This window comes from Saccopteryx bilineata, chromosome 1 (assembly GCF_036850765.1).
Source record: "Saccopteryx bilineata isolate mSacBil1 chromosome 1, mSacBil1_pri_phased_curated, whole genome shotgun sequence".
Lineage (NCBI taxonomy): Eukaryota > Metazoa > Chordata > Mammalia > Chiroptera > Emballonuridae > Saccopteryx > Saccopteryx bilineata.
Genome location: NC_089490.1, coordinates 315833932 through 316410647, shown reverse-complemented (window position 1 = coordinate 316410647; position 576716 = coordinate 315833932). Strand labels below are relative to the sequence as shown.

The window sequence follows — 576716 nt, the reverse complement described above, 5'->3', positions numbered from 1 at the left end:
TATTTACAAATAATAGCTTTGATAAGGGGTTAATATCCAAAATATATAAAGAACTCACAAAGCTCAACAACAAACTGCAAACAATCCAATTAAAAAATGGGGAGAGGACCTGGATAGACACTTCTATCAGGAAGATATGCAAACAGCAAACAGATATATGAAAAGATGCTCATCTTTTCCAGCTATTAGAAATATGCAAATAAAAATTACAATGAGATACCACCTCACACCTGTTATATTGGCTATTATAAACAAAACAAATAATAACAAGTGTTGGAGAGGCTGTGGAGAAAAAGGAACCCTCATTCACTGCTGGTGGGAATGTAAACTGGTACAGTTCCTATGGAAGACAATATAATTGTTCCTTAAAAAATTTAGAGCTACCACGTTACCTAGAAATCTCTCTACTGGGTACCTACCTAAGAAAATTGAAAACATTTGTATGCAGAAATATGCACCTCAATGTTCATTGCAGCATTATTCACGGTGGCCAAAACATGGAATCAACCAAAGTGTCCCTCGATAGAAGATTGGATAAAGAAGATGTGATACATATATACAATGGAGTACTTACCCAGCCATAAGATATGATGATATATTGCCATTTATAACAACATGGATAGACCTTGAGAATATTATGCTAAGTAATAGGTAAATCAGAAATAGCTAAGAACTATATGATTTCACACATAGGTGGGTTGTGAAACTGAGACTCATGGACATAGACAAAAATGAAATGGTTCCCAGAGGGACTGGGGGTTGGGAGAAGGGAGTATAAAGGACCAACTATATGGTTACAGGAAATGATCTGACTTTGGGTGATGGGCACATAAGGCAATAAACAGTTCAAGTGCTCTAGAGATGTTGACTGAAAACCTATGTGTCCTTATGCATCAATGTCACTCTATAAAACTTAATTTATAAATAAAAATATATAATTAAAGAAATCAAGTTATAAATGTATAGGTTTATTTTTGGATTCTCAATTCTAATCTAATGGTATATTTGTCTATTTTTATATCTTTACTACACAGTTTTGAATCTGGTAGTTTTGTAGTAAGTTTTAAAGTCAGAAAGTGTTCGTTCTCTAACTTTATTATTTCTTGATTTTTTGACTATTTAGAGTCTCTTGCAATTCCATGAGATTTGAAGATCAGATTTTTCAGTTCTGCCAAAAAGGTATTGGAATTTTGTATTGATATCTTAATATTTAATCATCATATTCATGACCACATATGAGATTTCTTTCCATTTACTTATGTCATTTTTAAATCCTTTAAGCAATGTTCTGTAATTTTCAGTGTATAAGTATTTCACATTCTTGGTTAAATTTATTCCTAGGTATTTTTATTCTTTTAGATTCTTTAGTGAATAGAATTTCTTTCTTAGATTCCTTTACAGAATGTTCATTGACAGTGTATAGAAACAACTGACTACTGAGTGTCAATCTTGTATCTGGTACTTTGTTGAATTCATTTATTAAATTTAACTATAATACCTTTCTTGTATATTTGTTTGTATTTTCTAGGATTTATCATCTGTGAGTAGAATATGGTTTTATTTCTTTCTTCATAATGTGGATGATTTTTATTTTTTCTCCTTTAATTTGTACCAAACATTTAAATAAAATGATTTCCAATTTTCCCCAAACTCTTCTAAAAAATAGAGAAGGTACTTCCTTACTCATTCTATAAATCCAGCATTACTTTTGGTACAATGTTGAGTAACAGTGGTGATAGCATGCATCTTAGTCTTATTTCTGATATTAGTGGGAAAGTATTCAATTGGTCATTCATTATTTGGCATCATATTAGTTGTAGGTTTTTCAAAAATGTTTTTTATCATGTTGAGGAAGCTCCCTTCTATTCCTAATTTTCTGAGTTTTCTTTTTTATCATGGAAATGTGTTGACTTTTACTAATTTTTTTTTAATGCATCAGTTGAGATGATCTTGTATTTTTCCCTTGGTTCTACTATACAGTTGAGTTTCTTGTATTGAACGACATTTGTATTTCCTGCAATAAATTTTACTTGGTCCTGTGACTATGGATTTAATATGTTGTTGGGTTCAGTTTGCTAGTATTTTGTTGAGGATTTTTTCACATATATTTATAAGAGATAATTGTCTTAGGTTTCTTTTCTTGTTATGTCTTTTTCTGGCTTTGGTATCAAAATAATGTTGGCTTTATAGAATGAGTAAGAACGTATTCTCTCCATTGCTTCTCAACTTTTGGCTAAGATCAAGTGTAGAAAGTATTCTATTTTTTGGAAGAGTGTGGAAAAATTAGTAATTACTTTTATTTAAATTTTGGTAAAATTCACCGTGAAGCCATCTGATCCTAAATGTTTTTTTGTTGAGAGGGAGGTTTTGGATTATTGATTTGAAATTTAAATTCTATTGTGGGCATTTATGTGGCCTGGAGCTGGGTCCTTGCACCTTAGTCTTTATTTCACAATTCTGGCTACCAGTAGTACTTAACCTCGGTTATACATTACAGTCACGAAGGAATTTTTAAAATTCTAATTGCTGGGTTTTTAAAATTAATACCAGACCAATAAAATTAGAATATACAGGAGTAGGCAGAGACATTAGTATATTTGAAAATTCACCAGGTGATTTCAATGTACAGCCAAGGTTGGAATTATTGCAAGGAAGAAAGAAAAAGCCATTGAAACAAAGTCTGTTTTTATATGACTGCAGTCATAATTTTTTTGTACTATGTAGAACATCCAGAGGTGGTAGAAAAACTAGATAGCTGGATTAATACAATTCCCTTTGCTTTGCCATCATTTCACAAACAACAGGGTTAGAACATAAAGTGAGCTTTTTTAGGCCATGAAAATGTTAGCAGGTTTTATATTTTTAAAAAATAAAACAGCCCAACTCTTTGGAGCCAAGCAACTTGCTCATTTGTAATTTGACTCCTCAGGAGAATATTTTTTAGATGGAATTATGCCAGAGGTCAAAAGAAAGAGAAAAGTAAAAAATTATCCCTTTCCTTATTTTGGAAAGTTAAATGATTATAAAAAGAATCCATGGGGACTATCTCATTCCTCTTTTTATGTCTACCCTCTATTAGGAGAGGACACAAGGAATTAAGAGGCTCTCCACAGAATCATTAACAGAGGACAACTCTTTGTCTGATTATGATTTGAGGAGATCAAAATGTTCCCTATGAAAATCAGAATTGTAAAGCAGCCCCCCCCCATTTCAAAGAGCTCTTGTTTTTATTGGGTCCATTTCAGTTGGAGCAAAGTAATGGATTTAGATATTAAAAAAACAAATGAAGAAACAAGACATTATAGAAACTACCAAGGTATAAGCTAGTAATGGACATATTTTAGAGAGAAAATTTCAAAATTAGTGCAGTAAAGATATGATGAGGATTGGTAGTAGATTAAAAAAAAAAAGATACTGATTTCCAAAGGAAAGAGACTTGGGGCCATTCTAATTTTTAAGGTTTATGATGTTTTGCTTTAAATGAATAAATTTAATTCCTGCAAAGTAATCTTCATAAGGAAATCTCATTTTATTCTTTTAGTACATATTGGGAACAAGAAGAGAAAGGAATCCCAGGAGAGAACTTTTTGTTCCAACCCAGTAAAGTCAACTGGCCAGTGAATACTCCTCAGTTCTTTCTTACCACAGGGAGACCCAGGCATGACCGTAGTGGAAAGTGCATCATGAACCAAAGTGCTGATGAAGGGAGAGGCTGGGCAGATTCTGCCAGCTGTAATTTCTACTTTTATGTGGAAACTATCCATGGAAGTTAGTACATTTCTCCACTATCCTCCCATTTCACGCTTTTACAATTCACATGGTAAAAATTGAAATAAAATTGGCATTCTTTCTAGTACTTTGTAGATGTCCTATTACTTAAGCTGTTTTGCACAATAATCACTGAAGCATGTACTCAGAAACCTGTAATGACTACATTGAACAAACATTCTTCATATCTACAGGCATACCTAGACCATTAGGTTTTGGCTGCAAGAAGTGAGAATATCTTTAACCAAGATCAAAATGGCAAATAATATCACAAAGGAAGGAAGGGAGAAACTAAGAGGAAGGGGCAGAGAAGAAAAGAGAAGTGATGATTGAGAATTTTTATATTGATGTATGGTGCATGTGCTTATGTATTTATTATCAAATAAGTACATGGAGGTTCAGATGAGTTAAGGAGACTTGCCTAAACCTGCTCTGCAAGACAGTGAGGGAGCTGCAATTAAACCCTGCTCCCTTGGTCCCCAGATTTCTTGGCTTTTGCACAATGCCACTCTGCCATCGCACAGGAAAAAAAAATCCTACAAAATAAATAAGACAAATATGCAAACCAAAACAACAACAACAAAGTACAAGAAGATTATAAACCCTTCACTTTACTCATTGTCTGGATTGGCTATGATTTCTGGACACTCACCACACATGGTCAAAACAGTGATAGATGTGTCTATCCACCTTTTCTGCCACCAGAGTCTGCAATGCTGACACGGGTCCTCTGCACACAGAGCCCTCCACTGCTGTTCATGCACTTTGGCTCCCTCATCTCCCTGAGCTGGAACTCTTCCTCTGCAATATTGCCGAACTCTTCACAATTTCTTCAGTGTTCAGAGCTTGGAAGGGCTCATGCACAGCTAGGTTCAGAATTTTAGGGTGCTGAATCTCAGAATTCATAAAAGCAAGGCATTCAAGGAGGAAGATTTAGCCTTAAGCATTACAGCTGTTCAAATAAAACAGCTTTGATCTATTTAAATATAAAAAATTTTAGAGTGGTCTTTGGATTTAGAGTTGCTATGAAAACTATTTTATAATTAATATAAGGTTATATATGACAGTTTATTAAAGACATCTAAAGCTTTCATATGTACATAACTCATTATCTTCATAATAACTCAATGGTGATGTCTCAGCTCCAGTTTTAGATGAAGAAATGAATTCTCAGAGATGTTATACAACTTGCCCAAATTCATAGTTAGTAAGTTGTAGAATGGAAATTCTACTCCATTTCGGTGTGTTTCCAAGATTATTGTTATACAATTGCACCTCTAAAGGTGGGTAAACTTGTGTGTGGGCTAAGCTGGTAAACTAATAATTACTTAATTAAAATTTTTATATTTATATTTTATCCAATACAAATGAGATTATGGTGCTGTGTAGTTTTTTTTAAACATATCTTGAAGATCTTCCCATAGTAGCACATACCATTTGACCTTATGTTTTAATGACTGTATAGTTTTTCACTATATGAATATATTTAATGGATCTCATATTGATTGGTGTCTAATTGGTTTTCAGTTTTTTGTTATTACAAACAATGTTGCAGAGAACCTTCTTGCACATAATTTTGGCAAGCTATCTTTTATGAAGAAATGGCTATTTAAACCCTTTGCCCATTTCATTGTTGGGTTATTTGTCTTTTAATTGTCAACTTGTAAGAGTTCATTTTTTACATATTGTAGATAATGTACCATTATCAAATATATGATTTAAAAATATTTTGTTCCATTCTGAAGGCTCTATTTTTACTTTCTTTTTTTTTTAAAGGAACACCTACAAATTATTGTGAAATTTCTTGCTACATAATTCCAAATCAACTACTATGGCTGCATAACAAATAACTCTAAAATTATGTTGTAGAAAAACAACCAATATTTATTATCTTACAGATTTAGAGGCTCAAGAATTTGGATAGGGCAGAGAAGAGAAGTTTATCTGTTCTACTCCACTCAGCATCAGGTAAGATGGTTCAAAATCTGGAAGCCTGAATCATCTCAAGACTTGTTAAATCATATGGTTAAACGGAACTATAAAATTGGGATATCTGAAGCCTGGTGCAGCTGAAGTCTTTTTTAGCATTGTTTTATCTTTATGTGGTCTCTACACATGGCTTCCCCAGGAAGATGACTTCAGAATAGCTAGTGATCTTTTATTTTTTTTATTTTCTTTGTTTTTTTTCTATTTTCTTTTTTTAATTAGTTTTAAAGGGGTGACATTGATAAATCAGGGTACATATGTTCAGAGAAAACATCTCCAGATTATTTTGACATTTGATTATGTTGTATACCGCTCAACCAAAGTCAAATTGTCTTCCGTCACCTTCTATCTGGTTTTCTTTGTGCCCCTCCCCTCCCCCACCCCCTCCCTCTCCTTCCTTCCCCCCTTCTCCACCCTTCCCCCCCATAACCATTACACTCTTGTCCACGTTTCTGAGTCTCGTTTTTATGTCTTATCTATGTATGGAATCATATAGTTCTTAGTTTTTTCTGATTTACTTCTTTCTCAGTATAATGTTATCAAGGTCCATCCATGTTATTGTAAATGATCCAATGTCATCATTTCTTATGGCTGAGTAGTATTCCATAGTATATATTTACCAAAGCTTTTTAATCCACTCATCTACTGATAACACTTGGGCTGCTTCCAGATCTTGGCTATTGTGAACAATGCTGCCTAAACATGGGGGTGCACTTCTCCTTTTCAAACTGTGCTATGGTATTCTTGGGGTATATTCCTAAAAGTGGAATGACTGGGTCAAAAGGCAGTTCAATTTTAAATTAATTGAGGAATCTCCATACTGATTTCCACGGTGGCTGCACCAGTCTGCATTCCTACCAGCAGTGCAGGAGGGTTCCCTTTTCTCCACATCCTTGCCAGTACTTACTCTGTGTTGTTTTGTTGATGAAAATCATTCTGATTGGTGTGACGTGATATCTCATTGTGGTTTTAATTTGCATTTCTCTAATGATTAGTGATGTCCAGCATTTTTTCATATGCCTATTGGCCATCCGTATGTCCTCTTTGGAGAACTGTCTATTCATTTCTTTTGCCCATTTTTTTATTGGATTGTTTGTCTTCCTGGTGTTGAGTTTTACAAGTTCTTATATATTTTGGTTATTAACCCCTTATCAGACGTATTGTCGAATATGTTCTCCTATTGTGTAGTTTGTATTTTTATTCTGTTCTTATTGTCTTTAGCTGGGCAAAAGCTTTTTAGTTTGATATAGTCCCATTTGTTTATTCCGTCTTTTATTTCACTTGCCTGTGGAGATAAATAGGCAAATATATTGCTGCAAGAGACATCGGAGAGCTTACTGCCTATGTTTTCTTCTAAGATGCTTATGGTTTCAAGGCTTACATTTAAGTCTTTAATCCATTTTGAGTTTATTTTTGTGAATGGTGTAAGTTGGTTTAGTTTCATTGTTTTTGCTGGTAGATGTCCAATTTTTCTAACACTACTTATTAAAGATGCTGTCTTTACTCTATTGTATGCTCTTACCTCCTTTGTCAAATATCAGTTGTCCATAAAGGTGTGGATTTATTTCTGGGTTCTCTGTTCTGTTCCATTGATCTATATGCCTGTTCTTATGCCAGTACCAGGCTGTTTTGAGTACAATGGCTTTGTAGTATAACTTGATATCGGGAAGTGTGATACCTCCCGCTTTATTCTTCCTTTTTAACATTGCTGAGGCTATTCGTGTTTTTTTCTGGTTTAATATAAATTTTTGGAATATGTGTTCTATCTCTTTGAAGTATGTCATTGGTATTTTAATTGGTATTGCATTGAATTTATAAATTGCTTTGGGTAATATAGACATTTCAATTATGTTTATTCTTCCTAACCATGAGCACCATATATGTTTCCACTGTTTGTATCTTCCTTGATTTTTTTAAAAATGTTTTATAATTTTCTGAATACAAGTCTTTAATCTCCTTGGTTAAATTTACTCCTAGGTACTTAATTTTTTTGTTGCAGTAGTGAAGGGGATTGTTTCCTTAATTTCTCTTTCTGACAGTTCATTGTTGATGTATAAAAATACTTCTGATTTCTGAGTATTAATTTTATATCCTGCCACCTTGCTGAATTCATTTATCAGGTCCAGTACTTTTTTGACTGAGACTTTAGGGTTTTCTATATACAATGTCATATCATCTGCAAATAATGATAGTTTTACTCCTTTTTTTCCAATTTGGATGCCTTTTATTTTTTCTTCTTGTCTAATTGCTTTGGCTAAGACTTCTAGGACTATGTTGAATAAGAATGGTGAAAGGGGGCACCCCTGTCTTGTTCCTGATCTTAAGGGTATTTTTTAAAATTTTTGCCCATTAAGTATGATGTTGGCTGTGGGTTTGTCATAGATGGCTTTTATCATGTTGAGGTATGTTCCCTGTATTTCCACTTTGCTGAGAGTTTTGATGGATGCTGGATTTTATCAAATGCTTTTTCTGCATTTATTGAAATTATCATGTGGTTTTTATCTTTCTTTTTTTTTTATATGATGAATCACATTGATTGATTTGCAAATATTGTACCAGCCTTACCTCCCCAGAATAAATCCCACTTGATCATGGTGTATGATTTTTTTTCATATATTGCTGGATCCGGATTGCTAATATTTTGTTGAGAATTTTAGCATATATATTCATCAGAGATATTGGCTTATAATTTTGTTTCTTTGTGTTGTCTTTCACTGATTTTGGTATCAGAATTATGCTTGACTCATAAAAGCAGCTTAGAAGTCTTTCTTCCTCTTGAATTTTTAAAAATAGCTTGAGAAGGATAGGAGTTAGTTCTTCTTTGAATATTTGGTAGAATTCACTTGTGAAGCCATCAGACCCAGGACTTTTCTTTTTTTCTTTTTTTTGTATTTTTCTGAAGTTGGAAACGGGGAGGCAGTCAGACAGACTCCCGCATGCACCTGACCGGGATCCACCTGGCATGCCCACCAGGGTGCGATGCTCTGCCCATCTGGGGCATTGCTCTGTTGCAACCAGAGCCATTCTAGCACCTGAGGCAGAGGCCATGGAGCCATTCTCAGTGCCCGGGCCAACTTTTTGCTCCAATGGAGTCTTGGCTGTGGGAGGAGAAGAGAGAGACAGAGAGGAAGGAGCAGGGGAGGGGTGGAGAAGAAGATGGACGCTTCTCCTGTGTTCCCTGGGAATCGAACCTGGGACTCCTGCATGCCAGGCCGACACTTTACCACTGAGCAAACCGGCCAGGGCCCAAGAGTTTTCTTTGTTGAGAGTATTTTGATAACTGTTTCGATCTCATTTGTTGTACTTGGTCTGTTTAGGTTTTCTAATTCTTCCAGATTGATTTTTGGAAGACTGTATGTTTCAAGGAATTTGTCCATTTCATCTAGGTTGTCTAATTTTTTGGCATACAGTTCTTCATAGTATTTTCTTACAATATTTTGTATTTCTGTTATGTCAGTTGTTATTTTTCCTCTCTCATTTCTAATTTTATTTATTTGAGTCCACTTTCTTTTTTTCTTGGTGAGTTTAGTTAAAAGTTCATTGATCTTGTTTACCTTTTCAAAGTACCAGCTCCTGGTTTCATTGATCCTCTGTATTGTTTCTTTAGCCTCTATGTCGTTTATTTTCACTCTGATCTTTATTATTTCCTTCCTTCTACTACATTTGGGCTTTACTTGCTGTTCTTTTTCTAGTTCTTTTAGATGTAGGGTTAAGTTGTTTACTTGAGCTTTTTTTAGCTTCTTAAAGTATGCCTGTAGTGCTATGAACTTCCCTCTTAGTACTGCTTCTGCTGTGTCCCATAAATTTTGAGTTGTTGTATGCGCATTATCATTTGTTTCTAGGATTTTTTAAAATTTCTTCTTTGATCTCATTCTTAATCCATTTGTTATTTAACAACCTGCTATTTAGTTTCCATGTGTTTGAAAATTTTTGAGTTTTTCTGTTGTGGTTGATTTCTAGTTTCATGCCATTGTGATCAGAGAAAATGCTTGATATAATTTTAATCTTCTTAAACTTGTTGAGACCACTTCTGTGCCTTTACATGTTTTCTATTCTAGAGAATGTACCATGATCACTTGAAAAGAATGTATATTCTGCTGCTTTAGGGGGAAAGGTTCCAAAGATATCTATTAAATCCAGTTGATCTATGTGTCCTTTAAGTCTGCTGTTTCTTTGTTAATTTTCTTTCTTGTGGATGTATCTAAGACTTAGAGTATTGCTGTTGATCTCATTTTTTATATCCATCAAAGTCTGATTTATATATTTGGGTGCTTCTATATTAGGTGCGTAGATATTTATAATGGTTATATCTTCCTGTTGGATTGCTGCCTTTATCATTATGTAGTGGCTTTCTTTATCTCTTACTATAGCCTTTGTTTAAAGTCCATTTTGTCTGATATAAGTATTGCTACTCCAGCATTTTTTTCATTTCCATTTGCATGAAATATTTCTTCCATCTTTTTACCTTCAGTCTATGTGCATCTTTTGTTTTAAGGTGTGTCTCTTGTAGACAGCATATATATGGGTTCTGTTTTCTTATCCATTCAGCTATCCTATGTCTTTTGGTTGGATCATTTAATCCATTTACATTTAAGGTTATTATTGATATGTAGTTGTTTATTGCCATTTTATTCTTTAAAGCTATATTCCTCTTTTGCTATATTCTTTTCCCACTTTGATCTGTTTACAATAGGCCCCTTAACATTTCTTTCAGCATTGGTTTGGTTGTAATATTATAAATTCCTTGAGGTTTTTTTTGTCTGGGAAATTTTTTATTTCTCCTTTAATTTTAAATTTTTTTACTTTATCCAGCCTTGCTGGATAAAATAGTCTTGGTTGTAGGTTCTTATTCTGCATTACTTTGAATATTTCTTGCCATTTCCTTCTGGCCACAAGTATTTCTGTTGAGAAGTTGGATGTCATTCTTATGAGGGCTCCTTTGTAGGTGATAGCCTTTTTTTCTCTAACAGGTTTTAATATTTTCTCTTTATCACTTAGCTTTGGTATTTTAATTATGATGTATCTTGGTGTAGATTTCTTTGGGTTTCTCTTTAATGGAGTTCTCTGTGCTTCTTGAACTTGTGAGATGTTTTTCTGCCTTAATTTAGGGAAGTTTTCAGCTATGATATGATTGAACAAAGTCTCTATCCCTTGTTCTTTCTCTTCTTCTTCAGGAACCCCTATGATGCAGATGTTATTTCTCTTTATGTTGTCACAGAGCTCTCTAAGAGTTTCCTCAGATTTTTTGAGTCTCTTTTCTGTTTTTTGCTCTTCTTCCATGCCTTTGTTTAACTTGTCCTCCAACTCGCTGATTCGATTCTCATCTTCATCCATCCCATTTTTAATTCCTTCCATTGTGGTCTTCATTTCTGATATTGTATAAAATATTTGTCATCTTTGACTGATTCTTTTTTAATATTTGAATGTCCTTTTTTGTACTTTCTATTTCTTTATTGAGGTGTTCGAAATGACCATCCATTGCTGTTCTAAGATCCCTAAGTATCCTAACAATCATTATTTTAAACTCTATATTAGGAAGTTTGTTTATTTCCATATCACTCAGTTTATTTTCTGGAGATTTCTCTTGTTGTTTCATTTGGATTGCACTTGTTTGTCTTCTCATTATGTCTGTGTTTGGGTGTTTTGTTTGTTAGCTGGTTGAGTCTAGGCTAAGTGTTGTCTGCCTCCAGTTTTCAGTTGTGTTATTTCTAGGTCTTCTTGGGTTGGCATCAGCTGTTATTTGTAATTCACTTTAGGATTTGGCTTTTTAGGTTGAGCTGCTTTGAAGTCTTGATTTTTTTTATTTCTTCTCAGTTTTCTTAACACGTGGTAGTCTTGTTTGTCTCTATTTTTACTGTCTTGAGAGTATCCTTTGAAGCACAATAGTTTTTAATTTTGATGAAGTTCAACATATCTATTTTATTGTTTTTTTTTTTTTTTTTTTTTTTTTTTTTTTTTTTTTTTATAATTTTATTTTTTTAATGGGGTGACATCAATAAATCAGGATACATATATTCAAAGATAACAAGTCCAGGTTATCTTGTCGTTCAATTATGTTGCATACCCACCACCCAAAGTCAGATTGTCCTCTGTCACCTTCTATCTTGTTTCCTTTGTGCCCCTCCCACCCCCTATCCCTCTCCCATTCCCCCCTCCCCCCCGTAACCACCACACTCTTATCAATGTCTCTTAGTTTCACTATTATGTCCCACCTACGTATGGAATAATACAGTTCCTGTTTTTTTCTGATTTACTTATTTCGCTTCGTATCATGTTATCAAGATCCCACCATTTTGCTGTAAATGTTCCGATGTCATCATTTCTTATGGCTGAGTAGTATTCCATAGTGTATATGTGCCACATCTTCTTTATCCAGTCATCTATTGATGGGCTTTTTGGTTGTTTCCATGTCCTGGCCACTGTGAACAATGCTGCAATAAACATGGGGCTGCATGTGTCTTTACGTATCAATGTTTCTGAGTTTTGGGGATATATACCCAGTAGAGGGATTGCTGGGTCATAAGGTAGTTTAATTTTCAGTTTTTTGAGGAACCACCATACTTTCTTCCATAATGGTTGTACTACTTTACATTCCCACCAACAGTGTATGAGGGTTCCTTTTTCTCCACAGCCTCTCCAACATTTGCTATTACCTGACTTGCTAATAACAGCTAATCGAACAGGTGTGAGGTGGTATCTCATTGCCGTTTTGATTTGCATTTCTCTAATAGCTAAAGAAGATGAGCATCTTTTCATATATCTGTTGGCCATTTGTATTTCTTCCTGGGAGAAGTGTCTATTCATATCCTCTTCCCATTTTTTTATTGGATTGTTTGTTTGTTTGTTGTTGAGTTTTATGAGTTCTTTGTATATTTTGGATATTAGGCCCTTATCTGAGCTGTTGTTTGAAAATATCATTTCCCATTTAGTTGGCTTTCTGTTTATTTTGTTATCAGTTTCCCTTGCTGAGCAAAAACTTCTTAGTCTGATGTAGTCCCATTCATTAATTTTTGCCTTCACTTCTCTTGCCATTGGAGTCAAATTCATAAAATGCTCTTTAAAACCCAGGTCCATGAGTTGAGTACCTATGTCTTCTTCTATGTACTTAATTGTTTCAGGTCTTATGTTTAGATCTTTGATCCATTTTGAGTTAATTTTTGTACAGGGAGAGAGACTGTAGTCCAGTTTCATTCTTTTGCATGTGGCTTTCCAGTTTTCCCAGCACCATTTATTGAAGAGGCTTTCTTTTCTCCTTGTGTGTTGTTGGCCCCTTTATCAAAAATTATTTGACTATATATATGTGGTTTTATTTCTGGACTTTCTATTCTGTTCCATTGGTCTGAGTGTCTATTTTTCTGCCAATACCATGCTGTTTTGATTGTCATGGCCCTATAATAGAGTTTGAAGTCAGGTATTGTTATGCCCCCAGCTTCATTCTTTTTCTTTAGGATTGCTTTGGCTATTCGGGGTTTTTTATAGTTCCATATAAATCTGATGATTTTTTGCTCTATTTCTTTAAAAAATGTCATTGGAATTTTGATGGGAATTGCATTAAATTTGTATATTGCTTTGGGTAATATAGCCATCTTGATTATATTTATTCTTCCTAGCCAAGAACAAGGTATATTCTTCCATCTCATTATATCTTTTTCGATTTCCCTTAACAATGGTTTATAGTTTTCATTATATAAGTCCTTTACATTCTTTGTTATGTTTATTCCTAAGTATTTTATTTTTTTTGTTGCAATCGTGAAGGGGATTATTCTTTTGAGTTCCTTCTCAGTTGTTTCATTGTTGGCATATAGAAAGGCTATTGTCTTCTGTATGTTAATTTTGTATCCTGCGAACTTACTGTATTGGCTTATTGTTTCTAGTAGTCTTTTTGTGGATTCTTTGGGGTTTTCGATGTATAGGATCATATCATCTGCAAAAAGTGATACCTTTACTTCTTCTTTTCTGATATGGATGCCTTTTATTTCTTTGTCTTGTCTGATTGCTCTGGCTAGAACCTCTAGTACCACATTAAATAAGAGTGGAGAGAGTGGACAACCCTGTCTTGTTCCTGATTTAAGGGGGAAAGCCTTCAGTTTAGTGCCATTTAATATGATGTTAGCTGATGGTTTATCATATATGGCCTTTATCATGTTGAGATATTTTCCTTCTATACCCATTTTGTTGAGAGTCTTAAACATAAAATTGTGTTGTATTTTATCGAAAGCCTTTTCTGCGTCTATTGATAAGATCATGTGGTTTTTGTTCTTTGTTTTGTTGATATGGTGTATTACATTAACCGTTTTACGTATGTTGAACCATCCTTGAGATTCTGGGATGAATCCCACTTGATCATGATGTATTATTTTTTTAATATGTTGTTGTATTCGATTTGCTAGTATTTTGTTTAGTATTTTAGCATCTGTATTCATTAGAGATATTGGTCTGTAGTTTTCTTTTTTTGTGCCATCCTTGCCTGGTTTTGGTATGAGGGTTATGTTGGCCTCATAAAATGTGTTTGGAAGTATTGCTTCTTCTTCAATTTTTTGGAAGACTTTGAGTAGAATAGGAACCAAGTCTTCTTTGAATGTTTGATAAAATTCGCTGGTATAGCCGTCAGGGCCTGGACTTTTATTTTTGGGGAGGTTTTTAATGGTTTTTTCTATTTCTTCTCTACTGATAGGTCTGTTTAGGCTTTCTGCTTCTTCTTGACTCAGTCTAGGAAGGTTGTATTTTTCTAGGAATTTATCCATTTCTTCTAGGTTGTTGAATTTAGTGGCATAAAGTTTTTCATAGTATTCTACAATAATTCTTTGTATATCTATGGTGTCCGTGGTGATTTCTCCTCTTTCATTTTGGATTTTGTTTATATGAATTCTTTCTCTTTTTTCCTTGGTAAGTCTTGCCAAGGGTTTGTCAATTTTGTTGATCTTTTCAAAGAACCAGCTCCTTGTTCTATTAATTTTTTCTATAGTTTTTCTGTTCTCTAATTCATTTATTTCTGCTCTGATTTTTATTATCTCCTTTCTTCGGCTGGTTTTGGGTTGTCTTTGTTCTTCTTTTTCTAGTTCCTTAAGGTGGGAAGTTAAGTGGTTCACTTGGGCTCTCTCTTGTTTGTTCATATATGCCTGAAGTGATATGAACTTCCCTCTTATCACTGCTTTTGCTGCATCCCATAGATTCTGATATGTCGTATTGTCATTTTCATTAGTCTGTATATATCTTTTGATCTCTGCACTTATTTCTTCTTTGACCCATTCATTTTTTAAAAGTATGTTGTTTAGTTTCCACATTTTTGTGGGATTTTTTTCCTCTTTTTTGCAGTTGACTTCTAGTTTCAAGGCTTTATGATCAGAAAATATGCTTGGTACAACTTCAATTTTTCTGAATTTGCTGATATTGTTTTTGTGGCCCAACATATGGTCAATTCTTGAGAATGATCCATGTACACTGGAGAAAAATGTATACTCAGTCACTTTGGGATGAAATGTCCTGTAGATGTCTATCATATCCAGGTGCTCTAGTGTTTTGTTTAAGGCCACTATGTCTTTGTTGATTCTCTGTTTGGATGACCGATCTAGAGCCGTCAGCGGTGTATTGAGGTCTCCAAGTATGATTGTATTTTTGTCAGTTTTTGTTTTAAGATCAATAAGTAGCTGTCTTATATATTTTGGTGCTCCTTGGTTTGGTGCATATATATTAAGAATTGTTATGTCTTCTTGATTCAGTGTCCCCTTAGCCATTATGAAATGGCCATTTTTGTCTCTAAGTACTTTTTCTGTCTTGTAGTCAGCATTATCCGATATGAGTATTGCTACACCTGCTTTTTTTTGGATGTTATTTGCTTGGAGTATTGTTTTCCAGCCTTTCACTTTGAATTTGTTTTTATCCTTGTTACTTAGATGAGTTTCCTGTAGGCAGCATACAGTTGGATTTTCTTTTTTAATCCATTCTGCTACTCTGTGCCTTTTTATTGGTGAGTTTAATCCATTTACATTTAGTGTAATTATTGATACTTGTGAGTTCCCTATTGCCATTTTATATCTTGCTTTCTGTTAGTTTTGTGTCTTGTTTGATCCTTCTCTTTCGTTTTTCTATCTTTTGTTTTTATTTGGTTGTATTCCATACATCTTTCCTCTGTTGCTATCTTTTTTATCTCATGTGCTTCTGTGGTGGTTTTTTCAATGGTGGTTACCTTTGAGTAATGAAAAGGGTCCCTACCCTGTTCATTGTAGCGAACTATTTTGTGAGTACTTTTGCACTCCATCGTCCTTTGCTACTGTTAATCTCTGTCTTCTCCCCCTCTTTCTTTTTGTTGTTGTCACAGTTTAAATTTGGTTTTATTGTGTTCTTCTTGGAGCTTTTACTTGTGGCTCTGTTTTTTTTTGTTCTTTGTATCTGATTGGAGAACCCCCTTTAGTAATTCCTGGAGTGGGGGTTTTCTGATGATAAATTCCCTCATCTTTTCTGTATCTGTGAATGTTTTTATTTCTCCTTCGTATTTGAAGGATAGCTTTGATGGGTATAGTATTCGTGGCTGAAAGTTCCTCTCTTTCAGGACTTTAAATATTGGGGTCCACTCTCTTCTAGCTTGTAGAGTTTCTGCTGAGAAATCTGATGATAATCTAATGGGCCTTCCTTTATATGTTGTATTCTTCTTTTCCCTGGCTGCCTTGAGAATTTTTTCTTTGCTGTTGGTTTGTGTCAATTTCATTATGATATGCCTTGGAGTAGGTTTGTTGGGGTTAAGAAAACTTGGAGTTCTGTTTGCTTCTTGAACTTGAGGCTTTAGTTCTTTCCACAGGCTTGGGAAGTTCTCATCAATTATTTGTTTAAGTATGTTCTCCATTCCATTTTCTCTCTCTTCTCCCTCTGATATACCTATTATTCTTATGTTATTCTTTTTGATGGAGTCAGATAATTCTTGTAGGGCTATCTCATTTTTTTTAATTTTTGAGTCTCTTTCTTCTTCTCTCTGTTGTGCCTCAAGTTGCTTGTCTTCTATTTCACTAATCCTCTCTTCTATCTGACCTGTTCTATTAGCTAAGCTTGTTACTTCGTTTTTCAGCTCGTGAATTGAGTTTTTCATCTCTGTTTGATTTGTTTTTATAGTTTCAATTTCCTTGGACATATATTCTTTGTGTTCATGGAGTTGTTTTCTGATCTCCCTATATTGCCTTTCTGTGTTTTCTTGTATATCTCGGAGGATTTTTAGGATTTCTATCTTGAATTCTCTGTCATTTAGCTCCAAGGTTTCCAATATATTAAATTTTTTCTCCATAGATTTTTTCTCATCTAGCTGTGTTACCTCTCTTTCTTTTGTATCCATGATATTCGATTTTCTTTTCCTTAATGGCATCTGAGGGTGGTTTTGTTGATAGTATTAATGAGATTTAATAAAGAATAAAAAGTTAAAAAAAATAAAAAAATAACAAATCGAAAAGAGTTTTTTTTTAAAAAAATTAATAATGAAATAAAGAAAAATAAAATAAAATAAAAATTTTTTAAAAAAGGAAATTATTCCCCCCCTCTGTTTTTCCTCTCCTCTCCTCTCCCCTCTTTCTTGAGAAAATCTTGTGGTGGACTGTGAGTTATAACAAACAATGCCTGTGATGGAGGGCCTGAATTGGGGAAAAGTAATAAAGGGGCAAAAAAGAGAGAAAGAAAAAAAAAAAAAAAAAAAAAAAAGGAAAAAAAAAAAAAGAAAAAAGAAAAAAAAAGAGCGTATGGACCCACAAAAAGCAAATAAGGAAAAAATTTGGGTCAAGAATAAAATGATTTGCTTTTAGGTGTTGGTTTTCTAAGAGTTATGATGAGAGGAATAAGAGGAAAATGGAAAAATGGGGGGACAAATTAAAAACTTACTATTGTATTTAGTGGAACAAGAACTAGATAATATGGAGAGCCAGGGATGGGAGCACTGCTAGTGAGTTAAAAAGGTGAAGTAAAAACCCCCCAAAATGCCACAAACATAGGTTTGAGTCCCAGATAAGATAATTTGTTTGTTATTGAGGTTTGAATGAGAGGAGATGTAAAGGAGAAAGGAAGAAACTAATATAGAGGGAGAAAAGAAAGAGAGAGAGAGAAAAAAAGAGGGAACCACTAAAAGAAGAAAAAAGAAAGGAGAGAGAGAGAGAGAGTTAAGGGTTTTGGAGTGCAACCCTCATAGAGAGAAAGGAAGAGAAGAGAAATGATAATGGGAGATGTAACACTTATGGGTAGTGTAGTTCAGGGAGAGGAGAGAGTAAGACCGGTAGAGAGTTAATCGGCCAAATTGGAGGAGGAAAAAAAAGTCTCAAGAATGAAGATAATAGAAACAAATGAACAAATATAATAAAATGGGATAGGTTATAAAGTCTGCAGATTATTCTTGATTTTGAGAGGTTATCTTCTTGCTTTTTCTTTTCTCTCCCTCTTCCTGGTCGGTGACTCTGTACCCCGGGTTCTGCCCCTTTGGCACGCTCAGGTAGAGGTTTGCAGTTGATAAGTCTCTATGGCAATGTCATGTATTGTGCTTTATTCTCGTTGGGAGTCGAGGCTCATTAGCATTTATAGGCTCCGACAGTGAGAGAGTCCGTGTTCCTGGAGCCTTTCTCCTAGTCTTTCCTTCCTCAATTAGTAGCCTGATAGTCCAGGTATGGGGTTGCTGCTGCCTCTGCCTGGATAGTAAGAGGCTCAAATTGCTGGCAACTCCCCACTCTATTTCCACTCAGCACAGGGCTCTGGGTAAGGCTCAGTCAGTCAGAGCTGCTAGCATAATCAGGCGGGCTTTCCGCCCACTCGAACACCTCTGGCTCTGCCACTCTATCCGGTAACACAAGCGGGCGCTTGGAGGAAACTTTCACTCACTGTCTGCAACCAGGATATCCGGCCAGCAGTCTGACGCTCTGAGTGAAACCCCCAACCGCAGGGAAAAGTTGCAGCGTTGGAATTGAGTCTCGCTCCGTCCCCGTGTGCGGCTTTTGCAAGGCGCTGGGGCGGCCCGAGATTCCGCTTTGGCCCACGCAAAGGCCCCTGACTCTGCCCCTCTGTGCGATAACACGGGCGCGCACTGCCGAGGCACTCGGAGGAATCACTCACTCCTTATCTGCGCGCGCAAACCAGGATATGAGGCCGGCCGCGTTTCGCTCTGAGTGAATCAGCCTCCAGCACGGAAAATCTCCACCATTGGGATTAGTTCTCACTCCCTCCCCTGCGTGCCTTTCCCAGGGCGCTGGGGCTGTCCAGAGACTCTGCCCTCAGCCCACAGAAAGGCCTCTGACCCTGCCTCTCCGTGGGGCAACACGGGTACCCACTTCCGCGGCTTAGGAAGAAATCTCTCTTCCACTAACTGCGCACCGACCAGGAGACCGGGTAAATTGGCCGCTCCGCTTGTCTTTCTTTGTTTGGGTTTGGCGCGAGTGTTAGCTTGTATTGCCCGGGTTGCCACAGGATCAGATTTTCCTCGGCTTGGATCTCTGAGCCACAGCCTGGTTCGGCCGTTTTTGCTGCGGCGGCCTGGATCTATTCACCCCCTTTGCCCGCCTCAGTTTCTATATTCACAGTTACCAGATAAAGCCGCCCTGTTTAGGTTAGTGAGGAAGGCGGAGCATTTCTTACTCCCTATTTCCTTCGGCGTTTGGTTATATATTTAGCCAATTTTTCACTCAATCATACCTTTGGGTGTATTGCGAAGAATCTGGAAGCTCCAAGTATAGGTTTTTCTGTTTCTGGTTGAAGATCTTGTTGAGTTTTGGGGGAGATTTATCGGTATCGCTTCCTACTCCGCCATTACTCTGACGTCATCCCTATTTTATTGTTTTGTTTTGTTTTTTTGGTGGCTTATTCTCTAGGTATCATAGCTTAGAAACCATTGCCTAATTTAGTACCACAAAGATATATACCTAAATTCTAAGAGTTTTATAGTTTTTGCTCTTACATTTAGATATTTGATTCATTTTGAGTTAATTTTTAAAAGTATGTGTGAGAGGTACAACTTTATTCTTTTGCCTGTAAATATCCTTTTATCTTAGCACCACTTATTGAAAAGATTATTCGTGACCTGTTGAACCATGTTGGCAGTATTGTTGAAAATCAATTGTCTACATTTATGAGTTCATTTCTGCACTCAATTTCATTCCATTGATCTAGATGTCTATGCTCATGCTGTGTTACACTGTTTTGATTATTGTAGCTTTGAGATAATTTTGAGATTGAGAAGTCCGTCATCTAATTTTGTTCTTTCTTAAGATGTTTTGGCTAGTTAGGTTTTGTACTATGACATAAATTTTAGAATCAAACTTCTTGTCAATTTCTGCAAAGAAGTCTGCTAGGATTTTGATAAGTATTCTTTTGAATCTATATATTAACTTAGAAAATATTACCATCTTAACTATATTGTCTTTCAATTCATGAACTTTTCTCTAGTTATTTAAGTCTTTATTGTATACTTTAATTATTTGTAGTTGTTATATACCACTCTTGGACTTCTTTTATTATATTTATTTTTAACCCTTTGAGTAGTATGAATGTTCATGTATGTCCTTGTGCCTCCTGACCATCCAGAGTATGATCATACATCTACTTCTTTAAACTTTGAGCTGGAAAATATAAAAAATGGCAAACGCATGTCAAGACATACTACAATCATGGTAGCTCAAAGATGATGTGACAAAAGAGAAGTCAACATGCTAACTACAATTCATGAGGACTTGATGATTGAAACTGGCAAAAGTGATTACACTACTGGGCAAAACGTTACCAAGCCACTGAGTGTGGTTAGGTATAATGAGAATATGGGTTTGATTGACAAGGCTGATATGCAAATAAGTTTCACAGGAAATGTAAGAAAAATAATGAAATGGTATATTAAACATTTTTTCATTAAATTGACATTGCTGTTTTGAACTCATACATTGTGTATCAGATGAAGATTGGAATAAGACTACAGCTATATGACTTCAAACTGACGCTCATTGATCAGCTTTTGGAGAAGTTTGTGAAAGAGAAGAAATCACCCAGAGGTGGCTTACCATATCAGTAGGACACAGCTTTCATTTTCAGGGCATCACGTCCCAAAGCCACTTCCTGCAACAGCCTCAAAGGATAAACCACAATGAAAATGCTTCATATGTCAGCATACTAAGAGAAAGGAGCATAAACAGAGGGACACAAGGGTGATGTGCATTGAATGAAACAAACCATTTTGCCTGTATCCATGTTTTGAGGAATAGCACAGTTTGAAAAAATTTTAAACATAAGGAATAAATAAAAATACCTATAAAGTGTCCTAAGAATATCATCATATGCAAGTACATATTTGAGATTCTGCTAATAACAATACTTCTTTATTTACATATGGGAGGTGAGAATTGCATGAGTTAACAACAAATTTTCTTTTAAAAATGTGTAAGGCAACATTAAAAAAAGATAAATGCATGTTCTTCTTGTTTCCATAAATTGGCTATCAAATGAACATGATTTTAAGTTAACAAAACTGTAATTGGAACTAATTTTATTTTTTGAAAAATAACTCATGCCTGGGGATCAGTGAGCATGAAAAAAACTCACTACTCAAAGGGTTAAATATTTTGTTCTTTTTGATGCTATTGTAAATAGAATTATTTTCTTGATTTTATTTTCAGGTTGTTTATTGTTAACTATAAAATATACCTGATTTTTTTATATTGATCTTGTAACCTACAGCTTTGCTGAACTTGATTATCAACTCTAACACACACACACACACAAGCACACACATATATTTTTTTTTTGTGTGTGTGTGTGTGTGAATTAGGATATTTTGCAAACAAGATGATATTAAATAAAGCTAGTTTTACATTCTTCTTTCCATTCTGGATGACTTTTTTATTGTAATAAGGGACATATAGTCTTAACAGAAATATGATACACACTAGTGTTGTTCACTATAAACACAATGTTGTACAGTAGATCTCTTTCTCTTTATATTTTGCACTTCTGAAACTTTATACTTACTGAACAGAAACTCTCCATTTCTCCCTCCCCTCAGCCACTGGCAACCATGATTCTACTTTCTGCTCCTATGAGTTTGACTATTTTATATAGCACATATAAGTGGTATCATACAGTGTTTGCCTTTCTGTGACTAGCTTATTTTACTTAGCATAATGTCTTCAAGATTCATCCATGTTGTTACATATGGCAACATTTTCTTTTTTTCTAAAATGGAATTATATTCTATTTTATATATATATCACATTTTCTTTATCCACTCACTAACTGATGGATATTTAGGTTTTAATCTCCTGGCTATTGTGAACAATGCTATAGTGAACAATAAATATTTGAGTAAAAAAGAGGTGGTACATGTATATAATATTACTTGGCCATAAAATAGAATGAAATCTTAGCATTTGTGACAGCACAAATGGGCCTAGAGGGCATTTTGCTAAGTTAAATCTAAAGAACAAAACATATAAAAATAGTAGAACTAGACCCATAGATAATGATTGCCATGGGGACTGGGGGGGGGGGTTGGAAAATTGGGTAAAAAGGGTGAAAGGATTAAAAAATTCAAATTGGTAGCCACAACCTCATATTGGGGATGTAAGGTATAGCATATGTAATATAGTCAGTAATATTGTAATAAATATGTATGGTGCCAGTTGGGTACTTAAAATATCAGGGAAACCATTTTGTAAAGTATATATACTTTACACTAGGTAAAGTATATATTCTAACCACTATGCTGTATACCTTAAACTAATACAAAATAATATTGAATGTAAACTGTAATAGAAAGATAAAATAAATAAAATGAAAAAATAAAAAACAACTACATAAACTAGAAATTATAACACTGTTGATAGGTATATGATGTATAAAGATGTAAATTGCTTTAGGTGGAGAACACACAATACAATATAGAGATGATGTATTATATAATTGTACACCTAAAAACTATATAATTTTTTCAACTAATGTCACCCCAATAAATTCAATAAATATTTTTTAAATGATGTAAATTATATGACAATAAAAGCACAAGAGAGGGAGAAGGAAAGAGAGCTATACAGGAAAAAATTTTTTGAGTACTATTAAAATTAAGTTTTTTGTTTTTTTTTTGTATTTTTCTGAAGCTGGAAATGGGGAGGCAGTCAGACAGATTCCCGCATGCGGAAATGCATGGGAGAAGATTTACAAAGTAAATACAAATAATAACTAAAAGAGAATTCTACTAATAGCAGATAAAGCAAGACTAATATCAAACAAAACAGACTGCTTGGTAATGATTTATTGGATATGACACCAAAACTACAAGCAACAACAACAAATAAGTGGAACTACATCAAACTAAAAAGCTTCTGTAGCCATGGCTGGTTGGCTCAGCGGTAGAGCGTCGGCCTGGCGTGAGAGGGACCCGGGTTCGATTCCTGGCCAGGGCACATAGGAGAAGCGCCCATTTGCTTCTCCACCCCCCCCTTCCTCTCTGTCTCTCTCTTCCCCTCCCGCAGCCAAGGCTCCATTGGAGCAAAGATGGCCTGGGCGCTGGGGATGGCTCCTTGGCCTCTGCCCCAGGTGCTAGAGTGGCTCTGGTCACGGCAGAGCAACGCCGCGGAGGGGCAGAATATCGCCCCCTGGTGGGCAGAGCATCGCCCCTGGTGGGCGTGCCGGGTGGATCCTGGTCGGGCGCATGCGGGAGTCTGTCTGACTGTCTCTCCCCGTTTCCAACTTCAGAAAAATACAAATAAATAAATAAATTAATTAATTTTAAAAAAAAGCTTCTGTATAGCAAAGGAAACAATCAACAAAGGGAACCTATGGAATGGGAAAAACTGTGGGAGAAAATAGTGCAAACTGTGTATTTGATAAGGACTTAATAAGCAAAATATATAAAAAAAACTTCAGTAACTCAATAGCAGAAAAAAACTCAATTAAAATTGGCAAAATACTTGAATAAACATTTCTCTAAAGACAGAATACAAATGGCAAACAGGTACATGAAAAGATGATATCAGCAATTATCAGGGAAACTAGATGTCATTTCACACTTGTTAATATAAACATTATCCCAAGCTACTCTTTTCCCTACCCACAAAAAAGTAGAACACTTAAAATGAGTATTTGGTAGAATGTGAATAAATTAGAAACCATATGTATTGCTGGTTGTGCAATTGTTTATTGGGGAGGATCTAAAAGAGTTTCTCTTTCACTGCTCATAGTTATACAGAGCTGGGCTAGCTTTACTCATAATCACAGAAATGCTCTTTATACTATGTAATTGAGGAGCATTAATAGGTTCTGCTACCTCCAAACCTCTTTCTTACCAGCTTGCCACCATTAGACCTCATAGCATTACAGCCCATTACTAACAATAAGAGCACAAACATCTGGGCACTGACTAGAGGCTCTAGTTGAAAGTTCACAATATTAAAAAGTTTTCATTAAAACACTTATTTGCTATTAGATAAACTGCTTGACTGATACCTTGGTCCTTGAGATGATAAGACAGCAAATAAATATCAAGATGCGGAAGGGAGTCACACATAGCAGGTCTAAGCTTGCATACCCCAGGGTATTAAGGCAAAAGTAGCAAAGTTAGGTGAAAAAACAGTAGATGACGCTTGTAATTTAAAACCCAACCTCAAATTTATTCCAAATGACTTTGTGATACTAATTAAATTGCATACGTTTTTTAGTCTCACAGACTTTATTGGTAAAATGCATCAAATAATCATGTAGGGCTGTTGTGAGGATGAAATATATATGATGTTTATTATATTAACTGGCAAAGAGGAAGTGACAGTAGTTAATTTTAGTTGGATCTGAAGGTCCAGATCTAATAAGTAAATACACCATAGCAGGTAGAGTGAGAACAGGGAAGTCTCTGTGATTGAGGGAAGGCTGCGTCATCACTTTTTATTTGGAATGTATGCTCCCAAATGGCCAGAACCGCACCATCTAATTTATTGCTGAGTCACGGTGCTAATGCAGGAAGGAACTGATACACAAATAGATGTCCTATAAAATATTTGGATCCTATAAAATATTTTTTGTTCCATATACTTCCAAGACAGAGATTGCACCATCTCCTTCAGTAATCATTTAGGTATTCAACTACTCTGTTAGGGATGACTTCTCAACAGCCTTCCTAAATGCTTCTGCTTGCAGCTAGGAACCATTTCATCTTAGCCAATTCTCAGTGCAGCGCTTCTGTGGAGATTTTACTAGAAAGGTGTGCTTCTGGCTTAGCTGTTGTTAATGTTGAGCTCCTTTAATAATTAATATCAGATCTCATTCCAACCAAGCTGACAGTCTCTTCTCTCTTCTTGCTTTTTAATTGGCACCTAGTGAGCTGCAAACTGCACAGTGCAAATGAGTTAAATACCAGGTTTTGGCTGACATTTTCTTGTTGATAATATTCAACAACTCAGCCTTAGGAATGTTCTGGGAAGAAATGCAGACAGTGTTGATTGAAGGGACAAAAATATTCTCATAATCCCCTACTCTCCCACCAACATCTTTGTAGTTATACATTCAAAGGGTAGGAGACAATGATCCCCAAGTGAAAGATAGAGGTTTATTATTGACATTGTAAACAGTCAAGATTGCACATTTATAAGGCAGGCCTGGCATACTGGTGCTTCTCCAACAATGATAAAAATTGGCTATACAAGGGTCAGCCAAATGCTAATTTAATATTAATCTGAGTACCAGGGCTAGCCATGCCACCTCCTCGAAGCAGAGTTAGATGAAGACTGAATGAATTGGGGAGAACTGTGACAATCCTGTCAACAACTAAATGTCATAGACATAGCCAAGAAGAATGTAGTGTTTGAAACAGAGAAAAAAAAGTTTCAGAAGCAGGAATTTCTCTTGTGTGCCTGTGTGTGTGCCCAGTATACCTAAATTGTATCCCCTGTGTGCTGAGAGAACTAAGTGGCTGTTGAGAAAAAGATGACAACATTTCAGAGTCAAGAAGATACTTAAAGATTTTTAAAAAAATCAGTTTAAATGTAATCTCGTCTTTCATTTTTAAACTTTGTATTTTAGGTGATTGTCCCAGTAAACATGAATTTTCAAAGTAGAAAGTTGTAGGTTTTCATGTGGTTCACTAGCCACAGAGGCTTATGATTCGTGTTTAACACAGGGACTACCACACAGAAAGTATCTATGGAAAAAATACCTTTGAGTAATTAATTTGTATGTCACACAAAATAGAAATTATTTCTGTGAAGACTGCCTAGCATAGGTTAAAAGAAATATGCTCCCACTGATTCCCTTGGAATAAAGGAATTGAATAAAATTTTTACCTGAATGAAAAGTGAAAGGGAAAATCAGCTGTCATGTAGATGAAGAGGTACAAGTAGAAAAACATACAGTTTTTGTGAGTTAGAAAAAACCAACTTTCATATTCATGTACTCATAGCATATATACATTTTTTTCTCAGAAGTTATTCTTAACACCTGCATCAGTAAATTTTGCTCTGAGACTATATGACTCTAAAACCTCAGTGGCTTTCAATCCTACACATTCTTTTCTTGCACGTTACATTTTGGTGCCCGTGGGTCCCTGTGTCTTCTTGTTCTGGGGATCGTGGTAGAATGAGTAGCCTCTAGTGCAATGAAGGGAAATAGCTGGAAAGTTGGGGAGAACTTCTGGTGTCTCTCAAATCTTCTGCTCAGAAATGGTGTATGTCACATTCACTCCCATTTTTTGGTCAGAGTATGTCATGTGGCTAAGCCTAAAGTCAATGAAGAGGCAATACATAATGTTCCCATTCAGGTACGGGAGTCCCAGCTCCAGAGCCAAGGATTAGGATCACCAGATAAAATGCCAGACTTTCAGTTAAGTTTGAGTTTTAGTAGAAAAGAAGTTTTTGGTATAAGTATGTCCCAAAGATTGCACAGAGCATTTTTATATTGTAATGTTATTTGCTGAAATATAGGTAGTTGACATACCAAGCAGGGAAGAGTAATCCTACAGAGAAAGGGATACTGAATCATTGGGAACAATAATACAGTCTACCATCGAACCTCTGTATTGTGATACATTTTAATTAGTTGATAATTAATTAAATTATCAGTTCAGGGTGTCAGGTTGCTATGCTCTGCTCCATGAACTTTCCTCTGTACTAATCTAATTTAATGCCACCTGGTTTCCTATTAATGACAAAATTACAATGATCTTCAGGCCTCTATCCAAGAATTTAGCTCCCTAGAACTGTTTATACTCTTTCTCTCCGAGGTCCGCAAACAAATTTGTCACATGTAAACCGAGGCAGCACCCACCATATTCTTTCCTCCCTTCATTAACTCCCACTTACTGACCCCCTGCTACTTGAATGAGTCTCAGCACCACTTCTCTTCCAGTGCCTACCCTGAGGATACAGTGTATGAAGAGGGCTGGCTCTCAGTTTCCCCCAAAGCCATTGTACCTCGGAGCAGCAGGCTGGAGTTGGGCTTCAGAGAACAATGGGAGAACTATCCTCTCCTGGCTCTGTGCCCCAGGAAGCTGGCCCAGGGCAGCTCGAAATATGCTCTGGGTTCCTTAGAGTCTTTCATGAGAACTTATTTACCAGTGTCTGCCTCTGCTCTTCTAACTGTAGTGTTTCCAACTCAGTCCCGAGAACTTTGGGCTTACCTGTCTGCACTGGAGCCTGTGGATATTTTGCATGGGCCACACTCGTGGTGTCCTTGCTCTGCCCATGTTTCCTGTACCCTAGGAAACACACTCTCTGCTTCCTCTTTTTTTTACACCTTCTGCCTGTGTTTGTCTTTCCCATGCTTTTCCTGGCTTCCAGGAGGTCAAAGATATTGATTCCTTTGCCTGGCAGGTTTTATTCCACCCCCCACATTGTAGTGAACTTCATGGTTGATTTCCCAGTATCGATTTTACTTGCTCCTCAGTGAAGAGCAGTAATGTGATGGGAAATTGAACTAAGGGTAATCCAATCTATGTTGCCTGTGGTGGGTTCTATGACCACATTCTGGGCAATGTGATACAGGAGACTTTTGCTAGAAGCTGCTGGAAAAGGTCTTTCTTGGTCTTAAGGGAAAATGATGGGAAGTTCTCTCTCCAGTTTGAACAAGGAGGCACATAGTGGTAAATGGTATCATCATACAGTCAAGGGGGGAGTCAGAGAGAGAAAGAAGTCAACACTGTGGATAATGGAGCAGGGGGAAAACAAACCTGTGTCTTCCATGACATCACTTAATCTGTGGCTCATTCAACTTTGAGGTCCACCCTACCTCCAGATGCCTGATCGTCATCTAACAAATGTACTTGCAGTTCAAATAATTTTTGTTTTTTCATTCCTTACAACTGAAGGCCCCCTGACTAGTACATTTTTACCTCTGCCTTATCTCTTGTCAACTCCTGCATAAATGTCATGGTTGAGTTTAAGTATAAAGTTTTAAGATTGCTTGAATCTAGTCAGAACCCTGTATCTCTGCTCTCATGACTTTAAGATCTGTGCCTTGCTTATAATGGTCTGTGTCACCTGCTAGAATGTAATCATAAAAGGGCAGGAAATATAATATTTCTGTCTTGTCTGCTAGTGTATCCCTGCAGACTGCCAGTCACAGAGTAGACACTAATTAAAGGTTTGCTGCAAGAAGGGGCCCGAGGGCTCACTCTTTGCTGTGCTCGTCTTATCACATTTAGCTATTTAGGCTCAGTGTGCCTTCCCTGTGAGATTTCTGGTTTTGGTTGGTGATGACTGTGTTGCTTGCTCTTTATTGAGTCCAATATGGTTTCTGGCTCTTATTGTAAGGAATATCCCCCCTTCTCCACCCAATGCATCCAGTTAATTCTCCAAGGTTGCCTGGCTATTGACTTTCCTTATATTCCAATCATCCCTGTGACATCTGGTGACATCTGGTCAACCTAGTACCATTTTCCTGTTTCAGCCTTCAACTGTTCTCTTTCCTCAGCCTCTGTTAAAAGCCAAGGTGTTTGTCAAGTTTATTACTTCTGAGGTAATTTCAAAATATGAAATAAATAATGTATTTTATAAGGGTTTATCTCTTCTTTTAAGTCTAGAGAAGGGGCAGTGAACTAGTGAGGTCACCAAAGTCCAGCCTCAGGGGCTGGAAGTTGTTGGAGCATTTCATCAAGCAGTAGTGCATTCTTTTCACACTGTCCAGATGCAAAATTGAAGTCATAGTTGAAAACAAAAATACAGAAAGCAAAAACCAGAAGTTAGCTTGACTCTTTTTCTCACACATGGAAATTAAAAGGAGCTTCACTGTGACAGACTGTCAGATAATCTTTAGTGAGATGAATAGTGTGACAAACTGGTGTGCATTTTTTCTGAGCTCACTCTATGATCACTGTAATAGAATTGTTGGAATGGTATTGTGAGAACACATATCCATTAGATTCCTTTCTGAGGAAAATTATATGAAAAAGAAATATATGAAAATATTTGTAATTCCTATCAAGCATGGAAATTTAAGTAATAAGATATACTCAGGGCTTTTATTTTAAGTAATAAGATATACCCAGGCAGAAAAATAAAAGTTGTTTTGATCATATATTCATTTAGGTCAATAATAACTTTTAGCTTCTGTCCATGCCTTCTATGTATCAGAGCTTAACTTACATTATCTATAAGGTTTCTGTTAACTTTCATTAGTTACTAAACAAAAGTAGAGAGAATCTTACATTGAACTGCTCCATATCCAGCACTTAGCTTCAACCATTAGTTTCAACCATTGGCCTGTCTTGCTTAATGGATATTCCTCTCCAACTTTCTTTCTTCTCTTATTTAATTATGTCAGCGAGAAAGGCACTATTGTTAGCCTCACTTAGAATGGGAAATGAGGTTCTGAGAGGTCTAAGGACATCCCGGATACACAGGGAAGACCCTGGCAAAGCCAGAATTAAGTCAAGGTTTGGGTTACGTCAGAGCCACAGCCTACACTGCTTCTCAGCAAAGGTACCAGATATGGATGGCAATCATGTGCCAATTTACCAATGTCTTAAATGAATCAATAAATCAATTAACTAGTGTTTGTTGAGCTCTGATTTTATACCCACATTGTGCTCGTGACAATAGGGGGAAAATTTAAAAAGCAGATTCATTAGAAAGTAGGTTCCACAATGGCAGTAATTTTTAAACAGCTTTATTGAGATATAATTTAAATGCTATAAAATTCCCCATTTCAAGTGTCTCATTTAATGAGTTTAAGTGTACTTGCAGAGGCACTACCATTGATGATTACGGAGTTGCATTGTCATTTTTGAATATTTAAATCTGCTTTATTCCTAATGCCTGGAATTTTATATGTTTCATAAATATTTGTTGAATAAGTGAATAAAATGTAAGATTTAAGAAACTTACTGTGTAGTTGGATAGATAATATACATACATATTAACAGAAAAAAAGATAGTCTATAATAACATACTAAATTTATTCATTTATTCATTCAGAATATACTTATTGAATGTCTAACCTGCTCCAGGTGAAATTGCTGTTGAAAGTTTTATTCTCATCCTGGAAATAACCTAACAGATGAAAAAATAATGATTTGTATACTTTATTATCATTAAATATACTCAGTCTTTTAATATCTATGTAAAGAATGTCAGTATTGTTTGACTTTACAAAAATTTCTTGCTTTTGGTAAGAAACAAAGAAAACAGGATACACATTTGTAGTACATGGTCTGGAGTCCCTATTCTAAAATAAGAGACACTAATAGGACACTATCTACATCAGAAAGGTTTTTCTAGATATTGGATTAATATGGGAAAATACTTCTAAAATCAGAAATCATAATTTGAAATTTAAGGTCATGAGGTAGATATGAATTCTCAGTCATACCAAGAGCCACAGTTTTCAAAATTTAATTTCAGCTTATAAATAAAATAAAATATGACCACTTTTTGTAGTAAATAAAATTTGGAAGCATCTGTTGCATTTCCTAGAGTGAAGAGAAAGTAGTTAAAAACTGTGTGTGATAATGTTTCTGAGGAATATAAGCATATGCTAAAGGTAATTCTTTTAAAAAAATATGTTGGTGATTGATATCAGACTAAAGCTTATTGATCTTTGACATTTGAACAGAAGTCTGATCATTAACAATCTGGAGGTATTTTAATTTTATTGTGTAGTGAATGGTTGTGAAACAATAGATGAAAAGAAGCAAGAAGAACAAAAAAGAAGAAACCAAACTTCTCATTTTATAAAATTCAAAGTTCATTTAGATTAGACTTTGAGTAATGGTTTGGCTTCACATTCATTAGAGAAGATCCAAGATAGGCTTTTATGTTTATGCACCTACACACTAGACCTTTAAGAAAGTTCTGATCCTCAAACGTACATTTCTGTGGGCTTCTAAACAATCATTTACTACGGAAACTATTCCAACTAACATTGTTAGATACTTCTTTGTGTCTGAGGAAGTAGCAAATGTGTCTGTACTTTGTCTGTTTTTTATCTGACTCCATTAGTTTAAAAATGTTCAGACAATATCTAAACCTTAGGAATTTCAGCAATAAATAGAGCCGTGTCTATGGCATAGAGCAGAGAGATATGATTTCATTCTGTTGAAGAACTCTCACTCAATTTGTATGGTTAAACATGGCAGCAGAGGCTCTGATGTGCCATGGTGATGGCAACACAAGAAAGCTGTGTTGTGGGTGATTGATTATCTGGGTTCCTGGAATATTGGTCCTGGGACCAACACCACAGCCAGGAAAGGTCAGGTCCCTATGATAGTTTGAGATGACACTTTTTGAAATTGCTAGACTATGCACACCCTTTTTTCCCAAGTAATTCTCTACTAAGTGTGTGCACTTGAGTTAATCTATCTTTGGGAACTAGCCATCTTTTGACCATCAGTTGCTAAAGCCTTCCTGTGCAATCAAGGGAGACCATGTTATCTTAAATTATACTATGTCATCGTTTCTTATGGCTGAGTAGTATTCCACTGTATATATGTATCACATCTTCTTTATCCAATCCTCTATTTAAGGGCATTTTGCCTGTTTCCATGTCTTGGCCATTGCGAATAATGCTGCGATGAACATGGAGCTGCATGTGTCTTTACGTACCAGTGTTTTTGAGTTTTGGAGTTATATACCCAGTAGAGGGAATGCTGGGTCATATGGTAGTTCTATTCTTAATTTTTTAAGGAACCAGCATGCTTTCTCCCATAGTGGTTGTACTAATTTACATTCCCACCAACAGTGAATGAGAGTTACCTTTTCTCTACAGCCTCTCCAACACTTGTTATTACCTGTCTTGTTGATAATAGCTCATCTAACAGGTGTGAGGTGGTATCTCATTGAAGTTTTGATTTGCATTTCTCTAATAGCTAATGAAGATGAGCATCTTTTCATATATCTGTTGGCCATTTGTATTTCTTCCTGGGAGAAGTATCTGTTCATGTCCTCTTCCCATTTTTTTTATTGGATTGTTTGCATGTTTGTTGCTGAGTTTTGTGAGTTCTTTATATTTTTTGGATATTAAACTCTTATCTGAACTGTTGTTTGCAAATATCATCTCCCATTTGGTTGGCTTTTTGTTTTGTTGTCAGTTTCTTTTGCTGTGCAAAAGCTTCTTAGTTTGATATAGTCCCATTCATTTATCTTTGCCTTTACTTCCCTTGCCTTTGGGGTCAAATCCATAAAATGTTCTCTGTGGCTAAGGTTCATGAGTTTAGTACCTATGTTTTCTTCTATGTAAATTTATGTTTCAGGTCTTATATTTAGGTCTTCGATCTATTTTGAATTAAGTTTTGTGCAAGGGGACAAACTGTAATCATTTAATTCTTTTGCATGTGGCTTTCCAATTTTCCCAGAACCATTTATAATATTAAAGAGGCTTTCTTTTTTCCATTGTGTGTTTTTGGCTACTTTATCAAAGATGATTTGCACATATATATGTAGTTTTATTTCTGGGCTCTTGATTCTGTTCCATTGAACTGTGTATCTATTGTTCTGCCAATATCATGCTGTTTTAATTATCTTGAGTCTGTAGTATAATTTAAAATCAGGTATTATAATACCTCCAGCTTTGTTTTTTTCTTTGCTCAAGATTACTTTGGTTATTTGGGGTTTTTTATGGTTCCATACAAATCTGATGATTTTTTATTCAATTTCTTTAAAAAATGACATTGGAATTTTGATGGAAATTGCATTAAATTTATATATTGCTTTGGGTAATATGGCAATTTTAACTATATTCATCCTATCCAAGATCATGGAATATTTTTCCATTTCATCGTGTCTTTTTTCGATTTCCTTTAATAATGCTTTGTAGTTTTCAGTATATAGGTCTTTTACATTCTTTGTTATGTTTATTCCTAGGTATATTATTATTTTATTTTTGCAACTGTAAAAGGGATTGTTGTTTTTTTTAGTTCATTTTCTGAAGTTTCATTATTGGTGTATATGAAAGCAATAGATTTCTATATATTAATTTTATATCCTGCAATCTTACTGTATTGGTTTATTGTTTCTAATAGTCTTTCTGTGGAGTCTTTGGGTTTTCTATGTACAGGATCATGTCATCTGCAAAAAGTGAAACCTTTACTTCTTTTTTCTCAATATGAATGCCTTTTATTTCTTTCTCTTGTCTGATTACGCTGGCTAGAACTTCCAACACTATGTTGAATAGGAATAGAGAAAGTGGGCAGCTTTCTTGTTCCTGATTTTACAGGAAAAGTTTGCAGTGTTTTACCATTTAGTATGTTGTTAGCTGATGGTTTGTCATTTATGGCCTTTATTATGTTTAGGTATTTTCCTTCCATACTCATTTTATTGAGTATTCTAAACATAAAATTATGTCCTATTTTATTGAATGCCTTTTCTGCATCTATTTGATAGGATCATATAGTTTTTGTTCTTTGTTTTGTTGATATGGTGTATTACATTTATTGTTTTATGTATGTTGTTCCATCCTTGTGCTTCTGGGATGAACCGCACTTGATCATGATGTATTATTTTTTAATGTGTTGTTATATTTGATTTACTAGTATTTTGTTTAGAATTTTTGCATCTGTATTCATTAGAGATATTGGTCTGTAGTTTTCTTTTTTTGTATTGTCTTTGCCAGGTTTTGATACAAGGGTTATGTTGGCCTCATAAAATGTGTTGAAAGTATTGCTTCTTTTTCAATTTTTTGGAAGACTTTCAGAAGGATAGGAACCAAATTCTCTTTGAGTGTTTGGTAGAATTCACTAGTGTAGCCATCTGGCCCCAAATTTTTATTTTTGGGGTGGTTTTGATGGTTGTTTCCATTTCCTCCTTGCTTATGGGACTATTTAGGCTTTCCACTTCTTCATGATTCAGTCTAGGAAGATTGTATAGTTCTAGGAATTTAACCATTTCTTCTAGATTGCTAAATTTGGTGGCAAATAGTTTTTCATAATATTCTACACTGATCCTTTTTATATCTATGATATCTGTGGTAATTTCTCTTTTTTCATTTTGGATTTTGTTTTTATGAGTCCTTTCTCTTTTTTCCTTAGTGAGTCTTGCCAGGGGTTTGTCAATTTTATAGATCTTTTCAAAGAATCAGCTCTTAGTTATATTAATTTTTTGTATAGTTTTTCTGTTCTCTATTTCATTTATTTCTGCTCTAGTTTTTGTTATTTCCTTTCTTTTGCTGGTTTTGGGCTGTCTTTGTTCTTCTTTTTCTAGTTTATTAAGATATGATGTTAAGTTGTTTGCTTTGGCTCTCTCTTGTTTTTTGATATAAGCCTATAATGATATGAACTTCTCTCTCATTACTGCTTTTGTTGCACCTCAGAGATTCTGATATGTCATGTTGCTATTTTTGTTTTTCTGTATATGTCTTTTAATCTCTGCTTTTGTTTATTCTTTGACCCAGTTTTTAGAAGTATGTTGTTTAATTTGCACATTTTTTTTTATTTTTATTTTTTACGTCTTTTTTGCTGTTGAATTCTAGTTTCAAAGCCTTATGGTCAGAGAGTATGTTTGGTATAATTTCAGTCTTTCTGAATTTGTTGATGTTAGTTTTGTGACCCATCATATGGTCTATTCTTGAGAATATTCCATGAACACTGGAGAAAATATATACGCTGATGTTTTGGGGTGAAGGATCTTTTTGGGGTCACCTAGAAGAGCAGTAATCTCATTCATAAGGGCTATAATCTGGTGACTTAATTACCTCCCAGAGTCTCCACCCCCTAATACCATTCCTTTCATAATCAGGTCTCAACATGTGAATTTTAGAGAGACACAAACATCTAGACCATAACATTCAATTTATTTCCTTTACTAAATATAACAACCCAGTCATTTCACCTGCTAGAAACTAAAAAATAAATACATTTAATTCTCCTCTGGTTAGGAACGAGGACTGCACATCATCATCTGGATACTACCACTGCTGTTAACTGTACTCTTTCTCCTTGAGGCTACCTCAAGGGCATCATCTATTGATTGGCATATGGTACCCACATATGGTAAATTGCTAATTGGAAGCAGCAGAGCACATAATGTTATTTTTATCCCCAAACCATATTAAAGTAAAAAAATAAAAACTTTGCTTATTCAGGATGTCAGGACAAAGTTTACCTCTCTTTAGAAACTGCAGCCTTGGAGCTCATCTGCAGAAGAGCTGAGCAATGTTCAAATACCTTGGATGATAATAAGAATTGTTGTGCCAGTGGTGGACTGGCCAAAATATCTGTTTATTATATATATATATATATATATATATATATAATGTCTTGAGGGGCTTTTTCAAGGCACACTATGGGGCATGACTTAACCATATATATATATATATATATATATAATGTCTTGAGGGGCTTTTTCAAGGCACACTATGGGGCATGACTTAACCATATATATATATATATATATATATATATATATAATCTTTACTAAAACCTATCTTACTTTTTGATGATTATACCAAAGGAAATGTATATAAAACTACATCTGCCTATACATTTAAAAATGTATATATAGCCAAAATCACATACACACACACACACATATATATACACACACATATATATACACACACAACATATATATATATATATATATATATATATATATATATGCGCAACAGGATAAAAATAGCCAAAGGGGAAGGAGGGGTGGAGGTAAGGGGAGTGGGAATAAGGTGGGAAAATGGGGGTAGAAGGAGACTTTGCAAGGGGCATGGAGGGCATGATTTGGTGTGAAGAGAGTGACATACTGTGTGGGACACTTGAAACCATGTCAATGCAATAAATTAAAAAAAAACATACATTATTAGTTCTATTCAACTTCAGAATTCCAACAGCATTGGTAACTAAAGTTCCGTCATTGCATCTGTTGAATTATTTTTGAAATATGCATGAGGCATAGGAAAAAAGATGATAAATGGACTTCATTTAAATTAAAAGCTTTGTCCCTCAAATGATATTATCAGGGAAGCAAACAATTCCACCTAGAAAATGAGAGAAAATTTTAGTAAATCATGTATTTAATAAAGTTTTACTATCTAGAACACATATATGTATGTGAGGTTCATATATATTCTTATAGCTAAGAAACAAAAGGACAACTCAACTAAATATGTTCAAAGAACTTGAATACTTAAAAGTTAAATATAGCATTACTATATGACTCCTGAATTCCACTTTTAGGTATGTATACAAAATAACTGAAAATGTAGCACACATGTGGGAGAAATTTAAAGGAAAGTATATAGTTTTATGTAGTATTACAGTGTACTTTATGTAGTTTCCATAAGAAGTGATCTAGTGGTGGAGGTAAAACAGAACTATACAAATACATCTTAAGTACTCATTATGGTTCAAAAATTAGTTTTACTATTACAGTAAAAAAATATTATTCCTCCAACTAAAGGTTCTCCATATTATCAAAATATATTGTTACATATGATTATCACAGTAACCCTTTAAGATAAATATTATTAGCCTTTCTCTGAAGGTAGGTTCAGAAATATTGAGGAACTCACCTAAGATCATAAAGCTCCAGAGTAAGTGATAAAACCTGAATAAGAATCACAGATCACCAGCCTCCTAAGTCCTATATAACCACCCTTCCTGCTGCTTTGATCAAGGTTACAGTGCCCCAGCCAGAACCAGAACTGGCCCTCGGGTCTGCTCACTCCTTTCCCAGGGCTCTTCTCTCAGCTTTGATCTATTTTCACATAGGTAAACTAAAACTAGAGATCTGTATTAATTTAGATTCCAAACACCTAAGCAAATATTTCTAAGCTTCCTTTCACAAGTCACAGACTGGGTGGGACTCCTAAAAATTCTGTTCATGTGTCCTTTGGCAGCTCGGAGTACTTCTCTTCCCAGAACTGCTGACATCACTGGACTTCCAGGATAAATAACATGACAAGGTCAAGCTCGAGTGACCCCAACAGGCTAATGACAAAGCTTCTGGGGCAGCTGGACGTAGTTCAGTGAGTGAAGTCAAGTAAGGGAAACCAGGACTAGCAGTAAAACAAACACCTCTGAAGGAGAGACCTGGCAGGAGAACCAATGAAGCTGGTTAAGTGCTCTCAGTGTGCTGGCCTCATTAAAGTTGTAATGGCTGAACAAAGATAGAGTGTGCAATGCTCATCCTGAAGGAGCAAAAATCAAATCCTCCCCCACAAATAGGCCAGACCAAGTTTGGCCATACAGTGGTCATCCAAAGGAAGGGAGGGACATGTCTGTAAAGACACATAAGTGGCCTTATGGCCTAAATACCAGCTCAGGAATTAGGGACTTTTTCTTAAACCTAACGTGTTTATATATCTGTGACAAATTTTATATAAGTCATATGCATTTTTTGTTTTTAAATAAATGTATCTTTATTAGACATTTTTCTGTTTATGCCTGTTTCTTCATTTATGTAAAAATATGTATTGTAAATAAATACACACACATATATGCTCATCATACCCTCATGGGGTGGGAAAAAATTCTTAGAAATCAGCCCATTTCTCTGTTGTAGTCATGAACAAACTGGATCTCTCAAAGTATAGTTACATGGTCACACAGGTAGGTATAGATATGACTACAAGTATGGAGTGGAATTTTTTTTTTTTTTTGCATTTTTCTGAAGCTGGAAACGGGGAGGCAGTCAGACAGACTCCCGCATGCACCCGACCGTGATCCACCCGGCACGCCCACCAGGTGGTGATGCTCTGCCCATCCGGGGGGTCGCTCTGCTGCGACCAGAGCCACTCTAGCGCCTGGGGCAGAGGCCACGGAGCCATCCCCAGTGCCCGGGCCATCTTTTGCTCCAATGGAGCCTCAGCTGCGGGAGGGGAAGAGAGAGACAGAGAGGAAGGAGAGGGGGAGGGGTGGAGAAGCAGATGGGCGCCTCTCCCATGTGCCCTGGTCTGGAATCAAACCCAGGACTTCCTCACGCCAGGCCGATGCTCTACCACTGAGCCAACCGGCCAGGGCCTAGAGTGGAATTTCTTATGTGTTCCTGAGCTCACACTATGAAATCAGGCAAAAAAGCCTAGGATAGAACACTAGCTCTATCAGTTATCAGCTATCTAATCTGGGCTACAGTTTTGTCACTTGTAAAATAAGAACAATAATCTGTACCTTAAGTGAAGTGACACAAAGGTAAAATGAGGTCATTCATGACAGGCATGCACCCCCATACCTGGGACACAGAGCTCATTAGAGACTCTTCTTCTCTCATCTTTCTTGTCCACACTATGCAGTATGCTTTTTCAACTGAATTTACTAATGGGAAAATTCATTTTCTTTAATATTTATTCCCACCTTATTTTCAACATGATTTTCAGCAATGGCTTTGTTGGCTAGATAGACGTGGATTTTGAGTCATTCAGAGATGGATGACAGTAATAACCTACAGTGAACCCATGATTTGGGGGTATTGTATCACCTTATTCTTTCATCCTCCATGGTGCTGCACTCAGTGAAAGGCTCTTCTGTTATGTACTGTACACATAAACACTGCTTTTCCTCGTTCAATGTAATGTGAAAAACCCTCAAACAATGCGATTCTCATTTGTTTTTAAATTTTCAGAATTTTATGTCACTTAACTCAAAACTCTCAATCTGTCCTGATTATTCACATCCACATTTCATGTGAAAATGAATTATAAATAAATGTTTCACCTATTGTACAAGCACACAAGATTGATAAAGGGAGAAGCATGGATCTTTTTAAATCTAATTTTGCTGGTACTCATTTAAAAAATTTAAAATGAGATAAATTTTCATGAAGACGGCTATGTGTTTTTTCTTGTTGCTTGTTTCAATCTGATTTCCTAATTGGAGTGGTTGTAAATGTGTGGACACTGATTGACCCTAGGCAGAAATAACTAATCTCCCAGGATAAAATTAAAAATTGAGGGGATGATATAAAAAAATGAGTGGATAGAAATTCTAGTTGGCCATTGGTTTGAATTATTTTTTGTAATCTACTTCTGAGTAGTTGAAGTCTGTTCTACCCCATGCCTTTCATTTTGTCCCATCTTTCTGCCTTTTAGGAAACATTGTTCTTTTTTTTTCTTGTTTTTTTTTTTTCTTTTTATTTTGGCCCTGATTATGTCAGGCATTGTGTTATTCATTATAGTTATAGAAATAAATGTTCCGTCCATCAAAATATCTATAGGCCAGTGGGGGTGGGGGGTGGGGAGACACAAACATAAACCAGACTGGTGAATACACTCTTGTTTCATAAAATAAATTGCTGAAGCAAATTTAGTCTTTCAGATAGCATTTTTGGTGGGAAAGAGGCAAGGATCAGTTGACAAGAATGTTTTGGTTTCCTTGGTAATTTTATTTATCTATAAATGAATAAATTAATATGTTAGTTTCTAAGTAAGTCTTTTGGAGTTTGGTGAATAATTTCCCAAGATCAAATTGCCACAGGGTAAAATGACCAAACCACAGGACTGAGTATGTCCTGCTGAGAACAAGCTCTGAATCCTCAGTGATTCTAAAAAAGATGTAGGTACCTACCTTAGAATTCAGCCTGATGTGTTCTCTTCCTATAATACAAGAGAATTGGACTAAGTAGTGTTGGGGGCTGTCAAGAATACTTCGAATTAAGTCTCTAATCAGAGTACCATTTAGGAATAGAGAGAAGGGAAGAACCATTTTTTTTTTTTTTTTACAGAGACAGAGAGAGAGTCAGAACGAGGAATAGATAGGGACAGACAGGAATGGAGAGAGATGAGAAGCATCAATCATTAGTTTTTCATTGCGACACCTTAGCTGTTCATTGATTGCTTTCTCATATGTGCCTTGACCGTAGGTCTACAGCAGACCAAGTAACCTCTTGCTCGAGCCAGCGACCTTGGGTCCAAGCTGGTGAGCTTTGCTCAAACCAGATGACCCTGCGCTCAAGCTGGCAATCTTCGGGTCTCAAACTTGGGTCCTCTGCATCCCAGTCTGATGCTCCATCCACTGCGCCACCGCCTGGTCAGGCAGAGCCATTTGTTGAGTTTGTTACATGTGCTCAGCTGAGAGCAGCTGTTAATCGCCCCAAATCACACATTTTGTAAGAAACAGGTCTGAAGTTTGTATCTAGATGCATATTCTGCTTTTATTTTTTAAAGATCATTTTTCATTGATATATTAAAATCTATAAAATTCTCTGAGCTCTTTAGCATAGTGTTTCTATACCTAAGTGTTCCTAGGAAATAATCAGAAATGTACACAGAAGATATCAAGAATGCTTATAGGTGTGTTGCTCATATATAATTTTTATTTTTTTAGTGATAAAATTTAAAAAATAATTATATTAATTGAGACTCTCCATGAAGCAATTTCAAGTTTTTAAAGAGCTTTCATTTGTGTTATTGTGCACCTCACAAAGTAGTATAGGGAGTTATCATTGTTCATCTTTACAGATGATAAAACTGAAGCTCAAAGATATTAAAAAGAATTTGGATGGTCTCACATAATAAGATTTGGGACTTGAACTCTGGTGATCTTTCCTTCCATGTTCTTTACTGACCATCATGCTAACAGTTTTTTAAAGATCCTATACAATTAGATGGTTAATTTAAAATCTCCTATAATCTCTCCTACGTAGCCTTCCCTCAGCCTGCCTCCTCCCCTTTTTGTTTCTAAAATAATGTTTGAAGAATGATGACTACTGGGCTCCCCATGCCTACAGACACCCCTTTGTTTTCTCTATTAAAATATTGCCTTCCAAGTTGTATGCCATTTATAACAAACAGTAAACGGCACTCTCTGCTTGCAGTTTCCCAACCCTAATCCACTGTGACTCTCAGAGCAAAGTCTCTGCAATCCTGAAGCGTGATCTTTAAGAATGGAAGGCCTACAAGCGTACTCTGCAAATGTTTTCTAATCTAAGAACTCTAGAGAGTGTTACTGATAGTTTGAGCTGCTTTCTCTCTTTAATGCTTACCTTATTTTATCATTCCAAAATTAATCTATATTTGAAAGTATTTAATATGGTTTAAGAGCCAAGGCCACTAGATAATTTACAAACCAGTTGAATGATATCTTGTCACTGTTCAATTGTTCAAAGGAGCTAAGTGATTAGTGGTCCTCCGGAAGAGGAATAATTATGAGGGCTCATAACTTACTTGTTTTTCTGACTAGAAGATAAGGAAGCATGGTCCCAAACTTATTCCTGATTATGGAAAATTAAGCTATCCCACCTGATTAATCAATGCTAGGTCACAGTTTGAATTTATAATCTAAGTTTGCCCTGTAAAGAATCAATTAAACAATTATGTTCTTCTGGCTTCAAACTCTGCCCTAAAGCAAAAAGAAAAAGAGATGACTTTTTGGTAAAATATGATGCCATGTCTTTAATTTTTTTCTTTTAATTTTCTCTGGAGATCAACATTTATTTGATGAAATGCATTAGTACATATAGACTCTGTGTGCTTAGCCCTGTTGTTTTCGTAAAAAGCTTGATAAAAATGTGAAATATGAAATCCAAACTAAAAATAGCCAATATATTCCTGGTAACATGGGCCTTCAAGCAAAAGGATGTGAATTTTGGAAAGGAGTTGTGTGTTAGTCAACTGAGGATACTATAACAAAATACCATATACTAGGTGGGGCTGGGAGTCCAAAATCAAGGTTCTGGCAGGTTTTGGTTCTTGGTGAGAACTCTATTTCTGGCTTGCAATGGCTGCCTCCTCACTCTATTGGCACATGGCTTTCCCCCTGTGCATGCACAGGGAGGGGAGAGAAAGAGATCTCTTCTCATAAAGTCTTTAATCCCAGGGGATTCCAAGATGGCAAAAAAGTAGGCTGACGTCCCAACTACTACCTCCCAGAACCAAATTGATTACAACTTAATTTAAGAACAATCATCTTACAAAATCAACTTTGGACTAAAGGAAGAGGAGTCTGTAACCAAGGATCACAGAAGAAGCCACACTGAGACTGGTAGGAAGGGTGTAGATGCAGAAAAAGCTGCCCAGGAGCGAGCAAGGCAGAGGATCCAGAGGGACTCTCACTGTACAGAGGGTCACCCTGAGAGGTGTGGGTCCTATGTCCCAAGTGCAGTGTTCCAGCCTACAGCCCCAGAGCCTACATGAAGTGCTAGCATTTGGAGGTGAAAAGAGCCAAGTTTCTGTCTGTGAGAAAGAGATGGAGCTCTTGGAGATATAGACTCCATCTTAAAGGGCCTACGCAGAATATCTTGTTCATTGTCACTTACCTGGAGCTCTGGTAGGAGAGCTGAGAGTACTAGAGTTGCATGAGGAGAGTGTAAAGTTGGAGGCCCAAGGAGAGACACTGTGGGGGATGGCTACTGTAACCCCTGTGCTGAGTCATTCTCCAGTACTGCAGTCACCAACTTTCTTGAGTGGAGCAGTCCCCTCTGAGCAGCATCAGCCTGGGGAGAAGCATCTGCTCTGCCCATGGGAGTCTCTCCTACTCCAGTCATGGAGACTGGGACATTCTGAGAGGCCAGGAAGCAGGGGTCATGTTAGTGATGCAGTTTTCTAGTGTTGAGGCCAAAGCTCCCCCCCACATGCTCCTGTGTCTAAGACAGGTAATTTGGCCTCATGGGAAACTCAGTAGAAACTGTCCAGAGTGCTGGCAGACCATACCTCTGGGTCTCAGAGGGCACATCCACTGGACTCTTGGGGCCACACCCTACAATTGTCTGTGAAAAAAGTCTGGACAGACTGACACCAGGGCTGTGGGACAGGAACCACACCCACCACCCTTCCTAATCTCTGAATTGCCCCAGGCTCTAGATCAGGGGTCCCCAAACTTCTTACACAGGGGGCCAGTTCACTGTCTCTCAGACCGTTGGAGGGCCGGACTATAAAAAAAACTATGAACAAATCCCTATGCACACTGCACATATCTTATTTTAAAGTAAAAAAACAAAACAGGAACAAATACAATATTTAAAATAAAGAACAAGTAAATTTAAATCAACAAACTGACCAGTATTTTAATGGAAACTATGGGTCTGCTTTTGGCTAATGAGATGGTCAATGTGCTCCTCTCACTGACCATCAATGAAAGAGGTGCCCCTTCTGGAAGTGCGGCGGAGGCCAGATAAATGGCCTCAGGGGGCCGCATGTGGCCCGCGGGCCCGTAGTTTGGGGACCCCTGCTCTAGATTCTGCCAGAGGTTTGTTTCATTGGCTGAGCCCAACAAGCAGCAGCAGACAGAGGCTGCAGGAGGCAGGACCCAGGAAACCTTGGTCTTTATGTGGACCTTTTCCAGGTTCAGTGTGGATAAAGACCAGTTTAGTTATGCAGCTTGGTATTCCATGTGCACCTGGGCCCAGCAGAGGCAGCCACAAACTGGATTAATTGTAGCTCCAAGAAGCTTGCTGAGCGCCAGTCATGGGCAGTGTCTCCCACTGGTATACACTAGGTTCCTGCCAGGGAGGCCCAGAGCCAGTACATCCAGTGGCCAGCTATAGAAAGCATTTGTTCAGGACCTAACAACCCTTGCTAGTGGGGTATTCTAAGGAAGGGCTCCTTACACCTGGCCCAGCTCAGGTGAGTTCTGCTATCTGTTATCAGCATCTGCACCACGGCTCATATGCATTGGACTGGGTGAAGCTTCCCAGTTAGCTGGCTTGGGTGCTGAATATCCTGCCATGCTGGGCTAGATTACATAGGGGGAAGGGAGAAAGGCTTGGAGCATGGGCATTTAAAATGTGAGTCCCTGCGAGCCTATTGTTTGGTCTGGTTGAGGAACTTAGCCACTTTCTTGGGGGGGGGGGATACAGTCAGCCCCAGGAGAGGATTCTCTCAGTCTTCCTCCCTGAAACTAGTATCTCACCAGCTGGAAGAACTTCTGCAGAGGGGACTGTTGCCTCCACTCGATGTGAGCCTGCTGCTCAACTTGTTGGGAAGAAATAAAAATTGAGTATCCAGCAGTGGCTGAGGGATCAGGCTCTAGAGTAGGGGCCACTTTCCTAGTACTTAGCTCCTGACCGAGAGACCCTGAGGTAGAGGGTCCCACTAACATTTTATTCCCAACATTAGCTGCCCTAACCCACCAAGCTTGCCACGTGTAGAGGGGTTGGTTGGATGAGGCCAGTCTGAGCTCACAGCACAGTCTTTCTATAGAAGACTCTGTGGGAAAACCAGGCAGCTGCAAGAGGAAGTGGAGAAGCTGAAAAGTGGAGGCAAGTCTTACGGAACTTGGGGCTTTTATAGAGCTGCTGTCATCTCTAAGCAGGAGGAAACTGACCCTTAACCCAGGTTGGCCCCTGACATACCTCCCAGGCACAGGAAACAAACACAAACAGTAAACAGAGAAGTAAATCCAGACAGGTAGCCCATGGCAGGTTACAGACAATGGCTGACACCAACCCAAGACGACCTAGAACCAACAAACCAGTAGTGGATGGCAGAGAGCGCCAACACTAGACTTAGCTAACTACACAAACAGCACATGTAAAGGAGTCCAGCAGATACCAGACCCTGTAGAATAAATATGCCTAACAGAATGGACACTGCACAGTGTCTAATACACATGATCTAGGTTGACCCTTAGAGCCAGCCAGCCTGAAGGGATAACCAACCCACAAAAGGACCAATTGCATTCAATATTCACATACAACAGGAGGAAAACACCACTCTCAAGATGCATTCCTAGAGCAAGAAAAACAGGTGGCCTGGAGGTCCATACCACTGATCTCATCTTCCTCATAAAGACACCACAAAAATTTCAAAGTCAGACAGTGCTACCTAATATACAGACAAAATAGGCAAAGAAATATGACCCAAATGAATCAACAAGAGAAATCCCCAGAAAAAAAAAAACTAAGTGAAATGAAAATAACCAAACTACCAGATGCAGAGTTTAAAATAATGATTTTTAGGATGCTCAAGGACCTTAGAACAACAATGAATGGACATAATGAGAACCTAAAAAAAGAGATATCAAGCAACAAAGAGGACATTGAAATTATAAAAAAGAACTAGTTAGAAATGACAAATACAATATCAGAAATGAAGACTGCACTAGAAGGAATCAGCAACAGGCTGGATTAAGCAGAAGGTGGAATCAGCAATATAGAGGACAAGATAAATGAAAGCACAGAAGCAGAACAGCAAAATGAGAAGAGGCTCAAAAAGACTGAGGAGACTCTAAAGGACTTCTGTGACAACATGAAGAGAAACAACATCCACATCATAGGGGTTTGTGAAGGAGAAGAGACTGAACAAGGGATAGAGAACCTGTTTGAAGACATCATAGCTGAAAATTTCCCTAAGCTGATGATGGAAAAAGTCACACAAGTTCAAGAATCACAGAGTCCCATTAAAGAGGAACTCAAGGAAGCCTACACCCAGATACATTATAATTAAAATGCCAAAGTTAAGAAACAAAGAAAGAATACTAAAAGCTGCAAGAGAAAAGCAGTTAATTACCTACAGAGGAGCCTCCATAAGGATGACATCTGACTTTTCAACAGGAACATTGGATGCCAGTAGGGATTGGCAATAAATATTCAAAGTGATTCAAAACAAGAATCTACAACCAAGACTACTTTATCCAGCAAGCTATTGTTTAAAATTGAAGGAGAAATATAAATCTTCTCAGATAAAAAAAAAAAAATTAATTAATTAATTAAGGAATTCATTACAACCAAACCAGTACAGCAAGAAATGTTAAGGTGCCTGTGGTAAAAAAAGCAAAGAAAAAAAAAATCTAGAAAAAGAGGACTGTAGATTTAAAGAATAAAATGGCAATAAATAAGTACATGTCAATAATAACCTTCAATGTAAATGGATTTAATGCTCCAATCAAAAGAAATATGGTAGCTGCACGGATAAGAAAACAGGACCCATCCATATGCTGTCTACAAGAGACCCACCTCAGAACAAAAGATGCACATAGACTGAAAGTGAAGGGATGGAAAAAAGTATTTCATGCAAATGGAAATGGGAAAAAGAGGCTTAAGTAGCAATACTTATCTTTGACAAAATAGCCTTTAAAACACAGGCTATAGTAAGGGTTAAAGAAGGTCACTACATCATTATAAAGGGAGAAATCCAACAGGAGCATATAACCATTGTAAATATCTATGCACCTAATATAAAAGCACCTAAATATATAAAGCAGATTTTGATGGACATAAAGGGCAAGATCGACAGCAATACTATAGTAGGAGGGGATTTTAATACCCACTAACATTAATGGATAGGTCCTTAAGACAGAAAATTAACAACAGCAAAAAAAAAAAAAAAACCCAAAAAACTGCCTTAAATGACATACTAGATCAACTGGATTTAAATATTGAAGGAGAAATATAAAGCTTCTCAGACCAAAAAAAAAAAAATTAAAAAATTAAAAAATAAATAAATTAATTAAGGAATTCATTACAATCAAAACAGTACAGCAATAAATGTTAAGGTGCCTGTGGTAAAAAAAAAAGCAAAGAAAAAAGAAATGGAGAAAAAGAAGACTGTAGATTGAAAGAATAAAATAATAAATAAGTACATGTCAATAATAACCTTCAATGTAAATGGATATCTTCATAACCTTTCACTCCAAAGCAGCAGAATATATATTATTTTCAAGTGCTCATGGTATATTTTCTAGGATAGACAACATGTTAGGACACAAATCAAATCTTAATAAATTTAGAAAGACTATAATCATATTAACCATCTTCTCTGACCACTATGGCATGAAACTAGAAATCAACTACAATAGAGAAACTAAAAATCATTCAAACACTTGGAGACTAAATAGCATGTTATTAAATAACAAATGGGTTAACAATGAGATCAAGGAAGAAATAAAAAATTTCCTTGGAGCAAATGAAAACAAACATACAACAACTCAAAATCTATGAGACACAGCAAAAGCAGTCCTGAGAGGGAAGTTCATAACATTGCAGGTACAGTATACCATAAGAAGCAAGAAAAAGCTCAAGTAACCAACTTAACCCTGCACCTAAAAGAACTAGAAAACAAACAGGAAATGAAACCCAGAGGAAGTAGAAGGGAGGAAATAATAAAGATTAGAGTAGAAATAAAAGACATAGAGGTTAAAAAACAATACAAAAGATCAAGAAAACCAAGAGCTGATTCTTTGAAAAGATAAACAAGATTGATAAACTTTTAACCAGATTCATCAAGAAAAAAAGAGAGAACTCAAATAAATAAAATTAGAAATGAAAGTGGAGAAGTAACAACTGACACCACAGAAATACAAAGGATTGTAAGAAAATACTATGAAGATCTATATGCCAAGAAATTGAACAACCTAGGTGAAATGGATAAATTTCTAGAAACATGCAGTCTTTCAAAACTCAATCTGGAAGAATCAGAAAACCTAAACAGACCAATTACAACAAATGAAATTAAAAGTTATTTAAAAACTCCCAGCAAACAAAGTCTTGGATTGGGAAGCTTCACAGGCAAATTTTACCAAACATTCAAAGAACTAACACCTATCCTTCTCAAGCTATTTCAAAAAATTCAAGAGGAGAAAAAACTTCTAAGATCCTTTTATGAAGTAAGCATTATTCTCATTTCAAAACCAGGTAAAGACAATAGAAAGAAAAAAAGGTATAGGCCAATATCCCTAATGAATATAGATGCTAAAATTCTCAACAGAATATTAGCAAACCAGATCTAGTAATATTTCAAAAAGATTATATATCATGATCAAGTGGGATTTATTCTGGGGAGGCAAGACTGGTACAATATTCACAAATCAATAAATGTGATTCATAACATAAACAAAAGGAAGGATAAAAACACTTGATTATATCAATAGATGCAGAAAAAGCACTTGATAAAATCCAGCACCTATATATGATTAAAACTCACAGCAAAGTGGGAATACATGAAATATACCTCAACATAATAAAGGCCATCTATGATAAACCAACAGCCAACATCATACTCAATGGGTAAAAAATTAAAGCACTTCCCTTAAGAACAGGAACAAGGCAGGGGTACCCCCTTTCACCACTCTTATTCAACATAGTTCTGGAAGTCCTATCCAGAGCAATTGGACAAGAAGAAAAAATAAAAGGCATGCAAATTGGAAAATAAGAAGTAAAACTTTCATTATTTGTCGATGATATGAAACTGTACCTAGAAAACCTTAAAGTCTCAGTCAAAAAACTACTAGACCTAATAAATGAATTCAGCAAGGTATCAGGATATAAAATTAACATTCATAAATCAGTGGCATTTTTATACACCAACAATAAACTGTCTGAAAGAGAAATTAAGGAAACAATCCCCTTCACTATTGCAACAAGAAAAAAATAAACTATCTAGGATTAAATTTAACCAAGGAGGTAAAATACTTGTACTCAGAAAATTATAAGACACTGAAAAAAGATAAGAAAAATACAAACAAGTGGAAGTATATATTGTGTTCATGAATAGGAAGAATAAACATCATTAAAATGTCTATACTACCTAAAACAACTTATAAATTCAATGTAATTCCTATTAAAATACCAATGGCATACTTCAAAGATATAGAACAAATATTTCAAAAATTTATATAGAACCAAAAAGGATCTAAATAGTCTCAGCAATTTTGAATATGAAGAATAAAGTGGGAGGTAGCACACTTCCCGATATCAAATTATACTGCAAGGCCACTGTAATCAAAACAGCTTGGTATTGGCATAAGGACAGGCATACAGATCAATGGAACAGAATAGAGACCCAGAAGTAAATCCACACCTTTATGGTCAATTGATATTTGACAAAGGAGGTAAGAGCATATAATGGAGTAAAGACAGTCTCTTTTTTAAAAAAATATTTTTCCAAAGTTAGAAGCGGGAAGGTAATTAGACAGACTCCTGCATGTGCCTGACCAGGATCCACCCGGCATGCCTAGCAGGGGGTGATGCTCTGCCCTAACTATGGGGTGTTGCTCCATTGCATCCATTCTAGTGCTGGAGGCAGAGGCCATGGAGCCGTCCTCAGTGCCCAGGCCAACTTTGCTCCAATGGAGCATTGGCTGCAGAAGGGGAATAGAGAGACAAAGAGGAAGGAGAGGGGGAAGGGTAGAGAAACAGGCGCTTATTCTGTGTGCCCTGCTTAAGAATCAAAGCCAGGGCTTCTATAAGCCAGGCTGACACTCTACTGCTGAGCCAACTGGCCAGGGCAAGACAGTCTTTTTAATAAATGGTGTTGGAAAAATTGGACAGGTACATACAAAAAATGAAACTAGATTACCAACTTACACCATTCACAAAAATAAACTCAAAATGGATAAAACACTAAAATGTAAGTTGCAAAACCATAAACATCTTGGAAGAAAACATAGACAGTAAACTCTCCAATATCTCTTGTAGCAGTATTTTTGCTGCTTTATCTCCATGAACAAATGAAATAAAGGACAAAATAAACAAATTGGACTATATCAAACTAAAAAGCTTTTGCACAGCAAAAGGCACCATTAACAAAATAAAAAGACAACCCACACAATAGGAGAATATATTCATCAATGCATCTGATAAGGGGTTATTAACCAAAATTTATAAAGAACTTCTAAAACTCAATACCAGAAGGGTAAACAATTCAATTAAAAAATGAGCAAAGGAACTAATAGACACTTTTCCAAAGAAAACATATAGATGGTCAATAGGCATATGAAAATATGTTCAATGTCACTAATCATTAAAGAAATGCAAATTAAAACCATAGCGAGATACCACCTCACATCTTTGAGAATGGTGCTCATTATCAAAACAACACAATAAGTGCTGGCGAGGGTGTGGAGAAAAGGGAACCCCTCACTGCTGGTAAGAATGTAGACTTGTGCAGCCACTGTGGAAAACAGTATGGCATATCCTGAAAATATTAAAAATGGAATGGCCTTTTGACCCAGCTATCCCATTTTTAGGAATATAATCTAAGAATACCAAATCACTGACTCAAAGGAAAATATGCACCCCCATGTTTATGGCAGCATTGTTTATAATAGCCAAGATCTGGAAACAGCTCAAGTGTCTGTCAGTGGATGAGTGGATTAAAAAGCTGTGGAACATATACACAATGGAATACTACACGGCCATGAAAAAGAAGGAAATCTTACCTTTTGTGATGGCATGGATGAACCTGGAGATTATTATGCTAAGTGAAATAATCCAGGCAGAGAAATATAAATATCATATGATCTCACTTATATGTGGAATCTAATGAACAAAGTGAACTGAAGAACGGAATAGAGGCAGAGGCAGCGTCACAGGGGACAGAAGGACAGCTGTCAGAGGGAAGGGGGATGAAGGGATGGCATCAGAGAAGGTGAAGCAAATAGTGAAATTATATATACATAAGACATAGATACAGATAACAGAACAGCAAATCCCAGAGAGAAGGGGGAGGAAGGAGTTAGGGGGATGGGAATGAAGGGGGTGTAATGGAGGACATGTGGGTGGGGGGGTGAGGTTGTTATATTGAGTGGAACACTTGAATCCATCCATGTTAACATAATTAATTAAAATTAATAACAAAATAAATATAACTAAAATTCATCTAAAAAACTCTTTAATCTCATCATGAGGGTGCCGCCTTCACACTTACTCTACACCTAATTACTTCCCAAAGGACTTGTCTCCAAATACCATTTGGTATTTGGGATTAGGGCTTCAATATAAGGATGGGGAGAACAAACATTCAGTCAATAATAATTAGCATAAATTATCAAGCGCTAATTAGATTTCCAAGAGTTGGTAAATTCTAGGAAAAATTGAAAGAAAGAAAAAAAAATGTTTTTTCCCTTGAAAGAGATGAGGGCAGCATCTGCTCCTGCTTTCCTGTTGGTTGGAAGGAAATAGTGCTTGTTCTGTAAAGAAAGACTTGTGTTCGCTGACCCCTGCTTTCTGGCTCAGAGATTTGCTACCCAGAGCCCGCTGAGCCCTACGGTGATTAGTGCCTGTCAAAAGATGGTGCCTAGATCCTGACAAAGGGGCTGAAAAGTGAGAGAAAGAAGAACAACCACAAAGTGAATTGTCAAGAATAAATTAAGATCTGTTGTCAGTCCCAGAACAAATTCCTAGAACCCTTTATCCTTGAATAAATCATAAGTGATATTCATTTGTATTCCATGTAGTGACAGACACAGATCTATGATCATAGAAATTTGGAACAGCTCCCTAATTTTAGCTTTAAAAAAGCTTTAGTCTTCTTTTTCTGAAAGCATCTTAATAAAATTGTAGTTGGTTAAAACAGTTTGCACATTCTCCTACATGAAAGAGGCAAACAATAGCATTTATACTATCAAAAGACATTTGAGCTATTTTTTTTTTCAGCACACACATCTTATTTATGAAGAAAGGCACTGAGTTTTATCTTTGGTTAGATGATTCATGCTTTGATCAGCCTAAATTCAAGGATATTATGCCTCCAAGGCAAATGAATCTGTTTTGCTCCATTTTCCTCTAGAACTCAGTTCTCAAGTGCGCTATCCTCAGATTTTCAATACGAAACGAAGTCAAAGCTGGAGAGCAAGTGTTAATATTCGTGTTCCAAGCACACCTCTGTATATACTCTGCTTGTATTTATAAGTTAAAGCCACAATTTATTTCAAATAAACAAAGCATACGGGTATTGAGTATTTGCAGGGTAAAAATATTTTCTCAGCAGTGTTGGAAATCAGGTTAGTGTGAAACATTACAGAGCAAACTGCATGCCTTATGAGAAAAATGTTTGTGTTATCCCAAAGTTTGTATGTTGAAACCTAATCCTGAATGTAATGGTTTTTGGAAATGGGTCTTTGGGAGGTTATGAGGGTAGAACCTGCACGAATGTGATTATTGCTCTAATAGAACAGATTCCAAAGAGCCCCATCTCTCCTTCCACTATATGAGGACATGGGGACAAAACAGCCATCCATGAACCATGAAGCAGAACATCAAATCTGCCAGATCCTGATCTAATTGAGACTTCCAAGCCTCCAGAAGTGTGAGAAACAAATTTTTGTTGTTTATAAGCCTCCCAGTCCATGGTACTCTGTTAGAGCAGCCCAGACACACTAACATAGAGGGGAAGATTTTATAAACAATATTAGTATTAGCCATAAAAATTCAATCTGCTACAGGGATTCTCTACATTCATTGCATGTTAGCATAACCTGGAAAAAATCTTAATGCCCATGATGCACCTGGTCAATCAAGTCTGAATCTCTGAGGGTGGGACCCAAGCATTTGATGTGATGATTCCTATGCTCAAACAAACTGCATAGGAATGCGAACTACTTCACAATAGAGTTCCTCACTTCAAGCTGCTTTTGCAGCAATGTGTCCTTTGGCACTTCTGTAACTATAAGCAGTGGTGGATGCACAGCTGGCTGTAATTTAATCCTTCCAGCGTGTGGTCCTGTCTTCAGATTAACCTTAAACACAAAAGGTGAAAATGTGTTGGCAATTATTAAGGTAAAGTCTACTCAAATCCTGAGATAAAGCAATTAGCTATTTAGGCATAGATTGTAATTTCTGAAAAACTGCCTAAAGTTAGAGCATGAAAATAAAACGTAACTTGAACTTCAGTTCTATTAATATTGTTATCAAATTTTAATATTGATATTGTCTAGGAAGGTATTAGATGGATTTTTCTGAAAATTCTTTGGAATAGTACATTTTTCAGGGAATTATTATGGGACTCATTTATTCAGTAGATAGTTTATTGAGCTATTATTAGGTACAGGCTCTTAAAGTACTAGGGATACCTTGGTGAAGAAACCAAGACCAAGTTTCTACTTTTACCAAGTTTTTAGATAGTCAAGTAGGGAGCGATAGCAAATGATGAGCACCTCTGGGCTGCTGCCTAGGATAGCATCCAGCCTCTTGCACAATGATTCTCAAAATTTAACATGTATAAGAGTCACCTGGGGCGCTTGTTAAAATGTGGCTGTCTGGAATCTACTCTTAGACTTGCAGAATCAGAGCTCCAGGGTGGGCATTTTAAAAGGCAGCGCTGGTAGTTACCATGTAGGTGATCCATTTATCACCCTGAGGAATAATAATCTGACACACTTGTCGGTTCCACTGATTTACAAGGAACTTAATGGGTGGCAGGAGGATTATTCAGGGTTTATCTAACCGTATACTCAGGTAGAAAGATGTAATCTTGAAAGGATAAGGCTTGTCCATTATAGGTGAATGGCAGCTGCCAGGAATTAGGTCTTTGCTTTTAGAACAGAAGTACAGCTCCTGTGAGTAAGCAGTCTTAGGATCAAGTTAGAACTACAATAGATTAGTTATGTATTTATGTTTACCTCAAGAAAGTTATTCGACTTACCTAGGTCACCACAAAATGTGATTATTTTGAGTGAAAAAAAAAGGTCCAATAAAATAAATAGTAGTATGAGATTTAGATCTAGCCCCAAATCACACACTATGGGTGGGGGTTCAAGGATAGAGTACAGGCCTGGGAGACATAAGCCCAGGGTTGTACTTAAAACCCTCTTACAATTTTGATGAGAATTTGGCCAATTCACTTCATCTTGCTAAGCTTGACTCAATCAAAGTTTGATCAGATCGTTTCTTAGGCCCCATTTAACTAAGAATGCCTTGAGAAGGGCCAACCCAAATGTGCAGATCATGTCTATTTCATTAGTAGTGTTATAACAGATGCCTACATGTGTGTGTTTCTCACCCACACGTATGGCAGTGGGAGGAAGACTAGGGTGCTTACAGACATTACGTAGATACATCATAGATACTTCATAGGCTGTGATCAACAGAACTTACAAAATTAGTCATTTAGTCAGTTGAACAATTCATCCACTATCAGGGTGTCCAACTCTCCTGGTTTGTGTGAAACCGAAGGGGAAACTGATGGGACTTCCAATGCTAAATCCAGGAAGAATTGTTCACCCTCCTCATTATTCACCAGGCATTTCTGGTTATCTACTCAGGTCAGGAGACAAAAGTAGTACATACAAAAAAATAATTGAAAAATTGTCAGAATGGGTGACACTGTCTCCAAGTACAATAGGAGTTCCGAGAAAGAAGGTCAGTGTGGACTGCAGTTACTGTACGGAGTTTTATAAATTAGGTGGGACTGGGTCCAAGTTTTGTGACATGCCATCCCGCTTCCTCCTTTACAGGAAATATTGTCATATTTTAGTGCTTAGAAACATGAAAATGACTTAGAATATACACTTTAAACTTAACAAAGGGCCAAAGAATAAGAAATTAGTTTAAAAGTTGATTTACGGAAAGGACAACTCCCGCAGCGAAAGAGGCGCGACCTCCGACTAGATATGTCCACTAACAATATGTCGGACCCACGGAGGCCAAACAAAGTGGTGAGGTACAAGCCTCCACCAAGCGAGTATAATCCAGCCTTGGATGACCCAACGCCGGACAACATGAACCTGCTCGGCATGATCTTCAGCATGTGCGGTCTGATGCTCAAGCTGAAGTGGTGTGCTTGGGTCGCTGTCTACTGCTCCTTCATCAGCTTCGCTGATGACACTAAGCAAATGGACACTTTTGCTTAGTGTTTCTGAGGACACTAAGCAAACGGCTGTCCATCTCTGCCGTGGTGATGTCGTATCTGCAGAACCCTCAGCCCATGACACCCCCTTGATGATGTCAGCCTCAAGGGGTCGTATACTGGATCCCTCTACCACCCTCCAGGGCTGACCCTTGGCTGCTGAGCCTTTTGTCTTCAGCTGCTGGCTGTCCTGGACTTCCCTGAGTGATGTAGTCAGAGGGCCCACAGCTGGAGGGAATGAACCTGGACTTTTCCCTGGGGTCCCATTTCTACTGGGGCAGAGAGGGGAATATCCTTGGCCTATTCCTCCTGCCTTTCTTCCCCACCCCACCTGATGCTGGGGGAGATGCTGTCCATGTTTCTAGGTGTACCCACTCATTTTTTTGTTGAAATCAGTTAATAAAGTTTTGTTTTCTGGCAAAAAAAAAATTGATTTAAAACTTTTCATTCGGCTATTTAAGCAGTTAACATCTATTTATTTATTTTTTTACAACAGATAGTGAAGATACAAAAATGAATAAACTGTATTAACTGCCCTTGAAGTGTTTACTCTTTAGTGAGGTGTATGATCATTAATATGTAAAAGTGTATAGTACAACTCTATGGAGGAGACCTGTTATAAAATATTCAGAGTTATATTTCTCAAAGAGAGAAATATGTAAGCAAAAAATTAAGGTTCAATAATTAACCCTATCTTTTCTATATTTAATATGAAAGTCTGTTGCTGGACATCCCTAGTTTTAGGGCAGCCAAATGCAGTGGATTGATTTCTGACACTTTGTAGAAAAACACCTCTTTAATGAGAAAAAAATCCCACTGCATAATTTAAAGTCTAATAATTTATTTTTTAATTTATTATATGTGCCCACTGTGCTTACCTCAGGACAAACTTAAAGAAAGGCAGACAAACTTATTGAAGGACAAGGTACAGACGACTACAAATGCACAGGATATACGTTTGGTAGTCTCAGTGCCCCAGGAACCCAAGCTTTGGGATTCTTGATTTAGGGGCTTGCAGTATTTAGGTAGATGTTAGATAACCAATAAACTGGCTTTTAAAAAATTTCACTAGTTGGTCAAACCATAGAAAAAATTAAAAATGAAGAATGCTAGAGCTTCATGAATTATAGGTCCTATTGCTAATAATGAGAGGGACAAGAGAGAGAGGGAGAGAGAGAGAGAGAGAGAGAGAGAGAGAGAAGGAGAGAGAGAGAGAAAGAGAGTGCACGAAAGGGAAGGTTAGTATGTATCCAGCACAGTGCTAGGTGCTAGAGCTTTATTAAAAATCAATAAGATCTAAGATTTGGTTGGGTTCAACAAAGAGATTCATGGCCTAGTGTAACTGCCAGATATGCAAAATAAATACTGTATTATTGGACATAAAGGTAGGTAAGGGAATAAGAAGGATGAAATATGCATTGAGTATGAAATTAACTAGCTTCATAATTCAAAATGTAGGATGGGCAATTGAGTTTGGGGACCGGAGCACATGGTGAATAGAAAAGCCATAAACATTAAACCCCATCTCATTGGCATGACCAATATTTTTGAAAATATATTGTTACCATAACATTATCTGTAGATAGATAGAAAATAAAAAAACAAAATCAGACCAGTTTAGGGAGCATAAATACATCACCTGAGCATTTAATAAACAATATAAGACTGTGCACTGTGAAGGGTGGAGGAAGTTCAACCCTTTCACCTTAGAGCAGGGGTCCCCAAACTACGGCCCGTGGGCTGCATGCGGCCCCCTGAGGCCATTTATCCGGCCCCTGCTGCACTTCTGGAAGGGGCACCTCTTTCATTGGTGGTCAGTGACAGGAGCATAGTTCCCATTGAAATACTGGTCAGCTTGTTGATTTAAATTTACTTGTTCTTTATTTTAAATATTGTATTTGTTCCCATTTTGTTTTCTTACTTTAAAATAAGATATGTGCAGTGTGCATAAGGATTTGTGCATAGTTTTTTTATAGTCTGGCCCTCCAATGGTCTGAGGGACAGTGAACTGGCCCCCTGTGTAAAAAGTTTGGGGACCCCTGCCTTAGAGTTTTATTTCCCCAAGCTTCCTGGGGGTCCAAGATTATGGCCAGATTCTATCTTACATGTGGACTGCACACTTGACATCCAAGGATTTGTCTTCTTTCCTTTGAGAGTCTGGACTATTAACAATCTGGAGAAGAGGAAGAAGAGAGGGAACACTGATCACCTTCCAGTTGTTCCAAAAGCCTGTGTGTGAAATAAGAATCTTCCTACCTCTCTTTGGAGACAGTCGTCCTTGTGTGGGTCATGAGTTTTCTACCCAAAGGTAGCCAACTCTGGAAAAATAGCACGACCAAGGTCAAGCATCTAAGTTTAATTTCTTGGAAACTGGCATTGGGATTTCTATCTGCACTGCAGCAGTGTATGCATCGTGCTCTGTGACTTTTTGAGAGTCATTCTACAGGCTATTCTTCTTCTTTCTGTCCAGATGAGCATACCTGGGAATAACATTCTCTGCACTGTACTCTGAAGGGTCTGCTGTCTGACAGCTTGAGGTCAAATCCTGTCTGGCACTTATCAGCTCTGTCGCTTTGGACAAATTATTTAAACTTTCTAACTTTGTTTTCTCTTGAAGATGTTAACAAGAATACATATCACAGATGATTGAAGAAGATTAGGTATGCAATGCGCTTAGCACAGTGCCTGACCTGGTTTGTACTAAATAAATGCTATTTTTACAGGCTGCTCTGACTTAAAAATCTCTGATTTACTGCACCCCATACATGTGAAGAGGATAAAGCTTTGAAGGCACTTTCTGAGCCTGCTGCCAAGGCCAGAAACCCCACTGTCCCAGCTAAGCCCTCGATTGCTTTTGTACCAATTACTCAGCAGAAGCATAGTTCACAGTTACACTTCAGATACACGGTTCTCAAGTCCTCTGTCTACCAACTTTAATTTTATGCAACTACGGAACCAGAACAATCTGGATTAAGGCCTGTACGTTTTTGGCAATTTGCTTTAGAATGAGGCTCCTGGTGTGAACCCCAGAAGCCAAATATGAACTTTAGATTGGGTGATCACAGACCAACTTGGAGTGTAATGGGCCAGAGAAAATTAATGTGTGGTCCCAGCCTATTAACAGTAATGATTCAATTAGGTCCCCAAAAGTATTTCCCAAACCCAAAGGGCATTGTATCAGGCAAAGGGCCTTGCTTTAAATTTGGAGGCAAGCTATCAAAGCTGTTTTATCAGTATTTCCTCTGTCTTTTATATTTATTTGGGGGGGAAAAACACTGAAATCTCCTCCTTGGTTTGTTCCTTCCCTAGTTTTCTTTGTTTGCATAAACATGCCAATCAGTTCAAAATCCTCTTTTTTATACCTTTCATTTGGTCAGAACGATAAAGGATATAAAGAAAGTCCCCCTCCACTCACAGCTCTGACAATGGGGAATCTTCGCAGTTCTAGCCGATTGCACTTTGTAGATCTAAAACTATTTAACGTATGACAACATTCCCTAGGGTTTCTGTACAAATAATTCATATCTGCAACCAAAAAGACTTCAATTCTTCAAGAGGCACTAAATTTAACACCAGTCCTTCAGGAGCTGAAAGCCATTGCTCAGTCCTTTGCAGAGGCTGATTTAATTAAGATGTTTTATGTTCACTTTTGCACATTTAAATACAGGAACTTAAACATCTTCTATAGTATTAAATAATTCTGTCTTTAGAAACATATTTTTCTAAAAAAATAAACAACCCCCCCAAAACAAAAACAAACAAACAAAAAAAACCCAGACTGGCAGTTTTTCATTTACTCAAAATGCTCCAGCATCAAGAGCAGAGCCATCAGCTGCCAGACTTGACTTTGTCTCAGTAAATTAGCGGAATGTAAATGAGCCAAGGTCTATGAAAAACCTCACTGATTGCATCTCCTGGTTTTGCCTCAAACCCTTCGGGGCTCAGATATTTCACACTATGCTTATGCATATTTGCATGAAAATGACAGCACTTCTTTTTCTTTTTATCATTCTAGAAATTTTGACAAGTGATAGGCCAGTCTTTTTCTAAAGAGAAATTTGCTCGGAAGTGGTGAAATATAATCAGACAGGAAAATGAAGTCTGTGCCTGGGAGCCATTGGCAGGCCTTGGCAGAAATTGTTAGTGCTGTAAGAAGCCATTCTGGAGGGGTGGTTTACAAATGTAAGTGGACACATCCTGGCCTAATATGGCCCTGGTCCCACCTCCTGAAACCAGGTTTCTAGGTAGACTCTACAAGGCACAACAGAGGAAGTCTGTTATGGAGCTAAGAAAAATAATAACAATAGATTAAAGAATTGGGAAGTAGTTTTAATCCTAATTCTGCATGCCCTTGGACAGGCCACCATTCCTGCAGCTGCTTCTTTTGGCCTGTGGCACTGAAGTCTGCTGCAACAGTGTCCGCACCCACAAGCTACGGCTCTCTTTCTTACACTCTGCTGAAGAACGTAGAAATGCAGGTATAAACTGGTTTCTTACAGAGAACTTTGAAGCCAAGCAAATTCATTCTATATAAATGAATGACTTACAAGCATTAGTGCTTTATTATTGGTATCATGTTATGACACTCGCACCGCGGATGGCAGTCAATCAGCGTACCACATCCTTGTGGTTGAGAACCACTGGATCAAGCTCCCCTCCCTGTTGCTGGCTGCCTCCCCTTGGGGAAGACTTTCCTAAGTGATACTTTAATGAGGAAGTTTAACTAAAGCAGTAAAAACTCAACTATTATCTATAAAAAGGAATCAATAATAATGACTACTTCCTTAAGGGTTTGTTGTAAGGAGCAAGAGAATGCTAGTGGATACAAAGTGCTTTCTATGACCTAGAAGAAGGATCCAGGTTCCAGGACTGGTCTGTGCTGGCTGGAGACTTCACAGAGACAGCATGAAGGCATGTGTACATGAGATAGGCTGAGAAAGACTGGTGCAGGGACCCAGGTCTACAGCTGCTGACAACCCAGCAGAGAGCTTGGCATGGAGTCAGTGATTCATAAGTATTTGCTGAAGGAATGAATGAGTAATACTTGAATGAGGGAATGAATGAGTGGTGGAACAGTGTTGGGCAATAGAAGTCTGGATGTTGAGATCCAAAACAATGGGCTGCACGAAAATACCTATCCCAGACCAAAGCTGTGGGGCATGTGCCAGTCTGGCTGGGGACAGTGCTGATGGCTGAAAGGCTGGTGACCACTCTCAGTTATAGGAAGCATAGTGTAGAGATTAGGAGCAGAGGCTCCTAGGTCAGATTTTTTTTGGTCCAAATCCCAGAGCTAATGAGCTATCTGAGATGTTTGTCAATTTGTCTAATGCTTTTGTACCTTAGTTTCTTCATCTGTGATATATAAGGTTTAAATGAGTCCCTTCATATAAATTGCTTAAGTAGTGCTTAGATCATAGTAAGTTCAATAAACATTGGTTTATTACATTAAGACAATAGAGAATCATTGAAAATATATATATAAATTATATCAATATATAAATATATTGTAAATATTTTACAATATTATATATAAATATATTGTAAATATTTACTATATATATATATATATATATATATATATTATAAATATTTTGCTGAGCAATGGAGTGGGAGGTCAAACCACCAGAAAAAAAAAAAGCTTACTATTTGAAGTCAGAGAAACAGGGCTTAGAAATGTGCCTCTCACTGACTGAGGACACTTGGAAAAGTCAGTTATACTTTTCTGAGACTCAATTTCTAATTTTTAAAATGAGGAGTGGCTTAGTCAATTTGGGCTGCTAGAACAAAAATAAAAAAGACTAGGTGGCTTAAACAAGAGAAATTTCTTTCTCATAGTTCTGGAAGCTGAGAAGTCCAAGGCCAAGGTGTTGGTGAGGGCCTTTTCCTGGTTTGCAGATGAAAGTCTTCTTGTTGTGTTCTCATGTGGCACAGACAGAGTCAGAGACAGACAGAGAGGGATCATCTCTATCCTGTCTAGTCTTATAAAAGCACTAATCCCATTCCTGAAAATTCCACCCTCATGACCCAACCAAAGCCCCATCTCCAAATACCATCATGTTGAAGTTTAGGGCTTTATCATATGAATTGGGAGAAGCGGGGGGACATAAATGCTTAGTCCATAACAGGAAAATAATGATACCTCATAAAATTATTATTAAGTTTATATTAAGGAATGTATAGGAAAGGGATTTTTAAACTATTATGTAAAGACTATCCAAAAATTTTTGTAGATTATTTTAAAATTTGATTTACATTTACATAATGTTGAAAATTTTGAAGTTATATACAGGGGGTGGACAAAAGTAGGATTCAGGTTGTAATATCAATAAACAGTACAAGTAAATAATACTCACAGTGGTAATTCAAATAAAGAATATAGTTGTGAATATGAAACACAGATCATTGCTATATTATTGATTATTGTATTATTTATTTGTATTATAACTGTAAACCTACTTTTGCTCATTCCTGTCTATTGTTTTCGAAAAGTAACATAGTTTTCACTATCAGTTACTATTTTGTTGTTCTCATATTTTTATTAGTAACTTAACATACATAGTATTATTCTGTACATGGACTAGACCCAGCTAAGTGGTTTTTGTTGGGGGCTTCTCAAATGGGTACAGTTGGACCTTGGTGGTGTCTTGAAGCATCTGAATATTTCACTTGGCAAGATGATAGACATGACTATTTAATCATCTCTCTGGCACCTGGGATGAGTTGGCTGGTGTAGCTGGAGGTGGCCAGGCCTCTTTCTCCATGCCACCTCTCTATTAACTAGTGTGGGTTATCTCTCAGCAGGACAGTCTCAAAGTAGTTGGGCTTCTTACACGAGTGCTGACTACTACCAGAATGAGTGTTCCAAGACACCAAGACAGAAACTGTAAGTCTTCTTCTGGCCTCACCTTAGCATTGCCTTTTACCTCCTTCTATTGGTTATATAGGGCCGGCCCAGGCTCATGGGGAAAGGACCTCACAAGAGGATGAGCAACTGGATGCACGGCTCCTTGGGAAGCCTTTGTTGGAGACTAGGTATGAGAGGTGTACAAATGACAATCATTTGGCATATGATTCTCAAGTTCAGGAGCTCATTCAATACCAGAATCATTTTTTTCTTGGGGTTTAATTTGTTGACAAGACTGGAGAGCCTGATCAGACCTAGAAATCTTCAAAATAAAAGGAAACATTGTAGAAATACTAAGTCTCTTAGTTCCTCCATCTGCCCTTCATCAGACCCATGATATGCATGAAGGTTCTAGGAAGGAACAGATGTTCAAGGAAGTTTATTACACATAATTCTACAAAGAGAAACCATTCTAGTGATTGCCGCTGAATTTATCTCAATTATGAACACCACTCAATTATTCATTTATTCATCCCTTCTTGTATTCCAATCAATATCTTTCATATCTCAGCCATTGGCCTGTGTTGTATGTGGTTGTGCATGTGTAAATGTAAATATTAAAGTAAATCTCTCAATAACGGTTCCAAGAAAATCAGCTTATTAGAACGATTGTTAAACCCTTGATATTATGTTGTGCAAATTTTACTATTATTCACATAATACTTTCTGCTCTCCAGCCTTTATGTCATTGTGAATGGGTTGCTTCAAAGTCAAGTTCAAGCTCCACTTCTCTAACGGAGGCTTTCCTTGACTACTGCAACCTTCAGTCTTCTTGCCCCTCCCTTACCCCAGAGTACACTTTTTCTGTTCTACTTCCTGACATGTGTTACCTAATGTCATACCTTGATTTCTCACACTTATTAAAATCTAACTATTAATACCTAAAAGTAACCTCCATCAGTCTTTAATTTTTTATCATGCTTTCTTTTTGTTTACTGGATCTATTGTTATTTAGCATTTATTGTCTATTTCAGGGGTTGGGAACATTTTTGGCTGAGAGAGCCATGAACACCACATATTTTAAAATGTAATTCCGTGAGAGCCATATAACGACCAGTGTATGTTATGCATTATCCAATAAAAATTTGGTGTTGTCCCGGAGGACAGCTGTGATTGGCTCCAGCCACCCGCAACCATGAACATGAGCAGTAGGAAATGAATGGTTTGTAATACATGAGGATGTTTTATATTTTTAACGTTATTATTTTATTAAAGATTTGTCTGTGAGCCAGATGCAGCCATCAAAAGAGCCACATCTGGCTCGCGAGCCATAAGTTCCCGTCCCCTGGTCTATTTATTAGCTTATTTGGGTTTTACATATTTAATCCAATGAGATAAATACCTTAAAGGCAGAAATTTTGTCTGTTTTAGTCATGGCACCTAAAGAAAGTGTCTAACACAGTAGATAATAAATCTCTGTTGAATGGTTGTCTTTATGGTGACTAGGCTTTCAGGCCTGTGCCTGCTCTCGGCCTCCTACCCAGGGGCTTGCTGGTAGGCACATTACTCATGTCTCAGCTTTTCTCTGTGCCGGGTAGACAGCATGCCACTTCCTTTCTGTCTTGCAAAGATGTTGCAGGGATGACTGAGTAGTGTCCAGATTCACTGATTAATAATAGTTCAAGTGTTCTCAGAGTGCAAAGTTGCAGTTTGTAAATTGTTTTGTGGTTATTTGGATTTAAACACAAAGCATGTAATCAGAAGCTACATTTTAAATGTAACAGTGTGAAATATGTCAGCTTAATTATCTGCTGTGACAATCAGAACAAATTAACCTTTCTTTTTTTTCATCCCCCACTCCTATTCCTTCTCACTTGTATATCACACCATTTAATCTTTTTAAAAAACTGTGAGCCTGGACAACAGGGGGTGCCTCTAATAAAACCAGGACCACAGGTGTTGATTTCCTTGTCCCTCTGTCCCTGCCGTACACGGTTCGGGCTCCTCAGCTCTGCACCTCACAGGGCAGACACAGTGAGGCACCGCGCAGGGGTACAGCGTAGGTTGGGGCACTGTTTGTAGCCTCTGTGGGATTCTAAACCCTCCCAGCCCCGGCTTTCCGCGGACACAGCAGGCTAACTGCACTGAAATGATTCCGCCCAGGCACTTTAATATAAACTCCAACCAGCAGGCTCCCTATCTTGGACGGAACATGGGGCTGTTCCCATTCAGCTCTATGGAGAGTGGAGGAAGGAACGTAAGAAAATTTGGCAGGCAGAAGACATTTGGGAAGATACCCCACTTCCGTTGCCCCAAGTCCCCTTAATCTTTGGGCTCTCTTCTAGTACTGCTCCACTCCTTCCCATATTCATCTGTTCATCTTTTAATCACTCACCCATTCATCCACTTATTCATTTCTTTATTCAGCATACATTATGGGATGCCCACCACTCGTGAAGCTCCAAGATAGATAATATCACACATGAGTGGATAAATTGGATACAGCGTCTGCCCTCGAGGTCAGGGTAAAAATCTGAGGAGCTCTGTCTGCTCCATTTTCCAAAAGCCTGTTTCCAACCAGAACTAAGTCATTCAGTTTGCTTCATGGTCTGATCTGAGCACTAGCTCAGTGGATGGCAGGGCTGTGGTGACAGTCTGGGTGTGTGTGTGTGCAGGAACAGAACAACATGTTTTGTTTCTCAAGAAGCTCACAGTGTAGGAGAGAAGAAAGTGGCTGTAAACAACAACCAAAACAATAACAAAACCGTTATAAGGAAAGTACAGTTCAGTTCAGAGATTGAAATAAAAACAAGATGCTATCGAGAAGCAGAGGAAGGGGGTTTCCTTTCAGCGACTGGAAATGAAGAAGGAAGCACCAGCAGGGATTCTTGAAGGAAGGGCTAACTCATTTGGAGGCGCAAAAGGCCTGGAATTTCTTCTGGCTGGAAAGGTAACTTCCAGACCTCCAGCAAAAACAGGCTGAAGAGAAAACAGAGTCTGTTTAGCTGACTCACAGAGAGGTGTCCCTGGAGGCCTTTGAATGGATTGATGACAGATTGCTGAAATCTGCTCCTAAATAGGAGTTTTCAGTCCTGAGTGGGATGGGCTGGGAGCAGATGAGCCTGAGGTCCAGTGAGTGGATTATTCTGGAATACAGAAAGGCTAGGGAGGCAGTGGCTATGGGACCAGTATGAAGAGACAGTACTCAAGTTATGATTATGGAATTAGCTTTTTTAACTCAATGAACAGGGGAGGAGAAGAGGCAAGGAGTAAGAGACTGAGCTGCATACAGGTTTTTTGGTAACAGCTAAAGGGCTTAAATGACTTTTGTATTGTAAGAATCTTTCTTTCGTCAAAATGAAGCTGTTATTGAAGCTATCAATTGTGGCTAAATTTGCATTCTAACTTTGGGCATTTTTAAACAGTTCTCATATCAAAACACTTGAAAAAAGTTATTTAATGGCTCGGATATTTTCATTGCGTGAACTCTATCTGCCAAAGCTTTCTTGAGTAGTTAATTTTTTCATTTTAGACCTTGCACTCTACTTCTTGCACATTTGCAATTATCTTGTCTGTCCATGGCCGTTCAGACTAATTATGCAGTGCTGCCACTCACTGACCCTGGGTTTTGCTTCCCTCAGCCGTGTGTGGGAGAGCAATCATGTGTATTCACACTCTGCTCCAGATCCTGCTTCAGGGGATCAGGTGTCAGGTGACTTTCCAACAGCAAGTCTCTCTGCTTCTGCTCATACCTTGTCATACCTGCTAGGCCTGCCAGAGAGAAAGGACCAGGTAGCCCCATGTAAAATTCTTCTGGGTGGACCACCACATGATTGGCAGGCGAAGTAAGCAACCCCTTCATGATGTTTTCTGAAGAGCCAGGATAGATCTTTATGTTCAAGAATACCTCCCTCAATTACCTGTTTATTTGAGGAAAACTCCATAATTCATTTATTAATTTATTAATCCATTCATATATTCAAGAAATTTGTATCTTCTTTCAGGCTGATACTGTCTCAGTCCACACAACGCCATCCCACCAGTTGTTAGAACATACAAATACTTCTTTATCTTTCTTTCTATTTTTATTTTTTAAAATAAATATTCTCTTTAAAAAAATTATTTTTATTGATTTTAGTGAGATAGGAAGGGAGATAAGAGAGAAAGAGAGAGGGGAGCATCAAACTGTTCCTGTATGTGCTGTGACCAGGGGTCAGACTGAATACCTCTGTGCTTCAGGATGATGCTCTAACCAACACAGCCATCTGGCCAGGGCTACAAATACTTCTTTACTTGCTTGTAAGCAGTCATTGCCTTAATCCTTCTGAGTGCCCCCCTTCCTCAGACACCCCAGTAGCCCCAGATTCTCCTTGGGGACCTTCTACTCCAACACACACATAATTCTCCAAGATCTCAAAACTAAATGCTTAACCCCTGGCACAGACCTGTAGCCAGCTTTCATTCTGATTGGTTGGTGCTCATGCTGTACCCATTAAATGCTTAGTAATACTTCTGATTTCACTTCCTATTAGGTACAACGTGAGATGCTAAAACTCTTGGAAAAACTAGGCTATCATTTTGCTTTCAGATAACTCCTAGTCCCTTTTTAGGGTCTCTGAGCTAGGTGTACATAGGGATGTACATAGGGAAGGTACAGTAGAGTCAATAATGACCCCTAAAGATATGTCTATAACATAATTCCTAAAATTTGTGGACATTATTCTAAATGGAAAGGACTGAGATGTGAGTAGATGAAGAATTCTGAAATGAAGAGATTATCCTGAATTATCCAGGTGGGCCTTAAATATAATCACATACCTTTAAAGGTTTGAAGCAGAGGAAGAAAAATAGAAGAGAGGAAGCAGTGAGACTGGAGGCAGAAATCGGGGTGATATAGCTATAGGCCCCAAAATGCTGGTAGCCACCAGCAGCTGGAAGAGGCAAGGAAGGCATCATCCTTAGAACTTGTAGTAAATGTGGCTCTGCTGCTGACCCCTTGCTGTCAACCTAGTGTTACCGATTTTGTATTTCTGGCCTAAAAAACTGAGAAAGAATGAATTCTCAATTAAACATCATTTCAAGCCATCCAGTCTGTGGCATTTTCTTACAGCAGCCACAGAAAACTAATACAGAAGGGTTAAGTGTCCTCAGGTAAACACAGAAGATTCTCTGGATGGGAGAGAAGAGAAAACTCAGTTCTACAGGGAGTGTTGGAAAAGGTTTAAGAGAGATGCTGACAAAGAGGTTGGTCCTTGAAAAATAAGCAAGGATTGGACATGCAGAGATTTGTGACAGAGGAACAGTGTGGAGGAAAAGATGTCCATTGGCCTGGGAGGCAGTTTGCAAGGGTGTGAAAAAAGAAAAGCAGAACAGTGTAAGATAACAGGGAGTGGTGGGGACATGCAAAGCCAGTAGCCATGGCCACCATCACAGCCGCTTGGCTCTTACAGGTTTGCATTTGATCTGGACAGATGGTAAAGAACCTGAGGAGCCAAAACCTGGTGGTCCATTTTCCTTTAATCCTAGCTCGTACCCGGCAAGCGTATTAATATACACAGTGGGAAACACTTCCCTTTCCAAGCAGGGCTCCCAAAGCCACTGACTCATCCTAGTTTTCCTAGAATCAAAGGCTTCCACCTCACCAGTCTTACTCACCTCTGTTCCCCATCTCCTTCTCCTGTGCAAACTGGCTTCTCCTTCACCATTCTGTCATTTTGGCTGCCTCCTCCACATGGTCTCCCTGCCCTGCTACCCCATGGTATCTTCCTCTCTACAAGATTGTGGTCACTCTCTCCCAAAATGGCCTCCTAGCTCCTCCTTTAAAAACTTTCTCTGGGGCAATCTCTTCCTCCAGCATACATTAGCATAACCAAGTCCCTTCCCAAGCAAGAAGGCAATCAACTGCCCCACGTGGGCAGTGGCCATCTTTAATGAGGGGAGCATAAATTAACTAATCTTCCCAACTGGCTATATTGAGAAGAAGGGTACATACCACATGTAGAGATGTTGAAAGAATCAGCTTTACAAGATTATGCTGACCAGACACATATCTCTGGGTTAGGTTCAATCTCTTTTCAACCTGTGGGTGAATAAAGGGGATAGTCAAGGACTAAATTTACACAGGAAATTAGCAGGAAGAATATAGACATCCTCATATGATAGGCTGAGCAGTTTGATTTGGTTGCAGACAGTGGTGAAATTAATTAGCCAGAGTGAAATGTCTAGGTGCTATTTTAGAAGGTCACTTTAAAAATGTGCATATCGTCGTAAAAGAAAGGAAAAGACTAAGTGGGAAAGAAAAGTTCTATAAAAATACAAATTTACTTAATGATTACTGAAGAGTCCTCTTGAAAGTCCCAAAGGCTGGCCCTGAGAGTGGGGAGGCAGGATCTTAGTAGCAACAGCTCTGTGAGATGAGGTCATGTGAACATTCAGGGGCAAAGGTGACAATAAGTCATTGGTGCTCAACCTCACCAACCACAGCTATGGTTGGGGAGGACTGCAGACCACTCAGAGTCACGGTTTTGCTTCATAAGCCCCTGATCCAAGCTCCAGAGATCCCATCCTTGCAATTTTCCCCACACTTGCCCAAGGTTAGGAAAAGTTTCCAAAAAAATTATGAAGTTGTGTTGATGACTTTATTTTCAAAGACAGTGAGAGGGGAATTGGGGCTGACCTCATATACATTGGTCATTTTAAAAATTGATTTTAGAGTCCTATCTTAAAAACTGCATCTCACACAAATGATGAATCTCAGCAGAAATGCTTATCATGCTTTCTCACCCACTTTAGATCGCAGTTGTTATTCTTAGTTGGATCTGGATGCTCTTATAACTCATAATTGACTTTTAATTAAGTGCCAAACTGTTTCCAACTGTTGCCTGTACCCTAAGGATTTCTGCACCACTTCTGATTTTCTTCAGATGCCTCCCCAGTTTATGAAGGGACACAGAAATGCACATCACTACTAAGCTGCCGGGGGTGGGGTGGGGGTGGGATTACAATGTGCTTTTAATGAAATTGTTAAAGAAAACCAAGATGTTCTTTTTAAAAAAAATGGCTAAGATCTGTCTTGACCTGATATTTGTTATTTTCACAGCTACCAGGCAATTGGTTTGGAATCAGAGCTAAAGGTTTGGTTCAAGTCAGCTCATAAAAGAAAAATTGACACCAGTTACCCTTGTTCCTTGATATTGTCCTGAACAATGATGGCCACAAGTACATAATGCATATTAAACTATATAGCATATGATCGTGTGTCAATATGCAAAATAGAGTTCTCTCCTATATCTAGAGTTCAAAGAAGAAAGATTCATAACTAGCTGATCAAGATTCTCAAACCATGAAAGGCATAAGGTGACTAAGGGAGCACAGATTACCACCTTCATTTCTTCAAAGACACCAAACACCCTCCCACCTCAGAGCCCTGGATGGGAAGACCCTTCCTGGAATCTTTCGTATTTAGGATCAAGTGTCATTGTACTAATGACACCTTCTCAGGCTCCCTGTACAGGATCAGCTGTTTCATCTTTCTTCCTATAATTGAAATGATTAATAACTGGAGAATGAATAAATTATCTTTCCTAAGGGCATTCAATTAAAATGAGCATGTATCAGCAGAACTAATACTAAGCTCCAAGTATCTTGAATCAAATTTAGTACACTTTGATTTATGCATTTATTCCTCCATTCATTCACTAGTATTGACTGAACAATTACTCTGTCCCAGGCATTGTTCTAGGCATAGGGGATACAATGTAAACAAAAACAGAAAGGAGGCTCCCTGCTCTCTTGTAACTAACATTCAATGGGGGAGGAAAACCAAGTAGGTGAATAAATGATATAATGTCAAATAGTGCTGTTATTTAAAAAGAAAAAAAAGAAAGGAAGATGGAAATAGAGAAAAGCTGCTTGTTTGTTGGGTGTGAGCACCAATCTGGGTCTAGACAGCAGCAGGCTGACTGGGGTAGTTGGGAGCACAGATATGAATAAAGTTAAGGATCCAGTTATGGAGATATCTGCAGGAAGAGTGTTTCATGTAGAAGAAGCAGAAAACACAAAATATAGTTTTATGACTAGAAAAGCATAATTTGGGTGGTTATACCATGATTTAGGAGTTGATGGCCAACAAGACCAGAGTCCTCACCTGGTCATGGCCCACAAACCCCACACACCATCTAGCCCTCTTCAACCTCAGCTGATAATGAAATCATGCTTCTAGAGTCATATCTATACCTCGACATATATCTATAAGTCATATATGATATGGAATAGTAATTCTTCAGACATCTGGCAGCCTTAAAATGACTTTCTTAACAGACTAAAGTAATCAGCAGCTACTATCTGTGGGGTGTTTACTAGTCACCAAACACTATGCTGAATCCTTTATCTATATAATCTTATTCAAAAACCTCATGATTGTGTGTGACAAATATATTCACATGCCCTGAGGATGCCTCATGATAAAAGTGCGTTATTGATGCAACAAAATTAAATTCTCTTCCAGAATGAGCCTACAAGCAAAAAAGTTTGAAGGTTGCCAAATGTCAGAGTGTTCATGCAAAATTGTGAAACTGTTTACCTAACAGAGTTGTTATTTAGAGATGAAGTTGTTAAGAAAGGATGAAAAACTCAGTTTTATGTATTTTTCATGTACTCTCCTGGTGATTGATATTTGGCACTCTTGGTAAGGGAAGGCCCAGTAGGGATGACAATATTCGTGCAGTTTTAGAGCATAGCAATATAAAAGTTAAAAAAGTGAGCTGTATTTCCGCTATTGCATAGAACAGGGGTCAGGAACCTTTTTGGCTGAGAGAGCCATGAACACCACATATTTTAAAATGTAATTCCATGAGAGGCATACAATATGTTTAACACTAAATACAAGTAAATGTGTGCATTTTATGCAAGACCAACACTTTTAAAGTACAATAAGTCTCTGAATTCTTTTTAATAACGTTGTTATGCTGTTGCTAACCAGTGATGAATAAAGTACTTCTTACCATTAATGCGACTTCTGGTGCTGCATGGTTTTGCTGATGGCTTTGTAGTCTGGTTGATACATGGTGAGGTTAAGCTTCAAGCAGGCGTTGAGACTTCCATCCATTAAACATGATCGTAGGTTGGTCTTAATATTCTTTAGATGAAGAAAGACTGCTCACATGCATACGTAGAGCCAAACATTGTCAGTAAAGCAATACTCACACGCTGCAATGTGTGGTATGTGACGGGAAGCGCATTCCAAGTTTTGACAATCAGCTGGACTTTCATTTCTCCCATGTATGTTTGTTCACCAACTCTGCTTGCTGTCGTGCAAGTCTTACCAAATCTTCATTCAGTGCCTTGAACTTATTCACTCACATGTCTGAGGCCTTCAGGTCAGCAGCTTGTAGCTCAAAATCTCTGACAGAGACACTCGGGATGTAACTCAGGTCGGTGCTGTCCACTGCACCCTCGTGTGGATGGGTGAATTTAAAAAGACGAGTGCACTCACAAAATTCTCCAAAGCGCACTTTGAATGACTGCAGGAGATTAGATGTGAAGCCTGCTAGCTGCTGGAGATCAAGATGTTGAACAGGGTTACTTGCTGTGCATGCATCTTTAAACTCTTCCAGTTTTTCAAAGTGTAGTAGACGACCTGTTTCAATGTTGGCTATGAAGAGTTCCAGCTGGTTTTCAAATGCAAGTATTGCTTGTTGAAGGGATAAGACTGTATTTCCAACATCTTGCATTTTCACATTGAGCTGGTTCAGATGTTCAGTCATGTCCACGAGATAGTAGAACTTCAGGAGCCACTCAATGTTTGTTAGCTAACTCAGGATGCTCGACGTTTTCATTTCAAGAAAAGTCCAGATTTCGCTCAGACAAGCTGTGAAATGGCTGAGCACCTTCCCTCTTGACACCAACGCACATTGCTGTGCAGAAGCAGACCAGGATAACTATTCCCAACTTCATCCAGCAGTGTTTTAAACTAGTGATCATTTAAAGCTCAGGCAACAATAAAGTTGACCACCTGAATGACCAGCAACATCACCTCACCAAGCTGCTCACCACACATCTGAGTACAAAGTGCCTCCTGATGTAGGATGCAGTGAAAACTTAGGATGGGTCTCTCTTCATATTCACAAAGAAGTGCTACGAATCCTCTATTTTCCCCCACCATGCACGGAGTACCATCAGTACACACAGAAATAACTTTATCCATCGGTAGATTTTTTTCTTTAGTGAACTCAGTGTAAGACTTGAATAAATCTTCCCCTCTTGTTGTCTCTTTCATAAGCAAAACAGCAAGAATTTCCTCACGTAGTGTGTCACCAACAGCATATCTTGCAATCACACTGAACTGGGATAAATGGCTTACGTCTGTTGACTCATCCAAAGCAAGAGAAAAGAATGGTGCTGCATTTATGTCCGTCACTTGTATTGCCTCAATTTGATTTGCCATAATGATGGTATGATGGTGAACAGTTTCTGCCGACAGAGGCATGTTTTTTATTCGTTTGATTATCTTGTCTTTATCTAAAAAGTCGTCAAAAAGTTCATTGGCAACATCAAGCATGAATGTTTTGGCATACTCCCCATCTATGAATGGCTTTCCGTTTCCCACAATTGCTAAAGCACCAGCAAAGCTAGCCTAATTTCAGTCATCTTGTTGGGTCCGAACACAGAGTTGCTGCTGACTAGCTTGCACTCTGCATAGTAGCTCTTGACATGCTTTCTTCCTGCTGTCCCCCGCTGGATATTTCAATGCAAATGTAGTATGGCATGTGTCGAAGTGCTGCTTTATATTTGACCATTTCATTGATGCAATTTTATCATTGCATATTAGATACACTGCAAAACCTGCTCTCTCCACAAAGGCAAATTCCTCTGTCCATTCCTGCTAAAAAGTACGATACTCCTCATCTTTTTTTTTTTTTAAGCCATCTTCTTTGTCAAAAGGGTTTCTGCAATTAGCTAGCTGACTACTTAATTAAAAGAAGGGAAGTTTTACTTCCTGACCTCACAACGACCTGTGTATGTTATGCATTATCCAATAAAAATTTGGTGTTGTCCTGGAGACAGCTGTGATTGGCTCCAGCCACTCACCACCATGAACATGAGTGGTAGGAAATGAATGGATTGTAATACATGAGAATGTTTTATATTTTTAACATTTTTTAAATTAAAGATTTGTCTGCAAGCCAGATGCAGCCATCAATGGAGCCACATCTGGCTTGTGAGCCATAGGTTCCCGACCCCTGGTATAGAACAATAGCTTGGCCAGTTGGGGTTTTAAGTTTGCTTTTACTATACAGTGTCTATTTAAGCTTCAACTTGTACTTCTGAGTCTAAAGTGCTTAAGTTTACCAATACTCCTTTTATAAGTATTATTTTAAATCACTCCATTTTTTCCAAGATTGACTTTTTTAAAGTTTACATATGAAGAACTGAGCATCAGAGAGATTAAAATATTCTCACCCAAAGTTCCATAAGTAGTAAGTCAGAACTGAGATCAGTGTTTCCAGATTCCAAGCCCAGTTCTGTTTCATCTGGGCCATAGCTGTCAAGGCACCAAGCAAATGGATAATGACTGATATATTTATCTATTATCTGTTTCTGGTTGACATTGAAAAGTTTCCCTGTATATTTATGCTAACCTATTATTTTAAAGGCAATTACAGAAACTTGTTAACAAAAATCCAGTTACAGATGATAGACAGTGAAAAAGGCAACCCTTCCTTCCTGATGCCCAGTACACCCGGTTCCTCTTCTTGGGAGAGACTACTTTGTTACTAGAGTTTACGTATGTTCCATAAACATTTTATGCATTCATGAATATATGGAAATATATTTTGGTTTTTATCTCAAAGACATTTGCCATACAAATATTAAGGATGCACATTTTAAAGACTCTTGATATGCTTGCCATATTTTGTCAATGGAAGTCCTTCTTAAGTTTCATAAATAGCCCTTGTTAGATTGGCAGACACTTGAGTTTCCCGATGGGACAGAACCACAGGAAACACCCTGAGCGAAACACCACAGCTGACCTGCAGCCTTCCTTGTTCACTCCGGTAAGATACTTTCTTACTGGAATATACGCAGGATATTTTGGTTTAAATTTTAGGTTTTTATTTTTATTTGTTATACATGCACATAAAATGTCAGCCAGTTCCACAAGATGTTTTTAAACAAAGAAGATGGTATAACCTTCCCTCCCCCACTGACTTTCCGGGGGCACCCACTTTCTTCGTCAGTGTTTATGCCTCTTAAAAACAGTTTGCATTGCCACTTCATCTCCCCAACAGCTTATATTTTCCTTTGAGTTAATAATTTTTTGCCTTTTTGGTTTGTTCTTTTATATACTGGTTGATCATCAAACATCAAACTCTTTGACAAGTGTCTAAATCTTTTTTTTTTTTTATAATTTTATTTTTTTAATGGGGTGACATCAATAAATCAGGATACATATATTCAAAGATAACAAGTCCAGGTTATCTTGTCGTTCAATTATGTTGCATACCCACCACCCAAAGTCAGATTGTCCTCTGTCACCTTCTATCTTGTTTTCTTTGTGCCCCTCCCCACCCCCTATCCCTCTCCCATTCCCCCTCCCCCCGTAACCACCACACTCTTGTCAATGTCTCTTAGTTTCAGTATTATGTCCCACCTACGTATGGAATAATACAGTTCCTGTTTTTTTCTGATTTACTTATTTCGCTTCGTATCATGTTATCAAGATCCCACCATTTTGCTGTAAATGTTCCGATGTCATCATTTCTTATGGCTGAGTAGTATTCCATAGTGTATATGTGCCACATCTTCTTTATCCAGTCATCTATTGATGGGCTTTTTGGTTGTTTCCATGTCCTGGCCACTGTGAACAATGCTGCAATAAACATGGGGCTGCATGTGTCTTTACGTATCAATGTTTCTGAGTTTTGGGGATATATACCCAGTAGAGGGATTGCTGGGTCATAAGGTAGTTCTATTTTCAGTTTTTTGAGGAACCACCATACTTTCTTCCATAATGGTTGTACTACTTTACATTCCCACCAATAGTGTATGAGGGTTCCTTTTTCTCCACAGCCTCTCCAACATTTGCTATTACCTGTCTTGTTAATAATAGCTAATCTAACAGGTGTGAGGTGGTATCTCATTGTCGTTTTGATTTGCATTTCTCTAATAGCTAAAGAAGATGAGCATCTTTTCATATATCTGTTGGCCATTTGTATTTCTTCCTGGGAGAAGTGTCTGTTCATATCCTCTTCCCATTTTTTTATTGGATTGTTTGTTTGTTGTTGAGTTTTATGAGTTCTTTGTATATTTTGGATATTAGGCCCTTATCTGAGCTGTTGTTTGAAAATATCATTTCCCATTTAGTTGGCTTTCTGTTTATTTTGTTATCAGTTTCCCTTGCTGAGCAAAAACTTCTTAGTCTGATGTAGTCCCATTCATTAATTTTTGCCTTCACTTCTCTTGCCTGTGGAGTCAAATTCATAAAATGCTCTTTAAAACCCAGGTCCATGAGTTGAGTACCTATGTCTTCTTCTATGTACTTAATTGTTTCAGGTCTTATGTTTAGATCTTTGATCCATTTTGAGTTAATTTTTGTACAGGGGGAGAGACTGTAGTCCAGTTTCATTCTTTTGCATGTGGCTTTCCAGTTTTCCCAGCACCATTTATTGAAGAGGCTTTCTTTTCTCCATTGTGTGTTGTTGGCCCCTTTATCAAAAATTATTTGACTATATATATGTGGTTTTATTTCTGGACTTTCTATTCTGTTCCATTGGTCTGAGTGTCTATTTTTCTGCCAATACCATGCTGTTTTGATTGTCGTGGCCCTATAATAGTGTTTGAAGTCAGGTATTGTTATGCCCCCAGCTTCATTCTTTTTCTTTAGGATTGCTTTGGCTATTCGGGGTTTTTTACAGTTCCATATAAATCTGATGATTTTTTGCTCTATTTCTTTAAAAAACGTCATTGGAAGTTTGATGGGAATTGCATTAAATTTGTATATTGCTTTGGGTAATATAGCCATCTTGATTATATTTATTCTTCCTAGCCAAGAACAAGGTATATTCTTCCATCTCATTATATCTTTTTCGATTTCCCTTAACAATAGTTTATAGTTTTCATTATATAAGTCCTTTACATTCTTTGTTATGTTTATTCCTAAGTATTTTATTTTTTTTGTTGCAATCGTGAAGGGGATTATTCTTTTGAGTTCCTTCTCAGTTGTTTCATTGTTGGCATATAGAAAGGCTATTGACTTCTGTATGTTAATTTTGTATCCTGCGACCTTACTGTATTGGCTTATTGTTTCTAGTAGTCTTTTTGTGGATATTTTGGGATTTTCGATGTATAGGATCATATCATCTGCAAAAAGTGACACCTTTACTTCTTCTTTTCCGATATGGATGCCTTTTATTTCTTTGTCTTGTCTGATTGCTCTGGCTAGAACCTCTAGTACCACATTAAATAAGAGTGGAGAGAGTGGACAACCCTGTCTTGTTCCTGATTTAAGGGGGAAAGCCTTCAGTTTAGTGCCATTTAATATGATGTTAGCTGATGGTTTATCATATATGGCCTTTATCATGTTGAGATATTTTCCTTCTATACCCATTTTGTTGAGAGTCTTAAACATAAAATTGTGTTGTATTTTATCGAAAGCCTTTTCTGCGTCTATTGATAAGATCATGTGGTTTTTTTTCTTTGTTTTGTTGATATGGTGTATTACATTAACCGTTTTACGTATGTTGAACCATCCTTGAGATTCTGGGATGAATCCCACTTGATCATGATGTATTATTTTTTTAATATGTTGTTGTATTCGATTTGCTAGTATTTTGTTTAGTATTTTAGCATCTGTATTCATTAGAGATATTGGTCTGTAGTTTTCTTTTTTTGTGCCATCCTTGCCTGGTTTTGGTATGAGGGTTATGTTGGCCTCATAAAATGTGTTTGGAAGTATTGCTTCTTCTTCAATTTTTTGGAAGACTTTGAGTAGAATAGGAACCAAGTCTTCTTTGAATGTTTGATAAAATTCGCTGGTATAGCCGTCAGGGCCTGGACTTTTATTTTTGGGGAGGTTTTTAATGGTTTTTTCTATTTCTTCTCTACTGATAGGTCTGTTTAGGCTTTCTGCTTCTTCTTGAGTCAGTCTAGGAAGGTTGTATTTTTCTAGGAATTTATCCATTTCTTCTAGGTTGTTGAATTTAGTGGCATAAAGTTTTTCATAGTATTCTACAATAATTCTTTGTATATCTATGGTGTCCGTGGTGATTTCTCCTCTTTCATTTTGGATTTTGTTTATATGAGTTCTTTCTCTTTTTTCCTTGGTAAGTCTTGCCAAGGGTTTGTCAATTTTGTTGATCTTTTCAAAGAACCAGCTCCTTGTTCTATTAATTTTTTCTATAGTTTTTCTGTTCTCTAATTCATTTATTTCTGCTCTGATTTTTATTATCTCCTTTCTTTGGCTGGTTTTGGGTTGTCTTTGTTCTTCTTTTTCTAGTTCCTTAAGGTGGGAAGTTAAGTGGTTCACTTGGGCTCTCTCTTGTTTGTTCATATATGCCTGAAGAGATATGAACTTCTGTCTTATCACTGCTTTTGCTCCATCCCATAGATTCTGATATGTCGTATTGTCATTTTCATTAGTCTGTATATATCTTTTGATCTCTGCACTTATTTCTTCTTTGACCCATTCATTTTTTAAAAGTATGTTGCTTAGTTTCCACATTTTTGTGGGATTTTTTTCCTCTTTTTTGCAGTTGAATTCTAGTTTCAAGGCTTTATGATCAGAAAATATGCTTGGTACAACTTCAATTTTTCTGAATTTGCTGATGTTGTTTTTGTGGCCCAATATATGGTCAATTCTTGAGAATGATCCATGTACACTGGAGAAAAATGTATACTCAGTCACTTTGGGATGAAATGTCCTGTAGATGTCTATCATATCCAGGTGCTCTAGTGTTTTGTTTAAGGCCACTATGTCTTTGTTGATTCTCTGTTTGGATGACCGATCTAGAGCCGTCAGCGGTGTATTGAGGTCTCCAAGTATGATTGTATTTTTGTCAGTTTTTGTTTTAAGATCAATAAGTAGCTGTCTTATATATTTTGGTGCTCCTTGGTTTGGTGCATATACATTAAGAATTGTTATGTCTTCTTGATTCAGTGTCCCCTTAGCCATTATGAAATGGCCATTTTTGTCTCTGAGTACTTTTCCTGTCTTGTAGTCAGCATTATCCGATATGAGTATTGCTACACCTGCTTTTTTTTGGATGTTATTTGCTTGGAGTATTGTTTTCCAGCCTTTCACTTGGAATTTGTTTTTATCCTTGTTACTTAGATGAGTTTCCTGTAGGCAGCATACAGTTGGATTTTCTTTTTTAATCCATTCTGCTACTCTGTGCCTTATTATTGGTGAGTTTAATCCATTTACATTTAGTGTAATTATTGATACTTGTGAGTTCCCTATTGCCATTTTATATCTTGCTTTCTGTTAGTTTTGTGTCTTGTTTGATCCTTCTCTTTCGTTTTTCTATCTTTTGTTTTTATTTGGTTGTATTCCATACATCTTTCCTCTGTTGCTATCTTTTTTATCTCATGTGCTTCTGTGGTGGTTTTTTCAATGGTGGTTACCTTTGAGTAATGAAAAGGGTCCCTACCCTGTTCATTGTAGCGAACTATTTTGTGAGTACTTTTGCACTCCATCGTCCTTTGATATTGTTAATCTCTATCTTCTCCCCCTCTTTCTTTTTGTTGTTGTCACAGTTTAAATTTGGTTTTATTGTGTTCTTCTTGGAGCTTTTACTTGTGGCTCTGTTTTTTTTTGTTCTTTGTATCTGATTGGAGAACCCCCTTTAGTAATTCCTGGAGTGGGGGTTTTCTGATGATAAATTCCCTCATCTTTTCTGTATCTGTGAATGTTTTTATTTCTCCTTCGTATTTGAAGGATAGCTTTGATGGGTATAGTATTCGTGGCTGAAAGTTCCTCTCTTTCAGGACTTTAAATATTGGGGTCCACTCTCTTCTAGCTTGTAGAGTTTCTGCTGAGAAATCTGATGATAATCTAATGGGCCTTCCTTTATATGTTGTATTCTTCTTTTCCCTGGCTGCCTTGAGAATTTTTTCTTTGCTGTTGGTTTGTGTCAATTTCATTATGATATGCCTTGGAGTAGGTTTGTTGGGGTTAAGAAAACTTGGAGTTCTGTTTGCTTCTTGAACTTGAGGCTTTAGTTCTTTCCACAGGCTTGGGAAGTTCTCATCTATTATTTGTTTGAGTATGTTCTCCATTCCATTTTCTCTCTCTTCTCCCTCTGATATACCTATTATTTTTATGTTATTCTTTTTGATGGAGTCAGATAATTCTTGTAGGGCTATCTCATTTTTTTTTAATTTTTGAGTCTCTTTCTTCTTCTCTCTGTTGTGCCTCAAGTTGCTTGTCTTCTATTTCACTAATCCTCTCTTCTATCTGACCTGTTCTATTAGCTAAGCTTGTTACTTCGTTTTTCAGCTAGTGAATTGAGTTTTTCATCTCTGTTTGATTTGTTTTTATAGTTTCAATTTCCTTGGACATATATTCTTTGTGTTCATTGAGTTGTTTTCTGAGCTCCCTATATTGCCTTTCTGTGTTTTCTTGTATATCTCGGAGGATTTTTAGGATTTCTATCTTGAATTCTCTGTCATTTAGCTCCAAGGTTTCCAATATATTAAATTTTTTCTCCATAGATTTTTCCTCATCTAGCTGTGTTACCTCTCTTTCTTTTGTATCCATGATATTCGATTTTCTCTTCCTCAATGGCATCTGAGGGTGGTTTTGTTGATAGTATTAATGAGATTTAATAAAGAATAAAAAGTTAAAAAAAATAAAAAAAATAAAAAATCGAAAAGAGTTGTTTTTTTAAAAAAAAAATTAATAATGAAATAAAGAAAAATAAAATAAAATAAAAATTTTAAAAAAAAGGAAATTATTCCCCCCCTCCTTTTTTCCTCTCCTCTCCTCTCCCCTCTTTCTTGAGAAAATCTTGTGGTGGACTGTGAGTTATAACAAACAATGCCTGTGATGGAGGGCCTGAATTGGGGAAAAGTAATAAAGGGGCAAAAAAGAAAAAAAGAAAAAAAAAAAAGGAAAAAAAAAAAAAAGAAAAAAGAAAAAAAAAAGAGCGTATGGACCCACAAAAAACAAGGAAAAAATTTGGGTCAAGAATAAAATGATTTGCTTTTAGGTGTTGGTTGTCTAAGAGTTATGATGAGAGGAATAAGAGGAAAACGGAAAAATGGGGGGACAAATTAAAAACTTACTATTGTATTTAGTGGAACAAGAACTAGATAATATGGAGAGCCAGGGATGGGAGCACAGCTAGTGAGTTAAAAAGGTGAAGTAAAAACCCCCCAAAATGCCACAAACATAGGTTTGAGTCCCAGATAAGATAATTTGTTTGTTATTGAGGTTTGAATGAGAGGAGATGTAAAGGAGAAAGGAAGAAACTAATATAGAGGGAGAAAAGAAAGAGAGAGAGAGAAAAAAAGAGAGAACCACTAAAAGAAGAAAAAAGAAAGGAGAGAGAGAGACTTAAGGGTTTTGGAGTGCAACCCTCATAGAGAGAAAGGAAGAGAAGAGAAAAGATAATGGGAGATGTAACACTTATGGGTAGTGTAGTTCAAGGAGAGGAGAGAGTAAGACCAGTAGAGAGTTAATCGGCCAAATTGGAGGAGGAAAAAAAAGTATCAAGAATGAAGATAAGAGAAACAAACGAACAAATATAATAAAATGGGATAGGTTATAAAGTCTGCAGATTATTCTTGATTTTGAGAGGTTATCTTCTTGCTTTTTCTTTTCTCTCCCTCTTCCTGGTCGGTGCCTCTGTACCCCGGGTTCTGCCCCTTTGGCACGCTCAGGTAGAGGTTTGCAGTTGATAAGTCTCTATGGCAATGTCATGTATTGTGCTTTAGTCTCGTGGGAGTCGAGGCTCATTAGCATTTATAGGCTCTGACAGTGAGAGAGTCCGTGTTCCTGGAGCCTTTCTCCTAGTCTTTCCTTCCTCAATTAGTAGCCTGATAATCCAGCTATGGGGTTGCTGCTGCCTCTGCCTGGATAGTAAGAGGCTCAAAGAGCTGGCAACTCCCCACTCTATTTCCACTCAGCACAGGGCTCTGGGTAAGGCTCAGTCAGTCAGAGCTGCTAGCATAATCAGGCGGGCTTTCCGCCCACTCAAAGACCACTGGCTCTGCCACTCTGTCCGGTAACACAAGCGGGTGCCCACTTCTGGGGGGCGCTTGGAGGAAACTCTCACTCACTGTCTGTGACCAGGATATCCAGCCAGCAGTCTCACGCTCTGAGTGAAACCCCCAACCGCAGGGAAAAGTTGCAGCGTTGGAATTGAGTCTCGCTCCATCCCCGTGCGCGGCTTTTGCAAGGCGCTGGGGTGGCTCGAGATTCCGCTTTGGCCCACACAAAGGCCCCTGACTCTGCCCCTCTCTGTGATAACACGGGCGCGCACTGCCGAGGCACTCGGAGGAATCACTCACTCCTTATCTGCGCGCGCAAACCAGGATATGAGGCCGGCCGCGGTTCCCTCTGAGTGAAACCCTCCAGCACGGAAAATCTCCACCGTTGGAATTAGTTCTCACTCCCTCCCGTGCGTGGCTTTCCCAGGGCACTGGGGCTGCCCAGAGACTCTGTCCTCGGCCCACAGAAAGGCCTCTGACCCTGCCTCTCCATGGGGCAACACGGGCACCCACTCTCGGGGCCTAGGAAGAAATTCTCGCCCACTAACTGCGCACCGACCAGGAGACCGGGTAAAATGGCCGCTCCGCTTGTCTTTCTTTGTTTGGGTTTGGCGCAAGTGTTAGCTTGTATTGCCCGGGTTGCCACAGGATCAGATTTTCCTCGGCTTGGATCTTCGTGCCACAGCCTGGTTCAGCCGTTTGTGCCGCGGCGGCCTGGATCTATTCACCCCCTTTGCCCGCCTCAGTTTCTATATTCACAGTTACCAGAGAAAGCCGCCCTGTTTAGGTTAGTGAGGAAGGCGGAGCATTTCTTACTCCCTATTTCCTTCGGGGTTTGGTTATATATTTAGCCAATTTTTCACTCAATCATACCTTTGGGTGTATTGCGAAGCATCTGGAAGCTCCAAGTATAGGTTTTTCTGTTTCTGGTTGAAGATCTTGTTGAGTTTTGGGGGAGATTTATCGGTATCGCTTCCTGCCCCGCCATTACTCTCGACATTCTGTCAAGTGTCTAAATCTTTTCTCAAGATGTTCAGAGATGTCAGGGTTTCTATTATACTCACCTTTCCAAGAGTCTCTCCTGACTTGCTTTATCCCAGCTTGGTTTCTGTGGGTTTGGGGTTCACCTACCATTCTGGGGTTTTTCTTTATGATAATACAGAAAATTTCTCCATGTTGAATTTTCTATAGTTTATGTCTCTATTTTTATTGTTCTTTTTATTTTTGAGTGTGGTGAAAATTCTCCACTTACTTTTTCGAAGCAGAAAGGTATTTTTCTTTTTTGAGATGTTGCCTTCCTTAATGTCTGTACTCTACTCTCCAACTTGATTGGCTGACTATATAATTCCAGGCATGAAATTATTTTTCTTCAAAATTTAAGGCATTTTTCTATTGCCTTTTAGTACCTGGGACTGCTATTTACAGTCTGAAGTCATTTTGATTCCTGACATTTTGTAGGGGATCTACTTTTATGCTCTTTAGTAGCTTGAGAATCCTGTTCCCAGCGCCTCCCACCCCATGTTTGGGAAATGCATGATGATGTGACTCAGAATGGGTTGTGTTTATTCATTAAGCAGGGAAAACAATGGGTTAATTCAATCTGGAAACTCTTATTCTTTAGTTTGGGGAAAATTTCCCTTTATTTCATATAGTAAAAATGTCATGATTTTTTCTCCTCTGATAGCACTTTTCCCTTTATAGTCATATTGCTGAGGCTTTAGAAATAAAAGGAACTGTATTTAATTTGCCTTTTTAATCCAGAGGTTGCAACTCTGCTTTATAGAATTTTCTCCCCTTAGTAATAACATTTTTTATGAATAAATAATTGAAATGTAATCTGGCAAATGTCATGTCTACTTACAGACTGCTTTATGTTTGAACTTCTTATAAAAATAAAATCTTAGGTGAAATTTTAAAATGATATGAAAAGGTGGTATTTTGAGGTGGTATAAACAGTGATCGTTGGTAGGAAAACAAGACTATCCAAATCTTGTCCCTCCTCCACAGAGGTTCCTGAGGGGGATACAGTGAATGCGGGAAGGGAACATATTTTAGTTGGAAATTTTATCCCAGATGTAAAAGTTGAACTTTCATAAGAGGCTAGAATATTGGGAACACTCCGTCTTCCCTATCTAACTAGGCTGACAAGTCATTGCCAAAGCAGGCTGTGTTTTCCACCTCTAACATCACACTCAAATCTGAGATTTCATCATTTACTGATAAAAAGACAAATCTGAAACATACATACCCACAGCAGCAGAGGATAGAAAGAAAACAGATGAGACTTGACAGTTTTCCCAAGACCTTGCTTATGAGGGTAGTCTTAGAAGAGAAGTTTTGTGGAAAAACAATTAAGAATGAAATAGAGCCTTACTAGGCAGTGGAGAGAGCATCAGAATGGGAAATGGAGGACCCAGGTTCAAAACCCCGAGGTTGCCCATTTGAGCATGGGCTCACCAGCTTTGAGCGTGAGGTCACTGGCTTGAGCAAGGAGTTACTTGTTCTGCTGGAGAACTCCAGTCAAAGCACATACGAGAATCAATGAACAACTAAGGTGATGCAACAAAGAATTGATGCATTTCATCTCTCTCCTTCCTGTCTGTCTGTCCTTATTTGTCCCTCTCACACACACACACACACACACAAAAATGAAATGGAAAACTGACAATTCTTTCTGGTGTTGCTGGCTGGCTGCCACTTGTAGGACTTTGCTTTAAGTGGAAGGAAGAGACTGAAGAAAATTTTTTCATATCTTGTTTGATCCAAGTAAGAGAGACTTCCTCAGAGAGGCAGATGCCACCCCCAGCACTCTCACCTAATCATGTCCGACAAGTAGCTAAACTCTTACTCCTAATGGTGACTTTCAGGAGTTGAAAAGGTGGCAAGGAGTACAGGCCTTTGTCTTTGCCCTAGATGCCAATGGTCTAAGCATGCTTATGATTCAATAAATTACGTTTTGAGTTTTTTTGGTCCTCTACCCCCTTTCAACTTAGTTCTCTCTCTTCCTCCAAACCTAATGTGGTCCCACCTCTCTCTGCTTAGGGGCAAATAACAAGTGTGAATGAGCTTACCATGTATTGCTATCATGGCAGTATTTGTATTTTAAAAGATAATGGGAAGAGGGAAAGGAGGAAGAAGAAAGTATTGGAAGCCAGCCAACATTTATTGAGCACTTACTACACTTAATTTTGATGGCAAACTGAAGTGCATTTTTATTATTTGCTGTAGCTCCTGCATAAAATGTTATGCTTCCTCTTTCTAATTTATTTCCCTTAAGAGTTCTTGAAATATATCTTGACATTCATATTATTAATCCAACAAAGAAATATTAGTAGTTAGATCTGCATACTTTCTCCCTTTATAAAAAAAAATCACATGGACTTGTTGCTGAACAAAGCACTTGAATACATTCTCAAAGTGAACATGAACCAGGTCAAATTTTCATTTGGTTAGAGTTCCTGGTTCGCTGTGCTTGTGGGAATGTGAGAGGTGAGTTGAACTGAGCTGTCCTTGATTTTTCCTTTTTTCCCCTTTATTAAATTAATTGGGGTGACATTAGTTAATAAAATTATATAGGTTCAAGTGTACAATTCTATAATACAACATCTGTATAGTGTATTGTGTGTTTACTACCTCAAGTCAAGTCTCCTCCAATTGTCATTTATCGTCACTTTACCCTCTTTCACCTCCCTTTAACCCCCTTTCCCTCTGGTAATCACCACCATACTGCTGTGTTTCTGTGTTTTGTTTTTGTTTTTTGCTTAGTCCCTTTACCTTCTCACCCAGCCCCACAACGCATCCCCTCTGACAGCTGTCAGTCTGTTCTTCTAACTATGTGTCTGTCTTTAGTTTGTTAGTTCATTTTGTTCATTAGATTCCACATATGAGTGAAATCATATAGTACTTGTCTTTCTCTGACTGGCTCACAGCTCTGTTGATTGGACTGCAGGCTGCAATTATCCTTCAATTGCCTTCCTTTATCCTTTTTAAAATTATTCAATCTCCCCCTTTATAAAAGCCGACCTGATTCATCTTGAAACAAAATAGCACAGCATTCCTAGAGACTTAGAAACCCTGGAAGAAATATACATGCTGTGCTTTAATCTTTTCTTCCTGAATTCAGCAGAGCAATTGGTACATAGTAGGTCCTCAGTTAGTGTTAATTTACATCACTCTTTCAAACTGCAAGTTTACTACAAAGGTGAAGCAGCTGTTTACATTATCCGTCACAGCTATAAAACCAGACTTGGAAATCCAGTAATTATTAGAGTGACTTCTGAACTCCTATTTTAGAGAAACTCCAAAATCCAGTGGCTTCAAGCCAATAGAAATACATTTCTTAATGCTGTCCTAGTTCTGAAACAAGCAGTCCAAGTTGCTGGGGAGGTTTTCTTCCTTACAGTCATCCTGGACCCCGGTTCCCTTCAACATCATGGTGAGCTGATCCCTAGAGCATTTTTGTATTGCTCTTCTGACCCCTAAGGCATGGTTGAAACTGGTTGGAGCCAAAGCACCAATGTCTTACTTCCTTTGACTCACAATCCTGGTGAGAAATTAGTCAAAATTGACAGCCAGCTGCATGGGAGGATTAAGAAATGTCTCAAAACAAAGTACTCACCAGCCCTTCCCCCTGGGAGCACATCACACCACACCTTTCCTTTCCCCTTCCCCTTTTCTTCCTGCACAGGCGTGGTTCCCGCAAGAGACTTGCAACCAGGGGAGCAGCAGGCAGTGACTGCTCTTCGTGAGCTAACCCCCTGATCCTGTTGCCAAGGCCCCTGTTCTCTGACTTCTCAGTGTAGGTGCAATTCTTTCCCACAGGGTTTCAGACAGCCCCGCCGGCCCCGCCCAGGCTCTCCCATTGCGTCTCCTATTCTAGGCTCACCCTTGCTTTACTGTCCTCAGTTAAAAAAAAACCCATAATCACCTGAACTCGTGTTATAAAATTTTTCCTGCACAAAGTCAAAAACTCACGCACTCCTGCTGGCTGTAGGCAGACCCATAGGGCCAGGTCCCCTTTCTGGTAACACAGAGAGGGACGTTCCTGGACTCCCTAACTCCGAGGCAGGTAGGGTTTGACTGGGCAGGATGCACTGGGGCAGGTGGGTGCTGACCAGAACTGGATCCCACAATGGGGGGAAGAAACAATGTAGGGACAGGAAGGAGACCTGTGGGGATCACGAATAACCCTGATAGGACAGCATGGCTCAGGTAGAAAACCTTTCTGGGAAACTGGAGGTTACAGCGGTGTCCGGGTGTACGTGACTCACCTGCCTCTGATCCAGCACTTCATACCAGGAACGGTTGGTAATCAAGATTCTGCTGCTGCAGAAATTAATTTGCAGTTAGGCAAGAAAAACTGTTGTAGTAGAGATGAAGACTATTGCAATAGGGTTGAAAGACTGAACTCAAATCCATTGGGACAAAAAGCAAGGAAGTTTCTTTTTAATCACAGGGGTTAGCAGGTAGAAAATTACTGGCATAAACTAAAGCAGATGTTGGTAAGTGTGATTAGGCCATCTGTGTTTGCAAATTAGTACTTACCCTTTTTGAGAAGCCCTGAGGAGCCACTGCGCCACCTCACCCGCAGGTGTTGTAAAGTACCAAAAGCTACAGAATCAATATTAATATTTTAAGAGGCTTAAAAAAAACATTTCATTAATTTGGGTTAAGGTGTGCAGAGAAATTTTGTGAATGATCTCTGTACTGTGTGATTGGCCTAAAACCAGGATGGCCCTTGGCATTGTATTGTAAATGCAAAGGGGAGGAAAACATGGATTCCCTGACATTCCACCACACCTGTGGGGAAAGGGGTGAATGGCTAGCCAGGTGCAGGAAGAAAAAAAGCCAAAATAAACCTTTTCTTATAGTAATGAGCCATTAGCGGGCATTTGTCCCCACTGAAACTACCTCTCCCATATGAATGCATATAGTTAATGTGTGTGACTCTGGACAAAGAGATGGCAGATGAACATTAGAAAATATAGGAATATGTAAAGAGACATTTTTCTATCATTGTGTTGACTTGTAAATTTTGTTTTCTCCAAAATAATGTATGGCTGGCAAATTGAACATGGTCCTATTATGTTAAAGGGCATATGACTATAACCAATAGTGGTAAAGGGCACCTAATTGCAATTTTTGATTCTATACTTCCCCGCTTGCAAAACTATAAAAACTAAGTAGAACAAAGGGCCAGCCCGCTCTCCCTCATATTTCTGTCGGAGTTGCTGCCGCTTGGCCAAGCTAGGCAATAAAGCTTTGGTGTGTAATCGACGGATTTTGTTTGTGGCTTCAATGTTTCAAGTCCCTTCAAATTAGGCTTAACATTTTTAAATTTACTTTTTAATTGAATTAATTGGGGTACAGGTTCAGGTGTGAAACTCTATCATTACTAAGTTTGGATATGAAGACTGGTCTTAGCTTCTTTGGTGATTACTTGTATTTCCTCATGTATAAGACACTCCCATGTATAAGACGCACCTTAATTTGGGGGCCTGAAATTTGAAAAAAATATGTATTACATAAAGTTATTGAATTCAAGTTTTATTCATCATAAAATTCACACAACTCCTCATCACTGTCAAAACTCCCATCCATTAGCTTGTCCTCATCTGTGTCTGGTGACAATTCACTGCTTTTCTATATTGCCTTTTCCTCAGTTCCATCTATGGCATTTGAAATGACACACTTCTAAACCAGTGTGTAAGATGTACCCAGTTTTTAGACCCCAAAATTTTCGAGAAAAGGTGTGTCTTATACATGGGGAAGAATGGCACATTTTAAAGAGATGGCTTCCAGGTCTTTGAGAAAGACATTTCTGGGTTGTAGCTGGTAGGAGGCTGGAGTGGATTTACATCAAAGGGGCAGAGAAATAATTTACAAAGGCAAGTTTCCTAATATAAATGCTCTAAGAAAAGGCAGGTTAAGGGCCGATAATCAAGAAGAAACCTGTGTAAAATTTAGTCAAGCTCAGGGGGATATTAAGTCTGTCTTGATCACTGTCAGGGAGCTCTCTGCCTCCTCCCTAAGGGCCTATCCGGTGGCATCTTGCGCTTGGCCCCATCAGTTAAGACTCTATCAGCTGCTGCCCACCTTCCAGCAATTGGTGAAAATCTCTTGCTGGGACCATCCCTAACTTATTATTCCCCTAAGGACTGTAGGATTTTTACATCTGTGCTTTTATTTTAACAAGTCCTTGAAAGAGAAATTATAAATGCAACTGCTTAGCAAACTGAACCAGGTGTTTTCAGATATTAGCATTTAACAGTTGAAAACCATTGCTAGTTTTTTCACTTATGTCTTCCGTTCACTAATAGCTAAATGGTAAGGCACACACACAGTATATATGCATGCACATGGGTGTGCACATGTGTTTTTAATCCTCTTATAGGAATTAATATATGTATATCTGATTTAATTTCTATTTTAATTAAGAACGTGATTAATTTTTTTTCTTAAAACGGCCATTGTGCATAAAATGCTGTTCTTTGCTAGAGTCCATTTCATTATTGGATAGATCCAGTAGTTTGAAATTAAAATATTTATCTTTATAACTTCTACCCACTGGGTTTATCTTTGCCTTCAGAAATAATTTTACTCCTTCTCTGAACTAATCCTGTTGCCTAGACTAGCTCACGGACATGAGGTAAAAATACCGACAGGGCAGGAACAGGTCTAGAGCAAGTCTTTGCTACCCAAAGGGCAGGTGCTCAATATGAACAGGACAAAATGGTAAAGTTTATTGGAAAGCCTGCATCGTTAGTTAACAGTATCCACCATGATTTTTTAATAGAACTTGCTGGCTCACTGGCAGGTCTGGAAAAGGGGAATGAACGTTGAAGGACTGTGGAAGGCAATACAGGGTCTGCATGCTGAGGTGCGATTCCAGGAGAAGAGGCTCCAAGGCACCTCAGGGAGAATGAAATTTGATACTATTGCCATTAAAGGGGCTATAAGAAAAGCATCACCATGGGGGAAACCAGCTTTCTGCAGAGAAATGGGAGTGTGTATTGGGGAAGAAGTGTGCTAAAAGAAGATTAGCAGTATGGAGTTACTTTGAAAAATTAAAAAAAAAAGTGGATAGGGAGATACCAAGAAGAAAGGGCTGAGATGGGAATCGGCAGGCACAAGACTGACAGGGAATGACTTGGGAGAGGGTCAGTCTGCACTCAGTGACAACTCTGGAGCACTGAGCTCAGGGAGGAGAATGTTACAGCCACAGACACGGTTCTTCTGTACCAGGGGGACTACCACCTCCCTAATTAAACACAGAGGTTACAGACCATCCGTTATCAGTCCCCCAGAAGTGACACGCTTTCCCAGATTCTCCACCTGACTTGTTCCAAGGTGTGGAAGAGATAAAACAATTCTCCATTTCAAAGCCAATCCTGACCTAGACTTCGAAGGGTTTTAAAAACTTTCGGGGAAAGGAATAATAAAGCTGAATTACTCCTTCACATGCTGTGCTTTACATTGCAAAGATTAAGGGAGGCTAGAAAATCTTCATTAAAAGCTAAGGAACCCAGATCATGTAAGATTTCTAGGGCAGTGAAAACACTCTGTACAATATTATGATGGCTATATGTCATATGTGTGTCCAAACTCATAGGGAATACAAACCCAACACTAAATTCTAAGGCAAGCTATGGACTTTGGGTTATGAAGGGCCAATGTAGGTGTATCCTTTGCAATAAACATACCATTCTGAATGAATGATGTTGATGATGGGGGAGGCTATGCATCCATGGGGTCATGAGGTTCAGAGGGAAATCGCTATACCTACCTGTCTGTTTTGTTATAAACCTAGAACTGTTCCAAACAAAAAAGTAAGAAAAATAAAAAGGCTGAGGACTTTTTGCTTGTCAACATCTCCCCCCCCCCAGGCCTTTTAAGAAGCCCTTGCCATGTTTGACTGTTCAGTCCAGTCCGGATTATTTTTCCCATGGGGTGATTAGCATAAGTGGGATTTCTGTCCCGACTCAGCAGTAGCAATAATATATATATATGGTCTACCGGAAAGTTCTGTCTGTTTCTATCACAACAAGTTTCGACATGTAAGCACATGTTTATTTGGTGCATGTGTGCCTCTCTATTTTTATCACTTAATGTATACATACTGATGTAGCAAATTAACTAAAACAAAATTGATTCACATTAGTCTTATGTGTGAAGCAATAGTGTACCCATGGCTACTGATAAAGTTCATTTACGCCACTGTAATTTTTACAAATTTCAATAAGGAAGAAATGCTACAGAAGCATGTCTGTCGCATCTACCATATTCCCCGGACTTAGCACCCTACGACTAACACTTGTTTTGTCCTTGTGTGTACAAAATTTTTTGAAGGGCAAAAAATTCAAAAATGAAGAAGATATCAAACAAGCACTGGTTCAATTTTTCACATCAAAAGATAAAACATTTTTCAAAAATGGGATATACAAATTGCCCTCACGCTGGCAAGAAATCATTAATAATCATGGCAATTATATTATTTAATAAAGTTTATTGACGGTAAGAAAAATTTGTATTTTGTTTTTTTCCAAAAATGGACAGAACTTTCCTTTCCGGTAGAATATATATATATATATATATATATATATATATATATATATATATATATATATATGATGTAAATCTAATGGTTTATGGTTAATGGTTAATAGTCATAACAGTATAGTAACTAAAGACATGAGTTTGAAGACAGAAGCTTAGCTTGCATTTGAGGTCTATGACTTCTAGCCATGCTACATTGATTAAATGAAGCTCTTTGAACCTCATTTTTCTCAGTGGTAATACTTAGGTGTGATCAGGCCTGTATTTTTGTTGTTGTGTGGATTAAGTGACATGATGTGTTTAAATGCTTAGCAAAGTACACTGATTCTAGAAGTGGTAGCATATTGTGGCTTTACCATTATCTTATATGGCTATTATTTTATTATCTAAATCAGCTTCACAATAATTGTGAGGTTGGCATGACAGCTCTAGTTTGGGGACCACTCACAGCAAAGACAGGAGTTAGATCTGTCTTTATAGAAGAAAACATATGAATAGCTAGATGTACTTTTGAAATTGTAAATTGTATTTCTGACCTTATTTCAGTCTGAGAGACACAGAATTAAGTTAGAAACTCAGGAAAGTTTTCTCAACAACCACCTACCTCCCCCAATTTTGTAAGCCTATTTTCTAACAGATTTCCTCCATACCCTAAATCAAGACTCACAAGTACTCTTCATTTGCTTGAAAATGGAGTCTCCTGCCTAGTTCTTGCAGGGTCACTTTTGAAAATGGACCATCCTGTTCCAGCAGATCAGAGTCCTTTCTGTGGCTTTTGAGGGGTCAGGGCTATGAGTGTTTCACCTCTTGGTTTGATAAGCAAACTTAGAACTAGCTGTTAAATTTGCAGGGTCCAGTGAAAATAAAAATGAGGGCCTCTAGTACAAAAATTAAGAATTTTAAGGCAGACTACAGAGCATTAAACCGCAGGCAGGGCCTGTGGGATTTACAGTGCTCATCCATGACTTTAGTTTTGCTACCTTGTAAAGGGCTTCCTTTGATTTGAAATAACTCTATTTATTAATTCACTTATTTATTTATTTTTTTGGTGGTGGACAATCTCAGAAAAATGGAACATCCAGGGGTCCAGAAAGTACATCATGAGAGGGACCAATAGATTTCTTCCACTAGGAGTCATGGGCTTGAAAGGCAAAGGAGGAGGGAGAGCTGAGAAGCAGGAAGGTGATGACTTTGGGGACACTACATTCAGTGCCCCAGTAAAACCATGGCCTAGCCTTGGGACTGCCTCCTGAGTCCCAGAAAGATGAATGGAATCAGAACCTCAGTGGACACCACTGCGTCTCCCAGATACTAAGCCACTGAAGAAAAAGGTTGATGAAAGATAATTAGACCACGGCCCCTGTGCCCTGGAAAAAGGCTTTGTAAAAAATGTCTCAGACCAGGCAACAAACTAGATATGCTGAATCCTTCCAGAGAGGGGGTTTGGAGGCTTTGGGGCAGAAGGTGGCTATAAGGTCAACCTGGTGAAGGAAACAGGAGGACAACGGGCTACATACATAAATAGCTTCCCCCTGATGTCTGATCTTTCTATTTAGACTAGGAAAGAAAGTAGTCCATAATCCCGTCTGTGAAGGATGGTGAGGCTAGCACTTTATTTATTTATTTATCTATTTATATTTTAAATGAGAGTAGGGGAGATACAGAGACAGGCTCCCGCATGCACCCAGATCAGGATCCACCTGTCAAACAAACCCCATCTGGGGCTGCTGGCAACCGAGCTATTTTTAAAACACCTGAAGGGGAGGCTTCACAGAGTCACCCTCAGCTCTGGGGCTGATGCACTTGTATCAATTGAGCCATGGCTGTGGGAAAAGAAGAGAGAGAGAGAGGAAGAGGTAAGGAGGAGAAGCAGATGATTACCTCTCTCCTGTGTGTCCTGACTAGGGACATCCACACACAGGGCTGACACTTTACTGCTGAGCCTACCTGCCAGGGCTATGAGGCTAGTTTTCAGAAAAGATTATGGTAAAGTTAGAAGTGACTTGAGCCAACCCAAAAAGGCCCTTTTAACAGCTCCTGATGTAAGGGACATTATATCCACAAAGTAGAAGTATCCTTCCTGAAGAAAGCAGGTCAGTGGTCTCATCCCAGGCCCTCAGTTAGGGTCCTCTCTGAGAGCTTCCTCAGCTCCATGTTTTCTTACAAACCACAAGCCAAGTAAAGGAAGTGGGGAGAGGAGAAATGAGCTTCTAGTATTTCATTAGCCCCAAGTCTTTCCTTTCAATTCAGTACGATGTTTGACTTTTTAAAAGTGTAAGGAAAGAAGGTTGGGTTTATTGCCCAAGTTTTGACTTCCTGGTCAAATTTTCTGATTATGAGTCAGAGGAAAGCAAAGGGACTCTATCTGTATAGATACCTTATTCACGTTGCCCGCCAAGCAACAGGGAATTCCTTGTCTCTTAAAGGAGGCAGAAAAAGAAAAGCAGGGAGAAACAAACACAGAGGAAAGGGAAGAATAATATGATACTTCCCGCTCTCCATATTCAGGCTATCCCTTACCAGCCAGCAGCGTAAAGACTCAACAGGCTCCGAATTGTAGAGGTGAGGAAATTGGTCAGAGTTGAAGCCCTGGCTGGAGCCAATGAACTTCCTGGATCTATTAAAACTGAGGAAAAGTGGCAGCTGTGGCAGGTGCTGATTTTTTGTTTAAGAATCCCTGAGTGTGTCCACCTTTAAATACAGTAGGGTAGTTTACCCTCTAACAATTATTGGTATTCACAAGGAAAAAAAGTTGCAAGTGTCAGAAATGGGCTAGAATCTTAAATTTGCATAAGTAGTAATGAAAATAAGTGCAGTAAAGAGTACTATTACCCAATTCCACATAAAAACAACAAACATTTATTTCCTTCAATAGTAGAGGAAGAGTCAAGTCCTATCACTTTTTGTGTGAGCAGGAACCACAGCCAAGTCTCTCCTTATTCAGTTATTTTCTTATGAGCTCTGGCCATCTAGAAACATAGTGGCCATTCAATCACTTCATGGTACCAAATATTCCTCTAAATGGCTGTGTTTATATCAAAATTCTGTTTTCATGTCTTAGAATTTTTCTCATTAGTACATCGTCATCCTCAGCCTTGTGCTTAGGAAAATCAGTGCCAGTTCTAATGAGGACAGCTGGACTGAACTCACTATTTTTACTTTGATAAAACCATCATAGCACAGGTCTGCTTATGTTGCCAGGGGAATATTAATATGTTTATGAATCCTCTCTCCAGCAGCTGTTACCAGCAGTATCACCTGCTACATGCTAGAAATGCAATTATTGTATTGAGGTATCACTGACATATAATATTATATTAGTTTCTGGTGTACAACATAACATAACGATTCCCTATTTGTAATATATTGTGAAATGATCACTGAGATAAGTCTAAATACCATCTGTCACCGTACATAAAGACTTTTTTCTTGTAATGTAGATTTTTAAGGCTTATTCTTCCAGCAACTCTCAAATATGCAGTACAGTATTATCAGCTATAGTCACCATGCTGTATGTTACATTCACAGGACTTATTTATTTGATAACTGAAGTTTGCACCTTTTGACCTCCTTAACTATTTCACTGCCCAACCCCACTCCCTGTCTCGGGCAACCACCAATCTTTTCTCTGTATCTCTGAGCTTGGCTTTGTTTGCCTTTTTTGTTTCTAGATTCCACATATAGGTGAAAATATATGGTATTTGTCTTTCTCTGACTTATTTCACTTAGCATAACATCCTCAAGGCCTATCCATGTTGTTGTCAATGGCCATTTTATTGACATTTTATTCTTTTATGGTCATTTTATTCTTTTTTAGTGGTTGAATAATATATCACATTTTCTTTATCCATTCATCCTTAGATGGACACTTAGGTTGGTTCCACATCTTGGCTATTGTAAATAATCTGTGATGAACATGGGGGTATATATATCTTTCCAAATTAGTATATTTGTTTTCCTCGTAGAAATACACAGATGTAGAATTGCTGAATCATGGTATTTCTATTTTTAATTTTTTGAGTATGCATACTGTTTCCCATAATGGCTGCACTGATTTACATTCCCATCAACAGCACACAAGAGTTCCCTTTACTCCATATTCTCACCAACACCTGTTATTTTTTGTCTTCCTGACTGTAGCCATTCTAACAGTTGTGTCTAATTGTAGTTTAGATTTGTATTTTCCTGATGATTAGTGATGTTGAACACATTTTCATGTATCTGTTGGCCATCTTCATATCTTCTTTTAAAAAATGTCTATCAAAGAAACCCCGAATAGCCAAAGCAATCCTAAAGAAAAAGTATGAAGCTGGGGGCATTACAATACCTGACTTCAAACTATATTATAGGGCCACGACAATCAAAACAGCATGGTATTGGCAGAAAAATAGACACTCAGACCAATGGAACAGAATAGAAAGTCCAGAAATAAAACCACATATATATAGTCAAGTAATTTTTGATAAAGGGGCCAACAACACACAATGGAGAAAAGAAAGCCTCTTCAATAAATGGTGCTGGGAAAACTGGAAAGCCACATGCAAAAGAATGAAGCTGGACTACAGTTTGTCCCCTGTACAAAAATTAACTCAAAATGGATCAAAGATCTAAACATAAAACCTCAAACAATTAAGTACATAGAAGAAGACATAGGTACTCAACTCATGGACCTGGGTTTTAAAGAACATTTTATGAATTTGACTCCACAGGCAAGAGAAGTGAAGGCAAAAATTAATGAATGGGACTACATCAGACTAAGAAGTTTTTGCTCAGCAAGAGAAACTGATAGCAAAATAAACAGAAAGCCAACTAAATGGGAAATGATATTTTCAAACAACAGCTCAGATAAGGGCCTAATATCCAAAATATACAAAGAACTCATAAAACTCAACAACAAACAAACAAACAATCCAATAAAAAAATGGGAAGAGGATATGAACAGACACTTCTCCCAGGAAGAAATACAAATGGCCAACAGATATATGAAAAGATGCTCATCTTCTTTAGCTATTAGAGAAATGCAAATCAAAACGACAATGAGATACCACCTCACACCTGTTCGATTAGCTGTTATTAGCAAGTCAGGTAATAGCAAATGTTGGAGAGGCTGTGGAGAAAAAGGAACCCTCATACACTGTTGGTGGGAATGTAAAGTAGTACAACCATTATGGAAGAAAGTATGGTGGTTCCTCAAAAAACTGAAAATAGAACTACCTTATGACCCAGCAATCCCTCTACTGGGTATATACCCCAAAAACTCAGAAACATTGATATGTAAAGACACATGCAGCCCCATGTTTATTGCAGCATTGTTCACAGTGGCCAGGACATGGAAACAACCAAAAAGCCCGTCAATAGATGACTAGATAAAGAAGATGTGGCACATATACACTATGGAATACTACTCAGCCATAAGAAATGATGTCATCGGAACATTTACAGCAAAATGGTGGGATCTTGATAACATGATACGAAGAGAAATAAGTAAATCAGAAAAAAACCAGGAACTGCATTATTCCATACGTAGGTGGGACATAAAAGTGAAACTAAGAGACATTGATAAGAGTGTGGTGGTTACGGGGGGGGAAGGGGGGAATGGGAGAGGGGGAGGGGCACAAAGAAAACAAGATAGAAGGTGACAGAGGACAATCTGACTTTGGGTGATGGGTATGCAACATAATTGAACGACAAGATAACCTGGACTTGTTATCTTTGAATATATGTATCCTGATTTATTGATGTCACCCCATTAAAAAAATAAAATTAAAAAAAAAAAGTCTATCAGTTCCTCTGCTATTCTTAATTGGATTTTTTTGACCTATTGAGTTGTATGAGTTCTTTATATTTATCCCTTATCAGATATGATTTTGAAATATTTTCTTCCATTCAGACTTTATTTTTGTTGATGGTTTCCTTTGCTGTGCAGATTTTTTTTGGTTTTTTTTGTTTGTTTTTTTTTAGTTTGATGTAGTCCCATATGTTATTTTTGCTTTTGTTTCCCTTATCCCTGGAGTCAGGTTCACAAAGATATTACTAAGTCTGATGTCAAGGAGCTTACTGCCTATGTCTTCTTCTAGAAATTTCATGGCTTCAGGTATTACAGTCAAATCTTTAGTCCATTTTGAGTTATTATTTTTTTATAGTCTGGTTTTATTTATTTATTTATATTTGCATGTGGCTGTCCAGGTTTTCAAACACTATTTAAAAAAAGACGGTTTTTTTCCCCATTGTATATTCTTTCTTTCTTTGTCTAAATTATTAACCATATATGTGTGGATTTATTTCTGGGCTCACAATGCTGTTACATTGATCTATGTGTCTGTTTTTATTCCAATACTATACTGATTTGATTACTATAGCTTTGTAATATGGGCAAGTTTGAAATTATGGCAAGTCATACCTTCAGCTTTCTCAAGATGGTTTTTGCAATTTGGGGTCTTTTGTGGTTCTATAGATATTTTAGGACTGTTTGTTCTGTTTTTATAAAAAATATTTTTGAAATTTTAATAAGGATTGCATTGAATGTTTAGGTTGCTTTGGGTAGTATGGACATTTTAGCAATATTATTTCTTCCAATCCATGAGCATGGAATTTTTTTTTCATTTATTTTTGTCTTCTTCAGTTTTTTTATTGATGTCTTCTAGTTTTTAGTGTATAGGTTTTTCACCTCCTTGGTTAATTTATTCCTAAGTATTTTATATTTTTTGATGCAATTATAAATGGGATTTTAAAAATTTTCATTTCTCATAGTTTGTTAATACTGTATAGAAATGCAGATTTTTTCATATTAATTTTGTTCCTGTAACTTTTGTTTTACTAGTTCTAACAGCTTTTGATTTTTTGTAAAGTCTTTATAATTTTCAATATGTAATATCATGTCATCTGTAACTAAGACAGATATATTTCTTTCTTTTCAATTTAGATGATTTTTTCCCTAATTTCTCTGGTTATGACTTTTAATACTATTGTGATTAAAAGTAGCAAGCAAAAGAATAAAACAAACAAATGGGACTAAAAACTAAGAAACTTTTGCACAGCAAAAGAAACCATCAACAAAATGAAAAGGGAACCCACTGAATGGGAGAATATATTTGCCAATGATACATCAGATAAGGGTTTAGTTTCCAAAATACATAAAGAACTTACATAACTGACCACCAAGAAAACAAACAACCCAATTAAAAAATGGGTGAAGGACCTGACTAGACATTTCTCCAAAGAGGATGTACAGGTGGTCCACAGACATATGAAAAAATGCTCAATGTCACTAATTGCCAGAGAGATGCAAATTGATACTATAAGGGGATATCACTTCATGCCTGTCAGAATGGCTATCACCAATAAATCAACAAACAACAAGTGTTGGTAAGGATGTGCGGAAAACAGAACCCTTGTGTTCTATTGGTGGGAATGCAGACTGATACAACCCCTTGGAAAACAGTATGTATTTTTTTGAGGAATGTTAAATTTTGTGAAATGCTTTTTATGCATCTGTTGAGATAATTGTATGATTTTTATCCTTCATTTTTTTTAATGTGGTGTATCACCATGACTGATTTGCCGCTGTTGAACTATGCTTTCATTCCTGGAATAAGCCCAACCTGTTTTTGTTGTATGATCCTTTTAATGTATTGTTGAAATTTGTTTGATATTTTGAGGATTTTTGCATCTATGTTTATCTAACATTATTGGCCTGAGTATAAAATGTTAGATGAAAATACATGCAATGGAGTAAATTAAAGCAGGGTAAAAGGTACAGGGAATACTGTGATGGAGATTGTTTTCGTTATTATTGTAATTATTATTTTAACATATCTTGGAAGGTATTGACTGCTTAACCTCCGATCTTTTCTTTGGCATAAAGTTAGTCTTATATTTTTATCTCTGGCAAAGATCCATCATGTTTAAGGCTTCTTGGAAAAGTATGTAATGTAAAGCCAAACTGAAGATATATATTTAGCTATGAAAAAAAAATACAAAAATGTTAGACTTGTTCTCAAGAAGCCTTGTTTTAACTACTTGAGCAATTAGTAGTAGTTTTACTCCTTTATAATGTGGGAAGCTGGAGGATCTCATGGAGTCATACTTTTAATGTATATTTTTCTGAACAGCTACTATACGTCAGATGCTGTTCTTAGGTCTGAAGATATAACAAACAAGGTCTCTTCCTGATAATTAATATCCTAGTTCGGTGGTCAAAAAACTATAGCTGACAGGCCAAATCTGGTTTGCCACCTGTTTTTGTACTGCATACAAACTAAGAATATATTTTTCTATTTCTAAATGCTTGAAAAAAATCAAAAGATAAAATTATATATATATAATCTATCTCACTATCTCCCTTCTTTCACTTAAGTGAAAGATAGTGAGATAGACTTCAGCATGTGCCCATATTGGGCTCCACTTGGCAACCCCTGTCTGGGACTGATGCTCTTGAATCAACCAAGCTATTTTTAGTGCCTGAGATTGATGCTTCGAACAACCCAGTTATCCTAAACACCCAGGGCCAATGCTTGAGCCAGTCGAGCCAGTTGCTGTAGGAGGAGAAAAGGGAGAGAAGGAGGAGAGGGAGGGGGAGAGAAGCACATGGTTGCTTTTATTTTGTGCCCTGACCAGGAATTGAACCTGGGACATCTACACACCGGGCCAATGATCTATCCAATGAGTCAACTGGCCACGGGCTGAATAATTTTTTGTGATGTGAACATTACATGAAATTTATGTTTCAGTGTCCTTAAATAGAGATTTTTGGGACACAGGTATTCATATTTCTTTCCATTTTGTCTTTGACTGTTTTTACAAAGCAATGGCAGAGTTTAGCAGGTCTAACAAACTGTATTGCCTGCAATGCCTAAAATATTTGTCATCCAGTATTTTACAAAAAAGTTTGCCAATTGCTTTTCTAGTGGTAGAGCAGATATTAAACAGGTAATAATTGAACAAGATAATTACAGATTGTGATGAGGGCTTGGTTTGAAAGCCACTGGGTGATAAAATTTCCCACCTCTTTTTTATTATTATTATTACTATTATTAAAAAATACCCAGGAAGGTATTTACAGCTTCAACAAAGACTGGAAAGAAGAAAGACAAAGAGAATTTAGTAAATTAACTGCACACATCTGGGGGAAGTGTTCCAGACTAGGGGAGCAGCACGAGAAAGGGCCCTGAGCCAAGTGCGTGCTGAAATATTTGAAAATTAGCAATGGGGGGACAGGTATAAACAATGAGATGAAGATGGTAGAAGCAGCTCAATTTTGTAGAGCTTGAGGGTCACAGGAAGACTGCGCATTACTCAGAGTGAGATGGGATGCCACTGAAGGATTTGAGTTGCCAGGAGCAATCAGAGCTGAACTACATCAACAAAGGGATTGTGCTGAAAGAATCTAGGGCAGCAAGGGCAGGAAGTGAGGGACCAGACAGACAGACTTGGAGAGAAACACAACAGGAAAATTCAGCAAGAGCTCTATTTTGAACAGATTGATTTTAAAACGTCTAGTTTATGCCTGAATATAAAGCAGCTCTAGAATAGAACTCAACTTCAAATGAAAGATGATAGCTTCCTTTTCCCAGCTAGAACATCCACTTCTCTCAAAACATGTTTCTGGCCAATTTGTCTACGTAGACTATTTAATTTACTATAGTTAACCACGCATATGGAAAATCACATGTCAAATAAGATAATTTACATATCAAGTACAACTTTAAAATAAAATACATGAAATTTATCAAGCCTTTTACTAGGCTTATGTCTGCTTTTTAATTTTACAGAATCAAAAATTTTAAATGTTAATGTGTAATAGCAATATTATTCAACATTAGAGATTTTGACTTGAGAACTATTTTCCAATATCTGCAAAGACCTGAATTTAAAGTGATTTTTTTTCTTCTAAACTATGACTTTGGGTAATAATTAATTAAATAACTAAATAAGTAAGTCATCTCATTGGTTAGGCCCATACAATAATCACCTAGGACACTGGATAAGCAAAAATACTGGGGAAGTTCAGGAAGACAGCCAGGTAGCAGTCAGTACAAGTGTGCAGCCATGAACTCTAAGCCCAGTTCTAGAATATTCTGTAGCAGCATTCACTGCCCAGGAGCCTAGGTGACAGTGGCTTACCTGGGGTAAGAGTTTTGCCAATATGGCCGAGAGGGAGAATGAGTTAATGTTTTGAGGGTATTTGCAAGGGAGTGATTATTGATGATGAAAGACCAAATGGTTGACAGCAGAAAGGGAAAATCCAAAATGACTCAACTTCTTTGTCCTCACTTTCCCAGGTCAGAGTTACAGGAAAACCTGTATATAGGAGAGCTGGTAAATCAGCCTGTCCATTAGCAAAACAGAGCACTGGAACTCCATCAACAAAGACTCGAGTGATAGCACCTGAGTAGATCTAATCTCAGCTCAGCACTCAGTTCTCATGATCAGGTACGGTGTCCTCGTCTGGCCTCTGAGATCAGCTGTAGAAAAAGCCATGGGAGGGCCTTAAGCCTCTGGGCTGAGCCTCTCCTCCCCCACAGTTCCATTCATTTCTTTTTGCTGCCTCTTCACATCACCTGTGTTTTCAAAGAGGCAATCTGTCTAAGTCATGGGCAATATTTTACCACTGTAGCACACGCATGTGTTTGTCTCCCTGACTGCACCCAGAATCCTTAGCAAGCAGGGTTAGTGTAATGCCAGTGGCCAAGGCCAGGCAGGTCCACATTTGATTTGGGCAGACAGTAGAGAAATTGCGGAGCCCGAACTGTTGGGCCGTTCCATTTAATAAAGTCTCACAATGGGCGGATGAACACACAGCTGGGGGAAAATCTCTTCTTTGGCACACAAACAGCAAGAATGGCCCCTCACAGTGGCGAGCAGGCAATCCTCAATTTCCAATCCCCAATCTCTCATCTCTCATCCCTCAAGTGCAAGCATCCATAGCCTTACATAGGCCATACACATGTGGCGCAGCTATGCACTCATGCACCAATCAGGCAAAGTGCTTTGCAGCTGGTAACCCCATGGGCAAGCCTAACACAGCTGCCTCATAGGGGGCCTGTACTGTTCAAGGCCATATCCACTGAAACCAAAAAGTGTCCTTGGTGCAGCTCTGCAACTGGATGGAACAGCTTCTCAGTGCAGGAAGGCTTCCACAGGTTCCATGCCCCCCCATCAGGGTCTCTCATAGTACCGTCCAGGAGCAATGTGTCCATCCATCAAGGGAGCTGGTGCTCCCCTCTGGTCACAGTCCAAGAGTTAGTTCATGATAGCTCAGCTGTCTGTGTAAATCACCAAGGTAAAGGTCCATTACAGGCAAATAGCCATACAGCTCTTTATTAACGGACCTCAGCACCTTTCCATAGTGTGCTGTCCATTGCCACAAGCCCCATCCAAACCCCTCAACAAGCTCACAGGGCCTGGTGTGGTCAAACACATTCAAGTCCTGTGTTCCCTTAACAGTTCTCTTAGCTGCTGCTGCTGTAAAGAAAAGCACCTATTACCTTCTAACGCCAACACCTGCTGCACATTAGAAGGGGACCAGTGGATTGCCAATTTACATGGGGCCTCTGGCCTCTGCCCATCCCTGTTATATGGGTACCTTGCCCTTCCCCCTATTCAAATTGGGACAATGGATCTTGGGGATCTCATAATCTGAATGCCAACCATTTTCCTGGCAGATGCCAGGGCCACCTGCATCCCCCGCTTTTTCAGCGGCTAGCACCTCTGTTCTGACTCAAGTTGCCACCAAAGCTCCAACAAGACTTTATTAGGCTTGCCATCTTCTAATTTCTCTCTACATGCCCTGGCTGCAATCAAATCTACCCACATCTGTGTGCGGGTAACTTTCACAGGACTATTTCTCTTGTTAGTTGGCCGGCGAAGGGGGTGGGTGAGCATAGGCAGCAGACCTCACAGCCTTACAGTTCATCTCTATTCTGGAGACCATGATGCCATCCACTCCTATGTCCCACAGCTGTACCAAGCAGGCTGCCAGCGGCTCAGTGGGCTTCTGCCTAAATTCCACCCCCAACACCATCAAGCTCTGCCCAGGTGTAGGGATGGGCCACAGAGTGCTCCACTACCTGGGGAGGTGGCTGTGGCTGCCCCTGAGGGACTCTTGGCTGCTGGGTCTTTACCCTCTTGGCGACCACCAGCTGGTTCCAAGTTTGCAGATAGATGGCAGTTGCAGACTGAGCCTTCCCCTCAGAAGAGTCAAAAATGCCTGCTCCTGCTGACTCAGAGCCACTCCACTGGCAGGAATGCAACTCCATCTTCCATGCCTGCTTTGGCTCCTGCAGCTGCTGGCTCTCAGCCTGAAGCTGAGACTCAACCTCTTGAATCCACAGTTGTTTCTCCAACAGCCATCACTGCCAACGTTCAGCTTCCAGAGCAAACTGCAACTTGCGAACCCATAACTCTTTGTCCTGAGACTGCTCCAGTTCCAGGTGCCATTGGGACTCAGCCTGCACCTCACACTGCAACTCTCAGATCTGGTCGGCCACCCTCTCCAGTGATCACTCCAGTTCACACCGTCATTGTTGCTCAATGTGCAGCTCATCCTGGAACTTTCAACGTCACTCAGCTTCTTGCACAGAGCTCCTGTATTTTTCTCAAAAAAACACCCAGCCCATGGTCCCCACCAGGAGAGCCACTGGGAACAGCCACTCCTCTATTTCATCCCTCAAGGGTGTTGGCAGCTTCATATCAACCTGCTCCAAAATCCTACCAACTACGACAGATGTCGGTGGCCAAGGCCTGGCAGGTTCACATTGATTTGGCCAATGGTAGAGAAACTTCGGAGCCAGAAAGGGTTGGGCCATTCCATTTAATAAAGTCTCACAAAGGTGGACAAGCACACAGGAAGGGGAAACTGCCTCTCAGGCAAACAAACAGCAAGAATGGCCCTTCACAGTGGCAGGCAGGCAGTCTGCCATCCACAATTCCCCTGAGCGCAAGCACCCATAGCTCATATAGGCCATACATATGTGGCTCAGCCACACGTTCACATACCAATCAGGCAAAGTGCTTGCAACTGGTAACCCCATGAGCAAGCGTAACACAGCTGACCCACATCCACCAAACCCAATTTTGAAGGCTGCTTTTTCTCTTTTAACTTATTTTTCAAGGACATTATTTTAAAGGCTGCACAGTTTTTCTTTTTATAATTTGTTTTCTAGTCCCTCTAATGTTCAATGTTCTTCTATCCCTTTTATGTGCTCTTCTGTCTAAATGGGATAGAAAAGCTGTGGCTAATGCTTCCAAGGTCCTCAATTGAGTGGGTTCCATAAATTTCCTTCATAGAGTTGCTGTGGCAATTGAGGAAAATATGCGTGCTGTGACTTCCTAGTGCCTGGCTCATAGTTGGTGTCCCATAACTGGCGTCTGGAATCACAGGATGTAGTGTGCCAGAGGAGGGTGGCTATGGTGAGGTTCAGTCCCAACACTACTGTCTGCCTTGGTCAAGTTTGTAAACACCTCCTCTTTTTGTGAAAATCACACGGTACCTATGTAAGATAGTTTTTTTTTATTATTACTGTTATCCTAGAAAATGATGACTATGCTGATAATTATTTTAAATTAAAAACTTCAAACATGGTTTCTCTTCCTGAGTGGGGGAGATTGGTGACTAGAAATAGTCATGGAGAGAGATGAGGAAACAACTAGTTCTACTTAGCCGTTTTTACCTGAGAAGGTTTCAGTCATTTGTCAGAGAAGACCAATAGCTGAGGAAAGTTGAGTTAGGTGAGAGGGTGCAGGAGAGGGATGGAACAGGCCAGGAAACTGGGATCACAGGTACAGAGGGTTTGAAGAGGGAGACTAAGTATGTTGCTCTCGCTTTCTGTTTACACCACAGTGTGTGGTTGACTTCTTAATGAATCATTTGCCTTATTAATTTGCAGGTTCCATTGGTGGAGACAGCAGCTAGCAATATTGGTTTATTTTATATTTACAGACATCATCAATCCTCTAGGGCTTTTAATCTTTGCTGAGTAATGCAATTTTCCCTGCTATTTCTCATGGAAGGCTGCAAAAAGTTAATGAAATTATGACAGCCTATGTAGGAAAGACAACATTTTATAAACAGCAATCATTTAACCACACAACTATTTGGTAATAATTCTTTTTAGGAGCAGATATTTATATTTGTCTAGTCAGGGAGATCATATTACACTTCATTGACTGATGTGTTAAAATTACCTATAACTTCTATTTTTTCAACTTAAAAATCTAAGTACTGTATTAAGCCAGGTTTGGTGACAATCTTGCCAAATGAGCTGTTTTTCAAAAAGCAAAAACAAACAGGCAAAATATAGGCTTCAGCATTAGATAGACTAGTCTTTAATTCTTTCTATATTATTTACTAGTTTTGAAACCTTGGGTCATTTGAGACTCAGTTTTTCATCTCTAAAATGAAGTAATATTTATAGTCTCCCTAAGGGTTGTTGTGAAAATTAAGTAAAATTATTATATATAAAACACTTAGCATAGTACCTGGAGTACTACAGTTGCTCAATAACTGTTAACATCTTATTTCCTCTCTTTCTCTGCCTTTATTCCTTCCAATAATCTCTGTGTTAAAGGCCATTTGGCTATCATCAGTACTTAGAAGCAACAACCTCAAGCAGACACATCTTTGCCACATATTATCAGAATGGACTTGGGCCCGTTAGACACTTCGCTGATTTTCCAGTTCGTAGACAATGGAGGTGATACCCATAGTGTCTAGCAATCTAATTGCTGAGACATCAGTGGATTAAAGAAGCATCAATTGAGAAAATACCTTTTAAATGGTAAAACCCTAATTCCAGTAATTTTTGAGTAATCATCCAGGGACTAGAAATGTAACTGATCTTTGCTGTTATCACCTGATATAGAGTAAATGTTTATGTACCCTTAAAATCATCTGTTGAATCCTATCCCCCAATGAGATTGTATTTGGAGGTAAGGCTTTTGGTAGATAAGTAGGGTTATATTAAGTCTTGAGGGTGAGGCCTTCCCAATGGGATTAGTGCCCTTATATGATGAGAAGAGGAAGAGACATATCCTCCCTACACACACACACACACACACACACACACACACACACACACACACTGAAGAAAGTTCATGTGCAAACATACCCAGAAGTCTACAAGCCAGACAGAAAGCCTCACCAGGAACCAAACTGGCAGCACCTTGATCTTGGACTTCCTAGCTTCCAGTACTGTGTGAATTGATGTCTGTTGGTGAAGCCACTCAGTTGGTGGTATTTTGTTATAGCAGCCCAGGCTAACTAATATATCAACCTCTTAAATTGCCAGTCATTATCAGTGAAAATTCTTACAAGGAAAGCCTCTAATGTTTAAAAGTCTTTGATAAAGGGGTAATATCCAAAATATGTAAAGAACTCACAAAGCTCAGCAACAAAAAAGCAAAGAATCCAATTAAAGAATGGGAAGAGGACCTGAACTGACACTTCTGTCATGAACACATGCAACCAACAAACAGATATATGAAAAAAATGCTCATATTGACTAGCTCTTGGAGAAATGCAAATCAAAACTACACCTCATACCTGTTAGACTGGCTATTATCAACAAGACAGGTAATAACAAGTGTTGGAGGGGCTGTGGAGAAAAAGAAATGCTCATTCACTGCTGGTGGGAATGTAAACTGGTACAGCTATTATGGAAGAGTGTATGATGATTCCTCAAAAAATTAAGAATAGAACTGCCTTATGACCAAGCAATCCCTTGGGTATCTACCTAAAAAAATTGAAAACATTTGTATGCAGACATATGCACCTCTATATTCATTAAAACATTATTTATGGTGGCCAAGACATGGAATCAACTGAAGTGTCCCTTGACAGAGGGTTTGATATAGAAGAGGTGGTATATACACACACACACACACACACACACACACACACACACACACACAATGAAATACTACTGAGCCATAAGAAATGATATACTGCCATTTATGACAACATAGATGGACCTTGAGAACATTATACTGAGTGAAATAAATAAATCAGAAAAATCTAAGAAATATATCATTTCACACATAGTTGGGATATAGAAATGAGACTCATGGGCACAGATAAAAGTAAAATGGTTACCAGGGGTTAGGGGATTTTGGGGGAAGGGAGTAAAGAGGGACAAATACATAGTAACAGAAAATGATTTGACTTTGGGTGATGGGTACACAACATACTCAATGGCTCAAATGCTATATAAATGTTTACCTGAAACCTATTCAATCTTATTGATCAATGTCACCCCCTTAAATTTAATTTTCTACATAAAATTAAACAAAAAAGTCTCTAAAGTGGTGGTTTTCAACTTTGGCTATGCATTGAAACTACAGGAGCATTTCAATATAAAACAGAACAGACAGTGCCTATGCCTCAGTCCTAGTGACTCGGACCCCATTGGTCTGGGGTGTACCCTGAGCATGGAGCCATGCAAAATCTTCCAGGTGACCCTAATGTGCAGCCAAAACTGAGGAGCATTGTGTTAGTACAATCTAAACCAGGGGTGTCCAACTCGCGGCCCGCCCACCAATTTTGTACGGCCCGCAGACTAATCAAACTTCGTGGATTAATCTGCGGGCCAGTTTGCGGGCCGCACAAAATTGGTGGGCGGGCCGCATGCGGCCCGCAGGTCCGAGTTTGAGACCCCTGATCTAAACGGTTCCTTAGATCAGTGCTTCTCAGCCATTTAGTGTATGTAGGAATCACCCAGGCATCTTGTTGGAATTTTGACCCTTATACAGAGTGACCACACTGGCATCTGAGATTGAGAATTTTTAGTAAATTCCCAGGTGATGTCAGTGTTGCTTATCTGTAGACCATACTTTGAGCAGCAAGAGTTTAGCAGATATTAGCAAACTAGGGTCTATGGGCCAAAGCCAGCCCACTGCCTACTTCTGAGTGGCTCATGCACTGAGAGTGGTGTTCATTCCGGATTCCTGAAAGACTTTAATAAATCACAAAAATAACAATATTGCTTGCCACATGCAAATTATATGCAGTTCAAACTTTAATGTCTATAATAAGGTTTTATTGAAACATAGCCACCCTCACTTATTTTTTTGTGTATAGTTGCTTTTGTGCTATAATGGTAAAGTTGAAGTTATGACAGAGACTAAATGATCTGGAAAGACTAAAATATTTTCTTTCTGGCCCTGTACAGAATAAGTTTACCAAACCCTGGATTAAAGAGTCACTTAAACTTAGAAGGGAGTAAATATTACTCTCTAGAGGGTCATTTTTATTTTTCTGTCAGGTTCTCACAATACCAGCCTTCTGCCTGTTGACAGCAGACTCACAAACACTGAACTTTTTCTCTTTCTTCAAGGCACTGTGCTGGGCACATCAAGTCTATCATTCTGTGTATGTCAGTTTCTGCAAAGGCTCCTTCTATTATTGACCAGACCAGCCATTCCCTCTTGCTGTTATTCAGCCTCACACCATACCATGGTCTGAATGTGTGTGTCATTCCCAAATTCATATGCTGAACCCCTGTCCCCAAAAGTGATGATATTAGGCACTGGAGCCCTTGGGAGGTGATTAGATCATGAAGGCTCTAAAAAGACCCCAGAGCTCTAGCTTGTCCCTTCTACCATATGAGGACATAACAAAAAGTCAGCAATCTGTGACCTGGAAGTGGTTTTTCACCAGCATCTGCACATGCTGGCACTCTCATAGTGGGCTTCAGCCTTCAGAAATGTGAGACATACATTTCTGTTGTTTATAGGTAGCCCAGTCCATAGTATTTTGTGTAATCAGCTCTAACAGACCGAGGGATACTCATACCATCAAGGTTTTCTCACACATAGGACTCATCTAATGTGCAGAGAAAAACTTTGATTTTAAGCTTTAAAAACACCCTGGCTGGTTTGCTCAGTCATAAAGCATCGGCCTGGTGTGTGGAAGTCCTAGGTTTGATTCCTGCTCAGGGCACACAGAAAAAGTGACCACCTGCTTCTCCACTCTTCCCCCTCCTTTTTCCTTCTCTCTCTCTATCTCTCTCTTTTCCTCCCACAACTATGGCTCAATTAGTTTGAGCACATCAGCCCCAGGCACTCAGGATGGCTCTGTGGAGCCTCTGCTTTAGGTGCTAAAAATAGCTTGGTTGCAAGCATGACCCCAGATGGGCAGAACATCAGCCCCAGATGGGGGTTACCAGGTGGATCCTACTACATGCTGTAGTTTGTCTTTCTGTCTTTCCTTCTTTAACTTGAAAAAGAAGAAAAAGAAATAAAATAAATTAATCTTTGAAAGCAAAATCAAAAACTTCTATTTATTAACAAATAATCCAGTAAGAATGGACACTAAAATCTTTCTTCTTAAAAACAGATTAATCTAACTTGCTTTAAAATAAAATGATGAATTGTCTATGGAGATTTTTAATCAGGAGCTCAAGATATTTAGATAGAACCCTTAAAACCAATTCATTTTTCATCATAGAGTCTTAATTTTGCCCCACAGGGGGAAACGATGTAAGGTTTATAACTATCTCTTGCACCAATATTTTAATATTGAGTATGTTTAGAGAATGTTGCAACCTGAAGAACTCAAGAACAAACTTTAGTTAATAAGTAAATGTATAAACATCTGTGATGTAGAAGCAAGAAAATTTACTGCAAACCGAGCTCTGAAAGTGTGCCGTTGAGATTACAGAAACTGGCTGCAGGGACACAATGGTTTATGTCTTCTATAAACAAAGGGATGGCAAAAGCTATTTCTTATAGTGTTCATCTTGAAAAGAGCTTAAAAATTAACTTATAAAAAATCTTGAATCACATCCAAGCAAATAAACCTGTTTTAGTTATTCTTCCTAAAGGCTCAGGTCAAGACAAGTCAACATAATCATCTCTAATTTGGGGATGATCAGGAAACCATGGCTTCTGACTTAAATGGTGAGTTCTCTATTATTTTTGGCTGTCAACAACCACAACCAGTCCATCCATGTTGACCTAAGTTAGCCGTAATTAGGGTAGCTTCCTTTCAACTCAGTCACTGTAAAATTTAATGTGTCAAGAAAGATTTAGTAGTCCACATTTTTCTCTGAGACCTCGTTTTCACAGGCACACACTGCTCTTTCTTTGTTTCAGGTACTTGCACGGTTAATAAAAATAAACATTTAAAAAGTAGATAAAGGGAAAACAAATAAATAAAAAATTAAAAATAATTTATTTGGTAATTCATGTCCTCTTTGTTATAATAATACTATGAAAGTGTGATTAACAGTTCAGTGACTTGCCCAGTCATACAACTATTTTATGGAGGAGACAGAATTCAAACCCCAAGCTTGATGACTCCAAAAACAAAACTCTTAATTTAAATCAATGTTTACTCTTCACAGATTATTTCTCATATCCTACCTTTGAAGTCTGTTGTCACAGAGACCTGAGAATTCTACATGCTGTGTCTCCTTCTTGAAGATTTATAATGTACACTGGCCTAGTAAAGCTCCAGGCTTATTAGTGGCTTCTTTACATAAATCTATTTATATTTGTTTCACCTTGCATTTCTTAAATGTATTTTTTCCACGGACCCCTACCCCTCCTGCTTTTTTTTCACATAACAACTATTAACAATGTGCGAAGCACATTTAGGAAAATGTTGCACTGAATAATTTGTGTTCTGGTGTTGATACTGTCAGAATTTAAGATCAATTGAGAAAATACTCCAGGACAAAAAAGAAAGAAAGAAAGGAGAGAGAGAGAGAGAGAGAGAGAGAGAGAGAGAGAGAGAGATTGGGGAGATGAAAAGAAAAAGAGGAGGAGGGAGAGAAGAAGAAAGAAATAAAAAGGAAAGAGAAAGACAGAAAATGGTTTATCCTGAGTGAACTGAACTCAGGAAGAGAAGCATTCCTTTGTCAGATCATTCATGGATTTGAGAACATCTTAGGATACATTGACTTTTTCATATGCCAATGTTTTGAAGTAATTTTAGCCAAATTGAGTTTCTGATGGAGGGACACCAAGATTCAGAAGACACTGTCTCTCTCCTCCTGGGATCATAAAATATTAGGGAATAAAAGACAAAGATACAGATAGTATTAATGGAATGGAGTGCACGACAAGTGTCCTGGATAGGGACAAGGCGCTAGCCACAGCAGTTTAGAGGAGACTTAATTTGGACACATGACTGCAGAGGATTCTGGTTCTTACAAACTACTGCTTAGAGCTAGACTTCCAGGGGCTCCATCACAAGGCTGTGTGTTCTTAGGCAACTAACTTAACCTATTTTTGCCTCAGTTTCCTTTTTTATAAAATAGTGTTAATAAGAGAACCTACCTTTTAGAGTTGTTGTCAATAGTAAAGTGCTTAGAACATTCTTGGCACACAGTATGCTTTCTAAGTGTCAGATATTATTATGTTGTTAATTACTATTTTGAAATGAGTTGGGGGAAAAATAGAGATCTGAGAAACAGAGAAAAGCTCTGGGAATGCCGTCGAAGACCAAGATGCATAAAGGTAGAAGTCCCAGTTTGTTTGATCTATGTCAGAAGAGAATGACGGATGGGGGAATTTAAGATTTGAATGGCTGGAGAGAGAGAGGTATGCCATTTTAAAGTGGGCATTTGGCAACTCATAGATGGTAACTCACATGGCCAGGTATCCATCCCAAGGACTATAGCTAGAGTTGTGAGCAGGTGAAATTGAGGGCAATGGGAACATTATGCTTGTAAGAGCCCAAGCTAGCTATTGTCATCTTCTACCCTGAACTGATAGTGCAGCAGCCTTATGCCGATCCCAGCTAAGTGCCCTTGTGCAGAGAGAGGGGAGGAGGAATGTGGAAGAAAAAGGCCACCGTCAGAAGGTATATACTTGATAGAGGATCCATCCTGTAAGGATTGAAGGATTGGTGTTGATTTCATCTCAAAACCAAGAAATATGTTCAGTCTAACTGAAATTCAGTTTGTATCTTTTGTTGGCAGGGTGGTGGTTTATTATTATTTGTTCCACAGAGTTGTTTGGAAATAGAAATACACAAAAAGTTAACACAATTCACTATTCATTTTTCTCCAAATGTATACTCAATATGTGGTAAATGAGCTTGCTTTCAAAAGTTCAGTGAAGTATACAGATTCCAGTTACTGGTAATGACCTAAATAAAAGGCAATAAAAATGCTACAGCTGAGTGTGGTTTTTACCCTTTGCTCTTAGTTCTTGATGTGGCTCACCGAAAACTGTAATTGAAATGACTAGTTGAGTTATGACTGCCTAAATCTGTCTTCCTTAACGTGGAAATAATAGAAGGTGCGGAGGTCGGGGTGGTGGAAGAGTCTGCACAGGGGAGGATAGGCTGCTCTGGAGGAGGGAGAAGGCTCGCGTCTCCTGGATTCCTCATCATAATTAGTGGTGGGTAAGTCCCTGGGGTTTTTTTTTTGACAATCTGTTTCATAAAGGCTGAGATTAGAGTCTCTCATATATCAGCTAGTTCACACTGTAATTGCATTCTATTTTAAAATATCTCCACTTGAGCAATGTTACTAAACCTAGAGATATAAAATTTACAATAATCGCAAGAGGAATTTGACTCCTTCTCTATCCACATGAATCCATATATCTGAAGAACAAATTAAAGAGAAATGTATCCCATGGGGTCTTGAATTAAATTACTAGAGAAAACTGGAACAGAATGCTAAAAGTAACACAATATAAATCTCCAAAAAATGATCCTTAAAGAAAATTACTCTAAAAAGTTTGTAACCAGAGCACAGAAAGCAATGGCTCTGAGTGCTAATTCCTTTAAGTCACTGGTTCTCAGCTGGTTGTCTCAATTGAGGAGAACAGTGTTACTGTCCTCTGGTGGGGAGAGGTCAGAGATGCTGCTAAGCATCCTGCAATGCGCAGGCCAGCCTCCTGCAACCAATTATCCAATATTTTACCCCAAAATATCAAGCATGCCAAGATGGAGAATTACAGCTTTATATTATGCAGGACTTCTCTAAATTCAATGGTTTTCTAGCTGGAGAAAATTATTTGATTGTTGCTTTATTTCCCAAGTCCTTCATAGATATTTTCCCTCTTTTAACAGCATTGGGTAACAATATTATATAGAAATATGCCTGACCTGTGATGGCTCAGTGAACAAAGCATCAACCTGGAACACTGAAGTCACTAGTTCCAAACTCTGGGCTTTCTGGTCAAGGCACATATGGGAGTTGATGCTTCCAGCTCCTTCCCCCTTTCTCTCTCTAAAATAAATGAATAAAAGCTTAAAAATATGTATAAATTAAATAAATTATGAATGTACAGATTAATAAACTACTAGTGAACTCTTACATAATCACTACCCAGATCAAGATACAAACTGCTGAGGACAACCTGGACCCTCACCCTCCGTCCCTAGTGCTCCTTGTCAGGTGGAACCTCTTCTCTCCCTTCATACTTCTGACATGGTTCCTAGGCTTCCTTTGTAAACTACTACCCAAATAGTTACTCTTTGAAATTTTTGTTTTACCTATTTTGAACTTTATATACATGAACATATAGTATGTATTCTTTTGTGTCTGTTTTTCTTCACTCAGAATTTTGGTGAGTTCTACTTTTACTATTGAACGTAGTAGTAATACACTTACTTGAATTTCTGTGTTATATGCTGTTGTGTGATCACAGTTCATTCATTCCATTGGAATTTAGGTTGTTTTTATTTTGGGGCCATTACAAATGATGTTGATGTGAACATTCCTGTATACACCTTCTGATGCATACGTGCATACTGTTCTTTTGAGTTTATACTTAAGAGTAGAATTCTTAGGTCATAGGATATAAGAATCTTCAACATTAGTAGATAATGTCAAATTCTTTTCATAAGTGGTTGTAAAAAGGCTCCCACATGCTGTACTTGAGAGTACTAGTTATTGTACATTTTCTCCAACACGTGGTGTTGTCAATATTTTTAATCTCAGACATTCTGATGATATGTCGTAGTATCATATTGTGGCTTTAATTTGCATTTTTTCCCTGATTATTAGGAAAGTTTAGTACATTTTAATATGTTTATTGGCCATGTACATATATTTTTATATATAAATGCTTATTTGTAAAGTGTTTCTTCCTGTCCCTTGCCTACTTTTCCAGAGGGATATCTCTTACTCTGTAGTTCTCTATATAATCTTGACTTAAATCCTTTGTGGCTCATTAAGCTGCATATATTTTCTCCTCATTGGTGGCTTGTTTTTTCACTCTCACAATTCTGTCTCTCATGAACAGAAGTTCTCAACTGTAATGTGGTCAAATATATATATATTATATATATATATATATAATATATATATATATATACATCTTTTTCTATTTCCTGTTGAACAACTTTTTCTCCTGCCTTGCAATTATGAAGACAATCATTTATGCTATGTTACACAGATTTTGGTTTTTTTTGCCTTTCATTTTAAGACTGTGCTTCATTTTAGACTGAGCTAATTTTGATTTATGGTATGAGATAGAAGTTTGTTTTATCCATCTGTTTATTTATTTTAGTGTATAGTCTCAGCAGTAGTCATTGAAATGGCTGTCCTTTCCTTGCATGGTTGTCACAGACAGATGTCCATAAATATGTAGGTCAGGTCTTTTGATCTCCAATTTAATTCAGTGGCATGTTGATTTGTAAGCTAATCTCACATTATATTAATAATGACAGCTTTATAGTAATTCTGGTATCTGTAGAGCAAGCCTGACATCTTCTTCTTCAAGAATGTTTCAGTTCTGCATAGCTTTTTTTATTTCCATCTGAATCTTAAATCAACTTTTCAGTTTTTACACACTACACACACACATTAGAAATAATAATTCCATTGCATTGAATCTGTAACGTTTCAATATTGAGTATTCCAATCCATAATACAATACATCTCTCCATTTAGGAATTTCTTTTTGTTAAATTTATCTCATTCATGATTTATAGTTTAAAATTTTCAACTCAGATACACATGTAATAACAAACATTACTAATAATTGAATAGCACACATCACTAATAATTTAAAGGATAGAGTATCAAGATTATAAGACTCGGGTAAAGTGACTTTACTTTGAAAAAGCCCCAAACCACCAATACAGATCCTTAAAGGTGTTTTTTCTACTGTGGTAGAATGTGTCCTGGTTCAGATTTAATATGTGACGTACTGCATGTGGACTACTGCTTGCACAAAAGGGACCAATTTGGTTAGAGATACCGTCATTTTGACTCAGCACATTTCAGTTTATGTGACATTTTTCAGTCTGTCATGCCCTCAAAAAGCAATAGGTTCCATGTTTTCTTTACGAGAGGTAAATAATACTAAAAGCATTTTAGAAAAGAACTTTCATTTATCTTTCTGTTACTAAATACCACTAGTATGCTTATAACAAGGTGAGATTGCCAGCATGTCTACCAGGGGATTGATGATGGCCATTCCTTTTTCTTGGATTTTCTAGAAAAGAAAGGAGATATTTTTACAGGCCTGCTACTACCATTTTCTCCCCAAATATCTTTGCTAGATATACTTCTAACTAATTTATGGAATTGGTGCTATTTTAAATAATAGATTTCTTTTAAATATCACTTTTAACTGTTCATTGTTGGTATGCAAACATTCAATTATTTTTTATATTGACTGTGCTTTCAATAATCTTAAAAAGTCAGTAATTTTAATAATTTATCTGTAGACTATGATGCATTTTTTCTACCTGGTCATATAATTTGTTGTGAGGAGAGATTCTTTCTTTCTTTTTTAAATTCTTATTTATTTTTTATTTTACTTTATTATTATTATTATTATTATTATTATTATTATTATTTTTATTCAGTAAAAGGAGGGGAAGCAGAGACAGACTCCTAAATGCGCTCCAATGGCGATTCACCCAGAAAGCCCACTAAGGGGCAATGCCCTGCTCATCTGGGGCATTGCTCTGTTGCTCAGCAACTGAACTCTTCTTAGTACCTGAGGCAGAACCCATGGAGCCATCCTCAGCGCCTGGGGCCAACTCACTCAAATTGAGCCATGGCTGCAGGAGAGAGAGAGAGAGAGAGAAAGAGAGAGAGAGAGAGAGAGAGAGAGAAGTGAGAGGGAGAAGGGTGAAGAAGCAGATGGGTGCTTCTTCTGTGTGCCTTGACTGGAAATTGATCATGGGATATCCACACACCAGGCCAATGCTCTACAACTAAGCCAAGCAGCCAGGGTATTTACTTATTTTCATTTCATGTCACTGGTTAGGGTTTTCAGTACAATGCTAAATAAAAGTGGTGATAAGCAGAAGTAGTATTTCCTTCCTGACTGCAAAGAAAAATATATCACCCTGGCTGAGTAGCTCAGTAGGTTGGAGCATCTTTCTGATGCACCAAGGTTGTGGGTTCAATCCCCAGACAGGGCACATGCAAGAGTCAACAAGTGAATGCATAAATAACAACATATTGGTATTTCTATCTCTCTTTCCCTTACTTTCTGTCTCCAAAATCAATAAGTTTAAAAAAAGCATTAAAAAAAGAAAAATATGTCAAAGTTTCACCATTAAGTCTGATGTTTGCTGTAGTTTTTTGTTTTTTGTTTTTTTGTAGACAACATTTATCAGATTAAGGAAAATAACTTCTATTCCTAATTTGTTAAGAGATTTTATAATGAAGAGATATTGAATTTTATCCAATGCTATTTTTTTATATCCATTGAGATGATTATATATTTTCTTTATTTTATTTATGTGGCATTATACTGATAGATATTTTTAATATAAAGACAACTTTGCATTTCTGGAATAAATTTAACTGATTATGATATTAGATACCAACAATCTATGAAATCAAATTTGCTAATATTTTGAAAGCATAAAAAACTGTATTCATGGGTGTAATTGGCCAGTTGTGTTTTCCCTTCCTTTCCCTTCCCTTCCCTTCCCTTCCCTTCCCTTCCCTTCCCTTCCCTTCCCTTCCCTTCCCTTCCCTTCCCTTCCCTTTCCTTTCTTTTTTATTTAATCCCTTATAAGATTATAGCAGCCTTATAAAGTGAATTGGGCAGTATTCTTTCTTTTTTATTTTATGGAAGGATTTGTGTATATTGTTATTATTTCTTCCTTATGTGTTTGTGAAATTGGTTATTAAAAACACCTAGATTTCACAGACTCTGTAATCCAAGCTTCCTAATATACAATGACTTCAGGGCTAACCCAGTGATGTCAAATATAAAGTAATAGAAAACAGGGTTACAAATTAAAAATAATGGTGATCACCAAGGTTAATTGGAAAGTACCTGAATACATTTAATAATAAATAAGTTTATAAATAGGCACCTAAATATAGAGATGGCTGAAAAAGCCAGTGACCTTTGCTAGTAATCACCATTTTCTGAGGCCCTACTTTTAGGTTTCACCATACAGTGAATACTATAAAATATTGGGCCTTCAACAACTTAATAGTATCTATATCCTTAACCAAAAATTATTTGTTTTACCTCACTCTACATAGCACATTCCAACCTATTCTTAAATCTAGATCTTTCAGGAAGAATTTCATTCTAAGTGATCCCTGTGAGACTGAGACTAATGTGTATAGAATCTTCTAAGACTTCATTACTTTTTATGTCCTTCTAAGAGGATAGAATCAAATCCAAACAAATAAGAACTATTGGCCTTCATTTAAATTCATAAAGCCTTTTTAGATATGAGATCTGTGATCTCTTTTATCCACACCATCTATACTGACCATAGTAATGCCCACACAAGTGAAATAGTCCTTACACTTCTGTGACTGTCTACACCAAAAAGCAAGTAAATGATGGTGTAACCATGTAGAAATTTCATTTCTTTGATATAAACTGTTTTCCTTTCTTTCCTTTTGATTCATCCAGCACCCTGACTCACCTGGGTTTCTCTCCCTTGTATATACACTCCTTTAATTATTAAGCCCTCAGGAAAGTGACATTCTGGTCCATATCAGATCATTTTAGGAATAAAACCTGGGGTCTGTTGACCATGGAGACAGAGTTTCCTAAGTAGAGATAACATCTAGGTCTACCTTGTGTTTTAGCCACAGGCTCAAAAAAAGCAGCAAAACCATAGAAATGAATGCCATGGCTGACAACAGGACCGGATAGACTGGTCAGATACTCAGGACCCTAATGACAACCAATCCACAGAGGCCATGACCCTGACCATGACCCAACCCTGACCATGACCTTAACACCCTTACCCATCATGATTATTGATTTTTCCCGTTTATAACACATTCTTTGGAAGACAGCAGGGAGCCAGGTCTTTGAGCACTCTGGGCCAGTTCCTAAAATTAAACCCTTACTGTTTTGCTGCAACTTCCTTTGTGTCTTATTGGGCTTTGATGCACATAGGCAAACAAACCCCTTTAGTCCAATAACAGTGAATATGGTTAAATCCAAATTGTTTGACCCAGCCCAACAGTCTTTTCATTGGAATCCTCCTGCTTCACTGTTGTTACTGACATTATACATCCAGGGGCCATCAACTTGACCTAATAGAAAATTAGCCCTAAAACAAAATTCAAGGGAAGGATACACAGTGAGGAATGAGAGAGGGAATTCTTGTGTTTGTGCATGAGGATTACGTTTTATGTCTTCCATAGTACAAAGAAAGAATCTGAGTGTAAAGAGACTTTTCTTCTTCCAGACCTGAGGAATGTACTTTCCTATTTGCCCAAGGGAGAAAAGGGTTCATCATTTCCTCACTGGCAGCAAAATTAAAGAACCCGAATGAAAGCAATTACTTCTCGGAATTAACAATAATCCTTTTCATTTTGATAAGTACCTGGTCTTGAGCTGTAAAATTCTGTCATTAGCCTCCCTCCTATTAGGTAATTTTTAAAATAAAATTGCATTATATTAATATTTGAGATTATTTGACTCATGTTAAGCATGCTTCTGCTTCTTTCTCTTTTAACAATCATGTCAATAACTGGGAAAGAAAATAGGGTACAGAGGTAGCTTATACGTGTATGAGGCACCTTCGATCAATAATGGAATAATCAAGATATAATCAGCAGACATCTATAATGAGGGTTTTTTAAAGAGCTTATTCATGAATTGGAATCTTTCTGCACCAGACTCTCTTACCAAATTCGGCAGCTGGCCGTGAGGAGACTATATTTATGGCTCATTAATAAAGATGGCTTTCTAAAGAGCATGTCTTTTACATAATCATGAAGATGAGGAAAATTTTAAAGGAGTGATATCATTAAAAAGTGACTGATGTGTCTGATCAGCAATGATTCTACACTTTAACTCAGCAGAGATTTTATTTTTGAATAATTCCTGAAAATATGTCTTCTGTACAAATATGTTTTTGATTGGTAGTAAATGTTACTAGTTATTTCATTTCCAGCCTACAAACTGATCTGATCTGATCCTCTGTCTTTTATATGTGGCCTTGATTGGCATTCCAAAAATTCATATTGGGAGACTGCAAAAGAAATTGTCTGACATACCACCTGAGGGAATAATATGAAGAACCTGCAGACCGTGGGTGAAACAGTCACTCTGGCAATTACGGGACATGAGAAAAATGTGCTTCTCTGTGTTTGAGAGCAGTGAGAGAAATCTCTTTTATTTTCTACATGATTTATAAAAAACTGATCTGTGAATCTATCAGAAACTTCTTTTTGTTTATCTGTTTGTGAAATGGTACCATTAAAAAACCTTTTATTTGTATTTCCATAGCTGTGTGTTTCTGAAGAATATTATTCAACTCAAAAATATATATATAATCCTTGATCTTGACCTTTGACTGTCAGGCTGCCTGACTATTAATGGTTGTCTGTAAGATCTTTGCAGTCCCCATTATTATTATTACTGTTGCAACCAGCTACAGGATCATTACTAGTTGCTATTATTGAGGACTCACCATGTACAGCCTAACAATATGTTTTGTATGCATTATCTTATTTAATCCTCATAGTACATGGATAAATATTCTAGGGACCTTTTATATGCAAGAAATCAGGTTTAACTAAATAAAGTAGCCTGAATAGGGAAACCCAGGTAAAAGTTGGCCGTGCCTGGGATTGAACCACGGCATTCTGATTTCAAACCCAAGGTTTTTAACCACTGAAGTATTCTGCTTCTAATGTGCTATGAAATTGAAAACCAAGTGGTCAAACTCTTTAGAACTGTGTTTAAGGGTAAAATATATAAGTACTGCATTTGGTTTAAGAAATTCTCCTGAAAGCAACATTCCTGAGCTTCATAGTTGTAGTCAATGCTGAGGAAGGCAGAATAACTAGATCTATAACAACATGTATAGTAGCTATTATACACATTACTGCTTTTCAGATGTGTATATTTAAAGGTAATAACTGATTTAAATGTACTAATAAATTTACAATCTGTTTTACTTATTAGTGGAAGGAAGCATAGTATAGCAGTTTGGTTAAGCACACAGACTCTGAAGCAAGATATCCTGGGTTCCAATCCCAGCACTGCCACTTTCCAGCTGGGTGACCTCGGTTAAATTACCTAATCTCTCTAAGTCTCAGTTTCTTCCTGTGTAAAATTAGTTTAACATAGTAAGTACTGTACCTTTCTCATAAGACTTTTGTGAGGATAGAATGAATTGAATTTGTTTAGCACTTAGAACACTTAGTTCCCATAGTAAGCCCTATGGGTTTGGTTGGGTGCCAAATGCTAAAGACATAACAAATCATCTTTAAGAGGTCTGCAACTATTTTTGGGGATTAATCTGAAAACATTGAGAACGACTGCTGTAGAACAGATCTAGTAAGACATCTTATTTTGTTGTTTCAGAGTCCTCTTATTGCATTTTATAGATATTTTTATGTTCTGGGTAGTTCAGAATACAGGAAAAACATCTTATAATGGGATGCTACTCTGAAGTATGTTAGAAATTTACATACATATAATTTGTACTTAGGTGTTTAATCAAAGTGATTAAAAAAAAAACACCCCAAAATGACAGCGTCTCTGAAGATTAACATTTAGTGTAAAGGCAACATGACAGATGTCACCTGAATACAATGGACAAAGAAAAATTTAAGAACTATATTTTTTCTTTTATTACTGTTTTATTTTTATGTTTGGCAAAGTAGACAGTTATCACTTTTTGGGGTATTTATTTATTTATTTTCATTTCACTGAGAAGCAGAGAGGCTGAGACATACTACCTCATACACCCAACTGGGATCCACCCTACAAGACCAGTAAGGGGTGTCACTTTGCCTCTCTGGGGCCATTACTTCATTGCTCAGCAATAGAGCCATTTTTTTAGCACAACTCATTTAAACCAATTGAGCCATGGCTGTAGGAGGGGATAAAAAAGAGAGGGAGAGAGAGAGAGAGAGAGAGAGAGAAGGGGAAGCGGGAAGGGTGGAGAAGCAGATGGGCATTTCTTCCATGTGCCCTGACCAGGAATCGAATCCAGGGCATCCACACTCTGGGCTAATGCTCTACCACTGAGCCAACCAGCCAGGGCCTTTTGTTTGTTTGTTTTATTAACCCAGTTTGTATAATGTATTTCTCTCCCTGCCCATATACATACATACAAATAAATAATTCTTTCATTAAGAGAATTTTGAACTCAGACTCAACATTACTTGTCTTCATGAGCAAAAACTAATTTATGCTCTGAATGCTTTCGATAAGCCTCTGTATTTATTTGTATCCAAAGACTCTGCTGCAGTCTCCTTACAGTCATTTCTTGGCAATCTTGGGTAATTGCAGAAGAGAAAACTGCAAGTCTAATTTTTCTCCTACCGGAGAGTGAGGCAGGAGCTTGCCAAAGCTAGGTAGAAGGATTCCAACAAGGAAATAATGAAAGGCAGGAAAAACAATTTGGCTTTATCACATCACACACACACACACACACACACACACCACCACCACCACCACCACCACCACCACCACCATCACCACCACCATCACCATCACCACAAATTTGGAGCTGAAAGGAAGTTAAGGCAGCAGGTAGGTCAGACATTAGCATCCCACAGCCTGAGAACTTAGACAACATTCTGTACAATCCTCATTTGAGCATACTGTGTGCCCTAAGGTTTTGGACTACCAAGCCTGAACAATGAGCAGGAACTCTGAGGTGACACAAGGAAGATGCAAAATATTTCCTACTGACATATTCTCTCACAGGCATAGACAATACACTCATTTCTGATGCAGGAACAGAAACAAAAGATGAGTCTGACGTACACTCTGAAACAATGTCCAGTCAGCCTCTGTGTGTGGCACCAAAGGGGACTGTATCAACATCTCCGTTGTCTCTCTGGTTGTCCTTCACAATGCATTCTATGCTTATCTAGATAACATCCTCAACATCCAAAGGACAGTGAAGTCCACATATAGTAGTTCCCTTTTATCCATGGTTTCACTTTCCAAAGTTTTAGTTACCTGCAGTCAACCTCAGTTCAAAAATATTAAGTGGAAAATTCCCGAAATAGACAATGCATTAGTTATAAATTGTGTGCCATTGTGAATCACATGATAAAATCTCCTGCTATCCTGTCTGGTACATGACTCATCCCTCTGTCCTGCCTCTGCAGTCTGTATACGCTTCTTGTCTGTTAGTCACTTAGTAGCCATCTCAGTTATAAGATTGGGTGAGAGAGTGAGAGAGAAAGAGAGAGAAATTTTATTACAGTATACTATTATAATTGCTCTACTTTTATTATTAGTTATTGTTATTAATCTCTTACTGAGCCTAATTTATAAATTAAACTATATCATAGGTATGTATGTATAGGAAAAAACAGTATTCATAGGGTTTGGTACTATCCTCTGGGGGTCTTGGAACGTATGCCCTCTGAGTAAAGGAAGATTACTGTGCCACAAAAACAAAAGAGAGGGTTGACTATTTCCAAACAATTTCTATGATACATTACCAAAAGCTCTTTCTCTCTCATTTTAAGAGCAATGATTCTCAAAACTGAATGTGTGTTAATCACCTTAAGTTCTTGTTAAAATAAAGCTGCTGAGCCTCATCCTCAGGTTCTAATTCAGGAGGTCTCAGGTTTGGCCTGAGAATTTGCATTTCTTACAAGTTCCCAGGTGATGCTGATCTGCTGGTTGTGGTATTGCATCTTGAGAAACACTGTAGTAGAGAGTTATGCTAAGGGCACAGATGTTTCCAACATGTATGTACCCTGAAATCATCTAGAGATCTTTTAAACTACTGGTGCTTGAAGGTACCACCCCTGGAAGTTCTGATTTCATTGGGTGTGAATTGGCCATTGGAATTTTACAAAGTTCCCATGTGATTTCAATGTGTAGCAAATACGGAAACTATTAGGCTATAGTTCTCTGTACTTGTCCTTGTAATGAACATCTAAGAAAATCCCGATCAAAATCTTTAATGCACTTATTCCCTCATTCTTTTGTTTCACTCACATTTAGCTGGCAAAAATCCTAAGCTTGGATCAGTCCATTAGCTGCATTTTTTCATTTCTTTATCCATATTGCTATGTAATTCTGGAGGGAAAAATGCAATCACATGTCCTGCCACACTGGAGCACTACCAATTAGATGAGAAACACTATAGATGAGAAATACTAGTATCTCCACACCACCTCTCCCAACCCTCAACAGACAATCATCACTTGAGCTTCACAAAGAAAAGGGAGCCCATAGCCCTCTCAACCTTCACACTCACACATCTAGGCATTCTCTTATCGGCTTGGTTTAATTTTGTAAACAGGTGTGTATTCTACAGCTAACAATTGCACACACAGTTACTCCTCCTTCAATTCTTAATCTCTCCAATTATTTCTGGAAACTAAAAAATGTTAAAATGAGTATACATTTATGCATTCATTTATTATTTTATTCACTTGGAAAATATTACTATATGTCAGGTATTGTGCAAAGTGGGTAGGAATATCATGCTGAGTAAACCAGAAATAGTCTTTTTTGTAATTGATCTTAATGTCTAGTAAAGGACACACACATTAATTAAATAATTCTCCAAACAAATATTAATTATAAAATGTGATCAGTGCTAAGACAACCTCTTAGGGGTGAATTTGACCTAATAGGAAGGGTCAGAGGAAGCTTCTCTGAGGCAGTGTGGCCTCTGGCTATGTTGGTAAGCTGGGCAGCAGGGGTGGGGATGGCAGGAGGACACAATCCAGGCAGAGGGAACAGCATTCATGGAAGTCCTGGGGCCTGACGTCTGAAGCACGTCTCCTTGGAGGAGGTAAAGGAAGGTCAGTGCTGCTGTTGATGATGAAAGGGAAAGAATTCAGGGAAGAGCCTGAAGAGCAAGCCAGGGCCAGTTCTTCAATTCTCTCACTTATTCAACAAATAACTATCAAGTACTTCCTGTGAGGCAGGCAGGCCTTGCTGTAGACATAGATGTAGCGGTCGAGAATAATATTGTGGGTGATACAGATAGTAAACAAAAGAAATAAGAAAATTATGTTGTATGTTAGATAGTGATCACTGCTGGAGAGTTAAATAAGTTAAAGAAGGAAACCAGGGAGCCTGACCTGTGGCGGTGCAGTGGATAAAGTGTCGACCCAGAACAGTGAGGTTGCTGGTTTGAAACTCTGAGCTTGCCTGGTCAAGGCACATATGGAAATTGGGCTTCCTGCTCCTCCCCCCTTCTTCTCTCTCTCTCTTCTCCCTCCCTCTCTCTAAAATGCATAAATAAAGTCTTGGGGGGGGGAGAAGGAAACCAGAGAATATGGTGGGAGTAGTAAGTTTCTGCTTTTACACAGGGTGGTGAGATTAGGGTAAAACTAAGGAGAATGGAGGAGCAGGCTTGGAAAGGGGGACACTTGCCTCTTCAGTGTGAGGAAAAGCAGCAAGACCTGTGTGTCTGAGGCAGAGAGAGTGAAAGGGAGAGCAGAAAGGGGAAAGGATAGAGAGTAAGAGAGAACAGAGATTGGAGGAAGGAATTAAAACAGAACCCCACAATATGCTGTCAGAAAAGTCCCTTCAAATATAATGTTACAGGCAGGTTGCTAGTAAAAGGATGGAAAAAGATATATCCTGCAAACATTAATCAAAGAAAAGCAGGACTGGTTACATTAATATAAAATAGACTTTGGAGCAAACAAAACTACTAGAGACAAAGAAGGACATTAAATAATAATAAAAGGTGACTGTACCAGGAAGACATAGGATTCCTAAATATGTATACACCAAACAACATAACTGTGGAATAGATGAAGCACAAAGCTGTTGAACTAAAAGGAGAATGTATATGTCCACAATTGTAGATGGAGACTTCATGCCCTTTCTCAACAATAGAACGACTCTACAGAAAATCAGCAAGTATATAAAAGAACCCAGAATCATCAACCAAGATCTTATTGAGAGTTATAGTACACTCCTTGTAAGGACAACAGAGTACACATTCAAGTACTCACAAAATATAGACCCAGATCAACTAGATCTTGTCATAAAAATCACGTCAAATCATTTAGAATAATTAAAATCATACAGAGTATGTTTCTTGTTTACAATGGAATTAAACTAAAAATCAATAAAAAAAGATAAAAGAAAAATTTCTAAACACTTGGAATCTAAATAATACACTGCTCAATAATCTATAGGTCAAAGAAAAAGTCTCAAGGGAGGTTTAAAACACGCATGGAATTGAATGAATGTGAAAATATAAAACATCACCGTTTGTAGGACAACTAGAACACTGCTAAAGGGGCATTTATGGCATTATATATACATACATTAGAAAATAGAAAAATCTCAAATTAAAAGTATAAAGTCCCATGTCCCTGGAAAAAGTGCAAAATAGGCCCAAAATCAGCAGAAGGAAAGAACAAAGGTGAGAGCAGAAATCAATGAAGGTAAAAAAACATAACAATAGTGACAATCAATGAAATAGAGTTGGTTCTTTGAAAAGATCAGTAAAATCAACAAAATTCCAGCAAGATGAGCAAAGAAAAAAAGAGAAGACAAAATTTAGTTATGTCAGGAATAAAGCTGGGAACATCACTACAGACCTTGCAGACATCAAAAACATAATGAGGGAAATGCTACAAACAATCCTACATGCATAAATTTGACAATTTAGATGCAATGTACTAATTCCTCCAAAACACAAACTAGTACAATGTTCCCAATATAAAATATATGTTTGAGTATCCCTCCTTAAGAAAATTGAATTCATAACTTTGACACTCCCATAAGACATTTTTAGACACAGGTAATTGCATTATAGAATTATCCCAAACCTTAATAATATAAATAAATAAATAAAAGAACTAACACTAATTCTATACCATCACTTTCAGAAAACAGAAGAGGAAGGAGTACTTCCCAATTCATTTTATGAAGTTATTATTTCTCTGATACAAAACCTAGATAAAGACATACCCCTCTCCACACCCACAAAATAAGAAAACAATGAAAGAAAAAGCACAGATCAATCTCCCACGTGTATGTGGATGTTAAAATTCTTATGAAATATTGAGAAACAGAATCTAATAATATATAAAAAGAATTATATACCATGATAAAGTGGAATTTATTCCAAAGATGCAAGCATGGTTGAATATTTGAAAGTCAACCAATGTAACCCATCACATTAACAGGCTAAAAAAGAAAAATCACACCACCCTGTCAATCAATATAGAAAAAGCATTTGACAAAATTCAACACCCATTCATGATAAAAACTCTCAGGAAACTAGGAATAGAGGGTAACTTCCTCAACTTGATAAAGCATAAGTACAAAAATTGTACAGGTGACATTATATAAATATATACTTAATGTTGCAAAATTGAATGCTTTAATGCTTTTTCTCCTAAGATCAGGAACAAAGTGGGATGTAGCTCTCCTCACTCTTATTCACTATAATACTGGAAGTTCTCATCAGTGCAATTGCGCTATATAAGGAAATTTCTTACAACTGCATGTGAATCGACAATTATTTCAACATTAAAAAGTTTAATTAAAAAAAGTACTTTCGATGACGTCAGAGTAATGGCGGAGTAGGAAGCGATACCGATAAATCTCCCCCAAAACTCAACAAGATCTTCAACCAGAAACAGAAAAACCTATACTTGGAGCCTCCAGATGCTTCGCAATACACCCGAAGGTATGGTCGAGTGAAAAATTGGCTAAATATATAACCAAATCCTGAAGGAAATAGGGAGTAAGAAATGCTCCGCCTTCCTCACAGGAAGGCTTTCCCTAAACAGGGCGGCTTTCTCTGGTAACTGTGAATATAGAAACTGAGGCAGGCAAAGGGGGTGAATACATCCAGGCTGCGGCACAAACGGCCGAACCAGGCTGTGGCACGCAGATCCTAGCCGAGGAAAAACTGATCCTGTGGCAAGCCGGGCAATACAAGCTAACACTCGCGCCAAACCCAAACAAAGAAAGACAAGCAGAACGGCCATTTTACCCGATCCCTGGTCGGTGCGCAGTTAGTGGGCGAGAGATTTCTTCCTAAGCCCCGGAAGTGGGTGTCCGTGTTACCCCACAGAGAGGCAGGGTCAGAGGCCTTTCTGTGGGCCAAAAGCAGAATCTCTGGGCAGCCCCAGCGCCCTGGGAAAGCCGCGCATGGGAGGGAGCGAGAACTAATTCCAATGGTGGAAATTTTCCGTGCTAGTGAGGGTTTCACTCAGAGGGAAACACGGCCGGCCTCATATCCTGGTGTGCACGCGCTGATAGGTAGTGAGCGATTCCTCCGAGTGTCTTGGCAGTACGCACCTGTGTTATCGCACAGAGGGGCAGAGTCAGGGGCCTTTGTGTGGGCAAAAGCGGAATCTCGGGCTGCCCCAGCGCCTTGCAAAAGCCGCGCACTGGGACGGAGCGAGAGCAAATTCCAACGCTGCAACTTTTCCATGCGGTTGGGGGTTTCACTCAGAGCGTGAGACTGCTGGCCGGATATCCTGGTCTGCGCGTGCAGACAGTGAGTGAGAGTTTCCTCCAAGCGCCCCAGAAGTGGGCGCCCGCCTGTGTTACCAGACAGAGTGGCAGAGCCAGAGGTCTTTGAGTGGGCAGAAAGCCCGCCTGATTATGCTAGCAGCTCTGACTGACTGAGCCTTACTCAGAGCCCTGTGCTGAGTGGGAATAGAGTGGGGAGTTGCCAGCTCTTTGAACCTCTTACTATCCAGGCAGAGGCAGCAGCAACCCCATAGCTGGATTATCAGGCTACTAATTGAGGAAGGAAAGACTAGGAGAAAGGCTCCAGGAACACGAACTCTCTGTCGGAGCCTATAAATGCTAATGAGCCTCGACTGCCAATGAGACTAAAGCACAATACATGACATTGCCATAGAGACTTATCAACTGCAAACCTCTACCTGAGCGTGCCAAAGGGGCAGAACCTGGGGTACAGAGTCACCGACCAGGAAGAGAAAGAGAAAAGAAAAAGCAAGAAAATAACCTCTCAAAATCAAGAATAATCTGTAGACTTTATAACCTATCCCATTTTATTATATTTGTTCGTTTGTTTCTCTTATCTTCATTCTTGATACTTTTTTTCCTCCTCCAATTTGGCCGATTAACTCTCTGCTGGTCTTACTCTCTCCTCTCCTTGAACTACACTACCCATAAGTGTTACATCTCTCATTATCTTTTTTCTCCTCTTCCTTTCTCTCTATGAGGGTTGCACGCCAAAACCCTTAACTCTCTCTCTCTCTCCTTTCTTTTTTCTTCTTTACTGGTTCCCTCTTTTTTTCTCTCTCTCTCTTTCTTTTCTCCCTCTATATTAGTTTCTTCCTTTCTCCTTTACATCTCCTCTCATTCAAACCTCAATAACAAACAAATTATCTTATCTGGGACTCAAACTTATGTTTGTGGCATTTTGGGGGGTTTTTACTTCACCTTTTTAACTCACTAGCAGTGCTCCCATCCCTGGCTCTCCATTTTAGCTAGTTCTTGTTCCACTAAATACAATAGTATTTTTTTAATTTGTCCCCCCATTTTTCCATTTTCCTCTTATTCCTCTCATCAAAACTCTTAGACAACCAACACCTAAAAGCAAATCATTATATTCTTGACCCAAATTTTTTCCTTATTTGCTTTTTGTGGGTCCATACCCCCCCTTTTTTTTCTTCTTTTTCTTTTTTTTTTTTTTTGCCCCTTCATTACTTTTCCCCAATTCAGGACCTCCATCACAGGCATTGTTTGTTATAATTCACAGTTCACCACAAGATTTTCTCAAGAAAAAGGGGAGTGGAGAGGAAAAAAGGAGGGGGGAATAATTTCCTTTTTTTAAAAATTATTATTTTATTTTTCTTTATTTCATTATTAATTTTTTTTTAAAAAAACAACTTTTTGATTTTTTTATTTTTTTTAACTTTTTATTCTTTATTAAATCTCATTAATACTATCAACAAAACCACCCTCAGATGCCATTAAGGAAGAGAAAATCGAATATCATGGATACAAAAGAAAGAGAGGTAACACAGCTAGATGAGGAAAAATCTATGGAGAAAAAATTTAATATATTGGAAACCTTGGAGCTAAATGACAGAGAATTCAAGATAGAAATCCTAAAAATCCTCTGAGATATACAAGAAAACACAGAAAGGCAATTTAGGGAGCTCAGAAAACAACTCAATGAACATAAAGAATATATGTCCAAAGAAATTGAAACTATAAAAACAAATCAAACAGAGATGAAAAACTCAATTCATGAGCTGAAAAACGAAGTAACAAGCTTAGCTATAGAACAGGTCAGATAGAAGAGAGGATTAGTGAAATAGAAGACAAGCAACTTGAGGCACAACAGAGAGAAGAAGAAAGAGACTCAAAAATTAAAAAAAATGAGATAGCTCTACAAGAATTATCTGACTCCATCAAAAAGAATAACATAAGAATAATAGGTATATCAGAGGGAGAAGAGAGAGAAAATGGAATGGAGAACATACTCAAACAAATAATAGATGAGAACTTCCCAAGCCTGTGGAAAGAACTAAAGCCTCAAATTCAAGAAGCAAACAGAACACCGAGTTTTCTTAACCCCAACAAACCTACTCCAAGGCATATCATAATGAAATTGACGCAAACCAACAGCAAAGAAAAAATTCTCAAGGCAGCCAGGGAAAAGAAGAATACAACATATAAAGGAAGGCCCATTAGATTATCATCAGATTTCTCAGCAGAAACTCTACAAGCTAGAAGAGAGTGGACCCCAATATTTAAAGTCCTGAAAGAGAGGAACTTTCAGCCATGAATACTATACCCATCAAAGCTATCCTTCAAATATGAAGGAGAAATAAAAACATTCACAGATACAGAAAAGATGAGGGAATTTTTCATCAGAAAACCCCCACTCCAGGAATTACTAAAGGGGGTTCTCCAATCAGATACAAAGAACAAAAAAAAAAACAGAGCCACAAATAAAAGCTCCAAGAAGAACAAAATAAAACGAAATTTAAACTGTGACAACAACAAAAAGAAAGAGGGGGAGAAGATGGAGATTAACAGTAGCAAAGGACGATGGAGTGCAAAAGTACTCACAAAATAGTTCGCTACAATGAACAGGGTAGGGACCCTTTTCATTACTCAAAGGTAACCACCATTGAAAAAACCACCACAGAAGCACATGAGATAAAAAAGATAGCAACAGAGGAAAGATGTATGGAATACAACCAAATAAAAACAAAAGATAGAAAAACGAAAGAGAAGGATCAAACAAGACACAAAACTAACAGAAAGCAAGATATAAAATGGCAATAGGGAACTCACAAGTATCAATAATTACACTAAATGTAAATGGATTAAACTCACCAATAAAAAGACACAGAGTAGCAGAATGGATTAAAAAAGAAAATCCAACTGTATGCTGCCTACAGGAAACTCATCTAAGTAACAAGGATAAAAACAAATTCAAAGTGAAAGGCTGGAAAACAATACTCCAAGCAAATAACGTCCAAAAAAAAAGCAGGTGTAGCAATACTCATATCGGATAATGCTGACTACAAGACAGCAAAAGTACTCAGAGATAAAAATGGTCATTTCATAATGGCTAAGGGGACACTGAATCAAGAAGACATAACAATTCTTAATATATATGCACCAAACCAAGGAGCACCAAAATATATAAGACGGCTACTTATTGACCTTAAAACAAAAACTGACAAAAATACAATCATACTTGGAGACCTCAATACACCGCTGACGGCTCTAGATCGGTCATCCAAACAGAGAATCAACAAAGACATAGTGGCCTTAAACAAAACACTAGAGCACCTGGATATGATAGACATCTACAGGACATTTCATCCCAAAGTGACTGAGTATACATTTTTCTCCAGTGTACATGGATCATTCTCAAGAATTGACCATATGTTGGGCCACAAAAACAACATCAGCAAATTCAGAAAAATTGAAGTTATACCAAGCATATTTTCTGATCATAAAGCCTTGAAACTAGAATTCAACTGCAAAAAAGAGGAAAAAAATCCCACAAAAATGTGGAAACTAAACAACATACTTTTAAAAAATGAATGGGTCAAAGAAGAAATAAGTGCAGAGATCAAAAGATATATACAGACTAATGAAAATGACAATACGACATATCAGAATCTATGGGATGCAGCAAAAGCAGTGATAAGAGGGAAGTTCATATCACTTCAGGCATATATGAACAAACAAGAGAGAGCCCAAGTGAACCACTTAACTTCCCACCTTAAGGAACTAGAAAAAGAAGAACAAAGACAACCCAAAACCAGCCGAAGAAAGGAGATAATAAAAATCAGAGCAGAAATAAATGAATTAGAGAACAGAAAATCTATAGAAAAAATTAATAGAACAAGGAGCTGGTTCTTTGAAAAGATCAACAAAATTGACAAACCCTTGGCAAGACTTACCAAGGAAAAAAGAGAAAGAACTCATATAAACAAAATCCAAAATGAAAGAGGAGAAATCACCACGGACACCGTAGATATACAAAGAATTATTGCAGAATACTATGAAAAACTTTATGCCACTAAATTCAACAACCTAGAAGAAATGGATAAATTCCTAGAAAAATACAACCTTCCTAGACTGAGTCAAGAAGAAGCAGAAAGTCTAAACAGACCTATCAGTAGAGAAGAAATAGAAAAAACCATTAAAAACCTCCCCAAAAATAAAAGTCCAGGCCCTGACGGCTATACCAGCGAATTTTATCAAACATTCAAAGACTTGGTTCCTATTCTACTCAAAGTCTTCCAAAAAATTGAAGAAGAAGCAATACTTCCAAACACATTTTATGAGGCCAACATAACCCTCATACCAAAACCAGGCAAGGATGGCACAAAAAAAGAAAACTACAGACCAATATCTCTAATGAATACAGATGCTAAAATACTAAACAAAATATTAGCAAATCGAATACAACAACATATTAAAAAAATAATACATCAAGATCAAGTGGGATTTATCCCAGAATCTCAAGGATGGTACAACATACGTAAAACGGTTAACATAATACACCATATCAAAAAAACAAAGAACAAAAACCACATGATCTTATCAATAGACGCAGAAAAGGCTTTTGATAAAATACAACACAATTTTATGTTTAAGACTCTCAACAAAATGGGTATAGAAGGAAAATATCTCAACATGATAAAGGCCATATATGATAAACCATCAGCTAACATCATATTAAATGGCACTAAACTGAAGGCTTTCCCCCTTAAATCAGGAACAAGACAGGGTTGTCCACTCTCTCCACTCTTATTTAATGTGGTACTAGAGGTTTTCGCCACAGCAATCAGACAAGACAAAGAAATAAAAGGCATCCATATCAGAAAAGAAGAAGTAAAGGTATCACTTTTTGCAGATGATATGATCCTATACATCGAAAACCCCAAAGAATCCACAAAAAGACTACTAGAAACAATAAGCCAATACAGTAAGGTCGCAGGATACAAAATTAACATACAGAAGTCAATAGCCTTTGTATATGCCAACAATGAAACAATTCAGAACGAACTCAAAAGAATAATCCCCTTCACGATTGCAACAACAACAAAAAAATAAAATACTTAGGAATAAACTTAACAAAGAATGTAAAGGACTTATATAATGAAAACTATAAACCATTTTTAAGGGAAATTGAAAAAGATATAATGAGATGGAAGAATATACCTTGTTCTTGGCTAGGAAGAATAAATATAATCAAGATGGCTATATTACCCAAAGCAATATACAAATTTAATGCAATTCCCCTCAAACTTCCAATGATGTTTTTTAAAGAAATAGAGCAAAAAATCATCAGATTTATATGGAACTATAAAAAACCCCGAATAGCCAAAGCAATCCTAAAGAAAAAGAATGAAGCTGGGGGCATTACAATACCTGACTTCAAACTATATTATAGGGCCATGGCAATCAAAACAGCATGGTATTGGCAGAAAAATAGACATTCAGACCAATGGAACAGAATAGAAAGTCCAGAAATAAAACTAATTTTTATTAGTTTTATTTTATATATAAAGTCAAATAATTTTTGATAAAGGGGCCAACAACACACAATGGAAAAAAGAAAGCCTCTTCAATAAATGGTGCTGGGAAAACTGGAAAGCCACATGCAAAAGAATGAAACTGGACTACAGTCTCTCCCCCTGTACAAAAATTAACTCAAAATGGATCAAAGATCTAAACATAAGACCTGAAACAATTAAGTACATAGAAGAAGACATAGGTACTCAACTCATGAACCTGGGTTTTAAAGAGCATTTTATGAATTTGACTCCACAGGCAAGAGAAGTGAAGGCAAAAATTAATGAATGGGACTACATCAGACTAAGAAGTTTTTGCTCAGCAAGAGAAACTGATAACAAAATAAACAGAAAGCCAACTAAATGGGAAATGATATTTTCAAACGACAGCTCAGATAAGGGCCTAATATCCAAAATATACAAAGAACTCATAAAACTCAACAACAAACAAACAAACAAACAATCCAATAAAAAAATGGGAAGAGGATATGAACAGACACTTCTCCCAGGAAGAAATACAAATGGCCAACAGATATATGAAAAGATGCTCATCTTCTTTAGCTATTAGAGAAATGCAAATCAAAACTACAATGAGATACCACCTCACACCTGTTCGATTAGCTATTATTAGCAAGACAGGTAATAGCAAATGTTGGAGAGGCTGTGGAGAAAAAGGAACCCTCATACACTGTTGGTGGGAATGTAAAGTAGTACAACCATTATGGAAGAAAGTATGGTGGTTCCTCAAAAAACTGCAAATAGAACTACCTTATGACCCAGCAATCCCTCTACTGGGTATATACCCCAAAAACTCAGAAACATTGATATGTAAAGACACATGCAGCCCCATGTTTATTGCAGAATTGTTCACAGTGGCCAGGACATGGAAACAACCAAAAAGTCCTTCAATAGATGACTGGATAAAGAAGATGTGACACATATACACTATGGAATTCTACTCAGCCATAAGAAATGATGACATCAGATCATTTACAGCAAAATGGTGGGATCTTGATAACATTATACGAAGTGAAATAAGTAAATCAGAAAAAACCAGGAACTGCATTATTCCATATGTAGGTGGGACATAAAAGTGAAACTAAGAGACATTGATAAGAGTGTGGTGGTTACGGGGGGAAGGGGGGAATGGGAGAGGGAAAGGGGGAGGGGGAGGGGCACAAAGAAAACAAGATAGAAGGTGACAGAGGACAATCTGACTTTGGGTGATGGGTATGCAACATAATTGAACGACAAGATACCCTGGACTAGTTATCTTTGAATATATGTATCCTGATTTATTGATGTCACCCCATTAAAAAAATAAAATTATTTAAAAAAAAAAAAAGTACTTTCCTCATATTAACATACAGGAATATTGCCACAGTTTTTATATAGCACAATGATTAGGTGGGTAGTGTCTCGCTACCCTACACCCCCACCTTTCTTTCTCATTTTTTCTCCAGCAAAAATAGAGCTTTACTTTGAGATGTTTCTCCACTTGATTCCTCCTCAACTACTCATTGCCTTAAACTTAAAAGGCCAGGTCAGCCGTTGGGAGATGACATTTTCCAATGCAGTGTTATTAAAATTGACCTTAACTTTACTAAAAACTGAGTAAAAAATTGTAGCAACTACTCATTTTATTTAGAAAATATTAATCTTGTTTTTCTTGACTTTTTATTTTCAATATCATACTGTGAGAAATAGGTATTCTGAAAGAAGGATAAATAATGATACTATGATGTTTCAACAATACATTTTGGAGGTAGAATGCAGTCTGTGTTTTTAAAGAAAATGAATACAGCCTGACCAGACGGTAGTGCAGTGGATAGAGCATCAGACTGGAATACAGAGGACCTAGGTTAGAAACCCCAAGGTCACCAGCTTGAGTGCGGGCTCACCAGCTTGCAGGCAGGGTTGCTGGTTGAACATGGGATCATAGACATGACCCCATGGTCACCGTCTTGAGTCCAAGGTCACTGGCTTGAGCAAGGTGTCACTTGCTCTACTGTAGCCTACTCCTTCCCCCACTCCCTGTCAAGGCACATATGAGAAAGCAATCAGTGAACAACTAAGGATACTAAGGAACCACAATAAAGAATTGATGCTTCTCATCTCTCTCCCTTCCTGCCTGTCTATCTCTATCTCTCCCTCTCTCTATCTCTGTCACACACACACACACACACACACACACACACACACACACACACACACAATGAATACAGTAGTTGTTCTGCTAATAGTAGTAGTTTTGGAGAAAGACTGTGGGTTGTCCAGAGGATGGTGCTAGAACAGTGTTCTTTAGTGATGTGATAATAGGAAACTCATTCTGGGTCATTCAAAGTCAAAGATTTCTATTAAACACATTTTAAAATGGTGTTTCCAGGCTAGTCATCATTGCCATCATTTTCATCATCAAATACTTATGGAAAAGTTTACAGTCTATGTGGCTTTCACAGCTGTGCCAGAAATCCTTAAAAGACCAAGCAACCCTATTCACATCAGGAATTGTTAAACAAGTTTCATTTATTCAGGAAGTACCTGTTTAACCTAGTAAAGGAACCTAAGCAAAAATTAAAAATCATGTTGAAAGTGCCAGCTGATGATCCCTACTACTATGTAAATATTCTTAAAGGAGCTTATGAGAATGGTTTATAGTCAATATATATATATATATATTTATAAATAAACTTTTATTTTAATGGGGTGACATCAATAAATCAGGGTACATATATTCAAAGAAAACATTTCCAGGTTATCTTGTCATTTAATTCTGTTGCATACCCATCACCCAAAGAGAGACCGTCCTCCGTCACCCTCCATCCAGCTTTCTCCATACCCCTCCCCCTCCCCCTCTCCCTCCTTCCCTCCTCCCACCCTCCCTTAACCACCACACTCTTGTCCAAGTCTCCAAGTCTCGCTTTTATGTCCCACCAATGCATGGAATCCTGCAGTTCTTGTTTTTTTCTGATTCACTTATTTCACTCCGCATAATGTCATCAAGATTCCACCATTCTGCTGTAAGTGATCCGATGTCATCCTTTCTTCTAGTTGAATAGTATACCATGGTGTACATGTGTCCCATCTTCTTTATCCAGTCCTCTATTTTTTTTACAGTGATTAAAAGCCTTTAAGCAAACTCTTGATATAGTAAAAAAAAGTACTTTTAAGCTTATAATTATTAACACGGTAAGTAAACTAAAATGAATAAAAAGTAATTTCTAGGGTTAATAAAAGAAACATCTTTAAAGAGTAAAAGGAAATATGTGATACACATATTTTATATAACCATAGTGCAAAACAACACAGTCAAAAATCCAAATAATACCAAACATAGCTCTGATTCTGCTCTGCTTTATGAAAAGAAAGTTGACCTGGATTCTTCTGGAATTGGAAAAAATAGAAAACATCTTAAAGAATAGAAAACTAATAGAAATAAAAGTATTTTTCTTGAGTTTCTTTAGTTTGCAAAATGTAGTTTATCATTTTTCACCTGGGTATAAAGTCTTGCGTCAAGGTGAAGTGCTATTAGAGAGAAGAAAGCGAAGAAACAGCTTCTCAAAGAGCAAGTTTATTGCGCACATCTGAACACTTATCTTGTAGGTGCCAGATTATAACTACAGCATATAAAAGTAACCTGTCACGAAGCACGGACTCTTCTCAACTCTCAGCACTGAAAAAAATTGATGTGTTTTTACATTGAATACTGAAAAATAAATTCCAGTTTCCTCCTTTCTTTTTCTCTCTCATTCCAATGCACACACACCATTGCAGATCATTTAATCTCTAATTTTTAGTCACCATTGCCTCCTATTGGCTACTGCTCCCTAGTTGCTTATGATTCAAAACAGAGCTCTAATGATCACTGTACATTTTACATTGACAAAGCATTTCCAATATTTTAAAGGCTGCATAAACATATTTTATTTATTGCTTACAGCACATCTCTTACATAGGGCTGAAAATGCTGGTCTGGTTCAAGGATGTCAGCAAAAGAGGAGTGAAGTGAATTATGCCTCCCACAAAATGTATGGTCTTCTACAGCAGTGGTCCCCAACCTTTTTTGGGCCACAGACTGGTTTAATGTCAGAAAATATTTTCACGAACCGGCCTTTAGGGTGGGATGGATAAATGTATTACGTGACCGAGACAAGCGTCAAGAGTGAGTCTTAGACGAATGTAACAGAAGGAATCTGGTCATTTTTTAAAAATAAAACATTGTTCAGACTTAAATATAAATAAAACGGAAATAATGTAAGTTATTTATTCTTTCTTTGAGGACCAGTACCAAATGGCCCATGGACCGAGGGTTGGGGACCACTGCTCTACAGGATTATATAAGTGAAAGAAAAAAATCATAGTTTTAGACATAGTTTCTATGGAGATGACCCAAAGCTTCTACCCCAAACTGCCCCCTGGAGCTCCAGAAGAGGCCTAGCTTCAGAAAAGTGTGCTGGGGCAGCTGCATCTGCATATTTCATTTGCATTTGACCTATATACCTAAACCTTCATCAGTATCTCTTCATCTCTGGTTTCCCATATTGTGTTAATTTATAGCATCTCTCTAAAGCCCCAATGGCCACCTTAAACCCTTTTTGGACTCTGTGTGTGCATTTTCACATTTATCCAGTTGATGTTTATTCCTGAAGATTGTGTTCTTCTCTACAGAATACCTTCACTTGCTTTCTTCATTGTCATCCCCACTGCTACCTCCTCTCTTCCAGGCTTTTGTTGCTTCTCATGTACATGGTGGTAATCAGTCTTCTCTACTTCTTTTCTTCTGTTTCAGGACACCCACATGCTGTTGATCACTCTGCTTGTCAATACCTTCACATCTCTCCATCAACTACTGAGTAAAGTACAATCCTTATCCTCATGGTCAATGTCCTGGCTGATCTTGTCTTTAGACTGACCTATATGCACCCTAGCCTTCTGTAATCTTGACTTTTCTGAAAATAGACTCAAGTATCTTGCTGACTCCTGCTTTATTTGTGGATCAATGTACCAAATGCCACGGCCCAACATCTTCTGGTGAAACCCATCCCAGCCTTACAGACTAGTTTCTAATGCAACACCCTCCATGAAACCTCTTCCTCCCTCTTCTGACCCCCTCCTATGCTCTGTCAGTTTTTCTCTAATTGTGCTTCCCCTCATCTTACAGTCATTGTGAAGACTGTAAGCTTCTTGAAGACAGAAACTTTAATTTATCATCATATTTTCCAAACACTCAGGTCTAAGGGTTCAATGTTGTAGAGAGTATCTGTTTATTTAATTGAAGCAAATTGAATTAAAATGGAGATAGATTTAAAGATTTAAAATTTTTCACTAATGAAGTCACCTTCCTCTTATTCAGCTTTCATAAATAGCTTCAAAAAGTACCACCTAACTGGTACAAAAACACATTGTTTAGTTTCCTGGGAAGATTACTATGTTTGAATGTGTGTATATAAAGTTGGTTAAAGCTGGTATATTTGTAATGTCAAGAAAGGGCAGGAAAACATTGCAAGGGCAAGTGCTAGTTTGTATCATCAACAAATACTCATTTGTTAACAAGTGTTAATCCAAACAGACTGTCTAATATAAACCAATAATTGGTGTGGGACTACAATTACAAATAGAAATAAAATTAAAGCAATTGTCGTTTTTCTTCTGTTCTTATGCTACAATTTTAGTTTCTATCTATGATAATAATTTCTCCTGTTAATTCTAAACTAAAACTTCACCATTGTTTATCTCTCATTCATGTATTGATTCTTCCTCTTCCTTACCAAATATTTATTGGGCAACTGGGCATAGGGGATCAAAAATTATCTCTAATTTTGCTCTCACATCTGATATAGTTTGAAAGTTAGATTTGAAGCTCACTATAGCCCCCAAACTTTTTACACAGGGGGCCAGTTCACTGTCCCTCAGACTGTTGGAGGGCCGGACTATAAAAAAAAAACTATGAACAAATCCCTATGCATACTGCACATATCTTATTTTAAAGTAAAAAAAAAATGGGAACAAATACAATATTTAAAATAAAGAACAAGTAAATTTAAATCAACAAACTGACCAGTATTTCAATGGGAACTATGGGCCTGCTTTTGGCGAATGAGATGATCAATGTGCTCCTCTCACTGACCACCAATGAAAGAGGTGCCCCTTCCGGAAGTGTGGCGGGGGCCAGATAAATGGCCTCAGGGAGCTGCATGCGGCCCACGGGCAGTATTTTGGGGACCCCTGGTATAGAGCATTGTGTATTCACCACCCCAAGTCAAGCCTCCATCACCATCTGTCCCCATCTAGCCTCCTTTTTTCTCCCCCTTGTCTTCCCTCCTACAACCCCCACACTGTTGTATGTGTCGATAAGTATTTTTTCTTTGCTTAATCACCTCACCTTTTCCCCAAGCCCCCCAAATCCCATTCCCTCTGTCAGCTGTGAGTTTGTTTTCCATATTTATGAGTCTGTTTCTATTTTTTTTGTTAGTTTATTTTGTTCATTAGATTCCACATATAAGTGAAATGATATGGTACTTGTCTTTCTCTGCCTGGCTTATTTCACTTAGCATAATATTTTCCAGGTCCATCCATGCTGTTGTAAGAGGTAAGTAAGATTTTTTCCATTTTTTTTTTTTTTTTTTTGCCAAGTAGTATTCTATTGCGTAAATACACTACAGCTTTTTTATCTACTCATCTACTGATGGAAACTTCGGTTGCTTTCAAATTTTGGCTATTGTAAATAATGCTGCAATGAACAGAGTGGTGCATATATTCTTTGGAATTAGTGGTTTGGGATTCTTTGAATAAGTTCCCAGAAGTGGAATCACTGGATAAGGCAGTTCTATTTTTAATTTTTTGAGGTAACTCCATACTATTTTCTGAGTGGAGAATTGAAGGATTTTTAGTTTTCTATCCAAACAAGGGAATTAACATGATTTTAGGGAAAAGAAATGCATGTGACATGGCAAAGAGTGGTGAGGCGCCGCATCAAACATGGATATTGGGGATATTGGCTCTGCACGGCTAGGACCCAAGGAAGACTGGCAGGAGCTGAGTGTCTGAAGACTGACTAAGTCAGCTCAGAGAAGACCTGGTACATCCTGCTAAAGTTTATAAATTTTATGCATGCGTCTAGGTAGGGCAAGATTCCAAGCAAAGAGATGCTTCAGATTTTATTATAGAGACAGCACTCTATGATATTTGGGCAACAGAGCAGAAAGGGGTGAATGAATGTGCCCACGTCTTAGTAGTGGATCAATGTAAGTTCATTCTCACTTAATGGTGGGTCAGTAGCAACAATAGATAAATCTTTACTCAGAATATAAGAAGAATTTCCTTTCAGACAAAAGCTTTAAGACAGAAGAGAATAAGTTCTATCTAGTGACATTCAATCATTTCTTTAAAGTATGAAAAGATTCAAGGACTGATCTCAGTTGGGCTATGTAGACTTCATTCCTTATGGGTAATGCCTGTCTGTGTCCCAGACAAGGTCAGAGGAGGAAATGCCACCCGGGCTTGCAAGATTACACAGACCTTGGTCTGGAAGGCCCTTTGGTCTAACCTAAATTTATTACCCTGTAGTTTAAACTTATTTACTCTTTTCTATCCTTGGGGAAGGTAAAGTACAGATGGTCATAAGCCACCAGATAATGACCTTTTATAGACTGCAGAGACATATTAAATCATCTCTCAGCCATCACCTTCCTGAACTGAACAATTGAAATTCCCTATCAGTTTTATTCTTAGATTTGTTGTCCTACATCTGTATCTTTGTTTTTGTATAGTGACTGTCCAACTCTTTCCCATCTTGCTTAGATGTTTATCTACAAATAGGACAAGAGTCTTTGACAACTATATAATTATTTCCATGTGCACTGGAAGTGTTTTCTCTGGAATCTCTGATCTTGTGATAGTCAAGTATCACATTAGTTTAAAAACAAAAACAAAAAACAGCAGCAGCATGCTACTGAATAACATCTGGAGACCAGTAAGATTTCTATATCCTTTTGGTAAACTTGTATTGAGTCCATCTTCCCATTTTATGTTTGTAAACTCTAATTTCTTTTTTAATTGCAGCAGTAATTTGCTTTACTTGTTTGAACCTCTCTGTCCCTTGCCATTGAACTTATTATTATTTTTTTCATTTCTGGCATTTTTCTCCTTCTTTGGCATTACTTGATAATCATCATTTATTTTACTTTTAGTTAATCAGAAATAGTTCAGATATTCCACATCTCTGCACTCCTGAGGATCTTAGAGCTCCTTGCCCTTTTGAAAGTAGGGTGGTCTTCCCCTTTGTACCAGGCTTTACCAGAGCAGGCAGAGGCCTCTCAGTGTGCTATTCCCCCACCCTACCCCTCACATCACTTCCAAGCTCCCTGAAAGAAATAATGAAGCTTGAGTCATGACACTTGGTGAATACTCATTTTAAGCCAGACATGGGGATGGGCCGAGGGATCACAGTGAGAGTGAGTGATCTGATTTCCAGGAGCTCACAGACTGGGCTGGAGGGCCTTGTCTAGCACATTCTGCACCAGGATTGGATACAGCAGAATATCTTAGCAGCTTAAACTCCAGATGATGACTTAGAAAACAGTACTGTTATCTGAGGAGTGAGAAAATGTTAGAGTTCTGCCTACTCCCCTCCAAAGGTATAAATGCATGCATGTTATAAATTATAATTTAAAAATGAGTTAAACTGTTTAAGTACTCTCTTATCATAACACCAGTGTCTTTTTTTTTCATTGATTTAAGAGATAGATGATAGATAGATGATAGATAGATAGATAGATAGATAGATAGATAGATAGATAGATAATAGATAAAAAGAAACAATGATTTGTTGTTTCATTCATTTATGCATTCATAAGTTGATTCTTGTATGTGCCCTGACTGGGGATTAAACCCGAACCCTTGCAGTATTGGGATTGTGCTTTAACCAACTGAGCTATACTGTCAAGGCTTATAAGATCAGTGTTTAGCCTGACCAGGCAGTGACACAGTGGATAGAGCATCAGCCTGGAACGCTGAGGACCCGAGTTTGAAACCCCAACATCACTGAACTTGAGTGCAGGGTTGCTGCCTTGAAGCCCAACATCACTGGCTTGAGCCCTAGGCCACTGGCTTCAGCAAGGGGTCACTGGCTCAGCTGGAGCACTCAGGTCAAGGCACATATGAGAAAGCAATCAATGAACAGCAAAGGTGCCAAAACAAAAAATTGATGCTTCTCATCTCTCTCCTTTCCTGTCTGTCTGTCCCTATATGTCTTTATGTTTCTTTCTTTCTCTCTCTCTCTCTCTCACTAAAAAAAAAAAAAAAAAAGATCAGTGTTTAACAAAATGTATTAAATGGGAAGACAGTACTGGAGTGAATTGTTTACATATGCTAAGCATAAATTATAGAAGCCCCACATAACTCTTAATCCAAACTTTTGTTTTGTCCCCTTAATTCTCACAATCTCTGTGGATCCTTGTAGGTCCAGATATCTGAAAAGAGATTCAGAAGAGAGCCTTTCCCTAGCCTTCCATTCACATGATCATTATTTCCAAGTAGACCATGAGATCCACAACTTCTTCCTGAGAGCTTGCTTTGACATAGTAAGATGCTTTAATATAAGCTTGCATCTGTAGCTAAGATTCACGCCCAATGGAAGCCTAATTACAAGAGCACCTGATGAATTTCTTAGTCAAGAATTCATCCTATGAAAATATGGGGTCAGATACTAAGAGTTTTGATCTGGTAATCAGGCGTCAAATCTGAAAGGGTACAGTAATTTGAAATACAGATGATGTTTTTTTTTTACCTTAGCTGTTTCTAGTTTTAACTGATGGAGCTATGTCTGTATTCTAGGAAAAGAGAGAACTAAATAAAACTATAAATAAGTATATCAGTAAAAAAGATCTTAAGAATTTAAATATAAAGAGCCGTGAGTATCCCCCTGACAAAGTATAACATGAAGGTCTAAAAATAGGCAGTAAAACTGTTGTAGTCATATTTGGACCAGAAGTCAGTGAGCGCAGTAGAAAGTGGGTAACACACAATCATGGCATTGAGGTGTACCACAGAATCCATGGCAAGTAGCATGAATCCCGTCTTACAGACAGGGTTTGGTAAATGATTGGTATGCTGCAACACTCCAGAGACCTTTCATTGTATCTGCAAAATGGTGCCATAGCGCACAACTGGGGGCTCTAGACTTGGAACTTAGATCTGGCAGATTCCAAGTTTATCCTGTTAAGTAGCCAGAGCTTATCTGGCTTCAAGCCACCTCATTCTTCTGGAGCTAGTAGACTCAGAAATTTGTCCAGAACTTCACAATCAATGAGTCTTACAGGTATTTGTCAAGTCATTGCTACTAAGGAAGTTCTCCATTTCCTCTGGTCTCAATGAGGAGATTTTTATCCTCATCAAGAAGTGGGCTTTTGTTTTAGGAGATCTCAGCCTTGAGTTTTGTTTGCTAGTTTACTTCCTCCCCTGAATTCTTGTTTAGGTTCCCAGCCGCATTTTCCCCCTTGCTTATTTGTTCAAGACCAACTGCCTGTGTCATTTCCTTCATCCTTGGCATATTCTTTGGGTTTTTTTCTTATGTCCTGGGGCACTGTCAGGGTCTGTGATGTGGGGATGTGCAGACCTGTGATCAGAGGGCTTGGGACACAGGAATGCAGCAGGCTGACTACAGGGGAGCACCAGCTCAGCTCAGAAGGCGGCAGACAGATGCTCAGTTCCTGAACGAAAACAGGCCCAAGTTTCTGCTCCCACTGGCCAAGATTCCGGCCATCCCAGTGAAAGGAAACAGACATTCACACATTCCAAAAGCCTGTGTTTGTGTTCCGTGTCCTCACTAACTCAAGTGCACTTTCCCACTGGGTTACTTTCCACCCACATTGTTGTTTTCACTGTTTTTTTTTTCTTTTTTAACAAAGGTCACAGTTTATTAAGACAAGAATAACTTTAGGTTTTTGAATCTCTTGGCTCATTTATTGTTCCAATACTTTTTGAGTTCAGCTTACCATCTAAATATAAATTTTAAAATAATTTTCTAATTACAAAAATTATAACACATTTATTATAGAAATTTTGAAAAAAACAGAAAAAATAAAGAAAAAAATTATTTCCAATACCACCCTCTGAACATAATAGCTACCATTTATATTTATACTCACATACTTCCATTTTTTTTTCTAAGGTATAGGCACAAATATTTGCAAAAAATGGAATGATGTTCCCATTTTTTTTTCAGTTGTTTACTTGTTTTAACTCTTAAGATATTAGGTATTAAAAAAACATTTTATAGTAAAACTGATAGAAAGCTTCAATCTATTTTTAACTGAAATATTATTTCCATGCAATAAAATGTACTGATGCCCAGTATCCACATTTATATGCTTGTATAAGCTAAGGACATAGGGAAGGAGATGGGGAAAATTTCTGTTTATGGATGTTCATGAAATTACACACGGCCCCTGACTACTCTTTAAAAGAAAGTTCAGCTGATGCAACTTCCTCAAGTCACAAATTCTGATGTGCAAAAATATTGCTTTTTGCGTTTTCCTAAAATTGGACTTAATTTATACGTTGAGACCTAATTCTGTAGGCTTCTCTAGGGTGAGTCAAATCACTCAGTGATTTCTTCATCATTTAAAATTCAAACTCAGCCAAATGCAGAAACTGCACCTTGCTGTATATACTATACAAACTAAAACATTGTGGCATTGGTAAGAAGAGGAAATAACCAACTTTACAAATGTTTTATTCCAAAAACTTTATATCTTTCACTTCTATCAAAGCTTTCAAGTTTAAGATTAGGAATATAAAAATTTGGACCATGTCAGCCTCATGTCTCCTAGTTAAGGGGGAGTTGTATGATTAGGGCAATGCAAGAGAAATTCCACATTTTTGGTGGCATTTAGGTCATGTATCAGCTCATCATATAAGCCTGAGTAAGGCTTATGAAGGTGATATGACGATGAGTAAGCAGGGCTAATAGAGGTGGCCATGGACATGGCCTTTGTTGCAGCTCCCCCCAGATTTCTCTTTTTCTTATGTCTTGTGGGAGAGACGAAGGCTTTTACTGTCTCTCCCAGAGGTTTCTATGGATGGGAGAATCTATGTTCCTTTGTCACTGACTTCCTCCAGAATCTGAAGCCTGCTTTGTCTGGCAGAAGCCAGAAGACAAGTTCAGTTCCCTCCCAAGTTTTCTCCTTCATAATTCCTCCCCTCCCACATATTCACTGCCTGGCTCCTGTCCGCATTACCTCTGACCTCCTTGGGTCCAGCTCTTTGCTTTACCTCCTTCTACATTTAGATTCCTATATATAAGTTCTGTACTTTCTAATATTATTATTTAATAGATTTTTATTTTATAATCCTCCTTAGCTAACTTTTGGACATATGGCCAGGGTTTTCACATTATTTCTTCTGCTTATGACACCAGAAGATTATGCTATTGGGATGCATTCCATAATTAGCTGTTGATGTATCTTTCTCTTCCACTAGATGATGAATTCCTTAAAAGTAGGCAGTATCACTGAAATTTATCACCTCATGCAGAGCCCAACACACAGTAGGTTCTCGATGCCTGTTTAATGAATGATTAGTGAATATATCCTTCCTGCTAACTAAGAATATAATATATCCTTTTAAAAGACTCATCTGCTTATAGCACATGTACTCAAGGTGAAATCCAAAGGCAATCTGCAGTTATTTAAATAATTTATCTTTAATTACTGGTTTACTGTAAAAAGATATTGTTTAATTTTCTTCCTAGCTATGATAGAAAGCCTGCAGATGGGGAGAATTTAGACTCCCACAATAAGATAAGGGTCAACTTCAGTTTGTCAGAAGCTACTGACTTATTAATATGACAATGAGGCCATAACAACAATGCTGTTTCCTAAACTATAATTCAGTTTGTTCACCTCTTACTCGAGTTTGAACTACAAAACAGTTGTTATGAAGTAAGTTTATTGTTTGCTGTGCTGCATGTATTATCATACTCCATAGAAATAAAAGGGAGAAAGCAGCAGAATGTCACAGTCTTATATCCAATATTTGCATTGTGACTTAATTAAAGCACTTTGTAGGTTTATAGATCATTTTCAATGTTTCTGAGTTATACATTAACTTCAATTTAAAGTTGTATAAACTAGCACTTGTTTTATGAGGAATTTGTTCAGTGTTACATATGGTAAGTAGTAGAAGAAAAGCCAACATTTGACTCTAAAAATCTAAACATTTATCTGATTATGTTGTCTCTTGAAAGGTTCTTACACCAATGATAAAGACTTTAATAGTACTTACCAGAAGGAATTAAAAATCAGTGAAACCAAGTTTTCAAATACAGTTAATTTGAAAAGATACAAGAACAACTAGACCCTTGACAGCTCCAAAATTGTGAAAACTATGAAAGTTATTGCAAATACTTAGAAATCATGTTTTTTATTGTTTTTATTTTTACATTCAAATATTCACTGAACACTACTGATTTTCTCATTCTAACTCCTTGAAATAATAATAAAAAAAGATGTGACTCAATGCCAAACCAAAACTAAAGTCAATTTAGCCCATGCAGTCCTATTTAAAAGGCTTAGTGAAATATTATCCATATTCAAAATGTTAATAAATACCAACCGGCCTTTACTAGGGTAAAGTTAGAGATAATGATGTTATATATTAATGATTTTCTTCCACTAATGAATAGATGCTAGTTCTCACCAACTGAAGTAACATTATTTGAAGCAGGAACTTTAGTTGCAATGTTTAATAATTTCTCAGACTATGTTAACAAAATAGTTGGAATCAATTGATATTTGTGACTTTCAACAGTTTTGGACTTTCCCCAATAGTCAACCCTGCATAATGCATGGCATTATTTACTCTGTCTGACTTGTCTGTTAGGACCTATTTAATTTGACTATGACAGCTTATTAGAATATTCAGTCTCCTCTGTCAGAACACCATGAACCACATGAATGTAATAGAGCTCAGTAGTTTGAAGCTTGGGCTTTAATTCCAGCTCATCATTTTACTGGCTATGTGATCCTGAGCAAGTAGCTTTGTCTTGCTGAGCCCTACTTTACTAGCCTATAAAATAGGGTTAAGAATCTTTGTTCTTCTGTTGGGATTAAATAAAATAATATAAATGAAGTGTTTAATATAGAGATGATTAGCAATTCATAAATGATATTTAGTAAGCAATTTTTATTGAGGATAAATTTTCAGGTTGTGCCTCTCATTATACATCATTAGAGACAAATGTGACAATGCTTGGTGTCAGCATGAGAAACCAAGAGTAAAGCAAATATTTCAATTAATGATTTGAGAATAGTCATGTCAGATAGACAAGGTCAATATCAAAAGTTACATAACAGGCATGGAAAATCATTAAGGAGAAAATGTTTTTAAAATATCCAAGAAGATTTTAATCTAAAATCTTAATGAGAGGACAGTCTCATTGTACCAGAATAACAAATAATTATTGGCAACACCTATGTGAGGGGCCAGATACTGTAAGAGACATACAGAAATTTCTTTAGTAAATATTTACTATATGGCAGGCACTGCTCTGTGTGATGGAGTAAGAAGAGTGAATAGCAGCATCAAACTTTCTCCTCTCCTGGAGTTTGCATTCTAGTATTAGAAATATAGATGCTTTTCCTTTCATGAAGACATCTACTCTTTATTTAAGGAGACATAAGCCTTTACATTAAGAAAAATGTGTAACAATAATTACAACAAAGGTCACTAAGAAACTGTGAAAAGAACTCAGGTGAAAGAACCTGAGTTCATATCCAGATTCTGATAACACCTTTGCACAATAGGCCTTTTATTAGAGTCTCATATTCTCATCTGTTAAAAGAGGCATAATAATAGTTACTTTACAAGATTGTTCTGATAACTAACTGAAATTATATAAGTCCCTTCATAGAGTGACATAGATACATACGTGTCCTCTTGAGGAGGAGACTTGTTCAGTGCCTCAGAGGATGCGTAGGATTCAGCTACACAGAGAAGGAGAGAAAGTACATTCTAGGCTAGTGATAGGGTTTGATGAAACACACAAATTTGGGAAAGTGCAAGGAGTATTTGGAAGAAAGTGGGTTGAACATTTTGGCTACTGCAGAGTTCATGGAGATAAACAGATAGATATATCTTAGATGACTCATAAAGGAATTTCTGAGTTAGAATAGTTCTCAAACATATGTAGATATTGAAATACAGAATGTTTAAGAATTACACAAGGTTGTATCATTAACAGTAAAAATAGAATCCTAATACCCATCTATCACTCCATCTCCTTGATGACCCAGCCTGATGTTAATATAATACAATATCTTATTGTTAGCATAGGTAGCTAGATAGCAATAAAGTAAGGGAGCAAAGGAAATAAAATATTATTAAGCATAATAAACTTGGGAGCTAAATTGAATAATAAGCTTGTTTCTTTAGAAAGTTGCAACATTCATAGATGCACTGTCAAGGGGATCAACAACCCTCCTCACCCCATGTAAGGGAGGAAGGGCCAGCTTTTCAATCTTCTCAGGGTACAGCTGGTCTACCCACATGGACTCTGGAAGGGAGGAATAAAGGAGAAGTTCCTCTGCTGGGCACATGTGCAGAAGTCAAGATGGCTCAGGAAGAGATGCTTCCACTGTGAGGCATGTACAGTGGAAGCCAAGATGGTGACCATAAAAGCCTGTCTATCCAGCCTGAGGAAAGGATCAGATTGGGCAAGGGATGCAGAATCCTGGAAGATCTAGGAAATAAATTGATTAGGTGTTGGACCCAACTTCAGACTGAGAAAGATTGGGAAAGTGATTGGTTTGTTTGAAGAAGTGACTGGTCTGTTCCAAGTCTGAGGTGATATAATCTAAGCTAACAAAGCTCTCGCTTCTCTCTCCTCTCTCTCAGTAACATGCACATGCCCATGACCTCCCCCATTCCTGCTCCATAGCAGCCATTTGGCCCTACCAACCATGCAGACTCTGGTTGAGGACCTGGGCACAATGCCAGCCCAAGTGCAGCCGGGAACAGACTAAGCTAGCCAGATGAGGACTGGGACAGACATGGACTGAAGGAATGGCCAAAATGTTTGGACAATGGCCCTATTTCCAGGCCTGATGAAGACAAGGTTGAACTTTCCCATAGAAGGACGGACGGAGATGAGACACTGGGAAACGGGCAGTCCTTTCATTTTGCTTCTACAATAAATCTTGCCACAGAGCCTCAACTTCCCATACACTGGTCTCCTAAAATGCTTTTCTCCTAGCTCTGGGAAAGGACTCCATTTCCATAGGCAACATTATGACCCTCCTCATCATTTCATATCTGAACACTCACAGCCTGTTAGACAGTTTTTATAATATACAGCAGATATCCTGCCCGACCCTCTAGTTTAAGTGTTGCATTTATGGCAAGAAAAAGCAATTCTAAAACGACCAAGGGGAATGAAAAACAAGGGGCCATTTTTCAAAAATGAGATGGTGCTTTGCAAAAATGAACTCACTTTATGATGCCATCTGGAAAATGCATTGTATTCCCGATACAGCACACTGAGCATAACTTAAAGTTGACTAACCGGTTCTGAAATGCTCTCTTTTTGTTTCCTCACATAGGATGTAGCCTGTAGAAATAAACATTATTTGTCCTTGGACAGGCCATCTGGTGGGACTCCTCAGCAATAAGCTGTGCAATTCTTGGGTGAATTTCAACAGCGCATATCAGCATAACTTTGGAAACTTTTCAGGATTGAGCCAGTTGTTGGTGCTGGACCATGTTCAGAAACCAGGGCTTCCAAACCATACTCCAATCAAGGAGATTTTAGATGATTTCCCCTCCTTTCTCCCTCCTTACCATCTTTTCTTCCTTACCATTCCTTCCTTTCTTCCAATGTTTAAAAGTGTCTGTGATATATAATGCACTGTGGTATAATCAGGCAAAATCTCAAATCGATGCGAACCATAAGATGTTATATCACAGTCAGACCCCACACCTCTCAGGGTTGGCAGATGTTCCTCAAAGTTACTTGTGAAGTAACAACAGTTCTTTCACATAATTGATTGTGATTGGATAGTGGAATTATAGGCAGAGAAATTCCTCTCCTTTCTCAAATTTAGTAATAGAACCTAATTTTAATACCAGCAGAAAAGATTTAGAAGCTCATAAATGAAAGAAACTTTCATTAATTTGAACAGGAATTAAGCTGAAGTTAACTTTGCTTTATAAAAAAAGTTGCTAATACAATAGTCTAACACTTGCATAAAGGCACAATTAATTTGCTGAAGAGAACAAACTGCTCTCAAATAATTAAAAACACCAATTTATGAATAAACAACCAGTGTGTTAAATACAAATCATTCTTATCTAATTATTGAAGTAGCTTCTCAACAACTTTGCTTGACAATACTTAATTAGCCTAACTTGAATCATTTATTCAATTGAAATTAATAGATGTTTCCTATAAAAATTATTGTTTTTATTGAGATTGGCTCCCCCATTTGATCTATGTAGTAACAATGAATAAATCTGCCTTTAAAAACAATTATATAAAAGACTAACATGTGCCCTGACATAGTGCCCTTTTTCTCTGTATTTTACAATAACGGTCAACACATATATTTTTATAAGGACCAATTATTTGATTCTAACTTACTAACGTTTATTGGGGGATGAACATACTTAGTTGCTCCACAGATAAGACAGAAAGTAAATCTAGTGAGTTTAGCTAACATTCAGCACATTTATTGGGTGCTTAGTATGTACCAGGCACTGTTCTGGGGGATTTACACATATAAATCCATTGAATCCAACCATCAAGCCTATGAGGTAGACATTTTTATAGATCCATATTACAATAAGGAAACTAAGTTATTAAAAGGCTATTAGACTTGCTATTACGGAGCTGGCCAGTGGAGCAGCTTGGGTTCTAACAAATGGATGCCAGACTTTACTTTCTAACTAGATCTGGAAGTTAAAGTGAATGTTAAAGTGGTTAACCTTATATAAAAGACTAACATGTGCCCTGACATAGTAAAAGCTTATTAAGTGTGTTTTCTTTACATTTACGACCATCTCTCAGGCTTCTTTTCCTTTCCTAGGCTTCAAGATGTTAGAATGGTTCAGGAGTCCCTTCTGCGCCTTCTCTTCTCTATCCACACAACTCATGTGACCTTCTCCACTTTCAAGCTCATAAACACCATCTCTGTGCCGATGGCTCCTGTGCAAAAAAGAAAATTGCACTCCTCTTGAGTTTTTCCTCTACTCACGCACAATACTTCTGACACCAGATGTGTAGGTTTTTCATTCATTAAAAAAATTTTCTAACACAAGTTTGATGTCCCGTAATTTAACTCAGTCCTGATACTGTCTACCTGGAGACAGCATCAGAACCCATAGGTGAAAAGCTTCCGTTTTTCACAAAATAGCCTCTACCTGCCACTTCAGATACCAATTGCAAGTCCTAGATTGTCACCTATACTTCTGACCGACAGGCTATAAATTGGTGTTTTCATGACCTCTTGCTTATTTGCTAGAGCAGCTCATAGAAGTCAGGGAGACACTCTCATACATTTACCATACTGTTATATAATAAAGGGCATGATAAAAGATACAGATGAAGAGATAAAGAAATATACTAGGTGAAATCTGGAAGGGTCCTGAGCACATGTGCTTCTGTCCTGGAGTGAAGGATATGCCACTTTCCAACTCAGAAGCTCTCTGTACCCTGTAGTTTGGGGATTTTTATGAAGGCTTTATCACATAGGCATGAATGTTCATTAACTCAATCTCCAGCCGTCCTCCCTTTCTAGGAGGATGAGTAATAGGGCTAAAAATTCCATGAGTCTAATCATGGCTTGTTCTCTCAGATGACCAGCTCCCATCTGGAAGCTATCCAGGGGAGCCCACCAGGAGTCACTTCATTAGAACAAAAGACACTCCTATGACCTAGGAAATTGCGAGGGATTTAGGAGCTCTGTGTTGGAAATCAGGATCAAAGACCAATGTGTGTGTGTGTGTGTGTGTGTGTATGTATGTGTGTGTGTGTGTGTGTATATATATATATATTTATTTATTTATTTATTTATTTATTTATTTATTTATTTATTTTATTGAACAGGTCTCAATTCTCTATCTCCCAGCCCTTCAGATTTATATACTTCGCTGCCTACTTATTTATATTATGTCTAACAGGCAACTCAAATGTCCCCAGCTAATAATAGCACACTTGATTTTTCTCCTTTAAACTTACTTTTCCCTTTAGTTTTCCCCATCCTCAGAAAATGGCACCACCATCAGCCCTTTTGTTCAAGATAAAAATGTAAGTTTCATGACCCTACATTACTTCCCTTTCTAGAAATAGGTTCTCTTTTACCATCCGATGACTAGCTCCTCTATGTCACTTCAAATGTCACCTCCATAGAGAGGCTTTCTAAACCACTCAGTATGAAATAGCTCTATGAATTCACCTCTAAATTATCTACAATGAGCCAGATATTGGTTTTTCTTGTCTGTCCCCTCTTTGCAACAACAACAACAACAACAACAATAATACACACACGTGTGCAGGTATCCCTAAAAATATAAACTCCATGAAAGTTGGAATCTTGTGGATGGAATTAAATAAAAGATATTCATTGAATTAATGGATATGTTAAGTTGTAGTTGCTGTTATTAATGGTCCTTCTTAAGGTCAAGGACAACTTGCATCTCTCACACTTCTTACCACATTCCATAACAGGACTGGGTTTGTTGCAGTGACTACACCAGGTAGACTAAAATATACAAAAGGGAAAAACAACCTATTTGGAGAAGATAAGCTGCCCTCTAGACCACTGCACTGAATTCAGCATTTGGTAACAGTAGCTGAAAACCACTAGTGATATTTGGTAAATAATTGGCATTCATATTCTAACCTGAAGTAATGGTAGTTCCCAACCAGTGGCAAGAGCTTAGTGATTGAGAATTAGCATGAGGTGACATTGGGAAGTGCATGTAGGCATGTATGCATGACAGTCTTTGAACAGGAGCCCAACCACCTGATTAGGGTTCAGAGGTCACTTTTTAAGCTCAGGCAGGAAATAGGGATGATAAACACGAGGGCAAAACCTCAATTCTAGAAGGAATAAGCATTCAATATTCTGACAAATTTGAGAAATCTAAGTTCAAAGAACAGAGTAGGGTTCCACATATTAGCATAAAGCACAAAGGAGGGATGTGGCTCAAAAGGCAAGCAGAAGCCCACCCTCCAGGTTGGACAGGTTATAAGTTACTTGATGGTGAGTTTCAGGCTCCAAGTGGACTTGAGGGTAAAAAAGGTCACAATGTGAGGCTGTGGTCCAAGCAGTGGGCAGTCCAGTCAGATAGAAGGACCCTATTGATTGTCTTTTACTGCACCATAATGCTGTCAGACATGAGACCTGAAACCCCAACTTTCTGCCTGCTGCTCTTGATCAATATGATAGATCTTCCCTTCAAGGGCCTGTCTGAATCCTATTGTTCTGCCTACACACATGTGGAGCTAAATTAATGGTGATGACTCTTGGGCTTCAGAGCATCTATAAACTGTTATTATCACCATCTACCCCAACATTTTATTAAGCTCTTTTATTAGACACTGACTCTGGTTTATTATCATCCTTTTTTTTTTTTTTTTTTTTTTTTTTTTTTTTTTTAAGAAGCCAATAGGTTAATCTTCTTTTTCCTCTTACCAATAGTCAGGGTAAATGTAGACCCAATCAGAAGTGTCTTGTCTCTGCCAAAGCCCTAGACTAGTGACAATGATGATTAGAGTTGTGTGGATTTAGGTATATCTAGTAAAACCTAAACCCCCTTGATATTCCTTCTTGGAGGCTCAGAGCAAAACAAATTTAGTTAAAAATAACTTTATCACATTAGTTATGTAAACTGAATTTACCAAATGGTTAAATAATACGTTACAACTTATGAATACATAAGAACAAATTTAGGTCTGACCACTGATCACACTTGATGCAAAATTGGATAACATCTCTGTCAAGGTTGATTAGGAAAATATAATATTTCAGTCCTGGTATTCTGAACTGCTATAGCCTTTAGTTTTGATGTTTTCTTATAGGATTAACAAGGGCTTGCTGACTCCCCCTAGTGATTCAGTAACTAGTTGTTATAATTTCAGACTTGTATGTTCTGTTTTTTTTTTTTACAGTGGGTCTCAATTAATATCTGACACACAGTAAATATCAAGAAATAATAATGAAAGAGTGAATGAATGTTCTTCACTTGTGAGTGTTAACTCTCTACTACACAGACATGGGGCTTCCATAATCACAGCCCTGGCCGGGGGTATGGTGAGCATTGTGGAAATGGAGAAGTTCTGAGACTTCTGGTCAAGATGCCAGCATAGGTAAACATGGTACTCGGAACCTCCCACAACCATATCAAAGTTACAATTAAGCTGCAGAACAAACATTGTTCAGAAACACCTGAAATCTAGATAAACAGAAGTCCTATAACTATCTATATGAAGAAGCCAGATGGAGACTGATAGGAGTGGGGGAGTCATAAAAGAAGCTGGCCCCACACCCATGTGTGGTGGGTAAAAATCAGAAAGAATATCTACACTGTGGAGGTCACTCTTTGAGGAGTGAGGGGTTCTATTCCTACATCAGGCCTCCCAGCCCATGGTTCCAGTGCCAGAATGAGGAGTTCCATAACTTATGGCTATAAAAATCAGTGGTGATTGCAGCTGAGTGAGCCAGAGGTCTGCTGGAGTCCTAGGAGATCTTCTTAAAGGGTCCATGTAGACCAACTTGAACTCACTCACTCTGAGCTCCAGCAATGGAGTAGAAGCTTGAAAGGCAAGAGTGACATATAGGGAGAAACTGAATCCTCTAGCTTTAAAACAAAGGCTGGAGGGGTAGCTTTCCCCCAGACAGAAGTGCTGGCAGAGTGCTGAGTCCTCTTCCCACAGGGTGGGCAGGTACACACCATATCTGAGTCTCCATCAACCTGGCTCACACTGTTTGCCAAACTCCGAGGATTCCCTGAGACCCCCACTACACCCATCTTGTGGGCCCAGTGGAGCTGTTTCCAGTAGCTTTTCATATAAAAGGCCTGGTTTGGCTCATGATATTGTTTTTCATAAAAATCTCTCAAAGGTTCACAAACTCCAAAGAAGCAATATGTGGCCTTGGTGCACTATGCCTCTTGCTAAGTGGCCCCAGGCCTGGTACTAGTGGCAGTTTGGCCTTCTTCTGTGCACTTCCAAGTACAACACAGGTAACAGCCATCTGCAGAACACTCTGAGGCTCATGCCAGGTGGCCCAAAGCAGGGCACAGGCAGTGACTGATCTTGGCCTGCACCTCCCAAGAGGCCTCAAAGCCAGCACACCGATTGGTTAGCAGACCTTGCTGAAGCACCATCCAACCACCTCCATGATTGACACACTCAAAGGACAAACTCAGTGGCCGCCATATCCCTGCTAGAGTGAGTCCTGCTCTGTGGGGTGGGCCTCTGCATAGCTGATCCTTCACTGTGGTACCTACTAGTCAGTATAACCAATCTGCCTGGGGGTAAATCTCTCCCATTGATGTGCCAACAGCAATCGAGACTCAACTGCAGTAATAGTGTATACAGAACCCTCTGAGGGTACACCTGGAGCACCAAGCTTGGGTGACTTAGGAAGTTGTGCCACTGCGCTCCATAGGGCACCTACCATATAAGGTTATTCTACCAAGGTCAGGAGACATAGCAGCCCTATATAATAATTAGACTTAAACACAAGGAGGCAGCCAAAATAAGGAGACAAAACAAACTGTCCCAAAGGAAAATATATAGAACAAAACTTCAGAAAAAAAAACTAAATAAAATAGAAACAAGCAATCTACCAGATACAGATTCAAAATACTGGTTATAAGGATGTTCAATGAACTTATGGGAAGAATAAAGGAACTTAGTGAAAACTAAATCAAAGAGAAAACAATATAAAAAATGGAGATGAAACTATAAAAAAGAACCAGTCAGAAATGAAGAATTCAATAATTGAATGAAGTATATATTACAGGGGATTAATAGTGGAGAAGATGAAGCAGAGAATAAAATCAGAGATTTGGAGGATAAGGAAGTAGGAAACACCTAATTAGAACAGCAAATATAAAAAAGAATCTAAAAAAATGAGGATAGTCTGGAACAATGTTTAGCGTACCAACATTATATCGTGGGGGTGCCACAGGAGAAGAATGAAAGAAAGGAATTGAAAACCTATTTGAAAAAATAATGACAAAAAATTCTTTAATCCTATAAGGAAAATAGACACACAATTTCTGGAAGAGTTCCAAACAGATGACCCCACAGAGGCCCACACTGAGACATCATATTTAAAATGTTAAAAGTTAAAAACCAAGAGAGAATCTTCAATGTAGCAAGAGAAAAGCAGTTAGTTACCTACAGGGGAGCTCCCATAAGACTGTCAGCTGTTTTCTCAACAGAAACTTTGCAGGTCAGAAGAGATTGGTACAAAATATTCATAGTGGTGAAAAGCAAGAACCAACAGCCAAGAATATTCTATACAGTAAAGCTATCATTAAGAATTGAAGGGCAAAAAACTTCCCAGACAAGAAAAAGCTAAAGGAGTTCATCACCACCAAACCAATATTACAAGAAATAATAAAGAATCTTCTCTCAAAAGAAGAAAAAAAAGATAATAACCATGAATACTAAAATGGCAGTAATACATATATTCAGTATTACTTAAAATAGATTAAATGGTCCAATCAAAGACCTATGGAGGCTCACTGAATAACAGAACAAGACTCTTACATATGCTGTTTACTAGAGACTCACTTCAGATTGAAAGACTGAAAGTAAAAGAATAGAAAATGAGAATTCATGAAAATGGAAACAAACAAACAGAAAAACCTGGGGTAGAAATACATATACCATACAAAATAGACCTTAAAAAAAGACTATAACAAGAGACATAAAAAATCCAGCAATTCCACTTCAGGGTATTTGTCCAAAGAAACCCAAAACACTAAATCTAAAAGATATATGCATCTTTATGTTCATTGCAACATTACTAGAATAGCCAAGATATGGAAGTAACTTAAGTGTTCATCAATAGATGAATGAATAAAGAAGAAATGATACATATATACAATGAAATAAGACTCAGACATAAAATAGAATACATTCTTGTTATCCACAGCAATGTGGATGGACCTCGAGGATATTGTGCTGAAGTAAGTCAGACAGAGAAAGAAAGACAAGTGCCATATGAGTTTACTTATATGTGAATATGAAAAAAACAAAATAAAAATAAGCAGAACAGAAACAGACTCATAGATACAGAGAACATTATCACAGTTGCTAGGTAGGAGGAGATTTGGGGGAATTTGTAAAAAAGTGAAGGGAGTTAGAAGTACAAATTGGTAGTTACAGACTAGACATGGGGATATAAAGTATAGCACAGGGAATATAGTCAATAACTTTGTAGTAACTATAGATGGTGTCAGGTGGGTACTAGATTTATCAGGGTGATCACTTCATAAGTTATATAAATGTCTCATCACAGGGCTGTACACCAGAAACTAATGTATAATATAATATAATTAATATAATTTATAATATTGCACATAACTATAAATGAAAACCAAAAACTTATTTAAAACTTTTTTTTGTATTTTTCTGAAGTGAGAAGCAGAGAGGCAGAGAGACAGACTCTCGCATGTGCCCAACCGGGATCCACCAGGCATGCCCACTAGGGGGCGATGCTCTGCCCATCTGAGGTGTTGCTCTTTTGCAACTGGAGCCATTCTAGCACCTGAGGCAGAGGCCATGGAGCCATTTTCAATGCCTAGGCCAACTTTGCTCCAATGGATCCTTGATGTGGTAGGGGAAGAAAGAAATAGAGAGAAAGGAGAGGGGGAAGGGGGAAGAACTTCTGTGTGTCCTGAACAGGAATCGCCCCTGGGACATCTACACACCAAGGCGATGTTCTACTACTCAATCAACTGGCCAGAGCCTTAAAACATTTTTAAGAAAGAAATGGAGAAGGCCTCGTGGCTACCTAACAAAAACAATTCTTTAATAGCCATTAACAAGAGCATGAGTACCTTGTTTCTGTGAGTCACATATGAAGATACATGCATATGTAAACTCACAGTTAGACATATAGTTGTGGGTATTAATGATTGTATGCATGCATGCCCAGCATATGTACTATATGGTTTATCTAAATGGAGGGGTAGAACTGTGTGATGTTCATTCTTGTTGTTATATTATGTTTCTGACATGGTAGAGCCATTGGTTGTAATCTAATTCACAGGCAATGCTCTGAGGAAAGCAAAACAATTGTAAACATTCTTTTCATCAAATCTTGCTTCACTTTTTCAAACCCCAAGTTTTTCTCAAAATTAAATATTTGGTCACATTTTTTGGAAGTAACCAACTATATAGAAAAATTTACTATATTTTTTGCTCCATAAGACATACTTCCCTCCCCACCCACTAAAGTGTAGGGGAAAATGCCCGTGCAGCTTGTGGAGCAAAAAATATGGTATTTCATTAAATATTTTAACACACCATTTGGTTCAGAATTTTTTTTTCTTATTTTCCTCCTTAAAACGCTAGGTGTGTCTTATGGTCTGGTTTGTTTTATGGAGCGAAAAATACGGTAAGTGTATTTGGTTTTTTATTCTTCCCTCAAAGATCTCTGTGGTGGGTTTTGATAGTCCTATTTTCTGCTGCTTTGCTTAATATATCGTGTTTCCTTTATCCCTCCTACCTCAATGCCCCACTCATGACAGCTCCTAATAGACTGAACTGTGGTTGGGTTGCATTTTTCAGGGATTTGGCATGGTGATGGGGCCAACTTGGACTTGGTGAACATGTTAAGGACACTACTCTTTTATGGATTCTTGCTGTATTGGCCAAGAGTTTGCTTAAAGGCTTTTAATCACTGTAAAAAAACAACAACAGAGGACTGGATGAAGAAGATGGGGCACATATACACCATGGTATACTATTCAGCTAGGAGAAATGATGACATCAGATCACTTTCAGCGGAATGGTGGAGTCTTGGTAGCATTGTGCGGGGTGAAATAAGCGAATCAGAAAAAAACAGGAACTGCAGGATTCCATACATTGGTGGGACATAAAAGCGAGACTAAGAGGCATGGACAGGAGTGTGGTGGTTACGGGGGGTGGGGGGAGGGAAGGAGGGAGAGGGGGAGGAGGAGGGGTACAGAGAGAACTGGATGGAGGGTGGCGGAGGACGATCTCTCTTTGGGTGATGGGTATGCAACAGAACTAAATGACAAGATAACCTGGAAATGTTTTCTTTGAATGTATGTACCCTGATTTATTGATGTCACCCCATTAAAATAAAAATTTATTTATAAAAAAAAATCTAGAGGGCTTCCCCATTATGGTGAATAGAAGGATTTGAAATGGATGAGATGTCTTTTTTAGGGGGAGGGTTAGCAGTGATGAATGCCCTCAGCAAATAAAGAGATCCAAGCACAAGAAGATGAAAAAGTGGTTTTCAGCCTAAACCAGATGTGTAGTCCCCATGTAGCCAATGATCTACCTTATTAGAACTTCACCTCTTATTTAAGATGTCATTTAAACTTTCTTTACTTTTTAAGAATGTTCCAATGTATATGCTAAATATAAAGATTATAACGTTACCAAACATCTAATTTTCTCTGGAGACTTTATGTTAAATTTGAGTGGTGAATGATAAGCAGGGAACCTCAGATATTACATTCCATTTAAGCAGCTGTTCAACCAAAATATAATTACATATTATAATCTGCTTAAATCACATTTGGTTCCCTGTTAATCAAAAGCCAAAATTTCTGCCTTCCTCAATAGCTTTTTCAGTGTTGTTTTTATAGTTCGAACCTAAGAAAGCATATTTAAATGATTATTGACTGATAAGCCCTTTTGAAAGTTTCTGCTGTAGAACATCTGCATTATGGATTTTTATGATTAAAAGGTGTTAATCATTACAAAAATAATCTGAAGAGCTAAGGAAAGCAAGAAACTAAGAAACGATTTATAATCATTTTTCTTTAACTTGTTTAATATACAGTGTGCCCGTAAAGTCATGGTGCACTTTTGACCGGTCACAGGAAAGCAACAAAAGACGATAGAAATGTGAAATCTGCACCAAATAAAAGGAAAACTCTCCCAGTTTCATACATATTCAGTGCAGTTCGATGTGGGCTCATGCACAGATTTTTTAGGGCTCCTTAGGTAGCTGTCCCGTATAGCCTCTACAGGCTCGTCACTGACTGATGGCCTACCAGAACGGGGTTTCTCCACCAAACTGCCAATTTCCTTCAACTGCTTATCCCACCAAGTAATGTTATTCTTATGTGGTGGTGCTTCGTTAAAATGTGTGATATTCACATTGCACTTTGGTCACAGATTTGAATTTAGTGAGCCACAAAACACACTGAACTTTCCTCTGTACTATCCACATCTTGACTGGCATGGCCGTGGGCTGCTCCACTGTATACACGGTGTTACATCATCATCTGCACATGTGCACATGCTGCCACATCATCCTACAGAAACTGGGAGGGTTTTCCTTTTATTTGGTGCAGATTTCACATTTCTATCGTCTTTTGTTGCTTTCCTGTGATCTGTCAAAAGTGTACCATGACTTTACGGACACACTGTATTAAAAATAAAGTTAACGTCATAAGAACTACTGAATAAAATTAAACAAAATACATTAATATGTGTTCTCTTCTCTTTCTGATTTTTAAAACTGAATTTACTGGGGTGAAATTTATTAAAAATTTTTTTTAATTAAGTGGGAGTTAGGAAGACAGAAAGACAGACTCCCACATGCACCCTGACTGGGATCCACCTGGCAAGCCTTCTATGGGGTGATGCTCTGACCATCTGGGGCATTGCACCATTGCTTGGCAACTGAGCTATTTTAGCACCTGAAGCAAAGCCATGGAGCCATCCTCAGCACCCAGGGCCAAATTGCTTGAATCAAACCATGGCTGCAGGAGGAGAAGAGAGAGAGAGAGAGAGAGAGAGAGAGAGAGAGAGAGAAGGGGGAAGAGAAGGCATAGAGAATTATATGGTCGCTTCTCCTGTGTGACCTGACAGGGATTCAAATTCAGGACTTCCACACACCGCTGATGTTGTACTACTGAGCCAATCACCCAGAGCCCACTAACAAAATTATACAGGTTTCAATTACACAATTCTACAACACATCTTCTATATGTCATATGGTATGTTGATCACCCCAAGTCAAGTATCTATCTATTACTATTTATCTCCCCATATGCTCCTTCACCTCACCCTATTGCTTCCTCTAAGCAATCACCACACTGTTGTCTGTGTCTATGAGGGTTTTTTTTTCTTTTTTTGCTCAATCCATACATCCCCCTTACTCAGCAATACCCCTGACAGCTGTTACTCTACTGTCTGTCTATTAGTCTATTCTATTGTGCTTGTTAGTTCATTAGGTTTCACACAAGAGTGAAATCATACAGTCCTCATCTTTCTCTGAAAGGCTTATTTCACTTAGCATAATGTTCTGGAGGTTCATCCATGCTGTTACAAAAAGTAAAATTTCCTTCTTTTTTTTTTTTTGTCTAAGACTAGTATTCCATGTGTAAATGTGCCACAGCTTTTTTTTATCCACTCTTCTACTGATAATCATTTGGGCCACTTCTAAAACTTGGCTACTGTAAATAACACTGCAATGAACATAGAGGTACACATATTCTCTTGAATTAATGTTTTGTTTTTTTATTTTTTTCAGAAAAACTCCCAGAAGTGGAATCATTGAGTCATAAGACAGTTTCATTTTTAATTTTTGAGGTAATAATATACTGCTTTCCACAGTGACTGTACCAATCTGTATTCCCACCAACAGTATATGAGGGCCAATCCCATGTACAATGGGCTAATAGCAATCAGGACTCAATTACAAGAGGATAGCCCACATAATTCTCACAAGGGACATTCCTGGAGCACCTAGTTCAAGTGATTAAGAAGACTGCAACAGTGGATCCCACAGAATGCCTACTACATAATGCAACTCCATGAAGAGTCCATAGTAGATCTATCTAATATTTAGAAATAATACAAAGAGGCAGCCAAAATGAGAGACAAAGAAACAGGCTGCAAATGACAGAACAGAAAAAATCTCTAGAAAAAGAGATAAATGAAATGGAGGTAAAAATTTATTAGATAGAGAGTTTAAAGTAATGATTATAAAATGTTCAAATGCATGAAAAAAGGACATAGAAACTATAGAAAAGGAATAGTTATAAATGAAGACCACAAATCTGACATCAGGAATACACTGGAAAAAATAAACAGTAGATTGGATGAAGCAGAGGATAAAATCAGTGACTTGAATAACAAGGTAGAATAAAGCACCCAATAAGAGAAGAAAATAAATTAAAAAGAATGAGGATAGTTTAAGGGACCTTTGGAACAAAAGAAAGTGTAAAAACATCCAAATTATAGGGGTATTAAAAGGATAAAGCAGAGAGCAAGGGAATGAGAACCTATGTGGAAAAATAATGACTGAAAATGTTCCTAATCTGGTGAAGGAAAAAACACACACACACAAATTCAGGAAGCACAGAGATTACCAAACAAGATGAATCCAAAGAGGCCCATACCAAGAGACATCACAATTAAAATGGCAATGGTTAAAGAGAAAAAGATAATCTTAAAAACAGCAGGAGAAAAGAAGTTAGTTACCTACAAGGAAGCTCCAACAAGAATGTCAGCTGATTTCTTTTTTTTTTCTTTTTAATAATTATATTTTTTTTAACGGGGCAACATCAATAAATCAGGATACATATACTCAAAGATAACAAGTCCAGGTTATCTTGTCGGTCAATTATGTTGCATACCCATCACCCAAAGTCAGATTGTCCTCTGTCACCTTCTAACTAGTTTTCTTTGTGTCCTTCCCTCTCCCCCTTTCCCTCTCCCTCTCCCCCCTCCCCCCGTAACCACCACACTCTTATCAATGTCTCTTAGTTTCACTTTTATGTCCCACTGACCTATGGAATAATGCAGTTCCTGGTTTTCTCTGATTTACTTATTTCACTTCGTATATAGTTATCAAGATCCCACCATTTTGCTGTAAATGATCCGATGACATCATTTCTTATGGCTGAGTAGTATTCCATAGAATATATGTGCCACATCTTCTTTATCCAGTCTTCTATTGAAGGGCTTTTTGGTTGTTTCCATGTCCTGGCCACTGTGAACAATGCTGCAATGAACATGGGGCTGCATGTGTCTTTACGAATCAATGTTTCTGAGTTTTTTGGGTATATACCCAGTAGAGGGATTACTGGGTCATAAGGTAGTTCTATTTTCAGTTTTTTGAGGAACCACCATACTTTCTTTCATAATGGTTGTACTACTTTACATTCACACCAACAGTGTATGAGGGTTCCTTTTTCTCCACAACCTCTCCAACATTTGCTATTACCTGTCTTGTTAATAATAGCTAATCTAATAGGTGTGAGGTGGTATCTCATTGCCATTTTGATTTGCATTTCTCTAATAACTAAAGAAGATGAGCATCTTTTCATATATCTGTTGGCCATTTGTATTTCTTCCTGGGAGAAATGTCTGTTCATGTCCTCTTCCCATTTTTTTATTGGATTGTTTGTTTGTTTGTTGTTGAGTTTTATGAGTTCTTTGTATATTTTGGATATTAGGCCCTTATCTGAGCTGTTGTTTGAAAATATCATTTCTCATTTAGTTGGCTGTCTGTTTATTTTGTTATCAGTTTCTCTTGCTGAGCAAAAATTCTTAGTATGATGTAGTCCCATTCATTAATTTTTGCTTTCACTTCTCTTGCTTTTGGAGTCAAATTCATAAAATGCTCTTTAAAACGCAGGTCCATGAGTTTAGTACCTGTGTCTTCTTCTATGTATTGATACTTAATTGTTTCAGGTCTTATGTTTAGATCTTTGATCCATTTTGAGTTAATTTTAGTACAGGGGGACAAACTGTAGTCCAGTTTCATTCTTTTGCATGTGGCTTTTCAGTTTTCCGAGCACCATTTATTGAAGAGGCTTTCTTTTCTCCATTGTGTGCTGTTGGCCCCTTTATCAAAAATTATTTGACTATATATATATGTGGTTTTATTTCTGGACTTTCTATTCTGTTCCATTGGTCTGAGTGTCTATTTTTCTGCCAATACCATGCTGTTTTGATTGTTGTGGCCCTATAATAGAGTTTGAAGTCAGGTATTGTAATGCCCCCAGCTTCATTCATTTTCTTTAGGATTGCTTAGGCTATTCGGGTTTTTTTATAGTTCCACATAAATCTGATGATTTTTTGCTTTATTTCTTTAAAAAATATCATTGGAATTTTGATGGGAATTGCATTAAATTTGTATATTGCTTTGGGTAATATGGCCATCTTGCTTATATTTATTCGTCCTAACCAAGAACAAGGTATATTCTTCCATCTCATTATATCTTTTTCAATTTCTCTTAACAATGGTTTATAGTTTTCATTATATAAGTCCTTTACATTCTTTGTTATGTTTATTCCTAAGTATTTTATTTTTGTTGTTGCAATCGTGAAGGGGATTATTCTTTTGAATTGGTTCTCAAACGTTTCATTGTTGGCATATAGAAAGGCTATTGACTTCTGTATGTTAATTTTGTATCCTGCAACCTTACTGTATTGGCTTATTGTTTCTAGTAGTCTTTTTGTGGATTCTTTGGGGTTTTCAATGTATAGAATCATATCATCTGCAAAAAGTGATACCTTTACTTCTTCTTTTCCGATATGGATGCCTTTTATTTCTTTGTCTTGTCTGACTGCTCTGGCTAGAACCTCTAGTACCACATTAAATAAGAGTGGAGAGAGTGGACAACCCTGTCTTGTTCCTGATTTAAGGGGGAAAGCCTTCAGTTTTGTGCCATTTAATATGATGTTAGCTGATGGTTTATTATATATGGCCTTTATCATGTTGAGATATTTTCCTTCTATACCCATTTTGTTGAGAGTCTTAAACATAAAATTGTGTTGTATTTTATCCAAAGCCTTTGCTGCGTCTATTGATAAGATCATGTGGTTTTTTTTCTTTGTTCTGTTGATATGGTGTATTATGTTAACCGTTTTACATATGTTGAACCATCCTTGAGATTTTGGGATGAATCCCACTTGATCATGATGTATTATTTTTTAATATGTTGTTGTATTCGATTTGCTAGTATTTTGTTTAGCATTTTAGCATCTGTATTCATTAGAGATATTGGTCTGTAGTTTTCTTTTTTTGTGCCATCCTTGCCTGGTTTTGGGATGAGGGTTATGTTGGCCTCATAAAATGTGTTTGGAAGTATTGCTTCTTCTTCAATTTTTTGGAAGACTTTGAGTAGAATAGGAACCAAGTCTTTGAATGTTTGATAAAATTCGCTGGTATAGCCGTCAGGGCCTGGAGTTTTATTTTTGGGGAGGTTTTAGTGGTTTTCTCTATTTATTCTCTACTAATAGGTCTGTTTAGGCTTTCTGCTTCTTCTTGACTCAGTCTAGGAAGGTTGTATTGTTCTAGGAATTTATCCATTTCTTCTAGGTTGTTGAAATTAGTGGCATAAAGTTTTTCATAGTATTCTACAATAATTCTTTGTATATCTATGGTGTCCGTGGTGATTTCTCCTCTTTCATTTTGGATTTTGTTTATATGAGTTCTTTCTCTTTTTTCCTTGGTAAGTCTTGCCAAGGGTTTGTCAATTTTGTTGATCTTTTCAAAGAACCAGCTCCTTGTTCTATTAATTTTTTCTATAGTTTTTCTGTTCTCTATTTCATTTATTTCTGCTCTGATTTTTATTATCTCCTTTTTTCGGCTGGTTTTGGGTTGTCTTTGTTCTTCTTTTTCTAGTTCCTTAAGGTGGGAAGTTAAATGATTCACTTGGACTCTCTCTTGTTTGTTCATATAAGCCTGAAGTGATATGAACTTCCCTCCTATCACTGCTTTTGCTGCATCCCATCGATTCGGATATGTTGTATTGTCATTTTTATTAGTCTGTATATATCTTTTGATCTCTGCACTTATTTCTTCTTTGACCCATTCATTTTCTAAAAATATGTTGTTTAGTTTCCACACTTTTGTGGGATTTTTCCCTCTTTTTTGCAGTTGAATTCTAGTTTCAAGGCTTTATGATCAGAAAATATGCTTGGTACAACTTCGATTTTTGTAAATTTGCTGATGTTGGTTCTGTGCCCCAACATATGGTCAGTTTTTGAGAATGATCCATGTACACTGGAGAAAAATGTATACTCAGTCACTTTGGGATGAAATGTCCTGTAGATGTCTATCATATCCAGGTGCTCTAGTGTTTTGTTTAAGGCCACTATATCTTTGTTGATTCTCTGTTTGAATGACCAATCTAGAGCCATTAGCGGTGTATTGAGGTCTCCAAGTATGATTGTATTTTTGTCAGTTTTTGTTTTAAGGTCAATAAGTAGCTGTCTTATATATTTTGGTGCTCCTTGGTTTGGTGCTTATATATTAAGAATTGTTATGTCTTCTTGATTCAGTGTCCCTTTTGCCATTATGAAATGGCCATTTTTGTCTCTGAGTACTTTTGCTGTCTTGTAGTCAGCATTATCAGATATGAGTATTGCTACACCTGCTTTTTTTTGGATGTTATTTGCTTGGAGTATTGTTTTCCAGCCATTCACTTTGGATTTGTTTTTATCCTTATTACTTAGATGAGTTTCCTGTAAGCAGCATACAGTTAGATTTGTGGGTTTTTTTTTTTTTTTTTTTTTTTTTTTTTATAATTTTATTTTTTTTAATGGGGTGACATCAATAAATCAGGATACATATATTCAAAGATAACAAGTCCAGGTTATCTTGTCGTTCAATTATGTTGCATACCCACCACCCAAAGTCAGATTGTCCTCTGTCACCTTCTATCTTGTTTTCTTTGTGCCCCTCCCACCCCCTATCCCTCTCCCATTCCCCCCTCCCCCCCGTAACCACCACACTCTTATCAATGTCTCTTAGTTTCACTATTATGTCCCACCTACGTATGGAATAATACAGTTCCTGTTTTTTTCTGATTTACTTATTTCGCTTCGTATCATGTTATCAAGATCCCACCATTTTGCTGTAAATGTTCCGATGTCATCATTTCTTATGGCTGAGTAGTATTCCATAGTGTATATGTGCCACATCTTCTTTATCCAGTCATCTATTGATGGGCTTTTTGGTTGTTTCTATGTCCTGGCCACTGTGAACAATGCTGCAATAAACATGGGGCTGCATGTGTCTTTACGTATCAATGTTTCTGAGTTTTGGGGATATATACCCAGTAGAGGGATTGCTGGGTCATAAGGTAGTTCTATTTGCAGTTTTTTGAGGAACCACCATACTTTCTTCCATAATGGTTGTACTACTTTACATTCCCACCAACAGTGTATGAGGGTTCCTTTTTCTCCACAGCCTCTCCAACATTTGCTATTACCTGACTTGCTAATAACAGCTAATCGAACAGGTGTGAGGTGGTATCTCATTGCCGTTTTGATTTGCATTTCTCTAATAGCTAAAGAAGATGAGCATCTTTTCATATATCTGTTGGCCATTTGTATTTCTTCCTGGGAGAAGTGTCTGTTCATATCCTCTTCCCATTTTTTTATTGGATTGTTTGTTTGTTTGTTGTTGAGTTTTATGAGTTCTTTGTATATTTTGGATATTAGGCCCTTATCTGAGCTGTTGTTTGAAAATATCATTTCCCATTTAGTTGGCTTTCTGTTTATTTTGTTATCAGTTTCCCTTGCTGAGCAAAAACTTCTTAGTCTGATGTAGTCCCATTCATTAATTTTTGCCTTCACTTCTCTTGCCATTGGAGTCAAATTCATAAAATGCTCTTTAAAACCCAGGTCCATGAGTTGAGTACCTATGTCTTCTTCTATGTACTTAATTGTTTCAGGTCTTATGTTTAGATCTTTGATCCATTTTGAGTTAATTTTTGTACAGGGGGAGAGACTGTAGTCCAGTTTCATTCTTTTGCATGTGGCTTTCCAGTTTTCCCAGCACCATTTATTGAAGAGGCTTTCTTTTCTCCATTGTGTGTTGTTGGCCCCTTTATCAAAAATTATTTGACTATATATATGTGGTTTTATTTCTGGACTTTCTATTCTGTTCCATTGGTCTGAGTGTCTATTTTTCTGCCAATACCATGCTGTTTTGATTGTCGTGGCCCTATAATAGAGTTTGAAGTCAGGTATTGTTATGCCCCCAGCTTCATTCTTTGGCTATTCGGGGTTTTTTATAGTTCCATATAAATCTGATGATTTTTTGCTCTATTTCTTTAAAAAATGTCATTGGAATTTTGATGGGAATTGCATTAAATTTGTATATTGCTTTGGGTAATATAGCCATCTTGATTATATTTATTCTTCCTAGCCAAGAACAAGGTATATTCTTCCATCTCATTATATCTTTTTCGATTTCCCTTAACAATGGTTTATAGTTTTCATTATATAAGTCCTTTACATTCTTTGTTATGTTTATTCCTAAGTATTTTATTTTTGTTGTTGCAATCGTGAAGGGGATTATTCTTTTGAGTTCCTTCTCAGTTGTTTCATTGTTGGCATATAAAAAGGCTATTGGCTTCTGTATGTTAATTTTGTATCCTGCGACCTTACTGTATTGGCTTATTGTTTCTAGTAGTCTTTTTGTGGATTCTTTGGGGTTTTCGATGTATAGGATCATATCATCTGCAAAAAGTGATACCTTTACTTCTTCTTTTCCGATATGGATGCCTTTTATTTCTTTGTCTTGTCTGATTGCTCTGGCTAGAACCTCTAGTACCACATTAAATAAGAGTGGAGAGAGTGGACAACCCTGTCTTGTTCCTGATTTAAGGGGGAAAGCCTTCAGTTTAGTGCCATTTAATATGATGTTAGCTGATGGTTTATCATATATGGCCTTTATCATGTTGAGATATTTTCCTTCTATACCCATTTTGTTGAGAGTCTTAAACATAAAATTGTGTTGTATTTTATCGAAAGCCTTTTCTGCGTCTATTGATAAGATCATATGGTTTTTGTTCTTTGTTTTGTTGATATGGTGTATTACATTAACCGTTTTACGTATGTTGAACCATCCTTGAGATTCTGGGATGAATCCCACTTGATCATGATGTATTATTTTTTTAATATGTTGTTGTATTCGATTTGCTAGTATTTTGTTTAGTATTTTAGCATCTGTATTCATTAGAGATATTGGTCTGTAGTTTTCTTTTTTTGTGCCATCCTTGCCTGGTTTTGGGATGAGGGTTATGTTGGCCTCATAAAATGTGTTTGGAAGTATTGCTTCTTCTTCAATTTTTTGGAAGACTTTGAGTAGAATAGGAACCAAGTCTTCTTTGAATGTTTGATAAAATTCGCTGGTATAGCCTTCAGGGCCTGGACTTTTATTTTTGGGGAGGTTTTTAATGGTTTTTTCTATTTCTTCTCTACTGATAGGTCTGTTTAGGCTTTCTGCTTCTTCTTGACTCAGTCTAGGAAGGTTGTATTGTTCTAGGAATTTATCCATTTCTTCTAGGTTGTTGAATTTAGTGGCATAAAGTTTTTCATAGTATTCTACAATAATTCTTTGTATATCTACGGTGTCCGTGGTGATTTCTCCTCTTTCATTTTGGATTTTGTTTATATGAGTTCTTTCTCTTTTTTCCTTGGTAAGTCTTGCCAAGGGTTTGTCAATTTTGTTGATCTTTTCAAAGAACCAGCTCCTTGTTCTATTAATTTTTTCTATAGTTTTTCTGTTCTCTAATTCATTTATTTCTGCTCTGATTTTTATTATCTCCTTTTTTCGGCTGGTTTTGGGTTGTCTTTGTTCTTCTTTTTCTAGTTCCTTAAGGTGGGAAGTTAAGTGGTTCACTTGGGCTCTCTCTTGTTTGTTCATATATGCCTGAAGCGATATGAACTTCCCTCTTATCACTGCTTTTGCTGCATCCCATAGATTCTGATATGTCGTATTGTCATTTTCATTAGTCTGTATATATCTTTTGATCTCTGCACTTATTTCTTCTTTGACCCATTCATTTTTTAAAAGTATGTTGTTTAGTTTCCACATTTTTGTGGGATTTTTTTCCTCTTTTTTGCAGTTGAATTCTAGTTTCAAGGCTTTATGATCAGAAAATATGCTTGGTACAACTTCAATTTTTCTGAATTTGCTGATATTGTTTTTGTGGCCCAACATATGGTCAATTCTTGAGAATGATCCATGTACACTGGAGAAAAATGTATACTCAGTCACTTTGGGATGAAATGTCCTGTAGATGTCTATCATATCCAGGTGCTCTAGTGTTTTGTTTAAGGCCACTATGTCTTTGTTGATTCTCTGTTTGGATGACCGATCTAGAGCCGTCAGCGGTGTATTGAGGTCTCCAAGTATGATTGTATTTTTGTCAGTTTTTGTTTTAAGATCAATAAGTAGCTGTCTTATATATTTTGGTGCTCCTTGGTTTGGTGCATATATATTAAGAATTGTTATGTCTTCTTGATTCAGTGTCCCCTTAGCCATTATGAAATGGCCATTTTTGTCTCTGAGTACTTTTCCTGTCTTGTAGTCAGCATTATCCGATATGAGTATTGCTACACCTGCTTTTTTTTGGATGTTATTTGCTTGGAGTATTGTTTTCCAGCCTTTCACTTTGAATTTGTTTTTATCCTTGTTACTTAGATGAGTTTCCTGTAGGCAGCATACAGTTGGATTTTCTTTTTTAATCCATTCTGCTACTCTGTGTCTTTTTATTGGTGAGTTTAATCCATTTACATTTAGTGTAATTATTGATACTTGTGAGTTCCCTATTGCCATTTTATATCTTGCTTTCTGTTAGTTTTGTGTCTTGTTTGATCCTTCTCTTTCGTTTTTCTATCTTTTGTTTTTATTTGGTTGTATTCCATACATCTTTCCTCTGTTGCTATCTTTTTTATCTCATGTGCTTCTGTGGTGGTTTTTTCAATGGTGGTTACCTTTGAGTAATGAAAAGGGTCCCTACCCTGTTCATTGTAGCGAACTATTTTGTGCGTACTTTTGCACTCCATCGTCCTTTGCTACTGTTAATCTCCGTCTTCTCCCCCTCTTTCTTTTTGTTGTTGTCACAGTTTAAATTTGGTTTTATTGTGTTCTTCTTGGAGCTTTTACTTGTGGCTCTGTTTTTTTTTGTTCTTTGTATCTGATTGGAGAACCCCCTTTAGTAATTCCTGGAGTGGGGGTTTTCTGATGATAAATTCCCTCATCTTTTCTGTATCTGTGAATGTTTTTATTTCTCCTTCGTATTTGAAGGATAGCTTTGATGGGTATAGTATTCGTGGCTGAAAGTTCCTCTCTTTCAGGACTTTAAATATTGGGGTCCACTCTCTTCTAGCTTGTAGAGTTTCTGCTGAGAAATCTGATGATAATCTAATGGGCCTTCCTTTATATGTTGTATTCTTCTTTTCCCTGGCTGCCTTGAGAATTTTTTCTTTGCTGTTGGTTTGTGTCAATTTCATTATGATATGCCTTGGAGTAGGTTTGTTGGGGTTAAGAAAACTTGGAGTTCTGTTTGCTTCTTGAACTTGAGGCTTTAGTTCTTTCCACAGGCTTGGGAAGTTCTCATCAATTATTTGTTTAAGTATGTTCTCCATTCCATTTTCTCTCTCTTCTCCCTCTGATATACCTATTATTCTTATGTTATTCTTTTTGATGGAGTCAGATAATTCTTGTAGGGCTATCTCATTTTTTTTAATTTTTGAGTCTCTTTCTTCTTCTCTCTGTTGTGCCTCAAGTTGCTTGTCTTCTATTTCACTAATCCTCTCTTCTATCTGACCTGTTCTATTAGCTAAGCTTGTTACTTCGTTTTTCAGCTCGTGAATTGAGTTTTTCATCTCTGTTTGATTTGTTTTTATAGTTTCAATTTCCTTGGACATATATTCTTTGTGTTCATGGAGTTGTTTTCTAATTTCCCTATATTGCCTTTCTGTGTTTTCTTGTATATCTCGGAGGATTTTTAGGATTTCTATCTTGAATTCTCTGTCATTTAGCTCCAAGGTTTCCAATATATTAAATTTTTTCTCCATAGATTTTTCCTCATCTAGCTGTGTTACCTCTCTTTCTTTTGTATCCATGATATTCGATTTTCTCTTCCTTAATGGCATCTGAGGGTGGTTTTGTTGATAGTATTAATGAGATTTAATAAAGAATAAAAAGTTAAAAAAAATAAAAAAATAACAAATCGAAAATAGTTGTTTTTTTAAAAAACAATTAATAATGAAATAAAGAAAAATAAAATAAAATAAAAATTTTTAAAAAAGGAAATTATTCCCCCTCTCTTTTTTTCCTCTCCTCTCCTCTCCCCTCTTTCTTGAGAAAATCTTGTGGTGGACTGTGAGTTATAACAAACAATGCCTGTGATGGAGGGCCTGAATTGGGGAAAAGTAATAAAGGGGCAAAAAAGAGAGAAAGAAAAAAGAAAAAAAAAGGAAAAAAAATAAAAGAAAAAAGAAAAAAAAAGAGCGTATGGACCCACAAAAAGCAAATAAGGAAAAAATTTGGGTCAAGAATAAAATGATTTGCTTTTAAGTGTTGGTTTTCTAAGAGTTATGATGAGAGGAATAAGAGGAAAATGGAAAAATGGGGGGACAAATTAAAAACTTACTATTGTATTTAGTGGAACAAGAACTAGATAATATGGAGAGCCAGGGATGGGAGCACTGCTAGTGAGTTAAAAAGGTGAAGTAAAAACCCCCCAAAATGCCACAAACATAGGTTTGAGTCCCAGATAAGATAATTTGTTTGTTATTGAGGTTTGAATGAGAGGAGATGTAAAGGAGAAAGGAAGAAACTAATATAGAGGGAGAAAAGAAAGAGAGAGAGAGAAAAAAAGAGGGAACCACTAAAAGAAGAAAAAAGAAAGGAGAGAGAGAGAGAGAGAGTTAAGGGTTTTGGAGTGCAACCCTCATAGAGAGAAAGGAAGAGAAGAGAAATGATAATGGGAGATGTAACACTTATGGGTAGTGTAGTTCAAGGAGAGGAGAGAGTAAGACCGGTAGAGAATTAATCGGCCAAATTGGAGGAGGAAAAAAAAGTCTCAAGAATGAAGATAAGAGAAACAAACGAACAAATATAATAAAATGGGATAGGTTATAAGGTCTGCAGATTATTCTTGATTTTGAGAGGTTATCTTCTTGCTTTTTCTTTTCTCTCCCTCTTCCTGGTCGGTGACTCTGTACCCCGGGTTCTGCCCCTTTGGCACGCTCAGGTAGAGGTTTGCAGTTGATAAGTCTCTATGGCAATGTCATGTATTGTGCTTTATTCTCGTTGGGAGTTGAGGCTCATTAGCATTTATAGGCTCCGACAGTGAGAGAGTCAGTGTTCCTGGAGCCTTTCTCCTAGTCTTTCCTTCCTCAATTAGTAGCCTGATAGTCCAGGTATGGGGTTGCTGCTGCCTCTGCCTGGATAGTAAGAGGCTCAAATTGCTGGCAACTCCCCACTCTATTTCCACTCAGCACAGAGCTCTGGGTAAGGCTCAGTCAGTCAGAGCTGCTAGCATAATCAGGCGGGCTTTCCGCCCACTCGAAGACCTCTGGCTCTGCCACTCTATCCGGTAACACAAGCGGGCGCCCACTTCCGGGGCGCTTGGAGGAAACTCTCACTCACTGTCTGCAACCAGGATATCCGGCCAGCAGTCTCACGCTCTGAGTGAAACCCCCAACCGCAGGGAAAAGTTGCAGCGTTGGAATTGAGTCTCGCTCCGTCCCCGTGTGCGGCTTTTGCAAGGCGCTGGGGCGGCCCGAGATTCCGCTTTGGCCCACACAACGGCCCCTGACTCTGCCCCTCTCTGCGATAACACGGGCACGCACTGCCGAGGCACTCGGAGGAATCGCTCACTTTTTATCTGCGCGCGCAAACCAGGATATGAGGCCGGCCGTGGTTCCCTCTGAGTGAAACAGCCTCCAGCATGGAAAATCTCCACCGTTGGGATTAGTTCTCACTCCCTCCCATGTGTGGCTTTCCCAGGGCGCTGGGGCTGCCCAGAGACTCTGCCCTCAGCCCACAGAAAGGCCTCTGACCCTGCCTCTTCGTGGGGCAACACGGGCACCCACTTCCGCGGCTTAGGAAGAAATCTCTCTTCCATTAACTGCGCACCGACCAGGAGCCCGGGTAAAATGGCCGCTCCGCTTGTCTTTCTTTGTTTGGGTTTGGCGCGAGTGTTAGCTTGTATTGCCCGGGTTGCCACAGGATCAGATTTTCCTCGGCTTGGATCTCTGAGCCACAGCCTGGTTCGGCCGTTTTTGCTGCGGGGGCCTGGATCTATTCACCCCCTTTGCCCGCCTCAGTTTCTATATTCACAGTTACCAGAGAAAGCCGCCCTGTTTAGGTTAGTGAGGAAGGCGGAGCATTTCTTACTCCCTATTTCCTTCGGGGTTTGGTTATATATTTAGCCAATTTTTCACTCAATCATACCTTTGGGTGTATTGCGAAGAATCTGGAAGCTCCAAGTATAGGTTTTTCTGTTTCTGGTTGAAGATCTTGTTGAGTTTTGGGGGAGATTTATCGGTATCGCTTCCTACTCCGCCATTACTCTGACCGATTTTGTTTTTTTTTAATCCATTCTGCTACTCTGTGCCTTTTTATTGGTGAGTTTAATCCATTTACATTTAGTGTAATTATTGTCACTTGTGAGTTCCCTATTGCCGTTTTATATCTTGCTTTCTGTTAGTTTTGTGTCTTGTTTGATCCTTCTCTTTCGTTTTTCTATCTTTTGTTTTTATTTGGTTGTATTCCATACATCTTTCCTCTGTTGCTACCTTTTTAAAGTTATGTGCTTTTGTGGTGGTTTTTTCAATGGTGGTTACCTTTAAGTAATGAAAAGGGTTCCTACCCTGTTCATTGTAGCCCACTATTTTGTGAGTACTTTTGCACTTCATCGTCCTTTGCTACTATTAATCTCCATCCTCTTCCCCCCTTTCTTTTTGTTGTTGTCACAGTTTAAATTTGGTTTTATTGTGTTCTTCTTGGAGCTTTTACTTGTGCCTTTGTTTTTTTTTTCTTATTCTTTGTATCTGATTGAAGAACCCCCTTTAGGAATTCCTGGAGTGGGGGTTTTCTGATGATAAATTCCCTCATCTTTTCTGTATCTGTGAATGTTTTTATTTCTCCTTCATATTTGAAGGATAGCTTTGATGGGTATAGTATTTGTGGCTAAAAGTTCCTCTCAGGACTTTAAATATTGGGGTCTACTCTCTTCTAGCTTGTAGAGTTTCTGCTGAGAAATCTGATTATAATCTATCATCAGATATCATCAGATTCCTTTATATGTTGTATTCTTCTTTTCCCTGGCTGCCTTGAGAATTTTTTCTTTGCTGTTGGTTTGTGCCAATTTCATTATGATGTGCCTTGGAGTAGGTTTGTTGGGGTTAAGAAAACTCGGAGTTCTGTTTGCTTCTTGAATTTGAGGCTTTAGTTCTTTCCACAGGCTTGGGAAGTTCTCATCTATTATTTGTTGGAGTATGTTCTCTATTCCATTTTATCTCTCTTCTCCCTCTGTTATACCTATTATTCTTATGTTATTCTTTTTGATGGAGTCAGATATTTCTTGTAGGGCTATCGCATTTTTTTAAATTTTTGAGTTTCTTTCTTCTTCTCTCTGTTGTGCCTCAAGTTGCTTGTCTTCTATTTCACTAATCCTCTCTTCTATCTGCTTTGTTCTATTAGCTAAGCTTGTTACTTCGTTTTTCAGCTCGTGAATTGAGTTTTTCATCTCTGTTTGATTTGTTTTTATTGTTTCAATTTCCTTGGAAATATATTCTTTGTGTTCGCTGAGTTGTTTTCTGAGCTCCCTAAATTGCCTTTCTGTGTTTTCTTGTATATCTCAGAGGATTTTTAGGATTTCTATCTTGAATTCTTTGTCATTTAGCTCCAAGGTTTCCAATATATTAAATTTTTTCTCCATAGATTTTTCCTCATCTAGCTGTTACCTCTCTTTCTTTTGTATCCATGATATTTGATTTTCTCTTACTTAATGGCATCTGAGGGTGGTTTTGTTGATAGTATTAATGAGATTTAATAAAGAATAAAAAGTTAAAAAAATAAAAATTTGAAAAGAGTTTGTTTTTTTAAAAAATTAATAATGAAATAAAGAAAAATAAAATAAAATAAAAATAAAAAAGGAAATTATTCCCCCCCCCTCATTTTTTCCTCTCCTCTCCTGTCCCTTCTTTCTTGAGAAAATCTTGTGGTGGATTGTGAATTATATTGTACTAAATAGAACAAACAATGCCTGTAATGGAGGGCCTGAATTGGGGAAAGGTAATAAAGGGGCAAAAAAAGAAAACAAAAGAAAAAAAAGGGGGTATGGACCCACAAAAATCAAATAAGGAAAAAATTTGTGTCAAGAATAAAATGATCTGCTTTAGGTATTGGTTGACTAAGAGTTATGATGAGAAGAATAAGAGAGAAACAGGAGAAAAAAGATGGCAGCAGAGAAGCCGGATGCACAGATGCCCAGCTCTCACCACCAAACTGGAATACAAATTAATTTACGAAAAATCAGCATGAAAAACCAACTCTGAACTGCAATAACAGCTCTCAAAAACTAAGGAGTAAAGAAGAAGCCACAACAATCCTGGTAGAGAGCACCTGAATCTCCTCTGCTTACCGGAATAGGGGTGGGTGAGGCTGAGAGCACAGAGAGGATCTCACACAGGGAAAAGAGCAGAAACTACTGCTCACAGCCACTTACCTGGCGACCAGGGAGCGAGGTGTATTGAAAGGACCAGCTTATCTCCCAAGTGGAAAGGACAGGGAGAGGGACAGACTGTAAGGGTCTAAGGAATGCAGGAAACGAACTAAAAAAGCTGACTCATCCATGCTGGAGGTGGCCATAGCTTGGGGAGGGACTGAAACTTTCACAAACAGAGCTGAAATGCTTCCGGATCAGATATCTCTGGACATCTATCCAGCTCCAATCAGCGCAAAAAGACACAGCTGAAAATAAGAAGTGGGGAAGAGGGGCTGTAACTCAGGTCTAGATCCATGGAGATCTAAGATACACCTCCCCTTACTAAAGCTGAGAAAACATCCTGCCCCCAGTGAGATTAGCTGGCTAAAAAGGCCTTCAGAGTCTCAGGTTACACCCATCGCATTCCTGGATACAGTTTCAAGGAAGCCCCCTGCTGAGATCAGTAAACAAGACTATCACCTGTTAAGAAAACAAACACATCAAGAATTCAAAGCTGCCCAAATCCAAAAGGGGATTACAGATAACAGCTGATACCAACCCAAGAAGACCTAGAAATAGCACAACTGAAAACTAGAGGCAGAAAACAACAAGCCTAAACTCAACCAACTCTATAAATAAAACACCCAAAAACAAATGATGAGAAGGCAAAGAAGTGCAATCCAAATGAAACCACAAGAGACACCTTCAAGAGATGAACTAAGTGATATGGAAATAATCAAACTTCCAGATGCGGAGTTCAAAATAATGATTGTAAGGATGCTTAGGGATCTTAGAACAACAATGGATGGTCATTATGAACACCTAAATAAAGAAATAGCAAGTATAAAAAAGAATCAGTTGGAGATGACAAATACAATATCAGAAATAAAGACCACAATGGAAGGAATTAAAAACAGGATAGATAGAGCAGAGGATCGAATCAGTGAGTTAGAGGACAACTGGAATGAAGGCATGAAAGCAGAGAAGAAAAGAGAAAAGAGACTCAAAAAGTCAGAAGAAACTCTTAGAGATCTCTGTGACATGAAGAGAAATAACATCCTCACCATAGGGGTTCCTGAAGAAGAAGAAAAAGAAAAGGGATAAAGACTTTGTTCAATCATATCATAGCTGAAAACTTCCCTAAATTAATGAAAGAGAAACTCTCACAAGTCCAAGAAGCACAGAGGACTCCATTAAAGAGAATCCCAAAGAAACCTACACCAAGACACATCATAATTAAAATACCAAAGCTAAGCGATAAAGAGAAAATATTAAAAGCTGCGAGAGAAAAAAAAGTTATCACCTACAAAGAAGCCCCCATTAGGATGACATCTGACTTCTCAACAGAAACACTTGAGGCCAGAAGGGAATGGCAAGAAATATTCAAAGTAATGCAGAACAAGAACCTATAACCAAGACTACTTTATCCAGCAAGGCTATTGTTTAAAATCGAAGGAGAAATAAAAAGCTTCCCAGACAGAAAACAATTCAAGGAATTCATTACAACCAAACCAATGCTGCAGGAAATGTTAAGGGGCCGGTTGTAAACAGATCAAAGTGGGAAAAGAATATAGCAAAAAAGGAATACACCTTTAAAGAAGAAAATGGCAATAAACTACTACATATCAATAATCACCTTAAATGTAAATGGATTAAATGATCCAATCAAAAGACATAGGGTAGCTGCATGGATAAGAAAACAAGACCCATACATATGTTGTCTACAAGAGACACACCTTAGAACAAAAGACACACATAGATTGAAGATAAAAGGATGAAAAAAATATTTCATGCAAACGGAAAAAAAAAAAAAAAGCTGGGGTAGCAATACTTATATCAGACAAATTGGACTTTAAAACAAAGGATATAGTAAGAGATAAAGAAGGCCACTACAGCCCTGGCCAGTTGGCTCAGTGGTAGAGCGTTGGCCTGGCGTGTGGGGGACCCGGGTTCGATTCCTGGCCAGGGCACATAGGAGAAGCACCCATTTGCTTCTCCACCCATGCCCCCTCCTTCCTCTCTGTCTCTGTCTTCCCCTCCCGCAGCCAAGGCTCCATTGGAGCAAAGATGGCCCGGGCGCTGGGGATGGCTCCTTGGCCTCTGCCCCAGGCGCTAAAGTGGTTCTGGTTGCAGCAGAGTGACGCCCCAGAGGGGCAGAGCATCGCCCCATGGTGGGCAGTGCGTCGCCCCTGGTGGGCGTGCCGGGTGGATCCCGGTCGGGCACATGCGGGAGTCTGTCTGACTGTCTCTCCTCATTTCCAGCTTCAGAAAAATACAAAAAAAAAAAAAAAAAAGAAGGCCACTACATAATGATACAGGGAGTAATCCAACAGGAAGATATAACTATTATAAATACCTATGCACCTAATATAGGAGCACCCAAATATATAAAGCAGACTTTGATGATTTAAAGGGCGAGATCAACAGCAATACTATAATAGTAGGTGGGATTTCAATAATCCCCACTAGCATGCACTAGATAGAGCCTCAAGAAAGAAAATTAACAAAGAGTAACAGGCAGACTTATTGGAAACACTAGATCAACTCGATTTAATAGAAAGCTTCAGAACCTTTCACCCTAAAACAGCAGAATATACATTCCTTTCAAGTGCTCATGGTACAACCTCTAGGATAGACCACATGTAAGGGCACAAAAGTGCTCTCAACAAATTTAAGAAGACTGAAATCATATCAAGCACTTGCTCCGATCACAATGGCATGAAACTAGAAATGAATTACAACAGAAAAGCTCAAAAATTTTCAAACACATGGAAACTAAATAGCAGGTTGTTAAATAACGAATGGATTAAGAATGAGATCAAAGAAGAAATAAAAAAATTCCTAGAAACGAATGACAACGAGCATATAACAACTCAATATTTATGGGACACAGCAAAAGCAGTGCTGAGAGGGAAGTTTATAGCACTACAGGCACACATTCAGAAGCTAGAAAAAGCTCAAATAAACAACTTAACTCTTCATCTAAAAGAATTAAAAAAAGAACAGAAGTAAAGCCCAAATGTAGTAGAAGGAAGGAAATAATAAAGATCAGAGCAGAAATAAATGACATAGAGGCTAAAGAAACAATACAGAGGATCAATGAAACTAGGAGCTGGTTCTTTGAAAAGGTAAACAAGATTGATGAACCTTTAACTAGACTCACTAAGAAAAAGAGAGAGAGGACTCAAATAAATAAAATAGAAATGAGAGAGGAGAAATAACAACTGACACAACAGAAATACCAAATATTGTAAGAAAATACTATGAAGAACTGTGTGCCAAAAACTAGACATCCTAGATGAAATAGACAAATTCCTTGAAACATACAATCTTCCAAAAATCAATCTGGAAGAATCAGAAAACCTAAACAGACCGATTACAACAAATGAAATCAAAACAGTTATCAAAAAACTCCCAACAAAGGAAAGTCCAGGGCCCGATGGCTTCACAACAGAATTCTACCAAATATTCAAAGAACTAACTCCTATCCTTCTCAAACTATTTCAAAAAATTCAAGAGGAAGGAAGAATTCCTTTTATGAGGCGAGCAAAATTCTGATTCCAAAACCAGGCAAAGACAACACAAAGAAAGAAAATTATAGGCCAATATCTCTGATGAATATAGATGCTAAAATCCTCAACAAAATATTAGCAAACCGGATCCAACAATATATGGAAAAAATCATACACCATGATCAAGTGGGATTTATTCTGGGGAGGCAAGGCTGGTATAATATTCATAAATCAATCAATGCGATTCATCACATAAACAAAAGAAGGAGAAAAACCATATGATAATTTCAATAGATGCAGAAAAAGCATTTGATAAAATCCAGCATCCATTCATGATCAAAACTCTCAGCAAAGTGGAATACAGGGAACATACCTCAACATGATAAAAGCCATCTATGAGAAACCCACAGCCAACATCATACTCAGTGGGCAAAAATTAAAAGCAATACCCTTAAGATCATGAACAAGGCAGGGTACCCCCCTTTCACCACTATTATTTAACATGGTCCTGGAAGTCCTAGCCACAGCAATCAGACAAGAAGAAGAAATAAAAGACATTTAAGTTGAAAAAGAAGAAGTAAAACTTTCATTATTTGCAGATGATATGATATTGTATATAGAAAACCCTAAAGTCTCAGTGAAAAAGCTTCTGGACCTGATAAATAAATTCAGCAAAGTGGCAGGATATAAAATCAATACTCAGAAATCAGAGGCATTTTTATACACCAACAATGAACAGTCAGAAAGAGAAATTAAGTAAACAATCCCCTTCACAATTACAACCAAAAAAAAAATAAAGTACCTAGGAATAAACTTAACCAAGGAGACTAAAGACTTGTACTCGGAAAATTACAAAGCATTGATAAAAGAAATCAAGGAAGATACAAACAAGTGGAAGTATATACCCTGCTCATGGTTAGGAAGAATAAACATCATTAAAATGTCTATATTACCCAAAGCAATCTATAAATTCAATGCAATACCAATTAAAATACCAATGACATACTTCAAAGATATAGACCACATATTCCAAAAATTTACATGGAACCAATAGAGAACACGAATAGCCTCAGCAATCTTAAAAAAGAAGAATAAAGTGGGAGGTATCACACTTCCTGATATCAAGTTATACTACAAGGCCATTGTACTCAAAACAGCCTGGTACTGGCATAAGAACAGGCATATAGATCAATGGAACAGAACAGAGAACCCAGAAATAAACCCACAGTTCTATGGACAACTGATATTTGACAAAGGAGGTAAGAGAATACAATGGAGTAAAGACAGCCTCTTTAACAAATGGGTGTTGGGAAAAATTGGACAGCTACCTGCCAAAAAAAATAAACTAGATCACCAGCTTACACCACTTCACAAAAATAAACTCAAAATGGATAAAAGACTTAATGTAGTCAGTGAAACCATAAGCATCTTAGAAGAAAACATAGGCAGTAAGCTCTCAGACATTCTCTCGAGCAATATATTTGCTGATTTATCTCCACGGGCAAGTGAAATAAAAGACAGGATAAACAAATGGGACTATATCAAACTAAAAAGCTTTTGCACAGCTAAAGACAAGAAGAACAGAATAAAAAGGCAAACTACACAATGGGAGAACATATTTGACAATATGTCTGATAAGGAGTTAATAACCAAAATTTAGAAAAAACTTGTAAGTCTCAACACTAGGAAGACAAACAATCCAATCCAAAAATGGGCAAAAAAGATGAATAGACACTTCTCCATAGAGGACGTACAGATGGCCAATAGGCATATGAAAAAATGCTCAACATCACTAATCATTGAAGAAATGCAAATTAAAACCACAATGAAGTATCACCTCACACCAGTCAGAATGGCGCTCATCAACAAAACAACACAGAATAAGTGCTGGCGAGGATGTGGAGAAAAGGGAACCCTCCTGCACTGCTGGTGGGAATGCATACTGGTGCAGCCACTGTGGAAAACAGTATGGAGATTCCTCAAAAAATTGAAAATCGAACTGCCTTTTGACCCAGCTATCCCACTTTTAGGAATATACCCCAAGGACACCATAGAACAGCTCCAAAAGGAGAAATGCACCAGAATGTTTTTGGCAGCATTGTTCACAATAGCAAAGATCTGGAAAAAGCCCAAGTGTCTGTCAGAGGATGAGTGGATTAAAAAGCTTTGGTACATATATACTATGGAATACTACTCAGCCATAAGAAATGATGACATCAGATCATTTACAATAACATGGATGGACCTTGATAACATTATACGGAGTGAAATAAGTAAATCAGAAAAAAGAACTAAGGAACTATATGAATCCATACATAGAAGGGACATAAAAATGAGACTCAGAGACATGAACAAGAATGTGATGGAAACAGGGGTAGGGGGTGGGGGGAAGGGGAGGGGGTGAAGGAGGAGAGAGGGGTTGGGGGAGGCGAGGGGTACAAAGAAAACCATATAGAAGGTGACAGAAGACAATTTAGCTTTAGGGGAGGGGTATACAGCAAATCAAATGTCAAAATAATCTAGAGAGGTTTTTCTCTCAACATATGTACCCTGATTTATCAATGTCACTGCATTAAATTTAATAAATAAAAAATGTAAAAAAAAAGAGAGAAACAGGACAATGGGAGGACAGATTAAAAAATTACTATTGTATTTAGTGGAACAAGAACTAAATAAAATGGAGACCCAGAGATGGGAGCACTGCTAGTGAGTTAAAAAGGTGAAGTAAAAACCCCCCAAAATGCCACAAACATAAGTTTGAGTCCCAGATAAGATAATTTGTTCATTATTGAGGTTTGAATGAGAGGAGACGTAAAGGAGAAAGGAAGAAACTAATATAGAGGGAGAAAAGAAAGAGAGAGAGAGAGAGAGAGAGAGAGAGAAAGAGGGAACCACTAAAAGAGGAAAAAAAAGAGAGGAGAGAGAGAGAGAGAGTTAAGGATTTTGGAGTGCAACCCTCATAGAGAGAAAGGAAGAGGAAAGAAAAGATAATGAGAGATGTAACACCTATGGGTAGTGTAGTTCAAGGAGAGGAGAGAGTAAGACCGGCAGAGAGTTAAACGACCAAACTGGAGGAGGAAAAAATAATATCAAGAATGAAGATAAGAGAAACAAACGAACAAATATAATAAAATGGGATAGGTTATAAAGTCTGCAGATTATTCTTGATTTTGAGAGGTTATCTTCTTGCTTTTTCTTTTCTCTCCCTCTTCCTTGTCAGTGACTCTGTACCCCGGGTTCTGCCCCTTTGGCATGCTCAGGTAGAGGTTTGCAGTTGATAAGTCTCTATGGCGATGTCATGTATTGTGCTTCAGTCTCGTTGGCAGTAGAGGCTCATTAGTATTTAAAGGCTCCATCAGTAAGAGAGTCCGTGTTCCTGGAGCCTTTCTCCTAGTCTTTCCTTCCTCAATTAGTAGCCTGATAGTCCAGGTATGGGGTTGCTGCTGCCTCTGCCTGGATAGTAAGAGGCTCAAATTGCTGGCAACTCCCCACTCTATTCCCACTCAGCACCGGGCTCTGGGTAAGGCTCAGTCAGTCAGAGCTGCTAGCATAATCAGGCGGGGCTTCCGCCCACTCAAAGACCTCTGGCTCTGCCGCTCTGTCCGGTAACATGGGCGGGCACCCACTCCTGGGGCTCTTGGAGGAAACTCTCGCTCACTATCTGCACACGCAGACCAAGATATCAGGCCAGCAGTCTCACACTCTGAGTGAAACCCCCACCTGCACGGAAAAGTTCCAGCATTGGAATTAGCTCTCACTCCGTCCCTGTGCGTGGCTTTTTCAAGGCGCTGGGGCGGCCCAAGATTCTGCCTTTGGCCCACACAAAGGCCTGTGACTCTGCTCCTCTTTGGGATAACACGGGCGCACACTGCCGAGGCACTCGGAGGAATCTCTCGCTCACTATCTGCGCGTGCAGACCAGGATATCAGGCCGGCCGCTTCACCCTCTGAGTGAAACCCCCAGCCGCAAGGAAAAGTTTCAGCATTGGAATTGGCTCTCGCTCCCTCCCCGTGCATGGCTTTTTCAGGGCACTGGGGCGGCCCGGAGATTCCGCTTTCGGCCCACACAAAGGCCTCTGACTCTGCCTCTCTGTGGGATAACACGGGCACCCACTCCTGGGACTTTGGAAGGAATCTCTCACCCACTATCTGCACACGCCGACCAGGAGATAGGGGAAAATGGCTGCCCCTCTTGTCTTTCTTTGTCTGGGTTTGGCGCGAGTGTTAGCTGTATTACCCGCGTTGCCACAGGAACAGTTTTTCCTCAGCTTGGCTCTTTGTGCCACAGTCTGGTTTGGCCGTTTGTGCCACGGCCTGGATCTATTTACCCCCTTTGCCCGCCTTAGTTTCTATATTCTCAGTTCCCAGTGAAAGCCGCACTGTTTAGGTTAGTGAGGAAGGCAGAGCATTTCTTACTCCCTATTTCCTTCGAGGTTTGATTATATATTTAGCCAATTTTTCACTCGACCATACCTTCGGGTGTATTGTGAAACATCTGGAGGCTCCAAGGATAGGTTTTTCTGTTTCTGATTGAAGATCTTGTTGAGTTTTGGGGGAGATTTATCGGTATTGCTTCCTACCGCGCCATTACTCTGACATCATCTTGTCAGCTGATTTCTAAACAGAAATATTTCAGGTCATAAGGGTTTGTATGAAATATTCAAAATGATGAAAAGTAAGAACCTACTATCAAGATTGCGTTACCCAGCAAGGTTATAATTTAAAATTGATTTTTCTTATAACTATCAAAATATTTTTCTTGAATTTATATATTTTTAAAGGTTTTTTTTTATACTATATTGTTTTGAAGAAAGTAAATCAACAGATTCCTAATCTGTAGAATTTGCTGCTCTTGCTTACTAGTCGATAATGACATCAATAGGGTCTCATAAATAAACTCAAATGAAAGTCTTCTATATCAAGAAACATCAGCTCATCAATGTCATGATCTAGCAAATGAATTATTTTTTCTGTCACGTGAGCTTGCTTCTTTGGTCATTTATACAGAAATAATTAGAACTTTTCTTGTTACTCTCTAAACAGATTTTTCTAGTTTCTTCTTGCAAACAATGGGAATATCTTTATGTTGTTATTTTCTGAGCACTTGCAGGAAGTGTGGTGGCAAAATGGAAATGACAGGAGCCTGTTAAGTGAGAGACGCAAGTATGCCAATCGTTCAACCTGATGGGGAAAGGAATCAACGCTAAAGAGCGACAAAATAAAGAAGCCCAATGAAATCTGACAACTGATAATCAAACCTACACATAAACATTTTGTTAAACTTACAATAAAAAACTTGTTGGTATTTATGTTTGAATCCTATCTTTTTAGAGTCAAAGTAACCATGAATTTTATTTTTATTAAAGATGACTGAGGATTTGGGGCAAATAATCTTTTGAATGAATCATTTTTGCCTTTCCCTGCCTGTGAAAAAGGATAATACTCACAGGTCATAAAGGTCTCAATGCTCATTGGGCTCTGTAGTTTCCTCAATTAAAGATGAAATCACCCAGCATTTGCTTTTACTAAGGATCACTTTATTTTCTCATTTTTAAGGAATCATTTTCTCATAGGTGGAAAATAAATTGCATAAAACATCAGTAAATATTTCTCCTTTGCCAAGTTCCTTCTTGCTTAAGGAACTGTATAGTTTCTCAAGCATGATGTGTATTACTGATTAATTCTCACTAACACCAAGAGGAAGAAATAAGGAACATGTAGGTGTGTACACAGGAACACACCACACACACACACACACACACACACACACACACACCCTTGAGTATAAATAGAAATAAAGCAAGGATATCAAGCAGACAACTTTACTATTTCTCACATTTTTTTGCTTTAAACTCCCTCTTTTTTTTCTGTAGAGAAATCTTAGTTCCTATAGTACTTTCAGACATATTAGGATACTAACTACTTGTGTTAAAAATACAGATCATTCTAATATCTCTCTATAAATTCTTATCAATTTAAAGCTCTTTCCCACACCCAGCTTGTATATGACTCAGTAAAAGTGGAAGGTGTGGTCACCTCTCTTTTCACAGACTTTCTCTTTTGCCACTCTGTGTCCTCTCACCCCCTGCCTATAACTCTACAGCATTGGACAGAGAGGATCATGTCTGACTGGTACAGCTGCATATCTGAGTCTGGAGCCCTCTGCTATGATGGAAGTCAAATACTAGCTCTTTCTGTCAAAGATAATTTTGGAGGATTTTTAAAATCACAGCCATTGAGGATTTGTGCCTAAAATTCACTGAGGATGATACCTCAATGCCTCTTCAGTTGGTTTCTACTTCCCTCTGAGCCTTGCTCCAGCCAGTCTATCCCACATAGACTCTTAAACCCTCTTGGGTAATATCTCCTTTAGGACAAACCAAATCCAGTTTTTCTTTAGCCAATGGGAATATAACCCCCAACCTCTAAATCCTCCTCTCTCTTCTGCTAACTCTAGAGGGCCTCCTCTTACCTTTAACATTTCTGAGCAGAAACTCCAAATCCTTGTGTTCTCAATCTCCAGGGAACACTTGCATGCACATATGTGATTCTTTGAAGTCCCACTCTCTCTACTTGAGAGGACAGGAAAGCACCCTTTTTCCTGAAGGAGAGGAGGAGAAATATGACAATGTTCCACAACACACTCGCTCTCTGCCAATCTCCCACAACAACTACACTAATGCCTAACTTTCTTCTCTGTATTTTGGAGGTGACCACCTAATTTGGAAGACCTGTATGTGGTAGGAAGAGACAAAAACAGGCCTCTAGTTCCACTTTTCCCTCTACTATGGGATTAGGGAGATGCCTTTAGGAAAGAAAGGAGGTTAACTAGTGACAGACTTCCTGAAAAACACTATTTGCTTGCAGGAGAGTCTTTACCAATGGAAGACTTTTTGCAGGATATATGATATCTCTAAGATTACTTATGGAAAACAAACCTGGAGTCTATGTATTTAAAGACATAGTTCCTTGGAAAAGTCATTTTAAAACAATTTTATTTACAAAATTAAATTTAATGGGGTGACATTGATCAATAAGAGTACATAGGTTTCGGGTGACTATTTCTATAGCATTTGAACTGTTGATTGTGTTGTGTGCCCATCACTCAAACTCAAATTATTTCCTGTCACCATATATTTGTTCCCCTTTACTCCCCTTTCCCACAATGCCCTCTCCCTGTAAAAGTTATTTAAGCTAAATATCTATCTAAATATAAAACAGAGATATTTCATGTGACTAAAACAACACCATCTATATAAGCAATATCTCTGCATACAGAATTTATAAACCTCACACAGTAATCTGGGCCAAAGTGTGCCTTCACTCAGTAAAAAGGGCCTGAAGACCTGCATTGGCGGTCTGGACCTCTCTCTGCTTTGGCTCTGCCTTGTGATTACTTGCATTTTTGAAATTATTATGAAAGCTGAATCTGTAATATTTCTAATTCCTAAGAGTCTGAACTGACAATTCAATCCTCTGTATTATTTCAGTAGTCTCACCTCTTGGTTTAAAAGATATGGTTAGTTTAAATCTATTTTTTCAGGTTTTCTGCCTAAGAACAAGATTCCTGTACCAGATATGTGTAACTTGTATGTAATAAAAGAGTAAAGAAACTTCTCAATATTTTTATTGTTTTGTTTTGTTTGGGGACTTAAATCTGACAGGTACTTCCTGTACATAAGTCACTTCCTGATTCTGATGTGGAGTATAGCACATCTTGAAGGTGATCACTCTTAATTGCTCTCCATTAGATAATGAATTCCGTGGGTTTAAGAACCAGGTATCATTCATCTTAGAAAAATCAGTGCCTAGCACAAAGTAGATGTTCAAATAAATGAGTAGCAATGGATTAGGTTGGGGTCCAAGGCTTGTCATTTGTTGGAATTGATGACTGAGAGATAGGCCTGAGATGATATTTAATCTTGTGTTTGGGGCTTGATTTTTGGCTGCAGAAGAAGGTTGGGGCACAAGTGTAGGGGAAGAGAAGACACCAGAGAATAGCTACTATATATTCTTTGTTCAAATTCCATGCATGAATTTTAGCCTTATACAGAAAAGGAAGCTGTTTTTAGGAGGTTATGGTGAGACATACAGCTTAAGTAATTTTGCTTTGGTTACAAATCATGTCTCAGATATAGGGAGGAAGGCATTCTTCCATTTATTCTTGAAGCAGTCTTGTTTAGACAGTATGACGACTAAAGGGATTACTCAGCACGGCACAGTCATTTTGGGTATTTGGTTACTTTGGAAGCACATGGAAACCCAGCCTTGACAAAATTAGAGTGCTCATCTAGATAGCAGTGGTCGTAGGGAAGGTACTATTCTCAGTTGGCATGGGAGAGAGAAGATGTCAATAGAAAGAACATATTGGAAGAACACAGGAGGATTGTTTATGAACAGGTGGAAGAAATGCCTGAGGATTCAAAATAAAAGATGCAGGTTTTTGATTTGGTAACAAGTCTGATTTTAAGAACTAGAGCACTAGTCATGTCTGCTATACTCAAATAAGCTTCAGGATGAGTGGAGGAGAAAGACGAGCCAGCCAGCCTGCATAGCTATTAGGTAAAGATTTTTGGAGGACTTCTAGGCTATAGAGCTATATGTTGATTGACCCATTTTTTATTTTGTGATTTTTAATGTAGTATAAAATCTTTTAAAAAACACTTAAATGTATGTGACTTTTAAAAAATATACATATATGTTTGTTTATTGCATTAAATTCTTCACAGTACCTCTCTCCTATATTTCAATAATCCAGAAGAAAAAGAATTAAAAATAGTGTTTCATTGTGCTTAGTTTAAAAAACTATAGAAATAAATGTTGGGATCAGAGGGATTTGTTAATATACTTAACAGAAAAGTGCATACAGATGAGAGGAAGCTTCCTTGGAGTAGAAGTGGGTGTCAGGTCCTGCACCAAGCATCTTGGAGAATGAACCTTTCATATCCAGGTGCTGTGAAACAGAGCTATTGGGCTCTGAGAAATATTGATTATAAATATTGACCAAATTAAAGGAAAGATCCAATTGTTTATTTTTCTAAATCCAGCATAAGAAAATGTTGCAGACCAGCCATTAAGGCATATCTTAAGCAAGAAAAAGTAACAAATGGGTGTGGGGTGGTGAAAGGAGATGAAGTCATAAACTTCAGTGGGTATATTACAGGAGAGGTAGGCTGTAGATAACAGTTTTTGCAAAAGTAGATTTATTATGATGTATCAAATGACTTACAGAATTTCTGGAATGGTGTAGAAGCAAGCTGTAGCTTGAGTTTCTGGGGATCCCTACCAGCCATGGGAAAACATCTACCCAAGCTGTGTGTAGCAAGCTATCAAATTAGGAAGCTACTAATCAGTTTTACAAGGCCTCTTGTAATTTATATCAAGAAAATGGAAGCCTCTTGACCCCCACTAAACTCAGTTTTTTTTTTAATTCATTGAAAGGAGGGGAGGCAGAGAGATAGATTCCTGAATGTGCCCCCACTGGGGTCCACCCAGAAAGCTCACCAGGGGGCAATGCTCTGCCCATCTGGGGCATTGCTCCATTGCTCAGCAACTGAGCTCTTCTTAGCACCTGAGGCAGAGGCCATGGAGGCATCCTCAGTGCCTGGGGCTAACTTGCTCCAGTCAAGGCACGGCTGCAGGAGAGGAAGAGAGAGAGACAGAGAAAGAGAGAGAGAGCGAGAGAAAGTGAGAGAGAAGCAAGAGGGAGAGGAGTGGAGAAACAGATGGGTGCTTCTCTCATGTGCCCTGACTGGGAATCAAACCTAAGACATCCACATGCTGAGTCAATGCTCTACCACTGAGCCAACTGGCTATGCCCTAACTCAGTTTCAAATCCAAATCTCATTTAGTGCACCAGGTTGGAGAACCTAAATCACATGTGTAACTCCTGCTGCAAGGAAGTTGAGAAATGGAGCTTTTAACTTCTCAGCTTCTAAGTTTCATGAAAATATAAAAGTTAAGGCAGGAACAAATGCCAAACAAGCCAGTGCACAAACCACACTATCAATGGGGTTTAGAAAACCCACTTCATCCCTGACTTTATATTATTTATTTATTCATTTTATAATATTTATGAAATACCTGCTGTGTTTCAGACACCATTCCTTGGTTCAAAAATTAGCAAGATAAAAATAGAAAAAAAATTGGTTCTTTTTCTTTTTCTTCTTCTCTTTTTTTCTTTAATTCTCTTTTGGAACTGTGTGCATTCTCAGCATAAAGGGTGGAGGATGGCAGGGATCATGAGGCTCTTGTTTTTTCCAGCTCTGTGTACCAGGGTAAAGAGCAGACAAAGATTTGGACACAATCCTGCTCAGGCTAGAACTTATTTGGTACAATGTCCCTTTCATTGTATCTCAGAAGCGAAGCTTGACCACAATATCTATTAAGGAGAAGAAACTGTAACACTCATTAAGAACAAAATGCAATGTGAAACCTTAGATAGCAAGGTGTGTAGCTGAGGGAGGTGCATAGCAATGGAGCAGAAAGCCGGGCTAGGCTGTTTAGAATGGCCGGGAAAGGCAGTGAGGAAAACCATGGGGTGCTGATATCTCATCAGTACATTCAAATATGCACAGCCGCTCCAAATGTAACAGAAAGCCAACTATTTCACAAGAAGATTCTTCCCAAAAAACATTTTCTTATTCCAGTATCTGGCTTTGACTGGAAATATTATGATGAAATTAGGATACTATATTTCTAATTTATGGGGAAAATCAACAAAAGATTGTAAAAGTTTGGTAGTATTTTAAGATTTGGGTAAAATGAATTAGTAAAATGAATTTTATAAAGATCAGCTTATCCATTAACATCCAACTTAATTTTTTTTTATTTTTTGCAGGATTCTTAAAGAACTTTGTTAGATAAAATTGTCCAAAATGTCAGCAAAAGTGCTCCACCTATTGATACATTCACATCCATTTTGCAACATAAATGAAGGAGATAAGAAAAAGTTGTTTCCATTAAATATACTGGGAAACTGTGGAGTAACAGGGATTCAGTGGTGAGTACAGTGTCACATAATGATAATTATAATCGCCAGCTTGTACAGAAGAGCCCTCATAGAGTAGGTGTGAAAAGTCCTTTACTTTCATTTTAGTTAATCCTCAAAACATTTCCATGGTAGATGTGTTTGTCCCCGTTTACAAATTTGGAAGACTGAGACCAAAGGGAGCTAAAGCGATTACCACCAGTTGCAAAGCCAACAAATACTAGAGCTAGTATTGAAATCTAGGCCCCCATGCTTTTAAAGGCCATGGTTTTTTCAGTATACCACCTAGGTATCAAGAAGACATTGCACAATCATCACCAGAACACCACTCTGCTATCACCAGAACTGCAGATAGAATCAGCCTTGATATTCAGATCCAGTCGAGGCATGGGGAAAATTTACTGACTTGACCACAATAAATACACGCATAAACATCTCTTCTAGCACTCTTATACATCACCTATATTGTACATCCTTCTCTCCTTGGACTGTCTTCCCTTTCTGTGTTCTTTGTCCTCGTCTCCTCAATTACTAAGTCAGCCGCAAGACTATTATTCCTTGCCTTAAGAAAGCATAGTGGCCTGACCTGTGGTGGCACAATGGATAAAGCATCGACCTGAATGCTGAGATCGCCGGTTCAAAACCCTGGGCTTGCCTGGTCAAGGCACATATGGGAGTTGATGCTTCCTGCTCCTCTCCCCCTTCTCTCTCTCCCTCACTCTCTCTCCTCTCTAAAAAATTAATAAAAGAAAAATTGAAAAAAAAAAGATAAAAAAAAAAGAAAGAAAGCATAGTGTAGCCATTTGGATTTTGGTAGTGACTGTTCTCTCAGAATACTGAACTGTCCTACTGCCCACTGATATTATACAGAATCTTGATGCATATAGCTTCTTGTGACCAAGAGCTGGCATGGGCCATGAACTCCACCATCCTACTTACTGCTAGAGGTGGCCTCTCTGGTCTGACAATTTAGACCAACAAATTTAAACTTGTATAGTTAAATCGTATAATTAGAACTCAGGAACCATTACTTTTCTTTGCAAAAAAAAAATAGTGCTATTCAAGTGCTATCATTGGTCAAGTGTAGGTTTGAGAAAGAATAGTTCTTGGCAGTACAGAACCTTACCCTATGGCAGCACCCAGTGTTCCCTTGGTGGGTCTTCCCAGATAATCTCCTTTTGAGGAACAAGGCTGTGAGAGCAACAACTCAATCTATCCACTAAATTTTTCATTGGCCGTTCAGCAAATGACAGTTTTGTGGACAACAAAGGTCTTTTCTGTGAGTTTAATATACCAAAGAGAAAGGAAAGACTGAAATACACTCTGGGCATAAACCTCACCCCTGGCATTGAGTTATACAATCAAGAGGGAACTCCCAACAAAAGGTTTGGACCACACATTGATACCCCAACTTTCAGGCTGCCACCTTTGGATGAACTCTACATCAATTAGTTCTGTGAGCCAAAGGGAATTGCATTCACAAGTTGTATAGGACTATGTAGTAAACAAAGAAGCAGTTGTTAAACAGGTGTGCAAATACTCCCCAAGACTCTCCTACCCAGGCTAAGTACAGAGGGAACAGACAAAAATACTCATCTCCATTTGGCTCACTCCAATAGTAAAACCACACCTTTAGACTCTCAATGGAAAAAGTTTGTCCACATATCTAGCATCCCAGCTATTACAGCTGCCACCCAAGGGACTGGATCCCAAATCACCTAGTTCTGGGAGCTGATGGGGCTTGACATTCATAACTTCCCCAGGACCACACAAAACACAAGCAATTTGGAAACACAATTCTATTTGAAAACACCAGTAATTCCTTCTGGCTCAGAACAGGGTGAGCAAAAGTAAGCAGCTCTCAGTTTCTCCTTGATAGGGCTTAGGCTGCATAGCTAACTTCCTGGCTTTCCCAACTTCTGACAGGAAGTTGAGCTTCAAACTGCCTTCATTTGAGAGCAGAAGAGTCAGGCAGTCTTAGTTCTGCAGGAGCCTGAATAGATATATTAGCATTTCTCATGCCTTTGGGACACTGAAGGGCTTTGGCATACCTTTATTTACTGGGAACCACTAAAAACAAAGAATTTGAGAGGTAAGCAGGAGCTCAGGTGAAGCTGATTGAAGAGGTTCATTTCCTACATAAGGCCAATCTATTAAGACTAAGAGAGGTGGCTATTTTATCTAAGGCACACAAACCAACACAGGGTCAAAACAAGAAAAGAAAGATCTTTAAATAAAGAACTTCACTTTATACCTCAAAGAACTAGAAAAAAAAGAAACTCAGCCCAAAGTTAGTAGAAGAACAGAAATAACAAAGATCAAAGTGGAAATAAACAAAAATGCAGGCTAGGAAGACATTAGAAAACATCAATTAAAGTACTAGTTAATTTTTTGAAAAAAAAAATTGACAAAACTTTAGCTGAAGAAACTAAGAGCAAAGAAGACTCAAACAAAATTAGAAATGAAAGGGAAGAATGAAAAAGTAGACAATAGGACTCAACCCAGAAATAGTGAGGATTGTAAGAAACTACTCTGAACAATTATATGCCAACAAATTAGATAACCTGGAAGAAACTGATACATTCTAAGAAACATAATCCTACAAGATTGAATCATGGAGAAAAAGAAAATCTGAACATATCAATTATTGTGAGGAGTTTGAATCAGCAATCAAAACCCTCTCAACAAAGAAAAGCCCAAGTTCAGATGGTTTCACTGGTGAATTCTAATAAATATTTATTAGTATTTAGTATCTAATTTGTATCTAATTAGTAATTAAATTAACTACTACCTTACTCAAAATTTTCTAAAAAAATAGAAGAGATGGAAACACTTCCAATTTTATTTCATCACGCTAGCATTATTTTGATACCAAAGCCAGACAAGGACACTACAAGAAAAGAAATTTACAGAACTGACAGTTAAAATGATCAGGTCTCTGAACTCTATAAGCAGATTCAAAGCTCAAAAGAAGAATACTAAACCATCTACTGTTCAGTCACAAATACACATGTGGTTAAACATATTTTTAAAAAGAGAGGGATTAATATAGACAAAGAATGATTATTACTCAGGAAGAGGGAGTAGGAATTCTGGGCACAAGAGATACTAAGGTAACTGTTAAAGTTCTTTTCTTTTGGAGGCTGGTGAGCACATAGTGTTTGTTTTAAGGTTATTCTCTGTCCATGCATTTATATATACTCTTTTTAAAATAGAATATATTTCAAAATAAATGAAGAAAAGTATTCTCATAGCAATGATTACAAAGATTAAATGTGGCCAATTTTCACAAAAATGAGCAAATCTGCAGAACAAAGAACTACATTGTGAATTAGAGAAATTTCTGTCTATGTTTCTATTGACTCATTTACTTTATACCATTAAGATATATTGAATTGGTGGCGGCAAGATGGCGATGGAGTAGGTGGATGTACCAACTTCCACCTCCAAGAACCAAAATGGATTACAACTTAATTTTAAGAAACATCATCTACAAAACCCAACTATGGACTAAACTAAGAGGACTCTTTAACCAAGAAACACCAAAGAAGCCACACTGAGACTGGTAGGAAAAGCAGAAACGTGGAGAGGGCTGCCCAGTTCCCAGGAGCGAACGGCAGCCTGGAGAGACTTGTGTGGTGGGCAATGAGTTTAGTGGAGAGGGGAGGGTCCTGAGCCCCAGGAATAAAGCCCCAGCCTGCAGCCCCAGAGCCTAGAAGATGCATACAGACAGTATTTAGCTGCAAAACAAGTCAGGATACTGTTTGTGAGAAAGAGACAGATTTCTCAGACACAGGATTCTTCTTAAAGGGACTGCACAGAAAATCTCTCTCTCTCACAACCATCCACCTGAGGCTCTGAGGGATGGGAGGAAGGAGAGGACCAGAGCAGTGGGAAGAGAGTGTAATCTAGGAGGCACAGGGAGAAACACTTTGAGAAACAGCCACCCTAACCCCTGGACTGAGTCACCATTCCCCAAATCTGAAGCAAATATTTCCCCTGGAAACAGCAATACTAGGAAAGGGAAGCAGGACACCAGCCAAACAAGCTCTCCCGTGGCACTCAGAGCAGAGTCGCTTAGAAGGAGGGAGCTTTTGGGACTACAGTATGGAATATTAGGGTCTGAGCTACAGTGCCCCCACCCACATAGCTAAGGGCTCGCCAGAGGGCAGGCAGTGGCTTCTGTTGGCAAGGGGAGAAGCTGGCCAGCCACAACTGAGGCCCAGATGTGAGCTCAGTCTTACCCGGCGGGGGTGGAGGGGGTGAGTGAAAGTGGTCACCTAGCTGCAGGCCAGCCTGCAATCTTGCCTGCGGGGGAAGGGCAGGAGCCTCAGAAGGGGTGGAGACCCACCACTGAGCAAGGGCCCACAGGCAGCCTTGCCCCGCCTGCGGAACTGAGGCATGCTGCCGGACGCACATGAGCCAGCTTCTCCTATGTGGGCAGGGCAAAAGCCTGGAATCAGGCAGAGACCCACAGCTAAGCAAATGTGCCCACCTCTGCCTGCGGTGCCAAGGCTTGCGGCCAGGGTGTGGTGAAGGTGAAGACCACTGGGGCTTGTGATCCGGGCATGTAATCATAGCACCTCTTGTGGAGGAGAGGTGGAAACTGCAGCAACAGCTGCAGTGTGCCAGCGCCGGGCACCCATACCTGAATGCCCTAGGCAGCAGTGGCTGAGTGGGTGGGTGGTAGGCCTGCAGACAGACCACACCTAGGGAACACAGAGGCCACACTCATTGGACTCCAGTGGCCAAAACCTTCTTATACACAGACAAAATGGGAAGGCAGAGAAATGCAACAGAAATGAATAAAGAGAAATTCCCAAAAAAGGACCTGGATGAGTCAGATATAACCAAATTACCAGATGCAGAGTTTAAAATAATGATTGTTAGGATACTCAAAGATCTTAGAACAACAATAGATGGTCGTTGCAAACACCTAAATAAAGACATAGCTAATATAAAAAAGGACATTGAAATAATAAAAAAGAATCAGTCAGAGTCAGAGATGACAAATACAATATCAGAAATGAAGACCACAATGGAAAGAATTAAAAGCAGGATGGATGAAGCTGAGGATCAAATCAGCGAGTTAGAGGACAAGATAAATGAAGGCATAGAAGCAGAGCAGATAAAAAGAAAAGAGACTCAAAAAGTCCGAGGAAACTCTAATAGAGCTCTATGACAACATAAAGAGAAATAACATTCACATCATAGGGGTTCCTGAAGAAGAAGAGAAAGAACAAGGGATAGAGACTTTGTTCAATCATATCATAGCTGAAAATTAATATAGGAAATTAATAATTTCCTAAATTAATACAGGAAAATGTCTCACAAGACCAAGAAGCACAGAGAACTCCATTAAAGAGACATGCAAAGAAATCTACACCAAGACACATCATAATAAAAATACCAAAGCTGCCTGACCTGTGGTGGCACAGTGGATAAAGTGTCGACCTGGAACACTGAGGTCACCAGTTCGAAACCCTGCACTTGTCTGGTCAAGGCACATATGGGAATTGATGCTTCCTGCTCCTCCCCCTTCTCTTTCTGTCTCTCTCTCTCTCTTTCCTCTCTAAAATGAATAAATTTAAAAAATACCTAAGCTAAGTGATAAAGAGAAGATATTAGAAGCTGCTAGAGAAGAAAAAAGGCTATCACCTACAAAGGAGCCCCCATAAGGATTATTTCTGATTTCTCAACAGAAACATGTGAGGCCAGAAGGGAATGGTAAAAAATATTTAAAGTAATGCAGAACAAGAGCCTACAACCAGATTACTTTATCCAGCAAGACTATCATTTAAAAATGAAGGAGAAATAAAAAGCTTCCCAGATTAAAAAAACAAAACTCAAGGAATTCACTACAACAAAACCAATGCTGCAAGAAATGATAAGGGGCCTGTTTTAAACAGGTCAAAGGGAAAAAAGAATATAGCAAAAGAGGAATACAGCTTTAAAGAATAAAATGGCAATAAACAACTACATATCAATAGTAACCTTAAATGTAAATGGATTAAATGATTCAATCAAAAGACATAGGGTAGCTGCATGGATAAGAAAACAGGACCCATATTTATGCTGTCTACAACAGACACATTTTAAAACAAAAAATGCACATAGACTGAAGGTAAAAAGATAGAAAAAAATATTTCCTGCAAATGAAAATGAAAAAAATGCTGGGGTAGCAATACTTATATCAGACAAAATGTACTTTAAAACAAAGGATATAGTAAGAGATAAAGAAGGTCACTACATAATAATAAAGGGAGCAATCCAACAAGAAGATATAACCCTTATAAAATATCTATGCACCTAATATAAGAGCACCTAAATATATAGAGCAGACTTTGATGGATATAAAGGTTAGATCAATAGCCATATTATAATAGTAGGGGATTTCAATAACCCACTAACATCACAAGATAGATCCTCAAGAAAGCAAATTAACAAAGAAACAGCAGACTTAAAGGACACAGATCAACTCGATTTAATAGATATCTTCAGAGCCTATCACCCTAAAGCAGAATATACATTCTTTGCAAGTGCTCATGGTACATTCTCTAGGATAGACCACATGTTAGGGCACAAAAGAGGCCTCAACAAATTTAAGAAGATTGAAATCATATTGAGCACTTTCTCTGATCACAATGGCATTAAACTAGAAATGAACCACAACAGAAAAACAGACAAATACTCAAACACTTGGAAACTAAATAGCATGTTATTAAGTGATGAATGGGTTAACAATAATGAAAAATTCCTAGAAACAAATTATAATGAGCATACAACAATTCAAAATTTATGAGACACAGTAAAAGAAGTACTGAGTGGGATGTTCATAGCATTAAGACATACCTTAAGAAGCTAGAAAAAGCTCAAATAACTTAATCCTGCATCTAAAATAACTAGAAAAAGAACAGCAAGTAAAGCCCAGAGGTAGTAGAAGGAAGGAAATAATAAATATCAGAGTGAAAATAAATGACATAGAAGCTAAAGAAACAATACAGAGGATCAATGAAACCAGGAGCTGGTTATTTGAAAAGGTAAACAAGATCGATGAACCTTTAACCAGACTCATCAAAATAAAAAGAGAGAGGATTCAAATAAATAAATATAGATATGAGAGTAAAGAAATAACAACTGACACACAGAAATACAAAAAATTGTAAGAAAATACTATGAAGAACTGTATGCCAAAAAATTAGACAACCTAGATGAAAAGGACAAATTCTTTGAAATATATAATCTTTTAAAAATCAATCTGGAAGAATAAGAAAATCTAAACAGATGATTAAAACAAATGAGATTAAAACTGTTATCAAAAAACTCCCAACAAATAAAAGCCCTGGGCCAGACGGCTTCACAAGTGAATTCTACCAAATATTCAAAGAAGAATTAACTCCTATCCTTCTCAACGTATTTCAAAAAATTCAAGAGAAAGAAAGACTTCCAAGCTGCTTTTATGAGGCGAGCATAATTCTGATTCCAAAACCTGGCAAAGACAACACAAAGAAAGAAAATTATAGGTCAATATTTCTGATGAATTTAGATGCTAAAATCCTCAACAAAATATTAGCAAACCAGATCCAGTAATATATGAAAAAAAAATCATACACCATGATCAAGTGGGATTTATTCTGGGGAGGCAAGGTGGGTACAATATTTGCAAATCAATTAATGTGATTCATCACATAAACAAAAGGAAGGAGAAAAACCAAATGATAATTTCAATAGATGCAGAAAAAGCATTTGATAAAATTCAGCACCCATTCATGATCAAAACTCTTAGCAAAGTGGGCATACAGAGAACATACCTCAACATGATAAAGGCCATCTATGACAAACCCACAGCCAACATCATACTCAATGGGCAAAATTTAAAAGCAATCCCCTTAAGATCAGGAACAAGGCAGGGGTGCCCCCTTTCACCACTCTTATTTAACATAGTTCTGGAAGTCCTAGCCACAGCAATCAGACAAGAAATTAAAGGCATTCAAGTTGGAAAAGAAGATGTAAAGCTATCATTATTTGCAGATGATAAGATATTGTATATAGAAAACCCTAAAGTCTCAGTCAAAAAAGTACTGGACCTGATAAATGAATTCAGCAAGGTGGCAGGATATAAAATTAATACTCGGAAATCAGAGGCATTTTTATACACCAACAATGAACTGTCAGAAAAATAAATTAAGGAAACAATCCCCTTCAGTATTGCAACCAAAAAAAAAAAATAAAGTACCTAGGAGTAAATTTAACCAAGGATATTAAAGACTTGTACTCAGAAAATTATAAAACATTGATAAAAGAAATCAAGGAAGATACAAACAAGTGGAAGCTTATACTGTGCTCATGGCTAGGAAAAATAAACATCATTAAAATGCCTATATTACCCAAAGCAATTTATAAATTCAATGCAATACCAATTAAAATACAAATGTCATACTTCAAAGATGTAGAACACATATTCCAAAAATTTATATGGAACCAAAAAAGAACACGAATAGCCTCGGCAATCTTGAAAAGGAAGAATGAAGTGGGAGGTATCATACTTTCTGATATCAAGTTATACTACAAGAACATTGTACTCAAAACAGCCTGGTACTGGCATAAGAACAGGTATATAAATCAATGGAACAGAACAGAGAACCCAGAAATAAACCCATAGCTCTATGGACAACTGATATTTGACAAAGGAGGTAAGAGCATACAATGGAGTAAACACAGTCTCTTTAACAAATGGTATTGGGAAAATTGGACATCTATCTGCAAAAAAATGAAACTAGACCACCAACTTACACCATTCACAAAAATAAACTCAAAATGGGAAAAAGACTCAAATGTAAGCCGTGAAACCATAAGCATCTTAGAAGAAAACATAGGCAGTAAGCTCTCCGACATCTCTTGCAGCAATATATTTGCTGGTTTATCTCCACAGGCAAGTGAAATAAAAGACAGGATAAACAAATGGGACTATATCAAACTAAAAAGCTTATACACAGCTAAAGACAATAAGAACAGAATAAAAAGACAAACTACACAATGAAAGAACATAGTCAACAATACATCTATAAGGGGTTAATAACCAAAATTTATAAAGAACTTGTAAAACTGAACACTAGGAAGACAAATAATCCAACTGAAAAATGGGCAAAAGAAATGAATAGACACTTCTCCAAAGAGGACATACAGATGGCCAATAGGCATATGAAAAATTGCTCAATATCACTAATCATTAGAGAAATGCAAATTAAAACCACAATCAGATATCACCTCACACCATTCAGAATGGTGCTAATCAACAAACAACACAGAATAAGTGCTGGCGAGGATGTGGAGAAAAGGGAACCCTCCTGCACTGCTGGTGGGAATGCAGACTGGTGCAGCCACTGTGGAAAACAGTATGGAGATTCCTCAAAAAATTGAAAATCGAACTGCCTTTTGACCCAGCTAACCCACTTTTAGGAATATACTTCAATATCACCCTAGCACTGTTTCAAAAGGAGAAATGCACCCCCATGTTTATGGCAGCATTGTTTATAATAGCAAAGATCTGGAAACAGCCCAAGCCTCCATCATTGGACGAGTGGATTAAAAAGCTTTTGTACATATACACTATGGAATACTTCTCAGCCATAAGAAATGATGGCATCAGATCATTTACAACAACATGGATGGAACTTGATAACATTATACTGAGAGAAATTAATAAATCAGAAAAAACTAAAAACTATATGATTTATACATAGGTGGGACATAAAAATGAGTCTCAGAGACATAAACAAGAGAGTGGTGGTTACTGAGGGGAGGAGAAAAGGGGGAGGGGAGGGGCACAAAGAAAACCAGATAGAAGGTGACGGAAGACAATTTGACTTTAGGTGATGGGTATGTAACATAATCAAATGTCAAAATAACCTGGAGATGTTTTCTTTGAACATATGTACCCTGATTTATCAATGTCACCCCATAAAAATTAATAAAGAAAAAATACATTGAATTATTATTATTATTATATTTGACAGAGACAGAGAAAAAGACAGAGAAAGAGACAGATAGGGACAGACAGACAAAAAGGAAGAGAGATGAGAAGCAGCTTCTTCTTCGTTGCGGCTCCTTAGTTGTTCATTGATTGCTTTTTCATATGTGTCTTTACAAGGAGTCTAGAGCAGAATGAATGACACTTTGCTCAAGCCAGCAACTTTGGGCTCAAGCTCGTGACCACGGGTCATGTCTATGATTCCACGCTTAAGCCAGCAACCCCTGCTCAAGCCGGCAAACTTGGGGTTTCAAACCTGGGTCCTCTGCATTCCAGTCTGATGTTCTAACCACTGCGCCACTGCCTGGTCAGGCAAGATATCCTGAACTATTTTTTTAGGTTTTGTTTTTAATTTCTCTTCCTTAAATTCACCAATCCTTTCATGTTCTGACACAATTATGGCCTCAGATGGATTTAATTTAAAAATTACTATTTGTATATGTGCAGTTTGTCTTCAAAATTACTGTTAGAATATTTTCAATAATCTTTTCTCTAATTTTGAAGCTAGCATTATTTATGCACCTTAAGCCTAAGGCATTATTTGGCTAAGTCTGTCATAACTAAAGAAAGCTTCATCCACAAGAATCACAAGTGTCCCCAGGTGCAAAGATATAACTAATATATTTGTTGAATGTCATTACCTGGTTTCCCAAGTAACAGTGAACTCCCTAATGAGATAATGGGTGGCCCCTAAGCACAATATCCAAACTCCTTCCTACATGACAAGATTTACTCCTTTGGCAGTGAAGATATATAGTAAAATATTCAAGTCTCAAGGATACATTTCTTTTTTTATTTTAATATTATTGAGTAGAACACATGCACACATCTAGCTGATGCAGTGGCTTCCCCTCATTGCTGCATATGTCAGGAAACAAGTTTTTAAAAATGCTGTTCACAACAAGATCTCATTATGATGTTTGTAAAATCATCAAGGGAAGGAAGCTATTACACGATGTTTTGCCTGAAGAGTGGTCACTGGGAGGCTATGCAGCTCATCAAGAATACCTGCTTCAGGGACAGTGATTCAATATACTCACTGGCTCTCTAATTGGAAACAGATGCTAAAATTTCAGGAGCCAAGCAGCAGATATGTTCACTACTAATCTTAAGTTTTCTGAAAGTTAAAATTTCTCAGACACTTGTCCTTCTTTGAATGACTGTCTTGTTCTCCCTAATAGTTACTGAGCAAAATCATTAGGGGCCAATAATATCCTAAGATCAGTTGTTCAGGGGCACACATGGCAATATGCCAGGGATACTAAAAGCCAGAGATTAAACAGAGTGCACCATCCAGGAGTTTTAATTTTACACAAATACTTTGAGGTAAAAATTTAGGTAATTTAATCTGTTATAAACTTTATGTCATTTTTACAATAAAACCAATAAAGGCATATCAATAGTTCTTTGAGGTACTTAGGTTGTTCATTGACTGCTTTCTCTACATGCTTTTTTTAAAGATAAAACTTCAAAAGTGTCTAGTCAGGTCTTTCCCCCATTTTTTAATTAGACTGTTTGCTTTCTTGGTGTTGAGTTGCAAAAATTATTTATAAATTTTGGAAATTAACCCTTTATCAGATGTATCATTGGTGAATATGTTCTTCCATTCAGTGGGTTGATGATTTCCTCTGATGTGCAAATATTTTTTGGTTTGGTGTAGTCCAATTTGTTTATTGTTTCTTTTGTTCCCCTTGACTAAGGAGATATATCAGAAAAAAAATATTGCTATAAGAGATGTCTGAAATTTTATTATTTAAGTTTCCTTCTAGGATTTTTAATGGTTTATGACCTACATTTAAGTGTTTAATCCATTTTGAGCTTATTCTTGTGTATGATGTGAGAAGGTAGTCTAGTCTCAGTTTTTTGCACATAGCTGTCCAATTTTCCCAACACCATTAATTGAATAAACTGTCTTGACTCCATTGTATGTTCTTGCCTCCTTTGTCAAATATTAATTGACCATAATTATTTCTGGGATTTTTCATTTTTTACCCATTGATCTGCATGCCTATTTTTATGCTAGTACCATGCTATTTGGATTGCTATGGCCTTGTAGTATAGTTTGATATCAAATAGAGTGATAACTTTTAAGTGTGAATTAAAACCACAATGAGATATCACCTCACATCTATCAGAATGGCTAACATCAGTAAATCAACAAGCAACAAGTATTGGTGAGGATGTAAAGAAAGGGAACCATTTGTGCACTATTGGTGGGAATACATATTGGTGTAACCATTATAGAAAACAGAGTTTCTCAAAAAGTAAAAAAATAGAACTGCCTTATGACTGAGCAATTTCACTTCTGAGAATATATCCAAAGAAACTTGAAACTAATTTGAAAGGATGTATGCACTCCTATGTCCATGGTAGCATTATTTACAATAGCCAAGATTTGGAAGCAGCTCAAGTGTCCATTAGTAAATGAGTGGATAAAGAAGCTGTGGCATATTTACACAATGTAATACTTCTTGGCTGTAAAAAAGAAGGAAAGCTTACCTTTTGTGACAGCATGGAAAGATCTGGAAAGCATTATGATAAATGAAATAAACCTGTGAGAGAAAGACAAATACCATATGATTTCACTTATACATGGAATCTAATGACAAAATAAACTAACAAACAAAATAGAAACAGACTCATAGATACAGAGAACAGATGGACAGCTGTCAGAGGAGAGGTAGATTGTGGAACTAGGTGAAAAAGGTAAAGGGATTAAACACAAACAAACAAAAAAACAGACACAAACAACAGTATGGTGACTGCCAGAGGGAAAGGGGGTGGGGGTGGCAGAAGAGGGTAAAGGTGGGGTAAATGGTGATGGAAAGAGTCCTGACTGTGGGTGGTAAGTACATGTGTAGTATGTATCTGGTATGTTATAGATTTGTACACTTGAAACCTGTATAGTTTTATTGACCACTGTAACCCCAATAAATTCAATTAATACAAAAGATCTTCATATACCTGATTATGTATTAACTAGTTATATTGATTTCAGGTCTATTTCAGATAAATAGATGACTATGATAAGTGTAATATTCATACATGATGACTACTTAATTAATGAAAACTAATATTTGGTGTATTTATAAAAACACACTGGTCATGTGTAGATGACAGTAGAGAGGATGGCAGTAGAGAGAATAGGGCTTGCTTCTCATGCAGGGTAATAGCAGAAGATGGAAAACATACTCACAAGACTGTGACACCAAGAGATGGGAGCTAATAGTCAATAATTCAATAATTATAAAACAAGAGATTCCTTTCTATGTATCAATCACCATGCAGTGTACCACTAGACATTTATGCATTACACATCCATTCAATGATCTGTATGCATTCCAGGCAGTGTTAACACACAGGAAAAAATAAAGATAAAACTTTGGGTGTTCAATTTCACATTTTACCCAATCCTTTTTGGGTGGTACTTCCAGGTCCCTTAAACAGTGTCTTCTGGTTATGTGTATACTTTTTGCTGCTTTGATGAAAAATGTTTGAAACATACTTCCCTAATTTATTCCCAGATTAAAAGACACCCGATCTTCAATGATTAATTTGTGTTAGGATCTAAAGGGACAAGTAGGACACTCCAGAGTATCGAACCTAATTGGAGACTGACTTGTTACTAAAAAATAACTCTTTTTTTTTTTCCTACACTAGGAACCATTTCACTTTTCAAGTTCTGTGTGCCTGGGCTGGAGAATAATTAGTAGAAAGTGAGAGAAGCTTTTTTTACCTGAACAGTGGGCATGGAGAGAAGGAAGACTTTTCAAAATTTTTTATTCATTGATATCAAGATATAACCACTCTTTTTAGCAAGTGAATTATTCTCTAAATAGAAAGTGGGCCTTTGATGAAGAATGAGATATCCCATGAAATATTCTGTATGGAAGGATAGATGGATGTCTGCCTTTGTATGGGAGAGGCAAGAAGAATTTATTTGGATAAACCCAGGGTTATCACATGTCAGGGAATGACAAGAAATGTCCAAGCACTAGTCAGAGTCAGAAAATAGATGATAAAGATGAGCTGAATACTAGTTGTAGATCAACTGATGCAAAAGACTGACTTACTTAAAGAGAGGAACCAGCAAGAACAATTGCCTATTTATTTAAAGAAATTATGCAAGACAAATGAAATGATTTGAGGGAAAATTTAAAGTAGTGGTGCCTGTGTCTCAATTTCCTCACTTGTAAAATGAGGTAATGCTTCCTTTCAGGACCATGTAGGGTTAAAGAGAGAATTTGAGTTATTTTGAACACTATCTAGTATAAAGCAGGCACTCCATAAATGGAAGCCACTGATACTATGATTGATATTTACTTGTATGAAACCTATAGTGACTTACAAGTGGCAAAATAAACCCAAGGGTTTAATGATCCACGTAGAAAAGGTGTGAACACTGTCACTATGACACCAGCTATGAGCCACCAGGAGGGTTCTATGAAATTGGTGCAACAGGGACCAGTCGGCATGCCAAGTGTTGCACAGGCCCTTGTGTAGCTACGAATAAAACAGATGGTGTTTTCTTCTCCTTTCTTTTTCTCACCTGCTCAGTGCTCAAGTGGCTTCTAGCAATCACCTCCACTAAACAGATGTTCCTTAAAATTTTCAGAAATCTAAGAATAGTTTTATCTACCACAAAGTCTCCCTTTTACTAAGAATATCTACCCATCAAGTTATACAACCCTGTAAACTCCTTGCAGAGAAGGGCTGTTAAATTTTAATGGCTCACATCTGCTTTGCATTTGCTCCCATTCGCAGGTCATACTCCTTTGTTTTGATATTTACTTCCAGTCACAAGGATGCTTTGAAAGCCTAGGTTTGTGGGAACAGTTTGTTCTTATCCCAGTACTCCTCAAACTCTAACGTGTGTAAGACTCACCAGGGGATCCAGTTTTAATGCCCGTTGTGACTCAAAATGTTGAGAGTGGATCTCGTGAGCCTACAATTATAAAAAGCCCCCAGAAACTGCTGCTGCTGGTCTGCAGAGCACACTGCAAAGAATAGGGCCCTAGACCAGAAGACAGGTGAGCCCTGTTTTAGCCCATCAGCTACTTCCTCACTTCCTGAGTTTTATGTTGTATATAAGCAGCTCAACAAAGCTCCTACATTGGCCCCCAAGAGAGACCTACCTAGGAAAAATGTTTCATGAGTATTTAAAAACCAAAAGATTCAGCCTTGGCCAGACAGTTTGGTTGGTTAGAGCATCATCCTGAAGTGCAGAGTTTGCCCTGTCCGATCCCTGGTCAGGGCACATACAGGAACAGATGTTGGTTCCTGCCTCTCTCTCTCTCTCTCTCTCTCTCTCTCTCTCTCTCTCTCCCCCCTTCCTCTCTCGCTAAAATCAATACATGAAAAAAAGAAAAAAGACCAAAAGGCTCAGCTCACTCACTCTGTAGGGAGCTTCAGATGCACACACTGGGTCAGTAAAGCCAGCGAGTATGTGGACTTTGCTAATTGGTGAGGTCTGGCCCTATACCTGTTTAAAGGGAAAAACACGTGTATTTTACAGTAGCACCTTGAATTATGTATCTGTCATTACAAAAGATTAAGAACAAAGTCAACTCTAAAGAAGATTGTCTGTTAGCTACTAAGAATCTAGCTGAGTCAATTCTTTGTTCTTCGTCTTGTTTGTCTTTTGGAGAAACGTGCCCAGCCAGCCACAAAATGGCTTTGGGAGAGTCCTCTCCCAGCAGGGAAGTGAGACAAGTGTTCTCCTCTTTACAAAACTACCCTTTTTTCCAAAGGTATTTATTTCAAATCTCTTTTCACTATTTTCACATCAACCCTGAAGTTATTTCCAGTAGAGTGTACACACATTTTAATCAGCATTATCTCAAGAGGAACTGCTGTACTCTAATTAATGGCTCAAGAAATTGAGCTAAGTAGAAAAACTGCCTGACAGTCAGAGTTTGAGGCTGACTGTATGATTGCTGTTTGTGCTTTGTTTATTTACAAGTCGTGTTATTGTCATCTGTAGATCATCAGCATTTACTTGCAGCATTCAGAGCATCAGCCAGACAGAGCCACGCAGGCCAGTGACTTTGTTTAACACGCCGCATTGCAGCATGTCAGTCTCTAGTGCATGGTGCACGGAGGTGCTTACCTGGTATCACTCTGTGTGATGGAGATTAAGATGATGACAAGTTACATTTTGTGATGCTTTAGGGAAATGCAATAAATTCAAGGGAAATCCTGGGGTGCCCAATATATTCTACAAGACACAATACTTGCCTTGTCTCTATTCTTATTCTTTCTATATTTCAGCCTCACATGAGAGAAACCACCTCTGGCTCATACTGAATAGACATAAAAAAAGAAATTGAAGTGTATCATTTACCATGCTGTGTCAAGCCACACTGAAGCCAAAGGCAAAATGAGAGGTTATTAACATCGACACTGTCTTTATTTAAAATTTTGATATTTTGTTTACTATGAATTATTTTGGCATTAATTGTGATATTTTAAATATTACATTAATATATTATTTACCCTGATTACTAGTTTTTTTTTTAATGCTTTCTTGCTCTGCTAAATTTGTGCCCAGGACTAGTATCACTTTAGTTTGGCCCTATTGTTAGACAGGAGATAATCTACTTAACAGCCAAGAAAAGGAGAACACAACAAGGAAAGACTGAGTTAAGTTACTACATACTGAACAGAGAGAAAAGAAATAGCTGGTTGGGTTTTCATGAACTGGAAATCAAAGCGAATAGGGGGTGGAGGTTTTGTTGGTTCCTGAAGCTGCAGTGAGCAGCGAGACTCTTGGAGCTCTTTCCCAAAAGGCTCTTCTGGGCTTTCACTTAAAATCGTCTTATAAAACAGAAGAGTTTGCTTAATCTAACTTTATAAGATTATTTATTTGGATTTTGTTCATCTTAATAGGTATTCTGCATAATAATTGTAAACTTTTTATCAAAGTTGAACTTTTAATGCACGTGATTTAAATGCCCAGAAGCAAGTGTGGCCATTGCAGGGAGGTGACACTGTGCTCCAACGTCAGCCAGGAGTGCTGCTGTACACTGACTTGTTCATCCTGGCTGTCATGGCCTTCTTTTTGATTTCCATCCTGAGACGTTCCTTGGCACAAGCTTACTGAGGCAGTTGGATTTGGTGGGGAAAGCACAGGTAGAAACTCACGGTTCACATGATTCTTGGCAAGTTAGTCTATAAATTCACTGAGTCTTTTCTCTTGTGCTATGTCACAGAAGTTAATATGTGACCGACTCGCATACCTTATTGGGTTGTTTCCAAAATAATTCACATGATGTTACTTTATAGAACATGCCCTGCCAGGTTTATCATCACAGGTTGACCATGAATTTACTAAGGTATACATAGAAAACTTTTATCCAGAGTTATCCATATGCAGGAAACTGTAATTAAGGAATACATATAATTGTAATAAATGTATAGTAATTTTATCTACCATCTCTCACCATCGCCTGCCTCTATTTAGTCAGTAGAAATATAGATGGATTCAGTCAAGTATAATCAGTCAATCAGTTTAGTGACCAAGCCTCCCCCACACCCCTCTGACTGGCCTATTGCAATGGCCTCTGCCCTGGCCCACCTGGCTCCACCCTTAGTATACACACCCCTGTCCTCGCCCTCAACCTTAGCCCCAGCCCACAGCCCCCAGCTCTGCTTCTCATTTCTTCTCAACCTAGCAGCCGGAAGAATACTTTTTAAATTCAAATCACGTCACATCACTCTTCTGCTCAGAACCCTTTAGTGGTTTACCACCTCGGTCCAACATAATATCCAGCTTTCTTACAATGGCCTATAAAACCTTCCAGAATGTTCTCTCTCATTGCTTCGCATTCATCTTCTGTCATCTCCCACTTGTTTCCTATGTTTCTGTGACACTGGGCCCTTCAATTTCCCTTGTCCCTGTTCCCTCTTTTGGCAAATTACTCAAGTTCTCAGTGCCTCAGTTTCCTCATCTATAAAATAGTAAGCCCTTCAGAGGGTTTTCATTAAAATTAAATTAGTTAAAATGCCTAAAAAAGTGCTTACATGTAGAGTTAAATGTTTAGTATTATATTATTATCATAATTTTTATTGCCTTCATCTGACTTTTTTTCAAAGTCTAATGATTAGGCTCCTGAACTGACAATACTCTCCAAGAGGATCACCCTGCAGATTCATATGTAGCATCTTTAAGACATTCCTGCCTCCCATTGTAGAGCAATAAAACTCAGACATTTCAAATACTATAAAGTTTCCCTGGTCTTGCTGCTATGTCGCACATGCTTACAGTATTCTCTGAATTCTCCTTTCTTGACTCTTTAGGAAAAAATTATTTTATTTTTCTATTCTTTCTTTTGTTCTTTCCATTTCAATTTAATGCCATTTTCCACTTTGCCTTCATATTCATAACCCAATTTTGCCCACACTTGGCACTCAGCTATAATGCTGCTGGCAGAAACCAGGCAGGTTCACAGTGGATTCGGGCAGACAGTACAAAAACTGTGAAGCAGGGAAGGGTTGGGCCATTCCGTTTAATAAAGTCTCACAACAGCGGACAAGCACACAGGCAGGGAAAACCGCCTCTCAGGCAAATAAACAGCAAAATGACCCCTCACAGTGGTGGGCAGGCAATCTATGCATCTGCAATCCCCCTGAGCACGAACACCCATAGCCTTAAATAAGCCATACATGCGTGTTGACATGTGTTCACACACTAATCAGCCAAAGTGCTTGTAGCTCGTACACCAGCGAGCAAGCCTAATACAGCTGCCCCACACCGGCCTTCCGCTCTCTGTCTACAATTCTTTCCATGTTTTCACAGTGCCTCTGTCACTCTCCCATGTAGCAGCAAGGACCAATTCTTCAGTATTTTTGGAAATCCTATGATTTGGTGGAAAAAGACTGGCTTCCTGGAAGTGGTAAAATAGAGTAATTCCTTCAAAGAATGCATGATGGGGCCAGACAGTAATGCCATAAAATGGAACTTAGAGACAAGTCAAAGATGTCATCACAAGGAAAACAAAGACTCACTCACCTGATCCAAGGTGCTGGGTCAGAATGAGTCCAGCAGCAAGGCGGACTTGATGAAAACACAGGCCTGTCAGTCTTTATGTTTCTTACCCAGGGAGGGAGACAGGAGTTTAAGTGGGAACTAAGCCTGCATTTAGCAATAAAGCTTCCCAAGTGTGGACGGCCAGGACTGAAGAGGGTAGTGATCAACAGCTGTGACAAGGTGGGAACAATGAGCCGGTACATGCACTCATTTTACCTTTGATTTTCTAAATAGGAAGATGGGTATCTTTGTCAGTTTACATATTGTGAAAGAGTTTAAGCTTGATAATTTTCACACTCAAGTAAGAATTCAATATTTCAAAAGCAAATGAAAAAAAGAAAGAAGCCTCATAGGTGGCTTGTTCCTATAAGAAGTCAAATGATTTGGATCAAAATACTTGTGTCATGGCACCAGCAACAGCCTGTATCAACAAAATTATAAGGACAAGAAAAGTGTTTCAGAGAAAAGAGCATCGCTTAGGGAAAGTGTGGGGAAAACAGCTGTGTTAGGATTGCTCGCAGGTTTAACGGCTGCAAGCGCTTTGCCTGATTGGTGCGTGGGTGCGTGGCAGCACCACCTCTGTGTGGTCTATGTAAGGCTGTGGGTGCTTCTCCTGGTGGCTATTCTCCCAGATCACTCTCCTGCCAGCATGAGGTGTGGTTTTCTCTGCTCCTTTGCCCTTTGCTGCAAGAAGCAGATTATCTTTTATTAGCTCTCTTCCTTTTGTTGTTCATTTGCTTGCCTTTCTTTGCAAGCCTCCAATAAATGGGTGTGGAAGGATGCTTTCCAGTTCCCCACTTTCTCTACTGTCTGCCAGAATTCAGTGAGAACCTGCCTGGCCTCAGCCACCAGCATTTTGGATAGGTTTTATGAATTCAAATGCAGGAATACCTGGGAGATATTGCAAGTTAGATTCCAGAACACTTAACAAAGCTAGTATCTCAATACAGCGAGTCATAATCTTTTTGGTGGTAGAGGGTCTTGCCTTCCACTTGTAACAAATGCAACACCTGTGAAATCCAATAAAGCAAAGCTCAGTAATGCCAAGCACAGTAAAATGGGGTATGTCCTTAAAGTGAGAGTGACATTTGAGTATTGCATGAACCAGTTTTTGCTACTTCAGTTCACTGAGCCAGGTGTCATGTTTCTTGTTCTAACAATGGACACAGTGATTATCTCAAGGGTTGCTGTAGGAATTGAACTGTCTTCACTTTATAAGAACTGTCTTCACTATAATGTCTAGCACATACATAAATGCCTATATTAGTTTTCTATTGATCTGTAACAAATTATCATCAATTTAGTAGCTTAAAATAACAGATATTTATTATTTCACAGTTCTGTTTGCCTCAAGGCCAGGGACTACATGGCTAATTTCTGTGCTCAGAGTCTCTGGAGGCTGAAATCACATTGTTGGCCAACTGCATCCTCTCTAGACACTTGACCAAAGAGGAATTCCTTTCCAAGCTCATTCAAGTTCATAGAGTTCAGTTCATTACTCACTGCAGCTGGGTATTTCTCTCAGCAACAAGAGGCCATGCTCACATCCTCACCCCATGGCCCCTTTCATATTCAAAGCCCACAGAGAATCCTCCTTATTTTAAACCTTTCTCGTACTTTAAATCTCTGTCACTTCAGAAAAGGCTCACCTGATTAGTTCTGTTTGGTTCCAGCCCACTGTAATAGAGTAAGTAGCTAAAAAAAATGAGTCATAATCTTTTTGGTGGTGGAAAGTCTTGCCTTCCATTTGTAAAATATGCAACCCCAGTGAAGCCCAGTAAAGCAAAGCTCAATAAAGCAAAGTGCAGTACAACAAGGTATAGCTTTAAAGTGAAAGTATTTAAGAACCTTCACTGCTTCAGTTTATTGAGTTGTAATCTCCATTTTGGTTATCTCAAAGTCAACTGATTAGTGACCCAATCATGGGAGTGGTGTGCCAGCATGTTCATGGGTCCACCCTGACATAGGCAACAGGGCAGATGGGAAGCTTGGCAGCCATCTTAGAATTCTGCCTACAATGGTGCCCATTAAATAATTGTTATTGTTTTTTGTTACTGAGGCATAAATTGTGTAAAGTCCCTAGGTGGGGACCTTAGTTCTAGAGCTTTATATTGTATGGTATATTGTGAGGTATAGAAGTAAAACATGTATAATATATATAACAGATTCTCATATGTAAGGACACCTGGAAAAGTGAAGGAATTAGGACGTCTTAATTTAGAGGTCTGAGAGGTGACTTAATGATGACCCAAATACCATATGTGAAACCAGGTTTGGCTTCAAATCCACTGTAGATAGAAAAGGAGAAAACATTTAAACTAGAATATACAGTTATGGCATTCTCTGAGGGAAAGGGTAAACATAGGTCTAAAGATTGTAAAATTAAATTTAGTTGCTAACGGGGTTGTTCAGTCTCTGTGTCTGGAACTTTTCTAAACTGGGGCAAATTACCTGCATTGGAGATGGCTTGGGTCTGGTCCTGCCTAAAGCCAGGTGGGAGACTCAGTGTTGTATTCTTTCCTTCCAGATCTGTGACTGTGCCTAAGGGGGCAACTGGCCTATTGAACCAGCGCTCTCCCCAGGATCTATCACAACATTGAACTGTGTCTGGGAGCAAGACTAAGTTTAAGTCAGGATTCCTTGATTAAGACCAGTAAATGTAAACACTGAAAAGCCTATCTGTGGACTGCCAGCATAGCTTTTGGCAGCAATAACAGAAAGAGAAAAGAGTTGTAATAGAATAACAACAAAAATAACTGCTAGTCCTCCCTTCATCCACCCCCAAATCCCATTTGGTGGTATGAGGATCAGATTACGCAGTGCTTGGATGTTTTGCTCTCACATGACATTCTTGTCTTGGACCTTTCCAGGCATGTACAGAGCTCACTGCTCAGGAGATTAACTTCCCAAAACCAAAATGCTTGACCAACTTGAAATCTATTTGTAGAATTTATTATTTTCATCACTGAACCATGAAATATAAATTCTACAAATAGAGTCCTAATACCCTCACCCATCATGAAATATTGCTCACTTCTTAAAATGTGTGAGAGTGAGAGAGAGCTGAGAGATCTATCATTATCTTTGTCTAGTTACATATATCCTTTTTTCTTTTTTCTATTTTGAATTTTTTTTTATTTCTGGGTGTTTTTGACTTGAGAAAAGAGAAACTGTTGCTATGATTACTGTCAGTTTCTCTAGATAATGTGATTCTCTCATCGGAAGTCATGAATACTTTTTAAAGTTATAGCAAAGAGAAAATGTGATCGTTTCCTTTGACATCACTTACACACACACACACACACACTAAACTAGTAGAACAGAAGAATCTGTATACAAGGAACAAAACAACTATGTTATTGTTTTGCAGGGGAGGGGTAGATAAGGACAAAGAACAATGTGTTCTTCCTGAGAACATATTTGAAATAAATGGTAAACTTCGGATAAATTTTAAGAATCATCTTGAAAGTAAACTTCTTGTACTAGTCATTTCATAAATAAGGTAAACGCAAAATAGAGAGAGTGTGTGTATTTCAATAAACGTATAGTTTTAGGTATACAACATAATATTTGTATAGACTGCCAAATGATTGGCAGTCTATACAAATAGACTAGTTGTAAAAACTAGTTGTAAAAACACAATAAGTCTAGTTAACATCTGTCACTATATGTAGTTATGAAAACATTTTATTTTTAAAATTTTAATTTTTTTAATTAAAGGTTACATTCAAAAAAACTATTTTCTTATGATGAGAACTTTTAAAATCTAGCAGCTTTCAAATGTGCGATACATTACTATTAGTGATAATCATCATGTGTGCATTATCACCAGAACTTATTTTATAGCTGGAAGTTTGTACCTTTTGACCCCTTAAGCCATTTTTCCCACCCCCATCCCCTTCCTCTGATAACCACCAATCTGTTCCTTGTTCTGTGAGGCTGGGTATTGTTGTTTGTTTAATAGTCTACATATAGGCAAGATAATATGGTATTCGTCTTTATATTTGAATTCTAATGAAGTACATGATTTTCTCCTAGCATAGAAAATTTAAATGTTCTTGATCTTCAACAAGCATTTATGAATTGTTGGTCTACTTATGGAGCTAAAAGAATATTTTAATAAAATTATCTGCCTTTAAGTAGCTCATTAAAGAGTTAAAGAAAATGGAACATTAACACAAACATGACAGTTAGTAAAAAGTTGTGAGCATTGAAGAAAAGTCTCTGGGTAAATGATCCAACAACAAAAGGAGGGTTATGAAAGTACTTCCGATGCATGATTGACTGGGTATTCTGGGAATACATATTTTGAACAGGGAGTCCCAAAGGAAAAAATAGCTAATAGATTCATACAAAATAGCTAATAACAAACAATAGGTTTGTGAATCAGGTCTCAGGAAAAGCAGGATGAATCTGGCATAGGCAAAGTGGCCCTAGGCACCACTGTGGGAGTTTTATCCTTTTAAACTGCATCTGCTTCTCTCTGTGTGTTGGCTGCTTGTCTTTGTCTTGGCTGCTTAGACCATTTTCTTCACAATACACCTAGCACCAGTCGGTGTCACCCAGAAGGAAGGGACTCCTGCTGCTTGGTTCAAACTAGAGATTTTATACGGAATAAATCAGATGCCCAGTTTTTGTCAGACACAACTGTTTGATCCCTGTGGCAGATCCTATTTGTGTGATGAGGCAAGAACAATCTTTAGAAAGTTGGTAAAACATCTACAGCTTATAAATCTCCTTTTATTTAGATCATTTTCATTATTGGAGGAATGGTAGAGGAAGGACTACTTATTGAGAGCCAGTGATGTACTAACACATTGTGGCATTTTCAGATGCCATCTCAGGTACCATTAATTTCTTACAAGGATCTTGTGAGGGGAGATGTTACCTCAGTTTTGTAGGTAGCCTTCCAGATCCTCAAGTCTTTAAGTGATTTGTTGTTCTGATTACTATTGCTGCATAAAAAGGCACCCTCAAATTAAGATGTATAAAACAACTCTCGTTCCTCTCCCTCAAGATTTGTAGGTCAGGAATTTGGAAAGTTGCTGACTGGGAAGTCCCCACTTAGTCTCTCAGGTGGTAGCAACGAGATGTCAGTGGGGCTTCAGTCCTTTGAAGATGACGCTGGGCTGGACTTTCCAGATGGCCCAGTAATATGACAAGCAGAAGTTGCTGGCCATCAGCTGGAATCCCAGAGGGGTCTGTTAACCAGAAAATCTATATGTAGCCTCTCTAGCATGATGATCTCAGGATAATTGGTTTCTTACATGATGGTTGACACCCCTAAAATGAGTGCCTTACAGGACGAGGAAGAAGCTACATGACCCTTTCTGACTAGCTTCAGGAATCATTAGCCTCATCATCCAACATACTCTATTGACTAAAGCAATCAGAAGCCCATGTAGACTCCATAAACCTATCTCTTGTTGAAAGAAATGTCAAAATATGTGATAGCCATTTTTAAAATTATCACACTTGCTCAAAAACATTTTGCTCAAAAGAATCCACTAAAACTTATAAATAACAAAACCTCCAATTGCAACTTAGGGTATATAGTGAAAGAGTTATTAACTTTTCAAATGATAGAAACTAAGCTAAAGAGCTTAAACTAAAAGCAGCAATAGGTTTGTGAATCAGGTCTCAGGAAAAGCAGGATGAATCTGGCATAGGCAAAGTGGCCCTAGGCACCACTGTGGGAGCTTTATCCTTTTAAACTGCATCTGCTTCTCTCTGTGTGTTGGCTGCTTGTCTTTGTCTTGGCTGCTTAGACTATTTTCTTCACAATACACCTAGCACCAGTCAGTGTCACCTAGAAGGAAGGGACTCCTGCTGCTTGGTTCAAACTAGAGATTTTGTACGGAATGATTCAGATGCCCAGTTTTTGTCAGACACAACTGTTTGATCCCTGTGGCAGATCCTATTTGTGTGATGAGGCAAGAACAGTCTTGAGACTTGTTTGGAGGTTCTAGCAGGGGAGCGCAGCTACTCGTATACCCTTGACCGAAGAAAGGTCCTCTCCTCTAGCGGGGAAGGTCGTCCTCTTCGACCGAGCGCGCAGCTTCGGGAGGGATGCACATGGAGCAGTGAGGGAGGAAGGGGACACCCGCCTAGCCAGCCAGATCAGCGAAATCAACCCTGGCGATCAATGGGGTGACAGATGTCGCAGCCAGATCGCCCTCACATCCAAGAACAGTCTTTAAAAAGGTTGAGAGTTAGATAGAATGGGAGAATTATAATGGAAAAAATGTTCATTTTACAGAAATCAAGAGAATGTATAGTAATTAATGAGTGATCAACTTCTTGGCTGAGAACTGCTTTGGGAAACTCCTATAAACCTTGCACAGAAAGAATTTGGTATTTAGCTCTCCCCAAACCTTTGTTGTCCAGACAATCTATAGAAAATTGATTAAGAGGCTATTTGATTTAGCTGATAGGATAATGAGCCAGAAGTCAGAGCTCTCTCTCTCTCTCTCTCTCTCTTTCTCTCTCTCTCTTTCACACACACCCCTACATATTGCTTATCAAGTTTTCACTTGATTATTACATTTATCCATACAACAGCTAAGTGTTTTATCTTTGGTTTGCAGACAAGGAATCTGAGACCCAGGAATTTTAAGTGACTAAATTCCAGTTACTCAGGGAATAAATATTAGAGCTAGAGCTTAAACTCAAATTTTTCTCCGGGCAAGTATACTTTTCATTTTGCTGCAGATTTTCAAGATAAAAAACTTTAGGTTCCTTGATGGCATGATGGATGGGAAAGGTCTCTCCTACCGGAGGATCCCACAACTTAACTAAATCTTGGAGTAGCTGCCCATTGGAGCACTTTGGCTTCTATGGAGTAAATTAAACCTGCCATTTTATGAATGTGGTTTATAAAAGTAAATTTCTCTTACCAAGATTATCCTTTTCAAACATTGATCCCCCTTTCTAGACACAGTCAATAGCTTCCGATTGCACATAGACTAAAGTCCAATCTTTTTAGAAAGGTTTACAAAGCACTTCATCACCTGATCATGACCCATTGTCAAGGCTGTTCTCTTATCCTATTTCATCCTCTCTCATAGGCCAAACACATACTCTAAAGACTCAGTGGAAACACAGGCTTTCTCTGTGCACCCTGTGAACCTCATTAGCTCTACCACCTAGGAAAAAAGTCCTCTATATAAGTCAATAATTAAATAGACTTCCAGGAAAATTATTGGACACTATGCTTTGGAAGACTTCTTCTATAGGAAGAGTGAGAATTTTATTTTCACAACTGCGGTCTATGTCTTCTTGACTCTTATGGATTGTCTTACCATTTCATCTACTTTCTGTTCAGCTTTGAGTGAGGTGGTAAGATATACCCAGGATGTCCTCTGCTTAGAATGGATACCTGGAAGGCCTACCAGGACCAGAATAGAGTCTAGGACAGAAGGCATGAAGTCTAGGAACAGATCTTAGGCCAGCTCCTTCTAGGTCTCACAGAAAACAAAAATATATGTCTTTCCTTTCTTAATTCCTTTGCACTTTCTCTTGTCACTGGAGGAGTGAAGTAAGATCTCTGGCAAGGAGGGGTCCCCAAACTTTTTACACAGGGATCCAGTTCACTGTCCCTCAGATCGTTGGAGGGCCGCCACATACAGTGCTCCTCTCACTGACCACCAATGAAAGAGGTGCTCCTTCCGGAAGTGCTGCAGGGGGCCGGATAAATGGTCTCAGGCGGCTACATGTGGCCAGCGGGCCGTAGATTGGGGATGCCTGGTAGAGATTCAAATTCAGGGTGGAAGTCTAAAGAAAAAAGCCCAAGTAGTGGTCCTTTAGTCACTTTCTGTTACAGACTATACTGAAGGGATCAAAGGAGTCCCATAGATATTTGCAAACAGAAGAGCTCACCAGGTTTGGGAAATATACATTAAGGCATTAAGTGCCAATACACAGCTGGAAATAAAACAAGTTCTTTCACTTTTGAACATCCATATAGATAAATGTTTTGCTGGAAAATGTGGATGTGTCAGATGTTTGAAAAGAAAATTCAGCATAGAAGCATGCAGCAGTTTTAATCTACGCAGTGTTTATGATTCTAGACACTCAGTGCTTCAGGGGGAGGCCAAAGATACATGCCAAAATGGAATGAGGGCACCTTTATACAGGTGTGGATCTTAATAGCTGTATGAACATAAGAATCAAGTATCAGATAAATAAAATGCATTAGCTTCAACTTCTTTTCGCCTAGTTCCCAACAGGACCAAATTCGGTCAGTTGAGTGCATGGTAAAGTGAGGAACTGGACTTAGTTTAGGCAGGCTATGTATTGTTTCTGTTTGAAAGTTTTCTTAAAAATCAAATGATCAAAAAGTAACTGATGGAAACTTTACTATAACATAACATGAAGGACTTCTTAAACTAAAGTGATTTAAAAAAAAATTATCCCATGAGTCCAGGAGAGTTTTGAGTAGGTTAACTTAAGCCAGGCTGATCATCTGCCAAACTATGAAGTACAAAGTTTTCTTTTAGTGTTCCAAATCTCCCTTTCGACATCACTTTTCTTCTTATTCCCTTCTCCTATTATAGCAATCCCATCTTCCACTAGAAAGAAATTGTCCCAATTAAACTCATACACAGAAATGATAGTGATGGTGACAATGGTTATGATAATGATGATAGTACCGACTATTCATTGAGTGCTTTTTATTGACACATTATTTATTCAGTGATTATTATGAGCCAGGTCAGGCTTTATATGCATTATTTCATTTAATTTTACCTACCCTATGAGATCAATATTGTATTTTCTTATTTAACAGATGATAAAACTGACACTCCAGACAGAAATAATTTGGAAAAGGTCATACAGCTGGTGAAGGATAGAGCTGAGTTTCAGTCTTCTAATTATGTGACTCATAATATTGAGTTGCTAAATCAATCTATTATCTGTTCTTGCAATCAGTAAGACCTCAGTTAATGTTGCAAATAGGTTCTTGAGAACTGAGACTTTAAGCAAAACGATGTATAATAAAACCAATTTACCATAGGCTAATTGATATAAACAAGAGTTATGTCTCTACGATATATTTTTGGTCATAAAAACATCATTTAATTTCTAAATAAAGACCCCAAACACTTCTAATGTTAAACACTGAAACAATGTGATGAATAAAAGCAAGTAAGATGATTCTTTTACAACCCACTTGTTCTAGTTCGGTGGATGGGTGGCTGGCGCATGTCCCAGTCGGTCAGGGTGCAAGACAGAAAGCCACCCTGGAAGGATGCCCTTCCATTGCAGGGCCACTCATTCCCGCACCCACGCTCACTCAGACTGAGACAACGTAGACACACCAGTTAACCTCACACACACATCTTTGGAATGTGGGAGGAAACCAGATGATCTAGAGGAAACTTGTGAAGATATGGGGAGAATGTGCAAACTCCCCAGATGTTGGTCCAGGCTGGGAATTGATTTGTTTTTTCATTAATGTTATAATGGAATATATTGAATGAAACAATGTGATTGGAGGACCTGTTTTACTTCCATTTTAAAAGAAAACCAGCAGAAGAAAGTGGTACTTAATAGGAAGTTAAGAAGTGATATGGTTCCTTATATGAGCCATAGGCTAGTGGTGCAGAAAATATATATTTTGATATTGCTGAGAAAAGGCATCTCAGAATCTCCCAACTCACATATCGCATCACGCAGAGGAATCTCCATACATTCTGTGAATGAAATCAGGATCAGGACACCAAAGTGATAGCACCAGTTCTGCCATGTCCTAGCTGTGGGTTTCACATTTCTCATCTGTAGAATGAGGAAGGGAGACTCGATCATTGACATGTATTTTTCCAGCCCTGACACCCCATTTTGGAAGGTTTGATTATGTACTGAATAAGCATGGTGAACTGATGTGAGGGCTATTTGGTAATCCTAAAATCCTAGTTTCCTCTCCCTTCAGAACTCCAATTTATTGGGTCTTCTAGTAAGTCTTTTCTAAGGTGAAAGGTGTCCTGTAAAACACAGCGAAGACAATTTTTCAGTGAATGTCATTACAACATTACAGCCCTGGAACAAATTCATCTCTCATCCCTCTTTCCCAGGAATTGGTAACACAGACTTAATGCTGTTTTCAGCCCCTTTCATCTTCAAAGTTATTACTAAAACATCTCATCTTCAAAATGTCACTAAGGTAGGCACAATCCAAGTGCTGTCCCTGCTCTTGCATTCCCTTCACGTTTTCTCGTCAACCATATTCTCAGAGTGATCGCGTTAGAGGATGCCTGAAAAATCATTTAGTGAAAACCATATCTGACGCTTGATTCAAATATTCTTACCAAGTGTTGTTCATCCAACATAGTAGATGATTTGGGGCTGTCTTCTTAGAGAAAGTACCAAGAATTTCCCCTTCTGTCTGTGAATTATTATCCAACCCAAGTAGGACCCCAAGCGGCTGGGTGAGTATAACACGACTACTCACCAAACTAATGCTGATTGGACTTGGGCAGCCACCGAGCCAATCAGAGTACCTCCCTCCACAACAAAGGATGGGAATGAAGCTATTGCAGTCCCAGTCTGGACAGCTTTCTTGAATAAAGTGGATAATCTTGGAAGTGGTGGTGCACCCTCCTCTGTGAGCCAATCTGCAAAAGTAGAACTATGACGCGGACGTTCAGCGGGGAACAGAGATGTAATACATATTTCCAATCACTTTTATTCCTGGTTCCAATCCTCAGTTGAACTTCCACATTTGTATCAAATTAGCATTTTAAAATATGTTTAAACAACTCTAGTAACAGATAACTCACTAGGTTTTTTTTTTTTTTTTCTACGATCTCTGACATCTCCCTATTTTTTCTTATCCTTCTGAATCTCTTTGGGTCCAAAGAAATGATTAGGATTCAAGAATTGCTCCCTTCCTCCAACTGGGGTGAGGTGGAAGATAGATAAAGAGGAAAGGAACTGAATATGTTTTTATATTTCTGCTGGCTCCTTGTGAATTTATTTTTCACTGATAACACATTGTTTCTCACTTCCTTTCCAGGATGATTGTCACGGAATTATATCCATTCTCTGCAGTATTGTAATAGAAAATTAACAACATAAGCCCATAGCCTATTTGTTTTGCAGGTATGCATATAAATAGAAAGAATGAGGATTTTAAAAACAGCAATAAATGCTAATATTTTCTCACATTTTCCAATTTATCCTTTGAGCTTTCTACTTAATTGAACCAATCATTCAAGTTTTTAGGTTGTGCCAAAGCATGTCTTAAAATCATGAACTCTTATACTCAATCAGAAGGAGAACATCATCATTTCAAGTTGATACAACTGCAAATAACTCCTTTCTGCATCTCCTGCCAATTGCAACTTGGAAGTCACTACCAATAAAGCCTTGAAACATGGGTTTATAATTGGCAGCAATAACACTTTAGGAGAGCCTGAAAATTTAGTATAGCAAATCCTCAAATAGTATTATTTTATTTAACTTTATTTTATAATAATCTTGATGAAAAATGGATTCTTTTGGGGGGTCACTATCTGTGTGGAGTTTGGATGTTCTCCTAGGTGGGAATGTGTTTTATTCAGGTACTTTGGCTTCTTCCCTAAGATGTGCCAACTAGGTAAATTGGCATGTCTAACGTAGCAATCTGAATGAGTGTGGGTGAGGGTGTGAATGGCACTGCAATGGAAGGGTGTCCAGTGTCCTGTCCAGCGTTTGTCCTGTCTTGTGCCCCAAGCTGTAGGGATAGGCTATAGCCACCTGCAACTGTGAACTGGAATATGGAGGTTGGAAAATAATTCTCTTATTTTTACTCATCTTTCTTAAGTGTATATGAAGCTCACATTTTAATGTTTAATATTAGAAGTGTTTTGGGGTCTTTATTTTGAAGTTTGATGACCCTGGCAGGTTGGCGCAGTGGATAGAGTGTCAGCCCAGTAGGCGTATGTCCAGGGTTCGATCCCCGGTCTGAGCACACATGAGAAGCAACTGTCTGCTTCTCTTCCCCTCCTTCTCCCCCTTCTCTCTCTTCCCCTCCCACAGCTAGTGGCTCGATTGGTTCCAGTGTGGCTCTGGGCGCTGAGGATAGCTCAGCTGATTCGAGCACTGGCCCCAAATGGGGTTTCCAGGTGGATCTTGGTTGGGGCACATGCAAGAATCTCTCTCTATCTCCCCTTCTTTCACTTAAAACAAGCTTGGTGATGTTTTTATGACCAGAAATATATAGTAGGAACTTAACTCTTATCTATCTATCTATCTATCTATCTATCTATCTATCTATCTATCTATCATCTGTCATCTATCTGGATATCTATCTATCTATCTATCTATCTATCTATCTATCTATCTAGATATATCTATCTATCATCTATCTATCTATCTATCTATCTATCTATCTATCTATCTATCTATCTATCTATCTATCTATCTATCATCTATCTGGATATCTATCTATCTATCTAGATATATCTATCTATCATCTATCTATCTATCTATCTATCTATCTATCTATCTATCTAGATATATCTATCTATCATCTATCTATCTATCTATCTATCTATCTATCTATCTATCTATCTATCTCAATTAGACTGTGTAAAAATTGGTTTTGTTACATGTTGTGTCACTTGAAGTCACAATTTCCAAGAAACTATTGAAGACATTAAGTGAAAAAACTCATGGTTAGGTTTTTGAAGTATCTTTTTCCTGACCTGACTTTGAATTGTTTTCCTCATTCCTGCTCTACCACCTCCACTCCACCACCCCTCTGAAGGTGACCTAGGAGGCCAGGTCTGAGGGATACCATTGTAGGAAGGGCCTGAGTAGCATGCGAGTAAAGGATATCAGGAAAGGTAGGGGAAGGGTAGAGGAAGTTCTTTTTTTTTTTTTTTTTTTTTTTTTTTAAATTTTTTTTTTAAAGATTTTATTTATTCAATTTTCAGAGAGGAGAGAGAGAGAGAAAGGGGAGGAGCAGGAAGCATCAACTCCCATATGTGCCTTGACCAGGCAAGCCCAGGGTATCGAACAGGCAACCTCAGCATTCCAGGTCGACGCTTTATCCACTGCGCCACCACAGGTCAGGCCCGTTTTTTTTTTTTTTTAAATTTTTTTTTTTCTTTTTTTTTTTTTTTTTTTTATGAGGAAGTTCTAAGAAAAAGAGGTCTGTAGAGCCAAATTAAAATTCAACTCCTGTCATTGTGCACTGTCCTAGGGCATGGTGATGAGCATCGGAGCCCCATGATCATTCATGTTAGTCTAAATGTGTCATGTTGTACTGGACAATAGAGAACAGTCCATCCAGGGTGAATAATAAAGTGCTCCTTAGAAAGACAAAGGGTAAGAAATTCATCTTCAGTATCCTCCTCAGCTGACCTTGGCATTATGACATTTTTTTTACTCACTCAGGTCACCAAATCTACTTTCTTAGAATGAGCTCCTGCTACGGACATTATTAGCTATTATTTATATAGCTGTCTCTATAGAGGTTCTTAAAGTGCGGCTCCTATACCAGTGCTGGAGAACTATGATGGAACTGATAGCCATAAGAACCATGGAGTTGAGTGGTTTGTGATATCCATCTGACTTCATCACAGGCCTAACTGGTTTGTCAATTGGGAATGTGATAGGTATGACCACCACTAATATTTTCTAACATTTGATAGTGACATTAATTTCTGAAGTTTTCTAGGGATGAGGTAATGCTTCTAGTTTACTAATTTGATGGGGAGGGGTTATGCCAGGGGCTTTGGTTTTGTTATTCTTAATGACTCTCACCTTAGACCAGAGAGCCAAGCTAGGGATAAACTGAACCCACTGTAAGTCAGATTTAAACTAAGTCTTTATATATATTTGATCATTATAAAAGTTCTTACTTTGGCTTTTGGGTCAGAATGACATTTGATTCCTTAGGAATTAGCATAAATTAAAAATTATTGTCTAGTAATTCCTCAAAGGCCAGGAGCTCATTCTTCAGTGCATTCTCACGTTAATAAATGCCTACAAGATTCTTTTAGAGTAGGTATTTGTAACAGTGGCTCAGAGTCCTTCCTCAAATTAATTTGGCCTCTCTTTCAGTTAAAGAGTTCTGGGACTATAAATTGACTAAGGTCTCAAAATGCACGGAGAGGCCATGATTCTTCCCTGTGGTAACTCAGGTCAAGTTTTTGGTGCCAGATGCAGGTTTTTCTATTGTATCAGTCAACAAATACTTTAGTAGTTTAACAGTCTATTTAATTACTGGGGAAACCATGATCAGTTAGCCCATTGACTAATATCCTTGTGAGTCAGAGTATTTTGATTTGGTATATCTATGTTACCCTTTGAGGTAAATATTTCCACCTTGGTTTTGTAGCTAAGTGCTGTCCTTGGTCTAACACCCTTAGAATTCACTTCTGCATATCTTCTCCAGGGTTTCTGTCCACATGTAATAGCAAAGTTTTGCAATTATTGTGGTATGCAAGCTCTTTTATTCTGGGTTATAGTGTGTTCTGGCTTCATAGTACGTAGTGAAATTTGACCATGCGTCTAATGACAAGAGAGTATGACTGTGGTGTGTCTTGAGGGGAATGAGAATTTATTTTAAAGGCTTTTGCCCCAGCTGTGGTTATCACAGGATTTTCAAGCAAAGGTAGGCTATTATTATCAGACACTGGGGGGAAAGCTAATACTCTCGGGAAGGGAGGCCCAGAATGACATGGAGAGTGAAGACTATCAGCTTTTTATGTGCCCAACCAGTTCTCCCACTCTAAGTGTCATGATTTTATTCTTTCCTAATAATATCCAACATTTCACTTGAGAAACTTGATAAGACTGTGCATTTCACTATTGTTGTAACTCAGCACCCCACATACTCAAATGTTGCATTTTATTTTAAGCAATATTATCTCTGTGGCTATAAGAGAAGAAGCATCCATTCAAGGATGTCATGAAAGCTCTTAGACAGCAACTTAAGCTAAAAGTTAAAGGAACTAAGATGTCACTTTCTTTTTGCAAATACTCAAGCACATTGAAAAAATCTATTCCCAAATCTCAGTCCTTGTAGTCATCATTACTGCCTTAAAAATCAAGTGCAGCAAGCACTCAGGATCATAAGGCACTTGTTTCAGCTGGTGCTTCATCAAAATCAAACACAGGTTGTAGTTTCAATTAATTATAATGACACTATGTGCCATGGATTACCGGTGTTCTATTCCCCATTGTTGAGAAGCTCAGCACTGCATTCTAGCATAAGGACATGATAAAACTAGTCATCAAATTCCATCTTTGTGGGAGTGCTCCCTCTAAAAATTCTTTATCAGTTAAATTCCGGTTTGAAGACAGAAACCATACAGGGAAAGTTGAAAATAAAGCTTTATTTAGTACTAGAGGGGGGTAACTATACATATGTAAAGAGAACTTTAAAGAAACCTCTAGGAGTGATAAAGAATACCTAAAGGAGAAACAAACTTAGAAGAGCGGCCCCTCCTAATGCCGGATGTAGACCTTGTTGGAGGTTAAGATGTCATTTCCATTTTCTAGATGAAGAAGATGTTCTCTCTGTTGCTCCAGGACTGTGCAGTCAGAAGACACCCTCTGGGATGTGATTGAATGATACCTTGGATGGGCAAACAGATAGGAGTCCAAAATGGGAGCCCATTCACCATCAGGGGACCGTAAGCTGGGGATGCATATTGTCCACATTGGGAGGATCAGGGAGATGATCACCTGGGAAGGCTCAGGGCTGGAGCTGCAGACTTGCCAGGGGACTAAGTGCTCCTGGAAAGTGGTTGGGGGAGAGTGTCACTGGATTTTTCTCAAACGTATCGCTGACAGCTTTGTGATAGGAGCAGGAAGCAAAAGAGTAGCTTCGAGAAGCAGAAAGAGAAGCCCTTCCTCCAGCAATACCTTTCCATCCCCACTGCCCTCTGCCAGCAATGTCTAATTCATGCTCTCTTCAAAGGGGAGTGCTCAAAAAGGATCAAGTTCCATTATCAGAGAAGCAGGGGATAAATGGACAGATTGAGAGCTGGGAGGCAATAAATCGATAACGGGTCCGTCCTTGTTTTGAATCCTCTTTCTTGCTCTTAACTTGACCTTTCACACCTTCCATTTTTTCCTGTTCTCCTTTCTCATGCCACTGTGATGTTGATCCAGCCACACAAACAGCTATATATAATACAATCACTGCTCTCATTTTCTGAGTCCAATAACTCAGCCACCTGAAAGGGCAGGTTAGGAAAATAGAGGAAGGGAGGCCTAGAATATTAGTTTATTATTTTTATTTTTAAACATAAAATTTCATTACATGATATTGAGACTAAGTCAATGGTAAACATTTAGTTGTAGTCTTAATTATCTCCCCTGTTCCTGTACTGTACCATAGATAATAGAGTTCTAAAAAACTGAAGATGTCTTTTCCATTCCTTCTGATTTGCTCCAGCAATGATTGGAATTTAGCCCAGAAATATTGTTACAATTACCTGGTTCCCAGAGGGCCTATGGAGCTGTTATCAATTTAACGTGAGGGATTCTTTTAATATTCTAAACCTGTTTATGTAGGTCCCAAGGGAATGGTGGGAGTGTTTGCCTACACCAAATCTGCAATTGAGCTTGCCCTAATAGAAATCACTCATTAAACCTGATAGGAATGGTTTGTGGGAGGTCATCATAGAGAAGAGCTACAGAAGATTTCTGCAACAAGTTCTTTCTGTTAAACTGTGTTTATTTCACTGCAAATAAATATTTTCCAATTTCTGAGTCAATAAGCAATATGTATGTCTAGCAATGAAAACCATTCTCTTAGACTCCTCAACTGAACCCCTGCTATTTCTATGTGAGCAAACCATACAAGAAATGCAACTATGGTTATAGCAGTAGATGGTGTCTGACAGAGTGGCTGTAGGAAGTAGAAAATAATACTACTGAACTCTAGGTTCTGTGTTGTGGTTCTTCTGGCTTTGGTACTGGTGAGGGTGAAATGTGTTGCCTTTTTTTTTTCTCTACTCTTTCATTTCAAGTGATTCACACAATTTTGTATCAGTTGAAGTTCTTGATTGCAATTTATAGAATATGTCTGAAAATCTTCACCCAAAAAGAGAATATGTCCAGAAGGGTAACAGGTACTCACAGCACTAAGAGAAGCCTGGAAGCCCAGCATGGGGACATGAGTGGACACCACAGTGCTCTGGAGGTTGGCAGGAGACCCAGACTGGCTGCTGCTGAGAAAAGTACCTCCAGCTTCCTGTGAGACCCCCATGACATTCACTTCAGACTCACAGTAACAGGAGGATGAGTCTGATTGAACTTAAGACATGAGCCTGCCACTGACTTCTGGGATGTAGAGAGAGGAAAGGGACGCTCTGGTTTCCTTTGGAGGAAAAGGTAGTTGTTCACTCCAAGCCTCCAGGGTGTGGAATTCCTAAATATTTCAGGGCCTAATAGAAAGACAGGATTGCCTGCTAGACAGTAAAGGAATGACAAAGTCCCTTCAAAGAGTTCCTGTTTGTTATAGCCACTTTCAGGTTACTGGGAGTTAGATGTTCCAGTAATTATTCATGAAGTCAAGGTGTGGTATATATGCAAAAGGTCAGTTGAGGTAGAACAATTTCTAATTGTTTATTCATTCAGTCAGTCATCTCTTTAACAAATATGCAGTCACCATGGATAAAGTGCCAAATCCTGTCCTCAAATCAATGAAACCTCACTGGCACCCATTGGCAAGCATGCCTGTCCTTCTCCCCCCGTCCCTCTCATTTTTCTCTTAGGTTTTTAACAGTTTATATAAGGAAGCCAGAAATTCCTCAATCATTCAGTCTCTTGTGGATATCATTAAATTTCCTCTCTCCTCAGACCTGTTTCCAGCCCTCGTCACTTGGGAGTTGGTTTGAACCTCTGTTCCAGGAAGGTCAGGAAGAAAAATGAAGTAAATTCAGACACATCTCCAGGACTTCTTTGAACAGTCCAGCAGAATATTTTAACACAGGACATTGCACAAAGTATGTTACACTTTTAGCATTTCAGTGACCTGTGTTCTCCCTGGCCCAGTACTCAGAGCTGATTGAAAACAGGCATTGCTGCAGGGCCAGGAGCACCCCCAGTGGACGCCATGGGGCCGGGGTGTACAGGCTAGGTCAGCTTCTGGTTGTTCTCTGATGCAGTGCGAGAGCTGTTTTATGGTTTTTCTAAACATGGTAAAGTATAATGTGCATGTACAAACATTCACATGCACACATGCACCCATGCTTATAGAGGTACAAAAGCAGTGCAGGGAAGCAATTTAGCACACGGGCTTTGGATTCAGATGAACCTGGGGTAAAATCTGGCTCCTCCACTTACTAGCTGTGCAACTTTTGGCAAGTTTCATGCCTTCTTTATCCATTAATTATACTGCAGATATAAAATTGGAATGATTATGTTATCTATTTTGTTGGGTTATTGCAAGAATTAAAGGATATCATGCATGCAGAGCTCTTAGTCATTGCTTAGCATATAGCAAGCACTCAATAATAAACAGTAGCTATTATTATATAGGTATATCACCTTGAATTACTAGCTTTGTAAACTTGAACAATCTCCTTACCTCTCTGAGATGCCTTTACAATTTAATATTAATAACTACCTTCCAGGTTTTTTGTCAGGATTATAGAAAAGGGTAGCCAACATTTATTGAGCCCTTATTACTGAATGTGAAAGGGCTTCATACAATATCACATACTAGGAGGTAGAAGATATTACTGCACAGAGCAGCTGGTTAGAGGATTCTCAACAGAAGGATAAAATTCACATTCATTTCACAATTGCTTCTGATTAAAATGCCACTTGGGAAGGACAGACCTTTCATTCTGAAATGATCCACCTTCCAAACAAAAAGTTAAAAAGCAAGTCACCCCTCTGGCTTTGCAATCAAAGGTAAGATCAGTCTGTCACCCTGTATTTATGAGGAAGAGAGGGAGAAATGACAGTACTCTGAAATGAAGTTCACTTTATTTCAGAGACATTTTTCTGTGGAATACTGAAAACCAACAGCATGAAGTCATGGTGCAGCTGACCCCTCCCTCCAGGGGAGTAGAGGCACAAGGTCACTCAGGGACAATGCGGGGGTCTGAGTGGGGTCTGGGAGAAAGTTCCTGAAAGGAACATAGTCTTTCAGTCTGTATTTCAACAGTAGTGAAGTTCTACTAGATACAGGTCCTTAAGCTGGGCTCTGGAGTTGTGGGGGTCCATATGAGGGAACATCAGATACAGGGACTATTCACAGGAACTTATGGATTAGAAGGGCAGTTATGAGGACTAAACAGTAATTGTGCAGGACTAGTAAGTAGGCCACCAATGCTGCGAGAAACCCTGAGGGATCGCTTGGGTTTGCAGAGAAAGTAACCTTCCTCTTTAACCTAGAGGTGTTTGGGAGTGGTGCTGGGAGAAGACATCTGTATTTTCCTTCCTCTTTGTCCTGGGCAAAAAGTTAGTGGCATTGAGCAGAAGGTCCCTGCTCTTCAGTCCAGGGACAATGCAGATGATATGAATAATGGAGCCCTTTCTTTCCTGGACGTTGTCCATCATCTTAACTCTAAAGTGGTGGTACAATAGTCAGGTATATTAGTCAGAGTCCTTCAGAGATAATTTAATGGGATATTGATCTATCTATTTATCATCTATGTATGTATCTATCTATCATCTATCTATTAGCTATCTATCTATCTATCTATCTATCATCTATCTATCTCTTTATCTATCTGTCTAGAGAAAGAGAGAGATTTATTGTAAGGAACTGGCTAATGAGATTGTGTGAACTTGGCATGTGTGAAGTCCAGAGGGCAGGCCAGCATGTTGAAAGTTCTGGTAAGGATGATGTTACAGTCTTGAGTCTGAAATCTTCAAAGTGGGCCTAAAGGCTGGAAGCTAAGGCAGGGTTTCTGTGTTGCAGTCTTGAGGCAGAATTCCTACTTCTTTGAGAAACCCCCATCTTTGTTCTTAAGGCCTTCCTTAAGATTAGCTGAGGGTAATATGCTTTACTTAGACTTCATCACACTGACCGAAACCTTCACAGAAACATCTTAGCTAGTTTGACCAAACAACTGGGCACCATAGCTTAGCCAAGAGGACACATAAAATGAACTATTATAGCAGGAAATAAAACAGACTAATTTTGCTTGGGGTGGTTAAGAAAACTCATAGAGAGGGTGATAATATGAGATTTAGTCTTTAAGAAGTAGTAGGAGAAGTTTTTTCTGTAAGAAAACGAGGAAAGGAAAAAAAATCCTGTCAGGAGTCACAAAACCACAGAGGCACAGCGAAAAGAGTGTCCAGGAGGAGGTGGGTTCCCAGGGTGGAACATCTCATCAGTTAGAATTTTTTCTACACCCAACTGAAAGCCATTTAACGTTTTTAGGCATGTAAATGCCACATTACCACCTGCGTTCTGTAATAATGGCTCTCAAACCTAGTGCATACAGGAATCACGTAACAGTTGATGAGAATGTCAATTCTCAAGATGTTCACCTGGGTTTAGGCTGTAGGCCCTGTTTGAGGTCTAGCCTTTAAATAGATTTTTGTCAAGCAACTAATTAGTCCTCTGCAGGTCTTTTGGAAACCACACTTTAAGGATCACTCTTCTATAAAGATAACTCTAGCAGCAGAATGCAAAATGAACATAGGGGAGCTAGACAGCAGGCCACACTCAGCCAATGGGCTTGACCCTGGGCACAAACTTTGCTCATATACCTCAGTGCCCTGGGGTTCAAGGAAGGGCGACAAACTGAACACAGAAGGCACACTGGCTCACAGACTGTCTCTCTTCTCACTTGGATATAGTTTGATTACATATTAATGGTATAAAGTGAGGTTTCATTGCTTCAGTGTCCTACAGAATGATCAGTAAAACTACCCTCTCAGACACAAATTCTCAGAGGGAAGGCAAATCCAAGTGACAAAAAATATAATGAAAACAGAATCCTTATCCCTTATCCAACTCTGTTAAGGGTTTTGATAGAATGAGTTTGTTTGCTCCTAGATTCCTGGGCTCCTGATTCAAAGAAATTCCCGATGGTCCTTTCCACTAGTTTATCTAAAATGACCAGATGTTTCTGAATTCCAGTGAGGAACAAAGCTTCAGTTTTGGTGGCTTCTCCAGCCCACATAAATACCATAAATATCCTCCTGTCTTTTTCCTACATATTTTACTATTTTTTTTTTAGTTAATCTCATTTAAGAATGAATGTTAACGCTCAGACCCACCACCAAAGTTAATCTTACTGCCAGTGTCCCTAGGATGGAGCCTCTGTACAGCTTTACTGACCCAAGTCTTAGCCTTATCTCTCATCCCTACTATGGTCAATCAATTGTGGTTTAAGCCTTGGTTTGCTTACTGGCTCTCCAATCTCTTTCCTGAGACTAGAGCTCTGCCCTGAACAACATCCACTTACTCAGATCCCTGACTCACAGCCCACACTCTCCAGCTCCCTCCACCACAAGCTGGACTATGCTCTAAGCCAAGGGGTTTGTCAGAGTCTCCCTGCTGTGATTTGCAGGTGTTTGCATGCCTCACCGGCCTGGGACCAGATCAGATCAGAGCCCTTGAATGGTGACATTGGCTTAGGTGAAGCCATTTGTTTATTTGTTCTTTAGGATGTTATAATTTACATTTCAGGTCAACCCACCTCATAGTCACCTTAGTCCCCAGAATGAGCTCTGTTTTTTTCCAGTTTCATCTTTTACAAGATTTTGGAAAAGGAGTTGATGGGTTTACATTCTAAGTGTAAACAGGATGTGGCATTATATGATTGATCAAAATGCTGTGCTAGTTCAAAGATGTTAAGATTTAAGATTTATTTTAAGTATACTCACTATTCTAACCCATATCAAATTTAATGTAATACATTTTTTAAAAAATCTAGACTTATAGTTTGTATTTCTGAGAAGACCCTGTCAGAACTACCTCTATTCCTGTTTGAAACTGGGCAGGTACATCAGAATAGAATTTCTCTGCAAATTATCTTCAATTCAGGGGAAGAGGCCTAGGAATCTTCAGACTTCCTGTCTGAATCATGTGCTCCAAGCCTAGAAGTTGTTTATAAAATGGTAGTTTATTTATTTATTTTTTCTGTTTGACAGTTGTTCTCTGTGCATCCAGCTCTTTGGGTCAGGACCTCAGAGAGAGAGAGTTATGGTCAGTTGTAGAATTTGGGTACCAAAACCCCACTGTGAATGCTAAGATTATGTAGGTGAGTATAATCTGTGAACTATGGAGCATTTTTTAAACTGAGATGTCACCGTAGGTTTAGGCTCAACATAAATACATCAAGAAGGGTGACTCTGTCCTTCACATTGCCTCTCTGCAAGGTTTTAGCTGTGCTTCTTAGCTCAGTCTTTGGAAGAGAGAACATCTTTATTTTCTGTGGAGTCTGAAATCGGATATGGAACAATGAAACATTGTTAATAAATTCTATGAACTCTTTGGCAGGAGGCTATCCTATAAATACCTAATGAAATTATCACAAAGGGAACACCTTTGCACTATCACCTTAGGGGCAGGAAATAGGCAACCATTTTATTAGCCCCTGTGATGCTCTGCCACAGACTCTCTTCAGAAAGGCTACTGGATTTGATAGACCATCAATCTCAGATCTTGGGCAATTGGGTTCCATCTATGCTGATGTGGAAAATCAATTGCGATTCACAGAAGGCAGAGCAATTGTTACCAAAGGTCACAAAGCAATTGGAGTTGCTTTTCTATAACAGCACCTGTAAAAGGACTTCTACCAGCCTTGGAAAAATGTATTTCTCTGTTCTGCCTTTAGCTCCTGTCCTAGTCAATTTAGGAAAAGGAATGATTGAGTCTAAATCACTGATGGTGGGAAAGTCAAACAAGAGGGGTGCCATTTCTTAAAAAACTATAACAGAGGTTAAACTGAAGTTAGAAATGTGAAACATTAAGCTCTTTTGAGTTTCTCACATATCTGCCATGGATTCAGCCTAAACCCAAACTCAATACCTTTCAGGTTTCTTAAAAACTAGATTTCTGATGAGAGACAATATCATTCCATCATGACACTTGTAATCAACTGGGGCTTCATCTCCATAAGTCCTTTTCTCAATCCAATAGATTGCCAGTTTCTGTTACCTTTTTTCCCCTTCAGTACATCTCTTCTATCTCTCCATATTTTTCCCTTATGGTAAAATAACAATCTAGAATTATACCTAGATTACATAAATAACTTGTATAAAGAATCTCTACTTCAAGACTGTCCCCTCCAGTCTATTCATTTAACTCATTTAACTCACCATCACAGGCCTGCTTTGTGCCAGGCATTTCCCCCATACCACAAGAAGTACATATTATAGAACCATATAACTTGGAAAAATATGAAAACATAGAGAAGTTAATGTGTAGAACACTCAAAGTCATACCCCAAATACTTTAAAGGTCAGCATTTGAACCAGGATTTGAGAATGCCAAGGTCTGTTGTTTTCCATTCAACCACAACTATGTCCCTTCCAACTGACCTCCCTATGGACCAGGGGCCGGGAACCTTTTTGGCTGAGAGAGCCATGAACGCCACATATTTTTAAACTGTAATTCTGTGAGAGCCATACAATATGTTTAATACTAAATACAAGTAAATGTGTGCATTTTATGTAAGACTTAAAGTACAATAAGTCTCTGAATTCTTTTTAATAACGTTGTTATGCTGTTGCTAACCAATGATGAATAAAGTACTTCTTACCATTAATGCGACTTCTGGTGCTGCATGGTTTTGCTGATGGCTTTGTAGTCTGGTTGATACGTGGTGAGGTTAAGCTTCATGCAGGCGTTGAGACTTCCATCCGTTAAACGTGATCGTAGGTTGGTCTTAACTTTCTTTAGATGTGAGAAAGACTGCTAACTAGCATACATAGAGCCAAACATTGTCAGTACAGCAATACTCACACGCTGCAGTGTGTGGTATATGATGGGAAGCATGTTCCAAGTTTTGACAATCAGCTGGTCTGCAGGTTAAAGTTTTTTCATTTCTCCCCACTTGTGTTTTCTTGCCAACTCTTCTTCCTGTCATGCAAGTCTTTCCAAATCTTCACTCAGTGACTTGAACTTATTCACCCACATGTCTGAGGCCTTCAGGTCAGCAGCTTGTAGCTCAAAATCTCTGACGGAGACACTAGGGATGTAACTCTGGTCGGCGCTGTCCACTGCACACTCATGTGGATGAGTGATGAGCTTAAAAAGAAGAGTGCACTTATGGATTTCTCCAAAGTGCACTTTGAATGACTGCAGGAGATTAGATGTGAAGCCTGCTAGCTGCTGGAGATTAAGATATTGAGCAGGATCACTTGCTGTGCATGCATCTTTAAACTCTCCCAGTTTTTCAAAGTGTAGTAAACGGCCTGTTTCAATGTCGGCAATGAAGAATTGCAGATTGTTTTCAAATGCAAACATTGCTTGCTGAAGGGATAAGACTATATTTCCAATGCCTTGCATTTTCACATTGAACTGGTTCGGATGTTCAGTCATGTCCATGAGATAGTAGAGCTTCAGGAGCCACTCAGTGTTAGCTAACTCAAGATGCTCTACATTTTTCATTTCAAGAAAAGTCCGGATTTTGCTCATACAAGCCACAAAACAGCTGAGCACCTTCCCTCTTGACAACCAATGCATATTGCTGTGCAGAAGCAGATGAGGATAATTATTTCCAACTTCACCCAGCAGTGTTTTAAACTGGCGATCATTTAAAGCTCAGGCAACAATAAAGTTGACCACCCGAATGATCAGCGACATCACCTCACCAAGCTGCTCGCCACAGATCTGAGCACAAAGCGCCTCCTGATGTAGGGTGCAGTGAAAACTTAGGATGGGTCTCTTTTCATGTTCATGAAGTAGCACTATGAATCCTCTGTTTTTCTCCACCATGCACGGAGCACTATCAGTATACACTGAAATAAGTTTATCTGTCCGTAGATTTTTTTTTCTTTAGCGAAGTCAGTGAAAGACTTGAATAAATCCTCCCCTCTTGTTGTCTCTTTCATAGGCAAAACAGCAAGACTTTCCTCACATAGTGTGTCACCAACAGCATACCTTGCAATCACGCTGAACTGGAATAAATGGCTTACGTTTGTTGACTCATCCAAAGCGAGAGAAAAGAATGGTGCTGCGTTTATGTCCTTCACTTGTGTTGCCTCAATTTGATTTGTCATCATGATGGTATGATGGTGAACAGTTCTTGTTGACAGAGGCATGTCTTTTATTCGTTTGATTATCTTGTCTTTATCTGAAAAGTCATCAAATGTTCATTGAAAACATCAAGCATGAATGCTTTGGCATACTCCCCATCTGTGATTGGCTTTCTGTTTCTCACAATTGCTAAAGCACCAGCAAAGCTAGCTGAATTCCAGTCACCTTGTTGGGTCCAAACATGGAGTTGCTGCTGACTAGCTTGCACTCTGCACAGTAGCTCTTGACATGCTTTCTTCCTGCTGTCCCCCACTGGATATTTCGATGCAAATGTAGTATGGCATGTGTCAAAGTGCCGCTTTATATTTGACCATTTCATCGATGCAATTTTATCATTGCATATTAGACACACTGCAGAACCTGCTCCCTCCACAGAGGCGAATTCCTCTGTCCATTCGTGATGAAAAGTACAATACTCCTCATTTTTTTTCTTTAAGCCATCTTTTTTGTCAAAAGGTTTCTGCAATTAGCTAGCTGACTACTTGATTAAAAGGAGGGAAGTTTACTTCCTGCCCTCACAATGACCTGTGTGCGTTACTCATTATCTAATAAAAATTTGGTGTTGTCCCGGAAGACAGCTGTGATGGGCTCCAGCCACCCGCAACCATGAAAATGAGCAGTAGAAAAATGAATGGAATGTAATACATGAGAATGTTTTATATTTTTAAAGTTATTATTTTTTTATTAAAGATTTGTCTGCGAGCCAGATGCAGCCATCAAAAGAGCCACATCTGGCTAACAAGCCATAGGTTCCTGACCCCTGCTCTGGACCTTCTCCAACAAAGTGCTTGTTCTTTCACCATTCTCTCAAAAATCTCTAGTGCCTTAACCATTGCCAGATTTCTGTCTGCCATTAATATAACCTGGTGCCAAAGTATCCCAGAAATTTTGTATTCTTTTCTTTTGCTTAGAAACTTCTCAGTTGAAAAGGTGATCTACAAATTGCCACAATGAACAGTTCATATATTTTGCCACTTCTGAACTGTTGTTTTTAAAATTTCTCCTTAATTTGAAATATTTTTTCAACCCCCTTCCAGCTATTCAATTCATATTCATCCTTGAAGGTCTAGCTTCATCCCATATCTTCCCAGAAATCTTATGATTTTACTGATTTCTTACCATTTTTTCTTTCTTTGAACTCTGAAAATTCTATTTGTACAGATGGTTGGATTTCATTACAGCCTTGGTCTTACTAAAAGTTTCTCTTGGGTTGCACCTTGCCAACGAATTCTCACAGCCCATAAGGCATCTCCGTTTGAATAGCTTGATGTTAGTTAACATGAGGCAGACTAATTATTTCCTAAACTCTACTTTCTGCATGTCTACAATTTGCTTCTTTTCTTATGATATGTCTTTCACTGATTTCCATGAGACTCGCTCACATGAAATCTCTTAGAACTCTTGGTATACTCTTTCTCTTTTGTTCCCACTTCCAACTCATCCTTAAGTCATGATTTTTTTTCTTTATGTTTTAGTCTACTTGCTCTTTTTGTCTTTTTCCAAAGGCTTCATCTTAATTTAACTCCATTTTACTTCACCTAGATACAGCATCTGGCAGTTAATCTCTCCCTATTTTAATTTAATTTATTCAATATATTCCCCCCACACACACACACACCAGCCAAAGGAGTTTTCCCTCCATGGTGTTGTTTTGAGGTTCTTTTCTGTATTTGATTTTCTAAAATGGAATTTATTGGCATGGCATTGGGTAATAAAGTTACATAGATTTCAGGTGTATTATTCCACAATACAGCAACTGTACACTGCACTGCATGTTCACCACTCCAAGTCAAATCTTCTTCTATCACCATTTATATCCCTATACCCTCTTCTAGCTCCCTCCACACCTTTTCCCTCATTATTACCACAATCTTGTCTGTTTCTATGAGATTTTTTTCTTTGCTTAATCCTTTCACATTTTTCACCTAGACCCCCTCCAACCCCTTCCCTTCTGACAGCTGTCAGTCTGTTCTCTGTATCTATGAGTCTGTTTCTATTTTGTTTGTTAGTTTATTTTGTCCATTAGATTCCACATGAGTGAAGTCATATGGTACTTGTCTTTCTCTGATTGGCATGTTTTACTTAGCATAATAATCTCCAAGTCCATCCATACTGTTGCAAATGGTAATATTTCTCTCTTCTTTATGACTGAGCAGCATTTCATTGTGTAAATATACCACAACTTTTTTCCCACTCATCTACTGATGGGCACTTGGGATTTAATGCTGAAATTAAAAGACATAGGAAAGCTGAATGGATGAGAAAGCAAGACCCATATAAATGCTTTCTATAAGAGACCATCTCAGAATGAAGTAAAAAGGTGGTAAAAGATATTTCATGCACATGAAAATAAAAAATAACAACTGGGTAGCAATACTTATATCTGATCAAATAGACTTTAAAACAAAAGCTACATTAAGAGACAAAGAAGGGTACTACTTAATGATAAAGGGAGCAATCCAACAAGAGGATATACCCTTGTAAACATTTATGCCCCCAATTTAGGAGCACCTAAATATGTAAAGCAAATCTTTATGGACATAAAAGGAGACACTGACAGCAATACAGTCATAGTAGAGAATTTTAGGACCCCATTGACATCAATGAATAAATATTCCAGACAGAAAATTAATAGGGAAATGGAGGACTTAAATGACATATCAGCTAGATTTAATTGATATCTTCAAAATATTTTACCCCAAGACAACAGAATATTTTCAAGTGCACATGGAATATTTTCTAGGATAGACAACATGTTAGGACATAAAACAAGTCTTAATAAATTTAAAAAGATTGAAATCATATCAAGCATCTTCTTTGACTATAATGGAATAAAACTAGAAATCAAACACAAGAAAAAACTGGAAAACACACAAAGACATGGAGGCTAAATAACGTGTTACTTAACAGTAAGCAGGTCAACAATGAGATCAAGAAACACATCAAAAGATATGCTGAAACAAATGGAAATGAGACCACACAACCCAAAATTTATAAGACATAGTGAAAGCAGTCCTAAGACGAAAATTTCTAGCATTACAAGCATACCCCAAGAAACATGAAAAATCTCAAATAAAATACCTGATTTTATTTAAAGGAACTTGAAAAAGAACAACAAGGCAAGCTCAAAGTGAGAAGAAGGAAGAAAATAATAAAGATCAGAGCAGAAATAAATGAAATAGAGTAAAAAAATACAAATAGAGTAAAAAAACACTACAAAGGAAAAAAATTATAAGCCAATTATCATTGATAAGAATAGATGTTAAAATCTCCAACAAAATATGAGCAAACCAGATCCAGCAATACTTTAAAAAGGTCACACAACAGGATCAAATGGGATTATTCTGGGGATACAAGGTTGGTACAATATTCACGAATCAATAAACATGATACATTACATAAATAAATGAATGATAAAAATCACATCATCCTATCAATAGATGCAGAAAAGCATTTAATAAAATTTAGCACATAGTTCTGTTAAAACTCTTAGCAAAGTGTGAATAGAGGGAATATACATCAATGTTATAAAGGTCACATATGACAAACCCACAGCCAACATCATACATCAGTCTTTAATGCAATGTTCAGCTCTCACTTTCAAGTCATCTGGTTCACCAGTTTGAACATGTGTGCAAGTCTCATCTGGTAAGAATGGATTCTATATTACATATAACATTTTGCTACTTTTGCATCAAATGGTTCATACTTCATTGAAACTTGTTGCTTGGGTGAACACCATTGTCATCATTTCACTCCTCTTCTTAAAGTCTTATAGTATACCCATTGCCCATTTTAGTATATTTCTACTTGCTCAGGCTCACTGTTAAAATCTGAAATCAGTTTTGTCTTGATGTTTCTCACTCGTGCTTTGGCAGACTCCTTCCACATTTGGTCCTACCATAACCTCACTGCTTCAATTAAGAGCATCTGTATACTCTAACTCATCCTAGCCCTATATCTTACCTAAGAGATCCTGCATTTTCTTCTCACTTATATAATTGATTGTAATGGATTGCAGATGAAGCCCCAAAATTCTTATGTTGAAACCTAACTCCCAATGTGATGGTATTAGGAGGTGGGGCTTTCGTAGGTGATTTGGTCATGAGCTTCATGAATGGGATTAGTGCCCTTATAGAAAAGACCCCAGTGAGATCCCTTGTCCTTTTTTACCATGCAAAGATACCTCAAGATAATGACCATTTACAAAGAAGTGGTCCTCACTGGACACCAAAAGCTGATACTCCATGATCTAGGATTTGCCAGACTCCAGAAATGAGAGAAATACATTTTTGTTGTTTGTAAGCCCCTCAATTTATGGTAATTTTGCCACAGCAGTCCAAGCGGATTAAGACACTGATGTTCCAGGTGCATGTTCCATAGCAGTTGTGTGCTTGTTATAAGCAATGCAAAGACAAAAATGACGACAAAGCTTAGTGAGACAGACCATGCAACATGAGCACACAAGAACAATATATGACAGAATATTTTTATTTTATGAATGTTTCCTGATGACACAATTAGGAAATGTTCGAATTGATACTTTGCTTATGAATGCAATCCTTGAACCAAGCAGAATAGAGTTACATTTTACACAGGGGTTAAGTTTTATAGACAGCACGCAGGGTGGAAACTATGCAGAACATTCCTTCGAAAACTTTGAACTGACACACAATCCCTCAATAAGTTGGATGTGGACATTTCTTCTGTTGTTCCTTTTTTTTTAAATGTGAAACTGGATGAAGTGTTTGGCTTGAGTTTAGGTCACACAGTGTAGGAAAACAATTGTAACTTTAAATAAATCATATCATTCAGCTCAGCAAGATGCTCACATTATGAAAGGCACACAAGAAATGGCACTAGCCTTAGGAAAAGCAGATTTACATTACTTCTAGAGCATAAATTCACTGTCAGAAATGGAAAGCTCTGCCCACTTGCCACATGGCACAGAAACTTGGCTACTCCTTTTCCCAAAACACCATGTAGATGACATAGCAGGTACTCAGTAAATGTTTATGATTAAATTCATTAGTGCAGTCGAGAAATCAGCTTGGTCCCCCATCTCTCCTTCTCTCCTCCATTTCCCCACCTTTGTCGCATCGACACCTGACTGCAGCAAACCCAATGTTGCCATGGCCGGCACAGGACAGCAGAACACTCAGAACCAAGCCAGGAGGAGGATTTTCAGTGTGGCCTGAGATGATGAAGGACATTTGCACTAATTTTCTTCCTTTAAAGCCAGAAACAAAAACTAAAGTCTTACCCAATTAGAAAAGAGCTTGCTGAGGAGAAAGTAGTTTATGGAAGTGTTGCCTGTGATAAAGCGCTTTAATAATATCAGAATTTTATAGGTCTTAGGAAAAGCGCATTACCCTCGTGTGAGTGATAAAAGCCCATGGAATCTTTAAATTTCCTAACTATGAGCAGTATTCATAGTTAGTAGTGATCACATCCTTAAATTTTCATTAAGCTAGAAAGAAATGTATACTCTTGTCATATTATATGAACGTGTCCTAAATTTATGAACAAAAGAGTCCCAAAATTTTACTTGTAATTCATTTCTTTGGAATTTGGAACTACTTATCCATAAGAACAATGCAACCCATGATAGTTCAGGTGCTGGGCCAGCCCCCAATGACCTTTTAAACACATGATGTAGGTAAACAAGGTTGTAATATATAAAATTTAGTGGCATATAGTAGTCTTTTAATACATAACACTTAATGTCATTACTACAATGATGCTTTACCTACTAAATTGTATAAGAATTTAAAAACTCAGGCAATTTCAGTCAGGCAGTGTCACTATTGTAGTATTTCTTTAAGTTTAACATTATTAGGCACAAACCAAAGTTCAGTCAATTCTGTAGAGAAAAGAACAGAAAGAACCACTTGGAATGCAAAGTATGCATATCGCATCACCCTCCTTGAGGACAACTGCTGATCTTGCTAGTGACAAGCAGCTTCTTTAAATGATAGGAATTCTGGTCAGAAAATAGGCTCTGACTTGTTCCTCCATTAGGAGCCTGAGTTGACCAGAACCCAGTGTCTTCATGAAGTGTCTTACCATTGAAGTCATTTATGAGATGAAGGTACTAAACACTAAAACCTTGTCTCATTCATTCTCAAAATGACCTTACCTCCTCCAGTGACCTGTTAGAGAAGTGGCCCATGCCCACCTTTATGAGAAATCTTGCCTCATGGAATTTCCAGTTCAGCCTCTTTGACTTATAGGTTTACCTAAACTCTCACATAAATAAACCCCCTGGTGTCTGATTGTCCTATGTCAGGGAGTCCTAGAAGGTACAACTGTTGCCTATCCTGCACTGTCTCCTGCTCAGAATTCTAAGCCCAGCATTCTTAATTCTCCATTAATCTGGCCATTTCTCCAAACCTCAGAGACCAAGCCATTGCTTACAATGGTAAGGGACTCAGGAATTGACTAATCAGCATAGCTGAAGTAGATGCAGGTGAACCTGCCTCTTTTACTGTTTTAAACTTTTACAATTGATAACCGAGAACTTCATGTGGCACATAGATGATATCTCTAAGTCACGATGAGGCAGAGTAGCAGGCAGCTGACAGCCCACGGGAAAAGTGGGCTCTAACTCTACCACTACTTAAGGTGTGTCACTGAGCAAGTACTTAACCTCACTGGCTTCAAGTTCACTATCTCAAATAGAAATAATAATAATGCCTAATTCACTATCCCTGTATTGTTTCCTGGATCAAATTCAATCATAGAGAATAACATATTTTGGAAAACATATGGCATGTTAGGCAAACACAATACATTATAATGTTGATCATCACCATCATTATAAGTGCACTCCACAGCCTTTTAGTTGCTCTGAAGATAAATGCCATGCTGACCTCCACATGTGCCAATTCCTTTCCCCAAAGGATACACTGACCTTTCAGAAACAGTTCTCTATTTCTCGGTTGACTGCATTCCTTGTTTATTGGCCTGTGTCAGCAGCAAACCAAACCAGCTTTCAGTTTGGTTTCTAAACATCTAACTCCACTTATTTTTTTTTTACTATATATTGGCATCAATTTGTAAATGTTTATTGAGCATCTACTATATGTGTTAGACACTTGACTAGTTCTTGGGAATGCAAAGATGACTAAGGCACTGTCCTTGAACTTAAGAAATTTCCAGTTGCTTTCAGGTTGCTACAGTGAGAGAGAAAAATCGAAAGTTCATGGGGATAATCTCAAGGGCCATGTCTGGGAATAGGTTTCATTGTTTTCCATTTACACTCTGTCAGCTAGGAGCCAGCATGTGACCCCAGTATGGCAATAAATAAGTCTGGGAAATATATTCTTCCTGTCTGTCAAGGAAAAGAAAAATGAGCTAGAATGTGCTGACCATGTAGCATTGTCTCTGTCATAAGGTCCTCTAATAAATATGGTATTGGTTGTAGTATATACCTATGGCTATGGGAACAGAGAGGATGCAGTCATTCAAATCTGCTGAGGGCTTGGGGAAATTGACATTAAAGTAGAGCCTCGAGAGATGAGTATCTTTTGGTAGATGAGCAAAGTAGAGGAGGAAAGGCACTTTCCACGGGGAAATAGCGTGGGGCCATTGTTGAGGCATGCACATGTGTATGCTTTTTGGGAAAATAGAGGATTTATTAAGTGGAGTTGTGTAGCTTCATACAATATAGAAATATAGAACTGGAAAGATAGGTTGAAAGTAGATGTCTAAGGCCCTTGAATTCCAGGTTAGAATTTAAATTTCCTTTACCGTGCTATGGGGTGCTATTATAGATTTTTAATTAGAAACTTTGACATAGAAGGAAAAAGAAAGTCCTCTCATGGCTGAGTACAGGGAAAAATTGTAGCTTGGGAGACTAATTAAGAGATGAACAATACTGATGATTTTCAACCCCAGCTGTACACTAATTCCAGAGGAACTTTAAAAATATAGACATATGTACCCTTCAGTGGACCATTCAATTACAATTTCTGGGACAAGTACTATATTTTTTAAAGCAATTTAGGTAATATTCATGTAGAGCCAGAGTTGAGAGTCACTGATCTATACTAAGTGCTTTGAGAACAGTCCTGTTTATTAGATGTTTTAAATTTGGCAAATAGTAAGTGATCACAATACTGGACCTGGTTGACTGATGCATATACTTCTGGTCATGAGGAGAGTTTTCCTAGTGCATGCTGGTGTAAAACCTTAGTTTGGGCTTTATTCCCTGGACTGACTGACTCTGGAGAGTAGTTTATACTGGATGGTGGAGCACTTATTATGTCCAGACATTGTGTTTGGTGTATTGACATATTATTGATGTCATTCTCAAAATGCTTTTTGTGTGTGCATTGTTAGATATTACCACGTGTAGGCCTCAGTAATGCTCAGATACCTAATCTTGTCTGTCCTGAAATATCACCTTTAATAACATAAAAAAGAAACTTCATTAGCTTACTTCCAAATCATTCTGACACTTTAAAACTTAATCCCACCTTCTCCTCCAGGAATTCATGGGGCTGTTCAGTTCCCATGCTTTACAGCTCTCCAGGTTCTTGGATCCCCCACCCTCCCGGTTGCCCCCTTCATTTTCATGATGGCACAACTGCTCCCTCAGAGTGATCACAATGAAGAAGACCTAAAATGCATGTTCCCCTTAAGACTGGTGTCCTCCAAGTCTGGGGTCCCGCCTGTAGACTTCTTAGGCAGATGAGGTCTAGGTGTTCCTGAATTGGGCCTTTTCTCCTTGGATATCCCTTAATGTCTTTCATTTGTCTCTTTAAATGGCACTTGCCACCCTGCCCTGCTGGCTTTTCCATAACAAGCTCCTAGCTCACTTATAGTTCTATGTAGTTCCCCACGTCCACATTTGCCATCTGGTCCTAGAAGGGAAACTCTCAGCAGTGGTGGGATACAAATAATTTTTTTTTTTTATAATTTTATTTTTTTAATGGGGTGACATCAATAAATCAGGATACATATATTCAAAGATAACAAGTCCAGGTTATCTTGTCGTTCAATTATGTTGCATACCCACCACCCAAAGTCAGATTGTCCTCCGTCACCCTCTATCTTGTTCTCTCTGTGCCCCTCCCCCTCCCCCTTTCCCTCTCCCATTCCCCCTCCCCCCTGTAACCACCACACTCTTATCAATGTCTCTTAGTTTCACTATTATGTCCCACCTACGTATGGAATAATACAGTTCCTGTTTTTTTCTGATTTACTTATTTCGCTTCGTATCATGTTATCAAGATCCCACCATTTTGCTGTAAATGTTCCGATGTCATCATTTCTTATGGCTGAGTAGTATTCCATAGTGTATATGTGCCACATCTTCTTTATCCAGTCATCTATTGATGGGTTTTTTGGTTGTTTCCATGTCCTGGCCACTGTGAACAATGCTGCAATAAACATGGGGCTGCATGTGTCTTTACGGGGATACAAATAATTTAACAACCAGTTCTCTGCCCAAATGACTGTTTTAAGTATAGAAAAACAATATACCAAAAAAGTAGCTTATTATTTTATGCATTTAATACTTAAATAAGAACAATAAAAGGACACAAAACTAGATTATGTTATAAGAAAAAATTTTAAAATATTAGTGAAAAAAATTAAATCATACCTGGCAAAAAAACAATAAAACTGTTATTGAAGATATTTCTATATTGTTTCTTGATTGGCATCCTCACTTGCAATTTTTTTCATCTGTGGATGGAATGAACATTATAACGGGCACTTAGAATACGCTGTTGTGCAGATGAACGTTAAAAAAGAGTAAGGAATATAAATTTGTGATTTCCACATTGAGTAGCTTCCCAAGCACCCATCTTAGAGAGAACCCTGATTACCCTGTGCCATTTTAACAATGGGTTCACTGAACTCAACAAAAACTTAGGGATTGGTCTGCTGAACCAGTATGAACTAGCTGAATCCCACCACTGGTCCTCAACAATAAGGCTGGACCCATTTGCAATAATGAAATTTTCCCAAGCCTTTGTAACATCACTAAGGGATCCAGCTTGTGTTGTACCACATGGTCTCACTCTCTGGGCTGTCCCATCATGGCTAGGAGGCTGCACCTCTGTGTGGTAGCAGAAAGCCCTTCAGCTGTTTAGCACCTGCAGTCTAATACAGTATGCCACATTTCTCTTCACAAAAATGTGACAGGTCAAAAGAAACATGCATATATTGGCTGTCTGGAACACCAATAGGCATCTCAAAGTTCCCCACAGGAACAGGCCAATTAACTTTCAACAACACCCCTGGTAACAGCTGTATGTCTTTATTAACATGCCAACCTTTTTTGTGGGGTTGTTATGTATTTTAAACTTCATACTCCAGTGACTAAGTGTGGGGACTTAAGAAACATGCTTTAAATAAAACACGGTCATGAAATTTCTTACCTAGATTTCTGTCCATGATCCCTGGGGGGAACTGTGTTTGCTTTATAAAAACAACTACCTCCTTATGAAGATGGTGCCAGATGCTACTTAGGCTGCAGAATTTGCAGCTGTATGTTAGTGCTCAATAGCTTACGACTAGTTTGTTGCTTCTCTTTTGGCTTTTCCTCCTCCTGGGGGTGTGAGATGTGGGAAAGAACTGCAGCTGTCATATCTCCAGAGCTCTGCAGAGGTAACTCAATGACTGCTGCTTATTCAGAGGTGGCTCATTGGCTGCTGTGCTGAGCAGCTGGAGAGGAAGCTGCTTGACAATTTTGACTATGGTTATTCAACATGTTATGGTTCTTCAAGTCCCCCAGTCTTTTGAGAAAACATGAGTGGAATACAAACTGTTGACATCACACTTATATCTCTTACAATCTTTCAACACTGCTTTCAAAGCAAAAATTTTCACTTCACAGGAATCTGAAGCTGCCAAGTGGAAAGCCTGGTGTTCTCATTTACATATCAGTCCCAGAATGCTTTTCCAGCCTCAGCTCTTTCAAGTTTGCTGTCTTAGGCAGAATAAAGAATAGATTGAAGTGCCTTTGTGCTTTCTCAGTTTTGTGTAAATTGCACCTCTGATCTGCAAGCAAGAGAAGTAGGACACTTTCCCTCTGCCCTCCGTTTAGTGAGACTTTCAAAGAAAAAGTGAGAATTTTGATAAGTAGAAATGGCATTATGTTCTCTCATCACTGTTTTGAAACAAACTTGGAGTACTTGGATTCCAGTTACTTCTAAATAGTTTTTTTTATTTCCTCTTCCTTCAGCTGCATATACCATAGTTTCAGAGAGATTGAGAACTTCACAGATCTTCTGATCTAGGGCACCCCCAGTTACATGGACTGTCATCATCTGTGAGGTCACTCAGCTGGTGACTGCTGCCAACTCTGTTCTCCACTAAGTGCCCTTGTTGACATTTGCCTCCAATGACCACTGGCGAGAATGTGGTCATTCGGGGCCATGTCTCACTGACAGTGACTGGCGCAGTGACCAGTAAGTACTTTTGACCATTCTACCACCAACTTCCCTGTGAATGTACAGCTTCAGAGACATGAAATCTCATATCTGTCCACCCACAGAAGTAAAACATGTACTTTTCTTGATCTTGATTGTTATCATAAGGGAAGAAAAACTGAGGCCAGAATGGGTAAGGCTTCCACAAGGTTCTATGGAAAGTTGGCAGCAGAGTTAATATATAAACCCACGTTTCTGATTCTGGAAAGTGACCAGGAGCACCTACTTCATGCCAGCCACTGCCCAGGCCTGGAATCCAGCAGGAACTGAGGAGAGGAACAGAAAGCTCTGACTCCAGAGGGTTTGCCGTTCAGAGGCGAATACAGACACATGAGATAAGTAATTATAATCAATGCAAAGAGTGTCATCAGAGCTAAAATAAATCATTTTTTTTAATTCTCTAACTTCTGAGACAGGAAGAAGAAAATTCCCCTGTATGTATATATTTATTTATTTTTGGACATCTAGATAAAGTGTCTAGTTAGTGGAATATAACCCCACTGTCTCAAGTGCCAAGAAAGGCAATGCTTTTTCAGGACTTTTGATGTTTTATTAATTCAGTTTATTGGGCACTTTTTATTTGTCACCAACTGTGTTAGGCACTAGGAATTCAAAAGCAATGAGATAAGCTCTCTGGAGGTATCAGAGCACATGGAGACTTACATGAGGGGACGGATGCCAAGGATGAAATGCCGTCAGTGCTGTAGGAAGTGAAGTCTGTAGAGAACACTGGAAAAGCACAAGAGAAAGAGCAAGGGAACAAAGAAGACATTGTGACCCTATAAGGCAGTGCATTCAGGTGGACACTGAAAGGTGTGAAATGGCTCACCAAACAGAGCAGGGTGGCGTGCACGAGCTGGACTTCCAACAGGAAGAAACAGCGTGAGCAAACTGCTGATGCACGGGGTTTGTCTATGGTCTTCATTGTTGGTCTGCAGTCTCTTGTCCTAAATCTAGCTGCAATATTTTCTGCTGAGGGGTGAGAGAGCCCAGGGTAACTGCCTCCCCTCAGAGGCCTGTATGGTAGCACAGTGGGAAAGAGCACAGACCCCTGAAACTCGATCTCCTGGATTTAGTTTTGGCTTTGAACTTTTTTAAGCTTTGTGACCTACAATTTTCCCTCTTAGTTTTCTCATCTTTAAAATGTGCATAGTAAAAGAATAAGGTATTTGTTAGAGTTGAGTAAATGAGTTATGACGAGTACTTAGAATAGTTCCTAGGCGAGCCCTTTCTGGTGCATGCCTATGTCTCTTCTCAGGCATGAATGTTTTTACTTTCTTTCTTCCAAACTCTGGGTCCCCACAAAGCTTGTAACCAGGGGGCAGCTGGCCATGGCAGCACATCCTGGGCTTACCCCTGACCCTGTCTCCAATGCCCTCTTTTTCTCTGACTTTGAGCTCTTTTCCAATGAGCTAAAATCAGCCCTGCCATGGCTCTCTTTTTCCTATAATGTTTTTATGGAGCCAAAAGCAGAGCCCCACCCAGTTCTCTCTTGTTGCTCCTTCTACCCTAAGACTTCCCTTGCTTCACTGTCCTCAACTTTAATAAGTGTACTCTCAAAATCACCTGGACTCATGGTGTGAAATCTTTCGTGCCCAAAGTCAAAGGAAAACGAAAAAGGAAAAGAGAGAGCCTTTCCTGGCATATACTCAATGCATTTAAGTGATTATTGTTTGAACCATGGTGAGAATTACTAATATTAAATGCTTCTGGCTCTTGCTCACTGAGGGTATATACGTAGTCTCTTCTCCCAGTGCCTTGAGGGCAAAGGCACTGTTGTAGAGATCGTGGGTCAGTGAATAGACTCGTGGGGGAAATGAGAAAAATGTTCCTTATTGCTGAAACTGTGTCCGGCCACCAGCTGGAGCTGGGGCCGGGGCTGGAGGAGGTTGGAATGTGCTGTTCCCTTCCCCATTTCTATTTTAGCTCCCTGTTTTCACCAACGGCTATTTACATTGTGAAAATACCTGACTAAGATTTGTGGGCAGCTCGGAGGAGCCACCAGATAGGAATGTGGTAAATGACAGGTCTGCTGCGGTCACGGCCAGTTCTGCTCAGCTTACGGCGGTGCCCAGCTCTCATCCCCCTCGACGTATCCAAAATAAGTTTTTGTTTGGTTTGGGCTGCGGTATTCTTATCCCCACCTCTCACTGTCTTTGTCCATAACAAGTAAGATGCTTTCTGTCTGTCAGAGTGCCAGAGTGCCAAGCGCCTCTGTGACTGCAGAACAAAGTTGGCATCTTAGCGGGCCTCAAAGCCGAACTGGGGTCAGTCTTCCCGGGCCCTCCAGCTGGGAGCTCCGTAAGCAGCTCACCACGCCCCTTTCCTCTGCTCGGGGCTCCTTCCCCCCTCTCCCTGCCACACTCTCCTCACCCTCGCTGTCCAGTGTGCCCACCCAGGCTTTCACCTGACCAAAAAACACGTTCTACAAAAACTCCATTGACAACGATTTTTCTTTCTCTCTCAAAACTTACATTAGGTGAAGCTACTTTTCTTAATGTTAAAGTTATTTTGTAAATCTAGCCACAACAAAAGGAGTGCAAATATATATTTTTTAAAAATTCACCTTTCAACAACAATCATTTTCTTCTCTAGACAAGACATTTAAAAACCGATAATTAAACTTTCCTTAAAAACTCACCAACTCCCCCACACATTTGGTCCCTAGCCACTGGCTCTTCTCAGATAAAATTTTTTTTTTTTTTTTTTTTTTTTTTTTTTTTTATTTCTCTGAAGCTGGAAACAGGGAGAGACAGTCAGACAGACTCCCGCATGCGCCCGACCGGGATCCACCCGGCACGCCCACCATGGGGCGACGCTCTTGCCCACCAGGGGGCGATGCTCTGCCCATCCTGGGCGTCGCCATGTTGCGACCAGAGCCACTCTAGCGCCTGAGGCAGAGGCCACAGAGCCCTCCCCAGCGCCCGGGCCATCTTTGCTCCAATGGAGCCTTGGCTGCGGGAGGGGAAGAGAGAGACAGAGAGGAAGGCGCGGCGGAGGGGTGGAGAAGCAAATGGGCACTTCTCCTTTGTGCCCTGGCCGGGAATCGAACCCGGGTCCTCCGCACGCTAGGCCGACGCTCTACCGCTGAGCCAACCGGCCAGGGCTCAGATAAATTTTTAACACAACCATTAGCCCCTGTGCAGATTAAATTCTTGGTCTTGGCCATTCTAGGGATGATTCTAAATCAATATATAATTTTGTGAAGATTGAATAATTATCCTTGCAGAGGATTTTAAGTCATGCTTATATAAGGAAGATTGGTCGCCTATGAAAAGACTGACAGTTTAACACAACTGTATTCATCAGCAATACAGAAACACAACATAACCCTACAAATACAGCCTATCTAGGGAGATAACCTTGCTTTGTGCTTTACAGAAAGCTTGCCAACAATATTTTCCATAAAATGGAAAATACTATCTCATAGGAAAAATATGCAACTCTTTATACAAGATACATTTTGAAGAAGTAGCATCTTTGAAACCATGATGGATCACAGAACTGGTAAGAAAATGATTAAATGACTCAAAAATAATTTTCAAAACTCCTTAAGCCTTGTTGTTCTCAAGAGAGGTTTGAAACCACATTCTTGTCAAATAAACAACTTCAGTACTCAGGATTGTTCCTTCATGTCCTAAAGTTGGCTCTTAACACTTAGCTTAGTAGCTTTCCAAGATTCATGATGAATTTCACTGTGGACTGTGAGGTCAGCATACCACACACACTCAAAAAAAAAAAAAAAAAAAAAAAAAAAAAAACACACACACTCAAAAAAATCTCGCATGTAAGCCACTGGATTCCCAAAGCCTAATTTTTCCAATTTATGCTTTTCTTATAACTTGCACATCCTATATCGGTGATTTCCAAAGTTTGGTCCAATGACCAGCAGCATTAGCTTCATCTGGGGTCTTGTTAAAAATGCAAATGACCTGGTTGTACCCCAGACCTTTTGAATCAGAACTCTAGGGGTAGAATTGTGGTTTAACCTCCAGATGACTATGATGCATCCCAAATTTGGAAACCACTGCTACTGATTGATTTATAGGGTTTGCTACATGATTTGATGTTAGAAGAAGTGAGAGGTGTCAGATGCCTCACAGATACCTGAGCTGGTGGTTCCACGGTTAGTAAACTGAATGACTGATGACTCAGAGCCTCCACAGTATTGCCCTCAGCATTCCTTAGCATCTTTATGGAACCTGGGCTAATTCTCAGAGTATATACCTCCTTCCATTCTGCCTCAAATGCACCCTAATTGGCTTTTGTCCCCAACATCCTATAATGGACTCAATGGTCATTTTAAAATTTTCATCTGTTTGTTCGTTCAGCAGCTTTTGACACAATTGGTCATGTTTACCTTTTAAAAATACGTGTTCATTTATCTTCAAGACTCCTACATCAGTGACAGAGGCTCAGTCAAATTAGGATAATTCAAGGAATGGGTACTTTACGAAGAGATTAATGTCCAGGATATGAGTAGGGAATAAGGGAAGGATAGGGCAGAAACTTGGGCTTTGAGGAAGGGAGCTGACACCACCTTAGAAAAGATGAGGACAGGAAGAAAGTACTGGCACTCCAGAGGAAACGGAATCATGTAGTGCAGGCCAGTTCGGGATGAATGGTCACAGCAGGCTGAAGCAAGCTCACAGGGAGGAAATCAGGGGAATACATAGCCTCGACCAGTGGTTCTCAACCTGAGGTTCCCAGACCAGCAGCATTAGCAACTCCTGGGAACTTAAAAATTGCAAATACTTGTCTTACTCAAGAATCAGAAGCTTCAAGCTTGAGGTCCAGCTCTTAGTTTAACAATCCTTGCATGTGATTCTGATGCATTCTTAAAGTTGAGAATCAATGAAGCAATCTTACTCCCTTCTTTCTAATCTCCTGTTAGAGCTCCTTCCCATAAGCCAAAACCAACACAGAAGCCAGAGGGAAGGAAGAGGAGTCGGCTCACCAAGGTCAGTCTCCCAGGATGGAGATCCAGGTGGGGAATGTTGAAGAAAGCACCTAGAGGTGCAAATGCAAAACGTCCAGCACAACCCCACACTAGCCCGTTTTCTGTTATACTTCACAGTCATTCCTACTAGTTATTTGCTATCCCTTGACCTATTAACCAAAGGTGCCCCAGGGTTCACTTCTTGAACCTCTTTTCTATTTACTCTCACTCCCCTGTGATTTCATCCAGTCTCCTGGTTTTAAATGTAATCTCAATCTGGATCCACAAACAGCCAAATCAATCTATAGCCCTTAGCCTTCCCTTCCCTTGAACTCTAAACTGGCACATCCAACTACCATATTTTTTGCTCAATAAGACGTACCTTTTCCCCAAAAAAAGTGGAGGGGAAAATGTCCACATGTCTTATGGAGTGAAAAATACAGTATTTCCTTGACTTGTATATGGTCATTTAATAGGCATCTTTAAATTAACTTGTTAAAAATTAACCTCCAGATTGCCTCTCCATAGCCAAGCCCCTTCCCCTACCCCACCCACATTCTCCATCTCAGTTAATGGTAACTCCATCTGACCTTTCATGAGCCCCAAACCTTGGTGTCACCCTTGATTCCATCCTTTGCCTGAAATCCTGTTTCTGATCCATAAACACATTTCTTGGCAACTTTATTTTCTAAATGTATCCAGGTTCTGAGCACATTAGATATTTTCCACTCCTTTCAAGGTGTTATAGGCAGGCTACCATCATCTCTTTCTTATATTTTTTTGTTGCATTAATGACCCCTAAATTGCCTCCTAGCCTCTGTCCCTCCTGCTTCAGTCTATTCTCAACATAGCCAGAGTTATTTATTTATGAGTCAAGTTATTCCACTCCTCACCTCTAAATTCTATGGAGACTTCTAATATCAGCCAAGTGAGGTTACTGGAATATCAGTAACAGAAACAAGAACATCAGCTAATACCACATAACTTCATTTCTTTTTCAGGCTGTGCATTTAGTGTAGGTCATTAGGAGTTCTGTTTAACACAGTCATTCAGGGAAGCAGGTTGATAGAAACTCTGCTTTGACATTCACTTTCATCCTTACTGCAGCAGTAGGAAAGGATTGGGAGAATACATAGTGGCTTTAAAGGATTCCACTCCCTTTTAGAAGTGACACACTCCATTTCCAATCTCATTTCATTGGCTAAAGCAAGGTTCCTTGCTGTGCAACCAACTGCTACAAAATCTGAGTGCAATGGAAAATAAGCATTTATTTGTCTTACATCTGCATGCAGGTTGGGAGTCATCTGATCTAGATAAGGCTAGCTTGGGTGGTCGGCTCTAAGCTTCAAGTCATTTTGGATCACACCATTTAACAGGTTTCTCAGCTGCCTCCAAGAGTCAGTGGACTTTCCAGGTGGCCAGGATATTTTTTCTTCTACTGTGATAGCAGAAACCTAAAAGCACAATCTCCTTTTGGCAAGGTCATCTCCATTCCTTGCTTGCATTATGTGTACTTATATTCTGTTGTCCGAAGTAAGTCAAGTGACCAACACTATAGCCAAAGATTAGAGAAGTATACTCTGTCTATGAAGCCAGGTCATGGTATGGGTGCAAAGAAGAGACAAAAAATAAGTGCAAAAAATCCAATCTATCACTCATAGCCATCCTTAACTTTAAGGGAGCAGAAAAATATAATTCTTTTGTGTTCCTGAAAGGACAAATGGAAATATATACTGAACACCACTAATGATCTTTAGTGGTATAATAAACCAAAGTTTTTATAATGACCCAAAAGAGTAAATAAAATCTGGCTTCTCCTAGCTTCCTAACTTCACCTCCTGACACTCAACCTAGCTCACACTATTATAGCCCTATATTAAGCAAGTTTCTACTTCAGAGCCTTTGCACATGCTATTTATTGTGCCAGGATTTTTTTTTTTTTGGTGGGCCATTAGCTTTAATCCTAGCTTGCACCCAGTGGGCAAGAAATACACACAGTGGGAAAACACTTCCTTTTCCATTCAGGGCTCCCAAAGCCACTAACTTATCCGAGTTTCCTAGAATCAAAGGTTTCTAGCTCACCAGCCTTATTCACCTCTGTTCCCCATCTCTTTCTCTCTGCACAAAGTCTGCACAAACTGGCTTCTCCCTGAATACTCCGCCATCTTGGCTGCTTCTCCTCTCCTCCACATGGCCTTTCTCTGCTCTCCTCTGACAGGAATGTTTTGGTTTTTTTATTTTTATTAGCTATTTGTATGGTTTTCTTCCTTACATTATTTGGACCTTTACTTAAGATGAACAGCTAAGCTAAAACTGAATTCCTCTACTGTTGAACCCTTTCCTTGTTTTTATTTATCTGTAACCAAAACTCTTCTTTCCTTCTCACATAGTATATGCATTTTATTTCTCTACCTGTCTTATTTATTTATTTACTTATTTATTTATTTATCATTTTCTTATGTGAGAAGAGGGGAGACAGAGAGATAGACTTCCATATACATCCTGACCAGTATCCACCTGGCAACCTCCGTCTGGGGCCAATGCTTGAATCAACCAAACTATCCTTAGTGCTCACGGCCGACACTCGAACCGTTGGAGCCACTGGCTGTGGGAGGAGAAGAGAGAGAGAAGATGGAGAGGGAGGGGAAGAGAAGCAGTGGTTGCTTCTCATGTGTGCCTTGACTGGGGATCATACCTAGGACTTCTGCATGCTGGGCCAATACTCTATCCAATGAGCCAACTGGCTAGAACCCTTCCCTCACAATAGGCTTCAGAGGGAAAAGGATACTGGTCTATTTTGTTCACTATCCCAAACACCTGTCTATAATTGTGCCTGCCTTATTAGTGGAGAAGGTATCTAATAACTTTTTTGTTGAATAAATGAATAAATATCTTGGAAGCTCTTATTTTTAGTCATCAGAAACAGTTATTGCTTTCTATTTCAGAAGTGGACTAAGGGATTCTGTTGCCATCAGTTCAGCCTAGTTGACTGACTGGTCCATCCACATGAACCTAATGCTCCATCTCCTCTGCAGGCGAAGTCATTTGACAAAGGCAACTTGGCAGAATAAAAGGGACACACCAGAGAAATCCATGATTTTGTTGCTAATATCATCCTCTAACGTTCCCACATAAAGATGAATTTCTTCCCCTGCGGGCATTTGGCAATATCTGAAGATATTTTTTGATTATTACTATTGGGGTCAGGGTGCTAATAGCATCTAGGGAGTAGAGGCTAATGACATTGCTAAATAACTTGCGTTATACAGGACAACCCACCACAACACAACATGATCAATGCCCAGTGTCAGTAGATCTGAGCTTGCCACATTGTCTATGGAGAAGAGAGAGTCCCTAATCTCTATGGTTCTGAAAGTTGCTTCAGATAATTAGTGGTGAACTACCCACTGGTGTTAGATGGCAAGTACAGCAGGTGCAAGAATTAAGATGGAATTATTGGCTCACTCCTAGCACCTTGCACAGTGCCTGAAACAGAGCAGTTTCTCAAAACAATAATTGTCAAACAAATTAATGAAAAAGATGTCATAAAACCCTAGATATATTCTGGTCCCAATACTATGATAATGATTAAGCACTGCCTTGCTTTCTTTGTTCTATTTTAAGATCAAATTTAGACCTACGCTATTCACAGCTCTGTGGCTTTTGGTCTATTTTTAATTTCTGTGAGAAGAAAAAGGAAAGTCATATTAGTCCCAGTCTTGCACAGAAGCTCATATATTTCATGAAAATGTCTGCTGTAGTAATATGTTTCCTCTTATGGATAAAACAGGAAATGATTTCAGTTCCTGTGAAGCCTAATGGGGTGAGGTATTGGAATGCAGAGAGCTATCTTTAGTTTGTTTTTGAAACCACTTTTGGGTAAATAATTGACCAAAATACTTCCTTTTTCTTTCTTTGTTTTTTCCAATTAATACGCTTCTAATTTGGTCTCAGCTTTTTCTCCATTGCAGCCATCAGATGAGTGCAGGCTGTGTTTCTCAGCAAAGTGAATTTATTAATCTGTTTACCATTTTCTGCCAGAGCTCTATATTACACCCAGTGTCTTCATTTAGGTCTGTGTGTATAGGGGAGCAAAGAATTCAGCTTTTATTTAAGTAATAACAATGATTGTAATCAGTGTTTAGATAATGCTTAACTGGGAAAAATTTTTTTTAATACAATGAAGGTTTTGATAAATAAGTATGGTAACTTATTCCTCCATATTGAGGACAAACTTTTCCAGGGACACAGAAATCAATATAAAACAAACAAAAAACAAACAACAACAAAATCCCAGGAACTTGATATTGTAACAGGCTGTGGAAGTTTGAAGAAATTACTGAATCTCCTATTCCCCACCCTCCTTCAATCACTGTCTTCCCCATAAAGCTAAAAGACTCTAACATTAACCTGAGAGTCTGGGCTTGGGTCCTCGGAGACATTCTTGATTCCTCTCTTTCCCTTCCAGTCTAAATTCAAAGCTTTGCTTTTCAGGTACATCCTGAAACTGCCTGCTTCTCACTTCCTCTACTTTGGCTTTTTTTGATGAAGCTTCTTCTCTCTCCTGCTTCTGCTTCCATAAGCTTTTTCTACTCTGGCTTTCCTATAGTAAAATATCCATACAGTGAGAAATTTTTTTAACAATTTGTCATATTATTCCACTTCCCTGCTCAAAACTAAGGACTTCCACACACACTCAGAACCTAAACTCCTTACAATACCTTATATTGACTCTACATACTTCTTTCGCCTCTGTTTTCTCACCATTGAGCCCTTGCTCAACTCATCCTACCCTATTGCTTGCTGTTCTTTGTACCATCCCATTTGTTTTTGCCTCAGGAACTTTGCACTTGCTATTCCTTTTGTATAGAATGCTCTTCCCAGATATATTTCCACCCATTATTTCCGCTCTTCCTTTAGACTGAGCAAATGTCACCTCCTTAGAAGAGAGAACTTTTGTAGCTTCTCTAATTTGCCTTTTGTTCCTATAACACTTCTCATTAAATATATGAAATTGTGTGCATGTATTTCTTTGTTTCTACCTTGGTGTAAATTCCAGAAAGCTAGAACATGTGTTGCTCATTATCTTGTTTATTGTCTCTGTTGCCCAGAATCTCTTGTCTTAAATGCTTATTTACTATTAATTAAAGGAATAAAGCTTGACCAGAATGTTCAATGACCTCAGGGTCCGTGCTTAAGGATGTAGGTGAGAAAACTTCATAAAGAAATTCTTGTGTTCTGCCTGCTGTTCAGTGACGTGGACAGATGGTGTTAAAATGTGATTAAGGATGTGGGCTCTAGAGGAACTGCTTGGAGTTTACTACTTTTGACTTTGGGTAATTTACTTGAATTCTCTGTGCTTCACTTTTTTATCTTTATGAAACATAATAAACACAATGCATTGCTTTATAATGAAAACTTTATACTTCTATTAAGTATAAATTTTAAGTAAATTTAAATTTTAAATAAATATTTTTTCATAAATCATTTAAAATATTAATTTTTTAATTTCACAAAACCCATTTAACATTGAGTTGTTATGAGAATTAAGTAAATACATGGAAGCTTTAGAAAAATTCCTAGTGCATTGTAAAACTCAATACAAAGGAACTATTATTATAGTCAACATCCGTCATTTGTGGCTTCTATATTTGCAAACCTGCCTACTCCTTAAAATTTATATGTAACTCCAAAATAAATACAGGGAGTGTTTGTGTGTGTGTGTGTGTGTGTGTGTGTGGTCACTTATGAACATGTACAGATTGGTGTAAAGTTTGAGTTATCCAACACACGTTTCCAGCTAAGGTCATTCCAGGTGAACTCTACCCCTTGTTTCAGCTCTCATAAACAAGTGTCCTTATGTCTTACTTTGTGCCATGTTTTTCACATTTTTATGCCTTTTGTTGGTGATTTTACCATTTAAAATGGCCTTCAAGCCCTGGCCGGTTGGCTCAGTGGTAGAGCGTCAGCCTGGCGTGCAGAAGTCCCATGTTCGATTCCCGGCGAGGGCACACAGGAGAAGCGCCCATCTGCTTCTCCACCCCTCCCCCTCTCCTTCCTCTCTGTCTCTCTCTTCCCCTCCCGCAGCCAAGGCTCCATTGGAGCAAAGATGGCCCGGGTGCTGGTGATGGCTCCTTGGCCTCTGCCCCAGGCGCTAGAGTGGCTCTGGTCACGGCAGAGCGATGCCCCGGAGAGGCAGAGCATCGCCCCCTGGTGGGCAGAGCGTTGCCCCTGGTGGGCGTGCCGGGTGGATCCTGGTCAGGCGCATGCGGGAGTCTGTCTGACTGTCTCTCCCCGTTTCCAGCTTCAGAAAAATACAAAAAATAAATAAATAAATAAATAAATAAATAAATAAATAAATAAATAAAATGGCCTTCAAGTGTACTGTTGAAGTGCTGGATGAGGTTCGTAAGCACAAGAAGGCTGTGGAGTGACTTATGGTGAAAATGTGTGTCTTAGATAAAGTTTATTTAGGCATAAGATACAGTGCTGCTGCCTGTGAGTTCACTGTTACTGAATTAAAAGTATATATTAAGTAAAATGTCTTTTAAAAGAAACACACATAGCATAACCTTTTATATTGATTGCTTGAGATACATGTTGTAACCAGAGGCTCCCAGTAAGCTAATCTGTGTTTTTCATAGGAGCTATGATTCAGTATTCTCTAATTCAGTGTTTGTAGTAACATTATAGAACATACAGTCATGACAGTGAATAAGGAGAATTGACTGTATCTCTGAGCTGTGATTCAGTATTCGCTAATTCAGTGTTTGTAGTAATATTATAGAACATACAGAATGACTGTGAATAAGGAGAATTGACTGTATCTCTCTCTTTCCACTCACTAATAAGCTTCTCCAGAAAGTAGTTTTAACTCAAAACTGCCATTTCATAACACCTCTTTCCATATTACTTTATCACCTGACTCATACCTTTACCATTTGGCATTCTCAGACATCAGGACCCATGGGAACAAGGGACTCCCTCCGAACTCTCAGCTACTTTCTGCATGTCAGTGTGCTTCTTCCCTCTCTCCCTCTGCAGTTTGATTTTCTCTGGACGTTTTGGTCTATATGGAAGGAGAATGGCTGTCAGTAGACATTGATTTTTACATCCTACCAGTTAACTAACCATAGAGACTGTCTGAATCTCTTCTTGGTTCCATATATACTATGGAAGACTTAGGTCCAATGTTGCCTCTGATACTGCTACCCTGGAGACTCAGTTGAGGTTAGTATAGCTACAACTCCATGGGCGATGTCTAGAATTTATAGCTGCATTGGCTAATGCTATTCACAATGTGGTTACTCATATTTACATATAAATTAATTAAAACAAGTAAAATTCGCCTGACCAGGTGGTGACACAGTGGATAGAGCATCGGACTGGGATGCAGAGGACCCAGATTCGAGACCCCGAGGTCACCAGCTTGAGCGCGGGCTCATCTGGCTTGAGCAAAAAGCTCACCAGCTTGGATTCAAGGTCGCTGGCTTGAGCAAGGGGTTACTTGGTCTGCTGAAGGCCCACGGTCAAGGCACATATGAGAAAGCAATCATTGAACAACTAAGGTCTCACAGTGAAAAACTGATGATTGATGCTTCTCATCTCTCTCTGTTCCTGTCTGTCTGTCCCTGTCTATCCCTCTCTCTCTCTCTCTCTGTCCCTGTAAAAAAAAAAAACAAGTAAAATTCAAGTCTTTAGCTATATCTGTCACATTTTAAGTGCTCAGTAGTCACATGTAGTTACTGGCAACATACAGTATTGGTACAGTACAGGTATAGTGCACTCTCATCATCACAGATTTCTATTACATAGTGCCACTATAGATAAAATGGCTTTTCCCAGGAAAGGGGTGGAAATAAGAAAAAATTTTGGGGCAGTTAAATAAGTAGGTGTCTCCTGCATCTTCTCTTCAATACTTGATGAAACTGGCCCAGTCGCCTTGGAGCGATTCCTTCCTCTGGTACTCGGGAAATTTTTATACTCTTGCAATAGCCTTCTGATCCTTTCCCCTCAATCTTCTCCCTCCCCTAAGTGTTTCAACCCATCCTGTGGCTTTTAATAGCTATATGTTAATGACTCCCAAATTTACATCTCATTCCCAGACCCTTCCTCTAAGCTTCAGGACCACAAATTTGTCCGTTTAATATCTCTAAGTGGATACGTCAAAGACCATATGGCATTAATATCTCACATTGAATTCTTGATCTACCTCGAATCTCCACCACTTCCCATGTCCCCCATTTCAGTAAATGGCATCTCTACTCCCAGTTTGTTATGCCAAAAGCCTTGGAAAAATCCTTGACATCTTCCTTTACCTCTTTCTCAACATTCCTCTGGTCTATTAAACATTCAAAGTATTTCTCTAATCCAACACATTAAAAAAAATCCAGTGTCACCATCTTAATGTCACAAACTCCTTTTACTTTCCACATGGCTAATATTTATTCAGCTTTCTGTTTCTGCTCCAGTGTCATCTTCTGGAGGAATCTCTGCCCCTTCTCTAAATTCTACCTTTTGATGCCATCCACGTTATACTTTTGCTTTTCACAAATACAATGGGTTATTTATTTAATTATGTGTTTACTACCTAACCTTCCTTCTTGTACTTGATAAGAGCAGGGAACATGGATGTTTTATTGTTCTCTGAGTCTGTAATGTCTGGCAAAGTGCTGGGCTAGGCAGGCTCACTAGCCCTTGCTAAGTATTTACCAAACTTTGGGAGACATATTTGTGAGTTAATTTTAATTCCTTTATCCTTTTCTCTGTGGTTATGGATGTCCTTTGGGTTCTGTTTTTTATCTTCTCATGGTTTCATCTTCATCACTCTAAAGTGGCCAGTCCATTTTACAAGCCTTGGTGAGATGTGATCTCTTCTCTCAAAAATTAGCCTCTCTTTCTTGCCTCCTTAGTTTTCTGAGGAGAATATATATAGGTTCTCTCAAAATTCCAAACCACATTACTCCTTCCCCCAGGTCAGTTTCCAAGCATGCACTGACTTCTAAGCCAGTTATTAAGACCTTCAGATCCTCTTGTTCACTTTTTTTGCAGTCTTGGTCCACGCAAACAGCATCTCCTGAAGATTTGCAATGCGGTCTGCCCAGCCTCAGGGGCCTACACCCTTCCTGTCTCTGAGGTCTCACTTCTGTGCTTGTCTCATTCTCTAGGAGCTCTAAAGAGCTTCTTAATTCATATCCTTACCTTCATCCTTCCTGCAGACTACGATTTTCTAAAATTGCAGAATTATTCTATTGAAAAGGACTGACAGAGCATCTTATCCATCTGATTTTGTAAATTAAGAATAGGTACAGAGATTGGCAGATTTGTCACTATATCCAAGGTCTTTTTTTTTTTTTTGCATTTTTCTGAAGCTGGAAATGGGGAGGCAGTCAGACAGACTCCCGCATGTGCCCGACCGGGATCCACCCGGCACACCCACCAGGGGGTGATACTCTGCCCATCCGGGGCGTCGCAACCAGAGCCACTCTAGTGCCTGGGGCAGAGGCCAAGGAGCCATCCCCAGCACCCGGGCCATCTTTTGCTCCAATGGAGCCTCCGCTGCGGGGGGTGGGGGGGTGGGAAGAGAGAGACAGAGAGGAAGGAGAGGGGGAGGGGTGGAGAAGCAGATGGGCGCTTCTCCTATGTGCCCTGGCCGGAATCCAACCCGGGAATCCTGCATGCCAGGCTGATGCTCTACCACTGAGCCAACCCAAGGTCTTCTTTCTTATACTTGCAGTTCCCACTGTACTCAGAAAGCCTCATGATCTCCCCTCCTACATGTAAAAGACAAAACTCTTTGCCATCCATCCACACAAGACTTTGTGTAATCAGGAGCTCATGTACCTCTCTATTCTTTAAATTTGCATTTATTTTATATATATATTTGCTAGGGTATCTTTATTCTTTTGGTTTATCCCACCTATAACATCTTTCTTTGGTGTTACCCTCTGTTCTGGACCTTGTATTTTGAACCCCAAAGCATGTTTGATAGTGTACTTTAATCCATTTTGTTGTTTAAAGACTAAAACATTTAAATTAATCACATCCTCCCACATTGAATGTGGCTAAATTTTCTTTAATAGAAGTCAATAAATGTCCACCATCATATTCTGAAATTTGTACCAAAATAAAAAATATTGTGAAACATTCACTAGAGGTGTTCAACTCTCAAAAAGCAATGATTTCTTAACAGTTGGCAATTTCACCCCTATTCCTTGTTTACTTGGGAAACTGCATTTGACCTCCTGATCTCCTCACATGACCTCTTGTGCCTTCCCAAAATGGCCATAAGTACTGATCCTCTTGTACTTGATGTGTAGTGGGTAGAGATTGGGGAAAAAGAGGAGAAATGTGGAAGTAACAGGGAAAAGAAGAAAGGCTGGAAAACCCCAGGAAAGAATGAATTTGTAAGATGGCCTCAACCAAAGACATAGGTTAGAGAATATGGTTCGTTCTCAAAAGAGAATTTGTATTACAAGCATTATTTAAAATACAAATTGAATCCAAGAATGATTTTAACATCTGGTTCCCAGCCACTCAAGCTGGCAAACAATATCCAACCATTTAAAATAATTAGAAAGTCAATTGATTTCATTAGAAAATGAAGAATTCCTAGCCCATAAGTTGCTTACTGAGTTCATTAACCTTTATTATGGATGCAGCTCCATTCCCTTTTAATGTGAGCTGATAAAAAGTTTTTTAGAGACTTTTATAGAAATAAAATTTATTTTTATATAGATACAAATGAATGTGTAAAATTAGAAATATAACATAAACAGGAAACAGAAAATCTTAAATTAAGCAATTAGTTGCTTATCCATTGTTGATGCCTAAATATTATATTTGGAAGATATCCCAAGATGTTAAGTTTTGAAGGCCTGTGTAGTCTTTAACTTGATCTTTAAAAACAACAAAATTTAAGTGAATGTCAATAAAACCAGTGAATTATAAATATCCTCTTTTTCAGCATATTTGACCAGAACTGTCATCAAACAAAGTTGTATTTCCTAGGTTTCAGGCATGAATACTAATTTATGCATTTTAATGTAATGTTCTACCAGAGGACCTTAAGAGAATATGAAGAATTTTGATATCAGTTGAGTTATTCTTACAGTAAAACTGGACACATGCACATTTCAAGAAATAAAATAGAATTCTTAATGTAAATACATTAAAATATTATTTATATATAAGGCTAAGATAAATTATTTACATAAAAATCCAAGTTATCTGAATTAACTACTATGCATTGCATTATTGGAACCCTTTCTTGCCCCTCCCTCACACATTCACTGGTATTTCTATGGTAACATTGACTCTTGCCACATAATACATATGTTTCTTCTCCCTTTCCCCAAACAACTAAAACCACTAAACTAAATAAAGTGGCAGAATTCCCCCCAACACTGTGCAGCTGGTGTCCTGTCTCCAGTAGCACAATGGTAGAGACCAAGCTACAAGGCAAAGCATAATTTTTGCAGTGAGAAGAGCTCTCTTTACACTTCCCCAATCTAACTTATACACCAAGTTTTATAGGAGTGGAACCCCTAAACTGATCTCCCAGAGCTGACACCACTGACCCACCTACTGGGGTGGCCATCTAAATGGGAAAAGGTATGAGGGCAGACAGAAGGGACGTGCACCTATGATGTTACTATGTTACTGGTTTCAAGTCCTGGAGGAAGAGATGGGCTATGAACTCTCTTAACCAAGCAATGTCAGAGGGGGATATATCTCATTAAAATGCCTGAGGCGAAATAAAGTCAAAGACGCAACAACAGCAGCAAGACAACAACAAAACCCAGTCCCACCTCTTGCCTGGCTTCAGGGCAGGGACAGAGTAGAATCTTATTGTAAGGGAACAAGGTTTGTGCTCTCCCAACATTCTAAAACCAAGCCTTCAAAAATCGGGTACCCCATGTCACTTCAAACAGGTGCATGCATTTGTAAAGGCAAGTTTGTAACGTTGTATATACTTTTTAAAAGCACAGTGGAGTACTAAATAATAAAGTACTTTTGTTCCAAAGCAACATTTATTTTTCATGAAAATAAGAGGCATATTACATTTGCTATGAGGGGGAAAGCTGCGAGTTACTAATGTTACAAAAACAGAAATTCTACTTCTCAAAGTGTTTTTGCCCTATCAGAACATATTGAATGAAAGGCGTTATTTCAGGCAGATTTATTAGGATTTCTTTTGAAATGTAATTTGTACACGTTTTTTATTCCTTTGATGGTAATAAAACAGATTTATTGGCTACATGTTGGAAGTGTAATAGATAACAGATAACCAAGGGAGTTTTAATAAAACACTGAAGAAATAAAAAAAAAAGTGAGTGAATATGCCTGCTTACATTTCAGCTAATAAATAAAAAGGACAGATAGGGCTTTAACTGAAAACCACCCCGGTTATTGCAGCTTGGAAGGTTTACTGAAAATTGGGTAAAACACTCTAATTCTTCATACTTACAGATGCGATGTAAGCTGAACAAGCTAGCATGATGGAACACATTTTGATTTGGCTGCTGGAATCCTATATTTTCAAAGGGAAGTTGTAAATGGTCATAAAGGGGAAGCGTCGTCCTTGATTATTACACTGTTGGTCTCAGCTGTTTCTGATTGCATGCTGGGATTCATGACAACCGAACAATCTCTATTTAATTTTACCATTCACCCGAGATAAAAACAGTGGACACCTGGAGGGAAATTTTGAAGGTGTATCTTCAATAAGCATTGGCCTTTCATCTCAAAGAGCTGAGAAGCTATGAGCTGAGGATAGTTGAGAATTTGGTCCTGAGAGCAAGCACCATGCTTAAAAATCCAAGTATATTGTGGCTACTCATCTGACATGAGGACTTAACAAGCTCCTGTCACATACCCCTCACTCAGATTGGTTTTAGTCAGTAGGGTCCTGGACGGACAGAGGAAATCAGCTCTCTTTTTCTCTTTCAAGGCAGGAAGAAAAATGCAGTTCTCTCTGAGCAGCCCCTGAGCTATCTTGAGTTCAGTGTTGCTCTCCTAAGAATCTTGCTTTGGAGAATGATGAATCACTTCCTAATCTTGGAGTCAGTCTCCTTTAAAATAGACAGTAAGGAGCTGGAGAGGAAAAATTACTCTGAATACCAATGATAACCACCAATGCAAAAACAGTTTTCTAGTGGTAGAGCAGGGCCGAACTCCTGTTCCCAAATTTGTGGTGTGGCTTCTTAGAACCAGAGCCATACATCTGGGAAACAATGAGAGACCCCAGATCTGATTTCACTTAGTTCAGAAACAGGGATTCAGAGATGGTGAATGAAGACATGCTTAAGGATTTATGTCAATAAGTTGAGGTTGTTTTAATACACAAAAGCTTTTAAGCTATAAATAATGTATGATGGCCTGTCAAATATAGAATGCCATTGTAAATCCATATCTGTATATCGAAGAGACAGGGACGCAAAAGCAAAATATGTAACATTAATTAGCACAGTTTGGAGAGTTTAAATTCATGATTCAATATGGGCCCTATAAAATATTTCATCCAATTTCCAGTTAGGTTAATACCTTAATGCTTAATTTGTTTTACTTTCAACTGCCCAAACCTTTCAGGGTACAGTATTCTGAAAGACTCGTGCAGAGTCCCCAGGCCATTCTGCAAAGAAGTTATTTCTGTGGATGGGTTTTTGGAAGGAAACAATGAAAACTTCTGCTACAGCTTATAAATTGTCTCCTGTAGGATTATAATTAAAAAAACTTCTGAGAAATAATTTTTTAATATTGGTGTTAAGTGAATTTGCATGTCTCAGCAAGATGCATAAAAAGAAGACTAAATGACTTCACTTCTAAAGCATCTATAGTACCATGGCATGCATTTGGAGACAGGCCGTTATTGTCTACATGGATAAGTATGTAGTGTAGCTCATGGGAAAAAGTGGTTTGTTTGGTTGGTGCCTTTTCCCCAGACACCATCATTTACTTTTAATTTTTTTAATAATTAAAGATGTATACATAAGAAAAGCTCATCTACTGATTTTTAATATATAAGGTGCTTTCTTTAAAAAAGCAAGATCCAAAATTGTTTTGTGATTAAAAATTTAAAAATAAATTAATCTTCCAAATATTCCAATGACACATTTCATGTATTTAATATGTGCCTTATTTTGTCAAAATGTTTTAAGGATCTAAATGACTCAACCTTATGTAAGCTTTGGTGTACCTGGTTATATATATGAATAAACCATTTGATTTATTTACCTGTAGACATGGATCTATCCTCAGACACTATTTTTAAATGCAAACCTATATTCTTGGATATGGAGGTTGATGATATACTGTTCTATTTGCCATGATGCTAACAAAGCTAGGCTGAAACTCAGCAACCACTTGTATCCATGGTTTTGCAGGCTAGTAGTAAGTTCGGTTGCTGGTGGGAAAAGGGTCTCTTAGCATACCCTCCTTAAACCAAAGGATCTTTTATGCTTAATGTATATGAACAGTCTTTTATCGAGGTGGTCTGGAGCTGCAGATACAATCACAGCGCTCATGGTGATCCAACTGGATGTCAACGAGAGCCATGTACTTTGATTTGTCCCTCTTCCTGAAATGGCCAGGCTCAAACTTCAATACCTAGGACGATAAGCATATTTCCTGTTAGAAAGCCCTTAGAATACAACTCAATAAATACCAGTTATTTTCTTTGTGACAGCTGGTACTTAACCCTCTGAGAATTTACACATGTCAATATTTTTACAATCATCAACTCTTTGAAATGGAGGGGTCAGCTGATCACAGAATAATGCCTCCTGACTTACCTACCTGCAGTACCAAGACAACCTCAGGTGTCCTAGCAGGTACTTATCGATAGCTCTCTAAGACCTGCTTTGTCCCAGGTGGTGTCCCAAATAATATCATAATTATTCTTCTGCTGTAGCATATGTTATGGATAAGTAACAATACTGAACATATTATTATTGCTGTAGGCAGCACAATGAATAAAGTCATGAACATAATATGCCAAATATGGCTAAAGTTTTGATTGATGAAAAACATTTTGTTCTAATGAAAGTCATTAGCAGCTAGCCATAAATAAATGAAAATGTGTTTATGTTCTTACATATATGTTAATATAGAATACCTTTTACAATTCAAAACAGATCAGGTACCACTTAAATCTTTGCACATTAGTATTTGTGTATCAGTACAGCATTTCTTAAAAAATGCATCCTTTAATTTTATAAGTCAGTAAGCTTAAATGTAATTTTTTAAAAATTAGTAGTTTTAAAGAGAAGCTAACTCTTCTTCCCAGCTGTGGCCTTCCTCATAGTCAAACATTAGTCATTGGCCATCGCATGTACACAGACCTGGAAAATCACATACTTGTTCTTACATATATATACTATATGGTCAGTGTACTTTCTTCTCCTTTTTATGTTCTTAGGTTTCTGTTAGTCTTCATATTTTGTTCTATTTTTCCTTTAGAGTCTAAACTCGGTCATAGCAATACCACACAAGTATGTGGCATTTTACAGTTTTTAAATAATTTGCACAGATGCACTATTTCTTTTGCCCTCAGACAAAACTCATCATGTACTAGAATAGAATCTTTATTTTCATTTTATAGATTAGAAAACTGGGACATTAGAGAAGGCTTAGGGTCTTCTGGGGACTTGGACTGGGGAGTGGGTGTTTCTTTACTCTGCGCTTTTAGAACATCTGCCCCCATGTCTCTACAATGTGCCTACGATTTCCTTTTGTGACTCAGAGGTGGGTATGACCCTAAATATAAACTGGAAGGGAGACCTGATACACTTTGCCTGATGTACTTTGGCCTTAGATGAAGCTTAGATGCAGTGAAAGCTTGCTGTAATGTCTACACAACTTTTCATGACATCCCCACAATTCTTTACAATGGATTCTAGTCCCAGCAATGTTCTCATCTTCACATTACCTGTTTCAAGTCATAAACAAACCGGAACCAACAACTAGGAAAAAATCGGCCCAGAGTCCTCAAAACTCATGCATCAGTCAGTATACCATTTACTTTAGGATTTAGCCCTGGATGGAGTTTCAATGAGGAGAATATATCACTGCCTTTCTTTAATGTTCAAGCCAGCCAGAGAGCCTGGACTCTGCTAACAGAGAGTGTAACATAGAGGCTTATTTGTGGCAAAGCTTCAAAAGAATATTAATGAGCACAAAACTTTGGGAAATAGGAACTCTAAGAGAGTTCACCATGGAAGCACAAAGACTCAGAAGTATTTGATATTGGTAATGCTAGTCCAAATGCAAGTTTTGATAACTAATTACATTGTTATCTTGTTCCTCTGCATTTACAATATGTATCACACAATTTCATATGATTTATTATGCATTCTCTCTATTAACTGGATTTTAAGAGCTTTGAGGGCAAGAATAGCAAAAATAATCTCTAATGTTATTGCCATCCACCGTTATAAGCAACTTTGCAAGTATTAAATTATTTGGACTTTGTTGCAACACTATTAGTTACTACTAAGTACTTTTCTCATTTTGTTCATAGATAAGAAGAGAGAGGTTAAGTGGCTTCCCCAGTCATAGAGCTAGTAATTGGTAGAGAATCGGAATTTGACTCCATGTAGATTAACTAGTTCATGCCCTGACCTATAAAATTCCCACTTTGTGTAGCTTGGCAGCCTGTGGGCAACATAGTAGCTGCTAAAGACATCTCCTGGGTGACGGTGGTGGGAGGTGCCCTCAGTGCAGAAGGGAGCCTGTGTGCAAGATTCTTCCTTTTTACCTCCTCCCTGCATCTCCTCTATTCTACTTCCTACAAACAAAGCAGGCCGAACAAACAAGCCGGAAAATAAAGCAGAAGCCGAAAAGGTGGCCCATGTTGTGGACCATTTTTAATCCTTTCACATTGTTAAAGTAAAATTCACAGTACTGCGAGCAGAGTTACATCGACTTTTGCCTTTCACTGCTCCTGTGTTCTCTCCTGTTGGGTAACCAAAGAAAATAAAAGATGTTGCTTCTCTATGAAAAGATAAGAAAAAGAGGCAATGGTTGAAGACTGTATTAATTGCCTTGAAGGTTATTCAATAGCCCTTGACAGATAGGAAAGCCTTCCTGTGCCGTATTTGGTTCGAGAGCCTAAGAAGGGGTTAGAGGTGGAGGCCTACAGCTTTGCCAAGAATTTCTCCAATATGAAGTAGCTGCTATTGTACAAGACTGTCTGCGTGTAAACCAGATTCGGGGGCTGACAGTTGCTGGGGAGAAAGACAATCTCTAAGCAGATGAGCACATGATATATATGCTCTGTTTAAAGAAGGCCATTATGAAAGCTTCATAAGTTGCAGCGAGTGGCACCTATGAGAGCAGCGCTCTGTCAATTTGCTTTCTGGTTTGATGGCCAACAGGAGTGAGCTTTGGGACGGGCTCAGCAAGGGCAGTTTTTCTAACTCATCTGATTGTTCAGGGGTTTTCCCTGTGTTTTTTATTAAGCGGTGTGAGCACAGCATATGTGTGTTTTGCTGATAAGAAGAGAAAAATGAATTGGCAGACACTTTCCCAGACAGAACAGGAAAGCAGTGTTTGAACAAAGTGGAAATTGGACTGCTTTCCTGGCTGATCACAGCACTGATGTTCAAAGCTTTCAGACCATATAACAACCCTAAGTTCAGGTACACAGCCTTGAAGGGAGGAGGAGAGCAAAGCTGACCTGAGAGATGGTAGAAAATTAAAAGAAAAATGAAAAGCCTTTCTCTGAGAAAGCAAACTGCCTAGTTATGGGTTATCTGGTCACCTTTAAAGGATAGGAACCATTGAATTAATTACAGCTGCTGTTGGACACTTACAAATAGGAACCATCACAAAATGATTTCCTATTTTCTGAGCTACGATTCACAGCTGCAATCACATACGGAAGTAGAAATTCACCAAAGAGAAACCATCCATTTCTTATCACCTATGGGTGAAAATAGAAATCTCAACTCCTCTTCACCACCTGGAAAAACCAGGAGAAGCCGGGGAAAGTGACTTTTACTAAATGGAGAATGACGGAGCCAGTTGGTGGCTTTCATACCACACCGCACAAAGCCAAAAATGCTCAGTCTGCAAATCACCAGATCTCAAAAGATATTTAACTACAGTGCCAACAAATCACTGAATGAATCATTGCCACAAAGCTATTACACTGAGAGAATGATACCAGGCAGAAAAGAGAAAGGCTACCTGCTGAGTTAGGTTCTTGCTTACTGGGAATATATAAAAAGGTTGTTAAGACCTTGTAACAGTTCCCACACTAATGGCTGGCATAGAAACACACATACATATTTCAGGACAAATGCATTGTATACACCTGAATCATTAAGAGTGTATTTAAGATTCTATCCAACTTCCAAAGCAGCAGGCACTGGTCAGTACACATATAGTTTCTTATCTTAAGAAAATTTTAAAAAGCACTTCATATTTCTGCTTCCATTTTGACTTTTTATAGACTATATGAAAAATATGCACAGAGTTAAGATTTTAAGGTCTGTCTGGTCATCAATTTTTTCTGAAGTCTAAGTGAGTGACTACAACTGAAAATACTTTGAGAAGACCTGACTTTATTTTCCACCTGGGCAACTGCTCAACCTGCAGGAGACAGTGGCCGCGAGGGCTGGGCCTTGTAGTGCAAGAACTGATACAGCATTCAATAAGAAAAGACACAAATGACCAAATTTCAGAAACGTTTTGGTTGAGAGACTAAGTTTGAAAGTGACAAAGGCTGAGGTTACAGTGAGAGTTTATAAAACTCTTATGAATTTTGGAAATGCAATATTGATATCTGTGGACATTTACTTTTAATAGAAGTTTTCTGTGAGCAGCCTGGTGCTGCTACAGGGTATATTTAGGAGTAGTCTCTAACTTTCCAAAACCAAATAGTCAAGTGATTTTGAGAGTGCCTTAGAATCAGTGACTACATGTTCAGCCTACCCATTGCAGAAAACATAATGGACACCAACTTTCAGAGCATGGCGTTAGCAGTGAGACTCAGACAGGACACAGATGGGATTTGTCTACCTGAGGAGTACCATGCCCCAAAGTAGGGCTGCTCGTCTTTGTCAGGAAGGCCTGATCTGAGCATAGATCTAGCAGGGAAGGAGCGTGCACATATTGTGGTACTACATGGAGTCCATGAACTTGGTAGGTGAGTTATTCAGGCTGTCAGGAAGTCAGAACTAAGAAACCCTGAACATGCTCTCAGGAAATTATCTCCTCTCACATCTATCTGTATTGTGCTTTACAGTCTTCAGATGCTTTTATTGACCCAGAATCCCCAGGAGGTAAGTAGCACAAGTTTTGTTATTAATGATTGAATGAACTTTTCTATAAACATTAACTGTTCCAGATGATACCTTTATTCTTTTGCATTTACCTTGCACTTCAACCATTAATTTGTTTATATTTCCTGCACAATTTCAGGAAGAAGGGATCTAGGGGTTAGGAGAAAGTGTAACAGTTAATGGATATCATGTAACTTCAGGTCAGTCTGGGAACACAGAATGGTGGGTTATAGTGAGGACACATGGGGTCCTGGGTGCTTTCTGCTGGCCGGCCCAGGGCTGCCTCCCATGCTGCAGAGCCGGAACCAGAACCCTGTCTTCTCTCGTCTAGTTACACAGCTTTTGCTCCATTGCCTTGTCTCTCAGAGGAAAACACAGGAACAGCCTGAAAAAGAGCTGTCTCCTGACTTCCCCCAAAGAGCGAAAAAGGGAAAGAGGGGAAGAATCAGGGGACTCTGTGTAAGCTTTAGAAATGATAGTTCCAGAAAAGGAATAGAAAAGACATTTTCCTGACTCCTGTGATTGCTTATATCATAACCCAAAGTCTAATTGCCTTTACCATAAAAAAAAAATGTGTTTCTGTCTTCTTGGTCTCAATTTATAGTTTTTAGCTAATTTTTTTTGATAAGAAATACTTAAAGCATGTAAAAACTAAAAAGTACTATTATCTTATTTCAAGTCTGAAGCTCCACATTTTAGCACAACTCTAATTAATCTTTTGCTTCATATATAAATATAAAATTCTACATTAAAATCAAAGGCATCTTCTGAAGTCATTTTTTAATTTTGTGCAGAGATAAAAATGATGCTAGATGTTGTGAATGTGTTGCAAACAGGCTGTGTGGCCTGACCTATGAAGGTGCAGTGGATACATCGTCAACCTGAATGCTGAGGTCGTCGGTTTGAAACCCTGGGCTTGCCTGATCAAGGCCCATATGGGAGTTGATGCTTCCCACTCCTCCCCACCCCTTTATCTCTCTCTTTCCTCTCTCTAAAATCAATAAATAATATCTTAGGACAATTTTTTAAAAAATGAAACAGGTTGTGTGTTTAATATGGTTGTTATTAGCCATGTGTAGTTACATTAAACTTAGTTAAATTAAAAGGTAAGTAAAGTGGAAAATTCAGTTTCTTTATGAGCATTACACACATTTCAAACACGCCCTAACCACATGCTGCTAGTGATTAGTATTAGGGACAGTGCAGATAGGAAACAGTCTCATTGCCGCCAGAAGTTCTGCTAGTATATAAGGGGTTACATCAGCTTTGTGACAAAATTGTCAGGAAAGGAGAAAGAAAATTAATTTCTTATTTTTGTCTCTCTCTGTTGCTTTCTAAGTTTTTAAGTTGTTGACTGAATGTATATAGGAGACCAAATGATGAAAAACAGTAAATATTAATAGGAAGAGTTGCCAGATTTCTAGGGCCTCTCCTGTATTATGCATCATCAAGGGAATATAAGAACTGATATGGAGCATTCTTTCACTGTCTACACAATGTTTTCCAGAACCTTCCCTATTTACACATTACTATCTAAGGTATCTTTTATATTCTATATCAAGAGGTGCAGAATGGTTGTTACAAAAAAAACAAACTTTAACAAGATGCCTCCAAACTTTTGAAGACAGAAAGTAATAAAGATGTTAACATGGTATTGCACAGTGGAGAATTCTAAAAGCCTTGCAGGAGAAATAGCACAACCTGTAAAAAAAAGAGCAATGCTATTAGCTTCATTAGGAGTTTTATAATTATTCAATTTTCTTCCCGAAATGCTGAGCATTGATGTGTTTGTGGAGAGTCACACAGGCCTGCTAATGTGATGAGTCCTAGTCACCCTTAAGGGTGCTCATCTCTCATAGAAACTCATTTCACATCTCATCAGTTATAACCAGCAGCTGAGGAACCTGGTTTTTCATTTCTTTGAGTTAAGAATACAGACAGAGAACTACAGGTAATAGAATGAAGGATGGGATTTTTCCCTAATGAGCCTAGCTTGAGCAACCCCATTTCTGGAAATGGAACAAGCCTCTGCTCTTTTTCCTCAGGGCTCTCGGCAGAGTGATCACTGTGACATACTCCAAGGTGTTGTTTTAGGAGTTTAGGGAAAATACGGCAGGCACGTTTGTTCCAGGTATGCAGTCACTGACTGCATGACTGATGCTGTCTTGTCCCTTTGTCCAGTGCTTGGCGGAGTGATTTTGTATTGAGCTCTGCAGACTCCTAGAAGTAAAAATATTATGGCACGTGTTTCAAAGAGATGCTTTAGACAGCAGTTTCAAAAGATACCGACATTTTAGAACGAACTGATTGTGTGACTAAAGAGATCAAGGCTTTTTCCTTTTCTAGATATTAATTGTTGACAGGAATTTGCAAGTAACAGCTATTGTGTACAGAGACAAGAAAAAAAACTAAGAAAAGGACCCTGTCTGGGAGACGAGAGTCTTTTTGAGTGTATGTTCAATGCTGCTCTTTCCACAATAAAGAATTAAAAAATCAGGCTGTCACTTGTATCTGAGCAAAGGGTTGAGATGAAAATAAAGCATCCTCCAAATGCATCAAAGACTGAACTTGAATGTTTTTCCTCAGTTATGATTAGGTAGAGATCTTGTCGCTTCCTAGATTATTTTAACTCTAACTTAAGTATTGCATTCTGCATTCATCTTCAGGTTATAACGAAGCATTACAAAAGTCAGGTTCTTGAACACAAGGACAATATCCAATCTAGAGTTCATCAGGTCATACAAAAATAAAACACAATGAACACAGATGATAGCATTCTCTCAGTATGAAAACTTTTTTTTCCTTTGAAAACTGTGAGGGTGGAGTAAAATAATTCTTGTGGCTAACAGAATACGTTCTATGTAGGTCTAAAATAATGTGTTTCCCCTGTCTAAGGTAAGTCGGTCAGTGGCCCATGGCTTCCTGCTTTTCTCAAGTGAAAAATACCAGTTATGACATTATCTGCTTTAATTTTACTCAGGAATAACCTCCTAACTTATTATTATTGTTTTATTGTTTTCAGGATAACAAAACAGTTTTACAAAGCTGGAGATTTTATTTAGGGAGCACTATCTTTGTTTTTTGTTTTTGTCTTGGTGGATACTGATAAAAAGCAATTCAAATGATAATTCTTAACAATCATGTTTACTTCACATTTTAGTTGATATTTTTAAACATATTTCTGTTTGATGTTTCACATCTTGAAAAACACATTTCACATGCAATATATTATTTGATCTCCAGAAACACTCTGGAAGGGGTCATCTGATATACTTGCTTGGTCTCATTTCACGTATGTGAAAACTGAATCTCTAAACTTTAGTGACTTGCATATGCTCCCAGAGTCAGGAAGTAGGGATGCTGCTGTCAGTGTCAGGAGCATCTCTATCTCCCCTAAGCCCACTCTTGAATGCTCAATAAAATGCTGTATACTTAAAAAAAAAAAAAAGAGCACAGTGTTATTTGTATTAAGAACATAGACTCTAGAACCAGCTGATCAGAGTGGGGGTCTTGGTTCTGATTTATCAACCATGTCACACTGGTCAACTTACTGATCCTCTTAGGCCTCTGTTTACTCACCTATAAAAAGAAAACAAAAATAGCATCTCTTTCCTTTATAACCATGTTGGTAAACTGTGAAGTGAGTTAATAATTACTTATAAAAATATCTGGGACATACTAAATGCTCATGATTGTTATAATAATTATGATTAAGGTTATTGCTCTCTCCTTAAATTTTTGTTCTTATCTCTTCTTTCTGTTTATTTTTGTGTAATTTCAGAGTTGCGTCCCCAGGTAGCATTCAGTAGTAATCACAATAACAATGTCTCCACCAATGCGTATTTTCTGACAAATCTTTTGCTATCTTTATCTTTACACTGTCTACTTTAATGTGTTGATTGAATTAAAGTTTGGCTCACAGCATTTTCTTAAAGAAACCTCGATTTTACAGTCACATCCTGTAAATAAATCCCATCATATTTCTGTAAGAGAGTCACGCAAGCTCTGAAATGACTTCGTCATACATTTGATTATATACATATCCTAACAAGGCTGTTGTCAACCCACATGCCATATTATGAAGACTAGAAAAGGGAGTCCCTTCTTCAGGATGAACTTAGATCCTCCCCAGAGCATTTAATTTGACAAATTTAGCACAAGTATACTTTCAGCTCCCAATCACCCCTTTGGCTTTGGCTGGGTGCCTGTGTGCAGTGAACAACCTGAGCAACTAACTGGATGCAATGGCCTGTCCTCTAGCACCTGTAGATCACATGGCTTTTGCAGCTGAAACCGCTAAATGTGGCACTGCAACGTAGACATTGGAGACATACCTCGTGGTACTTCTTCACAGTTTTCCCTGAACTGCACTTGCAGGACTTCCAGTTGACGGTTCCGCAGCCACAGTTCCCTCCGCAGCGCTGCACAAGGAGGCAACGTGGAAAGAAGACCACATTGGTCAGCTTCAGCTCCTCTCTTAAGTTAACTGAGTAATTCCTGGGGGTGCAACTGTAACGCTTGACATCATCATTGAGCCTGTCCAGGTCAACTGCAAGACACATACACACACACACACACTGTAAGCAAGTCACAGCTCTAAGCAGAACGCTCAGCGTGTGTTTTGGGGAATGGGGTGGGGGAGAGCCTGTAAGGGCGATCTTATCGCCAGGATTGAATATGTCCTTGGGATCTCAATTACTATACTAAACACCAGAGGTGGAAAATCTAATTTTTCTTCTGTCCTTAAAAAAAAAAAAAAAAGCAGCAACAAAGAAAAATAACCCCCCCCCCCCAAAAAAAAAACCTCTCAAAAAGTTGGCTACATCAATATATTGGCTCAAATTTTGTTGTACCTTTTATAATGCAAAAATAAGTGTTCTGAGGAAACAAAAATAAAATGACCAGCAATTTGAAAATAATTGCCTTTATCTTTATAAAGGTGCTTCTTGATTCTAAATAAATCTTGACTCTAAGCTATTACTTAAACATAATTTGAATTATATCAGGGACAATCACGCTAATATATTTAACTGGCAATAAAATTTTATGAGTAAATGTGAGAAAGAAAAAGGTTTTATGTCATTTTAACTCAAAGGTTAACCAAAACGTCAAAGGAAATGGCATTTTGGGGTTATGAATATGATGCGTATTTGTGCAGTGGGTCCTAGATGGCAGTATGCTTAGTGGTTAAATTCTCGGGCTCTGCAGTAAAGCCTTCATATCACAGCTGGTCCTCCTTTAGTTAGCAAGTTAATGAACAGCTCTGAACCTCTACTTCCTCATCTGTGAAATGTAAATAGTAAACTACCTATTTCACAGCAATATTTGAAGGACTGAATCTAGTGTGCATTGCACTCAATTAATGCTATTTATTATTTTTTTATTCCTTTTGTTTTTGTTTTTGGTTTTTTTTCCTGCATATTTCCCATTAAAGTCAAGTGGTCAAAAATTGAAAGAAAAAAATTCAGGCCTTCTCTATATCTTTTTTTTTTCCTTTCTTTCTTTTTTTTTTTTTTTTTTTTTTTTTTAGAGAGAGACAGAGAGAGAGGGATAGACAGGGACAAGGACAGACAGACAGGAATGAAGAGAAATGAGAAGCATCAGCTCATAATTGTCACACCTTAGTTGTTCATTGATTGTTTTCTCATATGTGCCTTGACCAGGGGGCTCCAAATGACCTAGTGTCTCCTTGCTCTAGCTAGAGAGACCTTGGGCTCAAACCAGCAACCTATGGGCTCAAGCCAGTGACCATGGGGTCATGTCTATAATCCCATGCTCAAGCCGGTAACCCTGAACTCAAGTTGGTGATTCTGCACTCAAGCTGGCAACCTCGGGGTCTCAAACCTGGGTCCTCAGCATCCCAGGCTGATGCTCTACCCACTGCACCACCACTTGGCCAGGGTCTACTTCTTTCTTTTGGACACTAATCTACATGAATGATTGTCCAGGGGGTATTGTTACTGGAACATCTATGAACAAAGAGCATTACCATAAATTATCAATTTTACTCATAAATATGTACAGGAATTATATTTGTAAGATTATGTTATTTAAATGACATTTTAATGAGTGGTCTAAAAATCTATCTAATCATCCATCCTCTTGACATCTAAGCTCTCCAACTGGTGAGCACATACACGACTATCTTCTCAGAAGAATGCAGTTAGGAAAAAGTCCCTAGTCTGCACGGGTTCTGCACTATTTCCTAGTCCACTCCCCTTGTCAATGAATAGGCCGCTGCAGGCAGAACCCCACCACTGTTAGGCAGATAGCATCAGGCTGATGCTGGACTCCAGCCCCAACGTCTGTCTTAGTCATAAACAAACACTGTTTGAGGAGCAGTAAAAAAGTGCTTTCTTGGTTAGAGGTCTAAGGCTAAGGATGCTGTTAGTAGACTACATTTGAGGGAAAGCGGAAGGAAAGAAGGCACTAGTGGGTAAAGAGTCCACTTAACCCCATGAAGTCAGCTGAAAGGCTGGTCAAATGGCTGCATGACCCCTTGAATAAAAAATAAAATGGCAATTGGCTTGGTGCCCTTCCCTGGGTACCTTTTCAGATATGCAACTATGCATTGATTCTCAAGGTCAAAGGTTTTTTCCCAACTGTTATATGCTGTGCCCAGGACACTGTGGGGCTGAATAAATGCTAAATAATTACTGTGTATAATTTATTGCTCTTTTTTCTTTCTTCCTTTGTAAAGACATCATAAGTTTAGCTTAAATCAATCCAGATTTAAATTGAATGAACTCTGTCTTGGGAAAGGAACAATTTTATTGCTGCTCAAGCCCTGAACATAACTGCAAGCAAAGCAGGAAGAATTACATAAATGGATTAAGAAGTGCAGTAATCATCCATTACAAGTGTCACCTTGAGATAAACAGTGATGCTGGCCCGTGCATTACCGGGCCCGTGGGCAGGGCTGATGCAGAGGGCCAAATCTGCCGCTTCTTATAATGGGAACATTTTGTCTAGCATCACAGAGTAAAGAGATACAATTAGCAAGAAGAGGTTGTGATGTGTGGGAAGGAAGTAGAGTTTCCTTTAGTCCAGCCCTCTGCTAGGGACCTTATGTATACAACTACATTTCCTTGTTCCCCCACACTTTCAAAGTGGGTATTAGTTGTCCAAAGTGAACAGTTAGTAGGAAAACTGGAAATGAAACCCTTTTTCCTTTTGCTCTATAGTCTTTGTCACAGCAAGCAGAATGGGGGAATGACAGGTATGCAGCAGCTGAAGGAAGGATACCTCCCACCCTGTGATGTATCAAGCTTTTCTGTAGGCTGTTGTACTAAGATTGGGGTGGTAAATGGCTACATCCTTATCTCCAGAATATATATATGTATCTCCAAGCCAAATTACATTATGCTTTCCTTAAGAAAGTATAGCTAAACCCCAAAAGCCCTCAACAAACCAGAATAATGTCTGTATGTCTTACCTGCCTTAAGACACAACCTTGCACATTGTACAACAGTCTACTGACCAGCACTGGCTACTTCCGTTTCCTACCTGCCACTAACAGATTTACCAGGCTGCCAGGTTTATGCATCAGTTTCCTAACGTGACTAAGAACTGTGGCCCAGTGTGACCACCGTAGCATCCAACTGCTCAGCTTACCAGGGTATTGAAACCATCAAGGCACTCAATTTAGAACTAGAACTAAAAGCTTCTTCTGACTGGATGCAAATAACTTCAATGCCAGACTGCAGACTTCAAGTGGGGGATATTGAGTTCCAGTCAGGGAGGAAGACTGATTAGCTGTGCAGCAGAGCAGGGAGCCAGGCCAGGGGCTGAGCAGCAATTAAGACTTCTGTGGTGCTTTGGTGACGAAGGGGGCTCCAGTGTGAGTCTGCTGAGAGGGAAGAAGGCTAAGAGGTACAAATCCAGGGAGAAGGGCTGCCCTTTCCTTTCCTGCTTCAGTCTCCATGGTGGAACATTATAGGGCAGCAAGGACCTTCCAAATTTAATTCAAAGGCCCATTAATTTCATGTAGTTTCCCTAGATCGCCCAGGTGTACATAATGTTATGATTTCTCTTTTTCTGTCCTTTTGGATTTGAGCCTTCTTGCCTTTTCCTGCCTCTTTGATATCAGTTAAGTTTTTTGGGCTGTGCACTGGCAGTCTGTAAGAAAGGCTGAGAAAGCCTTACCATTCTCAAGGGCTTCTTCTGGACACACTCATCCCATAGGGCCCTGGCTGCAGAGTCCAGCCCAGTTAAAGAAGTTCCTTGGGCTGTGATACGAGTTCCAGGGTCTGTGCATTGGGGTGGGAACATGTAAAGCAATAGTATATAGGAGAAGGCACACCCTTGTTCAGTTTCTATTAAGGCTTAGGTGTGGGAGAAAGGTGAGTCAACCTGGTATTTTTATCTTGGCCATCTATATACCTACGTACCAGGTAACATGAAAAGCTCTGCACATACATAATTGCAAGAAATCTTCATAAACACTATGATTTACATACCATTATTGCCTTATTTTTATAGTAAAGAAAATTGAGCTTTTGGAAAGTTAAAAACAAAAGTCCAAAGCCACATGCTCAGTCAGTGGTCGAGCCAGAGTTTGAATCCAGGTTCTGTAATGCCTTTTGCACTTATGAGCCCCAGTCTGAAGAGTGGAAAGCAGGTGCAATGAGCAGCTTCCACCAGCCATGTTGCCTTCCCCCAGGAAACACTGTCCAAATAACTTGGCTTCCTTAGTGTGCTGATAGGCACGGACCTGTCATTTTCAAAATGTCACTTACACACACCCAAGCATGTGCTCCTATGTACACATATCTATTTATTGGAGTCTTCTGGAAAGGTATACCATATTCTGGCTAATAAACCTGGCAAATGTAAGAGAGACTATTTTTTTCCTTGGTATTTAACAATATAACACCTTTCATCTTTTCCTCTGAACTAAGGAGACTTTTATCTATGTATGATCTTCATTTTGTTTTATCATTTTATTTATTTATATGCTTTTCTCCCACTAAACTGTAAGGTTCTAGGAAGCAAAGAGTCAATCATCTTTTTATCCCCCTCTCCTAGTGCTCTGCCCCTAGTGGAAGGACCAAATATAGATCATTTAAATATACCTCTTCTAAAACCATTTGGTTTCAACAATTAGAAGCAGAGTACTGCTGAAATAAACACAGTATCTGTGTAGTCTAAACGCAGCCATTTTAGAATATTTGAAATATCAATTATAATCCAACAAAAAATAACTAAAGTCACTATGCACTTCTGGACAAGTGTTTCTGATTTTCTTTAAAATATCTATCTTATGATTCTGAATAAACAGTCAGAAACTTAAAAGGAAGATTAGAGAAAGTTTTGGCCATTGACAGCCCTACTAAGCAATTCAAGTTTTCTTTGCAAGAAATAGGTACTCAATAACCACTATTGGAATAAATAAAACATAAACCAAACTACTGATGGTGTTAGGTTAGAATCAAGAAACTGTGGTTCAAGAACTATAATGCATGAAGCTGTTACACCAAAACCCATGGAACCTAGAAGCAGGTGCTGCACAGAGTAGTAGATGGCATTAAGAAGGTCCCTATCACATACCTCAAGCTGCTCAGGAATATGTCCTTTGCCAAATGGAAAACAATGTTACAAGCTGTCATATTAAATGTGAAATTTTTGACTTTGATGTTACAACACTAGATTTATGGTGCTTTGCGTTGGGGTAGGAGGTAAGAAGAATATATAAATAATTGCAGCATTTTTATATTAAGCAACTATGGGATCTCAGCTTTTTTCAAGGTTCATAAATTTCCCAGAAGAGGTCTTCACCTCTATGGACATTACAACCTCACTGTAATTTTCTGGTTTCCTTTTCTATAAATCAGCAAATGATTGTGAAAACTGTTTTCACATTCTGATCCCAATTTAGAAGCACAAGTAGATCTGGAAAGAAGAATTACTTTATAACATTGAATGAGGGAATATCAAGATATTTTAAACTTGAAATCTAGAATTCATGACTACATTTGCTGGTTTAATTTTTAAAGAATGCAAACATTTACCACTTGTGTTTACAGAAATCAACCTAATTCACATTAGAAAAGTTCCAAATCAAACAATTCCTAATTTTCAGGATTTAGAAACATTATTAAGCAATGAGCGAATGAAAATTTTTTGACTACTTACTATGTGCCTGGTATTGTGTGAGCTGCTTTCACAAATTCCAATATCAATGAATTCCATAACACACCTTAGAAAATATTATTCCTATTTGATAGTGGAAACTGAGATGGAGGAATTAAGTGACTTGTCTAAAATCACTGGACATAGAGTTGGCACTTGACGGATATGTGCTTGAAAATGAATAGATGAATGCATGATTTATATGCAAGGTGCTGAATTAGGCATTAAAGCAGCTCACACCATCATATGGTAATTCTCTGAATTCTAGGAACTCATAACCTGGGGAGATGTATAAAATACATCTATGATATAAAAAATGACAAAACAAATTAGAAGATGGAAAGAATCAAGGAGATCTTAAATGCCTCTCTTTTTCTCATTTTCTAGACTAAAAGTCTCTGAACTTTAAACCCCGTTGTGTTTCCCAAATGTGGGCTTTGCAAGCAACAAACCCAGATTACTGCCATGATTCTCTATACTTTGTAGCTGTCACAGAATGTTTCTGAATTTGTTTCTTTACCACCTGATTTTTTGTCTAAAAGGAATTATTGCCACAATATATTTTATTTATTCTTTAGATATTAGCCTTGTATGTTAAAGTGCTTTACATGATGATGCTAAAAGCTATTTGTCCCTTTACTGGGTTTGTGAGTTTGTTAAAAGATAAGGAATGAAGAATGCAAATGGTTTATTGCTCAGCTGGTCACTCTGATACCATCCTGTACTGATAGTACCTTTCCAGTATGATACTGTTACGTATCATACACTGCAGTGAAAATAACCAACTTTTACCTAAATAAAAAATTGATTTTAAAAATAGAAATAAGAATACTTTCTTGCCAAAAAATTTATTGAGATTAAATGCATGTCCTGGCCAGTTAGCTTAGTTGGTTAGAGAGTCATTCTGAAACACCAAGGTTGTGGGTTTGATCCCAGGTCAGTTCAAATAAGGAAGCAACCAATGAATACACAACTAAGTGGAACAACAAATAAATGCTTCTCTCTTTCTCTCTCTTTTGTCCTTTTTTTCTCTCTCCCCTATCCTCCCTCTGTCTTTTTAATTAAAAATTAAATAAAAAGAAAATTGAATGAGCTAAGAGCGCTTGAAGCAAATAAAGGTTCAGATCCTAGTTCTCAGTAGGTATGCCCCACACTATTACTGAAATCAGTAAAACAGATCAATGAAGTAAGGATAAGAATAGAATCAGCCAAACAGCTGAGATTCTGCAATTGGTGATCCCTAAGAAAAGCAAGGTCATGGCCACCTTGGTTTAAATGTTAAAAGGCAACAATGTGTGTATTCAGTTTAATTTCATGGAATTTAGCACTGTCCTTTGCAAATAAAGACACTTATTGAGCCAGATCTCCCAGCATCAGCAATTTTAGCATGAACATGTGATCTATAAAGGTTGTGCCTTCTTCTTAAGTCCATTTGGGTCCTGAGAAAAAGGATGCTGGAGGGATTCCCAATGTTTCAGAGAAAACACGGGCACAGGGTCCACAATGCAAACCCAATCATCTTTAACAAGAGTGACTGTGGTGGAAAAGGCACATTTGCCCACCAGGATACTAAAAGTTACCTATGGTTTGCCACTGCCAAATGGCTTTTTCTAATCAATTTGCATTTGAATTGTATGCCTAGATGGAAGGAATAACTTTAATGATAAAAATGAGGTTAAGATACCTTCAATGCTCCACTAGATGTAAAGGTGAGGCTATACTGGTCATGGGAGTGGATCCTTATCCTTGCGCTGAGATTTTCTTCAAATGTTTCATGTGTGTGCCCTTGTAGACACATGCAACATGATAAACAAAAGGACGGTTTTTAGCAATGCTTTCTGGAAAACTGAGTGAGTGGGGAATCTAGATACTTACAAATCATATGGATCATAAACAATGGCTACAGTCTATACAGAAAAGATTTGTAAAGGAGGCCCTGGCTGGTTGGCTCAGTGGTAGAGCGTCGGCCTGGCGTGCAGGAGTCCCAGGTTCAATTCCCGGCCAGGGCATACAGGAGAGGCGCCCATCTGCTTCTCCACCCCTCCCCCTCTCCTTCCTCTCTGTCTCTCTCTTCCCCTCCAGCAGCCAAGGCTCCATTGGAGCAGTTTGCCCAGGCGCTGAGGATGGCTCTGTGGCCTCTGCCTCAGGCGCTAGAATGGCTCTCTGATTGCGGCAGAGCGTCGCACCCTGGTGGGCATGCCAGGTGGATCCCAGTTGGGTGCATGCGGGAGTCTGTCTGACTGCCTCCTCATTTCCAACTTCAGAAAAAAAAAAAAAAAAAAAAGATTTGTAAAGGAAACATACAGCAAGCAAAATGGTGCCAGAAGTTTTCTGGGTAAATAGTATCACAGAAAAGTTTAGTACTTGGCAATCATTTTGTAAACTTTGAATGAGTGTACTGATTATATAGCTGCTTAAATCTGACAATATTTGTATACACTGTAGGAGCTTCTCTGGATTACTGATGATTATCTTAGAGCCTTCCAGAGAAGAGAGCAGAGGAGTTCACAGAAATACCTTACTTCTGTGCATAATTTGTATTCAAGTAAAAATAGTAGCTATCATTTTTTGAGGGTCCACTAAGTTTTATATACTCGACTGTTATTAATCCTAACACAACTTTGCAAAATAGTTATAATTAGAGACACTTAAATTGCAGAACATAGGCTCAGGACATATAAGTGACTTCTTCAAGCCTACTAGTCTTAGGATTTGATTTAGAACTTTATTCCAAGTTTATATAACCACAGAGTCCATGTTCTTCCATTACAGCACTCTTTCTTTTACTCTGTTTCTATAAAATTTGTGGTAAACAATTTTAACATTGATAAAAGCTTTTACTTGGTATATACCACATGGTTTTGGAAACTCAATAAAGTTAATCCTCATTCAACATGAGAAATTAGAAAAATAAATCCGTTTTGACTTAATGTGCCAAGAACTTCTGTTCATTTAATTTAAAGAGAGATACGTAGTTACAGAAGAATGACATCTCCAGACTGATGTATCTGATCCATCACTGGTCTCAGCCAAAGGGTATTTTAAAAATTCTTTCACGGATCTCAAATAGGCAGATAAAGTTACACACATTCAACTTGTGGCAACTTCAACTTCTTTCTAAAATATGTTCATCTCTTATTATACTCTGTAGTTACTTACCACAGTCTAAATCACTATTGAAAGAGCAAACTTGTATTTTCTTGGTTTGCATGCAGGGGCATAACAAAGAAACAGCTATATATGACTAATTTAAAAATAAAAGGTGCTCTGACCTAAGAGAATATTTTGGTACACAAGATGTTTATTTCACTTAATCCTGTTTCTTATGCCAGTTATTTACCTGTAAATAGTTTTCAAATTAAAGAGTCAAGTGTTTTAGATCTTAGAGAGGAATCTAATAATTGGTATTAGATCCTTGGAAACAGGCTGATAATTATCTCAGAGTCATAATATCCAACCATTTAGAATCTTAAAAATTATATATTTTAAACTGCATCATTTAGAATCAATTTAATATCAATATATTTGCTCCATGCAATATTAAAATACTAATTTTCTAAAAGAAGAATGCATATCAATTTGGGTATGTGCATCAAAAAATTGGTAACTCTTTTTAAAGCATAATTATAGTTCAAAATTATTAACATGGACTACCTCAACAATTATTTCTGTATTTTTATCACAACATTTAAATTGTGAAAACAGTCTTCCCTCTTGCTAAACACATTCTGGAAAATCAAGTTTTTCTGGAATGAGTAAAAGAACAGATCTCACATTGTTAATCTCTATAAATTGCTTCTTAAGTAATGGCCAGTCTAGTAACTTAAACCAATCATTTAATTGAGATATGTCAAATTTCACGTTATTAACTTGAATGTATAAACACTGTCAAGTTTAAAGGTGTGTGTTTTAGTGCAATCATAGAAGAGCTGAAGTTAAACTTCGGTGGTTATACAATTCAGAGGGTATAATTACGTAGCTTGTAGAACAACCATATGATTTTTTAACCTACTTATGTGCAAATCTGTGGTAGAATTATCATTATCAGAGTAAGTAAATGACACTTGAACTTCAGACAGTTTTTATTTATTTAATTCTTTTCTTAATGATTTTTTTTTTTTTTTTGTATTTTTCAGAAGTTAGAAGCGGGGAGGCAGACAGACTACTCCTGCATGCACTGGACTGGTATCCATCCAGCATGCCCACCAGGGGGCGATGCTCAGCCCCTCTGAAGTGTTGCTCCCCTGTAACTGGAGCCATTGTAGCCCTGAGGCGAGGCCATGGAGCCATCCTCAGCACCTGGGCCAACTTTGCTCCAATGGAGTCTTGGCTGTGGGAGGGGAAGAGAGAGAGAGAGAGGAAGGAGAGAGGGAAGGGTGGAGAAGCAGATGGACACTTCTCCTGTGTGCCCTGGCCAGGAATCGAACCCAGGACTTCCACACACGAGGCCAATGCTTTACCACTGAGCCAACCAGCCAAGGCAGTTTTTATTTTTTCTAATTGAGCAGCTTTGCGGTTGAAAGCAGGAGGCTGGAATTTTGGCAAAACTGGGTTTGGAAACTACAGTTATCTACAGATTTCAATTATCCATACTGTCTTTTTCTCCATTATCTCCTAGAAAACTGAAAGTTGAATTTGTTAACTTGTTATATTATCTTCAATCCAGAAGTTCTTATAGACAAATTGGAGCTTACCTATTATTTTTGAATTTTTAAAAAAACAGACATTAAGTGCTGGATTTCTGGTTTCGATACTTGACAATATATCTGTCTGTTTTCTCTCCCTCTTTTCCCTAAATTTTTACTATACCCTTCCTTCCCATTTTTAACTCTATTATTTATTTATTTATTTATTTATTTATTTATTTATTTTTGGTGAGGTAGATAGAAAGCGAGGGGGAGACAGAGAGAAATAGGAAGGGAGAGAGATGAGAAGCATCAACTTGTAGTTGCATCACTTTAGTAGTTCATTGATTGTTTCTCATATGTACCTTGTATGAGAGGCTCCAGTAGAGCCAGTGACCCCTTGCTCAAGCCAGCAACCTTCAGCTCAAGCCAGTGACTTTGGGCTTCATACCAGCAACTATGGGATCATGTCTATGATCCCACAGGCAAGCCATTGACTCTAGTCTCAGGTTGGTGAGTTTGCACTGAAGCTGGTGAGCCCATGTTCAAGCTGGTGAACTTAGAGTTTTGAACCTGGGTCTACAGCATCCCAGGTTGATGCTCTATCCACTGCACTACCACCTAGTCAGGTTCAACTTTTCTCTTAAAGAGAACTAAAAACTGACTGTTACCTATTTATCTAATCTCTTTTCAATTAAACAGCAGAAACAAAGCCTAAAATTTAATTTAATTTTTATTTATTTAATTTTTTATTATTTTTTTCCTTTCCTTACAGTGACAGAGAGAGAGAGGGGGGAACAGACAGGGACAGATAGACAGGAACAGAGAGAGATAAGAAGTATCAATCATTAGTTTTTTGTTACGATACCTCAGCTGTTCATTTTTAAATTTATTTTTAAACTTAATTTATTGTGTTTACATAGATTGTAGTGTTGCCCTGATTGCATCATTTTAAATAATAACTGTTTCTACCTCATTCATAAGTTCTTCATCCAGCGTTTGTATTTTTTTTTTGAGTTTACAAAATTTTGTTTGTGATCCTTTGACAATTAAGGGTCATCTTAGAATCTTGCTCTTTGTTATCAAAAAAATCACCACTTTTGGTCAGTCTGGGCAAATCAGAAGAACAGATATTCAAGAGATAATTACAAATGATGTTTGCTTCTGCACAACATCATTAAAATACTATTGTTCTGATAATAAGAAACCATTTAATGGATCCTGTAAGGTTTACATTTTATTTGACACCTAATGGTGTCACCTAATAGGTAATAAGCTTCCATTATCTAAAACTATTTTTCTGTTTTTACTCTTTATTCACTGCTCCCTTTCTTATACATCAGGACACAAACCATGGATTTGTATTTTTAAGTTCTCAAAGCAGAAAATAACAGCTGAAATATTTTTTTTTTTAAGATTTTATTTATTTATTATAGAGAGGGGGGAGAGAGAGAGAAGGGGGGAGGAGCAGGAAGCATCAACTCCCCATATGTGCCTTGACCAGGCAAGCCCAGGGTTTTGAACCGGCAACCTCAGTGTTTCCAGGTTGACGCCCCATCCACTGCGCCACCACAGGTCAGGCAACAGCTGAAATATTAAACCTGACTTCCTTTGCTTTTGTGGTACATGCAGGTGGTTTGGCATCAGCGGAACAATAAACAATTAAATCAGCACATTTGTACAAGTGCAGAGGCTGTGGTGACTTGTCAATGTTAAGCGAAATGGTGCAGATCTGCCTCAGGACCATTTTAAACAAGAGATTAAGAAATAGAATGTAAGCCAACAGGAGAGAGTAATGCTTAGTCTGTCAGAAAAACCTAGAATGTCACCTTGAATGCTCTTACAAGGTTATTTCAGCAACCAAAGGCATTCTTAACAAAGCTATACTTCTTAATTAATGGGGTGGGTTTCTGTAAACTTTCAAAGTATATTAATATAGTCAAGTCCACAAACTTTAATTGAGCATCTAAAATGTATCAGAGACTGTGCCAAGTGCTATATATATTGGATGAACAATCTCTAAAACAGGGGTTGTGAGAAGTGGGGTGGGGAGAAGTAAAGAGGGATAAATATAGGGTGATGGAAAATGATTTAACTATGGGTGATGGATACACAACACAATTAACACTTCAAATGCTACATAAATATTTACTTGAAACCTATGTACTCTTATTGATCAATGTCATCCCATTAAATTTAATTTTCTAAATAAAATAAAATAAAACAGTGGCTCTCAAACCTGGCTGTCTTAAGGATGAATCTCAATCTCTTAGGGGCCATAAAATAACATCACTGCATTTGGTCCCACCCTCAGAAATTCAGAGTCAGTGTGTCTAAGATGGGACTAGGCATTTGTCAGTTTTTGAAGCTCTGCAGATGATTTTATAGTAAGCTAGAGTTGATACCTTTAAGACATAGGATTTCATTCTCTTTAAGGGACAATAATAATGCACTAGTAGAACATATAAATGCGGTGATTTCCCAAGTTCTCTGAACTTTGTTTGGGGTGGTGGGATTCACAGGGAGAGGGCTGGGAACAAGAAAGGCTTAACCAAGGAAGCAATACAAACATATTTCAGAACTCTATCTAAGCAGCTGCAGCTAGCTAACATTTCTTACACAAGGACTATTGGGCAAATGAGTTTGTAAAATTTGTGTTTTTTGAGTTTGCTCACTTCTATTGTTAAAAATGGCATTGGTCTGTGAAATTGCTAATTACCTTCCTGCTTGGGAAGGGCCATTGTTATGCTAATGTTTTGAAAAGGAGAGAAGAAGAAGAAGGAAGCCATTTTGGCAGAGTAGGAAGCCAAGATGGCAGGGTGCTGGAGGAGAAGCCAGTTTGTGCAGAGAGGAGAAGGGAGAAGGTGTGCAGATGGGGAAACAGAAGTGACTGAGACTGGTGGGGGCCTTTGATTTTAGGAAAAACCGGATGTGTCAGTAGTTTTATGAGCTCTGCGTGAAAGGGAAGTGTTTTTCCTCTCTGTGTGTTTACTCACTTGCCAGTTGCGAGGCTAGAATAAAGGAATGGCCCACCATCTTTTGGCTCCACTGTTTCTTTACTGTCTGCCCAAATCTAATGGGAACCTGTGTGTGCATAGCTGTGATGGCCACGATGGTAGTGGCCCCTGGCATTACAGCTATGTGCCAGGCTCTCTTAATGGCACTGCTAACAACAGTTCCTAGAAGTAGGTGTTATCATGAACACATTGCCAATGAAAAAACTGAGGCTCAGGAAGATTCAGTGACTTGCTAAAAAATCACAAAACTTACTTGTGGTAAGGTTAGGATTTAAACCAAGATACTCTGCCTCAAACCTAACACATTTTCTGAAGGAAAGGTCATATATTTAGGTGACTTTTAAGTATTTCCAAAAAATAGGTGTCAAGAAGGGCTGTCCCTGGAATAGCTGCAATGATTAAGATATTTGATGATAGAGTCGTATTTTATCATTTCTTTGTCCAATACCATTTTAAATGTTTTTCTTCGGTTTCTAAAATATTGTGAATATTTTACTTTTCTTTAAGTGAACAGAATAGATCCCAAAACAGCAATGCCTTACAGAAAAGCAATTTCTCCTTTGAGTTGAAGCTGATCTGAGGCCTGAGGAGATTCTGTTTGAGAGACACAGAGATGTGCATATGGAATATTTCCATAACATTAGGGCCACCTGTGACTCTCTTGTATGTTCAAAAGCGTACATTTTAAGTAAGCAGGATTATCACCTAAACTATAAGCAGGAGTTAAGTAGCCATTTTGATCCAAATGTTCTAATAGATTGTGCTTACCAACAGAAACATTATTTTCTAAAGCAACCCAGGCTCACAGTTCTTTAAAGTACCCCTGATATTACAAAGTACAGGAAACAAGCTATATTTTAGCTAAATAGTTTCACATCTATGATGTAAACTAGGCTTATAAGACTTATAGAGAAAATTTTAATTAAAAAATCCTATCAAATAAAAGAAGGTTATAATAGACTATAAATTATAGTTTTATTCAAAAGAGGAGTTTACAAGTTATTTCTCTATTATTATTATTATTATTATTATTCTCATCCTAAGATCATCTCACTCCGATATAGAAATAGGGTATTTATTTTTTAAGAGTTTAAGTATTATTGTTCTAACTCATATTTTCTCTGCCTGAATGTTTCTCTCTTCTTTCATTATACTTCCCTGAATCTTCTAATGGAACATGTGCCCTCACATACCTCCAGGCATCTTTGTTCTTCCTTGGGATATTTAGAGTCCATGAGCCACCCAGAACACCAAACATGTAGTAGGTCCTCATAAAAATTTTGTGTTTAATGAACATTGAATGAGTAGTATTGGAATCTACAAAGAGTTTTAGCCATTGCTTTACCTGGAGCACCTCCAATAACACTGAGTCCTGGGCTAAATTAATATGCATCAGAGAGGCACAGGAGATTATTACATAGGCTCTGTTATTGGATGAAGAGACCATAGCCCTAATGGCCCCTCCATTGCTAACTAGCCACCTAGGCTTTGGCAAATTATTTACTTCCTCTGACTTTGGTTACCTCCACTCTCTGTAGTTAATTAGTAATGTCTTACCTGCCTAGAATACAGAGCTCATCTGAATAATTTTATAAGGCTTTTTCTAGCTCCAAACTATGACAGGTCTTTGAATCAACCTTTTCTTAGTCCCATACAAACAACACAGTTTAGAGAAAACACAGACCTTCATATCAAGATGCTATGAAAAAGATATGTGATAATAGATTGACAATAATTAACTGATTTAAGTGAATTAAATATGTTGCATTGTTAATCCTTAATTATTATTATTGATACTACTCCTATCTGCTTATGAAGCACCTCTTATGCTCTGTTTCTTACCTTTTGACTTCCTGTCATGGTATGACCTGCCTCGATAATGAGGGGTGTCCAAATACAGATTATCAAGTTCTTCTTGCCATGACTCGGGACTGAAGTGCTTGAGCAGATCTTCCACAGTATCAAACTGGGCAATCGTTTCATCCAGAGCATCCGCAGTGAGAGTGGAGTCCGTTACTGATGGAGAGTGATAGGATACTCCCTAAGAGTGACATACAGCTCAGTGTACTCAGAAAATTGTTATGAAATGCAATAGTCATACAACTTTATGGAAAAAACATCAATAAGATTGTGATTATAAGACATCCTGTGCATTAATATCATGTGACAGCGCCCTTTCTAAACAAAACAATTAATTGGTAAATGATAGTCCTTCACTTTTTTGCAAATCCAAACCAGGTAGATCATAAAACTTTCACTTCATCTGAATTGTAATCATGAAAAAATACATAGGCTACATGGAAATATTAAAATTAAGGCATTCAATTTTCTGGTTCAATGTCCCAAATCAACCATATCCATATCCACATCCACATCCATACCAGGAACTAATGGTGAGCAATTAAATCTGAACTCCTTCCATGCAATTTTTGCATAACCTGTTCCATTCTCCCATGTTTGACCTCCATGCCCCTCTTTACAGGTTACCTAGGGCTGCAGGGCTTGAATTTGCTCTGGAGATATCTTGATAAAATTTGGCACTTTAACCAGCTTATTTACTGTCAACAGGATAATGAGCCATGAAACTGGCTCTCTTGACTTAAGAGTGGAAGATCCAAATGGGAAGCATAATGTATTTTTTTAAGTGCTGTAGATTGCTAGTGATCCTAGTTGTCATTAAGATGTTGTCAGGAGTACTTTTTAAATGGAGAACTCAACATCACTGAAAGTCGGGACAGGATTATGTATTTTGCCATGGCAGATATCCCCACATAAGTTTCTAAGCACTTACTTCACTAACCCTTGCACAATCTAGAGGTAAATGAGCCATGATTCAAGCATCTCTGTAAAAATTCATGACCCATTAACAGGGAAATAGAGAGCACATGGTCTCAATTGATTTCTAAATGTCTTTTAAAAAACTACCAAACAAGTAAGATGCCCCCAAGGGCAAATATCTCCTATCACTACTGGAAACTTGAAGTTAATGAAAACTTGTGTTTCTGGAACTTAACTGCAGTTTCCTATTGAGAAATAATATGCACCATAGCATCACAGACAGCAAAGCCCACATTTATATTCTCACTCTCAACTAATGTTTTCTCTTTTTAACTAATTGAAGTAAAAAAGTTTGTAGGCGATTTAATGACCACTTGCTTCAACAGGAATAGTCCCTCTTTAGCAAAACTAAGTGTGTAAAAGCATTAACCTACCATGGGTGTAATTCAGGAGTAGTTTTCAAATATGCCCTTTAGGGCAAAGTGAGTGGGGGAAAATGGGGCTTGGGCAATAGGGTGGGAAACATGAGATAGATGTGTGAAGGTGTCAGGTCAGCTCATTACACTAGGGAGTGGTGTGTGTGTGTGTGTGTGTGTGTGTGTGTGTGAAGCTGAACCCTGATTGAAGTATCTCACTTCTGTCTTTCACATTCTTCTTGGCATCAAATGTCAAAGGTAGAAATACATAAATTCAGCCTGACCAGGTGGTGGCGCAGTGGATTGAGCATCAGACTGAGATGAAGAGGATCCAGGTTTGAAACCCTGAGGTTGCTGGCTTGAGCAAGGGGTCACTGAATCTGCTGTTGCCCTCAGTCAAGGCACATATGAGAAAGCAAAGCAATCAGTGAACAACTAAGGTGCCGCAACGAAGAATTGATGCTTCTCATCTCTTTCCCTTCCTGTTTATGTGTTTCTCTCTCTCTCTCTCTCTCTCTCTCTCTCTCTCTCTGTCACAATCAACAACAGCAAAAGAAAACAAATTCAGCACAAAACTTCTAAATTCCTATTCAAATTGTATTGTCTGGGAGAATCTAATATCTACATGGCTTATATTCACCAGGTGATTTACAATTAGCTTTGTATCACAATATGGGTCTAAAAAAATCAAAATAAGCTGGCTGAAGTTAGGTGCTTGGCAGCATGTAAAGGTTTTGATATTAAAATGCTTCCCTTGGTATTTTTTTATGTGTGTGACAGAGACAGAGAGAGACAGAAAGAGGGACAGATAGGGTCAGACAGGCAGGAAGAAAGAGAGATGAGAAGCAACAATTCTTCATTGCACACCTTAGTTGTTCATTGATTGCTTTCTCATATGTGCCTTGACCAGGGAGCTACAGCAGACCGAATGACCCTTTGCTCAAGCCAGTGACCTTGGGCTCAAGCTGGTGAGCTTTGTTCGAACCAGATGAGCCCACACTCACGCTAGTGACCTCAGGTTTTCAAACCTGGGTCCTCTACATCCCAGGCTTACACTCTATCCACTGCATCACCACCTGGTCAGACACTTCCCTTGGTGTGTAAAATAAAAGCAGGAATATCAATCAAAACCACTTCCACACAAGCAAAAGCTTCTTACAGAGGCTTTGGGGAAGTCCTGGCCAGGCATTTCCTGGGATTTCTGCTTACTGTGCCTAGAATGTTGTGTGTGCCCAGAAAGCTCTTCAAGAGAAAGCTGTGGAGGGGGTCTTAGTCCCTGAGGGGGAGAAGAAAATTTAATCACTTTTAACATTAGTCTGAAGAACAAGCCCAAACTTGGATAAAATGCAAAATTGTCCTTATGTATGAGCTTTAACGCTGTTTTCAAGTTTGAACAGTTGATAGAAACACTGATGATGATAAAGAAAAAATTTATTAGTGACTAGATGACCTAATAAACCCATGAGAACATTTTTGTTTCTGAAGTGATTATTTAAAAACTATTTTGAGAGAAAGAACTATTTTGATGTGCCTCTTTCAACTGCACTATAAATTTTATTTTATTCAGCTTCTCTTATATGTTTTATAAAAACAAATTCTAAAGCTAACTGAATTACCTTAAAATGATAATTTGTAAAGAAGAAAAAAAAAGTGCTCTGAAGACTAAATCACTTTCAGCAAAAACAAAGTTTGATTTGTACAGGAGTTAATGGTACGTCCAAAAGCCCTTGCTCCAGTTCCAGAAGATTCTTGAAAAACAAAATTCTAACGAAAGAAGCCACGTCTCTCTGGTCTTCCTAGAGAACTAATCAGAACCTAGATTTGGAACTCAACTGGGAAGAGTTTCCAGTGGATATGGGCCCAAGGCAAAGCTTCCACAGATACTCCAAAAGGATGGGATAATCCCTGCCTTTTAGAGGACCTGGATTATCTGAATTAACTAAGGAGTCCATTAAGCTTGTGATTTCTGCACTTAGGGCAGGAATGGGTAGACAACCCTGAGCTACCACATCTAAGAAGCTTGAGAAGCTGGTAGAACTCTTGACAGAATAGCACACTAGGTCCCGGTTGCAAAAGCTGCATCTAGCATCTACCTTCAATTGTCAGTCTCAGGAGGCTAACTGCCCAAGCCTCCTGCCCAGCTTTCCAGCTCCAGAGCCTTGCTTGCCTTATTTTAATCTTCACTTTTCTGACAATGATTGCTTATGCTCAGATGGGTTCAGAGTGTGCATTCTGGATTGCCAAAACTAAACAAATATCAATAAAATAATCAATATCACTATCAGAGACCTCACTGATATCTGGCTGAGATCATGTCGTTCTGATCTAGCAGCTGTAGCAGGTGAAGTAAATCATCACAGAATCCATAGCTAAGGAAATCCTGTCATCTGAGGAACTTCCAAAAATTCCCCCCAAAAGCATAAGATAGCGTTTCACTTTTGGGGAAAAAAAAGTCAACTCCAGTGGCTCAGCCACACCAACCCGCTTTAGAATCATGGGTAAACTTTCATTGTGCTCTTGACCTTTTAATGAACTATTGCATTTACTAGCTTGTATTTTAGTGCTACATAATAGCTACCCATAGAATTGGTGAAACAAGGTCTATCTTTTCTTTACAAAGTAGATAAATATACAGAATGCTGAGAAATGACTAAATTTGGAGAAGAAATAGGGGCATAAACCATTTTACAGTTTCAGCATAATTTTGTGTTTTATTTTCAAGTCAAATAGAACACATGCCTGGTTTGGACTTGAGTTATCTTACTGTAAACACTGGAATTTTTTACGTCTGAAAAGATCCTAGAAAATGCAAAGGTTAACAGCTTCCCCTGGAATATTCAAAAAACTATTTAAAAATCCCCCACTTGAGCTTGGGCCATGGACCAGTTTGATACATTTGATGTGTCTGCACAGTCCTTTAGTTGGAATGTTCTGCTTTGAAACTGATAAATACTTAAGCCACTGTCTATTCCGTGTTCCCATTATGAGTGCTGGCATTTCTAAGAAAACTTTCTGAAAGAGGGAAAAAGGGCATCTGACGGAGCCCACTGTAACCTAAATGAAAGAGAAGAATATATCGCGCTTGAGATCTGGCTTTTGGTCAAGCCACAGGTCTTTAATACAGTTGATGTTCTTCTGAGTTGGCCTTAGCTATTCCATCAGTTTTTTTCACTGTCAATGGAAAAATAAATTACTTACTGAGATAGAGCTTGTGACTGACTCCCAATTGGTCTCTGAGGCTTCTACGGGTTGGAAATCTTCCTGGAAGACAAAGAAACATCCATGTGAGTCAATCATACCTCCATTCAACTCATTAAATGAACAGTTTCAACATCTCAGTCATCTGAATCTTCTTTCAACAAAGTGACATCAGATAAAGGGGCTGCATTTTTGCTGAACAGGTCACCATTTGTCTTAAGTACCTCCTCTCAAGAACTTTTCTTATTCAAGACATGGATCACTGCATTCACATTTCCTATAGCACTGGTGAAATGGAAACCATACAGACAGTTCAGATTTTAACTCAGCCATGCACCGGCTATGTGATCTCTGGTAATGTACCTAACCTCTCTGATTGTTTTCTTCCTCATCTGTAAAGTTTTGGTCTGGAGTGCTTAAATATCAAGGTTGTTTTGAGAGTTGATTCCATTAATTATGTAATTATAACTAGCACTTAACAAAGTATTTAAAAAGTAATACCAATTATTATCAGTATTTATTTGGTTTGAACTAGGTTGTGCATCATGTACAATACTGCCTGCTAAGCTAGCCTACAATATGAGAGATCTTATCAAAGATAAATTAACTGACAAGTGGCTATTTCTGACTCTATCAAAGAATGTCAGGAAGAATGGAGGGGCAAGAAAATAACTGGAACCCTGGCCGGTTGGCTCAGTGGTAGAGCATTGAGCTGGCGCGCGGGAGTCCCGGGTTCGATTCCCGGCCAGGGCACATAGGAGAGGTGCCCATCTACTTCTCCACCCTCCCCTCCTTCCTCTCTGTCTCTCTCTTCCCCTCCTGCAGCCGAGGCTCCATTGGAGCAAAAAGATGGTCCAGGCGCTGGGGATGGCTCCTCGGCCTCTGCCCCAGGCGCTAGAGTGGCTCTGGTCGTGACAGAGCAACACCCTGGATGGGCAGAGTATCGCCCCCTGGTGGGCGTGCCGGGTGGATCCCGGTAGGGCGCATGCGGGAGTCTGTCTGACTGCCTCCCCGTTTCCAGCTTCAGAAAAAAAAGAAAAGAAAAGAAAAGAAAATAACTAGGAGTAAAAAAGTACTACCCACTTGGAGAAAGAAGGTAAAGGATGGACTTGAGAGAAGCCAAAAAAGGATATGTGAGAACAATGGGCCTTAGAGAGAGAAGCTTCCCTTAACAGGCAAACTTCTGTCCACTTTATATGTGACTTTCATATTAATTACTCTAGCACCAGTAATTTAAAAATTAAATTTAAAAATTTTAAAAACTTAATGGGAAGAAAAGTTCATTCTACCATTTGTATGTGTACATATGCTTTCTTGATCCTGCTAACATAAATTACCTTGCTTAATTTCTTCCAGCCTGACCAGGGAATAGGAGTTATTTTAAGATACTTCTGAAAAAAATTCAGCCACTCAAATACATCAAATTATTTACCTAAGTATACTTACTGAATGAGAGTGAAGTGTCAGGACTAAATTTCATCAACATTTTGAGGAGCTGAAGTACATTTGTTAATTGCTCATGATTAAGACTGGTTTACATAGAAATGTCTGTGATGAAGAAAATTTTAGTTGTTTACCAAGAGAAAACTGATTCAAACGTGGGGTTGAAGGAATGACCATCTACTGAAAAATGACTAGACATCCTTGTTCTAATCTCATGGGAGATGGTAAAGAAGGAGAAAATGTGGTCTCTGCACACTGATAGATCACACATGAAAAGGACACAGAATTCCCACAGCAGAAGGATGTGTACAAATAAATGAAGTCCAGAATTTATGAGTCTTCTTAAGCTGTTGAACGGGTGGACCTGGGTAAGAGAGCCAATGACTTCTTTGTGTCTTGAAGACACTTTTGGTGGGAAGACATGTCCTGGGTAAGACGTGAGCAATCCTCAGATCATAGAATTTTCATTTTCACTCATTGATTCAATATTTCTTAATCACCTACTATGTGATACATTCATAGAATCACAAGGAAATAAGAAATTAACCTTCCCCTCAGGGTGTTAAAATGTAAACATGTAAATAAACAGATATGATAAACTCATGAGGGTGCTCTGATATTAGACTAACCAGAATTCCATGGAAGTGGTAGAAAATTCTACCTGGGAGAGGAAGTGGTTTTAGAAAAAAAATGATATTGGAAGGGAACATGAGCTGATTCTTATAGACTCAGATAAGTAGATAAGTAAATAGATGGCTACTTGCAAGAGGGTGTGGTACAAGACTTGGTCAAAAAGAGAGCGATATCTAGACAACATGAGGAAAAAATATATATATAAAGCAAATTACTGGGGAAAGTTAAGCCATGATAGACATAGTGTGATGAGGTGCCTATACAATATCCAGGTAGAGATGTTTAGTGGGCCATTTGCTACGTGAGAATGGACCTCATGTTAGATTTGAACTTGAGATGTAGGTTTAGGAATCATCATCATAAAAGTGGCTTAAAAGTAATAGACTATGATGACCATGTGTAAAAATCAGAGAGGAAGAATCTTAAAATCTTAGCACTGGAGAGAATTTTGGAATTCTCTAGTCCAGTCTCTTCATTTTAATACTTAGAAAACCAATTCTGCCTGACCTGTGGTGGCGCAGTGGATAAAGCGTCGACCTGGAAATGCTGAGGTCGCCGGTTCGAAACCCTGGGCTTGCCTGGTCAAGGCACATATGGGAGTTGATGCTTCCTGCTCCTCCCCCTTGTCTCTCTCTCTCTCTCCCCCTCTCTCTCTCCTCTCTAAAAATGAATAAATAAAAAAAAATTTTAAAAAAAGAAGAAAACCAATTCTCCGAGAGATCAGCAACGTGCTCTGTACCATGTAGCCATCTCTGGTAAAGCCAAGACCAGCAGAGTTCATTTCTGAGTATAACTCTGTGGCCATGTTTGACACAATTACAGCTGCCTTGGATGAAATAGTGTCTAAAAGAGGAGTTACAGAAAAGCAGGAAAGATATGAAGCAGAGTACTGGCAGAAGGTGCTATGATAATATACTTCAAAAAAGTTTTAGTTACTTGGAGTTATGTGTATACTTAATTCTGTGACTTCAGTTTACTTCATTTTCTTGCATGGGCACATGATAAAAAACATTCTGTTAAGCATTTTAATATAAAGTCCCTTTCATTCACATGCACCTAGATGAATGTTAACAAAGAACTTTTAGCTTCTTTACTGTCTTGTTATAGGATTCCAGTCAGGAACTTTAACTGCAATAAATTAACAAGAATTTAGTTAAGATCCAGATAAAATGTAAATTTATCTTCTCTTAACAATAAGAATATTAGACACTTAAAAAAAGCTTTTAATGTTATTTCAAAATTTGTCATTATTTATAAAGACATTTAAAATGAACTTATTATCAAAGAGAATAATATTCTCTTAAAAATAAAACACACAACTTCCAAATTTTAGCCCTGAAAGGAGAAACTTGTCATAGGAAGGAACATAGCAATTTTTCCTTCTAAATCCATCATTAATATGATAATTTCTCATCTCTTCCACAACTTCCCACATCCAAGATACCAGCAATTCTCTCAATTACCTATTAACTTTCTCCATGCTTCTACCCTTTCCCTAGAGTCCACATTTTACATGACAGCCAGAATTGGTTGTCTGTCCCCCCTTGCTGCTTTGCTGACATATAATTGGCATATAACATTGTGTAAATTTAAGGTGTCTACTATGATAATTTGATACATATATATTGTTAAATAATTACTACAATAAGTTAATACACCCATCACTTCATATAACTACAATTGTGTGTGTGCATGTTAACATTTAAAATCTACTTTCTTGGCAACTTTCAAGTATATAAAACAACATTGTTAACTATAGCCATCATGCTATACATTAGATACCAAGAACATATCATTCATATACTCGGAAGTTTGTACCCTTTAACCAATATCTTTCAATTTCCTCCATTCCCCACCAGTTTTGGCACAAATTTAGTTCTTTGTGTCTGATTTATTTCACTTAGTATAATGCCTCAAGGTCCATCCATTCAGTGACAAAAGGCAGGCTTTCCTTTCATATGGTGGAATGATATTTCATTGTGTATATTATGTGTAATATTTATCACATTTTCTTTACACATTCATGTAAACACGTGGGTATAAATATCTCTAGAAATAGTGATTTTCTTTCTTTCTTTTGGATATATATACTGAAGTGGAATTGTTGATCATATGGTAGTTTTATTTTTAATATTTTTAGGAACCTCTACATCCCAATTTCTCTGGTTTTGCATGCACATTCAGGGATGAAGTTCAGTTGCTACCCATCAGTATAGGCAAAGCAGTGGTTTATAACTAGAGTCTATTTGGATAGGTCCGTGCCTATGCCACACTGTTTATTACATATTTTTAATATAATTCTGGATAGACTGGTTTTCCAAGCTCCATGCTAATTGGAAGACACACTCTGTGTGTGTGTGTGTGTGTGTGTGTGCGCGCACAAGGGAATGCCCTTATCAGAACAGAGCCCTTAGCATTACTTAAATAGGACAAACAGTGAAAATCATGTAAAATGTATTAAAACAATCCAGTTTAAAAAATACAGTTCTGTTCTTTGTTACAGCACATCCAGATAAGTGCTTTAAAAGTCATGTCTCATTCTTCTGTGGAGAGAGAACTATTTCCAAGAGATAACTAGTTCCAAGAAGTTGGCACAAATTTAGTCCTTGTTTCCTTACTTTCTGTTCCTGAAATGTAACTGTAGTATGTTTCATCATAAAAGAAAGAAGCTGATATACCGGTGACTTTGTTCCCTCAGTCCATGCAGGGAAGGCTGTCTAGGGTTAATGTTTTCCCTTGAGAGATGAGCAAACTGAAGCTGAAAGAGCCGCATGAAATGCTCAGGAACCCAAAACTAATTATCACTGGAGTCAGGATTAGAACCCAACAAACTATTGTGCATCCCTTAGTCGCATTCCCTCTCCGACTCACCAAACAATGATATATATCATTCTATGATTAAGGGCACCTTAAACTGCATTGCACTAATCTAATAAGAATTAATATGTATCTTTAAAAATAATAATTTATGTTCAGCATATATCCTCACATTAAAATATTTTGTCATTATATTTTGGTAGTGAAATTCATTACTAGGCATTTTGAAATGAAACTTCCTTCTTCATTCTCTGCATTTTACTATTTGGAGTACAGTAGTTTTAAAAGCATAGATATAATTCTCAGAACTTCACTTTTTAAAAATAGCTGCATATGCATAGTTTGATTTTTATGAGAAAAGTGTTATAATCTAGGAAGTTGAGGAGGTATGTAAAAATAAATTGTTAAAATACATGAAAATAATGATAAATATTTATGTACTCAAAGTGTGGAAGAGATATGTCTAAGCATGAATACAAAAGTCAAAACCATAAAAATTGATATGCCTCACATAAAAACAAAATGTTGCACAAATCCAAAAAATCCCAAAAACAAAATTGAAAGCATAATGACAAACTAGCAAACACACTTGTAACATATATAACAGTTAGCATTATTAAAATAAAATGAAAATCAAAAGTTTATAAAGAGTATGTTCCACAGCATACAATTTTGCTAGAAAAGTGTAGATATCTGAATGAAACAAGATATCTAAACACATATTCATACAACATATTGACTTGTTGACAATGAATGATGGATGCTTTTTATTTTCTTTTTTTCTATTATGAAAATGAATAAAGGAGACTGCAACCAAGAAGGGCGTGTAGCGAGAGCTCTTGTGCTGGACCACTCATCTCCGCTTGCCCCAAACAGGAAGAGAGGGTGTTCTGCGACTCCAACAAGAAGATGTTTTCTACTCACAGTACTTCCCCCGGAGAAGAAATAAAGATTTCTTCCTCCCATAGCAACAGCTCAGCTCATAAGACTGTGACAGTTCACCTAATGAAAAGCCATTACAATTCAAACTTCCTGTTACTTCCAAAGTACTCCTTGCTTATAACAGCTCTTTCCAACTTCCCCTTCTGCTATAAAAGAACATTCCTCTCATTTGTTCTCTGGACTTTCCTATGGCTTTTGCATAGCTTGCATATCCCAAATTGCATTTCTCTGCTATTCCTGAATAAACCCATTTGTTCTGGTAAAATAACTAAGTTTTATTTTTAAGGTCAGCACTATATATGTTGTCTAAATTTTTCATAAGTATCTAAGTTTAATAAAAAATGGTAAACTTCTAAAACAACGAAGAAAAAATAGATTGAAATGTGTATGATGAACATTTCAATAAAATGAAATGAAATGAAAGTCTTTTTATAGTAAATGGTGTTATCCATATATTGTCTGGTGGAAAATAAATGTAGTCTTGTGGAAATGAAATGAAAATAAAATAAAAGTAGTCTTGTGGAAATGTTTTTCACCAATAACTAAACAGAAAATTATCTAGCCCTGACCAGTTGGCTCAGTGGTAGAGCATCAACCTGGCATGTGGAAGTCCCGGGTTTAATTCCCAGTCAGGGCACACAGGAGAAATGACCGTCTGTTTCTCCACCCCTCCCGCTGTTGCTTCCCTTTCTCTTTCTTTCCCTCCTACAACTATGGCTCAGTTGGGCCCTGGACACTGAGGATAGCTAACTGGAGCCTCTCCTTTAGGTGCTAAAAATAACTCAGTTGGGAGCATGACCCAAGATGGGCAGAGCATCAGGCCCAGATGGGGGATAGCTGGGTAGATCCTGGTCAAGGTGCATGCAGGAGTCTGTCTCTCTATCGCCCCTTCTCTAACTTGGAAAAGAAGGGGGAAAAATAAAAACTATTGAACAATGTAATATAAAAATTTCTAGAATGATCACATTTGGTTCCACCTGAAACATGCATAATGTAACACAACTTTTGATGTCTTTAAAAACAACTGTGAAAGTATATGGCCAGCCATCAGCTCAGGGTCACAGAGGCATTTGTCTGACTGTTTGAGAATAGGTTACTCACAGGCTGAAAACAAACATAGTGAGGGATGAAATAACATTATAGATAATGAATATTTTGAATAATGATTTTCCTTATTAAACATTAAGATATGAATGGAATTTTCATTTTCAGAAAGAATATTACCAGATAACCCTTCTTGCCATGAGTCCCCTTGAGCCCATCCCAGAGCGCAGGTGGTATATTATAAGACAAGTGAATAATCCGCTCCTTCCTCCACTGAAGGTAGCTTGCATACATTTAATCACTGAATCCTGCAATGGAGTTTAAACAAATGCCTCTCCTCTCCTTTGATAGTGGAGTTGGAGACACTTGTCATTGAGTCTTTGGAGACAGCGTTGCCAGGCCAATATTACAAACATTAGGGATGATTAGTTGTACCACCTGTTCCTGAATCTCACGGAGAATGGCTGTTCATTTTTCTCTGAAGTGATTATGCTGTATGTGAGTAGATGAGCCATCAACTGTTCATTGCTCACAGGGATGTATTCCACCATCTCTTCAAACATATGTAGCTACTTGGAGTTTTTAAAAAGCTTTCAACCAAAACAATGTGACTTACTAAGGATGACTTATTTGGAGAAAGTTTTAAAAGACATTTTTCAGAGTATTTTTCTTAATCTTGAAAAAATTTTTCTTCTATTTGCTGTTCTATATTTATTTCTCAGAGGAAAAAAAATAAATTCTCTCCTTAATTGTATCTATGCTTCTTGACTGAGTTAATTAATGTCTTAGAGGTGTTCCTTTTGAAATGCATCAGAAACATAAAAAGATTTGTCAAAATTCATAAAACAATAACAAACAAATACACTATCAACATTTAGTCCTTTAATAAATGTGTTCATGACACTGTTGTGTTCATGACTCACTGAGGCAAATGCAAATCATGCTAAACTCAGAGGCCTGTGCCCTGGGATCACTCTATAGAAGAAATAGGTCCTTTAGAGCAAAGACTTTTGATACTTCAGTACATGAATTTCTGGAATGCAGCCCAAGAAATGTGTATAAAATAATAATATACTGATGTCTTAATGTCTATAGAAACAGAAAAATACAATATTGAAAACCCTTAGGATCAAACTCTGTGATCCAACAAAATCTTTATATTTCATTACATGCTCATCATCAAATAAGCACTTTTTCAAGTAAAATGAAAAATCCTTGGCTAGAAACCAGCTTTTTATTGGCAACAACATTTAATACAAGTTTATCTAGAATTCAAAAATCAATAATTAACAAGAATCACAGAGCATTTTTCAAGAGAATTTGCTTGTGAAATTTAATAATATATATTCTTAGAGCTATAAGAAGCCCTGAACATGAGTTATCTACTATTAGAAATATAATTTTAATAAAATATAAAATATATCTTTATAACAAATAGCCTTGTGGATAAGACATACCTGCATATTTCCACTGAGTCAAGAGTTAATTTTATAACTTTTCCTTTTATTATAATGGACAATAAAGTATAATTTTTAATTGTTTTAATTTTTATTGAAGTTATTGGGATGACATTGGTTAACAAAATTATATAGGTTTTAGGTGCACAATTATATAATAAATCATCTTTATAGTGCATTGTGTGTTCATCACCCCCAAGTCAAGTCTCCTTCCATCACCATCTGTCTCCCCTCTACCCTCCTCCACCTCCCCCATCCACTTTTCTTTCTGAAGTTCCCACACTGTTGTCTTTGTTTATAAGTTTTTTTCCTTTGCTTAATCCTTTTATCTATTTCACCCTGATCCCCACCTCCCATTCCCTCTGACAGCTGTCAGAGTCAAAGATGTGGAGGGCAAAGTCCAATTTTTTAAAACATTGATTTTAGAGAGAAAGAGAGGAAAAGAAGGAGGGAGGGAGAGAGAGAAGCACTAATATATTGTTTCACTTATTTATGTATTCATTGGTTGCTTCTTGTATGTGCCCTAACCGGAGATCAAACCTATAACCTCGGAGTATTGCAATAACACTCTAACCAACTGAGCTACCTGGCCAGGGCATAAAGCACAACTTTTTAAATAAAAATTTATAGATTTCATCAATTAATAATTTATAAATTTCAAAGCTAATGTCAAAATATTTTTCAAAAGTTCATTTTATTTCTTATCAGGCAAGAAACATTATATTTGTTAATATGAGATTTCTTCAGGCAGATAGAACTTAGTTTGGGAAGTTGTTCCCAACAAGATAAGCAAAGAATAGCTCAAATACCAGTCCAATGGATAAAGAAGAAAGTTCTTCCAGTGAGCAAAGAAGAGGTTATCAATTAAGAGAATCAGGGAAGTATCAGATGTGTTTACAGATAGAGAGAGGGGTTGATTCAAGTTGTAAAAGGATGAGCAACCTGTAATTCTTGCTTGTGTACTAAGACTTCAGAAAAACAATGGTCCTGGAGAGATGGATGGTCAAAAAGATTGATTAAATCCTGTGTTTACCAAATAAGGATGCCTTGGCAAGGAACTGCACAGAAAACTCAAAACCGCAAAATACAACTTTCCCAATAGCTTTCACTGGGTTTGATACAAACCAAATGGTAAGAGAATATTTAATTTACATTTCCAAAAATACTGCCAAAGGTCTCTATACAGTATGTGGTTGATAAGCTAAGTGTAGACTTAAATTCTGTCAATAGCTCGTGTAAACACAAGTTGAGTATTAAGAAAATGCCATGATTATTCTGTAGTGATAGCTGCCTTTTATGGACCAAAGATAATGTGCCAGGTACTATGAGAAACCCTTCCCATACATTATCTCTTTCATCAATTCTGCAGCTTTTAGAGAGAAAGCAGGGAGACAGGATGTTTAAGTAACTTGCCCATGGAAGCCTGGTTAGTAAGAGGCTCCACATACATCGGAACTTGAGACTGACTCTTTGTGCTCTGTCATCCCTGCTGAACTATTCCCCCTTTATTTATAAAAAATCCTTTCATAAGATAAACAGATACTCTTGATATCTGCTAAGTACAGGTTTTCATACATTCCTTAAATGCATTTCCAAAGAACATTTGGTTCAGTTCATCAGTAGCTAGCAAGTTATCAAAGATTATACTTTTGCTAAACTAATCTTAAAAAATGTTTACACTCCCAAGCTAAAATGGATAGCTGAGGAACTTATTTTGCTACCTTAAAAAATTGAAAGTTTAAAATAAAAAGAAGAAATATTGAATTATTTGTATTCTAATTGTCTTGCATTAGGCACAATGCTTGGTAACTGGTGAGCACTCTTTCTGTTTTTTGTTTTGTTGTTGTTATTGTTGAGGGAGGAAACACTGTTTCATACTCAAAATTCAACAAATGATTTCATTTACACTGGATGACTCCGCATCAAAATTCACCGTCTTAAGAACTTCTCAATTTGTCCGTACTTGAATGGCGTTACGCAAATGGTTATCCTCCTCTTGGCCAATAGCTAGTCATATTATTAAATCATACATCAGAGAAAATGAAACTTAAAAACACTATGAAGATTAAGGCCATCTCACCAAAATCCCTTAGCTAAAATAGTTTCCTCTATGAACTCAAATGATTCCACTGCTAATTAAAACTCGTAAGATCTGACATTAGGGAGAAAATGCCATTTGAAGTCCAATAGACAAAGCCATATTCAACACAGCTTGTCATACTACCAGGAGGAAAAAACACCTGTGAGACATGTTCAGCAAGTGATAGGTCTATAAATGAAGGGGAACATCTTCTAAGAGAATCAGGGGCAAGTCAGTTATAAAGCGTTCAAAAAACTGTTCATTCTTTTTAAAATTGTGACTACTGCCTAGGGACATGACTCTGTGTTGGTGACATAGCTTCCTTGTACACACACACCCATCCTTACCCTTAGCCTCGACCAGTACGCATTCATCAGAGCTGCCACCCGTCACAATGACCATTTGGCACTGTAGGCTACACTGAACATAATATACTGAATTGGCCATGTGAATATCGTAGAACTATGTAGATGAAGTAACATTTAATTCAAAGGACAACCTTATTCTTGACCTGATTGTAAGGGGATTTCCAGACTTATTTATGTGGTTAAAGCAAGTTGGTTAATGTAAAGTTTAAAACAAAAGTGTAGTCCTCATACCCTTGCAAGTCACGCCTGACAGAAGATGAAATTAGCACATTCTTGACCTTGCAGTTCCTCTTTCCGCTTCCCACTCAGCTCGCAACTAATCAAAGTAGTTTGATGGTTTCAAATCTCACACCCAGGCTTGCTGTCTGGGCCCCTTAGCTGAGCTTGTTGGAGCTAAATGCACACAGGTTGTGGGGCTCATTCTGATAAGAGCTGGTAAAGCTTTGCAGGAAAAAAAACTCAATACTTTGGGTAGACTGTATTTAAAGTCAGTGAAAGAGACCTCTTGGGAAGAGGTGCAACTCAGTCTATATAATTTAGCATCATTCCTGAGTAAACAACTCAGTCTTCTCCTACTGGCTGGCAAAATCATTTCTAAATGGGATAACTGGTGTTTAAATAAGAGACCCTGCAATTTGAATCCTATTGTCCCTGTCTGTGAGCTTTTACAATTCCTTTTTCACTTTTGGTTATCATGGTTAACAGCAGCATTTTTTTTTTTTTACTTTTGCTTGTTATTGCATTAGCAATATTCATCAGCAGTTTCAGTACGTGGAAGCACCAGGCTTTGCATAGCAAATTTTAAATACTAAATTGGCTCTCTTTTGCTTCCTGCTATACTTTTTTTTTTTGTATTATCACATGCTGTGTACTTAGTGGATGAAAATTCATCTAAGCCAAATATAATTGCTAAGGTAACGTGTGCTGTCAATAAATAAATAAATGAATAGGTCAATGCATTCCAAAGCCAAAGGGAAGGCATTCTAGAGATTGGGTATTACTTTTCTACTGAACGGGACCAAGTCAGAGCTATGTTGACTATGTTATTGCTCAGGCCCAAGGATTAGCTGAGATAATCCCTGCATCATACAGATTTTTAAAGACATTCTTTATATCTTATACTTACACCTTATACCTCTTTCTTTATTCTCGGCAGCACAATTTTGGCAATGAACTGGGAATTATAAATCACTAAGTTCAGAGTTCTAGTCACTATTTGACTAAGATTTTTAAATGACCAAAATATGTAACTCAGTGTGTTTGTTAGGCACTGGGTAATGCAAAGATGCCTAAGAGGTACAACCGCCTTTGAGAAATTTATCACCTAGATTCATTCTAATTCCCTATTCTTTTCATTCCCTTTCATTGCAGCGAAACTTATTGTCTTAATGGGTTGCCATTATGTAAAATTATCTTGTTTGTGGAAGTTTGTACTTGTTTGAGACTCTGTGCCTCTTCGTTAGAATGTCAGCCCCTGAGGTGGTATGTTTTGTAACATTTTCACTGCTCAACCCTGGGCACCTATAATAGGATCTGTTAACTAACATGCATTCAATATTACTGGTTAACTAAAAATAGTAACTGGATTGCTGTGAGGAGCAAATGAGATGGTTCATGGAAAGCTCTAGTTTTGGCTAGTACATAGTTGTGTGTTGATAAATATGTATTGTGGCCTTGGCTGGTTGGCTCAGTGGATAGAGTGTTGGCCTGGTGTGTGGATGTCTCAAGTTTGATTGCCAGTCAGGGCACACAGGAGAAGTGACCATCTGTTTCTCTTTCCCTCCTTCTTGCCCTTTTCTCCTGTTTCCCTTCCTGCAGCCAGTGGCCCAGTTGGTCCAAGCACAGCCCAGGTGCTGAGGATAGCCTGGTTGATTTGAGCATCGGCCCCAGATGGAGGTTGCCGGGTGGATCCTAGTTGGGGTACCTGCGGGAGTCTGTCTCTCCATCTCTCTTCTTCTCACTTAATATAAGTAAGTAAGTAAATAAATAAATAAATGAACAAATCTCTGTGGAATGCATAAGTTAATAATATAAGACCTATAGAAATAAATACATGCTCTATTAAGGCTACAAGCAAAGTCTTGTTTGTTTGCAGAGGAAAGAATGATTTAAGTTCATCTAGGAGGTCTGGGGAAAGGTCTCAGAAGAAGTGGCATTGAAATGGACCCTTGAATGATAATTTGGCTTTTGATAGTTGGGGGAGTAAACTGGTGGAGAGAAGAGCAGGCACAAGGGCAGAGAGTAGCGTGATCTTGCACCTATAAATATGCCATGTGCCCAAGTACTCAGCAGAAAATGAGGCTGAAGTGGAAGAAGCAGGACAAACCAGAGGGTCTTCAATGCCAAACTTAGCATTTTTTTTTAAATAGGGCATTTAATTATCATTGAACAGATACTTATAGACTTCCATTATTGCTAACTATGTGGTTCAAGGTGCTGAAGATACAGAAATAAAAAAACAAAAACAAATGCTTAAGTCACTGCTGCCAGTGAGCTTACATCCTGAACATTCTTTGTCTACGTATAAGAAAACCATGCCCCCAAAGGGCCAAGTGTCAGTATCACTGGCAGATTTGATGCCTAGTGCCTAAGTCTCTATACACTGTATGACATTGCTCTAACTTGTAGAGAGCTGGTTTTTATTACAGCCGCATGTCACTCACCCCTGTCCACATGCCTCATTTTTGATGTGTATGAAAAAAAGAAAAAAGAAGAACATTTTGTCATCTTGACTTTAGTGATCTTAAGCAACACAGTGGAGTTCCTAGAGAACAAATAGTAAACAACAAATAGCAATTCTGAGAAAAGAGAATATTGAAGAAAATTGATGACAAATTCAGTGCTGTTGCTTTGGGAAAACTTTTTGGAATGTTCGTAATCTACTGAGGCAATGTTAGAATTAAAAGTGATTTCTTATTTTAGTAATCAAGTCCCTAAAATGATAATAGCATTCTTCACTCAAATACAATTTAGTTTTATTTTATCCCTCAGCAGGGTACAGAATTACCTTTCTTCTTCAAAGAAGAGTTGAATGTTTGCCTGATGAGAGAATTCAATAGAGGAGAATCCCTTAAGTACTTTATGATGACCCCTAAAGTTGGTCAGCAGGGATTGATTTCGTGAGATTACTAAAAGCTATCTCTAAACTCAGCAGGGATCATAAAAGATGCTAAAATACAAATGGGTCTGGCTAGTTTTCATCAGAGGATCTCTAAGTACAAACAAATAAAAACAAACTCCATGTCTTTAAATGAAAAGCAGAGGAGTTATCACAATCCTTTCCTATTCACCTTGCTGAATTAAGGACTGCAGACATTTTGGCTGGTAGGAGATTTGACAGTGTGTTAAAACATTTTGGTGACAGAGCACTCAGTATCTAATTCCACATTGAACATGGACTGACATTGGACAAGGTATACTTTGTTTGGTGGGAATTCTTGATTTGTAAAATGGAAAATGATGCCCACCCCACCCTTTGGGTTAGTTGAAGATTAAATTAGATAACTCACATGAAACTAGCTGGCTCAGGTGGACTTCACTGTATTCTTTCCAAAGCTAGTATATTCTTTCCAATATAGTATGTACAGTATCTACTGGAAAGATGGCTATATTAACACCTCTGCAAAGGTGTGAAACATCTGTTGCAAGTTCTGGAGTCAGACTTTCTGGATCCAATCCCACTCCACCACTGACCAGCTAGAGTCCTTGTACCTATTTCTTAATTTCCCTGTGCCTCAATATTCTTATCTGAAAATGGAGATTATAATAGTTCTTATCTCAAAGAAATTCTTTGAGAATTAAAAAGATCATTATATATAAAGCTAGTAGAAAAGTGATTACATATAAAATGCTTTAGATTTAACATTTTCACATTTCTTTCCTGGAAAAAAATGTTGATTGGCTGATCCAACCTACAATGGCCTAACATACTATCACCTAAAATGCACATTGAGGTTTTGAAATTTTCGAAAGCTTTAATATCTCTTATCTCATTTCAGTCTTTTTACCACCATGTGAGCTGGTCACAGGCAAGGACACATCAGATAAAATAATTGTTTGGGTCTTCTCAAAGAGGAGATTTTCTAATTTCCTGACTGGTCATTTCTGCAACCATTAGGCAAAGCGATGTATAATCTCTTCTTGGGCATTTTCCCTGGGGATGGAATGCACTCCTTCAGCTAAATAACTATCTCCAGTAGCCTCCCTACAAAAGTAGTTCTGTCCTATCCTAGAGCAAATGATTGCATGCTTACTAGTTGCTAGGCACTATTCTGGATATTGGGAATATACAGGAAATAAACTGCACATTGTCAGTGTGGACATGTGAGGGATAGATGAGACAGAAACAGACACACATAAAAGTACTTTGACAAACAGATATACACAAAAGCACGTTCCCATCTGAAAATTACAATACACATATAAAGGCTGTTAGCTATGCATTCTGGAAAGATCAAACAAAAAATTTTAAAGGGTAAGAACTAACTTTAGAAGTAGCTGAGGAAATTTAAAGATAAAAACTATATGTTCATATGCAAACTACTAATCCATGTGGGAATTCAGCCCATTCTTAGACTGGGGCATCTTGTAACTAGTCTCCTATATCTTGGCCAAATATGTTTACATACAAACTAACTATTGCTCTGCTTAATTCATAAATTAAAATTTATAATATAAGAGGTAGGAGAATTTGCAAATCATTGACAAGTGCTTTCAATTTATAGGTACTATGCCAGCTCTCTCTCTGCCGTCTCTCTTTTCAGGGCTTCTCCCTGGAGCCCAGATCATGGGAGGAGTGTAGTTCCTGCTCCTTTGATGTCAGGCTTGATCATGTGTCTTCCTTTGGTCAATAGAATGTGAGGAGAAGCTTTAAAACACTTTGCAGATGACATGATACTGTATATAGAGAACTCCCTAACGATTCCACCAAAAAATTACTAGAGCTGATAAATGAGTTTAGTAAAGTAGAAGAAAATAAAATAAATATCCAGAAATCAGTTGCATTTATATACATCAATAATGAAAAGGAAACATATAAAAACCTATTAACAATTGCATAAAAAAACCCTAAGAATAAATTTAATCAAAGATATAAAATACTTATACTTGGAAAATTATAAAACACTGAAGAAAGAAATTGAAGAAGATACAGATAAGTATAAGCATATACCATGTATATGGATAGGAACAAGTAATATTACTAAAATGTCCATATTATTCAAAGCAATCTATAGATTCAACATAATTCCTATCAAGACACCAATGACAATTCATAGAACTAAAATAAATATTGCAAAAATTTATAGGAAACCTTAAAAGACCCAGAATAGCCACAGAAATCTTTAGAAAGAAGATGAAAGTTAGAGAAATCATGCTACTTGATATCAAACTATACTAAAAAGCCATAGCAATCAAAAGAGCATTGGACTGGCATAAAAAAAAATGACATAAAATCAATGGAACAGAGTAGACAACCCAGAAATAAATCCACACCTTTATGATCAATTAATATTTGACAAAGAAAGCAAGAACATACAAGAGAGTAAAGATAGCTTATTTTAAAAATGATGCTGGGAAAATTGGACAAATACATGAAAATAAATGAAACCAGATACTTTTTTCCACCATACACAAGAATAAGCCTTGGCACATGGACACTGAACTGCATCCACTCTACTCTCCCTGTCTTTGACATGTTAAAAGCCAGGGGAAACTGTATCATTTAGGATACTCTTTAACAGCCATCATTTTTTAAAAAATTGAATTTATTACATAACACTAGTTAAAAAAATTATACAGGTTTCAGGTAAAGTAATAATTTAAAGATACAGAAAACACATACTATATAACTGTATAGTCTTCCTTTTTACCTAGAAGATTAAGTTAAGGAGGGCAGTAGTGGTCATCTAGTTCATAGTCCTACAAAATTCAACAATTGTTTATTATTATCCAAAGTGGTCAGCCAGCGGTCTTTACTTCCAGCTATGGAAGCTCTATTTTAATATAAATCTAAAAGTTGTAAAATTCCCTAAAGGTTTGTGCAATATTACATATACTTTTATATTTATAGGACAATTATGGGTAGAAATGATACAATTAAAAGTCAAAGCTCTTGTCTACATGCAGAAGAGAACCTGGTGCCTATGGTGCCAACAGAGGGGTTGGAGGTGGAGTAGAGATACTGATCCAGCTCACACCATTTATTGTTTTCAAATGCTGACCATAGTCTCAAGCTTAATGTGAAAATTCATTGCCTTTAAGAGGTCTTGATGAACTCCTGTCATTCTGACTGACAGACTTTGAGGAAGCTTTCTCAGTAATAGGAACACAGACTGAGCAAAATGGAAAACCTTGACACTTCAGCAGTTTCTTGATGTCCAGGTTGGGGGAAGAAAAGCCTCCCCGACAGCGCCCCTGGCAGATTGGACAGGAACCGGCAGCACAGTCCTGGCTGGTCCCAGCTTCCTCTCGCTGAACCTGAGGCAGCAAGCTGGCGGTACTGAGTGCTCTGCCTTTAGCACTTAGCTATTTGCATTCAGAACAAGGGAAAGGAGGGGCTTTTCTCTTACTTCCTCTTGACGTGGAGAGAGACTGTGTGAAAACATTTCATATATAAAAGCCAAAAACTATTTGGATCAGGTTAAAACCATCTAATTATAATTGTTTTATTCTCAGCTATGTCTGGGAAGCTTCCTATTGAGTCATGAAACATAGAATGGGGGCGGGGGAGAAGAAAGATTGCTCAAAGCAAAATAACATTATATTTAAGGAGTGTCAATGCTTAGCTAAGAAAGCTAGATACTCGCTTTACTGCTCTCTCAGGCTCCCTTTATTTTAGCTCCTCCTCTGTGGCGCCTGCCAACCTTTAGAGCTACCTTTCAGTCAATGCATATATTAGATTTCATCAGAATGAATAAAAGAAAAACATCCCAACTCTTTTGTTTAAGTGGGAGATACTATCCTTTAAGAGCCTGAACAACAACAACAATAACAACAATAAAGCCATAAGCTTTTAGAGAAGATAAGAATATAAGTTAACAAGAATCTGCTCTCAAGGGAACACTGTGCTATCTTCTGCCAACTTCCCAGCTTAGTGGTGGGATGAAAGCTGATGATTTATTGTGCACAGTTAAGAATATTGCTTTGGGGAGCTGTTTTAGCCTGGACTCCATATTCTCTCCAAAAATAAAGGAAAACTTTAAATTGAATTTCTGAAACTGGTAGAGTGTTTTCAGTCTAAAAACTATTGAGTAGGTTAATTTTAAAATGAGACACCATAAGCACAATATCACTTCTGAGAGGCTACTGTTTTGTGATGCTTTAGACCTATGCACCATTGTGGACAGACACCCTGGAAGCCTTTACTAACCACTCTCTCCTAGTCTCCTCTGCAGACAGTTCTTCCCCTCAGGCATACTAATGAGAGCTGCCACGCTGAAAACCTGCTCAGCCGACATGTGGGTGGGGGTGTCTCTCCTCTGGCTCCATTCTGGCACTGCCCAACCACTGATATTTTTAACATAATACGTTTGTATTGTCCAAAGTCTAAAAGTTACAAAAGGGATGCCACACAGTGGTAATGAACATGATCAGTTTCTTACATATTCTTTTAAAGTTACTGTAGACATATACAAATAAATACAGGTTGGGCAAAAGTAGATTTACAGTCATGAATGCACAAAAGTTTATTATTGTATTATTATTAATTATTGCTTTATTTTCTATATGAATAAGTGTAAACCTAGTTTTGCCCCACCCTGTATAATTAGTGACCTACTACTCTACAACTCGGGCCACTGAGCTATTATTCCCTGCTTTCATGCTTGTCTATCTTTGTTTCTACTGAAATCTTGTCTCTTGCCTACATTCACTAAGGACCAGGGCATCTGTGTTCTTGTATTTGTCTCCAGCTCTTGTTACCATCATCCTGGATGATGTTAGTGTGCATGCAGCCAGTACAGAAAATATCTTTTTTATAGCCCTTTGACTCTCAACTCTAATGACCCTTCTTATGCACCCCACTTCCCTCTTAATCTGAAACCTTAAATGTACAGCGCACTTTGTGACCATGTCCTCCATATCACTGCACGTCCTTGAATTCCTTACTGCTGTCCTTCTTTCTTCAATTTTTCTGAGTTCTCCACACTTAACACATCCATGTTTTCCCGAGTTATCAGATTTCTGTTGATTTTAAAGATCTCATAATTCATTACTTCGAGCCTTCTCTTATTAATGCCCTCTGACCACAGGACAGTGGCACCACCCTGCAGCAGCCTAACTCTGGAGCAATGCAGTCATTCTCAGAAATCTGGATTTTCCTATTTGTGTTACTGCTAGAGAAAAAATAAGAAAACCAGCACACTGTGTTGCCTTCATTTCTCCTGTATCTTGACCTTTCCCTTCTACTTTTCTGTCTTGTACAACCTGTGAAAAAAAGTTTGATTCTTTTATTCATCTAAAAATGACTTCCTTGTTTCTAACCTCCCACATGTGTATCATTTGTTTAAATCTATGTCCTTTTCTTTCAAGCTTCTTGAAATAGTAGTTCACACTTGTTAGTTACTACAGTTTTGATTCATGCTTGGTCCCATGTAGTCTAGTTCTTGCTCCACCACTCTGATAAAAATGATCTTACTGGTATTTTTAGTAACTTCTGAATTACCAAAGCCAGCGCACCCTTTCTAGTCTTTATGTAACCTCTCTCTTGCAGTTAACAATGACTCCTTCCATAAGTCTCTCTTCCTTTGGCTTTTGCAACATTATGCTTTAGTATTCTCATTTTCCCTCATTATCTATTTCTTCTCTGGATTCCCTTCTTATAACGACTTCTTCAATGTCAGTGTTTGCCAAGACTCTGATACTTGGTACTTGGCACCTGAATAAACTGGTCAAATTTCTTGGGTTCAGCAATAATTTACACATGAATGATGCCTAATTCTGTATCCCAGGCTAAGAAATATTTGCCAAAAATCCAGTTCTCCAGTTCACTTTGTCAAATTCCCTCCCTCCACTTCCCATTGGATGTTCCATAACCTCCTTAAACTTAACTTGTTCAAAATGGTACTCATCAATTTCCCCACCTAACCTGCTTATCTTTCTGTGTTTTCTTTTTTAGAAAAACACCATCACTTTCACTCACTTGTTTATGTCATACACCTAGGAGCCATGTTGAAATATTACTCAGTTAATCACTAGATCCTTTAGATCATAGTTTTGTAATACTTCAAAACCATGTCTTCTAACCTACGCTTTAATTCAGGAGTTTATGGCATTTCTTCTGGATTACTATGACAGCCTTTCTCAATTCTTACTCAATTGCAATCTGTCCTCCACTGGCTTGTCATATTCGTCTTCAAAAGTAAAATCAAAGTAAAAAGTGCTATATCGCCCATGTAACTTCCAAGCCTCATATCCCTCAGAGTTTCTGAATAGACTAGTCCTTTGATGAGTAAATCAAACCCTTCATAATCTGGCTCCTATCTTCCTCACCAACATCATTTCCAGCCAGTCACTCATATTTGCCCAGGCTTTCAGAATTATTACATGGCTTATCAGCCCTCTTAAGTTTTCAGAAGTTGATCCCTTTGCTTGGAATTTTCTCCCAACACTTCCCATTTAGCTAACTCCACCTTGTCATTTAGAACACAAATGAGATTACTTCCTTTGAGAAGAATCATTAGTTCTAATGTAGATACTACAGTCCCTGTGCTTCCAGAATACACAAAAACTTTTTTACAGGATATGTTTTCATTAACTTTCATGCTTCCACAGCAGTCAATACAGTGCCTGGACATGTCAGACTCTCAATAAAGACGTGAAGAATGACCGGGCTCCTAGAGCATGATGTTTGTCTTCCTCAGATTCTTTTTTTTTTTTTTTTGTATTTTTCTGAAGTTGGAAACGGGGAGGCAGTCAGACAGACTCTTGCATGCACCTGTCTGGGATCCACCTGGCATGCCCACCAGGGGGTGATGCTCTGCCCATCTGGGGCGTTGCTCTGTTGCAACCAGAGCCATTCTAGTGCCTGAGGCAGAGGCCACAGAGCCATCCTCAGTGCCCGGGCCAACTTTGCTCCATTGGAGCCTTGGCTTTGGGAAGGGAAGAGAGAGACAGAGAGGAAGGGGGGGGCGGAGAAGCAGATATGCGCTTCTCCTGTGTGCCCTGGCCAGGAATGGAACCGGGGAATCCTGCATGCCAGGCCAATGCTCTACCACTGAGCCAACCAGCCGGGGCCTTGTCTTCCTCAGATTCTTTTTTTTTTTTAAATAATTTTATTTACTTATTTATTTTTTAAAAGATTTTATTTATTCATTTTAGAGAGGAGAGAGAGAGAGACAGAGACAGAGAGCGAGAGAAGGGGGAAGAGCAGGAAGCATGAACTCCCATATGTGCCTTGACCAGGCAAGCCCAGGATTTTGAACTAGCAACCTCAGCGTTCCAGGTCGACACTTTATCCACTGCACCACCACAGGTCAGGCTTCCTCAGATTCTTAATGATGATTTATTACCTATCAGCTAAGAACTGAATTAGTAAGTTTAGAGATCCCATTTTCAGGTGCCCAACTAATTTTTAAGCTATCTTTATTCAAAAATGTCATTTAAGGTTAAAGATTGCCTTATGGGTTAATGATTATTTCTATATTTAAACAGTTCTAAATGTGTAACAACTAAAGTTTTGAAAACCACTTTTGTGGCAGCGAGATATCACATGACATTCAGTTTTATCTCCAAAAGTATTTTTCTTCTTGGTAAACTATTGAGTTATCAACCTTAATATGAATGCTATAAGGGTGGGGTAGCAAGGGACTATTTCAATTCTTTTAAGGCCATGTAAAAAGAGTACTTTCTATTTCTGTCCTTAGATAGATAGCTACTCCTTCAGTGGCTTTATGTATTGAAATTCAAGATATTGTAATAATTCTCACAGATTCAACTCTGATCACAGGATTAAAGTCTTTTAAAATGCATTCAGGAACCATATTTGGCTTATTTTAAGATGGAAAATATAGACTTTGGTAGCAATTAAATATTCAGACAAAACAAAAACAGTGGTTTTCATAATATTGTTCATTCTGGAGCTGGAAGGACTCTAGAATTTGAATGTTGCAAAAAGGAGTCATCATCTTATAAAACAGGAAATATTTATATTAAAAATTATTCTTATAAATTTAAAAGAGATTTTCCCTGGCATATATGATCATGCCTGATCAATTTGAAATAGTTGTGCTAATTATGCACACTATAGATTTCAAATGGGTTAAGTTTTTTACCTGACAAAAGTAGCTTCAAAAACTTGCATATAACATCTATAAGATCGTTGTGGGGCCAATTTATCAGCGTATTTTATTCTTTATTTATATGGAAAGGGTCATATTACATTAGATACAAACCATCTTAGAGTTGAAATAACATAGAAATTAGTAAAATTCTTTCTCTAAATATCAATGATCAATACAACGTGGCTATTATAATATATTCTATAAGTAGATAGTAAATGATTTTTAATAAAAGGTTGTTATAACTTCTTTGGTATCACTGAATCTAGAACTGTTAACTACTTCACCTGAAATTTTAAAGCAGGAAGCCCTACTACAAAATAGAGCAAGTAACAGCAAGCTATCATGGGAACATTTGAAATATCTCAAGGGCACTAAAGCACAAAGGCATTGTAGTCTGAAATAGGAGTCAATGGTGGATCTGTGCAGTGCAACTGAAAGACAGGAAATAAGATTACCAATCATTTGTCAGTACTTTAATATAAAATGTGGACAAACTTGTAGGGATTTACAGAGCCGACTGATTAACCCAACAGGGACAATGACTTATAAGACAAGATTATAAAACTAAATATACTGCCTGACCAGGTGGTGGTGCAGTGGATAGAGTGTCGGCCTGGGATGTGGAGGACCCAGGTTCAAGACACCTGCCAGCTTGAGCTCAGGTTCATCTGGTTTGGGCAAAGCTCACCAGCTTGGACCCAAGGCTTGAACAAGGGGTTACTTGGTCTGCTGTAGCCCCATAGTCAAGGCACATATGAGAAAGCAATCAATGAACAACTAAGGTGCCACAACGAAAAATTGATGCTTCTCATCTCTCTCCCTTCCTGTCTGTCTATCCCTATCTATCCCTCTCTCTGATTCTCTCTCTGTCTCTGTCCAAAAAAAAAAAAAAAAAGCCAAAAAACAAAAAACTAAATTACTATTCACTGACAAAAGGAATTAAGCACTTGATGTCCCTGTACCCTCCATGTAACATTTTTCCATGAGTGACTTAGGATATGACACAAATTTCGAAGAATTCAAAATGCATCACCACAAACAGAAAGAGTTATTTACAGTGCTCCCTGGGGGCAATACCTAGAAATCAGGGCATGAAATTGAATAACAGAAAATGTAGACTTTGTATCGACTAAGTTTTCCCAATAGAGATATCTGTTAAATTGTGGGATGGCCTCACAATGGAAGTAGCGGAAAAGCCATCCTGTAAGCCATTTCACATCAGAGTGGACAAAGGATTCAAAGATGCAACTTTGAAAAGAAATCGGCCCCACTGCTGTGATGCACGGTATAACGAATGGCCACTAAAGCTTTCTGCTTCTGCTTTTAGGAGTGTTACTTGTTTATTCACTGAGCAACTGTCTTCTACTATGAATATATTCATATCAAAGAATTAGTTTTATGTTTATTATTTCAATCTCTTTTATTTTATTTTTCTAAAGGCCTCTACTTTGTAAATCTTTTGGTTTGCCTGGACCATATTTTATGGAAATCCCATTTGCAGTTAATATCCTGAGCTTTCTATATAAGAAAATTGCTCTGATGAAAAAGCAATAAAAGCAGTTAGAATTTAATACATTCTACAATGCATCTTGAAATGTATACATCCATTCCTAAATTCATTGCCTTTGAAAGCTAATGAGTAGAAAAAATTGTATATTTTATTGTTAAATTCTTGTCAGAAATCTTCTAAGCATTTATAAATATGTTCATTTTCCATATTTTGCTGAAACTCAATTCTTTTGCTTATAGGTATTTATTAATGCCAGTTTCTTTTATATGAAAACTGAAAAGAAATAGATTAAAGGTGCCTGACCAGGTGGTGGTGCAGTGGATAGAACGTCGGACTGGGATGCAGAGGACCCGGGTTTGAGACCCCGAGGTCGCCAGCTCGAGCAAGGGGTCACTCGGTCTGCTGAAGGCCCATGGTCAAGGCACATATGAGAAAGCAATCAATGAACAACTAAAGTGTCGCAACACGCAATGAAAAACTAATGATTGATGCTTCTCATCTCTGTTCCTGTCTGTCTGTCCCTGACTATCCCTCTCTCTGACTCACTCTCTGTCTCAGTAAAAAAAAAAAAAATAAATAAAAATTTTAAAAAAAGAAATAGATTAAAGGCAATGGATATAAAGAGAGAAATATCTGATACCTTCTATACATTGAAAATGGTTTGATTAGCGTTGGGGGAGGGGCGCTCGCAGGCAGCCTAAAATACCTTCGGAAGCACAGATGCGACCCAATCACTGAAATTAGCTTAACCCATAAAATCTGCGCACCCTCGGTTCTAATTGATAAGATCTCTCTCAGTTCAGCGATCCAAGACAAGAGGCGTGATATTTTTTAGTGCCTCTCGCTAAAGGGGCGGGGGCAACTTCTGATTGATAGAGCCTCCATATTCAGGGATAAATGCTAACAAGGAGGACTTGGCAGATAATAAGGTCTATACTACACTAGTCGTAAGCAGAGACTAGTGCCTCTTCTTCCCTGCAAAAACAGGCTACAAAGTGTGGAAAGCCTGGGTTGAGAGGTCCAACTAAATGATAGGCGCTGAACAGTCACCTTGACAACAATTGACTCCCACCCCCGCCTGATTACACTGGAGGCCCTGACTGTCAGAGCCTTTCCCAAAGCCTTGCACTGAGTGGGGATAGAGTGGGGATTTCCCAGCTCTTTGAGCCTCTTACTCCCCAGGCAGAAGCAGTTGCAGCCTTATAGCTGGATCACCAGGCTGCTAATTCAGAAAGGGGGGACTAGGAGAGAGAATCCAGGAAAGCAAACTCTCTCATCGTTGGACCCTGCAAACGCCAACAAGCCTTTACTTCCAGCAAGACTAAAGCCAATTATATGACATTGCCATAGAATCCCATCAACTGCAAATCCCTACCTAAGAGTGACACAGGGGCAGAGCCTGGGGTACAGAGTCACCGACCAGGAAGAGGGAGAGAAAAGAAAAAGGAAGAAGTTAACCTCTCAAAATCAAGAAAAACCCACAGACTTTACAACTTGATCCACTAATTTTTTGTTGTTGTTGTTGTTGTTTGTTTCTTCTATCTTTTTGCCTTTATTTCCTCCACCTCGGTCCTTCTATTCTCTGCCCATCTTATGCTTCCCCTTTCTTGAACTATACTACCCATGAGTGTTGCATTTTATTTTTCTTCTTTATCCTCATCCTCCTTTAAGGTTATACTCCAAAACACTTAACTCTCACTCTCTCCTCTTCTGTTTTTTTTTTTTCTTGCTTTATTTTGTTTTTTTCTCTTCCTATTTTATTTCTTCCTTCGTTTTTCTCTTTTTCTTATTTTTTCCTTTCTATTCGTTTTTTCTTTTCTCATTTTACTTTCCTCCCATATAATCCTCAATCACGAACAAATTAGTTAATTTGGGACTCAAGGCTTTTTTTTGGCTTTATTTCTCTTTTTTGCTTTTGTTATTATTTTTTTTTCTTGTTTGTTTATTTTTGTGGCATTTTGGGTCCTCCCAACCCAAGGTCTCCATTGTATTTAGTCTTAGCTCCGCTTAATACAACAGATTTTTACTTATTATTTTTATTTTTTCTTCTTTATTATTCTTTTTAGTTCCTTTTTTCTGGTTCCCTCTTATCCCTCTCATTATATCTCTTAGTTGACCATCACTTACAAGCAAATCATCTTATGCTTGTCTAAGATTTTCTTCCTTTTTTTTTTTTTTTGCATTTAGTAGGTCCCTATTCCCTTTTTTTTGCCCCTTGAACTCTTCACCCCAAATCAGGCCCTCCATTATAGGCATGATATTTCCCTGAGGAGGGGAGAGGAGGGAAAGAGAAGAGAGAAAAAAAGGGGGAAATAATAAATTATTACTGTTTTTTTTGTGGGGTGTTTTACCTTTTTTTTTTTTTTTTTTTACTTTTTACTCTTTATTAATTCTAATTAGTGCTATCAATAAGACCACCCTCAGATGCCAATAAGAAAGAGGAAATCAAATATTATGGATACAAAAGAAAGAGAGGTAACACAAATAGATGTGGAAAAATCTATAGAGAAAAGACTTAACATATTGGAAGCCTTGGAGCTAAATGACAGAGAATTTAAAATAGAAATCTTAAAAATACTCAAAGATATACAAGAAAACACAGAAAGGCAATATAGGGAGATCAGAAAACAACTCAATGAACACAAAGAATATATTACCAAGGAAATTGAAACTATAAAAACAAATCAAACAGAAATGAAAAACTCAATTCACGAGCTGAAAAACGAGGTAACAAGCTTAGCTAACAGAACAGCCCAGATTGAAGATAGGATTAGTGAAATAGAAGACAAACAACTTGAGACACAACAGAGAGAAGAAGAAAGAGACTCAAAAATAATAAAAAACGAGAAAGCCCTACAGGAATTGTCTGACTCCATCAGAAAGAATAACATAAGAATAACAGGTATATCAGAGGGAGAAGAGAAAGAAAATGGAATGGAGAATATACTCAAACAAATAATAGACGAGAACTTCCCAAGCCTGTGGAAGGAACTAAAGCCTCAAATTCAGGAAGCAAACAGAACACCAAGTTTTCTTAACCCCAACAAACCCACTCCAAGACACATCATAATAAAGATGGCACAAACCAATGACAAAGAAAAAATTCTCAAGGCAGCCAGGGAAAAGAAGAGTACAACATATAAAGGAAGGCCTATTAGATTATCATCAGATTTCTCAGCAGAAACTCTACAAGCTAGAAGAGAGTGGACCCCAATATTTAAAGCCCTGAAAGAGAGGAACTTTCAGCCAAGAATACTATACCCATCAAAGCTATCCTTCAAGTATGAAGGAGATATAAAAACATTCACAAATACAGAAAAGATGAGAGAATTTATCAACAGAAAGCCCCCACTCCAGGAAATACTAAAGGGGGTTTTCCAACCAGATTCAAAGAACAAAAGAAAACAACACCACAAGTAACAGCTCCACCAACAACACAATAAAACCAAACTTAAACTGTGACAACAAAGGAAAAAAAGGGGGCAGAGGATGGAGATTAACAGTAGCAAAGGATGATGAAGTGCAGAAATACTTATAAGATAGGGTACTACAATGAATATGGTAGGTACCCTTTTCATTACTTAATGGTAACCACCCTTAAAAAAACCACCACAAAAACACTTGACTTAAAAAAGGTAGCAACAGAGGAAAGAAGTATGGAACACAAACAAACAAAAACAAATGATAGAAAAACAAAAGAGAAGAATCAAACTAGATACAAAACTAACAGAAAGCAATTTATAAAATGGCAGTAGGGAACCCACAAGTGTCAATAATTACACTAAATGTAAATGGATTAAACTTACCAATAAAAAGACACAGAGTAGCAGAATGGATTAAAAAAGAAAATCCAACTATATGCTGCCTACAAGAAACACATCTAAGCAACAAGGATAAAAACAAATTCAAAGTGAAAGGCTGGAAAACAATACTCCAAGCCAACAACACCCAAAAAAAAGCAGGTGTAGCAATACTCATATCTAATAATGCTGACTACAAGACAGAAAAAGTACTCAGAGACAAAAATGGTCATTTCATAACGATTAAGGGGAAGTTGAATCAAGAAGACATAACAATCCTTAATATATATGCACCAAACCAAGGAGCACCAAAATATATAAGACAGCTACTTATTGACCTTAAAACAAAAACTAACAAAAATACAATCATACTTGGAGACCTCAATACACCGCTGACGGCTCTAGATCGGTCATCCAAACAGAGAATCAATAAAGATATAGTGGCCTTAAATGAAATACTAGAACACCTGGATATGTTAGACATCTACAGGACACTTCATCCCAAAGCGACAGAGTATACATTTTTCTCTAGTGTACATGGAACATTCTCAAGAATTGACCATATGTTGGGCCACAAAGACAATATCAGCAAATTTAGAAAAATTGAAATTGTACCAAGCATATTTTCTGATCATAAAGCCTTGAAACTAGAATTCAACTGCAAAAAGGAGGGGGAAAAACCCACAAAAATATGGAAACTAAACAACATACTTCTAAAAAATGAATGGGTCAAAGAAGAAATAAGCACAGAAATCAAAAGATATATACAGACAAATGAAAATGAAAATACGACATATCAGAATCTCTGGGATGCAGCAAAAGCAGTAATAAGAGGAGAGTTCATATCACCTCAGGCCTATATGAACAAACAAGAGAGCCGAAGTAAACCACTTAACTTCACACCTTAAGGAACTAGAAAAAGAAGAACAAAGACAACCCAAAACCAGCCGAAGAAAGGAGATAATAAAAATCAGAGCAGAAAAAATTAAATAGAGAACAGAAAAACTATAGAAAAAATCAATAAAACAAGGAGCTGGTTCTTTGAAAAGATCAACAAAATTGACAAACCCTTGGCAAGACTCACCAAGGAAAAAAGACACAGGACTCAAATAAATAAAATCCAAAATGAAAGAGGAGAGATCACCACAGACATCATAGATATACAAAGAATTATTGTAGAATACTATGAAAAATTATATGCCACCAAATACAACAATCTAGAAGAAATGGATAAATTCCTAGAACAATACAACCTTCCTAGACTGAGTCATGAAGAAGCAGAAAGCCTAAACAGACCAATCAGCAGGGAGGAAATAGAAAAAACTATTAAAAATCTCCCCAAAAATAAAAGTCCAGGCCCAGACGGTTATACTAGTGAATTCTATCAAACATTCAAAGAAGACTTGGTTCCTATTCTACTCAAAGTCTTCCAAAAAATTGAAGAAGAAGCAATACTTCCAAACACATTTTATGAGGCCAACATAACCCTCATACCAAAACCTGGCAAGGATGGCACAAAGAAAGAAAACTACAGACCAATATCTCTAAAGAATACAGATGCCAAAATACTAAACAAAATACTGGCAAACCGAATACAACAACATATTAAAAAAATAATACATCATGATCAAGTGGGATTCATCCCAGAATCTCAAGGATGGTTCAACATATGCAAAACGGTTAACGTAATACACCATACCAACAAAACAAAGAACAAAAACCACATGATCTTATCAATAGATGCAGAAAAGGCTTTTGATAAAATACAACACAATTTTATGTTTAAGACTCTCAACAAAATGGGTATAGAAGGAAAATATCTCAACATGATAAAGGCCATATATGACAAACCATCAGCCAACATCCTATTAAACGGCATAAAACTGAGGACTTTCTACCTTAAATCAGGAACAAGACAGGGTTGTCCACTCTCTCCACTCTTATTCAACGTGGTGCTAGAAGTTCTGGCCAGAGCAATCAGACAAGACAAAGAAATAAAAGGCATCCATATCGGAAAAGAGAAGTAAAGTTATCACTTTTTGCTGATGATATGATCCTATACATCGAAAACCCGAAGGACTCCACAAAAAGATTATTAGAAACAATAAACCAATACAGTAAGGTCGCAGGATACAAAATTAACATACAAAAGTCCATAGCCTTTCTATATGCCAACAATGAAATATTAGAAAACGAACTCAAAAAAATAATCCCCTTCACGATTGCAACAAAAAAAATAAAATACCTAGGAATAAACATAACAAAGAACGTAAAGGACCTATATAATGAAAATTACAAAGCATTGTTAAGGGAAATCGAAAAAGATACAATGAGATGGAAAAATATTCCTTGTTCTTGGATAGGAAGAATAAATATAATCAAAATGGCCATATTACCCAAAGCAATATACAAATTTAATGCAATTCCCATCAAAATCCCTATGAGATTTTTTAAAGAAATGGAACAAAAAATCATCAGATTTATATGGAACTATAAAAAACCCCGAATAGCCAAAACAATCCTAAGGAAAAAGAATGAAGCTGGGGGCATTACAATACCTGACTTTAAACTATATTATAGGGCCACGATAATCAAAACAGCATGGTATTGGCAAAAAAATAGACACTCAGACCAATGGAACAGAATAGAAAGCCCAGAAATAAAACCACATATATATGGTCAAATAATCTTTGATAAAGGGGCCAACAACACACAATGGAGAAAAGAAAGCCTCTTCAACAAATGGTGTTGGGAAAACTGGAAAGCCACATGCAAAAGAATGAAACTCGACTACAGCCTGTCCCCGTGTACTAAAATTAATTCAAAATGGATCAAAGACCTAAATATAAGACCTGAAACAATAAAGTACATAGAAGAAGACATAGGTACTAAAATCATGGACCTGGGTTTTAAAGAACATTTTATGAACTTGACTCCAATGGCAAGAGAAGTGAAGGCAAAGATAAATGAATGGGACTACATCAGAATTAAAAGTTTTTGCTCAGCAAGAGAAACTGATATCAAAATAAACAGACAGCCAACTATATGGGAACTGATATTTTCAAACGACAGCTCAGATAAGGGCCTAATATCCAAAATTTACAAAGAACTCATAAAACTCAACAACAAACAAACAAACAATCCAATAAAAAAATGGGAAGAGGACATGAACAGACACTTCTCCCAGGAAGAGATACAAATGGCCAACAGATATATGAAAAGATGCTCATCTTCTTTAGTTATTAGAGAAATGCAAATCAAAACTACAATGAGATACCACCTCACTCCTGTTAGATTAGCTATTATCAACAAGACGGGTAATAGCAAATGTTGGAGAGGCTGTGGAGAAAAAGGAACCCTCATTCACTGTTGGTGGGACTGTAAAGTAGTACAACCATTATGGAGGAAAGTATGGTGGTTCCTCAAAAAACTGCAAATAGAACTACCTTATGACCCAGCAATCCCTCTACTGGGTATATACCCCAAAACCTCAGAAACATTGATACGTGAAGACACATGTAGCCCCATGTTCATTGCAGCACTGTTCACAGTGGCCAAGACATGGAAACAACCAAAAAGCCCTTCAATAGAAGACTGGATAAAGAAGATGTGGCACATATACACTATGGAATACTACTCAGCCATAAGAAATGATGACATCAGATCATTTACAGCAAAATGGTGGGATCTTGATAACATTATAAGGAGTGAAATAAGCAAATCAGAAAAAAACAAGAACTACATGATTCCATACATTGGTGGAACATAAAAATGAGACTAAGAGACATGGACAAGAGTGTGGTGGTTACCAAGGGTGGGGGGGGAGGGAGGACATGGGAGGGAGGGAGGGAGAGAGTTAGGGGGAGGGGGAGGGGCGCAGAGAACTAGATAGAGGGTGGCGGAGGACAATCTGACTTTGGGCGAGGGGTTTGCAACATAATTTGATGACAAAATAACCTAGACATGTTTTCTTTGAATATATGTACCCTGATTTATTAATGTCATCCCATTACCATTAATAAAAATTTATTAAAAAAAAATGAAAATGGTTTAATTTATACTGATCTTACTTATGCAGTATATATATAATATATATAATATATATATTTACAACTCATAAAATAAAATACGTGGGTAAGTTTAAATTAAGTATTTATTGTAAATTTTAAACAATTTTCAAAAGAATAGAAACCTAGGACATTATCTTTATGTATGCATTAATATTTCATTTCATGTATAAAATTCCTCTATACCTATTAAGGAATTCTCCCACTATACAGCTGTTTCTTACTTTATAATTATTATAATAGCAGAAGAACACTTTAGTTGTAATATTTACCATACTCCAGGTATTTAATTATATTAGTTTCAGATAACCCACTTTGGGAACTCTCATAGTGTGAGTGTACATTGTAAAGAAGCATGCTTACAGCGAAGCCTAAGCATGGGTCATAGGAATAGAGAAATGGTGAAGGGAAGTTGTGGTTTATGCAAATTTCCTTCAGCTTTCTCTTACTTTACAGAACATTTCCCCCTCCTTCCTTTCTGATTAAGTCCTAATAGATCCTCTCCTGTTCTCCATTTTTCCTCAAACCCCCTTCTCTAAGACACTCCAGGAAATTACAAGGGAATTTTGGGCCATAATTTATGTACAAACGGCTTAGAGTAGGTTCCTCAAACTCAGCAGTCTTTTATTTATTTATTTATTTATTTATTTATTTATTTATTTATTTTTTACAGAGACAGAGAGAGGGATAGATAGGGACAGACAGGAGCAGAGAGAGATGAGAAGAATCAATCATTAGTTTTTCGTGTGACACCTTAGTTGTTCATTGATTGCTTTCTCATATGTGCCTTGACCATGGGCCTTCAGCAGAGCGAGTAACCCCTTGCTCGAGCCAGTGACCTTGGGTCCAAGCTGGTGAGCTTTGCTCAACCAGATGAGTCTGCGCTCAAGCTGGAGACCTCAGGGTCTCAAACCTGGGTCCTCTACATCCCAGTTCAATGCTCTATCCATTGCACTACCACCTGGTTAGGGTCAAACTCAGCACTCTTGATGCCTGAGCTGCATCATTCTTCCCTGGGGCTAGGGAGGGGTAGCTGGTCTCTATCCACTGGATGCCATTAGTCACCCCCTCCCAGGTATAACAACCCCCCAATTTTTTCCAGAAATTGTCCAATATCTCAGAATGGGAAGAAAGAGAGGACAAATTCACCACTGCTAGAGCAAGGTGGCCAAGGACAGGAGAAGCCACTTGATGCACTCACAGAGAGGAAGAGGGCTCATACAGAAAGATATTGAAGAGTTAGGGAAGTAAAAAGGGGGTTGCTTGCCTGACCGGGAGGTGACGCAGTGGATAGAGCATCGAACTGGGATGTGGAGGACCCAGGTTCAAGACCCCAAGGTCGCCAGCTTGAGCGAGGGCTCATCTGGTTTGAGCAAAAGCTCACCAGCTTGAGCCCAAGGTCGCTGGCTCGAGCAAGGGGTTGCTCGGTCTGCTGAAGGCCCGCGGTTAAGGCACGTATGAGAAAGCAATCAATGAACAATTAAGGTGTTGCAATGCGCAATGAAAAACTAATAATTGATGCTTCTCATCTCTCTGTTCCTATCTGTCTATCCCTCTCTCTGAATCTCTCTCTCTCTCTCTGTAAAAAAAAATAAAAATAAATAAATAAATTTAAAAGGGGGTTGCTTAGCAATGAAAAAATCACAGCAATTATCCATATGAAAGAGAAAAGATATGCTTATATTTTCATGATATTCTCATTCTCAATGTTTCCTTCTACTGTCGGAAGTGCACCAGGAAGGGAGGGGACAGGGAATGGTGGGCAGCAGAGCTCTGAGAAGTGGTGCTCCTCTCTGCTGACGTGGCCATCTCCAACACTGACGCGAGTTCCGTTCACCCCTAAAAGTGACCGTACAGCACTTTTTGCACTGCTTTCAGTCTTCGTCCCTTTCTAATTGATAATACAGCAAGTCCTTAAATAACACTGTTCAACATTGTTTTGTTACAGGGTTGATGAGACGTTGTAGGAATTGAACTAGTATTTATAGCAATTAGTCTATGGTAAAGATGGTTTTGTTATACTTCATTTCATTTAAAGTCACAGACTCTATCAACTATGGCTAAGTGAAGACTTACTGTATTGTTATTTTAATTTTTCTTCAAAAGCTGAGCTAGGTCTCTTGAATTCCCCACAGTACAAAGCATACAGCAGTTTCTTCATAGTTACTTGTTGAATTGGCTGGTTTATATCCCTCTTGGCAGTTATGTATAGTATACATATATGAATCCGGTAATATATGTATTACTTTGATTTATTTTGATTCAAATATACCAAGAATATCTAGAAATATATATTGTGTACAGAGATTGTTTTTATTTTAAAATATGGTGGCAGAGACCATTAGTCAAATAATAAGATGAGGCAATAGTCATTCCAACTGAAATGCATTGAAAAACAGAGTTTTTAGAAATTAAAGCAGAGGCTATAGAATTATTAGAACAGGGGACAGGAAGGCTGATATACTACAGTAAGCATGCCGAGAGCAAATTCATGTCACTCCACAGCAGAGGAGAGGATGGGGACATGAGACCGGTGTGAATTCCATCTGGTACCATCAGCATAAAAAGTGCTATTTTCAAGGCTAACAGCTGAGCAAACAGGCACTGGTAAGTGTATTTTCTCAAGGCAACATATTTATTTGTTTGTTTTTTAATAGCAAAATATAAGGCATCATATGCCAATGGAAGGTCGAAACAATGTGTCTTCAAAACGAAATCTGGTTTACTGAGAGAAGAAAACAGGTAGTGTGTGGGTGCGGTGTTTTAAGGTGAGGGAGCTGCTCTGTTTTCTTTTGTGGTAAACATATCAGAACATGAAGACTGTCTTTCAAAGTGGCCACTTGTGTGCATACACCCTCTCCTAATACTTCCAACCAGAAAATTAACTAAGGGAAGATGTGAACTGCAATGCTATTTGAGTGGAAGGGAGTGTGAAATTTAGAGCACTTATTAATAGATTTTCTTTTATAAGGTTTAAATATATTTACCTGAATATAAAAATGTGAATTCAGTGATTGAGGACACTTCAGCCTACAGAGCTTTTTTTTTTTTTTTTTAATTATAATTTTATTTTTTTAATGGGGCGACATCAATAAATCAGGTTACATATATTCAAAGATCAACAAGTCCAGGTTATCTTGTCTTTCAATTATGTTGCATACCCATCACCCAAAGTCAGATTGTCCTCTGTCACCTTCTATCTAGTTTTCTTTGTGCCCCTCCCCCTCCCCCTTTCCCTCTCCCTTTCCCCCCTCCCCCCGTAACCACCACACTCTTATCAATGTCTCTTAGTTTCACTTTTATGTCCCACCTACGTATGGAATAATGCAGTTCCTGTTTTTTTCTGATTTACTTATTTCACTTCGTATAATGTTATCAAGATCCCACCATTTTGCTGTAAATGATCCGATGTCATCATTTCTTATGGCTGAGTAGTATTCCATAGTATATATGTGCCACATCTTCTTTATCCAGTCGTCTATTGAAGGGCTTTTTGGTTGTTTCCATGTCCTGGCCACTGTGAACAATGCTGCAATGAACATGGGGCTGCATGTGTCTTTACGTATCAATGTTTCTAAGTTTTTGGGGTATATACCCAGTAGAGGGATTGCTGGGTCATAAGGTAGTTCTATTTTCAGTTTTTTGAGGAACCACCATACTTTCTTCCATAATGGTTGTACTACTTTACATTCCCACCAACAGTGTATGAGGGTTCCTTTTTCTCCACAGCCTCTCCAACATTTGCTATTACCTGTCTTGTTAATAATAGCTAATCTAACAGGTGTAAGGTGGTATCTCATTGCAGTTTTGATTTGCATTTCTCTAATAACTAAAGAAGATGAGCATCTTTTCATATATCTGTTGGCCATTTTTACTTCCTCCTGGGAGAAGTGTCTGTTCATGTCCTCTTCCCATTTTTTTATTGAATTGTTTGTTTGTTTGTTGTTGAGTTTTATGAGTTCTTTGTATATTTTGGATATTAGGCCCTTATCTGAGCTGTTGTTTGAAAATATCATTTCCCATTTAGTTGGCTTTCTGTTTATTTTGTTATCAGTTTCTCTTGCTGCGCAAAAACTTCTTAGTCTGATGTAGTCCCATTCATTAATTTTTGCCTTCACTTCTCTTGCCATTGGAGTCAAATTCATAAAATGCTCTTTAAAACCCAGGTCCATGAGTTGAGTACCTATGTTTTCTTCTATGTACTTAATTGTTTCAGGTCTTATGTTTAGATCTTTGATCCATTTTGAGTTAATTTTAGTACAGGGGGACAAACTGTAGTCCAGTTTCATTCTTTTGCATGTGGCTTTCCAGTTTTCCCAGCACCATTTATTGAAGAGGCTTTCTTTTCTCCATTGTATGTTCTTGGCCCCTTTATCAAAAATTATTTGTGGTTTTATTATTATGTGGTTTAAATTATTATGTGGTTTTATTTCTGGACTTTCTATTCTGTTCCATTGGTCTGAGTGTCTGATTTTCTGCCAATACCATGCTGTTTTGATTGTTGTGGCCCTATAATAGAGTTTGAAGTCAGGTATTGTAATGCCCCCAGCTTCATTCTTTTTCTTTAGGATTGCTTTGGCTATTCAGGGTTTTTTATAGTTCCATATAAATCTGGTGATTTTTTGCTCTATTTCTTTAAAAAATGTCATTGGAATTTTGATGGGAATTGCATTAAATTTGTATATTGCTTTGGGTAATATAGCCATCTTGATTATATTTATTCTTCCTAACCAAGAACAAGGAATATTCTTCCATCTCATTATATCTTTTTCGATTTCCCTTAACAATGGTTTATAGTTTTCATTATATAAGTCCTTTACATTCTTTGTTATGTTTATTCCTAAGTATTTTATTTTTTTTGTTGCAGTTGTGAAGGGGATTATTCTTCTGAGTTCATTCTCAATTGTTTTATTGTTGGCATATAGAAAGGCTATTGACTTCTGTATGTTAATTTTGTATCCTGCGACCTTACTGTATTGGCTTATTGTTTCTAGTAGTCTTTTTGTGGATTCTTTGGGGTTTTCGATGTATAGGATCATATCATCTGCAAAAAGTGATACCTTTACTTCTTCTTTTCCGATACGGATGCCTTTTATTTCTTTGTCTTGTCTGATTGCTGTGGCGAGAACCTCTAGTACCACATTAAATAAGAGTGGAGAGAGTGGACAACCCTGTCTTATTCCTGATTTAAGGGGGAAAGCCTTCAGTTTTGTGCCATTTCATATGATGTTAGCTGATGGTTTATCATATATGGCCTTTATCATGTTGAGATATTTTCCTTCTATACCCATTTTGTTGAGAGTCTTAAACATAAAATTGTGTTGTATTTTATCGAAAGCCTTTTCTGCGTCTATTGATAAGATCATGTGGTTTTTGTTCTTTGTTTTGTTGGTATGGTGTATTACGTTAACCGTTTTGCGTATGTTGAACCATCCTTGAGATACTGGGATGAATCCCACTTGATTGTGATGTATTATTTTTTTAATATGTTGTTGTATTCGATTTGCTAGTATTTTGTTTATTATTTTAGCATCTGTATTCATTAGAGATATTGGTCTGTAGTTTTCTTTTTTTGTGCCATCCTTGCCTGGTTTTGGTATGAGGGTTATGTTGGCCTCATAAAATGTGTTTGGAAGTATTGCTTCTTCTTCAATTTTTTGGAAGACTTTCAGTAGAATAGGAACCAAGTCTTCTTTGAATGTTTGATAAAATTCGCTGGTATAGCCGTCAGGTCCTGGACTTTTATTTTTGGGGAGGTTTTTAATGTTTTTTTCTATTTCTTCTCTACTAATAGGTCTGTTTAGGATTTCTGCTTCTTCTTGACTCAGTCTAGGAAGGTTGTATTGTTCTAGGAATTTATCCATTTCTTCTAGATTGTTGAATTTAGTGGCATAAAGTTTTTCATAGTATTCTACAATAATTCTTTGTATATCTACGGTGTCCGTGGTGATTTCTCCTCTTTCATTTTGGATTTTGTTTATATGAATTCTTTCTCTTTTTTCCTTGGTAAGTCTTGCCAAGGGTTTGTCAATTTTATTGATCTTTTCAAAGAACCAGCTCTTTGTTCTATAAATTTTTTCTATAGTTTTACTGTTCTCTATTTCATTTATTTCTGTTCTGATTTTTATTATCTCCTTTCTTTGGCTAGTTTTGGGTTGTTTTTGTTCTTCTTTTTCTAGTTCCTTAAGGTGTGAAGTTAAGTGGTTCACTTGGGCTGTCTCTTGTTTGTTCATATATGCCTGAAGTGATATGAACTTCCCTCTTATCACTGCTTTTGCTACATCCCATAGATTCTGATATGTCGTATTGTCATTTTCATTAGTCTGTATATAACTTTTGATTTCTGCACTTATTTCTTCTTTGACCCATTCATTTTTTAAAAGTATGTTGTTTAGTTTCCACATTTTTGTGGGATTTTTTTCCTCCTTTTTGCAGTTGAATTCTAGTTTCAAGGCTTTATGATCAGAAAATATGCTTGGTATAACTTTGATTTTTCTGAATTTGCTGATGTTGTTTTTGTGGCCCAACATATGGTCAATTCTTGAGAATGATCCATGTACACTGGAGAAAAATATATACTCAGTCACTTTGGGATGAAATGTCCTGTAGATGTCTATCATATCCAGGTGCTCTAGTGTTTTGTTTAAGGCCACTATATCTTTGTTGATTCTCTGTTTGGATGACCGATCTAGAGCCATCAGCGGTGTATTGAGGTCTCCAAGTATGATTGTATTTTTGTCAGTTTTTGTTTTAAGGTCAATAAGTAGCTGTCTTATATATTTTGGTGCTCCTTGGTTTGGTGCATATATATTAAGAATTGTTATGTCTTCTTGATTCAGTGTCCCCTTAGCCATTATGAAATGGCCATTTTTGTCTCTGAGTACTTTTCCTGTCTTGTAGTCAGCATTATCCGATATGAGTATTGCTACACCTGCTTTTTTTTGGATGTTATTTGCTTGGAGTATTGTTTTCCAGCCTTTCACTTTGAATTTGTTTTTATCCTTGTTACTTAGATGAGTTTCCTTTAGGCAGCATACAGTTGGATTTTCTTTTTTAATCCATTCTGCTACTCTGTGTCTTTTTATTGGTGAGTTTAATCCGTTTACATTTAGTGTAATTATTGACACTTGTGAGTTCCCTATTGCCATTTTATAGATTGCTTTCTGTTAGTTTTGTGTCTTGTTTGATCCTTCTCTTTTGCTTTTTTATCTTTTGTTTTTATTTGGTTGTATTCCATACATCTTTCCACTGTTGCTATCTTTTTTATCTCATGTGCTTCTGTGGTGGTTTTTTCAATGGTGGTTACCTTTGAGTAATGAAAAGGGTCCCTACCCTGTTCATTGTAGCAAACTATTTTGTGAGTACTTTTGCACTCCATCGTCCTTTGCTACTGTTAATCTCCATCCTCTCCCCCCTTTCTTTTTGTTGTTGTCACAGTTTAAATTTGGTTTTATTGTGTTCTTCTTGGAGCTTTTACTTGTGGCTTTATTTTTTTTTTGTTCTTTGTATCTGATTGGAGAACCCCCTTTAGTAATTCCTGGAGTGGGGGTTTTCTGATGATAAATTCCCTCATCTTTTCTGTATCTGTGAATGTTTTTATTTCTCCTTCATATTTGAAGGATAGCTTTGATGGGTATAGTATTCGTGGCTGAAAGTTCCTCTCTTTCAGGACTTTAAATATTGGGGTCCACTCTCTTCTAGCTTGTAGGGGTTCTGCTGAGAAATCTGATGATAGTCTAATGGGCCTTCCTTTATATGTTGTATTCTTCTTTTCCCTGGCTGCCTTGAGAATTTTTTCTTTGTCATTGGTTTGTGCCAATTTCATTATGATGTGCCTTGGAGTAGGTTTGTGGGGGTTAAGAAAACTTGGAGTTCTGTTTGCTTCATGAATTTGAGGCTTTAGTTCTTTCCACAGGCTTGGGAAGTTCTCATCTATTATTTGTTTGAGTATGTTCTCCATTCCATTTTCTCTGTCTTCTCCCTCTGATATACCTGTTATTCTTATGTTATTCTTTCTGATAGAGTCAGATAATTCTTGTAGGGCTATCTCATTTTTTTTAATTTTTGAGTCTCTTTCTTCCTCTCTTTGTTGTGCCTCAAGTTGCTTGTCTTCTATTTCTCTAATCCTCTCTTCTATCTGGCCTGTTCTATTAGCCAAGCTTGTTACCTCGTTTTTCAGTTTGTGAATTGAGTTTTTCATCTCTGTTTGATTTGTTTTTATAGTTTCAATTTCCTTGGACATATATTCTTTGTGTTATTGAGTTGTTTTTTGAGCTCCCTAAATTGCCTTTCTGTGTTTTCTTGTATATCTCTGAGTATTTTTAGGATTTCTATCTTGAATTCTCTGTCATTTAACTCCAAGGTTTACAATATATTAAATTTTTTTCTCCATAGATTTTTCCACATCTATCTGTGTTACCTCTCTTTCTTTTGTATCCATGATATTCGATTTTCTCTTCCTTAATGGCATCTGAGGGTGGTTTGTTGATAGTATTAATGAGATTTAATAAAAAATAAAAAGTTAAAAAATAAAAAATTGAAAAAAGTTGTTTTTTTTAAATTAATAATGAAATAAAGAAATATAAAATAAAATAAAAATTTTAAAAAAGGAAATTATTCCCCCTCTCATTTTTTTCTCTCCTCTCCTCTCCCCTCTTTCTTGATAAAATCTTGTGGTGAACTGTGAATTATATTGTATTTAATAGAACAAACAATGCCTCTAATGGAGGGCCTGAATTGGGGAAAAGTAATAAAGGGGCAAGAAAAATTAATAAATAAATAAAAAAAGGGGTGGTGGTATGGAACCACAAGAAGCAAATAATGAAAAAATTTGGATCAAGAATAAAATTAGCCTGACCTGTGGTGGCGCAGTGGGATAAAGCGTCGACCTGGAACACTGAGGTTGCCGGTTCGAAACCTTGGGCTTGCCCGGTCAAGGCACATATGGGAGTTGATGCTTCCTGCTCCTCCCTCCCCTTCTCTCTCTCTCTCTCCTCTCTCTCTAAAAATTAATAAATAAAAATTAAAAAAAAAATTAAAAAAAAAAAAAAAAAAGAATAAAATTATTTGCGTTTAGGTGTTGGTTGACTAAGAGTTATGATGAGAGGAGTAAGAGGAAAACAGGAAAATGGGGGGACAAATTTAAAAATTACTATTGTATTTAGTGGAACAAGAGCTTGATAAAATGGAGAGCCAGGGATGGGAGCACTGCTAGTGAGTTAAAAAGGTGAAGTAAAACCCTTCCAAAATGCCACAAACATAAGTTTGAGTCCCAGATAAAATAATTTGTTTGATTTTGAGGTTTGAATGAGAGGAGATGTAAAGGAAAAAGGAAGAAACTAATATAGAGGGAGAAAAGAAGAGAGAGAGAGAGAAAAAAAAAGAGGGAACCACTAAAAAAAGAAAAAAGAGGAGAGAGAGAGAGAGAGACAGAGAGAGAGAGTTAAGGGTTTTGGAGTGCAACCCTCATAGAGAGAAAGGAAGAGGAAAGAAAAGATAATGGGAGATGGGAGATGTAACACTTATGGGTAGTGTAGTTCAAGGAGAGGAGAGAGTAAGACTGGTAGGGAGTTAAACAACCAAATTGGAGGAGGAAAAAAAAAAGAAAAAAGAAGAAAAAAAATCAAGGATGAAGATAAGAGAAACAAATGAACAAATATAATAAAATGGGATAGGTTATAAAGTCTGTGGATTATTCTGATTTTGAGAGGTTATCTTCTTGCTTTTTCTTTTCTCTCCCTCTTCCTGGTCGGCGACTCTGTACCCCGGGTTCTGCCCCTTTGTCACACTCAGGTAGAGGTTTGCAGTTGATAAATCTCTATGGTGATGTCATGTATTGTGCTTCAGTCTCGTTGGCAGTCGAGGCTCATTAGCGTTTATAGGCTCCGACAGTGAAAGAGTCCATGTTCCAGGAGCCTCTCTCCTAGTCTTTCCTTCCTCAACCAGCAGCCTGAGAAGCCAACTATGGGGTTGCTGCTGCCTCTGCCTGGATAGTAAGAGGCTCAAAGAGCGGTCAACTCCCCACTCTTATTTCCACTCAGCACAGGGCTCTGGGTAAGGCTCAGTCAGTCAGAGCTGCTAGCATAATCAGCCGGGGCTTTCGCCTACTCAAAGACCTCTGGCTCTGTCACTGTGTCTGGTAACACGGGCGGGTCTGCGCGTGCAGACCAGGATGTTAGACCGGAAGTCTCGCCCTCTGAGTAAAACCCCCCGCCCGCACTGAAAAGTTCCAATGTTGGAATTGGCTCTCGCTCGTCCTCATGTGCCGCTCTTTCAAGGCGCTGGGGCAGCCTGTGACTCCGCCCTCGGCCCACACAAAGGCCCCCGACTCTGCCCCTCCGTGGGACAACACGGGCTCCCACTGCGGAGGTGCTGGGAGGAGTCTCCTTCCCACTCTCCGTGCGCGAAGACCAGGATGTGAGGTCGGAGTCTCGCCCTCTAAGTGAAACTTCCCGCCCGCACTGAAAAGTTCCAGTGTTGGAATTAGCTCTCGCTTCCTCCCCATGTGTGGCTCTCCCCGGGTGCTGGGGCGGCCCGGAGGCTTTCGGCCCACACAAAGGCCTCTGACTCTGCCTCTCTGTGGAGTAACACGGGCCACCCTCCGGGGGCTTTGGAAGGAATCTCTCGCCCACTATGCGGCTACCAGGGGATTAGGTAAAATGGCTGCTCCGCTTGTCTTTCTTTGTCTGGGTTTGGCGCGAGTGTTAGCTGTATTGCCCAGGTTGTCACAGGAACAGTTTTTCCTTGGCTTGGATCCCTGTGCCACAGCCTGGTTCGGCCGTTTAGGTGCAGCCTGGATCTATTCACCCCCTTTGCCCGCCTCAGTTTCTATATTCACAGTTACCAGAGAAAGCCACCCTGTTTAGGTTAGTGAGGAAGGCGGAGCATTTCTTACTCCCTATTTCCTTCGGGGTTTGGTTATATATTTAGCCAATTTTTCGCTCGATCATACCTTTGGGTGTAATGCGAAACATCTGGAGGCTCCAAGGATAGGTTTTTCTGTTTCTGGTTGAAGATCTTGTTGAGGTTTGGGGGAGATTTATCAGTATCGCTTCCTACTCCGCCATTACTCTGACGTCATCTCCCAGAGCTTTTTAATGGAATTAAGAAGCACACTTATCGGCCTAGCGTGCGGAGGACCCGGGTTCAATTCCCGGCCAGGGCACATAGGAAAAGCGCCCATTTGCTTCTCCACCCCTCCGCCGCTCCTTCCTCTCTGTCTCTCTCTTCCCCTCCCGCAGCCAAGGCTCCATTGGAGCAAAGATGGCCCGGGTGCTGGGGATGGCTCTGTGGCCTCTGCCCCAGGTGCTAGAGTGGCTCTGTTCGCAACATGGCGACACCCAGGAGGGTCGCAACATGGCGACGCCCAGGATGGGCAGAGCATCGCCCCCTGGTGGGCAGAGTGTCGCCCCCTGGTGGGCGTGCCAGGTGGATCCTGGTCGGGCGCATGCGGGAGTCTGTCTGACTGTCTCTCCCTGTTTCCAGCTTCAGAAAAATGCAAAAAAAAAAGAAGCACACTTACTATTTTGTTATAATATTTCAAAATTGTTTGGGACATTTGCATTTTACAAAGTGCTTCATCATATCTCATCTCATTTGATCCTACTATGTGCTTGGTACATAGTACACATTTTAGAAATGGCCACAGTAGATGTTCCAGAAGCTTACTGAGCAAAAATATTAATTTATTTGGAAACATTAACTGAGTAACTATCATTTGCCACTGTACTCAGTGATGAGGTCTGGCAACAGATGCAATGTAATTAAGGCTTATCATTTCAAGTGACACCTTAACAAGAAATGTCAACACACACCATAAGTACTTTAAGTAGCTATGATGAGCTCAATGCTATTGAAGCGGTGAAATGAGTATTGAGGATGGTATGGTCAGAGAAGAGTATAAATTCTGTGTCTCTGCTTTATAAATTAAGAATTTATCCCCCCCCAAATAGTTCTTAATAGGTCAGGACATCAGATCAGCTGAGGAATTTTTTAAAATAGAGATTTGTGGTCCCTTTCCCTGAGATTCTAATTTAGTAAGTCTGGGAAAAATTCTGCATACCTTATTTACAAATACACACACACACACATTTAGATGGTTTTAATATAAAAACTTGATAAGACTTATTTCCTTGGAACTGTGATGCTTCATGCTATCTAAATTATACTCTATGGTTTAAGCCTGAAATGCCTTTGGCTGATTTTCTTCTTTTAAACTGTAGGATTTATTACTTTTAAATGCAAATAACTTAGGGTGGGTAAGGCTTTAAAACCAGTAATTTTCAACTAGTATGCCACAAGAATTTTTAAAACGTGCACTATTTGATTATTTAGTCAGGGGCACTGACCTCTTTTCCCTTCGGTTGTCAGATAAAAAAATAAAAACAGCAGCTATCCAATGTGAATGATTAAAATTATAACTACTTTTTGTTAGACTGGCAAAAAGTATAATATATTTTTGGTGTGCTGCAGAATTTTAGTAATTACTTTATGTTTGCTATGAGATGAAATGGGTTGAAAATCGCTGCTTAAACTGTAATCAGTCAGTGACTCATTTTGTTCCCTCTGCATGGATTGAACAGTAACCCTCTCTGGGTCAGCTAATGCTTCCTCTGTGAATCATTTCCTAACCAACTTCTCTTTCCCTCAGACACAATTACTTTCTCTCTTCCTTCCTCCCACAACCTCTCAGCTTGTATTTCAGTTACTGCTTGTCACATCATGTCTGCCTAACTTTACTGTCTTTTTTTTTAAGAGAAGTAGGGAGAGAGAGAGAGAGAGAGAGACAGGACCATCGAATTCCTCCTATATGTGCCCTGACCCGGGATCCAACCTGCAACCTCTGCTCTCTGGGGTGATGCTCCAACCAACCAAGCTATCTGTCCAGGGCTTAATTTAATTTTTCTTTAGTGACAGAGAAAGAAAGAGAGAGAGAGGGACAGGGGAAAAGAAGTATTCATTCATTCATTCATTCATTCAGTGTGTGCTCTGACTGGGGATTGAACTCACCATCTTGTAGTTTGGGGGCAATACTCTTAACCGTTGGAGCTAACCCACAAGGGCCAACTTCCCTGTCTTAAGCACAGGTTTCCTGTCTTATCTGCATTCCCAGGACATAGCTGGGAACTTGACATAGTAATGGAGATCCACAAAAATGTATGTAGAATGAATAAATGATCAAATTAATTAGAAAATTAATTTATAGCCTGGTCTACATGAAAGATACACTAGTCATTTTGATTTGTGAGGAAAGAACACTTGAACCAAGGTAGGGTTGAGTTGGGTGGGTTGTAGATGATTTCAAAAGGCGGGCACAAAAATTTAGATATCATTTACTATTCCACTTACAACTGACCTTAGAAATAACCATTTTATCTTCATATTAATACATATTATGTGTTTTTATTACACAAGAGAAACTCTTATAAAAGGCACAGAAGAAAAGAGAATCTTTTCCAGTTGTTTATTCTAATTGTACCATGAAATAAGAATTAGGTAATGATTTAAAATTAAAATTTGAAGCTTTTCCTTTATAACTGTGATTTTCCTTTAGAAATGATTTCTTGGCCCTGGCCATTTGATTCAGTGGTAGAGCACTGGCCTGGCATGTAGCTGTCTCAGGTTTGATTCCTGGTCAGGGTACACAGGAGAAGTGCCCATCTGCTTCTCCACCACTTTTCCTCTTGCTTCTCTCTCTCTCTCTCTCTCTCTCTCTCTCTCTTGCTCTTTCTTTCTCTCTCTTTTCTCCTCCCCTCCTGCATCCATGACTCAATTGGAATGAGCTGGTCCTGGGCATGAGTATGGTTCCATGACCTCTGCCTCAGGCCCTAAGAACTCAGTTGCTGAGCAATGAAGCAATGCCCCAGAGGGGCAGAGCATCACCCCTTGTGGGCTTTCTGGGTGAATCCCAGTTAGGGCTCATGCAGAATCTGTCTCTGCCTCCTCTTCTCTCACTGGAATAAAAAAAAATGATTTCTCAGGCCTGGCAAGTTGGCTCAGTGGATAGAGTGTGTTAGCCTGGTGTGTAAACATCCCATGTTTGATCCCCAGTCAGGGCACACATGAGAAATGACCATCTGCTTCTTTTCCCCTTCCTCTGCCTCTTCTCTCTCTCTCTTCCCCTCCTGCAGTCAGTGGCTCAATAGATTTGAATATTGGTCCTGGGTGCTGAGAATAGCTCAGTTGATTCAAGCACTAGTGCCAGATGGGGGTTACTGTGCAGATTCTGCTTGGGGTATAAGCAGTAGTCTGTCTCACTATCTCCTATCCTCTCACTTAAAAAAATTCCCTATCTAGGTTATTCTTCATGACTAAATGAAATAAGTTTCTATTACTCATTCATTATTCTTTTTTGTATGTTATACAGATATTTATTGTAGAGATTAAAATACTAGGGGGTTAAGTTTCTTTTTCTCCTTGTAAAAATAGCTGGTTTTAGCATTTCTGGGGGAAAAAAAATGCCAGTACATCACATTGAGTACTTGTGGTCTTGAATAACTATACTCTTCCAGAGACCTGGTTTGTTTTTGAGCCAAAGGAATATTTTAAGGGCTGCTTGCACAGTGTTTTATAGAATTAGATGAGGAGTGAATGTCTTTCTATAGCAAGGGCATTAAGAAACTTTTCCAATCCCGATGTACTACTAAAATTAGAATCTTCATATTAAAGATATTTTTCAAGATATCATGAACAGTCTGAAAGGAATGAAGAGAGGGCACCTCTAATGCAGCACAGCTGAATAGAAAGGCTATGTTTGGCTTCCTGTCCTCTGACAACTGCCTCAGGTTGTAGGCTTCCAGCTGGGAACTGGAATCACACTACATCAGTGCTCCTAAACCTGACCTAACTCTTAAATTTTTTTTTTATTTATTCATTTTTTTTAGAGAGGAGAGAGACAGAGAGAGAGAAGGGGGGAGGAGCTGGAAGCATCAACTCTCATATGTGCCTTGACCAGGCAAGCCCAGGGCTTTGAACCGGCAACCTCAGCATTTCCAGGTTGACGCTTTACCCGCTGCGCCACCACAGGTCAGGCCCTTACCTAACTCTTAATTCAAGAATCTCCCCAGTGTTCATCTGGTTCCAAGAGGCTGGATATTGGCTGTGCCCCCCCTGCAAATTATTATGTTGCAACCTAATCCTCAGTGTGATAATTTAGGAGGTAGGACCTTTGAGAAGTAATTAGGTTATAAGAGTGGCACTCTTATAAATGGTATTAGTGCCCTTATAAAGAGTTCCTAGAGGGGTCCCTCTCCACTTCTGCTATGTGAGGTTATAGTACAAATATGGCCATCTATGAACCAGGAAGCTGGCTCCCATCAGACACTGAATCTGCCAATGTTTGAAGTTGGATTTCCCAGCCTTCAAAACTGTGAAAAATAAATTCCTGTTGTTTATAAGGTACCCAGGCTATGGTATTCTGTTAGAGCAGCCCCGATGGACTAAAGCACAAGATCTCTTAAAGGACCCTGAACATAACTAATTTGATTCTAATGCTTCAAAGACATGTTACTAAGAACAGAAATAATAGTAGTTTCATCTATTGTACACAATGTATATCAAACCCACATATTTTAAAGGTAATCCTTAAGCAGCCTTATGATGCAGGTGGGTCTTTCCCATTCTATAAATAAAGAAACAGTAACCTGCACACTTGAAATGATGTATCCTAGGTCTCGTAGATACAACATAGTTTTGAATTTGAGTGTTTCTGACTCATGCTTATTTAGTTGAGAAAACCTCAAAAAATCAAACAAATGGCTTTGGAGCATCTTACAAACAGAAGAAGCTCTTGAGGCCTCAGTAATGACTGACAGATTGTCAGAATCCCAAAGACATTTTTATAATGATTAAGAAGGCCCAAGTCTTTCAAGGCTGCCAACGTTTCTCATGGGGAAGGGCAGTCAAGCAGCTGCATCAGCGAAAGACCCACACCACGTGTTCTATGATGTCACAACTACATTCTGATGTGAGAACTACTGAGCTCAGGCTGTTACTGATACAGTCATATGCTCCTTGAGGTTAAAACAGAAAAGAGGCAGACTTTAGAATCAGAACCCCTGATTCCATTCCACAGTCCACTGACATCTGACCCCTGCAATGGTTCTCACACCTCCATCCTCACCCCTAAGCCCCCTTCCCCAGTGCCCAGTGAGTCCTGGATCAAAGCAGCTAAGATCCATTGGTATATAGGTATGGCTGCAACATTGAAATGAGAAGCCACCAGTCCTTCAAGTCCTAAGTCTGAAAAACCAGTCAATTGGTCTGTTAATTATCTTCTCTTAACACAACATTGGGTATTGCTTTTATTGCTTTAACTCCATACTACCAGATGCATCATAGCTACTCAATGAATATTTGATACAATTCAAATATTTGACACTTACCTGGTATCATGCTCTGTGATAGGTGCTGCAAGAATAAAGTCACTCAACCTCAAGGAATATTCCCTCTAATAGACAGTGAGACGTGTGCATAGGTTTTTATGGGTTTAAAAAGTGCCAAAGTGTTCATAGTGGTTGTATTTTGAGTGATAAAAACTATGGGTGCTATTTTCTTCCCCTTTTTTACTTCTATGTGTATTTTCAAAAATATCTAGTATATATGTATGTTAATTATTTTTGAAAAACCATTATTCTTCATAAAGAACATTCCAAATCCCTGATAAAGGGGGAAATAATATATGTGGTTGAGGAGCTAAGGACAAGTAGGATCTTTGGCACGAATATGTCCTTGATAGACAGAGAAAGGCTTGGATGTCTAATTCGATTTATAAGTAAATTAACAGCCAGAGGTTAGAGTTGGAAAACTATGAGCTAGTTGGGCTGTCAGGGAACAATACTGTTTATCTGGACTGAAGCATATGTAGTGGGAGAAGGAAGAACTGAAGCTAGAAGTTAGGCTGGGATCAGACCATGGAAGGCTCTTGGCATCAGAGTGAGGTGTTAGGACACTGCTCCACAGGAAACTGGAAGTCAATCAAAAGTATTCAGCTGGGAAATGATTTATCACAGCTCCGCCTTAGCTGGCAACCATGAGCAGGGCAGATTGAAGGTAGGGGAGATGGGGGGGGGCGGTTAGGGAGACCAATCAGGAAGCAATTAGCAGGGCCCAGCCAAAAAGCAATTATTGCTTGATTTTTTATTCATGTATCTCTATTTTCAGAGGTGGCTCCAAGCCTTTTCAATCTCTCTTTTTGATTTTTTTTTTTGTTGTTGTTGCCTGTCTGGTTTTGATTTTCAATTGCAAAAAAGGGAAGAATTACTTTGTAGCTCAATTTTCTCACAGGTGAGAAATGCAGTGTTGAGTAGAGGTCAGCCTTAATCTGTCTCATTCCCACTGATAAAGGGAACATTAAGGATGGTAATTCTCAAGGCTAGATGAATCCTGTCTTTATGATTGATTTCTCAGTCCTTCTTTCTCCTGAGAGAAGAGACTGGAGTTTCCTCAAAGTTCTGGGGATCTTCAACTTCCCATGCAGAATAGCTGATTCTTAGAAAGATGGAGCAGGTCAACTAGCTCTCCTTAGAACCACAGAGACCTTCACCAAAGACAACCAACTGAAAAATAAAGGCATAAATTTGCTATGGATTTGCATTCTATGGGCACACAAACCTCTTTTTGTTGGCTGTAAAGAGGAAACTCTTCCTTCCGCTCACCGAGATGGAAACATCAACAAACATTTTGGCCTCTTTCATCATGAATTTCTTTCCTTCATCATTTCTTCCATCCTAACTCTCTTCCTTCACCCCACTCCATTTCTGCATATCTTTCTTGGGCTGCCTGCTTCTGATTCCAACCATCTGGAAGGGTGTCACCACTCCTCCATGTCCTGAGTCCAGCTGTTAAGCATACAGGGTATGGAGTTGGCCACCCTCAGTGGCATTTCTGACTGTGATTATTTGTTACCTGACCTGTGATCACAGATGGAGTGACAGAGATGTGTAAGTGTCCCTCCAGCCTGTTTTATAGACCTCGAACTCCTCAAAATAATTCTTTGGTCTGAAATTGCACCACTGTAGTAGTTACAGCCTCACTTGGCTTTGAGTCCCAGTCAGGTTCTCTACTCTAGTTTGACAGGAGTTTTGAGCTTTGGCATTTCTTAAACCACTATTAATAAAGCAGATATTTTGATGATCTTTTGGCTCTTTGTATCTTTTTTTCTACTGGCAAAAATACAAGATCACAGGAGGTTGTTAGTAACTTTAACCTGCAATGCTTTAAGTCATCGGGATATTCTGAAATATTTTGCTTTTTTTTTTTTTTTGACTTTGTGTCTTTATTTAGGCAACACTCTCTTCCCAGGGTGCTCTTCCTTCCCTGATTCGGTCACATGGAGGGTAGTCAAATATGCCACCTTCAAATATGCCACTTTAGAATAGGATTATTTTAACCTGAAGGCGTTAAGAAACAGACACAGGAAATGCTCTTGGCTGTCCCCCATCTGCCTAGAAGTACATCCACTGGTAAAGGTGTCCCCTCCACTCTACCAGGAAAAGCAGAAGTTTATAACCAGTCCACTCTAGACCATTCACAGTACCAGAGAGAATTCACCTAACGAACTTTACTAATTAATACCTTAGCTTCTATTTGTTTCCTGTTCTTATTTACTGTTTTGCCACTTGCTATCCCAGAAACTCAAAGTCCTTTTCCTTTATCTTATCACTCCTCTAAAACTTTTCTCTCTCCCTTTCTTTCTTTCTTTCTTTCTTTCTTTCTTTCTTTCTTTCTTTCTTTCTTTCTTTCTTTCTTTCTTTCTTTCTTTCCTGTTAAGATGTTATATAAAGCCAAATTCTTACCACGGCTTTGAATTACTCATCACTGGGTGTTCCCATGTGTGTGAGGATGCATGTTAAGAGCCTCTGTTTGTTTTCTCTTTTTAACCTGTCTATTAGCAGTCTAATTTGCAAGGTCCCAGACAGAGCAAACCTAAGAGGGTAGAGAAAATTTACTGGTATACTCCTTCTTTTTACATCAGAAATCCTCACTCTTGAGAGGTAAAGTGTCCCTCTTTCTTGTATGCCCAGAATATTTCATTCACATTTTATTACTTCAACTCACAGCATTTTAAAATTGTTTCTCCCTCAAAGGACTATCATTTTCTCCTTACTATCCACAATAAGTTCTCAGAAATAACTGTTAAATTTACAAGTGAACATTAAGTACAGGTACTTTTTTCCTGAAGTTTACATTATAGTTTTTTAAAAGAGAAATGGTGCTATTGTAGGCATATTTTTAATATGCAAGTCATTTTCTAGTATGATCAAATAGCTTTTATCTTTCTTCAGTGTTTTCATTTTCTTGATCTACCAAAATATTAGTACATCAAAGAGTACAGTTATAGGAAGTCATATGTATATAAAGAGACACAGTCATTTAACATTACTTCACCTTTCTGGTTTTCTGGGATAAAAGTTTACTTGTAGCATGACCGTATAATTAAACACTAGATAAACAGGATACTGGACTGCCCAAGTGTCACCAAAAAGTATCCTTCTCAAAGCTGGAAATGTGTTTACTTAGCACATGGGGGGTCCTCTGCTCATGTGATTATCCTATGGTGTTTATAAGAAAAATTAATTACAGTAGTAAAATATAATTTCAAACACAAGCTTGTGCTGGAAGGGACTAGTCAACATGGCAGAAAACATTCCAAAAGTCAGATAATAGGCAGAGGCAATATGTGTGGGTTTTTAATTGCATCTAAGAGGACTCATGACATCATATATGAGATTTATGTGGCTCCCTGAAATTTTATGCAAAATTTTAGATATAGTGGTATTTTTCTTTGAAGCTGATCCATAGCTTTTGTATCTTGTGGGTAGCATGAATATGTGAGCTCTGTGACCACAGGCAAACTCATCTCTCTGTGTTCACTGTTTAATTTGTAAAGTCGCATAACGTGTGTTCAATAACTTTTAAAACAAGAATGTGTCTAGACATTAGATCTATAAAATGCTGAAGCTCTAAATTCTATATATTTTTAAAATCTGTCTACATACAATTTGTAACTCAGTAGCAGCAAATTATTTATGATGTGCCAGGCATAGCATTAAACAGTTCATATACATTGCCTCATACATTTGATCTTCACAAACCCATAGGAATTTTTATTTTTTTATAATATATTTATCATCATCATCATCATCATGGGGGAACTCAAGAGTTAAAATTTTACCTTGAGTAATGGTGGCTTTGGTTGTGGTCAGTGAGCATAATGGTTAATACAAGTAAAAGCTTTGTTCCAGGAGCTGGGGCACCTGAGCAGGCCTTCTAGACTTAACAAGATGTGTGAGTGACCCACCATGGTGCTCCAGGGGACTGCAAGCAATATCCCTTCTGTCTTCCAGGGGTTCTGTGAGCAACCCATCTCTGCCCCACGGGACTGTAGCAAAACCTTCATCCTTCCAGGATTGACCTCTTTCTCTTTCTCTCTTTTTCTCTCTCTCTAAATTAATAATCTAATTAATTTAGACTATGATATGATTAATTCTCCCTTGAAATCCCAGAACCCTTACTTACACTTTTCTTCCCCTTATAAAAAAGGTTGGATGGAGAAAGTGAGTTGAGATGATTTGGGAGTATAACTCCTGTCCTCCCCAGATTGCCAACCACAGGAATAAAGTGCCCATAAAGATTCAGTCTCTGTCTCTGAACTGGTGACAGGCAGCACGAACTCTGTTATATTTTCCAGGGTCTATCATACCATGATTAGGACTGTGCTTGCCATATTATAAGTTCTAAGATGGCAGGAACCTTGGCTGTTTTGTTCACTACTATATATTCAACATTTATCATACTGAATAGAATGAAATAGGTGTTCAATAAAAAGTCTGTTAACTAATGCATTGAAACAAGTGTATAATGAGCAACCATGCCCTGAATTAGGGCCAAATAATGTTACTATAGGCCTTCATTCCACCTCACTTCCTTGTCTCTTTCTTTTCTCAATCCCTTTTTTTACCCACCGCCTCTTCTTCTTCTGCCCCCTACATTCACCTCTTGCAAGAGCCCACTTCCTCTTTATTCTGCTTACCCACTACCATTTTCTTCTAGAGCTAGCCATACTCTTTGTCAAATTATTCTTTGCTCCAGAAGTATATTAAATTTTCCTCTTACTTATCTCATGAACTCTATTAAAATTCTCATTATGTTTCAGGTTTTAGGAAAACAATCTGATTAAAATAACAGACTCACTAAACCTTCCCAGTGAGACCCTTAGTCCATCAAAATGATCTCTGTAATTGGTGAAATTTTAGAACATGTGTAAAATTTTAAAAAGAACACTATCTACTACTCCCTTACCTATAAAATACTGCAAAAATGAGACCCTGTTCTTAAAAATGCAGACATCAACCAACACACATTGCATTTTGTAGGCTTGCCAACTTGGTGGCCTCAAGCAACATTTACTTAGGAACTTTTGAGCAAACATTTCCCTTTCTTGCTCTGCTCTCATCCTATCTGACCCTGATCATGTTCCTGGTTTTCTTCCTGCCTCATGCTTCATTTCTTAGTATTTAGCCTTGGTAGACCCTGTGGTCTTAGCTACCTAAAAAGGTTTATCTGGTCTCAGTACTGAAAAACTCAAGAGATACCCAAAATATGGGTGGGCTGAGATAAGAATAAAAAATCTCCTTTCTCGTTCTTGACTGAGGGTTAGGTACGTTTCTTCTTCCTTCACTTAACGTTGGCTTTCTTCTAGCAGCCTAAGTCCTAAGATATCCAAAGAATCATTACTTTCAAAGGAAAGAGACCTCTTTCCTATTTCAGGGTCTTAGCATTTGCTGCTCTTTTGCGTAAAGCACTCATCTTGCATAGCTTCTCATGGATGCCTCCTTTTAATCCTTCAGGTCTCAACTCAAATGTGACATGTACACGTGTTCCCCAACTCTCTAGCTGGGCTGAGTCCCTTCCCAGTCATCTCCACCACACTACTCTCTGTTATCTTCTTTTTAGCTTTTATCAAACTTTAAATAATTTGTTTTATATAAGTACTTAGTACCCTATTCATGTGCATATTTATTGTCTGTTTCTTTCTACTACCATGCAAGATCTGGAGGGCAGAAACTCTGTATCTCCAGGATGGTGGCTGGTCTGCCTCATAGTAGACATGTAACAATATTGCAGCTTTTATAGTTTCCAACCTCCAGTAGGATACTTTTGAAAGGAAAAAACTGAGGTATACAGATTCTGCTGTGAGGATCCCCATCGTCCCCTTGACTGTCCTTGGCTCTATTACAGTCCTGGCTGAAGCAGCTGCCACACCAGTGGATTCTCAGAAGGTTCACTTGATTTTACCTGACTATGCAATTAAACACGGACTTCTCACCCATTTGACAGAGAAAGTGAACGAGATCCTGCTGCACTCTCTGGCTCTGAAAACTCAGTGTGGGCAAATGAGGATGATTTGCCTACTATGATTCTTATTGTTGAGAATTTTGTTTCACTGACTGCTTAGTTTCAGGGAAACACAATTAGAGTCTGAAGAAGTTGTTATCATTGAGATATGACCTGATTCAACTCCTTGGTTCTAGTCCTCCTTTTTCTTCTTTGCTTTTTCCCCATTTTTTATTTTACATAAGTATTTATAATGCAAACCATGATTCATGTAGTTTTAACTTCAATAGAAATCTAACTGCACCACTTGAAGTTAATTCAAATTGCAGAGATACACAGTTAAATAACAGGCTTGATAATTTTATTTTTTTATTTTAGAGATTTTTTACAATGGGTATTGTCTTATAAAAGAAACAAACTTGTTGCTATTTTTATTTTTGAATTTTAAAAAATTTACCTTCTGTACCTTCTATTAAACACACACACAATATTTTGTTTGTTACAGAGTAAATAAATGTTTCTGTGTGGATGAAGGAAATGAATCATGGTCACAGGTGTTTGGACACATGCACAAATACACTGACAACTGGGCTGTTTGTCCAGGACTGGTAAGCTCACTATGTTAATAATAATAGCAATGACATTACTAACAATAAGAGCTGCAGGTATTTGAGTAATGAATAACTTATCCAGTCAGAGTATCTTACAAAAGATATCTTATTTAATTCTCACAACTACTTAATTTCAGGCAATATTATCATCATTTTCCAGATTAAAAAACAAACAAACAAACAAAAACCCCAGAAAACTAAGCTTTTTGCCAGTAAGAAGCAAAGCTTAAATTCATACTTATGTTGTCCATTTCTCTGCACACCATTCTTTGTAGTCTTGCAATTGGACACTTTTCTGATATTCTACTTAATGACCTTCAAAAAAAATCTATCCATTCATTCTCCAGCAAACTAGATTTGAGATGGGAGAGTCTAATTTGTTTAGACAATCACATATTGTCTACAAGTGTTTGATAATATACGTTCTGCTAAATTATGCCACCTGAAGGCAGCTGTTCTCCTAAATGGCAAGGAATTTAGAAGAATGCAGAACAGGTGTGCATGCAAGAAATTAAACCTAAAGAATCCTTATTACAAATCATGTATTCTCAGAAAAGTGCCGACTCAACTAATGCACTGTCTAGCCATAGATATAGAAGGCACTCTGTAAAATATGCAGTGGGATAATATACTTCTATCCTCAAATAATTCATTACCACTTATCTGGAAGAAACAGATATATACACAATTAGTGATGATAAAGGTAGGATCGTTGGTACTACTACTTATTGAACACTTCCGTTATACCCTAGATGCTGTGCTAAGTATTTGTGATCATTTTAAAGTCTCACACCAACTCCAATTATTATCCCTATTTTATAGATGGAAAAACAAAGTGTAAAAGATTTGTTCAATATCACACTATTAGTAACCGGGGAAACTTTTTTCAATCCAAAATGAGATTTGCAGCAAAGTTCTGGTCCTATATGACTCCACTGCCTTGCCCTAGTACAGACTGTGATAGGTGCTATAAAAAGGTAGAGATTGAATTTTAAGCACATTGAACAGAATTATAATATAAGAATCATTCTCAACTAACAAAGTGATCTTGAGGGTTACCTATTAGTCTCCCACACTTTGCTAGATTGGAAACATTGACTAAAAATGTACACTGGCCCTGGTATTCCAAAAACAGTTGAAGCATGGGCCATGCAGATTTGACTCTAGTGTAAGGGGCCCTTGCGGTCCTGCAGACCTATAACTTACAGTGTCAGGCAAAGTCCTTGTGCATAGGAGAGTTGTTGAGGTAGGAAGAGGCAAGAATTTCCATGGGAGGTGCCATTTTCCAAGAGCACTTGACTCCTCAGAAAAATACTCTAAGATTCAAATTTCCCTAGCACCTACCACTCCTGAAAGCAGGGACTGCCAAACGGATGCCTTCAACCCCTCAAGGTTCTGTGGGCCTGCCTAACGATTTACAAATCATTATTTTTATACTTACAGAAGGCTTGCCATTTTTAATTCCACTCTCTACCTGTTAATTTATACCTGGCCCACTTTGAGTTTTAAGGCCAGTCTTTCTACATGTGAGTTTATAAACTCTGCTTTAATGTCTCTCCAAGTTAAACTTAAAAATGAATAAAGTGATCTTTCCAATACATTGGTCAAGCCATAATTGATCTCCTATCCCCGTGGAGCAAGACCCTAATGGAAGAGTTTTATCAAAAAAATCATTTTGAGTCTACACACACTTGAAGGTTAAGCTCATTCTACCTCTTGGAATTCAGCCAACCAAAGCAATTTGACCCTAATTGCCAGAAGCCTATTAGGAGTGAAAGAGAGCTTGAAGCTATTCTCACTGAACCTGGACCAAATAGCCAGTAGAGAAATGCACACAAAAAAAGTTACCACACTTCACTTTGCCTGGCTTGTGGTGGCACAGTGGATACAGCATTGACTTGGAATGCTTAGGTCACTGGTTCAAAATCCTGGGCTTATCCGGTCAAGGCACATACAACAAGCAATCAATGAATAACTAAAGTGAAGCAACTATGAGTTGATACTTCCCATTTCCCCACTCCTCTCCCTGTAAAATCAATAAATTAAATCTTTTTAAAAAGTTAATAATTATTATTTTTAAACATCACAACTGAATGTACTGGTGGAGGTGAGTGAGTGAATGAGTAGACTGATGTCAAATTGTTTACATTCAAACCACAGTGACTGTACAACATTCCACTTAACAGTTGGTTAGGAAATGAGGGATGAGCCTCCACTATTATGTAAAACACCTCACACAGGAGAACTCTTTCTTCTCTAAAGTCATGCGTGTGCACACTGCCTTTACTATAAAAAGAAGTTATTTTGCCTGAAAGACACTGAATTAGAGTTGGGGTGTTTCTAACTGATTTATGGACCATTCTACCTAGTCACAACCAAAAGTTCACAAAAAATATACACACTCACGCCAACAGCATTTGAAAAAGGGGAAAAAAGGACCTTCATTAAACCTATCCATCACCATTCCAACACGCTAAGCCTGTTTCCTCTACGGACAATTGAGAACGAAGGCATCACTGAACACATTAAAAGGCAAAGAACTGTGGAGACCAAAGACTTACACTTCCGTTTTGATGCTGAGCAGCATTGCATGAGTTTGCAAAAATGTAAATTATGCTTTATGGATTATTTTAAAACTAAAATTGGGGCTAGTGTCACCACATGCTATTTTCTTCATTTACAATATTCTGATGTAGAATTCATTTAGTATTTAATGACTCCCAATAATACAAAATAAAAAAAAAAACTATTAGTTTACAAAAAGCAAGATTTGTTTCTAGTCTAAATTTAAATCAGAAGAGGAAATAAAAATGGCCAATTTATTCCATTTATAGTACTGTGTTGTATTTTGGTATCCACATTTAAAAAAGGTAGAAACAAACAGAAACAAACAGAATGAGACTGAAAAAATGTTGCTGAGAGAACAAAAGACAATATGCTATGCACAGATAAAGAATTCAGGAATGTTTAAGATATAGGCAAATATAGGCAAAATTATTCTGTTGTCTCCCTGGACTTGACCTATCACACCCAGTACTTCTGTCTAAATACTACTCATCATTCTCAGTAATTACTCCTTTTTAATTGTTACATCTATCAAACTATATAAGCTTCAGGGGAAGGTCAAGGACTTTGTCCTGTTTACCTTTGTATCTACCACACCTATGAGAGTGTCTGACAATGAGCAAGAACTTTATATTTTTTTAATTTTTTAAAATTAATTTATTGTGTTTACATAGATTCTAATGTCACCTGTGTTCCCCAGTATATACCCCCTATCTCCCTTCCTGTAACACCCTCCCCCCATTCCCTCCAGGATTTGCTTTTCTGCTCTTGTCCCATCCTATCAGCCTATCATCCCTTTTCCCTCTGTCTGCTTTCCTTCTGGATCCTTTGATCCTGCCTCTGTCTCTATCCTGCTCCTCAGTTCATATTGTTTGTCGGATTCCTCAGATGAGTGAGATCATATGATATTTTTCTTTCTCTGCCTGGCTTATTTCACTTAACATAATAGTTTCCAGGTCCATCCATGCTGTCACAAAAAATATTTCCTTCTTTTTCATAGCCCCATAGTATTCCATTGTGTATATGTACCACTACTTTTTAATCCAAGCATCCACTGACGGACACTTGGGCTGTTTCCAGATCTTCACAATTGTGAACAATGCTGCCATAAACATGAGGGTGCATTTCTCCTTTTCAAACTGTGCTATGGTATTCTTGGGGTATATTCCTGAAAGTGGAATGACTGAGTCAAAAGGCAGTTCAATTTTTAATTTTTTGAGGAATCTCCATACTGTTATCCACAGTGGCTGCACCAGTCTGCATTCCCAACAGCAGTGCAGGAGGGTTCCCTTTTTTCTCCACATCCTCACCAGCACTTACTTTGTGTTGTTTTGTTGATGAGCACCATTCTGACTGGTGTGAGGTGATATCTCATTGTGGTTTTAATTTGCATTTCTCTAATGATTAGTGATGTTGAGCATTTTTTCATATGCCTATTGACCATCTGTATGTCCTCTTTGGAGAAGTGTCTACTCATCTCTTTTGCCCATTTTTTTTTTTTTTATTGGACTGTTCATCTTCCTGGTGTTGAGTTTTACAAGTTCTTTATAAATTTTGGTTATTAACCCCTTATCAGACATATTGTCGAATATGTTCTCCCATTGTGTGGTTTGCCTTTTTATTTTGTTAATGGTGTCTTTAGCTATGCAAAAGCTTTTTAGTTTGATATAGTCCCATTTGTTTATCCTGTCCTTTATTTCACTTGCTTGTGGAGATATATCAGCAAATATATTACTGCGAGAGATGTTGGAGAGCTTACTGCCTATGTTTTCCTCTAGGATGCTTATGATTTCATGGCTTACATTTAAAGCTTTTATCCATTTTAAGTTTATTTTTGTGAATGGTGTGAGTTGGTGGTCTAGTTTTATTTTTTTGCAGGTAGCTGAGCAATTTTCCCAACACTATTTCTTAAAGAGACTGTCTTTACTCCATTGTATGTTATCACCACCCTTGTCAAATATCAATTGTTCATAAAGATGCCGGTTTATTTCTGGGTTCTCTGTTCTGTGATATTGATCTATATGCCTGTTCTTATGCCAGTACCAGGCTGTTTTGAGTATAATGGCCTTGCAATATAACTTGATATCAGGAAGTGTGATACTTCCCACCTTATTCTTCCTTATCAAGATTGCTGAGGCTATTCGTGTTCTTTTTTGGTTCCATATGTATTTTTGGAATATTTGTTCTATATCTTTGAAGTATGTCCTTGGTATTTTAATTGGAATTGCATTAAATTTATAAATTGCTTTGAGTAATATGGACATTTTAATGATGTTTATTCTTCCTAACCATGACATGGTATATGCTTCCACTTGTTTTTATCTTCCTTGATTTTTTTTATCAATGTTTTATAATTTTCTGAGTACAAGTCTTTTCCTTGGTTAAATTTACTCTTATGTATTTTACTTATTTTTGTTGCAATAGTAAAGAGGATTGTTTTCTCAATTTCTCTTTCAGATTGATCATTGTTGATGTGTAAAAACACCTCTGATTTCTGAATATTAATTTTATATCCTGCCACTTTGCTGAATTCATTTATCAGGTCCAATAGTTTTTTGACTGCGATCTAGTGTATCCCTTAATTCTGTTGCTTCTTTGTTAATTTTTTTTCTTGAGGATCTATCCATTGATGTTAGTGGGGTATTGAAATCCCATACTATTATATTATTGCTGTTGATCTCTCCTTTTGTGTCTATTAAAATCTGCTTTATATATTTAGGTGCTCCTATATTAGGTGCATATATATTTATAATGGTTATCTCTTCCTGTTGGATTGCTCCCTTTATCATTATGTAGTGACCTTCTTTATCTCTTACTATAGTCTTTGTTTTAGAGTCTATTTTGTCAGATATAAGTATTGCTACCCCAGCTTTTTTTCATTTTCTTTTGCATGAAATATTTTTTTCCATCCTTTTACTTTCAATCTATGTGTATCTTTTGTTTTGAGATGTGTCTCCAATAGACAGCATATGTACAGGTTCTGTTTTCTTATCCATTCAGCTACCCTATGTCTTTTGATTGGAGCATTTAATCCATTTACATTTAAGGTTATTATTGATATGTAGTTGTTTACTGCCATTTTATTCTTTAAAGTTATATTCCTCTTTTACTATTTTCTTTTCCCCCTTTGTTCTGTTTACAACAGGCCTAGAACTTTATATTTCTTTAATGAATAACTGATAATAAAAAGTGTCTGTGAATTCTGTGTGGCCTAACAAACAAAATTAACTACAATGTTGAATCTGGCTCAATAAGAGGTTAAGTGTTTTCTAACAGAACCATTATAATTTTAAAGAAGTTTGCTAACTCTGAAGACTCTGTGATCATAACATAGAGCCTTACCAAATTTGGGGGATAATTTAAATTAAAATTATCTGACCCTTTTCTGTGATTAGATATACATAGTCAACTTTTCAAATCAACGAGTTTCAGCTCTCTCTATCTTCTGTTTGGCTATACATTTATCTTGCTTCCATTGAAACAAGGATAATATGTTATCTGCTTTCCTATAAACCATTTTACCTTTTTTATTTACTATGTTTTCCTTCAAAATATCTGGGCCCAAGGGTTGACTTCATAGGTCCAAAAAAACTTTAATAATTTAGACATAGGTAAAAACAAAGTATAGCAAAGAGAAGTAATAAAGTTTATTCACTCACACACCACTGTATTTATTCATAGGCTATGATCTCAATACTTTATGAAACCAATGTATTTTTTAAATCACAGTGTAGGTAAGCTACTTACCACAAAGGAATAATAAATCTTGAATCCAGGTTTAGCCACAAAGTAGTCATCAGATTTAAATGTTATTTTAATTTGGTTTGTTCTCGATGTTATCCTTGGTGGAACTTCCTTGTGTCCACACCATCGTCCTCTAATAATGGTACTGGTTTTAGATATATCTTCAACTTCCACAAAGTCATACCTAGTATCAATTTAACAAAAATAAACACATTTTCATTAAAGTGAACTTTGAAATTCATACTTCAATCAAGAAACTAAAACTAACATATGCAAATTTTTATGACCAAGCAGATGAAATAAAAATAATAACCTACAGACATTTAAAAAGCAAAGCTAGTTTTTGAACTACATTTTCCAAATCAAAGTTCCCCAATCTGTTCTGAAAGAACCTGTATATATATTTAGCCATGACTGTTCCTAAAATCATTAATAATCAAAACAGACTACTTTCTGAGCATCTGGCTTATAAAATTTTCTTGGAAGAACTAATAACTATAATTTATCATCACATTTAAGAAGATGTAGCTCTAATTATATGCCCAAATATTTACTATATAAAGCTTTTTTTAAACAAATCCCCCCTTTGAATTAATTTAACATATTCAGTACTTTCTTTAAAAAGAAAATGATCTGTATTTGTACAGTACGTTGATTCCGCACTTTCATTACACAAAATAAATCACTAACTTTTCTTTTTGGTAATTATCTTTTCAAAGGATAATATCATAAAACATGATTTTATCATAATGGAAAGCATGACTTGAGTAGGAATGTGGGTTAACCAATACTGTGAATACTTGGGTTGGGTAAGCCAGGGTGTGAATGAGCTTAAGACCATAGTTTCCCCTTTGACATTGGTCAGAGAAACATAGAATGCTAGGATTGAAGAAGACAGGAAAGATCTCTTTAAATATTTCACATAAGCATTTCATCCTTAATTTCTCTCCATACCATCCTACCTTTCCATCACATACTAGGGCATCTTCAGTGACAGAGTTAACCTCTTTTAAGGATCATTTTTTCTAGGGAACACTGTACGTGGTGAGCTGAAACATCTGCTTTTCGGTTCTGGGCATCAGGGTCTCACTCCTCCATTCTACCAATCCCTAATGACTTCTCAATGAAGACTATGAGCATTCACAATGAACAGTGGCAATAAGACAGGTTAGTGAGAAGACAGGAAAATTCCTTGGCAAGTGGAATAGGAAAATTGAGACAGAAAGTTAAACAGCCAAGTAATTTATTGCCAGATAATAAATCACAAGTTCTTATTTTCCCTAACCAAGGATACTTAGGAGCAAATGGTTTACACATTCTAGACCTGTGTTTTTGTGAGACAGCAGAATGGTTAACTCTTTCAAGGACAGGCATGAAATTTCTGGCAGATTGGCAATTGAAAAACAGTAGTCTATACCAGTGGTCCCCAACCCCCGGGCCACGAACCTGTACCGGTCTGTGGGCCATTTGGTACCGGTCCGCAGAGAAAGAATAAATAACTTACATTATTTCTGTTTTACTAATATTTAAGTCTGAACGATGTTTTATTTTTTAAAAAATGACCAGATTCCCTCTGTTACATTCGTCTAAGACTAACTCTTGACGCTTGTCACGTAAGTTTGACAATTATATTTAAAAATACCAGTTTTTACGCTGGTCGCATAATTTTATTTTGTGCATTTATCCATCCCACCCTAAAGGCTGGTTCGTGAAAATATTTTCTGACATTAAACCGGTCCATGGCCCAAAAAAGATTGGGGACCACTGGTCTAGACCATGCTGGGGCAGACCTGCCTTGGTCCTGGTCTTTCTCTGATGACAACCTTTAAAGGTGAAACTGACCATAGAATGACCCTTAACCCTCTATGCTCATTTTGATGCATCAGGATAAAAAAAGACACACCTGGAAAGCTGATGAATATTCTATTGAGACCTTTCCCAAGACCTCCCTTAAAATTCCCATGTTTAGAAAACAGATAAAACCCTGAAGACAAAGAACACAGTGTGTGCTTTTTCTGGAACATGCCCATGTGCCCTCCTTCTATCCTCAGGTAAGTTTTTTTGCTTTCTTTTCCCTGTGTTCTAAAGGTGCCCAGGAGACTTGCAACCAGGGGAGCAGTGGGTGGCAGCAGCGTTTCCTGGGCTAACCCTCCAAACCTGTCTCCAGAGGTCCTCCTTTTGCATTTGTAACTTGTTTCCTGACTCCATGCAGACCAGCTGGTTCACTTCTTCTATCTCTGTGACTTGCTTTCTAAAGGGCAAAGGCAGCTATGCCTAGGCTTGACTTTTCGAGAGACAGACAGAGAGAGAGACATATACGAAAAGAAAGACAGGAAGAAAGAGAGATGAGAAGCATCAATTCTTTGTTGCGGCATCTTAATTGTTCAAAGATTGCTTTCTTTTATGTGCCTAAACCTGGGCGCTCCAGCAAAGTGAGTAACCCCTTGCTCAAGCCAGTGACCTTGGGCTTCAAGCCAGTGACCTTTGGGCTCAAGCCAGTGACCATGGGGTCATGTTTATGATCCCACGCTCAAGCTAGCGATCTCAGGGTTTCAAACCTGGGTCCTCCACATCCTAGTCCAGTGTTCTATCCACTGTGCCACTGCCTGCTCAGGCCCTGCTGCTTTGATCTTGCCTCTTCTACCTTAACCTCTTCCTTTGCTTCACTGTCCACAGCTTTAATAAACATACTCTCAAAATCACCTACACCAATGTTGTGAAATCTTCCCTACACAAAGTCAAGAACCCATAAATTCCAGACTCTGTTGGGGTAGACCCACCTTGGTCCTGGTCCCCTTCTCATGAAGCAACAGTCCCTCAAATATTTTATATTTTTTTGTCACAATTGTCAAAATGAATCACCATGAGAAACATCATGTATACATATAAACAAAATCTAATATGGCTTTATTAGTCTTATCCATGTACCTCAGAGCTCTTATTGGGTAGGGCAGGGTAATTTAGGGAGGAGGTGAACATAACAATATGGTGACTAAATTTTGTTGGCAGTGATTTATGAGGCCCCTATGTCCCTTGCCTCAATTTTCTTGTGAGCAGAATAAGAAGGTTTGTACAATTTTACTAGCTGGTTATCTCTTGGGTGCTGTGTAAACTAATTACTAAAAAATTAATATAGGTGCTTGGAAGGTGAAAAGCACTAACAAAGAATCATTACTCAAGCAATAAAATATTACAGTGTAAACATCAAGGACGCTTTGGAACAGATGGTAGAAAATCAACTGCATTTTATTTTATATATAATATGTGTAAATCATATTTAGTGCACAAAGCAGGAATATACTTGAAACTTTGTTAATAATGCCATAGTTCATATTTGTTTTTTTAAAAAGCACATCATCAGTGTAACTTTCACTCAGGAACTGATTTCAAGAGGGCACCATTTTGTTTCTTAAGGTGCCTTCTGAAGCAAGTCTCTGGTCTGTGTCTTTCTCTCCTCTTTCTACCTCTTACTCCTCTACCTCTCTCCATGAATTTTGAGAAGCAACTGGATTTAATGTAGGGTAAAAACAAAAAACGAAAAGCAAAAGAAAAAAAAATCCTAATTTCCTTTTCTTGTTTTTAAAGCCAGAATGACAAAACACCTCACTCACTACCAGAATCAAAGTCCCTGCTCAGTAGTGAAGACCTCGCTTCCGCCTTCCATGTGATGACTGTTAACAATCTTTTACTAGGTATTTTCCACAATCTCGTTTATTTTCCCAGCACAGAAAATTAGTTCTCTCTTTCAAGGTTGAAAAGACACACAAGATCTGCTCTAGTTTATTCCCTTTGTACATACTGACTGGCTCTTCCTGCAAGTATCTATCTGTTCTCTGGCATACATTACCCTCTATGGCCCTAGAAAGTAATAGTCACCACTATTAGTCTTGAAAAAAAAAAGAGCAACATAATAAAAGCTGTCAGCATAATAAACATGCAACAAAGGACAGCCAAATTTGAGGTACCCGCTTTTTATTATTCAAAAGCAAATAAACCCGCTGAAAGGATTTAGCAGTTCGGTAGTTCATTGGCAAGGCAGAAGGAGTGTGTTCAGTGAAGTACAGAGAGGTAAAAAATCCTCCCCAAGTCTTATATATGCTAATTAAGTGAATAAGATGCTGTGAGCAGACAATTAAAAATCAACAACAGCCAGGGCTTTTTCTGATAAATATGCTAAAAAGGGAGATTATCTGGCATAGTTTTTTTCTTCTGATGGTAACTTAGAAACTACAGGAAACTGAGCATCTAGGGGCACACCAACGCTGGGGTTGCCTTCTGTTCCTTCTTACACATGCCCAGGCTATCATTTAGGATTTCAGGATATGGCCCTGACACTGTGGGTCCTTGCTGTCATCCTCTCCCAGTGCTGGGGGAAACCATGACTATGCATACGTTACAATAGTCTGGATTAGTTCCTGGAGCCAAGTAGGGCTGTATACTATGTAAGCCCAGGGCAGACGTGAACTGAAGACACAAGACTTGGCTGCAGGTGAGCTAGGGTCACCTAGATGGGAGGCTTGTGCCTGTTTGCAAAGGTTGCTCCAGTCCTGCCCAAGGCAGGGCCCTCCAGACTCCCCCGGCTCTGGGGGTCACGCAGCCTGGCTCTGTCGGGTGTGAGTCACCCGGGTTCCTAGACCTTCTGCAGCAGTTGTTTATGCCTTCATTTCTTTTGTCTGTTGGGACTGACATAAGGGTTTTCAAAAAGAAGTGGTGCATCTCAAGTAGGGCCACAGAGCCCAAAAGGGAAGTGTGATGCAATGTTTTTAACTTGGAAGAGATTTCTAAAATGGACTTTTTTTTTTTTTCTCCACTTACCTACAGATCTCATTTTCTGCTTCCTCTAATCCAAACTGATTGTCAAAGGCTAGCTGTATCCTTGTTTTCTCCTGGGAATGGAGCCGCCATGTCAGAAGCAGGTTCCTGGGGTAGCTGTTTGGGAAGCGGGGACTCTGCACATGGCCGTTTCCTGTCACCTGGATGGTTTCGTCTCTTCGGTACAAGTCTGTGAGGTGATTGCTCTCTGTTAGTAGTCACAACTTGTAGAAATTAGTATGTTGCTCCAATTACAGGAAAGCAAAAAAAGAACAATTTAAAACACATCACATTTTAAAGCACTTCTTGATTTGTTTAAAAATATATGCCTGAATGGTAGCCTTTTAGTTAAACAAACATATGTATTTGTTCTATTATACCCCACCTCCCAAAGTTGCTCACAAATTTAGACTTTTAACTGGAGGCTCTCTTAACATCATATTTGATAAGCAAAAAGGAACATTTATCTCAGAGTTCAGGTTAATTTCAACTGGCATTAAAATAAACAACTAATGTCAAGTGGTTCATCATTCTTCTTTGCAATGTAATACAAATAAATAAGTGCTTTTACAGGGACAGTGTAGTAATCTATCTTCATTGATTAGCCTAGAAGGTAGATACTCCATAAATATTGCTAGATGAATGAATAAATGAAAAACAAATTTTAAAAAATCTAATGGTATTTAATGACCATATATTTTACATTCAAATGATATTTTTTAGTGGTTTCGCCTTCATAAAAATAATAAATTTTTTTGCCTTAGTTTTTCATGACTTAAAGTAGGTCCAATTCATATTATATTTTCTATGTTGTATAATAAAAATAATAATAATAAATTCTGGTCTTTGTCCTGGGTTCCTGAGAGGAAACTTTTAAACCCTAAGAATTTTGCAAGTAATAGAAGTGTTCTTCTTCATTTGAGTTTATGGTAATGAGGTGATCTACTGCTGACCTGTAAAATTGGTGCTGGCCACAACAGCAGGACCAATATGCAATAATGAGAGGGTTTGGGCTTTGAGCTTTGATATCACCCTGACCTCCTAACATTGCTGGAGGTTAGGAGCACGGGAGATAGAGTCATATCACACTGCTCATGACACAATCAATCTTGTTTACAGAATAAAACACCAACAGAAACTCAGTCCCTTGCACTTAGGTAAGCTTCCTGGTTGGTGATACACACTGATGTGCTGGAAAGGTGACCTGTCCTGAGGAAACAAAAGCTCACGCCTAAGACCCTCCCAGACTTGCTTGCCAGGTGTGTCTCTTTATTTGGCTGGTTCCTTCTTGTACCCTTTCTAGTAAAACTGTAATTTTAACTATAGTACCATCTTAAGTTTCATGTGTTGTTCTAGTGTGAATGAAAGAAAAAAGAAGGGTTCTACAGAAAGTGACCTCCCAGGGTAACATGATCATCAATCCCTAATTGGGCAGGTCATAGTGGGTACTCAGGTTCTAGGCATGTAACTTTTTAGGAAAAAGTGTATCTTTGCCTTCAGGAAGGCCTGTTCATTGTTTCTATGCATCTAGGTTAACATACTTTTGAAATAATCCATCACCACCTTCGAAAACCACATAACCTTGTAAACATCCTGAAATCCAATCCACCGTTCCTCCCTTTGCTTTTTCTCATCTCCATGGAATCTTCTTAAATTACTTCCTTAGTTTCAAATGCATTAAGAAAGCTGCTAAAAATTGTTGTTCTGTGGGGAATTTGAGATCTTGCTCCCTAACATATGTCTTCAGTTTGGTTCAAATAAATTCTCTATAGGTTTGGACATTTCTTACATTAACACTAGCAAATTCTCAAACCTGACGGGCTTCTGGGAAACTGAATTTTTTGCTAGTTTCTCAGAAGTGTGGGTAGCCTGGGCCACCGTCCCCCCCCCCCAATTTGTAGCTGGTGTGTGAAGTGCAGGGGCTATGAAAGCTTACTTGTGAAAAGCTGACCTAACTCTAGGTAGCTTATATCAGAATTACAGTAGACCCATTTTCTGTTGCTCCCAATATCCAGAGTTCTTGCACTTTGTACTTGGGCATCGTAGGCCCCTCTGTAAGCAGCTCTCCAGCCACCATCTATATCTGTCCTCCCGCAGACAGTTTACTCTGGGGCCTGTAATTCGGAGCGCCTGGCCAGGAAGGCCGAAATTGCTGGTGGAAATCACTTAAAGGGTGGGCTGCTCAGGGTGGCTCTCCAACTTTCCAAAATAAGAGAAGGAGGGTGAACAATGAATCAGCATGTGGAATACAAAGCTTTCTCTCCCTTTTCCAAATGTTCTTGTGTGTATGGGAATTTCAATTTTCTTTTTTCCTTTTTTGACTCATTCTGTGTTTAAAGTGCTGCACTTGCCCACTTAAACTTTGTGTAGGGGAGAGTCCTAAGAGAACAAAGGGCTAAGGGAGGTCCATACTCCCTGCCTGCAGCCTGGGGCGCTGACTCTGCAGTCACGCCACCTCCAGTGAGCTTGGCTACTAGCAGACAACTTCGTTGGTGCCAGACAGAGTTTTGTCAGTGGACCCTTGACTCTTCTCTTCCCTGGACTTTATGCTGAAAATGTAGCCATGAAATTACTTGTCTGCTCATTTCATAAATGGGTGAGGCTGTTTGTTAGGGAGTAGGGGGACAGATGTGAGCTATCAGCCAGTCAACAACCATTTATTAAGCACAGGCTCTAAACAATGCATTGCAGTATTTTCAACCCCCTTCTGTCTATTGATCATTACTTTCAAGACTTTTGCCATATTTTCTTAGGTCCAGTGCTATCATTTACTTATCATTTCTATAAATTAATATTTTAAATCAAAAGCCAATCTATTCTAAAGTAAAACTATCTCAGTAATGTAAACAGCCACTGGATGCCATGTACCATGAATACAAGGTAAATATAAATCTCAATATTTAACTATTACATTTTAAAATAACTCATCTCAGATGTTCAGATTCCTTATTTATGAAATAAGAAGATTGAGCAGCACATTTTCTTTTATGGTCTCTTTCAGGGTTAATATTCAGTGGTTTTATTTTAATTTAATTTTATATTTTAACTGTTCCAGATGCTATATTAGCGCTGAATATAATCAAAGAATGATAAAAGAACAGCTGCCTTTGCAGACCTGGAAAAGAAAGTTGATGCCTACCACACAGTGTAAACAATACTCAAAGAGATATTAAGCGCTGAGTGTAAATGTGGTGGTTGACCCGCAGCAGAGAGCGCTATAGCGCTGCAGCGTGAATGAGCTGTGTGCCTGAGAGCAGAGTAAGAGGACCCACCCGAGCATAGTCCTAGGGAGGGTATATTTCGGGGGGGGGGGGATACATGCTTAAAAGGCAAACTGGAAATATTTGAAAGCCAGGCAAAAATGTCCCCGCACTTGAAAGGTAGGAACAGAAAAGCTCAGAAGGGTAAAAGGCTTGTTTCAAGGAAGATTACTGGTCTGCTGGTTCTGTAAAAAAGGCAGAGGAGGGGAGCACCTGCCATGGGACTGTCTGCTAGGAGCCACAGCAGTCTCTCCTCGTCCGCAATGCATACATTCCAAGACCCCCCCAGTGGATGCCTGAAACAGGAGACCGTATTGAACTTGACATACACTCTGTTTTTTCCTATACATACATACCTATGGTCAAGTTTCATTTATATATTACACACAGTAAGAGATTAACAACAATAACTAATAATAAAATAGAATAATTATAACAAAATACCATCATAAAAGTTATGTGAATGGGGACCCTGGTTTCAGAGGGTACCTTGTTGAAGTCTTGAGTACAGACTCTACTTTCTGGTGCAACATGTTGCCATCAAAAGAAACACCCATAAACATTTCCTCTCCTCTACCCATAAATTCAATGCCTTTTCCATTTTAACTAAGTACTTATACTATCTATAACTATTGCAGTTTGAGGTACAACAGCAAAGCTAACACAATTTTTTTCCTTCTTCACAATTTCACAAAGACAAGATTAGTTATCTTAACAATCTTATTATGCAACTTCTTTTTTTAAAAAAATTATTAAGTAAGCGGTGGGGAGGCAGAGAGACAGACTGCCACATGTACCCTGAGTAACCAGCAAGCTCCACAAGAGGTGATGCTGTGACCACCTGGGGCTGCTGCTCAACAGAGCTATTTTTTAGCACCTGAGACAAAGCAATGGAGTCATCCTCAGCTCCAGGGCCAACCTGCTGGAACCATCGAGCCATGGCTGTGGGAGAAGAGGAGAGAGAGAAATAAAGAGAGAGAGAGAGAGATGGGGAAGGGGAAGAGTAAAGGGTGGGGGTTGGAGAAGCAGATGGTCGCTTCTCCTATGTGTCCTGACCGGAAATTGAACCTGGGACTTCCACACACTGGCTGATGCTCTATTGCTGAGCCAACCAGCCAGAACCAGTATACAACTTCTTTTCTTTCTTTATAAAGTTGAGAGCTTTCACCTTTTCATTTAAAGAGAGCACTGTGATTTCTCTTTGGCACATGAACTGACAGCATCATTACTCTTGCACTTTAGGATCATTATTAATTATACATTATTAACTATATGGGTTATTTGAACAGTAGCACTGTGATACTCGCAGTGGATCTGTTAACCAAGATGGCTCCTACCTAACTAAAGGGCAAAGCGTACACAGTATAGAGACACAGGACAAGTGCATGAGTCACAGTCTGGGTGGGACAGAACACAACTTGAGAAATTTCACCGTGCTACGCAGAATGTGGTGCGATGTCAAACTTATGAAGTGTTTATTTCTAGAATTTTCCTTTTAATATTTTGGGACTAAAGTTGACCTTGGGTAATGGAAGCTGTAGCAGGTGAAATCTTGGATGAGGGGAGACTGCATAACTGCTGGAGAACGAGGTTCTGGCAGCAGTAAGATCACAGCAGGGAAACAAAATCAAAAGGAACTTGTAGTTAAGAAAGAAACGCAAAGGATGGGTCAGTGGAAGGAGCAGCATGCTAACCCCAAGGCTTAGGCCCAGTACGGTAACACTGACACACAGCGGCACAGGAAGGGTTAATGTTTTTGAAGAAATGTAAGTTTGGTTCCAAGGTAACAATGAGAAATTCAAGTGGGAGCATTAGCAGGCTTTTGGAAATGTAATGCTAGAGCTGTTGTGGAAGAATGAACAGATATGGCCTTGACTCGGAGAGGAAAGAGGAAGCCTTTGGGGTCAGAGTCCTCTGAGGAAGTTTCTCCAGAGAGGGGGCCTATGGTGTGGGTGCTGGCAGACATGTCCCGAAGGGGCAGATGACAAAATGATTGCCTGGGAAGCCAGGGAAGTAATGTCTGGGAGGGAAGCAGGGGACCCACAGTGGTGCCAAATCAATGTCAAGTTGCCCAGAAGGAGGCGACTTCAAGGACAGAGAGGTCAGTGGTGTCAACACACAGAATACCAGGAACTTGTCAATAACAAAATCACTGACATCCTTTATATGTGCACTTGTAAAAGATTTCTGTAAGTAGAAAAGGGACTCCCCCCACAGAATATTATTAAAAATTAGATAGTCTTAAAAATACTAATTCTGTTCTTAAATGAAACACCAATTATACTTTTAAGAAAGCTGGGGATCAGTTGAGGGGCTTTCCTTCTATGTAGTTTTATTAAGGAAAAGTTTGTTTCCAGTTTTATGAAGTTACCACAGACTTTGTTGCAGTATATGGAACTGGAGGCCCCAAAATTTTTTAAATCTTGTTTGCTTATTTACTTTCCCTTAAAAATAAAGTACTGCCCAAATTAACATATGTATAAGCTAGATATCAAAAACAGCAAACACTTTTACAATGCTTATTTTGTGCAAGGTATTGTTCTAAGTATTTTGCATGTTTCATTTACAGAATCTAAACTATGTACTAAATATGACCTTGTATGAGAGTGTTTGTGTGTATGACCATACATACTTATATAAACTTATTGAGTTTATTATCACCACTTGACAGATAAAGATTCTGAGTCACAGAGAGGTCAAGTAATATATTCAAGGTCACAGATTTAGTACAGGGTGGAGTCAGAATGTAAATATAGGCCATCTTGTCCCAGAGCTGGCCCTCTTTGTTTGTTTTTTTTGTTTGTTTTTTTGTTTGTTTGTTTGTTTGTTTTTTTACAGAGACAGAGAGAGAGTCAGAGAGAGGGATAGACAGGGACAGACAGACAGGAACAAAGAGATGAGAAGCATCAATCATTAGTTTTTCACTGAGTTGTTCATTGATTGCTTTCTCATATGTGCCTTGACCGCAGGCCTTCAGCAGACTGAGTAACCCTTTGCTCGAACCAGCGACCTTGGGTCTAAGCTGGTGAGCTTTTGCTCAAACCAGATGAGCCCACGCTCAAGCTGGCAACCTTGGGGTCTCGAACCTCGGTCCTTGGCATCCCAGTCCGATGCTCTATCCACTGCGCCACTGCCTGGTCAGCCCGACCCTCTTAACTAGAGGGCATTCTTCCTCTTAGTTTGAAATTTGCTAGAGGAAATTTTAGATTCTTTGGTATCTGTAATCCACTTTGATTTCTGAATCACAGTTTACATATAATTTATAACTTCAGGCCAACTCATTGCTATTCTTAGCTGAAGAGTTATAATGAATTATAGATACACAGGGCAAACCTATTAGGTTAAACCTGAGATAACTACCAAGTATTATATAGTATTGATACAAAGTCACATTCCTGAATGAAGGTATTTACTTTGGTATTCCAAAAATAGTAAATATTTATGGAGCAATTATTATGTCTCAGGCACATAATACCAAATAAGTAGTTTAAATCAGTGGTAGGATTCAGACAGTTTTTTATCAAATTGGTAAAACTGATACCTGATTTTTTGTTGAGTTCAGCAAACCAGTCATTAAAATGGCACTTGTAATCAGAGTTCTCTCTAAGGTGGGCACCTGGGCAGCTACCCAAGCTGGAAATCACAAATGTACATTCCTTATACTTTTATAACATTCATCTGTGTAACAGTGTATTCTAAGTACCTGTAGTAAAGTTCATTCTGTCCATAGGTGAAAAAAAGTGCAAGTGAGGATGTCAATCAGGAAGCAATATGGAATTATCTTCAATAACAGTTTTATTGTTTTTTGTCAGGTATTACTTAATATTTTTTATTTATATTTTAAAACTCTTTCTTATAACATAACCTAGTTTTGTGTACCTCTTTAATTGTTCTTATTTAAGTATTAAATGCATGAAATAATAAACTACCTTTTGGTGTGTATATATATATATATATATATGTGTGTGTGTCTAATGCACAATTCAGTTTTTGAAGATATAAACCTCCTCTGTATTAAAATATATATATATATATACACACACACACATATATATATATATATATATTTTATACTTAAAATGGTCATTAAGGCAGAGAACCAGTTGCTAAATTATTTGAATCCCACCATTGGTTTAAATATCCCACTGCATTTAATCCTCACAACAACTCTATTGCAGTTAATAATATCCACGTTTTTACAGAGGAAGCTCTAAGAGTTTAAGAACCTTATGACCTTAGAGCACAAGCTGGTAATAGAATCAAGAAGTGACCCTGGCAGTTTATCCTCAGGACACACACTTTTAACTAGAGAACCTACTAGCTGTATGAGTACAAAAACATGCTGTATATCATTTTTCATAGAATTTCTATGTGTGTTTACATGGCAAAAATGTAAGTTCTTATTTTGCATTTTAATACAGAGGAGGTTTATATCTTCAAAAACTGAATTGTGCATTAGACTTTTTTTTTTGACAGAGACAGAGAGAGAGAGTCAGAGAGAGGGACAGACAGGCAGAAATGGAGAGATGAGAAGCATCAATCATTAGTTTTTCATTCCGTATTGCAACACCTTAGTTGTTCATTGATTGCTTTCTCATATGTGCCTTGACCGCAGGCCTTCAGACCTCGGGGTCTCGAACCTGAGTCTTCGGCATCCCAGTCCAATACTCTATCCACTGCGCCACCGCCCAGTCAGGCGCATTAGACTTTTTAAAAATAAAAATTTTAAATGACAAGAAAAAGGCAAAGTGTTCTATATGTCTGTCCTGTCCCCTCTCCTTTAAGCAAACTAAGGTAACTGAACACAATATTCCAGGAACTCATGAAAACTCACTGTTGGCACTATCACACTATCACTTATTTCTGGAATTCATCTAGGACAACCATTCTTAAAGGGTGGTCTCCAGACTAGCATCATTAGCAAAACCTAGGACCTTGTTAAAAATGCAAATTTTCAAGCTCCACCAAGACCTAGGAATGCTGAAGGTGGAGCCCAGTGCTACTTGTTTTAATAGGTCTCTAGGTGACCCAGATGCCCCCTAAAGTTTGAGATTCCCTGACCCTCTCATGTTTTCTAGTATTTTTCTTCTTATTCTAGACTTCCCCAGTTTCTCCACCTCACTGCTTTGACTCTGTACCTCATATCTGTTTTTTTTTTCTTTCTGAAGCTGGAAACGGGGAGAGACAGTCAGACTCCCGCATGCACCCGACTGGGATCCACCCGGCATCATATCTGATTTTTAATCTTAGTTTTAAACTGAAGGCTCATCCTGGGCTCACCCTCTTATCTTTGACCTTGGAATCTCTTTCAGGACATCAATTCTGGTAAACAATGACCTAGAGTTAGAGGCCAGCGACTTTGGTACCTTTGACACTGAACACCTGGGTCTCGCTCCTTAATTAGCTTTTTCCGTTTCATGGAATAGTCATTCCAGGTCCCAGTAGAATGTATTTGGTAATCCACTGTCACAGAGCATAATGTTTAAGAAGAAAGGAAATTACAAATAAAGGTAATATTTCTATTTCTTCTTAGGTTATATTATCTAAAATAACATAAAATGCAAAGGGCAAATACTGAGTTGTTTCATCAATGAGTCTATGGGAAAAAAGTATGACATAGTTGTAAACTATGACACCTCACACAAATCAATGGAACAGTAAACACATAATCATTTGCCTCACTGTTCCCGTAAGACATCCATGAGTCTGCAGCATGGCTGATAATCACAAACCCTATATTCTGCAGCTACAACACAAAAACTAAGAATGGTCATTGATTCAAGAAATTCCCAACTTGCAAAGGGACTTTCTACAAAATTGTATTTGTAAATTGACTGTTCCATGATCATGCAATATATCACAATGTGGATGGAAAGTAACCTCGCAGGGCAATCTGATCATAAATTCCAAACTGGGCAGGTCACTGTGGCTAGTCATGCCCAAGGCCTGTAACTTTTTTAGAGAAAGGTTTTATACCAACCTTGTTCATCTAGGTTAATACAACTTTGAAATACCAGAAGTAATTCCCCTTGAAGGGGATATGACACCCAAGATAGTGCATGTCTTGTTAACTATCTTGTAATACAATCCCTGCCTTAATTTCTCTATTCCTCCCTCCACCCCACCCTTAATTTCAAAGGCCTAAAATACCTGCAAAACTGTGATTTTGTGGAGCATTTGAGATCATGCTCCCTGGCATATGTCATCAGTTTGGCTCAAATAAACTCTTTAAAAAATTCTCTAGAGGTTTGGACCTTTCTAACATTGACAATAGAAGCAATGTTTACTCAGAATGAAGTTGAATGATAAATAAACCAGTTCCACCTCTGCTGTAAAACAGCAACCACAAAGTGCCTACTTAATTTTTGTAGTGTGTAGTATATTTCAAAAGCATCTAATTTTGAAAGTCTCTCATAAATATAAGTTGTCAAAAAAGTAGGCTGTATATATTGCTTTCATTCTGTTTTATCTTTTAAATTAAATTTGTTTTGTAACTTTAACAGGTAATAAAATCAACACAGAGAAGTTGAAGTGATTTGTTGCAAGTCAAAAGAAAGAAAGGCTGGTATCTGTTAGAGCAGGATCTTGAATTCAGCTCTACCATGTTTTAGTCCTGATGACTTTCTCCCACTAAAACAAACAGCAGCATTAGACACACCATGACCTCTTTCTGGCTTCTGTTTCTCAAACAAATACTTTAGAGCAGGGGTCCGGAACCTATGGCTCACGAGCCAGATGTGGCTCTTTTGATGGCTGCATCTGGCTCGCAGACAAATCTTTAATAAAAAAATAATAAAGTTAAAAATATAAAACAATCTCATGTATTACAATCCATTCATTTCCTTCCACTCATGTTCATGATTGCAGGTGGCTGGAGCCAATCACAGCTGTCCTCTGGGACAACATCAAATTTTTATTGGATAATGCGTAACATACATGGGTCGTTGTGAGGTCAGGAAGTGAACTTCCCTCCTTTTAATCAAATAACTAGCTAATTGCAGAAACCCTTTTGATGAAAAAGATGGCTAAAAGAAAAAACAATGAGGAGTATCATACTTTTCAGCAGGAATGGACAGAGGAATTTGCCTCTATGGGGTGAGCAGGTTCTGCAGTGTGTCTAATATGCAATGATAAAATTGCATCGATGAAACGGTCAAATATAAAGCGACACTTCGACACGCACCATACTACATTTGCATTGAGATATTCACTAGGGGATAGCAGGAAGAAAGCATGTCAAGAGCTACTGTGCAGAGTGCAAGCTAGTCAGCAGCAACTCCGTGTTTGGACCCAACAAGGTGACTGGATTTCGGCTAGCTTTGCTGATGCTTTAGCAATTGTGAGAAATGGAAAGCCATTCATAGATGGGGAGTATGCCAAAACATTCATGCTTGATGTAGCCAGTGAACTTTTTGATAAAGACAAGACTTTTCAGATAAAGACAAGATAATCAAATGAATAAAAGACATGCTTCTGTTGGCAAGAACTGTTCATACCATCATGATAGCAAATCAAATTGAGGCAACACAAAGTGAAGGACATAAATGCAGTACCATTCTTATCTCTTGCTTTGGATGAGTCAACAGATATAAGCCATTTATCCCAGTACAGTGTGATTGCAAGGTATGCTGTCAGTGACACACTACATGAAAGTCTTGCTGTTTTGCCTATGAAAGAGACAACAAGAGGGGAGGATTTATTCAAGTCTTTCACTGAGTTCACTAAAGAAAACAATCTACAGATGGATAAACTTATTTCAGTGTGTACTGATGGTGCTCTGTGCATGGTGAGGAAAAACAGGATTCGTAGCACTTCTTCGTGAACACGAAAAGAGACCCATCCTAAGTTTTCACTGCATCCCACCTCAGGAGACGCTTTGTGCTTAGATGTGTGGCAAGCAGCTTGGTGAGGTGAGGTCGCTGGTCGTTCGGGTGGTCAACTTTATTGTTGCCCGAGCTTTAAATGATCGCCAGTTTAAAACACACTGCTGGATGAAGTTGGGAATAATTATCTTGGTCTGCTTCTGCACAGCAATGTGCGTTGGTTGTCAAGAGGGAAGGTGCTCAGCCATTTTGCGGCTTGTCTAAGCGAAATCTGGACTTTTCTTGAAATGAAAAACATCGAGCATCCTGAGTTAGCTAACACTGAATGGCTCCTGAAGTTCTACTATCCCATGGACATGACTTAACATCTGAATCAGCTCAATGTAAAAATGCAAGCCATTGGAAATACAGTCTTATCCCTTCAACAAGCAGTGTTTGCATTTGAAAACAAGCTGGAATTCTTCATAGCCAACACTGAAACAGGTCATTTATTACACTTTGAAAAACTAGGAGAGTTTAAAGATGCATGCACAGCAAGTGACCCTGCTCAACATCTTGATCTCCAGCAGCTAGCAGGCTTCACATCTAATCTCCTGCAGTCATTCAAAGCACGCTTTGGAGAATTTCGTGAGTGCACTTGTGTTTTTAAGTTCATCCAAACGAGTGTGCAGTGGACAGCATCGACCTGAGTTACATCCCCGTGTGTCTCCCTCAGAGATTTTGAGCTACAAGCTGATGACCTGAAGGCCTAAGACATGTGGGTGAATAAGTTCAAGTCACTGAATGAAGATTTGGAAAGACTTGCATGACAGCAAGAAGAGTTGGCAAGAAAACACAAGTGGGGAGAAATGAAAAAACTTCAACCTGCGGACCAGCTGATTGTCAAAACTTGGACCTCGCTTCCTGTCACATACCACACACTGCAGCATGTGAGTATTGCTGTACTGACAATGTTTGGCTCTATATATGCATGTGAGCAGTCTTTCTCACATCTAAAGAACATTAAGACCAACCTACGATCACATTTAATGGATGAAAGTTTCAACGCCTGAATGAAGCTTAACCTCACCACCTATCAATCAGACTACAAAGCCATCAGCAAAACCATGCAGCACAGAAGTCACATTAATGATAAGAAGTACTTTATTCATCATTGGTTAGCAACAGGATAACAACGTTATTAAAAAGAATTTGAGATTTATTGTACTTTAAAAGTGTTGGTCTTACATAAAATGCACACATTTACTTGTATTTAGTGTTAAACATATTGTATGGCTCTCATGGAATTACATTTTAAACTATGTGGCGTTCGTGGCTCTCTCAGCCAACAAGGTTCCCGACCCCTGCTTTAAAGCAGTGACTTTCACCCTTTTTCATCTCGTGACACACATAAATTAATTACTAAAATTCTGTGGCTCACCAAAAAATGTATTTTTTGCCACTCTGACAAAAACAGGTATAATTTTGATTCATTCACAATAAATGGCAATCATTGTGTTGGCTATTGTCATTTTTTAATTTGCATTCTAAATGAAAAGGGGTCGGTGCCCCTGACTAAATAGTCAGTACTGCATTAAAAAATTCTTGTGGCACACCTGTTGAAAATCACTGCTTTAAAGAGTTGCATAATATGGTATTTAAGATTCCTTTCAGGTCCAAATGACTGACATCTCAACAATTCTCTTTCAAGGGGACAAAACTTCCAGTGGTTGCACTATGACTAACAGACACAAGGAAGGCAATAATGGTGCAATGTATTCTGAAATCCAAAATTTTCAGTGAGATGTCTAATGATTAAATCTATCATCTATTTATCTATCTATCTATCTATCATCTATCTTTCTATTTATCTATCATCTACCATCACCTAAAATAAAAGTTCAAATAGGTGATTTCAATAAGCTGTTCAAACACATTTATTTAGTAAGCTATTACTTTTTGTCTACCAGAAAAGTGTACTGGGTATTTAATGGCCAATTATCACATCAATCTGAACACATTACAAAGGATTTTAAGAAAACCCTTTATAATAGAAACAATGCATTCTATCTTTTGAAATCTAAGTAAAGTTTTCTTTCTGAGGCTGGTTAGGTACAAGAGATAAAAACTGAAGATATTCAAAGTGCTTTATAATTTCTTTGAAAGTTTCATAGAAAAGGAAAAAAATCACATGTAGAATATTAAATTCTTTGAGGGAAGAAACTATGCCTTTCTCCCTAGCCTGACCCCAGAGCATTGCCAGTCTGGGCAGATTGAGACACTCAAAATGTACATTAGTTCTACTTATTCCTGGGGGATACATTCAGTTCTAAGATTCACAGTGGATGCTTAAAACCACAGATAATACCAAACTGTATATATACTATGTTTTTTTTTCCTTTTATACGTAGATATGGTGACTATTCTCGCATCTATTGAGCAATATATGAAATCAGGTTCCACCGACAAGATAGCACAGCTTCATATCCTATGAAACCATATAAATTCATATAGCAAGCTCTCAAAAATAATCAAAAATCAAGACTGTGCCTTCCCTAATCTATTGTTATTATTGTTACTATGATTAATTATTATTATTACTAGTACTAAACGACATCAAATAAACTTTGTACCCTTCTTCAATGAACAACAACACGGTGTTAAAAAAATGTCCTATGTCACAAAATAGTATCTTTGTTGGTGAGATATAACACAGTGTATTGTTGAAAAGAGAAGAGAAACAAGGAAGAGATGGAGTATATAAAAGAGAGTAGGACAGACAGTCCCTAATTTTAAAATGAAGAGGTTTTATCCTGGCCTAGTAGTTCAGTTGGTTAGAGGCTCAACTCGATATGTCAAGGTTGCAGATTCGATCCCCGGTCAGGACACATATAAGAATCAACCAATGAATGCATAAATAAGTGAAACAATAAATCAATGTTTCTTTCTTTCCCTTCCTCTCTCTCTAAAGTCAATTGATGAATTTGATGAATAAAATTTAAATTGAACAGACCCTGAAATATACAATTGGGATTCAAGTTAATTAGATAGCTTTCCACAAATTATTTTCTACCTTGAAAGATACAGGGTTGGAGTCTCACCATGTGATTGCTAAAGGTGAAAATTAACCCTATTAATAATGTTAGTTTAAAAATCAGCCTGAGCATTTTGGACATCTTTTTCTTCAGCATTTCTTAAGGAACTGAAGCCTGCAATCAGTGAATTGAATTCTTCCCAGACTGTAATGGGACAATCTTCATCAAGGAATTCAGGGTTAACTCTTGGCACATATTCTAAGTGAGCCTTGATCTGCCCACATCAGCTCTCTAAAAACAAGTCACCTGTACCCACTCTGCTTTGCAGCAAAACTGACTTTTATTTAGAATTTTCCATCAGAGACTTTTCTAAGAACTTGCCAGTAATACAAAACCTTTCTCTTTATGAAAATTTGGAGAGGGAATTGGTTGATAGTTACATTTCTTTTTTTAAAATCACAGTTCCTTTTGGCAAAAACCAATGTTAATATCTTATAAATAATCTCCCTAATAGTAACAATTTGGAGAGAAAGTTTTGAAAAGTCATCCTTCGGTAATTTCCTGAGCTCAAAATTCTTCTTCTTTATGAATCTGAGTCCACAAAAGGGAAAAAACTAGCACTACAAGTCCATTTGAAAATTTACCAGAAGCAGTTACTGGAAGTGTAGTAATTGTCCAAAGTACTACATTGATACTTATGATTCCTCACTTCACTATATCTTTTAATGTGTAAGGACTTGTTTTGTTATTGTACAACAGTGAGCAATCATACCTTTTCCTTCAAAATAGCTTTTATTTTATAGGTAGATTACAGAAGTGATACAAAAATAATATTACAATGAAAATTTTTGGTTTAGTTTTTGAAAATTAAAATCAGTAAAAATAAAGATTGACCTAAAATAGTCATACTATAAGATAATTCATATTAATTAATATGCTGATAAATCTCTTTTCTCCTATTGTATTTTTGTGCTGTTTACATGTAAAGAATGTGAAAGAATAAAACAATAACATTCAGAACTGTGGCGAATAGAGAAGGGCAACATTGAATGGCATGACAGAAAGTATTACAGAATCAAAGGCTACTGAAGAGGGAGACCTTTTCAATCAGACTAACATAACACCTAGAAAACAACCACAATGACAAAATATCTGCTTTAACCACTGCCAGCTTAGCTCAGAGATGTAGAATGATAACAGGCCAAACAGAAAGAAAAGCAATAGCCAGAAAGAACTAGATTTAGCATTTTTGTCTAGAAAACGTTTATTGTAGAGAAACTGATATTCTTATTAACATTGTCTTGGAAGACTATCGAAAGTGTGAGGTTTGAGTATTCACAGAGAGGAAGTGTTATTCGAAATTATTTTATAGGTCAAGTTTCAGGAGGAAGTAATAAATCCACACAAGCGGACAGGAGATTGAACAGTATGGAAGAGAGGAGATGAGCTTGAGATAGCCTAATGATGGAAAAACTTTACACATGTGGCAAGACAAAAGCATTTTTTTTTAGTCACATCTGCCTAAAGGGTTTATCAGTTTCTAGGAGAAAACTTAAGAGTTAATATAAGAACTACATGGCTTATTATTTGTGGTTTGTATATATCTATATCTATACTGCTCACAAAAATTAGGGGATCAGGAAACGCACAGATACTCCAATACTTTCAACCTTTTGTACAGTGCGTTTTCACCAATGAAACAGAAGTTGGTTTTGCATCTGATTTGCATAATTGAAAAACTTTCTTTGACTTGTCATTTGCTTGTCTGATGTTCTTGTTTAAAAAAAATCAAATGCTTTTCTTATTGCTTCATATTCATTTTGAAATATCCCCTAATTCTTGTGAGCAGTATATATAAATATGTACATTAGTTATATCTCATATATGTGAATACTATATATATATATATATATATAGTATGCTTAAATGTTTATTAAACTATTTGTCTTTAGTGCTATTTATAGATTGTCAGTTTTCAGTACCAAATTCCAGAACCCTTTTTCACATATTAATATTTCAAAATAGGAAAATATGATTATTGTTAAAGATAACTCTCCAGTTGATAGGAAGTGGGGCAAGTTGGGACACAGTTGTCATAAATTTTGTGTGTGTGTGAATTAAGTCATGCTTAGGAGATAACTATTCATCTAACTTTCAACTCAGATATCTGTATTGGTAGTATCAAATATAAATGAATTATAATTTATATTGGATATCTAAGTGTCATTTAAAATGCCTTAATAAAGGTTTCACTAAAATTAAAAAAAATTTATGCACATAAATGAGTATAAAAAAGAGATTGATAATACAAATATAATAAAAGATAGATAAAAGCTATCTCATCTAGTCTCTTGTAAAGAAATAATCAAGTGTTTTACCAGATCAAAGCTGAGATGATGGATAAAATAGAGCTGAATTTTTTACTTGTCTTTAGGTTCAAAACACAAATTTCCTTCCCACTTCAGACAATAAAAATAAAGGCAGTAGGAATTACCATAGATCTCAAATAGGTCAAATAATTGTCAAAACTATGAGCTATGAATGCAAATAATTCATGCATTATGATGGTGATAAGTATTGATCTGGTCAAAAACAGAGCATTCAAGAGAATTTTTTATTTTTATTTATTTTTATTTTTTTTTATTTTTTTATTATTTTTTTCAAGAGAATTATTTAACTCTAGTGATATGTAACTCATGAAACTAAAAATAATATGATATTACAGAAGATGCAAATGAATTCCCAGTATTTTTTAGTGCTCTATAAAATGTTGAGCCCTTACAAGTACTCAGCTAAGCAAATCAATATCACATACACAATGGTTACAGGAAAAGTCATGTCTCCTTGAAGCTGTGCATCAATGCTAAAGGAAGAAGTGGTTTTGAAGACTTTTGGGAGTCAATTAAAAAAGGTTTGAACTTGGACTTTCACTGGGATAATGAAATAAAAGAGGTTATATTTTTATGGATAAATTTATAACATTACCACTTCATTAGAAGAGCATTTTGTGTCTTTTCAATGTGTATCTTTTTTCCCTCTACAAAAGCCATTACTAAATCAATGTTGGGTTTTACAATGAAAGGTATTTTAACATGAAACAAGCCTTTTGTTTCCTTGTCAACTCTTATACTAACAAATCTCTTTCATGTTACCTAGTTTGGTGAGCCTCCTCTATGGGTTCCTCCCTTGTACTATGCAGAGTTACAGAGCGGTATTATTCAGGAGAGGTTACACTAGGCAAGCTCGAATCTCAGTGCTTTAATTTATTGATTTATTCATTAATGATTTTAGAGAGAAGTAAGAGAGAGAAATGGGAGAGGAAGTGGAAAGCATCAATTCATAGTAGTTGCTTCTCGTTATGTGCCTTGACCAGACAAGTCTGGGGTCTTGAACCTGTGACCTCAGCATTCCAGGTTGACACTTTATCTACCGTGCCACCACAGGTCAGGCATAAATCTCAGTGCTTTTATCAACAAAGTTTTATTCCCTGCTCATACTGCTTGTCTACTCTGGGTTGGTGAGGCACTGTTTAATATTTTCTCACTCTGAGATCTAAGGTAAGGAGGCAACATTAACAGTCAAGGCAGGGGAAGCCAGAAGAAGAATAATTGCCCACTGGCATTTATAGTGCTTATGTTTACATTTCACCAGCCAAAGCTAATCGCACAGCCAAACCTAACTTCTAACAAGGTAGGCGCCTGGATGAAAAGGAGAAAGGGAAACTGATGAACAGTTCTGGTGACTGCTACAATTCTATGTGTGTTTCCCACCCACTGAAGGGAAGGCTTGACTTGTCTTTTTGTTTTCACATTGGTAGTATGATCTGTTTATATACTGAATAACATCTCGTTATTTTACCATAAATCATCACAGTGTTGGTGGGAGAGATGGTCAGGAGAGAAATGGATAGGGGCAGAGGGTTCATAGATGAGGACTTGATGACTACAGAGAAAGAAAAATAGTGTTAAGGTGCCAGAAAAATATATGTGAGGAAGCGATATTGACTGTTTTTTAGAACTTGTTGTCTTGCTAGAGATATCAAATAGTTTACCCAGTAGGTGAACTTGGGTGGTGATGGCTTTCTGCAGTATTATCATGAAATAAATTCTGAGTCTGTGTCTCTGTTAAGTAGGGAAATGTGGAAATGATTAATAATGTCTGGCATAGGCCTAGAAATACAGAGACAGAAGCATGTTTTAGCTATTCCTTGTTTATGTCACTCATTTTAACACTGAATTGTTTCCTATGTCTCCTTGTTGTTCTGCACTTAGCTGTCCTTTTGCCTGTTCAGCAAGATTATACATTTTTAGATAGCACTATTATTCACAGTGGGTACATAATAAATGTATCTATTGAATGAATGAATGTATCCAATGAATGAATGAATGAATATTGTTTGGAAGTAATGGAAAAAAATGGGTAGTTAACCTGTCTAGGGGAAAAAAAAATTCTGGGCAAATTAAATTTATGTAGCACATCATTTACATATTCTTCAGAATATATGTGAACGTTAGGTTAAAATAATAATTTGTACAAAAGCTCATATTTACTAAATATGTTCAGGTACTACATTTAAGTGCTTAATGTTTATCGGTCTATTTGAAGCTCAATGGAAACTTATGCATTAGTCCTCATTAGTCCATTTATTCAAAACAGAAAGTCATTTGCTTATATGTAACAGAAACATATTTTAGTCTATCCTTTATTTACTGACTTATTTTAATTGTATCACCTACTCTAATTTTAAGTAGTAGACAACCAGATAACTATAACCAGTTAAGCAGATTGAGGAAAGAAATGACAAATGTGGTTAATATTCACTGGAATTTATTATTTTCCTTATCTCAGCACTTTCTATGTCCAGCGTTTTGGTGCTGGTCACCACGCATAGGCAAGCTTATCCATGGCTCTAGCATCATACCTGTTCCCAGGCAGCTAGCATATGTTAATTTAAGTGTTTGCTGCAGGAATAAGTAAATAAACAAATAAAGGAACTGTATACATTGATACATGATGCTACAGAAGAGACTGTTTTCCATCTCAAGATTAGCCTGCTTATCTTCTATAACCATCTTTTTAAAGCAAAAATTTAATAGCAAATAACATTATCTTTGATAGGGAAAATTAAGTTAAATAACTAAGACAATGGTCATATGTTTGGAATATGTGTATATAATAGAGTCAGACTATCAAATTAAGAACTGTAAATATTCCAATACATATTACCCTTTAGATATTGTTAAGCAGGGTTGCAATATACCCTTGGTTTATGAAGTACATGACAATATAAGGCAAGCTTAATATCTTGTTAAATCACAGTGGTAATCTAGTATTATCTTTTATTTTTTTTGATTCAATAGAAGAGTTCTGTCTTTTCTTTAATAAAGGACAATTTATATTATCATTTAATAAATATTGAAAATGACATACTTAGGTGTACATAAACTGTACATTTGAATTCAAATAGGCAAATTCAGAGGCCTACTGTGGTTTACGCTAGCACACTGGAAGGTATATGGAAAAAATGACTAATGATATACCAGTATCTGTCTGGCTTCCCAGGGGGACCCATACACAGGAGTGGGGAAAGGAAGTTTACAGTTGCAATAAATAAATAATTAACAACTAATAATATGCGAATAAGCTGTTTCGCATACTCATAATAATGAACCTAATTTTGCCAAGCCCTGTATTAATAATAAACAGATAATCTCTAACATGACTAGAAGAAATCTGAAGCTATTTTCTGGGACAAGCCCCAAAGTAGTCCACCACTCTATAAGCATTTGCTGAGTTGTTAAAGAGTGTCTGATGGGAATCAGGAACTGTGTTTGGAGAGAACAGGCTCATGGTTTCATCATTAGTATAACAACACTATGTAGAATGACCAAGTTCTGGGTTCTTCTGTTATTCTCGTTCATGCAAAGGAACAAAATACATATAAATTTATATTTCCACCACTTTATGGCTTCTAGAACATTGACAGTGTATCTGTTGCTCTGATCTGTTATTTTATGATATTTTTATTTTATTCATAAACAATGAGTAATTGTTTTTAAACCTTACTAGATATTTTTCTGAAACACCCTCAATAAAACTCTAACTTTAAATTGAGCCAGAATTACTGATCTTCTGTGAGATTGTTTCAGATGCTACACTGTGAGAAGCCAGGAACTGAAACAAGGTTTTATTTTCTTCTTAGATTAATAGTCCATTGCTTGAAGAAGAACTGTGGATTTTATTTATTCTTAAGGAGTCTCAAGTGTGACCAAAGGTACATTTTTAAGCTAATCTTAGAAAAACTCCAATTTCCAAAGCACAAAGAATTACAAGTCATCAAAAACATTTTGTACTTCAAAATAATAAAGGAAAGAGAGCACTGTCTTAGCATATGGAATATAAGAAACATTTGAAAGCACCTGTGCACACACAAAAATATCTAGTTAACATTTTCTTAAATGAAATAGTACATTTAAAAGCACAATTTTCTAACTAGTATAAGTTTCTACATTAGACCTGGAGACATATACAGAATAAAGTAGGAGTTAGGGAAGGGCAAAAACTGAACAAATTGAAAAGTTTCAGAGCATTAGTATGCACACTACCAAACTATAATACTGTGTGAGAAGTTTGCATGGTTGTCCAATTTAGCTATTCACACATTTTCCACTTCTATTTTCACTTTTGCTTAAAGACCCAAAGATGATCCTTTCCCGCATATAAAAAGCTCACATGGAAACTGCATTGAACACCAGCTGGTTTTAATTATGCATTTCATATCTGTGCTTTAGAGTCCAATACTTCAATAAAGGTGCATTCTCTCTTAATTTATCAATTTTGGAAGCATTGTAAGTTCTCAAAAAATATTTGCTGAATGAGTCCTTCTGAAATTTGGTGAACAGAGAGAAGTCTTTTACTTTATTTGCACAGCAGCACCTCACATTTAATCATCCACCAAGCTCACAGGCTAATTTAGGCTGCAAGTAACAGATGACCAAAGTAAAAATGACTTCAAGAAAATGTGTTATCTCACATAGGAAGTCTGGAGGTAGAACTAATTCAAGGTAGTTAATTCAGGCTTTGCAATGTGATCATGGCTTCCAGCTTTCTGTTCTGCTATCCTGGGTGTGTTGGCAGCTCTCCTCAAATGTGATAGATGGTTGGCTACAGCAGCTCCTGTTATCTTGTCCTCACCAGGTTGGATTCAGAGGCCCAGAAAGGGCTTTTGTCTACAGGCGTCTTTTTTTTAAGAAAGCAGAAAATGCCTGACCAGGTTGTGGTACAGTGCATAGAGCATCAGACTGGGACAGGGAGGACCCAGGTTCAAAACCCGCTTAAGTGTGGTCTCATCTGGTGTGAGCAAGGCTCACCAGCTTGAGCTCAAGGTTGCTGGCTTGAGCAAGGGGTCATTCACTTTGCTGTAGCCCCGTGGTCAAGGCACATATGGGAAAGCAATCAATGAACAACTAAGGTACTGCAACGAAGAAGTGATGCTTCTCATCTGTCTCTCTTCCTGTCTGCCTGTTCCTATCTGTTTCTCTCTCTCTGTCTCTGTCACACACACAAAAAAAGAAAGCAGAAACCATTCTGGCACCCTCCCCAAGCAAGCTTTTCCTCCATCTTACTGGACAGAGTCTGGAAACTCTCTTAGGCCTATGCCAGTCCTAATTGGCTCACACTCACAGAATGCACTTTGGGGTCAAAGGGTGGAAGAGCCTCCCAGGAAACCCAGCCCTACCTGTCAGGGTTCTGTGCATTAAAAATGAGGAGGAAAGCAGTTGGAGTGGCCATGGATAGCACTGATTTAACAACTGGTGTGTTTGTGCTTTTATCAAGTTTTAAAAGGCCACCTGAGATACATATTCAACCAACATTTTCTGAATGCATGCCATTTCAACAGGGACAGGGCACCATATCCATTCTTGGAATGAAAAAAAAAATAATATGACATAGCTACTTCTCTGAAAAGGGTGTTTATAATATGTTTGGTGTGAGGGGAGGTTGGCAGAAAATCTTTCCATCCACACTTTGCATGTCGCTCCACTTAATAAATAACGTAGCTCTCAGTCCACTGTAGTCAAATTTCAGTCCTATCTCCTTTGTCCTGTTCACGTTTCCAGTGTGGCTCTCACAGAGTCTGCATCACTGTCCTGTCAACCCGTCACCACCTCCACCACAAAAACAATAGTCCATCCAATTAGTAATATTTTAAAATCCCAAGTACTTAAATACGAAAGGGTTCAATAAACAATAACTGAAGTAGGGAAATCTTGGCCTTTTCCTTCACCTGTGGGGTTCTTTGTGGGTGCCTGACATATGTCTTACAAAGACGTATTAAGCTGACATAGCCTATCTCTTTATCTTATTACTTATATCAAGATGTTAGCTTTTGCAGAGATGTATTATTGTCATTTATACCTCCAGAAAGATTAGAAAACTAGTAGGGGACTATTGTGTTCTCAACAAATGGTAAGCAATTATGGAGGAATTTTTAGATTAAAAAAATTATAAGAGTACCTTAAATGGGTTGTGAGGAAGAGAAACAGCATTTCTTGGCTCAAGCATTGTGACAGAAAACATGTACTATGTGATTGACTTTGCCTGAAACATGTATTCTTTTACTGTTTTCCATTTCCCAGACTGGAAGCTTCTGAAAAAATAAAACTGTCATTCACTATTGTATCAGGACCTAATGAGAGATAATAGAAGACATTTAAGAAATGTTTGTTGAATGAATGAAATATGGAATGTTTTCAGAGCAATATACTGATTGTGCTTATGAGGAAGCAGTATAGGAGAAGTTAACCAGTCAACCCATTTGTTGAATTAGTAAGTTAATTTAAAGTTTTGAAGCCAAAATTCACAAAGCTTGTAGTCAAGCAGATGATGTATGCTCCTGCTAGACTACTTCTATAAACTAAGATGTCTTTTGGGAGGGCTCTGCCCAACTCATATGATACCCCCTCCTCTGTGAAGAGTAATCCAAGAGGTTCCCAGGTGGCGCCCATTCCTCAGGGGTGAGCTATGGATGCCAATGTTTTCTCCCCAGCACTGGGCCCTTGGCCCTGGTGCATTGTGTCTGACATGGCATGCCCTTTTCTGTCTCCCTTTATGTCCAAGTGAATGAATTCATCCTTGAGTCTCAAATGCATTACACTGTACATGGCACAAGATGAGGTCCATTAATATCTGAGAAACAAATGATTCAATGATGACAATATTAAAAGAAAAAACCTTTTTTTATAGTCAAATCTTATCACATTATAGCTTCTACCCATTTCATCATGAACTATTAACATATTTATTAGCATTCAATATTTGGTATAAGGCAAAATGGTAGATGTTACAGGGCACAAACACAAAAATACCATAACCATAATAAAATAAAATACAGAAAAGAAAAATCATACACATTTAATCCTGAATGCCAACTCCAAAATATTATGAGACTTTACCTTAGTAGTGCATTGAGAAGATTTCTGAGACTGCCAGTATGCTCTGAGGGAAAGAGTATTGTGTACAATTACTGATATCTATCTCCAGAATAGAAGGTGGAGAAATAGGCATGCATACATATTCTATGTGCCACCCCCATTATAAAAGCATTAATATGAATGAGCTTTTTTTTTAATTTATTCATTTTTAGAGAGGAGAGAGAGAGGGTGAGAGAGAGACAGAGAAAGAGAGAGAGGAGAGAGAGACAGAGAGAGAGAAGGGGGGAGGAGCTGGAAGCATCAACTCCCATATGTGCCTTGGCCAGGCAAGCCCAGGGTTTCGAGAACTTTTTTTGTTTTTATGTATTCTGGACTACTTTCTAGTTGTATGTCCTTGGGGGAAAATAGCACTTAACCTGGGTAGCAGTTTTTCTTTTTCTTTCTTTTCTTTTCTTTTCTCCTTTCCTCTCCTTTCCTTTCCTTTCCTAAGTGAAATGAGAGGATAGAGTGAGACAGACATGTGCCCCAACCCGGATCTACCTGGCAACACAGACTGGGGCATGGGTTGACACTTGGACCAACCAAGCTATCTTCAGTGCCTGAGGCCCATGCTCAAACCAATCGAGGCACTGGCTTTGGGAGGGGAAGAGGGAGAAAAGGTGGGAGGAAGAGAAGCAGACGGTCACCTCTCATGTGTGCCCTGTCCAGGACTTATGCAGGCTGGGCCGCTCCATCCATTGAGCTAACTGGGCAGGACCCAGGGTGGCAGTTTTTTTATTTGAAAAATTGAGATAACATTAACTTCTCTGGGAACTGTTATAAGGACAAAAAAAATGTGGAAATTTTTTACAAAATCTAATACAGAAATGAGACCAATGTCATTTAGTTAAGCAGACGCACAGAAAAATAGCACAAAGAAGTAATCAAACAATGAATTCTTGGCAGCAAATGATTTAGGAGTTCAAAGGGTGGTGAGGCATTTCTTAGCACAATTTATTGCTTTGGAGAATAGAAGTAACATGAATAATAAAAATGTAGAGATGGAGACATATACTTAATATTTTAAATTTAGCTTGCTTTGACACCCTTTCTAAAATGTTATGTCCTGGAGCTATTTCATTAATTTTTTTCTAATAAGTTTGAAGTGAATATGACTATTGACATAATACTTTGAAAATATAAACTCATAAAGTGTGATCTGACTTTATCCATTTAATCTCCCAGAGATATTACAGATAATTTATTGATAGCTGTTAAATGAAAATAAAAATGGAAAAATGTTCCAATCTAATAGGAATAAGAAAATGTTAGACAAGGCAGATAAGTATTAATAAAAGCAATAATTACTTTTTATAGCACAGCTATGTTTTGATAGGTACCTTGTATACATTAGGGAACATAAAGGTTTCTAGACTATGTTAAAAAGGCAATAGGAAACATATTTTTTTATTTAGATCTAGGGAAATGACTATATTTTAAGAGTATTGGGCTTAGAATATGCTCATATTTTGCACTACATTCTCCTTATGCCTGAACATAACTGCCAAGTTTCATATATGTCCCAATATTAAACTATTCCCTGCTTGAATCTGTACTGCTAATAGAATCATTTAAAACAAGCAAGGCCATTAAGGTATAAAGGTATTGAATTCATTATGTTTTCACTTAATATCTGTAGATTTGTGTATTATTTATAAATAGTGACAGAATTAAAATTTGGATTAAGGAATCTATTTTTCTAGACAAGTTCTAGGGTAATACTACTCAATGTGCCTATCTGCTATGGGGCAAGGAGATTGAGCTGGATTGAAAATCAATATACTGCCTCCTTTGTTTAAAGTTTCTTACTACAAAAAGCTATTTTATCAAACTAAGCAATATTCTTAGGGTCATAGTTAATCTACATTTGGTGCACATTCATATTTTTTTATTTATGATTTTAATTTGTGTTTACATAGATTCAAGTCTCCCATAGAATATATCTCCCCCACCCCTTATTCTCCCTTGGCCCCCCTTATGCACCCTCCACCCAATGCCTTCTCCCCTCCCCTCCAGGATTTGCTGCCCTGTTCTCTATAATGCTGTGTTATGCATATATAATTTCATTAATCTCTTCCCTTCTCTGATCCCATCTTCTCTTCTACTTTCCCTCTGACCGTTTTCCCTCTGGTCCCTTTGATCCCGCCTCTGCCTCTGTTCCATTGCTCAGTTCACATTGTTCATTGGATTCCTCAAATGAGTGAGGTCATATGGTATTTTTCTTTCTCTGCCTGGCTTATTTAACTTAGCATAATAGTTTCCAGGTCCATCCACGTTGTTGCAAAAGGTAAGATTTCCTTCTTCCTCACAGCCGCATAGTATTCCGTTGTGTATATGTACCACTGCTTTTTAATCCACTCGTCCACTGATGGACACTTGGGGTTGTTTCCAGATCTTGGTTATTGTAAACAATGCTGCAATAAACATGGGGGTACATTTCTTCTTTTGAATCAGTAATTCTGTATTCTTAGGATATATTCTTAAAAGTAGGATAGCTGGGTCAAAGGGCAGTTCCATTTTTAATTTTTTGAGGAATCTTCATACTGTTTTCCACAGTGGTTGCACCAGTCTGCATTCCCTTTTCTCCATACCTTCTCCAGCACTTATTATGTGTTGTTTTGTTAATAAGCACCATTCTGTCAGGTGTGAGGTGATATCTCATTGTGGTTTTAATTTGCATTTCTCTAATGATTAGTGATGTTGAGCATGTTTTCATATGCCTATTGGCCATCTGTATGTCCTCTTTGGAGAAGTGTCTATTCATTTCTTTTGCCCATTTTTTAATTGGATTGTTTATCTTCCCAGTGTTGAGTTTTATAAGTTCTTTATAAATTTTGGTTATTAACTTATTGTGGATAAAGGGTTCAAGGGAATGGCAACAGGTCTTTGGATCACAGGTGAGCTACACCAGTCCAGGGAAAACTAGCAATTGACTAATTCCCTTCAGTTTGATCTACTGAATCACTAACATTGTTAGTTGGAGAGCTATTCTAGAGCTACTAGAGCTGGCAATTCTGAGCCTAAGCCTTAGGCATTATCCCGTGTTTCTGTTCAACCCTCTTGCACCTACATTATCACCACGAGAAGCACATGCATTGGGTAGCCTGTTAGGCTAAGGATGGGAAAGCATGAAAGACACACAGAGGTGATGTAGATAAATCTGAATGTAGGAGCCAACCATACAAGCCTCTTCTACTTTAGCCAAATTCCATTTTACCCTAGAAACATGAGTGAGAATAAATTATTTTTGTTTTAAGCCACAAATTTTGAGATTGTTAACATGACTTGCTCTGCAAATAGCTAGCTAATACATGTATGAAGGGAAACTTCTAAGAGTCAAGGTGATGGATAGCTGCTGAAATGGATAATGTTGGAGAGGGTATATTAACACCCTGGCCATGCACATGGTGGGAGAGGTACTGATAATTAGATTTTCAAATAGCACATTCAGGCAGGTGTTAAAAACTCCTGATTTTATAAGTTCTGAGAATCCCTATTCAGGCTCTGATACAAGGGAAGGACCATCCTTCCTTATTTTCTTCCCCATTTACTGTAGCAAAGAACAAAAAATAGCACGTGATGTCTAAATACCAGAAATTTGTTAATAAAAAAAGAATGTTTTAAACTGGGATATAATAGACTTTAATCATTTACTAAAGAGGAGGAATTTTAAGCTAATAGTAGAAGGCATGCATGCTGACATGTATAAAGCTATACTCTCCAGTTTGTTTTCTTAAAATAATTATGCTAATGTAAAAATAGAGTTCTTATTCCACAGCATGAACTCAACTGATTTTCTACTATTCTTTGTACTTTTCCTTCAAGTTCTAACTTAATGGACTCCATCAGGAGAATGTTCAAGATGGATAATTGTACTCAAGAGCTTTGAGAGAAAACTGCATTAATATATGCAGCTTTTGTGAGTATACTGGACTAATAAGATTGCGTATAGAATAATATTTTCATAATTATTGCTTAGAGTGTGATAGTACAGCAATATATACTTTGTGTAGCAATAATAAAGAACAGCTCTTACTCTTCCAGTTTCCTTGGTCAATTTCCAAGATAGTTGGTGTCAAACACATTACAAGGAGGAAAAAAATCTGACCTTAAAATTTACAAAAATAAAAGTGAAACAATATTTTACCTTGGTTTTTGGTTTTATAATGTTAAGCCAAAATTTAGGGTATACACCTGAACCTTAACAAATATTTGGATAAATTTAGGTATGTACATGCACACTTAGTTTACAAGCCATTTTTATAGTTGTTGAAAACTTTCCTGAATACTGTTTGAGTAATGACTATATAAAAATGTAAACACTGTTTTTATTTGTTCAAAGTTAGTCAAAAATGAAAACTATGGAAGAACTATTGCCCAAAGGATCAAAACATGCACAGAAACCTTTGATTTAGTAACCATAGCCAAACTCTGCAGCAGCTCACTTAATAAAGAGGATACAGCCTTTTGGGGGGCTCCCCAAGGGTGAAATGTTACACTTTGTATAGCTTTGTATATAATTAAAAATTTGCCACAATTCTGACCTTGAATATATTCTGGAATAAGGTATAATTAAATAACTGAGACCTGTCGTAAATAACAGCTGTAAGAGAAGCAGCAAAAATATTTTTAAGTAGTGTTTTACTCACATCTTTCTAAACTATAAATTTCTTTGCTCCAATGCATTTCAAATAAAATGTCAGTCATCCTGTCTTTTCAGGGAGCTCTTGATCTCAAGAGATTCAATCATTCTTTTGCAATCAATAAGGCAAAGTTACTTCCATTTTTCTCAGTTCCCCAAAAACAGACTTATATAATCATTTTAGAAATGCACCTACATATTTGGCAGCATGTAAAAAGTGTTGATTTTGAGTACATGGAAAAAAAGATGGCATTAATCATTCTTTTCAATAGTTTTTGCTTTTTCATAAAAAGATACATTATGAGCCATTCTTTGTAAACTTCATAATTTCTCCTAGTGTCTAGTCTTAACATCATGTAAAGACATTTACTGTTAAGAAGTGTCACATATCTAAACCATGAAAAACATGTAGCTATAGAATAAAGATTAAGTAAACATGATCTAAGTAATCATCAAGTAAACATAGATGCTTAGCATTTCCCTTCCAATGATGAACTAGTATTGTAACTACCATGGACTCTCAAACAGAAGTTTATAGGTTGGCAAAATGCCGATTTCAACTTACACATTTACTGCAGAAATTCTCTTAGAAATGATTTCCCTCTAACACCTAAAAGTCACCTTCAGGGTGAAATAACCAAAATCTTTGTCTCTAACATAAACCTGTTTTAATATATAAACATTGCTGACCTAAGAAAAAAGGTATCAAACTTGGGACACTTTACCCAGTGTTAATATGGTCTCAAACATTTTTTCAAAATCTTTGCGTTTGACAGCCTCTTACAAACATAAACATATGTGTCACAGGGCAAAAATAAGACACTCAGGAAAAACAATCACGAGCAAAGATGTGCTTTCTGTTCGGACCTTAGTGGAAAAGGTCACAAAAAATACACATTTTGGCATTTAGTGTCAAGGAGTTTTCATCTTGGACTGTAAATTTTAATGATAAAATAGGTAAATCAAAAGGATTAAGATCTCCAAATATAAGCCTGAGAATGCATTTGAACATGATGTTGTGATGCAAAAAGAAATGGAACAACACATTCCTTACTTACTGTGCTACTAGTTTAACCACATTTCACATAAAACAAATTGGTCAGAGAATATAAATTTTCTTTCAAGAATCACAATAAATTGACTGACTTGCATACAAATAACTGAGACTGAAGTCACTGTCTCTTTAATATTGGCTTATATTGTCAAAACAATGAGAGACACACATAAGGCTGCTGTCAAAAGTGAGCATACAAATTACTTGTTTGCACATTTAAGTGTCAAGCGTGTATAAGCTCGACTGAAGAAGCGATCTCAAGAAGTTATGGGCAGAATACAGAACATAGCCTTAGCCAAGTATCTTAACATGATCAATATTTGAAAATAAGCCCCTTAATAAATGTCCAGTGATTTCTTAGGAGTCCACAGAGTAGCAACATGAGAGCCTTCTTTAAATTGTAAAGAAATTTATGCACACAACTAAAAGTGTCAAAGTAGGGAACTGAATCTCAGTATACCCAAAGTTCATGCCCTTACGATATATGTCAAATTGTCTGCTGATACATTTTATTGTATACTTTAAATACCAAATATAGAAAACTGTAAGATTTATCAACGGGGTACTTTTGAATGTGAAACAACTAATTTAGAGCAACAGTTGAGAACATCGTTAGAGGACATGTAGAATTGTTAAAAGCTACATTAATCCTTGATTCAAGCACTATAATTTTGACCAGATAGTTTGGGGTATAATTCCACTGTATTTATATTTTTGTAAAATTTACATAAAACTTTGAGATTCTAGGAGACATAATTTGGAGACACACACACATACACTACAACAGATAAATTTGTGATCTTATCATTCCTTTATGATTTGGCTCTCCTCAGACACTAACACTGAGATAGGATGTGGGTGCAGGTAGTCTTTATTTGGGAGGCTATCCCAAAAAGCACAAATGAGAAAGCAGATAAACCGAGACAAGACAGGAAGAATGTCTACCAAGTGCATTATTGCTATGGGCAACTTCAGTTCAACCCCTCTGAGGGGCCATATGGAGCATACTTTAGACTTGTCCCCAGAGAACTGGAGAAGCTGGTGATATTTAACCCCTGAATTCTGTCTTGCACTGTTGGAGAGTTGCTCCTGGGGACATTAAAGCCCCAGCACTTCCAGGGTGAGGAGGTCTGAGCAGACTCCCTGCGGGTAGAGAAACCAAAACACAAGAGCACAGAAATGGTAAACAGTCAGCATCTTTGGGAGCATAGACGTTGGCTCAGAGTGATGAGCCAGGGCAGTAACAGTAGTAACAGTACCTGCTTCAAAGGTACACACCTCACAAAATTCAGCAGAATGCTCTTCCTGAAGAACTGATTGATTTCCCCAGCCACCGGAAAGCAAAGGTAGGGTTTCTCAACCTGATTTCCTTACTTCTCCCTTTTCTTTTGGATCTGCCCTTATCACCTGACTGTCAGGTCCCAAGTGGGGCTCTCTACAGGGGCCCTCCCATGCCCAGAGCCTCTCTGCCTGTCTGTCAGTACAGTGGGTGGGAAGCTAGGGTAGGTGGAATTGTGTTCCTGCTGCTCCTGCCTTTACTGCTTTTGTTCAGACTCGTGGCTCTGGCTGACACATTCTCTTCTCCTGACCTTCACCTAGCTGAACACCACATGAGGAGAGGCTTATGTCAACCCATGAATGTGCCATTCCACATAAGGTTTTCTGCAAGTCTTTGCAAACTATGCTTTGTCTGAACTCTTGCCCTCAATCTATTCCATCTTGAAAGGAAGCCTGACTGTTGGCTCTACATTCAAAGTATCCAAGCTTAATTGCTTTTCAATAGTCTCAACAGTGATGTTTTTGTACCTCAAGATCCATTGGTGAGGGCAGGGAAAATGTAGTAGAATTTCTATTTGTATTCATTTTAAATGATGAATTTAAACCATGTATCATTTTTATATTTTATAATGTTGTACAGTACTAAATAGAGTTTATAAACATACACATATTGAGAGAGTGATCAAAGGGGTTTTATTTTTTTGGTATTTTTTTTAACTAATAAGGTACACTATCCAAATGAAGGTCCTTCTCTAAGAGATTGCATCTATTGTCTCAAGGCCACAGGATCAATGACCTCTGTCAAAATTGAGTTCTTCAAGAAACTTTCAGATGGCTGCCATTCATTGTGCTGAGACACTTCCTATGTTCGCAAACCTCGTGGCCTCATGGTTACACTGTCCAGTCCTAATGACTCTGAGCATCTACTCGGTAAAATACTCAGCTCTGTAATTTGCTCTCAGGGTTTGGTTAATAAAGAAAATAAAAAGGCCTTTGAGAAAGTGTTTTTTAGAATGAGTCACACTTTTTGTTCCAGCTAAGGCATAACTGTCCACAATCATAATTTATAGGAAAGACTATACTTATATTCTTGCTGTCAATATCAGCAGTTTGGTTATACAAAATATAAGCAATACTATCTTGATTTACTATGCAACACTTTTTCAGTCTTAATTATGGTGAACAGATTTTCTTTTTACTATCTTCTGTCTGCTCAATAATTCTATAAGTACCCAATGAGCAGGACCCTTGTCTCCTGTTTTTAACCTACAAAAACACCTTTCAGATTGTTATGGTTAAAAATGACAAGAATTAATTGTTGACATAATGCACTATTAAGGAATTGACTTATTCAACTTTTGGAGGATACTTTCTGGTTTTGAAACAGATTCGATGATCACATCTTACTGCTATTCTGGACAGCATGGTTGAACGGAGTAGAAAAAGCTCAGAAGCACAAAAGCATACAATTAAAGTTAATAAAGCGTTAAAAATTAGTCTACATAGTTTCTTTAGGATTTATAAATTCCTTTCTCTCTTCTTACCTTTCTAGGTTGTTAATTATTATTTGTACTTATATGAGGAAAACATAACTTACTTCAGTAGAATCCTTTTCCATTTACAAGACAAATTCAAATTATCCATTAAGTTCACACCGAAATCCTCTGGAAAAGAGATTGCCATCATCCCCATTTTACATAAAAGATAACAAGGCTAAACAAAATTAATGTTTTGTCCAAGGGCATTCAATAATGAATGACAAAGTTAGGAAACTAAAACCCTACTTTTATGACTTCAAATTTATAACAGGCTTGCTATCTCACTGATGGAACATACAGGTTGTGTGTGTATGTGTATGTGTGTTTTCTTTCCATAACTGCAGATAAAGAATACGTAAGTACAGAATAATGTATCTTGATTAAATTTTTTGAAACTAGTGTTTGAAGAGGTCTGTATTTTGTTGATATTATTCCTTTTGGACACAGAGGTAGACTGAGTGATTATTTTCAAAGAACAGAACACACAGCCTTCTTTCTAAGAAGTGATTCACTTAGAGTCTATTTTATTAAAAGTGCAGCATGATATTTTTCTTTAATTGAGGTTTCTTTCTATCCATGATGATCCTAGTTATTTTAGATGAGAAATTCAATACCATAAAGGATTTTGATCTTACTTAGGGCTATGAAAGAGAAGGTGGCCATCTGAGTCTAACTGCTAGATACATTTGTTACATATTCATCCTAACAAACACAAATTGCATCTCCTACTTGAAGTTATCATTGTTTGCTCCACTTTTTAAGGTCTATCTAACATCAGTGGATTTTATGTTGCATTAGCAGTAATTTACAAGTTATCTTTAGAATATCTGGTCTAATGTCTCTTGGCCTCACACTCAAAGAGCCCACCACAACTCTATATTCTAGATGAGAAACACTACAGTAAGAGCATGAAATCAAACCAAGTCTTTAGTCAAAATTAAGTGTTTTGTTTTGAAGAAAAATAAGAAAATACAAAATATAAAAGACTCAAAAACAGTTTTATTAGATTGCTTTGACATTTCTGTTCCACTTCGTTTAAGGTTTGTAAAGAAAAAAAATCAGTGATACATCAGAAAGTGATTTTGAAAGTATATGGTTACTCTGATTAGTTCCTGTCCTTTGGAGGCCTCTGAAGAGAAACTACATATGTTCTATGAATAAGCCCACTGAAGCATTTTACCATACCAGAAGTAAACAGGCGATTATAAGCAGGTAAGTGCACTTTATGAGCTGAGTAAAATAGAATATTCATAAGTGAAATGGAAATAACAATGGGACAGAGATAGAGATGGGTACAGAAATTTCATGTCTCTCAGAACAGAAAGAGAGCCTGTGGAGACAATAACAGTCCCACATCATTCCAATAATACAAAGAAAAATGCTCTGAAACTGATATCATTTTGATGGTCTAAAAATAATTCTCATAGCCTCTTGGCTGGTAAATTAAATTTTTTGGAAAATAAAAAGAAGATGAGTTAATTTCTCTTTTATTTTCTGTGGTTTTTTTTTTAAATTAAAACTTTTGTTGAACAGGCTTTATTTCTCATTTTCATGGTTGGGATACAATTATATTCTATAAACAGATGGGTTTTAGCCATGCTATTTACCATGATGATCAATTAACTCAGCTGCTGTTTAGAATAGAGGAAGCTATATAAACAACAATCTGGAAATTTTCTCTCGTATAAAACAGTTGTAGGAACATAGCATGCATATAATTCAGGAAATAGCCCATTGACTATGTTGTGTGTTTTATTTATTTGAGATCTTTTCACTATATCTTTGCTCTGTCAGGAAACTAACATACATGCATGCTGTAAAGACAGTTAACCCAAAGTGTCACCATAAATAGAGTTGCCATGTAACTAGCTTTTGGGTGGCAAGGTCAGTGGCTAGAGGCATCAGGTCCTTCCTGTTTGGGTAGATGACATGCTATTACTCTCTACAGTATCGTTAGCAGTCTCATGTATGTGGATAATATGATATAAAAACTGGTTACTTTCAGAAAGTTCTGCATTATGTCATAAATATGTATGTCATTCCATCAGCACTTTCTTTAAAACTAATATATGATATTCACTAATTTTATACATTCATATTAAGAGTCCCCACAAGGACTTTGGAAATTCCTGATGCAGTCCCTCCTCATTTTCTGATATCTCATAGGCTAGAGAGTACCATAAACTAAGACTTGGTGGGCCGTGTATGCCTAAGTCTTGAAGGAATCTTTGCAAACTAACACGTGCAGGTGAGCTGAGAAAAATACCTACACGGATTTCAATTCAGGAACTTCACAGGCTTTTCCTCCTAAAATTTAGACTGCCTCTTAACTCAGCTAGTCAGGCTCTGTCACAGAAAGAAACATGGGCATTCATTCTGTTTGAGTCTGTTTGTGTTGGGAAGACAACTTTCTAAGAATGCTAAACTACTATTTTTTTCCTGCACCAATTCTACAATCCTATGGCGTCCATTTGGTTATAGCATCTATAACCAATAAACAGTAAAATGTATGCTTATGTGAGGAGAAGGGAGTTGAGTGAAAGGTATGATACCTTAGGAAAGGATTGTTCCTCTAAACCTAGATAAGTAAAATTTAACTATGGTTGTGATCCAATCATTCTTCCAGGCTCAACTCAATGAGTGCCTAGTCCTACCCACGTCCTGTACTTCACCACCCCCAACAAGCAACAATTATTTCTTCTAAGCAAACACCGTATTTTATTTACATCTCTGTCATGACTCATTAATTTCTCTTATGTAAAATAATTCAAAGGACATGAGTCTTATCTCTGCTAATAGGTGACTCCTATTCATTCTTCTGTCCTCAAAGCTCCCGGGCCACTAACTTGCTCATGGGAAATGTTCATTAAATATTTGCTGTGAGAAATTATTAACATGTTTCTGAGCTCATCTCCAAATAGCAGAAAACTATAATACTAAACAAGTTTATATTTTTCTAAATATATATACTTCTGGAAAATGAATGAAGCTAAATCAAGACACTTTCAAAGAATGAGGTTGCTCTCCACTGATTTTATACTAGGAATGACTATACTGGAAGGACAAACAACATAAAAGCATAGAAATCACACATAAAAAATTAGTACTAAGTAGAAAACCAATTTGAATTAATTTCAAACCTTAGCGGCAGACTCATGGCAGCAGTGAGAAAGGACTCATGAAGATCTAGGATTTTATTGCCACTCTTTTATGTGGATTCTTGCCAAATGTAGGTCTGTGGTTATTTTGCCATTCAATTATTTCTGGTTATACATCATAATAGACCCTGTGTTGGAAACTTTGACGTTTCAAGGTTGAAATAGGTAAGGTATCTGACATAAAAAAAATAACTAATGGAGTAAATATCTCATGCAGATAGTTTTAATGAAATAAGGATAGAATTTTTAAAATAAAAGTATAAAAATACTTTTAAAATGTGCTAACTTTTAAACCTCTTGTTTGATGTTTTAGTCTAATGCACACTGTTGCTCTTGGAGACTAAAGAATATGTTCAGAAATATGTATCTTTTCTGTCAATTATCCTAAGAAATTATGGTCACCTAAAAGATGCTGAGATGTTAATACTTTGTTGATTAATTATTAACACCATATGAACCAACTAATTTCTCATTTTCAGGATAATACATGCAATGATAAATTCATGTAGATGAAACCATTAATATTTTGATTATGAAAATTTATATTGGAGTTATTAAAGTATATTTTAATTTATAAGTAGGTCACTTTGGTATTTTTAACATTTAGTGACAATGGTTTTTAAATGACATGATTACAATTTATTATAAAGTTGTACATAATAAAAAAATAATTTGAATAAGTTACCTCAATCACAGCTGAATTAAAAACATAGGGCCCTATTATCATTACTCTTACTGTTTTGTGTTACATCATTATCCTCTACAGCAGGAATAGAAACATGAAAACTTTCCTTTTTCTAAGGTACATAAGAAAGATGTTACTGTTGTAACTGTTGATCCACAAAGTGGTAAGTCATTTATTTAATCTATAAATGTTTCTTTCACAAATTGCAAGTAACCTTTATTTTTTATTTTTTAATTTTTTTTTTAGTGAGAAAAAGAGAGAGAAAGACAGGGACAGGGAGACAAGAAGGGAGAGAGAGATGAGGTGCGCCAATTCTTTGTTGTGGTACCTTAGTTGTTCATTGGTTGCTTTCTCATATGTGCCTTGACCAGGGGCATCCAACTGAGCTAGAGACACCTTGCTCAAGACAGAGACCTTGTGCTCAAGTCAGCAACCTCGGAGGCTTCAGCATCCCAGGCCAATGCTCTACCTATCCACTGTGCCACTGCTTGGTCAGGCACAAATTGCAAGTAACCTTTAAACCTTCAATAAAAAAGCATGTATCCCGCAGATCAGAGTAATTTTTGTATAAGTAAGACATTAAAGGGGACCATAAAGCAAAATATTGCAGCAGCAAACACACACACATGCACAGTCAGAACCTAGAAATATACAGGGTATGGCAAAAGTAGGTTTATTTCTACTTTTGGGTACATAAAACACAGTTTATTCTTGTATTATTGTTTATTAATTATTATATTATTTTCCATGTGACCTATAAACATTCCTTTTGATAGACTTTATATATTTTTAAAAAGCCAAGAGATTGTTATATTGTACTATTTTACACATGCAATATAGAACTTAAAATGCATCTCTTTTCATGGTACAATGTTAAAACTAATAATTTATAAATTAAGCAATAATATGCACCATAAAAATATTCTTTGATGGAAAATGACATAATCTTTCAATTGCACTTTCAAGGTAATTGAAAACGTGTCCTGAGTGTGTACTTGCTCACTCTCTTGTTTTTCCTCTCTCCATGTGTGTGTGTGGGTACCACTGTGTGTATGTGTGTGTGTGTGTGTGTGTGCATGCACACACGTCTTCTATTCATGGTCTCTCTCTTTATGCTAAAAAAAGAACACACACAAAACAAAACAAAATAAAAACTATTCGCTGAGTTCCCAGAAGGTTTACACACATTAAATTCTTAGGTGTCCTGATTTTTTTCAATTACATATCTTAGAAAGATAGAATGGTGTTTAAGCTTCAAAGATGGGCAATTTTCTGCCTTTTCATATGGCAAACCTCCTAATATACTAATAAATGGTTCAATTTTCATTAAAGCACTTTTAATGTATCTATTAAATGATAACCCATCTGAAAAAAATGTTGTTCATTTATGACAATTCTAACACACTTTATTATATTATTATAAGGGAAACAGAACAGTAGTTAAATTAATTTTAACCTAAGGATACTGCTTTGAAAATTCTGCATTTTTCCTAAGTTGCACTGAAAATCTCAAGTGATGATTTAACTGTTTTAATAAAGCTTGATTAAACTTTATATTAAAAGTAATACCTGTCACATAAAGGAAGAAAGCCAGACACAGAAAGCTAATATACTTGCTTAAAATATTTTAATTATTGTATATGCTACATAAGCCATTTATGTAGCTACTCTTCATTTTTTTTTAAAGAAAAGTCATTTTTTGTTCTGTAAAGCAAGAGACGGTACTTTAGACATCAAGTGACGGTACTAAAGTGGGACCATCAATTATCTGGATATTTTGTTGCATGAAGTTTTATAAAGAAAAATTGTATAAGGTATTATGGTAGACTTATTCCAAAAAATAACTTTGGGTTACTTACTGGTCAGTGTGAAATCAGTGTCATCTTTTCTAATTTCTGGGTATTTAGGCTATACAATGAGAATTGATTTTCTGAATGATAGCCCCAAGAACTTGCAAGAGTCTCACTTATCAAAGATTCAATTATCTTCCCATATTGTACTTACCAGGGAAGAAAGTAAGGGCATACAAAAGGCTCCTCAAAAAAAGCTGCAATAACCTTCAGTTACTTACATTAGCACACCTAGATAATTCACAGCATTCATTTCTCAGTGGTCTGGGCAATATAGATTTATGGTATAAAAACATTTTACTTTTAACCATATCTTCTTTTTTTCTTTTTTTTTTAAGTGAGAGGAAGGGAGATACAGAGACAGACTCCTGCATGTGCCCTGACCAGGATCCAACCAGTGACCCTTGTCTGGGGCCAATGCTCTGCCCATCTGGGGCCATGCTTGCAACCGAGCTATTTTTAGTGTCTGAAGAGGAGGCTCCACAAAGTTATCCTCAGTGCCTGATCCTAATGCACTCAAATTAACTGAACCATGGTTGTGAAAGGGAAAAAGAGAGAGGGAGAGGGAGAGAGAAGGGGGAGGGGTCAGAAGCAGATGGTCGCTTTTCCTGTGTGCCCTGACTGGGAATAGAATTTAGGAGTTCTGCAAGCTGGATTGATGCTCTACCAGTGAGTCCACTGGCTAGGGCCAACGGTATCTATATATAATCCCAGTGAACCTCCAGTTTATTACATAATCAGAAGATTCTTTTAATTAAAATTTTGAGGTAAGGGAATTATACACAGGGTGGGGCAAGATTAGGTTTACAGTTGTGAATACAAGAAACACAGAGTTTACTTTTGTATTATTATTTATTAATTATTGTATTATTTTCCTTATGAACAACTATGAAACTACTTTTGCCCCACCTTGTACATAGTATTTGAATCACTGACAGTGATGAGTAAAATGAAAGAATCTGACAATATGTAAAAAGAAGTACAGTACTTAACATCCCCAGGAAGCTGTGCTTAACTTTCCAGATTCCAGGCTGTTTTGCAACAGAGGTTTAAGGCTTAGATGTGTAGCTGAACTAGAGAATCCAAAGGATCTTTGCCAAGCCTAACATCATGTGATGTATGGAATAATGAGAGTTAAATGTCCAAACCTTGAGGCTCCTTGATTTCTTTTGTGTGTTCTCAGGAAAGGCAGTGGTGGGATTCAAATAATTTAACAACTGGTTCTCTGCCCTAATGACCATTTCAAGTATAAAAAGAAGATATACCAAAAGGTAGTTTATTATTTCATGCATTTAATACTTAAATGAGAACAATAAAAGACGTACACAGAATTAGGTTATGTTATAAGAAAATTTTAAAATATTAATAAAAAAATTAAATAATACCTGACAAAAAACAATAAAACTGTTGTTTAAGGTATTTCCAATGACAGCTTATCTCCCCCTGGTTGTTTGGCACTTTTTCTCTTTACATTATATATTTGTTTACTGAAGTAACAAACACGAAGGAATTAAAATGTAGTATTTCATCAAAGGTATAATGAGTCTTATGAAAAGAATAAATATATATTACAAGCATAGTTCTGTCAAACTTTTTCACCTATTAACAGAATGAACATTACTACAGGCACTTAGAATACGCTGTTCAGCAGATGAACGTTAAAAAAGAGTAAGGAATGTAAATTTGTGATTTCCACATTGGGCGGCTGCCCAGGTGCCCACCTTAGAGAGAACACTGATTACAAGTGCCATTTTAACAACTGTTTGCCAAACTCAATAAAAAAAAAAATTAGGTGTCAGTTCTGCTGAACCAGTGAGAACCAGGTGAATCCCACCACTGAGTATAGGGTAAAATTTGCAAAAAAACCCATAAGTACAAAATGCCACTAATGGTAAAAACTACCACCAGCAAGATGATAAAAAAGTACTGCATTATGTTCAGTATCAAGGAAAGCAATGCTATTATACACATAAAAAAACTTAGCTTCTTTGTATATCAAATCTAAAATCTTGCTTTGCCAAAATAAATCTTTAGTATATAACAGTAATTTCATCCAAAAGGGAACCCTTGTGTACTGTTGGTGGGAATTGAGATTGGTTTGGCCACTGGGGCAAACAAGATGGAGTTACCTCAAAAATTAAAAAATGGAACTGCCTTAAGACCCAGTGATTCCACTTCTAGGAATATATCTGAAGAAACCCAAAACAATAATTTTAAAAAGTAGATGGATCCCCATGTTCATTGTAGTATTATTTACAATAGCCAAATTATGGAAGCAACCCAAGAGCCCATCAATATATGAGTGGATAAAAAAGCTTTGGTATATTTACACCAGGGGTCCCCAAACTACGGCCCACGGGCCACATGCGGCCCCCTGAGGCCATTTATCCGGCCCCTGCTGCACTTCTGGAAGAGGCACCTCTTTCATTGGTGGTCAGTGAGAGGAGCATAGTTCCCATTGAAATACTGGTCAGTTTGTTGATTTAAATTTACTTGTTCTTTATTTTAAATACTGTATTTGTTCCCGTTTTGTTTTGTTTTTTACTTTAAAATAAGATATGTGCAGTGTGCATAGGGATTTGTTCATAGTTTTTTTATAGTCTGGCCCTCTATAATGGTCTGAGGGACAGTGAACTGGCCTCCTGTGTAAAAAGTTTGGGGACCCCTGATTTACACAGTGGGATACTACTCAGCCATAAAGAAGAACAAAGTTTTACCATTTGCAACAGCATGGATAAACCTTGGGGGTTTATGCTAAGAGAAGGCAGTCAGAGAAAGACAAATACCATATGATTTAACTTATATGGGAATCTAAAGAACCATATAAATGAACAAACAAAACAGAAACAGACTCATAGATACAGAGAACAGACTAATGGTCACCAGAGGGGAGGGTTGGAAGACTAGGTGAAAAGGTGAAAGATTTGAGAACTACAGATTGGCAGTTATAAAATATAGCATAGGGAAGATAATCAATAATACTGTAATAACTATGTATGATGCCAGGTAGATACATAAAATTATCAGAGAAATTACTTCATAAAGTACATGATTATCTAACCACTATACCGTATACCTGAAACTAATACAAAATAATATTAAATGTAAACTGTACTTGAAAAAACACTATAAATAATAAAAAAAAATATCCACTGTTTTTTTTTAAACCCTAGATTATTATATTTTCAAGAACAGTCTTCTAAAGCTGGTTTGGGGAAACGAGGAACATGGAGTGTCGGCCTCACTGGTCCCTCACCTGTTCTGCAGCAGAGCAATTTGCATGTGACTTGTCTCACATCATAGTTGTTTATAAACTCAGGGGAAACCATTATTGACCTCTAATGAATTTACCAGGATGTTAAGAACTACAGAAAAATTTATTAACTTAATATTTCAGAGGGTTTGAGGGTCATCCATTTCTACAGATAGTGAAAGAGAGATCTAAATAATTCATGCTTTTCTACAGAAAAATTGCAATTATAGCTGTTTCCTCTAAAATGTAGTCAAGTGCTCCATATCATGAAGTGTTTCTTTTCCAGTCTAAGACTCTAAGCCAAGTCTTCCTCTTCTCAGCCTTTGTTTCTCCACCCTGGCTTACTTCCACGTAGTTCACTTCCTGGCACTATTGCAATCCAAATCTTTCAGGAAGCCTTCCCTGACCAAGAACCTCGTCATCTTCTTCATTTGTTCTCCAGAATTAAGTAATTTTCCCCGTGCTGTGCCAGCTTCTGTGGTATTGGTTTAATCCTTCAATTTGTATTTGTGTTTGTGCATGTGTCCTCTTTTAGACTGTGAACTCCTTTAAGAACTCAGTCTAGCGATCCCACTTCTGAGAATATATCCTAAGAAGTTTGAAACACTAGTTCTAAAGTATATACACACCCCTATGTTCATTGCAGTGTTATTTATAATAGCCAAGATCTGGGAACAGCCCAAGTGCCCATCATTAGACAAGTGGATAGAAAAGCTGTGGTACATTTACACATGGAATACTACACAGCCACAAGAAAAAGGAAATCTTACCTTTTGGAACAGCATAGAAGGACCTGGAAATCATGATGTTAAGTAAAATAAGTCAGTCAGAGAAAGACAAGTGCCATATGATTTTACTCACATGTGGAATCTAATGAACAAAATGAACTAAAATTGAAATAGAGACAGATTCATAAAGAGCAGGCTGATAGCTATCAGGGGGAGAAGGGTTGGGCAAGGGAGGTGGAAAGATAGAGCAAAACAAGGCAAAGAAAAACTATGGGCCCATAAACACGGTGGTGATTGTCATGTGGGGGGAAGCTGGAGAAGGGTAAAAGGGCATAAATGGTGAAAGACCAAGACTTGACTTGGGGGAGGGTGAACACACAATACAATGTACAGAGATGAGATGTAGAATTGGGTATCTGAAACCTGTATAATTATATTAACTAGTGTCACCATAATAAATTCAATAAGAAAATTTAAAAAACACATGCTAATTCTAGACTTCTTTAACGTCATCATTATAACTTAGTTCTAATCACTAGTCTGCTATTGACTAGCTGTGGGCTTTATGTAACTAGGGTTCTGTCTCATGGATGAAGGATGCTGAATGAGATGATCTTTAAACTGTATAGTAACTATAAAATCCTATAATTATTATAGGAAAAGAACACAGACTACAATTAACATTACTCATGTGCATATCTCTAGAACTTAACATATGCTTCATATACATTGGGTATTTAATCAACATTTCTAAAACAAATGAATAAGAATATGAAAATAGTGATATTTAGAGCACTGAGATAAAGTTTTCATGAGATGACAAACACAAGAGAAACAGGTTCCAACAAAGGAAACTTCTTTAGGCTGATGCAACATCCTCCTCTAAGCCATGTTGCAGGTCACAGGGTGGGTTGGGAGGCCAGACAGAGGATACTATGTTTTGATTCTTAAGTGGATATACCTGGAAAGATCAAGCCTGAGAATATTGAGCTCTTTACAGTGCAAAATACTTTTGTGAAACAAAAAGAACAAGAACTGGCACTCACGGCTTTCTCCTCAACCATCATTTGTCCTGAATGGTGACTTCCCCTGACTCTGCAAGCCTGAACCCTGGTGTGCGTGTAGGTGGGGGCTCTGTGCCCCAGGGTTGGGGGGCTAGGCAGAGGTGGGATTCAGCCAGTTCGCACCGGTTTGGCAGAACTGATACCTAATTTTTTGCTGAGTTCGGCAAACCGGTAGTTCAAATGGCACTTGTAATCAGGGTTCTCTCTAAGGTGGGTGCCTGGGCAGCAACCCAATGTGGAAATCACAAATTTACGTTCCTTACTCTTTTTTAATGTTCATCTATGCAACAGCATATTCTAAGCACCCGTAGTAATGCTCATTCTGTCCATAGCTGAAAAAAATTGCAAATGAGGATGCTAATCCAGAAGAAATACAGAAATATCTTCAATAACTATTTTATTGTTTTTGTCAGGTATGATTTAATATATTTTTCATTAATATTTTAAAACTCTCTCTTAGAACATAATCTATTGATAGTTTTGTGTACCTTTTTTATTGTTCACATTTAAGTATTAAATGCACGAAATAATAAACTACTTTTCAGTATATCATTTTTTTAATACTTAAACAGTCATTAGGGCAGAGAACTGGTTGTTAAATTATTTAAATCCCACCACTGGAGCTAAGCATACCTGGCATCCAATGTGTCATTCTCATCTCGTTTACAGAAAACTGATGTCAAATTGGTCTCTTCAAAGGTTCATCTCTGTCATCCATCCTAGGTAATGACCTATTTCTAACCAGTGTCCCATTTTGGAGACCTTCTCTGTTATCTGCACACACTCCTTCTTTCACACTCCCCACACCCAGTGGGTGAGCTCATCCTGTCTGTTCTACTTAAGAACCACACTTATTTTTCACAGCGTTGGCTTTAGCTTCCTTATATTCTCATATTCTGGTAACAGCGCCCTCTTTGAGCCTCTGAGAAAGCCTCTATTATCCCTCCTGCCACTGTGTCCTCCATATGTTGCAAAACCTTGTCCTTAATTCAATGAAATAAAACATAATCACAAATACCCTGCTTTAAGTCTTTTTCATTTCCTTTTATTTCTCTTTTTATTTCCTCCTTTTTACATTTTTTGAGGGAGGGAGAATTTTGCTTATTGATAATATTTAAATTCCTAGGACTCATTTGTGACTCTCTGAATTGGTTTAAATAAATTTTTTTCCAGCTCCATATATTTTGTCATTCAAAATCATATTCATATTTCTCTTCTTAATTGGATATGTTACTTTTCACAGGAAATGATAGGCCTTGTCATGAATTTTTACTTTTGTACAGGCTGTTCTTTTTGTCTGCAGTGTTTCTCACCGTTTTTCACATAGAAAATGTTCATCTTTCAATGTCCTTCAACATCCTGTCTCCACTTTAGAGAAACATCCTCTGCTCTGTTGATTCCCTTAGCATGCTGAATGTGTCTTTGTAAAGGCACTTACCTCCCGTATCATGACTTACCCATTTACCATCAATCCCTCCAGATAATGTGAGATCCCAAAGGGCGCACACCAAGTCTGACCTATTTCTCATACCAAGCACATAGCATGATTCTTGCCATGCAGGAAACAAGCACATTTGGGGGATAAGTAAAAGTAGAATGAATATAGTTCTCAAATAAATAAAATGAATGCTAACATGTTAAGAGTTGAAATCTTTTTTTAAAATTTTATTTATTTTAGACAGCAAGGAAGGGAAAGAGAGAGAGACAGGAACATGGATCTGTATGCGCCCTGACCTGGGATCAAACCCACAATCTCTGTAGTTCCGGACACTGCTCTAACCAACTGAGCTATCCAGCCAGGGTTTGAAATCTTTTTCAGATCCTGCATTAAAAAGGCTTTAAAGGGCTAGCCTTGTAACCGAATGGACTTAGGTATGTTTGTTTCTATGGGAATGGACATTCTTAGTTCCAAACAGCACAGATACAAATGAACTTTGGAACACAACATGCTACCTCAAGGTTCCATGGGGCCCGGCAACAGGCTCTGAGGTTGGCAGGCAGGCCCTAGACTGGCTCATGGATGAGACTCTGACAAGTGCATGAACTAACCAAAGGCACACAGTCTGAGGAGCCTCTGAGCTGTCAGCAGAGACCAGCTCCAGTCAGCCAGTGAACAACCGATGCCCTTTGCCTACATGGCCCTCCTGGGTCCAGGCCATGCTGGTCACTGTGTACTGTGTGCGAAAGGACCTCTCTGAGGTCACCTTCTCTCTCCAGCTCAGCCCGGACTTTGAGCTCCGAAATTTCCGCATGCTCTGTGAGCTCGAATCTGGCATCCCCGCCGAGGAGATCCAGATCACCTACATGGAGCGGCTCCTCACCGACGACCACTCTTCCCTGGGCTCCTATGGCCTCAAGGATGGCGATGTGGTTATTCTACTTCAGAAGGAGAATGTGAGCCGTCGGCCTTCGGGGCGGATGTCAAGCCTGCCTCGGGTAGATTCCATGGGGGTAGCCATGCCCGGGACTTCTGGCTCCCGGCAGTGCCATGCACCACCGGCCCAGCAGGCCCATGGCTTAGGCTCTGGAGAGAAGATGACATCTGCTCAAGGTCTAGACAACCCAGCCTTGATTCGAAGCATGCTGCTTGCCAATCCCCATGATCTGTCCCTGCTGAAGGAACGCAATCCCCGCTTGGCAGACGCCCTGCTCAGCGGAAACCTTGAGACATTTTCTCAGGTCCTGATGGATCAGCAAATGGAAAGGGCCCTGAGAGATCAAGAGAGGCTTCGTCTCTACTCTGCTGACCCATTTGATTCGGAAGTTCAGGCCAAAATAGAAGAAGAAATCCGGCAGCAAAACATCGAGGAGAACATGAACATAGCAATGGAAGAGGCTCCAGAGAGTTTTGGACAAGTGACCATGCTCTATATCAACTGCAAAGTGAATGGACATCCCTTGAAGGCTTTTGTTGACTCAGGGGCACAGATGACTATTATGAGCCAAGCCTGTGCTGAGAGATGTAATATAATACGGCTGGTGGACAGAAGATGGGGTGGGATTGCTAAAGGAGTGGGCACACAGAGAATTATGGGCCGAGTTCATCTAGCTCAGATCCAAATCGAAGGCGATTTCTTGCAATGCTCTTTCTCTATCCTTGAGGATCAGCCCATGGACATACTTCTGGGCCTAGATATGCTCAGGAGACATCAATGTTCCATTGACTTGAAGAAAAATGTGCTGGTGATTGGCACCACTGGCACCCAGACTCACTTTCTTCCTGAGGGAGAGTTACCCCCGTGTGCCAAGCTGGTAAGTGGCACTGGGCAAGAAGACTCTTCAGACAAGGATGTAGCAGATACTATTCAACATTCGGTCAAAGGTTCAGGACGAAAAAAGCATTAAAAAACACGTCCTTAATAAGCCACCAACTTGAGAGACTCGCAGGTTCCAGGAAAGTATAGGATGTGAGCTTACTGGCAATACGATCATTAAAAACATCAGTAACAACTAAACCTGGCGTTGGGATCAAGTCCTCAGGCCTGTATACCTGTAAATTGTGATTGTCTGATCTTGGTCACACTTCCATTTCCCTTAGAGTAGATCACTGAACCTCATCCTGGGGGATCTCTGGAGGCTCCAACTGATGTGCAAATAACCAATGAAAAGAAAAGCAGCTTCTTTCTTTAGAGACACTATCCTATCAGATTACAGGGCAGCTTGTCCAAACCTGTTGCTATTCTTCAGAACTGGCTGAAAGAAACCATTATCACAGGCCCCACAATGCATCTACACAAAAGTATTTCAAATTGGTACTAATGATTACTTATATTCAGAGAAATATGTTTATTTTCAAAAATTTTGTTTTCTTTGAGAAAGTTATTAGAATTGGTGGGTCAATTATTCTCTCAAGTTTATTAAGACTTATAAATATTTGTTTTGAATAGCAGAAAGGCCTATTTCCTTATATTTTATATCTTTCCCTGGACTCCTCTGGAATCATATTCATCACAATCCACTCCTCAAAGCTATTTATCCATAAATGAGTGAGTAGATTTTTTTTTTCCTGAGATAGCCTAATATAATTTTCTCTTTCTCCTGAATTCAAGGAAACTCTGGTTATAAAACAAAAGCGATCAAGTCATTTTTTTTTATTATTTAATTATGCTGTTTCTTGGGAGTCTATTGGTTTCATTGTGGTGGAGTGGGAGGTAAAGGCAGGCAATGTTCCAGGTCCCTTAATGCTAATTTCAATGAGATCTTTTATTATTTTTTTAAATATGCTTTATATATTAACCTGCCACATAAATCTTGTTTGAAAGACATGTTTTCACTGTTAAAATAACTTCTGAAAACTTCTGAATGAGAAGTGCTCTAAAGCTTCATTCAGTTCTGTGATCCATCTGACAGAACTACCCTCCAACGACAGTGGGAAGGAGAAGATCCTAGACTAACTACAACCCATGGCTAAAACACATGAGAGGAAAGGTCCAGCTGCCCGAGGCCATCAGACTCAGGGACAATGTTTCAGAGCAATAATCCATCAAGACTGGTATTAGAAAGAGGAGTGGATTCAAAGTCAAGAAATATATGTTCCAATCCCAGTTCTCTATTATTTAGGAAAATCAGGTCGCATATTGTATAACTCAGGTTTCTTATTTGCAAATTTTGTCCATTATAAGGGTGGGGCCAAAGTAGGTTTACTTTGTGAGTACACAAGACACAGAGCATATTTTTGTATTAGCATTTGTTAATTATTGTATTATTTTCCATACAAACACCTGTAAACCTACTTTGGCTCCACCCTGTATTATGATCTATAGCATCTTTTAAGTTTTTGATTTTCTCAAAAAGATCTAAAGCTACTGGAAACATTCTCAAAGGCTACAGAAAACAAAACAAACTTCCCCTATAATCACCATATCCCTTTCTTGATCTGCTTCTCAGTGAGAATAATTACCTTCCTCAAGAGTCACTCTTTCTGGTGCAGCTGCTGGTTCCCCTCCCAGGTTTTTTCTTCCTTATAGGGTTTCCTCTGCTCATATTTCCCAATATTGTCTACATTTGCATCAACACTTACACCTAGAAGAACTGCTAAAGATTACCAATGGAGACTTCTTTCCTACTTTTGTTCCTAAGTACTCAGGACACATGTGACTCACAAAATGAAGGAAAAAATTCAGAGTAAAGTCAGGAATAAACAATTAAATTCTTATGAATTAATGGGAACTGAGGTGATAAATTCACGGGTCAAAAAAATATGCAAACTCCTTAGAATCTTGGACTGGAGTCAGTATGCTATAATGTATTTCACATATATTAGTACCATTAATCAGAATACACCTTCAAAATAGTTATGATTAGCCACATTTTACAGATGGGATATTCAAGGCTCAGAATTATTATGAAGCACTAAAATATTTATTAGTTTAATATTTTTGTAACTTTTTTTGACAACTATCCACATTTTAGATTGTTACCCAGTTTCACATCATACACATACATACACACAAATGCACACACACACATTGGTCTAGACAAAAAAAAAGAAATAAAATAATATGAAATGTTTTATCCTTTCCTAGTACATTTCTTTAAAAATTATACTTTATGCCTGACCAGGAGGTGGCGCAGTGGATAGAGCGTCAAACTGGGATGCGGAGGACCCAGGTTCAAGACCCCAAGGTTGCCAGCTTGAGCACAGGCTCACCTGGTTTGAGCAAAGCTCACCAGCTTGGACCCAAGGTCACTGGCTTGAGGCAAGGGGTTACTCGGTCTGCTGAAGGCCCACAGTCAAGGCACATATGAGAAAGCAATCAATGAACAACTAAGGTGTCATAATGAAAAACTGATAATCGATGCTTCTCAATCTCTCTCTATTCCTCTCTGTCTGTCCCTATCTATCCCTCTCTCTGACTCTCTCTCTGTCTCTGTAAAAAAAAATAAAATAAAAAATAAATAAATAAAAATTATACTTTATTATTTATAAAATATGCTAGAAATGTCTCACTAATTGTATACCACCAAGGTATCCTGATCCACAATTTGAAAACATTGACGGACCTACCAAGTTGCTCAATTCAAGTCTTTCTGATTTGAAATGCTAATTTCTTTTCATTTTATAACCTTCTTTACCAGACTCATTTTGAATTAGAAACTGGTGCAAAATTATTGCAGAATTTTATTTTATGAAAGCTACTAAGACACTACAGTCCTGGTAAAAATGACAAGTAGCAGTAATCAGAATACATGCAATAACTATTTATTGAACACCATGAAATAAGGACTGAACCAGGTTTTTATAAACATAAGAATGAGCAAGCTCTAGTTTTTGACCTCAAGGTGATTATGACCTGATGGAGTGGTGGGGGGAAGGAGAAAATCTTGTAATCAAGAACAAAAAGAGTAGACATAAAATCAGTAATATGTGTAAATGAAGAAGTGAATTTTAACTTGGAGGCTATTTAAAAATAAATAAGCCAGTAAAATGCACTTTTAATATGTCTAATATGTCCATTACTGATGCCGAAAAAAACAAACAAACATACTCTCTTCCTAAAGATCAGGTACCTAATATACAACTTATAAGAATTCACTATTGCTTGACCAGGTGGTGGCGCAGTGAATAGAGCGTCGGACGAGGATGCCGAGGACCCAGGTTCAAGATCCCGAGGTTGCCAGCTTGAGCGTGGGCTTATCTGGCTTGAGCAAAGAGCTCACCAGCTTGGACCCAGGGTCGCTGGCTTGAGCAAGGGGTTACTCAGTCTGCTGAAGACCCATGGTCAAGGCACATATGAGAAAGCAATCAATGAACAACTAAGGTGTCACAACAAAAAACTGATGATTGATGCTTCTCATCTCTCTCCATTCCTGTCTGTCTGTCCCTATCTATCCCTCTCTCTGACTCTGAAAATGATAAACAAATCTTTATTTCTTTTCTTTCCATTAGAAGTGATGATAAAGTAATCCACATAATGAAATAAACCTAACCTGTTTAAAATAGCCATTTAAAAAAATCCATTAAACCCTTGGTTTCACCTAATGCCTATTTAACTCTACACCTTACCTAAAAGAAAGTCACTGTTATTGAGAAGCATGTATTTCAAAACTGCAGTAATTCATTCTGCTGCAGTTAAACAAGAAGACTAATATTGTTGGACATTAGTAGAGCATCTAATCTTAACTTCTTTTTTAAAATATGAGGTTATAAAATGCATCTTGTTTCTAGGGGATAATCAACTCCCCCCAAAAGAAAAGACAAATGAGGGTCTGCACATATAAATCCATCTTCACTGCAGGTACAAAATGTTGGCTTTTAAAGAAAACACTGTATTTCTTTCAGAGAGGCATTTGCTGACATTTAATATTCCACAGAGACACACTTGAGTAAATTATTGGGGAGTAATCTGGAATTCACAGCAGAAAACTGTTGGTGAAGATATTAATGAATGGTAACATTCTTTGGAGTTAACACAGCCTAGAAAACCAAAGAAGAGGAACAATGGTGAAGAGAAGGAGAGGGAGAAGGGGGCAAAAAAAGAAAAAAAAAATCTAGAAATCTGGTTTGCCTTTACCTAATTCCTTGGTTGAAGTGCCGTTTTATAAAATGGGTGTGGACTGTGCGGAGATTAAGGATAGCTACCATTCCACAATACTTTATTCATCATTGGCAAGGTACCTAAAAACAAAAGTACTTTCACAGCCTAAACTATGGTGGTGCAGTGGATAAAGTAGCAACCTTGGAACACTGAAGTCGCTGGTTCAAAACCTGGGCTTGCCCGTCAAGGCACATGCGGAAAGCAACTACTACTGCTTCCCACTTCTTCCCCCCATTCTCTCCTCTCTCTCTCTCTCTCTCTCTCTCTCTCTCTCTCTCTGTCTCCCTCTTCTCTTTAAAAACAAACAAACAAATAAATAAATAAATAAATAAATAAATAAATAATTCTTTCACATTAGAGCTTGAGTCAAATTTGCTTTCAAACCCCCAATTTGTTTGCATGTCTGGGTCCACCTGTCAGAATCCCTTATCAGGAAATAGGGGCTGGCAGTCCTGCTGTGCCTCTTCTGTGTCTTTCACACAAGATCCATTTAACCAGCTGATGAGGTGGGTTTTTTCTTTTTACTACAGTATATGTGTTTTGATGATTGTTGTCTTTATATTTGAATGATCACAAAATAATTTCCTCCTATGTTGAAGTTCATAGAAGGCAACATGGGCCAGCTCCAGATGATGGATAAGTGTATTCTGTTAATTGGAATATCGGTATTGTTTCCAAATAAAATAGATGATTAACAACATAAGCAGATTTCAGATAAAATAATCACTTACATTTCTCAAATTTTACCCTACAACATCAATCACCCTTGAAAATCTGACTCTACTAGCACTTACTACAAAAAGCCCTTGAGATAAAGAAGAAAATTAATTTCAAATTACATTAATTCACATATTCTCCCTTCTAAACTCATGTCATGTGTAGGGATTCAATTAATCTAAAAGTAAAGTATCAATGTTTTGCACTCATCCATGTCTATAAAAATTCAATATACTTTATTAAGAGTCTTGTAATTTGCCCTATATCATTCAAAGGGACAAGGAAATATAAGTTATAGTCTTTGCCTTTAAAAAAAATTTAAAGTCAAGTTAAAGGAACTAGAAAAAGATGCAAAAACAATTTGGAAATAATTACTTCATTGCAAATTCATGAAATAGTTTAGAATTTGAGTTCAGATTTGAATGAACTCTAGCTTCCCATTTAAGATGATAACTACCAGACTGGACTGCAGGGTCTATTGCAGCAAAGTTCATTCAGCACCTGCAGGGCATCAGGCACAATTTTAGGTGCTGGATTTCCTCAATAGAGCAACAATTTTCTGCTGCTCAACTGGTACTTTGAGCTGTACCAAGCATAGAGGACAATCTGTCACCTTCTGAAATATGAGTCACTCAAGGTCACTTTGAGACTCAGCTAACAAAATCAGAGTTAACATGTGGCATATTCTCAAGTTAAACTTCAAGGCAAAGTTTGCGGTCTGCTTCTGCCTTGACCCACAGTGGCATTGTGCTGTGCTCGAGGTTGTTTCCTTTTATGGGTTTAGTTTTGGAGCAGGATTCTGCAGTTGTAAACAAATACCTTCTTCACAGAGTTAAAGCAAAGGGGTTTGGGCCTACACTATAGATGAACAACCAGCAATACAGGCTAAAAAAATTAATTGCTGGAGATGATTCAATTTGATGGAATAGTTGTCATTATACTTAAATTCCAGGGAATAAAAGAATAGAAGTTCTCATGAACAATAAAATATCAACCAAATGGGAATTATATAAATGTTTGGGCATTTGGAAACCCTAGTATGGGGTCCAAAGTTACTAAAAAAAATTTAGTAATGGCTGTGATTTTTTAGAGGGATCGTAACCTTGTTCATAATATCATTATTCTTTACTATTTTATTTGAGGCCAAAAGTACTTGCTTAATAAGTAAGATTATGTAAATGAATAAGTGGGCAAAGCTCCACATTAATAAGCTGACATAGTGAAAATATGGCTTTTTATTTAACTTAGTTTTTACATGAAAATATGTGAGGTAAAAATAAATCATATCTAGATGGTAAGATTATCTTTGTATAACTAGAATAAATATGTTCTGGGTAACTATATGAATGATGTTTACATGTATAGATTTAAATATAACTGATCCAAGAAATAAATTCTTAACATAGTTTTAATCTCATAAAGTTGTCAACTGTTCCATACAATTTAAATAGCATTTTCAGGGGCCAAATCATCCTAGGTTGCCTGGGACTGTCCTGGTTTTAGAACTGATAGCCCAGTGTCTTGGCAACTCCAACTGTTCCAGGCAAACCAGAATATTTGGTCACTCTATAAGTGTTAGAGGTGAAGCCCTGGCCAGTTGGCTCAGTGGTAGAGTGTCAACCTGGAGTATGGAAGTTCTGGGTTCAATTCCTAGTCAAGGCACACAGGAGAGGTGACCATCTGCTTTTCTTCCCCTCCTCCTCTTTCTCTTCCCTTCCTGCAGCCATGGCTCGACTGATTCAAGCACATTGGCCCTGAGATCTGTCTCTCTATCTCCCTTCCTCTCACTTAAAAAAAGACAGAGAGAGAAGTGAAATTTCAATTTAAAGCATCTAGATATGTTGTAGGCACCTACAAACAATCTGTGAATAGGCCTGAATGATCAATGTTATCAGTATATGTCCAAATATGGAGAGTAGAATGTCCTAATCTACTTCATATAGAAGAAAAAGCCTCATTTAAACACCAAATATGTAAGGGTTGGAAAGTTAACCACTTAAAAAATTATAAGAAAACCCATACAGTTTTCCACAGTGGCTGCACCAGTCTGCATTCCCAACAGCAGTGCAGAAGGGTTCCCTTTTCTCCACATCCTTTCCAGCACTTATTCTGTGTTGTTTTGTTAATGAGCGCCATTGCTGTGAGGTAGTATCTCATTGTGGTTTTAATTTGAATTTCTCTGATGATTAGTGATGTTGAGCATCTTTTCATATGCCTATTGACCATCTGTATGTCCTCTTTGGAGAAGTGCGTATTCATTTCTTTTGCCCATTTTTTTATTGGGTTGTTTGTCTTCCTGGTGTTGAGTTTTACAAGTTCTTTATAAATTTTGGTTATTAACCCCTTATCAGACATATTGGCGAATATATTCTCCCATTGTGTGGGTTGTCTTTTTATTTTGTTAATGGTGTCTTTAGCTGTGCAAAAGCATTTTAGTTTTATATAGTCCCATTTGTTCATCCTGCTCTTTATTGCACTTGCCCATGGAGACAAATCAGCAAAAAATTGCTACAAGATATCGGAGAGTATACTGCCTATGTTTTCTTCTAAGATGTTTATGGTTTTACGATTTACATTTAAGTCTTCTATCCATTTTGAGTTTATTTTTGTGAAACCTATCTCACTATTAGGAATATATCCTAAGAATACCAAATCACTGATGCAAAAGAAGACATGCACACCCATGTTTATTGCAGCATTGTTTACAGTGGCCAAGATCTGGAAACAGCCCAAGTGTCAGTCAGTGGACAAGTGGATGAAATTGCTGTGGTACATATACATGACGAAATACTATGCAGCCATGAAAAAGAAGGAAATTTTACCTTTTACCATGGCATGGATGGACCTGGAGACTATTATGTTAAGTGAAATAAGCCAGGGAGAGAAAGACAAATATCATATGATCTCACTTATATGTAGAATCAATGGAACAAAATGAACTGAGGAATGAAATAGAGGCAGAGGTGGGGTCATAGGGACTAGAGAGATAGCTGTCATAGGGAAGGAGGATGAGGGGATGGGATCAGAGAAGGTGAAGGGATTAGTGAAATTATATATATATATATATATAACACAGAAATACAGATAGCAGGAAAGCAGGTCCCAGAGGGAAGGGGGCAGGAGTTTGAGGGAGAGGGGAAAAGAGAGTATAGATAGGGATATGGGGAAGGGGGAGAGGGTGCTGTATTCAGTGGTATGCTTGAGTCCATGTTAACACAATAAATTAAAATTAATAAAAAAATTATAAGAAAACCACCCTATAAATATTAGAAGTATATTTTTAATTCAAAGCATGTGAGTATGTTGTGGGCATCCCTATAAAAGAAATGTCAAAATAATTTAATGAAAGAACACTGTACTTTTTTTTCCAAGAAAATCCATGGTAAAACTGAATTTGATGAAATTGCTTTAATTTTCAAGACGCCTTGGAATTGTTTTATATATATACACACACACGTATATATATGTGTATATAAATATATGCACGCAATTAAAAAATGGAGTAGAAATTGATATTAGAAAATAGAGTCAGAGGGTACAAAAAATAAATATTGCAATTATCTATGAACTTGGATTATCCTAAAAAAAGCACTGCTAAAGTAAAATTATACAATTTTTTTACACTTACTTTAAGCATAGTGGTAGACTGAATTTACTTTTCAAAGTAAATCCCTGGTTTTAAGTTTTTAAGAGCATATTTGAAGAAAGGATCAAAAACTTCAGAAAGAAGCACAAATAACTAAGATGTTACCTTCAAGTTTACTTTATGTTGTCATGGAGCTATCAGAAGGTCAAAATGCAATGAAAAGGATGTAAGGTAGGATGGCACAATGTGGAGTGGGTTTTGATAGTTGTGCTTGGAGACTGCAGATGATGCCTGGAAACAGCTGCTTTGCTGAGTAGACGACTGAGGAGTGGAAGAAACATGGAAGGCCCATGATTTCTTAGTAGAAAGTTGTACAGAGTCAGGGGCTGGGAGGTAAGGAGAGGAGTATAAAACCAGATTATGATGGATGAAGCTGCCTGAGAAGGTTCTAAGAAAATGTAGCCAGCCACTATTGTCCAGTGAGCCAAATATTTTAACCAAAAGCAAAATGGCAGAGTGATAACCCTTACCATTGCCACTGGAAAGACAGTTAAACCTGTGACAAAGAGTTTGCTTTCATAGAATCAATGGAGAGTAACACAGAGAAGCTGATGACCTCAGTGGAATATCAGAGACACACTCAAGGAAACTTTGGTTACCAGTTGGGCCAGTTTGTCAATCTACAGTTTAATAACTTTACTTATAGCTTATATCATTAAGAATTTATAATTAAATGATATTAAGCAAACTTTTACATAACTATACTGCAGGAAGTATTCTAAGCTTCATTCTATCAGAAATAATTAGAGTTAAAGCAACAGATGGGCAGTTAGAGTACGACAGAAACAAAGATATTCTCTGTTTAAACACTGCCAACTGTCATTACTTGGTCTCCAAAGCAGGAATTGACAGAAAACAATCTCACTGATGTGCCATAAGCTGTAGGAGTTTATGTCCCCATATGGCAAGTTCTCCACTGTCAAAGTCTCATTATATAATGACTCTCAAGTCTGGTCTGAAAGTGTCTTCATTAAAACAAGAAAATAAAGTTGTGCTTGCTCTTTTTATTCAAGTGTTCAATAATTAAGAAATTGGTTTAAGTTTTATGAAAAATTAAAAACCTTTCCATGCTGTCCTCGTGGAAATGTTCTCAGTGATTCAGGTTAAATTGTTTTTATTTGTTTTTATTGTTTATTTTGACTAATTTGGTAAAATTTGAAGAGTAATGAGAATATATTTTACATATTTTCTCCCTTAAAAATATTCCAAACATATTGGAACTAATTGCTCAAAGGCACATGTGGAAGTTTCAAATTTTCATTTGCACACTAACTTTTCATAGTTTTACAAAGGTCTTAAAAACTTGGCAGCCAACTAAATAAGTAAGTTTAAGTTCTATGTAGAGTTCAGAGAGTGGGTTAGTGATTCAGAATTCTTTATTTGGGAAGTTAGAAAGAATTGGTAAAACTGATTGGCCAGATTAATTGCACAGTGTTCATTTATAGTGGGCCAAAAGGATTCTAGCATATTGCTAAAATAAATCTGTCATCTTTTTGACTAAATAAGAAGCTGATATATTTCAGTCTATCCAGACATATATAATCTAAATATTTTTTGTAAAACTATAAAGATTCCAAGGTACATATGTAATATCTTATAAATAAAAGCCTATATTTTTATAGGAACATTTTCTATGTTATATTTGGTGATATTCTAATAACTTGATACTCTAAAAAACACAGGGTCTCAGAAGTTCTTTTCCTAGGAGAACTTATCTTCATCTTGAGGTAACATATTGGCCCTGGGGAACCTGGATAAGTAGTTAGAGATAAATGTACAACTCTAAATAGAAAACGTTAAGGGGCACATTTTTCAAGACTATTTAAGCATTATACGAGCAAATAGGTGAAGCTCCACATTAGAACCCTAATTCTAATGGCCATTATTTTATTTTTCTGCTATAATTTTCCTTGAATGAACAAAGCTAAATCTTTTAACTCACCACTAGTCTGTCTCCGAGTTCACCCCAAATATTTTATATCTCTGGTTCTCTCCATGGTAGCCATGTAAGTGGAAGGGTCTTATCACACACCAACCTATTTTGAAGGCTGCCAAAGTCTTACTAATAGGTAGGCATATGAGTGTTGTATTTTACATGTATTCTAACTTGAATCTTTGGACTGATAAAGACCATTCTCAAGGGTAGTATTTCCAAGTCACACAAATAAAATTTGAGAGTAAATTCATTCAATAACTACACATTGAGAGCCAATAATGCACTAGACACTGTTACTGCTTTAGGAGTTAGAAAAATATGATACATAAGAATATCAGAGTAGTTGCCCTCTTGAAGTTTTTTTTCCAGGGGAAGTTTCAAACAATGATAAAAAATAATAATGATACTATAATCATTTACATAGCACTTACTAGGTGAGTCATTTATTCATGTTATACATTTTAACTCATTTTATCTTTGTAATAATCAACATTAAACATTGTCCCCATTTTAAAGGCTAGGACACTGAGGAACAGATTGATTAAATAAGTAGTCCAAGGTCAGGGAGCTAGTAAGTGGCTGCATCCAGAAATTTGGGATCTAGAGTTTATGTGTTTAATCCCTCTACTATGTTACCTCTCAAGAACATAGCAAATAAACCCCTATATAATATCAAGAAGAGATCCATCTAATGAATAAGAGTGAAGTACTGTAAGAGGATAGAAAAAGAGGAAGAGAGGAGACTACTTTAAACCCTCAGGGAAAGTCTCTCAAGGGAGATGATATTTGAGGAGAAACCTGGATGGGGAGAGGAGAACTCTAGAGAAGATCTGAGCAGAGGACATTTCAGAAGGAACAGGCTATGCAAAGACCTTGTGGAGAAACAAACTAAAGTGTCAAGGAAGAGGAAGAAGGTCAGCGGTTAGGGTGAAATGAAGGAGAAATCTGGAAGGAATTAGATTATGCAAGGCTTTTTCCTTCTAAATAAAGGGTTTGGATTTCATTCTAAGAGCTATGAGAAACCATTTAAAGGGTTTTAAGGAAGAGAGAGATATTTGATTTATGTTTTTCAAGTTTTCATGTTTACTTTGTTCAAAATAGAAAGGCTGAGGAGTGGGCCCTTAAAGAGTACAGTATCTATGCCCAGGCCGGATAGCTCAGTTGATAGAGTGTTAGCCCCAGCACAAATATTGCTGGTTCGATCCCCGGTCAGGCCACATACAGGAACAGATCGATGTTCCTGTCTTTCTCTCCCTTCCTCTTTCTCTAAAATCAATCAATAAATAAAAAATTAAAAAAGAAGAATATCTATAGGCTAAACAATATCTATAGGCTAAACAGAGAAGAAGCCAGCAAAGAAGGGTCAGAAAGAGTAACCAATGAGATAGGAGGGAAATAAAAAGAAAACCAAGAACATACCAGAGAAGCCCCCAAAAATATATTTTCTGAAGAAAAGAGTGCTCCCTGAGCCTGTCAGTACTAGAGGTTGAGAAGGGTCCTACAAAGTCATGGCTGGCTTTGCAACGTAGAGATTGTTGGCAACTTTGATAAGAGTGTCTTTGTGCATGTGGTGATAAACAGAGCTTATTTTGAGGAGGGTGAAGGGTTGATTGTGGAATAAAAGAGGTATAGAGAGCAAGTACTAACATCTCTATCCAGGAAGAGTCCTTTCAGGGAAGTAAAGAAGCACCAAAGGAGGTGAAGAAAGGGGCCACGGAAGCCTTTCTTTTACTACCAAGGCAGGAGTTCAGCATGTTTGCACGTTGATGAGAATGATCTGGTGGGTGGGGAGGGGTGAAGAAACAGGAGAGAACAAGGAGAGCTAAAAAAGTACTATCTTGCAGATGAGGGAGGCACTGGGCCTTCATAGCAGTAAGACTTCATTCTTGTAATAGGAAGGTAAGACAGAACAGGGTGCAAAGGTAGGCAGGTTGACAGATCTGATGGTGTGAATTAATGATGAGCTAGTCTTCCTTTGTCTTCCACTTTCACAGGGAAATAAGATGCAAAAACACCAGCTCAAGTGAGATGGGGACAGGGAGTGTTGAAAGATTAAGGAGTAGGGAGAAGGTATGGGATAAGCACTTTAGAGCATAAGAGAGTCACTTAAGTGGGAAAGGGAGAATTTCAGACCAGTACTGAGGGTTCACTAAAGCTTCTAGCTTAAATGGTTTCTCTTTCTCTCTCTGTTTTATTTATTATTATTAAATGAGAGGCAGGGAGGCAAAGAGACAGACTCCCGCAAGTGGCCCTGACCAGGATCCACCTGGCAAGCCCACTAGCGGGTGATGCTCAACCCATCTGGGAAATAGCTCCACTGCTCAGCAACTGAGCTATTTTAGTATCTGAGGCGAGGCCATAGTGCCATCCTCAGTGCCAGGGGCCAACTTGTTCAAATGAGACATGGTTGTGGGAGGAGTGGGAGGGAGAGAAAGGGGAGGTGGAGGTGTGGAGAAGCAGATGGTGTCTTCTCCAGTGTGCCCTAACAGGGAATTGAACCTGGGATTTCCACATGCTGGGCTGATGTTTACTGCTGAGCCAATCGGCCAGGGCCGGCTAGCTTCAATGTTTTAAATGAAACTAGCTTTGCTAAAAAGTAGATAAAGAAAGTGGATACGTGGGTTCTAGCACCAATTTTACCACTTACTGAAAGGTGCCTTTAGGCACACCTCTCTCCCTAGGCCTCAGTTTTCCCTTTAAGAAAAGTGGGAAGGTTGTGGATCTGCAGTACTTGGAAGTGTCCAGAAATGCATGGGGTACTTGGGTGTCCTGGAGACCCTGGCATTGGGAGCTAAAGGCATGGGGGTGCTCCATGTCCTACACTGTACAGAATAACTCTGTAAGACAAGTGCCCATCCCTCCTAGTCTTCAGCAGTGTCCACCTCTGGTGAGGAACACTGGCCATAGAATCACACCGAGTGCCCTCCTGAGTCTAATTAGTCAATACCTAATTTTAACTTTAGGTATTGATGGTGGGAGAAGCTAATTTACACTGAGGGGTAAACTGTACATCCATTTAATTCCCAGCTATCAATCCCTGGACTGACAACAGGCAGCTTAGCCAGGCAAAAGGGGCAGAAGTTGAGTTTGCCCTTGTTATTCCTTCAGGCCTTAGAAGTACTAATGAGCAGTGAGACAGTCCACAGATTATAGCCAGAGAAGGAAAGAGCCAGAACAGGGTGAACCAGAAAGGAGAACTCAGCCTTCCATTATTATGGAGACCGCTGTCATTAGCTATCACAATAATTAAATAGAAGTGTAGCCAGCAATAGCGCTTGGTAACAGCAAGGAAAGTTTGGTACACAGGTGCTGTCAGTATAGTATTATAGATAATGTCTCACTACCGTAAAATGACAAAAATTGATTTTAATTGTATTGACCATAAGGCCACCAACATGAACTGAGAATTAGTTGACAAAGACAGGGCAATTATTAAAGGCAATATATCAAATTCTACTCGAATAATCAGTGGGGTGCTGCTGGCATGGCTGTTAGTGACCTTTCTAGTTGACACCTTCATTAATGGTGTGCGAGAGGAAAACCAGCATGTGCATGGATTTTCAAAAATGATTCTACTGCGGTAGTTATTCCAACTGCAAACTTCCAACATCACAGTAATAACTTAAGTAGAGAGAAAAATAGAGCTTCCTGGAAAGATTTATTAATGTAAGGCAGGCAATTACACAATCAGATAACACAGACAGATGGGGAAAATTCTAGGCAAAAATTTTAAATAGTAGATTGATTTTTCCTAAAAAAAAAAAGAAATCAGTGATTATACAGTTCTCAAATAGTTTTACTATGGGCATTTATTAAATAAATGTGCCTGCCCAATTCTTTATATGCATTACTGTTTCATCTTTAGAATGTAATCAAATATAGTAAGAACATACAAATAAATAATTAATGTGCTTTACTTTGAGTTTTCAAAAAATTAAACATTGTGGTACTTTTTTAAGGTAAAACTCATAACAAAACTAACAATTTTTAACTTAACAATTCAGTGGTTATTCATACAGTCACAATGTGCTATAACCTCCAAATCTATCTAGTTTCAAATGATTTTCACATTAGGAAGCCCTGTGCACATTAAGCAGCTACCTTCCCACGTCTTCTAGCCTCTGGCAACCACCAACCTGTTGTTTTGTCTCCATGGACTTTTGTGTTCTGGGCATTTTGTTTAAATAGACTTGTACAATATGTGAACTTTTGTGTCTGGTTTCATACACTTAGCATCAGGTTTAGAGGCTCAGACCCAGCCTCACCCACCTTGAAGCATATATCAGTTCCCTCTTCCTTTTTATTTCTGAATACACAGCTCAAGGCTGAAGCCTACCTGCTTTTGAATTACAATGTGGATTTGAAAGTTTGGCACGCACCTACCTCCCATGCTGATTGACAACAGCAAAGAGAACCCAATAGAAATCCAGTTAAACATAGCCTATTCTGATTAACACAACTCTTAAGAAGAGTAAGAAAGAGCCTACTTTTATTAATTTTACTGCCAGGAATCATTCATGAAATGGAAAATGTTACTGTCAGAAAGTCCTTTCTTTACTTCTTAAGTGACATTTAGATCTTTATTAATGAGATACAATAATCACTTATTAGTTACTGATGAGCTAGAAGCTTTGGCATTCCCTAGCTAGGATGTAGAAGGTGCTCAGAAAATGTCTTTGAGTGAATTGCAGTAGGAATCAAAGACACGATGTGGTTTTTTTCAGTGTTTGTTTATTTGTGCTTTTCCGTCCAACTAGGGCTAAATGCAACATGTGGATATGAGCAGAGATAATTGTTTCAGTTTCCAGTGTCAATTATATTGATTCTCAACTTTATGATGAACTGCTCCTACACTGGTAGCCAAACCCACACTAGGGCCAGTGGAATAGGTTGCTTTTGTATGAAACAGCCTGAGTTGGTGTAGAGATTGTCAGAGAAGTTATTCCTTCTTTGTTTTTTAATCTATACCTCCATCTTCTGGGATCTTCATTCCAACTACGTCTAGAACAGAATTTCTATGGTTTTTTTTGTTTGTTTGTTTTGTTTTTTGTTTTGTATTTTTCTGAAGTTGGAAACGGTGAGGCAGTCAGACAGATTTCTGCATGCACCCGACCGGGATCCACTCGGCATGCCCACCAGGGGCCAATGCTCTGCCCATCTGGGGCGTTGCTCTGTTGGCAGAGGCCATGGAGCCATCCTCAGCACCTGGGCCAACTTTGCTCCAATGCAGCCTTGGCTGCGGGAGGGGAAGAGAGAGACAGAGAGGAAGGAGAGAGGGAGGGGTGGAGAAGCAGATGGGCGTTTCTCCTGTGTGCCCTGGCCAGGAATCAAACCCAGGACTCCTGCATGCCAGGCCGATGCTCTACCACTGAGCCAACCGGCCGGGGCCAGAATTTCTATGTTTTTATTAACTCTCAGAGACACAGTGAAATACTTTATGAGATAGAATGTCAGTCTTAACTGTGATTTTCCATGCTATAATTTTAAGTCATACTTTTCCTATTATTTGATTTATATTCTTATGATTTAATTGACCAAATACTTTATTAGGAAACTAGAATGGTGAACTCTTTTTAAGAACCTCAGTCCACTGAACCAAAGTAGGTTAGCAATCTAACTTGATTTTGTAATGATACCTTTGAGGGAAAAAATAAGCCCTTTCTATATTGCAGGAGTTTTCAGAAAGAATACTAAGAAGCCAAGAGACCATTTACATTGTATAAATTTTTCTCCAAGGAGACATTATTTTGTTCTCCTATTTTAGATAATTGGACAAAAACACTATGCAAAATAACTGAAATTTAAATTTGTTTGTGCTTGTCTTTATATAAATGTGTATTTTAAAAATTATGTTTAATTTTTTTACTCAATCTAAGTGAAAAGGCAAGTCATTCCTGCAGAAATTAACAGTTGCCCAAAGAGCTTCTAGAATATAATTAGCTTATTACAAAATAATGATCCAGATCTGTACACTATCCCTATGAAATGTGTTAAATAGCTGAAATGACTATATATGGAAATAAATTATTTATATTCTTTAATGTAATTGCAGTCATCTATGAAAACCGATTTGTATCCACATAAAAAAAAAGCTATTGGGGCCAAAATCAGTTATTTAGAGCTCTGTAGTGGTCACAGAACAAGAAGCACATATATTCAACAGAACAGGATTTTATAAACACTCACAGATTCAGAGAAATCAACCCAGATATGATGCTGAGACACAAAACAACGCATGGTCAGTGTAAAATTCAATGAATCTATAAAACTAGATGAAACAGTGTCCCAATCTCTCAAGGGTTCCAAACTGCAGGGCAGTCTTGGTTATGACGGTACTTTGCCACATAACAGAGATAAAATAGATTTACAGTGTAGCAAGAAGCAGAACAGACATTTATGAAGGTAGAAGATTCGTGAATTATAGACAAAGCAAAAGATCTAGCAAGAAAGAAGGCAGGGGACTTATCACAAGATCATCTAGCTGGAAGCCTGCAGTGTCCATCATCCCAACACTACACCACAAGACAGACAGTAGTCTCTGTACCAAATGCTGCAGCAGCAAACACTGCCGTCCACGGCTACAACTTTTCTTCATAACTGGATTTTGACTCTTGAGAAATGATTACTGGAAAGGAGGAAAATAAACCTTGTGCTTCTGGGAAATAAAGCTCTAGTTGTTCAATGTTCTCATCCACACACACATCACTGTTGATCGTTACCAGTGATGGTGTTTCAACTTCTTAATTTTAGCCAGCATTGATCAGAGTGATGAAATAATCTATTTTCTCTGTTACACATGTTATAATTGAAAAGAAATGGGAAAACCACAACTAGAAAATAGCCAAAAGTCTTAAGCAGGCAACACAAACACACATATGAGAAATGTGTAAGAAGCCTGAACAACTGTTCAATCATATTGGACACAAAATGAACAAAGGGGGAATGAGGTAGCATTGATAACATCAGATGGACACAGGCTTTTTGGGCAAGGCACTTCAAGGATAAAGGGAGAAAACAGAACTAAGGTGGTGAGGAGTGAATGGGAGAGAAGAAAGTAATAACAGCAAATGCAGAGAATGTTTTTGAAGTGTTTCACTTCAGAGCAAGGGAAACAGAGGGCTAGCTGGAGGGGATAAAAGGACAAAAGGAGAGTGTTTATTGCTAACTAGAAAGGAAATACTTGAGTAAGTTGAAATGCAATAAAGAAGCTACCAGTGAAGGTTAGAGAGAAGGAAGAAAAAAGTGGGCCAGGTAAGAATCCCGGAGATGACGATGATGTAGAACAGGGGTCCCCAAACGACGGCCCGCGGGCCGCACCCAGCCCCCTCAGGCCATTTATCCGGCCCCCACCGCACTTCCAGAAGGGGCACCTCTTTCATTGGTGGTCAGTGAGAGGAGCATATTGACCATCTCATTAGCCAAAAGCAGGCCCATAGTTCCCATTGAAATACTGGTCAGTTTGTTGATTTAAATTTACTTGTTCTTTATTTTAAATATTGTATTTGTTCCCGTTTTGTTTTTTTACTTTAAAATAAGATATGTGCAGTGTGCATAGGGATTTGTTCATAGATTTTTTTATAGTTCGGCCCTCCAACGGTCTGAGGGACAGTGAACTGGCCCCCTGTGTAAAAAGTTTGGGGACCCCTGATGTAGAAGGCACAGATGGAGGGGTGCGTCTTAGGCCAGAGGAGGGCCAGGTCTCACATGCAGCAAGTACCTTAACATTGCTAACCCCAAGTTCTCACCTTTAAACTAAGAATAGTAATAGTTATCATTAGAAAATATTATGCAAAAATCATCTGTCATATCAAAGGTTATTTTAATTAAAAAACTTTAATACGAACTACCTGTTGCTACCAGTGACTTTTATGTAAACGTCATATATCATATGTTGAAAAATTTTATGGCAGGAAAAAAGAAGTACTGTACTACTCCACTCTAACACAAAATAGCAATTCATTTAAAAGAATCATTATACAAAATTAACACAATATCAACAAACATAACATATAAATAACATATTTAATATATAAATCACATATATATACTACTCACACATACACAGAATTTGGCAGGCAGAGTCAGATTCAGCAGCCAGTATTTATCAGAAAGAATGTAGATCTTAAAATTACATAAATGAGGGTTTAAATCCCACTCATCAGGTTTTTTTTTTTTTTTTGTTTGTTTTTTTAAGTGAGAGGTAGAGAAGCAGAGAGACAGACTCCTGCATGCACCCTGATTGGGATCCACTTGGCAAGAACCCCTGCCAAGCGATGTTCTGCCTTTCTGGGCCGTTGCTCTGTTGCTCAGCCTAGGGTCTGGGGCCAATTTTGTCCAAACCATTTGAGCCATGGCTGTGGGAGGGGAAGAGAGAGTGGAGGGGAGGGATAGAGAAGCAGATGGTCACTTCTTCTGTGTGCCCTGACTGGGAATCGAACCTGGTACTTCCACACACCAGGCCAACACTCTACTGCTGAGCCAACCAGCCAGGGCCCTACCCATCAGTTTTTAACTCATTCTTATTTATTGCTGTATGTTTGACATTCAGTACAGTGGCTGGTTTAATAAATATTTGTGGTAGGAATAAATGAATAAAGCTTTAGCTCCTTATCTGTAAATGAAACTAATAATACATCTAACTGAAATGTATTATGAGAAATAGAAATAACATTAAAGTAGCAATACAGTGTCTGGCAATTACTTGAAGCCGTATGGTAAATATCACTTCTTAGTAATAATAGTAAAAAAGTAATTATTTGAAGAATTAAGAGACAGGTTAAATAAATTGGAACTTTTATTGTTAAAATCTGACATACTTGAAATATACTATTAACATGATTACTTTAAATCTTTATTTTATTTTAATTAAGTAAGAGGTGAGGAGACAGAGAGACAGATTCCTGTATGCGCCCCAACCAGGATCCATCTGTCAAGCCCCTACTGGGTGATGCTCTGCTCATCTGGGGCCACAACATCTGCCCCGCAACAGAGATATTTTAGCGCTTGAGGCAAGGCCTTGGAGCCATCCTCAGTGCCTGGGGCCAACTTGTTCAAGCCAATTAAGCCATGGCTGTGGGAGAGGAAGAGAGAGAGAGAGACAGACAGACAGACAGAAATGAGAGGGGGAGGGGTAGAGAGGCAGATGGGTGCTTCTCCTGTGTGACCTGACTGGGAATAAAACACAGGACATCCACATGCCAGGCAGACGCTTTACCACTGAGCCAACCGGCCTGGAACTTTAAATACTTTTTATTTGGAAAAATCATCCCAGAATTTTAGACAAAGTGATATAATAGGTATCAACTGATATGTTATTTACCTAATTTGAGTCCTTTGGTGCTCACTACAGTGATCCAATGTGCTACAGAAATTAACTGCAAAAGCACAAGCATAAAAACTGTTGCCATAGAGATTATATTTCTCCACTTTGCTCTTCTCATTTGGATTTGCTTCCTTCATATGTAAGAAACACCAAATACAAAAGTAACAGCACTAAGATTAATTTCTATTTCTCATTTAAATATTTCTTTTTCTGCCTTTTAAAATGATATACCTAATAAAAATCAAGAATCAACAAGCAGAGCTAGAATATTCACCCCCACCTCAAAGTTAAAATATTAATAATATACAATATGAATATAAAATTGGTAAAACCTATATTACTCCAAAATTTATCACTTTACCTATAAAAAATCAGTCAAACAAAAAATATTTTATAAATACAAAATTTTAGAAATGTAGATAATGAGGGACAGAGTAATCCACATACATGTACGATGATCTACAAATATAAATCCGTTACACGCCAAGTTGTGTCTTTTTTATATTCTTTACTTGTGTTGAACATGATATGCTCCTATTTGCACACACCTTTGCCTAGACATTTGTAGTGGGTTGAATTGTTCCCAGGAGATATGTTCAAGTCTTAACCGCAGGTAGCTCAGGTGGCTACAAATGTAGCCTTATTTGGAAGTAGCGTCTTTCCAGGTACAATTAAGGATTTAGGGTGGGCCCTGAATCCCATGATTGGTGTCCTTACAAGACACAGAGACCCAGAACGGCAGGTCTGGGAGTAATGTAGCTACATGCTAAGGAATGCCCAGGATTGCAGGGAGCCACCAGGAGCCAGGAAATAGACAGGAGAAGGGATTCTGCCTCAGGGCCTCTGACAGGAACAAACCACTGGACACGGAGTTTGAACCTTGCACCTCCAGAACTGGAGGGAATAAATAGATTTCTGTTGATGTAAGTCAACAAGTTTGAGGTAATTTGTTACAGCAGCCCTGGGGAATTAATATGACATTCAACAAGGGAGAGGGAAGTGAGCACTGCCGATATAGATCAAAGGCCATGCTAAGTGCTTTGTGTTTAATCTTACTTAATCTCACAACACCACATGGGAAAAAATTGCCTCATTTTATAGAGAAAGAATTTAAGGATCAGAGAAGAAACTTTTTCTAATATTATCACTCAGGTTGTAACAGTGGTCTAAATTGAAAAACATTCTTGTTTGAGAGGGATTATAACTATTACATGCTTTAGTAAATGTATTCTACCTCAACAACATGACTTGCTTCTGAGAAAACTTATCAAAAATTTCATTTTAAAACAATTATTTTTTCCAAATCAATATTTTAATAGAAATGTAAAACAATTATTTTATACAAAAACCAACTATATATTTAATGGGCTAGCAATGAACATGAACATTTGAAAACTGAAGTGTAAAATATTCAATTATCAAAAACCACAAAGTTCTCATGGATGAATTTAACAGAATATGTGCAAAATTTGTATGCAGAGAACTACTCAACATTGATGAGAAAATTAAGGAACACTGGACTGGAAGATTCAATATTATTAAGGTGTCAATTGCTCATAATTTGATATAGAGAATCAAAACAATTCCAGTCAAAACCCAGCAATAAATTTTTCTTTTAAAACATGACAATCTGATTCTATATTTTACACATAAAACAAAGGACTTAAAATAACTAAATGATTTGAAAAAAGAAAAAAAGCTGAAAATTTCACAATACCTAATTTCAACACTTATTACAAAGATGCAGTTATCAACATAATTTAGTATTAACAGTATAGTATTCATCCATGAAACACAGTAGAATCCGGAAATAAATCAATGCCTATATGGTCAGTTGATTTTAAACAAAGATATCATAGTAATCCAATGCAGAAAGACTTGTTTATTCAACAAATAATACTGGAACCATAAGGCATCAACATGCAAAACACACAAACATATATATACACAAGACACAAACCTCAAAATTGATTGCAGACCTAAATGTAAAGCCTATAAAACTCACAGAAAAAAAAATTTTAAATTTCATCACAGAGGTAAGGTAAAGATTTTTAGATATAACACTAAAAAGCATAAACCATAAAAATATGATAATGATAAAAATAATTGGACCTCATCAAAATAGAACTCTCCAAAAAATACTTTAAGAAACCAAAAAGATAAATCTCAGACTGAGAGAAATTATTTGCAAAATGTATCTGACAGAGTATGGTGATTATCAGAGAAAGGGGGGTGGAGGAAGTAGGAGAGGGTTAAACGGGGATAAATGGTGACAGAAGGAGACATGACTTGGGGTGGTGAACACACAACACAATATACAGATGATGTATTATAGAATTTTATACCTGAAACATATATAATTATATTAACCAATGTCACTACAATAAATTAAATAAAAATACATAAAAATAGTAAAGTGGATAAATGTGTGTTTGATAGATATACAAATATTTGTATTTTAAAAGCTTTTTTTTTTACAATGTAATTGTATGAAGAAAAAAAACCTCATTACTGAAGGGGCAAAAGAATTGAAGAGACAGTTCACCAAAGAAGAGATATAAATGGTTCATTTGCACATGAAAAGATGTTCCACATCATTAGTCATTAGGGAAATGCAAATAAAACCACAATGCTATATCAAGACATATCTACTCAAATGGCTAAATTATACCACAACAACTGACTACACTGAGTGCTGGCAAAGATGTGGCACATCTATCAATAGTACTCTCATCCATTGTTGGTGGGAATGCGCAAAGGAGCAGAAAATAGTTTGGAAGTTTCATATAAAGTTAAACATATACATACCTCACTAGTAGGTATTTATACCAAAAAAATGACATCAAAGACCTATATGTAAGTGTTTATAGTTCATAGCAATTTTATCCATAGTAGCCAAAAGCTGGAAACACCCAAATGCTCATGGGTGATAAATATGATAGAATCTCCATACAATGGAAAACCACTCAGCAATAAAAATGAATGAACCATGGACATGTACAACAACATGGATGAATTAGCAAAGCATATACTAGTGAAAGAATCCAGACACACAAAGCTATATAGTTCATCATTCCATTTAAATGACATTGATGAAAAGGCAAAACTATAAAGCAGGGGTCCCCAAACTATGGCCCGCGGGCCACATGTGGTCCCCTTATGCCATTTATCCAGCCCCCGCTTTCATTGGTGGTCAGTGAGAGGAGCATAGTTCCCATTGAAATATTGGTCAGTTTGTTGATTTAAATTTACTTGTTCTTTATTTTAAATATTGTATTTGTTCCTGTTTTGTTTTTTTACTTTAAAATAAGATATGTGCAGTGTGCATAGGAATTTGTTCATAGTTTTTTTTATAGTCCGGCCTTCCAACGGTCTGAGGGACAGTGAACTGGCCCCCTGTGTAAAAAGTTTGGGGACCCCTGCTATAAAGAGACAACTTGGCAGTAACTGCTAGCACATGGGGTGGGGGAGGGGAATGACTACAGAGAAACTCCCCCCAAAATTTTCTGGTGACAATATTGTTCTGTATCTTGATTGAGGTGATGATCACACAACTGCTTACCTTTGTGAAAACTTAACCTGCCCACTGAAAAATACATTTACTAGGTGTAAATTATACATCAATAAATAGGCCAAAAAATATTTCAATGGACAAAAGGAGGATTTAGAGCTAGGGAGTTTCTGAGTAAATGTAGAAGAGTATTGTTCTTCTGAAGTTTTATTAAGCCAGGTGTGTTCTTGGAAATGTTTGACATTTTCAAGCAAATACAAATTCTATACATCTATCCCTAAGAAAATATAATCTATGTATGTTTTCCTTAAAAATATATTAAAAAAACCCCACAGATTTTTAAAAATAACTGTCAGCATTGTCATTCCCATATAATTCTTAAAGATATTTTATTACCCATTGTTTTGATAAACTAAGCACAAAGTATCTCTTTACACGTGAAACACCCTTCTCTTGGGTGAAAACAGTCCATCAAGGTTTTGCTCCCTTTGTTGTGGTGCTGTTTTTGCAAGGGTCCCTGGGTATCAGCAGGGCAATGGTTCCATCATCACCACAAATACCAAAACTCACAGAGGTTCAAGTCACCTCTATAAAAGGACACAATATTTGTGTATAACTTGTATATGCATCTAGGCTACAGCAGGGTGTTCCTATATATCACTTTATTCCTGTGGATTCGGTCCAGTGCTCTATACATTGCAAATTCAAGTCTTGCTTTTAAGGACTTACTATGCTTTTTTCCCCCCCTGAATATTTTTTGATCCATGGTTGGATGAAGCCTCAGGTACAGAAACCCACAGGTATAGAGGGCTGGCTGTATTTTAAAATCACATTAAAATCTAGTTTTCTAATTTATTTTTTCCAATTTACATTGTAAATAAATCCCACATTGTAGCAGTTCCCTATAAGCTATTCATTTATTTCTTCTGAGACTTTTCAGCCTAAGAAACTTCCACTAATCCTTCAAGACTGTTCCGGCAGCCTTCCTGCCTTAATAGACTGCTGTTGTCACAATAGTTCACCAAATTCTCCCCTGTGCTCCAGGGCACCTGATTCATTTCCAGGAAAGCACCTCTTTTAACATTTGTCTCTTCTCCTAAAAATGAGAACAGGGATTCAAGTTTATAGATCTTTATTTGTCCAACTCTAGGTGCCTAACACCTAGAAGGTGCTAAATACAAGTATGCCTTTAAAAGAAGTCATTTTGACCATCAGTAGCATTATATTGTATGGCAGATAGCCCCTGCAACAGATTGGCTTGGGAGATAGCCCAAGGAAAGACTTTGAAATAAAATGGCATTTGAAGGACAATAGACTATATCGTAATTTGATTTTGCTTGCCTGGCATTTGTTCCTTTTTTCATAAAGGCACTGTATCATCCCCAAAGACCTAATAATAGAAGGTAGCATCAGAAACCTGCAGTGTTAGAGCTGCAAGGGACTGTAAAGATCTACTGCGTCATGAATCACATTATTACTCTGTTCCAGCACCTTCACTTCTGGATCTAGGTTTTACCCAGACCAGCAACCCAGACAGGCTCCATGTGTCCAGGTGCCCTTGGGTAATTGCATCTTTCAGGCCTTGACTGTGCAGGATGACTGCCTTCTGACCTACATGGTTTCTTTCCAACAGGGCCAGGCTTTTATCATCTGCTATAGACCAGGTTACCATGGTTCTCTGGGCCAGATGTATGGTTCAGAATCCTGGAGAAACACAATCCTGGTTATACTGGGCACCAGTACCCAATTAGGTGAGATGAGTATTGAAGAGGTATCACTAACTCTCTCCCAATGCAGGGATGGGAGGGGCTGAAAGATTCCCTCACCCTGCTGATTCAAACCTACTTACACTGTTGGTGGTAAATTTCTGAAAAGGTCAATAACAAAGGGGAATTCTGACCAACTCACTAGCAGAGATTCCCACACACACTTCTGCATGTTCAGCTTATTAGCAGGGCAATACATGGTAATACTTACTTATTAGATGAATAAACAAGCCTATTGTGTGCAAAGCCTGTTTCAGGAATCACATTTTCTATATGATGCATCCAAGTGTGCATTTCAGATATGTTATATTTTTATTTTAATTTATTAATTTTAATGGGGTGACATTGATAAATAAGGGTACATATGTTCAGAGAAAACATATCCAGATTGTTTTGACATTTGATTATGTTGCATACCCCTCACCCAAAGTCAAATTGTCTTCTGTCACCTTCTATCTAGTTTTCTTTGTGCCACTCCCCTCCCCACCCCTCCTCCTTCATCCCCCCCCCATTACCATCACATTCTTGTCCATGTCTCTAAGTCTCATTTTTATGTCCCATCTACCTATGGAATCATATAGTTCTTAGTTTTTTCTGATTTACTTATTTCACTCAGTATGATGTTATCAAGGTCCATCCATATTATTGTAAATAATCCGATGTCATCATTGCTTAAGGCTGAGTAGTATTCCGTAGTATATATGTACCAAAGCTTTTTAATCCACTCGTCCACTGACGGACACTTCGGCTGTTTCCAGATCCTCGCTATTGTGAACAATGCTACCATAAACATGGGGGTGCATTTCTCCTTTTGGAACACTGCTATAGCGTTCTTAGAGTATATTCCTAAAAGTGGGATAGCTGGGTCAAAAGGCAGTTCGATTTTTAATTTTCTGAGGAATCTCCTTACTGTTTTCCACAGAGGCTGCACCAGTCTTTATTTCTACCAGCAGTGTAGGAGGGTTCCCTTTTCTCCACATCCTGGCCAGCATTTATTCTGTGTTGTTTTGTTGATGAGCGCCATTCTGACTGGTGTGAGGTGATATCTCATTGTGGTTTTAAGTTGCATTTCTCTAATGATTAGTGATGTTGAGCATGTTTTCATATGCCTATTGGCATCTGTATGTCCTCTTTGGAGAAGTGTCTATTCATCTTTTTTGCCCATTTTTTGATTGGATTGTTTATCTTCCTGGTATTGAGTTTTACAAGTTCTTTATAAATTTTGGGTTTTAACCCCTTATCAGATGTATTGTCGAATATGTTCTCCCATTGTGTAATTTGTCTTTTTATTCTGTTCTTATTGTCTTTGCTGTGCATAAGCTTTTCAGTTTAATATAGTCCCATTTGTTTATCCTGTTTTTTATTTCACTTGCCCGTGGAGATAAATCGGCAAATATTGCTGTGAGAGATGTCAGAGAGCTTACTGCCTATGTTTTCTCCTAAGATGCTTATAGTTTTATGGCTTATATTTAAGTCTTTTATCCATTTTGAGTTGATTTTTGTGAATGGTGTAAGTTGGTGGTCTAGTTTCATTTCTTGCACGTAGATGTCCAATTTTCCCAACACCATTTGTTAAAGTGACTGTCTTTACTCCATTGTATGCTCTTACCTCCTTTGTCAAATATCAGTTGTCCATAGAGCTGTGGGTTTATTTCTGGGTTCTCTGTTCTGTTCCATTGATCTATATTCCTGTTCTTATGCCAGTACCAGGCTGATTTGAGTACAATGGCCTTGTAGTATAACTAAATATCGGGAAGTGTGATACCTCCCGCTTTATTCTTCCTTTTCAAGACTGCTGAGGCTATTCATGTTCTTTTTTGGTTCCATATAAATTTTTGGAATATGTGTTCTATCTCTTTCAAGTATGTCATTGGTATTTTAATTCATATTGTATTGAATTTATAAATTGCTTTGGGTAATATAGACATTTTAATGATGTTTATTCTTCCTAACCATAAGTGGTATATGCTTCCACTTGTTTGTATCTTTCCTGAATTCTTTTATCAATATTTTATAATTTTCCGAGTACAAGTCTTTAATATCCTTGGTTAAATGTACTCCTAGGTACTTTATTTTTTGGATTGCAATAGTGAAGGGGATTGTTTCCTTAATTTCTCTCTCTGACTGTTCAGTGTTGGTGTATAAAAATGCCTCTGATTTCTGAGTATTAATTTTATATCCTGCCACTTTGCTGAATTCATTTATCAGGTCCAGTAGTTTTTTGACTGAGACTTTAGGGTTTTCTTTATACAAAATCATATCATCTGCAAATAATGATAGTTTTACCTTTTCTTTTTCAATGTGAATGCCTTTTATTTCTTCTTGTCTGATTGCTGTGACTAGGACTTCCAGGACTATGTTGAATAAGAGTAGTAAAAGGGGGCACCCCTGCCTTGTTCCTGATCTTAAGGGGATTGCTTTTAATTTTTGCCCACTGAGTATGATGTTGGCTGTGGGTTTGTCATAGATGGTGTTTATCATGTTGAGGTATGTTCCCTGTATTCCCACTTTGCTGAGAGTTTTGATCATGAATGGGTGCTGGATTTTATCGAACGTTTTTTCTGCATCTATTGAAATTATATGTGATTTTTCTCCTCCCTTCTGTTTATGTGATGAATCACATTGATTGATTTACGAATAGTGTACCAGCCTTGTGTCCACAGAATTAATTCCACTTGATCATGATGAATGATTTTTTTTATATATTGTTGGATTCGGTTTGCTAATATTTTGTTAAGGATTTTAGCATCTATATTCATCAGGGATATTGGCCTATAATTTTCCTTCTTTGTGTTGTCTTTGCCTGGTTTTGGAATCAGAATTATGCTCACCTCATAAAAGGAGCTTTGAAGTTTTCCTTCCTCTTGAGTTTCTTGAAGTAGATTGAGAAGAATAGGAGTTAGTTATTCTTTGGATATTTTGTAGAATTCACTTGTGAAGCCATCAGGCCCTGGACTTTTCTTTGTTGGGAGTTTTCTAATAACTGTTTCGATCTCATTTGTTGTAATTGGTTTGTTTAGGTTTTCTGATTTTTCCAGATTGATTTTTGGAAGATTGTATGTTTCAAGGAATTTGTCCATTTCATCTAGGTTGTCTAGTTTTTTGGCATAGAGTTCTTTATAGTATTTTTTTTACAATATTTTGTATTTCTGTTGTGTCAGTTGTTATTGCTATACTCTCATTTCTAATTTTATTTATTTGAGTCCTCTCTCTTTTTTTCTTGGTGAGTCTAGTTAAAGGTTCATCGATCTTGTTTACCTATTCAGAGAAACAGCTCGTGGTTTCATTGATTCTCTGTATTGTTTCTTTAGCCTCTATGTCATTTATTTCCACTCTGATCTTTATTATTTCCTTTCTTCTACTACATTTGGGCTTTACTTGCTGTTCTTTTTCTAGTTCTTTTAGATACAGGGTTAAGTTGTTTATTTGAGCTTTTTCTAGCTTCGTAAAGTGTGCCTGTAGTGCTATGAACTTCCCTCTCAGTACTGCTTTTGCTGTGTCCCATAAATTTTGAGTTGTTGTATGCTCATTATCATTTGTTTCTAGGATTTTTTTCTTCTTTGATCTCATTGTTAATCCATTTGTTATTTAACAACCTGTTATTTAGTTTCCATATGGTTAAGAATTTTTTAGTTTTTCTGTTGTAGTTAATTTCTAGTTTCATGCCATTGTGATCAGAGAAAGTGCTTGATATGATTTCAATCTTCTTAAATTTGTTGAGACCATTTTTGTGCCCTAACATGTGGTCTATCCTAGAGAATGTACCATGAGCACTTGAAAAGACTATATATTCTGTTGCTTTAGGGGGACAGGTTCTGAAGATATCTATTAAATCCAGTTGATCTAGTGTGTCCTTTAAGTCTGCTGTTTCTTTGTTAATTTTTTTTCTTGAGGATCTATCTAGTGATGTTAGTGGGGTATTAAAATACCTTATTATTATAGTATTGCTGTTGATTGCCTCCTTTATATCCATCAAAGTCTGCTTTATATATTTAGGTGCTCCTATAGTAGGTACGTAGATATTTATAATAGTTAATTTCTTCCTTTTGGATTGCTCCCTTTTTCATTCTGTAGTGGCCTTCTTTATCTCTTACTATAGTCTTTGTTTTAAAGTCCATTTTATCTGATATAAGTATTGCTACCCCAGTTTATTTTTCATTTCCATTTTCATGAAATATTTTTTCCATCCTTTTACCTTCAATCTATGTGCATCTTTTGTTTTAAGGTGAGTCTCTTGTAGACAGCATATGCACGGGGTTTTTTTCTTATCCACGCAGCTACCTTATGTCTTTTGATTGGATCATTTAATCCATTTACATTTAAGGTTATTATTGATATGTAGTTGTTTATTGCCATTTTATTCTTTAAAGCTGTATTCCTCTTTTGCTATATTCTTTTCCCACTTTGATCTGTTTACAACAGGCCCCTTAATTTTTTCTGCAGTATTGGTTTTGATGTAATGAATTCTTTGTGGGGTTTTTTGGTCTGGGAAGCTTTTTATTTCTCCTTCAATTTTATTTATTTATGTATTTTAAAGCTTAGTTTTTTTTTTTAATTTATTCATTTTAGAGAGGAGAGAGAGAGAGAGAGAAGGGGGGAGGAGCTGGAAGCATCAGTTCCCATATGTGCCTTGACCAGGCAAGCCCAGGGTTTCGAACCGGCAACCTCAGCATTTCCAGGTCGACGCTTTATCCACTGCACAACCATAGGTCAGGCCTCTCCTTCAATTTTAAATGATAGCCTTGCTGGATGTAGTAGTCTTGGTTGTAGGTTCTTGTTCTGCATTACTTTGAATATTTCTTGCCATTCCCTTCTGGCCTCAAGTATTTCTGTTAAGAAGTCAGATGTCATCCTATGGGGGCTCCTTTGTAGGTGATAATCTTTTTTTCTCTAGTAGCTGTTAATATTTTCTCTTTATCACTTAGCTTTAGTATTTTATTTATAATGTGTCTTCATGTAGATTTCTTTGGGTCTCCCTTTAATGGAATTCTCTGTGCTTCTTGAACTTGTGAGAGTTTTTCTCACATTAATTTAAGGAAGTTTTCAGCTATGATATGATTGGACAAAGTTTCTATTTCTTGTTCTTTCTCTTCTCTTTCAGGAACCCCTATGATCCAGATGTTATTTCTCTTCATGTTTTCACAGAGCTAAGAGTTTCCTCAGACTTTTTGAGTCTCTTTTCTTTTTTCTGCTCTGCTTCCATGCCTTCATTCAACTTGTCCTGCAACTCGCTGATTCGATCCTCAGCTTCATCCATCCTGTTTTTAATTCCTTCCACTGTGGTCTTCATTTCTGATATTTTATTTGTTTCTTCTGACTGATTCTTTTTTAATATTTCAATATCCTTTTTTATAGTTGCTATCTCTTTATTTATGTGTTCATAATGACCATCCATTGTTGTTTTCAGATCCCTAAGCATCCTTACAATCATTATTTTAAACTCTGCATCCAGAAGTTTGGTAATTTCCATATCACTCAGTTCATTTCCTGTAGGTTTCTCTTGTGGTTTCATTTGAATTGCACTTCTCTGTCTTCTCATTATGTCTGTGTGTTTGGGTGTATTGTTTTTAGAGCTGGTTGAGTCTACGCTTGGTGTTGTCTGTCTCCAGTTTTCAGTTGTATTATTTCTAGGTCTTCTTGGGTTGGCATTCTCAGATATGTTTTAAGTCAAGTTTTTTTCTGCTCTTTTGTTGTTTCAAGTAATTATAACTTGAATATAAACATGCTGAATTTCAATATGTATTGGCTTCTCGTATACTAGTATGATTTAAGCTTGTGTATGCCTCTATTTTCTGTTCACAATGATTCTCATGTTTTATAGAACAGTTCCTAATTGAGACACTCCTTTAATCAATGTTAAGCTTTTCTAAGAAGGGGGGAGGGTGGTGGAAAGGGAAACTTTTCAAAAACATTTTGCTTGGACCTGGATAGTAAAGGCTAGCAACTGCTGACTCCATCCCCAACAAGACAATTATCCAGTTCCCAAATGGCTCTCAATGTTGATCTATCACATGCAAAAATATACCTTCACCCACATTCCATTGAGAACCTTAGCCCAATTCTCCCTGAGGTGTTTCTCGTTCCTCCTGTTCTTGTCCACAGAAAAGGCAAACTGCTCCATCTGCTCCTTCCTAGTCCGTCAGCTGACCTGGCTCTGTGCACCCTTCTCCCCTGACTCCATCAAATAGAAAAGCTTTTTCTGAATTCAAATAGAATATGAGAAACTGCCTAATCGATGTTAATCAACTTGACATGAAATGGCCCATTTAACTTTTTAATTGAATTATTTTTTTGTTAGATTGCAAAAAATACCCAGGTGGCAGCTCAATACCTCAGAAGTTCTAAGAAATAAGTGCTTACATTAATTTAATATGCTGACCCACCCACTTAAATCCTCAATTTACTACTGCACTAACCAGTAGAGAATTGACGTGAGGAAAAGAATAGATTATGTTACAGCCAAACATCTTCTAAATGGCTGCAATGAAAAAAGTAAATTCAAACCTACTTCCTGAGGACAAGTTGCATGCTTGAAAATTCATATGAAAAAAGAAAATAAAAATGTCTTCAATCAGATTAACCACCATTAGCCACAAAAGATATACTAATGTTTTTGCTGATTAGATACTCAGGCTTCTCTTGAGGTGCAGATACAGAGATCTGGCAGCACTATTAATTTTATCTCCCACATATTCTTATACAGCTTTGTAAACATCTATTATCCTGGGATAAAAACAAAACAAAACCCTATAATTTCAAACTTCCATGTATTTAGGATTATACAATGAGTTTATGAGGCGCTTCCCCTGAGATCTAGCAAACTAGGGCAGTTGCCCCAGGCTCCAAGTTTTTGAAAATGACTAATAGACATCCATCCATTCAATAATTCTGCTAAATATTTCAGTATGAAGGTGAAGATGGTGGCCAGGCTGCTGGGGTTTGAAAGATAATTTTCTCCCAAAGCAAAAGATCCTGAGACCTTTCTTTAAATACAGATACTCAGAAAATAGACTGCAGCAGCATCACTAACAAGATGCGAAACAGGACACCTTCAGCAAGCCCTTTAATGATTTGCCTTTCCTTCTAATCTGTTTTAGGGGTGTGTGTTTGTGTGTGTGTGTGTGTGTTTGAAAGAAAGAGAAAGGGAGTTCTGCAATAATTAGAGGAAACATTACTGAGTCACAAACTCCTCATCCTTAAAATTTAAATGGAGTTATTATTTTTTAAATTGCTAAACTAGCCCCACTAAAAAGTCTATGTTGCCTCAAAGGGTGGGGTAGGATAGTGGAATACCAATGGAGGAAGAAAGAGGAATACGGAAATAATCAAGTTCAAAAAACATATGTAAACTTTTCAGGGCTTTATGGTTATGAGGGAGATTGGATTTTCTGTCCAGGAAGCTGGGCTTCAAAGGCCATGACTTTGTGAGTACCTTGATAATATCCAAAATATATTCTTCTAGGCAATTTTAGTATGTATTTATAAGACAGAAAATAGAATAGTGTTGTCTTTTTCCACTGAATACAAACACTTTATAAGTAACACCAAACTCTGACCATGTTCATGTGTTGATCTCATTCATTAAATTACCATATAATAAATACCTTAGCTGAGATTACAAGACAACCCAGTGGAAGTGCTAACGGACATATCGTATCACTTACACTACCAAGCTGTCTTTAGACCGATGCCTAATGCACTGCAGAAGCACAAGGGGACAATTATGTAACTATTGACTCTGCAAAGCAGGTGGAAGTATTCAATAATACCTTCAAAGGCAAAGATACCAAATTGATTAAGATACTTAAAATGTCAACATAATACATAAAAAAGACAGGAAAACACTTTTTATAATTGGGTTTTTATTTCCAAGAAAGTAGTTTGGATTTTGATGAGTTTAGAATATTGTATTTACAAAGTGAAAAAGGCAAAAAAAAGGGGGGGGGGCAAAAGAGAAGTGAAGTGGAGGAAGGGAAGGAAATACTAAAAGAGTGGACATCACCCTACATGGAGACATCACTCTGGACCAACAGCCACATTCTTGTCACATCATATTTTCACATTTAATCCTGTAAACGTTGCTTCTTTTTATATTTTATATTGAATTTTGATTTCAAATTGAGGCACCATATAACTGTTCAGGCTGCACGTTAAAAGAACCCAATGAGAATATAAGCACAATGATCAGGGATTTAATTCTTGACGTCAGATATTCACTTCTTTAACTTTATTCAACAGGTACAACAAACTATGGTTCTGCCCTCATGCCTTAGGAAACGTTTACATTTTTTAGAATTTTGTTTAGAATTAAAAGAATTCTTATTATAGGACATAAAATTTTAAACTGCTTTAAAACATTTTTTTTTATTAAAAACTATCCTCAGGGCTACTGGCAGAGAAGTACAAATAAAGTAAGAATATAAAATTTGTTAAATAAAAATTGGCTTTTTAATAAATAAGTCAAAAATTAACTGTCAATAGAAACTTATTCACCGCTATCCACTACTTAATCTAATTCAGTATGATAGGAACTCTTCAAAATGCAACAGCTGAGTAAAGGCTAATGCTTGTAATACTCTGTTCCACAGAAAGCATTGAAAATATCAAGTATTCTATATATTTTATACCTCGTATATTTGCCAGAACAAAATTCTGTGAAAGTGCTCAAAACTTTTTATTCTGTCCTGAGGGATTTATAGTGTCTGGTTAATAAATTCTGAAGATACAGGGAAAAACAAATCACTTTGATCAGCAAATAAAGTATAGACATGCAAATAGCTGAAATCTTCTGAACATTCTAAATAAAATATCCGGCTGGTTAACCACAATGATTTTATTTTATTTGGAAAATATGATATCATATATAAAATTCTCACAATCTGACCAGATACACAGTTTAAAAGGGGCTTAACCACAAGTCTGCAGCAGTATGGCCCCTGCAAGCCGAGGAGGGCTGCCTTGTGTGTGTATGCTGTGCCTTCCTCACCTTCTAGAACAGCTGACAGACCTTGGCAGGAACAGAACCACAATTTGTCAGATTCAACTAAAATCCTTTCTCAAGTCTCTATGACAAAACCATGAAATAAATTTTAAAAATACTAGGAGAAAAAAAGCCAGTTGAATTGAATTGGATGGCATGTTTTGTCATATGAAGTTGTAGAGTTAGAAATAATCAGGTGCGTCAAAAGATAAAAAGTGCTAACAATGTGTATCTGTCAGGAACCTATCCTGGGTCTGGTCTTATTCATGTAAACTTTGAAAAGTGAGCCCAGTAAAAACAATAAATGAGATGACCATCTTCCAGATGAGTAAAAAGAAATATCCCTTTACACAGTAGGCAATAAACTCCTTGAACTCACACCCAGATTTATCATAGTAAAAAAAAGTATTTGTATAAATTAACACCTGTTATATTCCTTAGAATTTATAATGAAATGCTGAGGGTATCTGGAGACAATTTTTAAGCATATCTCAGAAGGAAGTGACATAGAATCTCTGATGTCACTGTATAAAGCACTGGGCTCCATCAGCATGACTGATCCCAGATACTATTGACCTAATTCATATGATCACACTACCATTCACTCTTTGAGTAATAATGTGACTACAAACTCAGCTCCAAATGATCCTATCCTGTTAACGAGACAGTGAGTTACTTTACAGAGACAACAGACCAAAACCACAAGTCATGCAGCGAGATGCATGTGCAGAGGAGAGAACTTTGACCTCCAGCTTCCCCAGGAACAGGAACCAAAGTCTTGCCTGCTCTGCCCCTGCTGCCCACCCCCAACCCCCACCACATACACACAGAACAAAAGGACTGAACTGGAACTTGAACACTGAAATCCTGTCAGAAACTGAGTCCCATTGGCCAGGAAGACCCTATGTTGACACCCCTTACCATAAATGGCCATTCTTCAAGTTCCTCCAATTAAGACTTGCCCCACCAACACTTCCACTCACCTGTTCCCCCTATAGTCTTACAAACCCACCCTGAAGCCCTGGCTGGTTGGTTGAGAGGTATAACATTGACCCGGTGTGTAAAAGTCCCAGTTCGATTCCCTGTCAGGGCACACAGGAGAAGCACCCATCTGTTTCTCTACCCCTCCCCTTTCTTCTCCTCCTGCAGATATGGCTCAGATGGTTTGAGTAAAGTTGGCCCTGTGTGCAGAGGATGGCTTCATGGCCTTGCATTAGGTGCTGAAATAGCTTGGTTGCCAAGCAACAGAGCAGCAACCAAGACAAGTAGAGCATTGCCTGGTAGGGAGCATGCTGGGTGGATCTCAGTTGAGGCTCATGCAGGAGTCTGTCTCTGCCTCTCCACCTCTTAGTTAATAATAAGTTTTTTAAAAATCATGCCCCAAATCATGGATCTGGGAATTTGGGCTTTTGAACCATAGCTCCCCCTTTTCCTAGGTGATACCATTCATGATAAAATTGCCAGCCTTTCTCCACTGCAGCTCTCAGTGTCTGGGGTCTGCCTATGCCAGTGCTGGGTGGACAAGATCTGATTGCAACATTCGCTCCAATATTCCACTCCAAGTGTTGAAGCAAAAGTACTTATACTACCAAATTCCAGAACTTAATCTCTACATCTCCAAATATTTATTCTTTCACCCTATGCTGCATATTCTAACTCATCTCACATTTATGAAGGACAATATAAGGACCGGGCATGTTCTAGGTGCTGGCAGGCAGGGTGACCAAAATACAAAGATGGTATGTCTCATCTCAAGACTTGAAGGCAAGAGTTCTGTCATTTACTTCATCTTCTCTACAGAGTATATACTGAATTTATACATATCTAGTAAATGAAATAAAACGTGTGCATGAGTGCCATGTCAGCTGTCATTATTATATACACATGTTCAGACACTTCTCTAGAGACAAAAAGTATTTTACACTAAAGGAGGTATTTCTGTGGACATTATGAACAATGAAAGAAATTTTCTTAAGGCAGGATCAAAAAAGACCTTGTGCAGTTACCAGTTACACTTTGGAAACCATTTCTTTTCTGATAGTAGATACCTGTTGAATGTTTCTTAATGGATTGAATAACTGTTCTGACAATATAAAACAGCTGGTTGAAAGGTATAATAAGCATTTTTCTTGTTTCATATATATTAAGTAAGCAAAAAATATTTCAAAATTAAAAATATTTTTGTTGGGATCCAATCAACTTAAACACACACACACATACACATACACACACACACACACACACACACACACACACACCCTTTAAATTCTATTCAAAGTATTACCAAATGCACCATTAAAAAAATCTCCTGGCCCTGGCCGGTTGGCTCAGTGGTAGAGCGTTGGCCTGGTGTGCAGAAGTTCCGGGTTCGATTCCCGGCCAGGGCACACAGGAGAGGTGCCCATCTGCTTCTCCACCCCTCCGCCTCTCCTTCCTCTCTGTCTCTCTCTTCCCTTCCTGCAGCCGAGGCTCCATTGGAGCAAAAGATGGCCTGGGCCCTGGGGATGGCTCCTTGGCCTCTGCCCCAGGCGCTAGAGTGGCTCTGGTCGCGACAGAGCGACGCCCCGGATGGGCAGAGCATCGCCCCCTGGTGGGCGTGCTGAGTGGATCCCGGTCGAGCGCATGCAGGAGTCTGTCTGACTGCCTCCCCCTTTCCAACTTCAGAAAAATACAAAAAAAAAAAAATCTCCTGATTTCCCATCAGTCAGATATAAGGCTGGAGGATACAAGAAGGTCAGCCCAGTGCACTGTCTCCTTTAGCAAATGAGGATAATATTAGATTCAAGTAGGAAAACAGAAATGTCAGGATATTTGAAGGATAAATGGCCAATGGCCTCAACTCATGCCTGTGGCTTAACAAGAACTAAATGAATTTCTTGCCTTGTAATTCCTGCAGTCTCCTTTCTTTGATCAACTAAATCATTTTGAATATATAGTGCAGTTCTGATCATCTGGTATCTGCAGCAATTGTAGATAAGGAAAATGTGTTAAACCTGAGTTAATTAAAATGCTTTTGCTTTAATTCTTTGGCTCTTTGGTTGTTCCATGGGAATAATGCTAATAAGACTTCAGGGGAGAGAGAATTACATGTGTGAAACTGCCAGGAAAAGTTCAGTTAAATGAAAGGAAAGTATGTGTTATCATACACAGAAATGTTTCAGTTTCTTTTGCATGTAATTGTTTTTAACATAAGAGATCAGAAGGCAGCTGGTTTGATTGTATTTCTTCTCTCTTTAGCAAACTGAAGGAATAACAATAATGGCAATGCTGGGCTTCTCTAGGTATTCTGGTTGAACCACACCTGTGCCCTATATGGAGTCAAAGTCTCCATTTCAGAAATTATGTATAAATCAATGTTTGAACCCAAATCTCTTAGGCTCCAGAGTTTTTGTAATGAACCACCAAATAAGAAGATACATTTTCATTAAAGTATAATAAAATGTGAGTGTTATTTTTCTCCTTTTGCTATGACTACCTCTTCTCCTGTAGCTTTTGTAACTGGGATTAAAAAGAGCCTCAAGACTTCACTATGCACAGCCATATTTTATTTCCAAAGTGGGGCCAAATCTAAGTACAATTTAAATATCTTGCTTCAGTTCACAATACAATAATAACATAAACATCTGGGGATATTAATAGAGAAGGCATTGACTATACTCAGATTATAATTTACTAACGTATTTGAACTTCAAAAATCTGAGCTTCTATGCATATCCTAGCAATGACTAGAAGTCCTTTGCCATTCCTCTGGCAAAAACATGGGGCTTGAGGAGACAGGGTTTCTGGGGGAAGGTCAAGTATACTCACTCACACAAAATCCCTTCTCTCGAAAAGTAGAAAAAGGCTAAGATCTGGGGTGCTACTCAAATTGGGCCTAACCAAAATCCCACTCTTCAGTTTAATATTGATGGCAATTATTAAATAGCTATGAAAGATATATAGTTTCTCATTTCATATGTTGTTAAATTAGGATCGACCGATACTGATTAATTCATGAAATTTATATATTGATAAACGGTGGAAAATATATCCTTAAATATTTTGGCTCTATCAGTTTTTAAAATATTTGAATAAAATTTGAAAATTACAGAAATGGTATAAAAAATTTATGAATACCCTTCACAGATATTTTGACATTTTCTGACATTTGCTTTATCCTTCTCTCTCTTTCCCCTTTTTCCTCTACATGTATCTGTGTATTATTTCCATAAACTCTGTCAGATTATATTGCAGCTGTAATGTGCTTTTTTCTATTTCATTGTCTATTTTCTAAAAGCAAGTAGTTCTCTTATATAACTGTAGTATAATTGTTAAAATCAGGAAATTGACATTGATGTCACAGAGTTATCTAATCTACAGATGTTATAAACTTTGTTCAATTTCTAAATTGTCCCAGTAATGTCCCTATGAGCAAAGGAACATCCTAGATTGTGTATTACATTCCGTTGTCATGTCTCTGTAGCCCCTTTTCATTTGAGATAGTTTCTAAGTCTCTCTTTATCATGACACTGACAGCTTTGAAGACTAGAGGCCAATTATTTTGTAGACTCTGCATCAGTTTGTGTCTGTCTGATGTTTCTTCGTGATGAGATTCCATTCGTGCACTTTGGCAGGAAGGCTGAAGAAGGACAGGACCACAGTGTCCTTTCCAGGGCATTGGAATCGGATGCCCGTGCTTCACTTAGACTGACAACTGGCATTACTTTTGATTATTTGGTTTAGGTGATGTCTCTGCCAAGTCTTCCCACTTTAAAGTTATTACTTCACCTTGTATAATGCAGATATAGCTTATTAAGAGATATTTTGAGACTGTGTACGTAGTCTCTTCTTAAACTTTCACCTGTTTCTTTTAGCATACATTGATAGTTTTTGCCTGCATCAATTATTATAATAAGGGCTGACAAGTGGTGGTTTTCTAACTGAATCATTCCTTCGAACACTTATAAGATAAGTGAACACTTATAAGATAAGCTCTACTGAAACAAGAGCTTCTTCAGATAGGCTCGCAAATTTAATAGTTATATCCTCCAATATCATAATTTTGACATTTATATTATCTCAGATTTGGTCAGTGGGAAACTCCTTTATGTTGGCCCTGTGACCTTTGACCTGTTCCCTCATTCTTTGAACACTTCCTTACCTTTGACATACTATATTTTCCAGTCTAATTTTAGACTTTCCTTGCCCCAGTCCTGGGATCAGCAATTTCTCCAATGATCCCTGGTCCTTATAGCAGAGAAAAGTACGTAGAAATGAAGAACTACATATTAAATGTGTTCATATCTTTATAATGTCATGGATTCTAGGCCTTTTCAGAAAACAGAGCAAGGGAATAGATGTCTCTAGCTAGCTCTATAACAAGCCATTAGTTCACACTGATACCTCAAATACAAATAAAAATCCACAGGTTCATTCTATTCTTTCCTCTTTCTATATCTGTAACTCCCTTCTTCAACAGTGAAAAACCTAGTATCCATTAGTCACAATGTTTACTTATTTGTAAATCATAGTATGAATAAAAAGTAGTTTTATAAGGTATATAAGAATACTTGATTTTAAAAAAAATGTGTGGCAGAAGATTGCATTAAAATCCTATCTACATTTTAAGTTAGTGCACCTCACCCCAGTGGTTCTTGCTTTAGCCAATGGGCCAATAGCAAACTTGACCTAGCAAAGGCATGAAAAATGTCTGCATATTTAAATTTCTTCTTTTGGACTCTTATTATCCCCATGACAATAAATCCAGGATAGTTTGCAGAAAGATGTTCTAGCGGGGGTGGTTCTATACCAACCAGTCCCATGCAACTCACCATTGGCCACAGATAGCTGCCTGAGCCCAGTAGAGAACAGTCAATCCAACTCAGAGCAGCAGGAGCATCAAGCTGACCTGTGATCTTGTGAGAACAATAAATGGTTGTTGTTTTAAGCCTTTAAATTTTAAGACAGTTTGTTTCATTGTGGCAACAAACAAATGATACAAAGTGCCTACAATTTCCTTTAAGAGCATTTTAAATGTTTCTTGTTGTCAAGATCTTTAAAATGCTGCGTTATTTCCAACAGAGATTTTGAATTGCAACTTGAGAATATGATTATAAATATACATATATAAGTAAGGAACCACAAATATACTTGTGAAGAAAAAGCATATATCAAGGCTGATTATGAAGAAATATGGTACAGGCTCAGGTACACACAACTAGTCAAGGAATAGTGGAATCAGTTGCTAAAGCAGCAGCAATAATATAGTTGAATCTTAGTAAAATAACATAGTTGAAAAAGATGACACACAATGTGATATCTGTTTATATAATAAGAAACTTGCAACAAAATTATATAAAATAAAAGAAAGTAAGGCAATGGTACCCAGGTGATTGAAGATGATGATTATCTTGGGTTGGAGTAAACAGACGGACAAAGAAATTATATGATTAAAGGTAGGCCATTATAAAATTTCTAGCTCTTGTTTTATGTGGTGAGTTCATAAATTCTTTTTACATTATTTAAAAACTAAATAAACTAATTTAAAGTAAACTAAGTAAAAGCAACCTATAGAGGGACTACAATAAACAACATATACTCAACACCCTCTAACTTTCCCTTAATGACCCAGGGTGATCATTTTGTAATGTAGTAATATGAAAATGCAGCTTGCAGATGCAGCTCAGATAAAAAGTCACTGGTCACAGGAGAGTCCTATGATTTGCTCTCTTAAAGAATTCATATAGCTTGGCCATTTCTTTCCAACACACAAATAATTAAGTGAAGTATACTATTGATGAATTTGTAAACTTCATTACTCTTATGAACCATTAGCTGAATTTAGCTTTATAAACAGAGCTTTTGGCAAAATGTATTCTATTTAAGTTCACCATTAGAATTTTCAGTTTTTTGAAAATAAAGTATACTAAGTCTGAGAAATACTCCTTCCTTCCTTCCCAGTTGTTACCTAATATAAGACTATGCTTATGTGGTACAATAATTTCAATACTTCTAAAGCCTTGGTAATATGTCCTCAAGCCAAATGGTCCACCCCTTGCCCCTCTAGGTTGTGCTGCTATTATACCTGTATGTGTCTCTGCCACACTTACCGACAGGTACTGTGATATCTTGCCCTTCTCCTAGACTAGCTTCATGATGATTTCTCCATGCTGAATCAATCTACATCAGTAGCATCTGATACCCACATTATTGCAAATGTCTCTTAACAGGATTTCCTCTTAATAGCTCTGTGTTCTCTGTATCCACCGATGAAACAGTTCCCATCCCTACAATTTTTAATGATGATGATAATTATATATAATTGTATCACTCTCCAGCTTAAATTTCTCATCAAAGGACAGAATAGTATTATATTTCCCCAGCTGTTTCAAGAAACAAGACTCAGGGGTCTGCAGTTCTCTGTAAGAATTTTTAAATTTGTGTTTTCATTTCAGATTCATCTTTGAAAAAAATATACACTTATTTTGAGTTATCTAGATCATTTTCTCTTAACCTGGTGGTGTCATACTGAAATCTTCAAGGAAGCTTTAAAAATTTTCAATTCAAGGAGATCTACACCCAAATATTCTGATGTATTTGTTCTAAAAGGTCTAGTATGTCACAATTAGTAATTTGGACTATCTTCTCTAGCCAATGGCTTAGTGTAGAGAGATTTTTAAAGAAGGGGTAAGACAGAAGTAGATGTGTATTTTAAAAACCATTTGTAACAGCTCTAAGTATGATGGATTGCCTCGAGGTGGTGCGGCCAAGAATAAGGTCACAAGGATGACCAGGTAAGAGATGAAGTGGGCTGGATTTAAGGCAGAGTACATGAAAATAGAGAGTAAATTGAGAAAGGGAGAAATGTGAAGGAGTTAAATAAAAAACAAACAAACAAATTTTGGAAGTCTCTGGTTTGGTAACTGGTGGCTTTATTTCCCCTAAAAAGAGGGACTCTGGAGACAAGAAAGTGAGAAATGATGAGGTCACTGCTAAATGCAGAGTTTTTGACATGCCTGAGAGATGCCCAAGGGCAGAAGTCCAGAGAAATTAGCATTAAAACTGTACAGAGAAATAAAACTTCCAGTGTGCTTGATAATACAAACTATTGTAGTTACTTTCCTTTTCTGTAACTGTTCTACATTTTCTTATGATACCCCATTCCAAGGATAGCAGAGGGAAAACATTCTGTTAGTTAAATGAAGTTCAGTGTTTGTAGTAAGAGCATAATTTTGTTCTAATCAACCTGCTACAGGTAAATAACTAACTCAAAGTTCAGATTCCCTAACAATGTTCTTTGTGTTTTGCCCCCTCCCCTTCCTCTCTCCTTCAAAATGGTGTTTGGTTGAAGGATCACAATTATGGGCCTTGGGTGCCAGGCTGGGGGCTGTCCCACGGACTCTGTACACATGCCTCCTGGCCTCTCTTTGAGCCCTGGTCACAGGAAATATGCTGGTGATGCTTTTGGTCCTCTCTGGCCTATTTCACATAGGTTTGCATTTGCTGCTGTGAACTTTGGAGCTTGTCATTGTCTTTTAGTCTCTAAGTCTGGGTGACCTCCTCTTCTGACCACAGGTCTGCACTAGTTGGCTAGTACACTAAACAGGCCCTTGTGTCCATGGCCAAGGGAGTGAGTTGGAGGCTGTGAAATAGGGAACTTCCACATCAAGGATATAACACATGTGTACCATCTAACCCAGGGGTAGTCAACCTTTTTATACCTACTGCCCACTTTTGTATCTCTGTTAGTAGTAAAATTTTCTAACCGCCCACCAGTTCCACGGTAATGGTGATTTATAAAGTAGGGAAGTAACTTTACTTTATAAAATTTATAAAGCAGAGTTACAACAAGTTAAAGCATATAATAATAATTACTTACCAAGTAATTATGTCGGATTTTCGCTAAGTTTGGCAGAATAAATCTTTATGATACAACTTACTATAGTTAAATCTATCTTTTTATTTATATTTTGGTTGCTCTGCTACCTCCCACCATGAAAGCTAGAACGCCCACTAGTGGGTGGTAGGGACCAGATTGACTACCACTGATCTAACCAGTATTACTGACTCAGGCTAATTAATAAACACGTTATTCCGTTAGTGCTGCACTATTGCTTTGAGACCTGTTGGACAGCATTTCTCTAAAAAGCTAACATACTTACCAACACTAAGCCCCAAGAAACCAGCCACTAATAAAAGTTCTCAAATTCCTTCTTTTCAATGTGGGCTGTCTCTAACTTGATGGTTCCCCCATCTCCTCTTCTTCCTCACTCATTCCCTGTCCCCACCAATTTCTCCCACTCTCTCTGAGTCAGACTTTCTTTTACTTCTCCCTTGTGTCTTATAGGAGCTCCACCCCAAGGTGGTGTTTTCCCTCCTCTCTCTCTGGGCCATATGGCACATGAGGTAATAGAATAAAAAACAACAAAAAACTTACCCATTAAGAGAGAGAGCCTGGGAAGTATTTAAAAATGTTTAAATATCCTTACCATCATCACAGTAACTTTAAAGGTATTTTCAGTCCTCACTTTACAGGTGAAGAAAGTGAGACTCAGCATGATTAAGGGACTCTCACTTATGTAGAATAGGAGTTTCAGAAATGAAAGGAGGTATGGTAGATCTGCTATGTGGCTCTTGCTCCACCATTTAACATAGAAAGAAGCATCATGACTTCCAAGGGCCTTTATTACATCACTTGCCACCCTACTTCTAGGCTCATCTGCTGCCCATGCACAGTAAAGATGTGCTGTGCCTACATGGCCCTGGATTTTAATGAACATTGATTTGTTCTAGCTCTCTGGAATATTATTCTCTATTTTGAAAATATTATTTCTTTTTTGTTTGATGATTTATTTATTTTTAAAAAACACAGTCCGTTTTTTCTGTGTGTGTGTGTGTGTGTGTGTGTGTGTATTTTTCTGAAGCTGGAAATGGGGAGGCAGTCAGACAGACTCCCGCATGCGCCCGCATCCAGCATGCCCACCAGGGGGTGATGCTCTGCCCATCTTGGGGCATCGCTCTGCCGCAATCAGAGCCATTCTAGCACCTGAGGCAGAGGCCACAGAGCCATCCTCAGCGCCCGGGCAAACTTTGCTCCAATGGAGCCTTGGCTGCGGGAGGGGAAGAGAAAGACAGAGAGGAAGGAGAGGGGGAGGGGTGGAGAAGCAAATGGGTGCTTCTCCTGTGTGCCCTGGCCAGGAATCGAACCCGGGACTCCTGCATACCAGGCCGATGCTCTACCACTGAGCCAACCGGCCAGGGCAGTTTTTATTATTATTTCACATTAGTTTCAGCTGTGCAGCACAGGGGTTACACATATATATAATTAATGAAGTGACCCCTCCAATAATTCTAGTACCCACCTGGCATCATACATAATTATTATAATATTACTGACTATATTCTCTATCCTGGACTTATATTCCTGAGACTATGCTAAAACTACTATTTTGTACTTCTTAATCCTTTTGCCTTTTTCATCTAGTTTCCCAATCCCTTCTGTCTGTTTCTGTCTTGTTTGTTTATTTATTTTGTTCCTTAAATTCCACATATAAATGAAATGATATGGTATTTGTCTTTCTCTATCTGACTTATTTCCCTTAGCAAAATACCTTCTAGGTACATCCATGTTGTCACAAATGGTGAGATTTCATTCTTTCTTATAGCTAAGTCATATTTCATTGTACATATGTATCACCTCTTCTTTATCAGATTGTTTACTGATGGGATTTAGAATGCTTCCATATCTTGGCTATTGTAAATAATTGTGCAAATAAATATGTGGGTACATATATCTTTTAGAATTAGTGTTTTAGATTTCTTCAAATAAATACCCAGAAGTGAAATTGCTGCGTCACATGACATCTCTATTTTTAATGTTTTTGAGGATCTTCCATACTGTTTTCCACAGTGGCTGCACCAGTTGTCAATCCCACCAACAGTGCAACTTCACATCCTTGCTAAAACTTGTTTGTTGATTTGTTGATGATAGTCATATGATAAGTGTGATGTGATGTCTCATTGTAGTTTTAATTTTCATTTCTTATTTCTTTTTTTCTGGGTATTTTATTATATATTACATATGGTTTAGCTCCTCAACCTAAAATTTCAATAGGACCTCATCAAAATGCTTTTGAGTATGTGAATGTAGAATAATCAATATATAATTCATGTTTATTTTGGAAGCCTTCCAACAAAATATTAATAAGTTGATTACATTTTGCTAAGAAATGGCTTTAAATATAGATGATTATTTTCATAGTATACAGTGTTTAATGTTTAGGCAGTCAGCTGTTTACCAATGAAAGCAGAAATATTATTTATTCACTTTATATATTTTATCAATGTTTTCCAAGTAAATATAAGATTTAACATTGTCTATATTTACTTGTACTTTAAGAAAGTTTTTGATAAGCAATTTGGTAGATTAAGAAATATTTTTCCTTTTGATATTTTTCAAGGTCTACTTTGAACATTGCTTAAAAATAATTGGTTAAATTGCTATTGTCACTTCAGTAGATAGCATGATTAAATTTTTCTCATTTCTGACAATATCAAGCACAGATCTAAAAATGTGAAATGAAAATTTTCCTTCAGTGATTTCAAACCAATGTATAGTTGAATAAATCTGGCTCTACTTCCCAAAGGGAAAATAAGTGGTCTGCCTTAGTATTTTCCTATCTTTAGTAACCTTAGTACAATGTGTAGATGATAGCATTTACTCAAGAAAGATCTATGGAATTGCAATAAGCCTGTCTGTCACCTCACTCTCCCTCTAAAATTATCCTGAATTCTTGAATTGATAAGCTCATTCAAGACTAAGGGACACTTTCAACATCTTTTGACAATTCTCCTTTCAAATGTTCTTTCTAGTTTTCCTAACACATGAATAGTGATAGAGTATTTGTAACCCAAAAAACTTATCATTGCATAAATACCATATTACCAACATTCATTAATGAACTATGAATGGCAAAGATATAAAGAAGAGGGCTGAAAATGTGATGTACAGCATAGATGCATATTATAATCTTTCATTTCTGAGCAGAGAAGTAAGCCTCTATAAATGTATACATTCTGTACATGCTCTGAGGTAGGTCACCCTCTTTGAATTAAGACAATGGTGCTGACAGTCTTACTGCCTATGCATGCCAGGTGACTAAAAAGCCCAATGAATTACTAATTCTACAGTAACTGGGACTAAATGAAGTGAAAAGAGGATGGGTCAGTGTCCTCTACCTTTTAAAAGAGGAGACTTTTTATATCTAAATCACTAAAATTCTTTTTTTTTTTTGCACTGTTCTGACTTGACAGTAGAATTTATACAGACTGAAATTCATCACCTCTTGGTCTTTCGCCACTACAGCTTTTTGATGCGATCAACAAGAGAATAAGTTATGATGATATGCTTACCAACAGTACGTAAATAGTGCGTAAGCCAAAAAATGGTCCCCTCTAGTGATATCAACCAATACCAGATTTGAACTACAGGTTATAAATTCAGGTACTTTGAAAGCATACATGGCATTCAGTACTTCAGTTATGTACCATCCATCTAATTCACGTATTCACTGAACAAATATTTATAAACATCTGTTCTACTCAGTCACTGGAATAGATGCCAGCCCCAAAGAAGCAGACTAGTGAGTCTGTGAATTTCCAAAGTAAACTGTTTTGGTAGTTCACAACTTGTGCAATCAAATTGATAAATGAAAAGATACTGTATTTTGGTGCTGCAGAGAGTTTAACTAATAACTTTGTCTCAGAATATCTTATTGTTTAATTATAAAACAAAGAATTATTCAAGCACGTGTTTGATGTACAGTTAAATGGGTGGTACAAGCACCAAGTTCTATAAAAAAATAACTGAGAGAGTGATCACTGGTGTCATTTCTTCATAAGCACAGCAGGACTAATATATCTGTCGATAAAAGCAATAATGTCGAGGATTATATGAGAATAAAGAACCAGAGCAGCAAGTCTTTGGTGTATTAAAACCAATTGCTCTCTAAACTGAGGTCGATGAATGACACATTGCAGAGCTGAACTTCTTAATTTGTGAGTTTTCTCTTCCTCAAAGAGAATATAGAAAAGCGTGGACAAGAAATGCCTGACTTTCATATCTTGGCTGCTTACCACAGTCCAATAACAGCCAATAATAAGTTACTTATTGAACACAGATGTATTTCATTCACATTCATTCAACAAATCCTTACTGCGTCTCTCATGTGTGACTAAGACACTTGTTGGATGTTAGAAATTGACATGAAAATAGTAGAGTAATTTCAGACAAGACTGTTATTTCTAATTTAGACAGCTCTCCCTTCACAACCCCATTTATTCCACGGTGTCCACCCCGCCCAGGGTGGACAGAAATTAGTAGGCAAGAAGGGTTATGAGGGCAACCTGAAAAGACTTTGTTGAAAATAAATAATCTTGTTTCTGAGATATAGAAAAATTTAGACATATGTAGATGGGAGATGAATGAGAAACCGTAGGCTATATAGAATCAGATAAAAAACAAGACAAGATTTATAGGGAACGTGTTCGAGACTTAAACACTGATAAACCATAATCTGACATTGTACCTTTCTAACTGAAATATTTAGAATTAGTTGTGCAGCCCAACTGTCTAGATGGGTTTCCTAAAAGAAAGTGCTTCTCAAACTTCCAAGCCAAATATTAATAAGACTGTAAATGTCTAGGTAGCCTGACTTAAAACTGGTCTCTTTTTAAAGTCTCTCACTTAAAATTTGAATTTGACTCCATAATATATCAATTATGTCTTAATATTAGAATGATAACTTAAATACCTTCTGGAAAATAAATAGAAATTATGCCATCATTTTGATTACTGTGCAAGAAAGATATACTCGCCCCACATTTAAAATGTCTAGAAATTAAGCTGAATCAAAAAGATTTGACATTCACAGCATATCAGTTCCAGTGCCTAAAATAATGTCTCCATATTAGTATGACAATATTTCATAAATATACTCTGACACATGTTGAAGTAGCCAGCGTTCAATTTGCCCCTCCACCATGATCCTTGCTTAGGCCTCTGTGTAGCCCCCTCACACATCAAATACCGTAAAGGTGATGTGTATGACAAACAGATAACGCATTGAGGAAGTGATGGTTGCCACTTTCATGCTGGCCTCTTGGATTGCTCACTGTAGGGGAAACCACCTGCCATGTCATGAGAACATGTTAACTTACCTGTGCAGCAGCCCACATAGGGAATAACTGAGACCTTCAGTCAATGACCTGCACCAACTTGACAGTTAGGTGAGTGAGTTAATAAGGAAACAGATGCCCAGACTCTGGTAAATGTGCAGATGACTGTGACTTTAACCTTGGATGATATTCTAATTGCAATTTCACAAAATAATTAGATCAGAAGAGTCCAGCTAAGCCATCTGGAACTACCAAAATTCTAAGGGACAATACATATTTCTTTTTTTTAAGCTACTAAGTTTTGAAATATTTTGATATATATAATATATAAATAATGCACAAGTGGATACAGGTGGAAAAATACTTGTTACTATTTCATAAACCAGGTCAAGGCAATACCTGGAAAGAGGTGTATAATGGGTATGGCAAAAGTAGGTTTACAGTTGTGAGTACATGACACAGATGATATTCTTGTATTATTTATTTATTTATTGAGAGAGACAGAGAAAGGGACAGATAGGGACAGGAAGACAGGAAGGGAGAAATATGAGAAGCATCAATTCTTCGTGGTGGCACCATAGTTGTTCATTGATTGCTTTCTCATATGTGCATTGACCGGGGGGCTACAGCAGACAGAGTGACTTCTTGCTCAAGCCAGCAGGTGAATTTGGGCACAAGCTAGTGAGCCTTGCTCTAACCAGATGAGCCCACACTCAAGCCAGCACCCTTGGGGTTTCAAATCTGAATCTTCCACGTCTATTCACTGTGCGACTGCCTGGTCAGGCTTGTATTATTATTTATTAATCATTGTATTAGTTTCCATGCAAACAACTGTAAATCTTTTTTTGCCGCACCCTGTATAGTCTTAATAATAAACTGGTGGAGTTATCTTTTCAAGCTACTATTGACAGAAATTCATGGAGTTCATCTTAATAAGAGCTAAAGTTGCTTAGGTGACAGATGGTGGTGTTGTCTGAATTCTTACTCCGTTTTTTAATGTCTTGGAAAAATAAGTCATCAAAAGCTGTTTGCCTATCACTAAGAAACTTATAATTTTTGTCAGATTTAAGAATACAAAGTCCAGATGATCAACTTTCTTTATCCAACTATAGAATTTTATTTTATTTTTTTATTTCTGTATTTTTATGAATAGAAAAATGGGGAAGCAGAGAGACAGACTCCTGCATGCGCCCAACCGGGATCCATCCGGCATACCCACTAGGAGGTGATGCTCTGCCCATCTGGGGCATTGCTCCATTGTAACCAGAGCCATTCTAGCACCTAAGGCGGAGGCCATGGAGCTATCCTCAGCACCCAGGCCAACTTTTGCTCCAATGGAGCCTTGGCTGTGGGAGGGGAAGAGAGAAACAGAGAGAAAGGAGAGGGGAAGGGTAGAAAAGCATATGGGTGCTTCTCCTGTGGTCCTTGGCCGGGAATCGAACCCTGGACATCCACATGTCTGGATAACACTCTTTCACTGAGCCAACCATCCAGGGCCAACTATAGAATTTTATTTTATTAAAGTAATGTTGACAGAAACAGTAAGAAACAGCTTGGTTTTCAACACAGCTATTGATAAAAGTATTGTTATAAAAATCTGTAAAATAAACCAAACTTATGAGACCAATGAGATCAGCCACTTATCCAAGTCTTTATCTTTTGTCACAGTATCTCATATTTTCTATTTCACAGAAAAACCACAGTTCAAATCCAAGTTTGAGTATTTTAACCACCTTTCTAAAGTAAGTTTTTGAATTCATCTTGCAATTCATCACAAATATGTCTAAAATAATAGGTATTTGAAGCATCCTGATTTTATAAAATACTTCTTTATTTTTAATCATTCCATTGAAAACAGTGAGAGAACCATGGGACAAGTCCTTAAGACAGCTAATTCTTTTTTTTTTTTTTTTTCTTGAGAGAGGCAGCTGAAACATCGAGCTGCTCCTGGATGTGCCCTGACCAGATATTGAACCAGCAATCTCTGCACTTTGGGACAATGCTCCAACAAACTGAGTTATCTGGCCAGGGCTTTTTTTTTTTTAAGAAACAGAGAAAGAAAGGGAGATAAAAAAGAGGGGAAAGGTAAGCATTTATTTGTTTTTCTATTCAGTTGTGCATTCATTGGTTACTTCTCGATTTTCCCTGACTGGAGGTCCAACCCGCAACCTGTCATTTCTAGATGACACTCTTAACCGACTATGCTAACCAGCCATGGTTGTCAGTTAATTCTTAATAGATATATCAATGACTTTGACACAGTCTATTGAGTTCCCAAAGTTTTACTTTTTACAGAGTTGTCAATTATTGCCAAACTTTTCCCCATGTGCTTATTGATAGGACAATATAAAATTTAGTGTACCTTTTCTGATACCAAATATATATATATATATAAAACAAAGTCCATTAAAAAGTTAACTTTTATACCTCTAAACTAATGTAGATACATGGCCAGGAACTCAAGTTCTCCTCTAGCTGTTTAGCAACATTCTCTGATGGTATTAGATGAAAGTGGTTTTCTGAGTGGCTACAACTTTTTGACCCCAAAGAGTTTCATCCTTATCCAAATTTACAAAAATTTTCTCCCATTATGTAATTTCACTTTCAAAAGGTATTCTGAAATTAGCCTTGGAGGAAGTTCTAATAAAAGTATTATTTTCTGGATTTGGTTATATTTTTTTACCATTTAGATTACAGTACTGATTTCTTTTTTTTATTATTATTTACCAAAAGTACCTGTGACTTCTGTTCAGAATTTTCATGGTTGAATTTTTGGTCTATCCATTTTTTTTTTTTTTTGCGTTTTTCCGAAACTGGAAACGGGGAGGCAGTCAGACAGACTCCCGCATGCGCCCGACTGGGATCCACCCAGCATGCTCACCAGGGGGTGATGCTCTGCCCCTCTGGGGCGTCATCCAGAGCCATCCTAGCGCCTGAGGCAGAGGCCACAGAGCCATCCTCAGCGCCCGGGCCATCTTTGCTCCAATAGAGCCTCGGCTGCGGGAGGGGAAGAGAGAGACAGAGAGGAAGGAGAGGGGGAGGGGCGGAGAAGCAGATGGACACTTCCCCTGTGTGCCCTGGCCGGGAATCGAACCCGGGACTCCTGCACGCCAGGCCAGCGCTCTACCACTGAGCCAACCGGCCAGGGCCGGTCTATCCATTTTTAAAGATAAGTTCAAAGCACTAAGATATAGGCTTATTTGTAACATCACACTTAATTAAAATATATAAAAACATTTTAAGAACATCCTACCAATGTCTTTTAATACAAATATACATTTGTGATTGACTAAATATTTTCAGGGTCCTCTTTCTGGTATTCATGACCTTGTGTACTTCAGGGTGCTATAACTTGTCTATATAATGTATTGGTTTTTATTACTTTATATATATACTGCTAGTAGAAAATAAAATCCAAGAAAAATTTAAAAGCTAGATGAAGAATGGCATCAAGTTTTTAAAAATATCTTAGTATACTGGTCATTTTTTAATGAACTGCAGGGAGAAGTGGAACAAACAGTAGAGGGGGGTTTTCAGACAAAATATTTGACCTGACAAAAAGTGGGGAAAGCTGACATAATGTATAGGAACAATATTTTATTAGAAAGTACCTGGCTTATAAGAGACAAAGGCATTATTCAGAAATTTTCTGCGAAGGTTTTTGAGGACATCCTAAGAAATGGTGCATTCTACAATAGGCAGAAGTCCTGATTTTATTTTCCTCAGTCTTGATCACCTTCACTCTACAGCTGGTGTGAATACCACTACATTTCCTGACCACATAAAAGTATCAAATTTTCCAGTTGCTAATTGCACAGAAAATGTGTCCATTCTCTAGTCTTTAAAACAACCAGGAAACTAAGCAGAATATATCATTGTCCCAGTACACAGAAACTGGATCATGTTGATTTAATTAGAGCATGTATATGACAAAATCTTGACAGACACTAAAATCTTAAAACATACCTTCAAACTTCTAACAAAACACTGACCATTCAGGAGGTTGTACATATTGTCTGAGTTTCATGTGTTTGATGATATACTACCACTTGGAGAATGAATGCAAGGTAATCTAGTTCACTGTGAGAATGAACATAAGGTAATCTAGTATCCTCTGTGTAATGTTGTTAGATAAAACACAGGACAGTTTTGAAATTCAAATTTCATAAAATTTGAATTTCAGATAAGCAATAAGTAATTATTTAGTTTAAGTATATCCCGAATGTTACATTAGACATAGTTATACTAAAAATTACTCACTGCTTATCTGAGATTTAAATGTGTCTGTGTGATGGTAAATTTTATGTGTCAACTTGACTAGGCCTTGTTGTATCCAATTATTTATTCAAATATTTGACTAAATATTGCTCTGGGTATATCTGTGAGGCTGCTGTTAGATGAGATTACAATTGAATATGTAGACTAAGCAAAGCAGACTGTTCTTAATGTGGGTGACCCCCATCCAATCAGTTTAGGGCCTGAATAGAACAAAGAGGCTGACATCCTAGCTAGTAAAGAGGGGTTCCTCTTGCCTGACTGCTTCCAAGCTGAAGCCTTTAGTCTTTGTCTTCCAGCTGAAAGCATTGGGATTCTCCTGCCTTCAGACTGAAACTGAAAAATAGGCTGTTCTTGGATCTCAGGCCTTTGGACCCAGATCGGAACTACACTGTTGAGTCTTCTTGTTTGACTGAATCTTAGGGCTTTTCAGCTTTCACAATCATGTGAGCCAATTCCTTAAAATGGATCTCTTTATGTACATATTTATAATCTACAAATACTGTTTCTCTGGAGAACCCTGACTATTACAGTCTAGATCGCCTGTATTTTTATTTGCTAAATCTCACAACCCCACCTCTGGGTTTTCATTCTTTTCAATTTGAAATAAATACTAATAACACTAATATTTCTATTCACAATAAAATTGAAATTGCTTTTCTTTCTGCCTTTCTTAGAAACCAACACTATATTCATTTACTCTGTTGGGCATCATATTGTGATATAGGGACTTCTTATTAGGAAACTACAGGTTCAGGTGTACTTGAGCTCCAGTTATAGGATGGAAAGAAAATGTGCCCAGAAGACTAGAAAATTGTTGGCCCTCATGCTACTCAACTCTAAGTGTTCCCATTGGATGGATTGGAGTGGGGGGAAGGCACCCGTTGCTGGATGGAAATTCTAAGTAAAGGTAAAGCACTTGTCAGGGAATCCTGTGAACCACAGTAGTTCAGTGTCTTCCAAATCACTGTAGTTCAACTAGCAATGACTATATTAAATCTATTTTAAGAAGCATTTTGTGTCAAAGTTTAATGTTTCTAATGTTGTAGCATTCATTATAGTGAACATCAAAAGCAACTTGCCTGACACCAGGTGTAAGTATAAGTTATAACTTATTTGAAACTGAGAAGTGTGAAGTTAGTTGTATAAATACATTGTTACATAGAAACTGTTAAGTTAGTTTTGTTAGGAGTGTCCTCTGACTTACATAAACATCTTTAATTACATATTAATCATTCACTAATCTAGCATTAGAATGAAAGGCAAATTCATTAAAAGCAATTGAAAATGCCAAATATCATAGATTTAATCAATGGAATCTAGAAATGTAGGTCTAAATAATTTCTATATCGAAGAAAAGTTATAACATTTAATCACCAGATTTTTAAAATAAAAGTGTGTAAATTTGTGTAATTACAACCAACTCCACAACTCTTCCATCACTGCAAACAGACTTATTCCTTTACCCTTTAATAGTCATATTTTGCCAACTTAACCTCTGGAAACTACTGATCGGCTTTCTACGATTCTCTCACATTGAGAATGGAAATATGATATATAACTTGGCTTTTTGGTTTCTCTCTGCCTAATGTCCTTGAGATCCATCCAAGCTACAGTGTCAATAGATAGTTTATCCCTTTTAATTGCTGAGGAAGATCATATACTTACGTACTACTGTTTGTTTACCCATTTACTCACTGATGGACATTCACGTTGCCTTTACACTCCTAAAAATTACTGAAGATTCCAAATAGCATTTGTTTATATGTGTTGCATATATGGTAATGTACCATATGAGAAATTAATTATAGGCATTCAAAAATATTTACTTATTCATTCACCTAAAATAGCAATAACACACCCATATGTGTTCATAGAAGTGACCTATTTATATTTTATGAGAAATAACTATATTTTTAAAAACAATCAGAAGAGGGGCACTGTTATATATTTTTGCAAATCTATTTATTGTCAGGTTTAGTAGCAGACTGCTGGATTCTCATTTTGTATTTAATGTGTTGGGATATCAGATGTGACATTCTTGGAACATTCTTGAAATTTCTTGAAAGAACAAGAGAGAAAAAGTAAATAACATGTTAGTATGAGAATAAAAAGCTCGTGGACCCCCTGGATTTCCTAACTACTGAGAACCACTGAGTTAGTGGCTTAGATGAGAAATAGGTTGAATTCTTAGGGAAAGAAAGATTATTATAGAGTTTTCCTTTTATTTTATTGAGATGACACTGGTCCACTTACAGGTGTCAAGTGTACAACTCAATAAAAAATAATCTGGGCCCTGGCTGGTTGGCTCAGTGGTAGAGCATCGGCCTGGCGTGCAGAAGTCCTGGGTTCGATTCCTGGCCAGGGCACACAGGAGAAGCGCCCATCTGCTTCTCCACCTCTCCCCCCTCCTTCCTCTCTGTCTCTCTCTTCCCCTCCCGCAGCGAGGCTCCATTGGAGCAAAGATGGCCCGGGCGCTGGAGTGGCTCTGGTTGCAACAGAGCGACGCCCCCGGAGGGGCAGAGCATCGTCCCCTGGTTGGCAGAGCGTTGCCCTCTGGTGGGCGTGCCAGGTGGATCCCGGTCGGGCGCATGCGGGAGTCTGTCTAACTGTCTCCCTGTTTCCAGCTTCAGAAAAATACAAAAAAATAAACAAAAAAAATAAAAAATCATCTGCACACTGCATCATGCATCCATCGCCCACAGCAACATCTTTTTCCAGCCCCGTCTCCCCCTCCCCCTTTGCCTATCTCTGCCTATGTCCATCCTTCTTTCCCTCTGACTTTCACCAACTGTTGTTTGTATTTATGTGTTATATATACATGTTTTTGTTTTTGTTTTTAAGTAGCAAGTGACATGACTTGATTTATGAGATCACTTTTTGAAAGATCACTCCTCTCACCTCTATGTGCATAATGAATGTCTGGGATAGTGGGTGACAGAAAAGAATGTGGCACAAGGGGTCTGAGGGGCAGGAATCAACTAGCAGGTTCCTGTGGTAATTTGTACAACTGAGGTGACAGTGGAAATAACACTGGTGTAGTGCATCTATGGTAAGTAGAATTCATTGGTCTTGGTCATAAACAAAATATGGAAAATGATGGAAAGAGAGGAAACAGCAATCAATCACTGATATATTTTGCATTTGCACTGGTGTACACATAAAGCCTGGAGGAGCAGCATGGTTTAGAGCAAATTTGGCAAAAGAGACAAGTAAGTATGTGCATTTAAATGGGGCATATACTTTTTATTTGTACTTCTTCCAAACTGCTATTAAATTTATGGTACAACTTAAAATCAATGTCATCTTATATTCAAGGGGACATATTTCTTCTCTATTCCATTATTATTTAAACACAGATTAGAGCTAAGTATAGTTGTTAAAGGCAGTTTTATAACAAGTTTTATAACTAGAAATGCACAAATATTTAATGATTCCATTTTCCTCTCCATGTTGGTCTAGTACCATAGTTAGAAATAAACATAGTAGAGTTCAAACCAAAGGATATTAACTTTAGAAAAACATATCACCCAAATACTGTAATAACAGTCACTTTTTTTTTCAGATACCCATCCTGTTCAATTCCATTAAAGGATATAATATAAACAAAATATTTTATTGAAGTGAAAGGAGAGGCATATGTTTGGACCCAGATGTAAACAGAGGTGTCTCAGCATTAGCAACAGATCATTAGAGTGTTCCCTGTGTGCCAAGTAATGGTCTTATAACAGATTCCAAGTCATGGGAAAAGTATCTAAATCCTGCAAGGATAAATTATATATAAACACAGGGTTCGAATTAGTGGTGTTTAGCTTATAATTCAGTGCCCATCACGCAGCTGATTGAGAGATAGAGGGAGGCAGAGAGAGCTACAGAAAAAAAAAGTATTGAGAAGTTAAACAGAAGAACTATAAAATATTATTATTATCTTTAAGGAATGTGAAAAGCTAAAATTAGGGAGGAAAGACAAATCAGATAATTAGAGAGGAATAAACATATGATTCCATAAATGGCAAATGATAAATTGTGAATCAAAGACTGTCTTAAAATATGAAGCAGACAATGGACTTAGGAGTGATCAGAGAATATTTCATGAGAAACTAGATTTCTAACTGAACCTTGCAATATAGAAAAAAATCTAAATAGGTGATAAAAACGGGGTTTATCCAGGGGTTGGGCAATTAATTACACTGAATTTAGAACTAGAGAAATTAAGAAAAAAAAAGTTTTGATGTTGATGGTCCCAAGTTTATAAAAAAAGAACATTTAGTTGTAAGAACTGAATCAGAACGTAGAGCAGAAACTCACATTTCACAGTTTGCCAAGTGCTATTGTAAGAATACATCAATTGCTCTTCACTTGACTTCATGGGAAATTTTCATCTGCACTTTGTGGATGAGGAAATGGGTCTTGGCAGGGTAAGAAGCATTTCTCTGGTTTGCCAGCCAGTGAGAGCACCTAGACTTGAAATTGCATTCATTTTCTATCACAAATTGCATCCTTTTAACTTTAAGAATTTACCAAAGAATGCTTTAAATAAAAGCCTTCTTGATATATGTAAGCATAATCTGTTATAACAAAATTGATACTTGTCAGTAACATACACCTATCAAAATATAACAAAAAAATCAAACAAAAGCACAAATCATAAAGAGTATATGGGGTTGTTCACTCACACCAGACACAGAGATTTAACTCAGTTCACTTGCCTTAGGTCCTGACAGTAGAGACCAGAACATACAACTTCCCATCCCCAAATTAATTAAAATCAACAATTAAAAACTATTAATGTCCCTATAAATCAAATCTATAATTTCTAGTAGATTGGTTGGAGTGTTACCTTTTCCTCAAAAGACAACAGTGGAAAGTAGAAAGAAAAGAATAAATCTTAATTACATATCCCCCCTTTTAATTCCCTCCACATACTTTCCTTGAAACCATGTTATGACATCACCAACAATAAAAAGCTATAAATCTTACAGAAATCTATTTTCCATTTTCAACATTTTTGTTTGTGGCTTCCAAGTCTGTATAAAATTTCCAATTAAAATTCAGAATTTATGAGATCAATGGCAGTGCTTGGGTCAATGCTAAAAACTAAGGTGCCAGAGAACAAGGCACTGTGGAAAAATCTGCATTAATGGAAAAAACAACACAAGGCTATTTCTAAAAATATTTTTCAAGAAGCATCTGCCTGCGATGGAGAGAGATGGAGAAATGGAATAAAAATTACTCTGTTTTTCTGTGCGTGTCCCATGTCCAGGGCAGGCTCAGCAGCTAGGCAAAAACTTTCCTCGTCTGCTGGCAGGCGCCGATTCTAGATCTCTAGGGTCTTCCTAAGGGGCAGCCTAGGATGCAGCTTACATTATGACTTAAAACAGCTGTACTAACTGGGACTGCACCTGGTCTCTCAGAAGCCCCTTAGGCAAGCTATCAGGTCTAACACTGAAATCCTAAAGCCTTCCCCAGGGCCCCTAAGCTGGCAAAAACAATGTAACTTATACAGAGACACAGCTGATGCCTTTGGTGTAGGGGGAAAAAAAAAAGAGCATTGTAAATTAAAATAAAGCCTAACAGTCTTTGGCCATAACTATACTTGCGTATATGTGTATAAGCACGCTGTAGTTTTATAAATGGGTTATCAGTTCACTATATTTAAAAATTGAAATCATGTTAATTTATTTCAATTTTTTAAAAAAGAAATGCTAATACTGCAGATTTAATTATGAAACACTTTCTTTTATTTTAAAGGATAGATACCATTCGACTCTTAATTTGTATTTAAAGAAGAGAAGCTTCCTCCACTCAAGACATTTCCACGTGTCAGCCCTTCTCTACTTCCACATGACGTGGATAGAGTTAGTTCCAGGAAACATTTTACCCTGTGTGAGTGAGCAAGCAGCCTCCGTGTACACTGTAACACTGGGTCACATGAGCAGCCTCTGTGTACACTGTAACACTGGGTCACACATTATTCACTCCAGCAGCCAGGCTCTGAGATGCAGCACTGTGTACTTGCAGGAGAAAGGCTGACGAGCTGTCATTACTGAATCAGTTCTCACATTTTGCTGAAAAGGTTCCCTGACTATGCCCTTCAAAGATAAATAAGCAAAGTCTTACACTTTAAAGTTAAATTTTATGTACTTAGAATAGAGCCTCACTCCTTATATAATAATAATTTCCATTATATAAATAATGATTTCATCACCTTGACTTTTGACTGGTTCCAAATCTATACCTCACTGTGAAAATGATCTAATTTTGGGGCACTTGTACATGCAACAGGCCGTGAGGCTTGAGCAGCTGTCAGAAATAATGACAGTCAAGTCTGTCAGGATGGAAACAAACCTGGGTGGCAATAAAGGAGAGGTTGACATCCCCCCGGCGACTGTTAAACAAACCTTATATATGATGTGTTTCCACACAGTAGCCCATGTAATTGTCACATCAGCCCTGTGAAGGAAGGATGACTATTTCTAGTGTAAAGATGAAGAAACCAAAGCTTAGAGAAAAAGTAGGGTTCCTGAGCCAGTCAGATTATGTCTGCCAAGGCTGAGAGAACAAGGTGACATTCTTAAGATTAAAGGGAAAAAGTGTCAGCATCGAAATTTGAATCTCTGGAAGTCTGACTCAAAAACAATGTCTTCAACTGTATAATGCGGCCTTCTAGTAAGTTCCATAGCCTCTTCATTTGTTTAAATTAGCTTACGACTACTGCTTACCAGGCAATGGCTGAAGTGTCTGAAGTATATAAACTCACTCAATTCTCACAACAACCCCATGAGAGGAAATTTTATTTTTTGCATTGTGCAGGAAAGTAAAATGTCAATGTCCATGCTAACACCCAGCAGAACTCCCCAGAGCCGACTCCCATAACCTCTACACTATTCTGAACCACTACATACAAAGACGGCAGAACAGACTGCAAATCAGATCTATTACTTCAAATATTTCATTATTTTTCTCTCAATCTTTCTTTCTTCCTTTCTTTTCTTTTCTTTCTTTCTCTCTCTCTCTTTCTCTCTCTCTCTCTCTTTCTTTTTTTTTTAAAGGTGAGAGGAGGGGAGATGGTGTAGCAGACTGCTTCCTGCACCCCGATTGGGATCCACCTGGAAACCCCATCTTGGGCTGATGCTCAAGTACTGAGCTGTTTTTAGTGCCTGAGGCTATTGTGCACTGAGGAAGTTATCCTTAGTGCCTGGGTTCATGCTCAAACCAATTGGGTCACAGGCTGCAGGAGGGGAAGAAGGAGAGAAGGGGGATAGGTAGGAGGAGAAGTAGATGGTTGTTTCTCCTGTGTGCCCTCACTGGGGATCGAACTGGGATGTCCATATACTGGGCCGATACCCTATCCATAGAGCCACTGGCTAGGGCCTACTTTGAACAGTTTAAAATCATTTAGAATAATATTCTGAAAAATAATAGGTTTTCTAACAGATTAGAAAATGTTGCTGCAAAAAGACTTGTTTTTATAATTAAAACATGTCTCCATAACAAAGTAAAATTAATTCTGATCGCTAAAAAAATGATTACTTATCATGTGGCATTGTGTCACAGGCACATGCATAAATGTTAAGAAACATAATTTCTTTTTTTTTTTTTTTTACAGAGACAGAGAGATCAGAGAGATGGACAGATAGGAACAGACAGAAAGGTAGAGAGATGAGAAGCATCAATTCTTCAGTGTGACATCTTAGTTGTTTGTTGATTGGTTGTACATTTATTGCTTTTTTCACATGTGCCTTAACTGGGGGGTTTCAGCAGAGCAACTGAAACTTTGCTCAAGCCAGTGACCTTGGGATCAAGCCAGTGACCTTGGGCTCAAGCCAGTGACCTTTGGGCTCAAACCAGCTACCATGGGGTCTATGATCCCATACTCAAACCAGTGACCGTGCACTTAAGCTGGTGAGACTGTGCTCAAGTCAGATGAACCTGTGCTCAAGCCGGTGACCTCGAGGTTTTAAACCTGGGTCCTCGAATCCTAGTCCAATTCTCTATCCACTGCACCACCACCTGGTCAGGCCATAATCTCCTTTTTAAATGTATACCATGTTGTTGTCTTTTTCTGACAGAAATAAATGTGCTGAATTCCATAGAAAGTAGAAAATCAAGAGTGATTATAGGAGGAAAAAAACAGAATACAATCATCTTGGAATTTAAAAAATTTTTTCTGTACTGTCATTTCCTCTCATTCCCTCTCATGTTTTTAAAGTTATCCCAAGGAGATAATGAGTCAATCCACAGGTAGGCCTAGAACACGCCAAGGCCAACATTTTCCTGTAATTTTAAACAACAGCTTATAAAAAGCAATTTCAATTTACCAAAAAATAATAAAGTAAATGGACTTTTCTAAGGTTCTTTTCCCATTTCCTTTCTGAGTGACTCTCTTCTGCACTTGTGGTCCTTTGGGTCCCCTAAGTGAATCCATTCTGTTTTCTGTTAGCTAAAACCTAAATGCTTCGAAGTTCCACAAGTTAGTCATTCTTCCAGACTTTAATTATTCACTGGAAATTCTAGATGCCTTCAAAATGAAAAGATCAATTTTAGTGACAAAACTTTAAGAATAAGTGACGTGAGGTGATGGGATATTTCAGTCATGTTACATGGTTGAGCCCTGGAAGGGGCTGGCTCAATTACATACACACACACACACACATACACACACAAACACACATACACACTCACGTAGCTGACGATTACTTAGTCTCTATTGAGAAGCCAGGAACATTGACCCTAGAGAAGGGGTTTTCGAATTAGTGCTTTAAAGCCCGGGGGTTTCTCTGGGGCTGCCCTAGTAATGTGAAAAACAACAGAATGGACAAAACTCTGTTACCCCTCATCTTATAACAAAACATCTCTTTTATCAGTTTTACATATCAATATTCTGTGGAATAGTTCTCATTGGGTACACCTGCCATAATACTCTCCTATTAAGGTTGCTCTTTTTTCTCTCAAGCCTCCCACACCCCTTAACCCCTCACTTTTTTAGCCTTTAAATTTTGCTTCTCTCTTCACAGAGAAAGTAGAATCCATGAGGGTTGACCTCCCTCATCTAATTACATCATCAGGTTAGTACAAACGGTTGGGGTTCTCCATTCATCTCCTTTCTTAACTAAAGCCAGTTCCTCACGTGCCTCTGTTTCCTATTGTTTCATTCTTTTTTCAAGGTCTTGCTTTGCTTATTGGGTTATCACTTGTCTTTCTATTTAGGCATCTCGCCTATTTTAAACAAATTCTTCTTAACCTCACAATCGCCTCCAGCTTCGCCCGAGTTCCAATTTCTCCACTCCTTTTCAGAGAAAGTCTGTACAGAGTTGTTCACAGCTACTGTCAAAACTCTCTCGATCCCCCCATTCATTCTTTACTTCACTACAGTTTTCATCAGCCTCTATCACTCCACCAGCTCTTGTTATCTCACAAAACAAATGATCTTCATGTTGTTCAGTTTAATTGGATGTGCTTTGGTTCTTAAAGCACCAGCTTTCTCAACAGCATTGAGCATATTATCGACCCTTTCTCTCTTAATATCATCTCTTTCTTAATCATCAAATCAGCAAAACTTCTTGATCTTCCTCTAGCATTTCTTAGCTTCTCCCTGCCATCTTTCAGCAGCATCTGCTGGCTCTTTCTCCTCTAACCCAACTCTAAATGTTGGAATTCCTTGGTAATACGTTGGCCCTCTCTTCTTTTCTCTCTACATACAGTCTTCTTAGGTTGTCTCATCCATACATTATAATTTCTATGCCAAGAATATCAAAATTTATATCTGAGGACCAGAATATTATATCCAAAAACCTATGTGAGATACTAGCAACCCCGCACTTAAGCTGATGATCCCATGCTTAAGCCAGCAACCTCGGGGGTTTTGAACCTGGGTCCTCTGCATCCAAGTCCAACACTTTATCCACTGGGCCACCACCTGGTCAGGCTATATTATCTATTATTATATCCACATATCCTTTTTCAGTTTTTTTCTCCAATAATATTGCCAAAACTTTATGATGCATCCTCTGCATGGGCAAACGCAATAGTCTCTTACCTGCAGTCTCCGATGCACTTTTCCCTTTTCAACCCATACCGCCAACCGGTATTCTTAAAATATATATACATAGGGTCATAACAAACCTTAATTAAGCCCTCTAATGGCTTTACGCTAAACTGAAAACAATATTAGAACTCAATATGCCCACAGAATTTTGCAAGATCTGACTCCATCCTCAGTTCCCAGTCCTCTTCCCACATCGCAGCATACCAAGCACACTGGCTTCTTATCAGTTATTCAAACACATCAAGATTTTTACTGACCAGTATTTATTTTCCTGGTAGATTCCTCAACCTGAAATGTCTTCCCTCTCCTCTAGACCTTACTCACCTCTCCTTATTCTTCAGAGCTCAGTTTAAATAGTATATCCTCAGATGGCTTTACTAACCACCCACCTATTCTAAATTAAGTATTCTCTTATTACAATGTATTTATTTTTGTTTGTTTTATGTTACCTAACTAAATTATAACCTCCAGGATCATGAGAATTAAATCTTTATTTCTTCATCTTTGTATATTTGCACCTAACAGTGTATACGGGATGTACTCATGGATTATGTGTGGATTAATAAACAAAAAATGCTTGGAAAATTAATCTTTCCATTGAAGTAGGCAGACCACTTAACTCTAACCCGGGCCCTACAAGTAAGAAGTTGGAGAGAAATTTACAAACTCCTGCTTTCATTCATAGTAAGACTGTCATCCATGCCTAAAATTCCCATTGTGAAAACTATGATATGTCTCATCACAGTGGCACTGACAGTCTTAGAGACTGAAAAATACAAAGAGAAAATAATCAGTGAAGGAAAGGGAAGATGAGAGAAGAGGAAAAGATTTCATTTCTGCAAGTGAAGCACATTTGATATATAAAAAAATATTCTTAGTCTTTCCCTTTTAAGATTTAGTCTATAGCCTGACCTGTGGTGGCGCAGTGGGATAAAGCATCGACCTGGAACACTGAGGTCGCCGGTTCGAAACCTTGGGCTTGCCTGGTCAAGGCACATATGGGAGTTGATGCTTCCTGCTCCTCCCCCTTCTCTCTCTCTCTGTCTCTCTCTCTCACTCCTCTCTCTCTAAAAAAATCAATAAATAAAATATTTAAAAAAAAAAGATTTAGTCTATAAAACACGCTCCATCGAAAAACCTATCATCTCTATAATGAATATTTGCACACACAATCTCCATTACTGTTAATGATTGGAAAGGCTAGAGATACAGCTCCAATATTTAGAAGAAAACATACTACAAACTCTAGCATCATATTTATCTCTTTATATATTTCACACTAGAAATAAATCCCTCTAACCAATATATGAGGAGATAAAAATACAAGTTAGCTCTATCAGTTCTGGAGAAGATTATTTCACAGCCTATACTTTGAAACAATAAGTCATTCAATTCTATCCCAGTGGCATGAAGAAATTAATGAAATCTGAAGATGGGCCAACACATAGTCTCAGGAGACTTAGGTAGGCACTTCGAGAATCTAGCATAAGGTCTAAATCTCCTGTTGTTATTATAGTTAAGTTTTATGCAAAGTTTTCTTTAAAAAATAATAATTTCTAACTAAAATTACTAGCTGTAGTTTATGAAATGAACCACAATTTGAATTTTCTCTAAAGACTTGTTCCAAATCTAAATATGCAGTAACTGAATTATTTTCTTGCAAAAAAAAAAAGAATAAATGATTGCTAACACAGACAAACAAAAAATACATAAATAAATAAAGCTCTGTTATCTATAGCTACCATAACATGGGTATTGTTCAAAATATCAATAATGATGAAAATGTGTAAATAAAGAGCTTTATGTTTCTTGTGTAATTTAAAGCCAACTTAATAAAAAAAATAAAATGGGAATAGTGTATTTATGCAATTTTTTATTTAATCCTCAAATGAGGATAAAGAGGTAATGAACAAATTACAGTTACTAATACTATCCCAAATTTCATTTCTTCATTCAGCAAATATTTTTAGACTCTACTAAACACAAAGCACAACACTTGGAACGAGAGAGGATTCATAAAAGATACACATGTCCTTTCATTCATATGAATCATAAATGTAGTCATTAGAAAACATCTCTTGGCCCCAGCCGGTTGGCTCAGTGGTAGAGTGTTGGCCCAGCAGGTGAAAGTCTTGAGTTTGGTTCCCAGTCAGGGACACAGGAGAAACAACCATCTGCTTCTCCATCCCTCCCCCTCTCCATTTTCTTTCTCTCTATCTCTTCCTTTCCTGCAGCCATGGCTTGATTGGTTGGAGCAAGTGGGCCGTAGCATAGAGGATGGCTTGGAGGAGCCTCCCATTCAGGTGCTAACAATAGCTTGGTTTCCCAGCAGCATTTCCCAGCATTTCCCTGCCCCCTAGATGGGCAGGGTGTTGGCCGGTGGATCCCAGTGGGAAGCTCATGCAGGAGTCTGTCTCTCTGTATCACCTCCTCTCCCTTAAAAAAAAAGCATCCTTTAAAAGTGTATTTTTCTGTAGAGTTTTCTGTGATCACTGACTAAGTTGCCTTATTCAAGATTGATCAGTTTTTGCCTTGGCTGGATAGCTCAGTTGATTAGAGCATTGTCCTAATACATCAAGGTTGCAGACTTAATCTACTGTTAAGGCACCACAAGAAACAACCAATAAATGCATAAATAAGTGGAACAACAAGTCAATGATTCTCTCTCTCAAATCAATAAATAAATTGAAAAAAAATTTAAAGATGGTCAGTTTTTAATAGCCTGAACAATTCAAGCTATATCATTTGTAACTAGGCATACACTTGTAAATGAGACTGATCTAGGGTGCAATTATGGGAGAAGATATTCATGGTACAATAAAAGTTTTCTAAAGGGTATAAAACTCGGTTGTGTTCAGGAGTCATGATGTGACCAGGCTGATAAAAAGAGATGAATTGTATGTTAGGACTTAATCTAATGTGATTTAAGTGAGATCATTTTTTTATGTCCTTTTATCTTAACATAACTTTTCATACTAAACAGCTTGATTTTCAACAAGTCAAGCCTTACAGTACTTCTGGAAACCATCACTCATCTACTTTTGAAAGAGAGGGTAAATGAGGTCAAGAGGTTTGCCCCCAACCTCAGCAACAGCAGCACACTTAACGGAGCTTAGATGATAACTCAAATGGTTTCAAAATAATGTCATAAGCACACCAGGCCAAACATGCTATATGTTTTGAAATTTTTATTAGGGTGTTAGTACACCAACAGTTTTTATATAGCAGCAATTACAAAGAAAATCTGATTGTTTTTCCTCAAGACACGATTTGTCACATATATTGGCATTTCCAAACCTTTAAAAGGCAGTAGTCAGACATGAACATTTTAATGTTAACCAGACACTGAGACTTTGCATTCCTTTGTTCTTACAGCTCATTTGTGAAAAGGAGGTAACAGTACCTACCAGTTAGTGTGGTTGGAAAAAGAACATGAAGCATCTAGAACGATGCTTAGCATAAGTAAGATGGCCAGTAAATGGTTAGAATCCAGCCCCTAAACAGTTCACAGATGTTAATGTTGTAGAGAAACTCCTTTGACACTTAGGTAATGACATTAATAATTTTTGAGTAGTAATTATGTTCTTCAATAGTAGTAAATGCTCTAACAATTTTTTTTTTCAGAATGCTCACAGCAAAAGGTACAGCTGCTACCCTTATTTTACAAATGAAGAAACAGGCTTAGGGACACTAAGTAATCTGTGCAACTAGTAAACAATGTATGGTCAAAACAACCATACTGCCTCCTCCAAGTGTAAACACTCCTGAATGGGGGCTATTGCAATTCTAGAGTAATATTCAGACACCTAAAATAGTGGACCTATCATTAGAAAGAAAACTCCAACTTTGCTGTCCCCAAAAGTCCCAAATACCTTCTTCCTGCATAATAATTACCCTTAATCATTAGAAAAAAGATTCTGCCCCTTAAAATGCCCTCACACATAGTACTTGACATGAAAATATTTTATCATTGTTGAGATGAGTCACCAATTTCTGAAAACAGAATAATTCAACCACATGGTTTGTTTGGATTTGTAACAAATGTAAAAGTATCCACCTGGTACTTACCATATGCCTGGCTCTGGGCTAGGCTTTTGTTTGGTAAGAAAAGCAAAGGTTAGACATGGCAGCTATTCATTTTCCACTCTCAGAACTCTTTGCTGGCCTTGAGGTACTCTAATATACCAAGAAACTGGAACCTTCCAGAATATATGAAAAAAGGGAAGGGAGGAGAAAGGGAGATGAATGGTATGTTTGTGGGAAGGGGGCAATTCCTTTTACACTTTTACCTGCGTTGATAAGAAGTATTTGCTAATTCAAGGCAGTTTAAAAGGCTGTGGATCATATACCTGAAGGGGAAATATTTTTAATCCATTTTTCTTAATTGTATTCACCAAATACACAAAGAAAAATGCACAGAAATGAGGAAGCCACACAAAAAGTATAAAATCTGTTAGAGATCTCTGTCCTACTTTTGAGAAAGTAGGTGAAAGTCTTTACATAAATTATCAAATAATTTGTGAAATGGTCTTAATAAAAGGAGCTTAAAACACTGAAAATAAAAAAATAAAAATAGAAATTCCTAACTTCCATGGAGGATTTCCTCAGAGCCAGTTTGCACAATAACACTAGAAAGTGGATGCATTAGCACGTCTTTTCACAGAAGGAATTGAGACACAAATCTCAACTAATTTGAAAAGCAATAGACTGTTAATATATTTGAACCCAGGTTATCTTAACAGTAGGAAGGTCCTGCATTCTTCACAAAATTTCTCAAAGAGATTCTGCCTCTTAATTCACACAACCTTGAAAAACACTAATAAATACGTAATCAGTCAAACAAAAAAAATGTACCATCTGGAATGGAGAAGGTAAAATATAAATTTTATAGGATCCCAAATTTTCCTTCTGAATGCTTGTTCCCTTCCAAGTTCTATCATAAAAAAAAACACAAATTACCCAAAAGAAAAGTGAAAACGTAAGAAAATCATGTAGTTGCTCAAGGTCTGACTGTCAGATATTTAGATATTTGAAACAGGCCCATCCTTTGCCCACAGCCAGAGTATAAATGGAGGTAACGCATAGTATGTCTAAATATTTAAAAGTATAAATTGTTCAACAAAAACACTTCATTTATCTACCTTGAAAATATAGCTCCAATTGCTTTATTAATGTTTTGAAATCTTAATTAAAATGTACTATACATAATTATTATGAAATAATATTATTTTCAGGAACACAGATTCTAGCCCCTATGAAGACAGTATGAAAGTTCCTCAAAAAAATTGAAAGTGAAACTGCCTTATGACCCAGCAATTCCACTTATGGGCATATATCTGAAGAAACTCAAAACACGAATTTGAAAGAATGCATGCATCCCTATGTTCATTGTATTATAGCCAAGACATGGAAACAACCTAAGTGCCCATCAATAGATGATTGGATAAAGAAGATGTGGTACATATATACAATGAAATATTACACAGTCATAAAAAAGAATAAAAATCTTAACCATTTGTGATAGCATGGAAAGATCTAGAGAACATTATGTTCAGTAAAATAAGTTAGACAGAGAAAGACAAGTAACATATGATTTTATAATACTTATATGTGTAATCTAATGAACAAAATAAACTAACAATAAAATAGAGACTTATAGATACAGAGAACAGACTGATGATGCCAGAGGGGAGGGGTTCGGAGAGTGGAGTAAAAAAGGTGAAGGGATAAAGAAGTACAAATTGGTAGTTACAAAATAGTCTCAAGAATGTAAAGTACAGCATAAGGGACATAGTTAACAATATTGTAAAAAAGTACGTATGGTGCCACATGGGTTCTTGAAATATCAAGAAATATGTTATAAGGTGTACACCATAGCCACTATGCTGTACACTTGAAACTAACTCAAAATAATATTGAATGCAAAGTGTAATTAAAAGATAAAATTTGTTAAAAATCAAAAAATTAAAAGTAGATTTAAAAACTATTTGCAAATTTAGTACTGCATGTCTACCTAGTCATCAATGTAGGTGCCTTGCCTCATGCGCGTTATGTCTAAGCTTATATGTATATTTTTTAAGAATAACATGGATTATTTAATTTTGCAAAATGCTAATTAGCATGTTATGAATACCACCTCTAACATTAATACTTCTTGAATCTCATATTGGAACATGAAGAGAAAGAAGAAAATGGATGCTCACAACTAATTGAGAGTATGTTTCTTTTTTTTTTTCTTTTTCTTAAGTGAGAAGTGTGGAGGCAGAGAGACAAACTCTCACATGCGCCCCAACTGGGATTCACCCAGCAAGCACCCTACCAGGCGATGCTCTGCCCATCTGGGGCCACTGTTCTGTTGCTTGGGAACTGAACTATTTTAGTGCTTGAGGCAAGGCTATGGAGCCATCTTCAGTGCCTGGGGCCAACGTGCTCTAATGGAGTCATGGCTGTTGGAGGAGAAGAGATAGAGAGAGAGAAGGTAGATGGGGAGGTATGGAAAAGCAGATGGTGGCTTCTTCTGTGTGCCCTGACCAGGATATTGACATGCCAAGTTGACACTCTACCACTGAGAAAACTGCCCCGGGCCAAGTATGCTTATTTTCAACACAATAATCTACTGCATGTATGCCACCCTAGAAGAAAGATTTCTTCGATCAATCAATCAATCAATCAATCAATCTTCTCCCTCACTGAAGCATTTCCTCGACTTGTACCTTCAGAAGCAGAGTCCTGTACCGCTCTGGGGAACATTCAGATGCAGATGCCCTCTGAGGACTCAGGACTGGAAATGCCCTGAAGTGGTTATTGGGCTGGAGTGGGCTTCAGGTCACATCTCACCAGCACAGACCAGGTGCTTGTGTGAGGTTTCACATGTTTCTCTATGTGTGTGTATGCCTAACTGGACCCACTATAACTTGCATCTAAGGGTGGCACTATTTGGAAATATATGAAATGATTTTTATTTTAACTAGTATATTGACTAATAGCAAAGTTTATGAAGCCACACTAGAAGGCTTCAAATTTATGTTACCCATATATATATTGGTCAGATGCCCACAAATGTGTCTCTTATTTTTTCTGTGCCTTAGTTTCCTCACTTGTAAATAGCAATATTAATAATAGTATCCACTTCACAGAGTTCTTTTCTGAGGATTAAGTGAACTAACATATGTAAGCGCTTAGATGAGTCACGGCATACTGCAATTACTACATAAATATTACCTTTTCTTCTTTATAGAGATAACCAATCTGTTTTAGTCTGCTACATGGGTCTGTTAAAATGCTATTTTAAGTACCTATTGTGCCTAAATCTTTCACCTGAACAAACTGCTTTCCCTTTCTCAACAAGCAAAATATCCAAATAAAAATGGAAAATTGTATGTATGTGTGTATATGAGAAATTATCCAATATTGTGAAAATATTCTATTAATATTTACCACACAGTGACATGGACATTTCTCCAGAGAACTGCTCTAAGACTCTTAAGTGCCATGCATCAGTGGAAACAGGTAGTAATATTCAAAATATCTTGTCAACAGCTGCTTGTTACCTCATACACTGACTCCCTATGCAAATTTACACTGATCCACAGGAAAACTCTTATTTTTCACTGATAAGAATTTCCTCTTGCTGCTCATCATATATGTAAGTACCATAAACAACAAAATGCAATGATACTAACAGTTACCGTTTAAGTGAAACAACATTATGTGCCTGTCATTGTGTTAAACACTTTACTTGCCTTACTGACCTAAGCCACAACCTCACAAGGGAACTTTCATGATTATCATTTTATAAACTGAGGAGACAGAGATTAAGATCACCAGTGTGGTAACTCCTCTGAGTCCACACAGAGCGTTAACAGCTGGGCTGGCGTTTGAACCTAGGTCTCTAATTGGAAGCCTATGCTTCTCCATATGCAGCTCCAGCAAAAAGGAGGGCGAGATAAAGACTTGTCTATAAATTTTAGTTCTCATTATGATCCACTGTTCATTATATTATGTTTTGTTGCCAACTCATTTTCTCAAATTATATGAGCTCATTAACAACTCAAAGCCACAGGCCTTAATAAAAAAGCCTGCTGGATAAAGTCACCTCATTCGGACCGAGACCAGCACTAAGAACCAACTGTAGGCATTAACAAAATAAACCACCTCTACGTAAAAAATAGAACGTATTTGGTCAGTTATCTATCTGACCCGCATAAATTATTATTGTAAAAAAAGTGATGTTTGTAATATTCAGTTATTCAAACTGGCTTGTTGTAAAATTTGAAGTAGTTTCTAAATGGTTATTCAGTTTCATATGCCATTTTGTCCATGTGGAGCCAGCGACATTCTGCACAGACATTCTGCACAGAGGTGGTGGCTCACACAACTCGGCTGTGCCGGCCCACAGCTTCCAAAATGACAGTAGGAAAATGCTGTCACAGGAATATAAAGGAGAAAGGCAGTAAAAGTGAATAAAGTAAAAAATAATCACATAAAAGGATTCCTAAAAATTATTTTGGATTTTGATGGAGACTTCCTAAGTCTTCAAAAATAAAAAGTAAACTTCTCAGTTTGTTGTTAAACAAAAGAGGATGCTTGTAAACATGAATTCCATATGTGAATTTATGTTTAGACAGTACTACAAAGAAGTCCAGAATGATATACATGGTTGTCATAAATTCCTAATACAATGATAGTAAAAGAAAAAGGGAGGGTGTAATGTTTATAAAAAGTAACATAAGTATTGTTAAAAAGTTACTTAAAAATTAAAGTTAGCACCACAGGGATTTTTAAATCACATATATATTAGAATCATGCATTTGGATACTGAGGAACAGAAAAATCCTTGGAAGAAGACTTAAAAATATTCAGATAATGTACTAAGTAAACTGTGTAATCTGAAACTTCCATGTGGTCCAGTTGTAAAACAACATGAGGTAATTTCAATTTTCAACACTTTGGAAACTATTTGTTTGCAAAGTTCCTCATAAACCCATTAATTAATAGCACATGCTTACATTTTTCAGCTCTGGAGAATGTTAGCATACCACTGAGAAACAGCCAGATTGATAGCATAACAGATGCTGGATTGTTGTTTTTTTTCAGGACCAAACCACTACCTTTGGGTTAGTATAACTTCTGAATTGCGATAGCATAGACTTCTGTTTCTGTTTCTAGAAACAGGCATAATTTACATTAATATTGATCACATGCCGGTATAGATGGTGGGGTGAGATATCAGAATTGACAAACCAAGATAAAAATTCCACCTCTTTTCAGTTGCTCAGCTGATACTGACTGCCTCCTCTGTGCAAGGCATTTTTTTGCACGTGGTGGACAAAGCAAAGACTCAGCTCTAGGCCTTTTACAAGCTTAAGGTATAGCAATAGAAACAAAACAAGTCTTCTTTGTTATAGGCTGTGGTGGCCGAAATTCTAAGGTGGTCCTCAGAATATATGCATTCATATAGCCCTCTCCCTTGAGAGTGGGCAGGACCAATGAAGACGAGGGGACAGCACTCCCATAATGAGGTTACAAAGTATGATAAAGGTAAAGGAAATTTGTAGATGTAATTCTGGTCCCTTATCAACAGCTGACTCTAATGAATCAAGTGAGTGCTCGGGTTAAGAGGTAAGTAGCAGGGCCACTGTCTTGTTGGTTCTAAAGAAACCAACTACCATTATGGAGAAGATGGTGTGACAGAAAATGGTGGGCTGAGTGAGCAAACACATTTCTAATGCTTAGACTAGCTCCCATGACGGGGTAAACTCTCCATAAAATAGTACTATTGTTATTGCTGTAATTATTATTAGCATTACTAAAATTAATTTCATTAAAAAAAGCACATCCATATTGTCTACTAAATACCTAATATTTAGTTGATGCTGAAAAATATAAATGAATTGGGCAGAATTTTTGAATTCACGGTAATTACAGATGACTGTGATTTTGGCAGTCAACAATACTTTTTAATCATTTATTCACTAAAACAAAAGTATTTAGTCCTTTAGAATCTTTTTTTTATTACAATGCCCAGGGCAAGTACCACTAAATGGGAATTCTTGGCATTTGAGATAAAACTTCCATGTCATAATGGAACCAGTGACTGGATTAAGATAGAAAGTCTAGCAAAGATTCAAAAGGTTTGTAAGGGTCAAACGATAGTTTGGCCATGGTTTCAATGGGTATAAGAAACCATGAACTAGACCTTCCATGCTGTCTTTTCCCCTGTTGCTCTCTAAAACGCATTGCAGTCACTTTATAGGCTTCTAATGTAGCACACCTCTCAGGGGTGACTGTGATCCAGATACCAGGAAAGACAGTTGACTCTCCCTAGCCCTATCCCTATCCCTACCCTGTTCCAAGTTACCAGTTTCTCCTGGGAAGAAGCTTATATGCAAATCTGGCGCCCCAGTTTTTGCAGTTGCTACCAGAGAGCTGGACCCCCAATCTTCTGGCTCTGGCAACAGTGCTTATATTCAGGAGTCCCACAGGACTATAGCAAACAATGAAGAAGTTCTTAATGGGCTCAAGAGCACCCCTGTGCAGCTGTCCTGGGCCCAGCACAGATGAGCTGACCAAAATGCACATTTTCTTGGAAAGCCTAACTACATTCTCCCAGCTTTCAACTAGGCTGCATCTATGTGCTGACTGCAACTGTCCTCTTTGGGATACTGATGGGTCTCGGCACACCCTCAACCACTAGAACCACTTAGAACAAAGCAGATGGCCCTGGTCGGTCGGCTCAGTGGATAGAACATTGGCCCAGCATATGGACATCCCGGGTTCCATCCCTGGTCAGAGCACATATGAAAAGTGGCCATCTGCTTCTCTCCTCCTCCCTCCCCCTTTCTCTCTCTCCCCCCTCTCCCCTGCAGCCAGTGGCTTGATTGGTTCCAGCCTTGGCCCAGGGCACTGAGGATAGCTTGTTGGTCCAACTGTGTCAGCCTCAGGCACTAAAAATAGCTGGGTTCAAACATTGGTCACAGATGGGGTTGCTGGGTGGATCCCAGTCCAGGCACATTCCAGAGTCTGTCTTACCATCTCCCTTTTTCTCACTAAAAAAAAAAAAAAAAGGAACAAAGCAGGCAGTTTGGACAATCATAGAGGTTTGAGAAACACCCAGGTATACGTGTTGGGATAATTGATGAGGTCCATCTCCCACACAAGATAATTCTTTCCAGACTGAGAGAGATGGCTATTTTATCTAATGCCATAGAGTCAACAAATTGCACACTTTAAACATACACAATGTTATATGTCAATTATATCTCAATAAATGGCTCAGTGATGGCAGTATCTATGAGGTTAATTGCTTGATATATTTTTATTTTTGTTCCCCTTCTCAATGTCAAGAAGATTATAAGAGTTTTAGGAAAGATTCCAAGAATAACTAAGAAACTAAGATCTAAGGATAAAACATTTTAACAGCAACCAGAATGAAAGAAGATATAAAAGTAAAAAAAAAATCCTAACCATCATATGCCTCACCAAAAATTCATTTTTATTCTAGTGAAAACAGTTTCAACTCCAGAAATATATAGCTTCCTTTTATTGAGTAAAATCTTTTTTTTTTTAATTGAGTAAAATCTTAATAGAGGACACTTTCCCCATGGTGGTGATTATTTAAAAGTACAAGAATTCTAGCTATTTATTAATATAGCAATTTCCACAACCACACAAACAGCAAGATTCATAATAGACACTATGTTTATTTCCTACTATTCTCCAATTCTTAAAATTCCCAAGTAGGAGGAACTAAAATTCTACACATGAACACTAGTAGTAATAAATTCATCCTACTGAGATCTGGTTATTTATTATTTTTCCATAACAATTAAATATTATTCTCCACCATTCTAGGTCTGGATAAAGTAAACAGTATTCTACTGAAAAAAAACTCAGCCTGGGGAGAAAAAAAATGAAAAATGCTACCGATTAAGAGGAAAGGGCAAATTTTAGACGTGCTAATCCTATAGTTTAGATGAATTATCCATGTAGGAGTTATAGGAAGGCAGAGTAAAAAATAGATGACTTCCTGAAATACATCCACCAATAAAGATTTTAAAATATAAGATCCATAATTAAGTAGAATTTGTAAGTCCTGGTAAACTACCTCAGCATTTCAATATCTATAATTACTGCATCTAATCCTACTTTAAGAACGGTTGCATAACCTACTACAAAAATATACTTCCATAAGTTTCTGGTCTACATACTAAGAATTTTATTGGTCATTTCAATCACACACACCAGTCTCAAATAAGAATGTAAGACCAATGTGGCTCTCAAACAAGTTAACATCTGCATGATGACTGTCATTTCATAAAATTATAAACACAAAAACACTGCATTTCCTAGCTAAATCAAATAATAAGAATAATATAAAGCATAATTAGTATAATGAGACATCATGTTGTGATTTTACAAATAAAGAAATTGACTTAAGTGAAAGAGGACACTATTCAATTGGATATTTGATTGGCACTGAAATCATTGCTTAGAAAATTAATTTTATGGAGAAAATTGTCTATATCAAAGGTATTATGAGTTCCTCACAAATCAAGAAGGTATTGTTAATTTATTTTTCTATCATTAAAAAATAGAAGAAAGCATTAATTGAGTACCTTTTTTGTCTGATACTGAAGTGGGTACTAGGGATGTAGTCATGCCCAAGCCAAGCTCCTGCATGAAACCATCCCTTCCATCATGTAACCTACAAGCCAGTCTTTAAAAACTATTTCTAGAACAGGGTAGAATATAATAAGGAAAGAATTTAGCAAGTATGCTGGGAGAGAAAAAGGGAGAGAGGAAACATCTGTTGATGGATTGATTCTAACTAGAAAAATCAAGAATGACTTTAAGAAGAAGGTAGCATTACACAGACTATGGACCAGTTTTTTCTTTAACAAGAATTACACAAAAAAAAAACAACAGGTGTTTAAAAGCACAGAGATAAGAAGGAGCAAGGCCTTTTCAAGGAGGAGCAAGTAGTCAGCTATGAGTGATGTGAACATTACATGTAAGGGGGAGGGGAGTATGCTGTAGATACTCTGCAATGCCTCCCTATGTAATCTGATATTGAGACTAAAGAGAATTCTAAACCACAGCTGCTCCATGGTCCTTCAGAAGTTTACCAAGACAGAATAAGTTCTCAGTTCAAAGTGGTATCAAATACATATTTAAAACAGGTTTTTCACAAAGTGTATTTCCAAAGTAGAGGAGGACAGGTGCATACTTGACATGAAAAAAAAACAACAATCTGTTTTGCATTAGATTATAATACCTAGTCTAGAAAAGTTATTTCTAAGTGATAACTCCACATCCTGCTCTTATTTAGAGGTTTCCAAAATTTTATACATTGAGACTGCCAAATACTCCTGCAATTTCTCTGTGCCCCAAATCACTGGTCCACCATTGAAAAACTTCCCCAAATTTCTCAGCAAACTTGAGAATTTCCATCTGCAAGGATTAATAATGCAAGTAAATCAGTCAATTGCTTATGCATGCTCTCAACAAATAAATATAAGAACATTTACAAGTCCTAAATAAAAGTGTAGCAATTCAGAGAGAAAACACCTATTCAGAAATAATGGAACACTTTCTCTCTCTGGACCTCATCTTCCTTCGCAGTAAAGTGTAGGAACTTTAAGGTACCACCCAACTGAGAAAGTCTTCAGTTCTGGGCAAACTTCCATTCCGGGCTAAATGAAGGCTCTGCTCTGTTCCTTCTGCTTTCATTAGAAATCTTGCTGCATCTTTTCTTTTTTTCATTCAAGGTAACATTGTTCTCTACTTTTCCTTCATATTTGGAAAAAAGTTGATGCTTAAATTTAGCTAAATGGCTATGGTGTGCAAAATGACCCACTTTAAATCAAGGTATGGCTACAATAAAATGAATGACAAAAATCCCCAAAAGCAATGAGACACCTGTATTGAGGATGTCTGTTTTAACTGAATCCAGAGAAAGTACGTAAGAAAGCGTTTTCAAACAGAAATAGGTCTGGAAACTGTATCCTGGAATAAAGCTGGGGGCTTTCAGTTTGAGGAGAGCAGCCCATGAGAATAATGTTTTGACCATGAGATATGACCCATGTTTCTCAGTTACACAGAAATATTTGGAATTTCAGAATTACGGGCTGGAAAACTTCAAAAACAAAAAAATGACAGAATCCTGCCAGTGTGTGAAATCATGTATTATGAGATGTTTTCACTGAAAAGTCGACAAAGCTTAAGGGTCCCTCCCTTGCAATGGCTTCGTCTAATGCCCTGGGAGAGGCCCTAGTAATGTGTTTACCAAGTTATACATTTTGATATAATTTGAAAAGTAGTAAATTTTCAAGCAATTGGTCTCTTTCCATTCTTTCTTATGCTCCTTCAGGCTCTCTTCCCTCATGTCAGGTGATGATGGAGTATGTAGAGGCAGTGTGAGTCCTGCGACGAAAAGCTAGGCTGGGAAAACAGTTAGTTTAGGCTTAATGGGTTATATTTACGTGGTTCACAGCCAAGTTTTTGCATAGTTAAGTCACTGACAATATCCTGGTTGTAGAAATGGCTGGAGCAGTATGCTACCACCTCACCCAACGTGCTGACTCCCCGTGCCTTCTGTCAGGACACAGAGTTACAAAACCAGAGGTTCTATAGAGATAGAAAACATTCCTGTTGCTGGTTACCAGAAAAACAGAAGTCGTGGAGGAGAAGCAAGTTTTGAGATGTATGAAATCAGTAGCTGGACTATGAAAAAACAACCACCTTTAAATGTTTCAGTTCATACATGAAAGACACTCGGTGAAGGCTTGCGCCAATCTTAAAATTTTACATGACATGGCTAATAACAAGTTGTGATGCTAAGAGAAACTTATCCAAACTATCAATAAATGAAACAAAAAAAAGAATTGCTCAGCCATACTAGAAGAAAGACTGCATGACTTTTCCATTCTTTTTACAGAAAATGACATGACAAAGTCATGGCCATATGAAGAAACAATCCAGGACTATATGGTCAAAAATTTAGAAAAGCATGACAAAGACATGTCTTCCATTTAGTTATTAACAAATTTCATAGCAATTAAAAACTTTTTATTGAATATATAGAGGTGGCATTGATTAATAAAATTATATAGGTTTCAGATATACAATTCTATAATACATCGTCTGTACATTGTGCTGTGCATTCCATTCTCCACTCTAAGTCAAGCCTCACTGCATCACCATATATCCCCCTTTCCCTCTCCCGTCTCCCCCACCCCTCTTTCACGCCGGTAATCACCATACTATTATATCTGTGTTTATGGTCTTGTTTTCTTTCTAAATCCCTTCACCCTTATTTTTTAGATATCATTGGTATTTACTTACATTTTTTGTATGCAATTTGTTGTTCTTAATACTCTCATTTTAAATACAGAGTCACTTTTCATATCTAAATTTCTATTTATTCTTTTAAATAGAACCCCCCAAATTGTATAAGCTTTTACTCATACAAAACCTGGATTACTCTTTGACCTCAGATCCATTTGTGGTTCATATGTCTTTTGGTGACATCATATAAGAAAATCTTATGGGTAATAATTTTAAAAATAACCTTTTATGCCTCTTCAAATGGTAGAGAAGTGGGAGAAAAAGAGAGATTCATACATTTCTGCTGTTCTCTGTTCAGTGACAAGTCAATTAACAAACACTTTGGGAAGAGAGTATTATTCCTGAGGATATACCTCCTCCTAGCTGAGCTGGACTGGAGTGGCCGTGCAGGAGGACAGGAAGAGGAAACAGCACTGTGTTTGGTTTAAACATCTGCCTGTGTTCATGTTTTTCATGGCTGCTATAACATATTACCATGAACTTTGTGGTGGAAAAAAATATAAATTTATTCTTACAGCTCCAGAGGTTAGAAGTCCAAAATGGGCCTCATTGGGCTAAAATCAAGGTGCAACAGAGCCACATTCTAGAGACTTTTTGCAGCCGTTCCCAGAATGGTTAGGTCTCGGCATTCCTTGGCTCGTGGCCTTCTTCCTCTCACTTTAAAGCCAGTAGTAATGTCAGACCAGGTTCTTCTCACGCTGCTAGCTCTGTGCTTAGCAATCTTCTGACTCCTTCTTCCACTCATAAGGCCCTCTATGATTACATTGGACTGCTCAGATACATCAAAGCTATCTCAAAGACAGCTGAGAAGCAAACTTAATTCCAAACTAATTAACTCACCCAGACAGAACGTTTAAATTCTAGGAAGTGGTGTTTTTGAGAAGTGAAAGATTTTCTTCTTAATTTAACAAAAAGCAGTTGATGACACAAAGTGACAGCATAATCACGATCATTTTGTAATCTCCTGCTGCCTTTCATTAATAAAAAAACTTTTCAATCCAAATTGATTAGATTTTAAAGAACAAATTGAAAGTATAATTTGATTTGTCAACAATGCTGAAACATTTACCTTTTTCCCCCTTCGGCACCTTAACATCCTTTTTAATGAAGGTGACTATGTGAATCACTAACTATTAAGGAATACCTATTTGGAATTTTAATGTATAGGAGCCATTTTCATTAAATCAAATGTTTTCAAAATATCTGTATCTGTTGAGAGTATATATTTTTTTTTTCTGAAGTCAAGTGTATAATTCATCTAGAAATACAGAAATTTAGAGCTAGGTGAATATATCTCAGAGATAATCTGGTTCAGGTCTACCCAAACTACCATGGTGAAAGGCTAGGTGTCTTCTGATTGTTTTTTCTCTTTAATTTTCAACCTGCCATTGACTGATAATATTTTAAAACATAATGAAAATAAATTACTAATAAGTTAAATAATAAAAAAAGCTAAATATGTAAGAACATAAGCTGTAATTTTTAATTATTAGATTAAAAAGACAAAATTCTAAAAAATTATATAAAATTTGTCATACACTCTCAATTTCTATATTTACCTCATCATAGATGAGCTAGTTCATTGGTCATTTCTTGCTCTCAAATCAGATCTGGAGTAACACTGACCAAGTCCCCTTAATTTATAGAATAGCAAAGTGAGAACCATAATAATTTCTCTCTTCCTTTGAGCACTGATTATATATTGAGTGTTGATCTAGATTCCTCACATATATTTTATTTAGTCCTCAAAAAATCCTTTTTAGGTAAACAAGAGCCTCATTCTAAAAATTGAAGAAACCGATGTCTATAAAATGTGACACATCTGATAAAACAGCAGCCAACCCTGGGATTGCCAAGCATTTTCATTTGCACCTATCTGATACTTAAAAGACAACCTTCAGCCCTGGCCAGTTAGCTCAGTTGGTTAGGGCGTCATCTTGAAACAGCCATGTTACAAGTTTTATTCCTGGTTAGGGCACGTATGGGAAGCCACCGATGAATCCATAATAAAATGGAACAACAAATGCTTCTCTCTCTTTCTCTTCTATTCTTTGTCTGTCTAAAATCAATAAGAAAGGAAAATCTCCAATAATATTCAATAAATATAATTTATTCTTTCTTCCAGCTAATCAAAAGACTTACTAAAGAAAAAATAAACTTGCCCTTAATTTTAATTTTTATACTACCAATCTGGGAATTTGTACAGCTTGGAATTTTACTTTGCTCCTGATAATTCTGTACACGAGAGAAACATGGAACAAAAGGCTAGATGGAGAAAAAACTAACACAGAAGGAAAAATTACTACTAGTCCTAGCTAGGGCACATACAACAGTTGTTGACCCTGCATCTCCTACACACTCTACACAGCTGTGTTTATATTTTTTTCTTACTAATGTGAATCCCAACAATTTAAACCATTGGGGAGTTTGGTGAGTTTTGTTATTTCTCTCCCTTTTTTAAAGAATGTTTTCCTGGGAACTTTCATGATAGTGAATATTTATTAAATATGGCATCCTATTTGGGAAATGATTCAGTTTTGTCTAAAAAAGCCATAAACAAACAGAAACGTAAAATAAGTAAATGAAAGCAGCACTGCATGAAAAATCTGACCACAACAGCGATTATCTGATACCTGGGAACTAATGCTCAGGTCCTGTAGTATCCCAGGTGCTGTTTTTAATCAACGATGTATTTTTTTTTCTAAAAAATGGCCTTTAAAAAAGAAAGACAACTTTACATTCTCTTTGCATGCATATAAAAAGCAAACAGGGCACCAGGGATATTATCTAGGCTATTTAAGTAAAAAGTTCTTGAAATGTCTAGTTAATCACCTCAAACCATAGCTTTATTTGTCTATGGAGACAAAAACCATGGTTGCTTAGTGAATGTTAAATAATAAGTATAAGCATCTATTATTAACAAGTGTTCTATCAATTTTTAAAGCTAGTAAACTATGAATCAATAATATCCTAAAGCCATGGATTCAACTAATTAAATATGTTTAAAGTGGAATTTGTCTTTATTTTGAATTCATAAATTCAAAAAATAAATAACTTGTTATCAAAGCTTTCAATTTTAATGCAGACTTTGAAAGGTTTCCAAATGTCCTTTATTCTATATACACCTCTATTCCTCTTTATATTTCTCCTGGAATTTGTCATTTCCCGAACACTACTTTTTCCTTTCCTTTCCTCTGTTTTAGTATCTACTGATTGGGCTCTAACTTCAGATAATCAAGAAACATAATAAAATATTTGCTTCTAATTGGCAAAGCTAGCTAGCATAGTCCTATACTGCTCACAGAAATTAGGGGATATTTCAAAATGAATATGAAGCTATAAAATATCACCTAATTTTGTGAGCAGTATATTTTAGATTCACTCACTGTATTGGATTTTGTGGTCTTCTTTCCTGTTTGCTTGGGAAAAGCCAATAAGACTTGGTTAAAAGATTGATCACTGATTTTTTTCAGAGTCACCAATGCTGGGGAAATAGTGGTGAAAAGGTTGGACTTCACTCACAGAGTTGACAGCTCACACCTAAGAGGGCGGACAGTGCACAGCAACCACAGCTGTGGAACAGTAAAGGTCCTTATGGACAGCCAAGACAAGGAGGCGGGGATTCTGCAGAAGTGTATGTGGATGAGAGACCTAAATTAGCAATGAGCAAATATTCAAAGAACTGAAAGGCTTTATTGGAAACCTGCATGGAGGTAAGAGAATAGAGCCTGGAGCTGGATTATGTGGGAACTTCAGTGATGCAGGCTAAAGATAAGAGTTTACACTACAACGGTTGCAGTAGAAATGGAGAGAGAAAGCTTTGGAAGCTATTTAGAAGATGAAATAGTTTGTACAGAGATAAGATATGAAGAGGGAAGAAGTAAGCTGTCCTCACAAATACCAAGCTCAAGTGATTGACTGAATGGTCAAGCTGCCCAATAAGATAGAAAGATAGAAGAACCAATTTGTAGGGGACATAGAAGAACCAATTTGGTAGGAAAATATGATACTTTCTTTTTCTTTCTCTCTCTCTCTTTCTTTCTTGTCATGCTGAATATATACATGATATACTGAAGTTTACATAATAATGGTGAAATATACAAGTAGAGATATCCAGTAAGCAGTAAGCTATGAGTTTGGCTGAACAAGAACACCTAGGAATCAATAGTAAACAGATGATAACTGCAGGGATGAGCATTAAGATTACCCTGAAAGAACGTGTGTAGAGTGGGAAGAGAAGAGGGCTTGGACAGAATCCTGGAGCACAGTAACTTTAAACTGATCACACCTTTTTCTTTATTATGTTGACAGTGCTTTCAAGTGGATCCTATTAAGTTCCAAATGCTGTGTTTTCTCAGGTATTCTGTTTGCAGATCAAGTCAACTAAAGTCCTTGCCTTCCTCCTCTCTTCCTATCTCAGCAACAGAGCACCTCTGTGCCATCTCCTCCAGTACAAATATAACAAATATAAAGATCCAGGAACAAAATAAATACCAACGTATTTCAAGAGTTTTCAGGAGGGAGGAAAAGGTCATTTTGCATGTTCAGCAGTTAAGACAGAGCAGTCTATAGGCAATTCGAGGAGGTAAATTCCACTTTTAGGCATGAAAAGACTGTCTAATTATTAAGTCAACAGCTGTGAAAGAGCTGTACAATACAGTGCTGGGTCCCCTTTACGAGAAGTCCTGGATCAACATGGAGATGTCCATGAGTCCAAGACTGGCAGATAGTTTTCAAAGCCCCCATCTTCACTACGTGTAATAATTATAAATGCTTATATTTATTAAATCAGCTGTGTTTATGTTCATTTGTTTCTTAATCATTTGTTTGTTAATCAGAAAAGATTAATAAAATTCATTTTATTTATCAAAGTGGCTAGAAAAAGTTTGGATGCTTTTTTACTAGTTTGTAGTGAAGCGAAGTTTTGACAGGCAAATGTAATTGCTTAATGACCTAATGAATCTTTTTTAATACTGGCTCTAGTTCACACCACACCCTTACCTAAAGGCTCTACACAACTGAGTTTTCCCTCTCTGGAAAATCTGCAATCTACATGCAGTATTTCCTATTTACATAAACTATTTATGAGTTTAAAATAAAGGATATTAAAGAGTCCAGAGAAGTTAGGAAAATAACTTTTTATACACCTTCAAGTAGAAAACAATAAAACAGTCATTGAGCTAGCACTTCTTTAAAATCAGATGAGTCAGATACACTAATCTTTAGACATAATTGCATTTTACTATGAAAATTGCTACAACAAAGAAGCACGCGGATCATACCCACGTTCATTACCAGGGTCTTATTATTGACCATAGAATTCCAGCTTCATCTGTGGGAAGTCCTGTTAAATTGGAGTAATAGTCAAAACTTTTAAAGTAGTCATGGGGGAGAGGAATAGGTATGAAGGTAACAGGTTGGTATGGAGCCTCAGGGATGGTCGGAAAACATGCTTCCTTCACAGAATGGCTTAGAGTCAAGAAACATGTGCTTTGGCATGTGAGCTTCCTACAGACCAGTGATTTGACCTTGAACAAATTAATTTTTCTACGTTATTTATCCAATAATTGAGCTAAATACATAACACACAGGGTTGTATTCTGGACCACACAAATTAAATAATGTGTATAAACGGCTGCACATAACAGGAAAATGCTCATACACATTTTTAATTTTTATTCTTATTATTACATTATGCTTAGAGGAGATCTACCTTAACTGTTTGTGAGAGTGCTCAATTTCAAATTTTTTAAGTTGTTCATACAAAAATTGTCAAGGACATGTTTACTCTGAAATAGTTATTACACATTATATGTATTCAGACCAAGCTGTAAGTCAGGCATCCCCAAACTACAGCCTGTGGGCCGCATGCGGCCCCCTGAGGCCATTTATCCAGCCCCTGTTGCACTTCTGGAAGGGGCACCTCTTTCATTGGTGGTCAGTGAGAGGAGCACTGTATGTGGTGGCCCTCTAACGGTCTGAGGGACAGTGCACTGGCCCCCTGTGTAGAAAGTTTGGGGACCCGTGCTTTAAGTAAAACCACATGATATTACCTAAAAATGTGTCTTGCTTATAAATTCTCAAGAACATCCCATTATTTGGAACATTTTAAGAATAAAATGACATGTAATTATATTACTGTGTATTTACTAATGACTCTTCACAAGAGCAGAAAATTCTCATAATTTTACTTGTAAACATATCAAACTCCATATAATTTTGTTAGCAAATATATATGGAGTACTCTTAATGCTGATGTTAGGCAGTGGGTAAATTGTTTATACCATGACCAACAGTGACATGTCACTGTGCATTAATGGTAGAGAGTGTTAATTTCAGAACCTAGAATAACAGTGACACCATTACAGAGAGTGGGCATTCATAATCCTGTGCAAATCATACAACAAAAACCAAAATTCAAAGGCTGAGGATACAGCACCACAGAGTGACCAAGCGAAGTGACTGTAAAGGTAGGGGCTCTTGGGAGGGATTCTTTTCCACCACTCCAGATGTTTCCTTTCATGTATATAGAGCTCTGTGAATGTGATATCCCTAGCCTCTCACTGCTCCCATACTCATCATTAAAGAAGGGTAACTTGATCAAGACTTAGTTTGATTGAAGAGCTGGGCATGCATAGACAGAGTTCATTGTAGCAGGACACTGGGAAGGTTTCCCCCAGTCCTAAAGTGCTGGAATCTATAAGCACTAAAATACCACACATAGAAGATATCCTCCAATACCAGTTTTACCAGTATGATTTGCCTTATCCTTTTGCTTTTATCACAGTGGTGTCAAAAACCAGGTGGGAGAGGCAAGTTCTATTCATTGGGTCTTTTTAAACTCAAACAAGTTAAACTGTTATTCCACTAATTTTTAAGAAAAAAAAAGACCTTTACTCAATACATTTGATGTGCTAGGCATTATGCTAGATGCCAAAGAAATAATTAAAATGCAATTCCTGTTCTTAAGACTATTAAGGTCTAGGATGAGAGGGACACAGACAGAACATATTAATTTAATGTGGCAAGTGCTATAACCTGTCACTCATGCCAATCATTTGCAAACAGAGGTATGAGACATGCTCATTTCCAGGCACGAGCTACAACTCTATCCCTCCTCCTCCTACACAGCAGTGCCTACTATAATGCAAGTAAAAAGAGAGGAATACCTGTAAAAGAACTCTAATATATTTTTAAAATCCCTTGCAAACTATAATATCCTTGGAATAACAAATTATATGAACTCTCCCAACTGCACAGGAAGCCTTGGTTAAACGTGAATTGAACATGAATGTACTACAGCAAGTTTAAACTCTGATCTTTGGAGAGTTTTGCTGGAGGGGGAGAGTTCTTAAAGATGTTGAGGGGCTCAAGGCCCTCTATTAGCATGAATCCCATGCCCACTATCATACTAGCTCTGTGGTTTCCTATTCTATATTCTGTGATTCTACAGAGTAGTTTTTCTGAAAAAAATAAAATAAAATGAAGAAGATAGAAAAGCATTATATAGAACCTCAAGTGTGAGATAGAAAATGGCAAGACCTGAGGCTGGAGTGAAAGCTGGAGGCCAAACAAAGAAGCCGATGTATTGTCTTTTAGGTGAGTCAATCTAAATTTTGTTGCACACTGGAAATGCCTGGGCATTTCAAAATGCCTTCAAAAAATATGACTTTTCTCTGTTAATTCTAGTAAATTTGATCTGGATTTTGAGATTTCTGAAAGCTTCCAACTGACTCTAATATGCAGCAAATTAGAGAATCATTGCCATTGACCAAAATGAAACAGAGTGACAAAAACTGGACCTACTTTTCAAAAAGACCAAAGTTGTGTTGTGTGGGAGTCTAGACTCTAATTGGGTTCTAACAAGTGTTTAACATTAAAGATTTATTAAATTCCCAACTATCTATGCAGAGGTAACTGCACAAATTAGCTCTGAATGTCACGTCTAGTCATGGTACACTTGGATAATAGCCAAGGTTTTGCAGACAATGAAAATGATTATGGCTCAATTAAAAAATATGTGTATGTATATGTGGTACTTGTATATAAATTGTATATAAAATATTATATATATATAACATATATAAAATGGCACAGAGAGAGCTCAAAGTCGGAAAGGAGGATATGTACAACCAAACAATATTAAAAGTTCAGGGAAGCTCTAAGAACTTCAGCACAAAATTCATGGATATTTAGCAGACAACACAGCCATTTAGTTATTTCATATTACTATTTAGTATTTCAATACATTTAGTCTCTGTGCCTCCCTCCATCACAGTTACAAATTCCCAGAAAAAAGTTATTAACCCAGGTTGGGTCATAAAATTCTGATGGGTCAATTAGCCATGACCAGAGACTATACTCAGGGGACTATAATAAGCTGTGCAATTTTCTAGCTTCCTAACACCTTCACCCTTATTTCTGTCCACCACCACTTCTTTGGTGTTAACTCTACCCTCATATATCTCAGAAGCAAAGGAGAGAATTAAGAGACATTGGGACATTACCTGTCTCACTGATAAAGCATGGCAAAAGTTAAGACCTCAATAAAGTGTATGGCATCCTAAATAAAGGGAAAAAGAGAAAGACTGGTAATCTACATAGAAATAAACTAATCTATCAAAAAGTTCTGTATAGCCCCATTGCCCATCAGTAGATGAGTGGATAAAAATGCTATGAAACATTTACACAATGGAACACTATTTGGCCATAAAAAGAAGGAAATCTTACCCTTTGTGACAGCATGGATGGACCTGGAGAGGATTATGTTAAGAGAAATAAGCTAGTCAGAGAAAGACAAGTACCATATGATTTCATTTACATATATAATCTAATGATCAAAATAAACTAACAAAATAGAAACAGATTCATAGATACAGAGAACAGAATGACAGCTGTCAGATGGAAAGGGGGTTAGGAGTTGGGTAAATATGGTAAAGGGATTAAGCAAAACAAAACAAAACTCACAAACACAGACAACAGTATGGCAATTGTCCAAGGGAAAGGGGAGGCGGGGGAGGTAGAAGAGGGTAAAAGTGTAATAAAAGGTGACAGACAGAGACTTGGCTTAGGGTGGTGAATACACAATACAATATACAGATGGTGCATTATAGAACTGTACAATTAAAACCTGTATAGTTTCCTTAACCAATGTCACTCAAATTCAATTTTGAAAAGTGCTGCACAGTTTAACTTAAAATTTGTACCCAAATAGGGCTCCACCAGGAAAGCAAATTCTCATCTCCTTGGCCCAAGTCCACTGAGTGCCAGGTGTACCCTCTATTCATCATAGCAACCAAAGCAGCCCGTGTATTTAAGAAAACCTCGAGGGGTGTATTGTCACCCTCAGTTGAGACCATCTGATTACATTAAAAGGCTGGCACAATAGCTACATGTACAATTATAGATGAATTTCTGCTTTCTTTTACAAGCCTGCCATAAACAATAAATAAGAGATATCTACCATCAAAAAATACTGATTCAGAATAGGCAGTATAGAATCGTTTTGAAATGAGAAAAATCTGTTTTGGAATTCTGGCTTCTCTTGAGAAATTTAATGTATTGAACTCTAAAAAGGGGACAAAACTTATACATACCTAGAAGATTCACAGTGAGTATTAAATAAGATTATTCACATAGATAATGTATATGAAGTTCTTTGCAATATCCTACCACATTAAAAAGTGCTCAGTGAATGGTGTAGATTAGTATTGATGTTTCTGCAATTACTGTTGCATATAATTCTTAATTATAGTGCTGCATTCAGAAATCAAATGATCCTATGATGACCTAGAAATACAAAGTCTAAACATTCAGTGATTCAGCAGAGTTTCCAAATAAATGCTGTGACCACCAGTTCTATAAACGGCATTGCAAATATTCTGCAGGTGCATCTGGAAAACTTTGGAAGAAACTGAAAACCTACATAAATCTTAAAAATATAAGAGACACAAAAAACTCCAAGGAACCTGGCAGGGCACCTGCAGAAAGCCACCTCCAATATGAGCTCTGCATTTTCCCAAGAGGTAAGGCCTGGCTCTGTCCTTGTCATCTTTTATTTATTTGTTTGATTTTCATTTTTCCTTTTGGCAAGTTCAAAAAATATATATATTTTTATCTTTTCAGGTAGCCTTGGATGGCAGCTGTTCAGGACTCTTGGAGAGTGGTTTAATGATAAGGAAGCCCTGTCAAAGGTGCCATATATTTTCTGAAACATAACAGGGCATGAGGATTTGACAGTATTCCTTGTCAGTTATCCCCTTATCCTGCCATGTTTCCTCCTGTGATCATCTTGAATCATGAGCAGACACATGAAAATAAGCACATAGCTTCCCTGTCATGTCCCTAGGAACATGTTTTTGTTTTTTTCCTTTTTCCTTACAACACAGAGGAGAAGGAAGAAAGAGTAGTCTAAAACCTTGCTATCGTGACTGCCAGAAGCACTGTGCACCAACGTCAGAGGCCTCCTAGCAGCAGCAGGATGCAGAATTTATCATCTTAAAAGTTGGCATCAGAGTTCCTCTTAAAGAAGAAACTCGAAGTTATGTATCTTAAGCAGGTTCTCGGTAATGGAAGGTGAAATGTAAAGGCAAGGGTTAAGAAGATAATGAAAGAAGAAACAGTTAAAGCAGTCAGCATAGGAAATTAAAAAGGGGGGCTGTCAGAGGGGTGACACTATGGAAGACAGAATGAGAGGGAGGAGAGAGACAGGTGAGGGCTGAAAAGTATATTAGGAGGCCACAGTTTACAGAAATTCAGGTGGATGGCAGGTTATGAAGGGTATAAGATGAGGCAGAAAGAAGTAACTGCATTCTATGCTCTTTTTAAATCCTCCCTTTCTTTACTGAAATGCCTAATGAAGTCTAACACAACCATACATGCTTGTGAACTAAGCCTGTGAAATAAGGCATAAGCATTACCAAGAAACAGTAGAAACAGGAACCTTGTAGGTGTTGATGAGGGGCAGTTGTTTGGGTCTCTAGGTGATGACCTGCCACAGAGTAATGAATAATGGCCACAGCCATCTGGGAGCAACACCAACAGCAGCAGAACTGACTGGGGGTGGGTTGAGATTAGCCCACTGATCTCCAAAGGTCCAGAGAGGTAATCTCAGCTACCAGAAGAAAGGCAACATCTGAGTTGCATAAGTTAGTGTTTCTGGCTGCAGAAACGTACAGAAGACAAAAGTAGCCTCACATCAGCCTTCCTTACACTCAACTATAAAACCCTTCTTTTCTGGCTGAATAAGCCATGTGCATGGACCCTTAGGGCCTTTGACCTGCTGTCAACAATCCTTGAAATGCCCTGTTGGAATATGGCTAATTTTTGTCCATCCAAGCTTGGGCTCAAACATCCTCAGTGAGACCTGAAGCTACCTTCCTAGAGTACCTCCCCTCCGCTCAACACAGCCATTTTCTGTAACCTCATTCCGTTTTACTATTTTCATAGACCTTATTTTTGGTTTGTTAATTGTATTTCAGTGAATCCAAGAGGCAATCGCTTATAAGATGCACCATTATTTTGTATCTTCCTAACAAAGCAAAATGCTGTCATTGAAACTAAGACAATATTTTTTTTACCATTTTTAGTTCTGACTGTGCATTTAAGTAGTCTTATGTAGCTATTGATTTTATCATATGTCACTTTTTACATATATAAATAGGATGATATAAATAGCATATGCAGTAAAATTATTATCTTGCAGTAAAATTCTAAGATGTAGTATTTTTAAAATGAGTAATAGTTTCATTAATATCAAAGTTAAATGTTCTCTTTCTGGCATTTCTGCAGCAATAAAACCTTTTTTGTTTTAATGGCAAGTTATAGTTTAATTTTCTCAAAGACATTTTAAATGGCAACTAAACTCAAATTGTATACACATAACATAACTCAACTGGCCAAAAAATTGCCCTCCTTTCGCCTGATCAGGCGGTGGCGCAGTGGATAGAGCGTCGGACTGGGATGAGGAAAGACCCAGGTTCGAGACCCCGAGGTCACCAGCTTGAGTGCGGGCTCATCTGGCTTGAGCAAAAAACTCACTAGCTTGGACCCAAGGTCGCTGGCTCCAGCAAGGAGTTACTCGGGCTGCTGAGGCCCCCAGTCAAGGCACATATGAGAAAGCAATCAATGAACAACTAAGGTGTTGCAAAAAAACCTGATAATTGATGCTTCTCATCTCTCTCCATTCCTATCTGTCTATCCCTATCTATCCCTCTCTCTGACTCTCTCTCTGTCCCTAAGCAAAAAATGACAGCCATGTCAGTGCTATGTGGGCCAATGGTAGGAATGACGCCTTCAATTGTAAGCTGCATCTGACTTATATTTGCTAAAATGTGAAACAAAGACTATCGTAGAATCAGCACAGTAAGCTAACTGAATACAGTAGGTACTAAAAAAAATTTATTCAAAAAATGTGTTCTCTCTTAAAGCTAATGCATTACCATTCAGAGAGATGTGGGATAATAGCTATAAGTACAATTTCTTTACCAACTCACAACAACTGGTATTTCTGGTCTAATAACTGTGCCTTAAAGGTTTGCTGCCACCAATGAGAAGAAATACCATCTAATCTCCTTAGACAGAAAAACACTGTCCAGGTATTTTATTTTAAGTATCCTAAAGGCAATGAACTGCAAAAGAAAAAAAAAATGAGATGCTTGATGATCTACTTTCTGATTAGATAACCTCTAGGCTGAAATTCTCATTTGGTAAGGTAGAGATAAAACTGACAAGTGGCACCAGGATAAATTTTTAGATGTACATACCACAGAGGTGCCATTAGAAATGTCTGAGCCCCATTAGGTTCAAGAAATCTAGAGATTTAAACACCCTCTGACATGGCAACATGCCAACGGAGAAAAAAGAAGTAGAAATTCAGGTAGTATTAGAAAAAGCTTTCCTCCTCTTAGCCAATGCAATGATTTAACTCACATTACATATTTTTAGAATAACCCCTCATTATTATTTTCTTTGATGTTCTCTCTTTGTACTGTACTTTTCTCATTATAATATAATGAGTAGATAAATAAGAATTCTAATAAAATTCAGTAAAAACCATATATCGTTTAAAAAAATCTGCATAAGTAATGTAATCTTAACATGAACATAGAATTGAATTTGAATCCTGGTAATTTTCAATATTATTTCCATAAGTAATAAGAAACTTGAGTGATATGGATAAAAATTTTCTTGAAATCAATGACACATTCTACTTGAATACTAAACATATAGTAAGTTCTTCAATTTTACTCTGTTAGTGAACCACAAATAACGTGCAAATATTGTTGAAGTACTTATAAACATAAACTGCTTTTTCTTTTTCAGTTTCATTACAATGATTGTATTACCTTCAAATAATGGGAAAATATGAAAATGAAATTTTACTCAAATTGTCCTGGTAAAAGCTGTCATGCACATACCTGGGGACATGCAAGGCTATAAAGTTTCTAAGAGCCTCAAAATGAGGGTCATGCTAGAAGTTCAGGGGAGGATTAGTACTTCCAACAGGACTCTAACACCAGAGGAAGTATTTTCTCTGTCTATCATTTTTAAATACAGTCTTGTCTTTTTCCACTTATTGTTTAGCTGAAGATACCTAAATATCTTAGAAAAATATCTTAGAAGTAACTTATTTCACTAGGTAATTTATTTTAGTTTGTTTAGAAATAAAAGATAGAATTGTTAAAATTTGTCAGATTGTATTGCCTGTCAACAGGATGAACACAAAGAGTTATTTTGCTCTTAATTTTATAATTTTACTTACACTCAGATAAAGATAACCACTGTTTTTAGGTTCTACATCCTGTCCATTAGTAATTTTTTTAGCTCTATTTCCAAAATACAATAATAAAGTATATAAATGTCTAGTCACTATGTTGTATACCTGAAACTAATATAATACAGTAGTATCTTGACACATGAGCACTTAAAATCATAAGCAATTTGAGAGACAAGCAGTCACTGGCAGGAATTTTTGCTTTAAGTCATGAGCAGATATTTGAATTATGAATGTTGGGCAAATTAGTTTGTAAAATTTGTGTTTTTTGAGTTTTCTCACTTTTATTGTTAAAAATGGCGCTGGGCAGTTACATGTGTGCCTGTTCTCAGAGCAAGGCAGTTGATTGCAAATTGCAGAATACCTTCCTGCTTGGGAAGGGCCATTGTTATGCTAATGTTGGCTGGAGGAGAGGTTTTGGCACCAGAAAAGTTTGAAAAAGGAGAAGAAGAAAAAGGAGAGAAGAAGCCATGATAGCAGAGTGAGAGCAAAGAGGATGCAGAGTGCTGAAGGAGGAGCCAAGAGGGTAGGGAAAGAGAGAGAAGCCAAGATGGCAGGGTGCTGAAGGAGAAGCCAGTTTGTGCAGAGAGGAGAAAGGAGAAGGTGTGCAATTGGGAACCAGAGGTGACTGAGGCTGGTGGAGCCTTTGATTCTAGGAAAAACCGGAGAAGATTCTCCTGATTGTGGAACAGGAGAATGTGTAAGTGGCTTTGGGAGCCCTGTGTGTATTTGCTCATTGGCCAGTACAAGTCTTGAATAAAGAAATGGCCCACCATTTTTTGGCCCCACTGTTTCTTTCCCATCTGCTCAAAACTAATGGGAACCTGCATGTGTATGGCCACGATGGCTGCAACTACTGGCTATACATTTGTTGTAATTTGTGGCAGGATTTGGATCAGAGCCACCACCACCCTTGAGGGGTGGGGTAGAGGACTGGTTGTTTTATGGTTCCCCATGGCTGTCCTTTTGGGGATTGTGGGTTGGCTGATTTTTACAGTCCTACAAGAGGAAACCGAGAGCTCCTTGGAAGAGGCTGCCCAAGGCCTGCAAACCAAGGAGCGAAAGGAGTTGGAATGGTCATGGGAGAAAGAGATGCAGATCCTGGAACTGGAGCAAGCAATGGAGAAGGAGGCTGACCGGGTTTGTGAGTTGCACCTGGAAATGGAGCCGTCTCTGGAGAAGGAATTACAGGTTCACGAGTTGCAATTCACCCAGAAAGTTGTGGAGGGCTGGCAGCTGCAGGAGCCTAAGCTTGAGCCATGCTGGCAAAGTGGCTCCGAGTCTGCAGGAGCAGGCATTTCCAGCTCCTCTTCTGAGGATGAAAAGACAGGGGCTGAAGTTGCTGTCCAAAGACTCCAGAAGGTAAAAGCTCAGCAGCAAATAGTACCTATTAAGCCCTGGCAGGTTTGCTACAATTATGGGACATAGAGGTGAATGACAGCATGATCTCTGGAGCAGAGGTGGAAATGTTGGCTGTCATTGCCACATGCTCCCCCTTAGGGCAGCATCTTAAGAGCTGCCAGGATGGCAGGGATAAAGGGGGAGGCCCAAGGCCCCATGTGCATGGACTGACTCTTGGACTGTGACCAGAGGGGGCATCAGCTCCCTTGTTGGATGGACATGCAGCTTTGGAACAATATGAGAGACTCTGATGGAGGGGGGAGTAGGTATGGTTGAAACTGTATGACTTATGCTGTTTCTGTAATTTGTTTGTGTAATATGCTTAATTCCTTGCACAGGAATGCCTGTGGTGTAAATTGCAAAGTGAGCAAAAGGGGTGAAATGTTAGGCAAATGAGTTTGTCAAATTTGTGTTTTTTAAGTTTGCTCACTTTTATTGTTAAAAATGGTGCTGGGGGGCTGTCTGTGAAATTGCTAATTACCTTCCTGCTTTGGAAGGGCCATGGTTATGCTAATGTCTCCTCCCCCTCCTCCAGCATCTTTGCCTGACCTTGAAAGTAAATATACTTCATAAACCAGTTTATTTCTTTACATTCTTTTTTATTGTGTGTATATTATTTATAAAGTACATTTTCTTATTTATGTATATTTATTTACTTATTTATTTTTTCATTTTCTTATTTAAAAGCATATAAAAGAAAAAATTCATGTGGTTTTTGGGGGCCAGAATGGATTAATTGCATTCTCATTAATTTAAATGGGGAAATTCAATTTTACACACAAGCAAATTGAGTCATGAGCTCGGCCATAAAACAAATTAAATACACTGTACTGTATTTTAAATATATAAAAGAAAATTAAAAAACAAAACCCTACAAAACAAAAATATCATCTCAACTCTTCTGTTTCTATCTCGATGCTTCCATCTTAAACCAAGCTGCCTTTATTTCTTGCTTGAACTTACTGCCACCAACCCCCATTCAGTTTGTTTCTACTCCTAGCCCATCCATATCTCCTCTCCACCACAAGCTATTTCCCCCAACAGTCAAACTAATTGAGTAAAACTATGCAACACAGGATCTTCCTACTTGTTTTATTTAAAAAAATCTAATTAAAAGATCTGCTGGTCTATTTTCATTTTAATTCTCACTCTCTAGGTGTATTAGTTTCTGAAGACTGCTGCAACACATGACCTCACACTTTTTGACTTAAAACAACAGGAATTTCTCTCTCTCAATTTTGGAGCCAGAATGCTAAAGTTAAGGTGTTGGATGGGCCATGTTTCCTCTAGAAGCCTTAGAGAAGAACTCACTCCTTGCCTGTTCAAGCTTCTGGTGGTTGCCAGCATTCCTTTGTGCATGGCTGCATCAATTTCAATCTCTGCTCTAAATTCACATTGTTTTCTTATCTTCCCTCTGCCTGTGGGTCTTCCCTTCTGTCTGTATCTAATCTCCATCTGCCTCTCTCTTAGAACATTTGTGATGAAATTTAGGGGCCACTCAGAATATGTAAAATAATCTCCACATCTCAAAATCCTTATCATAATTTCATCTGCAAAATTTTACTATATAAGGTAACATTTAAAGGTTGCAGAGATTGAGACCTGATTTTTTTTTCGGTAGACATTGTCCAGCTCATGGTACCATGCTTCAGTTCACTGGATTTCTTTCTTTTCTCCTGCATTTAGGTGTTTGCACTTATTGTTCCCACTGACTGGGACACTTCTTCTCCCAATCTTCACACAAACTGTTCCTTGATATAATTCGGGTTTCATTTCAAATATCACTACCTGAGAGTTTATTCCTCTATATACAACCCACCTAATATTGCCACCTATCTACTCCACTTACTGCCACAACTCCCTATTTTATTTTTTCCAAGGTACTTCTAACTTTTGGAAATAATCTTGTTTATTTACTAGTGTTCTTTGCCTCTTCCCCCTTAGAAAGCTAGTTCTGTAAGAGTAGGAACTTTGCCTTTCTTGGCCATTATTTTATACCTAGGACCTAGAAAGGTACCTGGTACTATTATAAACAGTCAATTATTCCTTAAATAAATGAAAGATTAAATGGTTTCCAGTATCCAATCAAATGGCACCCTTATTTTTATTAATATACTGAATCTTTATAAGTCACAAATAATAAAATAGTAACTATAAATAATTTCATAAAGATTTGAGCAAGATTTTTTAAACTATGAATGTTTTAATGAACTGAAGGAACTCTTGTAGCTGAACTTTTTGAGGGTTATTTCATTTCAAAAAGCTATAATGACAAGTTGCCACGGCTAGTAATTGTCCAGGTCCAAAGTGAGAATGGTGTGAATGAAGAAATAAACTCAGAGAAAAAAAGGATGGGACTGGGAGGCCTCTGCAAGCTGATGGCAAGCCGAAGCAGAGCAAAGCCCTCGGTCAGCCTTATTATACTGTATAGTGCAGGGCCATATGCCAATAAGGAAGTCTCCGATACAAAGTCACATATCTGAGGCACAAACAGGAATGCCCCCACCATGCATAACTGAAATAAACCAATATCAGAACGAACAAAGGGTGAGAGGAAGGGCATGTAAAGTGCCTCTAGCAACTTAATCAAACAATCAGAGGTTGTGGGGATGGGATGAGTAGAAACACTTAGCTTCATGGCCAACTTGGAGGTGTGAGGAAGAGCTTAAACTATCATAGGCCCTATAGCAACTTAATCAAGCAAGTGAGGTGGGCAGATGGGCAGCAAGGACCCTGTCAGCTTACTGCCAATCCCCCACACCTCTGTCCCCCAAAAATCTAAACTGCAAGGACCCTGACAGCTTACAGTCTCCCACAATAAGACAAGTTTTAAAGTTATCATTATATTCTCAGATTTTATGTTAAAGACAATACAGCAAAGATTCCCAAATATGTTCGCAAACTTGGAGATGTCTAGTGTAAGTAAGGGAGAGACGCCCCTGCATATTTGAGTTTGATGGTGTTATCTGTGACAAATGCTCTATCTAATTCTCTGAAAATGCCATCTAATTTAGGACCTTACTACTATGTTTTACCATGTGCACCTAATTTTTAATTCATAGCAATAAATTTTCCTTTCTTGAGAAAAACAGCAATAATAAAATCACTTAGTACTTACTGAGACACTACTATGTCATATAATGCACTAGACTAGATGTTGTAGACTAGTTTATAATGCATGAATGCAAGATGTGTTACAAATTCCATTCTATAGTTTAAAAACACAAACCAAAACAATAACCACAACAAAAAACAGAGGCTCAAAGAGGCTGTACAACCTATTATGTGGCAGAGCCCTGCGCCCTGGTATATCCTGCATCTAGGTTCTGTGCATATTATTTATCAGATCATGATCAGGTAACTCTGAAGATACCTAGCAGCCATCACAATGACTAATTCTTAACTACTATATGAGCCCGTACCAGGATAGATAGCTGTATGGGTCACAATTATGCTTACTCCTTGTTTTACCTACTGAATATCTGACAACTACATCATTTCTGTAACATTATCATTCCTATCACCTACTAATGAAATATACAGAAAACATAAAGGTATTAATTTTACTTTTAATATTTGTTATTGAATTTATTAGGTTCAGATGTGCAACTCACTAAAACATCACCTGTACACTGTATCATGTACTCATTACTCCAAGTAAAGTCTCTTTCATCCCTTCCCTGACCTTTGGACCTTTGTCCACCTTTACCTACCCCCCACCCCTTTCCCTCTGGCTACATTTTAAGAGTTCTGTTTTCATCACCTTTTACAAGTATAAACCCAGCTGTGTGTACATGAATGGGTATTTAGGGGGTTACACACATTCCCACACATGCAAATACCATTTTTGGAGTACTATCTACTAGCTAACTGCTGCAAAATCAATAATCAATTGTACACACTAAACACTACTTTTAATTTTTTTGAGATGCTAAGTGTGTGTGTCTCAGGAAATATATCCTGTTAATCATAGTTAGAACATCCTAAGTACACTATTAAAATAAATGATTGAGTTGGATTAGAAAAATGTATCACATATACAAATGGAATTCTAAACTGGAATAATAAGCCTTATAAAAAGCCCAATTAATTCAAGTGGCACAACCCCAGGAACACTGAATATGAGGAGTCACACTAGGGCTTTGACCATCCAAAGGTACCCAATCCTTCATATGATTGAATGATACATTCATTCATCTTTTTATTTATTATGAACCTTTAACATATCAAACCATATGCTAAGCTCTGAGAACTCACACTCCATGTCCTTTAACAGCTCACTGTCAGCATTTTGTTAGGATCCATATCTTAATTAAGGATAATTTGGTTTAAAGAGTAAGTAGAGCCCACTCTGTGAACCTGAGCAATGGAACCAAATACGGGGGTTTTGAGGTACAGCTCAGTTCTCTTGGATATAAGACCAAAATTTTCTTCAGGATTCAGTTCTTGGAGATTGGACAGCCAAGAGAGCAAAGGCTATCCATGACTTAATGATCTAGTTACTGTCTAGGTACTATCTACAGAAACAAAAGTAAAACATCTCTAAAATGACATTTACAGGCTTTTAGTTAAACAAGACAGATTGAACAAATATGTCTGCCTTCCTTTCCACACAAAAACCATGACTCATCACTTCCCAGTATAAGTAATGTATAATAAGACTGACAAATATAGAAACAGTAGTATATGAGAAGAATTAAGAAACAACTGCTAGCCTGACCAGGCGGTGGTGCAGTTGATAAAATGTCTGACTGGGATACAGAGGAGGCAGGTTCAAAACCCCAAGGTCACCAGGTTAAGTGCAGACTCATCCATCTTGAGTGTGGGTTCACTGGCTTGAGCATGGCATCATAGATATGACCCCATGGTCACTGGCTAGAGCCCAAAGCTTGCTGGCTTGATACGCATTGTCACTGGCTTGAGCCCAATGTCTCTGGCTTGAGCAAAGGGTCATTCACTCTGCTGAAGCCTCGTCTACTCAAGGCACATATGAGAAAGCAATCAACGAAAAACTAAGGTGCTGCAACAAAGAATTGATGCTTCTCATCTCTCCTTACTGTCTGTCCCTCTCTCTGTTTCTGTATCTGTCACACACACAAAAAAAAAAAAAAAAAAAAAAAGAAAAGAAAAGAAAAGAAAAGAAACAACTGCTAATTAGAGAAAAAAGAGTGATCTAGGAATTGGGACTTTGTACATAAAAAGGGATTATTTGGACCATGGCTCATTATAACAAATCCTGAGAAGTTCTGTTTGACTTTTAAACTATATACATGTATTAATTTGGCAAAAATAAACATTTTCTAAATTATGGTACAATAATGAGAGAATGAAATTCAGCTTGCACATAACTTTTCACAAATATACCTTTTCCAATGACAAATAACATGAAAAGCACGATTATGTCCACCTGAAATCTACGTCAACATTTGCTCTGTCAGGTATGTGCACTCGGCACCAATACCAATCTGTCATCAATTTTCTGCTTTACTGCCGATCAGATATAAAGAATCATCCTGACAGTACTTTTAAGAAGCAATCAAATATTTAAGTCAATGTCCTAAAATATTTTAGTCATATTTTACTTAAAGATACCATAAAACTTTAGACCTTAAAAGAACTTAAGAGTCTATCTAGAACAGTGTCCTCATTTTGCATAGAGAAAAAATAAGCACCATACTAGAGAATTTGCTAGAGGTCAAACAGCTCGGCAGGGGTTGTCCTTGACATTAATCCAGAGTTGCTTCTATTCTTGGTTTCACTAAGACAGCATTTCTCGAGCTCTGATCTACTGAACACTAGGTTCATTGGACTAAACGTCCTGCACAAAATGTTAACACTACTGTCAATATTAAATGCATGTTTAGTTTATCTGGTGTTTATAGTTTTGGTAACAAAATATGATCTTTAAACATTGTACCAACACAGAACTTTATCTTAAGTAAATAAAATGCTCCTTATGATATAGCAGTGGGTAAGAGAAGTTCAATCCTTGCCTTTCTATAGGTTGTCAACACACAGGAGAAAGGAAGAATTCAACAAAAATGTAACAAAGTGTGATGAAAGGCACTTTAAAAATACTTCATGGGCCCGAGGTCACCAGCTTGAGTGTGGGCTCATGTGGTTTGAGCAAGGTTCACCAGCTTGAGCCCAAGGTCGCTGGCTTGAGCAAGGGGTCACTCAGTCTGCCGTAGCCCCCTGGCCAAGGTACATATGAGAAAGTAATCAATGAACAACTAAGGTGCCGCAAGGAAGAATTGATGCTTCTCATCTCTCTCTCTTCCTGCTGCCTGTCTCTGTCCCTCTCTCTGACTCTATCTCTGTCACAAAAAACAAGAACAATAAAAATACTTCATGGGAACTGGAACATTTTGCAAATATGTCTATAAACACAAGATTTATAGTATTGTTTCTAGAATAAAAGAAGTAAAGCATATTAGATACATTTTACCATTGTTACAAGGAAAAGCTATAATGCCCTAAAACATACTGAATCTCTTTAATATTCTATACTTTACAAGCTACAGTGGATTTGATAAATCTCACTTTGTTGCCATAGACCATCTTGGCATGTTGACTGGATCACTGATTGATGGTGCTAGCTGACTTCCGCATAACAAATTCTGTAATGATTGATTGTGCTTTTCCATTGTACCTAAAATTATTCTGCTAGTGTTGTACATTACCTTCTTACTTATTTAATGTCTGAAGTTCTCCACCTGGAATTCTGTCATTCCTGCCTTTCCCAACAGACCCACTTAACACCTAGTTCAAGCTGCCTTCTGCCACCTTTGTTAACCTCTACTTGCCATCCAGACACGGCTCTCCTGCAGAGCACAGAGCTTCCCCCTGCAGAGTAATGGGGGGGTGGGGGACCGTGCCTACTCATCTTTATCCTCCACATTTCACAAACATTGCTAGGCTGTAGGCCTCCCAGAACTTATGCTATGGAAGTATTTTCTGAACATTTTATTAAGTCAAATGATATAAATCTATAAATTGTAATAACTAATGTGCCATAATAATATTTTGTGTTAAAGAACAAAATGAAATAATGTATCTTACTCTCCAAGTTACCATATTTATCAAATAAAAAATTAAGTAGACAATAGATTCTAATTTATACATAGTACTTCATAAAAAATCATTTTAAAGAAAACCAAATGAGGAAATCCACATTTACAAAGCAGTTATTTTAGATAGAAATTTGCATTACCAAAGCTATCACTGTATAGCTCTTTAAACAGCAAAACCTCTATTTAGATTAATTTTGTTTTTCTATTTTAAAATGTTTTAAACCATTGGGTTAAAAATGATCATGTTTCCTCCCAGCCCCATATGTATTATCAGGAATGTATCTGGGTCCACAAGTGAAAAATTCTTCAGTATTTGATTAAGGAGAAACCTGAATTAGTAAAGCATAAGTTCTTTAATTCCTTGCTACTATTATGTGGTGGGCAAATGAGCAGCATGAACATCACGGAGAAACTTAATAGATGCAGAACCTCAAGTTCACCACACACCTCCTGAATCAGCAGTCTACACTTCAACATCACCCCCAGGTGATTCACGTGCATAACAAATTTAGAGATGCACAACTTTAGTCCATGTACTTTTCTTCTTTTGTGCCTCAATGTGTCACTTTAAAATAAATTAACTCAATACCTAATATTAAGCAGATAGTACAGTTATTCTGTGCATTTTATGGTACTTTGAATTTTTCAGAGCATTTTTAAATAAATACACATGATCTCCTTTGAGTTTTCCATTATCTGCTCTAATGATACTACAGAATCGTATTACCCTGGCCAGATAATGTGGTTGGTTAGAGCTTTGTTCTGAAGCATAGACGTTGCTGGTTTGATCAGGGCACATACAGGAGATCTATGTTCCTGTCTCATTCTCTGTCAATTTCTCTCTCTCTCTCTCTCCCTTCCTCTCTCTCTAAAATTAATTTAAAAAATTAAAAAAAAAGAATCATATTCTTTCAACTCACATATCACCCAGGGGGACTGTATAGTTAGTAGGAGAGTTGATGATAAAGTAGAGGACAGCTAATTCCTCTTGCAAGAGTCTGATATACCACACCACAACCTCCGAGCATAATCTATGGTGGGAAAGAGGGTATATATCTTACAATGGAAATATGCTGCTCACAAAAATTAAGGGATATTTCAAAAATGAATATGAAGCAATAAAAAATCCCCTAATTTTTGTGAGAAGAATAGTTGAAAAGTAAAATGAGTCAAAATGAAATACAATAAATAGAAAAAGGAGAGTACCAGGTGTCCTCCGGAGAAATTACTATCTGATAAGTGGTAAAGAACAGGTTTATATGGATCTGAACTGAACTGGTGACAATCCAAACACTACAGACTAACCCAAAAGTTACATGCAGAAGTTATTCTTTCAGTTGGACTAAGGATAATCTAGTTATTTTTCACCTGATACAACACAAATTTCATGTACAATGACCTAATTCATTGGATTCAATTGCAAATTTCCTTGGTTAATACAGAAAGCTATCTTCCCTGAAAACCAGTGTTAACACTACAAACAGTGACAAAGATTTGGCCTTTTGCCATGTTGTAATCAATAAATTTCTCTGGAAAAAAAATAAACAAACATCGAAGAGACAATTACTCAGGCTAGCATGCAAATTAAGACCTAATTAAACCATTGAATATCAGAACAAATATAGCACAAAATTATAATGCCAGTTAGCATTTTATCAGTCATTACCATAAAACAATGTACAAATATAACTGTTATTTTAATAAGGTCAGAATTAGAGCAAATTACTTGAGCACAAAATGCAGGATTTCAATAGAAATAATATAAAGAGATTTAGCTCATGCACAGTTACGGCATGAAAAATCCTGTAAATTAAACAATTCTCTGGGTCAAAAAGTATACTTTTTAAAACCTAAATAAACACACATACAGAAGAAGGTTAGTTCTCTTTTTTTTTTTCCTCTAAAAGGAAGGAGTCCTCTAGAGTGTACCTTTGGAGACATTCCATTCCTCCCTTCCCTTTCCTCCTTCTGGATCCTCACTCAATGTAAATAACTAATGTCAAACTCTCTCTGGAGACAAACTTTACATTTCTAACCGCACTGCCTCTGCATAGCATACTGGAATGAAATATTTAAATCCAATCATAATTTCTACCTTCTAATTTTCCTATTGTTATTAATGTTCTAACTCTTTCCCAGTTATGCAGAGGGTTGGAAATCTCTTCAGTAAAATCTAATGCCAATCAATGCCAATGTCTTTCCATTGATTTTACTGCTAAAATCTTTCCCTTTCTTTATACTCTCATGTCTAAACGTTATAGATAGGCTTTGTTGATGTCTCACTTGAGCTGTGTTAATAGCTTCCTATCTGGTTCCCACTCAATTTCCAAGTCATGTTAAAATGGCTGCACAGAATGAAAGGCCTCCATGGCCTGGCCTCTTACTTGCTTCTCTCTCCATTTCTCTGCACACTGCTGCTCCCTGATGTTCCTCCTTGTTACCACATGCCTTCTCTTTCTTAGAACAAAGGTGCTCATATACCTCTGTTTAGTCTAGTTTCTCAGCCTGTACTGCTCCCCCCGAATTCAGCTTTTAAAAAAGTTCTCATTATAGTGGAATAAACTGTACCCCCTCAAAGACTTGTCTACCCTGAAATTTGTGAATATTACCTTGTATCGCCAAATGTGATCTTGAGTTTGGGATCATGAGAAAAGGAGCTTATCCTGGGTGATTCACATACAATCTCCAGTGTCCTTAGCAAAGGGAGCCAAAGGATAGCTGGCACACAGAAAGGGGAAAGGCAATGTGACCATGGAAACAGAGACTGAAGCTAGGAAAGCCAACGGCCAATAGAAGGTGTGAAACAGACTCCCTTTCCCCCAAAAGCCAGTAGAAGGTGTGGGACAGGCTCTGTCCTGGCCTCCGCAGGGTGTGTGGCACTGATGCCACCTCAATTTTTACTTCTGCCTTCTAGAACTGTCACAACATAAATGTTGTTTTAAGCCACAAAGGTTGTGGTACTTTGATACAGCAGCCCGATGATACTAATATCACATCTTTACTGTCTGGTGGAAATGCCATTTTCTGTTCCATAAAAGAATTCCTGACTCTCTGGGTTTGGTGACTCCCTAGTTAGAGCTGTTCCAGCATCATGTTTTAACATGTAAATTAACACCAGCACATTAATGACACCATATATATTTATATCTTTATGAGTATATTTATAATATAGGTAACATGATACATCTGAACATATACATTAGTGTGTGTGCCTATACACACACTATATGTAAAATATTTCATGCATCCGGGTACATGTATGTATGTGTGAATATACACATAATATTTCTACCCACAGATGATCCAGTTGTTTTCTAAATTTCCATCTTATCTAGTACAGTAACTTTTAACAAAATATGCTCAGTAAATATTTCTCAAATAACTCAATAAGTATTCATTTTCTGTGAGTTCTCTTATCACCAAGTACCCAGGTTCTTGATGTAGTTAAATGAGAATCAGAGATGTGATTGATCATACTTTGGAAAACTGGATGGTCCTAAGAACTTTGTGACTAGAATAAGAGAGAGGTTTCCTCTAACCCTGGTTGACAAACTGCAGCTCGCGAGACACATACGGCTCTTTGGCCCTTTGAGTGTGGCTCTTCCACAAAATACCACATGTGGGCACTACCTCGATAAGGTATGTACCTACCTATATAGTTTAAGTTTAAAAAATTTGGCTCTCAAAAGAAATTTCAATTGTTATACTGTTGATATTTGGCTCTGTTGACTAATGAGTTTGCCAACCACTGCAAATGCAGACTGTTCATAAGTTACCCAGCATGGCCAATGCCTTCTTCAAGGAACAAACAGCCCTTGGTATGCACCTTGGTCTCAGAACCTGCTCTCAAGGTGTCCCATGTGAAGTCAGGCAATCACTCCTGTCACCACAGGGACAGCCCCAGGGAAGAGAGCTCCACCCTTGAACCAAGGTGCCTCGGCTTCCTCCCTGGGGTTGATTTTACAGTGCACTCCCATGGCTCCCCGAAAGATGATGGCTTCATTTTAGGGAGCCATGGAGGCTTTCCTCATAGTGCTTATTTCAAGAAGAGGGTTTTATTATTGTTAATATTTTGTAGGGAAAATAAATTGCTTTCTCTACTAGATATGCTGTTTGAAAAGGTCCACTGTATTTTTATCATTTTGTTTGTTTGTTTGTTTGTTTGTTTGTTTACTGGAAGCTGCAACTTCTTCTTTTGGTATAAAGAACATCTCCAGATCAGGAGTTGTTTGCTCGGGCTATTTTAGAAAATCATTCATTAAAGAATAAGATTTATACTAAAACTAACATCTGTGTTGAGCCTACACATTTGTGAACATGCTGTGGAGAGCAAAAATGAATAGAAAGGGTTCTTGAGCCATTGTTTGTAGAATAAAATGGAAACATCCTTCTCGTATTATTCGGTTTTGGCCTCCATAAAAATACAAAATCTGGCAGCTGATTTGACTTTAAAGGGTTAGGTAACGCTATTTCCATCCTTAGAGACTTTATTTGCATTTTATGGCAACTCAAAGCTCTTTGGGAAAGAGGGATTGGAAAACCATCCCTGTGGTACTTTTGGGATGGAGGCTCCGCCAAGTGCTCCCTTGGCCTATTCGGTTCACAGCCTATTACACTGGTGCATATAGTCTGCTGGCCTCATGGGTCTCCCCACCGAACAGCTACTGCAGTGGAGAAGCATGTCTTCTTGCTACCGTAAGTCTTGCAGCTCATGTGCCTGGCACATAGTAGATATTCAGTCAAGGACTGATGAATCAAGCAAAACTCACTCCCAAAATGCTGCTTTAAAACCGGGAAAGGATTTACTTTTTTTCCCCATTAGTTACATTATAACTGATTTGACTACCTTTCAAATTCTGTTAAGATTATTTAAGGCAGCTTAAGTTTCTGTCCTTTCCTTAAAACGAGTTTGTATTTGCATACTTATTGCTTTCAGACTTTAAAGAAAGCTTAGACTGGCAACTCAAAAATATAGTAGATTTCATCTTAACTTTCAACTTTATTTAGATTCATGTTCTTCTATATAGAAGACAGATGGCTAAGAAGTCAAGCCTCTCCTGAAGAGGCTGCAAACTGGCTTGATCTACAACTTTGGCTTGTATATACTCCAGTAAGCATAAAATAAAACCAACAACACAAAATGGAAAAACCACAAAATTTCAATTCTTATCACTACATTTTAGTTCAACATGCCAAAAATATACAGCCATTTTATTTACCATAAAAAAGTCTAAAATCAACACAACTTTGGAGGGAAAAGGTAGACATATTGATGATACAATCTAATAAAGTGTTGGTGACACTGCTTTCTTTCATTATTATAACCATCTTTACTGAGATTTGCAATTGTTATTTCTAACAATAGACAAGAGGCACCTGTGATACTATTGGAAAGGGCAACATATGGGTAGTCTAAAACTTGTCCTTAAATTTTGACCCTGTCATAATCCACTGTATGACTTCAGGCAAGTAACTGCACTTTTCTAGGCCACATTGTCATCGACCATAGAGCAAGAATATGTCTCAGACTATCCTGATGAAAGACTTCCAGTGCTGAAAATTAATGAGTAAACGAGCCTGACCAGGTGATGGCGCAGTGGATAGAGCATCAGAGTGGGAAGCGAAGTACCCAGGTTCAAAACCCTGAGGTCGCCAGCTTGAGTGCGGGCTCATCTGGTTTGAGCAAGGCTCACCAGTTTGAGCCCAAGGTCACTGGCTTGAGCAAGGGGTCTCTCAGTCTGCTGTAGCCACACACCCCCCCGTCAAGGCACATGTGAGAAAGTAATCAGTGAAAAACTAAGGAGCTGCAACAAAGAATTGATGCTTCTCATTTCTCTCCCTTCCTGTCTTTCTGTCTCTGTCTGTCTCTGTCTCTGTCACAAAAAAACAACAACAATGCATCAGTGAAATCAACATATAAATATACTGTACACACAGTCATTACTACTACTTGTAGTAAGGTGCAACTTCTATCATACTCTGTAAAAATGTTGAAATACATACATATATATTTTTAAATTTTTTAAAGATTTTATTTATTCATTAGAGAGAGAGAGAGAGAGAGAGAGAAGGGGGGAGAAGCAGGAAGCATCAACTCGCATATGTGCCTTTACCAGGCAAGCCCAGGGTTTAGAACCAAATACCTCAGCATTCCAGGTGGATGCTTTAACCACTGCACCACCACAGTCAGGCAAAATATATATTTTTAAAAACCTGATAAACAACAATACAGATATCTAAATTTTGCCTTATAGTTTATTAGGGGCTAAAAGCTTTACATGTAGTAACTATTTAATCTTCATAATCACTTCTTTTTTTTTTTCTTTTTTGCTTTTAATATGTAAGGCCTAAGAGGGGCTGAGCAATTTTCCAAGCATCCATAGCTAGCAAGTAGTAGGAAGAGGATTTCTGCTGAGGTCTTGTTGCCCTTATTCATTATTCCATACAGTCTCTCATCAGGCTAGATTCTCTTCTGTGTTAATGAATTTCATTAACCTTTGTTGGTACAAATTAAACTCTATTATACAATACATGGATCTCTTTAAGAAATTATCTTTTTTTACACACACATTGGAAACACTCTTGCCCAACACAGCTGAAATAATACTGGATTGATCAATTTAAAATGCCAGTTAAAATGGGGGGGGTACATTTTTTTTAGCTTAAAATACATCAATGTGCATTCCTGTGACCAAACTTTCTGATGAAGCACAAAGATTTTTTTCTTTGACTGCATCTCATACTAATAAAATTATTTGTAATCTTTTTTGCATAAGTCATGTCCATAACTAACTTATACTTTCCATTTTTTCATTTTGAAAGTAGAGAAAAATTTAAAGACACATTTGAAATTTAAAGACACATGTATTATATAATACATGCAGCCCTTTACATTATTAAAATCTATATTATTTTACTCTTTGTAGAATAATTTAGTTGTCTAACTTACACCTAACTCAATATATTTTTAACAACTCACTGTTTTAGTTTGGATAAAGTGTTTATTTACATAACATTTGCAACAAAATTCTTTTTTTACACATATTTTCTTGTGTTATACAATACTTAATTAAATTATGTAAATGCATTAAAATGTACAAGAGGAAGACATATGTTTTGAAAGAAAATATAACAAGTCCTTAGAAGGTGTATGTAGAGAGATATACCAGAGGTCCTCGGGTTACGACACAGTTTTGTTCCTATGACAGTGATGTAACCCAAATTTTGGTGTAAGTCAAAACACACACTAGCCTAAGTCACTTTCCTTTCTTCACAAAGTTATAAAATCATAATCTAGAACACAAAAACACAACTAAGCCACAGAAAAAAGAAAAGGACATAAATATACTGTACTGTACACTGTACAGTAGTAACAGAAAAAACAACAAAAAAATGAGTGTAAAAAAAAATTCTGTGCCTTTATTCCTGTGATTGGCTTGCACATTGGAAGGGGCATTGCAGGGTGGGAGAGAATGACATATTGGGAGGAGGATGCTGAAGAGGCAGGAGAATCTACAGAATGTGCTGGAGATACTGGGTCAGGTGAATCAGGATTGCCTAAGGGACATGCAGGAGATGCTACAGATGATTCTACCTGCACTACAGGTGTTTCATCTCGAGAAGCAGCTGATGTAGAGGGTACAGGACCTGTTGCAGGCCTCTCTACCTTCTTAAAGCATTGTTCCAGGCTGGTCTGGAAAGTTGATGACTTCTTCTCTTCCAAAATCTGCCCATAGCATTGTAAGGCATCCATAACAGTCTGTGATCTTATTGAATCTGTCATCGCTGGGGTCCTCAGCCTGAAATTTTGCCAATCCATCCTCTACCATAGAAAAATCTTTTGCCAAACCTTGGTAGTGGGTCTCTTGGGTTTTGGGGTTTCTATCTCTTCCTCTTCAATCACCTGCTTCTCCAGCTGGATGAGATCTTCAGAAGACAGCTCCTCTCCATAGAAGTGAGTGTTGTAAACTTGAAACATTGTATGTTGAGACTGTCGTAACCCGAGGACCCCTGTATATCTCAATGGTGGAAGCAGAAATGCATACAAGGGTAGTACCACAAGAGCACTGCAGTCACTGAGTTGTCAGTCAGCCAGAATGTTTTAAACTAAGACTAGACTGTGTGATTAATCCAGCTCTTTGGGTAAGAGATCTCCTGCAGCATTAATCTGTTCATCTGGTAGAGTAGAGGCTATTTTCACATTATCCTCAGAGCAAATCTCAAATGACTAGATATATACCTTAATACCAAGGAATGATCTAGAGTTTGTGGGGTCTGATGCTGATAAAATCTGGAATATCCTTTTTAAGAAAAAAAGTACCAAAATTGTAAATATATAATTAAATAACAGGGCCTTGGTAGAAATGGGACCTGAAGCTTAAGCTTCATTGCTTCAAAGTCAGCCCACCATTGCTACCCACAAACACTCTTCTCTTCCTACAAGTTTGAGTTTCACTTGAACTACATTCAGCTGAGGTACATTCTATCATTCGGTAAATATTTAGTGAGCACATCCTACAATATGAAGTACTGTTCCAGGAGCCAGGATACCTTAGAGAATAAAAGAGACAAAGTCTTCACCCTAACAGAGCTTAGATTCCTGGGAGAGGACAGACACAAATGGTATAATTACAGGTAGGGAGAGTAAGAATGCACAGGGCACGTGTAAGGCCAGTAGCCACGGCTGCCATCAAAGCTGCCTGGCCAATGCAGGTTCGCATTTAATTCAGACAGACAGTAAAGAAACTGTGGAGCTGAAAACTGGCAGTCCATTTTCCTTTATTCTAGACTCGCACTTAGCAAGCGAGTAAAAATACACAATGGGAAAACACTTCCCTTTCCATCCAGGGCTCTCAAAGCCACTGACTCTTCTGAGTTTTCCTAGAATCAAAGGTTCTACCTCACTAGTCTTATTCACCTCTGTTCCCCATCTCTTTCTGCTGTGCACACTGACTTCTTCACCATTCCATCATTTTGGCTTCCTCCTCCATGTGGTCTCCCTGCACTGCTACAGCATGGGCTCCTCCTCCCTATAAAAACTTAGCCACTCTCTTCCAAAATGGCCTTCTAGCTCCTCTTTTAAAACTCTTCCCCGTGACAACCCCTTCCTTCAGCACACGTTAGCATAACCAAGCCCCTTTCCAAGCAAGTAGGGCCATTAGCTGTATCACGTGAAAACATCACCATGTGAGAACAGCAGCTATTTTAACAGAATGAGCTAAAAAGTGACTTTTCTGCCCAATAGCATGCTAAAAGAGTAATTGTTTTTAAAATCACTTTTTCACTGAAAATGCAAAGTGCCTTATGAGTAGAAGGTTTTCAATAACAATGGACTCATGCTGAATCCTGACACACAAAGTGGTTGAAGAGATTCTGAGCTCTGGAAGCAGTTCCTTCCTTAGAACAGCCTTTCTGATTTTGGGTGTTTGTTTGTTTGTTTGTTTGTTTTTAAATTTTTTTTATTATTATTTATTTATTTAGGAGAGGAGAGGGAGAGACAGAGAGAGAGGAGAAACAGAGAGAGAGAGAAGGGGGGAGGAGCTAGAAGCATCAACTCCCATATGTGCCTTGACCAGGCAAGCCCAAGGTTTCGAACCGGCGACCTCAGCATTTCCAGGTCGACACTTTATCCACTGCGCCACCACAGGTCAGGCCAGGTGTTTGTTTTGAAAACCAGGTACACTGTGTTGAGGTACTTTCAGGAGGAGACATCAACATGGGGCAATGAAAGTTTTACAGGAAATGATTGCATCTGAGTCTCTTCATAGGAACATAATGCAATGAGATGTTTCCGAAGTCATGGAAGAACAGGGCACTGTTGCAAGCCATTGTACTTAACAGAATGCTTGGGCTTCTGTTGGGCAAATGAGTTTGTAAAATCTGCATTTTCTGAGTTTGCTCACTTTATTGTTAAAAATGGAGCTGGTATGTGAAATTGGTAACTACCTTCCTGCTTGGGAAGGGCCATTGTCATACTAATGTTTGCTGGAGGAGGGGTTTCATGCCAAAATTTTTAAAAAGAAAAAAAGAGGAAAAGGAAGGAAGGAAGAAAGGAAGGAAGGAAGGAAGGAAGGAAGGAAGGAAGGAAGGAAGGAAGGAAGGAAGGAAGAAAGGAAGGAAGGAAGGAAGGAAGGAAGGAAGGAAGGAAGGAAGGAAGGAAGCCAAGATAGCAGGGTGCTGAAGGAGAAGCCAGTTTGTGCAGAGAGGAAAAGGGAGAAGGCATGCAGATAGGGAACCAGAGGTGACTGAGACTGATTGAGTCCTTTGATTCTACAAAAAAACAGAGAATGTGTCAGGGTATTGGAGCCCTCTGTGTGTGTTTTTACTCGCCTGCCAGTTGCAAGGCTAGAATAAAGGAATGGCCCACCATCCTCTGGCTCCGCTGTTTCTTTACCGTCTGCCCGAATTCAATGAGAACCTGCATGTGAATGGTCATGGTGATGACTGCGGCTACTGGCTGTACAGTTTCCCAAAGTCATAAGCAAATTAAAAGGCCATACCAATGAAGAAAAAACCAAAAGCTTGGTAGAAATATGTCACTTAGCAAAAGCAGGAGCGATGCTATTTCTGTAGTAATTTCAATTATCATTGATTCTGGGCACAGAGTGAGGGGTAGATCTGAGATGTTAAAATGCAGGACAATAGCTTTCATAACATTTAATATTTCTAACAATGAAGCTTCAAAATTATGCTGTTCAAGGCCTCAAAATTCAAGAAGATATGGGTTATTAAATAATAATTTGTACCAGAGATGTAGTAGGTTAAACCACCCAAACCCATGGCAGGATTTTTTTGACAAATCTGTTACTGATTAGCCAGAAAAGATAATTTTTAAAAATGATAAAGTGATAGAAGAGAATGCTATCATTACTGAAGTAACATTAAGCTATAAGTGAAAAGAAAAACCGATGCTGGTTAAACACAGCTTTTCCCCATCCATGGCAGAAAAAGGAAGAACCAGCTGCTGTTTTCATAAGAAGCTCCTTAAATAGCAGAAATTTTGCACCTGGCATATAAGCTGAGTAGCCTGGTTGACTGTAGTTTATTAGATGACTGTAAGTTTATTCTTAAAAAGAGAAATACATAAAAGTTACCAGATATATCAACTATATCAATGTTGATACAATAATACACACACACACACACACACACACACACACATATATCACACAAAACTGCCTCTTTTGGGTTATTAATCCCCCTAAAATATGGCTCAGCCAACTGCAACTGAACTAGAAAAATAGCTTTCATAAATTAAATATATTTTTTTATGTTAGAAAAAGATCAATGATCATCTGTGCTGGTCTAAATAAATAATTTAAAAATATTGTGCTGTCCAAATACATAATAACTAGCCACATTGTTGCTACTATTTAAAATGTTGATGATCTGAAACAGGATGTGTTATAAGGATAAAATGCATATCACATTTTAAAGACTCATTATGATAAAAAGAATATAAAAGGAAATCACAGTTTTTAAAATATTTATTAAACATTAAAATGATAATATTTGGATAGAGGCTTATCCAAATAAAATATAATATTAAAATTAATTTCATGCTATTCATTTTACTCTTTTTTTGTGACAGAGACAGAGAGAGACAGAGAGAAACAGAGAGACAAGAAGGGAGAGAGATGAGAAGCATCAATTCTTTGTTGTGGCACCTTAGTTGTTCACTGATTTCTTTCTCATATGTGCCCTGACCAGGGGGCTACAGCAGACTGAGTGAACCCCTTGCTCAAGCCAGGAACCTTGGGCTCAAGCCAGCGTCTTTGGGCTCAAGCTGGTGAGCCTTGATCAAACTAGATGAACATGTGTTCAAATTAGCCACCTTGTAGTTTCGAACCTGGGTCTTCCACATCCCAGTCCAATGCTTTATCCACTGCACCACTGTCGGGTCAGGCTCATTTTACTCTTTTATGTGGCTACTAAAATTTTTTAAACAACACTGACTTGCATATTATTTCAATTGGACAATAATGATCTGGAGTAGCAAGAATTGGATTCAATTTCAACTAAAGAAATGACTCAGAAGTTCAACTATTGATAGATTTCACTGACCCTGTCTTAAACTCCAAATTTCCAATAATTCTAATATTTAAAAATATTCTCTCTACATATAGCTTCAAAGTAAAGCCCCTCCTTCACTATAATCAAATCTTGGTCTGTTTAAACCTGAAAAACTCTGCTGGCCTTATCCTGATGACTCCCTAAGACCCTGTCTGAACACAAGGTATGCAAGCTCCTAGCAGTTGGTAGCTTGACTTGGTATACACAGAAATATTTTCTGAGTGGTCTCACACTCAGTACTAGCATTGAGTGTGAACCTGTACCAGTCTGGGGAATACCACTCACCCTGACCTGGTGGCTCACTGAGAACATACTTCATGCAACTTGAGTACAACCAGAGACTCTTTTAGTGACTGAGCCTAACAGACAGACAAGTGAAGGTAGGCAGAGGCACATCTTGGGGTGCGTATGAGCTTTTGCTACACTCCCCCTGTGCCAGGTGCTGGTAAAAGCCAGTCTTAGAGTGCAATGTGACCCTTCCTGTATGCACCCAGGCTCAGAAGAAACTGTCGAAAACTGTGGATTGCTTGTAGCTCCAAACAGGTGACCCAGGACCAGTCACAGGCAGCATCTGACATTGGCCTGTACCAGAGGCCTTCCCAAAAGATTCAGAACCAATACACTCAGTGGCCAGCTTCAGACAACATCAAGCAGTATCTTATTAGCTTCATAAGCATCACATCCAAAGGGATATTTCAGCAGGCACCAGATCCTGAGCAGACAAATTCTGCTTCCTGAGGTCAGCACCTACACAGTAGCTCATATACTGTAGTTGGGGTAGAGCTTCACAGTCAGCCAGCCTGTCGGTCAATCCCATAAATGAATGGGCCTATAGCAATCAAGACTCAGTTACAACAGGAGGGCCCACATAACCCACACAGGGAACAATACTGGAGCACACAGATCATGTGGATTTAATATCTTCAGAGCATTTCACCCCAAAGCAATAGAATATACATTCTTTTCAAATGCATATAAAATATTTTCTAGGACAGAACATGTTAAGACACAAAACAAATCTTGTTCATTGCAGTGTTATTTAAATAGCTAATATGTAAGCAGCCCAAGTGCCTATCAGTAGATGAGTGGATAAGAAAGCAACGGTACCCTTTGTAACAGTATAGATGGACCTGGAGAGTATTATGCTAAGTGAAATAAGCCAGTCAGAGAAATATAAGTATGACATGATTTCACTCATTTGTGAAATCCAATGAAAAAATAGAAAACAGGGTACCATAATGGCTGTACCCAGATTATGCCACGTGCCCTATGATGTTTTACATATTTTAATCCCTTCAGCCAAAGTATATGATTTAACAGAGTAGAGACTACTTGGGCTTAAATGTTTCTGCCTCAGTGCTCCATGTAGATCTTTGCACATTGTCAGCACTCAATAAATATTTATTAAACAAATGAGTAGTGTTTATGTTTATTGAAGTTGGGTTTGGTGAAAAGTACACTAAACTTTAATTAAACTAAAAATCTGTATCAAAACACTATAAAGCCATAGTGGCTATTTATACCTACTTCTTAGCCAGTGGGTATTTAAATAAGCTCTCCTTACACTAAACTAAATTCCAAATAGATCTCACTCTATTTTTTTTCTTAATTAACAGCTGTCTAAAAATCGTTTATTTCCATGTTTAGCAACTTCATCATTGGTTCTCTTGTTTTTATAGTAAATGTATACTCTTTGTTTCATTCAATAATAACTCTCTTGTTTAATCCTTGATATAATAACAAAGTGTGAACATGTTCACTTCATATAAATAAACCTTGAAACAGAATAAAAATGAATTAATCTTCCTCAGACTTCTATAGCTAATCACGGGCATTGAACCCCAGATCGAGAGTTTAACATCCTTTTCCCCATCCATTTACAATGTGAGAGAGAGCTCACGTGGTTCAAAGACTGGCTGATTTACTGATTCTTCAGATCTATTGAGCAACTCCTATGTGCTAGTTAATGAAATGGACAATGAAAATACTGGACTGTATTAAGTATAGAGACCGTGCTTACAACAGCAGATGTCAGAAAGGTAAATAAATATTGTAATAGGCTTTATGATGGAAATGTGGAAAAAATAAAGAAACAGTCAGTTTTAAATGGAGAGGGAAGGGAGTCAGTCTAAAACATGATACCTGGTCAGTACATACACTAAAAAGTTTATTCAAAAACAATTATGATGTGTCTGGAAGAATAACCACAACAAAAAGATTAATACTGTTTAGGAATGCACCACCAGATGAATAGCCTAATATTTTTTTTAAAAAATTAATTATCACTTTATTTCAAAAAAATAAAAATCAATAAGAACAATAAAAAAAACATGATTTGACTCTGAGGCCTACTGAGTGAAGAGTTTATTTTAAATACCAGTGGGATCACTCATTGCAGACCTCCAACAGTGAAGTACAAGGACAGGTGAAGAGAGCGCTCACTGAGGAGGCCGAGACAATAAATATAGGGTTACAGGCTTGGCACATTGGTAGCAGTCGGCCCTTCAGAAAGAACTAAGGTCCTCCAGAGACCGCCCAGTATTCATAGGGCAGACAGGAGGATGAAGACCAACCAGGAAGCAGGGAGAGAAAAATAAATAAAAGTATAAATGATACATCCATGGAGAGAAATATAAACAAAAGAGTAAAATGACATAAGAAAATCTGTGTGTTTAATTTATTTTCTAGTGTTATAAGAGTCTTTTTATTATTTTAAACATTCTAAGTTTATATATGTATTTATATATATCTACCCCAAAATGGTGTGGTTGTAGAACTTGATAGGTCATAAAATGCCATTATTTGTTATCTTTGAATGCTTTTTCTTTTTTATATCACAAGATCCCACAGATATTTAAAGATCTTTCACTATTCATAATGGTTCCAGGGACAGAACAAAACATGAAATATACTTTTCAAGGCCTTCTCTAATTTTGCTACTCCAAAGAACCTAAAATAAGTATTCAGTTAGTTCTCGATTTATTTCTATCTTCATTTAAATCATACCATTTGGGAGTAGTTAAGGCAAAGAACAGGCAGTGTCAAGCCAAGGGAAGAGAGCATTTCCTGAAAAGACCTGTAGATCACAGAGGAGGCTAGCGACCTCACCTAGAGCAATTTAGTGGGGCAACAAAGATAACCCAATTGCAAAGGGTAAGGGCCAGAGGAAGTAGAGACAGTGAGTTGTAGTGAGACTGAAGAAGCTAATATTGTGGTAAAATAAAGAGAAACAGTAAACACCTTGCATATATTGTGGGAGGATACAAAGAAACTTGAACATGTGTGTTGGTGAGAGTATAAAACCAATAAGAAGGGAAAGTTTAAAAACAGGAATAGTAATACACTTTGTGGGTTTCAGTCTTGGGTTTGAGGGAGTCAGAAAGAGGTAGAATCCTGCATAGGGGAGAAATTAAGAGCACAACACCCACATACAGGACTGACTTATCAGAGCATTGCTAACCCTTGATCTTGAGATATTATTAATGTGAAATGCTAAGTTCACACTGTTGATGTTATTGTTGGTTAGCAGCTACATCATTTGTTGAAGTATAAACTATGCTGAACTAAAGCAGTTAGGAGATAGAGAGATCAGTATAGACTATCTATCTATCTATCTATCATCTATCCCTATCTTTTTAATTTAATCTATCTTTGCATAAACTGGTGTTAATTCAAGTTATTTTTTTATAACTACATAGTTGCTTTTATTTTCTAGCCAAAGAGCTAGATTTTGCATTTCTCCCTGCTGCATTTCATTTTAATAGGGTAGACCCATCATTTTAACCTAATAGCACATGGATTCTCTAATTCAGCTATCAGCAAACTACAGCCTGTAAGCACACTGACTATTTTTATAAATGACATTATATTGGAATTCAGCCACACCCATTCGTTTATGTAATTTCTGTGGCTGCTTTCATGCTATAATGGCATAACTAAATATTTGTTATTTAGTTTAGTTTAGAGCTTATTGCCTCAAAAGCCTAAAATATCTTCTATCTGGCCCTTTATAGAAAATATCAGCCAACCTCGGCATGTAATCCAACCATTAAGTATTCTTTCCAGCTAAAATATGCAAGTTTAGAAGATGCGTTTTCCATGTCTTCATTCAAGTTATTAAGGATTCTAATCACAGTAGGATCTAATCCAAAATACTGACAGAAATTCCTGCTCACCTCCCTCTTGACTGACACAAATCTATTAGTTATCACTAATATAAAGATAATAATAGTTTTTTTTTATGATCTAGGCTACAATAGTTCTTTTTCACAAAGCTGTCAAAGTGAGGGCTGTAAATTTTCTCATTGAAATCCATATATGCTTAAACTAATAGCATTTCCAATTTATAACCCTGGTAAACCCATCAAACATATCATCTAAACTTTCGTTTATGGCTCAAGGACATCATTAAAAACATCAGCAATTCCACTGGGCTGTAATATAATGATTCCCTGGTGACATAAGAAAATAGGTTTTGTCTTAGTCCAGCTGGGCTGCTATACAAAAATTGAGTGGTTTATAAAGGGCAGAAATGAACTTCTACAGTTCTACAGTCCAAGATCACAACACCAATAGATTCAGTCTTTTTTCCATATCCTCACATGGTGGAAGGAGGGAAGAATCTCTCTGCTGTCTCTTCTATAAAGGCACTAATCCTATCCATGAGGCCCCTGTCCTCATAATCTAATCAATTACTGAAAGTTCCACTTACTAATATCATCACATTGGGAGGGATGAATTTCAAGGTATGAAGTTAGGGGATAACAGAAACATTCAGTTCATTGCGGGTTGGAACATTTTCCACTGTATTCAATAAAACTCCTAAGGCAGCTGTGCTTGCTTAGGTCTTAAGAATGCTTTTCAAAGCCGGAAAATATAAGAGGAGGCAGGAAAACTACTAGCTGTCAATTCTCAATGTTAATAGTGTGATAACTCGAACCAGTCCTGTTCTCTAATCTAACCACAAGCTCCGATTCTGCTGTGGATGTGGAAACCATGTAAGCAAGTGGGATAAAATTACATGGAAAGCAAAGGCAAATGGTCTTTTAATGTCTACCACGTGAACTTTATGAACTCATTTATACACTTTGTGACACTGATTTTGGCTTTTAAGTGAATTTGTTGCATGCTTATTAGTTCATTTGGTTGTGTTTTACATAGCTGAGATTGCTGAATAGCTAAATTTTATACAAGTAGGCTGTTGCTATATTGCTTATTAAATGTTTTAGCAAAATGCAAAATTTGTCATCAGCTTCTCACAATTGAGTATGAAATGATTTGTTCAAAGCCGAAACAGCATATTCAACTGATGCGTGTACCTCGCTCCCAGCCATTGTCACTAAGCTCCTTTCAGTCCAAAGAAGGCATACTGGATTTCAAATTTCAAAAATCAAGAATCCTAGTACACAAACTTTTAATTCATGTTTGGCTCACTTTCATAGGTGAAGCACTGTACCTAGAACCATGTCTGCATAAATGCTCTACAAAATAGCGTTCAAGTAAAAACCTACAATTTGAGAAAAGATCACTTCTTGTAATGAAAGACAGCTCATATGCTTCTGCTGTGGTCCTTTCCCTGAGCTGTCTCCAACTAAACAAAACTGCTAAGTTGCACTCAGCACAAAACACAAGAAAACACAATATCAGTCAATCAATATTCAAGTTAACGTTTACATGTCCACATATCAAGGTGAAGAGCAGAGAAATCACATATACATCATCGATTGTAAGAAACAAGGTTTGTTTCATTCCTGTCATGAAAAATAATTGCCAAAAGAATATATTTCCTCCTGTCTGTGCATTTGTACACCTTAGTGTCTTCTGGGCTTATTCCTTTACTTATGAATTACATTCGATCCTGAAATACTGTGTGTGGGGGCAGAACATTTCTGCTGCAGCATTTGTCCTGGATCTTTTTTTTTTTTTTTTTTTTTTGCTATTATATATTATCCCCCTGTAGCCTTTTGACAAAACTGTCCTCACAAAAATTAATGTAAAAATGCTCCCTTTCAAATTGCATTTATTCTGAAGTATAGAAGTTTGAAATAACTTAAAACATTGCCGAACACTAGACAAGTTACTTTCATGATTTACATTGCCTTGATGAGACTGCAGATACAGTTAATAATTTCTAATATCTGGTACTGATCTGCAGAGGGATATCCATGGTGAGGGGACCTCAGTGATGCTCCAAGGCAATGGGCACCCAATATTTGGAGATTTTGGATAAAGGAAGTCAGACATATCCTGTACTACCATCTGTGTCCATGTCCCACAGGCAGTGGAGGTGTGAAAAGACTGGTCTTGATCACCACACTAGCTTGGCTGACTTCTCAGAAACACTGTGGTACTCAGTATTCAAACATAGAACAGGCCATATAGTTCCCTGAATTAAATCTTTCAATAGTTTCCCACTGCCCTTCCCATGACTGCCAAACTCCCAGGCCTTTCACTAATGGCCACTTGCATCTCTAAATTCTCATCCCCAAATCTTGGCAAGTGCTAGTCTCTGCACTAGGAAACTCTACCCTCCTTCCTCACTGCCACCAACTTCTTAACTCCTATTCATTCTTCATTCCCCAGTTTAAACATCACTTCTTCTAGAAATCCTTCTCCAATCCCTAAAATCTATATTAGATCCTCCTTGTGAATTCGCATATTCCATATGCATTTCTTCTATTAAAACACCTGTCACATTATACATTGGTTTCATGGTTTTTGAACTGTGACATACATTGTTTCCCAAATAAAAATCTTAAATTGAATTCAAATATGTGAAACAGAAATGTGGAGATACATGGAACTGCTATGTTGAATAAGGGGTGGAAAACTTGAATATACATATTCAGCCTCCCTTGTATGCATGTACTGACGTCTAAGGTACTTCTTGTGAATCTTGGAACTCTCCAGAATGCATCTGAAACACAACTACAGTATACTGGAACTAAGTACTTTCTTTTCTATATTGCATAGTAAACCATAGGCTCCAAGAGGGCAGGAACCAAGTTTTTCATTCATAATGTTCTTGAGCATCTGGCACAGAAATCAACAGATATTAGAGATGCAATAAATAATTATTGAATAAATGAATAATAGCTACAACAGGGTCAGCAGCAGAACTCAGGATAAAGAACTATTTGTCTTTGCATCTTTAAACAGCCCAGATCAAGTAAGGAATGGCCTGAAAAGAGGTCATCTTAAAAGTGATCAGGTAGTGCAGGACTAACTTGTCTCTTTTCTAAAGCCATCTTGATCATTTGCTGAAAAAGAAAACACTGTAGATGTCAATCACTGTCATTCAATGAACACATCATGGTTATTACTATAACTCACAACCAAGTGGCATCTTCAATTACATAGCATAGGGACAACTGACCGAACCAGCCTCTTTAGAACAACCTCTATATAATAATGTTATCTGCAGGGGCAAGTCAAAGCTATGTTGCATTTAACATATGTAATCACCACTATGTTTTATAAGATATAAGGCTTTACTACTTTTTAGAGTTGAACAAAAATATAAACACAAAAGAACATATGATTTAGACACTAATCTAATTCTTAGCTTTCAGATACTTTAATGTGCTTATATTGTCCCCATATTTTATCATCTTCCCTTTAAGCTTTGATCCTTGCCCCAAAGTCAATGTGCTGTCCTCAATAAGCCCAATAGAAACCCACATTATTTAAGAAACAAGCTTGAATACTTAAAACTCTAATACCACAGTTACTAAAATCACAGGCCTATCACTAGATAATGATAATCTAATAAAGTCTAGTACTGGAATATTAACCCAACAAAACTAAATTCAGAATCACTAACCATGAACATCTATACTTGCTGAAAGAGACAATAGGTCAATAAAGTGAAGAGTGACTCTGTATTATTAACCCCTAAGCAGGAAGTTCTATCTAGTTTGATTAAAAAATAAGTAATGCTGTCATTTAATTGCTACCTTCACACGTTTTGATCCACACTTTGAGCAATATGAGTGGTGTCCAGTTATTATTACAAAAGCACTGAACAGACAGGCACTAAAATAAGAATATGTGGATGCTACTGCCAAATGAAGATTTTTTTTCTGACCTAAGAGGTGATATAATTAGGAAGTGATATCAAAAGTAAATCAGTTTGAGAAAGAATATAAATACAATATAAGGAAGTATAAATATTCAATTAAGTACTACAAACTCATTGTAATCCTTCTTAGCTGAAGAATTTAGTTTCCTTTTGGATACAAAGACCAGATTTAGTCACTGTCCTCCACTGGTCATCTTTAGATATTCTGTAAGTGCTGGGAAGGGCTCTACAGATATCCCTTTTAGAACAAGAATACAGTTGATCTTTGAACAACATGGGTTTGAACTGTTCAGGGTCCCCTTATATACAGATTTTTTCTCAATAAATGCTGTAAATGTATTTTCTCTTCTTTATGGTTTTTAATGAAATTTTATTTTCTCCAGTTTACCTTATTGTAAAAATAGAGTATATAACACATATGAGATAAAATATATCTTAATTGATTATTTATGTTATCTATAAGGCTTCCAGTCAACAGTAGGCTATTAGTAATTAAGATTTTGGGGAGTCAAAAGTTATATTCATATTTTCCATTGACAGCAGATTGACAACCCTACCCCCCAGATTGTTCAAGGGTCAACTGTATAATGTAATAAAAAGTTCTGGAAAACTAGAAGATAGCCATAGACAAACCTGCTACATGGGATAAGAGACTACATAATTTAACAACCTTTATACCTTATTTCTTTTTTTTTAATTACTTGCATGAACACAGTCCCCCACTACCACAAATTATGCAGTCTAGTTTCCTACATTTGGGGAAATCGCAGGGGTCAGCACATCCGGAGTTCAATGGATAAGCCTCACCCTGGGAAAACTACCCTTGTGATTATGGTATCTCCCCTGCCAGGTAAGTATAACCTTTATACCTTATTTCTGTTTCATTTTTTTAGGTAATACAGTTATTTAGAACTATTAAGGACAGGTAGATCATAAGTGAGTTTTTGTTTGTTTTGTTTTTTCATTTGTTTGTTTGTTTGTTTTAATTAGGCGAGACAGGATCACACATACCTTATTTCTAGGACAAGATGCCTGCCTTCTTTGTTCCTTTCTTAACCCTGACATTAGGTAGCAGCTAACAGGGTCAGCAGGGAAAAATTGATGGCACCCAAGTGTAATGATAGTTTCATCATTAGGGAATCGTTTCTTAAACTCTTACTCAAGGGTCATTTCTAGTTTTGCATATGTATTGTGATCTCTTACCATTTGTAATCTGATCCTTGCCAGAACTTCTAGAGACCCTAAATCAATGTTTGAAAACTTTGGTTTTCTATATTTCCTCTTATTATATTCCGCATCCTTAGCCTTCTCAAGGTTATATCCTATCTAAATATGACAAAGATCAAGAATATGGTCTTCTTTACTGAGGCACTAGGAAGCTTTGGAACAGCAAGTTGAAAATGTCTGAAATCAGAACAAGGGTTTAATTTAATAAATTATTACTTTCTCCCAACAGCTCAACTATATGTTGCCATTCAGATTTTTCAGACAATGTCTAGAATATCTCAAAGACCCTTTATTCTTACTCTCTCCTTAAAACTCTATGGCAATGTTTCTCAATCTTTATTACATTATTATCAATCCCTAGTTAAGGAGCCTTTATATATATATATATATATATATATATACACACACATACACACACTGTACTTTTTTAATCACGTCCCCTCCCTATGAAATATTAACACTACAGATAGGCTGCTAATCTGTTTATGTATACTGGCCCTTTGGAAGACCACAAACCATTGTAATACCAAAAATTTTCTTCACTCCTGAAGATCCGATTTTGATCCTTTGGTACAATATTGTCTCTCTTTAAGAATGCATACTCTGCCTGACCAGGCGGTGGGGCAGTGGATAGAGCATCAGACTGGCATGTGGAGGACCCAAGTTCGAGACCCTGAGGTCGCCATCTTGAGCACAGGCTCATCTGGTTTGAGTAAGGCTCACCAGCTTGAGCCCAGGGTCACTGGCTTGGGCAAGGGGTTACTCGGTCTGCTGTAGCCCCCTAGTCAAGGCACATATAAGAACTCAATCAATGAACAACTAAGGAGCCGCAATGAAGAGTTGATGTTTCTCATCTCTCTCCCTTCCTGTCTGTCTGTCCCTCTCTCTGACTCTGTCTCTGCCACAAAAAAAGAATGCATGCTCTATAATGCTTAAGAATAAGCTGTCCTTTGAAAATCCCCCAAAATAACCATATATTATGAGAGTTAAAATTTTTTCACTCTGTATATGATGATTTTTTTAATCTAACTACTTTTTTCCTTTCTTAATCTTGTTTATAGAATGACATTGACATTGAGAAAAGTATTAAACAATCAATTTAAATGAATCAAACTGTGTGTGTGTGTGTGTGTGTACTATTAGAGTAAACTGCAAAGCTGCTTTAGCTAAACTAAAATATGAATAAATAAATCTCGAGTGGTTTTCAAAATTTTGATTAAAAATATCACTTGTCATACAGACTAGATAGATGTGCAGAATTTTCACATAAAAAATAAAATTAGATTACTCTTTTCCAAAAAAAAATATTATGAGCCACATGACTTGGTTTCAGTTGAAATCTTGGGTTAATGGGCAATGGTTACATACTTTGCATATTCTGTCCTTGACTTTTTGTAACTGATATTGGGAGGCCAAGGATTACAAAATTATGGCTATGAAGTCATGTAAATTATAAATGGCATTTTACTCTATGCAGCTGAAAGGGCAAACATGAACACATCTAAAACTCAACTAGAAGAAGAGTGTTCCTTCTGGAAACATTAATGAGTAAAACAGAACTATGACAGATTGGTCTTGAGCCTACTCTTTTATTTTTTTTTTAATTTTAACCAGAAAATTTTGTGCTTTAACTAAGTTGGAAGGTTGTCAAAAAGGCATTGCTAGAACATTTTACATAAAATACAGTAATAAAGTAATTCTATAAATATTGGGAGATCTTCTGGTCAGGAGTTGACTCCGTGGCTGCCCTGTACCCTTCACACCATTTCAGAGGACTTGAACATACTGAAGTCCACAGTCTCCTTGACATCAGAAAATATAAGAAAGTATTTTTTGTTTGTTTGTTTCAAAGTCCAAATACCTTTCAGTGAAGTCCAAATTAAGGACATACCAGGAGAGAAACTGATAAAGGGATAAGATGGGTAATATGAATTTACCAGAAAACAGTCAAACAGTGAAACCATGAAGACTAGTTTGGCGATCTCCATAGGAGATATGTTAGAACTTTAAGTGAGCAGGGGAAGAGAAAGGTATTATTGATGAAGAAAAAAAACCCAAAAACCTATGGATCAGTTCAGGAAGATGGCAGAAACAGCTGCAAAATACTGGCAACATCAGGTGTAGTTGAGAACAGAAAATAAATCAACCCAAGATCTTGGTAGAGGCCCAGAAAATAAATAAATTCAATTAAAATCTCTGGAAACCAATGACCCAGGTGTCCTCTGGAGTACTGGAAAACAAAGCCCGCTTGGGACCTTGCTTAGGATAGCTGTTTAAAGAGCTTTACTTTTTGCAAACAGTTGCAAAGCCTTCTGTGCAAGGAGAACACCAGAACCCCTATTCTTCCAGGACAGGAGTTTCTGAACCACTTTGAACCTCAGTGGGAAAGTCACTCTGGAGACAGAATGGGCAGCATGCTGCACACAGCCATCTCTTCAAAATACATAATATATATGTAAGTTGTCACTGTCCCAGATGTGACTGAGAGACTGAAATGCGTCATTCCCTCTCACCCCACTAAAAAAATTAAAATTAAAATAAATCAGCCGGAGAAAGCCCCTCTTGAGTCCTTCCACCTATTAGAAATGCCCCATCTATCCGGGTTTCAAGTTCAAAGGATTAAGAGCTTGACCGAAGGGCGGCGCAGCCTGCAACTTTCAGCAACTCCGTGGTCCTGGGATCAGTGATTATTGGACACCAAAATTACTTCTCTAGAGTATAGGGAGATGAGCCACCTTACCCATTCGATCCCCTCCGGCAGCATCCCACACCCCTCAGTCCTATTCCGGAAAAGGGGGCTCTCTCAACACTGGATACAGGCACAATCCCCACCCCTTCCACCACATGCAATCACCGGGGCTTATATGAAAGATTTTCAGAAAGAGGGAGAGAAAGAGAGAGAATAACAAGAAGTGATTTTTTTTTTTAAGTGAAAAGTCAAATCTGAGTCTCTTACCATCTCTCCGGAGGTTGGCGTTGCGCAAAGCTTTGACGGATGCGCTCTGCGGAGCTGCAGAAGTGTCCCGATAGCTGCAAAAGTTTGCGCAGACTAGAGTGTAGACGAGGACGAGCCGGTGCATTGGGATCAGCGACCCAGGGACCACGTCGCTCTAAGAAAAATCGGGGAGAGGCTCCCAGTAGGACGCCGGCCGCGCTCCTGTCGCCTGCGCTCGCCCACGATGACCCAGGCCGCTGTGCTAGTCGCCGAGCTCTCCCCAAACTTCCTGCATGCTGAACTTTCTGAACGTGTGTGGGTGCCGCACTTCCTTGTGGTGCTGAGAGTTGATAAATGGTGACGGGACAAACAACAGGTTGACGCTGTTTCGCCCCCTCCGGTGGCCAGCAGCTGCAGCACAGGCTGCAGGGGGCGGATGGCGCGCTTCCCAGGGCCTGCGAGCGCCGCAGCGCGTCCTCCGTCCGGAGGCTGCAGCCCCAGAGCTGCGCGCGCCCGGGCTCCCCGCAGCTGCACCCACAGCCCGGCTGCCGCGGCCTGCAGACACCCGCGCCGCAACTGAACATGCCCAGTTTGACAGTGGGCCAAGACTCTTCCCACCATCCTGTGCTGAACTCTCGACGTTAGACCAGAAAGGAGACAGACAATAAGATCGCTAGGAGAAAGTGGGAGAAAGTATCAATAGAATCCCAGAGGTGACTGGCTCATTCACCCACAAGATATAGCTTATGCCTCAGTGATAGTTGGGCTTGGGGAGGTGGCTGGAGTTGGAAGTGCTTAGTTTGCAATAAATCTTGAGTAGCTCTAGTTCAGATTTCACTGTGTGAAAAAGTGGAAAAATACAATTCCAGAGGAGCTCAATTCTGTGCTTTCCCTTGAACTTCAGTGGGTATGACCTTAGCTGAGTCAAGGTGAATTTCCTAGGGGGAACAGCAGCCTATCCTTCCTAACTCACAGGGCTCTAGTAGTCATGGGTTCATGTGGAGAAGTCTACAGTAAGTTATAAAGTCCGTTTTTATATGTCCCTGCCCCTGCACATTGGAAGAGGCTAGAAGAGATCAGGGTGGGCTTGAGGAAGGCACAGACTGGAAAGGTGAAGTTGAGAGAGACCACTGTGTCCTTTGTCTTGATCTTCCATAGGAAAAGGCCCTGAACATCCAGGCCTTTGGGCCTCCCTACTCTAAGTATCTGGAAGCTCTGAAGTCGGAAGGAACGGTCTCTGGGTTCCAGAGACACCAGGCATCTATCTCTCCGGTAGGGAGACTGTGTTTACAACAGGAGTGGGTCTAGGCTTTGCTGCTCATTAACTTTGACACCTTAGGTAAGTCATTGGACCTCCTGAATCTCAGTTTTTAAATTATAAAAAGAGAGTAGCAGTGCTTAGTTTGTATGGTTGTGATGAGAATTATATGAAATAATTTTACTACACTGTATATTGCTTTGTTTGTAGCTGAATCCAAGTCCAGATTTACATAATTTCTCAGCTGCTTGCCCATGAGATCTAGAAGGGACATTTTCCATCTCCTTTCAGGCCTTCTAGCTTCTGAAAGTGTGGGCTATGAAAAAAGTAAGTGATACCCAGATACAGAGAGTTGAAAGTGACTGAGAAGGGTGGAAAGTTCAAGAAAAAATAGACTTGACAATTATACCATTCAATGCTTAACCAAGATACATGTGCCTTTTCCACATATTCATATATTAATGTGGTTCATCTCTTTTATTTTTGTCTAAAACTGTGTTTTACTAACTGCAGGTTTGTGGGTTGTGATACCAATTTCAAGACAAGCATTATTATTCTTTTTTATTAATACTTGATAATTTAGAGCAGTTTTGTGTTCACAGCAAAATTGGGTGAAATGTACAGAAATTTCCCATATATCCTCTGTTCTCACACCTGTATAGTCTCCCCCATAATCAGTCTACCACCAGAGTGGTACATTTGTTAAACTTTATGAACCTATAAAACACATTCTAAAAGCCACAAATTTACCTGATAGTACACTCTTGGTTACATATAGTATACATAAAGGTTACATTATGGTTCACTCTTGGTGGTGTACATTTTATGAGTCTGGACAAATATATAATCGTACATATTTATTACTATAGTATCATAGGGAGTGTTTTAACTGCCCTAAAAACCCGCTGTGCTCCAGCATTATTCTTTAAATAAATAATATGGAATACAATAGCTTAAAGATTTAATCATCAGGGTTCATTGCAGATAATAATGTTAAGTATTGTTTCATGAATATTTTGTTTCAAACACCCACACAAACACACACAGAATATAAAAGTTACTTCTGTGAGGCATGATCAAAAATGGTTGAAAGCCACTGAAAAATAGGTCTGATCACTCTGCCTCAAAATATAAACAACCCCTGGAAGAGGCGCCAAGGGAAGCATAAAAGCTGGGTTTGCATTCAGTCATTTATTCATTTAACAAGTATTAATTAAGCATTAGATTTTCTTTTTTTCAATGGTCTAATCTAAAACTCTGGGAAATAAAATAGTAAAAATGAGAGACAAGTTCTCCAATCCATTGGAGTTTACATTGCATTGGAGGAGAAGGACTATAGACAAGTCAATGCATACCTATATTAATAAGAGTGTCCAAGATTAATAATATTGAATTGTGTTTAATTGTTAATTAAAATGTATGATACCATTTTAAAAAGTGGTTAGAAATGCTCATTAAAATTTCATACTTAACTCCAGAGATGAGAATAGAGGAAAAATGAGAAAAAATAACAAGTATCAAAATGCTAAAGAGGATTATTTTTTCCTTTTTTTATTGATTTTAATTTATTGTGTTTACATAGATTCTAGTGTTAACTCAAATGCATCCCACCTCCCCTATATTCCCCTCAACATCTCCTTGCCCTTCTCCTCATAGTGCCCTCCCCCTTCCCTTCAGCTTTATCCCATCCTATTAAAGAGGATTATTTAATTAAATACTTTATATTAAATATTAAATTTAAAGCATGCAAAGTAGTGTTGTCCAAAATATTAATAAAAACTATGGAGTCATAAGGCCTTGTGAATTCATAGTGTCAAATAACTTAGTTAAAAATATACTGCTCACAAAAATTAGGGGATATTTCAAAACAAATATAAAGTGATAAAATATTCCCTAATTTTTGTGAGCAGAATAGTAAAGGACATCACATATATTGTACTTAGCATATTCCTGAGTTGTTTTTTTAATGCCAGTTAATATTCAAAAACAATGATAAAACCAAAAAATTAGGTACCCAAGCCTAACTGATTGTTCTAAACTTGATTTTAAATATTACTTAATAATTAATTCTTATAAATTAGGTTGATTAAATCATCTAAGGTATTATTGTATACAGAATAGGTTCTTCATAAAAATATATGGAGAGAGTGGGTAGGTTCTGATCTAAAGATAAAATATAAGACTGTTTTAACTTATTTTTCACATGTATCTCAAAGTAACTTAACACAACATTGAATTTACCACTCAAGTTTTTATAAATGCCTATAGATCAGTTAGAAGAACATGAACCAACAAAATGAAATTGGATTTATAAATATTTATTACTACTCAGAATAATAGAATCAACTCTTCTATATTTAGCCATTGTTAAATGGCATTTATATATACATAATTATAAAAGATATCTTTAGTGTTTAGAGATTAAAAATATATATATTAGAGCAATTTATAACAGATTGATTTAAAATGACATTGAACCCAAACAAATACTCTAGCAGTAAGAATTTGATAAAAAACATTAGGCTAGAATGTGACATTATTTTTATCATATGCTCTTTTCTTTACACTATTAAGACATAATAATGGTGTTTTCCATTAAGTATTCAAAATATCCTTGGCTTCTTTCTTTAACTCATAAAAGTTATGGAGGAAAAAGAGTGAAACATGATATAATCTCTTTGAAGCCTTCTCACTTCTGCAAGTGGCTCATACCAGAGCCTTTTCTTTCTTTTTTTTTTTTTTTTTCCGTATTTTTCTGAGGTTGGAAATGGGGAGGCAGTCAGACAGACTCCCGCATGCGCCTGACCGGGATCCACCCGGCATGCCCATGGGGGATGCTCTGCCCATCTGGGGCGTTGCTCTGTTGCAACCAGAGCCATTCTAGCGCCTGAGGCAGTGGCCATAGAGCCATCCCCAGTGCCCCGGCCAACTCTGCTCCATTGGAGCCTTGGCTGCGGGAGGGGAAGAGAGAGACAGAGAGGAAGGAGGGGGGAGGGGTGGAGAAGCAGATGGACACTTCTCCTGTGTGCCCTGGCCGGGAATTGAACCCGGGACTCCTGCACGCCAGGTGGACACTTTACCACTGAGCCAACCAGCCAGTCCAAGCCTTTTCTTTTTTAAAAGTAAACTTTTAACCTGTAACTCATTGCATGACCTTTTTTCTTGACTACACATGTTGTGAACCCTACTTAAGTCAAAGAAGACATCTTTTTGGTATTCATCCTCTCCTCACTAGATCTCAGAAAAAGCAAAAAATTGTGACTTGGCATCCTAAATTCTGCTCTCTCACTAGACTATTGAGTTAAGTTAGTATTGAATTTGTAGGGGACTTAGATCCTTTCCTGTTAAATGGTAGCATTATATCATAATAAATTACTTTTAAGATTCCTTCAAAAATCTGAATATCCTGTTTTATTTTTCTAATTCTTACCTTCACATAATTTTTACTACATGCTATATAAAATATCTAGCTTTATTATACTCAAATACACATTAAAAGCTGTTATAAAGTTTGATTATACTGTATACAAGAATAAAACTTTTCTACAAGTTTTAATGAGTGGTTACTTTATAATTCCAGTAACTAATATATAATAAAATTATAGCTCAAAGATTGTTTTATCATTTAACATTAATAGTTACCATTATTTTCAAAATTATATATTTTTAAAGAAATCAATTGTTCAAATGTATAAAAACACAGATAAAGAGAACATGCTTTCGTTGTAGAAGTAACTGTGTAGATGAAATATAGTTAATTAAAAGTATGGCATAGTTGGAAAAAAATTGACTATAATGATTTAAGATATTTAGCAAAATAATTTTGACCTATGATTTGGCTCAGAAAAACTAAATTTAAACTCAGTTTATTTTCAAAAATTTTTATAAGAGATGATTTGACTATTTGGCACCAAAGAATGAAATTAAATGCTCTTAGTATTAAAAACTGTTAAATTTTTCTAATTTGTTTCGAATGATTTGTAAGACCTAGGATACCAACATGGTTACAGAATATTTTGTATCGAGTATGTGGGAAATATATTACATTATATTGACTAATCAAGAAGCACATCATTTTAAAACTCATCTAATTACTACCTTTTAATAAAGTTATTTTGTTAAACACTTTCATATTTTACTGACTCGTTTACACACATATCATATTTATTCTTTCGTCCCATTTTTATTCATAGTAAAATAGGTTGTAGAAAGACTTCTTAAGCACCTTTGTAAAAAGTACTACATTCTCTGTGTTTGAAGAGAGAGGAAATTACTTTGAAATTAGATCTCTCTGGAGAACTGAAACATTGATTTATTTAATTTATTTCAAAACAGCATTAATTTGCTTGGTAAGGGAGCCCATGCCCTGAGCATTGCCTTTCCTCAACAGACCATGAATTCCTCTTGTTAAGTATTTACCTGTAAAACTATAATTTCAGTGGCACATACTAAATATATATACCATAAAAAATACAAGACAGCTGTAATGATGTTCCTTTCTATTTGGTAGACTCGAATGAGTTCCTAATTTCTATTTTCCAGGTCCTAATTTGAAGAAAATCACAGTACATAATAATGTAATCATAAGCTGGGATATGTTCAGTTTATACTATACTGTATTATTTACTCTATACATAATGTATACACACAATTTCTACATTTTATCGAGAGTCCTACATATAAATGTCCAATACAATTTACCAAGCTATGGTGCTGACACATTTTGAACAATAACTTTCAGATTTGATTTTTAAAAAATGGTTGTAGGTGAGACTATCAGTTTGACTCTTTGATAACTAGCAGGCCCAAAGTCAATTGGATAGTGTGTTCTGTCAAGCATTATTTTTCTTTTACTTCATTGAATTGACTACTGATTCAGCTCAGTAGAAAGAGTTATTAAATTATAAGTCAACCATGTAGGAGAATCCCTATATAATTTTTCTTCAGCTTAGTAATATTTTTACTTTTATATATCTGTCCTTGAGCTGCATTATCTAAATTTAAGGTTTAAAAGATGAATTTGCTGCTTATACTGCAGGATTTTTTCCTTAATTGATCTGGGATGTCTGCCAATCTCCTTTAGAATTCTGCACTTTAATCTCTATAAAATTGAGTAATATCCAGGAAATGTCATACTGTGAGTTCTCTTACCGCTCCATTTCTTGAGCAACAAATTGGTATTCACATCTTGAAATGTTCCTTTCCTTGAATGAGAGTTTATTTCATTCAAGAAAATCTTTTCTTATATTTATATCCCTTGAAGTTGTATATTACACATTTACTTTCCTTTTTAGTCAAACTTGAGTATCTAACCCTTATTAATGAGCAGATTTTATATTTCTCTCTAACTAATGTAAACCATCTAATGTGTATTCACTTTTATCAAGTAGTTGCTTTTAAAAATTTGAGAGTGAGGTCATCTTTTGTGCTCTAAAATCTTGATTTTGTTTTCAGACTTTCCTTCTTATATTCAATCTACTAAAGAAAATAAAATTGCATTGCAAAGAGAAATAAGTATTGAAAGTGATGTAAAAAATAAATAATATTGTTTACTTTGAAAAAGTTAACCTGTAGTAGGAAAAAATCTGATCATTCAACACTTACCCTGAATCTTCTCTTAGATTTTTTTTCTTTTTTACGTGAGAGGAGGGGATATAGAGAGATACTCTCCTACATGCAGCTGAACCAGGATCTACCAGGCAACCCCCATCGAGAGCCAATGCTCAAATCAACTGAGCTCAGCACCTGAGGCCAATGCTCATACCAATCGAGCCACTGGCTGCAGGAGAGGAAGAGAGAAAGAAGGAGTAGAGGGAGGGGAAGAGAAGCATATGGTTACTTCTCATGTGTGCTGTGACCGGGGATCGAATCCGGGACATATGCATACAGGTCTGATGCTCTATCCACTGAGCCAGCCAGTCAGAGCAGATATTTGCTTTTGAGGCCACAAGAAATTTGTTTCTTGAAAAAAGTCAGTCTTTTCTTTTTCAGTAAAAGTACCCCATAGACAATATTCACATATCTCATTAGCATAAACTTACAAGTATTTTTTTCAGTATTATGTACTGATTGACTAATTGAAGAACACTCAAGTGACTCTAAAACATAATGTAGCATCTTTGAAAGGTCATGGCATATATTTTATGATTAAAGTCTTTATATTTGAGCATAAAGTGCTTTCAAAGCTATAAAAAGCCACCTCTGGTTCAAGCTATTGTTGGACATTTCTGATTTAGTGTTGGCTGCACTGAAACTCTAAACCTCTCAGGAAGTTTTGAAATAATAAGCAAGCTATTGACTTTATGTAGAACAATCAATGGATGGAATTTCAGGAATAGAATGGACAAAGTAAAAAATAAATGAAAATGGGTCAAAGAAAGGATGTTGAAAACCATAGGAAAGAAATGTCATTTCAAAGTAATGAGGGCAAAAAAAGAATCTGTCCCACGCATAATTCCTTAAATGGGTTAGCTTTACAGTCTCTGTGGACACCGTGCATAAATGAAAACTAATATGCATACTGATGAAGCCACAAGAACAAAGAAGTATCTGTGTGAAAACCATTTCTTAAGAATTATGAAGGTAAAGGTTTGATAAGTGTGGGATTGGAGATAGAGTTGGGGTAGGGGTTAAGGGTGTAGAGAGACCAAAAATTGTGTTTACAGATTTGAAGATCTATTAAATGGAAGAGTATACAAACTGTTCTTCCTCTATAATAAATATATAAGCCCTTATTAGGAGGAACAGTCTAATTAATACACTGTTTTAAAAAATTTATTTGACCTGTTTAAGAGTAGAATGAATTGTATCATAAGACAGAAGTTGTTTTTGTTTCTGTTAGAAGTTTTTTAAGAGTTAATAAAAGCATTATCATTGGGACTCATAAATATCAGGAATATTGAAATTGAAGCTACTTTATTAAGGAGAAATTTTGGAAGGCCTTATAAGTTTTTTTTATTCCAATTCTAGGATTTTGTAACTCTATATTATATCTCCCCCCAAGATTATTTAGTTTTGAAAAATAGTCTTATTATATACAGCAATGTTGAGAATTTTTAATAGTAGTATTTCACATCCTTTACAAATGTTCATTTTAGTTAGAAGTGTTGTCTCAACCCCAATTAAGGCACAGCAGCAGTCTTAATATACTAAGGTACAGATAAGGATGATCTTATATTGAGACTAAAAAATATGCAAATTAATTATTTTCTGGTTCTGGCCAACATCTTGAATAGTGCTATGACTACACATATATTTTCCCTTAATGCATTAAAGTTGAAGTAATTGTTTTTCCAGCACAATATTAATTTTAACAGGATCAGGAAAGTTGTTGAATTTACTTTTGAGGCCAAACATTATTGCAGACTATATGAAAATATTAAGGCTAATAAAATCTGGTATAACTTTTTTTCATGTTTCAAAAATAACATTCAGCAGTTTGCAATAACTGTAATAAATCTAAGGAGGAATCTCCATAAAGAGCCAAACTAGGTGTTCAAAACACTATTGTGGAATGTCTGTGTACTTCATTTCACTATATAGGGAAACTTTAGGTCCTAATTCAGAGCCAGCTTGGTTTTACTTTGTGCATAATTTTAAACAGCTCTAATATCTGGTTTCTCTATTAAGTAGCAAACCGAATAATAAATGAAAATTTGAGAGTATGGGAGGATTTTTTTTTACATGTAGTTAGCATTTGTAAAAAAAAAAAAATCTTTGTCCAAAATTAACACTGCAGAAGTCAAGTGTTTTATCCAAATATACACAAGAGGATTTTATTAATTTATATAAGCAATACTAGAAGTAATTTTTCATTAGTGAAATGAATAGAGTTCTATATCTGTGGTTAGTAAGAAATATTGATCAGAAACCCTCTTCTTGAATGAATGAGATATAAGAATTCAGTAAGGTCTGCTGTTGGATGTCTTGTTTTATTTTTTTAGTTTTTTGTATTTTTCTGAAGTTGGAAATGGGGAGGCAGTCAGACAGACTTCAGCATGCGCCCGACCGGGATCCACCCGCCATACCCACCAGGGGGTGATGCTCTGCCCATCCAGGGCATTGATCTGTTGCAACCAGAGTCATTCTAGTGCCTGAGGCAGAGGCCATGGAGCCATCCTCAGCGCTCGGGCCAACTTTGCTCCAATAGAGCCTTGGCTGCAGGAGGGGAAGAGAGAGACAGAGAGGAAGGAGAGGGGAAGGGGTAGAGAAGCAGATGGGCGCTTCTCCTGTGTGCCCTGGCCAGGAATCGAACCCGGGACTCCTGCACACCAGGCCAATGCTCTACTACTGAGCCAACCGGCCAGGGCCTGTTGTATGTCTTTGATGCAGACATCACCAGCATCAATCTTGACCAGAATCCTTTTGGTCTTGCATCCTACCACTTCAGAGAATGCCTTGTCTCCTGACCCAGCTGCAAGGTCAGCTAGTTCACCTCAGAGAAAGTCTGTTGTGCAAGTTGCTGGTTGGAGTGTCTGAGCAGAATTGGACTGCCACTAGGTGCCAGAGCAGCTATAAGAACTGGTTACTTTTTTTTTACTTGTTTGCTAATAATATTTATATGTCTGGCACTTATGTGCTTATATAATAATATAACAACAATTAAAAGAGTTGTGTGAGAAAGAATGTTTAAACTTCATCTATTTTAACTGCTAGAGATGACCAATGTTTTCTCAAAAAACTTAAAATTTGCCTCATGGCCATATTGGCTCTGCTCAGTTTACCACACAATTATGTTACAGAATTGTATAACCATGCTGTATGATAGAAGGCAAATAATTCTGTGCATAAATAAGACTCAATTACCTTAACATTTACATAATGACCATCTCCTTCTTTGATAGTACTGGATAAATATGGAGTAATCTATATTAAAATTACATTCAACCTCAGATTTCCAGAAATTTATAATGCCACATAGCAAAGACAAGACTCTACAAAGAAATTATACAAAGAATATTAACTAACTCTAAGAGTTCTTTTCTAAAGGTTATTCTTCAAAGCACAATTCTTAGAACATTTATAAAAAGCTCTGTGAGCAAATAACTTTTAGAAATGTTACATAATTTGCCACATTTAGATGATTTCAATATGTTATATGTTCTGAAAATGTTGTATTAAAGAAATCCTGCTTAACTTGTTGAAAATGAATTCTATCACCAAAATATGGAGAAGGACACTGATAAACTGAACTAGCTATTTAAGAAGACTACCAGAAAGATGAAGCAAGTAAAAACACTGAAACATAAAAGAGAAGACATTATGGAATACAGTAGTCTCCTCTTATCTGCAGTTTGAATTTCACTCACCAGTGGTCAACCATGATCTGAAAATTTTAAATGGAAAAATCCAGAAATAAAAAATTCATAACTTTTAAGTGGTATGACATTCTGAGTAGCATAATGAATTCTCATGCCATTCCACTTCATCCCATTAGGATGTGAATCATCATCTTGTCCAGCGAATCTATGCTATACATACCACCCATCTGCTAGTCACTCAGTGGTCATCTCTGTTATCAGATTCACTGTTGTGGTCTCACAATGCTTGTATTCTAATAACCTTTAGTTTCTTTAATTATGTCATATTCATACAACATACAACTTTTGCTACAGTTTACTGTTATAATTTGACTATTTTATTACTTGTTATTGTTAATCGCCTACTGTGCCAAATTAATGAATTAAACTTTATCATAACTATTTAAATATTGAAAAAACATAGTATTTATAGGGCTTGAACTATCCCTGGTTTCAGGCATCCACTGGGAATCTTGGATCATATTCCCATGGATAAGGCTGGGACTACTGTACATGTAGAAATAAGCTTTTTGTACATAAAATTGTTATCCCATATAGGAAAAACAAAAACTACTTAAAATATTTGGCAAATATTATTGTATAACATATATCATCGATTCTAAGATTTCTTTTTCTCATTTTAAACAAATCTAAAGTCAAGATAAATCCTTTGCTTCTTTCAGACACTCTCAGCCAAGTACCAGTCATAACATGGTTGACATCACTTGACACCTCTGGTTAGATTAAGAAAGCCAGGCATCAAACCGCATTGAACGGTGTTGCTGAAAAGGGACTAAACTTCAAAGACAATGGAGGAGCACTCTTAAATGTTGCATCAATACTCCTGATTGCCCAGAAAATAACATTGTGTGGGAAAACACAGAGTAGAATAATTCTCAACCAAAAAATTATTCAGAAAAGTTGAATTCTGAATTAGAATTTGTTTCAGAAAAACTGTGATCTCAAGAATATATATGTTCATTATTACTTATTACATATATCCTCTTTTATAAATCAGCAACTTTAAACTTTTTGTTGTTTTCATAGGAGTTGTTAAAAATAAAAATCCTAAAATACTTGAAGGAAATTAAACAAAAGTATTTTGCTAATATTTTTATTTTATTTATGCAGTTTTAAAAACTGTGTATGAATCAGTTTGAAAGAGTTCTTTGAATAAGCATAACATCTCTAAAGATAACAAATCATTGATTATTTTAATAGTTTGACAGTTTTTCTCCCCCTTTTCAAGGCTACACAAAATAATGATATATCATAAGACTCTTGCTAGCTCTGTTCAAATCTGTTAATTTTCCAGTGGGTACTAGAATTAGGAAATATTTATAGAGTGACATCAAAGAAATGGTGCTGTGAGGAGGGCCCCTGATACCTCTTCCCGAAATTTTAACAAATTCAATAACTAGAGACACAAAAACAATCCCAGGGGCATCTGAAATACACATATACCAAACAAAGGTCTGTGATCTAAGAGAACCCGAAGGAGAGATGTGATATTTTTTAGGGCCTCTTGCTCTGCACGCAGTGGCTGGGGCAACTTCCTGCTAGCCAATACAGGTTAAAAACACATTCCTATGGAACAGACCTCAGAGAACACTGCAGAAGTTGGGCAGGCTAGGCTGTAGGCTTCTTAACAATGTAGAAGCCGGCAGAGAGCAGTCCCACTGAACGCTAAGGCAAATTTAACTAGACATACCCGGGGAACCTTAGAAAGGAACCTGAACAGAAGTCAACTTGCTCCCCTACCTGCTTAAGCTGGTGGCTCTGGTCAGCAGAGTTTTTATCCTCACTTCTCAGAGCTGTGCTCTAAAAAAACCTGGAGGAAGGACTTGGCAGCTTTTAGGACTCCTGTTCTGCAGGCTGTGACTAGGGTGTCTTCCTGCCAGCCAATACAGGTTACAAAGTGCAAAAAGCCTGGGGAGAGTGGTCTCGCAGAGTGCTGAGGCATACTAGAGACGTCTAGAGGCTCATAGACACCTTGAGAGCATTGTCTCCCAGCCCTGCCTGATTATGCTGGTGGCTCTGGCTGGCAAAGCCTTACCCAGAGCCCTGCGTTGAGTGGGGATAGAGGGGGGATTTGGCAGATCTTAGGGCCTCTTACTCTCCAGGCAATGGCAGGAGTAACTTCACAGCTGGGTCACCAGGCTGCTGGTTCAGCAAGGGGAGACTTGGAGAGAAGCTCCGGGAAAACAGACTCTCCCATTGTTGGAGTCTGCAAATGCTAACAAGCCCTGAATACCAACGAGACTAAGGCCTAGCATATGTCTTCACCATAGTGATGCATCAACTGCAAATCTCTGCCTAAACATGCCACAGGGACAGAGCCTGGGGTACAGTGCCACCGACCAAAAAGAGAGAGAAGTAAAAATGAAGAAGATAACCTCTCAAAATCAAGAATAATCCACAGTCTTTATAACTTTTTCCACTTTTTTTTCTTTAATTTTTTTATCTTTATTTTTTTCCCTTCTACCTTGGTCCTCTTATCCTCTTTTTGTCTTATTCTTTTCTTTTAATCTTGAACTTCATTACCCATAGGTGTTACATTTCCCATTCTTTTTTTTTTTTCTCTCTATGAGGGTTACATTCCAAAAATCTTAACTCTCCATTTTTTTCCTTTTCTCTTTTTTTAATGTCCTTCTTTTGGTTTCTTCTTTTCTCTTTTCTTTTCCTCTCATTCAACCCTTACTCACAAACAAATTATTTTATTTGGGATTAAAATTTTTTTTGTAGCATTTTGTGTGCTTTTTACTTCACTTTTTATCTCATTAGCATTCCCCCCAACCCCGGCTCTCCATTCTATGTAGTTCTTTTTTCACTTAATACAATAATATTTTTTTCTTTTTCTTATTTTTTTTGTATACCCTTTCATTATATCTCTCATTCCACCATGCATTTACAAGCAAATTATTTTATTCTTGATCCAAATTTTTTCCTTGTAGGATTTTGTGGGTCCTTACTTAATTTTTTTCCTTTTTGTCACTTCTTCCCAACTCAGGCCCTCCAATCTAGGTAGTTTTTGTTCCCTTTAGCACAATATAATTCTCAATTTTTCACAGAATTTTCTCAAAAAAATTTTTTTAATTAAAAATTTTTTTATTCTTTATCAATTCCTATTAGTGTTATTAACAAAACCACCCTCAGATGCCATTAAGGAAAAAGAAATCAAATATCATGGATACAAAAGACAGAGATGTAGCATAGATAGATGAAGAAAAATTTATAGAAAATAATTTTAATAGATTGGAAACCTTGGCGTTAAATGATAGGGAATTTAAACTAGAAATCCTAAAAATACTCGGAGATATACAAGAAAGCACAGAAAGGCAATTTAGGGAGCTCAAAAAACAACACAATGAACAGAAAGAATATATTACCATGGAAATTAAAACTATGAAAATGAATCAAATAAAGATAAAAAACTCAATTCATGAACTGAAAAACAAGGTAACAAGCTTAGCTAATATAACAGGCCATACAGAAGAGAGAATTAGTAACATAGGAGACAGGCAACTAGAAGTACAACAGAGAGAAGAGGAGAGAATCTCACAAATTTAAAAAAAATGAGAAAGCCCTACATGAATTGTCTGACTCCATCAAAAAGACTAACATAAGAATAATAGGTATATCAGAAGGAGAAGAAAGAGAAAATGGAATGGAGAACATATTCAAACAAATAATAGGTGAGAACTTCCCAAGCTCATGGAAAGATCTAAAGCCTTGAATTCAAGAGGCAAACAGAACACTGAGTTATCTTAACACCAACAAACCTATTCCAAGGCATATCATAATGAAATTGGCACAAACCAATGGCAAAGAAAAAGTTCTCAAGGCAGCCAGGGAAAAGAAGAATACAACATATAAAGGAAGGCCTATTAGATTATCAACAGATTTCTCAGCAGGAGCTCTACAAGTTAGAAGAGAGTGACCTCAATATTTAAAGTTCTGAAAGAGCGGAACTTCCAGCCAAGAATACTATATCCATTTAAGCTATCCTTCAAATATGAAGGAGAAATAAAAACATTCACAGATACAGAAAAGATGAGGGAATTTATCACCAGAAAACTCCCACTTCAGGAAATACTAAAGGGGGTTTTCCAACCAAATACAAAGAAAAAGAACAAAACAAAACCACAAGTAAAAGCTCCAACAAAAACACAATAAAATCAAATTTAAACTATGACAACAAAAACAAAAAAGGGGAGAGGACGAAGATTAACAGTAGTAAAGGAGGATGGAATTCAGAAGCACTCATGAGATAGTGTACTACAATGAACATGGTAGGTACACTTTCCATTACTTAATGGTAACCACCCCTGAAAAAACCACCACAGAAGCACCAAGAAGACTTGAAAAAAGAAATAACAGAGGAAAGAAGTATAGGTTGCAACCAAACAAAAACAAATGATAGAAAAACAAAAGAGAAGAATCAAACAAGATACAAAACTAACAGAAAGCAATATATAAAATGGCAATAGGAAACACTCAAGTGTCAATAATTACACTAAATGAAATGAATTAAACTCACCAAAAAAAAGACACAGACTAGTAGAATGGATTAAAAAAGAAAATCCAACTGTATGCTGCCTACAAGAAACATATCTAAGCTACAAGGATAAAAACAAATTAAAGTGAAAGGCTGGAAAACAATACTCCAAGCAAATAACATCCAAAAAAAAAAAGTAGGTATAGCAATACTCATATCTATCAATGCTGACTACAAGACAGCAACGGTAATCAAAGACAAAAATGATCATTTCATAATGATTAAGGGGACATTGAATCAAAAAGACATAACACTTCTTAATATATATGCACCGAATCAAGGAGCACCAAAATATATAAGACAGCTACTGACTTACCTAAAAACAAAAACTGACAGAAATACAATCATACTTGGAGACCTCAATACACTGCTGATGGCTTTAGATTGTTCATCCAAACAGAAAATCAATAAAGAAATTTTGGCCTTAAACAAAACACTAGAACAGTTGGATAACATAGACATCTACAGGACATTTCATCTCAAAGTGCCAGAGTATACATTTTTCTCGATATACATGGAACATTCTCAAGATTAGACCATATGTTGGGCCACAAAATAACATCAGCAAATTCAGAAAAATTGAAATTATACCAAGCATATTTTCTGATAATAAAGGCTTGCAACTAGAATTCAACTGCAAAAAGAGGTAAAAAAGCCCCACAAAAATGTGGAAACTAAACAACATACTTTTAAAAAATGAGTGGGTCAAAGATCAAAATAAGTGCAGAGATCAAAAGATACACACAGACAAATGAAAATAATAATACGACATATCAGAACCTCTGGGTTCTTTGTAAATTTTGGATATTAGGCCTTTATCTGAGCTGTTGTTTGAAAATCTCATTTCCCATTTAGTTGGCTGTCTGTTTATTTTAATATCAGTTTCTCTTGCTGAGCAAAAACTTTTTATTCTGATGTAGTCCCATTCATTTATCTTTGCCTTCACTTCTCTTGCCATTGGAGTCAAGTTCATAAAATGTTCTTTAAAACCCAGGTCCATGATTTTAGTACCTATGTCTTCTTCTATGTACTTTATTGTTTCAGGTCTTATATTTAGGTCTTTGATCCATTTTGAATTAATTTTAGTACACGGGGACAGGCTGTAGTCGAGTTTCATTCTTTTGCATGTGGCTTTCCAGTTTTCCCAACACCATTTGTTGAAGAGGCTTTCTTTTCTCCATTGTGTGTTGTTGGCCCCTTTATCAAAGATTATTTGACCATATATATGTGGTTTTATTTCTGGGCTTTCTATTCTGTTCCATTGGTCTGAGTGTCTATTTTTCTGCCAATACCATGCTGTTTTGATTATTGTGGCCCTATAATATAGTTTAAAGTCAGGTATTGTAATGCCCCCAGCTTCATTCTTTTTCCTTAGGATTGTTTTGGCTATTCGGGGTTTTTTATAGTTCCATATAAATCTGATGATTTTTTGTTCCATTTCTTTAAAAAATGCCATTAGAATTTTGATGGGAATTGCATTGAATTTGTATATTGCTTTGGGTAATATGGCCATTTTGATTATATTTATTCTTCCTATCCAAGAACAAGGAATATTTTTCCATCTCATTGTATCTTTTTTGATTTCCCTTAACAATGCTTTGTAATTTTCATTATACAGGTCCTTTACATTCTTTGTTATGTTTATTCTTAGGTATTTTATTTTTTTTGTTGCAATCGTGAAGGGGATTATTCTTTTGAGTTCGTTTTCTAATATTTCATTGTTGGCATATAGAAAGGCTATGGACTTTTGTATGTTAATTTTGTATCTTGCGACCTTACTGTATTGGTTTATTGTTTCTAATAATCTTTTTGTGGAGTCCTTCGGGTTTTCGATGTATAAGATCATATCATCAGCAAAAAGTGATACCTTTACTTCTTCTTTTCTGATATGGATGCCTTTTATTTCTTTGTCTTGTCTGATTGCTCTGGCCAGAACTTCTAGCACCACGTTATATAAGAGTGGAGAGAGTGGACAACCCTGTCTTGTTCCTGATTTAAGGTAGAAAGTCCTCAGTTTTATGCCGTTTAATATGATGTTGGCTGATGGTTTATCATATATGGCCTTTATCATGTTGAGATATTTTCCTTCTATACCCATTTTGTTGAGAGTCTTAAACATAAAATTGTGTTGTATTTTATCAAAAGCCTTTTCTGCATCTATTGATAAGATCATGTGGTTTTTGTTTTTTGTTTTGTTGATATGGTGTATTACGTTAACCATTTTGCATATGGTGAACCATCCTTGAGATTCTGGGATGAATCCCACTTGATCATGATGTATTATTTTTTTAGTAAAGAACTCATAAAACTCAACAACAAACAAACAAACAATCCAATAAAAAAATGGGAAGAGGACATGAACAGACACTTCTCCCAGGAAGAGATACAAATAGCCAACAGATATATGAAAAGATGCTCAGCTTCATTAGTTATTAGAGAAATGCAAATCAAAACTACAATGAGATACCACCTCACCCCTGTTAGATTAGCTATTATCAACAAGACGGGTAATAGCAAATGTTGGAGAGGCTGTGGAGAAAAAGGAACCCTCATTCACTGTTGGTGGGACTGTAAAGTAGTACAATCATTATGGAGGAAAGTATGGTGGTTCCTCAAAAAACTGCAAATAGAACTACCTTATGACCCAGCAATCCCTCTACTGGGTATATACCCCAAAACCTCAGAAACATTGATACGTAAAGACACATGTAGCCCCATGTTCATTGCAGCACTGTTCACAGTGGCCAAGACATGGAAACAACCAAAAAGCCCTTCAATAGAAGACTGGATAAAGAAGATGTGGCACATATACACTATGGAATACTACTCAGCCATAAGAAATGATGACATCAGATCATTTACAGCAAAATGGTGGGATCTTGATAACATTATATGGAGTGAAATAAGTAAATCAGAAAAAAACAAGAACTACATGATTCCATACATTGGTGGAACATAAAAATGAGACTAAGAGACATGGACAAGAGTGTGGTGGTTACCAGGGGTGGAGGGAGGGAGGACATGGGAGGGAGGGAGGGAAAGAGTTAGGGGGAGGGGGAGGGGCACAGAGAACTAGATAGAGGGTGGCGGAGGACAATCTGACTTTGGTCGAGGGGTATGCAACATAATTTAATGACAAAATAACCTAGACATGTTTTCTTTGAATATATGTACTCTGATTTATTAATGTCATCCCATTACCATTAATAAAAATTTATAAAAAAAAAAAAAAAAAAGAACCTCTGGGATGCAGCAAAAGTAGTAATAAGAGGGAAGTTCATATCACTACAGGCCTATATAAACAAACAGGAGAGAGTCCAAGTAAACCAGTTAACTTCACATCTTAAGGAACTAGAAAAAGAAGAACAAAGACAACCTACAACCAACAGAAGAAAGGAAATAATAAAAATCAGAGCAGAAATAAATGAAATGGAGAACAGAAAAACTATAGAAAAAAATTAATAAAACAAGAAGCTGATTCTTTGAAAAGATCAACAAAATTGACAAACTGTTGGCCAGATTCACCAAGGAGAAAAGAGAAAGGAATCATATAAATAAAATCCAAAACAAAGAGGAGAAATCACCACAGATATTATAGATATACAAAGAATTAATTTAGAATACTATGAAAAACTATATGCCACCAAATTTCACAATGTAGAAGAAATGAATAAATTTCTAGAACAATACAATCTCCCTAGACTGAGTTATGAAGAAGCAGAAAGCCTAAACAGACCCATAAGCAGGGAGGAAATAGAAAAAAACTATTAAAAACCTCCTCAAAAATAAAAGTCCAGGGCCAGACGGCTATACTAGTGAAGTTAGTATGGTGGCACCTCAAAAAACTAAAAACAGAACTACCATATGACCCAGCAATCCCTCTACTGGTTATATACCCCCAAAACTCAAAAACATTGGTACATAAAGACACATGCAGCCCATGTTCATTGCAGCATTGTTCACAGTGGCCAAGACATGGAAACAACCAAAAAGCCCTTCAATCATTCAAAGACTTGGTTCTATTCTACTCAAAGTCTTCCAAAAAATTGAAGAAGAAGCAATACTTCCAAAAACATTTTATGAGGCCAACATAACCCTCATACCAAACCTGGCTAGGACAACACACACACAAAAAAAATACAGACCGGTATCTCTAATGAATACAGATGCTAAAATACTAAACAAATACTAGCAATTCGAATACAACAACACATAAAAAAAAATAATACATTATGATCAAGTGGGATTCATCCCAGAATCTCAAGGATGGTTCAACATATGTAAAACGGTTAACATAATACACCATATCAACAAAACAAAGAACAGAAACCACATGATCTTAGCCCTGGCCAGTTGGCTCAGTGGTAGAGCATCAGCCTGGTGTGCGGGAATCCTGGGTTTGATTCCTGGCCAGGGCACACAGAAGAAGTGCCTATCTGCTTCTCCACCCCTCCCCCTCCTTCCTCTCTGTCTCTTCCCATCCCACAGCAAAGGCTCCATTGGAGCAAAGTTTGCCCAGGCACTGAGGATGGCTCTGTGGCCTCTGCCTCAGGTGCTAGAATGGCTCTGATTGCGGCAGAGCAACGCCCCAGATGGGCAGAGCATCATCCCCTGGTGGGCATGCCGGGGGCATCCCGGTTGGGTGCATGTGGGAGTTTGTCTGACTGCCTCCCTGTTTCCAACTTCAGAAAAATACAAAAAAAAAAAAAAGAAACTACATGATCTTATCAATAGATGCAGAAAAGGATTTCGATAAAATACAACACAATTTTATATTTAAAACACTCAACAAAATGGGTATAGGAAGGAAAATATCTCAACATAATAAAGGCCATTTATGATAAACCATCAGCTAACATCATATTAAATGGCATAAAACTGAGGTCTTTTCCCCTTAAATCAGAAACAAGGCAGGGTTGTCCACTCTCTTCACTCTTATTTAACGTGGTGCTGGAAGTTCTAGCCAGAGCAAGCAGACAAGAAAATAAAATAAAAGGCATTTATATTGGAAAAGAAGAAGTAAAGGTATCACTACTTTTTGCAGGCGATATGATCCTATGTATTGAAAACCCCAAAGACTCCACAAAAAGATTACTAGAAACAATAAACCAATACAGTAAGGTCACAGGATACAAAATTAATATACAAAAGTCCATTGCCTTCTTATATGCCAACAATGAAACATCAGAAAACAAACTCAAAAAAATAATCCCCTTTATAGTTGCAACTAAAAAAATAAAATACCTAGGAATAAACCTAACAAAGAATGTAAAGGACCTATATAATGAAAACTACAAAGCATTGTTAAGGGAAATCGAAAAAGATACAATGAAATGGAAAAATATTTCTTGTTCTTGGATAGGAAGAATAAATATAGTCAAAATGACCATATTACCCAAAGCAATATACAAATTCAATGCAATTCCCATCAAAATTCTAATGGCATTTTTTAAAGAAATGGAACCAAAAATTATCAGATTTATATGGAACTATAAAAATCCCTGAATAGATAAAACCATCCTAAGGAAAAGAACAAAGCAGGGGGCATTACAATACCTGACTTCAAATTATATTATAGAGCCACAACAATCAAAACAGCATGTTACTGGCAGAAAAATAGACACTCAGACCAATGGAACAGAACAGAAAGCCCAGAAATAAAACCATATATATATATATGGTCAAATAATTTTCAATAAAGGGGCCAACAAACACAATGGAGAAAAGAAAGCCTCTTCAACAAATGGTGCTGGGAAAACTGGAAAGCCACATGCAAAAGAATGAAACTCGACTACAGTTTGTCCCCTTGTACTAAAATTAATTCAAAATGGATCAAAGACCTAAATATAAAGACCTGAAAAAATAAAGTACATAGAAGAAAACATAGGTACTAAACTCATGGACCTTGGTTATAAAGAGCACTTTATGAATTTGTCTCCAAAGGCAAGGGAAGTGAAGGCAAAGATAAAAGAATGGGACCACATCAGACTGAGAAGTTTTTGCTCAGCAAGAGAAACTGACAACAAAACAAACATCCAACTAAATGGGAGATGATATTTTCAAACAACAGCTCAAGGGCCTAATATCCAAAATATATAAAGAACTCATAAAACTCAACAAACAATCCAATAAAGGAATAGGAAGAGGACATGAACAGACACTTCTCTCAGGAAGAAATACAAATGGCCAACAGATATATAAAAAGATGCTCATCTTCATTAGCTATTGAGAAATGCAAATCAAAACTACCATGAGATAGCACCTCACATCTGTTGGATTAGCTATTATCAACCAGATAGGTAATAACAAGTGTTGGAGAGGCTGTGGGGAAAAATGAACCCTCATCCACTGTTGGAGGAAATGTAAAGTAATACAACCATTATGGAAGAAAGTATGGTGGTACCTCAAAAAACTAAAAACAGAACTACCATATGACCCAGCAATCCCTCTACTGGTTATATACCCCCAAAACTCAAAAACATTGGTACATAAAGACACCTGTAGCCCATGTTCATTGCAGCATTGTTCACAGTGGCCAAGACATGGAAACAACCAAAAAGCCCTTCAATAGATGATTGGATAAAGAAGATGTGGTATGTATATACTATGGAATACTACTCAGCCATAAGAAATGATGACATCAGATCATTTACAACAACATGGATGGAACTTGATAACATTATATTGAGTGAAATAAGTAAATCAGAAAAAACTAAAAACTATATGATTCCATACATAGGTGGGACATAAAAATGAGACTAAGAGTATGGTGGTTATGGGGAGGGGGAGAACGATGGGGTAAGGGAAGGGGAGGGACACAAATAAAACCAGATAGAAGGTGACGGAAGATAATTTGACTTTGGGTGATGGGTATGCAACATAATTAAATGTCAAAATAACTTGGAGATGTTTTCTCTGAACACATATACCCTGATTTATTAATGTCACCTCATTAAAATTAATAAAAATAAGGAAATATTTATACTGGATAAAATTTTTCAAAAAATTTTATTTTTTTTATTAAATACTACTTTGTATTTTCTACCAGGTAGACATGCTTGTTTAAATTGACAATTCTTGATTTGATACTTTGAATAAATTATTGGCAAGTCAGTGGATTATTTTGAATATGTTGGCTGGTACTTGATATTGATGATGATGAAAACAATAAAGTTGACATAAAAATGAATTAAAGAATTATTGCTCTATAAATCTGCAATTATCTGATAAGCTCTTGGCTAAAAATCTGATGCATGAGTTTTCATTCTAAAATCTGTAATGAGATTTTTGTCCCTACTTAAACATTAAATGACTGATGTTTCCAGATTTTTCATTTTGTCATTCTTCCTCATCATCCACTGTTGGTTGCTATAGTGTAGTAGACTTGATACTCAATACTAGAACTATGATATAAAAAATGTATACATTCTTTTTCATTTATTACATATATTTCCTCTTTTATAGGTCAGCAACTTTTTTTCCTTTTCACAGAGTTTTTGAAAATGAAAATCTTATCATATATTAAGGGAGTTATGCTTCAGTGCACTGGGACTATAAAATTTATCTTCATCTTCAGGAAAGGCAATGAATTAATATAAGTGCCTTCATAATTCAGTTTTTCACCATCCCCTATTTTCTAATAAAAACGCAGAGAGAACATTATGAAGCTTAAGTTTGCTCTAAAAAAAGTAGTGTTTTAGAATATTACCTTACCAGATTGTTGATGAATTATGAAAGAAGAGAAGCATTTATTTTGAGAGTCTTAAGCACTAAAATATTTATTAAAGATTAGAATTTTGTTCTGTCAAGGTTCTACTGTCTCCTCATATGCAATGCATGACTTCAGGCAGTCTCAGCAAGAAGAACATAATTAATTTGTAAAATATTATCATGACTTTTTTGCCTTTTCTGGCAGTTTTTCCATTAATGTTAGGGACTTCTAGTCTTTATGATTAAAAGTGGCACAAAGGTATCATAATATAAATGCAGATGTCAGTGACTTCTAAAATCTGCATTGTCTTTATTGTGTCCTGCCTATGGAAACATCGACTCAAAGAAAGTGTAAGGAGAGGTGCTTGGCACATTTGTTCATGCCTTTACACTATGCAAAGAATTTTGCCATATTAATGAGCTAGTAGTTCCATTTTGAAACACAGAGTTATCCAAATTTTCTGCTGACATTGGCTATAACTATTAACACTGGCTTAGATGCCACATTTTTAAACTGGGTTTGGAACTTCAGGTGTATTTAACTGTTGGCAGATCTGAGGAAGGGCAATATGCAATGTTAAGTGAAAGAGATTTTGCAAATGCCCTGTGGTGGGAACATAACAACATGTCCCAGGAACTGTAAGGAAGCCACTGTGGCTAGAGTAGAGAAATAAGTGGGCAATTGAAGAAAAGTCGTGGCCTTGTGGCCAGATTATTATAGGCTGGGGTCATAGTACAGACTTTGGCTTTAAAGATGAGTAGTCTTTGGGTTTTGAGAAGTAACATGCTCTGACTTGTATTTTAAAAAGGCCACTCTAGCTGTGGTAGTAGGACCAGCTCAAAAAGGGAGGTAGAACATTAAGAAGGTATGAATCATACAGCAGAGACATGTAATGACTAGGATTAGAGTGGGAGAATTGGAGGTGGTAAGAAATGTTCAAATTAAAATACATTTTTTAAGTAACACTAATGCATTTGTTAGTGGATTGAGTGCACAGTACAAGAGAAAGGGAATAGTCAAACATGATTCCAAAAATTTTGGCAACTGGAAAGATAGAGGAAACTGAAAGAATCAAGTTTGGAGGGATATCAAGATCACAGTTCTGGGTATGACAAGCTTAAAATCCTTTTCAGACATCCAAGTGGAGATGAATAAGGTTGCTTATGGAATGATTATGGTAGAAAACAGAAAATATCCAAGAACTGAGCTTCCTGAATATCAACATTGAGAAGTTGGGATGATGAGTAAGGACCAACAACAGCTACTAAGAAAATCTGGCCAAAAATATGAGAGAAAAAGCAGGTAAACAGTGTTCTAGAAGCCAAGTGAAGAAGATGTTTCATATTAACTGTAGTAAATTGAAAAAGCATAATAGCAGTAAAAATTGCTTAAAAATACAGAAAATAAGTATTATTTCTCAGTGGAAAACAATAGAGGGAATTATGATGGACTGCAAAAAGGCCTGTTAGAAGGAATTAACAGGAAAGAACAGGGGACCTGTAGTAGTTTCTCAAAATGTATGAGGGATGACTATCTGAACCAGAATCACCTGAGATGTTCTTTGAAACATGCAGACTACTGAATTATAATTTCCATGGCAGACTGAATATTTGTTTTTCAGAAATCTTCACAGGTGATTCTTATACACATTAATAAGGATGAAAAAATATTAAAATTGGGAAACTAATTCCCAGGAATAGTTCTTTGGTAAAGCAGTATGTATTTTCAATCTTACGGATTTGAGAATATCACTCACTGTTCTCTTTACATCATAGACTATCATTAAATTCTTGCCAATTCAATAGGTAAAATCTTTTCTCATTATATTTTTATTCTACATGTATATCATTATTAGTGATGTTATGGTGAAAATATATTTATTGCTTCAGTTGTCCCATGTGATCCAGAACTTCTTCCTTTCCAGCCATGTTTCCTATTACTCTCCTCTAGCCACACAGTTCTTGCTGTTCTCAGAATACTCTGAACTTCCATCTCAGAGACCTTGACCATGCTATTGGTTTTCTGTACCTGCAATTTATTTCTATCTCCAAATCTTTGCAAGGCTCATTCTCATTCCATTCTCTTCTGTTCAAATGTTACCTCCTCAGAGAAGCTTTTCATGCCTCTCATCTAAAAATATTATCTCCCCCATACTCTGGTTTCTCTTCAGATCGCATAAATCTTTCGCCTTTTTTTTTTCTTCTTCTAATATCTGAAGCTGGAAACGGGGAGAGACAGTCAGACTCCCGCATGCGCCCGACCAGGATCCACCCAGCACGCCCACCAGGGGCGATGCTCTGCCCACCAGGGAGCGATGCTCTACCCCTCCGGGGCGTCTCTCTGCCATGACCAGAGCCACTCTAGCACCTGGGGCAGAGGCCAAGGAGCCATCCCCAGCACCCGGGCCATCTTTGCTCCAATGGAGCCTTGACTGCGGGAGGGGAAGAGAGAGACAGAGAGGAAGGAGGGGGTGGGGGTGGAGAAGCAAATGGGCGCTTCTCTTATGTGCCCTGGCCGGGAATCGAACCCGGGACTCTTGCACGCCAGGCCGATGTTCTACCACTGAGCCAACCAGCCAGGGCCAATCTTTCGCCTTTTAATAATATTATCTCTCCCATTATATCTACTTCCTCTGCTGTCCTATAACATTTGTTTACCAACTGAAATTATGTTGTGTAATTATATAATTGACTCTTGTTTACTTTTTTGCTGTTGTCTTCTCAATAGATTAAAATTTTTCTGAAATGATGAACTGCAACTATTTTTGGCATTCTGATATTGATTCTTGCCACTTAGAACCTCATCTAGCATATACTAGTTGCTTAATAAATATTTGTGCAATGAATTATCTGAATTTGACATTTACACATCTGAGTTAATTAGCCTGGCTCTTATAATAAGAAATATCATGCCTGGGTGGCTTATAAACAACAGAAACTGATTTCTACCAGTTCTGGAGGCTGGGAGTCCAAGCTTAAGGACTGATAGATTGTGTGAGGATGCTTTTCTGGTTCACATACATCCATTTTCTCATTTTTTCTGCATGTAACCAGAAGGGATGAGAGAACAATTATGGGGTTTCTTAAATAAAGGCACTCATCACATCTATGAGGTTCTCCTAATGACCTCCTAAAGGTCTCACCTCTGAGACCATCATTTGGGTCTTATGATATCAACGAATAAAATAATATATTTTAAGGGGATAAAAAGCTATATAGTTCATCACACCATCTTTCCATTTGGATGTTTCTCTTTTTCTTATCAAGAAGTTTGCAATGCAATCAGATCATTAATTTTATTAATGCTTTGTTTGATATATATACTACCTATATTTTTCTCAGTTAGTTGTTTGCCTTTTGGGGGGAATGCATAGAGGAATTAAGCATTTTGGCAAAAAAAAATGTTTTTTTCCTGGAAGTCACATCTGTGAAACTTTCTATTCATGGTTCCCTTCTATAATATTATGATTTAAAGTCTTTCTGTAGCCCAGTAACTAATTAATATTCACATATTACTTCTTTTAGGTTTTTTTATTGCTTAATTCTCACATTCTGCAGTTTATTTTGATGCATGCTATTTGTCTTATCTCCCTTCTTTAAATTGAATGGAATAAATTCCAGAAAGAATTTTAATAAACTGATTACGGACGCAGAATTTCTTGCTGTGAACATGTCCCTGGGTAAATTAGAAAAAAGTACGGCAGCTGAAGATTTCTTTTACTGAAGCTTTGCAACTCAGCTGCAGATCACAGATATGTTTCCTTCTCACTCGTAAGCCCTGAAACCATTTTAATATGTATGCAAGGACAGTAGTTACCTTCAAGATATTACTTGCAAAGAACTGAAACCTTATTTTTTTAAATGTGGCTGCTGTTTCTGAGAAAGTGTTTGAATATCATTCTTTCTACTTAAATGTGACCCAGAATGTGTTACTAGCTTTGCGTGTATTATCTCACTTATTTCTTCCAGGAACAATGATTAAAGTATTAATTCCATTTTATGGATGTTGTAAAAAAGTTAAATCACAATGGCAAAAACTGTGGTATCTTTGATATCAAAGGCAATGATAAAAATTGCAATTAATGTTTGAGTGACTACTATAAGCCAGTATATCACACAGCTTGTTTTGTTGAATATTCACAGATATAAGATCCTGTGGAGAACTAAGGACATTGTTGAATAAATATTAAGCATATAGAAGGGATAAAAAAGAAACAAGGCCTTCTAAGAACAATGATGTCAGTGCTATGAATTGTGGTGTGTTAATTTTTCACACCCCTGCATCTGAAGTTAAAAATAAAGAAGGTAAAAATGAGGAATTTCTCATTTTTTCAGGTTTGCTCTCAGTGTCTCAATGATGCCTTCATTATGCAGTAGCAGCATCCCAAACCTAAATCCCATGGTATTTTACCAAAGGAAAAGTGATAAATCTGGCACCCCCTTTTCTGATAATAGTATGGCATTAAAGGGAGAAAAAAGAATTAGTTTGAATATAATAAGGAAAAATCAATGTCTATCTTTTTGATTTTCCTGTCTGCTAAATTTTACTTTTCCACATTAGACCAAAAAAGAATAGTAGCTCTAAATAAGGAATAATAGAAAGCAATTTTCAGATACCACAGAACTCTATCTTGCAAAGTAGAACCTTTGCCTTTTGCTGTGCATCTATGGGCATGCTGTTTTCTTCAAAACACTTCATTATGCTAAGATTTATCTCTCTCCAAAGAATGTTCTAGTGGTCAGATAAATTAATTATGCTTGAATAGGAGAGGGAAAAAGGAAAAAAAGATAATTATGCAAAATAGAATTTTCTTATTATCCAAAGTCTACTTTCCACAGTCTACAAAAAACAAACATAAAACACACTAACATAATTCAATATGACCCTTCAGGATTAATATAAATTTTAATTTTTTTAAATTTTTTTTTTTTTTTTGCATTTTTCTGAAGCTGGAAACAGGGAGAGACAGTCAGACAGACTCCCGCATGCGCCCGACCGGGATCCACCCGGCACGCCCACCATGGGGCGACGCTCTGCCCACCAGGGGGCGATGCTCTGCCCATCCTGGGCATCCTCATGTTGCGACCAGAGCCACTCTAGTGCCTGAGGCAGAGGCCACAGAGCCATCCCAGCGCCCGGGCCATCTTTGCTCCAATGGAGCCTTGGCTGTGGGAGGGGAAGAGAGAGACAGAGAGGAAGGCGCGGCGGAGGGGTGGAGAACCAAATGGGCACTTCTCCTGTGTGCCCTGGCCGGGAATCGAACCCCGGGTCCTCTGCACGCTAGGCCAACGCTCTACCGCTGAGCCAACCGGCCAGGGCCTGGATTAATATAAATTTTAATATAGCAGAGCATTAACCTAACTTTTTTTTTAAGCAAGTTTAACTGGGGAATCAGAAAGTCTACTGTAGGAAATCATGCGGAAATATCCACAGATATATTCAACTATTAAAAGCATCGCCCAAGCAAATGAAAATGTAGCACTTGTCTGGTCCAGATAATTGGATCACTTAACATGCCAGAGAATGAGGCATTCAACAGAGATGAATATAAATTATTTATGCTTACCTCAGTTAAGGTCTCTAAACTACAAGCTTTATTTATAAATTGTAGTTTCTTAGGTAAAATATATGTATTGGCTTCAAAGCTATACACATCATAATGCTTTGTAATAGATGTCTTCATTTTACATAAGCAGTACAAATATGTTATCTTGAGGTGACTTTGCAGTCTTTCAAAATTTTTACTAACTGCTCACAAAAAGTAGGGGGTCAGGGAATGTGCAGATACTCCAGTACTTTCAGCCTCCCGTATAGTGCATTTTCACCAATGAAATAAAAGTTGATTTTTTATCTCATTTGCATAATCAAACAACTTTGTTTGACTTGTCTTGCTTTTCTGATGTTCTTGTTTAATAAAAAAAAAATCAAATACTTTTTCTTATCACTTCATATTCATTTTGAAATACCCCTTAATTTTTATAAGCAGTATATTAAGTTTTTAGGCAAGAAGCTTGGCAGTTGCTGTTTATTTCAGAGAAGTTTATTATTCTATATCAAGTTATAAAAAATAAATGCCTCTTTTGGGAAATGTTATTATAAAGTATCATACCTTTGATAAGTTCAAAATCCATTATATTATTAATAATTTAAGCCCATGAAATATCTATATTGATTATCAAAATGTGCATTATAAAAATGTCTTGGCAACAACTTTCTTGTAATTTTATTGTTTATATTCCTTTAAAATCAGAGATAAATTGAGGTGAATAAATCCTGGGTTGCAGAATCAAAAAATGCCCCATAAAAGCACCTAGAATTTCCTGAGAAGTGTATAAAATACTTCTTGCTTGTCATTAAGGTCCCAATAAACATAAAATATAACCAGTGGCTGATGGTCAGTGAATTTCATAAAATAAACAGTTTTTTAATAAGGAAATGTGTTTTCAGAGATTTTCTCATCACGTTCTGCACTAATATAACTAAGAAAACTTCAGTGTGGCCTTTCTTGAGCAAAATGATTTATTCATAACAAATATAAAGTTGAAGAGTGAAACTGATAACTCTAAAAGTGCCTAATTTAAGAGAGATTGAGCAAAATAGAACAAAAGGAAAAAGACTTATGGACACAGATAACAGTGTGGTGAATGTCGATGGGGATAGGGGCAGGTGAGGGGAGGGTATAGGAAGGATAAATGGTGATGGGCGGAGACTTGACTTGAGGTGGTGAACACACAATACAGTATACAGATGATGTGTTGTAGAGTTGTGCATTTGAAACCGGTATATTCTGTTAACCACCATTACCCCAATAGATACAAAAAAAAAAAGGAAAAAAGGCACACAATTTATTCAATAATTGTATAAATAGAAACTCCTGCCCTGGTGCAACTTCCCAGGTAATCATTCTTCCACAAATAGCTTTATAAAAAAAATTGAGGTTTTCTTGAAATGCAAAACTTGCAGTCCCAGTTTTCTTGCTCATGTTGTTATTATTCCTTTGTAACCAATAATGTACTCATTCAGATTAGGTACTTCTTTTTACTTATTCTTAAACTCAGCATAAATATTAACAGTGGACATCTACCATAGGAAATAGCATGCAAAGTGTTGACTTTTCATTCCAAATAAGAATTGAATGTGTGGCTGGATCAGCCTACAAGATCTCTGCTAACCTTTTAGGGCATACCGTTTCTATATGATTAACTAGATAGATGGCATAGTCATGATTTTTTAGTAACAAATAAATTGCTAATCAAGATACCTTAATAAAAAATAAAGGGCCTCTCCCATTTACGGTATTCTTTCTCAGCGTCTCTCTTCCCTCCTTTGAAACTGTGATGCACTGGTACTTAAAAAAATGAAAACACTTTGCTTGTTTTTGTTTCTGTTCATGGATGTAAAGATAACTTGAGAGGATCCCCCCACATACCCAGACTCTCGATGGAATTAATTCATGTTCTAGTTAGTATATATTTTTCAGTTGTAACAAAAACTCACTCAAATTTAATCATGAAGAAGGAAATTTATTGTAAGGCATCTAGAGAGTCCACATCTATCCACAGCTGAGAGTTAAATGTGGTCAGGAATTTCAAAGAAGGGAGAGATAGAAGCTGCTTGTCTTTTAATGTCAGAGGCCTCCAGCATCTTGCTTCTGCCTGGGTTTCAGACCCCTTCTCATCTGTCTCCCAAACACCTTCCCCTGAAATTCTTTTTTTTGTATAACTTTCAAAGGCTTAGACTATTTTAATTGCTTCCATAAACTAGGTCTATAAACCTTTCAAAGCAATGCTCATCGCTGACTAGATCTTCTTTTGTTATCGAGTTGTTCCGATTTCTGAAGGACACTCTGGTGCACGCTGTCTTTTGCAGCTGAATCTCTTTGTTGGGCTGCTATAGATGAAACCCATTTGTTAGTCTCTGCATTGGTCTGGTCAAGCTGTAGCAGAAATCTCAGGGCAGGGGTGGTAGTGAGTGGGGCGGGAAGTGAAGGGAACAGTTGTGAAGATATTTAGGCTACAGTTTGCTCACTGGGGCAGTAGGATAGGATTATTTCAGAAAGATAAGGTCAGAATAAGTAATGAGTGACATTGCTAACTTGAAGTTATTAAACTTATGCAATCAAAAACACATCTCATAGTAACTATGACATTTCTTTTTATTTCATTTTATAATAGAAAATATTTAAATTTATGTTCTATTTGGTTTACTCATTAATAGTGTAAGGCTAATCCATACCCATAACTAAGTATTTGGAGGGAATGACTAACTACTATTTTCTTTATGTTTTCATTGAGAATGTTGCTGCTGGAACATGTTGCTATGGCATTTGCCAATATTTACAAATAATACAATGCATAGAATAACTGGTGTCATTTACTCTGAAAACTAATTTGCTGGAACTTCTTCCTTTGCTTGTTAGTTTGAAAAATAAATGATGATATATTTTATATGTATTGATAAATGGATAGATCATGTGAGGGCAGCACATGCAGTGTGGGATTAAATATTTATTTGATAATATGTATTAATATTGCTTTCAGAAAATAAGGCCAGGGAACTGTACTAGTTAAAATATTGGCAGGCTGCTCTGAGGCTCCCTTCATAAGATGCAATTCATTCCTCTGCCACTTATGCATGTAGTTGGGGACTCACACTTAGGATTGTGGAAAGCACCCCTAGGTTTGACTTCTGTTTTATAATTTTTAGCAGGATAATATTGGAAAAGTCAGTTAACCACTCTGAGTATCAGTTTTTATGTTTATATAATGTTATGTCACATAACTTGGTGTAAGCACTTTGTAAACTATATATAAAGCATTATTCACATATTAGATATTTCTACTTCCTCTCAGGATGTATGTAGATAGGGAGACAACAGTTAGACTCTTTCTATCTAATTCAATTCTGATGCCTTGAATAGATAACACCTATAAATGGGTAACCTGCTGTCATAAATTATTAGGAGGACCGAATAATATAATGATGCCGATGACTTGTTATGAGCTCACTTATTGTAGCATGTAATTGTGTTGTGGAACAAAAGGGATTTAAAATATATATATTGGGGAGTTTAATTTTCCAAAACTTATGCAACTTGTGCAACAATGTTTTGTGAGAAAAAGAACATCTAACAGGAAACAAAAAGATGTCTAGCACCTTCTGCTCTCAAAGAGAAAAGAACTTCTTGTTCAGTTAGTGGGATCAGGTAACTGCTAAATAGGCAGCGATTTGCTTGGTTAGCACGGGTTTAATCTTGCCTCCACAGTAATATAGAGTATTCAAATATAGGGGACATTTCAAAATGAAAATGAAGCGATAAAATATCCCCAATTTTTGTGAGCAGTGTACATGGTTTCATTTCTGAAATTTACATGTATGCAGGTTAAAATTACTTATAAGGTGATCATGAGAACACTTTTCAGCTAGAATTATTTCTAGCTAATGCTACAGACTACAACATCCCTGTCCTAATGCTATCTATTTCCCTGTATTTTATTGAGTTAGCCATCATTTGTTCTTTTTAAGGAGGATATGGGACTAGATGAGCACCAATTCCTTCTTTATATTTTTACTGATTTGTTCAAGATATCACTTCCATAAACAATAAAACACATAGTACCAGGTTTGAAGGATTGATCACTGTTAGCTTGGTGTACGTTACTGTGGAGGACTATGACTGGTTGGCCATGGAATACCCCTAGATAGATGGACACATGTGGAACTAACTCTTCAGCCTTGCAGTGAAGGCTGGGTTAAGAAAAAATTGCCCCAGTCTCAGCAGAACAAAAAAATTAAGACTTGTCACTTGAACATTCATCCTGCAGAGACAAGCTGCAAAGGTCTGATCTTAGATGTTCTTAAAAATGTATTCAAGTGCTCTGTGTCTTGAGGGTACATGGGAGAGATAGCTCATGATTCCACGTGACTTTGCTATGGTGATTGTTCATTCTATAGGGACTGCTATCAGCACTGAGCTTGGGGTGCTTCTCTTTAAGATACAAGAGGGCAGCCAGGACCTCATTCTTTGACTCCCAGTAGAGTCTCTATACTTTCCTTTGCATGACTGACTTACTAGCCTTCTTGGGAGTAAATCTTGAACTGATTCCAAACTCTCATTTTTAATCTCATTGATTCTGGATCCAAACTCTCGTCTGGTCTGATAACAGTGACTCCAGGTTTATTCTTCTAAGAGAGGTATGAAAAGAATTGCTGGAAGTATTTCCCTTCCTCCCCTGCTTTCAGCAGTTCTATATATCAGAGGCAAATCTATTTTTGTTTTGCTCTGATATACATTTTCTGGTTTAAATGAATTGCTAAATGAACTTTTTTTTTCAATAATGTATTTCTCCTAAAGGCAGATATAACTCATTTTTGTGAAATACAAACAGGGAAACTATGAGTTGAGAAAAAGCTAGACTCTTTATTTAATTTAGGCTGGCAGTTTTTAGAAATATGGACCTATGGCTGACCTTGTCATTTTAAGTAACATTGTTGTTACTTACTTCTTCAAATACATGGATAGTGGCGTGGTTGTGGGGTAATAAATTATTGGCATTAACACTGACAAAGTTCTGAAATATGTTTAGCTAATCTATATTATTGCTTGTTATTTCTGTGTGTCCTGTGTCCTCTCTCTAATAACAAAGAAGCAATAAAGTAAAAATAATAATAATAATAAAATAAAAATCCCTCCTTCTCTATTGGTAATTTAAAGACAGCCAGTCAATTCAACTCTGATCTTTATTCACTGTCCAACACATATAATGCACTAGTTTGAAAAAGACGGAAGAGGAGACATAAAAAGCAGAGAAACCATGGCCTCAGTTTAAAAGCTTCAGTGACTTCCCTTTGCACCTATAGTGAAATTAAAATTTCTCAACGTGGCCAAAGGCACTGAACCATCTGGACCCTGCATTTCTCTCCAGCAATATCTCTTTTTCTCTTTGTCCTTCCTTAACACTGAGGTCACACTGGCCTCCTTTTCTTTGTGTGAACACGCCAGGCTTTTACACACTTGGGCCTTCTCACTTCCTATTCCCTGTGTGTGAGCATTATTTCTCCATTATTTAACTGGCTTCCAATTAATTTTCTCTTAACATTATTGCACTGTGAAGTTCCCTGGAAAACATCTGACTAGATTCCAGCCTTTCTCTTCATCATTATCTTTTAACTTGTAGCACGGTCACAATTTGAATTTATTTTATTTTTTGCTGTATGGTGTTGGAAAAGCTATTGAATTCCTCTGGCCTCAGTTTCTTCATCTGTATAGTCAAGATAATAAACACTCAATGTTTGAATAATTAATACCGATCTTGATAGTTTTTATTAGAATGTTACAATTAAGATGTTAAATTATAAATTTATGTGGTGTATTTAGAAATTAAATAAGAATACAAATACTTTTAAATAAAAGTAATATGGCTGTGGTCTCTTTCTTTCTCTCTGTTAACCAATCTGATAAGCCATACAGCTGCTGAATGACCAGCATGGACAGCATGTACTGCATAGCTAGACGGGACAAGGACGATTCATATCCCAGGTTGGACATAGTTGGACAGTGCAAGATTTCATCACCCTACTTGAAATGGTATGTAATTTTAATTATTTCTGGCATTTTCCATTTAACATTTTTGAACCATGATTGACCATGGGTAACTGAAACTCCAAAAACCGAAACCATGAATATAGGGGAACTACTGAATAGTGGTAGACTGGTGATTAATGGGAAGCCAAGAGATAGGCATCTGGGAATGTTTCCAACGGAGCACAGGAACCTTTGGGGGATGATGGATTCATTCATTATTATGACTGTGGTGATTGTTTCGTAGGTATATACATAAATCAAAATATATCAAATTGTATAGTTTAAATATGTTCAATTATTGTTTCGTTTGTCAATTTTATAAATCAATAAAGCTGTTTAAATTATTGTAGCCTAAATGAATATATCTTTATTTCTCATACTTTGGTTCTGTGTAGTCTATCATGGAAATTCTACTTCTCAGGTCATTCAAGAATCTAGATTTCTACCATCTTTTTGTTTCTCCATCTCCCTAAGGTGCTGTCTTTACCTGCACAGTCAATGACAATTTTCTGCTATACCTTCTGACATACCATGAGAAGGAGAAAAAGTCACACTCCAGGGAAAGAAAGTAATCTTAACTCAGAGATAATGTGGAAGTACTTATGCTTTCTACTCGTATACCTTGTCGCAAATTGAATTATGTAACCACACTTAACTACAAGGGAAACTAGGAAATATGGACCTGAACCAGATGGCTTATGTCTGACTAAAACTATCATAGAAAGAAAGAAAGTGAAAAAGAGATTTAGCGAGACAACTAGCCATCTGCATAGTAAGTTTATTTATTGAGTGCATACTCTGTGTCTATGAGAAAGATGTAATTATTGGCCTTACCTAAAAGATAAGTAAATCACATAGAGGCCTACAGATTGTATTCTATGTAACTCCATGGTCATCAATCATATAGACTATGACATGAATGTTGCCCCTGGAGCTATGTAATGAATGGTCTTCACAACTCAACTCTGTGACCCTGTCTAGAACTTGAGAAAGTTTACAAACCTTCTCAAGCTTCTTACACAACTGGTAAGTGGCAGCACTGGGGGTTTGAATGCAGTGTATGTGGTTCCAGAGCTTGTGTCTTTACTCACCACCCAAAACTGTGTAAACATGTTAAACAGTGACTGTGCTAGAAGGAATTATCCTTCTCAGTGAACCAATTTTCATCTTAATTGAGCTTCTACTCCTGGGTTAAATCACTGGTTGGCTTTTTTTTTTTTTATGTAAAGCTCCAGGTAGTAAATATTTTAGGTCTGCTGCCCATATGGTCTCTGTCACAAATACTCAAACCCAAGCCTTTCATTATAGGGGGAGCACATTCATAGACAATGTGTAAATGAATGAGAATGGCTGTTTTCTAGTGAAATTTTATTTCCAAACAGGCAATGGGCTAAATTTGGCTCACAGGAAGTAGTTTCGGATCCCTAGATTAGACAGAAATTTTCAGCCAATGAGAATGTGTTAAAGCAGGCTGATATCATGGACACTCTTTGTGTGCAATGGGAATGACTTTTATCCACATGTGTTGTCATATGCATATGGATTTACTGCTAACCTAGAGGGAAGTAGAAGCTAGCATTATCTGTTACCCTGAGCCATTCCATTTTTTACCCAAAACGCTTAACTCTCAAATTTTGAACTTTATTTCTAGATTTGAAACATTACCAAACTAAACCTATTCTTTTATTCTAAATATCAAAGAATTATTGTAAAAAATGAAAGCTCCTAGGAGATTGAGATAATGCGAATTCCTTTTTAATTATTATCTGCACTATCCTTTCTAGCACACCCTATTCTCTATGCCAGCGATTTTCAACCCTTTTCAATTTACAGCACACATAAACTAATTACTAAGATTCTAGCCCTGGCCAGATAGCTTGGTTGGTTAGAGCAGTGGTCCCCAACCCCCGGGCTGCGGACCAGTACCGGTCCGTGGGCCATTTGGTACTGGTCCGCAGAGAAAGAATAAATAACTTACATTATTTCCATTTTATTTATATTTAAGTCTGAACAATGTTTTATTTTTAAAAAATGACCAGATTTCCTCTGTTACATCCATCTAAGACTCACTCTTAACTCTTGTCTCGGTCATGTGATACAGTTATCTGTCCCACACTAAAGGCAAGTCAGTGAAAATATTTTCTGACATTAAACTGGTCTGTAGCCCAAAAAAGGTTGGGGACCACTGGGTTAGAGCATCATCTGGAAGCACAGAGGTTACCAGTTTGATTCCTGGTCAGGGCACATACAGGAGTAGATTGATGTTTCTGTCTCTCTCTCACTCTCTCCCTTTCTCTCTCACTAAAATCAATAAATATAATAATTTTTAAAATCATGAGACACAACAAAAATATATTTTTTTGCTGACTTGCTAAAAAAAATGGGTATAATTTTGATTAATTTACAAAAAGAAATAGTAATTATCTACCCTTTTTGCTTCAAACTAACTTAAAAAAAATCAGGTGCCTATACTTATATATAAGGATTTCTGGAAACAAGAATTAACCAATCAGATACAGACTTATTATGTGTCATGTCCAATAAGATGCAACTCTATTATAAGACCTATGTATTTATGACTCAAGACAGGAAATTCACAACAGATAGCTATTGTTGTGTTGACTGTTGTTTTTGGTTTATTTTTTTTTATTTGACAATCTAAGAGAAAAGTGGCCAGTACCCTTGACTAAATAGCCAGGTATTGTATCTTTTAAAATTTCTTGCAGCACACCAGTTGAAAATCACTGCTCTATGTTCTTGATTTCTCACTAAGTTCTCAACATCATACCTTCTCATGTTTTCTCCAGCCCAGACCTACTGCCATTGCCCCAAATGTGAAGATTTAGCTGCTCCTCTCTGCTTAGTCTGTCTCCAACAGTCTATAAAGTCCTAGAACAGATGGTCCTTTTAAAGTTTTTATAACTGATGCTTCTTTGGACATCAAGTACAGATTATGTCCTCCTTATTTTTATTCCTATGGAATTTCTTACTCTCTCACTAAATTTTTTATGCATTTTTCTGTCAGTAGAGCTGTGATTGTTCATTTTTCTGTTACATGTAGCATAGTGCCTGGCATATAGTAAAAACATAAGACATATTGCTGAATAAACAAGTAAGTTACTATAATTAGCAACGTGCTGTGGCATCTTAGTGGCATGGATACAGTGGTCATTGACTAATACTGATTCAATAGCATCATTAATCTTATAAATTCTAGATGAGTGGCTATTCTTTATTAAAATATGTTAAAATGACTCAAGTATTAACAAAAGAGGTGGTAAATGCCACTGTCTTTTTCTGTTTGCAATAAAAAATTGTATGTAAGGGGTAAATTTTGAAAGTTTCATCTTTTACTCTGGCCAGTTGGCTCAGTGATAGAGCATTGGCCCAGCATGTAGATGTTCTGGGTTTGATTCCCAGTCTGGGAACACAGGAGAAAGCACTATCTGCTTCTCCACTCTTCCCCTTCTCCTTCCTTTATCTCTCTCACTCTCTTGCCCTCTTGCAGCCATGGATCAGTTGGGGTAAGCTGGCTATGGGTGCTGATGATGGCTCCATGGTCTCTGCCTCAAGTGCTAAAATAGCTCAATTGACAAGCAGTGGAGAAATGACTCTAGATGGGCAGAGCATTGCCAGTAGGGTACTTGCTGAGTGAATCCTCATTGGGGCGCATGCCAGAGTTTATCTATCTGCTTTTCTGCTTCTCACTTTAGAAAAACAACCCCTCCCCCCAAAAAGTTTTATCTTCCCTAAACTAATTCTGATCTTGTTGTCTCTCTGTTTAAAATCCATCAATTGTTGCCTATCCTCTCTCACAATGAAAACCAAACTCATTGACACAGTGGTTCTCAACATTGGCTGTGCAATAACATCTCCTGGAACTATTAAAATATGCACATGATTGTGCTGCAACCAAACCAATTAAATGAATATCTATGGGAGGGGGACCTTAAGATTAGAATGGTTGTATTCACTAGGTGATTCCAATATGCACTTTAGGTTAAGAAACCTTTGGCATGACCTATAGTTATAGTTCCCACCCTTAGTTATTTCCCATGGTAAAAATATTGTATTTCAACTTTAATGTAATGAGAAGCAATGGTACCTAAGTTAGGTATTAAAAATATCAGTGGTTGTTGTGAAGCATGTTGATGGTAGGAGGGCAAGAGTAGAAGATAAGTGGACCAGTTAGAAGGCTATTGATATAGTAGGTTATTTTTTGTTTTATATTTAAAATTTTTTTTCTCAAGTTTTTGACAAATAATAGCTGATACCAACCCAAGAAGACCTAGAAATAACACAACTAAAAACTGGAGTCAGACAACACCAAGCCTAGACTCAACCAACTCTACAAACAAAACACCCAAACACAGACAATGAGAAGACAAAAAAGTGCAATCCAAATGAAAACACAAGAGAAAGCTTCAGGAGATGAAATGAGGGATATGGAAATAATCAAACTTCCAGATGTGGAGTTCAAAATAATGATTGTAAGAATGCTTAGGGATCTTAGAACAACAATGGATGGTCATTATGAACACCTAAATAAAGAAATAGAAAGTATAAAAAAGAATCAGTCAGAGATGACAAATGCAATATCAGAAATAAAGACCACATTGGAAGGAATTAAAAACAGGATAGATAGAGCGGAGGATCGAATCAGTTAGTTGGAGGACAACTAGAATGAAGGCATGAAAGCAGAGAAGAAAAAAGAAAAGAGATTCAAAAAGTCTGAGGAAACTCTTAGAGAGCTCTGTGACAACATGAAGAGAAATAATATCCACATTATAGGGGTTCCTGAAGAAGAAGAGAAAGAACAAGGAATAGAGACTTTGTTCAATCATATCATAGCTGAAAACTTCCCTATCCCTAAATTAATGCAGGAAAACTCTCACAAGTTCAAGAAGCACAGAGGTCTTCATTAAAGAGAAACCCAAATAAACCTATACCAAGACACATCATAATTAAAATACCAAAGCTAAGCAATAAAGAGAAAATATTAAAAGCTGTGAGAGAAAAAAAGGCTATCACCTACAAAGGAGCCCCTATAAGGATGACATCAGACTTCTCAACAGAAACACTTGAAGCCAGAAGGGAATGGCAAGAAATATTCAAAGTAATGCAGAACAAGAACCTACAACCAAGACTACTTTATCCAGCAAGGCTATCATTTAAAATCGAATGAGAAATAAAAAGCTTCCCAGACAAAAAACAACTCAAGGAATTCATTACAACCAAACCAATTCTGCAGGAAATGTTAAGGGGCCTGTTGTAAACAGATCAAAGTGGAAAAAATATATAGCAAAAAAAGAATACAGCTTTAAAATATAAAATGGCAATAAACAACTACATATCAATAATAACCATAAATGTAAATGGATTAAATGATTCAATCAAAAGACATAGGATATCTTCATGGATAAGAAAATAGGACCCGTACATATGCTGTCTACAAGAGACACACGTTAGAACAAAAAATACACATAGATTGAAGGTAAAAGAATGGAAAAAAACATTTCATGCAAATGGAAATGAAAAAAAAAGCTGACAAATTGGACTTTAAAACAAAGGATATAGTAAGAGATAAAGAAGGCCACTACATAATGATGAAGGGAATAACCCAACAGGAAGATATAACTATTATAAATATCTATGCACCTAATATAGGAGCACCTAAATATATAAAGCAGACTTTGATGGATTTAAAGGGTGAGATCCACAGAAATACTATAATAGTAGGGGATTTTAATACCCCACTAACATCACTAGATAGATCCTCAAGAAAGAAAATTAACAAAGAAACAGCAGACTTAAAGGACACACTAGATCAACTCGATTTAATAGATATCTTCAGAACTTTTCACCCTAAAGCAGCAGAATACAGATTCTTTTCAAGTGCTCATGGTACATTCTCTAGGATAGACCACATGTTAGGGCACAAAAGTGGCCTCAACAAATTTAAGAAGATTGAAATCATATCAAGCACTTTCTCCAATCACAACAGCATGAAACTAGAAATGAACCACAACAGAAAAGCTCAAAAATTCTCAAGCACATGAAAACTAAATAGCAGGTTGTTAAATAACGAATGGATTAAGAATGAGATCAGGGACCTGAAGATGGCAGCAGAGTAGGCAGATGCACAGACACACAGCTCACACCACTGAACTGGATTATAAACTAATTTGTGAACAATCAGCATGAAAAAACAAATCTGGACTACAAGAACAGCTTTCAAAAATCAAGGAGCAAAGAAGAAGCCACAACAAACCTGGTAGAGAGTGCCCGAATCTCCCCTGCTTACAGGAACGGGGGTGGGGTGAGGGTGAGGCTGGGCTCTCAGCTCCAAGGAAAAGAGCAGTAAATACTGCTCATAGCCACTTACCTGGAGACCAGGGAACAAGGTGTGTTGAAAGGGCCTGCTTGTCTTCCAAAAAGAAAGGAGAAAGAGAGAGACAGATGGTGAGGGGGAGAGGAATATAGGTGATAACATAAAAAGCTGACTCATTCAGTGCTAGAGGCGGCCATAACTGGGGGAGGGGCTGATCCTTCCACAGAGCAAAATACAAAAGTACTTCCAGGTCACAGAGATACAGACATATCTCCAGCTCCAATCAGCATAAAAAGACACAGCTGAAAACAAGAAGTAGGGAGGAGGGGCAGTAACTCAGGTCTCCTTGGAGATCTGAGATACACCTCCCCTTACTGAAGCTGAGAAATTAACCTGACCCCAGAGAGATTAACTGGCAGAAGAGGACTTCAGAGCCTCAGGTCACACCCACCACATTCCTGAATACACTTTCAAATAAGCCCCCTGCTGAAATCAGCAAACAAGCCAATCACCTTTTAAGAAAACAAACAAATCAAGACTTCAAAGTGACCCAAATCCTAAAGTGGATTACAAATAATAGCTGATGCCAACCCAAGAACTTAGAAACAACACAAGTAAAAACTAGAGGCAGACAACACCAAGCCTAGACTTAACCAGCTCTACAAAGAAAACACCCTGGGTAGGCACAAAGAGAAGACAAAGAAGTGCAATCCAAATGAAACCACAAGAGAGACCTTCAGGAGATGAACTGAATGATATGGAAATAATCAAACTTCCAGACGCAGAGTTTAAAATAATGATTATAAGGATGCTTAGGGATCTTAGAAGAACAATGGATGGTCATAACGAACACCTAAATAAAGAAATAGCAAGTATAAAAAAGGATATTGAAATATTTAAAAAGAATCGGTTGGAGATGACAAATACAATATCAGAAATGTAGACCACAATGGAAAAAATTAAAAACAGGATGGATACAGCTGAGGATCGAATCAGCGAGTTGGAGGACAACTGGAATGAAGGCATGAAAGCAGAGAAGAAAAAAGAAAAGAGACTCAAAAAGTCTGAGGAAACTCTTAGAGAGCTCTGTGACAACATGAAGAGAAATAACATCCACATCATAGGGGTTCCTGAAGAAGAAGAGAAAGAACAAGGGATAGAGGCTTAGTTCATTCATATCATAGCTGAAAACTTCCCTAAATTAATGCAGGAGAAACTCTAACAAATTCAAGAAGCACAGAGAACTCCACTAAAAAGAAACCCAAAGAAACCTACAGCAAGACACATCATAATTAAAATACCAAAGCTAAGTGATAAAGAGAAAATATTAAAAGCTGTGAGAGAAAAAAAGGCTATCACCTACAAAGGAGCCCCTATAAGGATGACATCAGACTTCTCAACAGAAACACTTGAAGCCAGAAGGGAATGGCAAGAAATATTCAAAGTAATGCAGAACAAGAACCTACAACCAAGACTACTTTATCCAGCAAGGCTATAGTTTAAAATTGAAGGAGAAATAAAAAGTTTCCCAAACAAAAAACAACTCAAGGAATTCATTACAACCAAACCAATGCTGCAGGAAATGTTAAGGGGCATGGTGTAAACAGATCAAAGTGGGGAAAAAATATAGCAAAAGAGGAATACAGCTTTAAAGAATAAAATGGCAATAAACAACTACATGTCAATAATAACCCTAAATGTAAATGGATTAACTGATCCAATCAAAAGACATAGGGTAGCTGCATGGATAAGAATACAGGACCCGTACATATGCTGTCTACAAGAGACACACCTTAAAACAAAAGATGCACATAGATTGAAGGTAAAAGAATGGAAAAAAACATTTTATGCAAATGGAAATGAAAAAAAAAGCTGGGGTAGCAATACTTATATCAGACAAAATGGACTTTAAAACAAAGAATATAGTAAGAAATAAAGAAGGCCACTACATAATGATAAAGGGAGCAATCCAACAGGAAGATATAACTATTATAAATATCTATGCACCTAATATAGGTGCACCTAAATATATAAAGCAGACTTTGATGGATATAAAGAGCAAGATCAACAGCAACACTATAATAGTAGGGGTTTTTAATACCCCACTAATATCACTAGATAGATCCTCAAGAAAGAAAATTAACAAAGAAACAGCAGACTTAAAGGACACACTAGATCAGTGTTTCCCAACCTTTTTTGTGCCATGCCCCACCTTAACCTTTCTAAAATTTTTATGTTCCCCCCCTATGTAACATACATAATTTTTAACATTAAAAAATTTATTTGTTCACTTAATAAACATAAATGATAGGTTCTAGGAAGAAATCACTATGAAATTGTTAACAAAACACAGTAAGTAAAATTTCAAAACATATAATGAAAAACAGAAATTTAAATTCCAAATAATTTTAATACAGATTTTTGTATATTAATTTATTATTTTAATTTAGTGTGATCCTTGCGCTTGATGCTTGCTGCACAGAGATTTTATATTAGGTTCCAATTTGGTTAGCTTTAGTCTCAAGTCTCCACGTTGTGTTATATCCAGCTGATTTCTTTTTTTTACCAGTAAATCATTTACAGCACTAAATCCACATTCAGCTAAAAATGAAGATGGAAATGGTAGCAATAGTTTTCTTGCACTTTTGGTTGAATTTGGGTATTTGATTTCTGCTTCCTCACAAAGCCATGCCATCGCTCCTTTGATATTAAATAAAGCTTTAACTGACTCATCATTTTGCAATTCTGCGAGTTCTTCTTGATACTGCATATTTGATATATCAGACAAATCCACTAACATTGGCTGCATCATCCATGTTGGTAAATCAATTTGTTTTAAATCAGAAAATCTTTCTTTTAAATCAGCCGATAGAATATTCAAATGATTGACAATAACAAGTAAAGCGGTATCAGTTACTTCACATTTTCGGAGCCAATGAAACTGTTTAAAGTTTGTGTTGTTAATATGTTTCTGACATAACTCAATATTGGTAATAAAACCAAATATCTTTGCTTTTGCATGGACAAGAGTTTTATTTGTTCCTTGAAGTTGTTTATTTAATATATTTAGTTTTTCAAAGATATCGGCTAAATAACTCACAAATGCTTTACCATCTATTGTTAACAAATACTTCATTTCAGGTTTGTCACTTAAAAAATCACTAAGAGTATCAAACAGTTCCATAAATCTTTTCAAACAGTTTTCTTTAGATAGCCATCTGACTTCAGTATGAAGTAAAAGTCTCACATGGTCTTCATTTTGTTCTTCACAAAATAGCTTGAAAAGACGCTCACATTTGGCACTAGCTTTAATAGCATTAACACACTTTATTACTGTATGTAATACTTCATTCAGAACAGGCGAGATGTTTTTAGCTACCAAGTTTTCCCTATGAATAACACAATGCACAAGAATCATTTCTGGATTCGCATCTTTCATCAATTTTAAGCAGCCATTTTTCTTGCCCATCATATTGGGAGCATCATCTGCAGCACAAGATGTTATATTTTTCATGGGTATATCATTGACATCTAAGTAGTTTTTTAACTTATATATATCTTTGGAGGTAGTGGTGCTTTCTAATCTTTTACAGAACAACATTTCTTCAGCAAAATGTCCTTTATCAATATATCTTACATAAGTTATCAATACTGCCTCACTGTCTCTCAAAGTTGATTCATCCATTTGCAAGGAGAATTTTCTTGTTTTCAGCTTTTCAATAAGTTGTTTTTCAATATCCTCACTCATTTTGTCTATTCTTCTGCTAACAGTATTGTCACTGAGTAGCATAGCCTTTACATATTTGTCATCTTTTTCAAGAACCGTTTTAAGAAATGCTGATATTGATGGTTTTATTAAATTCTCTCCTATAGTGTGATTTTCTCCAGTTTTAGTGACGAATAAAGAAATTTCATAACTAGCCTCAAGAACACGATTATTAGTTGAAGTATGAGCAGTAAATAGAGACTTTAATGTTGTTCTTTTTTCAAAATTTTTCTTTAAAGTTTTAAAGTAACTCAAATCTGAATTAATATGAGCACTATGTTTTGCCTTCAAATGCGCCTCAAGATGACCTCGTTTCATTGATTCATTGGTCAAGCATTGCTGGCATAAAAGACAGAAAGGAATCTGCTCATCGTGAACAGCAGATATGAACCCAAATTTTAAATATTCCTCCGAATATTGACGAGTTTTTTTCTTGCTTGCACCACTCATTTTACTATGGGCTATAAGAAATAAAAATAAGATCAATTAAAAACTAATATTAAAATATGTGTTAAAATATATTCAATGTGATATAGAGTAAATGTATACTAAAAATTCATATTTATTTAAATGTATATAACACATTTACTACACTACCACCGCAAATCAAAAAGTATCTATATTTTTTCCACTTGACAAAATTTTCTGGAAAGTTATGCTTCTAAAATTAAAATTGTCGTGCATGCACTATTATAGCCCCAATAATATTTATAAAATATTAGTGCTTTCTAGCCCCGATGCAAGAAGTATTTAATAAAGAGTTTAATATTGATAAAAATAAAATGAAATACTTACCAGTTATATCTATACAATATATATGTATATTTATTAAATCAACAAGCTTTTACAACAGTTTTGACTGACACTTATTTCAAATTAACACCAACTGAATGATGTGAAACACTACAGAAGTTGCGATGGGCCAACTAGGTGAGAATAACTGCGTTGTTTAGCAAGTTTTTAAAACGTCCATGGTTCCCCACGGCAGATGGCATGCTCCACGGTAAACCCAGGATGAAGCTTACTTGACGACGCCAATCACCCAGTAGATATTTTGGTCTCGTCAAATGAAATTATACATAATAATTAATTACCGCAATTATTTAAGAATTGCATTTTTTGTTAAATTTGGCACCGATATCTAGCATTGCATTTAAATGGCCCGGGGAGAAAGAGTTAAATTCGTGTTGAGTCCATTTTCAAATTGCCCCCCTTAACTATCAAATTGCCCCCCTCTGGGGCATGGGCCCCATGTTGGGAAA

At 37.5% G+C, this 576716-nt stretch overlaps 2 protein-coding genes, 1 non-coding gene and 1 pseudogene across 4 annotated transcripts; 2 read left to right on the top strand and 2 right to left on the bottom strand.

Annotated features, from left to right (window-relative positions):
- The first annotated feature begins 54313 nt into the window (after window positions 1-54313).
- On the top strand, window positions 54314-55004 carry LOC136320492 (PAT complex subunit Asterix-like; annotated as a pseudogene).
- A 208375-nt stretch (window positions 55005-263379) lies between these two features.
- Window positions 263380-531408, bottom strand: PDGFD (platelet derived growth factor D). Of its 2 annotated transcripts, none has more exons than XM_066247658.1 (7): window positions 530969-531408; window positions 360328-360532; window positions 355516-355696; window positions 294818-294880; window positions 290268-290466; window positions 274987-275201; window positions 263380-265973 (listed from the first exon to the last, which is right to left on the bottom strand). In XM_066247658.1, exons 1-7 carry the CDS (start codon window positions 531090-531092, stop codon window positions 265848-265850), a joined length of 1113 nt encoding a protein of 370 aa, XP_066103755.1. In that variant the 5' UTR covers window positions 531093-531408; the 3' UTR covers window positions 263380-265847. The 2 variants fall into 2 exon arrangements, with proteins under 2 accessions (XP_066103755.1, XP_066103756.1); XM_066247659.1 differs by having other exon boundaries at window positions 360328-360514.
- Window positions 405302-406489, top strand: DDI1 (DNA damage inducible 1 homolog 1). The gene has a single exon (XM_066253662.1). It carries the CDS (start codon window positions 405302-405304, stop codon window positions 406487-406489), a length of 1188 nt encoding a protein of 395 aa, XP_066109759.1.
- LOC136321393 (U1 spliceosomal RNA) lies at window positions 527480-527643 on the bottom strand. Its single transcript, XR_010728650.1, has one exon. It is a non-coding gene; the product is annotated as a U1 spliceosomal RNA (small nuclear RNA).
- Window positions 531409-576716: the final 45308 nt, after the last annotated feature.

Excerpts from the sequence above, each read along its gene's own strand:
- DDI1 (XM_066253662.1), top strand. The coding sequence starts at position 405,302 with ATGCTGGTCACTGTGTACTGTGTGCGAAAGGACCTCTCTGAGGTCACC.
- PDGFD (XM_066247658.1), bottom strand. The coding sequence starts at position 531,092 with ATGCACCGGCTCGTCCTCGTCTACACTCTAGTCTGCGCAAACTTTTGC. Across the intron at positions 360,533-530,968 it reads CGCCAACCTCCGGAGAGATG|AGAGCAATCACCTCACAGAC; the intron begins GTAAGAGACTCA and ends GACTACTAACAG. Across the intron at positions 290,467-294,817 it reads CAGTCACAAGCTCTATCTCA|GGAGTATCCTATCACTCTCC; the intron begins GTAAGTAATTTA and ends TGTCACTCTTAG.